Genomic DNA, 576,716 nt, shown 5'->3' with positions numbered 1-576,716 from the left:
GGTCATGCCTGACAAACGTACTTGAATTTTTGAAGAGGTGACTAAGGAAGCAGACAGGAAAAAGGTACATGGATGTTGTTTAAATGGACTTCCAGACAACATTTGATAAGCTCACAGAACTGAAGGCAAATTACTGACATGGTTCAATGGCAGGTGAGTCAGAAAGTAGTGAGAAGTTAATGGGATGTTATCTCACGAACATCTCATTAGGAATGAGAGTAGGTACTGAAGTTGGTGGTGGTATCAGACAAGGATCTGTGATTGGGCCTCAAATAATCTCACATCAAAAGGTAATGACTTGAATAATGGCATAGAAAGTTATATATCCAGATTTACTGATGAGATAATCTTAGGTGGCATTGTAGACCATGTGGATGATAACGTAAAAGTGCAAAAGGGTATTGATAGATGAAATGAATGGACAAAACTGCCAGATGGAGTTCAGCATAAGCAATTGAGAGGTTATCCATTTTGGATTGGAGAAGTACAGATCAAGGTTCTTTCTAGATGGTATCAAGTTACATCCAATGGCTGCTCAGAGACTTTGGGGATCAGGTGTATACATCTTTAAAATGAACAAGTGCAGAAAATAATCGGGAAAGCTGATGGGGTGCTGGCTTTTATAGACAGAGGAGTACAAGGATGCTGAAGTTATCTAACCCTGGTTAGACCCCACTTGGTGTACTGAGAACAGACCTGGGACATACCGTAAGAAGGATTTATTGGTCTCAAAGGGTGTACAATGTAGGCTTGCAAGAATTATACCTAGACTTCAGGGGTTATGTTATGAGTAGGGATTATTACAAGTTAGGCCTCTTTTCTCCAGAACTTAGGAAAAGGGGTGAACTGATCAAAGTCTTTAAGATATTAACTCAGGGTGATGGGGATTTTAGAATAAGGGAGCATAGTCTGAGAATTAGGCCAGACCATTCAGGAGAGATCAGAGTTAATGGGAACTGCAGATGCTGGAGAATCCAAGATAACAAAGTGTGGAGCTGGATGAACACAGCAGGCCAAGCAGCATCTCAGGAGCACAAAAGCTGACATTTCGGGCCTAGACCCTTCAGAGAGCTCTCTGAAGGGTCTAGGCCCGAAACGTCAGCTTTCGTGCTCCTGAGATGCTGCTTGGCCTGCTGTGCTCATCCAGTCCCACACTTTGTTATCTTCTTTCAGGAGAGATGTTAGGAAGCACTTCTGCACACAAAGGATGTTAGACATTTGTAACTCTATTTCACAAATTGCTGTGGATTCTGTGTCAGTTGTTTTAAATGTTTAGTTTGTCTTAGCAAATGTCATTTCAGAGTCGATGACAGTCTAAGATCGATTCACTATCTGCTGAGGAATGTTCCAGCTGTCCTCAAAGCCAGCCTGAAAGACAAGATAGAGGTAGAGAAGAAGGAAGGTTTTTTTAATAAAACGTTCTGACAGAGCAGGTTAGCAGCATGGTGGCAGTGGGGTGTGTTGGGTAGATTGATCTTTGAGTAGGACAATAGATTGGCACACCATTGTGGACTGAAGGGCCTGTACTGTGCTGTACTGTTCTACGTTCTCTGAAACAACCTGGAAAAGTAAGAGTATGCATCAAAATAAAGCACTGAAAATATTTTGTTTGTCCCACATGAGTCATGAAAGGAGTGTTTTCATAACTTGCAAATGGAAAAATCTTCACTACTTTGGATGCAAGGTTATTTTCAGAGTTGTAACCGCAGACTACTGGGGTACGACAAGGTTCAGTCCTTGGACTCCAGCTATTCACAATGTATGTTAATGATATTAGACCAGGGAACTAAATGTCATATCTCCAAGTTTGATGATACAGTTTGGTGGGAGGATGAGCTGTGAGGAAGATGCAAAGATGTTTCAGTATGGTTCAGCCAAGTTGAAAGACTGGGTGGTAAAATGCACGGCAGTTGAAGTCTGATGTAGATAAATGTGAGGTTGTCCACTTTCAACGCAAAAACAATAAGTCAGATTATCAGAATAGTAATTAGATCAGGAAAAGGGGAGTTGCAGTGAGACCTGGGAGTTCTTGTATACCGGTTGCTGAAAATAAGTACATAAATTCAGTGGGCAGTAAAGGCAGAAATGGTATGTTGGCCTTCACAGCAAGAGCATTTGAGTACTAGAGCAGGGATGGCTTGCATTTGTACAGGGCCTTGATAAAACTATATCTAGAGTATTGTATGCAGTTTGGCCATCCTATCCGAAGTTACATGTTCTGACAATGAAGGGATTGCAGCAAAAGCTAATCAGTTTAATTCCTGGGATGGCACGATTGAAGAGAGGCTTTGTTGGACAATATTTAGGACTATGTTCGGTGGAGTTTACAATATTGAAGGGGACTCTCCTAGAAATCTGTAAAATGCTAACAGGACTGGAAAGAGTAGATGCAGTACGGATGTTCCTAATGACTGAGAAGCAAGAACTACCTATTACAGCCTAAAGTTACAGGATAGGCTATTTAAAACTGAGATGAGAAAGCCCTTCTTCCAGTGTGGTGCACTTGTGGAATTCTCTTTGGTTAAGGCCAAAAACACTGACTGTTTTCAAGAAGGGGTTAGATCTAGTTCTTGGGGTCAAAGGTATGAAGCAAAAGCAAGAACAGGGTGCTGAATAAGATGATCAGCTATGATCATATTGAATGACAGAGCAGGCTTCAAATGGCCCACACTTTTTCCACTTTACTGTTTCTATATGGATTTGTCATTGTACAGACAACAGATCACCCAATAATTCTGAAAGTCCGTAGCACCACAGCAAAGGACATGGAGCAGTGATTGTTACAACACCATCAAGTGGCACGAGAATGACACTCCTGGAGAAGAAACGTCATCCAAATGAGCAGCCGATTACAATGTGCATGTGTATGCTAATGCACGAGAATAGTTGTGTGCACAGCGGATAACCTGAGTAACTATGTGTAAATGAATATACACAATCTATATTGTATGGTACTAATATGGCTCCTGGCTTGCTGAAGTGATGTGATCTTTATCATGAAACACTTGCACAGGTCTATTCAATGCAAACATAAAGTAAGTCTTTAAGAGGCTAATTTCAGAGAATCTGAGCTACACCTTTTAAAACTGTGGTTCACGTGAAAATGGATTTTCCGCAAATAATTTGAGCAGCTTCCATGCAGAAATTTATACATAATTTTGCCAAAAGTTATATATTGAGAAATTATGGGATGCTGTCATCCTAAAACCCAAAAGGGAAAGGTATTCTGTTTATCCAATTGAATGATTTTAATGCATTGGATAAAATTAAAAAGGCTGTGACTACTTTCAGTAACTCGCTGAAAGTGTGTTCTGGAAATACAGACAATACAAATGATACCCCCTTCCCACATCACCATTTTTATTTCTATGGAGAAGTAATGAGTCAGGGTATTTCCTGTTCGGTTCAAATGCGAAGTTTTAGTTTCAAGTTTTAAGGAAGAGGTGAATTGGACTCAAAACATTGTCTCCGTTTCTCTGTTCTCACATACTGCTGGACCTGCTGGGTCTCTTCAGCATTTCCTGTTTTAGTTTCTGAAGTATTGGTTCTTATTGGTCAGCTGCCCAATACTGACTGCACATTGTATTTCATTGATTCCTCCATCATTGAGCCATATTTTTGTTTTTAAATAAATTGATTACTACAGCACAAATAATTAAAAATAATTGTAGATAGTAAAATTGTGCACCTAAATAGCTTATATTATTTCAAGATTTATATTCAAAAAATGGGCAGCTGACATTTTGAGTTACTGCCTGCACCAGCTGAGGTTACCGTGAGGGACTCTACTTCTCCTCCACCTATCCCCTTGCTTGAGGTTTGATGACCCTTGGGTTAAACCACCGCCAGCCATATGTCTCTCTAATGAAGGCAGCCCTACACGACTCTGACTTAACCTTCACCTTCACCTTTTGAGCTGTGCTTTAGTCATTTAGTCACTGGACATAGCAATTTGTCAGTTGTACCACAAATTCACTTTGTTGAATTTACTTCATGTCGTGTGCATTGGTCAAAAATGGCTTTGATAATTTTTAGCTCCTAATTTATGGGTCAGATAGCTGAACACAGATTTTAGATTGAGATTATTTAGAACAAATCCATTTTATGAATTGTATGTTTGCTTAAACTACAAACTTGACATCTACTGACTATTCTCTATCTGGATACAATGCTTCTAATTTACATAATGAACCTCTAGCTGTGTCACTTTGTAGAGCTATTTCTAAAATAGTAAAATGTGGTTATACTGTCATTTTGATCCTGGATAAACAACGTTTTAGAAGTATTCTGAACATTTATCATGGTGTAATGCAATAAATTAGATCTTGATCTGGATGATCTGTCTGCCTCCATCTAGACAGTTTAATGTTGTAACTGAAAATCTTAGTCCAAGTTGAATGTTTACCACAATAAGGGTTTGCATGTTGTCATCTGGTATCACCTAAAGGAAAGCCTGAGGAAACTGGAAGCTCAGCTGTTGGAGACAAAGACGGCATAATAACACCACTTACCCAGCTGCATAAAGTGCTGTCAAAATACCGCTGAGGAAGGGTGTGAGGTTTTTAGTGAAATGTTTGTGCTCTGCATTAGGCTAATAGCCTGTTTTTAAACTAATGGTTTTCAGCTTTTAAAGGTGGAAAATATCAAATTATTTGAACAGTATGGGTGTGGAGTATGTCAACAGTAGATTTAAATTCAGTTAACTCTGTTAAATGAAACAATGAAATCATTGCTATAAAACACACCAGATGTTTCTTATTTAGAAGAGAGAACAAATAACTCAGAGGACTTGATCATCATGTTTCGTATGCCAACTGGAAGCAAGTACCATAGACAGTCGCATATAAACCAACCATGAAAAATCCCTTCTTAAACGAATTGACTTGGACCAATGGCTCATTTTAGACGGGTATAAGTGTTGTCTGGGTTGAAAATGTGAAAAAAGGATCAGTAGTTTCAGTTGAACTAATGTGACGAGGTTTATTGAATAAATTAAATACACAGGATGCTTTTAACCATAATCAAAGCAATTTACAACCTGTCAAGTTCATTGTCAATCGCATATGACAGAGGCTGAAGAAAGGGCATATCTTAAATTCCCACCCAAAAAATGTCCTCATGCTATGGCTGTAAGATGGGATTGAGTGTTATTTTAAGTGAGTGGAAAATAAACTTTTGTTTCAGCAAGAAGTATAGAGGTCATCATTGTGGAATTCCAGTGATCTAAGTTGACAATGAAAATATGTAACAAATATATGTAATCACCACTTCAATCTAGTTTAGATATAAATCCCGAGGCAGAACAATGCAAACCCATTCCAAGTGTCACTGTCAATAGTCAGCAATTGACCACAAAAGAGCAAACTTTTGTTTCACTCTGTTTAATTTCATAATATTTATAAATCTTCTATTCAGCTCAATGTTGTCTCAGATAAGTTTTTGATGTTCAGACTGATGTGTTTGAATTATCAAATATTTGAGAGAACTGAAGAGTATTTCATTGCAGCTTTATCTAATGCTAACATAAATAATAGCTAATTCTGCAACTGTTTCTACATAAACTTCTTTCTCCAAACATAAGTAAACAAAAACTTTTGGGATCAAACCCCAGAATTAGCCAGCTCATACTAAGTTAGTCCCTTTCCGACTGATGTTCTGTCCTAGAAGAAATCCAAATGATGTAAAATTTTAATCAGTTGACAATTCATTGGATATTTTACTTTATTAATTGTGGCAATTGCTGTTCAATCATGGGAAGTGTTGTATTTTGTTAATTGAATTGCAGTGACTGATCTACACCTCCTCACGTACTTTGCCAAGTTTCCTGAAGTTGGACTGAAAAATTTGAGACGATTGTTAAGCTGCTTTATTGTGCAATACAACACGTGAAGATATCAAACAAGCCACAGGAAATTTCTCTCCCAATTCAATTTACCACAGAACTTAAAAATATGAAGGAAACTTCAAATATACCATGGATAGGAGGAACTACCGATGCTGAAGATTTTGTTTCAGCAGCTTCACTAAATGTTTCTTGGCCAGTATTCTGACGAAATGTGTTTGAGTAATCTCACTGTTCCTAGGTCGGCTTTTCTTTTCCCATGTCGCATTGGCTTACAAGTCTGACTTAGTGTTCCCTTCATTCTATATTCCCATTATTCATGTTTCTCGTACGGAAGGTTTTGAAATCTATTGTGAAAGACAGAATGCCTCAATATTTGAACTTACTGTAGAGAGCCAGCATGGGTTTGTCATGGCTAAACCACACCTAACAATCTTAACTGAAGAATTTGAAGTATATAAAAATGATGCCTATAGTTTTCAACATGATACTTCAGAAGAGATCTACTGGCCTTGGGAGGTGTGCAGGACAGAATCACCAACATGCTACCAAGGCTTAAAGAAATAGGAAATGTTTCATACACTCTGCTCTATTCCCTGGGAACGTTGGGTGATTTGATTAGTTTTTGGGGATTTTTCATCACGTTGATCAAGTGGATCGAGAGAAATGGCTTTCCTGCTGATAGAACAAAACTGAAAAATCAAAACCAGGCTACCCCGACACAGAACGTAGAATATTGGGGATGTTGGAAATGTGACATGAAAAATGTACGAGCTGCCAGCTGTAATTTCAAATCTGGAATTGACGGATTTTTGTAAAACGGGTGGAGGTAGAGCCAGAGCAGTTGGGTGCGGCATAGTTTTCAGGTCAGCTTTGATTCATTGAATGATGGTACAGGTTTGAGAGGCTACTTTATTTCTCTATTCTTTACTTTTTGATTATTTGCCAAAAGATGTATTAATTGCACTATTGTATATTCTGAGCTGACAACTTGTTAGACTTACATTAAACATCTTTGCCTCATGCATTTGTGAATACTTACTGAATTTTAAAGTTTTAAGAACATTTCCTTTACATTCAAATGAGTTTAATGATATGTTTCCAACTTCTGTAAATTGAATGCCTTGAAAGTTAAATCAAAAATAGTCTCTTGGCGTAAGTGCCATATGATCGCCACTTACAGCCATTGTCAGAAATCTTAAAACAGAATCACTTTATTTTGAAAAGAAGTTTTGCAATATTTCACAAAAATCAAGGTGAAATGGAAATTTGTACTAAATTTTCAATGGCTGCAAATGCTGTTGTCAATGCAATGTGTAGTAAAGCAGGAGACACTGGCAGAGATGATAATTTTGTATCTATAACTAGGTCCTTGAATATATTCAAGCTGAGAAGATTTTTTGAATTGCAAGGGAGACCACTACGGGGACACAGGGATTGTTTCACAAGTGGATTATGGCCACAATCTGATCATCCACAATCTTACTGAAAGATTGAAAAGGCTTGAGGGACTGACTGGTATCCTCCTCTTCATTCTCACAGTCATACTTACTTTGAGTCTGAATACTGAATATTACTTACATTCTTCTTTTGATGTTGAATGTTACAATCATGCAAGTGATCTTTCTGCAACATACTTAAAGAAGCAATACCTACTTAACCAAATTTAATATCATCGCACGCTCTTTCTTTCTCTCTCCTTCCTATCTCTCCTCCTTTCTTTTTCTGTCTCTTCCCATCATGATGTGAATCATCAAATACTTGTGAGCTTTGGCTCATCCATATTATGAAAAGCTTTGAGCTGACAAGTCTAGTATTGTAACAAAAAGTGTTTAATTGCATTATTGGCTCAATCTAAGGGTTCCGCACACTGAATTACTTTTCAGCAATTAGGTGGGTGAACTCTCAGCCTATGATGCAGAGCAGCAGCTCTCTTTTTGGGAGGTCAGTTATTGATAAACATTGATTTGCTGTGGTGGCTTTTCCATAGAGAGGTCTTTAAACCTAAAACATGGCAAGAACTTAGAGTTTCTTCCAGAAGTGTGGCTGGACCTTTGATATGTATTGCAGGCAGCACGTTGGTTTATGTTGCACAGTTGCTCAGTACTACACTGAGACTGAGCCGATCTTGGCAGTTTGCACGAAGTAGTGTTGGACTAAATTTTCAGAGGAGTGGTCAGCACACTAAGATTGCCACTGTACTTAATGTTTTCTTTACAAAAAAGTTCTGCATTCATGTCATTGGCCATTACTAAAAGAATTTTGACAAATCTGATTCAAAAATATTGCCCTTTTTCCACTGATCACCACATTGCTTAGATTTTAAGATTTACTATATGATCTGGTCCCTCTCCACTTCTCTAACCTCCTCCAGCCCTGCAGTCTTCTGAGAGCTCTGGACTCAATTCTGGAAGTCTGCATTTGCTTGATTTTGGCCACTTCATTAACAACTGTGGTTTTCTTGTTCCTTACAGCAAAGCTCTAGAATTCCCTTTCCTAAACAACTTACCCTCTCTCTCAACCTATTGCCATTTTTTTTTAAAGCTTACCCCTCTCACTTTGGTCATCTGACCAAACATCTTTTCATGGGACATGGCATCGAATGTTCTTTGACAATGCATCTTGAAGCCCTTTGGGAATTTATGTGGTGTTTTTAAAAACTCTCTAAATGCATGTTATTAACTAGAATTATTTGAAGTGAAAGGGATAAACTTTTGAGGTGAACTTGGAGAAACGATGAAGAGAAAAGAGGCTAATGTGTGCACAAATGAATGATATGACATTTTTATCGTGGGAAAGGAGGAAGAGAATGAACAATGGAAATGATGAGGTGGTTGCAGTTGGTTTTGATGGCAGTAAGCTAGAAGGTTGTTAGAAGCTGTAGTGGTCCCATGTTTAAATAATATATCTCCTCTGACATGATAACTTATCAGAAAAATTCTTTATTTTGCATTTCATTTCACATGTTGCGCATTTTCTAATTACCATGGCAGCTTACGAAGAAATCTTAAAATAAACTTAAGTATCATAGCAGAAATCTAGAAAAACAATGGCAGTTGTTGGCCTGTTTGTATTTTTGATTCTGGCTGGTTTTAGAGCGCCTCTGTAATGTTATGTTGTGGCAATAATGCGGTACTGTAAATGATCCCTCCCATGATTGCTGCAGATTCTTACATCACTTGTGTCAGGAAAGTTATGGTCACAAAAGGGCAGATCCACTGTTTGACATTTGGCATCTTTCCTGACTGATGTGAGGTAACATTTAATGTTGGACACCAAAGGTGTGTGTTTTGTATGTGGTTTCAATGACAAACATGAAGAATCTTCACTTCGAAGTTACTTTATGCATTGTCCTGAAGCTATTTCCAAAAGTGGAGCAAAACTTTGGGTGATTCTCTTTGTTGTGCAAGGAAAATTGAGAGACATTAAGGGACTGTTGAAATCACCAAAATGCAAATCTTACACATTCTTTTGTAAACTTAATGTTAAAACTTGTGTATGACTAATATTAGTCGTTCTGTTATAGTAGCTTGTCATGTCTGCACTTTTGTACCAGTAACTCCATTATTTTAGAATTAGTGTGAACTGTCACCCATGCTCCACTTCAGATTTTATCCGTGTGATCCAGTTGCTATAGCAACGGCCATCAGCCTATCTATAAAGCTTTAGCTTGTAACCTCCTACTGTTGGGAGGTTGCCCACTGAGCACCATGTGGTACAGATGATTAGTTTGTCTGCTCAAAGCTGATTGGCAAAGGGTACTGGGAATTAGATAAGGCATAATTAACACCCTGATTGAGTAACGTATTGTTTTCATTGTCATTCCGGGTTACTAGGACAGCCACGATTCTCATAGTCAGTGGCAGACAATGGAGCAGCTGTAGTTCTGAATTCAAGTGTCTGGTGAAGGCAGTTGTAATCGTGCTGTACTTAGTGTATTTGAGCCTCTTAGTCTCCTGGAAAAAAGTCTGCATTTGAGATTTCTGATTTCAAATGGAAAATGATCATGCATTTGTCCAAAACTCAACATTTGCTGATGCATCTTTGGGAATCCAGGAAACAATGAACACTTGTAATTTCTCACGCCTGGATTAAAATCGCATGGTAAAAGCAGGCGTCAGATGACAAAGAGGTACTGATTGCCATGCTTAATATGTTGAGTGGACTTTGAAAGTCGATTTACAACATGCAGTAACTAAGGTACACACTTGTGCTGTTGTGCTTGTCATAAGTTTTTAGCCCAGGAATGTAAATACGAATAAAAGCAACGTGACCGTCTCTTGTAAATATTAGCTTTTGGAAGAATGAAGCTGAAATTTATGGAAGAATATTGAGCTTCTTTGTGCACGCAGGTGCTGATGTGAACCTAATCCTGAAACCAAAGCAGGGAATTATTCAAAACGACCTCAAATAAGAACACAGCAATTTTTAAAATGTTGAAATTAAAAGCTTTCTGTTTGGATTATTGGCAATTTTTATGCCTTCAACCAAACCATGGATTTTATAAGAGGTAAGACACTATTTGAATTGTATAATTTCAGTGGTCGGGGTAGGGGGCAATCAATGTGGATTGTAATCATTGTATGAAAGAATGAAATCTATAATTACCAGTTTTGGTCTTGTATTAAGCTTGTTTTGCACTTGAATGAATTAATTAAATTAAATGTGCTTTTACAGCTGCATAAAATTCAAACATGAGCATAGCTTAATACCCGAACAGGCTCTTACATTTAATGGGAAGGATGTTGCAAAAAATTGGATCTGATTTTGTTCAATGTTTCTGATCCATGAAGTATTTGGTCTTTGTGACAAGTTAATTCGTATTAGAAAACGCATGAATTTGAGAAAACAAAATGAATGACATCAATATACTGCGACATATCCTTGTTTTAAAAATCTTCTGAGTGAACTTTGAAACTTGATACTTTTGAAGCTTCAAACTGGAGAGTTTTACCATTCATCTGGCAAGTTGATTTTTAAAGAACAGCTTTAATGTGAGGGTCATACCAATGAAGGTCATTGTTGCTGGCTGCTATGGTAGCAATTTACATCATAGCTACCAAAAAAAACAATGCTATAGTTACATTGCACACAGCACTCCCCAAAAGCGTGTCATTTTTGAGACTAAAACCAATTACGATTATTGGTTAATGATAGAGTGGACAGTGAACAGGAGCAGGAAAAGGAGGTGGCCAACTTGAGTTTCTCCTTTGGCATTGTGGAGGCCCCAAGCTGAAGCATACGTTTGCTATTTTTGATTATTGTAGATCAGCGAATACTTTGGCTACAACAAGTGAACTGTTGTCTCAAGTCTCTTTCTCAATGAATTTCCCCTACTTCCCACCAAAGCATGAATATCATGAACTATCCTTTGAATGAGCTTGAAAGATCAATAAGATTCTAGTTCTCCTTGATTGTTGTCAAGATGGAGTGGGCGGAACAGACCACACAGATTGCTTTGTTTTGAGATATTAACTTGGTGCAATGCTGGATCATTTTGAAAGTTTTAAATCTTAGCGCAGTGAACATTTGCTGGCAATATCGTTAAATTTTCAGTGCTTGCTGCTTTTAATTTGTAATTATATCCTTGTGCCTTCTCGCTACTACTCATTCTTCTGTTTACTTTTCCACGTTTTCTCTCCTTTTCGCTTTGCTTTGCTGTCCTTGTCTCTCAACTGAAGAAGCCAGTTGCTGACCCTGACTCTGGTAGTCTTCTGTTTCCTTCCTTAAATAATCCTCATGCTTGAGCATAAATGGGCCTTCGCAAATACCTTGAACATTCATTAAAAAATGAATTGCCAGTGGAATGCGCCAGATTAAAAAGTAAAGCTGCCATAGTCTTACCAGACCATAGGGCTGCTGCCTTATCAGAGAGAGGTGATTGATGGCGGTTTAACCTGAGGGTCATGTGGTGAGGGGAGAGGTGAGAAGGAGTGTTCTTCACGGTCTCCTCCGCTGTTGCAAAAGTTGAACTCATGCTGTTGGCATCACTCTGCATCACGAACAAGCTGTAGAGCCAACTGAGTTAACCAAATCCCGACCAATTTTTGTACTGAGATTGCGACAAGAAGCATCTGAGCACCCTAAATGTTGTTCCAAGACAATTACATTATTTGTATTATGGTCTTGAAAATCACAGATTCACCAGTGACAATTCCCATTCTCTGCTCCAGTGATCATGACCTGTTTGTGTTTTGATTTTTAATCACAAGTTTCCTGATCATTCCAATGTGCCCTGTAAAATTATATAGCAAGCATTCCAGCCCCAAGTAGGTTCATTGGCATGCATGTTCACTCTAGCCAACCTGGAGTGCTCTCCGTTCCTGCTTGCGGTAGGTCTGTTGGTTGTGCAGTCATTTTCAGCTTCTGGTTTGACCCAGCTCATGTTACTGGCTTCACTGCCATTGTTTCCTTATTCTTAATGGTGCAATAACTCATTTATGCAGCAGAACTGGTAGGTTTCACATCGCAGTTCAACATGAATAAGCCTGCTTTTGTTTCCTATATGTTGCTGCAACTTTACAAAAACATCCATTTTCTTTCTTTGTTTGTTTCAAGAACACTTCCCAGCAGTTTCTGATGTTGCCTTTGCATCTATTTGGGCAGTTTTTCAGTGCAGACCGAGCAGGCATGAAAGTAGGTGGCTGTGATATTTGCAGTTCTGGCCTCCTGGCTGGTTCTTTGCATCAGTTTGTTTTTCAAGTGCCATCTTCTTCCTTTTGTTTGAAAGACATCTGGTTACTGCTTTCAGGCTGGAAGATCTTTGGCCCAATGGCTCGGAAAACCTCTCTATCATCCTTAACTGGGTAGCAAACTCACCCTGAGCCTGTTTATGTGACCAAACTGGGAAAAATCACAATGGTGTATCTTTCTATGTTCTCCCACAGTGCAGTCCTCTTGACCTCTATTTGAGCCTGATGGCAGATTGAAAACCTCCTGAGAAAATAAATTCTGCTGGTTGACTCTGTTCATCTCCACAGATTACTGTCAGGCATGTTGAGTACTTCCATCATTTCTGGTTTTTGGCTTTGCAGCATCTGCAGTATTTAAGGTATAAATTAAATTTGCTACATTTATCTACACCACCTTCTGTCATCATCTATAATTGTTGTGACAAAATATATTTGATCTGTCAATGTATGTAGAAGTCAACATGAACCTATTTAAAACTGGATGTTCTTTCTGAATATTTTAAGTACTGTAAATAGGAACTGTAAGTTCAATATTAAATAACTTGCAGTCAACTTTGTACTGTTTTGCATGGAATGTCACTCAGGCACAAACAGTTACAGTTACTATGATTTTAAAGCTAATAATTGTGGAAAATATAGAATGATGTCTGATCTGATCAATACAGTGGGTAATTAAAGTTAAGCAGTGTATTTTTTTTGAGTTTTGTACTTCAGCTGCCTTTTTGACTGCTGTTAAATGTTCAGTCTAATTGTTTTGTCCATCTCCCAATATCCATATAATAAAATGTTGCTTTCCCCCATGCCACCCTAAATTTAATTTTAGTACCTTTGTTCAAAACTATCCAGGAGTAATTTTACTAAATCAAATATTTCATTTGTGATATTTTTAATTATTAATTATTGCCATCATCACTCGAACGTCTTAACTTGTGATCATCGTAGACAAGACATGTGTGTGTTTGGTTTCTGCAAAAATCCTACTTAAAGACTGTAATAACATCCAGGTTCCTCCTCCTGGAGGAGAATTGTATTTAGAGGTTTCTCGGCTAAGCCGGTAGAGACAGAATTGGGAATTAAATCAGAAACTGTCTGGTTTCAAACTTCTGCAATAAGCGGTCACTTTAAGGAAATTTTAATTCCATGTCTGATACAGATGTCACTGTTTGTGGCTGGTGTTTTTGTATTTTCTCATATACTATATTAGGAAGTATCATTTTATATGTTTCTATATGAAGTCTGCATTTGTTTTGGCATGGCTAATATACTGTAAGTTTTTGGTGCTATGTATTTGACTCTGCTAGTAAATATCCATAATTACTCTATGGGGTATGGAGCATGATCTGGCTATGGCATGATTGATGAATAGCATTTCAATAATATAACTTCTTTCATCAACTGATGTTCAGTTTGGGTTCTGCCAGGTTCACTTAGCTCCTGATCACATTGTAACCTTGTTCCAAATTGTAGCTAATCAAGCTGAACTCTAGAGGAAATGTGTATTTGACCAAATACAGCTTCAATGAGCCCTGGCAGAAATGGAGTCAATGGAGTGAGTCAATCAACAAAGAAACTGCAGTTTTGTAATTTACACTTTAAAACGAATTATAGTATCTGCTCAGAAGCTGCTTCAGATTATCAATAAATGGTTGCAAATATGCAAAGGTTTGTTAAGTAATTTGGTATGTTACTTTTTAAAAAAGTACAGCTTTACAGTTTATTGAAGATTTCAACACATTAGGTAGATTCTGCTTCAGTCCATTTGCTGTTGATGTACTCCTTCATGCGTTGTCATATCTCGGCTCGACAATTCCAGTGATGTTCTGGGTAGCCTCCTGGTCTCCAATCTTTATGATCTATGATTCATCCAAAACTCTGCAATTATCTTGTGCTGCTTACCCATCATTTTTTCCCCTGCTGACTTATGTTGACTCCTGGTAACTTGCTGCCTCAAATTTAAAATAATTGTCTTTGTTTAGCAATTCATTTATTGCCTTGCTGTTTCCTATCTCCGTAACTTTCTACCACTCATTGAACTTTCCAGTTCTCTGACCTCTTCTAAATCCTTCACCAGTTCTTCCACCCCACTGTTGGCAGCTGTGCCTTCAGTTCATTCATCCTCGGTCTGGAATTCCCTTTTCTGAACTCCTCCGGATCATTGCCTGTCTTTGTCCACGTTGATTACCCTCCTTGAAGCTCAGCCATTTGCCCCAAGAGTTTTATTACTGTTCCTAGTATTGATTTAGGTTCAGCCCTGTGAAGAGCCTTGAACTCTTTCTTTCCTGGGCTACAATCATCACTGTGCAAAATGGAACTGAGTTTCTGGTCATTTGGTTCGTAAACCCTTTAGACTGGATCCCCTACAGTGTGGAAACAGGACCTTCGGCCCAACAAGTCCATCCCACCCAGACTCATCCCCCTATAACCCACACACCCCTGAACACTATGGGCAATTTAGCATGGCCAATTCCACCTAGCCTGCACATCTTCAGACTGTGGGAGGAAATCAGCACCCAGAGGAAACCCACGCAGACATGGGGAGAATGTGCAAACTCCACACAGACAGTCGCCTGAGGCTGGAATCGAACCCGGGTACCTGGCGCTGCGAGGCTGCAGTGCTAACCATTGAGCCACCCTGCTGCCTTGAAGAGATTCAAGACAGCTTTCTGCTTTCTCAAGTTATCCTACTTTGTCTTTGTTGTGAGCATTACATTTACATTTTTATTTTTGAAAAATGAAAGTTATATTAGCCTGTAATTTTATGCCTGTTATAATTTTGAAATTTGTTTTTCAAGGAAAAATTGAGTGGTTTGTTTTGAGAATGCCTCTGATCCCATGCCTTTGACCCTACAGAAGAATTCTCTGTGGTGTACTGTTGTTTGAAACTGAACAAATAAGAGACATGCAGCCCCAGAATGTTGTCATAACTCATTATCAGCAGTCACTTAGTTTCCTCTTGAGTTGTTTGATGTCCTTGTAGAAATGATGGAGCACATTTTAATCAAACTTGAACACTTTTTGTTTGCAAAGTTTGAAGTTTGATCAATTTTTAATTTCTGGCACTTAGCCTTTTTTGTTCATTAAACAGTTTTACTAAGTGCTATCTGTGCTCGAAGGAACTCATAATGCCATTATTCAGTGAAATCTGTACAACTGTATACTCTGTTATTTCACATGGAATAGCATTGAATAGCATTAATTACGTGCCACAAAAAAGACCCTTCAGCCCCATTCAATCATTTGAGCTGCCTTCAAATCTAAGTCTTGTAATCCCATTCACCTTCCCCAACATCACCCAACTTCATCCATTTCAGTCTATCTACTGCTGAAACGCTTATTCATACTTTTTAACTTGCTCCAAGTTTCTGTTCGTCATTACTATATGCTTAATAATTTATTTTGGCTGCCAGCAATGTAACACCTTGACTTTTAGAAATCTCATCTTTGTTTTCAAATTCGTCCATGGCCTTGCCCTCCCAATCTCTCTCATCTCTTCCATTCCCTCAACTGTCTTTAATTCTGATTTATTGTCCACTCCCACTTATAACTGCTGTGCCTTTTTTGGCCCATGTCTTTAGATGCTGGGGCCCCATGCTCTTCCGTTCCCCCTCTGTTCCACTGCCTTCGTACTTTTTTTCCCCCCCACCCTTTTTAAGTCCATTCTTTAAATCTCCTTTGTTTGCTGAGCTTTTGGTCAGCTGAATTAATATCTCTGAACTTGGTTCTATAATCATGCTGTGTTTTATCATGTTTCTGGGAAGCATCTCCGGGATGTTTCATTATGTTAAATCTTTTTTTGAAATGTAAGTTATTGATGTGTATTTGTTCCTTGCCTTCTTTGGTAGGTGATTATATTATCAAAATGATTAATACAGTGGAATTGCCATACTTGTATGGCTTTGCAGGAACATGAATTGTTTAAAAACTACCCCGCATTGAAGGAACACTTGGATAAAAAAAATCTATTGTGAAGTATTTCATTACTTAACATACTGCTGTGCTGAGGTGAAGTGATATGTGCAGAGTATTAATAATACACTTGAATATTATTATCAGAAAATCTCTGCTTCTGTGCTTGTGTGGTATTTTTCCACTCATTCACTTAAGTTGAGGGATAAGTAGACTGAGCTCAGAATTGGAAAACTCTGACTTATAAATGTAGAATGTATATTAGGTGGCTGCAATTTTCTCCATTCTCCATTTTCCATTTCCCTTCACAAGTCTCTGGAGGTTATCCAGTCTCCGCTGCACTGTCTGGATGACTGTTGCACTGTACATGACTTTAGGATTGCTAAACGATGATCACAGTAAAAGTCAATTTGATTGGGCAGAGTTGCAATTCAAGTAGTGAGAAACGGGATTAATTTCTCCCAATTTGGAAAGCCTTGTGTTCAGATTATTTTGTTTTCCCTGGGAAGGACCTGATGAAAAGTTACAAACTAGATCAAGTGTGACCACCTCCCAAACTTTATGATGGAGAGGTAGATACTTTTAATACCCGGCCAAGCAAAACACCTAACTAATATTGTCAGCACATCCATACAAATGTTTAAACCAAAGGTATTGCGCAGTCACTGAGCTGTCCTTGACTAAGACAATGAAACCTCCTGACTACAGCAGTTCAGAAGCTGTTGAGCATAGACCTGCAACCAAATCTGGTACCATCCAGATCTAATGGGCAGAGGGACTGATTAGGTAAAACATATTAAGAGAGCAGATGTTCTTTGGATCATGCATTGATGATTAACAATTTTTCAGTAACCCACGAGACATATTTTTTGGAGAGGTTTCAACAGTTAGTGGTCTTTGAGAGTGGAGTCTGGTAAATCTTAAGTGTTTGTGGAATGGGGAACTTGTACTTGTTCCCTCATGCTAAACTTAGTTTTGGGTTGGACCAAACTGAAATCTAATATTTAACCAATTCTTTCCAATTAGGTAGTGTTTTGAAAGTTTTTTTAAAAAGTGCTGGAAATACTCAGGTTTTACAGGATATATAGTGAGGTACAGATCTAACATTTTAGATGAATGAACTATCATCAGAACTCCAGTATGTTGAACATTGACTAGAAATACTGTACACATCTCCTTGATGGAATATCGTTGATGTGAGATGCAAGTTTTTTTGTTTTAAGTTCTGAAATAGTATTTGACTTGCCTTTTGGATATTGGCTGTAGCCATTCAGCGCACAAAATTCATGATTCAGGTGGGATAAAGTAGGATTATCAGTTGACCACTGGCATGTCTGCAGGCTCGAAAGAACTCCACTTGTTCCATAGCCATTTTGTGTGGTTGAGAGGGTCTAGTTGCACGTAGCTTCTCGTCATTGCCATGATTACCAAAACTCAAATAGATAAATTTCCACCTGCTTTGAATATTTGTGGGTGATATGAGAGCCTCTTGGCATTGGAAAGGTCAGTAGGTCATGCCGAACAAAGGCAGAAGTCAACCTCTAGGAAATTAAATATAGAAAACAACCCCTATATAGTACTTCATGCCTAAGACTTCCTCAAGAATTAAATATAACATTTTGTTTGTCTCTTGCATAATCATGGCAACGAATAGCTTACTGTAGAGATCAAAATCCTGGAATGTAACAGTACTTCAGTATACTCACAGGATATGGACTGCAGTGGTTCCAGGCAGAGGCTGACCACACCAACTCCAAGGGTATTAAATGCTGCCTGGCCAGCCAGGTCTACATTGAACAAATAAAACCAAGCTTCAGTGCCTGCTCTGTATGACCTTTTCTGTCACTCTCAGCTTCAAATCACAAGTGTAAAGTCCAGGCAAATATTTCTTGGCGGTACTGAGGGAGCAAAGCATTGATGGTGCCACATAAAATTATAAGCCAATCTGCTAACTCAGGTAAATTGAAGGATTCTATGACATAAGGAGCAGGAAGTTCTTGGACCTGTGGGCCCACGGGTCATCTGAAGATTTTAAAAGTCTAACAATGCAGATTATGTTAAAATTAAATATGATCCCCAAATTATCACAGCCTGAACCAAGTCACATCAACCGCTGCCATGTATTACTTTGGACACAGCCAATGCTGTACATAGGATGTGAAGAACTGGAAGCATCTTCAAGGTTTCAAAGCCTCGTGATTTTCATGTCATGTTGTCAAAGAGACTAGGCAAACATTCTGCAAGTGCATTCCAAGAGGGGAAGTGAGAACTGGTATTCATGACACAAACATTTAGTTTTATCAACACTTTATATCATCTCCAGTGGCAACCTACACATTTTGGCATGAATTTTTACAAATGTTAACATATATGAGTCAAAATGAACTTTGAACATTGTGTATGTATGTTCTTGGAGATATTAACATATCTTGACATTTGTTGCTCAACACCAGGAATAAGTTTGATATTAGTTTTTAAAAAAAAACTGTAAAAAATTAGCTATACATGGAGAAGTACTTCAAGAGGATTCATGGAAATTTTTACAAGAAGGTGGATGAGCATTAGTCGAAAGGTTCTTTGCTCAGCCAGTACTATTGGAAGCTTTGTCTGGCCATGCATCAATTTACTGTTTCTTTTTATTTTTTGTTCTTGCTTTCAAGCAAGTTGACTATTGTATTTACCTGTATAACAATGAGGGTTGTTGAGAACGTACACATTCGGAGCAGGAATAGGCTAATTGGCCACTTGAGTCTGCTCTACAATTCATTAAGATTTTGCCTGATCTGATTACTCCACATTCCCAGCTACGTCTGATAATTCTACAAAGGGAAGAATCTATCATTTGTTTTTTTTCCTTTTGTGAGTGAATACTTTGGGTCATCCAATGATATGCTGAGATGCTAGACTGCCAAATTTCTTGTGAATCCTCTTAAATTTTTTTATCAGAACACTTCAAAAGGCTCCAAACAGGGCTGACGTGTAACAAACTACTACCTATTAATTCACTTTACTCTTGTGTTTCTTGAAATGTCAAGAGTGACTTCATCCAGAATTCTATTTTGGCACGCTTGGACATAGTACTTGTTTGATTCCAGATACTTGAATTATGTTCATTGACCTGGAAATATTGGTACAAAATAAATCATGGCAACAACTGAAAAATCTAGTAAACTTATGTCAAGTCCCATTGGCAAGTCTAGGTTCAGGAATAGTTTCAAGAAGTTCATTTTATTTAATATATTCAATTTTTGCTAACTCAAAGCCTGGATTTTAAATACTAGTGTACAAGCTCATTAAGTACCTTTTAATTGGCTGTTGCCTAGTATTAGTACCTTTTTAAGATGTCTTTTAATCCACTTGTCATGCCATAAAATGTTTGGCAGATGAATTAGTCACAAAGTAATTCATATTTTATAGTGATGTTATCATTCATAAAGTTCTATTTGTGTATCTAAAGTTGTTGATGAAATGTGCTGCCAATGGTTGAATTCAATGGCAAAGAATTGTTATAATAATTGTGTGAATTGTGACTTGGAAATTTGATTTGGTAGAATTCTAATAACCTCATGATTATAATGGAAATCCCACATGGCAGGACAGTGCCTTTAATAGTGTCAGGTAAATTTTAAAAAAGTGCAATTTTACCGCAACTTTGAGCATTTATTATGCTGGTGCCATTGAAGAATACAGGGAAGGCATGCCAGGAACAGAACCAGACATGCCTAAAAGTGAGGTGTCAATGCTGTGAAGCTGCAACACAGGACTACTCCATGTAGCAAATAGCGTAATGAGCAAATGATAGACAAGACAAAGTGATTTCACGACTAATGGGTCATTTAAATCTGTCGTTTTGTCACATCCAAACGTGAATGGTAGTGGACAAGTAAACAATGGATCCTCAAACATACAGTCTGCAATAGTAGGAGGGGCCAGCACACGTGCGCAAAAGATGAGGTTGAAATATTCACAACGGTCTGCAACCACAAATGCCGAGTGAATGACTGCCTTGGACTCGTCCGAAGGTCCTAGCATCATGGACATCAGTCTCCAGCCAATTCAATCCATGTGATAGCCAAAACAGTTGGAGGCACTGGATACTGCCAAGTTCTAAGGGTTCTGACAGCATTCCTGCTGTGGTACTGAAGTCTGGTGCTCCAATCAAGCTGATGCCTAGCTAAGCTGTTCCCATACAGCTACAACTTTGACATCTATCCAACAGTATGGAATATTGCCCATTCTGTCTTGTATACAACAAAGAAAACCAATTACTGTCCCAACATGATCATCAGTAGGGTGGGAACTGTCAACAGCAGTGCCATCAAGTAACACTTGGAACAGCCTGCTCACCAATGCTTAGTTCAGGTTCTACCCAAGCCAGTCTGCTCCTGACCGCATTAGAGCCTGGCTCAAACATGAACAAAGCTAAATTCCAGAAGTGAGGCGAGAGTGACCGTATCCTTGACTGGTGTGACATTGAGGAGTTAACGGGAATCAAAGGGAAAGCTCTGTTTGGAGTCATACCTGGTACAATGGAAGATGGATGTGGTGGTTGGACACCTCTAATGAGTTCTTAAGGGGAATGTCCTCAACTCAACTACCTTCAGCTTCTTCATTTAATGGCCTTTCCTCCATGAGGAGTGGGGGCATTTGCTGATTGCACAGTGTTCAGCACTTTCTGTAATTCCCCTGGTATTTTGACAATCCTCCAAATGCAACAACACCTGGACAATATCCAGGTTTTGGCTGACAAGTGGAAAGTAACATTTGTGTGAAACAAAACGAGGTGATGACCATCTACAGCTAGAGGGAATCTAACCATCACCCCCTCACATTCAATGGTGTTACCATCACTGAATTCCCCACAACAACATCCTGGGGTTACAACTGACCAGGAACTGGACTAGTTATACAAGTATTGTGGCATCAAGAGTAGGTCACAGGCCGGGAATGTTGCAGCATGTAACATGTCTTCTGACCTCCTCAAACCCTATCCACCCATCTGCTAGGCACAAGTCAGGAGTATGATGCAGTTCTCCTAATGTGCCTGGATGAGTGCAGCTCTAATAACACTTCTAAAAAACAAAATGACTTGTCTCTATCCAATACAGTGCACTGGTACCACAAGCAAAATCATTTCAGTCTCTCCCCCAATAACACCCAGTGTCTGAAATGTGATCCTCTACAAGATGCACTGCAGAATTTCACCAAAGCCCCTTAGACAGCACCCTCTGAACCCACGCCATGTTGAAGGATGAGGGAAACATATGCACGAGAAGACCAGAACCTGCAGGTCCCCCTCCAAGCCATTCACTATCCTGACTAAAGTGTATGGCCTTTTCAGTTTTTCTGTGTCAAAATCCAGAAGCTGCTTCCCTAGCAGTATTGTGCATCTATCTCCAACTTGTGGACTGCAGCAGATCAAGAAGGCTTGTCAGCACCTTTGGATGGGCAACTCCGGATGGGCAACAAATGCTGGTCCAGTCAGAGATGTCTGAATTACATGAATGAATCAAAAAGAAACATTTTGAACTCTGTAGTTATAAAAGTGAATTATATAACTTTTTTGTCTCCTCTTGCCAATGATGTCTAAATCGGCAAACACCTTTGAATTACGATGGATAGATTTATATTAGTCTTAATTCTGTATGAAAGCCTGTTTTTTTTTAATGCTGTGCATTCTGATTTTTTTCTTTTTTTTAAATTTGCACGAAAGGGCTGTATTCTTGGGAACAGCAACTGGTACATGGGGCTGACTGTCAAAGAAATATAGCGTTGTGACTGCTGTGAACATCACAACGAAGAAATAAGTCTTCATTGAATTTAAGTAATCTAAAATGAATTAATTTTGAACCACACTGCGTGTTGTTAGCAAAAAGCCAGTGGCAAGCCTGGTGCCATTTATTATTCAGATGGAAAAGTGATGGTTGGTTGCTGTAACATGAACTTGTCTCCAGATTTCAGGGACAGATTTGATATTTGAAAGTGGCATTTAAGGCCTGGATACAGAATTCACCCATCCCATCCCATCCCATCCTCTCACCCAAAACATGGACACAAATTCTGACAAATCCAGTTTTTGGCAGTAGGGAAAATAGGCAAGGCATAATTCATTCAGGAGGAAAACCTGATCTCTAAAGATTGTTGCTGAACTCGACGCTGAATTCAGACAGACCCCACTTTGACTGATCCAAGGGCTTTAACCCACTTTGTGGGAGAAATGAATTGACAAAATAGATGTTGATGCACTGAAAGGGTGGCAAAGATCTGCGTAACGGTGACATTTCTCCAAAGACTATGTTCTTTATAAAAATGTGAATGCTTGGCTTCAAAAGCTACAGTTATGTTTTATGGAAAGTTTGTAGTTCAGTTTTATTTACAGTTTGGTGAGGCTTTAAAGGATTAGCAATCTTTGAGGAGTCTGAATGAAAGATATTTCAATTAGCTCGACCATGAGGTGTAAAAGTTTTGGAAGGGGTTTATAAGTGGGAGGATTTTCTTTTTCATTAGCTCACACTCCTATGTATGTAGTGTATCAGATTGTGAGTTTATTCAATCTCCACACAGCACCTGAGGTTAGCTCATGGTGGATACTGGGTAGCTGGTTTTGTAAATGATATAGTAGGTATAATTCCCCTCCTGGGAGGCGGGGTTGAGGGGAATGCTGCCATGGGTTGAGGGTAGGGCGTCTTAGGCATGTGAATGGCATTTAACACTTCAGTCGAAAAAGAAACATTCTCCATCGTTTGGTCTTCAGGGAATATTAGAATTGCAATATTTATGATAGAGGAAGATAGCAATAGGAGCAGGCATTCTGCCCTGTGAGCTCATACTAACATTGTATGTCATGGCTCATTATCTACCGAAATGCCAGTTTTCAAAATCATCCCAATGATAGCTCTTAATCAAGATTTCTTGAATATTCACAATGGTTAGGCTTCCACAGCCCATTCCTCCTCTTTTCCATTTTAAATGGTTTGTCCTTTACTCAGCAACTTGGTGCCCTGGTTCCAGATACCACCCCCAGCAATGCCGGAGGAAACGTCCTTTAGACATTTTCAATGATACGAAATCTAACAGTTAATGAAGTAACTCTCAGTTAATCAGTTCTGGTGAATTTCCTGTAAGTTATAACAACTTAAAAATCCAGTCCAGGTTTTACAGTATTATTACCTAAACTTGACTAGAAAAATTGTTGAGTGAAATGCTTCCAGATTTGGGTATATAATGCTCTAAATGTTTTAATTTGTCAAGGTTTGAAATTGCATAATCTTCAAGTAGTGTGACTTCACAGAAAAGGATTACTAAAACTACAATTTACAACTCCGATCAATTCATCACTGGCTGCGTATGTACTGTTTTATTGTACTAGACAAGTTGGAAATTCTTCAGGCAGCTGGGAGTTTAACCAGTCCCCACCAGATGATTTAGGGTGTATTGTTGCTGTCATCTGGTAAGTGATGTTAAGGGGCCCCACAGACAGCCAGCGTTACTCAATGGTGAACTCGACTGTCAAACCTCATTGGACTGTTTGGACTTTTACCTTACTTGGTAAATTTGTGGGCGTCATACATTTTCAGTTTTAGGACCAACAATCAGGAAAACAAATGAATGTTGCAAGTACAACAAGAAGCTGGGCAAAGAAACTTGTAATGCAGTTTCCCTGAAATTTAGTACGTTTTCCTTAAACGAGTTGTGGTGGAAATTGTTTCAGCCCTGTGAGTCATTAACTGGCTGCACCAGGAAATAATTTGCTTGCTCCTGAAGGCAGCTCTTTGCTGCAACTGTAAAACTCCATGGTTTGTGAGAATAAAATGCTCTAATTGGTGATGTCAATACAATGTGGAATCTAATGTGGAAGTACTGCATCTCTGTGAGGACCATCAGGTAGGTCAACCTTTATCTCCTTTTATCTTCTTGTCTGGCCGAATTATGTGTGTCATTCAAGAATTTCAACGGTCTTGAATTGTTTTATTTTCCTTCGGAAAAGCAGTTGGATCATCTATGAAATGAAGCAGACAGGATCTAAGTAGTTGCTGGCAAGTATAAAATGATTGAGCTTTTAATGTAAAACAATATTGAACACAGAATTTATAGTTTTTTTGTGCCTGACCTGGATGTGTGAACTTGGTTCTTTATTGCTTCCTTGGTACGTGACTGTCTATGATGATACACAGCTGTACAGATGAAGAAAATACACGATTTAATTCCTGTTTTCTGAGCTGTAACAATTGGCTTCAGTACCGTGTATCAGTAAGAACAGCAAATCTAAGGTTTTCATGAGTGCTGACATGGACTCTGCTTTCAGATGTCTCACGGCAGTGGGGAGTGGGTGTGGGGGGGGTGGAAATGGATTTCGGGGGGCTTATTTCCATTGACACAGCAAATTTACAGGCTGGTTGGTTTAGAAATTCAGTGGAAAAGGTCATGTCATTTACTGAAATTGACAATGAGTACCATGGCAGTAGTGGGAAACCTTCAGAGCTCAGCAGTAGTTTTCTAATGTAATTTAGATTTTCCCAGAGTTTCATAGAGTTTGCAGAAGGCACAGAGTGGGAGATTGGAGTACCGAGACAAATAAAATGAATCAACCCCATTTTAGATGTAATTGATAAAACATGGGGTCCAGTGTAAGCAAGAACTTGAAATTTGTTTCCAGTCTCCTGGAAACCACAATGAGCAATTGTGCTGATGTTGACAAAAAGTGCTCCATTGAGCTCGGCTATTTCATTCCACTTTTTCCATTTGTCTGCCATCTTCTGCACACAAGCAGCATTCTCACTAAGTACAGGGTTGAAGCTGTAGCCAAAGGAAGTCATGAGGTTAGAAGGCCCACTTTCATTGACTATGAGAGAGAGTTTAAGTTTAACGGCACTTCAGGAATTAATTAGGAATTATAATTCATTAGGAATTATTTCTATAATTTCCTATTCTTTTTCTTTTCATCTCACAGGAGAGAAGACCAGCGACCTATTCTTAGGCATTGTCAATAGTACTCTGTAACCAGGCTTTTATGATAAGAGAGCAGCCCTTTGTCTTTGAACTATTTGGTATCCTGTTCATAGCGAAATGAAATGGCAGAGATTCAACCCACGAAAAATAAATATGTTGGAGCATACACATTTAGTTTAAATAATATAGCTATCTATTATATTTTGGATTGTTGAAAAAATTTTTTGGCAGTAGGGGCTGCATCTCTTTGATCATGTTCCTCCATGCTGTGACCTGTTGCCTTTTTTATGTGTCATACAGTAGTTGAAATGAATTTGAAGTTTAATTTCAGCACTGGCAAAATGAAAATTAGTGCCAACAATTGCAAAGGGATGGAAGCTGGGACTAAATGTATGTGATATATTTGACCAATGCCAGCAAAAAGCAGTTCCATTCTTCTACAGTTGCATAAAGGACATGGTCTCTCAACAAATCTGAGAGTTTGAGAAGTAGTCAGAGTAGTCCTTTCACCTGACTCTGCTTGTAGATTTTTTTTCCTCCCATTGCAGAAACATTTTATTTTAAATTTCCTTGAGAAAGTTCATGTGGAATAAATTCAATTGGTCCTCTTTAAACATTAAGTATCTAGACAAGTTAGTATTTTGGCAATGAAAAGTTTTAAACAACATCAAGTCACCTCTTCGAGTATGCAGAAACGTTTAGAAAACACCTTCCACAATCTGTATTCCAAAGCACTTTACAGCCAATGAAATGCTTTGACAAGTAGTCACTGTCATAATCTTAAGTATTTGTGCAGCCAAATTATGCACGGCAAACTCTGTTATAATGATCATATAATCTGTTTTTGTGATGTTGCTCATGAGAGAAATATTATCTAGAACAGAGGTCAGTCCCCTTGCACATTCCAAATTAGTGCTATGAGACCTTTTAACCCAGTTAGGAAGGAATGATTCAGTCTCTGTTTAATGTGTGTTTTCTGAAAGATGGCACCTCTGAAAGTGCGCGACTTGCATACTGCACTGTCAGCCTTGAATTTTGAGCTCAAGACCTGGAGTTTTTGAGTTCTCAGCCTGTAAATTAATGATGCACAGTTGACAAGCATAGGATTTGTGGTGAAATTGGAAATATGGGCCTTGATTACACTGCATTCTACTTTAATGTCTTCATCAGAATTAAATTGCAAAGACCAAGATGGACTCAACAAAACAATGTTGTGGAGGAACTCGCATTGGGTACAATGTTACATTGATGCCTATTTGAACAACTGAACCTTGTTTTAGGAAAACCAGGTATGGTTGCAATATTGGAAAGACTGAAGGAGATCCTGTGATTGACTACTGACTGAATATTCATTGATATTCAAAGATTTTGGACAAGTGATAATGGGAACTGCAGATGCTGGAGAATCCAAGATAACTAAGTGTGGAGCTGGATGAACTCAGCAAGCCAAGCAGCATCTCAGGAGCACAAAAGCTGACGTTTTGGGCCTAGACCCTTCTTCAGAGAGGGTGATGGGGAGAGGGAACTGGAATAAATAGGGAGCGAGGGGGAGGCGGACCGAAGGTAGAGAGGAGAGTATAGGTGGGGAGGGGATAGGTCAGTCCAGGGAAGATGGACAGGTCAAGGAGGCGGGATGAGGTGGTAGGTAGGAAATGGAGATGCGGCTTGAGGTGGGAGGAAGGGATGGGTGAAAGGAAGAACAGGTTAGGGAAGCAGAGACAGGCTGGGCTGGTTTTGGGATGCAGTGGGGGAAGGGGAGACTTTGAAGCTTGTGAAGTCCACATTGATACCATTGGGCTGCTGGGTTCCCAAGCGGAATATGAGTTGCTGTTCCTGCAACCTTCGGGTGGCATCATTGTGGCACTGCAGGAGGCCCATGACGGACATGTCGTCCGAGGAATGGGAGGGGGAGTTGAAATGGTTCGTGACTGGGAGGTGCAGTTGTTTGTTGCGAACTGAGCGGAGGTGTTCCGCAAAGCGGTCCCCATGCCTCCACTTGGTTTCCCCAGTGTACAGGAAGCTTTTGGACAGTTGGTTAATTATTAATACATGTATTCATAAGATAAGAAGTTGGCAATTGATTTTGAATGAGCATTGATGCAAATTGTTTCATATCAGTGGAATAGCTTGAACCTGAGAACAGCACAGCCTGAAATAGAAACTGGTAACAAGCCAACAAAAAAACCCAACAAATCTGTTGTCACAATAGTGGGATATCGGCACATACGAACCTTGTAATTGATACTTGAGCAGCATTAGCCATCAGCTCTTTCTTTTGGAATTGCCAAGATTTCAGTTAATTCAGTGATCAATGTATTTAAAAATCACGTTATAGAGGCCCCATATATCTCCCCAATAAGTGCAGTCTGAAGTGAAAAGGGCTGAGGCAAATGCTTTTTGATGTCTTCCTGTCTGTAGTTTGCAAAGTACTTAGTTCAGAGTGCAGACCTGCTCCCATTTTGATTACTGCGATGTGCAGCCAGCAAACTAAATCAATTTTGGATTGGGTCCATGGCTTTTGCTTTTGGCTGGCTCAATGAAACAAATGAAGTAATGGTGAAACTGGAAACTTTTTTGCTGATTGGGTACTATTGTGTTCCTCCTTGTTTACTTGTTGGTATGGCTGTGTTTGTTCAGGGAGTCATTTGTTCTGTTGTACGCCTGTGACGTGTGTTTTCACGTAATGGATGGGTATTTTGAAGTGCCGAGGTTATAGGAAATAACAAAACTTTATGCTCTCTCTACATGTTCAAATTTTTGACAGGCAGTAATGAGCAAATCTAAGATCTGGAGTCTGCCTAAGCTAAAGGTAGGAAGCAACTATACTAGCCCACTGTAAGAATAAAGCTGTGACTGCAGAAACAGAAAACTAAATGTGGCTCATAGGGGTTTTTTTTTCACATCACCAAAGGCTTATTTTCTGTTACTTCTAAATAAATGTTTATTTCGGTACATGTAGTTAGCAATTTAACATGCACTACTTTCCTGTGCTTCTCTATAGCTTATAGCTCCACAGGTTTATTTGAAAACACAAGCTTTCAGAGCGCCCATCTTCCTTCAGGTGTTAGTGAGAGACGTAGTTTCAGACACAGAATTTGTAAGTAAAAGATCAAAGATCCTCATCAATGTTGTGATCCTTGGATTTTTTTTTTAAATTTATAAATGCTGTTTCTGATACTTCCTCTCTCACTAACACCTGAAGGAAGGTGGAGGCTCTGAAAGCTTGTGTTTTTAAATAAACCTATTGGACTGTAACCTGGTGTCGTGTAATTTCTGATTCTAATTTACAACATTCGATATTCTTCTGTATTTTTATCAATTTTGATATTGTGGAGCATATGATGTTGCTGATAAGTGAAACTGGCAATCTCGCAGCTGGACTTTGTTTTTCTTTTGAATGGGAAGTTGGTGAAAGTGCCACTTAGGGGAACGTGACTTCCTGGGAATTGTACATTTCTTTAATCTATTGAATGTAAAGACTGAGAAATAAACAGGAACAATGGAAATGAACATTTAGAGAGTGTCAAATCAGGTCCTGGAAGTAGAAGGAAAGACCAGATGGATTTAGAGGCAGATAAATCTGGGAAGGAAAAGCACAATGTAGAAAAATAATTCTTATTAAAATGGACAGTAATTAATTCTTGAAGGAATGGAAGTTCAAAGTTGCAACAATTAATTACAACCAATAACAAGATTTTCAGGCTTTTATCATGTTTTTAAAAAACATACTTGCACTTGTTTTAGTTCATTGCTACTATGCAAGTATAACAATTAAATACAAATCAATACAATTCATTTGTAAGACACAGTTTTACGGTGTGTGGCACAGTTTTGATAGCAATTTCTGCAAATGAATTTGCAGTACTAGTTAAATAACCAGTATTAATTAATTTTTCCATTAGTCTTATTGCTTCAAAGCAATAACTGAGCCATTGGAATCCTTTTTCTTAAGGACAGCAAATACCTTGGTGTTTGCGCAAACCATCATTTGTACATTCTCACGTTGGCGCTTTAGTGTGGGTAGATGAATTCACTCAGTATAGTTGAGCAATTTTGTAAGTACAAATAACTATTTTTGTCATCAGCTCATAATCATTTGTTTGGATAATGGAAAAATTTGGATAACTGATTATGCATTTTTGCCAGCCATATGGTATTAGCTATTTAGAAATTAATATAATATTGTGAAACATATGCCATTGTCAAAGGATTTCTGTCTGGTTCTTAGAATCCTACAATCATGCCATGTAGTACAGCGTAACTCAGAATATTGTTACATCCATATTAAATAGTTTTTACACTCTATTGCGGTATATTATCTTATTTAAAAAACGTGACACTTGGTAAATCTAGAGTAGAGGATTGTTTGGTCATCATTGTAGTAATCTGAAATCTGTCAAGCAGCTTATAATGTTACTTTACATTAAAGGTCTACATCAATGTATGTTGTCTTTGAGTTGTCTTTTAAACAGTAGAGTATTAGCTTCCTCTTATTCCCAAATTACATTATCAAACTAGAAATCATAAAGCTAGTGATCTTCGTGGTTGTATAGAGTCCTGCTGGAATTGCAAAATGAAAATAAAAATTGCAGAAAATCAGCAGTTGCACTTTTTCCTTTAGTATGTTGGATGGTACGGTGGCTCAGCGGTTAGCACCGCTGCCTCACAGCACCAAGAACCTGAGTTCGATTCCGCCTTCGGGCAACTGTGCAAACTCCACATAGACATTCTCCACATAGACGTTCTCCCCATGTCTGTGTGGGTTTCCTCCAGGTACTCTGGTTTCTTCCCACAGTTCAAAGATGTGCAGACTAGGTGGATTGGCAATGTTAAATTGCTGGTCGTGCCCAGGATTGTGTAATGTCTTGTTAGACGGATTAAACATGGGAACTGCAGGGTTACAGAGAAAGGAGTAGGGGAGTGGGTCTGGATGGGATACTCTTCAGAGGGGCAGTGTGGACTTGTTGGGCCAAGTGGCATGCTTCCACACCGTAGGGATTCTACGATGCATTCTGTTTAATCAATTGATGAATTTTTTTGTTCTCAAACTAATTTTTTAAATGCATTCTATTTATTTTCCTCCTGGTTTTCCTGTCATTTTTGTGACTGGTGAGATTATCTCAAATCAACGAGGATCACTGTCCATCTGTGTTGAAAGATGATATTGTGTTTTGACAGCACTGAGTAATATTACAAGGTTTATGTTAGGACATCTGATGTGACCTAATCCTGATGCTGGGATCCAATTGCACTGCAAGTTTGTGTGAAGCAACTCTATTGTCAGTCACCCTTCCTCCAAGCTCAAGCTGTTCGTTGTTAACAGCGGTAGAGGTATAATGTCATGACTGCTTTGTGTTATGAGACAAAGATGCAGTTGAGACTATTGGTGAACAGAGGTCATCACGAGTTAGTTTTGCTGTTTAAATTTAATCCGGCCACCTGTTCTATAATTGACACAATTTCTGGAATAGCAGCCTTAAAATCAATCAGACGCCATTGCAGTTTTTAAATTTTAACTCCTTTGACACTAGACTTAGGAACTCTGGTAAAGGGCAATGAATCACAACTGATTTATATGCCAAAAAGGATGAACTGTTAATCAAGTGAAATGATATCTATAGTGCTAGATGTAGATCCAGATGTCAACATGAACAATGTAATAGAGGGATAAATTCTTTTGGCATCCAGTAACCTGCTAGCTTCTGCCTGTAATGAATTACCTCCTCTTTCCAACAAAGTGTGAAGTTGGATGAACACAGCAGGCCAAGCAGCATCTCAGTTCCCATTATCTCTGATTCTGAGATGTTGCTTGGCCTGCTGTGTTCATCTAGCTTCACAGTTTGTTATCTTGGATTCTCCAGCATCTGCAGTTCCCATTATCTCTGACCTCCTCTTTATAAGTCAGTTCGACTCAGTGGCTGTCTTGCAGTTGAATCCTACTGTTGTAATCACTCCAGGCCTAGAATGATGAGGCAGCAACTAAGGCATTACTACATTCCAGCAGGGTGCTGATGCTTGGTTGGAATGTTGAAATATACCACGTCTACCTGTTCACATGGATCTCAATGATCCGGTGGCATTACTTGACAAGGAGGAACTTTTGGTATTCTGACCAACATGTGTATCTCCAAGAAAACAACCAAATACGTAGCTGTTGAGCTCACTTGAAATTAAATAAGTCATACTTGTAAATTAATTGGTTATAAACTAGTTTAGGATAGCCCAGCATACGAAGACTAGAACCAGAGGAGACCATTCTGCTTGCTCTGGCGTACGATCGTGGCTAATCCAACATGTCAGTATCTTTTACACCCATTTACACTCTCAACTCTTTACATCATGCATTAATAAGCTATCAACCTCTAGCTTAAACATACTCCAAGACTGAAATTCCACAGCCCCATGGTAGAGAACTTAAAGCTTCTTCACTGAGTAAAACAACATTCTCCTCATCTCGGTGCAAAATGCCATGAGGTTCTAGACTCACCAGCCAGGTGAAACATCTCACCTGCATCTTCTCTGTCTATCAAGCATAAGTATTTTGTTTTCTCTCTTTATTTTAAACGGAGAGGGAGGCAATCCAGATACCCTGATAACATTCTGGAGACCCAGGTTCAAATTCTGCCATGGCAGATGGTGGAATTTGAATTAAATAGAATATCTGGAATTAAGGGTCTATTGATGACCATGAATCCATTGTCAATTTTTGGTAAATCGCATCTGGTAGGGAAAGAAACTACCAGTCTTACCTGGTCTGGCCTGCACGTGACTCCAGATGGACAGTAATGTGGTTCACTCTGAACTGCCCTCTGGGCATTTAGGGATGAGCAACAAGTGCTACCTAGCAAGTGATACCCTCATCCCATTAATGAGTTTAAAAAGTTTTATCAGAATCCTTTTGAAAATATACCTGTGTACATCTGTTGCTCGCCTTTGTCAATTTTGTTGGTAACATCCTTGGGGGAGGGATAAAAGAACTGTTTGCCTAATGCTATTTCCCATTTCAGAATCCACATTGAGTATGTCCAGTCAAATCATTTTTATTGAAATGTCCATTTATCACATGCTTTATGGTATATTCCAACATTTTCCTTACTATTGATAGAAGTCATATCTCGGTTTTCCCTTGCTGCTGGCAATATCACGAAAAGCTCCATAAAAATACTTGCATTTATATCTTAGCTTTCATTTGTATTGTACATTTGACAATCAGAGGGCTTTCCAAAGAACTTTACATCCAATGAAGTACTTTTGATGTGTTGGCCATGTTGTAATGTAGGATTTGTGGCAAACACCTTATACTTGCAAGATCCCACAAATTGCTGTATGAGTGATGATGATGACCAGATAATCAATTTTGTATTGTTGTTGGAGGGAATATATTGATCAAGTCACGAAGTGACTCCAACCACTTTGAAAAAGATTACAGAAGTGTGTGATAAGGTCCAACTAATCTGGTGAAGCCAGAACTGAGTAATTTGACTGATAACCCAGTGATCAGGTCCAGAGATGCGTGACTTTTAGAAGTCATGCTATTGAAAGAGCTCAGTCTCTGAACTATGTTCAGTGTCTTGGGCACTTTGTGCTGTTGTAATCTAAGGACTAGTATTGGTTGGGAGCCTGTTAGCTCAGTTGGCCAGATGGCTGATTTGCAATGCAGAACAATGCCAACTGTGTAGATTCAATTCCCACACCATGGTGAAGGACTGTCGTCCTCAACTTCCATCCTTGCCTGAGACACCGTAATATTCAGGCTAAACCACCACCAGTCTCTTCTCTCTCCCCACCAATCTCTCTCCTTCTTTCCACCCCTCCATCTCTCTCCTCCTCTTCTCCCACCCCCCCCCACCACCCGCCGTGCCCCCACTTATCTCTCTACGCCTCCCTCCATCCCCTTCCCCAATGCTATGGTCTTGTGGAACTATGGTGAATTTACTGTTGCCTTTTTGCAATATAGGTTACAAATTACTAAGGCATGGAAAGTATTCTCAAAGCAGAATTTGCACCCCACATGTTGGCTGAGAAACTCTTGACAATAAAAAGATTATTTTTGCTGGAAGGCTGTGTGATACATTCTATTTGTGCTGCATCTCTTACAGGTAGGAAAAGAATTGGGAGATTTTATTTCATTGATATTTTACATTTGGAAGCGTGCTCTTCTTGAGATGGCACCAGATGAGGTGATACATGCCAATCTCTACTTCATAATGAATACAACTTAAAAAACCAGTTGCTGCAGTTTTTAATAGCAAGTATTTGCTTTTTATTCTGTGTTGCATGAAGGTAACTCCCCAAGTTTGATCATCAGCCTTAAGACTTGTGTAAAAGATACCACAACGACAATGCCAGCACCAGCATCCCCTTTAAATTTCACCATTATCCTGCTTTGGAAGTATGTTGTCACTGATTGTCCTGAAGTTGTCTTCCTGTAACGCCCAAGTACACGATTGAAGCAGCAGCAGCTGATCAATGAAAAGATGTGCCATCATCTTCAATGGATAAGTAGAAATTGACAATAATTAACATTTTTTTTAAAAGAAAGAATGACTTGTAAATGTTTGTGAAAACAGGAGTTTAAAACAGAACCGAAATGCCCATGTGATCCAAGGAAATTTGGCAAAATGGATGCAGAATTGGCGAAGCGGCAAGAAGCGGAGGCTGATGTCATGGGGTTGTTTTTGTAACTGGTAACCTGCATCTGGGGTTCAGTGTGAATTATTGTTGGGGTCCATGTTATTGGCAGCATATACAAACAATTCAGACTTGAATGTAGAAGGGCTGATCAGTAAATTCTCAAATGATATGAAAATTTGTGTGATGGTGAATGGTGTTAGATCAGAGGAGAATATAGGCAGGCTGATCAGATGAGCTGATCAGAGGCCAGTGGAAATCAATGTAGATAATGTGAGGTGATGTGCTTGGACAGGACAAACTGGGCAAGGGCATATATGATGGCCACTGGCCCCTTAAGGTAACAAGACAAATACATTGAGGGATATGGGATACTTGTCTTCATTAGCTGAGGCATTGAGGCTGAGCAGGGAGCTGATGCCACAATCATGTAAAACATTGGTCAGGCTGCAGCTGGACTGTTATAATGCAATTCTGGAATCTACGTTAAAGGAAGGATGTGATTGCACTGGAGAGGGTGAGGAAGAAATTTACTAAGATGTTAGCTGGGCTGGGGCATTTTAATTCAGAGGAGAGAATGGATAGACTCTGGTTGTTTTCCTTTGGAGCAGATGACCCTGAAGGGAGATCTGATTGAGATGTATAAAATTTGAGCGGCATAGACAGGGTAGATGGGAAGAAACCTTTCCCCTTGGTGGTGGATCAATGACCAAGGGGCATTGATTAAAGGGTGGGTGTTTTAGAGGGGATGTGAAGAAGTATATTTTTGAGGGTGGTGGGGTTCTGGTAGTTACTGCCTGTTTGGATGGTAGAGGCAGAAATCCTCAACATTTAAGATGGAAGCCAAGGCGTACAGGGCTAAGGGCTAAATGCTGGGAAATGCGATTAGAATAGTTAACTAGTTGTTTGTGACCAGGATGGACTCAATGGGCCAAAGGGTTTTTTATTCCATGCTCTTGAGGCCTGACTCCTTGGCTGTTTGCGTGACTGATTCAATGCAGCTGTAAGACAATCCAGTTGAATTAATGAACTATTCAAAACAAAATATCTGTGAAAAACTTAACATATTTCTCTGGTGAAACATTTTAATGGTATCTGCCTAAGTGAACCTGTCACATTGATGATAGAATGTCCTTCTTTTCATGCTGATGCTGTATTGGTCAGTTGGTGTCTTTTGCATGTTTTTCAGCACATATAGCAGAGAAGTTCCTCTGATCCAACCAACTCTTCCTCTGCTTATTAAATCGCGATAAATTTTGATATTTTGCTACAAAGAACCTAAAAATCATAGTATCTGAAATAAAGGTTTGATTTTTAATCTGCAGATTGAATTCCATAATTCCACACAAAACAAAATTCAATGTTACATTTGAACTTGATTCCCTGTGTAGAATTTGATTTATGAGGTAGAGAGATTTGGTAATGTGTAATAAAGATAGCCACATACCAATACTTCCCATTATCTTGAAACATTTATAGTTGTTTGTCTACAGTTTAGATTATGCACATTTTACATCTTGCTATCATCAGTAATGATGTGATGTAATTTGATTGTACCTGATTATTGAAATAGGTAGAATAGCTCAAGAGAAACTGAACTTTGTGGCGATGTTTGCTGGAGTTGACAGGTGACTTGCCTGATGGCTGGAGACCAAACAAGAGCCTGGCCTTCCCTCTTTTGGAAAAGTAATTCATATTAAGTTCCATTCAGAAACTTCAACGGAAAGTGAAGGACTTTCCCTGGGATCACACATGCAAGAAGGTTTTCAACTGTGACACTCACCTGAGGGATCATTGGATCCCAGGCCATAGCTGATGGTGGATGGGAGGTAACAACAATGATCGAGTCATCAGAGGGCATCATGGGGAAGGGGGTTTGACGACAAAGGCTGACAGTCACCAGGGCCCCTCTGTTTCCAAAGCTGGAATCCCCTCACCCGCCTTCCCGCAAGAAAGCAGTCGTCTGCTCCTGGTTCCTCCGCCTCTGTCGCGTCTACTCCCAAGCTGGGGCATTCCAATCCTGAACATCCCAGATGTCCTCTTATTTGAAGGACTGCATCTCCACGCATGCCCCCTTCTTCCCCCCCCCCACTGCTTTCCGGTGTCGAAAATGCTCTTGATTGCATCTCTTGTGTTTCCTGCACCGCTGTCCCCTCACTTCCTCCCTGCAAAAAGAAACAAAGACACAATCCCCCTTGTCCTCACATATCACTCCACTAACCTCCGTATCCAACACATCATTCTCTACCACTTCCACCTACAGTTCAACCCCACAAACAAACATGTATTTCCTTCCTCACCCCTATCTGCCTTTCATAGGTACTGCGCTCTCTGCATTTCTCTTGTCCACTCCACACTCTCCACTAGCCCCACTACCCTTGGATCCTTTACCTGCAACTGCAGGAAGGGCTACACCTTCCACCACCACCACCCCCTCCATTCAAGGCAGCAAACAAATCTTTCACATTAGAAGTTCACCTGTGCATCCATCAGTGTGGTCTACTTCATCTGCTCCCAGCGTGGCTGCCTCTACACCAGTGAGACTAAGCAGAGACTCAGACCATTTTCTAGAGCACCTGGGCTCTTTGCAACAAATGGCAACACCTTCCAGTCATGAACCACTTCAAGTACCCCTTCTACTCCCTGGGTGACATGTCCAACCTGGACCGTCTCCAGTGTCACAGTGATGGCACCTGGAAACTGGAGGAGCAGCATCTTGTATATTCTGCCTTGGGAGCCTACAGCTCAATGGTCTAAATGTAGATTTTACCAGTTTCAAAATCTCCCCACCCCCTGCACCCCCGCCAGCTTTATCCCATGACAAACCCTCCCTCTCATCCCTGCCTTTTTGACCTCCCACAACCTGCCCAGCATTTCTCCCACATACCTGCCCCTCCCACCTCACTGCCCAATCCTCACCCCTCCCTACCTGCACTTACCTATCACCATCACACCTACCCTCTCCAGCCCACCATGCCCCTCTCCCTCTCCCTCTCTCTCTCTCTCTCTCTCTCTGATCTCCATTTCCCTTGCCGCCCCCACCCCCCCCCAATTTCTGAAGAAGGGTCCTGACCCAAAACGTCAACTTGCCTGTTCCTCTGATGCCTGGCCTGCTGTGTTCCTCTGGCCCCACACTCTGTTTTCCTTGTCCAAAAACACTGTGCCTGTATGAGGTAACCCCTCACAGATTTGCTTAGTATGCTCCCAATGTAGCGAGATCAATATTTGCTGCTGATTCGATATTGGGATTGGGAGAATGAAACCTTTAGGTGGGCATTAATTGCCTGCAAAGGGGATTTGGTTGGCGATGGGCTGTGGAGGCCATCCATCCACCTCCCTGACATCATCTCCATTGGTTCTGGAAGTAGGAATGTGACAGGGTCCCCAAGCAATAGATTTGAAAGCAATGCCTGAAAATGCAAAGCAGTTTGTTTGGCAATATGCTTGTTTTAATATCAACTCTTGATTGACTTGAAAAATAAACTACTCTGCACTCTGGAAAAACATGGTTAAGTGTAGGTGCAGTTGAATACCTTTGAACCCTCTTTCTGAAGAATAGACCATGAAGCAGAATCTGAGCAATTTCAGACCAGAGGAAATGGTGATCAAACAGCATGGAGTTTTGCAGAGACCATGTTTGAAATGTGTTCTTAGTGAGAAATTGGGAAACTATTCAAATGCAAAAGCCACTTCGATGATCCCTCATCTTAGGGAATAGTTATAAAACAAGACTAGCTTTTGAAGAGGAATTGAGTTCATCTTTATAAATCTGTACCTAGTATGACAGTTTAATCAGTAATGCAAATTAAACTGAACTGCTCACGAGACAGTAGGATCAAGTAAACAGAAGATCCAAGTATAATAATCTTCCTGCAGGAAGTGATTAATAAGACAGAGTTACCAGGAACAGGGGTGAAAGCACAGGATGAAAAGGGTGGGTCACATTGCAAGTGAAATTTGTAGATTTTTGAACTCTGTAAACTGATGTTTCTTTTTGATCACCAAGGTTTTGCCTTTTGAGAGGCTAATAAAAAGCAAAGTGTCTTCAAGTTTTGCTGTTACAAATCAATTTTCTCTTTCCTTTGCTCAGAAATGGCCAAGATTTCAAGCATTCAGGTGTTATTATCTTTTCCACCTGCATAATTACAGGCCATCCTTCATCTCCTAATAAGTGAGGCACATCCACACAGGTCAAACTCCAGGTCTGAGTTACAATGTCGGTTTCAGCTCGGCCTGTTTCTGGTTTGTTGGTGGTTTTGTGATCTGACTTATGGTTGACTGATCGTTATGACCAGTTCAGCAGTGTTTTTTCTTCCCCTTTTGAAGAATTGTTTCGGCCCATGAAGTTCCCAGATATTGAAATCAGATGTTAGAAGTCAGAAATTGATGATCTGTTTTTTATTATTACTGAAACAGTATTGACAATTCGAGAATTCTACAATCAATAAAAGCACAGCCAGCCAGACAGCACCCAAGGAGCAAGAAAGTTGACATTTTGAGCCAAAACCCTTTGACAGGACTGGGGACGGGAAGGAGAGCCCAGAAATAGAGGGAGGGGTGGGGGCCTCTGGGGGAGGGTATGTGAGATGAAGATGGGTGGATGCAGGTCGGGGGTTATTGTGCTTGGTCAGTGGGAAGAGTGGAGCGGATAGGTGAATCAGAAGACAGATGGGAGGAAGGAGAGATTTTGAAGCTGATGAAGTCAATATTCAGTCCAAGGTGAAATGCGATGTGTTATTCCTCCAGTTAATGTTTGGCCTCGCTCTAACACTAGAGGAGTCAAGCATGGACACGTTACCAGGGGAGTGGGAGGGAGAGTTAAAATGGATGGCACTTGGAAGGTTGGGTTGGTTAATGGACGCAGAGCGCCTGCACTCTGCAAACCAATTCCCAAGTCTGTTTGGTCTCCCCGGCATAGAGGAAAGTGCATTGGGGGAGCAACAGACACAATAGGTAAGGTAAGTTGAAGTGCAGGTAAATCTCTGCTGGATTAGGAAGGATTGTTTGGGGCCTCAGACAGAGGTGAGCCGGGAAGTGTAGGGGTAGGTGTAGCACTTCCTGTGTCTGCAGGGAAAGGTACCGGGTGTGGTAGAGGGGTTGGTGGGGTGTGTGGAGCTGATGAGGGAGTTGTGGAGTCAACAGTCCCTGTGGAATTCAGACAGAGGTGGGGAGGGGAATATCTTTTTGCTGGTGGGGTCTGATTGTAGGTGGTAGAAATGTTGGAGGATGATGCATTGTGTTCGGAGGTTGGTGGGGCGGCATGTGGACTAAGGAGGCTCTGTACTTTATTGTTATTAGGGGAGAGGGTTTGAGGGCAGAAGCACTGGAAAAGGGAGAGATGTGGTTGAGGGCATCTTAATAACTGAGGAGGGGAAACTATGGTCTCTAAAGTTGGAAGATACCTGGAAAATCCTAGAGTGGAACTCCTTACTATCTCCAGAATTATACAGACTTGCTCGCATTTTCTAATGCCAGGACTGTACATCTTTATTTTCGTGTTGTTAAAATCTGGAGACTTAAACAAGAGAGAAAATTGTTTTGAAAACCAGTATTTGAAAGAGTGGTTAAAATAGTATCAGAGATAATGGGAACTGCAGATGCTGGAGATTCCAGGATAATAAAATGTGAGGCTGCACGAACACAGCAGGCCAAGCAGCGTCTCAGGAGCACAAAAGCTGACGTTTCGGGCCTAGACCCTGGATGAAGGGTCTAGGCCCGAAACGTCAGCTTTTGTGCTCCTGAGATGCTGCTTGGCCTGCTGTGTTCGTGCAGCCTCACATTTTATTATTTGAAAGAGTGGCTTCAGTTTTGAAACCAAGTAAACCAATGTCTGATAGGCATTATAATCAACTGTTTGAGCACGCGATAATTTTAAATTCAAATTGCAGATGATGATTTACTCAGATACAGCGGAGTGTGACAGAAAGCTGATTGGTTTGTGGGTTAGTGGCAGTTATAACTGACCCAGTTATAAATAACCCTACCTCCTGGATCAGGAGACCTGGGTCCAAGATCCACCTGTGCTGGAGGGCCCCCTTAACATGCCTGAACAAGTTGATGCAAGCTTTGTTTTTTTTCTCTCTCTCCCGGTCGGATTGTTAATACAAGTAATCAGTGTGAAGCCATGCCAGAACTGAGTCTAATCTTGGTTTATATGCTAAGAGCTTTTGGCTTATTGAATACATGTCATGCGCTTCAAGGCATAAACTATAGGTGCAGAGAATTGTTTTAACTTTTAAAAATAAACAGACGACAGCATGTGCTATTTAGCTCATCGAGAATTTGCCTGGCTTTGTGACCTGATTATCATCAATGTAGATCCAGGAAATAAAAATCCAGATCCGTGTGTTACACCAAATTGTATTTTCACTCTGATTCATGAGTATGTTATTTCAGCTGAAGAAACAAAGTCTTGGAATTAATCCAGCAGTTCTCTTTCCAAAGAGCCAGACAGTGTCTGCGCAACATTGTGTTGAAGCAAACTACAAGGCTCCACTTGAGCATTATACTTTGCAACATAATGTTATGGATTTTAAAGTGATGGCTTAAGAATATTAAGGGATGCTCTGAGAATGTCCTTTGTAGGACAAGTACCCTTCTTAAATGTATTTTTTAAAACTATATTTTTCTAAATAACTTTTGAAATGTTTGCTAAAGCACAGTGAATGTTGAAACCTGACCAAAAATATGAAATTGATTAAATCACACCTGCTTGGGCGTGTAGATCAGAGACCTTATTGTCCTGCAAACATCTTCAATTACCTAATGTACCAACAATCATTTCTGTCGTCTTTCCAGCAAATTGGTTTGTAATCACCTAGCGTTGATTCCCTGATCACAGACTTACTGTGGTTATAAACAGTAACTCTGCTCTTTCGGATTGTCCCGTGATAAAATATCTCTGGCAGTGCCTTCACAATCCATTTTTATCTTTGTAAACAAATAACTTAAACATTGTGCTTCCAGTTTGTTAGTGAAGGCTGCATTAATTGAGTTTGAATGCATTTGTTGTGCAAAGGAATTTTTTGACATTAGTGCAAATGTTTTGAGGTTTAGCGTGCTGTTTTGAGTGGAAGTGAGAAGTCAGTTTGTTTTTGTTCTTCAGCTGACATGGGCCCATTGAAGCTAGTGACCATATCATTGTCATAAACCTTCAGAATTTTATTTGTAAAACAGCAAGGCATGAGGCATTGGAGGCAATAAGGACTACAGATGCTGGAAGCCAAAGTCTGTAGGTGTGAGGCTGGAAAATCACAGCAAATAAGACAGCATCTGAGGAGCAAGTAAGTTAATGTTTTGGGCCAAAATCAGGACGGACCGGCATAAGGGCTGGCTTTCAATACACTCTTTTGTTGAAATTAATTAGTTTGATACTAACAGCCATAAACCCATGTGATCATTTCAGAGTTTAATTGGTCAAGAAAAGCTCTTTACTCCATTTATGTAACCTTTATGGGTTTGTTAATGCAAACTTAATTGCATGATTTACACAATCATGCAATCCCATGAGAATATGTATACATTAGTACACCAGTGCACACAATTGAATTGTGTAACTGTGCATGTGTTGTCATTCTTTCAGAACAGAGTAGAAAATGCAACTTTTCTTGGCAAGACAGACATTCCCACAGGTGTTGTTGCAGCAGTCTGAGACCTAAATGTTGTTGTTTAAATTAGTTATATTATGTGAAACATTGAATAAATTGCAACAACACTGCTGTCTTTGCTGGAGTAGTTATTTCGTACCCAAGTAGTTTGCAAAATGACTACATTGTTCCATAATGATGTTTGTTCCAATTATCCAGTCATATTGAAGCTTATTCATTCACCCACATTGGTGTGGGCTAGCATGTCTCAGCTTTCCACTTCCATAATGGAAATGTTTCTATCATATAACTGTTTTGAACCACATCAATCAACTAGGCAGGGTAATTGTTTCAATTTTCATTTTCTCTCTCTCTCTCTCTCACACACACACTCTCTCACTCACTCACACTCACACACACGCACACACACACTCACACACTCTCCCTCCCTCTCTCTCTCTCTCTCAACAAAGAGAAATGGAATTACTGTTTTTATTCTAATAGGGAAAACACAATGGCAAGTTTGTTTTACTGGAATCAGTCTTAGCCTAGAGTTGCATTTCTGTCTTTCTTTGATTTATTTTGCAGCTTCCTCATCTGTTACTCTGTAGCATCCTTAATAATAGCTGCAGGGATTGGGGGGGGGGGGGGGGGGTGCAGAAAACATATGGTGCTCATTGCTTCCAGGTCTCCTCCACCTTTTTGTTCAGTGGAATGATTGATGTAGCTATTCCAACCCATGTCATGATGACCCCATCACCTCTATGTAACTGACATGTCAGAGCCATAATTATGTTTTCACCATGATAAATGTGTGTTTGCAACTGTTTCAGTTCTTCATATTCGTGAAAATCCACACTGATGTGAACAAAAAACAAGCTCTGAGTTTGTATTACCCTTTTATTTCTGAGATTGTGCAAAAGCTGTTGGAATAAATGCCAATTACGTAAAGCAGAATTCATAGCCACACAGTCAACTTAAATGTAGATTTATTAGGGACGGGTTGACAAAGTGATATTACCACTGTACTAACAGTCCAAAGTTCTAGGTTTAATGCTCTGGGGGCATGGGTTAGATGGTGAAATTAGTGTTCAATAAAATATCCCTTCTAAATTGTGTATGCCATCTGAACAGATCACAATCCAGGAGCACTTTTCACAACAGCACTGAGTGTACTTCAACCACAGCAACCTTTAGGTTTGATAAAGGTAGCTCACCGTCTTCTCCAGGGCAACTGGGGTTTGCCAATGAATAAGATAATAAAGTGTGAGGCTGGATGAACACAGCAGGCCAAGCAGCATCTCAGGAGCACAAAAGCTGACGTTTCGGGCCTGGACCCTTCATCAGAGCCAATTTTGCCAATGAATGCTGGCTTAGCCAGTATTGCCCACATGCCTTTTTTTTCCCGATTAAATAATAGAACAGCAAGGATGCCATTCTTGAAGAGTTACATAAATCTCTAATAATGGTGGTTTTTCTGCTAAAATGGAAAATAAATCTGGTAGAGATTCTCAGCATTTGATATGAAGTCAAAAAGGATTGCATGTATTAAAAGCTTTAAAAATGAATGAGAAAGACAAGAATGGCTTACTATTTATGACAAATTTTCCACCAGGGATTGTTGCTAATGCTACTGGGCTGGTTATCAGAAATCCAGCCTGCTGCTGTAATTCAAATCCCACCATCGTAGCTGGTAGAATTTTACATTTGGTTAATGGATTTGAAACATAAATGTAGTTGACCATTCATGATACTGTGATTGACTTTTATGAAATAAAAGCCTATCTGGTTATTGAATATCATTTAGGGAAGGAAATCTGCCAGTCTTACCAGTATGGCCTACTCATGAGTCCAGACCCACAGCAATATGGTTAAGTTTAAGCTTCCAGCTGAAATAATCTAGGAAGCCACCCAGTGACAATTAAGGATGGGGAAACAAATGCTGGAAATAAATGGCCATGCTGGAAAGAATAAAAAGCATAAAGCAGTTATTAGGAGTAGCAAAGTAAGGAACATAGAACATAGAACAGTACAGCACAGAACAGGCCCTTCAGCCCACAATGTTGTGCCGACCATTGATCCTCATGTATGCACCCTCAAATTTCTGTGACCATATACATGTCCAGCAGTCTCTTAAATGACCCCAATGACCTTGCTTCCACAACTGCTGCTGGCAACGCATTCCATGCTCTCTCAACTCTCTGCGTAAAGAACCTGCCTCTGACATCCCCTCTATACTTTCCACCAACCAGCTTAAAACTATGACCCCTCGTGCTAGCCATTTCTGCCCTGGGAAATAGTCTCTGATGTTACTCGCTCATTTCCTCCCTCGCTCCAGGACCACTTTTCAAAAAATAATCGCCCTGCAAGATGGATATCATACAAGATCCCTTCTTCAAGGAACTGTTTGTGCCAAAAGTGTAGCGCAGAGTGACATTCTTCCACGGCATGGAGCTTTTCAGCAGTTCATCCCTGCTGAGGTCCAGAGAAAGAGCAAACCTCCATTGGGTCAGTTGTGTTACAGGATGGAGGGATTGGTGCAAAAGGAGAGACTTTTGAGAAATTACAGAGAAATTTACAAAAATTATGTGAACATGACAAAGGCAGGGTGCATAATTTTAGCAGAACCAAACCCATCATACAAACGTCTAGAACTAGCGTTGGAATAGAATATGCTGAAAGTACAGTTCAGTTAGTAAGCGCAACAAGAGCGAGCTGGTTTGATGTTTTTATGCAGCATGCTAGTTTCAGGGTATACAGGCAAACTGTCGTAAACCATGTGTTGCCAACATTTCATCCTTTCAATTTAAACTTCCATCGTTTTGCTTTAATACTTAATTCCATAAAATGTGTGTTGATTGTTTGCGCATTTGCCCATGACTTAAATCATATGCTATTCTGCAGGAAATATCCCATGGTGTGAATCAAAATGAAGTACAGCATTCATCTGTACGCTGAAGTAGAATCTGTGCTGAATTTTCTTTCAGCTGACCTGTAGTAATTGTGTTGCCGCAAGTCACATTCAGCAGATGATCTTATTTACTCAATTTATTATTTCCTAATTATCATCAATCAAAATTTGATGAGCGTGGGTCTGCAGATGTTCACTCCATTCTTTAGCCCCCACATAATGAGCAAATTCACAAAAGCATTTAATTTTTACAATGCTGATCACTTTTTTCCCCAGAAGGGTCAGTCTGGATGTTTTGGATTTTCCCTTTGTTACAATGGTGTTCATCCTGAAAAGTGTATGTCATTGGTTTTGTGAATGTGATCTGTCCTTAAGAGTAAACTAAAGGCAATTTTTTTTTTTTTGAGACCATCTATCAAGCAAGATGTTGTAGAATATGTGAGACAAAGAACACACTGAACTACATTAACAGAAGAAAAATAGAGGCCATAATACAAAATATCATACCTTATTTTGCAAATATGTTCAGTTTACCAGTCAAGTATTTGATGAATCAAGATGTTTTGCCTCATTTGGGAATTATTATCTGCTTTTTGAAAGAAATTTGAGATGTACCTTCACTTTTGCAAAAAAATCTATGCTGGATACTTGAAAGGGCATTTTTGTTATAAATTGTAAGTAGCAATTCGATGATGTATATAAACAATGATGTGATGAGGCTAATTTCAATCAAGTAAAATGAATTGAAGTTTAGGTAAATTTTCATTTGTTTATTGAGTTAAAGCATTTCCCTTTGACGTTTAATATTACTACTGTAAAATCAACAGTATTATTAATTTACATTTACAATTTTTAATTTTAGAAGTATATCCCATTTGCTATTTGCATTAATAAATATGTAGATACTGTTACGCTATGTCTTATTTCTTGGTGCCTTTTTTATTTAAAGTGAGAAATTTGATGCATAATGCATTAGTGCAGAATAATAAATAGTAGTGATGTTTAGAATTTTTATCATCTTAGAACAGAAGGGGTCTTGCAATGCAGAGTCAAAGCCGTATGAAAAATAGCTAAAGATAATGATAGCAGGTTTAATGAAGCAAATCACCCTCTGGCCTAAAAAAATTGTGTAAAGGCTGAGTTGCTGCTACAGTTCCAGCAAGCGCACATACTCCTCAATCCTCCTCCTAGCCCCTGAAGAACAAATAAAAATGATCCTTTTGGATGAAATTCATGTTTTAGTTAATGAACAATGGAATATTGGCAAGGGCTTCCTGCAGTTCACTGTCCCAAAGCTAACATCTTATGCTGGACTGTGCTCATTTACAATAAAGTTTTATAAACAAAAAGATGGAATCAGCATTTCCATCCTTCTCATCAAAACTCTTGCTCGCACATATTTGGTGCTATGATTCAGTATTTATTTTATCAGCCTGCAAAGTAATATTTGATAGCAGTAAATTGTTAGGAAACTGATGTTCAAGATAAACGTGTATTGTTTCATGATTATGGAGAGGTTATTTTACACACCTCATTAAAGTTATCTCATTGACTTTCCTGGTTCATGCCACAGCATCTAACGTGTTAATTGATCAGAGTTATCAGAATAACCTTAGATAACTTGGAATAATGTGGGCCTTTGTCGAGAAAGATTTTTCTTTTGCTGTTGATGTGGGTATGGTGACTTCTAACAGGGATTAGGGGGAATGTTTAGAGGCAATAACGATAAGGAAACCATAAAGAAAACTGCTATAATTCCCCTCAAAATAACATCTCTGTCTCGCTCCATATACACTTGTTCAACTACATTTGTCGTCTCCTCGTCGTCTCCTTCCCTCTCCTCGCCACTGATCATACTCCCCTTCTCTTTATAACTTGAATCTCTTTCCCCACTTATTCCAACTCCTCCTCCTCCTATTATTCCTCACTCACATCTGCACGCTTGTCTTATGAGCCATTTCTTTCCTTGGTAACTGTTTGTCCGCCTTGTACTTGCACTCTCCTCATGAGTTGTCTGCCATATCCCTTCTTATTCTCAACTTGTGTTGCCATTTGATCATTTTAATCTCCGTCCCTAGTACTGCACTGCTTATCGCCATCTACATTAGTGTTCTTCAATTCTCATTGTCCACTGCATCTTCAATTGCATGCTCTTCATGTTTCTCCACCTACTCCCCAGCAGGCTGACCTGAACTACATTTTCAAAGGAGCAAAACAAGAAAATAAGAATTTGCTTTTCAGAAGCTCTTGAACAATGAAAATATTATAAACAGTTGGAAAGCTTTGCCAGTTTCTTGGGCTTTAATTTTAAAGGATTTAAGTGACAAATGAATGATTTGGTGCTAAGAATTCAAGGATGATGAGCATTGCCTAAGGAGGCAATGGCGATGGACCAGAGAGAGGGGTTAAAACAGACAACTGTTTCCAAGGAGACTGCAACAAACAGGACAAGGAGGAGAATAAACAGCCTGAATACCAAGATAACGAGGTGTAGAGCTGGATGAACACAGCAGGCCAAGCAGCAGCATAGGAGCAGGAAGGCTGATGTTTTGGGCCTAGACCCTTCTTTAGAAATGGGGGAGGGGAAGGGGGTTCTGAATAAATAGGGAGAGAGGGGGAGGTGGATAGAAGATGGATAGAGGAGAAGCTAGGTGGAGAGGAGACAGACTGGTCAAAGAGGCCGTAAAGGTGAGTGTAATGGGCAGGTAGGGAGGATGGGCAGGTCAAGGGGGCAGGATGAGGGTAGTAGGTAGGAGTGGGCGTGGGGCTTGGGATGGGCAGAGGGATAGGCAGGAGGAAGAAAAGGTTAGGCAGGCGGGGACGAGCTGGGCTGGTGTCCGGATGCAGTTGGGGGAGGGGAGATTTTGAAACTTGTGAAGTCCACTTGATACCGTCAGGCTGCAGATTTCCCAAGCAGAATATGAGTTGCTGTTCCTGCAACCTTCGGGAGGCATCGTTGTGGCACCGCAGGAGGCCCATGATGGACATGTCGTCTGTGGAATAGGAGGGAGAATTGAAATGGCTTGCGACTGGGAGGTGCAGTTGTTCAGTGCGAACTGAGCATAGGCGTTCCACAAATCAGTCCCCAGGCCTCCACTTGGTTTCCCTGATGTAGAGGAGGTCACAACAGGAACAGTGGATGCAGTATACCACATTAGCAGATGTGCAGGTGAACATCTGCTTGATATGGAAAGTCTTCTTAGGGTTTGGGATGAGGGTGAGGGGGAGAGGTGTAGGGGCAGGTGTAACTCTTCCTGGGGTTGCAGGGAAAAGTGCTGGGTGTGGTAGGGCTGGAGGGGAGTGTGGAGCTGACAAGGGAGTCACGGAGCGAGTGATCCCTCCAGAAGGCAGATAAGGGTGGGGATGGAAAAATATTTTTGGTGGTGAGGTCAGATTGCATATGGCAGAAGTGTTAGAGGATGATGCGTTGGATCCGGAGGTTGGTGGGACGGTACGTGAGGATGAGGGGGATTCTGTTTTGGTTGTTATTGCAGGGAGGGGGTGTGGGGGATGAGTTGCGGGAAATGTGGGAGACACAGTTGAGAGCGTCTTGACCCAGGGTGGGGCGGGGGGGAAGGGAGAGTTGCGGTCCTTGAAAATCAAGGACACCTGGGATGTACAGGAGTGGAATACCTCCTCTTTATAGCAGAGGCAAAGGAATTGAGAGTTGGGGATGGCATTTTTGCAGGAAGGTGGGTGGGAGGAGGTTATTCCTAGGTAGCTGTGGGAGTCGGTGGCCTTGAAATGGATAGCGGTTTCTAGGTGGTTGACAGAGAGGCCCATGAAGGAGAGAGAAGTATTTAGAGATGGTCCATGTGAACTTAAGGTTGGGGTGGAAGGTGTTGGTGTACTGTTCGAGCTCTTTGTGGGAGCACAAGGCTGTGCTGATATGTCATCAATGTAACGGAGGAAGAGGTGGTGTTTAGGGCCAGTATAGGTATGGAAGACGGATTGTTCCACTTAACCTAGAAAGAGGCAGGCATAGCTTTGGCCAATGCGGGTACCCATGGCCACCCCCTTTGTCTGTAGGAAGTGGGAGGACTTAAAAGAGTAGTTGTTGAGGGTGAGGATGAGTTCGGCTAAGCGGATGAGGGTGTCAGTGGAGGGGGACTGGTCGGGTCTGCGGGACAGGAAGCAGCGGAGGGCCTTTAGGCCATCTGTATGGGCTTGTAGGTGGAAAGGGACTGAACGTCCATGGTAAAGATGAGGTGTTGGGGACCGCAGAATTGAATGTTTTGGAGATGGAGGGCGTGGGTGGTGTCATGGACTTAGGTAGGGAGTTCCTGGATCAAGGGGGAGAAAATGGCATCCAGGTAGATGGAGATACGTTCAGTGGGGCAGGAGTAGACAGAGACAATGGGTCGACCAGGGCAGTCAGGTTTGTGGATTTTGGGAAGGAGATAGAAGCAGGCAGTGCGGGTGTTGGGGAATGATGTGAGGTTGGAGGCTGTGGGTGGGAGGTCACCTGAGGTGATAAGGTTATGGATGGTTTGGAAGATGATGGTTTGGTGGTTGGGGCTGGGGTCATGATCAAGGTGGCGGTAGGAGGTGGTGTCAGAGAGTTGGCATCTAGCCTCCGCAATGAAGAAGTCTGTGCGCCATTCTAAAACTGCGCCTCCCTTGTCCGCGGGTTTTCTGTTGAGGTTGGGATTGGAGCAGAGGGCTGCATGTTCTGTGGGGGAGAAACCTGAATACCAAAGTGTGGAAGAGGTGAGAATAAGCAGGGCTGGTGGTGTAGTTTGTTTCTCCACTGTCTTTCGTGTAAGGACACTAGATCAGTGGCTAACAATTTGTTGCAAATAAGGAAGCTAGTAGAATTTGCAGTCACCTTTTGAGAAGAAGCTTAGTAGAATAACAATTAGCTTAAAGGGTCAGTGAAATAGTAAGTTTAAAATTGTTTCAAGTGGATCACAGAACTACGTGACAAGGATGGTTATAGAATCAGTCATCCAGCATCAAAACAGACCCTCCAGTTTAACAAGTCCATACCAGCCATGTTCCCAAGCCCAACTAGTCCTACCTACCAGAGTTTGGCCTGTATCCCTACAAATCTTTCTTTTTTATATACTTAACAAAATGCCTTTTAAACATTGTAACTGTACCGCATCCAGCACTTTCTCTGGCAGTTCATTCCGCACGTGAACCACTGTGTGTAAAACAAAATGTTGCCCATGATGTCCTTTTTAAATCTTTCTCTTCTCTCTTTACAAATGTGCCACCTAGTTTTGAACTCCCCCACCCCAGGGAAAAGACCCTTGCTGTTGACCTTCTTTCTGCCCCTCATGATTTTATAAATCTCTAATGCCACCCCCTCAACCTTCTGCTCTAATGAAAAAAGTTCCAGCCTATTCAGTTGGAAAAACTGACAGTTGTGGGAAGATACCTTCAGAAACAAAGTGTCACAGAATTCTGCACACAAACTTGAGCCTCAGTACAATGATAAGTTACATTGGCTGGTCGTTGGTCATCTTTGTCCACTTTTGAGTGCAAAATCCAGCCCAATCCATTTGAATGATAGTATAAGGTAGGGATGGAGGTTAGATAGACCTTAGGTTTAGGGTAAAAGTTGAGCACAACATTGTGGGCCGAAGGGCCTGTACTGTTCTATGTTCTATGTAATCAGCTGCCTCTCGCACATTGCCTTTCTAAGGGAGTTTATCTCCTCAGGAGCAGATCTGGAGTCTGAGAATGAGGCAAGCTATTTATGCTTCTCCTTTGGCAAGCAAATTGACAGATTTCTGTCCAAACAGCAAAATCGAGAAGTGAAAGCAAAATTAAGGAAAGAAATATGATATTTGGAGAGTTAAGCCACGGGAGGCATAGCATTTCTATTTGGTGACTTTTTTTAATTATTAAAGTTCACCAACAGTAACTTAAAGTCTGAGGATGGGATTGTGTACATAGACACTAGTTTTTAGTGCCAGGGAATTTGTCCATTAATACTTGACACTTGTCATGTGAAAGAAATTTAGGCTAAAATTGTCAAGCGGAGTTTCCTGTCAAGTTGCTTTGGACCCAGAGGGCTGCTTTCTCATTAGAGGGAAACAACAGGTAGTGTGTTTAATCTGAGTGTCACTATGCCTCGTGAGGGGTGAGATTAAGAAGGCGGGACCTTCAAGATAACCTCAGTTTGTGTGGGAATTGAGCCTGCACTGTTGGTATCATACGGCATCATAAGCCATCCACCCAGCCGATGAAGCTGACTGCTGCCCACCATAGCGAATATGTACCATATAAGTACAGCAACTTCACACCATATGTATTGCAATTCTACATTTCTTGGTGTGATTCCGTTATGGCATTATATCCGAAGGAGTAGAGGGTCTCGCACTCTTAAGTTCATGATTTCCAAGTTTAATTATGCATGTGCTCTTGCTGCTATTTCTACCACTGTATCTTTTAATAATGGAGTGTTGACTTTTTTTACTCTGCAGCAAAATACAACCTGTTGTTCTTGGGACTAATTTTGGATAACAGGCTTTCCTGTGTAACATCGTATTTTACTTGTTTGATTACATCTAAATAATTCCTGACTTCATGCAAATGATTGAAAATATTATATGGCTGTGTTAAAGATGATTCCAGCTGATTGGTAAACTGAGATTTTTTTATTGTTTAAGCAAAGAAGGAAAACAAAAGCAGGGACTGTAGACCAGTTAGCCTAACACTAGGAAAATACTAGAATCCAATATTAGGGTGATAGCAGGATTTGGAGAAATTCTTGGTTTTGTGAAAAGGTAAATATGTTTGACAAATTTATTAGAATACTTCAAGAATATGACAGATGTGGAATTGAAAAGAAATCTATTGATGTATTTGTATTTTAGATTAGATTAGATGCCCTACAGTGTGGAAACAGGCCCTTCGGCCCAACAAGTCCACACCGCCCCTTGGAGCATCCCCTCTAACCCACGCCCTGAACACTACGGGCAGTTTAGCATGGCCGATCCACCTGGCCTGCACACCTCTTCTAAAGGCATTTGATAGAGGGAAGATATCCTGGTGTTGAGTAATATATTAGTGTGGCTGAGGAATTGACTGACTGACTGACTGACTGGAAACAGAGCGTCAGGATAAATGATTACTAAACTCTGACCTTTGGAGTATTACATGAATCATTGCTGGGGTCTTTACAAATTGCAATGACCATTAACGGCTTGAATAAACGGATCATATATTCTAGCCAAATTTGCTGTCAATCTGAGGAAAGTTTTAAAAAAAAATAAATTTGAGGACACGGTTTCTGAAGGATTAGAATGGCTAATTGAATAGGCAAAACTTTGGCAAATGAAGTGTTTCATGGGAAAATGTGAGGCTATCAATTTGTGTAGAGTAGAAGAGTACAGCAATATATCACCTAACTGAAGAGAGACAACAGTATGCAGTAACACTGAGGGATGTGGGTGTCCGTGTGCACAATTCAAAGTAAGCATTCAAACATAGCAAATAGTTAAGCAGACAACTGGAATGTTGGCCCTTATTGCAAATGGGATATAAACAAAAACCTTGATATCAAAATCACAAGGTCAGAAGTAGGAATGTGCAGATATCATTGAACAGTGTTCAACTCTATTCCCAACGCTTCAAACACTGGAGCAGTCTATGCTTCATGACCTGGGCAACATCCAAGTGGGCAAGTAATATTTATGCCTGCAATGACCATCTCTAAGGAAAGAGAATCTAAACATCACCCCTTGACACTGAATGGTATCACCATTGTGGTTATCATTGACCAGAAGCTGAACTACACCAACAGCAGTTCACTGAATAAAACATCTGCAGCAAGCAGTCTGGACAAACATGAGGTGATTAATTTTGGAAGTCAAGTACAGGTGGAAATTATACAGTGAATGGCAAAGCCCTTAGGGGTATTGATATGTAGAGGGATCTGTGTGTACAGGTCCACAGATCACTGAAGGTGGCAGCGAAGGTAGGTAAGGTAGTTTTTAAACAAAGAACTTATGGCATGCTTGCCTTCATCAGCGTTGTTATTAGGTCACAAAAATTATGCTGCAGCTTTATAGAACTTTAGTTAGGCCATGCTTGGAATACTGCATATGGTTCTGGTCACCATGCTACCAGAAGGACATGGACTCTTTGGAGAGGGAACAGAAAAGTTTACCAAGATGCTGTCTGGCAGGGGGAATTTTAGCTATGAAGAAAGGTTGGATAGACTGAATTTGTTTTCACTGGAATGTGGGAAGTTGAGGGGATTGTGAATGTCATGGGAAGAGTGGAAAGTATGAGGCTTTTGTAGAGGGGTCAATTGCTCGGGGACACAGAATCAAAGTATGTGGGGGGGGGGGGGGGGGGTGCCGCAGTGGTGCGCTGTAGCTTAAGATGGATGTGCGAGGCACATTTTTCGCACAAGGTGGTGGGTGACTGGAATGCGTTGCCAGAGGAGGTGGTGGACGCAGACACAGTAGCGCATTCAAGAAGCACCTGGACAAACACATGGATCAGAGAAGAATAGAGATATGAATTCTGTAAGTGAAGACAGTTTTAGTATGGAAGAGCAAAATGTGGTGGTGCAGGCTTGGAAGGTCAAAGTGCCTCTTCCTGTGCTATCTTGTTGTTTGTTCACCTTTCCTCTCCCAATGGCTGGTCACCATTTTACAAGGCATAAGTCAGGAATGTGATAGGATATTCTACATTTGCCTGGCTGCGTGTGGCTTCATAACATTTGAAGCTCAACTCCATCCAGGACACAGCAACCAGCAGAATTGGCACATGATCCACCAATTTAAACATTTACCCCTTGCAACACCAAAGTGATAAGTGTTGTCTGACTACAAGATGCACTGTAGTAACTCCCCAGAGTTTGTCCAACAGCATCTTCCAAACTTGTGACCTGTACTACCTAAAATGACAAGGACCGCAGATATTTGGGAACATTACCATGCTGTTGCCTTCCAAATCATGACTCATTCTGACTTGGAAATATAGCCCCATTCTTTCACTGTCACTGCATCAAAATCATGGAACTTCCTTCTTACCAGCACTGTGTGCTGTCTGTATATTCCCAGGACTGCAGTGGTTCAAGAAGCCAACTCACCATCTCCATGATGATAAGAGATCAGCAACAAATACTGTCCTATTAGCAAAACCCAGATGACTTGAACAATTATTATTTTAATTAACATGTGACTTTATCTAAAAGACTGCTTTACTGGCATGCAACTACTTGACTTTGGTCACTAAAGTTTGAACTTTTGGCTTGTAGAAACCTACATGAAAATCAACAAATACTGCTATGTTATATTATGTTGACTATTATTCCAATGGCCATTTGTTGAGCATAATTTAAGCATGTTTTAAAAAGTTCTATTACAGGCAGTTAAATGGTTAATTTTGTGTTGGATTGGACATGGTTAGATGGAGAAAATAATCTCTCTTTATCGGTCTGCTTTCTTCCATTCCTTGTATGCTGTCTCTTTCTCCTGTGTTGAGCTTAGCCTTTTCATTATCTCTATTTGCTACTCTGTCCCTTTTTCTGACCCTTCTTTTGGAAGGGAGTTCTACATGGTTGGGGTAGGTGGGTTAAGGAGAAATGCTTTTATTTGTAATGGGCATGAAATATCCTATCTTTTAAAAGAACACTTTCCAGCTTCCTTGCTCACTTTGCCACTACTCTTTCTCCTTCTTATCACTACCTCCTTCTATCTTTAGCCATACCTTCTCTTTCTCCTGTTCACACAATCCTATGTTTGCCAATTCCTCTCTTGCAACTTTCATTCTTAAATCCATAATCAGGTTTTATCTTTCCCTTGTTCAGAATGGAAAAGGGTCAAGGATCAGACAAGCCACAGATTATTCCCTCACTCAAAACTTTACATGGCAGCATCCATTTCGCCATAAAGGATCTTCGCCTGCAGCTGTCGCTAGTCTTTGGAAACCAAGGATAAAGTTTAATACAACCTTTTGCTTGGAGATGACAAAGAATGACTTCCTTTTCTTTCTCTCTGTTCTCTACAATGCTGTCACTCCCCTGAGCATGATAATTTAGTTTATAAAAAGTCTAAATTTTGACAAGTGAACTTGCTAAATTTGTTGACTTCAGTTTTGAAAAACTAAATCCTCGAAATCCAATATCCAGCAATACAATTCTCAAAATCAAGTTCAGCTCCATTAAAGGTAAAACACCAACTTCGAGCTCAGGCTTTCAGGAAAGGCTGTATGCAGTCTTCAAGTTAAAACTTGGAAGCAGTAAATGGCATGAAGGGTAATTCCACTGATATTTTGAAATGTATTATTTTGCACTAGTAGCATGGATAGTTTTGCCATTGTGTAAGTTTTAATTTGGGCTTTATTCCTTGGTAACTGTGATTCATAAACAAAAATGGAAAACTAAAACATTTTGAGCCAATTGTGGGGAAGCACCATTTTACTGGTCAGACACTGCAACTGTAAGCAGACTTGAGTGTTATAGTTTTTTTAACGTCTATTATTTCAGAAATGAAAACCACATGGATGCATTCATTCATTGCCTACATGTATTGCAGGCAAAAGCAATGAATGCAAATATTATTTACCATGTAATATTGACAGAAATACTGGTCGGAGGAAAAGACTCAATTCATCTTATTTTCTCAGGGGTAGATGTGGTGAAACTTTGTAGAAGCTTACGTTGCTTTCAATTGACAGACATTTGAAATAATCTTTTAAAACTAAGTGCAGACTGGTTGCTGCTTGGAAAGATTGCTTATACTGCACAAAACTAATTGTGGAAATCTGCTATTCGTTGGTATTGGCCAAATGCTTGCAAAGTAAATAATCTGAACAAAACAGGTTGCTGGAGAAACTTAGCAAGTCTGGGACCATATGTGCAGAGAAAGCAAAGGTATCACTGGACTCAAAAATATTGACTGTTTTTTCACCAATGATGCTGCCAGACCTCCTGAATCTGTCCTGCAATTTCTCTCTCAATTTCAGATTTCGAGCATCTGCATTTCTTTTAAGTAATGTCAATCATTTGCCTGGGTATCTTGTGTACCCCACTTGACTTATTTTGAAATACATGCTAGTCCTTAGATTGATGAGGAATTTATATCTAAAACATTAACTTGTTTAGTCTTAACGTTGGCAAAACTGCATTTGCAAAATATTCACATATTTTGTTTCAGTTCAGATTGTTAACATTTATAGTTTCGTTAATCTCTTACTTTGGATTAAGTATGCTCCAACTGAAACAATTGAATATGAATTTGTGTTCAGTTTGGGGCCAGTGGGAAGGATAGACTAAATTAGCTTTCCCCTTGGCTTGGTAATTCAATTACAGTACAGTATGTTGCCGAAATGCAAATAAATAACTCATGGATCTGGATTCTGTGGTGAGCAGTAAAGTGATGATGCTTATCACTGACCATGATAAAAGGCTGTCCACAAGAATCTAGTACGCTCTGGCATGGATTTCAACTTTCCTGATCTTAATTTTGCTCTGGGAGACATTTTGGTGTTTAGCAGTGTTGATGAAATTAAGGCTAATCGCATTGAAGCATCAGACAATAAACCAGGGGAAATAATGAGCAGATTTTATCCTTCATTTTTTAATATTTTACAGAAAATAAAATGCAGCCATTATCAGAATTCAGGCTGAAGCTGTCAAATCATTATTTTTAAATTTTCTATTTTGACAAGCTGTGGAATTTTTATCATTGAATGGAAGGATACAACTTTGCGCCAATGCACTTAGCTGCTTGGTACCATAGATGATGATCAAAAGTAATTATGAGCTAATCAGCCATTAGAAATTCCAGTTGTTCCAGTCGAACAAGGCATGATGTTTTCAAAGACTTTTACAGCTGGAATGATGATATAAAAAGTGAGATTTTGCATTATTTCGCTGGTTTCTAACTTCTGACTCTACAGACCTGCGCAAGTGCATGCTGTGTAGCTTCTGGATTTAGGGATCTAACCACAAGTGTGCAATGCTAGGGCTATTGTTAATTTTATGAAGTACTGATAGGCAATCTGACGTGACATTTTTGCCTTCACTCTCTAGCTGCAAAATCTGGGCCATCTTTCCTCCAATTAGGTGCAGCAGCAAAGCTTGTATTTACATTAATATTTGATGCAGTATGCAGTGGTGAGGAAACATTGACAATTCTGTGTGGTTTACTAGCAAGTATAGCAATTTTAGTTAAGATATTAATTAGGGTCTTATTGCAGTTAATGTTGTCAATTATCTGATTCCTATTTTGCAAAAGTGAACCACAGACGGTGATGCCTTGAATATGTTCAGAATGCTGACTTTAAAGTGACAGTGGAGCCAAAGTGGCTTTACTGGAGGAGTTAAGTGTGCCTCTGAGTCACAAGGCCCTGGGTTTAAGTGATAACCATGAGGTGAGTTGCTCCTTTCAGAGTATAAATTGCATTTCAGATTAGTTGTCAGTGAATGAACTATCCTGCAAAAGCCCTTTATTGTTATTATTTTCTTTGATCTGTGTCTGGGTGCTAGTGATTGCCAGGCAAATTTGTTATCCCCCTTCAATGTCAATCATAATTTCTGACTGAAGTTCTCCTTGGGTAAGACTAGATAAAGTTAACAGGTTCACTTCACTGAAAGATATGAGTAAGCCACTTTTTTACATCTTCTTACTGTAAAGTTTCTTTTTCTGAACATTTTTAAATTCAACAGTTATTGCCTTCTGATTCAATAACATGACATGAGTAATAAAATCCCTATGTAGTCAATGTAGAGGTACATTCTGCAAACCTGCAGATGTTGCTTTAACTAGGAAAGCTCCTCCACTGTTGGCTGAGCCAATGGAGCACAAAAAAGGATAAATAGAGATGGAGCAGGGAAATCTGAGAACTCTGGTCTTCTCCTTACAGCTGCTAAGCGATATTAATCTAATCCTGGAAATGGAGGCAGCATCTTCAGGTCATCTGAGAAATGAAAGTCTATATTCCTGTTCAAGTCTGGAAGAGCGGGCGAGAGAGACCATTTAACAACATCACACCCCCAACCACTGAAATGCAGCCTTTTCACCCAGAATTTTCATTTTCCAGAGTGGAAGACTGGTTGAGGTCATGGATGACGACTCCTGATGCAAATTGGGAACCAAGGGGGTTGGATGTTGAGGCTGAGATTTTAGAATATAGAACATTACAGCACAGTACAGGCCCTTCGGCCATTGATGTTGTGCCGACCTGTCATACCAATCTCAAGCCCATCTAACCTACACTATTCCATGGACGTCCATATACTTATCCAATGACGACTTAAATGTACCTAAAGTTGGCGAATCTACTACTGTTGCAGGCAAAGCGTTCCATTCCCTTACTACTCTCTGAGTAAAGAAACCACCTCTGACATCTGTCCTATATCTTTCACCCCTCAATTTAAAGCTATGCCCCCTCGTGCTTGCCGTCAACATCCTAGGAAAAAGGCTCTCCCTATCCACCCTATCTAACCCTCTGATTATTTGATATGTTTCAATTAAGTCACCTCTCAACCTCCTTCTCTCGAATGAAAACAGCCTCAAATCCCTCAGCATTTCCTCGTAAGGCCTTCCCTCCATATCAAGCAACATCTTAGTAAATCTCCTCTGCACCCTTTCCAAAGCTTCCACATCCTTCTTATAATGCGGTGACCAGAGCTGGACGCAATACTCCAAGTGCGGCCATACCAGAGTTTTGTACAGCTGCAGCATAACCTCTTGGTTCTGGAACTCGATCCCTGTATTAATAAAAGCTAAGACACCGTATGCTGCCTTAACAGCCCTGTCAACCTGGGTGGCAACTTTCAAGGATCTGTGTACGTGGACACCGAGATCTCTCTGCTCATCTACACTGCTAAGAATCTTACCATTAGCCCAGTACTTTGCCTTTCGGTTACTCCTACCAAAGTGCATCACCTCACACTTGTCCGCATTAAACTCCATTTGCTACCTCTCAGCCCAGCTCTGCAGCTTATCAATGTCTCTCTGCAACCTACAGCACCCTTCGTCACTATCCATAACTCCACCGACCTTAGTGTCATCTGCACACTTACTAACCCATCCTTCTGCGCCCTCGTCCAGGTCATTTATAAAAATGACAAACAGCAATGGACCCAACACCGAGCCTTGCGGTACACCACTAGTAACTGGTCTCCAGGATGAACATTTCCCTTTAGAAGATGTTGCCACTGTCAAAGAAATTTTCATTTGTGCGGGCGCTTATTAAGTATGTGTTAGGCCACAATCCATGACACTTCTCACCCCAGAGAAAATGGTGCCCCATAAGGAATTTGCTGGCATGTTTAAAATTAAGGCACAATACATCATCTCCTTGGACTTCTAAATATAAGGAAAAGTTCATTCCAGCGTGCTCCGTTTGAGAGCAATGATTTATTGCTTTTTTTTCATTACATTCTCCTATTGTGTTCCTGATGTTTGGAAAGATAACTGCACAGCTGCCTGTTTTATTTCTGAAACTGGAGAAGGATACTTTGGAGCCTTTTGAGGCATATAAATGGTTATAAGGCTGTTAAACAAAACATCTTCAACAGCATTTTGTCAGAAAATGGATCAGCATTTTAATTGCATTTGCTTTGAAGTACAGACTGCGTGGTTACACAAAAGTAATTCAGTCTGTAATATCCTGGCAATAGAAACATGAAATAAAATCTTACCTGGTTTATCAAGGCATGCTTTGTGAGTTTGCTGTGCAAAATGTCATTGCCACTGACCTTATTGCATACCTTGGCGCTGCAGCCTGGTAGCTGATCACTTTCACCTGCAGTCTAAGGATTGATGGGTACGGGTATAGTTTGAGTATTTAGAGAGAGAGTAGCTATGGCTGTTTGTGTGTTACGTTCTTGTACATGTGATGTTCAAATTCAGTAACTATTTGCATGTTTCTGATTCCTATTTCTGATTTATACTGGAACTTAGCAGGCATTGACCTTGAAACCTGATTGTTTAACAGAAGCAATTATCAGAGGAGTATGCATTAAGTTATACTAGATCATGGAAGCCGCTGAATAGAGGAAGCCACAAAATATGGCCTGTCACATCGGCGTTTTATGATTTTGCTGATCAGTAACTCTTGATTACTGGATTTAGGCCTGCCCTGAGCTCCACAACGAGGCACAGTACAGCTTCATTTTCCTCCGGGCTACACGGTTACTGCCATTGCACTGCATCCGGATCCTTGACAGCTTCAGCTGTGTTTTTTTTTTATTTATTCATGGTCTGCAAAGGCATGAAGTCAGAGGTAGGTGAATTATGCAGTGCAGCAAGTGACTGCAGTCATAGTAGTAGTCTGAATAAGCACTGCCTGTAGAAGCTTCTGCTTTATTAATGTTTGCTTACAGCAGTATAAAACAACATTAATGTTATTAGTAGACTTCTTTGAAGTAGCCTTCAATTCATTGTGAAATATGATGAAGGAATGAAATGAAAGGAGCAGATATAGGGCAGTTTGGTTGATGTTAGTTGGAACGCTGCTTTAGAGACAACGTGAACCTTGAAGATGCCATGGTTACTTTTCTTAGTGCATATCAAATTACTGAATTGAAATACTATCTTCCCCCGGAAGAAGAGCAGCTTTCAATAAAATTGATGGGGAACGATAAAATTAAATAAACCCAGCATCAGTTGCTGCATTGGCTGAGGTCGTTTGTGTCCTGTCAATGTTGTTGCCAAACTTTAGTAAATATGGTTTGTACGGAAGTTTTTACTTGAACCTGAGATTTTTCATTTCTTACTGTTTTTTAAGCAGATAATCTGAATAAATTAAGTGAATTATGTTCATCATAGATTTGGTTAAGTATGTCGGAGGGAAGCCAGGAAGTCTGAGCCTTACCTTTAATTTATTCCAATTCCATAGCTAACTGACTTGATGTCGAAATTAAATTATTGTTGTTAGTGTTTTATTTGTTGCGAAATTGAAATATTTGTAATAGCTTTGGCCAATTAAGGCTATGGTATAGATAATCTTCAAAGCAACCTAAATATTTGAAATTATGTTTTATGGGGCTATTCCTCCTTAATACATGAAATCTTAGATAAAGCATCCTTTTCATTTCTTTGACTTTAACCTGTTAGGAATTAAATCCATTGAAGACGTCGGTAAAAATGTTTTCAAGTTAATGTTATGGTGTGCCGAAGGATTATAAATTAAACATTATGTATCTTTGAGATTGCCCGTTTATTGCATAAAAACTGTCTCGGGGATGATTTAGACAAAAGTCAACTCTGATTTTGTGTTTTGTGTAAATTTCTCTTAACTGCTTCTGTCTATAGATTTCTAGAAACTAATCCATTTATCCTTTTTTACAATAGATTTAACAGAAAATCCTTTGGGTCTCAGTCTGCTCAGGCATTAGATAATTTTTTAGAATTGTGCATTTGAACGCATAGCTGATGCTATGTCTAAAAATCAATTACATTTTTCTGCATCTGAGAAACCAGTATAGACAATAGATATTTCCAAACGTGTCAACTTTGAATGAGAGCTCTCTTTAGAAGATTCAATTAAGAGATCTAGGATGATTTTATAATTAGAGCATTAAGCCATAGTATATTGCAGACTTTAAAAGGCTTTAGAATTTGATGACATGGCATATGTAATTATCTTGAAGTGCATTTGAAATGTTTATAATTGACTTATTCAGTGTGGAAGAAGTGTGAAAACTGAAAAGCTGATGCAGTGTTTTCATGTAAATGGTAGCTGATTATGATTTTGGACACTGTATTACTCTGTACTGTGTGTTCCAATTCCTTAATTCTCTGGTCTTAAGCTAAGCACGAGGTATTGCAAAGACTGTGGCTCTGTCACATGGGTCTTGGCACAAACCCCTCTTTAGAAATAGATGAAAATACCATTCACACATCCATATTAAGCCTTCAATTTGTATAATATGCAGCTTTCTTAGATCATCATCTGTTTCTTTGCTTCACCCAAATTCCCTCATATTGATCGTAGTTTGTGTGAAGAATTGCTTGCAATCCTAACCTAAACTTTGCCCTTATCGGAATTCCAGGGAAGGATTTATGAACTAAACTATTAAATATCTTGGACCTCTGAACATGAACCTCCTTTCTGCCCTCAGTTTAAGCTTGAAGAGTACTGGTTTCTATGGTATATTCATACAGATCTCTGTAATTAATATTCTGGCCTTACCCAGCAACTAGGTTGAGGCTTGAAGTTTGGCATTGCATCTCAGTGAATGGAGTAATGGGACAGTACTTTATTTGTATCAGTCAGAATGATGTGCACTTGAAATGGCATGTATTTAGACATGAATATGTTTTGTCAACAGAGTTGTTCTCGACATGATTTTTGGTATTATAATGTTATTCTTTATTTAAATACTTTCTTTGTAGAGCAGGTACCATGATGAAAATAAGATCATTAATTCTCATCAGAGATAAGGGGAACTGCAGATGCTGGAGAATCCAAGATAATAAAATGTGAAGCTGGATGAACACAGGCCAAGCAGCGTCTCGGGAGCATAAAAGCTGACGTTTCGGGCCTAGACTGATATGATGAAGAGTCTAGGCCCGAAACATCAGCTTTTGTGCTCCTGAGATGCTGCTTGGCCTGCTGTGTTCATCCAACTTCACACTTTGTTATCATTAATTCTCATGATGTGTTTATCTATCAATTGAAAGTTTTAATAATGTTGGACCCTGGTAGATTCCTAAAAAATGGATATGATTGCAAAGCTTAATTTGAGTATGTAAACCTCTAGAAGGCTTTGACCCAGAATTCACTCATCATTTTGAATAAAAGGTCTGTTTTGAAATTCCCCTCTAAGCTGGTGTGTCAGTAACTCAAAAAGGAGTGAATATTTTAGTCTCTGAAGGAACAGCTGAAAGCACCAGGCCTTTTTTCATTCTATAAATTACTAAGCAAACAGACGACATAAATTGTGTTTTAAAGATTTACGATTTTATCGGCATGATCATTGATTTCATACCAATGCATTTAGGGTAATGTACTAATTAATTACAAAATCGTTTTGTAACATGGTCTCACCACAGATGCCACAGAAATTGCACAGCATGAATAAAGCACAAGTTGGAAGGGTGGATTTTATTTGAACACTTTGCGGAAGACTTCATTTGAAGATAATTTTACTCAGTTGATATTGTCATAGACTGAATTGGGTACTCTGTTTTGAGTATTGGAATGTCTTGTGTTTTAAATGAAACAAATAAGGTTGGAAAATGGTAAATTAACACTTAAACAATTGTATTTCAAATTAGTCCAAATTGTTAATACCTAATTTAGGAGAATAAGATATGCTGTTTGTTGAGAGTAATGAATTTGGCCAAGTGGAAAGAGAGGTATAGTTGGTTAGTAACAAATGAACCACAACATGAAGAATCAAAGTTGGAGATGAAGGTATGGGTAGGCCTGAGATGAAGGATAAACCCTGAAGGCTTAGAAACTGGTGAAATGTGCTTCAGTTTCTCCAGATCTGTATAAACTGTGCTGCCCAGAAAGTTGGAGTGGAGTTATCCAACATGCTCTGTGTGGATTTGCTGGCATCAGAACACAGTCATTGTGATGTAGTAGGAAACTGGCTGTCATAACCATGATGTCACACAGTGTCTGTTCTGTGCAAAGGTAATGCAACATTCCCTGGTGATGTATCTTTTGAAATGAGGATTATTGCCTTGTTTTGATTGACATGATTAAGAGGCAAGCAGTAAGATTAACTCTGTATGCAAGCTTCGTGGGTAATTGAAAAGTGAGAAGGTCACTTGAGTATTTTAATAGCAAGATTGAGACTGGCACATCCAAAATTAAGTCTTCTCTTTGAGTTTTTTGTTTACAGATCAAGTTAGGTTAAATCATAAAATCGTAGAAACATGAGGGACCATTCAACGCATTAAGCTCGTTGTTAGATAATGGCTGATCTGTATATTAACTTGATCTACCTCCCTTAGTTGAATAAGCCTCAATATCCTTTTTTAACCAAAAAAACCCTATCAACCTCTTCTGAAATCTTCGATTGCCCTCAGCAGCACTTTGGGAGGTGACTTCCAGGTTTCCACTGTCCAGTGTATTGAAATGCTTTTTGAGATTGCAGCTATATTACCTAGCTGTAAAATTCCTTGAAATGATTGTATTCATGTTTTGGTTTTGAAAATGATAACTTATCTTTAATCTTAAATGAAACAACAGATGTTGTCTGTATTGGTCACCTCTCACAGGAAATATTTTGCAATATGTATACTATGTCATTTGTTTCTGATAACCTTTATTGTAATGAGGTCTTCAATATGGCCTACATAGTTGTAGTGTCAAAGAACTGTGTACTAAGGCCACTTGACCTGAACCCCTCCACTTGCTAAGAATTTCTCTGCTCCCCCTAAGAGTGACGATTGTCCGATTTCAGCATTTTTGCATGTGCTTGTTTTGTGTTGGCTGCTGAGTGGATTAAACTTAGCAAACCTCAGTATTAATGCATGACAGTTGACGTTGTGTTCATTGTTGTTGAAACAGTGTGCACATTTATGTTCCCAATGTCGTGGTTCTCCAACTACATACATGGGTCAGCAGAGCCTTCAGGCTATCTGATTGCCCTGCCCACCCACTTCAGTCATCACTGCAAAAAGTAATTATTAAAATTGAGAGTGCGGAAACTATATATTGTTTGTTACTTCATAATAATGTTTTTACTGAAGAAAATTAATATTAAGAAACAAATGTAGGCATCACTATTATATGCATTAATGCTACAAATGAGCCAATACTAGTGAAATGAAATTGACAGTTGTATTAATACCATAAAACTATGCTGTTGTTTATTGCACTTCAAACTGGTACCACAGATGCGAGAACCAGTCTTGATCTACAATGTCATGCAGGTGGTGCAAGACAAAAGTCTTGGCCTGTTCTTTTGAATGGCCTCAGTCATGGTTTTGTGTATCAGTGACGTGCAGTTTGAGCCAGTCTGCCAAGTACCTGAAGGATCCATGTAAATCACTACTTTAATCAATTAATATATTCAAAGGTGTTCCTCAAGCATTATCAGGTGAGGAATTAACAATAAGCCAAAGCAATCAGTAGGATAGGTGACCAAAATATTAATCAGAGGTATCTTAAACGGAGAATATTTTTAAAAGGCGAAGAGAAGTGGGAGAAGCTGAGAGGTTGCACGGTGAAGTTTATACATAACTTTTTGCTCTTGAAAAAGAGAAATGGTGCATAGAGCAGACCAAATCCCCTCAAAATATATTAAGAAGATAGCCTAGAGAATAACGTTTTATTACTTTAAATGTAAGTGTAGGGCGTTGTGTTCCAGATGCAATTCAATTAGTCCAAACTGCCCAATGTCAAGCAAAACATACTTTAACTGTCGGGTAAAACTATGGACAGAATAAAAATAAAAGGACAAATTGGCCTAACTGTTACTCTATCAAAATGCTTAACAAAATAATATACGTATTAACTACTATTAAACTGTTCCAATGTAGTGCCATTCCATAAACACATCATTGGCAGAGACAAATTGAGTAAATTAGATTGTCTCACTTACAACTCTAGCAGCAGGAAGAGAGCCCTAGCTTTTAGCTGTAACACAGAGGAGGAAGAGCTTCCACATCCAACTTCAATGCACCAGCAATTGCTGAAAACTAAAACTAAAAATCCTGGTTCTACGGGTGCTTGACCCCACCCATTCGGATTGCTTCTGTTGTCCCAACCCTTTTCTTAAAAAAAAGCCCCAAACTGTCATATTGGCTTTGAGTAGACTACTCATCACCCCGATCTAAAGCTTACTTAGATGCATTTTGTTGTTTATTTTAAACTCTTAAAATCACAGAATTGTCACAGTGGGGATTTTAAAACTAATTCCCTCAATGTGAGAGCAACACAATGAGTCTGTGACTGGAACTGAATCATTTGTGCCGTGGTTTTTCATATCTTGGGGACCTCCTTTCAATAATGACAGCCATTGATGACAAAGCTCATCTAGTGCGTCAACATTTGTCTGACTGAGGAAAATAATCATTGAGGGCCGGCATCTCACATCTGAAGCCACAAATTCATAGTTTACTGACTGCAGTGATCTGCATGTTTTTGTGTGGTTGGGAAACTTGCATAATCTACAGAAAGCACAGCAGAGTCCCGAAGATGTGCCATAAATATTGCTTTTGTGACATTCTTCAAATCCAGTGGTAAGAAAGCTAGTTCAACAGCGACATCTCCCAAGCTAGCATCCCCAGAATTGAGGCATTCATCGCAGAATATCAGCTCTGCTAGGTGGGATGTGTCATTTGCGTGCTGACACCAGATTCGTGAAGCAATTGTTCTACTCTTAAGCTTGGTCATTCCTGGAGTCTTAGATAACAGCAGCAGAAATGCTTTGGGCATGTCCTCAAATTATCTCAGAGGTCGAGCATACCAGTTAACTCATGTAGGGGACCCATCAAAGCAGAGAAGGCTCAATCTTGAAGGCATTGAAAATCTCTGGAAACTTCAGCAGACTCAGGCGTGGTTAAGGTGATGTGTTAGAGGGAGTGCACAAACTTGCATGTGCCTCACCTGCCTGATACTTCAAACACCACCATGCAGCAGAGTCAGCAAATTGCAAACTGTGGAACCATTGGACTAGGTTGCAAGTAAGTCATCTCTAATCGCAAGGGTATTGCCTAAAAAGATGTACAGCATACAAGCTTTCACTAAACCACGCAGGTTGTCTAGATACATCACTGAGGACTAAATTGCATTTCGTTTGGTTTTTCAAAAGTAAGATTTGATGTTGAAACCAGTATTTAAATTTGTGTAGTTCAAGTTTTGTTCCACAACCACTGAAATGTCCTTGTATCATCATGCTGTGTCTCTCCACTTTAAAAATAACTTTGTTTTAACAGGTCTTCTGTCCTGGTTTTTTATAAAAAATGTGTTTTTTTTTCTTTTGTTTAAATCTGTCCTCCTTGTCAGCACTTCTTGTACTTGGACATTTTTGATAACACCCTGTGAAGTAATCTTTGCCCAATCATCCTTTAGACAAAACACATTTTTCTAATGTTTCGTAATGAAAACTTTACATCCTGCAAGGCAGGCAGTATGAACCAATGTTATGTGCTTTTTAAAAGTGTTGTGGTTTTGTTTCAGTAAATGGTATATTTATTAGGTGTTCTGCATAAATATCATTTGAAGTAACAAATGTTGTTTTTCTAGCTATAAAACAGCAGAGAGATTTTTATTAATACCAGTGTGCGCAGTGTTAGGAATGTGAGCTGCACTTGCAATCAGAACTAAAGGAAGGCTGTATTGTGTCACCTGACAACAAGCACAATGGAAGACTCTGTTCTCTGCTATCTTTAATTCTTCCATATTGTTAGGATAACTTCTTAAATTAATTTTTCATTTCATACTGATTTAACGTTTCCTGTTAGACCATTACTGGTTATATTTTTAACATTTTTACATGAATGGTACATATTTATGACAACAACATTTGGAATCTTATCTACAAATTGAAAGCTACAACCTATTAAAATATTGACTTCTGTCCGTCCCCAAATAATTTAAGGTGCATAACCTTTATGGATGCTGCATGTAGTACAATTATTTTCTGACTTTTTAAATGTACATTTGTTCATAAATATATTTGCCTGAAACTTATGAACAAATTATTCGATGTATGAAGATGGTATTTTCTTCCCAATCTCAATTCCGAGTTAGTTCTTTCCATGGATTTTTTTTTCCCCTGAATTTATATGTAACTTTACCTCTGGAAGTCTTCAATTCTCCCACATGCTGCCATAATTTTATCGACCTCTGCAGATTTGAGCTATGATCAGCTGACCATAGCAGGTATGTAATGCAATTTATTGTTTTACTTTCTTATAGGGTGTGGGTATCACTAACAAGGACAGACAGTATATATTGCCTGTCTCTAATTGACCTTTAGAAGATGGTGGTAAGCTGCTTTATTAAACTGTGGCAGTCCATATGGTGTAGGTGTATTTGCAGTGTGTTTAGTGAGGGAGCTTCAGTATCCTGACCCAGTGAACAGTTGGTGGTAATCTCCTGTATCTGTTGCTCTTGTCTGTGTGTTAGAGGCGAAGGTTTTGAACATATTCTCTGAGGAGCCTTCGTGAGTGATTTGGACGATATTTGATCAAGGTGTTCAAGATTACAACAGGTTTATATAATGTAGGCAATGAACAGTTGTGCGTTTTCAGATATGACAAGAGCGAGGTGGACAGGGCCTCGATGGGATCTGTACTCTGAGTTTAGAATGATGGCGGGATGTGGGGTGGGCGGGGACAATGCATGTGATTGAAACTTGCATAATATTGAGGGGCTTGGATAGAGTGGACATGGAGAAATTGTTTGTACTCGTAGGAGAGCCTAGAACCAGAAGGAACAACCTCTGAGGGCAGCCATAGTGTGGTGAATCTATACAGTTCATTGCACAGAAGGCTGTGGAGGCCAAGTCATTGAGTGTGTTTAAGATGGACAGGTTCTTGATTAGTAAGAGGATTAAGGGTTATGGGATTGAGAAACAACATATTGGCCATGATTCAATAGTGAAGTGGATTCAATGGGCCGAGTGACCCTCTCCCCCCCCACCTCTCCCCCCCCACCTCTCCCCCCCCACCTCTCCCCCCCCCACCTCTCCCCCCCCACCTCTCCCCCCCCACCTCTCCCCCCCCACCTCTTCCCCCCCTCTCTCCCCCACCTCCCACTGTATCTTATGCTTTTATGGACAAAGGCTTTGGCCAAGAGAGGGAGAGATGTGTGGGAGAGCTTTTTTTTTGAAAGTAGTAAGAACTCTCCGTTGACAAAAGGAGATGGAAGTAGGGACTTGTAAAGGAAAATAAGATGCATAGAAAGTCTTTATTCAGTGAATGGTCATGATGTGGACCTCATTGCCTGCAAGAGTGGCAGAAATGGTGATTTTTAAGAAGCAATTGGATGTGCATGACCTGATTATACTTGGAGTGCTGTGGTGTATAAATGGTGAATGAGATTAGGTCACTTCATGGAGAGCCAGCATGAATTCAATGAGCTGAATCCTTCTGTGCTATTAAGTCTCAGATTCTAGGACAAGCAAAGAGTAGTTGGTCCACCAAACCACAGTTGGAACATCATGACTAAACTCTTTGCTGCGCTCTTTCCCAGCCAACCATCCAAAGACGTAACTAAATGATGGAAAACAATGAGATCAAAACAGGTTCTGCCTAAGGTTCTCCACTTGAAACAAATGTATGTCTCCAGAATTTGCTTACCTATATCCCATCCCTCACTCAGTCCGAGATAACAGTGTGGAGCTGGGTGAACACAGCAGGCCAAGCAGCATCTTAGGTGCACAAGGGCTTATGCCACATTGTGAGAACTGTTCAAAAGAAAATACAAGTTATGCTTACATCTGGAGTGAAACCGCAGGTGAAATTGCAGGTGAACCTGATAAGCAAATTTAATAGTTCAATCTGCTTAGCTAATGACTATGAAACAATACTAGCGCTCTACTTGCTATGTTACTCATCACCACAATCCCTTGCTTGGAATGCAACATTGATCACTCTGTTTAACTGAATCTGTTTCAGTATTTGTTTGTATGTAGATTCTATAATTGTGTAGATTTTTGCAAGTACTCAATACCTCTGTTTTACTGTTGTTTCGAAGTTAATTTGAAATAACACCTCTATATGCAATAAGATATTGTCATAGAGGGAGTGCAGCAAAGGTTCGTCAGACTTGTTTCTGGGATAGCGGGTTGACTGTGAACAAATTAGGCTTGTATTTGCTAGTGTTTTGAATGAAGGTGATCTAATTGAAACTTATAAAATGCTTAAAAGAATAGACAGGGTGGATGTAGGCAGTATATTTCCCCTGGTTGCAGAATCTAAATCCAGGGGACACATTTTAAAAATACATTACTAGGGACCAACATGAGAAACAATTGTACTCAGTAGTTACCTTTTGGAGTTCTGTACCATAGAGGGCTGTGAAAGCTTCATTTTTGAGTTAAGGGTAGAGATTGGTAATCAAAAATCTGTCAATGATGTCAGGGTTATGGGGATTGGTGAGTAAAAGATATTCAGGTGTTCGATTGTATGCAGTGGTGGGCAGTCTTGATCTGAATAGCCTACTCTTCTTTCAATGTATAGAAACTCAGGATCATGAAGTAAAACTTGCTTGTTCTTCCCCAAGACACACTCATCCAGCATTTAATTGTTAATGCATTGTGTATGTGTGTCTTAAAACAATGTTTCCTGTTCAACAAAAGAGGACCAGAACATTGGCAGAGATGGTTAGGTTAGCAGCAAAGATGTGATTTATTTTATTGCATTTTTAGGAACAAACACATGCTCATCTGGTCAATTCAATCTTGATTGATGTACCTCCATTGATCCACCTTAATTTAATTTCTCTTCTAAGCAATAGTCTACAGATATTAATGCTGAAAGCATGATTACCTCAGCATCCACAGCTTTTTTGGAGAAGAGAATCCCAAATTTCTGTTTTAATGGGCATAAAGTTGCACAAATCCTCAGAGCCTGATGAAATGTATCCAAGGCTGCCAGGGGAGACGAGGGAGGAGATTATTGGGGTTCTTACGTTTAATTTAATATCCCCCAGGTAAAGTGCCAGATGGCTGAAGGATCATAATGTGGTTCCTTAGTTCAAGAAGGGCAGGAGAGATATGTGAGGTAACGACAGGCATGTTAGTCTGATGTTATGGTCAGGAAATTATTGGAAAACATTCTGAAGGACAGGATTAATCGGCACAACATCGAGGGCCGAAGATCTTGCACTGTGCTGTAATGTTCGATATCTGTGTAACACTTGGAGAAACAAGGATTGATCATGGATAGTCGGCCTGGATTTGAGAGGGAGATCCTGTCTGACTAATTTGTGTTTTTTGTTTGGAAAGGTCAGTGAATATATTGATAAGGGTAGTGCAGTTGATGTGATTTACACAGACTTCAATAAGGCAAGTTGACAAACTGGATCCAAAATTGGCGTATAAGAGGAGGCAAATGGTGATGATGGAGCACTGCTGCTTATTATTTTCATTAACAACTTGGATGTGACTATCCAGTTGCTATGAAGCAGAAGAGGCAGAGGGGTGATCTGATTGAGGTGCACAAAATTATTGGAGGTCTGGACAGAAGAGATTGTGAGAATCTTTTCTCCATGGCAGATGCATCCAAGACCAGAGTGCGTAAGTTTAAAATGAGGAACAAGTGGTTTGGAGGAGATATGAGAACAAATTTTTTCACCCAAAGGGTGGTAGACATATGGAATGCACCGCCTGAGAGGGTGGCAGAGATGGATATTCCCACGATGTTTTAAAAAGCATCTGGATGAACACTTAAAAGTGCGAGAACATAGTTGCTATGGACCAAATGCGAGTAAATGGGATAAGTGTAGTTTGGTGTTCGTTGGTCTGCATGGTTGTGATAGGCCGACTCTACGACTAATAAATCGTTAAAAATTTGAAATATTTTAGTACTTGGAAGATGATGCATCAACATGTGACATTTTAAGACATTTACTGTAATAAATGACTAAAACACTCTTAACTAGTCAATTTATACTTTGAATCACAAGACATCATCTACACTCCTCCCCCACCCCCCCCATCGTATTCTGACCTCAACCAAAAAGCACTTCACCAGTTAACGTTACAGTTCAAAATGATTCTTAGCTCCTGAGGGGTCTGCTTCCCTTTATTTTTGTTTCTTCCTAGCCTGGAACCTCTTAGCTCTAGAACTGCCTTGCATGGAATAGTCTTTTCCTGGAGGGAAATACATAGAACAGTACAGCACAGTACAGGCCCTTTTGGCCCACGATGTTATGCTGAACTTTTACCCTAAACCTAAGGTCTGTCTAACTTCCACCACTACCTTATACTATCATCCACAGGCTGCTTAAATGCCCCTAATGAGGCTGACTCCACTACCCTCTCTGGTATTGCATTTCAAGACCTGACGACACTAAGTAAAGAACCTCCTTCTGACGTCTCCCCTATATCTATCTCCTTTCACTTTAAAACTATGTCCTCTCGTAAAAGCTACCTCCACCCCAGGAAAAAGTCTCTGGCTGTCTACTGTATCTATACTTCTGATCGTTTTGCACACCCCTTTCGTCACCTCTCATCCTTCGTCGTTCTCAAGAGAAAAGCTCTAGCTCTCTTAACCTTTCCATGTAAGGCCTTCCCTCCATTCCATGCAACATCCTGGTAAATCTCCTCTGCACCTTTTCCAATGCTTCCACATCTTTCCTGTAATGAGACACCCAGAACTGGACACAATACTCCAGATGTGGCTGAACCAGGCTTCTGTATAGCTCGAGCATAACTTCATAGCTCTTGAATTCAATCCCTCTATATGAAAACTAACGCACCATACGCCTTCTTAACAACTCTGTGTACCTGGGTGGCAGCTCTCATGGAACTGTGAACATGAACCCCAAAATCCCTCTGCTCCTCCACACTGCCAAGAATCTTACCATTAACCGGAACTTTGCCCTCCTGTGAAAACTAGCCAAATCTGCAGCCTTTTTTTAAACTTCCTGTTAATTTTGTCTTTAAAAGTCCAGCGCAGTACCTGAGTTTTGGCATCCATCTCATCTCCGTCTCTGTCTCTAGCTGGCTGGCTTTGTGTCTGAGAGTGTTCAGAGATATCTTAAAAACTCTTTTGTTCTGAGATCCCATTTTCATAGCAGTGTGAATCATTTTAACCTTGTGTTCAGGTACAGACTCTGATTAGCTACACTTGAAAGGCTCTAAGACAATACTTTAAAGTGCAACCATTTACAATCTAACATTCTCAGCATTCTTTGGGAAACCTGCAGACCCACACTCAATCCATGGTAGTGCACAGACTGCTGTCATTGATGCCACATGTAAACATCTAGCAATAAAACAACCTGTCACCCACTTAATCTGCCACAATTAAACCATCTGGGCTTACTTTCAGGCAGGCTTCAGAACAGGTCCCTCGACCCCTTTCTGTTTACACCAGATTGAAAAACTCTTCCAAAAACAGCAATGTGTTCAGATCTTTAAAATTGTGGCAGTACACTGACGATGATGCCTAGTTGGCTGTTTGATTATATTATTAACATTGATAGTGCACATTATGAAATTAGAAAAGCCTTTTCTCATTGGATTTTTGTCTCATTCCAATGTTTCTCTATATTTTAATGACCTCTTAAATTTACTTCTAAAGTTTACCACCAATTAGAAAATACAACTCAGCAGACTGAGTAGCATTTATTGCAGGCTTTAGTCTCGTATTTTTCTTGATACTAGCAGCTCCTCTTGTCTCTTAGTGCCATCTGGGCAATGCAGAGAGCTGCTGATCAGCAAGGGATCAAAGTGATGGGTGAATCAAGATTGGCTGGTGGTTTCAGTAAGGGACCAGGGTATCAGAAGAAATGATGGCAGGTGGTTCAGCAGCCTCCACTCACCCTTTTGAGTGCAGCTTCCCTTGATTAGGCGATGAGTGATTCACACCTTGGAGTAGCATGGTCTGATGCCATTTTAGCACTTGTTGATGTAATACTTGATCATGTAATGTGTTTTATCTGTGATGCAGGAAATGCAAATGTTTGCTATGTGTAAATGAGAATGGATCTGAGGGAAAGTGTGAAGTGATAGCTGTTGTTTATTGCTCAGCAGAGTGGTGTGAACAGCATTAATAAAACTCTTCTGTTCGATTTTTTTTGGTAATTTTTTTTGATTCACAGCTAAACATTGTCTTCTCGATAAAGGAGGAAGAGATATATTGGTTTCTATGAAATTGAATGGGATTAAAGGATGCATATCTCTTCCTGTAATATCTGTTTAAAAAAATGATATACACATTTTTTTTATTTTCCATCTTACCTCTTATGCTCTTTCACATCCACAGTGCTGTATTTGAGAGTCAGCACAGTCTTGATCAAGTATGCCCCTGCGGACATCTCCATCAACACAATCAATGTACTTCTAGGTCACCCTGCAACGAAGCATCATGCTCAACCAAGTTGTTGCCCTAAACCAACTTACGTGAGGCTGCCTATTAGTATTTTATTAAAACAAGAGATAAACACAAATTTTGCAGTAATTTCATTGTGAATTCGAAGATCTGATCATACTGTTTTGATCTAAAACTGGAATACAGCTGCAGATTTTATTGCCTTTACCAGCAATACTCCCCCTCATATTAACTGGTTTGCAGTTCTGTTTTAAGTTCAAAAATGTTTTGCTGAATTCTTAATCCTAAAATTTGCTAAAGTCAAATCACTGGGATTATCTACCATTGAAGTAGCAGAATGACATATTGTACGTTTTGATCATTTGAGATTGAGCATTGTTGTGCCTGCTTCATCTCTGCATTATTTCCAGCAAAACAGAAACCTGATGCTGCAGGTTTTTAAAATTATCTCATCAGCACATGAGCATGCTGACGTGTAATGAATTGGAGTGGACTTTAAATAATTACTACAGGCAGAATGAAAAAAGCAGGCATCTGATTACAGGTCTGTAACTGCCTAAATGGTTGCCTGATATTTTTATTGGACTCGTATAATGCGACAGCATGTATTGTCACATTTTGTGATTTTTGTTCATTTTTTTGGCCAAAAGGCTGAGAGTTTGAGGGAACAGGGAAGAGCTGCAACTAACAGCTTTGCGTTATGGCCAGATATTCTCTCGCTGCTTTTCAAAAAGTGCTGAATCAAAAAAAATCAAATCTAAACTTTCCTTGAAGACTTCCAAACAATAATAGTACTCTGCTGTCATCAATCAATAAATTCCTCGCTCATTGTGATAGTAGATCCCAGGCAAAATGCAGGGAGTCTCAGGTAAAGGCCTCACTTACATTGTGAACGGGGGAGGCAATGGTATAGCGATAATGTCACTGGACTAGTAATCCAGAAAACCACGCCAATGTTCAGAGGACATGAATTCAAATCCTACTTTGGCAGATGGTGAAATCAGAGTTATGTGGACTGAGAGCCAGTGATGCTCCCTACTTCCTGAGCTAGGAGGCGCAAGAGCAAATGTCACTTTCTCAAGCGGTGTGACTTATAAAATAGCCAGAGGCAAAGTAATCAATTTGATAAGACTCATGTAGTACAGTGGTAGGGTCCCTACCTCTGAGTCAGGTGGTCCATGTTCACATTGCACCTACACCAGAGGTGTGTCATAGCATGTGTGAGCAGATTGGTTTAAAAATGAAGAGCTGAGTCTTCCGTTGTGCCTGTTGGGCAGTGCTTGTAATTTGTTATTTATTCATTTCATTGGGTGATTTGGTGACGAGTCTCCCAAACCATTAAAAAAGACAACACCTCCCCAATGATAGGCTTTCAGAAGGGAAAAGTGGAAACTGATTATAGCCAACCACAGATTTACAGCAAAACACTTGCAAATCTTTGAATCGCTTTTGCTGCTTAATTCAGGATATGGATATCAGTGTATGTAAACATTATGAGCACAAAAATTCCACAGTATTTTGTGGGTGTAATTAGAAAATCATAGCACTAAACTAAAGACACTGCAAGGGCTTATCAAAAGGTTATTGGATGAAATGATTGATGAAAATAAAAGAGGAAGGTTAACTGAATTTTTGTTTAACTTGAGGCAGATAACCATTGATTTCAAGAAACAGCTCATGATTGTTATTTTGCAGTTTGAACCAAACATGAGTTTGTTCACCTGTTGTGAATTGAAACAGCATAGTTGTTCAAAACTGACCTTCACCTAAACAAGGGCCTTCTTAATTCATCTTCAAAATGAACGGAGAGACATAACAAGGCTTAGGTAAAATGCACTTGTTTATGATTTTGATCGTGTTGATGTATGGGTTATGTTATTGCAAAATAAAAAATTTGACAACAAAACAATGTGGCATCTTAGGAGTATACCAGTTGCTCCTCTTAGTGGATTATATGACAAAACGAGTACTTTGCATCGGTATTCACCAAGGAGAGGGACATGACAGATGTTGAGGTTAGGGATAGATGTTTGCTTACTCTAGGTCAAGTTAACATAAGGAAGGAGGAAGTGTTGGGTATCCTAAAAGACATTAAGCTGGACAAGTCCCCAGGTCCGGATGGGATCTATCCCAGGGTACTGAGGGAAGCAAGAGAAGAAGTAGCTGGGGCCTTAACAGATATCTTTGCAGCATCCTTAGACACAAGTGAGGTCCCGGAGGACTGGAGACTTGCTAATGTTGTCCCCTTGTTTAAGAAGGGCAGCAAGGATAATCCAGGTAATTATCGACCGGTGAGCTTGATGTCAGTGTTAGGGAAGCTACTGGAGAAGATACTGAGGGATAGGATCTATTCCCATTTGGAAGAAAATGGGTTTATCAGTGATAGCAACGTGGTTTTGTGCAGGGAAGGTCATGTCTTACCAACTTAATAGAATTCTTTGAGGACGCGACAAAGTTGATTGAGGGGAAGGCTGTAGATGTCGTATACATGGACTTCAGTAAGGCGTTTGATAAGGTTCCTCATGGCAGGTTGACGGAGAAAGTGAAGTCACATGGAGTCCAGGGTGCGCTAGTTAGATGGATAAAAAAACTGGCTAGGCAACAGGAGACAGAGTACTAGTAGGAGGGAGTTTCTCAAATTGGAGACCTGTGACCAGTGGTGTTCCACAGGGCTCTGTGCTGGGACCACTGTTGTTTGTGATATACGTAAATGATTTGGAGGAAGGTGTAGGTGGTCTGATCAGCAAGCTTGTAGATGACACTAAGATTGGTGGAGTAGCAGATAGTGAAGGGGACTGTCAGAGATTACAGCAGAATATAGATAGACTGGAGAGTTGGGCAGATAAATGGCAGATGGAGTTCAATCCGGGCAAATGCGAGGTGATACGTTTTGGACGATCGTGTTCAAGGGCGAACTATACAGTAAATGGAAAAGTCCTAGGGAATATTGATGAACAGAGAGATCTGGGTGTTCAGGTCCATTGTTCCCTGAAGGTGACAACGCAGGTCAATAGGGTGGTCAAGAAGGCATATGGCATGCTTTCCTTAATTGGATGGGGTATTGAGTACAAGAGTTGGCAGGACATGTTGCAGTTGTATAGGACTTTGGTTCGGCCACATTTGGAGTACTGTGTACAGTTCTGGTTGCCACATTACCAAAAGGATGTGGATGCTTTGGAGAGGGTGCAGAGGAGGTTCACCAGGATGTTACCTGGTATGGAGGGTGCTAGCTATGAAGAGAGGTTGAGTCGATTAGGATTATTTTCATTAGAAAGACGGAGATTGAGGGGGGACCTGATTGAGGTCTACAAAGTCATGAGGGGTATAGACAGGGTGGATAGCAAAAAGGTTTTTTCCCAGAATGGGGGACTCAATTACAAGGGGTCATGAGTTCAAAGTGAGAGGAGGAAAGTTTAAGGGAGATATGCGTGTAAAGTTCTTAACACAGAGGGTGGTGGGTGCCTGGAACGCGTTGCCAGCAGATGTGGTAGACGCAGACACGTTAGCGTCTTTTAAGATATATTTGGACAGGTACATGGATGGGCAGGGAGCAAATGGACACAGACCGTTAGAAAATAGATGACAGGTTAGACAGAGGATCTTGATCGGTGCAGGCTTGGAGGGCCGAAGGGCCTGTTCCCGTGCTGTAATTTTCTTTGTTCTTTGTTCTAAATGTAAGGTTTGTACAGCTGACTTAAATTTGTACCCACAATCAAAGTAAACTGCTGTAAATTGAAATTTTGGTTTTGTGATATTCAAATAAAGATGCTACAGTGGGGAGATAATTTGGCAAGTAATTTTGTAAGTGGGCATGTGAAGATGCTAATCTTCCTATTTAATACAGCCTTTTTAATCATATTTCAATGTCACATTAATACCATTGAATGTCATTCTTCTGTAGAGACCATTCAATCCATCATGTCAGTGCTTAATTGCTGCAAGATCCGCTTACAAAGTCCCACTCGTGTGCCTTTTAAACACTCATTTGCCTTTTAAACTGTTTTCATTTTGTTTTCTTTCTTTTTCAATTTGTTTATTTTGCTGTATGAAATATTTGGTGAAAGAGTTTCTGGGATACTCTGCTCAGCCTGTGTTAGCTGTGTTTTTTTATTAATCAAACAAATGATGTCACTTGGCCTGGAGAAAGTACACTCAACTTGGTCAGATGATTGCGATTGAAGTTTTGTTCTAGAGCTGAAGCAGGTCATTTCGTGTAATACTTGATGCAGTGCTGAAAAAGTATTCAAGTCACTTGAAATCCATGTAATGAAAGGTGCTCTTTCACAATTCCATGCTTGATGGCCCTCAGGTTAAACCACTACCCGTTCTCGTCACTAACTCCCAGCGCGCGCTCTGCACCCCCCCCCCCCCCCCCCCCCCCCCCCGGCTCGTCCCCGCTCTCGGTGATCCATTGAGTAATTTTGACTTTGGTTGAAGAAAATTGAGTTTGCTGTCACTCCTTACTTGCCATGTTAAATCTCAAATTAGATTTTTTCTTATTTGCTGCCTTCCCAAATAAATAGCATTTTTACATAGTCAGATCCTTGTTCTGAAGAATGCTAAAAATTAATTCCAAATAGGGGCTGGAGGGCGGGGTGGTAAAATGCTTTGGAACATCAATTGCACTGTTAGTTAAATTCTTTAACATGTATTCTTAAGCTATTTACATATGCCATTTGGCAGGTTATGGCAATAACTCTCAATACTAGCATGTCCTGTTTAATTGCACACTAGATCTTTCGCACTGGTTAGTTTATGCTGTAACCTATCAAAGAATGGAATTAATCCTCATTTATTGTGAATTAAATGCTTGAGGAAGACTGCATAGCTAAGATATACTGAGGAGGCTCATAGTATGATGCAGCGTACTCAATTCAATCAAATTACCTCCCATTGCAGGAACTATTTCTTTCATATTGGTTTCAAAAAATTATGGCTTCAGAAACATAGATGAGGTAATCATTAATATCCTGATATGAACAGACCAAAACTAACATGCCACTAGTTCAATATCCAAAAGTTAAATGATGGTCAAATATATATAAATTGCATCATAAGTGCCCACACTTATCATAAACATAATACCTGTGATGCAAGCGTTTTCCTGATGAGTTGTGTGGTATAATGCTAGCACTTGTATTAAAAGTTCCATTATGGTCACATTTAAAGATTTACAGTTGGCTCTGATATAACACAATAGTTCCCTTCTCGTGTGATCTTGCATTATAAGAAAATTGGACAGTAGCCACACCATTTAAACTAATGGGGCTAGAATCTCTCAGCTGAAACAGGTAAGGAAACTTTGTGTTCTACAAAAGCAGTCTAAATTCTTCTATCGTGTTAAAGCTGATTCACATTGAAGAAACACACATAGCAGAACGGGCTGTGTGGAGAACTGCTAATATGGCTAAAGCTTTTAAATTGCTTGATTTCGTGAAGCACTGTAAAAGGATCATCTGAAGATAGACAAAGGAGGATGCATTGTGGAAAGCAGTTTCTGTGTGACAGGTTAATAGGGGTCAAACAGCCACAAACCAAAATTAGTGGGCTGAGCTTTATCAGTGAAATAGTTATATGCATTAGATCAACCTGATTTTATTCCTTTGAAGTAGAGAAGAAGGGAATGCTCTTTTGTTTTTGATTTTTTTGCTGATATGGATTTAATTACATTAATTACGCTACAGTTTGTTTCCTGTCGAGACTAACAAAACAAAATACTACTGTGCTTGCCTGATATCTTGAAAAAAATTATGTCAGTGATGGCTTGGCTATGGTTGTAGTGCAATAGAAAATTATTTTTTCAATTAATTGAAAATGCTGATCACATGGTAATCATTTTTAGATTGTACATTCATATTTCTAAACGATACGTTTATACCAGTTGTACAGGCCTATTCTTAAGGCCACATGTTTAAATGTCAAATTCTCTGCTACTAAAAGCCCATGATTATACAGCAGAACATGCTGTTATAAAGTTGTATAGAATAATTGTGAATTGGAAGGGCGGAGGCTAGAATTTCATTGTTTCTTTTCAAAAAATGGGGAGAAGAGTGTGTGGCTCTGTTAAGAGGTAGTGCTTTACTAAGCTCAGAGATTTATACAGGACGGAAAAAAATTCCTACGTAGCTGAAGATGTACAGGCAATCCTGAAATTGAAACATGCTTCAATTGGCTATCTGTTTGGGAACCATAGGCTTGTTTTGATGTTTTGGCAACTAGTTGGAATCAGCCAATTATTTTAAAACAAGCACTTAGCGATTGAAAGCCAATTGAATTTAAATCTCAGACCAATGCTATTGTAAGAATATTGATACGACATCCAAGGCATATAAACAGAGTTTTTGAAAATGGGGTGTGAGAGCGAGCTGCCAACTGAGCAATGAGCATCTAGCTCTCAAGAAATCGTTAAGTTCTCTAAGAAAGCACCATCTATCCAAAAAAAAATGCCACAGCACTTCTCGATACGAGTCCTCGTGGAAGACTTCAGAGAGAACATCCCAGACAACTGGATCAGCAGATGAAAGATGTTTTATGACTTGGACAACAGAAGAAAGGCATGTAAAATTTGAGAGTAAATTTTAATTTATTTTCTTTAACTTGTGTTAGTTGGAACAACATTCCAGTAGAATTTACTTCAGTTAAGGAATAGTTGATAGTTAAAGGGGAATTGTTTCATTTGTTAATTTGTTCACTGTTAGAGTTCAATAAATATTGTTACTTATAAAGTGAATATCAGGGATTTTCTTTCATTTAAAACGCATGCCCACCCCCCCCCCCCCCCACCCCCCAATAATGGTTCAACAAATTAGGTGAGGTGAAGGCGAGCTGCTCTGGGTGTTTCGGGTTTAATTATTGCAGGACCACTACTCTTGTATTAACAGATTGTAGGCGTATGTTTCAATTCTAAATGTCAGAGGGATTCGACCTCCCCTTCATAACAATACTATCCCACATAAATTCAAAAATTGAATGATTAATGAAATGCTTATTTCTTCCTTGTAAAGATGTTTCAAGTCAAATGTAGTTTAAATGTATTCTATACATTGTTTACAAGCCTTTCTCCCCTCCACCACAACTAGGGCCCACAATAGGGTCCAATAACCCGAGTAGCTTTGGACAGGTGTTTGGCTGTTATGTTGGCCTGGGCATCAGGGACCTGTGACAGGACCAGCATGAGTGCACATGATTTCTATTCCTGCCCCGACCACAGAATTTATATTGGACCTTTTTATGGAAGGAAACCATTTCAACTAGGACAGAGGTGAGCTATGGCTTGGACTGTGGTCTTCACAGTAGAGAAGTTTGAGGGGCACCTGATAGAGGTATATAAAATTGTGAGGGTTGTGAACAAGTTGGAGAGAAAGCAACTATTCTCCAAATGATCAAGAACAAAGGGCCCTACTTTGAAAGTGAAAGGCAGGACATTTAAAGGGGATTTGAGGAAAGTATTTTGCACCCGGAGGGTGTTGGAGGTCTGGAATCTACTGCTTGGAAGGGGAGTTGAGGCAAGTAATCTCTCAACCTTTAAAAAATACTTGGATCAACACTTGAAATGTTTATAATAGTTAAGGCTGTGGACCTAGTGTCGGTAGGTAGTACAAGGTAGTGTGGGTAGTAGTGTATTTTTGCATGTGCAGATGTGATGATCCAAAGGACCTCGTCTGTACTCTGATTCTAACAAATTGAAAATTTGGACAATTGAAATCTTGGACATTGACACTGGAAGGACACGGTGAAGGATTTGGAGAAAGTAAGTCGGATAAAGTGGTCCGAATACTCATGGATAAGTGTTTCAATGACAGATGATGAGGAAAACAATTTTGTGAATGTCGAAGTGATTTTGGTGGTGCCTGAAGTGTTGGATTAAAACCAAAGCAGCGCAGTGAGATTTACGCTATATATTTCCACCCTAGTAATAAGCCAGAAAGGGTGATGGATCCATGAATGCACACATTTTTGATGACTTTATTATTCCTATTGTTGACATAGAAAATGTTTTGCTTTCCTCCTGCACTAGTTTTATCTGCAGAATGTAAATTATTTGAATTGCCAGAGAATTAGTTTTCTGGCTGAAAGTGAAGCCTAATATTTATAATGTCTGATACATACAACAATGAGATCCAGTTTAGTTTTGAATGAAATAGTACAGGACAATACATATGGATGACCAAGAATAGCCTTTAAACATGATCTACTGAATTATGCCTTAATTCTATAACTGTCATTCGTATACCATGTGCTTTGCAAAATTTTGCAAAATTCTGCCAAATAAAACTGTTAGAAAGATAGATCTTTTTTATTTGTATTTTGTGTAGGTTTTCATTGACAGCTATGACCGGTCCATGGTCCATCTTTCTGATGTGTTTGGAGAATTATACCCTAAATGGGAGTAGGCTTCGTACTGTTGAAGATCATAGGTATTTTTATTTGTTCGTAGACTGAGTCATCACTTGCTAGGTCAGCATTTCTTGTCTATCTCTAATTGCCATGGAGAAGTTGGTGAAGAGCTGCTCATTCGTAACACCACAACTCTTGGTGTGCTTTCCTGAAGAGAGTTAAAGGATTTAAACCCAGCAACAATGAACAAATAACATTGTAATACCAAGTCAGGATATGTGGAGGGGAATCTGGTAGTGTTTCCAGACATTTGCAGCCCTATCCTTCTATGGTGATAGTGGTCACTAGTTTGGAAGTATACAGGTTCACATGATCTTAAAGGACATAACTTATGTTTATGAGACTTTATTTTTTAAAAAAGCAAAGGAATCTTCAGCTTTACAACAAGGTATCAATGATAAAGCCAACATAAAGAGATAGTAGGAACTGCAGATGCTGGAGAATCTGAGATAACAAGATGTGGAGTTGGATGAACACAGCAGGCCAAGCAGCAAGGGTTGGGGGGAGTTCTACCCCCACCTTAAGTTCACCTGGACACTCTCTCGATACCTCTCTCTCCTTCCTGGACCCCTCTGTTTCCATCTTTGGCAACCACCTGGAAACTGATATCCTTTTCAAGCCTACCAACTCCCACAGCTACCTAGAATACACCTCCTCTCACTCACCTTCTTGCAAAAAAGTCATCCCCTATTCCCAATTCCTCCACCTCCGCCTCATCTGCTCCCAAGATGAGGCATTTCACTCCTGGACTTCCCAGACGTCCTCGTTTCTCAAGGACTGCAACTTCCCCTCCGCAATGGTTGAAAAAGCTCTTGACTGTGTCTCCTGCATTTCCTGCAACTCATCCTTCACAGCCCCTCCCCACAATAACAACGAAAATAGAATCCCCCTCATCCTCATGTACCACCCCACCAACTTCCGGATCCAACACATCATCCTACAACACTTCCATCGTATGCAATCTGACCCCACCACCAAAGAAATTTTTCCCTCCCCACCCTTATCTGCTTTGCAGACGGACCACTCTCTCTGTGACTCCCTTGTCCGCTTCACACTCCTCTCCAGCCCTACCACCCCGGCACTTTTCCCTGCAACCGCAGGAAGTGCTACACCTGCCCCCACACCTCCCCCCTCACCCCCATCCCAGGTCCCAAGAAAACCTTCCACATCAAACAGATGTTCATCTGCACATCTGCTAATGTCGTATACTGTATCCACTGCTCCCAATGTCGCCTTCTCTACATCGGGGAAACCAAGCGGAAGGTTTGGGGACCGCTTAGAAAAGCACCTACGCTCGGTTCACACGAAACAACTGTACCTCAGTTGGTACAGTTCACGAATCAGTTCAACTCCCCCCTCCCATTCCTTAGATGACATGTCCATCCTGGGCATCCTGCAGTGCCACAACCATGTGACCCAAAGGCTGCGGGAACAGCACGTCATATTCCGCTTGGGAACCCTGAAGCCCAATGGTATCAATGTGGATTTCACAAGCTTCAAAATCTCCCCTCCCCCTACCGCATCCCAAAACCAGCCCAGCTTGTCCCAGCCTCCCTAACCTGTCCTTCCTCCCACCTATCCCCTCCCCCCACCTCAAGCCCCACCCCCATCTACCTACTAGCCTTATCACACCTCCTTGACCTGTCCGTCCTCCCTGGACTCACCTTTCTCCTCCCTCACTCCCCACATACATCACCTTTACTGCCTCCAAACCCCCCCCCCCCACCTCCTTGATCTGTCTGTCTCCTCCCCACCTGTCTTCTCCTCTATCCATCTTCTATCTGCCTCCTCACCTCCTTATTTATCTCAGAATCCCCTTCCCCTCTCCCATTTCTGAAGAAGGGTCTAGGCCTGAAATGTCAGCTTTCCTGCTCCTCTGATGCTGCTTGGTCTGCTGTGTTCATCCAGCTCAACGCCTTGTTATCTCAGGTAATGATAAAGTGTGTGTGTGTGTGAAAAGAATGGGGGCGGGGAGGGGGGGCATGGCAGGGAGGTGGGGTGTCAGCCTGGCCGCCTTACATTGCTGCCTGGTATGATACAATACAAATACAAAGAAATCCATCAAAAACTGAAACTCTCTTTAGCACGATAACAAAATGTGAGGCTGGATGAACACAGCAGGCCAAGCAGCATCTCAGGAGCACAAAAGCCGACGTTTCGGGCCTAGACCCTTCATCAGTCCTCTCTCTGATGAAGGGTCTAGGCCCGAAACGTCGGCTTTTGTGCTCCTGAGATGCTGCTTGGCCTGCTGTGTTCATCCAGCCTCACATTTTGTTATCTTGGAATCTCCAGCATCTGCAGTTCCCATTATCTCTGATACTATTTTTACTCTCTTTAGCACGCCAAGTTATTCGGAATGAAATCTTGAAAAAGGTGGCACTAGATATATAACAGATTGTTTCAAGTAGTTGAAGGGTTGGCAATGAAGGGATTGTAGCTGCCTGATCAAATGCAACAAGTTTTGACTGTAGAACTAGACTTATTACGTGCAGTCTGAAGGGGCTATCCAGTCTAAACTTAAATGTTGACATGTCAATACAGAGAAGGGGTGAAACAGGGACAGTGTGATTAGAACTATTTATTTGCATGTAGAGTAGCAGAACTGGCTGAACCCAATGGCCTGTTTCCCATGTTTCCAGCCTTTCAAGTCTACGTTCCTTGCGTGTGGATGCACCCTGGACCTAATGGGAACATCTCTCGTAGCTTGCTGCAGGTCAATTTGAAGTGTGTTCACACTAAAACATTTGCCCTTATTTATTTTGGAGCTATAACAGGAGTCATTAGAGAAGAATCTCCTACAATAGTAAGATGATGCAAAGAATAAAGAAATGCAGAGAGAAGTTCCCATTTTGGAGAATATTGTGATTTTACTTTGCATACATCATTGACCCTATAATATTTGAAAGAAGTATTGTAATGCTTGTTACATGTCCAAAACTGTGTAGCAATCTCTGAACCTCACAATAAGATTTCCTGCATTAACAGCAATAAGTTGTACCCCTAACAGATCTATATATTCCCTGATGGATGTATGACACTAATTGATCAGTTTCCTTGAGGTTTGACAAGATTGTTCCACTCCATTATTTTTAAAGGTAGCTGCCGTTAATGTTATTAACAGGAGCTTCAAAAAAACTTTTTTTAGCCTTTTGAGTCTATACTTCTTCTGTGTTCAAAATGAGTGGTATTGGTAAGAAATGATCTTTAATAGAAAGTAATGTTTAGTTGGACTGTTTATGCTTCAAGTGTTCCCTTAATTCATGAGTAATTATGCACTTATATGGAAGAATTTTGCTTCATTTTTTTTTGTCTCATGAATGACTTATTTTTAAATTCCAAGTAATGTTGCGGTTTAATGAATAAATGCAATTTTGCTCATTGAACTAATGAGTTACCTCAAAATGACAGGGAAAAACTAATGGTATGTGACACCAAATTTGAAAACAATAAAAGGTAAAGTAAATCACTAAGTAACTAGTAGTTTCCAATTATATTGCTAAAGGTTGGTTTAGGTCAGAAGCATGGTGATGATTAGCTGCTAAACGGGTACATTCTGTCAAAGCATCAGTTCAAATGCAATCTCTTGGGATCTAAATTCAGTAATCCAAGATGATTGTGTTCAAATGTTGAATTTATGAAGAGCAGGAATGCTGCAAGGGAAAGATGTGCTTATTTTGAGAAACGGAACTTCAATTTTGGAGACAAGCTTACCAGTCAAGAAGTGGGAGTGTAAAGCCAAATTATAGAATGCCTATAATGTCAATTAGAGTATAAAAATCAGCTGCTGGTATTTGTGATTGAATTGTATCTTTCAAGACTTAAAAGCAACAATATTTCCATTGCTGTACTGGAGGAGATAAAGGTCCAATGATTCAACTACTGCATACTAACAGAATTGAGAGAACTTAATCCAAGCAATCAATGGAAGATGAAGCTGAAAACATGGAAGGAAATATTAGCAAAAAAGGACAGAAGAACTTCATAAGCGGAAGTGAGATGAGGTAGATTGATGTGATTTTGGTCCAAATTATAACTGGAAATTGTTTAAAAAAAATGGCTGCATAATTTGCTTGTGCAGTGCCTGCCTTCACAGTGTGACATTTGCTGTATCGGCTCCAAAAAGACTCCATTTTGCCCAAACCTCTGGTGCAGGCTATGTTGGATTATATTTTTGTCAGGTTGTTAAAAATCTACTGAATACTTCTTGGGAGGAAGATTAAAACATTAGTCAAGTTAATTAGGCTAATTTGACTGGCACTAGCATTTGCAAGCCCAAAAGTCCAACTCATGCACCCTCACAATTCCATAAAGCTGAATATAATTCAACAGTGGGAAGCATACCCAGCCTCCAATTAATGTGATTTAAATTGATCCTGAATTAAATGCATGTTGATTGCTCATTTGCTTTGTACTAGCTGTTGCTGCATTAGTCAAATTATTTGACTCTCCATAATGGCTTTAGCTTTTGTCCCTGTTAGGCTGCAGCATGACCAGAAGAGTGCAGAGATAACACACAGAAGGATAGGATATTGAAAGCAAGAGGATCGGGAGAGGGATGCTCAACTGGAGGTCATTTCCACTTGGGTTTTTGCAGAAGCATCCCTCAACCTCAAACTTCATAAGGAATAATTTGCATAATATCTCCATTGCCGAAAAAGTGTTCACAGAAATTTGCAGACCTGCAGCCTCCAATGATAGATGCTGAAAATACAACCAAATTTCAAGGAACAAGCATTGATTACTTGAATAATAGGGATTCCATCAAACCCATTAAGTAACCTTGTCTTTTCAATTCTGGAGAAAATTGAATATTTAAAAAAAAAAGCCACAAGGCTTGACTTTTGACGAAATGTACATTTATAACCTGAAGACTTTTTTAATGTGCAGCAGCTTTATGTAGCTTTTTCTAGTGTAAAAAGTTTTGATGTTATTTAAAGTAGAAGAATAGCTAGAAATCTTGCATTCAAACTGTTGCTATTGCAGAAAGGACATTAATTTGACAGCATTTGTTTTGTACATCTCAGCCAGTTGCAACTTACTGATTTGGGATGTTTGAAAATAATAATTCCACAGTGGCTAGTATGTGGCATTCTCTGCCAAAAGCAGTTCAATACGTTGAAACTTAAAGGAAAAATATGGATTTATATAATGCTTCCTCTGATTAATGGATATCATTGAAGTACTTGTAGCTAATGAAATACACTTGACGTGTATTTACCGTTGTAATGTGAAAATCATGAGAATCGATTTCCATACTAAAAGCCACTTAAAAGCAATGTAGCAATGACCAAAGGATCTCTTGGTAACATGATTGAGAGCAAAATATTGGTCATGAAGTTACAGATCGCTCTGCTATTGCTTTTTGTACTTGTGCATTTTTATTGTTTACTTTCTATTTCCTAAGCCTTTGTTCAACATTCTCCTTTTCTCTTCCAATATTCATGAGATCTCATTCTTGTTTGTTTTTTAAGAAATACATTTCTCCTGAATTCACTTGATCTCTCATTCAGTTATTATCATCGTACCTCTTAGCAAATATTTTCTTGCTTTCCCCTTCGTAGTTGGTATCCCTGTGCAGTTGTCTTTCTGTCTCCTTTAATACTTGAACTAAACCGTCACTTTCAATTAGCTAATTTAAACCTTATCATGATCATTGAATGTGAAATAATGCATTTGTTTGCTTCCCTTATGGCTCTGCATTACTTCCTGTTAGTGCTTCCTTCCTTGCATTGGGTCAGAAAGAAATCTTTTTGTTTGGGAACAACTGTCATCCCTAATGATTGCAGTTGTGATTGTATATTGTATACAATATACAAAATTGTATATTATGTATTAAATATTCCTTTTAAGTAGTCTCTAGTGTATGATATTGAATTGGCAATCCTGGCTGCAACTAGGTCTTTGTTAATCCAGTGATAACTTGTTTCTTTATGCCAACTGTTGTCAGTTCTGTTCTTCTTATTGCTGTTCATTGCAAACAAAGCTCAGAATATAATCTTTCATTGTTCTTCTTTTATGTTTAATATTCCTATTATAACCACTTTCAGTTTTGAGTATTTGTTATTGTTATCTTTTTTGTATCTGACCTTCACTCTCAGACCATTGCATTTCCAGTTTACAGTACTGTTTCTTTCCAACAGGACCTCTGTCCCAGCATCAGTTAAGTACACCACCCACCTGAATTCCTAGCTGAGGTACCCAACATTCCCCTATTTATTGAATACTCAAAGAATGTACTCATTATGCTCCCACCATGATCTATTTTGTAATGCCTTAATTAGAATTTCAGTCTTATTCCTTAAACTAGTAAACACAAGTGATGGACAGGATGAGTAAAATGCATAGACTTTGAGTGACCATTTGATAACCCAAAGCAGAGCAAGTTTTCAGATAATAAGACAATACCACTGTAAACCCATGTGCGCGTCATTCTCAAAAGACAGAAATGCTGAAACTTTTTTTTAAAAAGTGTACCTGTTGTACATTCAGGTGATGTTTAACTGGCCTCACAGCTCCCGGGATTCCTGTCCTTTTGTTTTTGAAAAGCTTTCATTATCGTAAGTACGTTCAAATATGGCTAAGTGAATGTTTTCAACTGGGTAGGATTGATGTATAGCAAATTTACTTTTGTCTTCATGTACGTAGCGCTGGGTAACTTTGGTGCGATGTCAAGGTAACTACACCAAGATATCAAGATTCTGGGTTTAATTTTCAATTAATGCCAAATTAACTAACCCTAGCCAGGGTGATGGTTGTGTCAGTGGAATTGGCAGTTGCTCCTTTCAGCTGAAGGGAGAAAACTGCTAAACCTGTTTATGATAACCATTTAGCAGCCCCTCAGTGGATAATGACATTAAAGACAAATCGATATCTGTTATGGTGTCTTCTGTTATTGGGTAGTGTGCTGATCCTGGCGTGAGGAATGACCATGTCAAAAGGTAATGCAAGATATTTGATGCTTGTGAAACTCTGTTCCATTTAAATAGTTGCTTGCTTTGGTAGAGAAGATGGTAACTTGGGATCTAATTGATAGGAAAATTGATTGAGTGGGTGGAGGTGAGCATGGAAGGTGGTCACAAGCTGTACATCAAGGCTAATGACCGTTGTTTAAATAGTCTCACTGAAACAGATCTGCTACTATATTCAGATAAAATATAGCTCTATCCTTTGGAGTCTAAGAAAACGTTATTCTATGGGTCTAAAGACTTTTTTCTTTTAAGTAAGAATTCAGTTCAATCTTGGGAGATCAGAATTATTCCATCTAGATGAAGCTGCCACTTATTCCATTGAGTAGTCTTCTGATGGGTGCCCAGAGGAAAAACAGTGAAACTTGCAAAATGCCTAGTATTGTTCATTTCCAAGTTTGTTTTTTTAAAAGCTTTCTTTTTTTCTAATAATCATGTATGATTGCTCTGTATTGAATAAAATTATGTAAAATGCCCTAGCTTTGGTTCTCAGGCTCTATAGAATTAACTGATCTCAAGAGGGCCGCAAGAGAGGATGCCATCGTTCTCCCTACTGGTATTCAAAATACATGGAGAGAAGGAATGAGTAAAGTATTATCCCTAATGACTTAATCATGGTTGCCATCAATTAGAGAAAGGTTACCCTTGTACATGAGAGACAGAAATTTTGAGGAGCTGTTCCTCCAATCAGCTATTCCATCTCTTGTGCAGGTTGCTCCGCAAATCTCAGATATCCCCTCTCCTGCTTTTTACTACACGTCAAGGAGCAGCAGGAACCGGGAGAGATCACACCTCTGGTGTTGCAAGAGGAGTGACTCTGGCCAGTCCCAGCCTACTCTGTAGCATTATTTCAGAAAGCTTGAATGACTGTATTCAGCATCCTTCAGACCCAAGCTGGAACTTCAACTGGGAGTAGTGGATCAAGGTCAGTTTTTGGAAATAGCAAAGCCTGAAGGTCAATTGGTAGTGGAGGATTCACGTAGGGGTTGTCAGACAAAGGGCCATTGATGGGAGAAATGATACGGCATCATGACCTGATGCAGCATTATGTACTGATGATCTGCAACTATCGTGCTGTGACACTACTGTTAGCTGTAACGGAGGGAAAAAGTGTGGGTCGCATAATACTGAAGAATTCCATGAACTTTTAGCATAGCACCTGTCCTCAATATCTCCTTATTGTCTGGGTTTAAGCTAACTAATTTGAAATACTGTAGCATGGTTCTCTCATTCAGTAAGATGGAGACTGAACTTTGTACTGTTAGATTACAAGCTGTGAAATGGTAATGACATCATTAGCATGTCCCTTAAAGGTATATCACACATTCATGAAATGTAGCGTGTCATGGTTGGCGTTTCTGAGCCTCATCATACAAAATCATCATTGAAGCTTTGTTCTTCATTCTCTGTGCACATAATTGATGTTTTAGGCATTGCAAAATGACTAAAATCAGTTCAGATTAATTATCAGATTAATTAATAGCATAATAATCAATAAATAACCTCAAGCAATCTGAGCTGATTGCATACCTTTGCTGAAATCCAGGAGTTTGTGAACGGATTCTGGCGCATGTGCCCTCTATCTATGTAATTGTGGTAGTTTTCTACCTGTTCACTGGTGTCTGTTTCATTCTCCAGCCTCTTTAAAGAGGAAAGTCCTTTATCTGTTTCATTCTCTTCATTGCGATTATGGTTTAAATCTGGAATGGTTATAATGCTGAGATTCATTCATACTGATAGTCCTGTCACTGCTGAACAACTGGTATCAAAAAGGTAGAATATTTTGAGAATCCAGGCTGAGCGTAGATATGCAATATCATTGTGCCACTTCACAGACTTGATCATCCATTATACTCTGAGACTGTCTTTTGTGTGTTGTACTTTGGAGTGCCACTTATACATGTCCTTTAGAAAAAGTGATAGAAATAAATTGGCACTAGCTCCTGCATCAATTTCAGCTTCCAGGATGTTCCAACCTGCCTTTTGGGAACATATGAAAATAATGATCACAAAAGCTTCTATTTGTGTTATACCATGCTGTGAGAGGTTGACTATATGAAAGGCCTGTTCATTTCCAAAGGTTACAGTTTGCTGGCTGTTCATTTTGAAGATGTATTTGTGTTTGTTTTGGCAGTTTTGTATACTGCCAGCATTGAGGTGATTTACCATTTATTGGTCACCTGGGCTACCTTCCAGGGTCTAGTTTGGCATTTGGAACCAGATTTTCTACATGTGTGTACTTGATGTCCTTCAGTGCCACATACTTTGCAGATATGAGAAAATGCTGGGCAATGATCTAGTGGTGTTGTCACTGAACTGTTAAGCCAGAGACCTAGATATTGTTCTCGGGACCAGGGTTCGAACTCTGCCATGGCAGATGGTGGAATGTGAATTCAATAAATATCTAGAATTCAGAGTCTAATAATGACCATGAATCCAGTGTCGAATGTCAAGAAAAACTCATCTGGTTCACTAATGCCCTTTAGGGAAGGAAACTGCCACCCTTGCCTGGTCTGGCCTGCATGTGACTCCAGACCCACAGCAATGTGGGCAATTGGAGACAGGCAACAAGTGCTGCCTGGCCAGCGATGCCTACATCCCCGAATGAATAACAAAGAAGAAAAACTTGCGTGTGAATGTGAAAAAACTGCACCTATAACAGATCTTGCTGGTTTGCTGCACTTTGACCATAGTGCGGTCTGCGCCCAAAGCAAGTAATTGATGCAAGTCTGCCACATTGACTTCATGCCAGTGTCCAAATGCAACAAGGTATCAATGGCATGACCCATTTTCCTTGCTGAGAAGATATTTTTAGGAGAGTTTTGATCAGAGTAGAGCTTGATTAGCTTCTGAGTTCTTCTAAATAAATGACACTCGTGTCATTTGCTGTGGCACTAGTGATTAAGTTGTCAGTAGACTCTTAGGGTTTCTGTCTAAACAACATGTTGGTGTCTGTCATCCCAGAAATTTGATTTGTACCTTGAGCTAGTTCTAAAGTACACTCCAGGTCTTTTCAGATCAATGGCAGTCAAGACAAGGGCCGGATGTATTTATTTGGTGAAGCATTTCCTTGCTGATGGCAAGTAATATTTTGAGATTTTCTGTTAAGACCTGTGATGTAAAACTTCATTTTGCTTAAGTAGCTGTAGTTTGATGAAGATGTCACTTCTCAATTCATAGTCAAATGCCTCCCTTTGTATTTGGTTGAAGTTATTCAGTTTTAGGTTTTTGTTCCTTTCTTGTCTTGGGATATTGTTCTGACCCTTTCATTCTTTCTTCTTTTGCTTCTATTTTATTTTTCATAGTTGTGGCCTCTTTAATGCTTTGCAATGTGTGTGTCTGCGCCTTTAAGATATGAAGGCCTATAGTAGCAGGTTTCAGTCTAAAGAGTTTGCACCAGATAAGAAGGAATTATGTCACACTAGATCTGGAACCTAAATTGATGGAGACAAAATAGTGAAACCAATTGACGACTGCTCACTGGTGAGCTGCTGTAGATTAGCAGATTATCCTCAAACAGGAGGGCTGCACAGTTATATATTGACTGTCAATGTTTGTTTTATCTGTAAGAAGCCTTTTTGCTGCTGATTTTACTTTCAGGATGAAAGAAGCATTTTGACTGTAGTATCTTGAATTCTAAATCAGGAAGTTGAAACTATATGCTAGTCCAGTGTTTTCTGGTCAATAATTATGTCCAGGATATTGATGCTCCAGCAATAGTAATGCCATTGAATGTCAAGGATGGATAGATTCTGTCTGGTTGGAGATGGTCATTGCCTGTGTGAAAGACAGGTTTTTACTTGCCACCTATCAGTCTAAGCCTGGATGTTGGCCAGGTTGTTGTGCTTCAACATAGATTGCTTCAATATCTGAGGAGTTATGATTTGGTGCTGAAACTTGTGCAACTATCAGTAAACAACCCTCCTGATGACGATGGAAGGGCATTGATGAAGCAGCTGAACATGGTCAGACCAAGAACACGCTGCTGTGAAACACTTGCAGCTGTGTCCTGGAGCTGACATGTTTGACCTCCAGCAATCACAACCATTTACCTTCAGTACTTTGTACGACTGCCATTAGAAATAGATGCAGGTACAGGTTGTTCAGGAATTTGAACCTGCTGTGCCATTCACTTGAATCATGGCTGTTCCAGTATTCCTCACATCCTTTTCCAACCCTTTCCCCATAACCCCTGATTCCCCTACTGATCAGGAATCTATCTATCTCAGTTTTAAATACACACAAGGGCTTCACCCCACAGCTAACAGTGGCAAGAAATTCTAAAGACACTTAACCCTCTGAGAAGACATTTCTCTTCGTCTCAGTCTTGAATAGGTGCCCTTTCATTCTGGGACTGACCCCTCTGGCCCTAGACTCCCCCATGAAGTGAAACATCCTCTCAGTATTTATCCTGTTAAGCCCCTTAAGAATCCAGTATGTTTCACTGGGATCACCAAGATCAACTCTCATTTGTCTAAACTCCAGTGTTCGTGTTCAGCCCAGAAGGGGAGTCACTGGACCCGAAACATTAACTCTGCCTTCTCTCCACATGCATGCTGCCAGACCTACTGAGTTTTTCCAGCAATTACTGTTTTGGTTGCTGATTGCCAATATCTGCAGTTCTTTGGTTTGTTTGTTTTGGTGCCATCACTATAGCTAGGAATTATGAGAAGTTGTGCTTTTTTTGACTCTTGGCACTGTAATTTTTTTTCAAGAATTCCACCTTTCCAAATGCACTTTTTTTAAATTTTTAAGAGTCTTGGATTCTTGCAGAGCAATTGACCATAAAATTAGCTTGTCAAAAATAATCATTTACCTGATGTATGAGCTGATTCCTCAGTATCCTGAGCGACAATTTACGTGAAGCTTTCTTTACCTTACTCTTCTAATCCTTTACCCTCATGCCATGTTCTACCTTCCCCTTAAATGCTGTGCTGTTTATCATAGAAGTATCCACATTCTCCTCATCAATTGATGTAGATTTTCCGGAATTAAGTATTTGTGCAATCTCATTGTTGTGGCCTCTATTTTTGGAAATACCTCCAAACAAGCAGAAACCTTATCTCTGCATCTGTCCTATTAAAACCTAGCTACAATTTTGATTAGCAAGGTGTAGAGCTGGATGAACACAGCAGGCCAAGCAGCATCAGAGGAGCAGGAAGGCTGACGTTTTGGGCTTAGACTCTCCTTCGGAAATGGGGGAGAGGAATTTCAGAAGAAGGTTCTAGGCCCAAAACGTCAGCCTTCCTGCTCCTCTGCTGCTTGGCCTGCTGTGTTCATCCAGCTCTACACCTTGTTATCTCAGAGTCTCCAGCATTTGCAGTGCCTACCAGCTGTGATATAATTTTGAGTATAATGATTAAGTCACATTATTTTCAAATTTGTAAATGGGATGTAGGTGTCAATGGCTAGGCTTTTGTGTTCTCTTTTCTGTAGAAAAGAGCTCCAGTCCTGGTTGCTATTGAGAGTTTTTGGTGTCAACTTTGTAAATAAATTTTGTAAATGCATTCCTGACTCTTAAATATTCCTTTTGTAGTATAGCGACTAGAAACATCCACCATTCTCTTCATCTGCCTCTTTTCAGGTCTTTTATGTCTCTAAACCTCAGCAGAAACAGTAAGTTACTGTATTAGCTAACTTTTAACTACCTTAACTAAATAGTTATAATTCTGAACTTTCTATAACAAATTTAGACTTGTCTCCAAGTCGTGCAATTGATATAAGGCCCCTAGAACCCATTGTCTAGATATGAGGGCTCAACCTATATTCTTCAGTTGACTGTGGCCACCTAATTACTTGAAGAGGAGGTGAATGGGTTGAATCGGATTCAAGTTGGTGAAGAATTTTTAGAAATAAGGCCGAGTTGGTAATTTGGACACCTTAAATGGTGAAGGGATTCCAAGGATCCCAGGATTCTTCCAAATCGATCTTGTGTAATGCTAAACACTAATAATTGATGGGGTAAAACTTGCTGAATGGACAGTGGGAAGTTATATTGGAAAAATGTATAATTTTAATAGTCCCCTTTATATATAAAAAGAAATCCCTCATCTAAACACGTTATTTAAAAGGTATTTCTGTAGTAGAGTGTGTGCACTCCAAATGGAAAGTGTTAGAACGAGCAGAAACTCGACAGATGTAAGCTTCCTCACTATCATGGAGACATAAACATCATGGGCTGTTGCATGATTCAGAGCCAGGTGACCGAAAAACAAGATTATAGTAGGTTTACAGTGAGTGACTGCCTTATTTCTTTATCATCTGGTTGCTCCTAAAAAGAACACAGAGTCATATGTTGCAGTTTAGTAATGCTTGAGTTATAGATAATTTTAAATAACCTATTCCAACATATGACATACCTCTGGAGCAGATGGGACTTGAATTTGGCCCTCCTTATCCAGAAGTAGGGATGATAGCTCTGTACTTCGAGATTAATGTTTGAACTATACTCCAATTCCTCTAGATTCCAACGTAATACTGAGGTGTTTTTGTTTTCGAAGCTTGGTTTAAAAAGTGCACCAGCTTCATCAAATCAGAACGTTGGAACACAAAAACACCATTCAGAGAATTATGCCTGAAAAATAGCTAAGCAATTGCATGCACAATCTAATAAACTGTCAAAAAGTGAATTGGTTCTAAATTCTTCATCACTTAATTGAAAGTGTGTCATGGTACAGATACTTCTATTTGGATACATTTTGTCATTGAGACCTTGACCATTTAATGATCCATTCGTACATTTTTTACATTATTTACTTGATTTCCCTTAAATTTATTGTTAAATTGGAGTACTAATTTGAGATTAAGTAATCTATATCTTCAGAAATGGTACTGCAAGTTCAGTTTGTACATTCCTGAAAGAGTTAACAAGTTGCTGACAACTTCAGTTGCAAAGCTGATCAGTATCAATAAATTGGTGAAGACAGATTTTAACATTTATCAGTCTGAAAACATCTATTAATAGAGCTGCCTACACAACATCACATGGACCAACTCCCAGTTGTATTGCCGTTTGTACTGACAATCTGCATCAAACATGATTACAGCATTGCCTTCTCGTGGCAAATACCTCCCTGGGAAAAGCTTTTAACAAATCAGGTTGATTAAATTGATCAATCAACCACTCCCAAGCAGGCCAGTCATTTCCTTCTCCATGTACTATTGAATTTTATTTTCTCCTGATGCTGAAAAGAGATTGTATCCTGAGCTGCTCAAATCTCCTGGGTTCTGTTGAGCATTCATGTAATTTTTCTATGTGTACACATTGCATCATCATTGTGTTTTATGATGTTTAGCCAAACTGGAGTTTTGTTAACACCATTAGACACCCTCTTCTATTTGCTGCTATAACCATGTGGTGTTTACATTGTACATCTGAAAGAACGCAGTCTTTCCTGGAGCTTGAATTGGATTGTAGGTAAGCATGTTATTTCACAGTAGTAAACAAAAAGTGCGACTTAGGATCAAAATGATTAGGAAAAGTTTCATTCATTAAAAAGCTGTACTACTTCTGAAAAAACGTTGTCAGCAATGTTTTATTGTTTTAAAAAGTGCACGCGATTTCAATTTTAAAAATACATGTGCTCATATACGTTTTGCAGCCATGTTCAAGTTAGACATCAGAGATAATGGGAACTGCAGATGCTGGAGAATCCAAGATAATGAAATGTGAGGCTGGATGAACACAGCAGGCCCAGCAGCATCTTAGGAGAACAAAAGCTGACGTTTTGGGCCTCGACCCTTCGTCTCGGCCCGAAACGTCAGCTTTTGTGCTCCTAAGATGCTGCTTGGCCTGCTGTGTTCATCCAGCCCCACACTTTGTTATTCAAGTTAGACATTGCTTGATTATTGGCCACTTACATAGAAATGGCAACGGAACCACAACTGAATCTAAAAACATTGTTAGTTTTGTAACATTTTGCTGTCTATGATTATGGAAATAGGTGGGGAAAGCACTGTTGGAACATTTTTGTGCAGTGGATAATTTTCAACTTGTCAGTCTGAACTTGAAGCATATTTTGCGGTATCCACAACCCACATTAGTATCTACAAGAGGTGACATGAAATAGTACAAAGCTCATAATGAAGCGCTGATCATGCACACTTTAAGATTTTTCTGTGCATTATTTCTGTATTGATATTTTGCACAGAAAAATTATAAACATACATATCAAATTAAATTGAGCATTTGCATTTAGCGTGGTAAAGCTCCACAAGATGAATTGGTGGCTTCTAAAGATGTTTTCAATCAATGCTAAAAATGCACAAGTTACATTTAGAGCACCTAGGGTATTTCTTTGTTAAAGCATTTTTCTGATTTGTGGTGTATTTAATTTGCAGATTTTACAAAGGCACTCTTGTGTACATAATCAGTCAAAGACATCCTATAAATTCAACAATAAGTGCTTCTGATTCATTCAGGAAAGCATGATTATATTAAGATATGGTGAAATGCTTATCAAATTAGGGTCTAAAATTATTTTCTGGGTTGGAGGAACCTGAATGATTTGCTGTTTAAGAGGCCGCACTCTAGTGTTCACTGTTTAATGGTCTACTTTCATCAGTTCAGCAATGAGACTGCTATACAAGCTGGTAATCTGTGGAGACAGCAGTTATATAGTGGTTGCATCTTACTCCTAGATATTGGACAAGGTTATTTGCTTTATCAGATGTGATTAATTTTGCTTATTGTGGTCTGCTGTGTTCCAGTGTAATTTGATTTTGTGAAATCCATGAATTTGACTTTCTGTACAGCTATATAAGTGTTTGCTTCAGGCCTGTTTTTAAGCGGCATTAGTACTGCTGCTTTTGTTTTCTTTTCACTGCTATAAATTTGAATTTTGCTTGCTGAATAGAATTTTCATCCATCATGCTAATTCCATGTATGCAGAAAAATGACAATTAGATATCTCAATGAGTTGCTTCAGGAAAAGTGCCGTACTGAGGCCTGCAGTTCATTTCCAGGTGTTCCCCTGTGTTTCCACCACATGATTTTCCTTTTGGGTTTGAATTTCACTTTTGATTAATTATAACTGAATGGCCAAGCAGGATGATCCTCCTAATCATGTGTACATTTATCCTTGCAGAAGAAAAATATGGCTACTCATGCTGTAATGCAGAGAGTCTACCTCCAGATTTGTGACTGTTAACAAAGGTTCAATGATAATCTACGTGTTATGTAAATATATGATGTAGATTATTGCAACGTGTTTTTTAAATCTTTGAATGACAGAAATACAATAATTTATATACTGTGTCAGTGCTCTACTGCTTAATAGAGTTCAAGTGATACATATTCAGTTAACACTTGAGGGAAGAATTGGACTGTTAAATTGTGTGATAACAAAGTGTGGAGCTGGATGAACACAGCAGGCCAAGCAGCATCTTAGGAGCACAAAAGTTGACGTTTCGGGCCTAGACCCTTCACCCAAAAATTGTGTGCGCGCGCGCGCGCAATCAAATAAGATCAATTTGATGCATGCATGCGAAGACCATCCTAATTCAATGATAATAGTGTTCTCGTTGGGGTATCAATATTGTCTCATCAGAAATGCTTTTGAAATAAGAGATAATGGGAACTGCAGATGCTGGAGAATCCAAGATTACAAAGTGTGGGGCTGGCTGAACACAGCAGGCCAAGCAGCATCTCAGGAGCACAAAGGCTGATGTTTCAGGCCTGGAGCTCTTTGAAGGTTCCAGGCCTGAAACGTCAGCCTTTGTGCTCCTGAGATGCTGCTTGGCCTGCTGTGTTCAGCCAGCTTCACGCTTTGTTATGCTTTTGAAATCCTTTGTTTATTCAAACTATTTAAGCATTTGGCAGCATTCACTTTGAGTAAAATGCTATTACTGCAGAGGCTTTCCTTTTTGTGCTATTATTGTCTGTTCGGAAGGTAAAACGAATCAAGCAGATAACGAAACTCGTGATGAGGGAGAGGGAAACAGCAGTGAAATAGCAGCTTGTGCTTGAGTTCCCGTGAAGCATAAACATTTTTTTTTAAAAAAACCTGGATTTTATCTGCAAGCTATGTCATCCTGTGTCACACTCCTTTCTGATTGGTGGCTCTGAACAGCTGAAGACTCGGGCTTACAAAGAAAGAAGCAGCATGAAATGACATGAGAACAATTACTATATTGTGTTCACTTATCTCAGCTGTGGGAAATATCAATTCCTTCACAGCTGCTTAAGTGAGTGCACTCTTGCACTTTAACAGGATCTGAGGCAGGTTTGCATTTTAAATTTCAGAATGCATTCGAAAGGCTTTTGGTTTTGGCACAGTCTCAGGCACTGAATCGTCTGGGCCTTAAGGATTATCAAGAGTAGTATCATTTGACTTGGTTACACTAGTTATAATTGAGAGTTAATCTGCACCATGTTCAGGCAAAACCACAGGTTCGGGTGAGATTGGGTTCTATTATTTTTAGAAATTGGAGTATTTGCTCCTATTGCTTAGGAATGTGCTCCGTTACTCTTGCTTTGATTGTAATGCATGACACTAGGAACTAAAGAACTTTGTACAGTACTCCCTGTTTAATGTCAACATATTTATTTTTTCAATTTTGCCAATTATCTTTACAGCATAACATGCAAATGATTTAATCATAGGTCCTATTTTTAGGAATCATTGACATTTAGCAGTCTAACTGTGCTTCGCTCCTCAGGAACTGATTGTCAAAAGCGTTTGCCATTTCTGGATTTTCAAATGATCTTGTTTGTTTTTGGACTATGTAAATCTAGCAAATCGAAAAAATCTATTCAAATGTAGAATGACAGCTAAAGCATAGCCCTTACACTGCAAGATGCATATACTGATTTAACAGTTTTGAAAGCATCACCCTAATCTCAGTCAGAGAAAATAACACGGAATTTGGATGATGGATGTCATTGTTGGGTGAGGAAAAAAAGAAATAGTGCAGTTTCATTGCATGTAAAGGAACTATTTCACCTTGTTTTGTGTTCAGCATTGTCACCATAGCACACTAGAATGCTTTCCTAAAGGCATTATATAATAAAGTTGTTGGTTTATCCATTGAAAATGTTCTGTAACTTATGGGTTAATGTATTATCTGGGTGTCAAAAGTAGTAACGTAGACTTGAAGGAACCTGTGTTCTAAACTAACTTAGTTAATCTCTGCAATGACAGGAATTATCTGCTTCAACTGACTGTAACTTTTCTTCCTGCCTTTTTCCCATGACCCAATTTCATTTGGCTTTCAGTGCCAGCTTCTAGTAAATGTGGATATAACATGAACAGTATTGACTTTGAGAGAATTATTCACTGAATATTGCCCATGTGTAGGTAAAATATGAGGGGACGGCTAAATGTTGAAGCAGTGTTCAGCAGGTGCTGATACACGCAAGCAAGTGAAGGATGAAATCCTGAAAAGGAAACAAATGTAAAAGAAAATATATTAACTTAGGAACAGAGCATACGAGCAATGATAGCATGATGTGAAGCTGGATGAACACAGCAGGCCCAGCAGCATCGGAGGAGCAGGAAAGTTGAAGTTTTGGGTCGAAACCTTCCTTCCTTCTGCTGTTGTTTGGCCTGCTGTGTTCATCCAGCGTCACACCGTGTTATCTCAGTTTTTCCAACATCGGCAGTTCCTACTGTCTCTATAACAATACTAGCAATGAGAGTTTGGTTTCTTGATTATTCATTCCAGTCATTCTGACATTGCTTGGGGACATTAATTCCAAGCACTGCTAATTGTGGAACTCAATGGGATAATTCTTTGAGCCTGTAATGCTATGTAACTGTGCCTTTTTTTTAAAATGTGAAGTGTTGAGGAGAAATTATTCTGACTATGTTCAAATAAAGGTCAATCCAAAAGACAGGTCCTAGTGCACTGGGCAGAAAAGATTAGAATGTTTGAATATCTGCATTTGTGCGACTGTGTTTCTTTACACCCACAGTATTTGCTGAAGTGCTAAAATGAAGCCCTGTTTACAAACTCCTGAAAATTGCATTTTGTTTGAAGGATCTGCATTTATTCCAATGAATGAAATTCCACTGTAATAGTCAAGTGGCAAGGAGAGGATCTTTTTTAAATAAAAATATGCTGTCAGGAGGATTCAAATCAGTGTAAATGTATACATTTACACTGATTTGAATCCTCCTGACAGCATATTTTTATTTAAAAAAGATCCTCTCCTTGCCACTTGACTATTACAGTGGAATTTCATTCATTGGAATAAATGCAGATCCTTCAAACAAAATGCAATTTTCAGGAGTTTGTAAACAGGGCTTCATTTTAGCACTTCAGCAAATACTGTGGGTGTATACATTTACACTGGAAAGGCAAGATCTACCAACAGGTGTAATGATTTGGTGTAAGATATACATACAAGATGATCAGAGGATTAGATAGGGTGGACAGTGAGAGTCTTTTTCCGAGGATGATGACTTCAGCTTGCACAAGGGGGCATAGCTACAAATTGAGGGGTGATAGATTTAAGACAGATGTCAGGGGCAGGTTCTTTACTCAGAGTGGTAAGGGCATGGAATGCCCTGCCTGCCAATGTAGTTAACTCAGCCGCATTAGGGGCATTTAAACAGTCCTTGGATAAGCATATGGATGATGATGGGATAGTGTAGGGGGAGGGGCTTAGATAAGTTCACAGGTCGGCGCAACGTGGAGGGCCGAAGGGCATGTTCTGCGCAGTATTGTTCTATGTTCTAAGATGAGCAGAGTGACACAAAGTGGGAAGAACTTTAACAGCAATGGTACAATGTTTGATAAGGTTTAATTGGAGAAGAATAATGAAAAGTCAAAATTAGAGATGCTTTTCTAAATATATAAAGACAATTTTTTTCATACGCAGGATGTGGGCATTGTTGTCTGGGCAAACATTTGTTATCCATTCCTAACTGTCCTGGAGAAGGTGGTGATGAAGTACCTGGAACTAATGTAGTACTTGGCTTAGAGGTACACCCACAGTACCATTGCAGAGTGTTCAGTGATTTTGACCAAGTGACAGTGAAGGAATGGTGATTTTGTTCCCACTCGGGATTTGTGGTTTGGAGGGGAATTTCTAGGTGTTGCCTTTGCCCTTTTTGAGCTGATAGCACTTTCTAAACCTGTAACTTCTATCTCAGTGAGCTACTTTGGTAAATGGTGTACACTCATACAACCATGTCGGTTGTGAAGGGAGTGAATGTTGATGAAGAAAGTCAAGTAACAGTAGTGAAGCAAGTTCTTGGCTCAGAACAGCAGGAAGTAGAAACTGAGATAATGGGAATTGCAGATGCTGGACAATCTGAGATAACAAAGTGTGGAGCTGGATGAAACAGCAGGCCAAGCAGCATCTTAGGAGCACAAAAGCTGATGTTTCGGGCCTAGACCCCTCATCAGAAAAAGTTTTTTCTGATGAAGGGTCTCGGCCCGAAACATCAGCTTTTGTGCTCCTAAGATGCTGCTTGGCCTGCTGTGTTCATCTAGCTCCACACTTGTTATCTAGGAGGTAGAAACTATTTGGATGTAGATAAGAAATAACAATGTGAAGTAATATTCCTGGGAGTGGTTTATAGCTTTCCCAGTTGGAAGCTATACTGTCAGGTAGAGAGTTAATCATAAATAAGAAGAGTTTGTCACAAATGCAGCACAAAAATCATGGATTATTCAAACTTTTTTAAAAATAAAATGGACTATTCCCATTGGTGAAAAGATTAAAAGCCAAAGGACAGACATTTAAGGTATTGGACAAAAGAAGAAATAGCCAGATTGAAGTGTTCCATGCACAGCATTTTCTGGACCCTAACCACTTGCTGCATGAAAGTTTGATGGAGACAGATTCACTTGAGGTTTTCCAGAGGAAATCATTCATTATCTAAAAGGCAAAAGTTTATAGGGCTGTTGGGCAAATGTCAGAAGTCAAACACAGACTGAATTAGCTCCTCATGTGTTGCAATTATTCTGTGGACAAATTTATATCACACCACCCTTATGCTCTCCGTTTGTCCCTCACTCTCCACCCCAGCCACCCATCATCCCAACAGGCCTCCCTACCTACTGCAACCTTCCACATTTTCCTCAGGCCTTCCATGCAGCCCCAGGAATTTTTGTCTCCCTACTGCTGGCTCCACTGTCTGCAATGAGCCCACCCCCTCTCAAGCCCCACACTACTGCTGCATCAGTGACTTTCAAACCACAGCTGCCGCCTCCAGGCCACCACCCTGCGGCCACTTCCTCCATTCGCAAGAACAAATTTTCCTGGGTAATATGGGTCTTTCAGTGGCAAATTCTCTTGCCATGTCTGTATTCTGAGGACTAGAACCACTGATGTAGCCTCTGATTAGGTGTGTGATTAGATGCTGATTCATTTATATTTATTCATTTCTCATGTATGGACTTGATTGGAAAAGCTGAAATGTATTACTTGTCTAAAGTTGTCCTCGACAGGTAATTTTGGGCAATCTTAAAGCACTGCAAGAAGTTCCAATACATCTATAGCTTCACAGAGTGGAGTCTTATAGTTCAATGATAATATCTCTACCTCTGGGCAAGAATTACTCTACCTTAGCCTGATGCCAGGGCTTGTTGGCAATGGAAGGTGCATTTGTAATCTGCCACAACAGATTTTTTTAATTAGCCTGTAACCTCTTCCAATATGCCAGATGCAGTGAGTATGAGAGACAGAGACAAACTTCCCTGGTGAGCCATCTTGTAGAAGGAAATGGCAAACCACTACAATACTTTGCTCGTAGGTGTAGAATGATCTTGTAGACATCCTTGGCCCACAGAAGTGAGGATGGGAGGAAACATTTCAGAAGGCAGGTAAAAAGCATTTGGAATGGAATTACTCTCTCATACAGGGTTCTTTCCTTGAAGGACAGTAATGAGCTATTTGGCGTTGAGTGCCAATTGTGATCATTTTTATTGAAGCTGAAGCTTTAGTCTCAAACTTTATAAAAATATTGACATTGACATTGAAAGCCTTCGATTTATGATGGCTGAACGTGAACTTTTGGATTTACTGGCTTAGGCCTCTCGATTGCTGGTCCAGTGACAAAATGTCTGTGCTATAGCCATGCATGTGTTAGAGGAAGATCTATTATTACCCAACAATAAATAGTTAGGGTCCATCCTTGTCTGCTCCATACTTCCCACCACCCCTCGCGCTTTCCCCTGCAACCGCAGGAAGTGCTGCACCTGCCCCTACATATCTCCCCTCACTCCCATCCCAGGCCTCAAGAAGACCTTCCACATCAAACAGATGTTCACCTGCACATCTGCTAATGTAGCACACTGTATTCCCTGTTACAGATGTTGCCTCCTCTACATCAAGGAAACCAAGCGGAGGCTTGCGGACCACTTTGCGGAACACCAACATTCAGTTTGCAACGAACAACTGCATCTTCCAGTCATGAGCCATTTCAACTCCCCCACCGCCCCCCCCCCCAGCCAAAACTCCTTGGACAACATGTCCATCCTGGGCCTCCTGCAGTGCCACAATGATGCCATCCGAAGGCTGCAGGCACAGCATTTCATATTATGCTCGGGAACCCTGCAGCCCAATTGTATCAATGTGGACTTCACAAGCTTCAAAATATCCCCTCCCCTGACTGCACCCCAAAACCAGCCCAGCTCGTGCCCGCCTCCCTAACCATTCCTCCCACCTCAAGTCCCACCCCCCATCTGCTACCCACTAACCTCATCCTGCCCATCCTCCATGGACTGACCTGTCCCCTCCCTACCTACACTCACCTTTACGGGCTCCCTCCCTGCCTCTTTGACCTGTTCTTCTCCTCTCCACCTATCTTCTCCTCTATCCACCCCCCCCCCTTCTCTCGCTATTTATTTCGGAATCTGCTTCCCCTCCCCGCATTTCTGAAGAAGGGTCTCAACCCGAAATGTCAGCTTTCCTGCTCTTTTCATGCTGCTTGGCCTGCTGTGTTCAGCCAGCTGTACACCTTGTTAGGTCTTCGACTGATTCTTGTTTGATATGATTTGTTCAGAAAGTACCTAACAAACTCTCAGATTTAGATTGTGGCTCTTATTTTGGATCAACAGGTTTAATTGAAAGTGAAGGAAACTCTTCTATTATGTGGCAAGTTTTTGATAACCCTGGCTCATATTATCTGTAAATGTGAAACTTTATCTGAATATTATTGTTCAGTGTTTCCACCTCCTTCCCGACATGATGTCCCTTCTCTCCACTCCGACCCCATCCCCCCTCTGCCATCCCCACTCCCCTAAATTGTATTTCAAAAATTTGGGGCCATATGATCTCAATTCTTGATGTGCAAAGAAAAAATGTGCTAACTCTGTACTGAATAATTGATCTCTTGTATTAAATGACTCCGCCCTTGGTCTGTTCATTGTGATGTACCAAATGAAATGATTTAGGATTGCGATCAGAATGTGACTTTGAATATAAGCTGTTGCACTGAATACACACAGACACACAGACACACAGACACACACACACACACACACACACACACACACACACACACACACCTGCCCTTCCCATGAATGTAAGATAAAAATGGTAGCTCTTCTGTCTATTTACATTTTACATCTGTAAAATTACAATGTCCAGAGCAGAGATTGACAGCTATATGGAATATTTCACTGAGGCACAAGCAGTTGAAGCAAAAATTGTGTTTTGAATTGAAGTATTTGCATTGCAGAGTTAGACTGCTGCTGGTAAGAGGTCGTAATGAGGATATTTAGTCTATTTTAGCACCTACTGCAAATGCACAGTGCAACATACTTGCAGATAGGAAAATAATGTATTTTGTGATCATGTAAGTAACTGAGACCGAAACGAAACTTTTGTAGTTAAGTTTAGGGCTGCAGAACAAATGAGCAGAAACACAATGTGTAAGTGGGATGAAGTAGTGTTTTAAAAGCTCTTTTTGTAGCCTGTATGGAACATTGGTTACTATCAGAAATTCCCTTCCTGATTCTGAGCCTAAGTTGAACAATGCCATGAGGGATTATGTTAAATTCAAATTCCACTTTACTGATGGAAACTACTTCCTGTTCTGTGTAGCTTGCTATTTATTACTATTGCTTAGCTGTTGGTATGAACATTTCAAGAAAATGGAATTGTGGACTTGTTTCAGTCAGTTAAAAACATTGCTTTTTTTTGTATGTAATTAGATTTTCTGCTGGAGAATCCTTCCAAATGATAGTCATGTTAAGTGAAGGTATAGAAGTACATCTATCATAATGATAATGACTGCAATTCTTAACATTGCTTCTTATGAAGTTGTTGAAATACAAGTTGCAAAATACAAATGGGAGCAACTTAAGAATATTTCTGCAGTTGCAATTGTTCCCCCCCCCCCCCGAGAACAGTTCTCATCTTGCATATTTTAACAATATAATGTTGATGATGAGTGCTTTGCCTGACTCTCATTTGGTCATTTTCACCTTGCTTTTCAGTTTTATAAATTCACTTCAGATATATTTGAATCATGATGCATTCAATCTTTAAACATAAACCTGAATTGTGTCTCATATCTGATTTGAATTGTATTCTGGAAGCTTTCATGCATACCATAAAAGATAAATGCTTTGCCATTGCTCCAAAGGTCAGAAAAGCAATGGAAGAAATGTGTATGCAGGATGAGATCAGCATTTCCTGCCTTTCACAGGATTGTTTCAGTTTTCAAAATCGGATACCATGATTACATACAATCATCTAATAGGAAATTTTAAATTATTTTTCAAAGAATATTAATCAAGAATGCTGCAAATGTGAAGGTATTGTATATTGTTAAACTTTGTGATCACTGTTGATAAAGGAAGAATGTTGATCATTGTGGAGGCAAGGACGTGGTTCATTTAAAATTTTCTTATGAGCAATAGGAAAATGAGTTTGGTTGACACTAAATTTAGAGATTGCAATAAACTATCCAACTGAAGTAACTACTTGAATCCTATTGGAGCTTTCGGATATAGCAAGTTTAATAGATCACTGGTGCAAACATGAATTTGTATTAATTATCTCCTTGGATACATCTGTTTACTTCAGTATATGTCATTGATTTTGTTAAATATTTAGATCTGTAAATGGGTGTAACAATTGTCTGTTGCTGATCTGAATTATTTTCCTCTCTTTTAGCGTGGAGGGTGATGCTCCAGGAAGTGAGACTGGCACTTCTCTTGAGAGCCCTTCAAACTACAGCCAGGGCCCAGTAACTCTCAGTGCTGCTGCCAGCCCCGATCAGTTTGATGGTTCCTCTTTGGTATCATTCCCTGCCTCACCTGGTCAGCAGCGTCCTAGACGGCCCAAACTTCAACATTCCACCTCCATACTACGAAAGCAAGCAGAAGAAGACGCAATCAAGCGCTCCAGGTCATTGTCAGAAAGCTATGAGCTCTCCTCAGATCTGCAAGATAAACAGGTAATGAGCATGTAACATACTGCTATTCTATCAGCGGATATGCCAATGCATAAGTCAAATGAATGAGTCATGAATCTACAGAAAGTTATAGTACAGCGAAGTGTATATCATGCACCAAGTGACAGTATAGAACGTGTTCATGGAAGGAGACAAGTTGCTTCTTTGAAATCACATTATTCTTTTTGTCTTGGAATTTTCTTTTGTTTATTTGTGATGAGCCTTTGTCTCCACAAATCCCTTCAGAACATAAATTCAGAAGCACATTAAACCCTTACTATCCACAGCATTATTGCAGAAAATTGCTTTCAAAATCTAACTTTGGTATAAATACACATTCCCTTAATGGTAGAAGATTGAAAAGCGATGTAATTTAGATGTTTAAGCTGATGGAAGAATTTGCTGGAGTACATAGGGAGGTCTACAGAACGTAGGTGATAATCTTAAATTTGGGATGATGTAAAGAAGCATTTTGCTACATAAAGGTATCTGAAAATTAAAGAGTCCCCTTTAAAAGCTGTTGAGACTAGGTCAGTTGAAGGTTTCAAAACTGCATTTGATGGTAAAGTGTATTTAGGTAGCTGGAGTTTCGATACAGATAAACCCTGCTCATAATAACTGGCAGAACAGCCTCAGAGCCAAATCGTAGACTCCTGTTCCTATGTTCTCCTATGTTGCAACTTTATTAGAGATTAGATTCCCTACAGTGTGGAAGCAGGGCCTTTGGCCCAACAAGTCCACACCGCCCCTTGGAGCATCTCACCCAGACCCATCCCCCTCCAACCCACATACTCCTGAATACGATGGGCAATTTAGCATGGCCGATCCACCTAGCCCACACATCTTTGGACTGTGGGAGGAAACCAGAGCACCTGGAGGAAATCCACGCAGAATGTGCAAACTCCACACAGACAGTTAGTTACCCGAGGCTGGAATTGAACCCGGGTCCCTGGTGCTGTGAGGCTGCAGTGCTAACCCCTGAGCTACCGTGCTGCCTTACTGAAATCTCTTCAGGTGATATCTTCTATCTGTCCTGCACAAAGTTTTGTGGTGGTGACAGTATAGCCATTATTACCAAATTGTATCACGGTCCCTTCTCTCTTTGGTGCCACCTTCTCATGAGCACTTTGCCTCAATCCATCCCACTCGCCTTCTTAAAATCTTTGTTCCTGCTAATCCTTCAAACATTATCCCAATTTTCTCTGAGATATTATTTCTCTTTAACTGCCTTTGCCTCTGCTCTCCACAACAGGTAAATCCTCAGTGATTTATACACTTATTTCAAGTCATCTCGATCTTAACAATTATTTAACCTGCTTTTTTTCTTAACCGCTCCCTTGATATAATGTCACTCATCTACGTTTTCACTCCTGTTTCACAATATTACTCTCTCTCTTGTGGCATATTCCCATTTCGAAATGGAATTTTTTAACAAATGGCCAGAGTCTCCTTAGCTTGTGCATTAACCTGGTGTGTATTTCATCTAGACTCACTTTTTGATTTTGAGGTCTGCTAGTGTTTTAAGTAGATCCACCTGATCTATTTTACCCTGTCTAATGTCAGTGCTGTCTCTTCATGCTTCATTGCTTGATGGAAGCCCCATATCAAGACTGATCTTTATGACCTCAACAAGAAAATCTCCTTTTTAGTCCCTAATTGACCACCCTGTTTAAGTACTTTTTCATTATTTGTGTGTTGAAGGGCATTTGGATACACTTTTATCTTTGATGCTAAAATATTCTGACATTTATCCTTCAACCACCTTAGTTGATATTTTCACCTTTGCAATTTTAGTATGCCTTCTTTTTGAGTCTCATTTTAACTCGATAATTATTAGTCATCCAAGGGGCCCTACTCTCAATCTTTGTCTCGGGAATGTCTCTATTGTGCCAGAATTAAATCCTTTTATTAAGGCCAGCCATTTAGCTTTGCAGCACTTTTTTTCTGTTTTGTTGCTTGAGGTCACAACTTTTCATCTTTTTAAGTTGTAATCTACTCAAATCATGAGGATAGAAAAATCATAACCCGTTAACTTGTTGAGATAAAAGAGAACCAGTGTCTCCATGAGCTGGAGAAGTTGAGAAGCATGGGGAAAGGGGATGGTATCGAGGAAACCAAATAGCTAAGATGAATAAGAAAGATCAATTTTCTATGAAAAGTTACTTAACTCTCCACATAAGTAACAGGTATTATTAACTAGTATTAACTTGAATCATTCTCCTGTATTTGATGCTAGCAATCTTCCTTAATTCTAAGGGTAGTGTTGGTTTTTTTTCCATTGAAGGAAGTAAGTAAATATGGTGAGAGCAGGTTCACCAGATTGATATGTGGAATGAAACAAAGTGGAAGTTGTTGGAAGAATTCAGCAGGTCTGGCAACATCTGTGTGGAGGCAAAGCGGAGTTAACACTTTGGGTCCAGTGTCCCAAACCCATTCTGAAGAAGGGTCACTGTACTGGAAGCGTTAACTCTACTTTCTCTCCCCACATGCTGCCAGACCAGCTGACTTTTATTCAGCAATTTCTATTTTTGCTTCAGGCTTTCAGCATCTGCAGTTTTTTGGTGCTTTTGGGAAGAAGAAAGAATGAATTGTCCTATCAGGATACTTTAGACATGCAGGGCTTGTTTCCACTGGAATTTAAAAGAATGAGGCACTTAAGTGAATTGCATAGATCTTGAATAGTATTGACGTGGTATAGAATGGAAAGGATGTTTCCTTCTCTGGGTGAGTCCAGAACTAGGAGACAGTGTTTTAAAATTAAGGATCACTCCTTTAGGTCAAAGATAGTACCTATCCCTCATCAATTTTAAGCCTTTCAGTTGCCTGAGTCACCTGCCTTTCACATGACCAGGGCAGGATCTTCTTCTTGGGTAAAGCCAGATATGAACAGTTCATTTCAAATGCCACAGCTATGCCTCTGTCTCCATGCATAAATCTCCTTTTTGCACATAATGTGTTACACTCCTGTCACCACACTTCCACTATTATAGGTTTTTGAAGACTTTTAGATTTCCTGTTACTTTAGTTGTCTGTCTGATTCTGTGCGTTCTCCATAACAGCATAAGATGTAGGAGCAGATTTAGGCTATTTGGCCCATCAAATCTGCTCTGACATTCGATCGTGGCTTTTTCCTTTTAACCATTGATTTTCTTCCATGTGCTTGTCTTATTTGCTTTTCCACTGCCCCCACCCCCCCCGCCGCCCCCGCCACCCCCCGATCTTTTTGTGTCATCCTGGTTCTCTGGTGTCAGGTGGATAATACATCAATCATAAGCACATTTTTTGAACATCTTAATGTGTCTCTTGTCAGCCAGGAATTTCTGGATTTGTTAGCCCTACCTTTCCCTTCATGATAATACACCTTGCTCATGTTTGAGCTACCTCCTGCCAGCCTATGATTATAATTTATCTGACATAGATCTATTCTTATCCCATTAAGTTTGGCTTTCCTACAGTTAATTATTTTTGGGTCTAGATTCCTTGTGCTTTGACTACTGTCCCTTAAGTGTTCTTGTTCTGACTAGCCATTGATGAGGTGCTGGAAAACTGTGGGGTGGCTAATGTGATGCCATTATTAAGAAATTTGGTCAGGAAAAGCCAGGGAACTATTGTTGCGAAGTTGGGTAAGAGTATTTGTGGATTGGGAGGTGGAACGTTAGAATTGGTATTGTAAAATATTGGTGTTTGTCAAATGCTAGGAGGGAAAGCATTGCATGGTCCCTTGGAGATGTTTATGAACAGTTTGAAAGTACAGAGAGCTCCTGACTTGAAACATTTATATCGAAAGGCTGTACCATTAGCAGCCAAGGAGCATTTTTACCAAGACAAGAGGTTTTTGAATTTAGCTAATTAATTTGAACCAGGTACTGAGATATCAAAAAACTTCGCTAATTTGAATCTGATGGTTTTGACAACCTAGGATCAATCCAATTGTAAGAAATTGATATGTCATCGAGGGGATAAAAGAAGGGGGAAGCTTAAAATCAGCAGAGTTGACTGCTATCTGCTAGAGATAACAGCTCTCCACTTTTTGAGAAAGCACCACCTATTCACAGTGGTGGCATTAGTGGATTTGTGAGGTGCTGTCTAAAAGTCTCCTTAACAAGTTTCTGCATTGCATCTTTATGATGGCGCACACTGTTGATACATAGTTTCAGTTCTGGAGGAAGTGGATATTTGTGGAGTGGTATCAATCAAATGGGCTCTTTTGTCCTGGATGGTGTCAAGCTCCTTGAGCATTTTTGGAGGTGCACTCATCTGGAAAAGTGGAGCAAATTCCATCATACTCTGTTGACTTGTGCTTTGTTGATGGTCAAAAGGCTCTGGGGAGTTGGGAAATGAGATACCTGCTGCAGCACTCATCTCTTACCTCTCTCCAGTTCCTGGTTAATGGTAACCCGCAGGATGCTGATATGGGGAATTCCATGATGGTAATGCCATTGATGTCAAGGCATGTTGGTTAGATTCTCTCCTGTTGGAGATTGCCATTGTCTGGCATTTTTGTTGTGTGAATGTTGCTTACCACTTCACAGCCCTCACTTCAGTATTGTCCAGGTGTTTCTGCATTTGGACATGGACTGGTTCAGTATCTGAGAATTTGTGAATGATGCTAAACATTGTGCAATCATCTATGAACATCCCACTCTAATCTTATGATGAAGGAAAGATCACTGGTGAAGCAGCTGAAGATGGTTGGGCCTTGAACACTATCCTGAGGGTCTGCTGCAGACATGTCCTGGAGCTGAGGTGACTGACCTCCAACAACCACAACCATCTTCCTTTTGGTCAGGTATGATTCCAACCAGCAGAGAGCGTACCCCAAATTCCCATTGACTGCAGTCCTGCTATGGATCCTTGACACCATTCTCTATCAAATGCTGTCTTGATGTCAAGGATTTAGGTTCGTTTGACCATATTTGAACCAAAGCTGTGGTGAGGTCAGGAGTTGAGTGGCCTTAGTGAAAACCAAGCTGGGTGGCATCAGCAGATTATTGCTAAGCAGATGCTGCTTGATAACATTGTTGATGACAGCTTCCATTACTTTACTGATGATGGGTATTTGTGAGGAGGACATATTGACCAACTTCCCTCATTTCTGGGTAGATACCAGTGTTGTAACAACAACAGCTTGGCTGAGGATGTGGCAAGTACTGGAGCACGAGTCTTCAATCTTGTTGCTGAAGTGTTGTCAGGTCTCATGGCCTTTGCAATATCTAGTGCCAGCAACCGTTTCTTGATATCACATGGAGTGGTTTGAGTTGGCTGAAGGCTGACTTGGCTGTGGATGTCTGGAGAAGGCTGGATTGGATCATTCACTTGGCATTTCTGGCTGAAGTCTGTTACAGATGCTTCAGCTTATCTTTTGGATTGATGTGCTCGGCTCTTTCATCATTTAGGCTAGGGTCATTTGCACAGCCTCTTCCATCAGTGAGTTGTATGATTGTTCACTAACACTCACAACTGGATGGGGCTGGGCTGCAGAGCTTAGAGATATGATCCATTGGTTGTGGAACAGCTCAGCTCTGTTTGTCATTTTCTGCTTTTGTGGTTCGGCTTGCAAGCAGTCCTGTTGGGTACCTTCACCTGGTGGCACCTCATTTTTCAGGTGCCTGGTGCTGCTGTTTGAACCTGGCTAAAACTAACAATTGGAGGAAGTAAATGCTAGGCTGTGATGTGGCCGATTGTGCTGGAGTACAGTTCTGCTGTTGCTGGCTGTCAGCAACTCATGAATGCCCAGTCTTGAGTTGCTAGATCTGTTTGAAGTCTGACCCATTTGCATTGGTGACAGTGCCACACAACAAGATCTGAAGTAATTTCAATGGGAATCGGGGAATTTTCCCCTGAAGGACTGTCGATGGTCATAACCCCATGTGTTACCTGAACTCTTACTGATAGTTGTGGACCGATGCATCTGTGGCAGGCACAATGTTATGAGATCAAACTTACATTTCTAGGTATTTTCCCCCCTTTCGTGTTTCCATCACCACCTCGTACAAACGCAGTCTAGCAGCAATATGCCCTTTGGACTCCATCAGCTGGATCAGTATTGCTGCTGCTGCTGAGCCATTTTGGTCATGGACTTAGAAATCCCTGACCTGGAGTACATTCTGCTCCTTTGCCACCCTCACTGCTTCCACCAAGTCTTGTACAATGTGAAGGCCTTTTGTTTTTTTTTGATCAGTTGGAAACATACTACTTTAGAAAATATACCTGAACAGACTCTTGTCGCTCTGTGACATTATTGACTATTTCATTCTATATTTGGATAATTAAAGCACCCCATTCTAATGACACTTCAGTTCTTGCATCTTTGTCGACACATGTCCCATTATTTTGTTTCCTGTAATTTACACGAAGTAATGTAATTGAACATTTTGTTCCTTGGCTATTACTAGTTTGATTCTCATTGACATTTACAGCTCAGAGGAGGCAGTTGGGCCCGTTGAGTCCACTAGATTTGACTAAACAAATCTCATTTTCCAGTTTTTGGCCCACGTGGCAATGCAAGCGAATATTTAAATACTGCTTAAATGTTATAAGGGCTTCCTTTTCCGGCAATGAGTTCCTGACTCCCACCACAGTTAAAAATTTCTCCCCATCCTCTTAGCTTTCTACCTCTGAGCTTAAATCTATGTCTCATGGTTATTGACTCCTCTGTTAATAGCAGAAGCAACTTCCTATCCATCCTATCAATAATCCTTCATAATCTTATACACCTCTATCGTGTCCCCTCTGTTTGCTGTTCCAAGGAAAACAGCTCCAGCCTTTTCAGTGTTTCCTCATAGTTCAGACCCTCCAGTATTCTGGTAAATCCCTTCTGCAGCACCCCTGGTACAATCACATCCTTCCTATAATATGGTGACCAGATAGTACTTCAGTTGTGGCCTGACCAGTATATATTTTTTTCCTTCTCTTGTATTCTGTGCCTTGCTTAATAAAGGCAACCAATGCAGATGTCTTTATATCACTCGATATATTTGCCCTGCAGTCCAGGATTTGTTTGATCTTCTGACCTCCCAAAATCTTGCCATTCATCGTATAATCCCTTGTTAACCCTCCCCAAGTGCATTACTTCTGATTTGTCTAGATTGATTCTGTCGTTCATCCTTCTGGGACATCATCTCTGTCTAACATAGCTGGTCTCCTTTGTCAACACTGCCACCCTCCCATTCTCTTATCTTCTGGATACAAGATGACAAGAAAATATTTAATACCCAGTCATTCTATTTTTGAACTGGCTGGCTGTGGTAGCCATGTGGCAATTTGCACCTGTAATTCACCGATCTTCATTGCCACATTCTTGTATGTATAAGGGAGCTCTGATTTACTCTTCATCTTTCTCATTTACACTCAGCCCACCTAATACATTATTATTTCATACTGAAATTATCTGCCTCTCCCAGTATTCTGTACACCCTGGTGTCCTTTCTGACATTGCCTGTTGGTTCCTGCACCTGTGCCAACTTCTTTTAAATCTCCTCAGTGAGCAAATTGTCCCACAAGGAAATTGGTCCTGCTTCGGTTTAGGTGTGCCCCATCCAGTTTAGAAAAGCCCTAACTCCCCTAGCGCTGGTCTGTCCTTGCGGTCCTCCTCAGATGGACCATCACTTCCATCAGTATTCCAAACTGAATATTGGTTGGAGAATGGTTACACTACTGGTGCTCATCAGTTTGGCTTCAGGGATATAAATAATAATACTCATTAGGTAATGAACTCCAGTTTACTTTGATATCTGTTGTCTTTTTTCCTCTCTGCATTTCCTTTTCTTTTCTTTTCACCTCCCAGAATGCGACTGCTCCTAACATTCTGCAGATAGTTGTTAGGCTGAACTCCTATCCTTCAATTTGTTCTTGACTTAGCATTTCTGGTTTCTTTCCAATCAATTGCTGTTGCTGTCTCTGGTTCTCTCCAACTATCAACTCCAGCATTATTGTGATCCCTGTTTGATTTTTGTTTCCTGTATCTGGCTTCAGTTATCCTGAACAACTTCACTGTGGTTCTGACCAGTCTTAGGTTTCCTGGGCCCTGATACATGTTCCTCTGGAGTTATCTAATCAGATCCTGCTTGATGTTATTTGTAGCTATTCCAAAAGATCAAGGAACATCTTGGAGTACATAATAGTATCAATAATAAAGTGTCTAATGATATCTAAGAATAGAATTTACAACATCATTTAAAGTTTTATATTGATGTCCCATGCGAATGACCCATCCTGCCCCAATACGAGGAAGTATTTTTTGAGAAGTATTCCCTTAGGGTCCCTAATACATATGACATTTTAGTGACAGACTTTTCTTATTTTTATATTCTTTGGGCCCCCCTCACTATTTTGAGAATGTGGGGGTTGATCCTCTGAATGGGTTCCTCCCACTTTCACGTAATGTTATATTATTTCATATTATTCTTTCATTATTCCATAAAGATACCTTTTTGAAGGTAAGCTTTTATCCCATTTTATTAACTCATTTATTTGGGATTGCTTTTACCCTTATCTGGACTGACCTTCCATCTTTCCCTAATTATTTCAGTCTTAAAAGAACCCTTATCCAGAAAACTGTTTCATTTCTGAGTGTTATCTTATCCTGGTTTCTAATTGTATCTTTGTGGTAAGGATCTGTGCCATTCTTATCGGGTAAGATGGTTCATTCTGTCTCCTGCAATTAATATTTAACCCAACAATGTCTTTTATCTTGCATGCCATCTTTGATTTAATGACTGTTAATACTTTTTTTATTGTCTAACTTAAACACACATTTGCGTGTATTCACATATCTCCATATCCTCTGAGATTTATCTTTTGTGCCATCTGCTGTGCAGTCTTTTATAGTTACTTCTTTATCCTTAAATGTTTTCAAATGTCCAGGTGTGTCCTATCCAATTAGCTATATTTACTCCTCAATCAAACCTATTTCTGAACAGATATTATGATGGACCACTGTGAGGCAGACTAGGAGGAATGTCATGTCAAGAACATAAGTGAATTGTAAATTATGAATGTATAAATTACCAGGCTAAAGGAACTGAAGTTATAATTGCTTAATTTGCTGATGACACTAAGTTAGCGAGGAAATTTGGTAGTGAAAAAAACATATACAAGCTACAAATGGATCTGCAGAGACTGAATGCATGGTCAAAGTTCTGTCAAATAGAGCATAATGAGTGAAAATGTAGAATTATTCACTTCAAGTAAAGATTCTTTCTTTAAAAAAAAACTATTATCTAAATGGTGAGAGTCCATAGAGTTGTGAGATGCAGAGGAATCTAGGTAACCTAGAGTGTGAATTTCAAAAGACTATTTGTTATATATTCTTGGCATTAGTCTGGTGAACCTTCTCTGAACTGATCCCAACACATTCACATTCGTCCATAAACTGTACCGTTCATTTGTACACAGTACTCCCAGATGTGGACTGACTAATGCTTTTTACAAATGATACATAACCTGTCTTTTTGTAGTCAGTTGTCCTTGCAATGAACAATAACATTTTAGTCAACTTCCTGTTTAGTATGCAAGTACAGCAAGTAGCCTTTTTGAAATTCATACACTAGGGATACCCAGATTCCTCTGCATTTCTCAACTCTGTGGATGCTCACCATTTAGACAATATGCCTTTTTAACTTTTCCAACTGAAGTGAACAATTTTACATTTTCACTCATATCCATTTGACAGAAGTCATTGTGTATCTATTTGTAGATTCCTTATGTCCTTTTCACAACTTCAGTAGGAAACAAACTTTGTATTATCTGCAAATTAAGCTACTGTACCTTTGGTTCCTTAAGCCATGTAATTGATACATTCATACTTATTTATTCATTTATATTCCTTACCTGATATTCCTCCTAATATGCTTCGTTGTGGCTCTGGCCTGTTTAATTCTCCTCTCAGTCTGTCTCTCACTGATCTTAATCTACTTTTCTCACAAACCACTAAGTCACTGTTTGTTCACTGTTGCTGGGTCAATATCCTGGAACTTCCTTCATAGCAGTACAGTTATGCCAAGGTTTACAACAGTTTGAGATTGGAGATAGCAAGAACTGCAGATGCTGGAGTCAGAGTCAATACAGTGTGGAGCTGGAAGAACACAGCAGGTCAAGCAGCATCAGAGAAGCTTTTTCACAACAAGTTTTGTAGGCACCTTAAATGCGTTCATCAGGATGAAGGGTCCCTACCTGAAACATCAACCGTCCTGCTCCTCTGATGCTGCCTGATCTGTGTTCCTTCAGCTCCACACTGTGTTAACAATTTGATATTAATGGGGATTATGCTCAAGGGGAATTGGATAAGAGAAATATGTTTGCCTAACTGGCAATGCTCATGATCACCCGAATAAATAAAAATAAACACTTGTTCCAATCTGCTTCACAGTGATCTTGACCTGCATCATCATACTCTCCAGTCTCTTCATTGTCATCCTGACTTCACTGTTTAGTGCCAACTAATTTCTTGCTAATTTTCTGGTTTTTGTATGTTTCCTGTCTTTCAGATCTGTGGTATGGTTTATATTTTTGTATGCTTTGGTTTTTTTTGCAGTTTTATATCTATATCACCTCATTACTCAGTCATGATTGTCTTTTTAGCCAATAGACTTTTAGGGGTATAAACAAGTTATATATTATGTTACGTTCAGCTGAATCCCTTAATTGATCCAGTTTACTGTAGGCAGTCTCTTTCTCATCCCATTATAAATATCTAATGGAATCATTTTCATAGATAAATCTTGTGGGCCCCCTTAAGTTCTGTCATGGTGCACAGTCATCTTCAATGCTTGCCTTCCCAGTTTGGAGTAGTTTTTAATGCGACCAATCGGCCTTGTTTGCTCATGTAAATCGGGAATTGCAGGAGCCCGTACGTGATCATTTGGTCATTTAATTCATTATTCTTTCTGCCTGACCTTGCTGAAATTGCTTTAATTATGAGGGCCCACTGATGTTTTTCAGCAAATTTGATATCCAAATCTAGGCATTGTCTTGATTTCACCACGCTTCCAGATACAAACCAGTTTTTGCACTTCGAAGGTTTATATTATGTGATATTTATTTCATAATTTCATTAGTATTTAACAATTCAGTTTTGAAAATGTAAAACATGAAACAAAATGTTATTGGAACTGTAAAGGCACTTTAAAGCACCAGGTTTACTTTTCACAAGCATAAAAAGTGACAGAATGAAGTGGTATTAATGTGAAACAAATCTGCCACATACTTTTGCTATATGCATCATATGCTGATTCAGTATTAAACACTGTTGAGGCAACATTATTAAATGAACCCAAACTCAAGACTTTTTAAAAATATAATGTGTTTCCAACAAGGATCTAATTCTGTCTTTCCTGAGGCATTTCAAAATTAGCTACAGATGTTAGGCCTGAGTGATGTACAGGGGCATTTCTCAGTCTTTCAAGTAAGTTTTTTTGTTGTTGTTTAATATCCTATAAATGTAATTATTGCATGAAGAATGAAGCCAAGTAAGTGCAATCACTTTGTACATAATTGTGTGTGGTGTTGAGGGGGGAGGAGAAGAAAGCTGTTTTTATTAATTGCTTGCATACTAATATTGTGTAGCTAAAATATGAAGGTTTTATAACTCTTAAAATTGCACAACAAGCTGTTATGTGAACTTGTCATGCATAATCTTATAATGATAAATGTGTATTTTTAGCCTCATTAGCATGTCAATATGTTCCTGTGACAATGAGTGATTTGGAAATGAAAAATTACTTCAATTGCTATAGCACTAAATGCTAAATAGGGATAGATTTGAAATTGTTCTGGAATACTAGGGATGGTTGTAAGATTGCCACAGAATTATTTCTTGCTATTTCAGTTGGTTTCATCTCTGTCAGTCTTCTGCATCTAATTACCATGTTTCTTGTGATACCCTCCACGTTAAAGTATCTAATTTCCTGGTCCCAGCAGTTACCTTTGCACATGGGCATCCAGTTCTTCTATACTTCCATCATTCATCATGTGACCTGCAGTCGCCCTGCTGCTTCCTTGCAAAGAGGCCCAAATAATTGCGGCTGACCAACATTCAGTTGCATCAAGCTGAACTTGTTCTTCAATCATATAGCTGCTCTAACTCCATGCTTTTGCACCACCTCTCATAGAGGTCATAGATTTGCCTGCCCTTTTGTGACGTGTGGACCATTCTTTATTCTAGCCCAAATCAGTCCTCCTCTCTTGTGATACCTTTTTTTTTGGTGCATGACTGGGTACAAAATCTCCCCTTACCCCACCGCATCCCAAAACCAGCCCAGTTCGTCCCCTCCCCCCACTGCACCACACAACCAGCTCAGCTCTTCCCCTCCACCCACTGCATCCCAAAACCAGTCCAACTTGTCTCTGCCTCCCTAACCTGTTCTTCCTCTCACCCATCCCTTCCTCCTACCCCAAGCTGCACCTCCATCTCCTACCCACTAACCTCATCCCACCTCCTTGACCTGTCCGTCTTCCCTGGACTGACCTATCCCCCCCCTACCTCCCCACCTATACTCTCTCCACCTGTCTTCTTTTCTCTCCATCTTCGGTCTGCTTCCCCCTCTCTCCCTATTTATTCCAGAACCCTCTCCCCATCCCCGTCTCTAATGAAGGTTCTAGGCCCGAAACATCAGCTTTTATGCTCCTGAGATGCTGCTTGGCCTGCTGTGTTCATCCAGCCTCACATTTTGTTGTCTTGGATTCTCCAGCATCTGCAGTTCCCAATATCACTGGTACAAGTGGCACCTGCTCTCACTCCAACCTGGAGAAAAGCATCAACTTTATTTCTAATTCGGTCTGCTATCATCTTCACATTGTCCTTCTGCAAATTTTTATTTACTTAACTTCTATCACTCTTGGGGGCTAGGGTCTGCACCAATATCTAGTTTAAGCCCAATGACTTTCTCTGTCAGCTTGATCATACTCCTCTGACACTGCTTCCTGTACAGACTGCATTCCATTCTTCTAGGCACTAATGTTTCCAAAATTGTCTTTTTTCTTAACTGGACATTCCAGTTCACTATGGGTGATAAGGTTCTTAACTGCGGTAATTTCTGCCCCATGCCTTCCCCTCTCTCCCTTCCGCACTATAAGAGTCAAACTTTTCCTCACCCACTACCTTGTCATCCTCATCTTAAATTTGACTGTCCTGTCTCTCGTTTTTGTCACTTCCTTCGAGAAGCCACTGCCACAAGCCTGCTCCCCTTTCAGTATTCTGTTTAGTACTGCTTGCTGTCTCTTACTTTGGTTTGCTATTTGATCACACCAATGCCTTCTCCCTTCCACTTGTCCCTCCCCCATGCAAGTGCAGGAAGAACTGATGCACCTGCTCTTGTACTCCCTTCACACCATCCAGCGTGCAGCCATTTCTTCCAGATGAACTTGCACAGTTTCACTCTTGGTACACAGCATTCACTGCTTACAATGAAATCATCTTTACACTGTAAATTGAGTGATCACTTAGCTGAACACCTCTTTGGTCCACGTGCCTGATACTTTCTGTTTCTGGTCAGTAATCAGTTTCACTTTGTGCTGTGCTCCAATTCTGAGCCTACTGTTCATGGTTTGTTGTACTGTTTCAGTGAAGTTCAGGAGAAACCTATGGAGCAGGCTTTTATCTTTTGATTTCACACTTTTTACAGCTTTCCTGTCTTAGTGGTGACTTATACAATTTCAGATCACGCACAACACTGCAATTTTATTGATTACAGGTGCTAGTAAAGAGTCAGCTCTAACCATTTATGGTTCAATTGGATTGATCCTTTGTCATGTTATTAGCATGTTACTATCAGCCCATTGCCATTAAAACACTCCTGCCTTTCGCTTGCAACAGAGGAGCAGGAGGTCACTAAGGTAATTTGGAGCAATGTGAAAGGTAGATATGACGATGAATTTTGAAGTGTTACACTGGATCAAAGGAAATTTATTGAGCTTTGGAGAATCTGGGGATGGTGGAAACATGGGACTTGAGGCAAGTGAAGAGAGAGGCTTTGATTTGTGTTGGATGAGTTAAAGCTTGTCGAGTATTGATGCACAAAGCAGGCAGAAAATATTACAAAAGTCAGGTGTTAAATTAAGGAAAAAATCAAGATTTGAGTAACGAGGGCATTAAGTAAAGCAGGCAGAAATAAACACTATCGCATGAGGGTAAAAGACAAGATGGAATGGGTATGTTGGACAAAGTTTGGGGCTGAGCTGAAAGAGGGTCGTCTGCAAATATTTTTGATGAATTTTTCTGTGCCTCTTCAGCAGCAAAATTGAATCCATTATTTCCATATGGCATGCCATCCTTGAAAGAAACTACACACAAACATATCAGTGATAATGGGAACTGCAGATGCTGGAGAATCCAAGATAATAAAATGTGAGGCTGGATGAACACAGCAGGCCAAGCAGCATCTCAGGAGCACAAAAGCTGACGTTTCGGGCCTATACGCTTCATCAGAGAGGGGGATGGGGAGAGGGAACTGGAATAAATAGGGAGGGGGGGGAGGTGGACCGAAGATGGAGAGAAAAGAAGATAGGTGGAGAGGAGAGTAGAGGTAGGGAGGGGATAGGTCAGTCCAGTGAAGACAGATAGGTCAAGGAGGTGGGATGAGGTTAGTAGGTAGGAGATGGAGGTGGGAGGAAGGGATGGGTGAGAAGAAGAACAGGTTAGGGAAGCAGAGACAGGTAGGACTGGTTTTGGGATGCAGTGGGTGGAGGGGAAGAGCTGGACTGGTTGTGTGGTGCAGTGGGGGGAGGGGACGAACTGGGCTGGTTTTGGGATGCAGTGGGGGAAGGGGAGATTTTGAAGCTGGTGAAGTCCACATTGATACCATTGGGCTGCAGGGTTCCCAAGCGGAATATGAGTTGCTGTTCCTGCAACCTTCGGCGTGGCATCATTGTGGCACTGCAGGAGGCCCATGATGGACATGTCGTCTGAGGAATGGGAGGGGGAGTTGAAATGGTTTGCGACTGGGAGGTGCAGTTGTTTGTTGCGAACCGAGCGGAGGTGTTCTGCAAAGCGGTCCCCAAGCCTCCGCTTGGTTTCCCCAATGTAGAGGAAGCCACACCGGGTACAATGGATACAGTATACCACATTGGCAGATGTGCAGGTGAACCTCTGCTAAATATGGAAAGTCATCTTGGGGCCTGGGATAGGGGTGAGGGAGGAGGTGTGGGGGCAAGTGTAGCATTTCCTGCGGTTGCAGGGGAAGGTGCCAGGTGTGGTGCAACCCGAAGGTTGCAGGAACAGTAACTCATATTCCGCTTGGGAACCCTGCAGCCCAATGGTATCAATGTGGACTTCACCAGCTTCAAAATCTCCCCTTCCCTCACTGCATCCCAAAACCAGCCCAGCTCGTCCCCTCCCCCCACTGCACCACACAACCAGCCCAGCTCTTCCCCTCCACCCACTGCATCCCAAATCCAGCCTGTCTCTGCCTCCCTAACCTGTTCTTCCTCTCACCTATCCCTTCCTCCCATCCCAAGCCGCACCTCCTCCTCCTACCTACTAACCTCATCCCACCTCCCTGACCTCTCCGTCTTCCCTGGACTGACCTATCCCCTCCCTCCCTCCCCACCTATACTCTCCTGTCCACCTATACTCTCCTGTCCACCTATCTTCTTTTCTCTCCATCTTCGGTCCCCCTCCCCCTCTCTCCCTATTTATTCCAGAACCCTCACCCCATCCCCCTCTCTGATGAAGGGTCTAGGCCCGAAACGTCAGCTTTTGTGCTCCTGAGATGCTGCTAGGCCTGCTGTGTTCATCCAGCTCCACACTTTATTAACATAAACATATCCATCATTTGTAGAAAAGGAAGTTGTGCGTTCAAAAATATCTAGAATAGCTTAGACTAACAAGGAGCCTCACATCATAAGAAATATTAGGTTTATTTTAGCTCATTCTACGGCATGTAATTGAAAGCTATTTTTGCAATATAATATGATTACAGTTGTAATTTTTGATTTCTTATTCCATTATGTTTTGTCCTAATCTTTATTTGAATACTGTGTATTTAGAATTCCAGTTTAGAAACTGAGAAATAATTATTTTGATTCTATATTTCGGTGTATTGTCAGTGAAGGAATTGAGCAATTTTAAACCATGTAAGATTGGATTCTCAAGCGTAGCACACTGTTACTGTCTGTCTGGCTTGGTCTAATTTTGGTTTACAATTATTAATTTTTTTTTAGGTGGAGATGCTTGAACGTAAATATGGAGGACGTTTCATAACCAGGCATGCTGCTCGAACCATTCAAACAGCATTCCGCCAATATCAAATGAACAAAAACTTTGAAAGACTTCGAAGTTCTATGTCTGAGAATCGCATGTCCAGGCGCATTGTTTTGTCCAATATGAGAATGCAGTTTTCTTTTGAAGGACCTGAGAAAGTCCACAGCTCATTTTTTGAAGGGAAACAAGTTTCCATGACTGATGATGCCGGAAAAGTAGGAACTATCGTTCAGTCAGATTGTGGAGATGTAGGAGGCACAGCAGTGATCAAATCTCCTGCTGCAAACAATGACTTTGCGGATGCAATAACTGAGCTTGAAGACGCTTTCTCTAGGCAAGTAAAATCACTTGCAGAATCGATTGATGATGCACTGCATTGTCGCAGCTTACACACAGATGATGGGCAACCTACTGATCAGAGCAAACGTTACAAAGAAACCTTACAAAAAGAGGAACAGATGGATAGTCTATCGTATGCTAAATCCACGCGTGATGCTGAACGGAGAAAATTGGACGAAATGTCTGCTTCTTACAGTGATGTCACCTTATACATTGACGAGGAAGAACTTTCTCCTCCACTTCCTGTTTCATTACAGTCTGTGGACAGAGCATCCAGCACTGAGTCAGAGTTCCGGCTCCGATCAGTGAATTCTGGCCAGGAATATTGGTCCATGACTCACCGGGATGATAAACCAGACACAGACACAAGCTGCAGGAGCACCCCGTCTTTAGAGTGTCAGGAGTCAAGACTTCGTGTTGATCATCTCCCTTTACTGACTATCGAGCCTCCCAGCGATAGTTCAGTCGATTTAAGTGACCGTTCAGAGAGAGGTTCACTAAAGAGACAAAACGCGTATGAGCAGAGCCCCCACAGCCAACGAGGAAGTCCCAAGCATATCCCGCACTCTGTACCCACAAGAGTGTTCCACCGGGATGAGGAACCCGCTCGCCATCGACCACGGCAGATTGACAGCCACCTGGCTATTAATGGCTCAGCAAATCGGCAAAGCAAATCCGAGTCTGATTTTTCTGATGGGGATAATGATAGTATCAATAGCACTTCAAACTCCAATGATACAATAAACTGTAGCTCTGAGTCCTCTTCCAGAGACAGTTTGCGAGAGCAAACCTTGAGCAAACAAACATACCACAAAGAAACCCGAAACAGCTGGGATTCTCCTGCATTTAGCAATGATATCATAAGAAAACGTCACTACCGGATTGGTCTAAACCTCTTCAATAAGTATGTAGAAATTTTAATTTAATCTGTCTGTTGACAACTGTTTAGATTTTATTGTTGGGCTGTAAACATTTAAAGCTGACATTACTTTTGCATTGCAATTTTTGTCAAATGGCAGGGACAGCATCGCCACGGTACATATCCTTAGTGTTTGTGGTATTTATTGATAATTTTTCTTAATGCAAAGGCCATTAATTTGTAAATTGCCAGTAGTGTCTCAACATGATCGTGTCCTTTAATTCATTTTCTTAAAAATCGGAAGAAAATAGCTGAAGTGTTAATATTCTGCTCGATGACATCCTCGAGTAAGGGTGCAAGCCTGCAGCTTGCTCTGGTTACAATCAGAGCTAGTCTCCTAATGGTTGTGTAAAGCACTAGCCAACGACAAGGTGGTCCTTCTACCCAACCCCTCCCCCACCCCTCCCCCACCCCTCAAATTCCTGATGCTGAAACATGTGGTAGATTAGCAAAAGTCACAAATCCACAGAGTATTTAAGTGGCTTTTAGTTTTGATATAGTTGCTCTTTGTTCAGTTTTTCTCCAGAAATAAGTAAATGTGAAGTTCCAGGTATTTCATTAGCTTTCACTGGATTTCCATAAATATTAATGCCAATCCATGTTTCTTTTACAGATCATACATTTCCACAGAAGTGATTTATGAGCATGTGCTGTAAAACACTATCCCTTTAATTATTGAAAGAATAGGAAAGAAAAGCTCTAATAAAGTTTATATGCGATATATATTTAAAGATGCGGGAAGACTTTAAGAAACGCTGCATGATGAATGTTTTGAATAAAAGATACTAATTGAGTACGACTTAAGATGAGTGCTTTATGTTGCATTTAGTGGAAATACTTTTCCAAAAGCTGAGAAGGCAAAACTGTTTGGTTCAGTATGAACTCAATTTCATTGATATTGGAAGAAGTTTGCAAATATGTTGTGGTAAGGCTGCAGATTTCACTTTCTCGATCATGGTGGGGGGGGCAGAAAATTGTAAAAAATACCTTGGAAAATTTTTAACTCTCATTTTCCCATGAAAGCATCTAAAGGTTTAGTCTTAGCTTTTTCTGTTTGTGACCCTTTGTCTGGCAAATGAATTCTCCTTTATTTTCTGAACATGTTTTTGGTTTGCAATCCATCTGTTGTGCGAGAGAAGAAATAAATTTCATCTCCAAAGTGTATGAAGAGAACGTCCTATTGTGTTGGCAGGATGCATCCGTGATATTTTGTCTAATTTAGGTTCTTGTGTTTATATTTATTTTTGTTGTTGGCCCAAACTGAGTGAATTCACTAAGTTTAGCTCATATGATTATGGCAAATTCAAGATCTGGAATCAGCCATCCTAAATGTTAGTACCAATTTGTATAAAAGTAGACGTGAAAAATTATCATGCATTGATGTGGTAGAAAATGTTGGCAAATGAGTAACCATGTTTGGTATCTTTGTCCCAGTTACTTGCTATCTTATGGACATGATGTTTGGATGTGTTCCTTTATTGCATCACAATGCAAAAACTTAATAGAATGTTGTTTTTGTTTTTAAATGAAATGATCAATTAGATGAAGTGCATTTTCTTTTATGTGTAATCTCTACAAATGGAATTTGCCTGTGTTTGATACCAGTTTGGTCACAAAGAAGTCTTCAATAGGTATTCCAAATCTATGAATTCAAGAAATTCGTGACTTTGCATGGATAAGAGAGAGTTTAGTGAGTGTATTCTGGAATTATGTACTGTTGACTGGTGTTAGCATGGGCTACTGTAAGGTTTCAAGTGCTGCGTATGTGTGATGCATACATGTTCAAAAACATCATCTCCATCAATCTAATTAATATAAAACTAATAAGCTTAAAACAAGAAGATAGAAGTATAAAAATATAATATGGAAAGGATAAGTGAATGAACGTGAAATGATTCAAATTATTCTTAATAAGGAAAAGCATTTGACAATATTATTTTCTCATTTCAATGTTAACACAAAGTAATTAGGCTCCATTATCAAAGGGGGGAAAATCTTCCATGAACAAGACTTCGAAAGAGACAGCAACCATATTGATGGCAAACAACTTTTGCCTCGTGACTGCTAAAACCTCCATCTATATTATTCATTTCCCAATGTCTTCCTCCTTCTGCCCTTGCTGATTATTTTTTCTTTTTGTGTTGCAAACAGAATATTCATGTATAGTCAAGCATTTTGAATTGTGCCGTCAGGATAGATGAGTTAATGAACCTTAAACTTAAGGTGCTTGATATTGTAACTTATTGATTGATACAACTGAAGCAAAATAGACAATGTAACTAGTGATTCGTACATTTCCCCAAACTGTAAACGAGAAGGAATCAATGGACCTGATAGAAACTACAAGAGATTGTGCATGTGAGAACGTTATGTTACAAGCTAGCAGTTTTCGATGTGTTCATCCCATGCTTAAGAGGCAATGACATTGTTTGTGATTGGGATTCTTGGAGAAAGACAGGCCGTGCACGTAACAGGACAGTCAACCATCGGGTTTTCCAGTTGTCACATTTTAGGCTTACTCACTAAAGTTAAGTAGAAAATGTAACAATTTACAATCGCTGTATGGAAGAAAAGCGAATCATTTTCCTCCTGGATCTGATTTTTAAAAGAGCAGACTTCTGAAGCCCAGTCTCATGCATCTATTCTGTATTGTGGTGTGTAAGAAGATCACCAATAGCTTTCTTTTATGTAACATTTTGGTATACTGCCATTCCACTTTGTGTGACAAATCTGATTAGTGTATTTACAAGTCTGTGACCTTAGCTTTTCTAATTTTTTTTTGCAAATTATTCTGCTACTTTCTGAACCAATATCTAAATGAAGCTTGATGCCTTTTGAAAGGAGTTGATGCTTGGTACGTGCACAAAGGCAAGACTATTAAGGTTACCGTTATTGTTGAGTAATCTGTACAGCTATTTTTGGAGTGCTCAAGTGCAGAAAAATACAGAAATCTGGAAATTAAAGTTGAGCTACCCAGTATTTCCACTGACGGTTATAATTGTACATTGCCAATAGACTTGACATTTGAACCCAAGTGGGATGTAATACTTATCATGCTGTCCACTGGCTGTATCCGAAGTAGTTTGGGTAGTGTCAGTGACTTTTTAATTTTGCAATTAGTCATAGTAACTGCCAAACAAACTCTTCACCGCTAAGAATTTAATTTTGTGTGGAATGACACTCTCACATAATTTTATTGGAGATAAAACATTTTAAAACTTGTACACCTGTTTCTCACCTTTCAGTCAATGTACTCTTTAACCCATCTATTGTTCCTTTTCATTTTGCCCTCTGTTCATTGAATATTGCTGAAGGGAGGGAGATGCTGTTGGCATTTCTTAATCCTGTACAGATCATTATAAGCATCAGTATCCACTTTAGTCTATTTTATCAGAAAGGGTGCTGTCTGGTTGACCAGTCAGCTCTGGAAGAAGTATTCTTGGGGAGAATGCACCAATGAGCTCTTGTCTTAGATATTTTTGGTCAGAAAGCTGGTATTTCTCAGAGGTCTACAGAACAGAAAAAGACCCTGCTGCCCGGTGAGCCTTTGCCAGACTAAAGCATCAACCCAACCATTGTAAAACTAGTTTCTAGCATGTGGCCCAGAGCCGTGACTGCCTTGGCATTGCACGTGTACATCTCAACACACTACTTAATTTAATTATAAAGGATGCAATGCCTGGGCATGCTTTATTTGCTGGCAAAGAACAATATTTCTATATAAATATGTAACTCATAGCAAACAGAAATCAGTTACATTGTGAGTCTGACTGATGATCTTAAGTTGATTATCGATGTAATTTTTAAGTATGCTCAGGACTGTTCAGCAAGTGATGCTTGATCGTGGAGTTGCATCTAATTAGGGTCATAGCCTTACAGCATGGAAACCAACCCTTCAGTCCAATTTGTCCATGCTGACTAAGTTTCCTAAAGTAGTCCTGCATTTGGCCCATTTCCCTCTAAACCTTTCCTATTCATGTACCTGCCCAAGTTTCCTTTAAGGGTTTATAACTGTGCCTGCATCCAACACTTCCTCTGACAGTTCATTCCAAATATGAAACACCCTTTGAGTGAATGCTAGAAACTATGATCCGAGTTTTGCAAGTATGGGCTGATTGCTTACATTCAGACCTCTGCCTGTTGTGAACAGCCAAAGCAACATGCTGCTTGGTTTCCATTGGCCAGCATTTGCCAAAAGTGGCAGACATAGGCCCATTTTAATCACCATCCACAGCAAACAATGATTTGGCCGCAAGGCCCATTGTCCTGTGGGCTATTTTAATGTCAAGTTTGCATGTTGAACATTGGCTTGGGCTCTGTTTACAAGATTGTAATGAGGCCGATCTTGTAATAAGTGGATCTGTAGGAATACTAATGCATATATTGATCAGTGAAGATAGGGTTGCTGTAGATCGTCCATTCACAGATTCCTCAACAAACTCATTGAGGAAAAGGAGCTTGCTAGACTGCTGCACTTGAGCGATGAATGTGTGTGTGATGGAGCCCATTAAACTGCATAAGAAAATTATTTCTCTTAGCTGCAGATTTAAAATACTTTGAGATCGTTCCATCAAACTAGCTCCGCAAGAAAACCCCATCTATTTGGGCCTACAGTACACTGTAATTAAAATTGAAATCAACTGCCCAAGTTGCTAAGTTTAATTAATACAGATTAAGAGACTGGCAAGACATCTGGTCTCAGAATTGGCTGTCGGAATTCACGATGGCTAATTCAGTATGGCTAATTTAAGTACAGAAACAGTCATAGATTATAAAAGTTGTAACTGGGCATTACTTTCATTTATCTTGAGCAGGCTGTCTATATACTGACTTTGTCCCATCAGCTGTTCACAATAGACAGAGTGCTGACCATACATGGCCAACACATACATACAAAACTCGGAATATTTCTGATGTTCAATGTTGTTCTTGTCCAGCAAGTTTTGTCCAATCAGTTTCATGTGTTGAATATTATACTGACAGCCAGTTTAATTTCATGAGTTGTATGATGCAACTCACGTATCATTGCTAGAAGCTGCATGTATTCATACTCCAAGCCCTATCTCTGCAAAGAGCAGTGTGACCAGGCATTGAAAGCCTCCTTAATTTTAATCAACCTGTTTGGTCATATTACCACACACCTCTGTGACATGTAGGATTTGAACCTAGATTTTCTGCACAGAGGTGGAAACACTGCCACTATGCCGAAAGAGTGCCCCACCCTCTGTTGTACGTTTCTTTTAAATGCAAACGAATCCCTGTGCTCGCTTGTGCATTCTCCATGGTGACAAATCAACTAATCAGCATCTTTTCTCATGCAGAATAAATTACTTTCTTTGAAATTGGTATTCTTGTATCTGTCTTGCTGAGTGCAAGATGAAACACTGACAACATGTCTCTGTTTTCAGCACTAAGTATAATGTATGTTTCCTATTTTAAATGCTGATCATCTCAATTCAGACACTGCGTATCTCAGTGATGATGATCACCCAGAGTGACCCCAAAGTAAATCAGCCCCATCCCCTTTAGTTTAATAAAAAATTAACACACTATGGCATAAAAGCCCTCCCCCTCATTCAACCTCTCACAGGGCTGTTATATCTATCGTGCATCTGAAATTATTTGCTTGGAGCCATAATATTAAAGTTCAAAACCAGCGTGCTCAATTAATAATCTTTAAACTGCAACTTCTGCGTCCATTTTCTAATGTGCAATATATTTTACTACTCTAGTTTTGTCTGCCAATATCTAACTCCAGTTTATCTGGGCTAAATTTATTGTTACCCATTGAAATTGGCCTCTTTCAGTTAACTATTTTTATTCTTGGATTGTTTCTGTTTCTTTTCCATGGCTAAACCAGATATAATGAAAATATAATCACCATTGCCTAAATGTTCCCTTATTGACACTTGATCCACTTGACCCATCTCATTCTCCAGGCCTATTTACTGCAATGCCATGTGTTTCACCAAGTCAAAAACATACTGTTCATGAAAATGCTCCTGAACACACCTCTGCACTTCAAATTTATTTTTTAATAAGGGACCATACTCTACCGTTACCTCTGCATGCTATCAATATTGGAAACTAATAGATTTGTCACCAGCACTGGTATTGAAGTCACCTTGCTGGTCTAAATTGATTCTAATATTTTTGTTACCAAAGTTTCAGGCTATTTGGAAAGCCGTTGAGGATTCTGTCCATTTTGTGATTGTCACTTTATAATTATGCAAAGACTGAAGTTGGAAGTCACAAAAAATGTTTGTCTTCCTTTCAACAATACTGCTGTTCAGTACTGCATCTTGCCATTCGGTAGTATATACATCATGCAGCATTCCCAGGCTGAGTTTCAGATGGCAGCTGACTTATTTTTGTGTGGGGTACAGATGAGATGCTTTCCTACAAAGAGACTTTGAGACTAAACACCACAGTGTATAAGCATACAAGGCTGCAGGCCAAGTGCTGGAAAATGTGATTAGAATGGATTGATGCCTGATGAATGGCACAAGCACAATGGGCTGAAGGGTCTTGCTCAGTGCTGTAAAAATTCTGTGACCCTCTATAACTCTAGCTAGACTACTGCCCTGCATAGTTACAAAGCAGCATTGAAAGAGGCCTGAGGGGAGGGACGCAGGGTATTCTGTCATCTTGGGAAAGTGAATAGTAGATGTACTGTTGGGGGAATGGAAAGAAGGCAAATGATGTTTAAAAATGCAAAGTTAATTTGCTTTTATTATTCTGTGTGAGAGTATTACGGGTACAGGATGTTGGCATCTTTTCTGCCTATCAGCTAATGTTCTTTATTGCTTTGATTCAAAGACAAATGAAAGTATGAATCGGACAGGATCATTTTCCTCCCCTTTTCCCCCATACAGAACCTATGAACTTGATGAATTTAATAGTAAACTCTGGAATTCAGGCAGTATAAATGCATGTATAATTTTTCTTAATTTATTTGTTTGGTAAGGTACATTTTGCCATTGTAGTTATACTTGGAGATGCTGCTGTGATGATTCCTGTCTTTGATTGCGCAGAAGTGTGTTCAGGAGAATTTTCAAGGCCGTCATTTCTACCTCAGTAAGGAAGCTGACATTGCTGGACACTGCCTGGTTCTGGGCAACAAGTTGGGTCAAGTGGATCAAATGTCACTAAAGGAATCTTTGGAGGACCGTGATCATAGTTTAATAAAAACCCGGAGTGTTGAAAAATAAAAATTAATTGAGAGAGATCAATTTATGAGGGTGAAAGCGGAGTTTGGCCCAAGTAAATTGAAATCATTGCTGGCAGGAAAATCTGTAATGAAACAATGGGCTGCCTTTCAAGAGGAGCATACCAAATTGTGGAATGGTTGCAGCACAGCAGGAGGCTAGTTAGCTCATTGCATCTGTGCCAGCTCTTTACAATAGCAATTGAGTGAGTGCACACCCCACCTCTTTCCCCATAGCCCTGTAATTTTTTTTCATCTGCCAGATAGTGATCCAATTCTGTTGTGAAAGCCATGATTGAATCTGCCTCCACCACACTTAGGCAATCTATTCCAAATCCAAACCATTCACAGATGTTACAAACAATTTATTCCATAAGTCATATGTTCTGGAATACTGCATAATTTTTCTGTTAAAGGTTAAAACATTAAATGGAAATGTATAGTAAAATTGAGGAGCTTTGATGTAGGTGTAATTCAGAATGACCTGCGTTTAATTACAAACCAAAAGAACTGTAGATGCTCTATTTCGCAAACAAAAACTGAAATTGCTGGACAAACTTGGGTCTGGCAGCATCTGTGAAGAGAGGCCAGAGTTAACGTTTCGGATCCAGTGACGTTTCCTCAGTACTGAGGAAGTGTCACCAGATCTGAAATGTTAACTCTGATTTCTCTTTACCAATGCTGCCAGACATGGTGAGTTTTTCCAGCACTTTCTGTTTCTGCATTTAATTACAGTTAATTATAGTTTACAAATTGCTCTAGTTCATTTGATAAGATCAGGTGTGAGGTTGCAAAAACAAAAAATAATAAAGGCTTTCTACCTTGAGGAAAGTCATGTTAGACTTGATGTTAACTCTTCTTCTCTCATGTTGTCTGATCTCTTGAATTTCTTCAGCACTTACTGCTTTGAATTCAGGTCTCCAATGACTGGAATACTTCTAATTTTTTTTAAGGGATTTTCTATCACCTTTGTATTGGGCGTCTGTCGTTACTTCAATAAATGATTAAATTAATATTTAACTGAATTAATTTTCTAGATGAAGTTAAGTTATAGATCATAGAATAGAATCTCTACAGTGTGGAAACAGGCCCTTCAGCCCAACAAGTCCACACCACTACCTAGAGCACCCCACCCAAACCCATCCCTCATAACCCAACTAATAACACTGGGCAATTTAGCATGGCCAATCCACCTACCCTGCACATCTTTGAACTGTGGGAGGAAACTGGAGTACCCAGAGGAAACCCGTGCAGACATTGGGAGAATGTGCAAACTCCTCACAGTCGCCCAAGGTTGGAATCAAACCGGATCCCTGGTGCGGTGAGGCTGCAGTGCTAACCACTGAGCCACCATGCTGTTACAGGGAGCTTTGTGAACATGTAACTTCCTCCTACCCCGAGTAGTATAGAGTTACAGTGGTTGCATTCTGGAGAAATATAATTTATTCTCATGGGTTACAATAATCAGAGTTGAGGTCAAGCTAAAATGATTAACTTAAATGGTTCGTTGACACCATCCGAAAGCATGCCCTACTGCCATACCAATGGACTGTTACAACAGGAGGTTCTTTTTTAAATTTTATTGGGTGCCTAGAAAAGGAGGCAATTGCAATTTGAAGAAGGTGCAGGTTGAAATTCTGAATTGGTAAACCAAACGAAATTAAATCTGATAAACTCATGTCTTAAGCAGAGAACACTAACAATATTCACTGTGTGGAATGTGGGTGAAATTTGAGGTTAGTTTAGAATTTGTGAAGGCCAAAGAATCTACAAAATTTGCATTGCTCAAATTTAGAGAAACAAATCTACAGCGGTCCTAAAATCCATATCGTGGATTTCAGTTTTTTTTAGCAGTCAGCTTGAATCTGGCTGTGACTCCTCATTTCTCCCTTCAAAATGAATCAAGTCATGCTTTTCTCTGTACTGAAGGCAGGGTAAACAGGAACTGTGCTCTCTGGGTAATGAAAGAGAAAAAGGTAAGATTAAGCAAGTAAAATGCATTTGCTAATGTCAGAAAGTATGAGTTCAAGTCCTACGTCCTCCAGAGGTGTGTCATAATATATCTGAATAGGTTGATGAAAAATAATTATGGGACTTTAGTTTTCCACCCTTAGGTCAAAAAATACAGAAATAAGTTGCATCTGCCATAAAGATATATCATAACAAATATGAACAAGTTGTTTTTAAAAAGGTGTATTGCTTGGACCAGTGATGCAATGACTCTTACTTGGGTTCAGTTTTTATTGAGGTCTCTTGTTACACAATGACCCAACCTCTTTGCTAGAAGCCCTTTGTTCAAACCCCACCCAGAGATGTATCATTATATGTCTAAATAGTTTAATCAACTTCAGCTATGAGGATATGAAGAAGTTGGAACTGTCACCCTGAAGAATGAAGGCTGAGAAAAGATTTTATAGGGGTTTTTAAAAACACAAGAGGGGTGAATAAAGTAGACCAGGAGAACCTGGTCCTTTTCATAAAATTAAAAAAGTGTGACTGGGAATAGATTTAAAGTGATGTGCAAAAAAAGCAAAGGTGACACGGGAAAACAAAACTCTCTAACACTGTGATTAGTTAGGAAATGGAATGCGCTGCATGGAGAAGGCAGATTAATTTGAGGTAGCAGGAACTACAGATGCTGGAGAATCTGAGATAACAATGTGCAGAGCTGGGTGAACACAGCAGGCCAAGCAGCATCAGAGGAGCAGGAAGGCTGATGTTTCAGGCCTAGACCTTCCTTCAGAAATTTCTGAAGGTGTTTTAGAAGGTGTTATCTGAGGAGCTTTACTGAATCTAAAATACATCTACTGAAAATGTGATAGATACAGATTCAATCTTGGCTTTTAAAACAAAATTACGTAAGTATGTGAAGGGAAAACGGCTAACGGGGGGGAAGGGTGAATGACCAAGCTGACCTGGTCCAGCAGAGGCTCAACATAAACACAAAACAGGCAACTAGTTTCCTGAAGCAATTTTAAAGCCCACTTACAGATAGATGTGTTCTCCAAGCCTGAAATCTTATTTTAGTAGGAGTAAAGTCCATAAATTTGGTTTTTCACTTTTTCTTTTACTCTGTTCTCGAATTGAGGACATTTTGCACTTAATTCCATACAGAAGAATTTAGAATGGTGATACTGAAAGCAACATAACTTTAGAAATTAAATAAGTGAGCTCATGGAGTTTTGTCTGAAACTTTACAAATAAAGAACGAGGAACAGCGGCATTCCAAATGGTGTTCTGTTAATACCTTTACGATACCGCAACAGCTGAGCAGGAAGGGTAGGGCAAGGTGTATTTATTCCAAAGTACATTTTGTACTGATTTTGTTTTAAAGATAAAATTAACAAATGGAGTTGTATTCTTGTCTTTTGCCATTCACAATAGAGTCACTACCATGAAAGAGTATGGAAATTACCGGGGAAGTACTTAGACATACAAATTGAGTCACAAAGCAGTGTAGGCTCATACTACACAAGCTATTTGGCTCCTTAAAAGTTCAGACTAAAAGCTGCCATCTTGCCTTTTAATGGCTCGTTCAGTTGCACATTAAACATGATGCCACTGTCATATTCTGAGCTCAATTCCATTCTTTTTATATTGCAGTTATCATTATCATGTTCCACAAAAGACTATAAACAAATCTGCCAGAGTACTGAATATGCCTAAAGCCAAAAACCACTTAGAAAAGAAAAACTGCGGTTAGAAAGTCAGTAACCATGTTGTGGCTGTTCATGTTGACTCAGCCCAGCTGTTCATTTAGTGGCGATGTGGAATTTGTGGTGTGGACTATGTTTATGTTTGTTGTGGGCAGTTGTACCCCATTTTTAGTTAGTTGCATTTCAGCTCTTGGTTCCTGACCTTTGGGTATCCTAAGGGGTGTGGAAGATTGGAGGAGTCTGCTCCTGGGCCTGGCCAGGCTGGCTATAAACAAGCCTAGGCAGCATGCTGTGGAGGGGTGGAGGTGGGGGTGGGGGGTGGAGGAGATCATATTTGCTGACTATGCCCTCCTTCCGTGATTCTGTTTGTGCCTGGGTGTAACTGGGGAGGTAGAACACGGTGTCTGTATGACTACTCTCGATGCCTTTAGTGGCTTGCACAGGAGAGGATAAACATTTTATTTTTGACTTCATTTTGATGCAGTCCCTTCCTGCTCTCCCTAACCCGCCCCCTCAATTTTAATGGTTTGCGTTCCCCAAAAATGAGCTTTGCATGTGAATTTCCAATTGGCTGCATGGGTGATTACTGGTGGTGGTTAATTGTTTAAAACAAAACAAAAAAGATAATCATTTGGTGGTGGGAAAGTCATAGAATCACAAGTGATTCTGCCCATTGAGTCTGTACCGGCCCATCGAAGATCATCCCGCCTGAACCACCGCCCCCCCACCCCCACCCCCAACCCTATCTCCATAACACTGCCTTTTTACCATGGCCAATCCACCTAACTTGCACATTTTTGGGCGATGAGAGGAAACCAGAACACCTGGAGGAAACCCTTGCAGACATGGAATGTCCATGCAGGCGTCAAGACAGGAATTAAATCCATGTCCTTGCTGTGTGAGACAGCATTACTAACCACCTTGAAAAGGACCTTAGAGATAACTTTTTCACCTAGACAGTGATGTGTGTATGGAATGAGCTACCAGAGAAAGTGGTAGAAGCAGGTAAAATTACAGCAGTTAAAAGCCACCTGGATGTGTATATGAATAGCAAGGATTTAGAGGATTATGGGCTAAATGCTGGCAAATGGGACTATATCAGATTGGGATGTCTGGTCGACACAGATGAGTTGGACTGAGGAGTCTTTCTCCATGCTGTATAACTCTACGGCTCTGTGTTTCCAGAGTGGTGTTTCTGTTATCCACTAACATAACACTGGCATTTGTGGCCCATCCTTTGCACTGAGACGGAATTGGTAGGTCTTTTTCTTTAACTGCTGCGTGTTTTTTACAGGGCTTTTAAAATGTTGAAATTTAGAGAATTCCAGGGTTTTTACCAAAGGTTAGTAATGCATGTCTAAGTCAGGATGTGTCGTTTAAAAGGATACTTGATGATAATGGTGTTTCAACATTCTATTTTTTTGTCCATAAAATTCTGGATGTGCAATCATGTTATATGACAATAAGTATTTTGTTTCAAGATTTCAGGACACATCATAACAGGAGATATCTAACTCACTTTCATTTCTTTGCACAGAAAACCTGAGAAAGGTGTGCAGTATCTGATAGAGCGTGGCTTTGTTCCTGATACTCCTGTCGGTATTGCTCACTTCCTCCTCCAGCGGAAAGGACTCAGCAGGCAAATGATAGGCGAGTTTTTAGGCAATCGACAGAAGCAGTTCAACCGAGATGTACTTGAGTAAGTATTTCATCGGAAAGAATTACCCAGTTTTCAGTGTTTTACTATATAGAAGGTAAACCTCAGGACCAAAGTAGTCTAGTTTTGGTGATTAAAGAACAGTAAGAGAAGTGCATTGGGAATATTGCATGCACCTCAGTGAACAGACAGCCCTTTGTTTCACGTCTCAAGTAAAGTGTGGTACCTCCAAACAATGTAGTCTTCCCTTAGTACTATACATTGACTTGATCGCCTCAACTGGCCTTATGTCCCAAATCACTGATTTTTTAAAAGATTTTCACAGACCTTCCCACATATTGCATTTTGGTGATGAATGTACTCCTACAGTGTTGTTAGGCAGGATTCTAGAATTTTGACCCAAGGATGAGGAAGAAATAGCAGTTTTGAATGTCAAAACTGATGGAATGTGATTTGTAAAGAAACATCCAGCTAACAATATTCATGTGTTTCTGCTACTCTTAGCTTTTACATTGTGGACTTTGAAGATTTAAGAAGAGCTGCTTTAAAAGCCTAGATAACAGTCTGTACTGTATCCTATAGATGAAGTACATGATAGCCAGTATAACAAAGTGTGGACCTGGATGAACACAGCAGGCCAAGCAGCATCTCAGGAGCACAAAAGCTGACATTTCGGGCCTAGACCCTCCTTCAGCGAGGGGGATGGGGAGAGGGAACTGGAATAAATAGGGAGCGAGGGGGAGGCGGACCGAAGATAGAGAGAAAACAAGATAGGTAGAGAGGACAGTATAGGTGGGGAGGTAGGGAGGGGATAGGTCAGTCCAGGGAAGATGGACAGGTCAAGGAGGCGGGATGAGGTGGTAGGTAGGAAATGGAGGTGCAGCTTGAGGTGGGAGGAAGGGATGGGTGAGAGGAAGAACAGGTTAGGGAAGCAGAGACAGGCTGGGCTAGTTTTGGGATGCAGTGCGAGGAGGGGACGAGCTGGGCTGGTTTTGTGATGCAGTGGGAGGAGGGGACGAACTGGGCTGGTTTTGGGATGCAGTGGGGGAAGGGGAGATTTTGAAGCCTGTGAAGTCCACATTGATACCATTGGGCTGCAGGATTCACAAGCGGAATATGAGTTGCTGTTCCTGCAACCTATGGGTGATCATTGTGGCACTGCTGGAGGCCCATGATGGACATGTCGTCTGAGGAATGGGAGGGGGAGTTGAAATGGTTGGCGACTGGGAGGTGCAGTTGTTTGTTGCGAACCGAGCGGAGATGTTCTGCAAAGTGGTCCCCAAGCCTCCGCTTGGTTTTCCCAATGTAGAGGAAGCCACACCAGGTGCAATGGATACAATATACCACATGATAGCCAGTGTTTTGTTGTTCATAGATAAGTGTGTCTATTCACTAGCTTTCAGATCCGTTCAAATAATAAAACGTTTGCTCAGATAATGAAGCTGACATGTTGCAGTGTGGGGCAACGTTCAGGCTTCGGTGATTAGTGTTGCCATTTGCGTTGAAAGGAACGTAATTGATAAAGTAGCAATGATTGATGATGGGATTGTGCCCTGAGGAATTCATGCAGTAACATCCTCAAGCTGATGTTGTTGGCCTCCAACGAATATACTACTTTTTCATATAAAAATGAGTCCAGTCACTGGAAAGTAACCACCTCCTTCTCCTGGTCCCCGACCCCACCAGCACCTCTACCAACTGCCAACAGTTCTACTCAAACTCGTTCATCTCATTTGGGGCAACACAGTGGCTCAGTGGTTAGCACAGCAGCCTCAGCGCCAGGGACATGGGTTTGATTCCAGCCTCGGGTAACTGTCTGTGTGGAGTTTGTACATTCTCCCCGTGTCTGCGTGGGTTTCCTCCCCCAGTCCAAAGATGTGCCGGCTAGGTGGATCAGCCATGCTAAATTGCCTGTAGTGTTCAGGGTTATGTGGGTTATAGGGGGATAGGTCTCGGTGGGATGCTGCAAGGGATAGTGTGGACTTGTTGGGCCGAAGGGCCTGTTTCCACACTGTAGGGAATCTAATCATGGAATCTAATCATTATCTTTAACTGAGCAGAATTCAAGTGATTCATTCTCTGCTCACCTTCAGAATTCAAGTTCCTTAACCAAGTTTGGCCCAAGTCTGAAACAAGGTCTGTTGTAGAACTGAAGCTCAACACTGGTGAGCCGGTTATATGTGAATAAATGCCACTACGTAGAACTTCTGACAAATCCTTCCATTTTTCCACGAACAAATGTGTAACAATTTACAGCTAATAAATTGTTTTAACAAATGTCAAAGAAGAAACATGAATTGATGACGCTATAACTCAAGCAATGCCCCCTTTTAAAAATGTATCCATGTGGATACCAACATACTTCAAGATAAGCTGTATAACACAGCTACTAAGGATAAGGACAGAATAAGGGAAATTGAAACACAGATCTGACTCCAGTCGGATTATGGACATTTGAGTTGTTTTTTTTTGTTTTGGTTCCTTCCAGCTCCGCGGATTATTTTTGGAACCTTTCTCTATTTTTATCATTTTGGTTTGGACCTGTGAGCTGAAAACTGAAGATAACCTTTGAGCTATGGCTTGTGGAGGAAAAGGTGAAGCAGAATAGCTATCTGGTGGTGATTTCTTTTTACTACTACAGTTAGACAAGGGAGATGAAGAGACGTGGATGCCTTCTTTTTGCAGGCTAGATGTTCTTGCTGTGTTGTCCACGCCCAAGGCTGTAGTCACCTGCCTAACCTCCAGTCAGGAGGTTGCTGCTTTGCTCAGCACTCCTGATCCCATCACTAGTGTTCATTTGTCTAGAATTCTCCCTCATTGCATGAATAAGAAAATATTGTATCTACAACTCTTAATGTATTCTATTAACCTGTTTTTAAAGCTGCAAACACCTTACACAACTTCCTTGGTGGAGGCAATAGACTTGTGGTATTGTCACTAGACAATTAATTCAGAGATCCAGGGGACCTGAATTTGAATCCTGCCATGGCAGATGGTGAAATTTGAAATCAATAGCAAATCTGGAATTAAGAGTTTAATGATGACCATAAAAACATAGGCAATTGTCATAAGAACCCATCTGGTTTACTCATTTTTTTGGGAGGGAATCAACAACCTTGCCTGATCTGGCCGACATTTAACTCCCGACCAACAGCAATAGGGTTGACTCTTTAATGCCCTGTAAGCACTGGAGATGGGCAACAAAATACTGGCCTCGACACTGACACCCATATCCCTTGAATGAATTTTTAAAAAGTCTTTTGCAAGTTTTAGTCCAAGAAATAATGAGATCTGTACTGGCTTAAATATATCCCCTGTATTAGTCTCCTGAGCTAAATTGACAGGATCTGAAATTTTGTTAGTTTAGTTTTGCGAGGAACAATCAAAATGATTTGCTTTAGCAAACACTGCATTTTCTTGATGCTTTAATGTCTCTGATCCATATGGTCTTTGAAATGCTTAATCAGTCTTCTACTCCCTGACAGCCTCAAACGCAACTTAAATGCATTTTGTATGCTGTTTCTTGCTTTCTAACCATGTGTTGCCTTCCTTTTCAGGAAAGAATACTAATGTTAATTGTCCTCTAAATTTGATTCTGCTTATTGCTGTCTGAGCTCACGGTTTAAAATGTTCCAGATGTTGCAAATGTGTATGTTTCCCCCTTAAGTCTTCAACAGATTATTCTTTCATAGTCCTTGCCATAGAACATTCTGACTATTGAGTTATTACTCCATTTGAACAAAAGCGTATCTCTCTGTCTATCTGCTCATGTACAGTTGCCCAGGAATTTAACACAAATTTATATTTGGCTATGAACTGTTAAGCTGATCTATCAAAAGTGGAAGTTGAGGTATAGCAATATGGCTGACCTTATTTCAGAACCTCCAATTTTAATCCCTTCCTCAAGTACAATTTTTTTAACGTACAATGGCTAGCTATCTCTCCTGACCTAATGGCTTGATAATGATAATACAAACTTGTGTTTAGGATTAATCTATTCATCACTCTCCTGGCGTGCACACGTATCTAAACAGACCCAGAAGTAGTAGAGAATTCCAACAAATTTGAGATACACTTTGCAGTTATTAATATACAACATGGAATGAGAGAAGACATGCATTTTTCACAATGAAATCATTATGTGGTCATCTGAAGAGACTAACATTCGTGCTGTAAGCCATTGACCACTCACAGGACCATAAGCCCACATAAATGATGAACAATAGATACATTTGTCATCTTGTTTCAGCACATCCTGTAGACTCCAATAGGTCTTTGCAGCACAAAGCATTCGGTTGTGTTGAACAATTACTTGAGTGAGTTGCTTATTTAGTGAGTTTCCAATTAAAATAAAGTTTTATATGCAACCAGTGCAACATCTGTCATGCTTACACGCTGGAAGTTTCTGGACAGCTACAAGGAAAATAGTTTCTGGTTTCTTATCAGAAAAATAGGCCTGTAGAAACAGCAAATTAAAACTGGAGTTATAAAAGGAAGCTGAAATAATGAAAATGGTCTTAAGATGTGAAATGTGACCAAATTCCCTTTTCAATGCAAGTTAAAGTAACTGAAGTAATTCTGGTGCTTGTTCACTGTCATGTGTATAATCTGAATAAGGAGAAGTTCATAGTTTATAGCACCACATCCAAATCAGTATTTACTATACTGTTAGGGTTACATGTCATTTTTCAAACTTTTTTGTACACTATGCAACTGAAATTTGATTGTCAATGTGCATGACGTTCTGTTCTGCATTTATTCGCTGAAGACGAGAGATAAGAGTCAAAATTCAACATTTTGGTTGTTAAAATTTGCTTTTATCTAGCTTTGTCAATGATCATTTCAGTCTACTTCTTCAATCCTGCCTAAGTTAGGCATAATCTGCAAATGTGTCCAAAATGCATTGAGTTTATGATCATTACTGGTTGATATAAATCAGAGCCAGCGTTGACAGATGGCTGATCTGCATGTCTCTAATTTCACAACTGAGGAACTATTCTTACCTAATTTCATTGATCCTGCCATGTTGCTCAATGATACAATACTGGAATAAACATAAGAACATAAAAAAAATCAAAACAACGCCACTAGGATTACGAGAAATTATTCATCTGCTATCTGAAGTCATCTAGTCTTCTTTTCAGTCTTTTTATGGTCTGTAAGATAAGTTAGTTGTGGAAACCCATTGGAAGTGTTGTTTGCATTTAGATGACTTGTAACTTTATTTATAAAAGGATGCTGAAAAGATGAAAATGTAAAGTAGACTTCTACTGCTAATTATTTTTTCGAGCTTGAAGTTGCTATATGCCTTATGTCTTCTCTCTTCCAATAAATTCTCGCAATCCTATATCACTTTTACAACAAGCCCAAGCTATTTCTATGCAATTATTTTGCAGTTTTATATTGGGTTTCATTATCTTAAATATATGCAATAGGCATTATTTTAGAATTTGATCAAAGGTTTTCCATGATATTGGATATGCTGTATCCAAATACTTTTTCAAAACTTAGTAGGTGTGTCATTTCCTCCAAGTATCAAGAAGGTTGAACACAGGTTCTTCCAAGTTCTTTTTAAAAAGAACAATCAAATGTGAAAATATGGTTTTTCGCATCATGCCTTTGCTAGCTTAAGGCCTGACAGTTCTAATGTTCTCTGCTCCACAACTATGCAATAAAAATAGATGTTGAAAATGGTAGGAAGGTTGACCTAAACCTTGGTCAATGGGTTGACCTTTAAAGAGGGACATGAAGGCTAAGAAAGACATAGAAGGATTTACGAAATCTCTACCATTTAGAGAAATCCATGCAGCTTTGTCATGCTATATGAACTATTTAGTGAAGAAAATTGTGGTGGGGCAAAATTCCAATGTTTATGTAGCCACAGGATTGTTTGACCTTAGGCCCCAATTGCCATTTGATGATAAGCAGTCATAGCAATTGTTCAAAATGGTGGCACATAATGTCACAAATCTCCAAGGAGATTAGCAAACAAGTTTCAAAAGTATTTGTTTAGAAGAGGTATTTTCCTACACTCAGAATACCTTAAATTGTGCCAATTAATCACTGGTATTTGTTTTATTTCAGCTGTGTTGTTGATGAGATGGATTTTTCAGGCATGGAATTGGATGAAGCTCTCAGAAAGTTCCAGGCACACATTCGGGTCCAAGGAGAAGCACAGAAAGTAGAACGTCTCATTGAGGCTTTCAGGTATTGTGGTTCATTGTCTGCATGGTTCTTGATAAATTATTCTTGTATTCCCAATGCAGGTAATAGTTGACAAGATTTTTTTTCTTCTGTGACTAAGCAACTTGGCGATTTTAAAAAAACAATTTTGCTCCCTGCAAGAGCGAGAGGGTAGTCTAATGTCCTGTCCTTCTACTGTAGCCCTGTTTTTTGTTGTTCAAATAATTACCCAATTCCTTTTCAAAGTCACAATCAACACTCCAGTAGCAAATTTATGATCCTAATTGCTCTGTGCATGAAAAAGCTTTTACTCGTGTTGTCCTGTGTTTTTGCCAATCACCTTAAATTGATGTCAATTTGTTCTCTATCCTTGCCCTCATAGAAGGTTTATCACTGTCTATCTCTCTAGACCCCTCATAATTTCAAATACTTCCACAAATGTCCTACAACCTTCTAAGGCCCTCATGTCCTGTCTAATGTGTGTTGTGCAGAGTTGAACAAAATATTGGAGCTGAGCGAGTGATTTGTAAAGGTTACGTTTTGAATTTTTAGCACCTGTGTAAAATCCCTATCCAGGAGTGCATTTTCACATCAAATCCAGGGGATATCTCAATTCTCAAGGTTGTTGTTGAGAGAGAATATTTTATTGCACCTTTTTATGTATGAGGTTTTGCTTTCACCTCCATCTGCTTTGGGGAGTGGGGAAGAGAATGGGTTCAGTGTAAGAGATGGAAAAACAGCAAAATATTTACCTATTTTTGTTTTCTGTTAACAAAGTGCTAGATGCTAGAACTTCAAATGTGTAGAATGATCTTGGGCATTAAGATCATACAATTTGCACCATCCAGAAGGGTGTGATAGGTGCTGTCTGGGGCAAGGAGCTTTAGAACGTTTTGAGCTATTAACAGGTAAGGTTGGACAAAGCTTCTCTAATTGATTCCACGCAGTTTCCAGTGTGTTGGAAGAAAATTCCTGTCAAGTTTATTTTTTCATACTGTGCCTTGACTTTACATCTTTGACTCAAGATTTTCTATTGTGAAGGATCCATTGACTGTAACCTTACAGATTATCCAACTCATCCTATATGCTGTGTATGATGGCACATCCAAGAGCCTTGTGTGTAAACAGCATACAAACCTGCTGTCCTGAAAATAAAAGCCAAGAGGAGGAAATTTTTAAAATTATGAAATGCTGTATTGATCAACTTGAAGTATTGTTTTTATTAATTCAGTATCATAATGACATTTCGAGTACATCAGTTAGGTTATGGTCTGACCAACAAACGAAAAAGAACTGCTATAGTTTTTTTTTGCACTAAATTGCAGAACATTTCTCATGATACTTTCCTCACAACCTGTTAAAAGGTGTTATTACAGACCTCTGGAGCAGGTGGAACTTGAACCCGTGACTCCTGATCCAGAGGTAAGGACACCAACACAATACCACAAGAGTCCTTGGAACATTTTCTCAAAATCCAGTGATTGAAATTACAGTCAGCTGAGAAGCCCAACCTCAGTAATTGATGTGTTGTTCTTCTGTGCTTTTTTAAAAAAAATTTAAAATAGCTGCTTCTTGCCAATTGCCTTTTGGCACCCATCCAAGCTTACTTACCTTGAGGTTCCTCCGCCCCTGTCGTAAGTTTCATTCATGATTCCAGTCATGCCTTCCACCAGCTCATCCGTTCCACATATGCTATTAGCATTCAGTTCTACCTGCCCACTTGTCATAACTCTCTTCAGTTGCAACTCTGCTTGTCTTCTTCTAACAAAGCCTTTTTTTTAAAGAAAATGAAACTCTTATCTTTGCTTCCCCACCCTAACCTGATTGACATTATCCTCAATTGGCCAGCCTCCCATCTTCCTCCTGCTATGAATTTCAGATCATTCTCAACATATGTTGCCCATGAGTTATCCAACACCACGTTCCACTTGGCCATCACCCATACTTGATGCCCTACATTAGTTTCCTGAACTCTAATGTATGAATTTTAAAAAATATTATCCTTACTTTTAAACCCTATGAATTTGGCTTTCCTTACTTTGTAACCTTACTCAGTGAATAAAGCATTTTGGGATCCCCCCCAGTTGCAAATTCAGACATTTTTTCTATATTTCCTATAATTCATTTTTGTTTTAAATAACATGCAAACAGAAGTGTGTGTGTGTGTGTGTGTGTGTGTGTGTGTGTAGATAACGTATGCAATGCTGTAATTTTTTACTGCAACGAAGGTATTCTTTCTCATTGTAGCTGTTGTGTTAAGAATCAAGAATCATAGAATCCCTACAGTGTGAAAACAGGCCCTTCGGCCCAACGAGTCCACACCAACCCTTGGAGCAGCCCACCCAGACCCATCCCCCTATAACCTACCTAATCTACAGACCCCTGAACACTACAGGCAATTTATCATGACCAATCCACCTAACCTGCACATGTTTTGGACTGTGGGAGGAAACCGGAGCACCCGGAGGAAACCCACACAGACACGGGGAGAATGTGCAAACTCCACACAGACATTGGCCCAAGGGTGGAATTGAACCCAGGTCCCTGGCACTGTGAGGCAGCAGTGCTAACCACTGAGCCACCGTGTCACCCAAATGTTAATGGTAGCCTGATAATCAATTGGTTAACAAAGATTGATTGGAGACTGAGAGATCCAGGAAGGTGAGGGATGTGCTGGAGATGGCCCAGGTGAACTGAAGGTTGGGGTGGAAGGTGTTGGTGAAGTGGATGAACTGTTCGAGCTCCTCTGGCGAGCAAGATGCGGCGCCGATACAGTCATCAATGTAATGGAGGAAGAGGTGGGGTTTGGGGCCTGTGTGGGTGCAGAAGAGGGACTGTTCCACGTAACCTACAAAGAGGCAGGCATAGCTGGGGCCCATGCGGGTGCCCATGGCCACCCCTTTAGTCTGTAGGAAGTGGGAGGAGTCGAAAGAGAAGTTGTTGAGGGTGAGGATGAGTTCGGCTAGGCGGATGAGGGTGTCTGTGGAGGGGGACTGGTCGGGCCTGCGGGACAGGAAGAAGCGGAGGGCCTTGAGACCATCTGCATGTGGAATGCAGGGGTATAGGGACTGGACTACCACGGTGAAAATGAGGTGTTGGGGGCCAGGGAATTTGAAGTCCTGGAGGAGGTGGAGGGTGTGGGTGGTGTCACGGACGTAGGTAGGGAGTTCCTGGACCAAAGGGGAGAAAATGGAGTCCAGATGGGTGGAGATGAGTTCGGTGGGGCAGGAGCAGTCTGAGACGATGGGTCGACCAAGGCAGGCAGGTTTGTGGATTTTGGGAAGGAGATAGAAACGGGCCGTGCGGGGTTGGGGAACAGTGAGGTTGGAGGCTGTGGGTGGGAGGTCCCCTGAGGTGATGAGGTCATGAATGGTGTTGGAGATGATGGTTTGGTGCTCGGGTGTGGGGTCATGATCGAGGGGGCGGTAGGAGGTGGTGTCGGAGAGTTGGCGTCTGGCCTCGGCAATGTAGAGGTCAGTGCGCCATACTACCTCTCAGTCTCCATCTCAGGCTACCACCTTGTTACTGATGTCCATTTCAAGCCCACCAACTCCCACAGCTACCTAGAATACACCTCCCCCACCCACCCTCCTGCAAAAATTCCATCCCCTATTCCCAATTCCTCTGCCTCCGCCGCATCTGCTCCCACGATAAGACATTCCACTCCCGCACATCCCAGGTGTCCAAGTTCTTCAAGGACCGCAACTTGCCCCCCCACAGTGATCGAGAATGCCCTTGACCGCGTCTCCCGCGTTTCCTGCAACACATCCCTCACACCCCGCCCCCGCCACAACCGCCCAAAGAGGATCCCCCTCGTTCTCACACACCACCCCACCAACCTCCGGATACAACGCATCATCCTCCGACACTTCCGCCATCTACAATCTGACCCCACCACCCAAGACATTTTTCCATCCCGTCCCTTGTCTGCTTTCCAGAGAGACCACTCTCTCTGTGACTCCCTTGTTTGCTCCACACTGCCCTCCAACCCCATCACACCCGGCACCTTCCCCTGCCAACCGCAGGAAATGCTACACTTGCCCCCACACCTCCTCCCTCACCCCTATCCCAGGCCCCAAGATGACTTTCCATATTTAGCAGAGGTTCACCTGCACATCTGCCAATGTGATATACTGCATCCATTGTACCCGGTGTGGCTCCCTCTACATTGGGGAAACCAAGCGGAGGCTTGGGGACCGCTCAGTTCGCAACAAACAACTGCACCTCCCAGTCGCAAACCATTTCCACTCCCACTCCCATTCTTTAGATGACATGTCCATCATGGGCCTCCTGCAGTGCCACAATGATGCCACCCAAAGGTTGCAGGAACAGCAACTCATATTCCGCTTGGGAACCCTGCAGCCTAATGGTATCAATGTGGACTTCTCGAGCTTCCAAATCTCCCCTTTCCCCCACCGCATCCCTAAACCAGCCCAGTTTGTCCCGTCCCCCCACTGCACCACACAACCAGCCCAGATCTTCCCCTCCACCCACTGCATCCCAAAACCAGTCCAACCTGTCTCTGCCTCCCTAACCTGTTCTTCCTCTCACCCATCCCTTCCTCCCACCCCAAGCCGCACCCCCATCTACCTACTGACCTCATCCCACCTCCTTGACCTGTCCATCTTCCCTGGACTGACCTATCCCCTCCCTACCTCCCCACCTATACTCTCCTCTCCACCTATACTGTCCTCTCCACCTATGTTCTTTTCTCTCCATCTTCGGTCCGCCTCCCCCTCTCTCCCTATTTATTCCAGAACCCTCACCCCATCCCCCTCTCTGAAGGAGGGTCTAGGCCCGAAACGTCAGCTTTTGTGCTCCTGAGATGCTGCTTGGCCTGCTGTGTTCATCTAGCCTCACATTTTATTATGCAGGTTTTATCTGTTGGGTTCCTTTAGCAATAACACATTATTGACTTTACAGGCTTGGAATCAAGGTAGCCAGACCTTGGACTAAAAGACTACCTTAAACTTTGACTACAAACAAACCATGCCATTCCTTAAAAGTCAATAGCATCAGTTGAACTCTACATTAAGGATTCAGCATGCACCAAACTCTTACCCATCTCTTAACGATTCCCCATCCCTTCTTCACACACTTGTTTCTTAATCTCAGTTATCTTATATTTATGTACATCACTGCTCCCTTCAGGTGTCATTCCATTCATGGGGCCAAGGGGAAAAGGCGGGTATTATTTTCAAGGCAAATATCCCAACAGTAGACATCACAAATATATTCTGCAATAAAGTTGTTTTAGTTTGACTGCTTTGAAGCTGAAAGTGAAAACAATAATAAAATACTGAGGTTAAAAAAAAGTACAGCCAGTGACTGCAGAGCTGTGATTAGAGTAGTATTCAGTTTGTTGAGACAAAGCAGTTCTTCTGCTCACAGATTCTATCTCTCCTGTGCTAGCTGATCCAGCCATGGGTTCCCACTGCTTCTGTAGAGACGGAATTAATGAATGGAGGGGCAGCAAAGGCAGTTGGGAGGGAAACTAATTAGAGCAGTTCCCCTCATTGAACCAAGGCAGGGTCTCTTCAGCTGCACTGATGCCAATTGTGCGAAGTATTTGGAAATCATAGAGAAGAATCCAGAAGTGATGCAAGAGAAAGGAGTCTCCACTAGTTACGAGGCTAGAGGAATAGGTGTATGTTCCCTACTTGTTCTAAGCCTTCTCCTAAAATCCCAAACCTATCTGTGCTCCCATGTTGGACTGGGCATGGCAGTACTTGTAGTAGTTAGGTGCAGAGAGGGAGAGGAGGAGGTTGATTTTTGGATGCAAACTGAAGGAAGGGCTGAGAGATTGGGATCTGCTTAGAGAGGGCAGGCACAAATGTGTTTGTGTGGCTGAGTCAGAAGGAGGGCACGAGTGTGGAAACAGTTTGGGAAAAGATTATTACTTTGAGAGCTGCTGCATACAACTACTGATGCTACCTTTCTATTGATATAATATTACAGCATGTGAAACATCATTGATCTCTTCTGTTGTAGCCAAAGATACTGTATCTGCAATTCGGGGGTCGTGCGACAGTTCCGGAATCCTGATACCATCTTCATCCTAGCCTTTGCAATCATTTTGTTGAACACAGACATGTACAGCCCCAATGTGAAACCAGAACGGAAAATGAAATTGGAAGATTTTATCAAGAATTTGCGAGGTTAGTATTATAAAGATCTTGTTTTGAAGTGTGTTTTTCATGACGAGAACACCCTTTTTTTGTTTGTAAACTAGCTCTATCCATTACGGTGAAAAATCATGTTTAAAGTGATGATTGTGGCACAGCATGGAAATTATTTCAGTTAAAACCTGTGTAAGTAATATGCAAATCTGAGGAACATTGTCCAGGTTGGGGACCCTCAAGGATAGATGTCAATATCTTGTCTGTGGAATTAGCAAATATGAATGTAAGATAAACGTATTCCGATCATTCTGGATATGCCTTTAAACCATTGTTTAAATTCAGAATCTGTGGACTGTCAACTAGCTGCTGATGTTTTTTCTGCTAAATCCATCTTCTGTAGCCCAGAAGCAGACTTGTAAATCAACTGTTACATAGGGTTTATAGGCCTGATATAGAAAATTGATTTCTCAGCTTAAACATGAATCTTGATCTCTTGCAATTCAAATTAAAAGAATACTATTAAAGTAGATTCAATAATGTATAACTCTTGCACAGTGGATACAAGCTGAGTCAATGAATGAAAATTTTTCTTTAAACATAGATAATCACTGGCTTAAAATGGATTGTGTTCACCTTCTATGCCATATATTCTCCTGTTTATTCACTTTAAAGAAAGGCATGCAATCTTATTTCAATGTTATTTTCAACCTTACTTTCAATTTGTCAAATATGTTTAAATCGTGTTGTAGTTGAGTCCATGAATGTGTATTGAGCAGTCGGAGAAATGAATTCAGAACGTTTAAAGTTAAATTACTGAAAGAATATCTCATTATTTCATGTTTAGCTCACTTAGTGTATAAGTGGAAGGAGGAATTGCAGAGGTAATGACATATTACAGATTATTTGCTGACTTGTGCAAATAGTCGAAGAATGCAGACACACTGAGGATAAAGTGGTCAGAGTGAGATCTGTCAGGCTCTGGTTGACAAATGTTTTGAGGTTAAAGGAGATGGGTGATGGAAGGATTTGTAGCTGTGAATGTGAAAGACTGGACTGGTGTTGAACACAGAGACTGAATAAATAAAAGGACAAAGAAAATTCCAGTGAATAAAAAGAAAATCAACCCAAAGATTGTCTACTTTCTCACTTTTAAGGCTACCAGGGAAAACAAAAACATGAGATTGAAGATGATCAGATTTTCCATCTGATCTTGAAATCAAGGAGCTGAGATCCTGAGATGCATTTGGCAGTAACCAGCAGAAATTGGCATCAATTGTGTTATCAAGTGCCACTTGTACATCAATAATCTTTTTGCTATGCCCACCAAGGCCACAAGCCTCCCAAATTCTGTTATTTAAATTAGAGCCAAAGAACTAATTCAAGAGGTGAGCAGAGAGTGACTGGCATTTACAGAAGCAACATTTGACCAGGTGTGGCGTGAAGGAGCCCGAGCAAAATTCAAGTCAGTGGGAATTGGTGGGGGAGGGAACTCCTCACGGGTTCGAGTCATATCTAGCACAAAAGGTGTTGAAGGCCAATCACCCCAGCGCTGGGAGATAGCTGCATGACCCCCTTGGGGTAGTACCCTAGCCCCAAAGCCATTTACCATCTTCAATGACTTATCGATTAACATTAGGTCAAAAGTGGGGATGTTCACTGACGATTGTACAATGTTCCTAGAGTACCATTCATGGCAAATTATACTGAAGCAGTTTCTAAATGCACTAAGATATTTCTAAACGCACAACATTAAGCCTTGGGATGATAAGTAGCAAGAAACATTTTTTGTTAGACAAGGGTCAGGTAATGACCATCCCCAACAAGCGAGGATCTAGCCATTCCCCTGTGATATTCAATTCCATTATGACCTCTGAACCCCGACCATCAACATCCTGAGGCTTGCTCAGCGGAAACTCAATTGGAATAGCCATATCAATAATGAGATCGATAAGGTCAGAAGCTGGGAGTTCTGCAGCAAGCCGCTTATCATCTGACTCTCCAAAGCTTGTTCATCGACAGGAATGTAATGGAATAATCTGCACGCGGCTGTATGAGTACAGCTCCAGTATCAGTCCAGAAACTCAACACAATTGAAAACTAGGCAGCCACTTGATTGGCACTCCTTTATGATAAACTTTCAATTCCTCCAACTTTGGCTCATGGTGCCAGCAGGATGTACCATATGTTAGATGCTCTGCAGCAACTTGCCAAGCCACCTTCCCAACATGTGACCTATACCAGCTTGAAGAGCAAGGGGAGCAAACACATGGGAAGAACTCCACCTGGAATTTCTCCTCCAAGACACAGGAATCCTGTTTTGGAACTGTTGCAATTTTTTTCACTATCTCTGAGTCAAAACCCTGCAACTTCCTCCTGAACTGTGCAGAGGGTGACTGTGCATCAGATGGGCAACAAATGCAGCCTTTGCCAGGTCTGTTTACATTCCATGACAGAATTTTAAAAAGGCATCATTGGCAGAATGGCTATTGTAAGATTCTAAGATTGCTTCATAATACTGAATGATAATGACCATTTCTGTGTTGTTAGTACTGCAGCAAAATCAAAAATATTACTTATGAACTTACGGCAGAATTTTCTGTTTGTCATTTGTTTTAAGAAGCCTTGTTTTCTGGTGTTGTACAGATTCTCAGGCGCCCAACACCTCCAATGTCTTGACAGTAAATGTTAACATGCCCACAGAAATTGTAGCAATCAAGCCTAAGACTACTCACATCGTTCAAGTATGCATACATTCTTTCCAGCTAGGTCATTGCACAGCTGTCAAGAAACTTGAATTGTGTGCTTTTTCTGGAACCTTATCCCGCAAACTGTTTATATTGCTGCTGTTGAAATGGAATCGTTTTCTTAATTTTTGGTCTATATTATATTGAGATGTTTGAAGCTTTTTACGAGTCTAATGTATATACATTGTTGCAGCAAAGTTTGATCTGTACAAAGGTACCTTCTATCACTGTTCAGCTACAGGAACAAAAATATATTATTTAAGTACGTACTTGTAGGAGGCTAATCAGGATTGTTGTCATGCAGGGGTGGACGATGGGGAAGACATCCCTCGAGAAATGCTTACAGGAATTTATGAACGAATCCGCAAAAGGGAATTGAAAACCAATGAGGATCATGTCTCCCAGGTTCAGAAGGTTGAGAAGTTGATTGTAGGCAAGAAACCAGTAAGTTCATATGCAGACACATTATGGAAAAGTATAAAGTTAATAGCAAGTTTGGAATTTAGACAAAGCCATTCAAAAGGTGAGATGAATGTAAAATGTTCTGTGCAGGCCTGAGCCGTGGGTGTTTTGTCTTTAACCTGTAAATGTTCCATTGTATCAGCACATTGTTCTGCAAATAGTTTAATTTTAGTGATGATTTGAAGTAATTTTCTGTCAAAAGACAATTCCTGAGTGGTTTATTGGTGATTACTAATCTGTCATAGAATGTCTACATTAAGGTTTTTTGTGGTCAGTTAAACATGGAAAAGGTTAGCTCATATGTGGGGTTGAAAAATTGCTTTGTGTGAAACATGCACAAAATATTTAAAATTGACCATGAAATTCCTCCCTCAGCAGAATGGTTCTCTGTCATTGATGGTTAGAAGTTACTTTAACTTATAACAAAATTACAAGAAGCAATAAAATGTCACCAAGAGGAAACTGCAAACAGATTATTAGAACTTGGGTCTGAAAATCTTTGTAGCAACCTACTAAACATTTGGTTTGACAACTCTGAGAAGGTGCAAAGCTACACAAGTGAAGCGTCATTCAGACCTAAAAATTTGAAGTTTCATATGGTATTCAGCTTGTTAACACCTACAAAAGACTTGCTGTCGCACTAAATTTACAATGGCATATACATGAAGGTAATAAAACGGGGGGAGGGATAAAAACCCACAATTCTATAAGCTGATTTCCCAGTTACCATGGCTTGTGGCACTGTAGTGGAACATTTAAGTGTTGCTGAGAAATTGGATGGTGATTGCTCTGTCTGCCCATTGTGTGTTTCATATTATTTTTCAGATGGCCCAGAGTGCTTTGGATTAAAATGGACGGAAGCCACGTTTTAACAGAATCGATAGAAATTAAATGCAAATTATCACCATTGTGATTTATGTAGTTTGTGTTTAAAAAAAAGTATTCTGTCACAGTTATGGGCAATTCACCTGTTTGTGTGATTACTGTCTGATTCTAAGATCAGCAATGGATTGTAACTGCAGTGGATACAGCATGAGGCAGGCCCTAACAGCTGCAATTATCATGATTCTTGAACATATTATCCACAACTCAAAGCAGACCTGAGGTGCTTTATAATACATCCCAAGAAGAATATCAAGATCACGTAGTTCAGCTGCCTAGCGCAAAATGTCACCATTCAGAGCACTTAACAGAGGAATTGCACAGAATGAGATGGATCTCCCATAGTTAAGGAAGAATTGGACCCTAATTATCAGGAGGGTGTTTCCGTTATACTGACATTTAAACCAATATCGCAAGCTCTTGTTGAGTTAATCTTTAATGAACTGCCACATCTGCTCATTGGTCACTGAATGACTTGGCTGCAAACTGGACTTGTAGCAGGCAGGGGAACCAGTCTGGGTAAATGACTTAGTTGACCTCATCACTAATTGTTGGAGATGTATCTGTCAATGACACTATTAGTCAAAGTGACCACTACATTGCCTATTTGGAGACTCAGTCCTTTCTTAATATAGATGGCATTCCCACAGTGCTAAATGAGATTAAAAGCAAATCATGTAGCTTAAACCTGAGCATGTGTGTTGCTATGGGCCATTAGCAACAGCGAAATTGTACATCTCTTTAACCTATAGCCCATGGCCTAGCATGTCCTCCTTGTCATTATTGACTACTGCTGCTGCCATTACCACCAGATGTAACCAACTCATGGATCAGGTCAAAACTCAGCAGTCCTGCCATATGCAGTCATGTGACTGGCAATTAGCCTTTTGAAAGAAAGACAGGATCCATGAACAACAACTCACTTCAATAGTGGTGGAGCTTACCACACAAATGCAAAAAAATGCAAAGCTGAAGTTGGAACTGTCTAACAGATGCTCTTTCTTGAGCTCCTCCTGAAGACACGATCATCATTTGTTTGTCTTTCACCAATTCAATTCATTCCAGCTGGCATCCAGAAGTGACTGATAACACAGAACTTGACATATTAAAGGTAGAAGTTCATGAAATGTACTTGTGCCTGTAGCCATTATAAAAAGGGCGAGTAATGTAGGAGGTTGCGTTTACTGATATCATTAGCACTGCTGGAATTTAGGAGGCTGTTGTTTCATTGAACGTTGCATAAAAAAAACATATGCTAGTTGAAGACTTCCTTTCAGTTAGTGGTCACATTGCTAATGAGCTGTGTCAAGGTGGTGTCCTGCAATGTATAAAAGAGGAGACGAAGAAAGTATGATGACAAAAGGGGTGTAATATTAACCCTGAACTCCAGTGTCACCCCCAAGTTCCACCCTTATATTCTGAAGCCTCAGGATATTGAGTGTGATCTGTTCAACTTGATTTAATTGGGCTTTTTTCAGTTGTGCATCATGTCATGCTAGTGAAATAGGTCTATTGCATTCTTGGGTGCTTAAGAGCACACAAGAGACAAACTGTAATCGTGTATTCTTACTGTGCGTGAAAATGAATTACTCAAGTACATTGTTTTCTCTGTTCAGGCCTGACTCTGTTCTTTTGAAATTTTGGAAACATTTAGTTTTAAAGCAACAATAATGACACATTCTCAAGGGAATTCATGCAAAATTTGAAGAGGCCTTCACTTAAATCTTAGAATTTGTGGCAAAATGCAATGAAATAAAACCCTTTTTGGATGTGCCAAATTTTCCAATTACTTTGGATAGCAAAGTACTGTTTTTCTTTTCGTGCATGTCCTTTCATACACTTTCTGCCCCAAGTATGTTATGTTATTCTGCATATTAATTGTTAGCTAAACAAGACTGGGCTGTGACTTAAATAAACCCGTTGGTCATTTTCGAACCACACTATCTGTTGAATCATTTTATTCATTCATGGGATGTGGGCATTGATGGCTAGACCAGCATTTATTCCCATCCCTAATTGCCCAGAGGGCGTTTAAGTGTCAACTGCAGTGCTGTGGGTCTGGAGTCGCATGTAGGTCAGACCAGGTAAGGATAGCAGATTTCCTTCCCTAAAGAACATTAATGAACTTAGATGGCTTTTTCCTGATAATTGACAATGTTTCATGGTTTTGGTAATTAGACTCTTAATTCCAAATTATTATTGAATTCAAATTCCACTATCTCATGGCAGGATTCGAACCCAGTTCCCTTGAACATTACTTTGAATTAATAGTTTAGCAATAATACCACTAGGCTATTGTCTACATTTTGAATTTCCTAATTTAGTTCTTGGAGGCTAATATAGATTTGATCAGGTAATGTACCTAAAAGTTCTTTCTAAACACTAAGAAAATAGAGCCAATTATAGGGAGGCAATTAATTCGTTATCTTCCCTTCCCAAGTAATGAAGCAATTTTGAAGTGATAATCTTTATTGGTGGTAGTGTTTATTCAGTGTAGATAATACCTGACTTATCTGAGATAGTGGTAGTGTAGTAACAAAATACAGCAGTTTTACCAATACATTTAATGTAGAGACACAGTATGTGTCTCTTGTACTGTGGCATCAACCAGTGCAGTACATAAAATCCTCTGTATCCCGATGCTCAAGGAATCCCTTCTTATATTTGCACAGCAAGGCCTTCGGAGATTTATTGACTTTAATTATTGCCTAGCTTTCATTTAAATAGATCAAATACACCAGCTGTCATTTAAACTATCTGTACCCACCAAGGTCATATAAAACCATAAAGATTGTGCCTTCCAATGGCAAAGAACAGAAATATTGTAACCTTTACACCCAGGTCTCTTGACAAGTGTTCAAGACTGTAATTCTTTATTTTTCTGCCTGCTGGAAGCTGTTAATCTCCCTGTTCCCTCAGCTCAAGTTCTTTCTTCAACAGCACCTTGAAAACCCATGACCTCTTTCTAACCAGAAGTACAAGGGCAGCAGATGCATTGGAGCACCACTGCCTGGAATTTCCCCCTCCAAGTCTCACGCCATCCAAGTTTGAAGTTATTCTGTCCTTATTATCACAAGCCGAAATTCCTTTGACTCCATTCCTAACAGCATTGAGTGCACCTTGAAGCCTGGACTGCTCTATTTCAAAAAAGGAGCTCACCACGATTTCTTGAGGGGGTAGTTGGGGAGAATGGGGAAGGGAAAATAGAGTTGAGCAATAAATTCTGGCCTAGCCAGTAATGCCTGTATCTGGTGAATTAATGAGAAATGTTGCCTGTTCTATTATATTACTGGTCCACTATTGAAGTTTAGTTTTGTTTAGACCAATTGATTGCTTTCATGTGTTCTGGGCCAATAAAACACTTAGCCACAGAGTCACATAGCACTGAAACAGACCATTCAGCCCAACTCATCCGTACAGACCAGGTATTCTAAACTGGTCCATGAAGGTTCAAACTCAGGCAACCTTTCCATTGCCTTTTCCTGAGGTGAATTATTAATCATTTTAAAAGTGTAGAAGTATAGAGATGAAAGTAAAGGACTGTACATTCAAAAATAATATTGAATTAATTCTCATTACATAGCGGGATTCTCCAAGATTCTTACCCAAAGAAAGTTTTGAGGCAGTCATGTTGTCTTAAGTATCATCTTCAGGAGAGGGGAATTGTACAAAATGCAAAAAATGTTAGTGATAAGCTTGGAATATATAACCTTAAATGTTCAATTCAGCAAGGCTAATCTGCAACCAGTGCGCAAATGTGTAACGTGAAATTTTCTATATTTTTAAATTCAAATTAATCCTACATATTGTGCTTTTTGTGATGTGGAAGTTTATATTACTCTTTTGACATTCCACAAACCATGTGCTTCCCTTATAGATTGGATCTCTACATCATGGACTTGGCTGTGTAGGTATTTCTTTTCACATTGGTTATCAATTTTCATTGAAATTATCTGTGGTTTAGAAAATCTTCTAACTTATCACTGTAGGAACAATAGGAGCAGTATTAGGTCTTGTATACTGAGAATGCAATAACTAAAATGTTGATTTTTAGGAATGTTTAAAGTTTACAAGGGCATAGAATAATACAGCACAGGGATGGCCCCTTCAACTCTTGACATTGTGCTGAACATGATGCCAAATCAAACTAATCGCTTCTGCTTGCCCTTGGTCCATATCCCTTCATTCCTTGCATATTCCTAGGCTTATCTAAAAGTCCCTTAAATACCCTTATGTCGAAACCAACACCCTTGACAGTATGTTCCAGACGCTCATCAGTTTCTGTGTACAAAAACTTGCCCCTTATGTCTCCTTTGAACTTTCCCCCTCTCACCTTAAATGCATGCTCCCTAGTTTTAGACATTACAGCTCTTGGGGGGGAAAAGATTCTGACCATCGACCCTATCTATGCATTTCATAACTTTATAGACTACTGTCAAGTCACCCCTCAGCCTTCGCTGCCCAAGAGATGACAAGCCAAGTTTTTCTAGCCTCTCCTTGTAGCTCATACCCTCTAATCCAGACAGCACCCTGGTAAACCTCTTGAGCACCATCTCCAAAGCCTCCACATCCTTCCTGTAATGTGACCAGAATTGAATGCACTCACTAAACGTAGGCTAACCAAAGTCTTATAAAACTGCAACATGGCATAGTACTTTTGTACTCTTGTACTCAATTCCGTGGCTAATAAAGGCAAGTATGCTGTACACCGCCTTTACCACCCTATCTGCTTGTGTGGTTACTTTCAGGAAGCTCTGGACTTGCACCCCAAGATCCTTCTGTACGTCAGTGCTGTTCAAAGTCCTGCTGTTAACTGTATAATTTTCCTTAACATTTGACCTCGCAAACTACAGCACCTCACACTGACCCAGATTACGTGCTGTCTGCCATTTCTCCGCCCACATGTGCAACTGATCTGTATCCCATTGTCTTTTGATAACTTTCTACACTATCCACAGCTCCACGGATCTTTCTGTCGTCTGCAAATTTACCAACCCACCCAACTCACATGTTCATCTAAGTCATTTATATATAACACAACTAGCAAGGATCCCTGCAGAACACCAGTAGTCACGGACCTCCAGTCTGAAAAATGCCCTTCTACCAATACTCCTCTGTCTTCTATGGCAAGCCAATTCTGAATGCACGGGGTCATGTCACCATGGATCCCATGCATCTTCGTCTTCTGGATGTGCGTACCATGAGGAACCTTGTCAAAAGCCTTCCAAAAATCCATGTACACAACATTCACTGCTCTACCCTCATCAATCACCTTCGTCACTTCCTCGAAAAATTCAATCAAGTTAGTAAGATGTGACTTGCCCTGCACAAAGCCATACTGACTGTCCCTAATTCTCCGTAATATCTTCCCAACCACCCATGTGAGACTCACCGGTCTGTAGTTTCCTGGATTATCTCAATTGCCCTTCTTGAACAGAGGAACAACATTAGCTACTTGCCAATCCCTTCGGACCTTTCCAGTGGCTACAGAGCGTACAAAGATCTTGGTCAAGGCCCCAGCCATCGCCTCTCTTGCCACTCACAGTAACCTGGGGTAGATACCGTCAGGCCCTGGGACTTGCACGCCTTTCTGCTCTTTGAGAGACCGAACACCACTTCTTTCTTCTTCTCAAAATTCCCTAGCAGATTAGCATGCTCCATGCAAATCTCACTATTCTCCATATCCTTCTGGGTGAATAATGATGCAAAGTACCCACTTAGCATCTCACATGCATCCTCTGCTTCCAAGCACAAGTTCCCTCCTTTGTCATTGAGTCATCCTAACTTGTCCCGAGTTATCCTCTCATTTTCAATGTATCCATAGAAAACCTTGGGATTATCCTTAATCTTACTTGCCAAGGTCATTTCATGGCCTCTTATTGCTCTGCTAATTCCCTTTGAGAACTTTCCTACTTTCCTTATGCTTTATGGGCCTTGTCACATTTTAGCTTCCTAATCCTTATAGTGGCATCATCATAACCGCACAATTTCTTTTAGTGATGTGGATTGAGGAATAGGTTTTGGCTGGGGCACCGAAGTACCTCCCTAGCTCACCTTCAGGCAGAACAGACAGTTGGGACCTTGGTTTCACATCTTGTCCAAAAGAATGCATTTCCAACAAAGCAGCACTCCCTCAGAGCTGCACTGGAATGTTGAATTTGCTAAAAATGCATTGGTCCAGACTTTTTGGTTAGCAGCCAGTGAACAGCATAAGCCATTTATTGTACTTAGTCTTGCATGTTCTTAACCAATCAGATTTGAGAGATGAGGAAACCTTGAAAAGAGATGAAGGAATGTTTTTAATCACTTTTTTTATATCCAAGAATTAAAATCTGAAGGAATGAAAATCTACAACTAGAAGTTAATTTTCAGTGCCTGAGGCATTGTTTGATATTAACAGAGCCTGTCATGCCAGACAAAAATTATTTGCACAGAATTGGACAACTTTATCTACTGAGCATAGTGAAAATTTATCAATTAGGCACAGTACCCTTGTGCTGTTCCAAGCATTTCAATGCCAAGTCTTTTAATGAGATGCCAGTATAAATGTAGCTGTTGGAGGATCAGGGCATCTCCAAACAACATCTTGCAGATTTCAGCAATTAACGGTGCATTTATAGCCGCTGGAAATTGTCTGATTTACTGTGCTGTAGCAGGGGAAGAAACCTGATTTGAGGTGATCAAAAATGGAGTTGGCGGGAAGATAGAGACAGAGTTCAGAGATGATAACACTTAAAGGACTTGAGAGGAAATTAGGTTGGAGTACATCTGCAGTTTCCAAAGACATAGATGTGAAGTGTGACATTTTGCAGGAGATCAATGATGGCAGATTAAAAGGAGAGGAGTATGGTACCAATGTCGGCAGTGCGAAGACCAGGAAGAGAAGGGAACGATCAACAGTATGATGGAAATGCAGATGTAGGAACAGGAGGTCAGCACCATGGTCAACATGCATTAAATCAAGGAGGGAGCTGACAGGAAGAGATTTCGAAGTTTGGCAGTTCGGCTAACGAAAGGGAGGGCCCCGGCAGCCAAACAGTTCTTGGTGATTTATTTTGGGGGAAAAAAAGACAGAGCATTTCACATTTGTTGTGGAGTGGAGGTGAAAGGAGGACGGGAGATAGATTTAAGAGGGCTGTAAAAGAAAGAACAGACTTCAATCTAGAAAGCCTCGTGAAATCAGGACAAATGCACTTTGTAGCTGAAGTACTTTTTGTGGTGTAGTTAGTTATTGTTAATGTCAGCATATATAATAGGTATTAATCCCCTGTACATAAGATAGGCCAACTCAGACTGAGAGAGAAATGAGAACATTGAACAAGTGATTCTCTTCAAGGAAAAGCTTTGTGTTTTGATACCACATCTGTTTTTAAGCTTTGATTCAGTTAACAGTAATGTAGGAAGTATGACATCCAATTTCAGCAGAGCAAGGTCCAAACAGCAAACATTGAGGTAGTAAACAGGTGATCTGATTGAAATGGTTATGGGCTGAGAAATCCGGTTCAACAGTGTTTTCCTTTATTAGTGCTTGGGGAATAGAAGTGGCATTGGTTTAACATTTTCACCCAAAAGATTTAGGAATCCGGAGTGCTCCTTGAGTAGAGAGCATTGAAGTGGACAGAACCTTTATATCTGGAGCCAGCATGGAGCTGCTTCCTTTAATATATCCTTGTCACTCGGCATGGCTTTGAAATGTTTTATTTAATTTTGCAATTCCTTGACGTTCAATGGTCTCAGCCAAGACACAAGGAAGCACCACAGAATCAAGTATTTATAGACAACGGCATAAAAAGATTTTATTGTATGTCATGCAGAATTAAAGGAGCAGATATCCACTTGATGGTATTATAATCTTCCATTCATTAAGGATGTCAGACTTCCTCAAAGAATGTGGAAAAAAAAACATGCATTTAATTTGTAATAATTTTTGCAACATAACGTCAATAGTAGAAAGAGAAAATCATTCCTGCAAAGAATTGTTGTGAAAGCAGTGCTCTTGAAAATTTGTGGTTTATATGGTTTACTATGGTTTCCTATATTTGGTAAATATAGTCAATAAATTTGGTATATTGGAAAGGCTTTTCCGAGTTTCACATTTAAGTTTTAAACATATAGAACCTTAATGAATTTCTCAAAATAAAGCTGAATGAAATTGCAGTTAATCTTTTCAAGATTACCTATATGACATCAATTTTTTTTAATCACGTGAATGGTATAGAAACACTCTGTTGATCTTTGCCATTTCAGGTACTTTCCCTACCCCATCGACGGTTGGTCTGCTACTGCCGATTATTTGAAGTTCCAGATCCCAATAAGCCACAAAAACTTGGCTTACATCAACGAGAAATATTTCTGTTTAATGACCTCCTTGTGGTATGTAGTCATTTAAGAGCTAAGGCCCAAACGGTGATCCATGTAATAGCTGCACCGTCCCAATTCAAAACTGACTTGTTTCTTCCCTACTACCTGTTCACAGTTTCACTATACACTTACTTTCATACACTTTGATTAACGTACTGCTTCCAATTCATCCCTCAAACTTTAAGAGGGACCCTTCTTCAGAAATGGGGTTGGCGGGGGGAATCCTTTGTAGGTCTGGGAGATGGAGGCTCTGAGCTGGGGTAGGCTTGAGTGAAGGGCTAGAAGGGTCCCGACCTGAAACGTCTGCTTCCCCGCTCCCCTGATGCTGCCTGGCCTGCTGTATTCCTCTAGGTCCATGCTGTATCTCAGACTCCAGCATCGGCAGTTCTTACTACCTCAAACTTGAACAGTTGATTTTCTTTCAGCTTTGAGATGCTAACTTTGGATTTAACCATATCGTCATCAAACTTGATATGAAAATCATTATACCATGTTCTCTCTTCACCTGAGAGTTCTATACCAAACTATCACTAATTAGCCCTGTTACATGAATATCAAATACTAGAAGTAGGGTGAGAGGATTCTTGGAACATGTTTGTCTGCTATTGAAATGTACTTACAAGTTAAAGGAGCATGAGAAGGTTTTAGTGTTGAATGTTTCTTCAACATTGCACAGATAACTAACAGTGAGAAATGCTTTTTTAAACCTTTCCCTCTCTTTGATTTTGCATGATTCTAGTTAATCAAAGCAGTGATTTTAGTTTTTAGAGAGATGATTTCATGCTCAGGCAACAGTTAAATCATCTCTAAGGTTTTGGAGTAGGTTTGAAGCTTGGGTTGTGGGTGTCGAGGTTGGTTGGCTCGCTGAGCTGGTTTGTTGTTTTGCAGACGTTCCGTTACCGTGCTGGGTAACATCCTCTGTGCAGTCTCCGGTGTGTTTTCCTACCTGGTTTTTATACTCTGGAGGCCATCGAGATGGAGTGCCTTGCTTCCAGTTTTCCTTTGTAATGGAGTGTATATGGGGTCGAGTTCCATGTGTTTTTTCATAGCCATGCTTCGTGGAGTGCCAGGCTTCTCGGAATTCTCGTGCCTGTCTCTGCTTAGCTTGTCCCAGTTGAAACGGTGGTTCTCCTCGTCCACGTAGATTGAGATCAGAGTGTATTGGTTGTGTCTTTTTGTAGCCAGTTGGCGTTCATGTACTCGTGTTGTTAGTTTCCTTCCTGTTTGTCCGATGTAGTGTTGCTCGCAATCTCTGTAGGGGATCATGCAGATGACATTGATTCTGCAGAGACTGTGAGAAACACTACATCGGACAAACAGGAAGGAAACTAACAAGAGTACGTGAATACCAACTGGCTACAAAAAGACACGACCAATACTCAATGATCTCAATCTACATGGACAAGGAGAGCCACCGTTTCAACTGGGACAAGCTAAGCAGAGACAGACATGAGAATTCCTAGAAGCCTGGCACTCCATGAAGCATGGCTATGAATAAACACATTGAACTCGACCCCATATACACTCCACTACAAAGGAAAACCGGAAGCGAGGCACTCCATCTTGACGGACCCCAGAGTTTAAAAAGCAGGCAGGAAAACATATCAACGCTTCATCGGAGGCTGTACTGAGGATGTTACCCAGCACGGTAACAGAACGTCTGCGAAACAACAAACCAGCTCAGCGAGCCAACCAACCTCAGTTGAATCATCTGCTTTGCTTGAGATTTGTTTCTGATGAATAGTTATTTATTAAAATAATTTTGCAATTTAGGCTTGAACAAAGTTAATTGCAGGTGACAATTATGTAATTGCTCTGTTAGATAACAGTAATTAAATCTATCCTAAATAATAATGTCACATCTAATGCATTTTTAGTTGTGTTTTAAAAATCAGTGTAATAACTGAATATCCACGCCAGGTTGTATCTATTTATAAAGGTCACCCGATGTATGTTATGTCAAACATTTGAAGAAATTTTTGGGTAAATGCTGTATTTTTTAAAAAAAGACAAAATTGGAATTAAGGTTTTCAACCTGTTTCATGATCTGGAAATCCCTTAATTTCAAATTCCAATGGCATGTTTTATTTACCAACACTGAATTTTATAGTTAAACTGCCTTTGATTATTTTTAACTACTTTGTGTCAGTTACGCTGAGAAATTCCTACAGACCAGTTTTGTATCTATATCATTGCAAGTTGCTAGAACACTTTTAATCAAAAATCAGTGACTAAGAGACATTGAAGTTGATCATAACTCTTTGCAACACTTGTTATTTTGTATGATTGACTATTGCATTTTTTAAGACCAAGAGTAAAACCAAAACTCCATAAACAGAAACATGGTGGAGCCATTTCCTTTGTGTTTAATTTTTTAAAAATCCTTCACAAAGTGGCTTATAATATTATGAAAATTATTCATTACATCCTTTTGAAGCAGCATTTCTGATATGATTGTGTATTTTTTATTTTAAAAACCTGAAATAATCATTGCTGTTTCATGAATAAGTGCATCTAAGATCTGCTATAAAATAGGTTTACAGCAAATAAGACAATAAATGTGAAATAGAATTTAAACAAATGCAAGTAAGTTAAATTAGGAATATAGGAATCAGGGTAGACCATTTAGCCCTCTAGACCGGTCTATTTGCTGACATCATGACTGGTCTGCATTCTCACTCCCTGTACATCTGTAATTTAAACGGTGTTCCCATTCAAATTTTACTTAAGCCTTTCAGAAACCCATTCAATAATTTGAGTGTGCACGAAAGAATTACTATGGTATGCTTGCATAGTGACAATAAAATGAAGTTCAGAACTAGCAATAAATGTAATTATTCTCCAGGTGGGATTCTTATTACAACATAATTAGGTACTGTTGCCATTTTTAGTCAAAATGTTAGAATAGGTATTGGAATGTTTTGCACAACGTTTGAAGACTGGACTTGCTCAATTTTTTTACTGCATTACAGCACGTACACTTAGTGCCAGATTAAATAATGGCATATAATATTTTTCATTTTGGTAACTTTTCAGGTCGTTTGAGTAGTCAACAGAATGTATAGCTCCTATTTGGGATAATCGGCTCATAAACTTTGCTGATGAAACAGAAGAAAAGAACATACATTTTTGCACCACTTTTTGCTTTCTTCAGAACATCCCAATCTGTTTCACAGCCAAAGAATTTCATCAGAACTGTAGTTGATATTATGTAGGTAAATTCTGCAGTAAGTTTGCAGAGACAGCAAATGAGATTAGTAACACAGTAATCTGCTTCTGATGGTGCTTGTCAAGGCAGGAATTTACACCAACATTTCTTCAGCACCCTTGTTCCAGGAGCATTGTTAGGGTATTTCTTGTATTGACTAAATCACAGAAACAGGTATCCATAACATGGCTGAACAATTGTATGCTGTTAAACCCACAGGTTTTTACAGTGAGGTGAGATCTCTGCCAATTGAGTCAGATGAAAAGTGGTGTTCACATAGAGCAAAGCATTTTTTTTTTTCAATGGTTTATTTCATTTTTATTCCTCCATTATAAGACACAAATTATTTCCCTACATTAACCAGGTCTCTTGTTAGAATCTTAATATTTGAAATTGGGTGTTTTAAGTGCATTATATTACATGGCGAAGTTGGGTAGAGTATTTGTGGATTGGAAGGCAGAAAGTTAGAATGTGGTGTTTGCAAAATGCTGGGGGGTGGGAGAGAGCAGTACATAGTCCCTTTAAAAAATAGTGTGCTTCTTCTACACAGATTTAAACAAAATGTCTGTGGGTAGCAGCTTGTGGGTTTGCAGGTGCACAGAAAACTCTTGAATTGAAATTTTGAATCAGGCACTGAGAGGCCAAAAAACCAATTAGATTAAAATCTGACATTTCGGGCCTAGACCCTTCGAAACATCAGCTTTCCTGCTCCTCTGATGCTGCTTGGCATGCTGTGTTCATCCAGCCCTGCACCTTGTTATCTCAGATTCTCCAGCATCTGCAGTTCCTACTATCTCTAGATTAAAATCCGATGGTTTTGGCAACATAGGGCCAATCCTTTTGTAAGAAGTTAAGATGTCATCAAGGGTATAAAAGGAGAGGGCAGTTGGAAAATGAAAAGAATTAACTGCTTTCTGCCAGAGTTAACAGCTCACCGTTCTCAAAAAAGAAACAATAGCTTTCAACGTCTTCTCTAAGTTTGAGAGAAAGCACCATCTAGATTAAAGATACCTACAATAGAACTAGTTAATATTCTCGATAAAAAAAATTCAATGGCAAAGGCACAAAGTATTCTGGAAGACGTAATCTGGCTGTAATTTTGAGTGACAAAAAGCTATGTTTTTGGTTTATTTTATTTATTGAAACAGCATGCCATTAGAACCTTGTTTTATTTGAGAATAGTTAGTAGTTAGAACGGATTTATTTGGTTTGTTAATAGTTTAGTTAATTTCTTCACTGTTAGAATTAGATAAATAAGTTGTTATTTGTTGACTGTCAAGTGAGCATCAGAGACTTGTTTTATTTTTCAGCTAGAAGTTGCTAAGAAGCTGGCTACACCACTTTTCACATTTTTTAACAGATTGAGGTGACATACTTATGTCTGTGCGTTTTGGTTTTAGTTATGGGGGGAGGGTCAATCCCTGTTTTATAACAGTTAAAAGGGTAAATTATCACTTGTGCAGAGCATTTACTCCCATTAACTGTTGTTGAGATATCAATACTAGCAGTATATTATGTTCACAGTAGATTTAGGTGAAACCTTTGTTACTTGTGGTGTTTTACGTCAACAGCTTTAAGCGGTGCATGGTGATATAAATAACAGGGTTCTTAAAACAATCCTGCTACCTGTTATTTGGATATGTTGATTAGAAATGTGAAGAGTCTTGGAATAGTTTATAAATTCTTCACTGGCTGTCCTTTTCAGAGACTGTACACAAGTTTAGCCTTCCTCCTCTTCAGGTTGACTTTCTTTTCATTTGGCTTATTTTTAAACTTGTAAGCTTTAACTTTATAAACTTTAATTTATTATATTGGCATTTCACATCTTATTTGTGTTCAACCTCTTTGGGGGCATGTCTCTGCTCTTAACAATGAGTACATGCACTTTCCATATTTTTTCTTTCATTTATCAATTTATATTGTTTTCAAGCACTTTTAAAAATTGTTGTTACAAAACATCTGTTGCAAAGACTCAGATATAAAATCTGAAAGTGCAAATAGTTTGCTAACATTTATCATTTAGATTATGGTTTGCAATCACAATGTTAAGCTGTAGGATATAAATTTGCAGCAAATGTAGGATTGTGGGACATATCATTAAACATATTGCAAATTATACAAAGTTTGCAAGCTTCATTTCAAATTTCTATACATACTTTGATCACTGGAGATTTGTTTCACAGTGCACTACTGCTATCAGTGTCATGCCATAAATAACTGGATTTCTGATATTGATTTTCTTTGAGATTTGATGGAAAAAATGAGAAGTTTTATCATAAGAACCAGGAGTCTGTGATTGTGCAAACCCAGACAGTTAATGAACTTTTGCCGAGAAGCACAGTTAAAGTGCACACAAACATCAAATGAGGAATGCAAGGACATTATTTAAAATTACTGCTGGCGTGTTTCCAAATAGTTGAGCACTTCTAAAGATCAACATAATTAAAAGTTTAAAATGATGAAATCTTTGTTTTATAGAATGAGCTGAGATATGAAACGGTCATTGCCACATTTAAATCATGAGGGTCATTTAATTTCAAAGTGATCAGTTTGTAACTTTCAACTTTATTTGTCCAGGTTACAAAGATATTTCAAAAGAAGAAAAATTCAGTGACATACAGCTTCCGTCAGTCCTTTTCCTTGTATGGGATACAAGTTCTTCTCTTTGAAAATCAGTGTAAGGATTTAAGTAACTTTGCTATTTTCAAGTACCTTAAATATTAATAAAGTTTTCTGGACGATTTCATCCCTTTGCCAGTGATAACTTATTTATGCCAATAAATACTGTTTCTAATATGGGAAGTATTCCTTTGTGTATCTTAGATTATCCAAATGGGATTCGACTTACTTCAGCTATTTCAGGTGCTGACATCAAAGTTCTAATTAATTTTAATGCCCCCAACCCACAAGATCGCAAAAAATTCACTGATGATCTACGTGAGTCTATTGCTGAAGTTCAAGAGATGGAAAAGTACAGAATAGAATGTAAGTACAAAACTGTATCACATCATCATTAATTCAGTCTTTTTTAAAACTTGGAAGTGTGAGCTGCAATAGATTTAATTTAATTGATTTCAAGTTTCAAATTGCAACTCTGCCTTGACTATCATTTTACTGAAAATAAAAAAAAAGTATTTTAACTTTGAAAGGTCTACTGAAACAAATTTAGCAAAACTAAAATAATCATAATTTTTCATTCACGTCCATTGTGTTAATCTGGCACAATTATCCATTATGCACTGTAAGGAAATATAATCCAACATTTTACCTTCAGCTGAACTAGAAAAGCAGAAAGGAATTGTACGCCCAAGTATCTCTCAGAGTTCAGGCCTGAAAAAGGAACCTGGTATTGGCACATTAAGCAGAACCAGTCTGGATGACAGTTATACCACTGGGGAAGGGTTAAAGAGGACCGCATTAAGTAGTTCCCTCAGGGACCTCTCAGAAGCAGGTAAGAAGCTAGATGTTAATTGTGATCTTCACTGTTGTACTGTAAATACAGTTATGCTGTTGCTTGATTAGGTGAAATCGAAGACTGTTCTGCAGTCTAATGAATGTTGAAGGTCATAATCATCACTGAGTAAACTTCTCAATTTTGCAGCAAGTCACATACAGAATATATATATTTGCAATCTGTTCCACGATTCATTCTAATAATTATCAAGATAATTTCCTAATTTTCAGCTTTTGAACTTGTCTGTTAACGATATTACTGTTGAATTTAGGCTTTTAAATCTTCAGCAAATTTGTTATTCCTCCAGTTTTTTTCTAACATCAAAGAATATTATTGTATGATGTGAAATAAATGGTGTTGATCTAATTAGTAATCAGTACTGGCATGCCTTTAACTGCTGTTATTGCAAGACCACGTTCATTTGGAAAATTGAATTTTGATCAGAATTTGTGTTGAGTATTGTTGGATGATGAACCCAGTACATATAGTCTTAATCTTAATCAGACTTTTGAGATATGTGTATTTTACATGAAATTATTTAATGATTCTGGTTTACAAGTTACTGAGATGATCAGAAATATCACCTGCAACTTGCTGGTTGTCAGGTTAGTAAGTTATGGGATCGCGTCAGTCAGGGTATGCTGTGTTTGGAATGGATTACATTTAGGATGGAAAGGTCCTGTGTGATGTATCTGAATGGAAATTCTGTGTTATGTGCTTGAATCAAGTGTATGTTCAACCATTTCCAAGTGTATCTTGTTTGATGTTGGGGTATGGCAATGTGTAATGCAGTCCAAAATCAAGTGCATACCAGGAAACAGCTTAGTTTGTTGCGCTTGCTTAGTCATGTTTGGTCTCAAGTCTGTTTGTTTCTTCTCTTCTAAATTTGATGTTAATTATTGTTGTTACACAGTTATTTCTCATATGATACACACTTATTCTCTTAAAGGTGTTGTCTTAATAAATTCTGAAGTGACTACTTTTCCCAAATTTAGTCTAGGATCTCTAACCTGTTTTTGTTTCAAATGAAAAAAAAAGGCAGTTTCTGGAAGATTCAACTTCTTCTGTTTATCAAAGCATTAACATAAAATGTTCAGTCGTACACATCCCACATTTCAGTAAAACATGCCATATTTAGGCAAGGTCATTGGTTACAAAATGAGACTTGGACCTCTGTTGAAGAAACTATCATCTTTCACCATTTGACCTCGTTTCTGCAGGTTTCTTATTCGACATTTATTTTTCCCAGAGTAGAAAAATGAAATCCACTAGAGGTCCAGTTTTTCATAAATCAATGGATGCTGCTTTGAAGAAAGTTAGTGCAAGATTACATTAAGGAAGAGTTTAGTGATGTTTTCATTCTGTTGCCTCTACTTATCCACAAGTGCTGGTAAAGCTCATCATTTATGTAGCTTCCATGGAAATAAGATGGCATTACCTATGTTGCTGATGTTTTCTTTTTCTTTTAATGTCTGCAGTACGTTTTATACAATATACACCCTTATGAATTCTAAGCCAAAAAAAACTTTTAAAACTATAGCATTAATTGTTTGAAATATTTCATTTAAAGATGCTAAGTTTTCTCAATCAACAATGAGATGTAACAATGATTCATTGTTACTTTTAGGTTCTTTTCAATATTTAGACAGCCTGCAGCCATCCCCAATAATATGATGTTCAGTTTTCTTCAAGTTTGCCTGCTAATTCCCAACTAGATTGTCCTCAACTTACACTGTATGCAGAGACCCTATAAATGTGCATTGGGTGCAAAGATGTGGCCCCCGGGTTAATTCTCAGTTTCTAATCTTTGGTATTGCATGTCCTGGGCAGGCAAGCGTGGGCGCCGCAGCAGTGCAGGATCGCTAGACAGCAATATGGAAGTAAGTAGGAAGTAATTGATCTGTAGCTGGATGTATAATGTATATTTTTAAAATCATTTGTTTTGCATCCTTTTGCTTTCTTCCAACAAGTAACCTGCCTGTCACATAGAATATGCATGTGAATTGCTTGCGATGTGCACCTAATGCTCGCGTGCAAAGTCAGGCTTCTTTTAAGGCACACCATTGTTGATGGAATAAGCTGAATGTCGTTCTGCTAGCAGCAATCAATCTGAAGCTTTTGAAATCATCAGCATGTGAAATGCTGGATATACTAATATATGCCACGTTGTGACATTGGAACACGGATTCAGTTTATTATTTTGCTTTATATGAGCTGCAGTTATACTTTCTCCTTTGTTGGCTGTCAGTTTGCAGAATAACACTTAAGATTCTCAGTCAAGGTTTTGAGTTCTTAAGTTGTTACTTTATTTTTGTTAAAGCACCATTGTGCTTCAGTTGAAAGCACTGTTTGAAAACGCATAGAAAAACTGGATAGAGTAGATGAACTGATTGTGGATTTCATGAAAACTCATTCATTATCCAAGCATTCACCAACACATTCCTGCTCCAAGTTCATGAATTGCCCATGCATGCTTACAATGTAATGGCATTAAAATTAATAGACTTGCTACTTTAACACACAACTGGCAGTAATTCTGCTTTGAAAATTTGATTTATATCAAAACCTTTTTTCTTGATGTCTTCACTGATTATTGTCTGTGCAAGTGTCTTTGTTGTGATACGTCTTGTATATTCTGAGAGGTGGTTTCTGAAATGTTTTTATTTGTAACTGACTTGTGGCACAGTATGATATGTCCAGTCCATTGGTCCTGTTTCTACAAAGTTTCTGAAGTAAACAATTAGACTGTATGCATAAATAGGTTACCAAAAGAATAGCCAAGTATTTGGGTTCTTTTTATTCAAGTGTCTGCTTGTGTTTGAGGAAGAGTTGAAAAAGAAACTAACAAATTCACTATGATAACTACTGAATTTTGAGACAGTGAGTGACAGTGCTTGGAGTCTGTCACACACCAGATTTATCCTTTTCAAAGAATATATTTCATCACAGCAAATAACAATAAAAACTGTGTGTGACATGAAAGAATCTTGTATCTGAATGCCCTTTAGTCAATATATTAATCATGATTCAGAAAATGTTCCATTTATATATTTTCTTGGCATGTAGCCAGTAACTCCACATGTAAGTATGGACTGTCACATTTAACAATGTCTTGAGATTATTTCAAAACTCTTCTCCAAATCCCAGTCATGAAATAACAATGATGTTCTTGTGGAAGAGAAGTTGGTCACTTAAGCATGGCTCCTGCTTCTTGTAGGAGGGCTGTTCAACAAAAACGCTGGAAAATGTAACTATGTAGATCCTCCTGCACATCTGACTAAATCTGGAAATGTTTGGAGACAAAGATGGAGAATCACTACATTAAAAAAAGTGTATGATTAGCAGGGAATATTTTCTGTTAATTGGAGGCAGGATTTTGCTGTTGCTCATGGAATCACAATTGAAAAATAATTTGAATGTGCTAATATGAGGAACATATTTCAGATCTCAAATCTTACAGGATAGTGTGAAAAGTATAATACTGAAAACTGTGGTTGTATCTTCGGTTTGTTTTTCCCCTATGGGCAAAGAAATGTAATACTTAAAATTTTGCTTTTGTTAAAGTTCTAATCTGAACAGTCTGGTGGTTGTTTTGTTCTGATAACATAAAGATTTGAATTTTTTTGTAGATGTGATCCTTTTTAATGTTATGCCTTATTATCTGTTAGTAGTGTTTAATGCATGCTCTAACTCAATCTCATAATTTAATGAACAAAATAGGTTTAGAATCCGGTATCTTTCTCTCTCTCTTTTTCATTTGAAAATCTCTAACTCGAACAACATCATGTCCTTCACGATGTTGAAGTTGGACATTTATTAAGAAACCAATTTTTAAACAAGTGTTTTGGCAAGATTGATGACAACATTATTGCACTATACTACACATCTGTGGCTATTCAGTGACGAGATAGTGCACTAACTGCTTTTGGTATTGAAGTTTAATGACTCGTAATTAATGAACTCTGGCAAATCACACCCAAAACATGAAACAATAATAACTTGCAGATGTAGAATGCTTAACTGAGTGACAGGAATCAAGTAGGTAATGAAAATGGCTGAAAAGGCATGATAACTGAAAGCTCAATTGGAAAAGTAACTATTTGCTTTCAAAAATCCTCTGAGTAGAATGATTCAGGATGAGCCAATTCTAAGCAGGGTGAAGTCTTGTCTCCAATGGAAAAGCTAAGTTCTATATATGACAGGAGAACTTGAAACAAAAACTAGTTAGATTAGGCCTGTTTTCTCGTTTTGGTGAAAAAGGTTTACTGTTTTTCATATAATATTGACCACATGAGATTTAAGGTTTCTTAACTTGTTTTATTTTCAAACCATCCTGACATAATTGCCTGTCAATCATTAGATCAGAAGTGCGTAACTTCCAGGGTTTTGCACGTAAAATTCCATTACTTTGTCATTGATTTCTCAATTAAGAAATAATCAGCTAGCTCTCAACTCCTGTGAAACAAACCTCAATGTGTAGACGAAAAGAAATGCGGGCTAGCAATGAATTGTACTTGTTAAGTGATATATCAATTCAAAATATGAACTTGTGATTGCAAAGGAGTGGGTAAATGACTGTATTTACAAAATTATAGCTACAGCTCTAGATTTGAAGAATGAAAAATGAAAAGACTCAGGATGCCATCTAAACAGTGATAATGGGAACTGCAGATGCTGGAGAATCCAAGATAACAAAGTGTGGAGCTGGATGAACATAGCAGGCCAAGCAGCATCTCAGGAGCACAAAAGCTGACGTTTCGGGCCTAGACCCCCCTTCAGAGAGGGGGATGGGGAGACGGAACTGGAATAAATAGGGAGAGAGGGGGAGGCGGACTGAAGATGGAGAGAAAACAAGATAGGTAGAGAGGACAGTATAGGTGGGGATGTAGGGAGGGGATAGGTCAGTCCAGGGAAGATGGACAGGTCAAGGAGGTGGGATGAGGTGGTAGGTAGGAAATGGAGGTGTAGCTTGAAGTGGGAGGAAGGGATGGGTGAGAGGAAGAACAGGTTTGGGAGGCAGAGACAGGTTGGGTTGGTTTTGTGATGCAGTGGGGGGAGGGGAGATTTTGAAGCTTGTGAAGTCCATGTTGATACCATTGGGCTGCAGGGTTCCCAAGCGGAATATGAGTTGCTGTTCCTGCCACCTTCGGGTGGCATCATTGTGGCACTGCAGGAGGCCCATGATGGACATGTCGTCTGAGGAATGGGAGGGGGTGTTGAAATGGTTTGCGACTGGGAGGTGCAGTTGTTTGTTGCGAACCGAGCAGAGGTGTTCTGCAAAGCGGTCCCCAAGCCTCCGCTTGGTTTCCCCAATGTAGAGGAAGCCACACCGGGTGCAATGGATACAATATACCACATTGGCAGATGTGCAGGTGAACATCTGTTTGATATGGAAGGTCATCCTGGGGCCTGGGATGGGGGTGAGGGAGGAGGTGTGGGGGCAAGTTTATTCCAGTTCCCTCTCCCCATCCCCCTCTCTGATGAAGGGTCTAGGCCCGAAACGTCAGCTTTTGTGCTCCTGAGATGCTGCTTGGCCTGCTGTGTTCATCCAGCTCCACACTTTGTTATCTTATGCCATCTAAACACGCTGGTTTGATTCAAAAGACTCTAGCAATATCATGGACAAAAATATTTTCTCGAATTATTTTCAGGAATTATGTTCACTTAATGCAATTTTATTAGGACCCGGCTATAGGTTACCCAGGCTTGTATGTTACTTGCAGATACATTGTAACTTTGAGATGAATGTAAACTACTTCAGGCACCCACTTCAGATGCTACGTTTTAATGGACTCTGCAAATTACATTAAAAATATCCAAATTGAAAATGCAGATTTAAGCTGGAAAAGTACAAAAACCTGTGCCTGTAAAGAATTGTGGTGAGAGATTACATATCTTTTGATTCGTCTATTAAATGCATTAATTAAAAAAAAGTACATACTGGATGTTTACACTCCTGAGAAATTATTCATTTATTTAAAAACCCATCTCATTAATGTGTTTTAAATTATGAAAAAAAACCTAATGATATAGTGTAGAAATGTCCTTTCATGTTTCATTGAAGTAGGGATCAAATTGCTGTAATGGTTCTTTGGTCTTTGTTACTTGGTGCATAAAAAACACTAACATTGTCATAATATTAATGTAAATTAATTTTCAACAGCTTTCTTCAATAAATAACATTTTTCTTTTTCCTCCTAGGGGTCAGTCATTAACAGTCCTCATGCACGTCGAAGAGCCACCACATCTACACGAGGAGAGTGTCCAATCCGTCCTCACCAGACATTGTCAAACTCATCATCACTGCTTGGTTCTTTGTTTGGTAGTAAAAGAGGGAAATCCTCTTCCCAGGCTTATCCAGCACCAGGGTCATCTCAGCAACATCAATATCCACCACATCAGCAACATTCCTCCATTGTACATCATCCAGGCCAGACCGAAGTGCCGACACAGCAGTTGCACGCACTTCACTCTCAATTCTGTCACATGCAACAGACCCAGCCTCTCCCACCACCTTATCATCATCACCATCACTACCACCCACCTCAACATGCACAGCTCCCTCACCAGCATCACCAACACATTCAGCATTCCCAACACACATCACATTCCCAACATGCCCCCTATGTGCAACAACACCCACATGCCACTCACCCCTCTGCGCCCACTCCCCATCCCCAGCATCCTACTCACTCGCAACACCCTCAGCATCTCCATGGCCAACAACCCCCTTCTGCTCCCACCACTGGCAAGACCAAACACACAAGTGGCATCAGCACAATAGTCTAGCTGAAAGGTAGAACTTAAACATTGAACACTTATTATATCACAAGCTGCACTAATTCTTGTGAAGACATTTAAATGCAGCAAAAGGTAAATCTGACTTCCTAATTTTAAACAGTCAAATTACTACTGTGTGCTTTATACAGCAACCCATCAGAGTAATATAATTTATATTTCCAATGTAATGTTAGAAAATACAGTAATTGGCTTCATCCCTCTGGGTGCTCAGGGGAAAACTTTCCTTGATTTTTTTTGCCTTGCTTGAGGCCAGCTGGGAGCCTGCTGTGCTGCTTGCCATTCAGTGCTTTTGCTATTACACTTCTAGCAGATGTTACAGCATTTCTTTCTTTCCCAAGGAGTATTGCTGGATGGTTCTTCTGTTATTTCAGATATAGGAGTCTTTAAGAAAGGATTACGATGTGGATTCTAAACTAACTTGGTTCTTCACGCTGGTTTTATCAATTGTTGAAAACCATTGTGTGCACAGAAGGTTATGGCTTGTTTGAATTCTGTTTTTGATTCTTTTTTTAAAATTAATTGCACGAGAAGTAATGCTTAGCACCCTGAAGCTGTAAAATAAGCCTCAAGTTTAAAGCAAAAATATAGGTTCAGTTACATTTTAGCACAGAAACTTGAAACTGAAGTTGTGGAATTCCAACCATTTTAAACTATTCCAGTATTTATTCGACTTTGCCCCCCCTCCCCCCATAACTAACAAATACATCACGATTGTAATCTTCGTGTGCCAACTATATCATCACATGCTATTTTAATCAAGATCTGCAGTGTGTATAACATGCATATTTTAATAGAAAAATGAAAGCCTATTTGACTTATCAGTATTGAAGTTAGTATAGTGAGCTAACTCTGAAATTTGGTGCAGTTTGCTATTGAAATGGTATCTAATCATCTGGGTTTGGCATCCTTTATTACAATAGTAATTGTTTATCAGGTGGGAAAAATGAAGGAGAAACATTTACAGTAGATCTAGATTTAGTTCATCCATTTACAAATGAGAGTTCAGTATAAACGGAATCCCATGTTCATTTGCACATTCATGAATATTCAGAAGCCCACTTCAAGCAATTATCAGAATGAAGCATTAAAATTTTCAAAGGTTAAATTCCTTTTCTTCTTGAGATGATTTTCAGGAGATGAATATGTATTTTTTTTGCTTCAAAGTACATTGCACTCAGCAGGCTGAGTACATCTCTCTCACACATCACTCAGACCTGTTTAATGAAATTTAAAATATGATCCCCATATTTCAAAAATGGATTGGTAGTATCATATAAGATCTAATTATTGCAGCAGTCAGTGAACAGCTTGCAAAATAATATATTCAGTGACAAAGTGAGGGGTCTGCTAAAACTAAAAGAACACTTTTGGCTTGGATCATTCCAACATAAAAGACGAGCTCAGACTAATATTTTTTATTCTGACAACAAATTCACCAAAATACCAGAAAACGTATGAACTGAGCACTTTGTTAGCTGCCATAGTAAGCAAATACAGCAGATAGAGTTTAGCTTTTTTTTAAAAAAAGTTTAGTTTTTTTGTGCAATATTTTCTTATAATTATGTACTGAGGTGAGAATAAATGTCAGGTTTATTAATTTAATCATTCTTGAACATCATGGATCGTGAAGTCTTCTCTCTTGGAATCAGACTGATTTCTGAGATTGTATTCCTTGCAGTATAAAGAACAAAGCGCTCTCAGTGAAACAGGCTATCTTGCATGACATTTAATGTTAATGTGGTGAGGCTACACTCTACATAATGTATATTTGCAAAATTTCAGTGTTGACATTAAATATAGTTTAGGTAAGGTGATCTCATATTCAAATATTTAGACTGTTTCTTCATACCTCCTAAGTCCAATTGTAATCCCAAACCTGTTCCAAAAAAGATCTGGTTGCCATTTGAGATGATAGTGGTGGTGAGAAGGGTTAGCTTCAAGGTCCAGGACCTATATAAACTGCACAATAGCTCCTTCAGGAAGACTTCTGTCTGTTACATATACTGTGCATAAATTGTTTGAAATTATCACAAATTTTCATTGTAAATAAAATTGTGTTAAATTGGGAATAGTGTGGATTCTTTTATTTCACTGCCTAAGCACCTGTATAATCAGTTTGTCCAAGTTAATGTTTAGCTCTGCATGTTTTGTGAGTGCTGATGGGTAAACAAGTTCAAACACTTAGCACTTAGACTGTATACTTGGGTCAAGATGTTGGGTTTTGAATATACATATTTGGCTTATTGCAAATAATTTCTCCCAGATAATGCCAGATCAAGAGGAATACACTGTGGTCTGTAATTCACCCACTTTATCTTGTAGACCTGATCTTTTCTGGAATAAATCAAATAATGTGTATTTCTATTTTTTTTAAGTTATGTATGACAATATCATTTTTGAATAAGATCACTTTAATATTAGTGTACGAGTATTGCATTGCTTTTAAAAAAAAACAAAAAAATGCAGTCATCTGATGTTAGATCTTTTCCCCATCGTGCACTGCATGCTGCAGTAGCTGCTTGTTTCTTGTAACAACAAACTGAATGAAAGTCATCCAATACAAAGTGAAAATCTTGATGTTACTGTCTCATGTAAAAGCTGTGTTGCTACAATCCAGCATGCATTTAGGTTTGTACTCATTGTACAATATCATTTGGCAATGCCATTCTGCCTGCAACTATAAAGAAGCAATTGTGTACATACTTGGAACGGAATGCCATATTTCAAGGGGAGAAATGGGGAGAGGAGTAGGAAGTTAAACAGGAGGTGGGGCTAATGAATCGGCAATCATTTATTTGTACATAGTGTGTAAATTAGTACAACAAATCTACCCACGCATTTCGGGTTGCATTCCTTCTGTTCCTAATCTACCATAATGCTTAGATCAGTTATACATCGGTGGCAGCCCATACCAAATTGTTAGCTTCTTTCAAGTGATGAGTACTTGAAAACAGACTGTTAATTTTCAGATGCTTTCAACTTTTCATGCATTGTAATTGTTCTCCAAGGCTCATGATCCATTTTGTATGTGTGGGAGGAGAGGGGAGTGCTTTCATTTTATTATGCATTATAATTGTAAGTAGTATACAGCCCTATCCATGTCAAACTATGACTGTGATAATGTGGAGAACACAAAATAAACCATACAAGACTAAACTTCTGTCTTTTTTTATTTAGTGGTTTCACTGAAATTTTGAAAAACACTATTTTAAGTTGCTTGTTTTCAAACTGTAATTCTTACACCTGCAACATAAGTTTTGCACAATTTGGAATTGTTATAAAATATCACTGCTGTATACTTGACTCAGTGCCTCCATAGCACCAGGAACCCAGGTTCGATTCCACCTTTGGGCGACTGACTGTGTGGAGTTTGCACATTCTCCCAGTGTCTGCCTGGGTTTCCTCCGGGCGCTCTGGTTTCCTCCCACAGTCCAAAGATGCGCAGGCTAGGTGGATTGGCCATGCTAAATTGTCCATAGTGTTCAGGCATGTGTAGATTAGGTGGGTTATAGGGGGAATGGGTCTGGTTGCGATGCTCCGAGGTCAGTGTGGACTTGTGCCGAAGAACCTGTTTCCACACTGTAGAGATTCTATGATTTTGCTAACTGGTTATTTTAATTATTCTAATATGTACAGCCCTTTGAGTAATGGTGCCAGGATTTTGCAAAGTATTGAAGACTCTGAAGACCATTTAAAAATGTCAAGTGAGACCTTGAGACACAGGTTCCACTCCCATTTCCAATTGTCCCAGTCTTTTGGTGAAGCGGCCAGGATTGTCTCTATTGTCCAATGCTGTCATTCATGTTTACTAAACATAGGCTGGGCCCTGGTCTAATTTATATTTAGTCCTGGCATGTTCCTACTCAAAACGGATATACGTTGGTAGTGCTGCAGATTTTTGATCCTTTTTTCTTACAGATAACACATTAAAAGAAAGCAGAATGGGAACAGTCTGTTTGATGTATTGAGCCAACTCTTTGCAACAGACATTTTCTTAGATTTGCACTTGATTACCCAAATTGTTCAGGCTCGAGGGAAATAAATGCAATTGAAATGCCGCTGATTACGAAGAAGACATGCAATCCATACTAACCAAGTTTTCCATTTATAATGCAATGCTGCAACCAAAATTATTTAATATATGGTAATATTTTGGAAAGAAGGCTTTTAATTTTTTTCAAGGTTTAATCTGAAACTTAGAAAATCATAAAGACACGTTAATCTTGACGTAACAACTGTGAGCTGAGGTGTAACAATCTCCTATCCAAACATCTGTTCATATCACATACTTTACATTAATACCTAATATCATATTTAAGAAAGGTTAAGTACATTCTTGTAGTCCGACACATGCAAAGACAGATAGAATTAACCAAAAAAATCAGGCAGCAGTCTGAACTTGTTAAAAGATATCTAAATAATGCATGTGAAATAAGAAAAATATGGCAGTAAAACTATATGTGGAAATTGTGTTCATTCTGGACGTGAGTTTGCTCGCTGAGCTGGATGGTTAGTTTTCAGACATTTCGTCACCATTCTAGGTAACATCATCAGTGAGCCTCCAATGAAGCGCTGGTGTTATGTCCCACTTTCTATTTATCTGTTTAGGTAAACACCTAAGACAGATAAAAAGAATAGCAGGACATAACACCAGCACTTCATCGGAGGCTCACTCATGTTACCTAGAATGGTGACGAAACGTCTGAAAACTAACCTTCCAGCTCAGCGAGCAAACTCACATCCGGAACCTCAACCTGAGCTACAAATCTTCTCAAGACTCTGTGTTCATGGCATTAAAACTGCTACCTAATGAAATTTGTACAAGTGTCTTATGATTTTAAAATGGAGTCAAAGATTCAAAGCAAAATGTAAGTCACTTGTTACTCGGATATTTTGTCAGAGGAAAGGCAAAACATGAAAAGGGAATTTGATGTACACAGTTTTCCAGTGGAGTCCTGGTTAGACTGTTTAACATTTGGTCATCACTTGATATGTGGTACAGTGGTTACATTACAGAGAATGAGCTCAAATCTCAACATGGCAGTTTGAGTATGTGAAATCAGTTTTATGAAGGCTGGAAATAATAAATTTGTATATTAGTAGAAAAGTTATTATTTTCTTTTTCTTTACAACAGGACGTTAGTTTATTACATGCTTTTGAAGTAAGGTCGGCAGTTGTCTAATCTGTGACCCCACCCCCCCCTCAAATTGGTTGACTCAAGGCTATTCTTGAGTGACCTGGCAAGTCAGTATCTCAGAAATGGCCAATAAATGCTCCCCTTGAATCCAAAGCATACACTGGGATTAACCTTAAAACAAATTCAAATAGATGTGCTGTTTCAGGTCTTGGTGAAGAGAAATAGGTGAAGTATCGTGCTTGATTGACGTACCAATATTGATCCAATATGACACCAAGTATGTGGCATGACCTTGCCATGTATTAATACAACACTTTTTTTTTATTCAGTCATTTTATCTTTTTCTGAAATATTGCATGGTGTAAATTCCCAGGTTGACCAACGAAGCATTTTAATTATATTCAGATTTATATCTACAATGAAGGTGATTTAAAACTGAAGAGACATATCTACCTACTTGAGGAGCTCACTGTGGGTAAGGGAGAATCCCCAACTGGTCTGTCAGAAACCATGAAAGATAAGGTGTATGTAGTCAAAAGTTGAAAACAATTACGTGATTGATTTTATTGTCATGATGTGCAGTGAAAAGATTTGTTTCTGAGCAGTACAGGCAGATCATAGTAAGTAAGGATATACAGATCAAAAAGATTTTGTCAGAGGCATACAGGTTACGTTGCACAGGGTGTGCGCTAGGCAAGATCCATGTAAAAGAACATTATTAATAATTTTTACAGATTTAGAATTGAATTTTAGAAGTGTAGAACAGTTATAAGAACTGTTAGCTTTAGATGTGCTGTAAAGAGCTTGCAAATAATCACTCCATGTTGGCACCATCTTGGATCATGTCTTTGCAAACATTGCTATTGAAACTTCATGCTTTTCAGCTTTCAAATTGTTCAATTCTGCCTTTTAGGCTGATTCAGAGAACATCTGTGCCTTAATTCTCATTATGACTCACCATGCCTGCATTATGTGCCTATTCATGGTAACTTCAGACCTGTGGCACCATTGCTGACATCAAGCAGGATGACTTAAAAACAGAGGTTAAATGTTTTAATAAACCTTGAACAGTCTTATACTCTTTAATCTTGAGGACTGGTGCAGGAGTGGACCATATGGCACATCAAGCCTGCCCTGTAATTTAATGAGCATGGCTGATCCTTGATCTAAATTCCACTTTCCGTATCCCCTGGAGTCCAAAATCCATTGATTTCTGCTTTGAATATGCTCAACAACTAAGCAACCTCAGCCCCTGGGGTAGAAAATTCCGAAGATTTGCAAACTTCTTAAATGAAAGAAATTCTCATCTCAGTCCAAAAGGGCAATTTCTTTATCCTGATATAACGTTCCCTCTTTTTCACAGGCTCTCAGCATTTACCCTGTCAAGCCCCCTCAGGATTTTACATGCTTTAATTGGATCAATTCTCATTCTTCTAAATCTGAAGAGATTTAATTTCATCCGATTTGATCTCTGCATAGATCAACCCCATCATTCCACAAATCACTCTGGTGATCTTTCTCTGAGACAAATAAACATTTTACAGTTTGTGCCTTCAACTATGTTATAAATATAGCTAACAAATAATGTTTTTATTCTTACTCCTTGATTACTATCCTGAATATCCTATATCCATGCTAAAAACATCTCCAAAACTTTTAGCGTGTGCAATAATACCTTTCGCGTAATACCTTATTAAACAGCTTTTGAAAATTCAAATATACCATTTCCATTGTTTTCCTTTCATTTACCCTTCCAGTTAAGTCCTCAAAGATTTCTGATAGATTTGTCAAACATGATTTTTTTAAAGTAAACCATGTTGATTCTGTCTAATCAATTTTCTACATTATATCCTTAATATATTGAGAGAGATCAAACTAACTGACTTGTGATTTCCAATTTTCTCTCTCTCTCTCTCTCTATACTCTCCATTCTTGAATAGATGCGCTACATTTGCTATCTTCCAATTAATAGGGCTTTTACAGAACTAAGCAATTTTGGAAGATGACAGCTAATGCACTTACTACTTCAGACTTTTTTTGATTCCTAGGATTTGGGCATCGAGAGATTTGTCAGTTTTCGGTTTCATAAATTTCTCCTATATCTTCTGTGTTACGGATATAATTAAATTCCTCATTCTAACTGGACTGTTGATTCAGTTTTTTTGTGTCTTCTGCTGTGAAGAAAACAAAATATTTATTTTATATCTCTACCATTCCCATGATAATTTCTCCTATCTCAGGCTCCATCTTCACTTTTTTTCAATGCTGTTCCTCTTTACAAGTTGTGGAGGTTCTGACAATTTTTTTTGAAACTCAAATCATAGAGGTCTAGGGCAAGGAAAAAGACTTTGCGATCAAATCAACCTCCGAACTATTTTAATCCCATTTTCCAGCATTTGACCCATATGCCTTTGCAGTGCAAGTGCATATCTAAATACTAGTTAGATGTTATGAGGCATTTCTGCCTCTAACACCTTCATAGGCAGAGTTCCAGATTCCCACCAGCCCTTGAAGGAAGTTTTCCTCCTAGCTCTTACCTTAAACCTATGTCCCCAGGTCCTTGATCATCTCCCAAGGCAAAATGTTCATTTCCATCTACTCTGTGTCAATACTCTGACTTGTGCATCTGAATCATGTCTCCGCCCCTGCCTCCTTCTCCACAACGCTCTTTGCTCCAAGTAAAATAACACCAGTCTACCTAATCTCTCTCCGTAAATAAAACACTACAGCCCATGCAACGTCCTGGTAAATCTCTGCACTCACCAGTGCAATCACATCCATCCTATAATGTGGATTCCAGAATTGCACAGTAGTCCAGCTGTGGTTTAATCTACTTTTTATACAGTTCCAGCGTAACCTCTCTGCTCTTAAACTCTCTGCCTTGGCTAATAAAGGCATAAATTCCATATGCCTTGCTAATCACTTTATCTACCTCTCCTACTACATTTAAAGGACCGGTGGATATGCACATCAAGGCTCCTCTAATCCTCAGGCTTCTCGGGGTCCCACCATTCATCCCATATTGCCCTACCTAAGAGTATGACCTCACTGATCCAGACTGAACTCCATTTGCTACTCACCGGCCCATCTATATCCTCCTATAATTGAAGACTGTTGTCCTTACTCTTTTACCACTCCACTAATTTTCATATTATCCATGAACGTACTGATCAACCCTCCTGCATTTGAATTTCAACCATTTCTCTATGCCTCAAACAGCAAAGGCCCCAACACTGATCCCTGCAACACCCAACAAGCTTCTGTCAACCATCACTAAAATAAAACAAAAAACTGCAGATGTTGGAGATCCTAAAACAAGAACAATTGCAGTGATCTGGCAGCATCTGTGGAGAGAAAAGTGAGTTAACGCTTAGAGTCCAGTGACTCTACATCAGTTTTGCCAGGCCTGCCAAGCTTATCTCTTGCTCCCTTTTGAATACTGATGCCACAAATGAGAGGAACTGAAAATTATTACCAATGCCACTACTATTTCCTTCCTTGCTTCATTGAACAGCCTGGGATACATTTCTGCTGGTGCTGGAGATCAATTTACTTTTAAGTATGCCAGACCATTCAGAACCACCTCTCTGTCTCTGCTTCCCTGATTTCTAAATCCAATCTGTCCTTTGGCCCCATGCACAAATTAGCATTGTGGACCTCTGAGCCCTAGTCTTTCCCTAATTCTTTTTACCTTAATGTACTTGTGAAATAACTTTACCCACCATTACTTCATGCCCTCCTTTTGCTTTTGCTCTTCTGCTTTAAGTTTCACCTTGCATGTTCTGAACTCCCCACAGCTTGTGCTTTTCTGAGACCTCAGTATCTAGCATAAGCCTCCCTTTTTCTCTTTATCACTTGATATATCAGATTTGCTGGAATTGTTGGTGCCACTCCTTGTCTTTATTGGCACGTGTTGGTCCTGTACTCTCCCTATTTCCTACTGGAATGTATCCCACTGACAGACATTTACCTGAAAGTATCTGCCCCACTCTACTCTGACCAAATCATACCTGGTCTTATTAAAATCAGCAGCACCCCCCACCCCCCCAACAATTGAGAACGCTAACTTCAAGTCCATCCTTGTCCTTCTCCATAAAAATCTTGAATCTAACATAGTTATGATCGCTGTCTGCAACATGCTTAGCCAATAATATTTTATCCACTTACCCAGCTTTGTCACTGCCTCTTGGAGGGGCCATCTCCGTACTGTCTCAGAAGCTATCCTGGCTGGATTTTAAGAGTTCTGCACTTCCACACTGACTAGAACACCTGCAGTGTAAAAGTAAGCTATTTGGCCCATTGAGTCCACACCAACCCTCCAAAGAACATCCAATCCAGACCCCTTCCTACCCTTACACTAACTCACTTAGCCTGCACATCTCTGGGTGTTATGGGCAATTTAACATGGCCAACCCGCCTAATCTGCACATCTTTGGGTAGAAACCCACACAGACATGGGGAGAACATGCAAATTCCACACAGTCGCCAGAGCCTGGGATCGAACCTGGATCTGTGGTGCTGTGGGATAGTTGTGCTAACCACTGGGCCATCATGCTGCCCCAGTTAATGTTGGGGTAGTTGAAATCTCCTATCGTTCCCTTATACTTTTATGAAATGTGCCTACATCTGCTGTTCTACTTCTCTCCGACTATGAGGGGGGCCTATCGTACACACCCAGCAATGTGATTGTTTTTTTTTAAAAAGGTTTACCACATATGGCTTCATTTAAGGAGCCTTCAAAGATACTACACTCATTCCTGCTGTAATTGATTGCTTGATCAATATGCAACACCTCCTCTTTTACCTCCTTCTACCCTCTATCGTGGAATATTGAGCTGCACTCCTGCCTCTCTGTTAACCATGACAGCATCGTCCTATGTTTTAGTTTGTGTCCACAACTTAACTTTCCCAGAGGTGCTGAAATGTGATTTGGGTTTAACCACTAACCTTTATCAACTAATCCAGTTTCCCCACATCTCTCTGTCAATCCTTGCTTGAATCTGAGCTCCGACAGGTGCTGAAGCAGAATTTAATCTTTCTAAATGTGACTGTGAAGTAGTCCTTGGGGGTAATAATTAACGATCCAGAATTCATTTTTCATTTATGCTGACAGATCTTTCAATTTTGTGTTTTTCTGAAATGATGAATTAATAAGGGAGTGAAGTTGTACATCAGAAAGGAGGACAATATTATTGATTATTCCCATAATGGATAAAGACAGACAATAATGGCTTCAAGTTTATTTTCCCCAATGGAGCTGTTTGTAACTTTTGATAAGCCAGATATCTATTTACCATGTGTGGATATTCAGATCATATGAGGAGGTAATTTACGAAGTTGGCTCATGAAAACATTGAGCAAGAGGCAGTTAGCTTCTCAATTGGACCACCGTAGTCTGGAGAATCTAGAAATGCTGACAGTTGTTGGTTTGCCATGAGAATGGTCTGTTCATTCCTACACAGACTGCACTGGGAGTTTGAGAATGTATCGGATTGCCTGCTTTGCTCCGAAACCAAATCACTAACCAGGTTGTGACCGGCTCAGCATCTCTTTTTATTATAGTTTACCTTACCTTTACAATACTGAGGATATTGGTATTTTGTTTTGTTTTGTTTCATGCTCAAAAACCTGTTCATCAGGGCAACTTGGAAACAATGATCTTTTGAACAGGAGATCAGTTCATTTCTATAGACTTGGTGATAGCAACTAACTGAATTACAAACAAAAACAGAAATTGCTGGGAAAATTCAGCAGGTCTGGCAACATCAGTGGAGAGAAATCAGCGTTAACGTTTCGGGTCCTGTGACCCTTCTTCAAAACCTTCTGTTCCAGCAGTTGTAGTTAGTTTTTTAATTTGACGGAATTACAATATGGTCATATCTGCACTTTTCTAAGCACAAAACAAACTGAAGTCTTTACAGCCAGAAGTATACTAGATCGGAATTCATAGCCCAGGACTATGCGCTGAGGGATGACTAAAAATTGGGGCAGCTGGCCCAAGGGAAAAGATCACTGTCTAAAGTTTGTCAACTAGGGTTCAGAAAGGGACTGGATCCTAGGTAAAAACCCCTTTGCTTATATCTCTGACATAATGAATTTTTCAAATATTAACTGTAATTTTTAGTGATATTGGAAGAAAACAATTTAGTACCTTGTTTAATGTCAACTTTGGTCATGTAAAAAACTTCAAATTTTATGAATAAAGTATATTTTGAGAAAAATATCTGGAACTGGGGGCCACAGTCTCAGCAGAGATTGCACATTTGGGATCAAGACATAAAGAACTTTTTATTATCAATTCGAGGGTCATAAATCTTTGAAGTTTTGAGGTTTCTCAGTCATTGAGTATATCTTAGTCAAAAGTTGATAGATTTTTGGATTCTAAGGGAATTGAGGAATGTGGGGATAGCGTGAGAAAGTGAAGCTGTGGTAGAAAGTCAGCCATGATATTGTTAAATGGCAGAACAGGCTTCAATGGCTTTATTATTTAATTCTGCTCTAATTTCTAATTTTTTTTAAGAAAATACCAAATCAAAATCACTCCAACACTTTGGCAAGCAGTCCCAAACTTCTCTCTAATATTGTTATGGGATCTGATGGCAAGGAATGTTTATTGCACAGCCATCATTATTCACAATCCTGGGAGTTGTCAGGTCACAACATCTAATATTGTCATCATTTAAGCTAAGACACCCTGAAGATCATAAAGTAGCATCAGATTATTATGAACATGAGGGGAAATTAAGGTTAAACCAGGAAAGCTGAGTATTTACATGGAACTAAGCATGTTTGGTGAGAAAATCCTTTGGTTGCTACCTCTTTCTCCATGAAGCCTCTTTTCTGACACACTTTCCTCAGACCAGGACCACTTGTCTCCTTTGGTTATTGTGATTCCTTACTTTTGACACCTTTTGCTGGCGGCCTCATTACGTTACAAGCAATGTTTTGCTTGTTCCTTTTTTTAGCCTCCAAAAAGTAAACCTTTTAAGCTTCTAAAATCAAAAGGATTTTAAATAGTGAATGGAGCTTGTTACAACAGCTCCAATCAGGAAAAAGAGTAGGCCATTCAGCCATTCACCACCTTGAGCTTGCTCCACTGTTCACTGATATCATCTGCACATTCTTGCCCATCCCAAATAACACTTTACCGCTTTGCTGAACAAAAGTCCAGCTCTCCCTCTAAATATTCAAAAACTTTGCTTTTCAATCTTTTGAGAATCTTCGCTTTTTGTCTCATTTCTGTTTTAAATTGATAACCCCTGACTTTTAAAGTGCGATTCCAAGTTCTTGAAATTCACATAAAAAGAAACCTCCTCTCCACATCTACCCCGGCAAGATCTTACATATTTCAATTAAAGTGCCTCTACTGGATACAACCCTAAGCTGTTCAACCTTTCCTCACTTGGCAAACCACCTATTCCTAGTCATAACCTTGTCTGAACTGCCTCCAATGCATTTCTATCCTTCCTAAATAAGTTGACCAATACCGTACACAGTACTCCACGTGTAGTCTCACTGGTGTCCTGTATTACTAAAGCATAATCTCCACACTTTCTATCCAATACTGTTTGCAATAAATAACAATACTCTGCTAGCTTTCCTAATTACTTTCTGTATGTGCACACTTATCTTTTGCAACTCATGATCAACGACACACAAATTCCACAAAACTTTACAATCTCTCACCATTTCAATTTCAAGCTTTTCTTTGTTCTTCCTGCCAAAATGGACACATGCACATTTTCCACTTATGAAGAAATTAGTCTTGTTTCACCCAATTATCATCACATAATCCTCATTATCGTAGAATCCCTACAGTGTGAAGGTCCCACCAACTGTCCAAACAGCATCCCACCCAGACGCATCCCTCCCCAACCCTGTGACCCTGCATTTCCCATGGCCAATCCAGCTAACCTGCATATCTTTGGATTGTGGGAGGAAACCCCCACAGACATAGCAAGAATATACAAACTCCACACAGACAGTCACCTAAGGCTGGAATTGGATGCAGGTCCCTTGTGCAGTGAGGCAGCAGTGCTAACCAGTGAGCCACCGTCCTGCCCCAATTGTTGTAAAAGATACGTTGTCAATCTTGAAGAAATCTTACTCCTAACATTTGTAGTCCCAGGGGTCATAAATGTATGAATTGATTTTACTTGTGTGTGGATCTGGCATCAATATCTGAAGTCAGGCAGGATGAGGCACTCCACTCCCGCACATCCCAGATGTCCCCGTTCTTCAAGGACTGCAGCCTTCTCCCCGCAGTGGTCAAGAACGCCCTTGACCGCGTCTCCTGCATTTCCCGCAACACATCCCTCACACCCCGCCTCCCCGCAACAACCGCCCTAAGAGGATCCCCCTCGTCCTCACATACCGGATACAACGCATCATCCTCCTACACTTCCGCCATCTACAATCCAACCCCACCACCCAAGACGTTTTTCCATCGCCACCCTTGTCTGCTTTCCAGAGAGACCACTCTCTCCGTGACTCCTTGATCTGCTCCACACTCCCCTCCAACCCCACCACACCCGGCACCTTCCCCTGCAACCGCAGAAAGTGCTACACTTGTCCCCACATCTCCTCCCTTACCCCCATCCCAGGTCACAAGATGACTTTCCATATTAAGCAGATGTTCACCTGCACATCTTGGGGGGCGCTTTGCAGAACACCTCTGCTCGGTTCGCAATAAATAACTGCACCTCCCAGTTGTGAACCATTTTAACTCCCCCTCCCATTCCTCAGACAACATGTCCACCATGGGCCTCCTGCAGTGCCACAATGATGCCACCTGAAGGTTGCAGGAACAGCAACTCCTATTCCACATTGATACCATTGGGCAGCAGGGTTCCCATGTGGGCTTCACAAGCTTCAAAATCTCCCCCTCCCCCACTGCATCCCAAAACCAGCCCAGCTTGTCCCCTCCTCCCTAACCTGTTCTTCCTCTCACCTATCCCCTCCTCCCACCTCAAGCCGCACCTCCATTTCCTACCTACTAACCTCATCCCGCCTCTTTGACCAGTCCATCTTCCCTACTGACCTATCCCCTCCCTACCTCCCCACCTATACTCTCCTCTCCACCTATCTTTTCTCTCCATCTTCGGTCTGCCTCCCCCTCTCTTCCTATTTATTTCAGAACCCTCTCCCTCTCCCCCTTTTCTTATGAATCGTGTAGGCCCGAAATGTCAGCTTTTGTGCTCCTAAGATACTGCTTGACCTGCTGTGTTCATCCAGCTCCACACTTTGTTATCACTTAATCCCTACTGCCCTGCCCTGTGCCCTATCTCCTGCATAAAAGAGCAACTTTTTCCCAGCCACCATCAGTTCTGAGGAAGGGTCACTGGACCCAAAACGTTAACTCTGACTTCCCTCCACAGAGGCTGCCAGACCTGAGTTTTTTCAGAAATTACTACTTTTGTCCCTGAACATACAAACATAAGAACCAGGAGCATGAAAGTAGGTCACCTGGACCTTTGTGTGTGCTCTGCCATTCAATAAGATCGTGGCTGATCTTTTTGTGGCCTCAGCTCCACTTACCCGCCCTCTCACCATAACCTGTAAACCCTTTCCCGTTCAAAAACTTAACTATCTTAGTTTTGAAAAACATTCAATGAGGAAGCCTCAACTACTTCACAAGGCAGGAAATTCCATAGCTTCACCACCCTTTGGGTGAAAAAGATCCTCCTCAAATCAGTCCTAAATCCGCTTCCTTAAAGTCCTGCTGTTCTAGTTTCATCTGCCACCGGAAACATGCTCCCTGCTTCAATCTTATCTCTTCCCTTCATAATTTTATATTTCTATAAAGATTTCCACCCCCCACCCCCATTCTTCTAAATTCTAATGAAAAAATCCCTGTCTGCTCAGTCTCTCCTCATAAGCCAACCCTCTCAACTCCAGAATTGACCAACTTTAAGTACATTGAAGTCGTCGTTGGACAAGCATATGGACGTACAAGGAACAATGTAGGTTAGATGGCTTCAGATCGGTATGACAGGTCAGCACAACATCAAGGGCTGAAGGGCCTGTACTGTGCTGTTATGTTCTATGACCTACTGACTCTCCTTTGCACCCACTCCGGTGCCAGTATAGCCTTTCTCAAGTAAGGAGACGAAAACTACATGCAGTATGCAGGTGTGGCCTCACCAGCTCCATGTACAGCTGTAACGTAACGTCCCTGTTTTTAAATGTAATCCCTCTAGCAATGAAGGGCAAAATTCCATTTCCCTTCTGAATTACCTGTTGTACCTTCAAATCAACCTTCTGCGATAAGACCGGACAGGTGCAGGTTCCCTGTTCCTTCTGGTGGTTGTTATCTAGTTCCTGATTTTCCTATGTGAGCCTTTCTCTGTTCTGATGGCCTGGGCAATGAATTTGTGGTGGTTGACAGCTTGAGGCCTGCACGACTGTAATGTGCTTATTGGGCAAGCTAATTTTGTAAATGTCCTTCGCCTTAGGTTTTTGAAGTGAAGACCCTTTTTATAAAAAAAAAGATGCTTTGCCGATTGTTTCTTGGCTGAAACCGAACCAACCACGCGCCTTTTGGCCTGAAGGACAGGGTCCCCAGTTGGAAGGTGCCTGCCCCCTAGTGGCCGCCAGCGGTCTGGCACCCGGTCGTTGTGACGTCAGCACCGTGCGACGTAGGCCGTTTCGGATCCACGACTGCTGAGGTCAGAGGTCAGCCATGCAGCGGTTTGCGGTAGCCGGTGGACGGTCGTTGGTCCGTGTGTCCGCCTGTCGCCTGCCGTTGGCCTCGGGCAAGCGCTTACGGGAGGATGGCAGCACTGGGAGGCTGCTCCCTACGTGCTGTCATCACCGCGGTTTCAGGTCTGCTGACCGGAGCCTGGCTTATGTCAAGGAACTGATTCTGGGGAAAATCAACCAGGTTTGTGGCCGGGGCGGGGAAGGGCTTGGGAGGGGGACGAAGGGTTCGAAGAGAGTGGTTACGGGGAGCCTAGGCAGGGGTTCGGGAGGCAGAGGGGCCTGCGATGCATGGAGGTTTCGGGGGGCATGGGTGGGGAGGGCAGAGGCGGGGTTGGAGGTGAGGGGAGACTGGGTGGGTAAGAAGGGAAGGTGGATGGTTGGGAGGAGAGGATACGTGAGAGAATGAGAAGAGGGTGGGGGAGGGTTGGGGAAAAGGGCCCTAGTAAATTAAAAAGACGAGGAGACGACTGTGGAAAGATGGGGAAGAAATGGCGAAGGTCTGGGCCACAACGTAGTTTGGAAGACAATAGAGGGAAAAGAGACATGAGGATGGAGTGACGACCTAGCTGTCGGGCTCTTCCATACTCAGGCCTTCTAGTTCTGAGTCAAAACAGTTATGTCCTTGAGCTAACAAATATTTGTCAAATTGACGCTTCATTGAATTCATTTTGTAAGATGTTGCTGTATTGTTTGATGCAGGCATTTGATGTTAATTTACCTTTCAAGGTCTCTTGGACAGCCTGTTTAAAAACAAAAGGTGTACTATTGCTAAGCTCAACATAGGTGTGGCATGTAACAATGTTTACTGGTGAATTTCTACCAAATTGTGATAAGTATGCCTAAATTCACTCGGTTGTGCATTTCAGTTCTTAAAAACATGTGTAGTAGAATAAGTGCTACTGACTTTTAAAATGTGAATTTTCTATCTTCATGAGAGGATTAGAATGCAGAAGTGAGAGTCAGTATTGCAGCTGTTTTTCTTTAAGATTATGTATATTTATTTTATCTGAATACCCGGTCAGAGTTCTTGGACATTGGTCAGCCACTAGCAGGTTATTGCATATGAAAATACAAAGCATATATATTAGGGCCTCTTGAACCTACTTCATCATTTAACTAGATCATCGTTTTACTTTTCTGTCTACTCCATAACATTTGACTTCGTTAAGAAATAATCTGTTTAACCTGGCCTGAAAGTGCAATGTATCCACTGCTGTCTAAGATCAGACTCCTTATGACTATTGATGTCAGTGCTTTACAGTCAATAAAGTACCATTTTTGAACTGTAATCATTCTTGTAATATCGGACACGTAGCTAATTTCTAATTGCAAACACCCCCACACCCCCCCCCCCCAAAAAAGCAGTGTGATTATATTGAGTTTTTTCAGTGATGTTGAATAAGGGATTAAATATTCACCAGGACACTGGGAAACTGACCTATGATTTGATTTAGTGCCATAAACACTTTTACATCCAGCTGTTCTGTCTGGTTCGTTTTCGGAGACCCTCACGGACTTGATGCAATAACAAGACACTGACCTGTTTAGAAAAACACAAATCCTTTTATTACCAAGCAAGTACAAGCTGTGGAGAATCACTGTACTTAACCCGGCACAGAGTGCAGAGTTTCACAAGTAATTCTCCCCGAGCAGTGGACAGTCCCCACTTTTTATACTTTATTAAGTACATAATACATAAAACAATTTCACATCTCACAATGACATGATACATGAAACAATTATTACAACAGACAAAGACAGGATACCAAACAATTATTACATCAAGAACATAAAAGACCGGGATATAGTATCAATTGTTGGTGAAGTGGCTGCTAATGGCAGGAGGCGATTTCAAATTGTTATCAGGACAGATTGTGATTTCAAGTTGCTGGTGTGTCTGGCTACAACAAAGTCAGTGCCCTGGCCCCTTTGTCAGCGACAGAAGTTACATGCTTCAGAAGTCTCTCACCATTACAAATGTTCCTCACTTAACCTTATTTGAGACAGTTTAATTCTAATTTTATTCAGTCAGGAAGCTTAAGACAGTGTCTGCATACTGACGCGAGGGAAGACAAGGAGTTACAAAGTCTTACAATGAATTCCTAGCTGGGCAGGAAACTTCAGGGCAGTGCCTGCACACCTATGTGTAGGCAGATAAAAGACATTAATTTATAAAAGTATAGAAATCAATGGGATTTTATTCCATTAACATCTCAGTTATACCATGTCATTTAATGCCTCATCCAAAAAATCCACAAGACAATGGTCCCTTACAATTGGCACTGAATTGCAAATTCAGAGAGCTGGTGCAGATACAAAGGGCTAAACTGCTGTCTCCTTCACTGTTACAGTTCTTTGAACACTTGATTTATGAATGGTGTCCCAGAATTGGAAAATCCAATTGGTTCTCTGTTTACAGAAATGGGAAGTGAAGAGAAACCAAGAACTTATACAAGATAACAAGGTGTAGTGCTGGATGAACACAGAAGACCAAGCAACATCAGAGGAGCAGGAAAGCTGACGTTTCAGGTCTGGACCGTTCTTCAGACCCTTCATTTCTGCAGAAAGGTCCAGACCCGAAACGTCAGCTTTCTGCTCCTCTGATGCTGCTTGGCCTGCTGTGTTCATCCAGCGCTACACCTTGTTATCTCAGATTCTCCAGCATTGGCAGATCCTACTATCCAAGAACTTATAGATCCATTATTGCATTTTGAAAAGACATGGCTAGAACCTAGGTAGCCCCTTACAAAAACTTCTGCCCCGTAAGTGTGTTTGATATTAGGACATCATACAGTGCTTCACAGGCAAAGATGTAGTTTTGAAATGTAGTCACTGTTGCAACAGAGGATATAGCAAACACTTTGCAAAATCAATGTAATAGCTGAATCATAAGGAATTAACAGTAACTTAAAGGCCATACCATCTATCTTAAGGATATTGGTTGAGGGATAACTGTTTGCCCAGGAAACCAGAAGTATTTCTCTGCTCCTAAGATAGCACTGTGGGATCTGGTAGCTATATATTGACCTTTGACATAGTAAACATTGGAAAGTGCTTCACAAGAGTTTTATTAAACAAGATATAATAAATTACGAGATTCAAGATTACCTAGTGCTTGGTGGTTGAGATTTCACAGAATTTCTTAAAGGAGGGAAAAGAGTATCACAAATGGGGAAGTTTGGAGAGGGAATTTCAATGCTTAAGAGTCTTAACAACTGAAGTCACTGCTTTGACAAGAATCCGTGAAATTATGAGGCACTGGAATTGGAAGAGCACAGGTATCTGAATGTTGTTGAGGAGAATGTAGTGTAGGAAGAGGCAAGGCCTTGAATATCAGAATGAGTTTTCCAACTGGGGCTTTGCTAATCTAACAGTTGGTGGGGGTCAGCAAGCGTGTGTAATGAATGAATGGGGCCTTGTTGTGGGTTAGAATACAGGCAATACTATTTGAAATTTATGGATGATGGAAGAGGAGAGGCCAACAAGGAATGCATTGGGACAGTCCAGTCCCAAGATAATGATGACGTAGATGAAGGTTTTAGCAGCAGGGCAGCTGAAGCACTGGCATAGTTGTCCAATGTTTAGATTTAGAAATAGCCAGTCTTTGTAATAGTTTGAGTATGTGGTTGAAAGCTCATGTTTGCATCAAATGCTGTACTAGGGTTGTGAACACTACAGCATTGCACTGAAATCTCATACTTGATTATTTATTCTTTGCGCTGACCTTTAGTTCCCGGTCTTCTGACTCTGAAATGAAAGGGATACAATTGAAGAAGGAGAAAAAAACCTGGTTTAAATTGGTTAATAAAAAAGATTATGTATTATAAAGAATCTCAGGTTATACACTTTTTTCCAGAAAGAAGTTTTTCCTTATCCAGAGATCAGTAATGAAGAATTGGAAGAGATTAATCAACTTGTTGTACCTGTGGAAAAATTTTTCAATGACGATGGTATGTTGTTTTGCCTAATATTAGTTGCGTAAATTTTCGTGATAGTTAAGATTGACTTTGGTTTATTTTCTCACTCTTTATTAAATTTTTGATACTTCTAAAACTTTCCAAATTTGCTGCCTTACCACTAATCTTTGCCACGTTATATGTTTATTTTTTTCAATTTGAAACTGTCCTTAACTTCCTTGGCTTATCCTCTTCTCCTCCAGGTATATCTTTGCACCATGAGCAATTGTCTCAAGTATCTGCTGTTGTTCATCAACTGTCTTTTCTGCTGAACTCCTTTCCCAAAATTTTCCAACGAACTCTACTGTCATTTCTTTGTAATGACATTTATTAAAGTTTAGCATAGTTGTTTCCAATCCAAATTTCTCACTGTCAAAGTGAATGCTAAACTCTACCATGTTATGAGACCATAAGACATAGGAGCAGAAATTAGGCCATTCAGCCCCTTGAGTCTGCTTGCCATTCAATCATGGCTGATAAGTTCCTCAACCCCGTTCTCCTGCTTCCCACCCTTGACCCTTGATCCTGTTAATAATCAAGAACCTATCTATCTCAGTCTTAAATGTACTCAATGACCTGGCCTCCACAGCCTTTTGTGGCAGTGAATTCCAGAGATTCCGCGCACTCTGGTTGAAGAAGTTTCTCCTTATCTCCATTCTAAAAGGTCTTCCCTTTACTCTAAGGCTGTACCCTCAGGTCCTAGCATCTTCCCAACATCCACTCTGTGCAGACCATTCAATATTCTATAAGTTGAAATTCGATCAAAGGAAGATGGTTTCAGTTATTGTCAGTCATCACAGTCCCCGCCTACTTCATCAATGAGCTTCCCTTCTTCGTAATGTCAGAAATGGGGATGTTTGCCAATGATAACACAGTGTAGTGCATGATTCGTGATTTCTCAGAAACTGAGAAATCCCATGTTCAAATGCCTTAAGATACAAGCTTTGACAAGTGGCATTTACCGTTTGTTCTGCACAAGTGCCCAGTAACGATCATCAACAGCAAGAGATAACCTAGCTGTGGCCCCTTGGCATTCAATCACATTACAGTCACTGAATCCCCCACTATCAACATCCAGGGGGTTATCATTGACCAGAAACTGAACTGGATTAGCCAAATAAATATAATGGCTACAAGAGCAAGTCAAAGGTTAGGAATCCTGTAGCAGGTAATTTGCATTGTGATTGTCAAGCCATGTAAGGCACAAGTCCAGAGTGTGATGAATACTCCCCATTAACCTCGATGAGTGCAGCTCCAACAACACTGAAGATGCTTGACATTGGAACAAAGCAGCCAGCTTGTTTGACACCACATCCACCTAAGCATTCACTTGCTCCATCACCAGTGCTCAAGTAGCAATAATGTTTGCCATTTCTCAGAACAATTGCAGAAATTTACCAAGGCTCCTCGGACAGGACGTTCCAAACCCATCAGCTCTCCCCATTTAGAAGAGCAAAGGCAGCAGATATTTGGGAACACCATGACCGATAAGTTCTTCTCCAAGCCATTCACCACCTGATTTGGAAAAATGTTGTCATTGTCGTGGGTTAGAATCCTGAAATTCCTTCCTTGACAGCACTGTCAGTATGCCCACATCAACTGCTGTTGTGACATTGATTACCTCAACCTCTCTACGCCTCTCACTCCTCCCACTCCTCCAACCTGTACCCTAAGAACGTGCAGCCGTCTGCTCCAACCCTGACCTCACTATCAAACCTGGTGACAGGGAGACGCAGTTGTGGTATCGCGCACTGAACTTTAAATCGCCGGGGCCAGGCCCCAACACTCTCCAACACCTGCTCCTACCGCCCCCTTGATCATGACCCACCCAAACATCATCTCCCAGATCATCCATAACCTCATCACCTCAGGTGACCTCCGATCCACAGCCTCCAACCTCTTCGCTCCCCAATCCTGCATCTCCCAATTCTATCTCCTTCTCAAAAATCATAAACCCAACTGCCCTGGCTGACCAATTGTCTCTGCCTGCTCCTAACCCACCTAACTTAGCTCCGCTTACCTCGACTCTGTTTTCTCACCCCGGCCCAGGAACTCCCCACCTAGGTTCAAGTAATCACCCGTGCCCTCCACTTCCTCCAAAACTTCCGATTCCCTGGCCCCCAATACCTCATCTTCACAATGGATGTCCAGGCCCTTGTGTTCCCCTTCACACTGCTTAAAAGCTCTCCACTTCTACCTCTCCTGCAGGCCCAACCAATCCCCCACCACCAACTCCCTTATCTGCTGAACTCGTCCTCACCCTTAACAACTGCTTCCTCGACTCCTCCCACTTGCTACAGACTAAGGGGGTGGCCAAAGGTATGCCTGCCTCTTTGTAGGATACGTCGAACAATCCCTCTTTCACAGCTACACAGGCACTATCGCCCACCATTTCCTCTGTTACATCAATAACTGTAGCAGCGCCAGCTTGTGCTCCCACGAGGAGCTCGAACAGTTTATCAACTTTACTAACACCTTCAAGTTCACCTGGACCATCTCTGATGCCTCTCTCTCCTCCTGGACCCCTCTGTCTTCATCTCTGGTGACCACCTCAAAACTGATATCTGTTTCTAGCCCACCGACTCCCACAGCTACCTAGACTACACCTCCTCTCACCCACCCTCCTGCGAGAATACGAACCCATATTCCCAATTCCTCTGCCTCCGCAGCATCTGCTCCAAAGGTGAGGCGTTCCAGCCCTGAACATACAGATGTCCTCGTATTTCAAGAACCACAACTTCTCCTCCTCCTCCTCGCGCCCCCCCCCCTCCCCAATCAAAGTGGTCGAAAACACCCTTGACTACATCTCTTACATTTCCCACACCTCAGCCATCACACCCGCTTCCCGCATTAAAACCAAGACAGAATTCCCCTTGACCTCACATATCACCCTATTAACCTCCAAATTCAACGCATCATTCTCTGCCACTTCCGCCACCTGCAATCTGATCCCACTATAAAGAATATATTTCCCTCCCCACCCTTATCTGCCTTTCTGGATGGACAGCTTTCTCCGCAACTCCCTCATCCGCTCCACACTCCCCACTAGCCCCGCCACCCCCCGGTACCTTTCCCTGCAAGCGCAGGTGGTACTACGCCTGACCCTACGCCTGACCCTTCCTCTCCCCCCTCCTCCTCCCCTCCCTCCCCTCCCTCCCCTCCCTCCCCTCCCTCCCCTCCCTCCCCTCCCTCCCCTCCCTCCCCTCCCTCCCCTCCCTCCCCTCCCTCCCCTCCCTCCCCTCCCCCCTCCTCCCCTCTCCCCCCCCAGGCTGCAAAGAAACCTTCCACATCAGATAGTTGTTCACCTGCACATGCGCTAATGTGGTCTATTGTATTCCCTGCTTCCAATGTGGTCTCCTGTAATCAGTGAGACCAAGCAGAGACTCTGAGACTGCTTTGTCGAACACCTACGCTAGGTTCAAATCTTCCCACCCCCGATCTCATTCCCAGGACCAGATCTCCCCCGCGATCCCCGCCTCATTGACCTGTCCGTTTTCTCCCACATTATCTGTTCCTACCACGTCACTGACCAATCCCCGCCGCCACCTAGCTACATTCACCTTAACTAGCTTCATCCCTGCCTCCTTGACCTGTCTGTCTTCTCTCCCACTATCCACTCCACTACCTACCTGCTATCACCATCCCCCTATTTATTTCAGAGGCCCCTTCCATCCTCCATTTCTCAAGAAGTGTCCTGAACCGAAACATCAGCTTTCCTGCTCCTCTGATGCTGCCTGACCTGCTGTGTTCATCCAGCTCCACACTGTGTAATCTCAGACTCCAGCATCGGCAGTTCTTACTATCTCGAAACAAATTCCGCTACTTGCTTGAGGGCAATTTTTTGCCTAGCCAGTGAAATCCATGTCTTCTGAGTGGACCAGTAAAAGATCTGCAATAGTCTACCTTGGAGGGTGGTGTAGATAGATTGAGTAGTGACTTATGAAAGGGAATTGGCAAAATTCTTGGGGGAAATAATTGCATGGGAATGGGAAAGGTCAGGAGAGTGGAATCAATTGGCTCCCACTAAGAGTTGGAACAGGCATAATATGACAAATCGCCACTTCCAGTTATGCATTGTGTACAAAATGGATTAGGTAATTGATCCTGTAATCTTCTACCTTAATTAAAGTGACACTGTTAGGATTCCTTTGCTTGACAATTACATTTTGGAATTTAGAATGTAACTAGTGTGATCGTTTATGCAAAGAGGACAATGCATTATTGTAGGTATGTGCACAGAAGTAGAATGGGGCTTTAAACTGGACAAAGTCAGTATATACTAAATATATCTATTTTAACTTTTGAGCCAGAGGCGTTCTAATGATGAAGCTAGCTCAAGTAGTTGAACATCAGATAATGAGACAAGTATTGATGATTAAAATTTGTGTAATTACAGAGAAAATTTAATTTTGCAATGAAAATAATCATCCAGGCATTAGAAAGTAGAATCCTAGCATGGTTATAGCACACAAGGTTGCAATTCAACCTGCATGCCTGTTCGAGCTCGAAAGAAGAGCAAATCAGTGCCTTAGACTGTTGCCTGCAACCTTGCAAGCATTTAATCTTCAGATAATGATATGGACCCCTTTTGGAAGCCATGTTTGAATTACCCTCGTCATAACTTTAAATTTGGTTAACTTTAAGGAGCTAACTATTTTTTAGTACTTTTTAGTGATTTCTGCTTTATATGTAAAGTTACTTTTATTTTGTTTTAGCTCAGGGATAATAGATTTATGTCTCCTCAAGTAAGATAGTAATAATTCTTCACACCGTTAATCCACTTATGTTGTTCTGAGTGATGTTCAGGTTCACGCTGTAAAGGTAAAACCATCTACTTCATATGTGCAGTCATGGCAATCTGCATTGCCAGATGGTGGACAATATCCAAAAAGGAATTTCATTACAGTGCTGATGATATAAACTTAATGATGCCTGTTATTACAAGTTAAAACAGCATTTCTTAAAAACTAGGAAATGTAGACATGAATGTTGGAACTGCTGGACCATGATGATTAACTGCAGTCAGCAGTAAGGTCATGCAGTCCTATCTTCCCTTCTCAGCAAAAATGGAAGAAAACAGGGTTTTTTTAGATTAGATTCCTTACAGTGTGGAAACAAGCCCTTTGGCCCAACAAGTCCACACCGCCCCTTGAAGCATCCCACCCAGACCCGTCCCTGAACACTATGGACAATTTAGCATGGCCAATCCACCTAGCCTGCGCATCTTTGGACTGTGGGAGGAAACCGGAGCACCCAGAGGAAACCCACATAGACACGGGGAGAATGTACAAACTCCACACAGACAGTTGCCTGAGGCTGGAATCGAACCCTGGTCCCTGGCGCTGTGAGGCTGCAGTGCTAACCACTAAGCCACCATGTCACCCAAGTTATTTCATATGAATAATGACATCTGGTACACTAGCTCCTTTATCTTTTTACTATCCACAGTGCTTTTCTTCCTCATTGTTAAGGGGTTAATCCATAAAACTGATGAGAAAGTGGCAATATTGATATTTGTGTAGTTCTGATTTAAGATGTGAATGTAGACTGTGTTTGAATGCAGATATTGCCCAGGTTGCAAATTGCATTAATTCAAGAAACGCTTGGTTTTTCAAGTTCAAATCACGATAGGCATTTTTAAAACGCAACTACTTCTTATAAAAAATCTTGTTTTGCAGAATATATCTTAATCTGTTGAAGAATGATAACCTGATTTGATATGATTAATATACTTAAAAATGAGTTATCACAAAAATGAGAACTTCTCATTTGTTGGTCTATCACCTGTAAGTAATTTGGTTTTAGTTTACTGTAAATTGTTATCAAAAATATATTCAGAGCTATTTGCTGATTATATTTGGGTTCAGGAATCAGTCTTTTTTAATAAATAAGAAGCAAAATTGCCTGAAAATGCTTGTTAAAAAATGAATGCCTTTGCACTCAGAAGTTTTAAATGCTTCCTTGAAGGCCAGCAAACAAATGAAATTATTGCTAACTCCCAGTGAGGATTGATTCTTCTTAGGGCTGGGGTCTGCTTTTAGCATGATTTCAGTTTTGATGAACTGATGCAAAAATTGTGGAAATTTTGTGTGCCACAGATCTAATTTATACATACAGTTCTTTGATCTTTTGTGCGGATTATGCCAATAATATCAAGACCCGAATGCATCAGAACAGGAAAACTGCTTACCTTCTCATTTTGAAGTAAAGTTGATGAACAAACAGGGCCACACATGTTTTTGTATTTGTTAAAAGAATGTTCAGATAAATGTCTTGCGTTAATGTTTTTCTTTTTAGTTGATTCAAAAAGCATTGATATGCATGCAAGAATTTCACCAGAGACCATGAAAGGACTCAAAGAGCTGGGTTTGTTTGGACAACAGGTTCCTGTAGAGCATGGTGAGTCTGTAAATACTGCAGGATAAAATCATTGATGTCGAACTTGTATATAAGGGGAGGTGATGGCCTGGTGGTATTATTGCTGAACTGTTAATCTAGATTCCCAGATAACGTTTCAGTGTGGGGACCTGGGTTCGAATCCTGCCATGGCAGATGGTGGAATTTGAATTCAAGAAAATGTCTGGAATTAAGAATCTAAAAATAGCCGTGAAACAATTGTCAATTATTGGAGAACGCCATCTGGTTCATTAATGTCCTTTGGGGAAGGAAGCTGCTGTCCTTACCTGGTCTGTCTTGATGTGACTCCAGACTGTCAGCAATGTGGTCGACTCTTAACTGCCCTCTGGGTAATTACAGGTGGGTAATAAATGCTGTCTAGCTAGCAATGCCCTCATCCCATTAATGAATAAAGGAAAAAAAAAATCAAGGCATTGAAAATAACAGTGCATAACACATAATAGTTCTTGTGACTACTTATTTTGATGCTGAAACTCAAACAAAATACAGTAATTGTATTAATCTGTTGATGGGTGTTCTCTACAGGTGGTCTTGGTCTATCAAACACCATGTATGCACGAATTGGTGAGATCACTTCTTTAGATGGGTCAATTGCTGTTACGTTAGCGGCTCATCAATCTATTGGACTGAAGGTATTTGAGATATTTGTAATATCTTTCTCCAAGTATGTTGTAAACTATCGATTTGAATTGAAGAAAAGCTATCTCCTTCCATTCAAGAAAATCTTCTAAAATAAAGTAGTTGTGGTGTTGTGGACATTGGTTTCAACTTGGTGACAATTTTTGTGGGCATTGAATTAATCTATAATGTTGAAATGTAAAGAAATGTAGGTAAGCTTTAATCGGTTTCTCCACACAGTTATGTGGTTTCTTTCAGCCAGGTGTCTTTTCTTTAGGATGCGGCATTTCAAAACTAGGGGTGCATTTTTATGGTGAGAAGAAAGAGATTTTAAAAAACACTTGAGGGGCAAATTTTTTACACAGCGGATGGTTAGCATGTGGAATGACCTTCCTGAGCAAGTGGTGGATGTGGGTACAATTATACTATTTAAAATATATTTTGATAAATACATGATTAGGCAAGGTTTGGAGGGATGTGGGTGAGGTTCAGGCAGGTGGGACTAGTTTAGTTTGGGATTATGTTTGGCATGGACTAATTGGATTGAAGGATCTGTTTCCCTGCTGTATGACTCTGTGACCCTATGACTCGGTATTTGAACGTCTAGCTTGGTATTGCTTAATAACCATAACTTGATTTATTCCAATGGTACCAGAAGTGGAATTAGCAGATATCAGTCTGGTGTGGTTCTTAGTATATACAATTGGCATCTTACTTTATGCCCCTGTAATGCAGGGGAAAGATATCTTACCACTCACCATGACTCCAATTTTTCCTGACCTATCCTGGATTCTTGACAGTCTGCTTTCTCTCAGGAGCTATGTTCTGGCATTATCCAGCACTTTTTTGAAAAGCACATTGCTAGCGAAGTCAGATTTTAATCTTCCAATGCAAACGTTGGTTATGCAAATTTATGATGTTCCGTATTTTCTTTCTGTAGTATTTTCTATGAAACTAATTATTTGTTGCTAACTTCTGTCTGTAACTGAATTAGCTTCAGAGGTTAAGGTTTCTTTGAACCATCTGGACTCCTTGACTACCATTTAAAGGATAGAGAATTCTCCATCAGGACATGGAGGGTTCTTCTATTTGGTTAGAGTAGATAGAAAGTGAAGATAATATAGGAGACATTAGTTAGAAAGCAAAGCAGAAAGAGAAGTATGGTTTTGGATAGTTGCTCTATTGAGAAATGGAGTGGCAGACAAGAATATAACTGCAACATGCCCAAATACAGGAGAAGAGTAGAGAAAACAAAAATGGAAGGAGTTATAACTGAAAAGCAGGGCATTTAAGTTGTGGAAGGTGAGCATTTTTTTTTACTTTGGCTCATGGTGAAAATACTAGTTTGAGCTCGTGGGGATGATTGGCTTTTCTCTGCAGTGTAACATTTTATGGTTCTGGATAATGGCGGACAAAGATTGCTTATTGGAAATAAATAGTTTGAAATTATACCCGAAATGAAGACAATGGAAGGGAGTAGAATGGTATGAAATCTGCCAATTATACAATTTTCTTTCAATGGTCAGGGATTCTAGGTCATGAATGAAATGTGCAGCTTCAGAGAATAGGCTGAAGAAGCTTGAACCCTAGAGACTCAAATGTTGTTTTGGTTACTATTGCTACACCTGCCCCGACACCTCACCCCTATCCCAGGCCCCAAGAAAAGCTTCCGCATGAAACAGATGTTCACCTGCACATTTGCTAATATGGTATACTGTATCCGCTGTTTTCGATGTGGCCTCCTCAACATCGGGGAAACCAAGCAGAGGCTTTGTGACCGCTTTGTGGAGCACCTACGCTTGGTTCGTGACAAAGACTGCACCTCCCAATCGTGAACCACTTCAACTCCCCCTCCCATTCCTTGGACGACATGTCCATCCTGGGCCTCTGCCAGTGCCACAGCGATGCCACCCAAAGGTTGCTGGAAGAGCCCGTCATACTTTGCTTGGGAACCCTGCAGCCCAATGGTATTAATGTGGACTTTACAAGCTTTAAAATCTCTCCGCACCCACCCCAACCGCATCCCAAAACCAGCCCAACTCAACCCCACTTCCCTGTGTCCTTTCTCCCACCTATCCACTTCTCCCACCTCAACACCCACCACCACCTCCTACCTTCCAGCTTCAACATTGAAATGGAAACAAATCAAGTTTGTCCAATCTGTCCTCATAGTTGCTGTGATCTATTTTGGACATATATTTATTATCAAAAAGATGATATCACTGTGATAGAGACTACAGCTCTATGCCTTTATTTAGTGATCTAGATATTTTCTGCGTATATGTAATTTGTTATCAAATAGAGCAGAAACTGATCTTTGTTTATTTTTGCATATATTTAGGGAATTCTAATTGTTGGCACTGATGAACAAAAAGTCAAATATCTGCCTAAACTAGCAACTGGAGAACATGTTGCAGCTTTTTGTCTCACAGAACCAGGAAGGTAAGAAGGGAACTTTGGATCAGTCAACCAATAAAGGTGTACGATTCATTTTCCCTGAAGTTTTTTTTAGTCTTTTACGATATGTAGTCTGTTGTATATTACAAAGTAAGTAACATTTTGAAGTACTCTGCTAATATGAATTGTGAAAAATTGAAATATTGCCACTAAGTTGTGTCACTGCCTTTTCCTATGCATATTGTGATTGCGGGCCATAAAATGTATATATAACAAGTCATAGTGTGAAAAGGAGTATTTATTGGACTTTATTTCACTGTGTTGTTACAGCAGAATAAGTTACATGGGTTATAGGTTTGTGCAAGAGGGATAACAATGCATGTTGCTACTGGTATTGTGATATGCTTCTTCAACCAGCTGGTCAGAGCTGATTTATCAGTTTCATGCTGTGCTTGAAAGTATTATGACTGGTTGGAACACGATATGTTTGATCTGTTCCGTCCTTGAATTTTTTTTAAATATACACCTCGGCTGAGAGTGGACCCACTGATTTCTCAGTGCTGGAGAGACTCGTATTGGCTTAGGGATCCAGTCTACCATTCTCGTTTGTCTTGAATGCTTTGAGGAAATCCTACTTGTTGTCACCAATTAGCTGTCTTAAAAATTACGTCAGATACCACTGTGATGCAGAGTCAGGAACCAGAAATGCTGCCATCTCACAGACACAACTTTGTAGCCACGTGTTCATATGTCAAGAATAGCAGAAATATTCTAAAATCTAATGACCTTGGTAAGCCCCTGGGATGATCTTGTGGACCCTTTGGGGTGGAGAGACGCGTTTGAAAGCCTGTTCTGAGATACATATGGTTATAGTAATTAGCTTTGTATACTTCTGGTAGCCTGAGGTTAATTTTGGTCAGCTGTCCATCAGTATCTGTCTTGATAAGCGCAGAGTTTAGTTTTTTACTTTTTAATTGTTTAAATGTAGCCATTTAGCCTGATATACTCATCAAATCACTTAAATACTTATTCGAGTAGCATTTAGACAGCATATCTAAAGGCCAGTTGTTTGCCACAAGGCAAAAATGGCAACTTAAAAGCAGGGAATGCAAAAATTCTGGGTTATGTTAAATCTACAAAATTGTTGTTGCAACAGTGTGATTCAGCTTTTCTCTAAAGCTTGTGTGAAGTTTTGTGCTGTTACAGTGTGCACCTCAACCTGCTGCATGGCTTGCCTTGTAATTGAGCTGAGCGACATTTTTGCATGGGATTTTATATCTCCTTGTCAATTTCAGGGCAAAAGAAAAATTGCACTTTATTGCTTTATAGAGGGAGGAGTATTATTATAATTATTGAATGATTTTATATTGCCTCACTTGGCATAGCCAGCCTGTGATCAATACCCCACAGGCTTGCCACTGTATGTTTCTGCCACCTTTCGCAGTCTCCCTGTCTTCTAATGAACTATGCCTGGTAATAGAACCCACATTTCTGTTTTAACCTTTTAAAATTGACAAAAGTATCGGTGGCAATATTAGGGAGGGCAGTTTCTCATGGTGAGTTGTAGTAATCCAGAATTAAGTGACTGAAAGGATGATAGAGGCTGGTTTGGTAATACCTTTCAAAAGTTGACTGAATGCATGAAGGGAAACGGTTCATAAGGATGTGTGAAAATAACAAGTGGGATTGATTGGGCACTTTGAAAAACCTGCCCAGTGGATTTTTCTGCGCTGCGTTATTCACTGTTGATCACACCCGATCACAGCTCAGGTGCAAGCAGTGATCACTGTGGTTATTAAAATGCTGTCTATCAACATTTGAAACACATAACCATTGTCATTCTATTCATCATTTTGTTATTCTAGCTGATATCCAAAAGCCTTCTTTAACAGAATTTTCTGTGTATCAGCATCTACCTCATTAGATTCCAGCTTGCAATAACAACACTTAAATATGAGTCCTGTCTCGGATCTCCTCGTTTTTGCCACTTATCAGGTGCATAGCCTTACAGTTTTAAAATTGTTCCAACCACTGAGAATGCTGGAAATTCCTGTAGTGAGTACCTCATTTCCTGACTCCCCAAAGCTGACATCTACAAGGCACAACTCAAGGCTGTGTTGGAATAGTCCCCACTTTCTTAGATGAGCGCAGACCCAACAATTATCGAGCTTGATATAATCCAGGACAAAGCAGCTCGCTTGCTTGGCACCACATCCACTTCTGACACTCAGCAGCAATATATACTATCTACACGATGCAGAAACTTGCCGAAGATCCTAGCGCCTTGCAAACTCAAGACCACTTCCATCTGGAAAGACAAGGGCAACAGACACATCTGAACACTACCACTTGCAAGTTTCCCGTAAAACCATTCACCATCCTGACTTGGAAATATATTGCTGTTCCATCACTGTCCCCAGGTCAAAGTCCCCCACATCTCTCCCTAACAGCATTGCGAGTCTACCAATAGTCTATAGACTGCACGGTTAAAGAAGGCAGCTCAGCACCCCCTTCTCAAGGACAGATAGGGGCAGACAATAAGTGATGGCCAGCCAGTGACACCCATGTCCCATAAATAGATGAAGAAGAAGAAACTCGGCAGGCCTGGTAGCATCTGTGAAGATATGAACTGGGTTAATGTTTTTTAAGTCTGGTTTGACTTGCCTTTAGGACAACTTAAAATTGTCACCGCTTGCACTAGAATATAGCATCTGAACTTGTATTCATTGGATACTTATTATTTTTATCCCTTAACGTAGATATAATATTCAATATTGCAAGTAATTTCCATGCTCTCTCGCTCTTACTTATTATTACTCTCATCCTCGCTTCAGCTTATACGAAGCTGATTTTGTCAACAGCCAGTGTTGAAAATTGGTTGTCATAAGCGTATTTGCCATCATTTACTGCATAACACTCAGAAGATACCCTCCGACTTAAATATTGATCCTAACTGTCATGACCCAAAAACAAAGACGAGGCTGATGAAGTTAGAATTAAGATTTTGGTGTATGATTGGCATGTCCTGGTCCATTGACTTTTTACCATATCATGAAATGACTAGTTGCAAAATTCATGTATTTTGTTTCGTAGAAGTTTTAAATTTTGCATTTGAAATGCATGCTGTGTTCCATCCAGAATAGGTTGAGAGAAATGGTATGGGTATTTACAGTAAATCTTATTTATCTCAATTTGTTGTTTGGACATTGACATCACTGGCATTTATTGTGCACAGCTATTTGTCTTTTGTTTTAAAAAAAAGAGTTTCTATCCTTTCACATTGTTATGGACTAGACCAAACCCCCTTCAAATATAACAAGATAATAGCCTTGACTCCCAAGTTTTTCTGATTTTTAAAGGCATGTGTCCTGGATGCAATTCATTTGGTCAAATTACCAGGCTTGAAGCTTCTATTTTAACTGAAGTTTAAAAATAAATAAAAGAAAGAAGTGGAATGACTTAACACTATTGAAAAACCTAACAGAATAATAGATTATTTAATAACTAAATAGCAACTGTTCCAATATAATAACATCTAATAAACACACCCTTAGCAAAGGCAAATTCAGTCAAATAGATTGTCCCACATGCAATTCTAGCGGCAGGAAGAGTGCTCAAGCTTTTAGCTATAACAGGGACAGGAATTACAGCTTCAAGACCCCAGCAACTGCTGAAAGCTAAAGCTAAAATCTTGATTCTTTGGGAGCTAGACCCCACCTCTTCATGTGCTTCTATAGTTCCAACTTAAAAAAAAAAGCCAAAGCTAGCTGGGCTCAGCAGACAGCTTGGCTCCAAGTTTACAATATTAGCTTTCAGAACAAATCCTTCTTAAAGGCAAATCTCAACACTATTCAGTTAACTCTATAGCGGTTTGACATTAGTGAATAACTTGCAAACTATTCTAAAGGGCAGTTAAATGACTTATTATAGGGCTAAGAGTCTGACTGGTTTCAAGATACCTTTCTGAAAAGATTCCATACTCTCTCACTGTTGGTGGTCAAACGTAACATTTTACATTCAGCTTCTTTAAAACCAAATTCACAAATTTAACTAATGTAATTTGCCCGCTGATATTAGTTAGCCTTAACTATTGGATCATTGATACTTTGCCATATGTGTAATCCATGGTAATTTTAAATCATGTTGGTCTGCATATTTATTTTTCAAATGACTCATTTTGTTGCTGTTCTTCGGTAGCAGATTCCTTAGTCATGTTTAGTATAAACTGCACTGCAGGCTTTGAGCTGTAGCCTAGATTAGCACTGCAATGCAGAACTGAACAAATGCTACATTGTTGAAGCAGTTCTCTTTCAGACAAAAATATGCATTGCTATACCATGCAAAGAATAGGAAGTTCATTGGACTTGAGACTGACATACAGTTGTCCACCAAAATCACCAAAACTGATTATCAACTGATCACTTCCCCTTATTTATTATAATAGGACCTTGTTGAAAATATGAAATAACAAGGCGTAGGGCTGGGTGAACATAGCAGCCCAGCAGCGTCAGAGGAGCAGAAAGGCTGACATTTCGGGCCTAGACCCTTGTTCAGAATTTCTGAATTTCTCCATTTCTGGAGAAGGGCCTAGGCCTGAAACGTCATCCTTCCTGCTCCTCGGATGCTGCTTGGCCTGCTGTGTTAATCCAGCTCTATACCTTGTTATCTCAGATTCTCCAGCATCTGCAGTTCCTATTATCTCTTGTTGAAAGTATGTTGGCTGTTAGATTTTCCTACAAAACAATAGTGACAACACTTAAACATTAATTGACTGTGAACAGTTTAGGACAACCAGATGACATGAGAAACGTTTTATGGAATACAGTTTTGTGTGGGTTTTTTTTTTGAGCGATGTTATACGTTGGGGTAGCCTGTGTTTGAATCACCAATGTAGGTATGGACTGAGGCAGGTTCATATAATACTTGAATTTCTGTTCCAGTTGGGAAAAGCAAATCATGCTGAATGAAACCCACTTCTGTAGGAAACGTGCATAATGAATATAGACAATATCTGCTCTTTAACACCTATCACAAGTGTTCATTAATGTTTTTCCAGTGGAAGTGATGCAGCATCGATTCAAACCAGAGCAACACTCAGTGATGATGGACAGCACTATTTGCTCAATGGTTCAAAGGTGAATGTAATGCATAAATGATCTTGACAATCCTAAGCTTATGAATCTTTAACCTTATTTTTAGACTCAAGAATCAGCTACATACCAAGTTTTGAGATAGTGTTCTCCTTTCTGGTTATTCTTTAGCTTAAGATTAAAATACAGAACTATATTCTGAATCCTTCTACATTGAAAGTAATTTACAAAATCCATTCCCATTGCTACATAGCCCTTTGCACTGTAATGAGTAATCCATTATGTTGTGTGTATTTAGATTAACATTGCACAGTGTGTTCTGCAGTTCCTCTGTTCTGTGTATCTGACTGCAATTTTCATTGCACTAAACTCACTAAGAATAAATGGTAAGAGTCCCCTGTTGGTCAGGTAGTTAAAAAGAATGAGTAGCTGAGCCATACAGATTAAAGCCCTTGTTTATATCTCTGGTCTGTTCAGGTTAGCTGATCTCATTAGGTTTCTGTAATTGAACTGGAGATGTGGCGGAAGAAAAATAGCTCCATCTCCTCTCAGCCATCCATTGACTTCTGACAGATTGATCTAGTAACCTAGACAACGAACAGGGTTTTCATAATATTAACACTAATGGGTATTTAAATTTACACTACAGAAATACAGGACCCAAACAAAACTGAAAGAATAATCAGCCAACTCTGTTCTAACTACAGTTCCTTTTAAAACAAAATGGCAAATAGAAAGCTTCTAATTACCATTTCTCTTGGTAGCAAATATGAACCTTCAATTTGCCGATGTATGAGAGAGTTCCTAATTTAAATGCTTGCTTTAAGTTTAATAAGAAATATTTGGAGTTAGAATTGTACGTTGTGTTTATGAGCTGGAAAGGCAGATATGGATACATGTCCAAGAAGCAGTTATAAAAGCGAGGGAAGCTTTGGGTGCAACAGATGAGTGTTTGGAAATGAATGTGTAGGCTGAAGGAACAACTGTTCTGGAAGACAGTTCTGGCTTAGTTCAAATAGTGGAATGTCTTCTAATTCACTTTGACCAATGCAACTGGAGATAGTATCAAAGGTCAATACATAAAAGAATGTCTGATCTAAAGTGCCAGACGTATCTGCTTGGATTATGTCATCAGTTTCTGCAGAAAGGCTTAAGCAATATTTTCTGATCCAAGGCGAGAGTGCTGTCAAAAGAATTAAGCTAACAATGTAAGATGTGCTGTTAATGGAACTAGTTGTGGAAGGATGCGGGAAAAGCAACAGCCATTTATCTTGTTTCTGATGGCTTCTGCTGCAGATCTGGATATCAAATGGTGGAATTGCAGAAATTTTCACAGTGTTTGCACGAACAGAAGTGATTGACAAAGATGGTACAACTAAGGACAAGATCACAGCTTTTTTGGTGGAGAGAGATTTTGGTGGAATTACCAGTGGGAAACCAGAAGACAAACTAGGAATCCGTGGATCTAATAGTAAGGCATTCATAATGCTGTCATGCACACTTTTTAAATTTTCTAGCTGTTGTATAAAGGATTTACAAACTTGAATGTTGGTTTACTGTTTCTTGTGTTAGTTTATAGTGTTGCTGTCTTTGGTTAAATAGTGAAGACAAAATTTTTGCTGTTAACTGCTCGCTATGATTATCAACAGAAGTTGTTTAAATAGGAGTGTTTTTGCAAAAACTGATTTGTACTAACGAGGTGTTTTTTGCATATTTTCAAAGCTTTCCTTTAAATCATGGATGGTGAGAGTGAATGTTGAAATACCTTTTTTCTCCCAAGTCACACCAGATGCTCAGGGAAGTTCTAAGAGTAAAATTGGAATCATGTTTCAGGCATGCCACTGAAATTGAGATAAAAATAAGGTTTCTAGTTAGCAAAGATTGTAGGTATTTCTCAAAACTTCTCACTTTCAACAATGTTTTAGAATATTTGCATTAAATCACTTCTGTTTTAAAATAACCTAACAAGGTTTAACCGTAGTTTTCACTGGAAAAAAAATTATCTACAAATATTTCAATGTGCAGCTTAAACCCCTGCAGAAAACTTTGACATTATGCTGTAAGATGCTTTATCAGGCCAACTAGCAACATCTGCTGTTCAGGAAACTTATTACACATGTACCATGTTTTAACTTGTTTTGCGCAGCAAATTGCTAGAAGTATCTTGTTATGGCAGTACAAGAAAACAAGTTTTTAAACTTGAATGACTAGGGCAGCCAACTAGGTATTTTCTTAAACCAGTTAGATTGAAGAATTGACAAGTGGACAGCACAAGACTGATAAGTAAATGAAAGTTAGAGTGGATGAATTCAGTGTCATATTAAAGAATGTTATATTGTTTGGAAAGAGTGCAATCTAATACATATTGAAATAGTTAATGTTTTAACCAGGTTGAGTTAGAAGCTTGCGATGTTTACTCTGTAAAATGTTGTAACTGAGTAAAGATTGGCTCCAGCACTAATCTTCACCAAATGGCTTTCCAGGTAAAACCATGCCATGTCACTGCTTCTCATCAAGCTCATATACTTCAGAACAAGCATTCTCAACAAAAACTTGGAGCAGGTTTCAATTTTTTTTCTCCCTGTGGCCCTTAATTTTAGGCTAAGAAGGTGGAAAACGGACACAAACATTTGCTAACTGCACATGTTTTGATTATTTCTATAAGCTTGTTTGATTATAGCATCACAAGTATGACACTTATTGAATTAAAAATTACATTCTTTACTGTGCAAAATGCTAATTGCCTTTTTTCCAAATTTTTCAGCATGTGAAGTTCATTTTGAAAATACCAAAGTGCCAGTAGAAAATGTCCTGGGAGAAGTTGGTGGTGGATTTAAGGTACATTGAGAATTCACTTTAGATTGCACATTCAAAATATTGATTTTTAAACTGCTCTTTATATTAATGACAAAATAATAGTTGGACTTACTGTTCGCAGAAGATTTGCACATTTTAGGAATGAGCAATGTTCAATTTGTTAAATTGGAGTAAGTATTAAAATGTAATGGTTATTTGTGATGCTGCCCAGAAGACACACATTTAAAAGGTAGACTGCTTTATATCTGCCTGATTGTTTATTTAATTCTCATATGTTCTGCACTTATTTTGTCTTATAATGCAATAGTAACATGCATAATTTGATTCTCAGTGCTATGTTCTTAAATGTTGATTTCTCATTCCTGGATGTGCATCTGATTTATTACTTGTCGAACCATATTACTCTTCTATTCTGCTGTAATTTTTTAAAATAAAGCCTTCTAAATAAAGTTATTAACTTATCATGTTGCTCCTGTACTCGACTCCCAGCAATAGACAGGCAAGTAGGAGTTCAGGAAAAAATCCAGAGTTTTAAGTTTGCAGTGGCTATGTGATACTGTTTTTGTATGTTCTGTGTTGAATACACCAATAAAAAGAGAAGGAAAAATGAAACATTTAATGGATTTAACAAAAAAAAAGCTTTCAGTTGCTACTCAAATAGGAGCTTCTTTGTCTTCATATTCATCCCCTGACAGCAGGGTAATTCTGGTCAACCTGTCCAACTCCATCAGTGATTATGCTGTTGTTACTGCAAATCTATTTAGTGTTATCCCAGCCTGACCATCATTATAGGACAGGTGCTGAAATTTAAGTCTGAGCAAGCTCAGGGTGGCAAATACTCAGGAGCTGTATGCCTTGCCTTTTTAATGAACATTCTGAATCAAATTTCCAAGTTATCATCTTGCATATTGTGAGCGGTGAAGGAATTAGTTGCAGCAAATGAATATGGGATAACATTGTGGGAGTGACATTCAGTTGTGTAGAAGATACTGCTCCACATTTGTAGCATAGGAGGCTGATTCCCATGAGAGGCACTTACATGTTGTCTGCTTGTACCGGAGAGATTGCAAGCACAATAGTCTGACTTCACAGACATTAAAAATCAGCCAGTAAGTTTATAGGGATCACTTCACTCATTCACTCTTAAAATAAAAAAAAATTAGCAACTTAGATGGGCCCTAGATATCTTCTAATCCATCTGTTGAGAAATATTACTGCACAATCTCTGAAGCAGGTGGGACTTGAACACAAGTCTCCTGGTTCATTGGTAGAAACAGTATGCATTACAGACACTATAAAGATGGATCCCAGATATTTTTAAAGATCTGTTCAGAGATATATTAATACAGAGATATTAAAGAGGCTTGAACCTGGGTCCATTGGCTCAAAGGTAGGGATATTGACACCATAAGTCGGCCCTCATCTTGCCCATTCAGCAACTTGCAACTGAAGTGCCTTTATTTTAATGATGCTCTGCAAAGTTTGGTGGAAGCACAGAGATCAGTTGCTGAAGGAGTGTGAAAGCTTTTGCTGATAATAATTCAAGAGAATGACACATCCTTCCATGTGTGGGAGCAGCAGTTGTAAAGCCACTTGCTGTGTAACATGAGTAGATCATGCAGAGGAGGCACCAGGAAGTGGAAGGGGGATCTTTCTTTGGGAGGCATCACATTGCAGGATTTTCTGGGAACACGAGCGCTCCATTGGGATGAGGCTTTGTTTTAGTTCTGTTTCAAACCTGTCAAGCATCTTGTTATACATGTTCAACTTTGTGAGGTTATTATTTGATTTCCTTACAGCAGAACTGATGTAACTTCTCTCTACACGTGAGCTAACCTATCCTAGTTGCAACCCACTTTAGCCTGGTGATTATATCACAAACCAATCCCAGCTTCTACATAATGCTCTAAATAAGTGCCATGCCAATATCTCAGTTGGTGGTTGAAGCGTTTGCTGAAGTTTTCATCTATCATCCTCCTCTTTCACCTTGCCTTGTTTTTGAAAGAACTGAGCAGCTGTGAGGTCATAACTATCCAAACAGAAAAGGGGTGGAGAAGAGATCAGAAGTTCACAGTGACTCCATCTGCAGTTTCCTTCACTGCTCATTAATAAGAAAACCATTTCCTCCTTCACACTGAGGAGATGATATGACCTGGACCTCCACTTGTCCTCTAGCTTTCCCTCCTGTTGTTTTGTACTATCACCATCTGCAAGACAGGAGGCTGTATATCATTAACTGAGTCTGTGTGTTTGGGCAGAATCTGCCTTTGCCAGAGCTCTGGGGGTTTGCTGTATTGCTTGCTGGTCCGCTTCAAAGATATGCTTGGGTGAGCATGAGAATTAGGAGGTGAACATTCAATCACTCAAACTTGCTTCAGTATTTGAGAAAATCATGGCTGACCTCAACTCCACTTCTTTGTCTGCTCCTTATAAGATGTGATCTGATATGATGAGTGAGTCCTGAGTGTGTCACAGTGAGTCATTGACTGAATGGAGACCGATGGTGCATTGAGCACTGAGAGAAAAGTTATGAGTTTAGAAGATTTGATATTCAGAAGCCTTCACTAGTCTTGATCACTTAAGTGAGGTCATTAAACTTTGTTCAACACTGCTGGCAGATCTTTGGGGCTACATCCTAGGTGTTGACTGTCCTTACCACATGATCCCTCCAAGCACCACCACTCCTCTTGACCAATCAACAACTTGCAATTTCTGATTCAGTTTGCACCTAAATCTGGGGGCCCTCCCTTGTTATAACATGGCTTTGCTATGAATAGGCAAAAACAGTAATGAACAACTTGTAATATATTGCTGTGAAGTCATTTTAGATAGGGGAGCTAACTGGAATAAATGGATGCTACACGGCTCCTGAAGTTTGCAGATGACACTTGGGCAGAAGACTTGTGTGATTCAGTCACGCCAATAAATCAGATCCCCCTCTTGTTAAATCTCTCTTTAACCCGCTCTACTTAAAATTGTTCGATGTAAATTGGTGCCTTCATCCCTGGAAAATACTTGTTTCGTTTTTCCTTTCGGCTGGAATGGTATAGTCATGGCAGATAATTAGATCTTGAAAATTCTATATGGTTGAATATGTGGTGTTGTCAGTAATTATTGCACTAGTAAAGAGAAATGCAACGTGTGTATTGCAAAACAATATGTTACAAGTGAGCATACAACAGCACATAAGATAGCTACATCAAACTTTTTGTGTCTAGTTTGTTCAAATAAATTGTTTCTTCAAATAAATTGTTTCTTCATGTTAAATATTGAATAAATGATTCAAGTGAAAATAAATGAATCAATATTGTGCTTCACATGATACATATTTTGATATTTTTTCCCCTTCTCTTCCAGGTGGCCATGAAGATCTTGAATAGTGGACGCTTTAGCATGGGGAGTGCATCTGCAGGAATGATTAAAAAACTTATTGGTGAGATTACAAAACTGAATCTTCGTAATGTAGGTACCAAAATCTGAATAAGCATCAACTTGATCCACACCTGAATCCAACTGCGAACGTTTGAGTGTGATTATTTCAATTTTAAGATTAGCATTACCACACATTGCCTACTCCTAGCTGATGGAAAGATTATTGTTGAACTTTATTTTATGGTTCAATGTTGTAAGCAAGAGTCCTGAACAAGGCATCTGAGCTAGTTGTTCCACTAGTCCAACTGTTCGTACCATTAACAGGAGGCTACTTTACCATATAATAGAGACATTCCTTTTAAAGTTGAATTAAACTAAAATTGCTACTGTTAGTTTGGAGGAATTGAAGATACATGGTGCTATTCAAGGAGGAACAAAGAATTTTACCAGTTTGCTGATCTGCATTTCCTTAAAATAAGTTAACTGGTCACTGAGCTCATTGAAGTTAATGGGATCGTGCTGTGCTACTCCATTAAAGTACATAATCGTCATTGTAAATTACTTACAAAGCGCTGCTCAGAAACAAAGTTTCTGGGAAATGTAATTAGGCACTATACAAATTAAAGTCTTCCTTTTTCTCTTTTTGTAGAGATGACAGCAGAGTATGCATGTACCCGCAAGCAATTTGACAGGAAGCTGAGTGAGTTTGGGCTGATTCAGGTACATTTTCATTTTGCTATTTTTGTAAATCATTGTTTAATGACTAGCTGCTTAACAAATCAAAACTTCTGCAACTAAAACTTTTTGTAAAAGTTGTTCTTTTTCATAAAATAGCCAATAATGAATCTTTCTTTTATGTAGCTGTACATTTATGCATGTTTCCTATAGCTGCTTAGCATAAACAATAATTTGTTTTCATCTGTTCATGGTATGTGGGTCACTGGTCTTGCTGGCAATTATTGCCTATCAGTAATAACCTTTGAGAAGTGTTGGAATGCTGCCCTCTTGAACGATTGAAATCCTTCAGGTCAACGTAAACAAGACTGTTAGCAAGTTGCACAGCACTGTTGGAATGGGAGTTCTAGGATTTTAACGCAGCAACCATGCACCTGTGTCCTGTGGATTATAGTTTCTTACTTTGTTTTGTATTATGTGAATTTACACAAACATGTAAGGTACCACAACTGATGGGACTGGAGGGTTCCCAAAGGACCGATCTGTCAAAAAAGTTCTACACACCAAATGCTGAAAGCACCAGAAATGGGGAACACCTGTTTGTGGTTGAGGGTGGGATTATGATTAAGGGGGCAGTAGAAGGAGGTGTCAGAAAGCTGGCGCCTGGCCTCGGCGATGTAGCGATCAGTGAGCCATACTACAACTACGCCAACCCTTGTCCATGGGTTTTATGGTGAGGTTAGGATTGGAGCGGAGGGCTGCACATTCTGTGGGGGAGAGGTTGGAGTGGGTGAGAGGGGTAGAGAGGTTGAGGTGATCGAAGTCTCGATGGCAGTTAGAGATGAAGAGGTAGAGGGAGAGTAGGAGGCCATGGGGTGGTGTCCAGGAGGAGGGGGTGTGTTGGAGGTGGGAGGAGGAGTCAGTAGAGGGAGGGTTAGGCTCATGGTTAAAGAAGTAAGCGCGGAGGCAGAGGCGGCGGAAAACCTGGCCAATGCCCAAACATGAGTTGTGTTCGTCGATGTTTAGGTGGAGGGGGACAAAGGTGCATCCTTTACAGAGGACTGACCATTCGTTCTCAGCAAGGGGGAGGTCTGGGGGGCTGGTGAAGACCTGGCAGGGCTGGGTGCTACAATCTTCTCTGGAGCTGCTAGCTGTGGAAGTGGTGGGTATGAGTGCAGCAGTGTATGCCATCTATAAGATACCATTGTAGCAAGTTGCCACAAGTCCTTCAACACCTTTCAGCCCTGCAACCTCTACCTCCGAGAAGGCCAAACACTGCATTTACACTGGAACATCACCATCTGCAGGTTTCCTTTCAAGCCAGTCACAGTCGTGACTTGGAACTGTACCACCATGCTTTTATTGTCGCTGGGTCAAAATCGTGAAAGTTCCAGGTACCTTCACAGAGAAAGTCAGATTAACTGCAGTAAAATACAAGTTGAAAGCACCATTTGACTTATCAAAGGTCTAGTGGGAAATATATATTTTAATGTATCCAGAACAGGCCAAAAGCGTACTCCCTAATTGTTATTTGATCATTCCTTGATTCTCTTATTTGCCCAGCTCTTACCCACTTAAAGTGAAATCATCAGACTCTGCATTTTAATTGGACCCCAACTCATCCTTCTGTTTAAATTTTGAGAGAAAGAAAAAGATCTTGCATTCTTCAGTACCTCCTATATCCCAGGACCTTAAACTATTTCCCAACTCAAAATTAATTACTTTACATGGTTTGTATCGGCACCAGAGACCTGTAGTCAATGGGTTTTGTAAGATGATTTATTTCTCATTATTTGAATCATTCTACAATACGCACCAAAACTTGGAACTCTTTCAACCATCTTGTGATTGAGATACTTGGTTACGATACCTTTCATAAATAATAATATAAACTTGAAACAAACAATAGCAAACTGCTGGAGAAACTCAGCAGGGCTGATAACAATTACGAAGAGGAAACAGCATTAATGTTTTGAGTTCAGTGACACTTTTTCAGAACTCTCAGAAAAGTGACTGCAATTTGTGCTTTTTTCAGCAGTTCTCAAATACTTGGAGTTCTTGAGTCATTTGTTTGAATTCTTGAGCTAATTTTCAACTCCATGCTTTAAGCTGATGCATAATGTTTTGCTATTTGAGCAGTAAGTTGATGTGTTTTGGTTGTCCACAGATGATATGAGTTAGTTTACAAGACAGTTTTCATGTATTGCACAGTTGGGGTTTCTTTTAGGAGAAGTTTACACTGATGGCGATGCAAGCATATGTAATGGAGAGCATGGCTTACTTGACTGCAGGAATGATGGACCGTCCAGGAGAGCCAGATTGTTCTGTAGAAGCAGCCATGGTGAAGGTAGTGAACTAAAATTTGACATTACTTTTATGAAGCATCTTTAGATTGTATTCCATTTGTGATTCATGGCATTTGAGCAGGAAGAGGAACAAGTTATATAAAAATGTTATTTTATTTCAGGGCTAGTTTAGATGTGCAAACCTTTGTATTTAATTGTACCATGTCAATAGCCAGAAATAATGTGGAGACCTGTAAAATGTCAACTGCATGTAATGTCAGGATACAAACTGTATTACTGGATTGAACAACTGTGGATGTGATTTTAAAAAAGATCCCTGCCTGGCCCCAAGCAAAAGCTGGGATTTAGGAAAAACATTGCGTACCATTTTCCAGTCAGTGGCCAGTGACAGAACATGACATTTTCTAGCTTGTTTGTGGTGTTTTGTAGTACGTTTATTATAAGCAGATAATTGAGTATGCACTGTGATGTAGCAATGCTTCCTGTATGTGATATATTAACTGGGTGTCCTGCCATTAGTTTTGAATTAAACAAATGCCACAAAGGGCTACTGTTGTAGTTTTGTTCCTTTTTTATTATAATTACAATTTCTTCTAAATGTCATCAAACTGCAATAACTTTAAAAAACTTAAAAATTTCTTGCTGCTCTGTGTAACAAGTATTGTAGTCATGTACACAGTGTGTCTTAATTTGGCTAATTCCTAACTGAGTCATTACTTTGGTCAGATTTACAGTTCTGAGGGTGCCTGGATGTGCGTCAGTGAGGCTCTGCAGATTCTGGGAGGCCTTGGCTATATGAAAGATTATCCATATGAGCGATTTCTCAGGGATAGCAGAATTCTTCTGATTTTTGAGGTAAGCTAAATGTTCATCAGATTGGATGCTATGCTTAATAATTGACATTTGACCATGGTTGCAAAATGAAGATTGTGTACCTTTTTAGTAAAGAATCTTTTCATCAGATATAGGATAAAAGTTGTAACATTAATGGATGTTACCAACGGATGCATTGAATTGAGTGGGTGCTTAGATTTTTAAATTTGATTGGGTAAAGAGGCTTTAAACATGCATTTGAGATATTAACTCCAATTAACTTTGTTTGCTTTATCACTGTCTGTAGCAGATACATTTACAGTTTCAAAGATGTATCACCAACAAGTCTTCAGACAAATCTGCTAAAGAATTTTCAAGTCAGTGTTGTGACTGTGAAGAACTTCAATTTTGCCTTTTTAAAATCTAAAACAAACATTTCTCTCATCTCAAATATCAAGCACTTTCTTTTCCAAAAAGAACTGGCTGCTAAAATTACTACAATGCATCAATAATTATCTACTGTTGAGGAAATATAAACGTACTACAAAACACCACAAACAAGCTAGAAAATGTCATGTTCTGTCATTGAACATGCCCATAATGCATGGCAGCAACGCGGGTGCTGTAAGACTGTACAGATTTGTCCTATAATGAAATGCTTCTGCTGTAAATGCAACAAACTGCCCAGGGATAAGCGAATGCTGGTCTAAAAATGTGTCTGCTTTAAGTTTCAAGTGCTAGCATCGTAGAAACAGGAGTAGACCATTTAGCTGTTCAACCTGTACCACTTAGTAAGATTATGACTGGTCTGGTCCTTGTATTTAATTTTACTGTGTCAATAACCAGAAATCATGTGGAGACCTGTAAAATGTCAACAATATGTAAAGTGAAGATACGAACTATATAACTGCATTGAACAGCTGTTAATGTGACTAAAAAGATCCACTTTTCAGAATCCCTCTATCTCTATTGTCTATCAAATCCGTCTGGTTCAGCCTTGAATAATTTTAAAGATCCAACTGCTGTGACATTATGGGGAAGAAAATTCAATGCTTTAATGACCACCTGAGAGAATACATCTCTTCTTTCTTTTTTAAAACAGAGATTTCTTATTCTTAAACAGTGTACCCTAGTTTTAGTTGTATCCCACAAGAGAAACCATCCTTGTAGTATCCGCCATATCCAGTCCCCACAGGTCCTGATGTGTTTCAATTAGACCGCCTCTCATTCTTCTCAACTCCAATAGATACGGGCCTAACCTGTGGATCTGATATGCTTCAATAAGACCGCCCTAAGATAAGCCCTACATCCCAGGAATGTACATATTACTTCATACATGGTCTCACTGAGCCTGGTACAGCTCCATTAAAACTTGCTTACTCTTGTATTCCATATGCCATTCACCTTGTAATAGACAGCATTCCGTTCGCCTTCCAAATAACTGGCTTTACCTCCATACTAACTTTGTGATTGCACCAGACTCCTCTACAGCCCCTCTATTTACATTATATACTGCTTTTTATTCTTCCTGTCAAAGTAGGTAAATATGCATTTACCCACTATAAACTCGTATACCTCAGTTTTTTGCCCATTCCTGTAATCTATATATCTATTTTCAGATTCTCTTGTCTCCTCTTGGCAACTTAGATACCTACCTACCTATCCTGATGTAATCAGTAGCAATACTCGCCATAAATTTGTTCCCCTCATCCAAATCATTGATATAAATTGTAAGTAGTAGATGACTCAGTACTGATTCCTGTGGCGCTCCCCTGGTTACAGCTTACCAACCCAGAATTGCCCTATGTATTCCTTGTCCCTGCCTCCTGTTGACTAATCAATCTTTTATTCATGCAGTTCTGTAACCTGTGAAGATGTTATGACTTCAGAGTCATCCTGGTCTGTTTTCTGTTTCATGATAGCACTTGTAGCCCCAGTCGCTAGAACTGTGCCTTTCACAGCAGCGGAAGGAGAAGCTGTTCAGCATCCCAGTGATACAGTGACAGCTCTGATGGAGATTATGAGATGCGTTATTGTGACTATGCCCACACTGACTGCTAATGTCATGGCTGTGTTCAAAAAGACAGGCGGAATCTTGCAATTGTCCAGAAATCTGTAACTCCAAGAGAGTATTGGGATTTAGTTGGACTGAAGGGTCTGTTTCCCTGCTGTACAGCTCTATGACTCAGTGAGATATCACTCAGTGCAAGTGACACACTTGCTCGCTCTCTATTGGGATGATAGTGTTCATGTTTTATCAATGACTATTCTGCCAGTGCCCCATCTGTTGGCTCCCGGATATCTGGTCCAGACTGCTGCCACTCATGCCACAAAGTAAACCTGGGGTTACTTGAGGAATCCTATAGGGTTCACTTGCACTTCTTTCCCATTGAGTGTCAGTAGTCTTCTGCCAGCCAACTGAGTAGGATGTAGTAACAAACTTGTGAAGTGAGCACCAAGGACATGCACAAGGCTGATTAATTCATTTATGCTTAGGCAAGTCTGTTTTTCGATGAAGCTGCCATGGCACTTTTATTGCAGGATCTTTACTGAAGTGATGTTATGATAAAGGATTCCACCAAGACGGGGAATGATAGAGCCATATTGGTGAAGGGGCAGTCACCTTATAGAAAAAGAGTCTGAGCAGATGCTCTTCGAGATCCTGACTGGAGAACAAGAGTTCTATCTGTATATTTAATCTCACTTGAACTTTTTATTTTATTCTTTTTCTTTCTCCTTTTCCTCCCCTTTTGTCACACATAATGACCTGTGGAAAACTGGAGGTACTCTGCATCCTCATGATGTTGAGCTTGTGGAACATGCAGCAAACATTAATTTGGAGACTTGTTCAGTTGACACTTGTGCCAAACTGATGGCTACGGGGACATATTCACTGTCATCCCATCCTGCTTGGGATGAATTGGTCATAGAAAATGACTGCCCTTTACACCCACTGGCAGCACCAACCTGACCCTGATGCAAAGCTGGAGGATCTTTTAAAGAAAGTGGTATGGTTCCATGACCCCTCCTTGTTGAATTTGATTCATCACCTGTTTGCTTCTAAAGAGCTGGAGATACAGGAAGCGATGAGTAAGGTCTTCTGTGCTGCCTCCACCTGACCACCTTTGCAGAATCTCTGTCACCTCCACTTCATTTATAGGTCATGTAAAGCCAAAAATACTGCAGTTACATCCCTTGCAATCAAAACCTCTTCCCTCCCTGAATGGAGACATTAAATAACGAAAGACATCCAAAAAAATAAACTACAGTGTACTTCAATAGTGGCAAAGTTTTTCTGCTTTCAAGGCAGATAGCTGACTCATTAAATAGCACTTGAAATGGTGTCTGTAGTGTTTTCAGCTGAGAGTGATCGCTACATGCATTCATTGAACTGCATGGCCCTAGTTATCAATACATGCATCAAATCAGCTGGGTTGACATTTTGACAGAAAGACCTGACCACTCCTAACATCTCAGCATACACGTGGCAGTCTCTGCTCGTGCCCTTCCCAACTTAGGGTGCTGTATGGAGCTTGCTGGAAGTGTCTAGTGGCATGTGCCATTCAATGTGTTTTGTCGATGAGTGCAGGTTAATATTTCAAATGCAGATTAGAAAACCTCAATTTCAATAACAATCTTGTTGATGAAAATGTAAATTTCTGGAATGGCATAATATGCATGTTAGATAGTTACAGAAGTTAATATTAGCATTGCTCATTGAGAGCAATAGCATGGCTGAAGTGTTGATAGCAGTATCAAATTGCAGAATGTCCACCCATCTGGGAATGGAGCCTGGATATACAAAACATCAAGTATAAACAAATGTACAATTAAAATTTTTAATTGTTAGTCTACTAGTTAAAGTAGAAAATGTATCTTGTAACAGTATTTTTAAACATTTTATGGGATTGATTCTACAATGTCTGGCTGTATTGATTTCATTTTTTCCCATGTATTGCAGGGGACTAATGAAATTCTTCGGATGTACGTAGCCTTAACTGGTTTGCAGCATGCAGGAAAGGTCCTTACCGAGAAAATAAAGTATGTGGACCTTAAGAATTTTTCGCTTTGTCTTAAAGATCCTCCTTTTTAAACAACATCCCCAAAATAATCTATAATTCTCCAGATGCTGAGAATTGGCAGTTCAGAATTTGTTGCACCCACCACACATTGCCACAACCATGAGTGATGTTACATCGACCTTTGACTCTACTTTGCTGAACTTTGATCTAGTGTTGTTAATCTTTATTATGCACATTTTAAACTTATGTTTTATTAGTTTTACCAATATTCTGTGATAAGAGGAAATTGAAAATGATTCAAAGTGTGTTTATAATTGATGAACATCGAAAACTGGTACAAATCATGAAATAAAGTGAAACTTGATGGGTAAGGGCCAGCTTGAGATATAATAAAACATAGTAGGTTGAATTTTGAACCTGACAGAAGCTAAAACTGGAACTTTGTAGTATTAAGTTACAAAATATGATAATGTAACAAACATTAAAATTTTTGTGAAAGAGTTACATAGCATTAGTGCAATGTTTGGATGACGATTCTGTTCAGAATTCAGGAAATCTGTATCAAATCAAAATGTAAGGTAGGTAAAGTAAGGATTGAGGGTAATCAGGCTACATACTTGAAGTTTTCATTGTATAATTCAGGTGTTACTTTGACACATTCACAGATTGAGGAAATTCCGTATTTCCAATATCTTGAATATGTTGAAGTTGTACACTCTCACAGAAGAGTGGAATGAAGGAAGCTGCTGCCTACAAAGAGGAGTGTGTCCTTCCATGTCTTTTTTTTTGAGAAGTGTGAAAATTTTCTTTCCCTTAGATTTTTCTGACCCATTGTAGAAACTGTAGCGTTTAAGTACCTGTCCTCACTAATATCCAGTTGCATTAGTATTGATCAAAGCAAAAGACCATAATTGGAAATTTTGAGCATTTAATGTGGTTAACTGCTTTATCATATTTCAAAATTACATAATAGTACCATAGACTGCATGCTTAAAACAAGGAGCAAGCCACAGACTTAAAATTTAACAAGGTCATGCATGTTTCTCTTTCCTATAGATTAATGTCCTGAACTGTTCAGGTAATAACTTTAGATTCCAGTAATTGCTCCATCATAAATGAAGTTTTAATGTAGTTGTTTCTTTTGGGATAAAATTAACTGTGCACTTTGGCTTCTATTCAAAAGACTGAGAATGAAGCCTTGCTATAGAATTGAAAAGCATACCTACCCCTGATCTTTCATGCAAAAGGACGTGAATTATGAGCAGCTGAAGCATGTTGTCAGTTGATAAGATCACAGCTGTTCTGATTGTGACCTCAACTTCCCTTTCCAGTCTGCACCCCCCCCCGCCCCCCCCCCCCCCCCCCGTAACTCTTGAGTGCTGATCTAACTTGGCCTTCAATGCTGCCTGTGAAATAGAAGTGTACAAATGAAGCAACCCTCTTAGAGAAAACATTCTCTTCCCCTTACTGTTGAAGGGAGATCCCTGATGTTCAAACTCCATACCCTGGTTCCAGACTCACTCACCCTCAAGGGGAAATAGTTCTCCCAGCAAACATCATCCTCAACCAGCACCACTGGATAAAATTGATCTGTTGGTTGCCCATCCCATTCCAGTTTATAGACACCCCGTTTGCAAGATCCTTGTGCACTCTCTCTGTTTCACGTGTAATAGTATAACTTTAAATTTATTGGCACTGAAGTTTGATTTATTTCTGTTTAAAGTTTTGTCATGGTTTTTGTACTTCCTTTCAGAGCGATGAAGAGAGGAAGCATTGGAGTTGTGTTGGAGCTTTTAGGAAAAAGATTGGGAAGTACTTTTTTCAAAGAAGTGGATTATGGTCTCACTGGCAAAAATGGTGTTGTGCATCCTAGTTTGAAGGTATTTATGCCTGTAAAAGTACCATTGCTGATCTTCAGCTAAAACAGATAAATTACTTCCCAAAATTTTCCATTTGTCATCTCTAATTAACAGAAACAGATATTCAACAGTCTATTTGCATCTTGAGAGAAGCATGCAGATCTCTGTCAAAGATTTTCATGTGAGGAGCAAGATAAACCAGCTGATGATAAATGAACTGTATCTTGAACTTAAAGTTGAACTGCAATGTAGTTTCACAGAATGGTTACAACTCAGGAGGAGATTATTTGACCCCTTGTGCCTATGCTGGGCTGTTTAAAAAACAGTTCAGCTACTCCCACTCCTTGAACCTCTTGTCATTGCCTTGCATTTTTTTTTTCTCTTGGCTTTCCCTTTTGAAAGCCATGACTGAATCTGCCTTCACCAGATCTTGGATACATTCTAAATCCTAACTTTCAGGCTGATATACTGTCCACAGCTCACGTACGTGCATCGTTTCCTTCGGCGCAGCAAACATCCTAATATTCCAGTGTTGAATTCATCACGGGTAGCATTATGGCCGAGTACCTGGTGGCCCAATTGAGTCAGTCAGTGTGAGAGAGGCAGGACCGTGCTGGCAATCTCTCTACCACTTCCACTATGCTAATAGTAAATTTTCATCATGCAGTTGGCTAAAATGTAAGATGCTTTATTTTAGGAGTTCCATGCAATGCCCTGGCTGTTGCTAATGTGTGCCTAAACATTTTTGATTTGGATAAATAGAAACACAGTGGTGATTTTTGGAGGAGAATTGTTTTGCCTCCTGTATGTCATGTGATCAGATTGTGAAGAACTGGTCTGCAATAATAATACATGATAATACATGATATTATAAATCACTTCTTTTTGGAGATTTTCCTGTTTTACATATATTTTGTGAAGGTTGATTTGAAGTCTTCCACACATGCCGATTGGTTTCTACATACAGTGGGCAACCAGCTGACTCAAAGAAAGTAACCAATGATTGGAACAGATTAGCACCTATTCTAGTACGAAGATGCATTATATTGTAGAATTTGAATTATCTGATTTTTTGTTTCCACATGGTTACATTCTGCCAAGATCACTTTTTACTTACGTTATTAGACTTTTTAATGAAGCAACATGTAGTAGATAGGAACAATCCAACAAAGCATGTGTGCATATTTGATAAAATATCACATATTAAACTTGTTACAAAACTGAAGACCATCAAGTAAAAAGATAGCAGTACAGTAGCTTGGATACAAAACTCATCAAGGTATGGAAAATAGAATACTTTCCACAGGCCTTGACATCCTTCCTAAAATGTCATGCCGGAAATCACCACTCTATTTGGTTGAGACCTGATCAGTGTTTTCTAAAAGTTTAGCATGTCACCCTTTTTGTGATTAAGGGAGATAGAGACAGTAAAGTTGTGAACATAAATTCAAGTATTTCCTTTAATATTTGTCCTGCAGGACAGTGCCAAAAAATTGGAGGAGAATGTGTATTATTTGGGAAGCACGGTGGAAAACCTATTGTACAGATATGGCAAGGTAATTAGGACATTTGAACTTATTCTGAACAATGTACTTGTGGCAGGAAACTATTCAAGAGCAAAGCTATGTTTATGTGGGAGATCATCAAGTGAAACATTTATTATGATATTAAATGATACAAAACACAGTGCATTGAGTAAATGCAGCATTTTTATGTTGGGATAGGTACTTTAAGAAAAAATGTTTACAACTTGGTTTTGGCATGAAAGATTTGTTATTTAGAACCAGAATCTACATTTACTTATTTGATTATAAATACAAGTATAAGAATTTATAATTGAGAGTATTGATTTTTGAAAAGTGATAGCAGTTTTAAAAAAAAAAGTTGAAGTTGTACAGGCAGGAAGAGCACAGATAAACATGCTTACATGCAAAATATTTATTTCATAAAGTACTTTTTATTTGCTTTGGAAAAGTCAGAAAGCACTTTTTTAAGCAAAAGAGAACATGCTTTTGTGAAGAATAGATATCTTTATAGAGAATATGCCTTGTAAAAATGAAGTTTGGATGATGTGATAGATGGCCCTTGCCCTCCTTATCTACTTTACCATGTGTCATTATTATTTTGAGGTATATTTTGGTTTGCAGTATGCCCAGTTTAATTGTTTAGTGCTCGAAGTTCATGACAGCAATTATGTGGTCTATTTCAATTCTGTGGAATACTGGACCTCAAGTTTTGTTCACTTAGGTCTTGACTAAGAGAATAATTCCTGAAAAGAAAACAGGAAGTGTAGAGAAAATAGGCGTGAATGGGAAACTGACCAGTTCAGGGCAGACTATTTATAAGGAGCAAATGGCAAGAAGAGAAATCAGTAGGAGAGCCACCACCAGAAAAAGAATGAGCAGGCATTAGACTCTGATGGAAATAAATCAGGAGTTTGTGACAAAGGCCAGCATGATGTCTTAACTAGTATCGCATCCTGAAAAAGCGTACTGGTGACAGTCTTTACAATCTGTAATAAGCTTGATCTAGGTGTTGGGGGAGCTTTCTGGACACTTATGAATGATGAAGATTTGTACTCGTATTAAAAAATCGTGAATGAGAAGGAAAAAGGCACATTGCACCTGGATGTGTCCTGTCATCATAACAGGACAAAACTATCAGAAGTAGTGCCACAGTAATAGAAAGGAGTCACCCTAAAGTCCTCAACATTGACTCAGGATCCTATGAAGTCTCGTGCCATCAGATTAGACTTTTCAAGGAAATGTCATTCCCACCTACCACCCCTCCTGCTCGATGAACTTTTACTACCTCAAGTTGAATGCAATTTGAAAACAACAGTGTGGCAAAGGCACAGAATTTATTGTGGTTAGGCTGTGTCAATGGCCATCACTGCGAGTGGCTTGGTTACTCCACTGTTGTCCAAGCTAGTTGAGTCCTGAAGGGCATAGCTGCTACACAGGGTCTGTCGCACTCGGTGAGACAGCAATCACAGGAAGTGCATTCATGACCCCATCTATATAATAGAATCCCTACGGTCTAGAAGCAGGCCATTTTGGCCCCTCAAGTGCACACTGACCCTTTGAAGAGTATACCACCCAGACTCATCCCCAACATTATCCCTGGATACCTATGGGCAATTTAGCACGGCTAAGCCACCTAACTTGTAATTGTTTAACATGTTTATCAGCCTATTTGACATGGATGCTTCTGTCCATCCAAGTGTTAGCAGGAGGGATCATCAAACAGTCCTTGTGGAGACAAAGTCTCATCGTCAGATTGAGGATGCCCTCCAACGTGTATGTCGTATGACAGTATCAGCATGTTACTTAGGATAGATTTCAAAAGGATCAAAACTCAAAAGTTGGCATCCATGAGCAGCTGTGGGCCATCATAAGCAGAATTGCATTCAATCATAAATTGTAGTATAAACAGGTTATAATCATAGCCTAGCATTTCCCACTTGCGTTACCAGCAAGGCAGGGAAACGACTCTTGTTCACTGAATAATGCGGGAAGGCCTACCTACAACTGATGTCAGTCTGCTGAAGCTAAAACACAGGATACAAATTAGGAGCAGGGGTAGACTGTTGAGCCCATCAAACCTGCACCACCATTCAATAAGATCATGGCTGATCTGATTGCAACATTGAATCTGCATTCTGCCTACTCTGATATTCTTTCAGCCATTTGCTTAACAAAACTCTATCTACCTTTGCCTTAACAGTATTCAGTGACTCTGCTCTCATCACCTTTTCTGGAAGTGTGTTCCGGAGATTGTTTGTTTTCTATCCACAGATGCTGCCAGATCTTCAGTGTTTCTCCAGGAATTTTTTTTTTCTTTGTGGAAGAATCATTGTGTTACAGTGCACAGTTGCAAGAAGTTTACCATAATTCAGCAAAGCAATTGCGGAAGCAAACAGCAGAATAGGATGCATAGCTAGGATGATCCAATCAATATAATTCAAGAACAGTATAGTTTTCCTACACTTTATTTTGCTTTGACTTTACCTGGAATACTTGTTATGTGTCTTGTTATGGTCTCCTCACGTTGCATGAGAAGTGGTTGGGGGTAAGGTACAAGGTCAGATCCAGTTTAAAAAGTGCTTCTTTATCACAGTAATTTGGAGAATTTTGGTCATTTCTGTTAGTTGAGTGTTGGCTTTAGGAAACTTTGTGGTTAAGCAAATAAAATAATTTGATTCTATGCGCGAGTGTGAACTATCTGATTTGAATAGTTAGAATGTTGCAGTATTATAAACAGTAATTAATTATGAAAAACAAGATGTCTGCTTACTTTCCATGGAGTACTTTTTCATACTTAACATACAGCGTTAAAGACCGAAACAAACAGACCTTTGCTACATTTCTGTGAGGTTTCTCATAAAAATATTATGCCTCTTCCTCTTCAGACAATAGTAGAAGAACAACTGGTAGTGAAAAGAGTGGCTGATATTCTTATTAACATTTATGCGATGACAGCAGTTATCTCGAGAGCTAGTCGCTCTATCAGCATTGGCCTTCGCAATCATGACCATGAGGTAGGTCCATACTGTCTCTGCAATGAAAGTCAGCCCTTTTAAATCACAGACCATCTGGATTATATTCAATTCCCGAAATTCTGACACCAAAACCTTATTTTCATTAAATAGATTAAATATTTAAAAGGGCTCCTGAGCTGCTGCTTGGCCTGCTGTGTTCATCCAGCTTCGCACTTTGTTATCTTGGATTCCCCAGCATCTGCAGTTCCCATTATCTCTGAGCCATATCTGACTATTACAGATGGTCGATTGCTAAAACTGAACAAGTTTTTTCATTGCTCTGATTCAAAATATTTTTAATTATAACCAGGTTATGATCTGCCAGAGATGAAATGGGTTCTGAAATTAATTTTAAAATTGTGAAGGAATAGGTCATTAAATCACAGGGAAGAAGGACAGAGAGGAAAATTAAAACCCTGTGAATATATTGGGCCTAAAAGACTTAGCTTTTTCCCTTGTAATTGTTTTTAGATCTGTCATTCTTGTAAATGTTTTCCCTTTTGAATAGAACAGAATCCCCAGAGTGTGGAAATCTGCCCTTCTGCCCAACAAGTCCACACCAACCCTCAGAGGAGCATCACACCCAGACCCATCCCCCTACCCCTTTTCCCTATAACACACCTAATCTGCACATCCCTGAACAGTGTTGTCAATTTAGCATGGTCAATCCACCTAATCTGCACATTTCTGGACCGTGGGAGGAAACCGGAGCACCCAGCAGAAACCCATGCAGACACACGGAGAATATGCAAACTCCACATAGACAGCTACCTGCGGCGGGAATCGAACCCTGCTCCTTGGTGCTGTGAGGCAACAGTGCTAGCTGCTGTGCTGCAATTTCTCTTCCATTCTTAATTTGCTTGCAATGACAGTTACTGTCTGCTCAAAAGTAACCTGATCTCAAATTCTTCTCTGTATAGATGGTCTCTAGGAAGTGAACAGTAGGCTAGCCTGGAATAAATTATTCAATATTTTGTTTTGTTAATTTACATACAGCAATTCTTAGCTTCTGCTCAATGTGTCCCCCAACTGGGCTGGCAAGAAATTTCAATTCAGTATGGCACTCAGGTGAGGCAGGGGTAAAATTCCTCATGTAAAACAAATTTTGAAGAGTTTGTAGATCAGCGTAAACACCCGTCCCTCACATTCCAACACAGTTGCATTATTGTAGCCCAAAAAATTATTAGCTCGATTTAACAATGATTATATTCCATATATTTCTTTTATTTCCTGCAATTGCCTATGTGGCACATGAAATATGAATTTAAAATATTCTACATTTTTGAAACAAAATTACACTTTCTACTGTTTGTACGGTTGTTTCTAAATCATTACTGTCTATTATCAATTCTTCCTCTACAAAATTCACCACAGTTATGCACTTTCCTACTGATACTACTGGTTATTTTTGATTCACTACATCACCTTCTCTGCAATTGACTGATGATTGAGTTTTCATGCTGATTTTTAAGAAATGGATCAATCCCGAGATACTACTGAATTAGTCGTTCAGTGGGCTTCTCTTTCAAATTGAACAGCTAAACACAATGTGTGTATGAATATGTGTTTAAGTAATGGTGCTATATTGTTGGACTATTAAGTCTTAATCAGTGAAGTCTGTGCCTTCAGGATACATTACAGACAAATTATAGTATGCAGTTCATAATTATATAGTCATTTCGTAATCCAGAGCTGAAGTATTGCTGAAGAAAAGACATTTTGTTGAAACTATTTATCTTGCATTCATAAAGACACTTCAGAATAAGTACCAAAGTAAAGCAAAAAATATATACTTCACCAAAAAAAGGTGCTGTTTGATTAGCAGGTGGACTCTGATAGGGACATTGACATGGACATGAAATTATTCATGATACGCAGCGTGAAATTATTTAATCAGGGCAACAGTCATTCTGCAGAATGGCTTTGAAGGCTATTTCAACATCAAGTTTACACAGTGAACAAAAAATTGCTTACAAGGTTGTCAAGAAGGCCCATCTTGTATCATATGAAACTGTAGGGATTCAAACTGTACATCTTGACCAATTAAAATTGTTTAGTGGTAGACAATAGTAACCTCCCCAGTTGATTCCTCAACTAGAACATCAAGGAAGCAGCGTATCCCTTTGACTATTCACAATGAGCAAGATACTGACTACAAGACTAAAACTTCAGCAAAGTTTCATTTTCTTTTTAATACTCCAACTAAGTGAGCTGATAATGACTTTTTTTGTTAAGCCTATAACATTCTTCTAACTGCCATTTTAGTTGTTAATTTTAAGTGCCTGGTTGATTTTCTGTTCAATAAATGATGAGTATTTTATCCATAGTTTATTCTAGTCCTCCTCATAGAGCAGATAACTAAAGGAGTCAACGGTGTGTCATACTTAGTTCCCTTCTTACATTTGAATAGTTGTGCATGTTAGAATTAGTTAGACTTCCAAATAATTAATCTATTCAGATGATTACAAACTGTACTTGTGTCCAATCAGATTCACAAAAGAAATGACTGCCTAGGCTAATTTCTAAAATTAAATGTTTTAAAGAATTGTTTTTATTTAATAACGTAATAGGGTACTTAAACACCAGTTCCAAAATAAAACAGATTTTGACTTTCAGGAGACTGATCATAAATGTAAAATTGGAAAGAATCAGCTAAAGCAAAAACTGTGTTCATCGCAGGTGTACTACCAGCCATAAACATAGTTTCTGTCACAATGCTGGTTCAAATGGAAGTTACTATCTAGTCCATGTTTTGGATTACTTTTGAAAAACCACGCAAATATTTTCAATAACAAATTTAAACACTTGTTTGTTTGATATTTAGTTTGCAGTGGCTGTATGAGTTAAATTCAGTGTCTCTGTTGAATTGTGTGCTTTCTTCATTTTTAAAAGTATGCTTTAATGCTTTCTACAGGAGTAATAGAGAGACAGACAGACAGCATCTGCTTCCTTTTTGGTTTGACATTTATTTCCTTAAGGCTTTTCCAGATGTTCTCTGTCTCTCCAGGTTTTACTTGCCAACACCTTTTGCTCTGAGGCCTATTTTCGGAATAATTATCTTATGGCTCAACTACAGAAAAGTGAGTTATTTAATTAATTAATTGGTAATTGCTGTTAAGAAGTGTCTGTCAATTTTATGTGCATAAAACAGACTTTGGAATTTTGTTATAAAACAAAAATCTGTAATCTGGGAGCTTCCAATGGCAAAATATAAACAGAATGTAAAACTAATATCCCATTTCAAGAGAAAATAAGCTATGCCAGATTTTGATTGGCTGATTTGTGACCGGTGTCCCTTGTGCATGAAGTATCCAATGTAACTGTGCTGTAAAATGAATGGACTTAGCATTTATTATGATGGGAGAAAATCATAGTTTCCATCACTTGTATCAGCTAGAAAACTATAGAAGGTGAAAAGTAGTAATGAACAGTAAAATTAATCATTTCATTGTGCATTACATAAAGGTGAGAACATTAGGAGAACTTCTTGAAACCCTAAGCATTCTTTTCATTCCTTCCCCTTCTGCCCAGTTTAAAAATAAACACCTCCCTGGCAGAGGGATCCGAAGTGTCTTATTTCTTCTAAAAGCAATTGTATTTTAGATCCTTGTTATTAGAACCAATCATTGCTAAATTGCAGGCTGACCTGCCATGTTCTCAATCTCTGCAGCAGAATATCAATCCAAACAAATACTATAAAAATGTACCATAAAAATTGGTTGATGAAATGTCAGGTGAGTTGAGACAATGGTGGAGACATGCAGTAATGTAAGTGGGTCTTAGTGCAGATCTGCTTTTGGATATTCTTCTTGGGTTAAATATAACACTGCGGTTTGTGGACAGTCAACCTTAAACAGCCACTGGGGAGAAGGGTGGGTAAACATATTGATGAGAGATCAGTATTGAATTTCAGTTAAGTAGTCTGGTAATTTAGAAACAGCAGAGAAGGTGTCAAGTGTTGGTAGCAATGTAGAGCTCGGTGTCATCATGTGTATGTGGAAGTTATTGTGTTTTCAGATGATATTGCCATGGGGATGTAGATGAGAAATAGCAGAGGTCCAACAGTATCTTGTTGAGGACAGCAAACATAAATGTATGTGAATGGAAGATAACCACTTGTGGAGATTCTCAAGCTACAATTAAGTAAGAATGGAACCCTTCAAGTACAATAGCATCCACCTGGATGATGAAGAGATCTTTGATGATGCTATCAATTGTAACATAAACTGGAATCAGCTACACTTCTCCCTAATATAATTGCAATTTTTGTTTTTATCATTTAGATTCTCCTGAAAACCTTGATGACAGCATTAAGAAAATAGCACAGCAGGTGCTGGAAAAGAGAGCATACATTTGCTCGCATCCACTGGATCGAACATTTTAGAACATAAGAGCATAAACTAACTGCAGTTTTCTAGAGCGTGTGCATATTAACATGGATATCAATGCCAGAGAATAAAACTGAAGTAAAATTGGAACTTAAAGTTCTGAAATACTTTATAAAGTCTTTTGCGATATTTTTCAGCATTTATCTTCACTATTAACAAGTCTGAAGCAATTCTACAAATTTACTTAAGCAGTAGAAATGATTAAAATTCATCACAGCTAAAATCAAATGCAGCAGATATCAGTTTTATCAATGAAATGTACAAAAAATAGTCAAATAATCAGGTCAGCTGCATGGGCATTTCTGTTTTTGGAGTGGATTAGAGTACTTCTGTGGCAGGCTTGTTTGTTTGGAACAGGTGGGTCTTCATTTCCTCATTTAGTGGATTGAATTTAGGATTGTAAATAAGCGTATGCTTATTGCAGTATACACTGAAGAAAGAAAACGTAAAAATGGGTTAATATAAACAATGCAAAATTAATAAAGTATGGTATTACTAGGAGCTAAAGAAATCACTAAAATTTTCATCTTGAGATTAAAAGTTCTAACTAAACTGGGAGATGAGAGAAATAGGAAACTGAACTGCAATGACTGCACATAAGGTCATAATGTAACACCTCTGGATTTGAGACCAGTGTTAAACTATCTTTCATTTATAAAGGATAAAGACTTTCTCCCTGGTCGTATAGGTCTTTAATATTTTTTTCCCACTGATTATAAACTTTTTGGCCTTTACTGGTATCTGTTAAAACCAATTAGTGGTAGGGTCTGATCAATTAACTCGTGGACCTGATTGCTTCCTGAGAAGCTGCCATCACTGTTAATTAAATCCCAGCTGAGGAGAATTTGAAGTTCCTTCACTTGCTGGATAAATGACCTGGAACTTCTTCCCTAACAGCAATACTTCTACCAGGTGGATTGCAGTGGTTCAAAATTGTCGTTCAACACCACTTTATGATAATTGGGGTGAACAAAACTGACCTAGTGATCCTGTATCCCTTGAAATAATATTTATTTAAAAACTGACATTTTACTCTATTTTCCCATGGGCCTATTCTATAGGCAAATATTCAATCTGAAATTTCTCCCATTAGCAGTGCAATGTTATAGCTATTGTCTTCATAACTTAGCTTAGCTTTGTCTCTGAGTACCATTAATGAGGCTGCATGAATTACATGTAAGTTTCAAAAGTTGAACCAATTAATTTTGTAATATTGTTATAACGTTTCAATCAATTTTACTAAAGTATCAGTATTATAGTTGTGGTTCTCTTACTTGAAATCATTTCCTTTGAGATCAGCAAACTTCTTGTGTTCCATGTCATACCGAGGAATTATGTTCGCATTTATTTTCCAGCTACGGTTATCATTTAAACCAGGGGCAAACCCTTTGGTGATTTCTGACTGATGTGGGGATTTACATCTTATCAAATTTCCAACATCTGCATAAGCTGTACGCTAGGCAAAAATAATACACAAATGAAGTTTAAACTTTAATCATAAAATTGAATGCCAGCTTTTAAAAAGTACTGCATGCATTAGCAGTTCTAAGCTCGGGAACATTGATAAACTGTGGAGATTTCCGGAAGTGTGTGTTCCACAATTCAATATCCAGTAATTCATTCACTATTTGTCTTGATTCAAACTTTGGTTCATCACTATCTACATTGATATATGGATCTCAACAGTTGCTTCTAAAACACCTTCAGGATAGAAAAAAAATTTATGAAGCCAGGCCCAAAAGGAAAATGAGGAAATGTAACCAACAGTTGGAATGTAGAAGTTGATTTTTGGAGGAGAATATGGGAGATATTCAAGAGTAATGCTTAGGCAGCTGAAGATACAATGATGAGATGGAGAGCAAGGCAAGTAGAAATGGCCAGAATCAGGGATGGAAGAGTACAATAGTTGTGGAACAGAATTATGCCACACATTGGGGAAGGACAAGAATTTAATCATGAGTACTGTCACTTTACATTTGTTTCTTGACAACCAGTTGAATGAGTGATAGTTATTCCAAGACTAGGATGTAGGCAGGAGAGTTTTGGATAAACTGATAATTGTGAAAAGTGGAGGCTTTGAGGCCAGTTAGGACTTCATTGAAGTTATGGAACCTTGAGATAAGAAAACAAAATGGATGAGTGTTTCAGCTGTAAATGGGCTGAAGCAGTGTGGAAATCAGCAACATTTTCTGCAGCAAAATTTAGATGGCACTGGTGTAATGGAGAGCATGTAGGATCACAAATTTGGCTTGGAGTAAAGTGGAAGGTTACTGTCTGATAAAGTACGTATTTTCTAATCAACCTATTTATACATGGAACAGGTGGGACTTAAACCTCCAGGATCAGCTAGATTTCTAAATATTTCTGACAGCAACAAGTGATGAAGATGTAATTGATACAGAATTAGGAATCAGATTATTTTGAGGAGGTTGATGATGATTCTGAAGGATGAGGTATTCATCTACAATCTAACATAAGCTAGCATTGACAGCCAGAGAGGAATGTGGGTCAGTAGTTTGGTAGAAATGGAATTTAGGAGGCAAGTGATCAAACATGAAGGGAAACACACACTATAAATAGACAGGTATATAATTAGTGCATGGAGGAGTTTGAGGAAGATTTAGCTTTGTGCGGAAAGATGAAGGATATTACTAATCCAGTGACAAAAACATTTGTATTGTGAAAAAGTGGCCACAAGACTAGCCTGAATTTTGCACTTGCCTTTCAGATTTTTATACAAAGGGAAAACATTTTTTAAAATGCTCACTGCTGTCTTGTACTGTTTAAAAAGTGGATATTAATAACCTTAATAGTTCACAGGTACAATGTGAAATGGCTGCATAAGCCATTCCAAGAGCAGTTAGGGATGGCTAAGAAAAAGCTTTGTCAGCAATGTCCACATTCCATGAATGTATGTAAAGAAACTCGTCTCATTGAATTGGCTTAATCACTAGATAATTGTAAAAGCACTGGAAAAATGACTTGCAAAATGATTAGTTTTGACATTTCCATTTTCATGTTTTCATCTGGCTCAATTGAAGACTTGTTTTTGTTCCTTAATGACACATTTTGCTGCTGTGAAAATGACAATGAAACAAGGTCAATATTCCTTAGATTAATGCAAAGAAAAGGATAGATCGAAAACCTATGTTTTTTGAGACACAGCAAAGCATTAAAGAAATTAATCTGGAAGATAGCAATTTAAATAATGAGCTGCTGTAGTTAGACATTTTTAATGTGTTTGGGTTAGGTCTGTGAGAACATCTTGGGGGAGAAAAGCTATTTTACGAAGATTAAAAATGAGGTGTGAATGAGTATAACATTCAGATCAGTGAACATTAAAAGAAAAATTGTACTTTGAATCATTGTTGTAAAATACCATTTTTATAATTTACATGTGTTTAAATTGTATGTTTAATTGGTGTTTTTATCTACATGCTGATTACTGCACACTATATTAATATAATATTTACATAAAAGTTGCACTTCATTTTATGTGTGTCTTTTCCTGTGACCTGATATGCTCTTCATTAAAATATTATTTAATTGATATTTGTAACTAGATTTAAAGACATTTCTGCTATCGCAAATGTTTCTTGAAGTCAGCAAGCACAGCTATTACATATTCACAAATAAGGGAACCGAACAGCTTATATACTGTGAAGGGTGGGAGAAGGTTGATCAACACTTGGTGCAAAATCAGAACTGAGCCTGTAAGGGAAACGTAGATAGGACCACTAGTACAAACCAAGAATTTAACTCACAATAGACTGTCAAGCCTATTCAGAAACTTGAAAATGTTACATGATGAATATTTGGATGAGCAATGATGTGGGGGTCATTCTATTAGTATATTTGCTCATGTAGTCATTCAATTTTGTAACTGCAGTAAAGGTAGAATTGAATGGTGACATGGAGTGGTAAAGAGGCATAAAATAGTTGATATAGTAACTGATAGTCTAGATATTTCTAGGAAACACGTGAATGATGTGTAATCAAAACAGCATTAACCCAACCACAATTAATGGCTTCAATTTAAGTTTAGTTAAAGGGGATCAATACTAACACTATTCACCCCAGAGTACTCCGACACCAATAGATTTGAGAGCTTGGTGATCATAATGAAGTTGGATGAATGCTGACAAGTTCCAAGTACACTGGAAACTGACTGTGAAGTATAGTTTTAAAAAAGATGACAAAACTGTTACTAGAAGTTAGAGAGTTGAATTGATTATCTTAATTTTTTTGGTGAAATAACATCTCCAATAGACTAAATTGATCAAATTTCAGGATACCAAGATTGCCAGTAAAGACTTGTCAAAGTAAATCTTGAAAGGTTACCAGCCTCTGGTCAGTGCAGGATTTTGAATTAAAATCTACAAATGAATGAAGAATTTTGTTGAAGAACAGAAAGATACAACTGTTAGATGAGTCACAGTGCTGTTTAATGCAGTCTTGTGGGAATTGCTTCTTGAACACATTTCCAATTTGTACAAACATTGGAATCAGATACTCAGTCATCAAGGTGAGGCAATTCTGGAGAAGCAACTTGCAAACTAAAAAATGAGTGGAACCAAACAATTAAATGGAACAGTAGTCCAGTTAAGGAATGCAAAAATCAGCAAAGTAAATAGAATATTGAAATACATAGTCAAAACTCTTAAGGTAGAGGAAATCATGATCAAATAGTATCATATCAGACACAACTTGAGTACTCTTGTGTTCCAGACCTCATTTAATCCATGAATAGTGTCCAGGCTAACTCCCTGTATTAAGGAATGGACTAATGACAGAAAATATGGACCAATATATTGAAAACTGAGAGAAAGACAAAAACTCTACAGGTTCAAACCCGTATATGAAAATTTTAGGCTTGATGTTTGTGTAATGAGCAGATTTGCATAGATACCCAAATACAACTGGAAGGAAAAATGTGGAAATTAAAAACAAACAACTGGACACCTTGATGAGTGAATGGAGCACTATACAGAATTTTCAGACAGATAAACCAAGGTCAACTAAATATGAAGCTGGTATCATTTATATTGTGAACCATAATCTAAGAATATCTATATAAATGTGCAAATGAATATGTTGAAGGAAAACACAGCAGTCAATTCATAAACAGCAAGGTTTGCAAACTACCATTAAATGGGTGATTAAATAATTTATTGAATTGACAATGGCACCAAAAGATCTTAACTCTTCAAATGTGTCATGGAATCTTTTACATTCATATGAAAGCATACAACCTTCTGACTCAAAGTCAAGAGTGTTTGTGACCACTAAACAAGGCATGTTATCTTCAGGTTCATAGGTGTTATTGTTTCCTTGCCACCAGAAAAAATTCAAAGCATTTTTTTTTATTTTCTGTCTATTATGCTTGTATTGAAATGCCTTGAGTTTTAGAAAAAGCAAGGACTTTCTCCCCTTACTGAAAATAATTTGTTAGCAAACAAATTTTCTTTTCTTAATTAAATTGATTGAAGCAGGGACAACTAATGAGTGTTTGGCACAGATCATTATTCTTTTTAGGGAAACAATGGATAAATATTTAAAGTGTGGAATGAGTTGGTTTCAGAGTGAGATCAGGTTAAGTTTTGCATTAACTTAGCACTGTAAAAAGCCCAGCTGCCTCCTGTGTTGTAACCTTGAACAATTTTGTGTACTTGTTTTCCTTGGTTAATTTCAGAGCCGGAGTTTGTGAACATGCATTACTAAGCCACACATTTTTAACTGTTTTCATTTCACAGATTAACTCAAAGTAAGCATAGGTAATTAATGATTTAGTGATGCATGTGTGGAGAGCTGTTCATTTTGTGGAAACGTGAACAAAATATTGGTGTTATGCTTGAAAATATTACATCATTACACCATGTTTAGTAACAGATGATGGCAGGGGGCAGGGTGGAGTGTCAGCTGACCTTTTTCTTTAACTGGTTAGGCTGGTATCATAGTAATTCTAGGAGATATAAATTTCAGGATTTTGGTGCACATGGACTACGTAATGGCTTGAAAGTGAATCTGAACTTTATATAAAAAGCGTGCTAGAAACAGATTAAGACAACAAGCAAGTTCATATATAGAGATCTGTCTGACACCAATGAATGTGCATAATATTAAGATGATAAGTGAATATTAAAAAGAAAATTTGTACTTTGAATCACCATTGTAAAATACCATTTCTATAATATACTTGTTTGTTCAAATTGTATGTTTAATTGGTTATTTTTTATCTACATACAGAACTTTCAATAAATGATGCTTTATATAATCTATATATACAGTACCTGTAAAATGGAAATGGGTTGCTTGAGGGAGGCTATCACAGACTTATGCACTTGTGTGTTTGCTTCTGGCCCAGTTGTCTGTAATTCAGCATTTTTAAGATTGCAGCACTTGTTCTTGTTTACTAAAAGTTTTGAACGCCAGTCCTCATAATCTTTGTAAATAGTTTCAAGTTGTTCAGCTTTTAAAGTGTCACCTGGAGTACAGAATTTTGTGCAGTGTGGGTTTTTTTGTTGCAAGTATAACTATCATTCTATATGAAAATACCAGACTTAAATGAAACAGATGCTTTCTCACACAATTGTGATGTCTTTAGCAACTGGACCTTTGCTACCCACTGAAGTACATATGATTTATTGGGAAAAGCATAAAGCCAAAGAAACTAAAAACAAAACTGAAAGAACTGCAGATGCTGTAAATCAGGAACAAAAAATTAGAAGTTGCTGGAAAAACTCAGCAGGTCTGGCAGCATCTGTAAAGAAAAATCATTTAACATTTCTGGTCTGGTGATTCTTCCTCAGCATTGTGATATAGCTGTGGAAATGAATTTTAGCAAATACTTGGTTGAACACCAGGAGTAACTAATGTCTGTCTACGAGAAGAAAGATTGGAACAGAAATCCTGTCCCAAAAACTGAAGTTTCAGGAAAACTCAGCAGGTCTGACAGCGTCTCTGAAGAAAAAAAAATCAGAGTTAACCTCAGAAATGTTAACAAATCTTTACAAATGCTGCCAGGCCTGCTGAGCTTTTCCTGCAACTTTTGTTTTTAAGCTATAAGAACTAATGTTTTACATACTTCATAGGATGGAAGACATTTATAATTGAAGAAATCGTACAAAATTGTGAAAATTTTTGTAAAGCGGACAATTCACTGAACTGCATAATTGATGGTTAAATGCTCAACTTACATACCACTCCACAAATTATTCTTCACAGCACCATATGATTTGGCATGAGAACATTCCATAAGGAAAATGGATTTAGGACTTGCTGTATTTAAACTTACAGGTACTCTTAAATGCTTTGACATTCTTCTGTTATAATTTTCCTTGAACAGAAATTTAGTATGGATTTACAGTGACAGGGCTATGCTTCAACTAAAAGAAACTATGTCATATAAAATCCCACTTTTCAGGCATCAATTTTAAATTTATTAAGTTCCAGTAAATGTGAGTCAGTCATTTTTAGTTAAATTTCTGTAATTTTAATTGTAAACTGCAAATGTTTATGGATGTGATTTATATAAAATATGATTTTTTTTCATTTTCCAACCATAGTTTTTTACTACTATAACATGAATATTTCACAGTCAAATTTGGCCAATAACTCATGGGAAGAAGTCTGAAGAACAAAAGAAAACTTCTTGCTACTGCTGTGCGAGTTCAGAACAGAGACATAGTCTTATAATCAGAGCCTAGCTATTCAGAAGAAATGTTAGGAAAGCATATAAACCAAGCTTAGTTATAGATTTCTCTCCCAAGAAAATAACAGATGCTAGGTCAATTAATAATTTTAAATGTTAAATTGATCAAGTTTTGCTAGATAAGATTATTTAAAGGATGTGGAATTATAGCAGATTAATGCAGTCAGGATATAGATTGACCTTAGTCTCATTGAAGAGGCTCAAGCACCTGAACGGTCGATTCTTCAAAGTATAGTTAATGTAAAATGCAACAGTGGCAGGATTTCTTCTTTAGGTTGCTGACCCACAAAATAAGTTTACACTTAAGTGGCAAAAATTGAAGAAGTCTACTCCATTAACTCTGAAATAGCATAGTCAAATAGTTATATACAAACATGATGCATTTGTCTCAGATTCCAGTTTCCTAATTTAAGAGAAACATTACTATATTCAAAATAGACTAATTGGTATGTGTATAAAATTAGTGGAGAGAAAAGTTTCAATTGAGGCACTAAGCACTTGTACACCGGAAACCTACAGACTGATTTTCAAGAGATAATGGGAACTGCAGATGCTGGAGAATTCGAGATAACCAAGTGTAGAGCTGGATAAACACAGCAGGCCAAACAGCATCTTAGGAGCACAAAAGCTGACGTTTCGGGCCATCGAATGAAGGATGAAGGGTCTAGGCCCGAAACGTCAGCTTTTGTGCTCCCAAGATGCTGCTTGGCCTGCTGTGTTCATCCAGCTCTACACTTTGTTATCTCTTAAATTGACTAAGTTTTTTTTCTGAAAATTTAAAAAAAGATGTTATTTCCAGTTATGGAATTTCAGCACTACTATGCTTTTCTGCATTTCTTTTGTTTCTCTTGAGAGTTCAGTATTCACAATCTCACTGTGAAATTTTTTTAGTGAGATGCAGTATTTTTATTTTATTACTGATTACTACAGCACGTACCTGCCAAATGAATACTGACTGGGGTTGGTTCGTAAGTTAACTTCTTGTATAATTCAAAATCTTTATGTCTTTCGCTCCATTTCCATCTGCCACGTGGAAGGATTGGTTTAAATAGGTTTCCATACAGAATATGTTCCTTCCAAGCCTAGAAGAAAGAAGTGTTCATACTGTCGACAGGAATAACAAAATGATACTGTGAATTATGCCAATCACCCCCATGTGGTGTATTGGATATGCATGTAGAAAGGAGATCCAAGGATAGACTGAATACATTTTCAGGTCTAATTGGAATAAATCAAATGAGCCATGGTTGGTCTAGGCTTTGTGCAGTTCTTCTGGCTCAGAGATGGTGGCCGGGGTGGGGGGAGGAGGTTAATATGGTTTACAATGCCTGTGCTAGCACCTCACCACAGTGATCTTTAGTGTATTTGTTCTCCAAGTGTTTATCTAACTTCCTTCCACAATGTCATAAATGGCAAAGCTATAACATCACTTAATCCTTACTTTCAAAAATCCTGGTTGGGGAAAAAAAATGACCTTATTTATTTCCTTTATACTTCAAGCACTAATCTTGGTTTTAATTAATTAACAGTTCACTGATCATTGAAAATAAATTCTCAACATTTACTATCCCAACCTGTCAATGACTGAATGCTATTTGTAAAGCTTTCGTAAATATATTTATCTTAATAGAGTCATAGAGCTGTACAGCATGGAAATAGACCCTTCGGTCCAGCTTATCCATGGCGACCAGATATCCTAAGTTTATCTAGTCCCATTTGCCAGCGTTGGTTCTGTATCTCTCTTAAACTCTGCCTATTCATACAGCCATCTAGATGTTTTTTCTAAACGTAATTATACCACCACCACTTCCTCTGACAGCTCATTTCATACACACCACCACCCTCTGTGTGGAAAAAGTTGTCCGTTAGGTCCCTTTTAAGTCTTTCCCCTCACACCTTAAATCTGTGCCCTCTAGTTTTGGACTCTCCTTATGATTATGTCTTCCTATCCAATAATGTTTTGTTTTGGCTTTCCCTATGTATAGGGTGTAGGCATGGAATACAAAAGCAAGGAAGCTGTGTAAAAGCTGTATAAAATACTGGTTTGGCCTCAACTGGAGTATTGCATTGAAATCTGCAAGCTACACCTGAGCAAAGATGTGAAAGCATTAGAGAAGGTGCACAAAAGCTACATGAGAGTTCAATTACGTAAAAAGATTGTGTGAGTTGGGACTCCTTGGAGAAGATTGAGAAGAGATTGACAGATGCTCAAAATCATGACTCTGGACAAAATAGATGAGGTGAATTTATTCCCGTTGAAATGATTGGGAAGGCATACATTTAAAGTAATTAACCAAAGAAACAATGGCAACAAGATTTTTTTCATGCAACAATTGGTTACAGTCAGGAATGCAGTGCCTGATAGTGTATTTATTTGGGGCTTTCAAAGAGAAGTTGGAACCTTTATTGAAAAGGAAAACACTGTAGGGGAGTAGTATTATTGCCAATTGTTTTAGGAAGGAAGACACAAACATGACAAGATTTAATACAGCGTTTTAAACAGTGAGAAGTTTGTATCTGCATTTCTTTTCCATCCAATATCGAACCCTCATAATTTCATTTCCTTCACAATTTGTAGCATTTCAATCTTTCTTTCCATGCGCACAGACAAAATTGGTTTATATACAATAGGAGAGTTCTAACACAATCAACTGAAAATTTACGTATCATCTTGTTTGTAATGGTTTAAATTACATGTTCCATTTATATGAAATGACAGTCATGCATCAAACCTTGTTAAGGTCAAATAAATTACTTTAAGTTCCAAAAGATGGTAATGTAAGGAAATGGAAAATCATGGGAATATTTGTTGTTCATACTTTGCTTCATTCACATTTCAAAAGTGGCTTGATTAGTTATTGAGTGATTTTTGTTCTTGTTTGTCCTATAAAACAGTAATACAGCATAGAAACAAGCCCTTCAGTCCAACACGAATATGCTGGCCAACAAACACCAAGCCATACTAATCTCATTCACATGTTCCAGGTCCGTAACGTATTATGCCTAATAGGCATTTTAAGTGCTCATTCAGATGCTTCTTAAACATTGCCAGAGTACCTACCTACATTACCCTCTGTCAGTGTGTTCTATATTTCTCCCACAATCTGAGTGAGAACATTTTTCCTCCGATACCCTCTAAACCGCTTAGTCTTTGCCTAAAACCTTTGCCCTCAGGCCTTACATATATCTGCCACGGGGACAGAATTCTCACGATCTATACCTTCTATGCCTTCCCTTCATAATCTTGTATACGTCAATCAGACTCCCATGCTATTACCTATACTCGCCTCCCCCACACCACTCCAAGGAAAGCAAACCGAGCCTGTACAGTCTCTCCTTATAACTGAGATATTTCATCCCAGGCAACAACTTAGTCAATCTCCACTCTTTCTCCAATGCAATCTGTTCCTTCTGTCCTATAACAACCAGAAGTCCACACAGTATTCCATCTGCAACCTAAACAATACTCTATAAATTTGCAACAAGACTTCCTGCTCCAATATTCTACATCTCAGCTAATGAAGGCAAGCATCTTACAGGCCTTCTTCACCACTTTAACTACCTGACACCTTGGATTTAAACAGCAGGATCCCTTTGTTCCTCAGTCCTCCTAGGGATCTACTATTTATTATATAAATTCTTACCTTGTTAGACCTCCTCAAATGCATCACTTCACACGGTGGAACTTACTAGGAATGCTGTTAAAAAAGCTTTAGGAGTTGACAATTATTGTTCATACTTTGTCAATGTTCATTTCATTAACAAATTACTTTTACTCTGAAGTGGAAAATGCAATTACTAAAAGATTGGAACTTCGGCACCTTCTTAAGGTCACTTATCCGTGCTTGATCCGGTTTTTTTGGATGTTCATTAGACTCTAGGCTACTCTTGAATCCATGAAACCTGAATCCTTCAAGAGTTAGCCAAGCTAACTTTGATCGTTCTTTTGCTTTCTTTTTCTCAGTTTCTGAATCCACAGGAGCCACTGATGCTGACAAAAAATCTTGATTGTATGTAAAGTAGCTGTTTGGCTTCTAAGGGAGAAAAGAAATTTACAACTGGGACTTAAAAATACTATTACAAGACATTTAAAAACTTTTTTTCAGATACATCTGTATGTGTTCATAAATAAACATGTTTGACTCATATAACTGATATATACAAAATGGACATAAAACTTTGGTGCATGCCTGTCCTTGTAATAAAGTTATAGGGTGATTTATTTTTCCATCTTGATTGAATAATGGACAGCTGGTGGGCAGGCTGACATACCTATTTGTTCCCATGTTTAAGGATGTTAACTGGCATTGCTGTTTAGTTTTAATCCATGATTATAAATTCCTTCATTGCCACAAATACTAATTTATTGAAATTATTAATTAATTTACAAATGAGAAAATGACCAGGGTGTAACTTGTGACAAATAAGTTAATTGCCCACCTTAGCTATTTCTTGATGCAGCAGTTCCTTTGCCTGCTGCGCAGAGTTCAAGGCTTGACTGGAGTAAATGTGCACTGCTTTGCCTTCAGGGTAAATGGCTGTGATTGTTCTTCGCTTAGTTTTCTTCAGCATTTTGCCAGCCTGAGAAACTGCATCAATGTTACCCTACAACATTAGAATATTTTGTGCCAAAATTATTATTTTTTGCATTTGAATACGGGTTAATGCTTACACTTTTACACTTGAAATTACTTTATCTTCCTATGCAAAACCTATGCCACATCTGAGACTGAGTGACTTGTAGTGTTTGAAATCTGAGGCTTCTGCAGCCTGAAATAATAGAAGTGCATCTGCTTTCATTGAATAATAGGTACTTGCAGTCAGTGAAAGAGCCCCCGTGAAATTTAGGATTGTGCTTGATGCTAACTTCCTGTGCCATTCAAAATGTTTCCTGTTTAGGTGGTAGCAAAGTGTGTAATTTGGTATTACCTTTTTTCGTTTGTAACTTTACTGAATTATCACTGTGAACGGATTCACTTTTTAACAGTAAGGCCTGGCTTCGCTTTCCATTTATCACATCAGTGTTTAACTTTCCAGCACATGATTCACAATTTAACAGTGGAAACTTGGGCCTTTGCAACTCGATCATGATAATAGATAGAATGATCAAAAATCGGAGCAGGATTAGGCCATTTGGCCTTCGGGTTTGCTTCCCCCACTCAATGATTGTGGCCAATCATCCAACTCAATAGCCTGGTCCTCCTGCTCCTCCCATAACTCAGTTCCCTTGTCCCCAAGTATTACAGCAAACTCAAACTTGAAATTATACAATGTTTTGGCCCAAACTGCTTTCAGTGCTGGCAAATGTCACAGGCACACCATGTTCTATATTTAAAATAAGAATACAACATAAGAAACAGGAGCAGGAGTACATCTTTGAACCTGCTGCAGCATTCAATGCGATCATGGCTCATCAACAGCTTTCAGTCTGCTTTCCTGCCCACTCCCCATATCACCTGATTTCTTAGATACAAAATCTATCTCAGTGTTAAGAGTGTCCACAATTGTTTGTTGTAGATCATTCCTAATATTCACAATTCCCCCCTTAAGACATGAATGTTGCATTAGACATTTCAACTAGATTTAACCACAGGTATAATATTGGCCAGTATGGCAATGACAGAAGGAATTTTCTGTTTGCCTTTATGCAAATTTAAATTTTTGCCTGATACCTGAACATGATCTGGAAAGATTTGATTACTTTTCTTCTGTAAATATTTTTCATCGTAAATGTCCACTAGAGAATAGGATTCCCGTTTTGTGGGCTTAAGTTTGTAAACAGGTTCAATTTTGATGGATGGCACAGTCTTGGTAGTAAGTGGACCTGTTTTGGAGGCTGGGATTCCAAACTCACGACTCAGGAGCTTTACCATTTCTGCAGGTGGGAAAAGGTCACCTTGCACAACCTGTCTCAGCTTTTTGGCACAGCACATGTATTGAAGTCTGAGAAACAAAGAAAGTCTAAATTATAAATTAGCTCATGCAGCTAGTATATTATGCAAAGAAACCACCACAGTCTGCCTTCTTTATGGAATCATCATTATGCTCTGCTGCTGTCTTGAATGTAAGATGGCACTCTAAGTTTAAAAGTTGATATATTGTTGTTCATAGCTTAAGAAACAACTAAATGGCACATTATAAATTTTTACACCTTTGATTTGTGTATTACCCCACATAGCTGGATAATAGGACACTAAGAGAAATTTGCTGACCTTTTTTAACATAATTTAATCTCTGTTGGCAATCACATGGTTCTGTCTTTGCACCACTTTTCACTCCATAAAAAGACTCCACATTTAGCTGCATTTCAGTAAGAGGTTCAATGATGACACACAAATGTTCAATGCTTGTGAATGTACTTTCACACCGACTGACCCACGAGTGTCATGCACTGCTCAATTCACCATTGATTTAGCCACCACCAACTTCTAGGAGTTATGATCATAGCATGATGATAGAGTTTGAAAGAAGTATACTGATGCTTGCTGCTGACACCCATGTCCCACAAATTAATTTTTAAAAAATTAACTTTGAGACCAACATACTTAAATCTGAAGCAACAGTCTAATGAAGTCAAATATAGAGATATGTGGGATCAGTTGTCTAAGATTAATTGGGGAAACTAGATTAAGGGGTACACAGGGAGATGAGCAATGGCAAATATTTAAAGAAACTATGTAATATTCTCAATGAAAATACATTCTATTGAGAGATAAAAACTGCACAGGAAAATGACACTTTATGTGGCTGAATAAATAAGTACAATAACATCAAATAGGGTGAGTTTTAGAAACCAGAAAAGCATGATCAAAAAGTTGATAGAAAAGAATGAGACTAAACCAGCAAGAAATGCAACAGCAAATTGTAACAGCTTCTATAAGTAAGAAAAATTAAATAAAGTAACAAAAGTATATTGGTCCATTAGAGGCTCAAATGATAGAAATCACAAGTGGCAGAGGTATTAAACACAAAGTTTGCATCTGGCTTAACAGTCAAATACATAAAATCCATACCAAAACTATTGGATAAACCTTAAGAATTTGTAATAATTAATATCTGTAGAGGAAAAGTACTAGAAAAACTAATGGCAAATTCCCCTGTATTTGATGGTCTGTATCAGTGGCAACAGAAAATGATATACACTCAGCTCTGCTTGCATTAGAGCTTATTAAAATGTCTCTTGTTCCAGCCCGAAAAGAGGTACATGTGGAGAAATGCATGGCCACAACAGCCTTCACCTCCAGTGACTGTGCTACACTTGCATACTCTGGCTGCAAGTATGTCTGCAACATATTGCTTAGCACATATTCATAGACAGGATAATTTTCTACATAAGCAAAATGAATTTGTCCTAAATTGCACCTTTTTCAATTGAAGTATTATGGATGTTGCCAGTCACTGCTGTATTCCTCATGTTAACGCCCTCAACAGTCACAGCCTGCCTTCCTGGTCTGAGTTTAATCAGCATCTAAGATTGACAGTTCACATTTCCTGTTTCATCTCCAGACCTACTATAGCCGAATCATCATCCTCTTTGCATGCAAAATAAACTGATGTTCCCATTCAAAGTTTCATTTCTTTGGTATTAGTCCTGATGAGTGCAAAAGGGAAAGCTTGTGTCTCCTTTTAGCACTGATCAAGTTCCATACTAACAAGCAATCACTTTCTACTCCATTCAATTAGTGTGTAAATTAATAATTAACTTACAGTTGTTTATGATGTGCTGGTTTAACAATCCCAAATTACTGAATTTGGACTACGTTTGTGCCTGTTATTTAGCTACATAAGGTATTACTCAACAGACATTTAATATTGGTCTTGTCTCCGTAGTGCATGCATGCTAGGCCACTTACATTCGTGCATTTAAATAAGTGTATGTTTAAGCAGTAGGTGGCTCAGGGAATGGTGTGCTGTTGGGAATAGCACAGGGTCAGGGGGTGTGGTTGTGAACAGTGGGGAGAGGGCCATGAACTCAAAGAGAGGAAGGGGAGGCGACGAATTCTCTCATCTGCATCCTCATTCTTCTTACTGCTTCCCCCAAGTTAGTAGATAAGATGCCTGAAAGCATTCATGCACATGGGAACACTATCATCTGCAAGTTCCCCTTCAAGTCATATACTATCTTGACTTGGAAATATATCATCGCTCCTACAGTGTCACTCAGACAGAATCCTGCAACAACCTCCCTAACAGTGCACTACCATCATCTCAAGGGCGATCAGGATTGGGCAATAAATGTTGGCCCAGTCAACAACTCCCTGATCACATGAATGTGTGAAACAAAATTTCCCATGGATGAAATAGTAATAGCAATATTCCAAGAACTTATTATGTCTAATTTCACTTGCATGGTAACAGTTACATCGCACAGAGACATTAAGAATATGCAAAAATGAAGACCTTGTTCTTTTTTTTAAACACCCAGAAGTGCTATCACGAACAGCTGAGCGACATCCCAAAAATGAAGTCCTTACGAAAGAAAGAAACTATAAAATGTTGATGGTCTCGATCAGATTACTTATTAAATGCAGCTTGTCAATTATTGGAATCCTTAAAGCAAGATCTCACCTACACAATGCCTGAAAACAGTCCTGGGGAGTCATATCCCTAATATACAGTAAAGGCTGCTTTACAATATCATGCAATGGCTCACGGAGATGAATATGATAAACATTATCGTCCATGCATGCATACAACCTCTGGTGAAAACTGAAGTTACTATTGTACAACACTTTAATCCTTTCTTCTTCAGGAGCCACAGATCTGAAAAAATACAAATACAAAAAGAAAGATTGTTTTATATGAACGGATTTCCATGTAGAGGGGCCTGCAGAATTGATTTGAATTGTTCCTTCCAAAACCAGCAGTGGAAATTTCAATGGCAAACTTAATAACTGCCATAATGTTTTGTAAATGAGAAATGTAGGTGGATGTAAGATTTGTATTAACATGTAATTTTAGATAAATAAGTATAGCTGGCATTTAATAGTCTTACCAGATTATTGTTCACTACCAATAGTCTTGTACTTTGGGATAACTTTCTCTGACCTGGTCTACACAAATCTTTCATCATTTGTAATCTGTGAACATGTAATCTGTTATTTAAGAAAAGGTGAAATTAATCCTGATAAAATGTGCTTGTAATCAGTTGACATCCTGCTTTATACAGGGTCCCATTTTCATTTCCACTAAGAAATAACCCTGTTGGACTTTAACCTGGTGTCCTGTGATTTTTGACTTTATCCACCCCGACATCTCCATATCAGTTCCAGTAAGCACGGTGTATGAAAGGCTGTTATTCACTGCAAATGTGTCTCCAACTACTGGAAATTAATCTTATCCAAAATCATTTAAACGTACTAAAGGCTTTGTAAAAGTGCACTTTTTCTATAATTTCTCTGGTATTTATTGCTACTTTGATCACTTTTGAAGAGTTTTCCACAAATGTCATTTTCTGGGTACCATTGCTTTACTATAGTTCACATATTTCCCCACTCTGGAACAGCAGTAAACTCAATTTACTTAATGAAAAGATAGATTGCAGACAATGGAGGATATGGAGATCTCTCATAATACAGAGGATGTAGTAAAATATCTTCTTCCTCTCATAAACAACCAATCCTATTAGATTATAATCCAAATGTTAAGGAGTTTGTTAGCCCCTCCTTCTCCTATTTTGGTGATCATTAAGAATGGTGGATTTTCATTCTACAGAAAACCAAAAAGCAGAATGTCACATTAACTATTAGTTATCCATTGACAAATACCATGGAAAGTTGGGAATGCTTCCTGAACCAAAACATTGGACATCGAGCAGTTTTTCCGCCCCTCCCTACCTCCCCACCTATACTCTCCTCTCCACCTATCTTCTTTTCTCTCCATCTTCGGTCCGCCTCCCCTCTCTCCCTATTTATTCCAGAACCCTCTCCCCATCCCCCTCTCTGATGAAGAGTCTAGGCCCGAAACGTCAGCTTTTGTGCTCCTGAGATGCCGCTTGGCCTGTTGTGTTCATCCAGCTCCACATCTTGTTACCCTGGGCTCCTGCTAGCTTAGTCACACTGCTTGGTGTCACTACTATGGCATTCTACCATTTTTTGAAAAGCTAGTTTAAGATGTGTTGGTCTTTCACCCTTTGTCTCTTTCTTCATTTAATTATCCCATCAGCAGCCATTTTTTTGCTCTCTGGACGTATAGCTTAAGCAGGCATTTTTAGTTACTTTGTCTTTGTAAAATATAATTTTGTTGCCCCAGAATATCTCACCTGACTGGCAGGTTTCTCCACAATTTCCTGAGCCCTTCGTTTCTCAGTCCCTCCAAAACGAAGAGATGTATTTTTCCATCCATTACATGAAAACCTGTCAAAATATCTTGTTTGGAGCTCTCTTTTAGCTCAGACTCCATTTTAAATGCTATATCAGCTGCTTCACTTCCATCATTTGAGAAAAAATCTGGGCAAATTGCGGCGGAATTAACTGAATTAATTGTTTCCAGCAATACGTTAAGAAATTTTGTGTTTTTATAGTCAAAAATGTAAATAACGCGACCAAATTGGCACTCCTCTGTTTCAAGTGGCACATCTGTGTTTCCCATTAAAGGATAAGCTAATTCAATTCTTACATTAAGAACAGAGTTTGATTCCAAATAATGCCCTTTAGGTAACGGGCATTCATCTGAAACATCAACAGCTCCTGAAACACCTATAATACGTTCATCCAATCCATCTGTTTTGTAACCAGTTGGATCTGGTATACTACTGTTTTGGATAGATACAGCAACATTCAAGCACTTTTCACCATATATAAGGTCAGAAAAGGTCACTTTAGCAATGCCGTAAGGATCCCAACATTTATTTGCAGTTGTGAAAGGATCGTGGATAGTTCGCTTACTGCTAGCAAGACCGACATTGCTCAGTTTAGTGTCTTCCACCTCAGTACCAAACAATGCTGGTGGTACAGGCTGGAACTCCAACTTCCTGTCACGGTCATGAATTTCTATCTCTAGTGGAGGTCCAAGTAAATACTCTTTGAGTTTATCTGGATTGAAGGTTCCTGTTAGAATCACATTCACATCCTTAAAGGAAATCTCTGTCCCATGCCCTCTGGCTTTTGTCTGATGACGGGGCATATCATAGAATCGATACTGACAGTACACAGGGCCACATTTTTCCTTGGAAAAGAAACAGAGAATTAGGAAATGTTAGAGATTGTACTTATTGTATTGTTAGATTTAAGTCTTTAGAAGATACATGTAAATGCTAGTGTAAAATCACATATAAACAACCACAGATAAAGAGAATTTTTTAAAAATACTTACAATGCTAGAATAAAGAAATCCTTAGAATATTACATGTATTGTTCTGAATGTGTAATTATTTGTACTGAACTAGTCTTACTATTTCTTTTGCCTTTGTTAATTTGGGAAAATTCAGGATATAAACTTACCTTCAAGTACAATGTAATGGGTTGCAAGTTCATAAGGGTTTTGAATAACTAGTTTTCTGCCTGTTTACAAAAATCCAAAACACCAAATTAAAATTTCAAATTCTTAGCAATCTTCACTTTTTGTAAATCAACCTACGATTATTCCATTGGCATAAATAGAAATTGTAAGTAATTGACCTTTCTGCCTTCTCTTCACACAATGACCTCGTTACTTCTTAAATAGATGAATTCTGTAATCTGATTCACAGTGTCACATTAGCCAGCGCCATTCTCTGGGAGAAGTTTGCATTCTATCAGACCATACTTTTAAACTTTGACACTGTGTAAAAATCTTTGGAGTTACATTAGCACAAGCTTATCTTCTGACTTATTCTCAGTGCAGGAAACAAATGTAAAATAAGAACGAAATTAACCTTCCCCATTCTTGCAATCTATAGGGGGTAGCATTTAAGAATGAATGTTGAAGTGAACAATCCAAGGGTGCATTATTAATATTGTTGAGGAAAGTCACTCTAAAATGCCTAATTGTGTATATTTTCCAGTATTTCTGCCAGTGAGGCAGGAGTCCAACAGATTTCCTGGTCTCCCAGCAACTAAGATCGATAGAGCTAGATTTGCATGATTTTAGTACAAAGTTAAATTGTCTGGCAGGTTGTTAAAAAAGGCCATAATTAATCCTGCTAAATTTAATGTTTTAACAATAAAGTCTGGTATAGTTTTCCATCTATTTAGGAGAACATTGTGCTGGGCACTCGCTTGATCTCTCTGCAGTGGGCCTAAGGGAATCCCTCGTGATAAAACTCTTAAATGGTCCAAGGCCAATTATTTGTATATCCCATACAGTTACAATAAATTTAGTACAGACTGCGACTGTTGCCATTTAATGGAAACTTTAAAACACTTCTCAAACATTTTTGTTTTATTTCCCTTCTTTTAAAATTTCGCTGCTAAAAGCTGACAGAGTATCTATTGCCAAAAATGGAGATTGTACAGTGAACTAACATTTTCAATATATGGATCAATTCCTAGGCTGCTGTAAGAATATTCACATCAATGCATCCTCCAGGACATATCACAGCCATATATTTTGGACCTAAGAAGCAGTTCATTGGACAGAAAATTTTTATCTCTTTTCTGTGAAGTTTTCAATTTCCTTTTTCTCCATAAGCAAGGAGTGGCTATGAAATCAAAACTGTAAATCAAAGTATTGAAGTTTCATTTTCAGTACATGGTAATATAACACACAGGAGATAATACTGGGAACTTTTTTTTCCCTCCAATGTTGAAGCAGGATTTTAAATACTTTTTAATCCCTGGTTCAGGCAATGTTGCATTGGAATATATAATGGTTATGCAATCTTTGGATCACGCCAGATGCACAGGACAGGAACTTTCACTCTCTAGTGGGGAACAGGTAGAAAGGACAAATAACAAGGTTCAGGCCAGAGAGCTACCTGCCACTTTCTTGCTACCTCTGTAATCTCAGCAAGGCCCATGAGTGATCTTCCCAAACTGCCACCAATTAACATCCATAAGTTAACACCAACAACCACTAAGGGTCGCATTCCCACCGCCATGCTGATTCCCTGCCTACCCAGCCCTCGGTGGTGGGGGGAGAGCCAGGGAAGCCTGCACTGTGGCAGGAGGTGACCCTGATTTGCCTCAATCAGAGGAGAGTCGGAGCACAGTTTGGGTTTGGGGGGTGTTGTTGATGAAATCTATTCCCTGCCCTTGCCTACAAAGCCCCCGAACCCCTTCCCTGTGACACCCCTTCCTCGCTATCCCCTACTGAAAAAAAGCTTAGCTTCTTCTTAAGTGTCGGTAAGGATGGCCTCCAACAACTCTCTAGCTCACAGTGGCTGTCAGCTTCAGGTAGCATGAGGACTTCCCTGGTTCAGGCGCTCGATAGACTGAAATGCTGGCGTGTTAGTGTTATAGTGGCTGATTGGTGCACGATCTGACAGGCTCTCTCACTGATGGGGATGTAGGGGGTTTAAAGATACCCACTCCCATGACTAGTGCAAAGGAAACTCCCACCAATAACGTCTTTAAATGAATTCTTGTTCAGGGGTGGCAACCTCCCTACACTGCTATTAATTCTCATTGTGTTTTCAGTGTCGAATGCTGGCTCTTGTTGTGTGGAATTATCACCCTTTACTAGAATAGCAGATTAATGGTCCTGCACTTTCCTAGCTCTTTCCTGAAGGTTATGCCTATTTATATTCCTTAGTGCAGTAACTGTGATCCTAAAAGGCAAAATGGCATTCTGTTTCCAAATACAATCTTTTCAACATATGGAGCATAAATTTAAATGTGATGAATACCTGCTTATATCAAATATTATTTTTTAACTCATTAATTCAACTCATGCATTTTAAAAGACAGTTTTTTGTTGAATCCAAATCCAGTCTAATTAACATCCCTGCAATTCCTGCATTGACCCTATTGAGGGGAGATGGTAAGTTTGTGAAACTCGCCAAAGATAATGGCTCTCCTGGGGATTGTAAGTAACCTTCTTCCTAAATTATCTATAACATTTCCCATGGGGGAACCTATGGTATTCAATTATTAGTAATAAAACACTTGATTGCTTTTGCCAACATATATCGCTGAAACTGGATTCAATCAATAATAACTGGAATATGGAATAGTTCTTTAAATTATCAGCAGCTGGAGAAAGAGAGAGAGAGAGCGCGAGCACGAGAGAGAGATTGTGTGCTGAGCCAAAACCTTTTCTGCATCTAATCATGTGTTAGAAGAAATAGCAGTTGAGGGGAGTTGAGTGTCTACATTCTGCAGTAGATAGAGATTTTTAATGAAAGATTTCAATTTCACAAGCGTCAGCTCCAGAGAAGAAAATACCAGCTAAAGCTTCAAACTGCCTCAGCCTGGAAAGAACTTTAGATCCTATTTGCTGATCAAGAAAGAAGCAAACTACAAACTCTGTCTCTTTAATCTTCTTGCAGACTCTTATTTAGTCAAAGAGTGAATGGTTGCGTGTAAGTAGGACCGTTATTTTTATATTTTTACCCTGGTCACTTAGCCTAATGAAGCATATTTTTGTAAAACTGAAGAAAATCTGCCTGAAGAAAATCTTTATGATCACAGCACATAACCAGTTAAGTATGCAACAAATTGACAAGGATTGTTTTATGCTAAACAAAGTGATCAAACAGAGAAACAAAAATGGGAGCCCTTCAACCCTTCCTTAAATGATCGTAACATTTTAAAAAACTAATATTATTTAAGAATACTCATGCCCTTTGAAAACAAACTTTTTTATTCCTTTCTCAAAAACCACTTCTAGAGATTTACATGGGTTCAAACATGAGGCTCTCTCATACTGCTGCACCTTCGGGTGTATGAAGTTGCACTGGTATTATCTCACAAGTTTATTTAGGAAAAGTCCTCCTGCTCACACTGCTGCCCATACCCAGTGGCTTGGAAACTTCTTTAAGACAAATTTTCAAGATCTGCCAAAGAGAAATGCAGACACAATTGTTGGTCAGTCACCATTGACTGAATCTTCCCTTTTTTATAGCAAGTATTTGTCATTATCGACTTTTCTTATGTCATTCTTTGCTGTTCAGCTTGTTAGTTAAGTGAGTGACCTGTTCAAGAGGCATCTTGTTGAAACACACAGTATCAGAGCCAAAAGTGCTCTCCTGCTATTGGGACATTGCACTGTTCACACTGCTGGCCCATACTTTATCCCCCAGCTCCACAACTCTTCAGGTGCTGAAAGTCAAGAAATGCCCTTCACATTCCATTACCCCACCATTATTAGCAGAATGGCACCCTGCTTCGCTGATCATGGCCAGGAGATGTGCTGGTTGATGGGTGGGTGGAAAGAAGGGCCATCAGTTTTACAATATAACAAAGTGTGGAGCTGGATGAACACAGCAGGCCAAGCAGCTTCTCAGGAGCACAAAAGCTGATGTTTCGGGCCTAGACCCTTCATCAGAGAGGGGGATGGGGAGAGGGTTCTGGAATAAATAGGGAAAGAGGAGGAGGCAGACCAAAGATGGAGAGAAAAGAAGATAGGTGGAGATGAGAGTATAGGTGAGGAGGGAGGGAGGGGATAGGTCAGTCCAGGGAAGACGGGCAGGTCAATGAGGCAGGATGAGGTGGTAGGTAGGAAATGGAGGTGCGGCTTGAGGTAGGAGGAAGGGATGGGTGAGAGGAAAAACAGGTTAGGGAAGCAGAGACAGGCTGGGCTGGTTTTGGGATGCACTGGGGGGAGGGGTCGAGATGGGCTGGTTTTGTGATGCAGTGGGGGAAGGAGAGATTTTGAAGCTTGTGAAGTCCACATTGGGCTGCAGGGTTCCCAGGCGGAATATGAGTTGCTGTTCTTGCAACCTTCGGGTGGCATCATTGTGGCACTGCAGGAGGCCCATGCTGACCACCAAAGCTACCACACACTGCCAGTCTGGACTGAGGAAGCAGTCTGTATCCGTGCAGGTGCCAGAGTGAAATGCAACACATGGCAGTGCAAGACAGCTGAATGACCTTGCGTATCCCACATGGATAATTACCAACATTTCTTTTTTGATCACTCATACAGCGCCACCACTCACTCAAACTCTGCCACTGCATACACCTCTCACCAAGGCTCACGAACCACAACTACTAGGGTGCTACAAGGATCAGTATGTGGGCCCCCTAATGTTCACAATGTATTTGGATGTGCAGACCAAATGCGATGCTTCCAAACAATACAAAGCTAAACAGGATTGTGTTATGAGGAAGCTGTAAAACACTTCCAGCAGGATTTGAAGCAGTTCAGTGATTGAGCAAGAACATACAAATGGAATATGGTATGGAAAAATATGGGATTATCCAATATGGTAGGAACAGCAGATGTGCAGAGCATTTCTTAAATAGTGAGAGGTTAGAAAGTACAGGTATGTAAAGGGACCTGGATGCCCTTGTTAATATGTCTCTGAAGAATGACATAATGAGCTACTAAGAAGAGTAAAATAATTTTAGCTTTATTGTGAGAGGATTTAAGTATAGGGATAATTAGGTCTTGTATAGAAGCTTGGTTATATCATGCCTGGGAGTACTGAGAGTCTTGGTCTCCTTACCTCATGAGGCATACCATCGTCATAGAGAGAGTATAATAGAGGTTCACCAGACTAGTTGCCAGGATGGCAGGACTATCCTATGAAGAGAGAGATTGGACAAACAGGACCTATATTCTATAGTGTTTTGAAGAATGGAGAGGTGATCACATAAATCTACAAAATATTTAAAGGGATAGACAGTGTACCTGCAAGAAAGGTGTTTCCACTGTTTGGGGTGTCTATAACCAGGGGGCATAATTTAATTAAAGAAAGAGAGAGGATCAAGATGTGGCAAAGTTGTTTTACTCAGAGGATGATGCATCTTTGGAATGCTTTCCCACAGAAAATGTTGGAGAAACTCAACAGGTTTGGCAGCCTCTGTAAAGAGAGAAACAGAGTTAATGTTTTGAGTCCAATATGATTTCTTCTAAGCACATGCCCTGTATCTTCATGTTACACCTGATCTGGCAATGACATTACGCTACTGGATCTATGAGTTTTAGGACATCAAGAAGCCTATTGTAGATCTGTACCTTCTGCTGTTAAAACCAATGCGGCCAACCTTCATCATTGGGTGGCCCTGCCAATGACATCAAGACCATAAGACATCGGAGTGGAAGTAAGGCCATTCGGCCCACCGAGTCCACTCCACCATTTATTTGTGGCTGATGGGCATTTCAACTCCACTTCCCTGCACTCTCCCCGTAGTTCTTAATTCCTTGTGAGATCAAGAATTTATCAATCTCAGCCTTGAAGACATTTAATGTCCCGGCCTCCACTGCGCTCCGTGGCAATGAATTCCACTGGCCGACCACTCTCTGGCTGAAGAAATGTCTCCTCATTTCCGTTCTAAATTGGCCCCATCTAATTCTAAGGCTGTGCCCACGGGTCCTAGTCTCCCCACCTAACGGAAACAACTTCCCATCGTCCACCATTTCTAAGCCATGCATTATCTTGTAAGTTTCTATTAGATCTCCCCTCAACCTTCTAAACTCTAATGAATACAATCCCAGGATCCTCAGCCGTTCATCATATGTTAGGCCTACCATTCCAGGGATCATCCGTGTGAATCTCTGCTGGATGTGCTCCAGTGTCAGTATGTCCTTCCTGAGGTGTGGGGCGCAAAATTGGACACAGTATTCTAAATAGGGCCTAACTAGAGCTTTATAAAGTCTCAGAAGCACATTGCTGCTTTTATATTCCAACCGTCTGGAGATAAATTTCAACATTACATTCGCTTTCTTAATTACGGACTCAACCTGCAAGTTAACTTTAGAGAATCCTGGGCTTGCATTCCCAGATCCCTTTGTACTTCGGCTTTATGAATTTTCTCACCGTTTAGAAAATAGTCTACGCCTGTATTCTTCTTTCCAAAGTTCAAGACCTCGCATTTGCTCATGTTGAATTTCATCAGCTGTTTCCTGGACCACTCTCCTAAACTGTCTAAATCTTTCTGCAGCCTCCCCACCTCCTCAGTACTTCTGCCTGTCCACCTAACTTCGTATCATCGGCAAACTTTGCCAGAATGCCCCCAGTCCCTTCATCCAGATCATTAATATATAAAGTGAACAGCTGCGGCCCCAACACTGAATCCTGCGGGACACCACTTGTCACTGGTTGCCATTCTGAAAAACAGCCTTTTATCGGACAGCTAACCCTCAATCCATGCCAGTAGCTCACTTCGAACACCAGGGGCCCTCTCCTTACTCAGCAGCCTCCTGTGAGGCACCTCATCAAAGGCCTTTTGGAAGCCTAGATAGATAACATCCACTGTGTTTCCCTGGTCTAACCTACTTGTTACCTCTTCAAAGAATTCTAACAGGTTTGTCAGGCACGACCTCCCCTTACTAAATCCATGCTGACTTGTTCCAATCTGACCCTGCACTTCCAAGAATTTAGGAATCTCATCCTTAACGATGGATTCTAGAATTTTACCAACAGCCGAGGTTAGGTTAATCGGCCTATAATTTTCCATATTTTGCCTTGATCCTAACTTAAACAAGGGGGCTACAACAGCAATTTTCCAATCATCTGGGACTTTCCCTGACTCCAGTAACTTTTGAAAGATCACAACCAACGCCTCCACTATTTCCTCAGCCACCTCCCTCAGAACTCTAGGATGTAGCCCATCGGGGCCAGGAGATTTGTCAATTTTTAGACCTTTTAGCTTTTCTAGCACTTTCTCTTTTGTAATGCCTACCATACTCAACTCTGCCCCGAGTCTCCTTAATTGTTGGGATATTACTCACTTCTTCCACTGTGAAGACTGACGCAAAGTACTTATTTAGTTCTTCAGCTATTTCCTTATCTCCCATCACTAGCCTTCCAGCATCAATTTGGAGCAGTCTGGCATGTACTTCTGAAGTAATTATAGCCTTTGCAGCATGTTTTCTTTCAAACTCAGTTGCTGCTCCTTGGAGGCGACTTATCACGACAATTTTCAAGTGTGTTCCCTCCATTCCATTTGAAGAGTTCCCAGCACCAGGCCAGGAATTAGCCACGAATACCCATATGAGGACTTTTTGGAAAATCCTGGGAACATTGCCAAGTAAATACTAGCAGGTGTAAGTCTCATCATCTTTAGATCTCAGTGTTTTATTTCGTACAGCAGAAATGCAGCCTATGAGATATTCTGAGCAGATGGTAATAGCAGACATCATCCAGTCTATAGATTCTTTTTACAAACAGAGCAGAAGCCATTAAAACACCTATGTTCATTAATTTGATTCAGCAATATGTTCCTAAAAAGATGAGAAAACGTTTTCTACAGGGTCCTGTAAGAAGCAGGCAATGACAGTGAGGAAGTAAACCAAGCAGGAGAGCTGGGTTTTCACTGGGAACTCTCCCTAAAGGAAAATAGGTCTTTGTCATGCTTGGGACAGAACGACAGACGTTGTGCACAGAAAGCAACCGAGACAAAGAATTCCATAGCCAAGATATATAACCAAAGGATTGAGCCAAAGTAAATACTCTATTCTCCTAATTAGCGCCTTAATTGCTTCCGAACAATTTCACTAACATGATGCCAGTGGAATAAAGAATCCCTGCTTCAGCTTTGGGTTGAACCTTTAGGTTGTCCACACGCCTGAATTTCATGTTACACTGCTATTTAATAAATTAGGTAAATCAAGAACTTAAAATGTTTCTGTCACATCAATAATTATGATTCAAATGTTTTACATGATAAAAAATTGGCTACACAATATATTGGTGAAGAAATATCTTATGTAAAGTTTCCTCAATGTATATCAGGACTGAAAGTCTATTCAATTTTAATCACGTATGAACACAGTTTTTGAGAAATGGTAGAAGTAAATTCCCCCAATTTTTACATATTTTTTCTCATTCATGAAATGTACATTAACTTGCACAGAAGTTATCACTGAAAAAGATTAGAGAAGGGGAGACAGGCCAGTTGATCAATCATATTTCCTCCAGCTGGTAAACAAGCCACCTAGTCTAATCCCAATTGCTAGCATTTGATCATAATCCTCTCCAGGGTTTATTTTATTCCTTTAGAAGATGTAGGCATGACTGACAAGGCCAGAGATGATTGCCCATCTCCAATTTCCCTTGGAAAGTTAGTGTGCTACCTTCATGATTCATTGCAGTCAATGCAGGGCAGGCTACAGCCACAGTACTGCTAGGAGCAGAGTTCCAAGATTTTGACCAGGCCCCATTGAAGCAATGGTGACATAATGCCAATTTGGGATGATGCGTGGTTAGGAGGGGGACTTGTGGGTGGCAGCATTTTCAAGCATCTAGATGGTAGAGGTCACAGATTCAGAACGTGCAGTCTAAGGTGACACAGCTGCTCAGCTCCGCTTTTGAATGCTACACACTGTTGCCACTGTGCATTGGTAGTACAGCAAGTGAATGTTGAAGGCAGTGGATGGGGTGCCAATCATGTAACTACTTTTGTCTAGATGGTGTTGAGCTCCTTAAGTGTTACTGGAGCTGCAAACATCCAGGCAAGTGGCATTATTCCAACATACTCCTGACTTGTGCCTCATAGATGATGGACTGGCTTTCAGAAGTTAGTTGCTGTGAATTCTTAGCCTCTGACCTGCTCTAAGAGTCACAGTATTTATATTGCTGGTCAAGTTAAGCCTTTGTCAATGCTCTTCAGGACGTCGATAGTAGGGAATTCAGTAATGGTTATGGAATTGAATGTTAAGAGGTGTTGTTTAGATTCACTGTTGTTGGAAATGATTGTTGCTTACTGCATCTATGGCATTAAAGTAACTTGCTGTTTATAAGACTAAGGCTGGATGTTGTCCAGGTCTTGCAGCATACGGACTCAGAGGTGCTTCAGTATCTGAGGCATTGTGAAGCCATCAGCATGCATCCCTATTTCTGCTCCTAGGATGGAGGAAAGGACATTGATGAAGCTGGAGATGAGTTGGATCGATCACCATCCTCCTTTATGTTGGGTATGATTCCAACCAGTTCAGAGATTTCCCTTTGATTTTCACTGATTAAGTTTCCTTGGGGTCGTCAAATGCGACCTGATGCCAAAGTCAGTCACTCTCCCCTTACTTCTGAAAACTTGAATATCGATGTTGCCAAAACTGTAATGAGGACGGGAGCCGAGAGGCACTGGTGGAACACACACCGGTTGTCTGTGAGCAAGTTATTGCTAAACAAATGCTGCTTGATAGCACTGTCAACAAATCATCCATCACTTTTCTGATGATAGAGATTGGCCTGTTGGGGTGATAATCGTCTGTGTTGGATGTGTTCTACTTTTTGTGAATGGGGTAAGCTTGGACAATTTTCCACATTGCCTGTTGGACACCACTGTTGTAGATTTACTGGATCAGTTTGACTACGGCCTTGACTAATTCTGCAACACAACTGTTCAGTACTATTGCCAAAATGTTGTTTGCATCCCTGGCCCATGGCTTTGCAGTACTTCAGTGTTTTCAGCCATTCCTTAATATCACGTAGAGTGAAATGGTTAAAAGTTGGCATCTGTGATGCTGGAGATTGGAGGAGGATCTCAGGAAATGGATCATCCATTTGATCTTTCTGACTGAAGATGGTTACAAGTGCTTCAGTCTTATCCTTTGCACTAATGTGCTGGACTCCCCATCACTGAGGATTGAGATACTTGCAGAGCTTTCATCTCCTGTTCATTGTTTAATTGTTGATAGTATTCAAAACGAGATGTGGCAGGACTGCAGAACATAGTTCTGGCCCATTGGTTGTGGAATCCTTCAGGTCTCTCCATTATAGGATGCTTTTGTTGTTTGGCCTGCAAATATTTCTGTGCCGCATCTCATTTTTAGGTTGCTTGATCCCTCCCCTGGCAAGCTCTCCTGTACTCTCTACTGAAGTGGGGGTGATCTCACCAATTGATAGCTTTCGTACAATGGCTTTTATGCCAGGAAACAAGGTTACAGATTTTGATTGAGCATAATTTTGCAGTTGTGGATGGTCCACAGCAATTCATGGACTCAAGCTGCTTGCTCTATTCAAAGCTATTCAAAAGCTGTCCCTTTTAGCATGATGCCACAATACAATTGAACAAATCTTCAAAATGAGGTTGGGTCTTTTTCTTCTCAAGGCCTGTGTGATAGTCTCTCTTACTGGTACTGAGAATGGAACATTAAAAAGGTAGAAACTTGGGTACAGTGTGAATTCAGGGCTACCTGTAAAGAAAACTAGGTGATCATGGATTTAGGCAAATAAAAATACGAACTATAACAACTGATCATAAGAATGGCAGCACAAGAGGCTGTAGTGTGTAGTTCCGGTAGGGGGTAGAAAATTTACGGAGTAGCAGAACTTAAATCTGCAGGAATGTCTCCAAGTCAGATGATTTGCTCCATATAAATGAAATGAAACACAGAAAGCAAAAAAGTTTTCTAAAGTAAAAGTTTCAATTGTTGTCTTTCAGTTCAAGTTAAGGATTTGGCATTTAGTAGAAGGAGGATTGTAGCATATTGGTATTACATGTGTTAATAAAAGTAAAAAGGAAGACACATTACCATGAGAAAAACACACTTGTTAACTCATTTGAAACACTGGTTTCCTGTGGGAAAGCTGAGAAGCAGGCGAGCCCCAGTAAGTAGATTGCATTTAAAGGGTAAGGTGATTTGTGAGAAGAGGGATTTGCAATTTAGTTTGCTTTCTTCAGTTTTGTGGGTTATGGAGGGAAAGACATTTTTAAGTTTCATTTAAGACTTGTTTCAAGTGTCATTCAGGATACCTTGAGATTTGCATTGCTAGAAATAAGTTAAATGAAATATTTAAGCTCTTGAAGGGAACAGTTATATGAGAGAAAATGGGAAAATGTACTGTTACTGTTTAGTAACAATCAAAGCTAAAACAATCCAGAAGAAGTCAAAATCAAACAAAAAAAGTGGATGCTGTAAATCAGGAACAAAAACAGAAGTTGCTGGAAAAGTTCAGCAGGTCTGATAGCATCTGTGAAAAAAAAGTCAGTTAACTTTTTGGGTCTGGTCACCCTTCCTCAGAATCTGAGAGTTTTTCCAGAAGTCAAGCAGTGTGCAGGTTCATTCAGAAAGAAGACCTCCTAATAACAGAGTGCTGTTATTTACGGGTTCCAAGCTGTGTCGGTTGATAAGAAGTCGCAAGTCGCTTACAAGTCAATAAGAGAAAAGCTGAAAGAAATAGAAGATCATTGAGGTATCAGAGAGGATGGCACCTTACAAATTTGATAAAGACATTAGGTTAAGGAGCTTGTGTTAATTAGTAAGTGAATTGAGTAAGTGGCTTTTTTAAGGTTCTCCAGAAGAGGTATTAACTGCAGGGGGGGAAATAAGTATTGAGGTGAATGCATAAATTTGCCAAAAAGAAATCAATTGCAGTTGTTCTAGCTGAACAAGGAACTTAAACTTGGGTGGCGGGCTGGATGTGTGACCTTTCACTGAAGCTTGAGTGTTTGTAAGGTTTTTGGTGTGGTTTTGTTGTGTCTTTTTTATTTTGTGTACAATTCAATGATGATACCAACATAGATTGCCCAGTATTAGTATCCTGGGGGTTACCATCACCCAGAAATGAAATTGGACTCACCAAATAAATACAGTGGCTAAAATAGCAGATTGGAGACTAGGAATCCTGTAGCAAGCAACTCACTTCCTGACTCTCCAAAGTCTGTCAACCGTCTACAAGGCACAAGTCAAGTGTGTGATGGAATACTCCCCTCTTTCCCTGGTGAGTGCAGCTCCAACAACACTTGAGAAGCTTGACACAATTCAGACAAAGCAACCCACTTGATTGGCACTGCATATACAACCACTGCCTTCACCACTGAAGCTCAGTAGCAGGAGCGTATCATCTAAAAATTGCACTGCAGATATTCATCAGGGCTTCGATGCACTACACAGCACTTCCAAATCCTGACCACTTTCATCTTGAGGGACAAGGAGAGCAGGTACATGGAACACCACTTATAGCTCCCCTCCAAGGGGCACACCATCCTGACTTGGAAGTATATCACTGTTTCTTCAGTGTCATTATGTCAAATCCTGGAACTTCTTCTCTAAAAGGCATTATTGATCTATCTACATCACATGGACTGCAGTTCATGAAGGCAGCTCCACATTTATTAAGGCAACAAGGGATGGGCAATAAATACTGGTCCACCAGTAACGCTCTCATCCCATGCATGAGAAGTGTTTATGTTCTCTTGTTACAAGTAGGTCGGCAGCCTCCTGTGAATATTTAAATGGTTGATCACAATTGTAAACAAAAAAAAACCTGTCCATTATAATCGCCAGATGGAATGATAACCATTGAAAGAAAATGAATTCCTTTTATGTAGTTTCAAAGGATCTACCTTCAGGATTAAGATAAATTATGCTTCTGGTACACTAAAACCAGTATATTTGATATAATAGATAAATGGTGATGGCTTCATACTTAATCTAGTGAGTTTGAAGCACTGTGGAAAGACTTGGGTGGTTTTTAAAAGGACAATGAAAAGGCAAATTAGAACTTTTTTTTAAAACGAGGTACTTCTTGAAAACTACATGATTCCAGATGATTGCTAGCTTCACTGTTTGAACTTACTTCAGTGGTAACTGCTCACTGTTTTGATGCCTGGGTTTTATAGCTGTTCAGTTTGTAGTGTTTTGCAGACGTGATGCTTGTTGGAGGAGACACGTGCTCGAATAAAGAAGTGTCACATCTCATCTCCCGTTTCTGGAAAGGTCCTGTGTGAAGCCTGATTTTTCTAACTTAGAACACTTTTGGTCAATAAGTCTTAACACTGAAGGGCAAAAATGATAAGGTGTAAACATCGGGAAGACTTCTTGATACTGTCTCTGCAAAGATCCTGGAGTCAACTGCCTATATTTGCTTACACCTGAAAATGTATGCCAGGTGATTGAGAGCCATCTGAACTTTTCACACCTTGTCATTTTTGCCCTCAATTGTTATCAGCCTTAAAAATGCTCTTTATAAAATGAATTTCTGCAAAGGGGAATTCATTTTATTTTCCTTCACCTGTGTACAATTGTGTGTTATTTAGAGAGATAAACATTAAAATTTTTATATTATTGATAAGGTTCCCCATGGAAGGCTCATTCAGAAGGTCAGGAGGAATGGGATACAGGGGAACTTAGCTGCTTGGATACAGAATTGGCTGGCCAACAGAAGACAGCGAGTGGTAGTAGAAGGAAAATATTCTGCCTGGAAGTCAGTGGTGAGTGGGGTTCCACAGGGCTCTGTCCTTGGGCCTCTACTGTTTGTAATTTTTATTAATGACTTGGACGAGGGAATTGAAGGATGGGTCAGCAAGTTTGCAGACGACACAAAGGTCGGAGGTGTCGTTGACAGTGTAGAGGGCTGTTGTAGGCTGCAGCGGGACATTGACAGGATGCAGAGATGGGCTGAGAGGTGGCAGATGGAGTTCAACCTGGATAAATGCGAGGTGATGCATTTTGGAAGGTCGAATTTGAAAGCTGAGTACAGGATTAAGGATAGGATTCTTGGCAGCGTGGAGGAACAGAGGGATCTTGGTGTGCAGATACATAGATCCCTTAAAATGGCCACCCAAGTGGACAGGGTTGTTAAGAAAGCATATGGTGTTTTGGCTTTCATTAACAGGGGGATTGAGTTTAAGAGTCGTGAGATCTTGTTGCAGCTCTATAAAACTTTGGTTAGACCGCACTTGGAATACTGCGTCCAGTTCTGGGCGCCCTATTATAGGAAAGATGTGGATGCTTTGGAGAGGGTTCAGAGGAGGTTTACCAGGATGCTGCCTGGACTGGAGGGCTTATCTTATGAAGAGAGGTTGACTGAGCTCGGTCTCTTTTCATTGGAGAAAAGGAGGAGGAGAGGGGACCTAATTGAGGTATACAAGATAATGAGAGGCATAGATAGAGTCGATAGCCAGAGACTATTTCCCAGGGCAGAAATGGCTAGCACGAGGGGTCATAGTTTTAAGCTGGTTGGTGGAAAGTATAGAGGGGATGTCAGAGGCAGGTTCTTTACGCAGAGAGTTGTGAGAGCATGGAATGCGTTGCCAGCAGCAGTTGTGGAAGCAAGGTCATTGGGGTCATTTAAGAGACTGCTGGACATGCATATAGTCACAGAAATTTGAGGGTGCATCCATGAGGATCAATGGTCGGCACAACATTGTGGGCTGAAGGGCCTGTTCTGTGCTGTACTGTTCTATGTTCTATGTTCTATGTTCTATGAGCTGTAGAAATTAAGTTTTGCATCACAATTAAATAGGTTTATTTTATAACAAAATCAATATTTCTGAATTTATTAAAAATAGATTTTTTTTAAGGTAAATGTAGAGAAAGCGTATGACTGGTCATATTGAAAACTGTGTTAAAAAATATTAGATTTATTTTGTGACCCACGGAGTAGTGAGATTACAGTAAAATAGTGCCTGCCTCTCGCCATGGTCATAACAACTTTCAGATTTGCTACTTACACAGGGATGAACTCACGTAAATCAATGCTTAATATTGTCAATGCTGGAAAAGAGTTTGATGAGACTGATGTTAATTTAATTCAAAAATTCCATTGCATCTATGTGAAATTATTAAAGTTGGATTGTTGGTCAGACAGTAGAAGTTAACAGTGTTTCATGGAATAAAGCATCTATTTTTCTGTATTGTGTTCTGTACTGCTGTATGAATATCCTCTTCCAGAGGGTATGGTGGGAGGTGTGAAGAGCAGCGACGAATGCCACAGCAGATCAGGACAGCACAGCTAAAAATGGTCCCAACCTGAAACGTCAGCTTTCCTGCTCCTCTGATGCTGCCTGGCCTGCTGTGTTCCTCCAGCTCCACACTGTTATCCTAAAGCATGTTTGTTCAATTCCATTACAGAGATCACAACTCCACCTTAATGATACAAGTTATTCTACTGACATTGTTTGCACTGAAAGTAGTTATGTACGTATTCTAATTGAACAACGTTCTCTAAAATGCTAGCAACTTTATAACAATGTTGAGGCAGTAAGTGGGAAGCAGAAGGGTGTGGGCATTAGATCTGAAAATTTGAAATAGAATGAGGAGATCTTTGAAATACACTTCATTCTCATTTTCTCCTGATCACTCCCCACAGTTCCGTGTACTCACGAGGTTGGCCCTGACCCTATTATTCTTCATTCATTGACACATTTCATGTAGTTGCCTACTCTTTCTTCCCCCCACATAGATGAGTCACAGAGAAGCAGCATCTGGAATTTTTTTTTTATTATTCATGGGGAGTCTGTGGCCCTATTTCCAGGGATATCGAGGATGAGTATAGCGTGTGAAGGCTGATATGATCCCTTCTGATGGTAATACTGGATAAATGATATTTCAGAGTTAAATTTGGCTTGATAGGTCATAAATTTTATTTTTGCAATTTATTTACCATGGTGGTCGATCAGTGAGCATTTTCACAAGAGGCTGCCAATGTACTTTTAACGGAAGAACATAAAGATGGATTACACACAAATGGAAAAGAACACAAACTATTGCACTATATAAAAACTATTTGCAATGCTCTTCTAATAAATATTAGAAAGAGAGGCACAACCCTTTTACCCTCAACACCAACCTTACAGGTACTGAGATCTCAGTGAAGGAACGCGCTGTTTCCACTTTAAAGTACTTTGTTCAGTTAGCATAGCTATATAGGAAAACTTGTGTAGTCACACAACACTGTCTTTTTTAGTTACTGTATCTTCTTGAGACTGTTAAACAAACTGCCAATATAGTTCACTTGCTCCTCAGCACGTGTCCTGCAAATCCATGCATTCAATAGATTTGTAGTTCGGCTTCCTTTCTGACAACCTAAAGATTCCTATTCTGGAACTCTTTCTAACTTCTAAGCCATATTGGTCAATCTTTTTCTGCCCTTACTGTTTTTTTGGAGACTACTGAACTGCACGGAAGCTTTTGCATACTTTTTCTCTCTGAATGACCTGCTTCTCTCACTGAAAGAAACCTGCACGCTCACACAACCTCTGGATGGTTCTCTCTTTCTAAAAGGAAAGATGTTTTTGCCTTTACAATCTGTCTCGGCCAACTTGTTAGCCCAATTTTGTTTTCACTACTGCCCTTATCCACTAAATCACTGCAGAATTAGCACCAAGCGTTTTTATTAGGGCTTTGTTTAAAAACATTTAAACACATTTCCAGCCAATCTGGTGCTATTGGCAGAATTCAGTTATGAAAGTGAAACTATGTACTTCCATTCTTAACGTAACACAATATAAAAATATAAACCAAAAACTTAAAGCTTTTCATGTTTCTTTCCATTTTAGAACCCAACTTTTCAAGTAATAATAATAATGGATTATGAGCATACATCACAAGACAAACACATAATGCTGAGATAGATGATTCTTAAGTGCAGTTCTCAAGGAAGCAACAACTAAATTTATAAATTTGACAATTAAATGCTCAGCTCACTTTGAGGTTGGGCAAAACATCTGTCCTTTCTATTTTTCCTTTAGTTTTCTCTTTTTTTCCCTCATATTCTCCTTAGAGTATTAGATTAAAGAAGGAATTCAGAAACAATAGTGTTTCATTTCAAAGTTCAGCCTACAATTTGTGCTACGGCATGTGGTGAGAGCAGTTTACATTTCGATCATTATCTATTTTATTCCACCAATGGGGAGATAGTTACAGAGTGAGAAAGGGAGCAATACAAATGCAACCAATGCAATTTGAAAATGTAATCATACCAGTTTGTCCTCAAATATTCTTACAGTGGAAGAGATGGGATTGAAAAAGTCAATATTGTTGGGCTAACTATTGTTGCATTTTCCAAAAATATTTTATTTACTTATGAAAGTAGAAAAACTGACAAGTCTCCATTCCTAGAGATAGCAAGAATGATAAGCATGATTTAATGTGAGGCTGGATGAACACAGCAGGCCAAGCAGCATCTCAGGAGCACAAAAGCTGACGTTTCGGGCCTGGACCCTTCATCAGATGAAGGGTCCAGGCCCGAAACGTCAGCTTTTGTGCTCCTGAGATGCTGCTTGGCCTGCTGTGTTCATCCAGCCTCACATTTTGTTATCTTGGAATTCTCCAGCATCTGCAGTTCCCATTATCTCTAAGCATGATTTAATTGGGAAAAAGTCCAAAAATCAGATTCTTGCTGACAAGATAACAAATTTGCAATTAAGTCCTCCCCCTTCAGATGGCAACATTAACTTCTTGTCATCAGAGATACTTATATGCATGCATTTGTATCTCATCAATTCCAAAACTCGCCAGAATTAACATCTTCTCCCCAATTAACTTCTACACAATCAAGATACTCAATGCTTTAGAAAAGTCACTGCATAAACCAAAATAAACCTGGCAACTTTGTTGGCCCACCTCCAGCTGGGTCACTACATTGGTTTGGTTGCCTCTAACCAAAGCCTTTTCAAACATTCTTGTCTTCACTTTCAGTGTAACCTCTAAGTGCAATCAGCATCTCTGAGTAAACTAAGGCAGGATGTGCCCTTGCTCCAGCCACCACAAAAATGTCAATGCACCACAGTCAGTTTTACAGGTGGGGTTTCAGCAGACAGGGTTAGCTAGCAGGCGTTGTATAGTACTAGCACCTTCGAGCAGAAGGGAAGTACACAAAGTAGGAAGATTAAGTCACATTAGTTTGAAAGCAGGTGAATAGAATGTGAGGCCATCTAAAAGGAATACACTGCTTATCAGCAGTCCAGTGATTACACAATGCTATCCATCTGACTTCAATGCACATGTTTCTTCAGCATGTCAAAATACTTCATCTAAGTGGGACTAGCAGATCACAAAACCTCCTGAGTTTGCTTCATGGCCTGGCCAAGTTGTCCACAGATCTAGGTAGCAGTTTATTGAGAGATTCTGTTTGACCTGACTGCTGGTAGCTTTTCTACAGTTATGTCATTGACTGGGTGCCCCTGGAGAGGGAGCATGTGGTGTCAACTAGCATGTTTCCAGACTTCTATGATTGTTGATCTTCACAGGGGCTGGTGTGCTTTATTGATTTTCAAAGTAACTTTTCAATTTGAATTTTGTTAATTTTAAAGTTTGAATCTTTGATTTCTGTTGCAGTGCCCATTAAGAGACTGGCATCCTTTAGTATGCCTACAAAGCCGTGAGTTGGTCTATGGTGCTTTTAATACTTTGCTACAGTAAATCCAGTGAAATTCCAATGTGTCTTTCTTTCTGCTGTTGACTTAAGTTCAATTTTTTTTAAATGATCAGTCTTTGAGGAGCTAGTTTAACAGTCAGGCTTACCTGTAGCACATGGATTGGTACAGGAGTCGATGGCATGGAGCTGGCTGAAATAATACGAATGACCATTGGATTCAACTCTCTCTCCATTTCTTCAGACATAAGTGAATTATCCACTGATATCGTGAAAATAGCATCCCGTATTCCAGGCATTCTATCATCCATTTTATTTGTGACTGATTTTTCTCCTGGTGGTAGAATGAGGCAAATCCTTATCAAAAGCACGTAAGTAGGATGAAAGGAGAAGCAGTGAATCACAGTCATTTAGCACTTGCTGTTGCTGAATACTTTCATTTAGTTAACTTAATTTAAGTAAAAGTAAAGGTTGCAACACAGAATTAGGCTACTTTGCCAATCTGGTATCAGCGGTTTTTTTTGCTAGAACAATCCAGGACCGGTGTTACCGCCTTTAAGTCTCACTGTTTGAATTCTGTTAATTTTATTCTTCAGTGCTTTACAGACCAAATTAAATTATCCAATTCTCTGTGCAGTTAAAAGACTTTAAAAGAAACCATGTTTAGTTTTGTAACTTTGCAAATGAATCTCTTCAGAACAGTGAGCCTATTACTGCCCAATTAGTCTATTTGCCATTACCAGCAAAGTGAAGGAAGGGGTTGGCCACAGTGCTAATGGCATTTGCAAAGGAATAACTGTTCCACTGAAACCCAGTTTGGATTCCACACAAACCACGCAGCTCCTGACTTCTGTACAGCTTGGTCCAACCAGGGACAAAACAGCTAAATGCCCGAACAACCCTTGGCATCATGGCTTCAAGGAGCCCTACCAATGCATTGTTGAAGGTTTAATGCAGACGCACAGATCATCTGATTGTCATCATTGGATGAATCTAGAGAGGGAGCATGTTGGTGAACAGCACACCAAGGCAGCAATATGACACCTACAAAATGTGCCAGTTGCCAGACCAAAATGCATAGGAGCAGAAGTGGGCCATTCCACCCACGAGTCTGCTGCAACATTTAAGGAGTTCATGGCTGATCTGAAAATCCTCAACCCCACTTTCCAGTAGCCCTTGATTCCATTACTGATTAAAATGCTGTCCATCTCAGCCTTGAATATACTTAATGACCCACAGCCCTGTGTGATAAAGAATTTCACTGATTAACCACCCTCTGAGAAAATAAATTTCTCTTTATCTCTGAATTAAATGTGCAACCCCTTATTCTGAGATTATGCCCTACGGTCACGGAAGAACAACCTCCTGGCATATATCCTGTCATCAAGTCCGCGAAGAATCTTGTATGTTCCAATCATGTCACATTTCATTCTTCTATATTTCAATGAATACAGGTGCATTCCACTCAACCTCTCCTCAAAGGAAAATCTCAACATAACAGTTGGTATCAGCCTAGTGAATCTTCCCTGGACTGCCTTCAATGCCAGTATATCCTTATCTTACCTTCGATAAGGAGCTCAAAGCTGTCTGCTGTATTCTAGCTGAGGTTTTAGCAAAACCTCCCTACTTTTACATTCCATTCCTGATTAAATAAAGGCTTATATTCCATTTGTCTTCCCTATTACCCTGAACTTGGATGCTAGCTTTTTGTGATTCATGGATGGAACTCCAAATTCCTCGGTTCCATAGCTTTCTAGACTTTTTATCCTTCAAATAATATTTAGCTCCTATATTCGTCCTGCCAATGTCCACAAGCTCATATTTCTCTATACCATATTCCATCTGCCGAGTTTTTGTCCCTTACCTGGCCTGTCTATATCTCTCTGCAGACTCTGTTGGCCTCAGCACATGCCTTTCCACCTATTTCAGTGTTCTCTGTAAGCTGGATATGGTATATTCATTTTCCTCATCCAAGTCATTAATACATATGGTAAATATTTATGGTCCCAGCATCGGTCCTCACAGTACACCACTAGTTGCCACCTGAAAATATGCCTCTTAAACCAACTCTGTCTTCTCCTCAATCCATGAGTCCTTAGTCTCATTAATTTCCCTAGCATTTTTTCTCTAGTGGCAATTATTGCATTTATTTCCTTCCCTCCTTTAAACTCTTGAATATTTAGTAATTCTGGAATGCTATTAGAATCTCCTACTGTGGAGCAGAAACACACTACAAATTCATTCAAACAAATGGCTATTTTGGTGATAGTCCTCATTCCAGTCAAGGGAAAGCCACTGTCAGTCAAGGGGTCCCAGTTCCACGTCAGGAGCATAATCCAACAGCTCTGACATGGTTAGCTGTCTGCTACAGGTGCTCACCTTCAGATGGTTGGTCTCTATACAGTTTGGGGAGTGTTCAGTAGTCAGTCCTGTAGACCTGGTGTAAGCAGTCAGGGGAATTGTGTATCATTAGTTCGGGAGCTGCAAACACAGCAGTGAGGGGTCTGGTCTGTCACATGTTAGTTGAGGACTGGATGCGTGTGCATATGAGTGTGCGCATGTGCGTACAGAAAAGATGGTGACAGGGATGGGGGCGCAGTGTTCAAGTTCAAAGGAGGAAATTTGAAACAGAACCAGAGGGCATGGAAGGCTACAGGATTGGGCATTATTGACTGTGACAGTGTCTGAAGAGTGTAATGGTGTGATGTCATGTAAGACCCCACCAACACCGCTAAATAGTTACAGGCAATCAGGAATGCGCTAGGCAGAGAGCAGGCCACGCACAAGTCATGGTGAAGTGCATGGACGTCTGAGCAGTAACTTTAAAAGATTAGTATCATAAAACATGGAAACAGACCCTTCAGTCCAACTAGTCCACACCAACTGTTTTCCCAAACTAAACTAGTCCCACTTGCCTACGTTTTGCTCCTATCCTTCCAAACCTTTCCTATTCATGTATCCATCGAAATGTCTTTTAAATTTTGTAACAGTGCCTGCATCCACTACTTCCTTCGGCAGTTCATTCCACACTAATCACTCTCTGCATAAAAAAGTTGCCCCTCATGTCATTATTAAAATCTTTCTCCTCTCACCTCAAAAATATGCCCCCTTAGTTTGGAACCTCCCCAACCCCTACCTCTGTAGGAAAAAGACCCTTATAATTCACCTTATTTATGCCCCTCGTGATTTTATAAACCTCTAAAATATCACCCCCCAACTGTCCATGCCCCAGAGAAGAGTCCCAGCTTATCCAGCATCTCCTACAAGTCAAACCATCCATTCCCAGCAACATCCTGGTAAATCTTTTCTGAACCCTCTCTAGCTTAATGATATCCTTCCTAAATCAGGGCAACCAGAACTGGACACCATACTCCAGAAGAGGCCTCTGCAACATTGTGTACAACCTCAACATGACATCCCAACTCCTATACGCAAAAAGGTCTGAGCAATGAAAGTAAGCATGCTAAATGCCTTCTTAACTACCCTGTTTACGCATGATTCAAATTTCAAAGAATTATGTACCTGAAACCCTTAGGTCTCTTGAACCGCTGTTCTACAACACTATCCTGGGTTCCTAGCATTAATTGTATAAGTCCTGCCTTTATTTGTTTTACAAAAATGTGGTATTTCACATTTATCCAAATTAAACACCATCCACTGCTCCTCAGCCCATTGACCCAATGAATCAAGGTCTATTTGATATCTTAGATAACCTTCTTCACTGTCCACTATACCACCAACTTTGGTGTCATCTACAAGCTTACTAACTATGCCTTCTATACAGTGTACTGATCCCTGTGGAACACCACAGGTCACAGGCTTCCAGTCCAAAAAACAACTGGCCACCTCCATCTGACTCCTACTATCAAACCAATTTTGTATCCAATTAGCAAACTCACCCTTAATCCCATGTAATCTAAAAATACTAATTAGTCTACCATGCAGAGCCTTGTCAAAGGCTTTACTAAATTCCAAGTAAACTATATCTACCACTCTGCCCTCAACAGTCTTTTTGGTAACATTGTCAAAAAACTCAATCAAGTTTGTTAGGCATGATTTCCCCTCAAACAAAATCATGCTGACTACTCCTAATCATTCCTTGCCTCTCCAAATGCATGTTCATCCTATCTTTGAGAATCATCTCCAACAACTTACCCACCACCGATGTCAGATTCACAGGTCTGCAGTTTCCAGACTTCTCCTTACGGCCTTTCTTAAATAAAGGCACAACATTAACCACCCTCCAGCCCTCTGTCACCTCACCCTTGAATATAGATGATATCAAATACTTCTGTTGGGTGCCTGCAGTTTCCTCCCTAACTTCCCACAATATCCTGGGATACACTTGATTGGGACTCAGAGATTTATCCACCTTTATGTTTTCTAAGGCCTCCAGCAATTCCTCTTCAATAATGTGAATTATTTTCAAAACATCAATATTTATTTCCCAGAGTTCTCTAGCCTCTATTTCTTTCTCCACAATAAAAACTGATGCGAATATATTCATTTACTATCTCTTCCCTCTTCCGAGGGTCAACACAAAGACGACCTCGTTGATCTTAAGGGGTCCTACTTTCTCTCTAGTTTCTCATTTGCTCCTAACGTACTTGTAGAATGTCTACAGATTATCCTTTATCTTATCTACCAAGGCTATCTTATACCCCCCTTTACCTTCCTCATTTCCATCTGAAGAATGTCCCTATACTCTTTACAGTCAGTCAAAGAGATTCATTTGATCGCAATTGTCTTTACCTAATATTTGATTCGTTTTTATTCTTGACTAGAATCTCAATACCTTTATTCATCCACTGTTCCCTAATCTTACCAGTCTTACCTTTCACCTCAACAGGAACATAATGCCTCTGAACTCTCGTTATCACACATTTGGAAGCCTCCTACTTCTCAGTCATCTCTTTCCCTACGAACAATCTACTCCAATCAACTTTTAAAAGTTTTGTCTCATACCATTAAATTTGCCTTACTTCAATTAAAAACTTTTATGGAATGCTTATTTTTTTCCGTAACTATTTTAGAACTAATAGAAGTATGATCACTAATTCCAAAGTGTTTCCCTCCTAATACCCAAGTCACCTGCCCTGCCTTATTTCCCAGGCGGTCAAGTTTTGCTCCTTCTCTAGTAGGAGTATTTACATATTGATAAAGAAAACTATATTGAACACATTTAACAGATTCCTCACCATCTGAACATTTAACTCCGTCAGCCCCAGTCAATGTTTGAAAAATTAAAATCCCCTACTAATACAACCCTATTATTCCTACAAATATTTGAGGTCTATTAAATATTTGTTTCTGAATTTCCCTCTGAATATTTCGGGCCTATAATACAATCCCGTCAAGGTGATCATCTCTACCTTATTTCTAATTTCAATCCATGTATTTGCAGTGGACGATCCCTCAGAAATATCCTATTACTGTGGAAATGTTTTCTTGAATTAAAAATGTCACTCTTTCCTCTCTTGCCTGGCTTTTTATCCTTCCTATAGCATCCAAAACCCGGAACTTGGAGCTGCCAGTCCTGTTCTTCTCACAGCCAAGTTTCTGTAACAGTTATGACGTCCCAGTTCCATGTTTCAATACACAGGCTGAGTTCATCAGCCTTACTTGTAAGATCCCTTGCATTGAAATAAATGCAGTCTAATTCTTCAGTATTAATTCATTCATTGACTTGCTCTTGTCTGTCTTTTCTAGTTAACTTGCTCTTTCCTAATTCAGAGCCATCCTCATCTGTCTTTCTATTTTCACCACTACTTTTGAACACACAACCCCAACATCTTAATAGTTTACAGACTCGCAAAGCAGAATGAGCAAATCTCCCCACCAGGATATTTTCCCCTTCCAGTTCAGGTGAAACACATTCTTTTTGAACAGGTCTTTTCTATCCCAGAAGAGATCCCAGTGATCAAAGAATCTGAATCCCTTCACAACATTACACCACCCCTTCAGTCATTGTTTCATCTGCCATATCCTTTTATTCCTTCCCTCATTAGAGATAGGCACCAGGAGTAAACCAGAGATTACTATTTTTGAGGTTCTGTTTTTTAACCTTCTGCCCCCACCTCTTATATTCACTCTGCAAAGCTTTAACGCTTTAAACAGGTTCTCCTGTTCAGTAAATAGACCTATCTTAAAGAAGAGTAATTAGAGGGAATATTAGGCTCTACCCAATTTAATGCACTTAATTATAACAATGAGAAATAACAATACATTACAATAAATCCCAGAAATAGTGGCACTGGAAATCGAGAAGGTGCCACAATCACAATCACTAGCATCTTTTTCACACTCCTTCTATCCCTACTGCCTTACTGTGTAACACAGAGACACAGACATTCATTGCATCACAGCACCATGGGATGCTATCAAAAGCATGTTAACTCCGTTAGAAGTGGTGTCTCACTGCTGTTATAGCTCCTCCCCGTGCACACTGGAATAATGACAGTCTGACCAGTAGAAAATGCACCTCAGTATTTCTATTCTGTTCTACTGAGCATTAATTACACTGTATAAACTGAAGTGTCCTATCCTGAATTTAGATAAGCCAAAGGGACAGTTTCTTATGTTACTCAAGTAGTTAAAACATAATTAAGTTTTATCTGCTTTTTTAAAACTATACTACCATTTGTTCAGAGTTTGCTAATTAATACCAGGTTGTAATTAATACAACCTGAAAAGTTGTATCTTTTCAGCGAAGATGCAACTAATTATTTATAAATTTTGTTTCTTGGAAGAATGGGGGGGGGGTATAAAATTGGAAGAAATTTAGGCTATTAAGGTGCTATCAGAATATAACATCCATCTACCAATACCTCTAAGAGGAGTATACTAACCAAGTGTTCTCCTACTTTTATTTTATTTAGGAAAAGTGATTGTGAAGAGTGTCTCTCTGTCTGGTTGGCTCCAATTGTAAACAGGTGGATGGGACACCTTCCCTGAGCTGATGGGATATTTTTCAAATATGCAGGTGGAGCTCCGATAACGTTATCATAGTGTGATCTGTTATTTTACCCAGAGCAGGGACACAACAGTAGGAGGACTCATTAGGAACAGCAGTCGTGCCAGAAAAAAGCTCAGTGAAGTCAAACATTTGTGTGTTTTTTTTAGCACCATTGTGGTCCCGGAGTTGCTGGAGTTCTCCGCTGGGCTCCACAAGAAAACAATGGGATTCAGCGGTCCAAGTTTATGTGCCCTGGGATTGTCCTCCCAGAATACCTACCATGAACATGCAACTGAGCCCTGGGTCCACAGTGGTAACATTATGTTGTTTAGATTTAACAGCCAAGTAGACATTATCAGACCAGTCATGTGTCACCAAAGTCAAGCAGTTTACTAATGAGGTTCAGTCATTAAGTCAGCTAATGCCAGTCATGATGGACAGGCTGCATGATATATTCTGTTCCCGTCTCAAATTAAAAATTTGGTCCTGTATTTATACTTGCTTAGATATACTTTGTAGTTATTTTATGCCCGTTAAATAGTTACCACATTGAAATTAGTCTGGTTCCTTTTAGGTATGTAACATTGCTTTCACAACAGAACTTTTCTCAAGGCAATAACTAAACATTTACATCAAAAGAAAGCCTTCAAGGAGACAGACCAGTTCTGGTACCAGTCTGCAAGCAGTTATTAAAAAACTTTCCATCCCTACCTCCTGCAGAAGACTTCAAAGTCACGCCGTAAACACAGCCTCCAAATAAGCATCATTAAATCTTTAAAGCAATACTGAAGAAATTAGGAAGTGTAGCATATGTTGCTAATTTGTCACAGGATGTGGGATAATACTTGTGCGTTCTCTTTTACAAAAGTCTGTATTTTTATTCCAGTTCAATGAAAAGAACTCCAACAGACTATAAAGGCTGGATTTTGACATTGATAGATTCGAAATTAGTGCAATTCAACAAACATAAAGTGTTCCTCTCCGAATGTTTTTCTTTGCCAGCTCCATGGAGCTTGAAGATGCTAGTAATCAAAGGGCAAACCAAAGGACCCATTTATGATAGCAATTCAAAATAACATTATAATTGTTATTATAATGCAGGCCCAAAGCTCTCAATTGCATTTTTTCAAAACCAGTAATTTAAAATTTAGAAATAATTATTTCATATTTGGCCTAAAATCGTAACTAATATACCCACCATAAACAACACCAGAATTATTCCACTTAATGCACAAATCTTGCAAAAAAAACATAATAAAATGATTATTAAAAAACAGTAATTTTATTCAGTTAGAAGAAATTGTTTTCCTTCAAAAGAAGGCAATTATAGAAACCAGAGGACAACAAAAGGAGACTGTCGACTGTGTAAAGTTTTAAAGCTACAGGAAAGTTAGAAATTTAGTAACATAACTGTTCTATCCTACGATCACTGTATGATTATCTGTGTTCACTTACCTGCAAGAAGCAGCCTCATATCCAGCTTTATTGTACCTGAGCGATATTTCTCTGTCACTTTCTTTTTCTGACTTCGTTGCTGGGGAACTTCCTCATGCAGAGTCTTGCTTTTGGGCTTGGTTTTTGGTTCAGCTGCAGTAACACCTGGCCATGGTTAGGTTCAGTTAGAATCGTGGTATGCTTTACCTAAACTACTCAAGAACAATTAAATAAAAAAAACCTTATTCATTTATTAATGGGAACAATAGAGAAATATACTTCCAGCATCAACTGCTTTCAGGATTGGGGGGGGGAATGTGCTGCACTGTATCTGTGATTCATTTGCGTGGTAGAAAAAAGGTGTTATCAATCAGGTTTGGTGAGGATATCCCTTGTTCTCTACCCTCTGATGTTCCTGGGTGAATGAGTATCTCAGAATGATAGTGAAACTGGTGCTGACTTGCATTATCCATCTATGATGACCGCACACCATTTGAATGTTGGTGACATGGAAGGCTTCCCTGTTCACACATGCTGTTGACTCATCCTGTATAGCCCTATTAGCTGCATGAACACAGCTCACTGTATACCCAACACAATAGAGACTGACCACTGCTTCAAATTGCAGAGCTCCCTCATTCTGGCAGCTGGCACTGGTCTCAAGGATTCACATACATGAAAGATGTCCTGTTTGATGCAACTGTAATTCCCAGATTGAAGGATCTGGGCAATGTCCTTAACTTGTGTGAACCTGAAAGGGGAAAATGTTAATGATGGTGAAGATATTGAAAGCCACTGACACAGTGTGATTACACGGGCCAGTGATATCCTCCTTCTGCAATGCTCCTCAGAAATATCCAAGGCATGCTGTTCCATTTCCACCAATTACTCGTCTATCCAAAGGAGATATAGATTGTGTTTTTGAACAATTAACAGCGATATAGGCAGCTCAGTGGCATGAAGATAAGTGCTTATCTGAAGGGAATTAGGAAGTGTGAAGCTGGAAAAGTGTGGGGGTGAGATGGGTAGGTTGTGAGGGGAAGCCAAGGGGCCAAAGGGAGTTAGGGCAGTTTTACTCTGATTAACAGAACTGGGTCAACATTTCTGAAAATAAAGATGGGTCTTTTAACCTGACAGCCTTGGCACAAGGAGAAAGTAAGCCTTCAAAAATTGAAAGACCCATGTGAGCACTATTAAGACAGAGGTTAGAACAAAGAACGGAGAACATACAACATTATAGCGATGTTGCGCCGACCTGTGAAACCAATCTGAAGCCAATCTAACCTACACTATCCCATTATCATCCTTATGTTTATCCAATGATCATTTAAATGCCCTTAAAGTTGGTGAGTCTACTACTCACCATCTTGAGAAATGCCTAATTTCGGATTTCCATCTCCATGATGAAAACCAGACTCAGTTTGCTACATTTACTATTCATCACTTACCTTGGAAACAGCATAAAAGGTGAACATATTTGAAAAGTACATGAGATACAGTTTTTGTTTCATTGATTCATGGGATGTGGGCTTCTCTGGATGGACCAGTATTTCTTGTCCATGAGAAGTTGATGGTCAGCCAACTTCTCGAACCACTCCAGTACATTTAGTTTGGGTACAATCACTATGATGTTCAGGAAATAATTCCAGGATATTGACGCAGTGACATGGATATAACAGGTAATGTATTTCCAAGTTGGGATGTTGGATAGTTTGAAGGTGTTCCCATGTGTTTGCTACCCTTGTCCTTCTACAGAGGTGATTGCGGTTTGAAAGGTGTTGTCAAGGGAGTCTTGGGAATCTTTTGCAGTGCATCATGTAGAGGGTACACACTTCTGCTACTGAGCATTGGAGGTGGAGGGAGTGAATGTTTGTGAATGCGGTGCCAATTAAACGTGCTTTGTTCTGAATGGTATTAGGTTTCTTGAGTGTTGTTGAAGCTGCCCCCATCCAGCAAGTGGGGAACATCCCATCACACTCCTGATTTGTGCCTTGTAGAGTACAACAGACTGGGGAGTCAGGAAGTGAATTACTCTGTGCAAAATTCCTAGCCTCTGACCTGCTCTTGTAGCTCAGAATTCATGTGGCATGTAGTTCAGTTTCCGGTATCCCCCAGGATTTTGACAGTGGGGGACTGTGTGATGGCAATGCTATTATTTGTCAAAGGGAGATGATTAGATTTTTCTCATTAGAAACATTAGTTGCTTGGCATTTATGTGGCATGAATATTACTTGCCACTTATCAGCCCAAGCCTGGATGTTGTCCAGGCTGCATTTGGAACATGGGCTGCTCCACTGTTGAGGAGTTGTGAATGGTGCACAACATTATGAAATCATCAGCGAACATCCCCATTTCTAACCTTATGATGGAAGGAAGGCAATTATTGAAGAGTTTAGGATGTTCAGACCAAGGACACAACGCTGAGGAACTCCTGCAGCAATGTACTGCTGTTGAAGTGACTGACCTCCAACACCAACACCATCTTCGTCTGTACTTCTAACCATTGAAGAGATTACATACTTCCCAATTTCTGTTAAATCCAGTTTTGGTCAATTTCCTTGATGCCACACTCTTAAATGCTGCCTTGGTGTCAAGGGTTGTGGGCTTTCACTTCCCTTTTGGAGTTTAGCTCTTTTATCCTGGAGCTGTATGGTCCTGGTGGAACCCAAACTGAATCTCAGTGAACAGGTTACTGCTTATCAAATGCTGTTTGATAGCACTCTTGAAGCATCTTTTCATCATTCTACTGCTGATTGAGACCGAGCTAATGAGGCGATAATCCAGCTTGGATTTATCCTGCCTTTTGTGTACAGGACATTTCCAAGCAAATTTCCACATTGCCTAGTGAAAAAATGTAATACAGAAAAATATACAAGGTACAGAATGAAACAGCCACATTATGTGGTAGTAAACAAAGACAAAACCAGGATGGTAATGATTATTTAAAAGACAAGACATTTAGAAGTATATTTTGAAAACAGATTGCTGGAAGTCTGTTCAAGGCTGTAGCCTATAAGCTTAGTTTCAGATTGTTCCATAGCTGATCGTTCAATGGCTATGGTCAACACCAAAATAATCCTTTGTGCTATTGACTTAAAATAAATTTACAGTTTCCTTTAATCTTTATAGGTTATTTTGTTTAAATTGCTTAAGTCTTTTACCCGTCAAGCTAAGTACTGCTGATACTTTGCAGTACTAAAGGAAGAACTTGGAATAGGTTCTGCTGTCTAACTTTGAGCATCAAAAGGTGCGTAACTTTTCTAACTTTAGAGCTTGGATTTAGGTTTCACATTAATGTAAATTTCAATCAAATGCATACTTCTGACCTTCTATACTATCAAGTAGTAAAATAAGCAAAAGAGAAGACTGACTCCACAAATCAACAGGGATCAGATTCAATTTTCAAAAGTGAATTAGGTATATTTTTAAAAAGACGAATACTGCAGGGCTATGAGGACCAAACCTATTTCTGTGCCACAAGTCTATATGATGTGAAGCGGACTCCATACAATGAAAATAAATTCAATACTCTCCAGTTTTGCTGAAAAAGGGCATTTTTTTGCAGATTTCCATCTCGCACCCATCAAGATGCTTGCTATAATACCACTGGAAAGCTGAAAACAACATTTTGTCCTGAATGAGAAGAGACAGCTGACTCATTGGCATATGGGCGCTAATGGACAGAGGCATTGCTATATGGAATGCACTAGCTCGATGACTGACAATTAACTGCCAAGTTTTGTTTAATTTTGAATCAGGCAGGTTGACACAGTGTGGCGCATTTTCACATACTGGAAGCTACATAAAAACACAGGACCCTATTTGTTAGAGGCAGAATGAGCAATTACTCAATTGCACTCATTTCAGTTTAAGAAACTAAGTTCATCCCTCACAACACTTTTGACCAATCAATATTAGCCTGCCTTCCTTAAATTTAAACAAAACTTGCAAATATTCTAATGAATGCAGGATGAAAACCTTCAAGCATATCCATTTTGAACAATACTCGAGATCTGTATTTACAAATTATTCTATAGTTTATTCACATGGAACCAATCTGTTAGCAAACTTGTACTTTTTGATCCCTGAGGTGAGTTTCTGGCCATACATTCACTATATCACTAAGACTGTCTAATTTTACCTCCTCACCTAATTTTACGCCTGCTGTAACCTTCACTGATGTTTTTGAGATTTCCACATTGACCATTTCAAGGCAATCCTGGCTGCTCTTCCACTCTCTTACCCTCGATAAACTTGAGGTTGTCCAAAACTCTGCTGCTCATGTCTTAATTTGCAGCAAGTCATGTTCATCCACCATCCTGTTGTTTGGTGACCTACTGTGATTCCTGAAAGAGGCAGCTTAACTTTAAAATTCACATCCTTGTTTACAAATCCATTTATAGTCTGATCCTTCTCTAATTATTAAATTTTCTGCAACTCCATACTCTTCTGAGGACTCTGCACTCTAATTCTGGTCTCTTATGCATCTCTGATATTAATCCAGTTCATATTAGTGTCCTTTAATTGCATTGATCTTAAGTTCTGAAATTCCCTCCCTATAACTCACTGGCTCTCCATCTTGATTTCTTCCTTTAAGATGTGCCTTAAAACCTACCTCTTTGATCAAACAGGAGCAAATTAAGCCTTATTTAATATCTCCTTAAGTAGCTTGGTGTGATAATCTGTTAAATATCCATGGGACATTTGATCAGTGTAGAGACCCATATAAGTTGTTGCTCTTGTTGCTCAGGGAACTAAAATTAGCTTTGCACTAGTAGTTGGTCCTTTCTTCAGTTATACTCCGTGCCTTTCACCAAGCTGACAGTACGTGAAGATTGGTAAGGGAACCAGCTGGAAATGGTATCAGTTTTGGGAAATAAAGCAAATTTCTGTTCCTTAAACTCACTAAGGTGATTATTTTAACATCTGTTAGATTATAGTTTGATGAACTAGCATTTGTCACAGTGCAGTTTAATCAGTCAGTCAAAAAAAATATGTTGAAACCAGCGTCTCAACTAAAGCTAAGGGACATAAAAGTATACACAATAATAATTTGGAATGTTGTTTTTTTAAGAATTGGCAAGGCTATGATCAGGGTCATCTCTCGTAGGGTTCCAGTTAGTGTTTCTGTATTTGTTGAGATCATGTTGTTTTCTAACAGAATCTTCCTTGAGGGGATTAGTCAAGTTTCAACAACAACTGGTTTTCTCTTTTCAGCAGGATGTTTCAATTGTCCTGTGGCACGGTTGACATAATGTGTGCACTGTTAAATAGAACATTTATTGCTGCTGGCCAATTTCCAAACACCATAAGGATTTCTTTATCCAAGTAATGCAAAATGTACAGCTTTTCAGATCCCAACTATACTAAAATAATTTTCTTTTATTATCTTACCCTCTTCACGTTCTTTTTTTCATTTTGTCTTATATATTTGTTATGTAGAAGTTTGCATCTTACAATGCATTTTGATGATTAACATCCCTGTGAACTCAGCAGTTACTATGTTGCCATTCTTTGGGAACTATCATAACATTAGTAAAGATTTTAAGATATATTTCATATGTTCACTTTAGAAGATTTTCATAAATTACAACTGCCACTCACTTCTTTGACTGTAAAATGGATGAATCCATGGCCATTATCTACAGGGGAATATAGATAGTTGTTACATTTACTTGCTATTCTCTAATGGTACCACAGTACTCTGCTGTTGTCACTAAATGCTTTCTGAAACTGAACTTGCCTGTCTTTTAAGCTACAATACTGTGACAAGCTTAAGGAACGCATTTGAGACAATTATTTTCAGACCATTGTTATGAATGACCAACTAGGGTACAGGCTACTTTAGATACAGTATTGCAAAGGAAACAATTGGTAAGTGTACTGTAAAAACCCTTTGGGAAAGAGTGTGATTTTAACATAATAAAATTTCATATTAATTTTCAGTGACATGCTTAAATCCAAAACAACAATTACAGGTGCAGGAGATATAGTTTCGCTTTGGAAAATTGATAAACTAGATGAAAAGATAAAATTACCTCCAATGTGTCTAGTTAGCCTTTGGCTAACTGAGAAAAAGAGCATTTATTTCTTCTAGTTCAGAGAATATTAAATTCATACTAAAGACCTCACCTTATACACTACTTAATCTAGACTAAGAGCCAATTTTGACTTTAATTCCATGCAGTAGAAATACTCAATTGTGTGCTGCTGACTGCTTATCTCGGGAGCTCTCTGCTCCCTTGCTCCATAACTAATAATTTGCTTGCTGCGATTTTTAGTTTTCTTTTATCTGATTTTTTTAAACTCATCTTGGCTCTCTCTGCTTAACAAAGATGGTGCTGACTGTTACTCAGTGACCTTTTAACTCACTCTTCCAGCGAATGCTGACTGCCTCCCTTCACCTACTATTAAGTTGCTAATCGTTCAAAACCAGCTCCAGTGAGCACGCATGTTGTTTGTATCAAAACAGAAATTGCTGGCATAACTCAGCAGATCTGGCATCATCTCTGGGAAGAAGGCAGAATCATCTCCCTAAAGAGAGTAAACATTCCTGAACTACAGGAATCTCTAGCACCTGAAGGGCAAAAGTGGAGAAGCTTTATTCGAGAAGACAGCAAATACATGTTAGTCATTGTCAGGATCATGTAGAGGGCTGGTCAACAGGTCAGACAGGCGACACAAACCTGATCCTCCATTTATCACTTGCCCAGCAAGTGACAGACTTTGCATATCAGGCATTAGATTTATCAGCCATTGTGGAAACCATTGATAGATACAGAAGTCATCCTCAATCATGAGGGTCACCCGAAGATCTTTGAATTCTTAAGCAATGCATATTCCATTGGGGAATCAAAAACACCACAAAAACTAGTACAGCCAAAACTAGTACTAAATTAAAAGAAACTTACAATGTTATCAAAAGAATATGAAGTCTGAGAATTAGGAAAGATCAATAGAGAATGACAAAGAAATTGGTAAAGAGAGAGAAAACAGAAGAAGTGGAGGGCAAACAACCTAAAATAGAGAAAGATTTATAACAAAAAGTATAAAAAGTCAGTAAAAGAAAACCCTGGTGCCTTACACAAACGCAAACATATTTTTAAAATTACTACTTATTCACAGGAATATGGGCATCACTAGCTAGGCCTGCATTTACCCCTAACTGTCCTTAAGAGGGGCAAGTTGATATAAGCAAACCTAAAGTGTGATTGGGAAGGTAGGTCCAGGATTTTGACCCAACAGCAGTGAAGGAATGGCGATATATTCCAAGTCAGAAAGGTTTGTGGCTTGGAGGGAATTCTGGGGTCTGCCTGTAGTCAGATTAGCCACCAGCTCTCTGCAGAATTTTGCCCCAAGGGAGGGGCATAAATCTTATCTCCAGCTGATTAATGCTCATTAAAAGGCTATGAGATAGACCTGACAACAAAATACAGTCACTGTCAAACTGTCCAAAGATGTAGGTTTGTCCTGTGTCTCGGACAATAACGGAAAGTATCATGTATACCTTATTAACTGTCGTATCTAGCTCCCCTCTAACTTCAGGGATCTGCATACAAACACTTCTTGGTTCTATCTGTTCTTCGATGCTTCTCTGTATTTTAATGCAGGACTGCTCCTTTTCCTACTTGGCTTGTTACGTACTAGCTAAAAATGTCCTGCTTGGTCCAATTTAAGGATTCTTCACCTCTTATACTGTAGAGGAGAATTTTATCCCAGATAGTACTAGAGAAGTACAAATCCTCTACAGATATTGCTCTATATTTTCTGCACTTTTTATCAATTTGGCTTTATTTTTGTTCCTCCATCTCCAGCTTTGCTTGAGTGTAGTATGATATACATTCAACAGTAGGAATGTTCAGAAGATGGAAGAACATGGCCTGCTATTAGACACAATCCATTGTTTGCAACTAACAATCCCCTTTAAAAGCTATGCATTTTCCTAGCCTGATTGCTATCCACTCCTTTGACTGTCCAAATGCTATTCTCTCTCTTTGGGTTCTATGTCCAACTATCATTTACTCCTTACCCTCTCCCTCCACCCTATCATCCGCATAAGAAAAAGAAAAATCAACCTTTTCCAAGCAACTATCAGTTCTGAGGAATAGTTACTGGACCTGAAATGTTAACTCTGATGTCTCTCCACAGATGCTGTTCAGACTTGCTGAGCTTTTCCAGCAATTTCTGGGGTTGTTTTTGGGAGTATGACTACTGCTTTTTTGTTCGCTTGTTCAATCCTTATGAACTTAACTGATGCTCCTTCTAGAATGTCATTTTGTTTTACTGTATCATTTGAGGTTACAGGTGGGAGGGCATTGATTGGATCAGTATATGCAAAGAAACAACTGCTGACACAAGTAGGGTGGAGGCAGGCGATAAACACCAATAATGTTTGACACTGAAAATACAGGAAATAGATGTATTTAAAGTAAAGCTTGACTCCGCTTTCCTCCTTCATTAATCAGCTATCCAAAAGTATAATAATCTATCCACATAGAATTGGTTATTTAACCAATATTGCAACTGCCCTCTTTTTTTCAAAATCCACCTCTCTACCCAGTCAAGTTCCTGCTGGTCAGTTGTTTCTTCTACCTATTAGAGACCACACTGTGTGGCAGTGTGTACAATCTGTCTGGGTAACATACATGCTGTAGCTGACAGTGTGCACACAATGCAGCTTGCAGCAGTGTCAAATGCTACTTCCCTCTACAATAAGGTCAGAAGTACGGATATTCAATGTTCAAAACCATGCATGACTCCAAAGTCAAACTATGTCCAAAAAAAAAGCAAGATCTGGAAAATATCCAGGGTTTTAGCTGACAAGTGGCAACTGATATTCACACCACATTAGTGCTGGACAATGACCATCTCTAACCAGACAGAACCGAAATAATGCCCTTGACAATTAATGTCATTAACATAACTGAAACACTCACTATCAACATCTTGCTGCTTATCATTAATCAGAAACTGAACCGGACCAGCCGTCCAAATGCAATGACTACAAGGGCAGGTCAGAGGCTAGAATTCCTGCATCAAGCAACTTACCTCCTGATTCCTCAAAGTCTTCCTATCATCTACTAGGACCCGTGGGCACAGTCTTAAAATTAGAGGGGGTAAATTTAAAACTGAAATGAGACAACATTTCTTCAGTGGTGGGCTTGTGGAATTCATTGCCACGGAGTGCAGTGGAGGCCAGGATGTTGGATGCCTTCAAGGCAGAGATCAACAAATTCTTGATCTCTGAAGGAATCAAGGGCTACGGGGAGAGTGCAGGGAAGTGGAGTTGAAATGCCCATCAGCCATGATTTAAATGGCGGAGTGGACTTGATGAGCCGAATGGCCTTACTTCCACTCCTATGTCTTATGGTATTATGATCTACAAAGCACAAGTCAGGAGTGTGATGGAATACTGCCCCTCCCCCCACTTGCCTAGGTGGGTGCAGCTCCAACAATACTCAACAAGCTTAACACCATCCAGAGCAAAGTAGTCCACTTGATTGACACCACATCCACCTCTTCTACCACTGACACACAGCATGTACCACTCACAAGATGCATTGCAGAAATTCATCAATGACATCCAGGACAGCATCTTCCAAACCCCACAATAACCACAAGGACAACAGTAACATATACATGGGACTCACCATGTCCCATTTAAACCTCTCAGCATAGTGGCTTGGAACATGTCACTGGGTCAAAATGCTAGAATTCCCTGTTACAGAATTGAGAGGATACATCCACCAAATGCTTTAGTAGAATGATGTGCTCTTCCTGTTGGATGAGGGTGCTTAGGGAGAGTTTCTATGTTACTGATGATTATGTCTGCAGGAAGTGCTTTTGGTTATGAATCCTATCAGATCGCATGGATCAGTTGTAGCAGCAGTTAGAGGCAATAAGGAACTTACAAGAGCTAGGGGATGCAATGGACGGCAGTTGCAGGGAGGGAGATAAACCTGAATTGGAAGGGGACTAACATACTGCTCGGGAGATTCGCTAGCGCTGCTCGGGAGGATTTTAACTGGTAAGGCCTGGAGAGTGGCCCAGGGAGACAATGAGGAAAGGGATCGGTCTCTTACGGTTGGGAAACGAACAAGTCAAACCTACAGCGCAGGCAGTAGCAAAGTAGAGAACAAGGTAGGACTGATAAATTAAACTGCATTTATTTCAATGCAAAAGGCCCAACACGTAAGGCAGATGAACTCCGGGCATGGTTAGGAACTTGGGACTGGGCTATCAAAGCAATTACAAGACTTGGCTCAGGGATGGACAGGACTGGGCAGCTTAATGTTCCAGCTCATAGATGCTATAGGAAAGATCAAAAGGGGGCAAGAGGGGAGGGGGGAAGCTGCATTTTAATTAGGGATAACATTATAGCTGTATTTAGGGAGGATATTCACTGGTCTATTGTACGATAGATCCCACAACAGTCAACGGGAAATTGAGAAACAAATTTGTAAGGAGATCTGTTATCTGTAAGAACAATGGGTGGTTATGGTAGGGGATATTAGCTTTTCAAACATAGACTAGGATTGCCAGAGTGTTGAGGTCTTGGATGGGGAGGAATTTGTTAAGGGCGTACATGAAAATTTCCTGATTTGGTATGTGGATGTACCTACAAGACAAGATGCAAAGCCTGACCTACTCCTGGAATAAGTTAGGGCAGGTGACTGAGGTGTCAGTGGGGGAGCACTTTGGGACCAGTGACAATAATTCTATTAATTTTAAAATAGAGATGGAAAAGGATAGACCAGATCTAAAAGTTAAACTTCTAAATTGGAGGAACGCCAATTTTGACAAGAATTTGGGGTGGCATGGTGATTCAGTGGTTAGCACTGCTGCCTCACAGTAACAAGGACCCGGGTTCAATTCCAACGTCAGGCGACTGTCTGTATGGAGTTTGCACATCTGTCGTGTTTGCGTGGGTTTTCTCCAGGTGCTCTAGTGTCCTCCTCCAGTTCAAAGATGTTCAGGTTAGGTGGATTGGCTGTACTAAATTGCCCATTGTGACTAGGGTGGGAAATGTATAGATAGGGTAAGGGGTAGGGGGTAGGGGGTATGTCTGGGTGGGATGCTCTTCAAAGGGTTGCTGTGGATTCAATGGGCCTGCTTCTACATTGTATGGATTCTATAAGTTCTCTCCCTTTCTCAAAAAAAAAGAGACTGGGGCCAAATATTTACAGGTAAAGAGATGGCTGAAAAAGGGAAGCTTTCAAAAAAATGAGAGGAGAATCCAGAGAGAGTGTATGTTCCTGTTCAGGTGAAGGGCAAGGCTAGTAGGTGTAGGGAATGCAGGATGACTGGAGAAATTGAGGTTTTGGTCAAGAATAAGGCAGCAACATATGTCAGGTTTGGACAGCAGAGATCGAGTGATTCCCTAGAACAGTATAAAGGCAGTGGAAGTATACTTACGGGGGAAATCAGGAGGGCAAAGAGGGGACATGAGATAGTTTTGGCTAAGAGAGTTAAGGAGAATCTAAAGGAATTCTACAAATACATTAAGGACAGAAGGGTAACTAGGGAGAGAATGGAGCCCCTTCAAAATCAGCAAGGCTGCATATGAGTGGAACCATGGGAGATGGGGGAAGATACTAAACAAGTAGTTTGCAATGTTTACTGTGGAGAAGGATATGGAAGATATTGAACATGGAGAAATAAATAGTGACTTTTGAAAAAAAATTCCATATTACAGAGGAGGTGGCGCTGAATGTCTTAAAACACATCAAGGTGGATAAATCCCTGTGACCTGATTAAGTGTATCCTAGAACTCTGCGGGAAGAGATTGTTGGCCACAAGTGAGGTGCCGGAAGACTGGAGGTTGGCTAACGTGGTGCAACTATTTAAGAAAGGTGGGAAGGAAAAGCCACGTAACTATAGGCCAGTGAGTCTGACATCGACATGAACGAGTTTGACTTCAGGGTCTGTTTCCATGCTGCATATCTTTGTGACTGTAAGGCAACTCATCAATACCTTCTCCTCAACAGCAATAAATATTGTCTGAGCTAACAACACTCACATCCAATGAATTTTTTTTAAAAAGCTGTTGTTCGGCCGAGGGACATCTCAGAGTTGGCAGATGTTAGTAGTTGAGTAATAAGGCTGCAGTGAATTAGTGTGTGAGGCAAGTGATGTAATCAGCAGGATACAGTAAGTAATGATGCACTCACTGTTCTACTTCACTACCTCCAGTGCTGCAGAGAGGCATACAGAAAACTCTCCGGCCTGTTGTGCCACTTCTGCAGCTTCTTCAACCCCTCTTCGATCAGTTCTGGCACCCTGCTGAAGCCAGAATACCTTTAAGAGGGGCACTACAACAAGGAGGAAGGGAAATCAGCTCCCCTCTTTTTAAGACTCTCTTAGTCAGCAATAAGTATATTTATTTCTATTTTTAGCACATGACTATTACACTTCAACTAAAACTTAACTAACTAAATCAAATGAAGGAGCCAATTCCAAGGTTTACATGAGGGAAAGAAGAGGGATTTTATTATTCATTAAACCCAAGGGAAAAAATAAATAAAATATGACATCAAATGCACGCATAAATAAATATTTCTTTTAAAAAATACTAGGAGGTCTGTAGTACAAACAAGAGGCAAAAGAGAAATACAGACACGATAGCAGAGGATTGGAGGTCTGTAAACAATCTGCTATTCTTTAAAAAGGGTGCAAGGGATAAGTCACACAATTACAGGCTGGTCAGTCTGTCTTCAGTAGTGGGCAATGTTGAGACAGGGAAAATCTGTCACTTAGGCCTGGATTCTCAGGCAGTGTCAGCATGGTTTTGTTAAGGGGAGATAGTTCCTTAGTAATTTCATTGAATTTTAATTACAATGGGCATTTAGTAAGGCATTTGACAAGGTCCCAAATGGCAGACAAGTCGGAAAAAAATTAAAGCCCAAGATATACAGAGGTATATGGAAAGTTGGGTGAGTGACAGGACAAAAAGGGTATTATCTAATGAATTTAGATGCATATGGGAAGCAGTCTCCACTAGCATTCAATAGGGCTCAGTTTTGGGTCTTGTGTTGTTTGTTGTGTGTATTAATTATCTTGGCTTAAAAAGTGGGATACACTTAAAAGTGGGAAACCCGTAATTACACAAAAATTGGCGGCGTAGTTGTGAGTGAAAAGAATAGCTGTCAACTATGAATGTATCAATGGCTTGGTTGATTAGGTGGAAAAACAGTAAATGGGATTTAGTGCAGATTGTCTGATAATGCATTTGGCAGGGAAAACAAGTCTAGGGAATACATAATAAGCAGGAGAATATTGAGAGGGATAGGGGAAATAGGCAACCTTGGCGTGCATGCCCAAAAGCTTCTGAAAAGAACAGGACAAGTAGTTAAGGTGGTAAACAAAGTACATGGAATGCTCCCTTTATTGGATGAAATATACAATATAAAAGCAAGAATGTAACAGTGTATAAAATAATAGTTTAAGTCACAGCTGGAATTGTGTACACAGTTCTGGTCACCACATTACAAGAACATAATTGCTTGGGAGAGAGTACAAAGAAAACATGCAAGAATGTTGTAGTTGTCCTCTTTAAAAATCACCTTAGTCCATGAAGGTCTCGGGTAATAAAATTCCAAACCCAAGACCTGTACAACCTAGAAGGACAAGAAAAGCAGATACAAGGGGAGCAACACCACTTGCCCTCTTCATGTCACACCCCATTATGATGTAGAACTTCATTGCCTTCAATGCATTGTCGCTAGGTCAATACAGTGGGATTCCCTTCCCAACAGCATTGTTGATTTCCCCACATGCCAAGGACTGCAGTAGTTCAAGAAGGTAGCTCATCCCCACCTTGTCCAGGGTAATTACGGATGAAAAGCAAATGTTCACCCAACTTGAAAAGCTTACATCCCATAAAAGAATAAAATAACTCATTTGATGGAACTTGAATATCATTAGTCTGTGTTCACCATCATCAAACAGGTGCTGTACAGCTTTAGTGCTGAACAGCATTAACTTGTACTAGGCCTTAGACAAACCTGGCACTCAAATTAAGGTATGTAGTCACAGTCAGTGATAAATTAGTGCTGGGCTCCATGTCACAATCATAAAATATAGGTTGCATGATATTTGCATGGTGCTTGCATCACTGAGTGCGGGTCTATTCTGCATTGTAGGCCCAGCTTCTACTGACTTATGGAAAGGCCTATTCCTCATCCTGGTACCGGACCTTTGAGCCTGGTTGAATATTCTTCTGGCTATACTGGTGCTTCACGTAGTACTTTTAAGATAGTGTCTCCACTGGCTGCAACAGGGGAGTAAGGTGGTTGTTATGGCTTGTACAGGAACTGACAAGATGTTCATGGTCAGTGACCTCTTGGGTTTTATTCCCAGGCTGTTAGGCACTAGTGAATTGATAATCTATTAGACACAGGAAACAAGGAGACTGCAATGGGGTAGGATGTAAATGCAAGAAAAAGTTAATAGCAGATCAATGTATCTCCACATTGTGTCTGAAAGAGTTAAGCAGAAGGGAATATGAAGGAAAGGTCCCTCCAGTTTCGTAATATTTGGTGGTGGAAACTGTGTGTCTTGCAATTCTATTGATGGTGGCCTTTTAAGGATTATTTGACAGGGCCTCCTCCTACCCTGTTTGTTGACCTCCCTTTAGTGTTTCAGGTTCTTGTACAAAGAAAGTGCAAGTGTGTTAGTCAAGTGTTTGTGACATACAGAAACGTATTATTGTAGATAACAGGAACAAGCACTGTGGGTAGCCCAAATGGAGACGTTGTGGAGGCAGTAGTGGCATTTGAAGGCTTGAATCCTGTCAGAAGGCAGCTGACTTGAGGTTTTCTTTGCTAACTAATGCAAAGTTTATAACAAGTAGGGAAGGGAAGGTGAAAGTGCCAAGGCAAAGGGAGAGTTCTCCAGGGTTGTGCAGCCAGTAAAGATGATGTGAAAGGGAGTCCTAGCCTTGGAGTTTTCTGTAATATTATTAAACTTCTCCCATCACTATGGTCAGATCCTGGAGAAACTGCTAATTGCATGTGTATGTAATATATAAACTAATTTTCCACTGTTGGCCAATCATCTGCTGGAAAGAGAAACGCCTTTCTATTGCTAATATACTTCACTGGCACCTCCAAGGCTGTATCTGAACACCTTGGAGCCAGCCTGGAATTCACGCTGGCCACAGAGCTTTCCTTTCAGATCCATGGTACTTTTCTCCCCCTGGTTTAGACACAAACAAACACTCCTTTAAGATGTTAAAAGCGTGTTAAAACCTACAGCCACATATATTTTCCATATCTTATTGGCAAGATGTAGATACAGAGCTTGCTCTACATTGGCAGGGCACTTGAAAATGTGAAGGGACTCAGAAATGCAGATTTCTCCCGTCCTAGCTCCTCTGTTCAGTGGTCAGTCTCTTCATGTTCACCATTTACCCATTCCCTGTGGAGATGAAAATTACCCCAAGTCTTCTTTCGAATTAACTTAAATGGCAAGATATAATCATCGCTTACCTCCTGTTCGTTTTTTGTGAGAAGTTCCCTTTGTAGGTGTCTGTGATGCTGAAATCTTTTTTTTCTTTACTTTACCTTGTCTGAAGTCTGCACATGGCTCTTTCTCACTGAATAAGCAATCACATGACAATTGGAAGAATTTACTAAAATCCAATAAGTTTATTCATTGAGGATTAATTAATTTGGTTGAATATTTACTGCACTGAACTATTGCACATTGTAATCGAAAGTAGAAACAAATTTGTATCACACAGTCATGACAAATATCAAAAAAAATGCACACTTTAAAGGTGAAATCATGACTAAGATTAATTGCGTTATTTACTGATTTTTAAGGTACCAGAACCTTTCTTTTGACAAGTTATAACCTATTACTATTTCAGATGACTTCTGCAACACTCATCCTTATAACATATAATTTGCAATGTTATGAAAAATTTCTAATAGTGGATATTATATATTAAATGTCTGTCATCTGCCAAATAATAGGAGAAACCGCACAGTTGAACTTTAATCATGTCATTGCTTAACACAGCCACCTTGCTTTCCACGTTTTTCCACCTATTGCTTTGCACAAAGACAATACATGCTCATCTGCTTCCTAAAAGGTGGGTGACAAGACATTAAACTGCCGTAGCAGCAAAAATGAGTTCAGAGGTAATTGATCACTAAATTAATGTGAAGACCACCATGAAACACATTGCAGCTCCTGAACATCACTTGAGTTAAGTGAGAATGAAACGCAAGTTATTTCAGGTGTTCTACACAAAAAATCCTGGCACAATTCCTGCAAATAATTGTGAACAATTACTTTATGCAAGTATTCGTAAGGACACAAACAATAAACTCAGCCAAAGTATTAAATAATACAGTTGACATTAAATTTTTGTATTTGAGGCATGATCATGGAATGGTCAACAGACACCACACTGATTGTGCATGATGCCTGACTGAATCATAGGGCATGTCTCAGAAGTATGTAAATGAAAGGGACTGCTCAAATAATGGAAAGAAAATGGAACATATCTCAGTATACAACACAATGTAAGCCTACAGCACGTGCCAGCTGCTTGAGTAGCAAATACACTGCACATTTATGCAATGTAATGGCCACATCAGAAAGTGGGCCTCAGACCATTAATCACAAGCACAGTCTGCACACAAGGTTGGTTCTCCATACAGGCTAGGGGATATGTCCAAACACAGTCCAGGGAATAGCCAACAAGCAGTCCTTTATAGGCAGCACAAGCAATCAGGGGAATCATCAGTCAGGAAGTTGCAACACACTGAGGGATTAACTGAGTATGTTTGGGGTCTGTTTTTTAAAGTCGGGGTCTGGAACATATGCCTGGAAGTTCGCACTTTGACCATTGAGGATGGAGCAAGGACAGCTCTAGATGCAAAGAGGGGGCTTATTGCCAAGAGGAGGTGAGGCAAGGGTTGAAAGCAGCACCACATTGAGGTGGAGACAAGGATGGTTAGGGGAAGAATAATCGAGCTGTAAAGTTGGCACGTGGAACAGTCTAAGGGGCACAGTCAACTGCAGGAGAGAGATTATTGCAGTGACCATCACCGGGGCTCCCCACAGGGAGGCGTGCACAACACTATTTTGGTTTAACGTTGTCACTTGGGAACAAGGAGGAAAGTGAGGCAAAGATGAAGATGGTGGGTCTCCACACCTCAGGTAGATGATCACCCATTACCAAGAATGGTAGATATGGTTGGAAGGGTGAAGTGGCCAACTCAAAATCTCATATTCCTATGTTCCTGTATAAATGCCTTCAGAGAAAATCTCGCCAGTATTACCACAAGTTGAGTTCTGGGCTATAACACTAAGTATTAAGAAGTGAATTCTCTCCACTAATTGTATACATTCTGCATTGGCTTTAGCAAATTATTTAACACTTTGATCTTGAAATTGCTTGGCCATTTCAGAAAACTCCAGCCATAACTTTGGTAGAGATTTAGCAGGACATTTGCCAGCCCGCTTATGATTTTACAATACATTCAGCCAACAGCAGAGGCTCCACACCATCAGTGCACATTTTGTAATTCAACAAAACATTAACCTCAAACAATTAAGTGAAGGTTGGAAGCTTCCTAGGCGTCTTTGGGACCTGTTGCTGTTGGTGCTGTGGGAAATTCAGTGAAGTGGCCTTTTCAAATCATCATTTAAATTATTGAGGTTTGGAATATTTTTTGCATATACCTCCTAGCATCATATAATTAACTTTGATATAGATTCTTCAAAATTTTCTCAGATTAACACCAGGTACCAGTCCCAGTAAAGAGACACATGTCGGATTTGTATGTTGAAGTAATTCCACAGTGGCTGGTATCCAATCACTAAGTCACCCTTTATTTACATGTGGAGAGTCCTTGACACTGATCCAGATCCCTCAGAGCCAGCACGCAGAGGATGTCTGACAAAGATAACGGGAACTGCAGATGCTGGAGAATCCAAGATAACAAAGTGTGGAGCTGGATGAACACAGCAGGCCAAGCAGCATCTCAGGAGCACAAAAGCTGACGTTTCGGGCCTAGACCCTTCATCAGAGAGGGGGATGGGTTGAGGGAACTGGAATAAATAGGGAGAGCGGGGGAGGCGGACCGAAGATGGAGAGAAAAGAAAATGGGTGGAGAGAGTATAGGTGGGGAGGTAGGGAGGGGATAGGTCAGTCCAGGGAAGACAGACAGGTCAGGGAGGTGGGATGAGGTTAGTAGGTAGATGGGGGTGCAGCTTGGGGTGGGAGGAAGGGATGGGTGAGAGGAAGAACCGGTTAGGGAGGCAGAGACAGGTTGGACTGGTTTTGGGATGCAGTGGGTGGGGGGGAGGGGGGTGAAGAGCTGGGCTGGTTGTGTGGTGCAGTGGGGGGAGGGGACGAACTGGGCTGGTTTAGGGATGCAGTTGGGGAAGGGGAGATTTTGAAACTGGTGAAGTCCACATTGATACCATTAGGCTGCAGGGTTCCCAGGCGGAATATGAGTTGCTGTTCCTGCAACCTTCGGGTGGCATCATTGTGGCACTGCAGGAGGCCCATGACGGACATGTCATCTAGAGAATGGGAGGGGGAGTGGAAATGGTTTGCGACTGGGAGCTGCAGTTGTTCGTTGCGAACTGAGCGGAGGTGTTCTGCAAAGCGGTCTCCAAGCCTCCACTTGGTTTCCCCAATGTAGAGGAAGCCACACCGGGTACAGTGGATGCAGTATACCACATTGGCAGATGTGCAGGTGAACCTCTGCTTAATGTGGAATGTCATCTTGGGGCCTGGGATAGGGGTGAGGGAGGTGGTGTGGGGGCAAGTGTAGCATTTCCTGCGGTTGCAGGGGAAGGTGCCGGGTGTGGTGGGGTTGGAGGGCAGTGTGGAGCGAACAAGGGAGTCACGGAGAGAGTGGTCTCTCCAGAAAGCAGACAGGGGTGGGGATGGAAAAATGTCTTGGGTGGTGGGGTCGGATTGTAAATGGCAGAAGTGTCGGAGGATGATGCGTTGTATCCGGGGAGGTTGGTAGGGTGGTGTGTGAGAACGAGGGGGATCCTCTTTGGGCGGTTGTGGGGGGTGCGGGGTGTGAGGGATGTGTTGGGGGAAATACGGGAGACGCGGTCAAGGGCGTTCTCGATCACTGTGGAGGGAAGTTGCGGTCCTTGAAGAACTTGGACATCTGGGATGTGCGGGAGTGGAATGTCTTATCGTGGGAGCAGATGCGGCGGAGGCGGAGGAATTGGGAATAGGGGATGGAATTTTTGCAGGATGTTGGGTGGGAGGAGGTGTATTCTAGGTAGCTGTGGGAGTCGGTGGGCTTGAAATGGACATCAGTTACAAGCTGGTTGCCTGAGAGGTCCTTCCTGGACCTCTCAGGCAACCAGCTTGTAACTGGAGAGGTCCAGGAAGGACCTCTCAGGCAACCAGCTTGTAACTGATGTCCATTTCAAGCCCACCGACTCCCACAGCTACCTAGAATAAACCTCCTCCCACCCAACATCCTGCAAAAATTCCATCCCCTATTCCCAATTCCTCCGCCTCCGCCGCATCTGCTCCCACGATAAGACATTCCACTCCCGCACATCCCAGATGTCCAAGTTCTTCAAGGACCGCAACTTCCCTCCACAGTGATCGAGAACGCCCTTGATCGCGTCTCCCGTATTTCCCGCAACACATCCCTCACACCCCGCACCCCCCACAACGGATCCCCCTCGTTCTCACACACCACCCTACCAACCTCCGGATACAACGCATCATCCTCCGACACTTCCGCCATTTACAATCCGACCCCACCACCCAAGACATTTTTCCATCCCCACCCCTGTCTGCTTTCCGGAGAGACCACTCTCTCCGTGACTCCCTTGTTCGCTCCACACTGCCCTCCAACCCCACCACACCCGGCACCTTCCCCTGCAACCGCAGGAAATGCTACACTTGCCCCCACACCACCTCCCTCACCCCTATCCCAGGCCCCAAGATGACATTCCACATTAAGCAGAGGTTCACCTGCACATCTGCCAATGTGGTATACTGCATCCACTGTACCCGGTGTGGCTTCCTCTACATTGGGGAAACCAAGTGGAGGCTTGGAGACCGCTTTGCAGAACACCTCCGCTCAGTTCGCAACAAACAACTGCACCTCCCAGTCGCAAACCATTTCCACTTCTCTCCCATTCTCTAGATGACATGTCCATCATGGGCCTCCTGCAGTGCCACAATGATGCCACCCGAAGGTTGCAGGAACAGCAACTCATATTCCGCCTGGGAACCCTGTAGCCTAATGATATCAATGTGGACTTCACCAGTTTCAAAATCTCCCCTTCCCCTACTGCATCCCTAAACCAGCCCAGTTCGTCCCCTCCCCCCACTGCACCACACAACCAGCCCAGCTCTTCCCCCCCCACCCACTGCATCCCAAAACCAGTCCAACCTGTCTCTGCCTCCTCAACTGGTTCTTCCTCTCACCCATCCCTTCCTCCCACCCCAAGCCGCACCCCCATCTACCTACTAACCTCATCCCACCTCCCTGACCTGTCCGTCTTCCCTGGACTGACCTATCCCCTCCCCACCTATACTCTCTCCACCTATCTTCTTTTCTCTCCATCTGCGGTCCGCCTCCCCCTCTCTCCCTATTTATTCCAGTTCCCTCTCCCCATCCCCCTCTCTGATGAAGGGTCTAGGCCCGAAACGTCAGCTTTTGTGCTCCTGAGATGCTGCCTGGCCTGCTGTGCTCATCCAGCCTCACATTTTATTATCATAGTTCTTCAGCCAATCATTTTGACAATTCAACTCTATCAATAATTTAATCCAGCTCTTTTTGGTGAGAGTAATACCATCAGTGCCAGCTAATTGTGGGGGAGGCCCTGCATTAATCCCCTGGCAGCAGCAAGACTTTGCTTCATTATGTCAGGGACAGAGGACGCTGACATGGGATTCCTGCCTATTAATGAGGGACGTAAATGAGCTGATTATCCCAGAGCAGACTACAATTCGGTATTGACACAGTGATTATCTGAGGTCATACAGTTTTATCAAGCATCCTACAGGCCATAAGTTGCCACCAGTTTCCCAATAAATCTCCCTTGTTATCAGGAACTCTGCAACCAAACATCGGACCTGACCACTGATCAATGGCGAGGGGACCAGTGGAATCCACCTCTTGGCTGGACTCCAAACCTTTTACCCCCATTGCTTCTGTTATCCTAATCCTACATTCACTCATTTTTGCACATTGTCAGCGATTCTGGGCCTTTGGTGGATGCACTGTTGGCAACTGACACTGCTTCCAAAAGGTGCTGACAACAATAAAGAGCTGTCAGCCTGAGTGGCTAGCTAACGTTGCTGTGCATCAGGGTCCTGAATCCGAGAGAAGGCCCCATGGTAGGCACTTTATTCCTTTGGGCCTCCTCCATGAAATTAAGAGGTCCCCTACTGACTCCCTGACTTGAGGGCAACATCACTGTTGGTCCAATCAAATCCTACCCTGCAGGTGTAAAACATCTAAAACCAAACCCAAAGTACTGTGGTACTGTAACACAGTTCAACTGCTTATAAAACAAACAAAGTTCATTTCAATATTAAATTATTTTTTCATGGTGAGAAAGAAATCTATCTTTGGGGTCTTTATTGTCCAAAGCACATTCAACAATAATCTTTAAAGAAAATGGATGTCTAATTTACCTTTGTTGTGGTTGAACACGACTGGCAGGTTCTAAATGCTCAATTTTGGCTTCGTCTGATGAGGTAACAGGACCTGTGCAGCATTACAGAAAGAATTTAGAGAAAAAAGAGTCAATGCAGTTTTAAAAAAGAAACGTGTTCAACGTAACATGATGAAGAGCAGGTACCAGGGTACACCAACCAGATACAGGCTGTCATTGAGGGTTGAAGGCAGTATAGGCCTAAGAGCAAAGACTATACAATGAGCCAGAAGGTGACAGGAGAATGCAGGCAGTATTCTTAGAACACCAGGATTTGCAAAGGAATTTGCAGAGAGCTTCCAGATGGGAATACTCTTAAAGAGGGAATCTGGAAGAAAATGTCCGAGGTTAAGAAGCAGTCAGGCTGAGCCTTGAATATCTGTTACCACTTAATGGGATGGGGCTAAATGGAGCTTTAAATGTGGGTTTGTCACTTCTCTGCGAGGACATAGGTCTGCAGCACTGGGAGAATTAGTGACATTTGGAAGCACATGGACATTGAATGTGTCTAAACACTAGGCTAAGAGGTGAGGAAGAATTGGAGTTTTGAGGTTTAGCAGCAAGTGGGGAGCTGGAAATTGGAAGCAACGTAGGGAGTCCTACATTTTTATGTCACTGAAGAGGTCATTGAGGTTAACAGCACTGAAGGCATTTTTGGGCTTTGAAACACTGGGCTTGGTGGGGGTTCCTAGTGTATGTTGGTATTAGAGAAGGTAAGAGTTCAGTTGAGGACACCATACACTAAGTGCAGAGACATAACAAAGAAAAACTGCTATGGTGTCTACACACAGGCTAAAGCAGAAATAAATGCTGACAGACAAAAGACTCAGCTGTAGCACGCTGCCTGTAATGTGATAATAAAGACAAATCGAAAGAAAACAATATGAGCAAAAATACTTTGCTCACTGAACACCCACTTTCACCAAAACAGAAGTTCAAAATTTAAAATTCAAAATGACATCGCAAATTATTCCAAAACGATGACTAAAATTTCTGAAACAAAAAAGAGTTGAAAAGAAAGTCTTTTTCAGGATTTATACTGAAAAAAAAATGCAAAGCTATAGATATGCTAAGTCTTTACTCAAATTATTTTACTATAGGTTTTAGTGCTCTAAATGCTTTTACCAGCACATTTTCAGTTGCATAAAACGTAGATGTCACCTCAAAGCATAGTATTAAATATTTGAAATTACTTTATTTGCTCAACATTTTCCTTCAATGGTAGGATTTATTAACTTCTCAAAGCTGGTGTCTGAAAGCATCAGGAATTCCAATCTTATGGTCAAAAAGTCAGATTTCCTGCTGTGATTATTATCCTGCTTTAAATCCTTTCAAGATTTCATGCGAAGTTGATAGATTTGCATACTCCTTGAGGTAGTTGCAATGCTGCCAGCTGTCTTTGTTTCAGTCAACTCAGAATGCCCTCTTGTGTAGGGCAGCATGAGTGCTCCTATTCAACACCCAGATCACTGCCATCCTGAGCTTCCATCCTCCCATTTTTTTGACCCCTCTCTGGCCTCCAATCCACATGCACACACACGCCTAATGTTTTGTTCTTATATAAAGTTCTGTCACATCCAATCGTCTTGGTTCAGGTTGTGCTCTTAAATTAATGCTCTACTAGTAATGACAGCCCTTCTTGCAGCTCATACAACACTGACTCGACCACAGGGAGGCACCAGGCACAATATCAGGGCCTTAAAAATGGCAACACCTGGATTTGATGGCTGTTGTGTGGTGCAGAACACTGCCAACAAAACAAGTTCATCCCCCATATCAGTTGAAGTACTTAATAAAACGGGAGGCTGGATGAACACAGCAGGCCCAGCAGCATCTCAGGAGCACAAAAGCTGACGTTTCGGGCCTAGACCCTTCATCAGAGAGCTCTCTGATGAAGGGTCTAGGCCCGAAACGTCAGCTTTTGTGCTCCCGAGATGCTGCTGGGCCTGCTGTGTTCATCCAGCCTCCCGTTTTATTATCTTGGATTCTCCAGCATCTGCAGTTCCCATTATCACTCAGTTGAAGTACTTCTTGCGTTCTAGCTCCTTGCCTTGCTCAATGTGATATCATGGCATTAACAACCTATTTCCCTTTTCTTGTGCTCCATTGCTTGATCCACTACATTTCACAATATAGGGATTCTATGATACCACGTTTTGGCAACAAGTGTAGAATACCACAGAAAACAACTTATTATTCTGCCACTAAAGTAGAACTCTGTACATTGGTGCACACAAACTATGAATTTTTGCAGAGGTTTTTCCAATTCATGCTGGTCGCTGTGAAACCCTTACTTCTCCAGGGATTCTGCAGAGTTGCCAAACGAGCAGCAGACAATCAAGAGATGACCTGCAGAAATTCTCTCTCATTAAGACAATTTCTGTAAACACTTGGCAAGTTCATTAACAGAATAATTTTAATTGCTTTTCAGACTGCAGATCAGTATTAGGTCTGGTTGGAAGTGTCCTTGCAGGCTTCATCACGTGAACTTCCAATTCCAAGTACTCTGCCCAGTACTGCAGTTGCTTTTCCTAATTTTTTAAAACTAATTATCAAAATTATTTAAGGCCTTTTTTTCCCAAAAAAATTACCTTTTTACTGTCCCAAATGATTTTTCTCATGGTTGCTTGGAGTAGTTAGTACTAAAGATCAACCTCCTACTTCTAGAAAACCTTGGACAATCCAAAGATTCGGCAACCTTAGGTCAGTGCCCTTAATTTCTATTCCTTTTTAAAAAATTTATGGCTAATAATGTCAAATAAGTGGCTGACGTGCTCAGATTCCAGTTCTTTCCTTTTCTGGAATAGTACCCATTCCGAATATGTTTTGGTGTAACGGAGATGATGATTTTAAAAAAATTAGTTTTGTGAGCAACCGGACCTGGAACTAACATTGGAAACAAGTGGTATTTTTTTAAAAATGGCAAAATTCCACCTAAGTGTTGGAGAAAGCATGTTAGGTGACAACTAACATACCACTCCCACTGGTGACAGAACTGGCTCAATTATTCTGACACATGAGCAAAGGCATGCGTCTCACCCAATCACAGGCCTCAGTGCTGGACACCCTGGTTGCCAGTCTCTCTTCCAGGTCCTAAAATCTACTGGTCGAGGCCTACTCCTCAGGGAATCCAATGGTGAGAAGCTGAATGTCATTTTATTCTTGTGAGGAGGGGAGTGCTAGGGAAGGGTGGGGTGGGAAGAAAAATCAGGAATATTGGGAACAAGGGCAGTGGAGTGGTTTCAGAGGCCATCCCCTTGCCTGACATCTGTGTTTTCAATTGTCCTCAGGTTAGCTAACCAATGTAGGAATAAGCAAAAATACCCTTCATCCAAAATACTAGACAAGACCCTAGGCGTTTCAAAAAACTTTTAAAAGGTAAATGGATGCTGGGATGAGTTCTGTGGAGAGTACACGAACACAAGTCACAGAACTGAGATGTCTGCCTGGAACCATTGCTCTGCCTGGAATTCCAAATGACACCTCCGCTCTAAAAGGACAATCAACTGAAACAGACTCCTGGATTCTTGGAGTTCAAGACAGCTTCTACACCGCAGGGTACCCAACACAGACAGTGTTGGGTACACAGAGACACGAGACATTCAACTTCAATCAAAATCCATTCACGTAAACTCTTAAATGATCGGAAAATCAATCAACTTCAGAAGGAAGCACCAGAAAAACAACTGACAACACAGATGTGGAGGGAGATAACAGGGCACACAGTCAGCATAACTATCTCACCTGAAGGGAGAGCCGTTTCTTCAAAACGTTTCTATGCAAACAGCTCCCCCACAGGCTTCCACCCCCAAGAAGCAGTTTCAGAGTGAAGAACACAGAGGCCGAACAGAGAAGCTGAATCAGGAAGCCAATCCAACAGCATTGTCAGAACAAATGTCATCCAAGAGAGGGGAAGCAAACCAAGCGCAATCTGAGCAAGAACTTTCAGACACAGGCCTGTTCCAAACCAAGACAGTAAATGGGAAGAACCTCCGTACCGGGCACGCTTTAAAACTGAGTTTTCCTCAGTGGGAACTTAAATTCCAGAGATCCCATTTCTGACCTAGATAGCAAGGAGGGGAAGTGGCAGTGACACTTTTACACAAGGGTAGGGAGATGATTAAAGTTACTGCAATTAAAACCCTTGTTTAAGTTCTAAAAAAGCATAATGTAGCTAATAGTGTATTTAATTGTATTACTGTCCTTCGCACAATTGATTTTGTTAATTTCACTGTTTATTACATTTATCTTTATTTCTTGTATTGTACTTACCTTCTGTGCTGTAAATAAACACAGATTATTTTGTCCTGAAACACCTGTCTACCCTTCTTCCCTAAATAAGTCCAGTGTCTAGAACCAGAGATCTGGGGGTGATTCAAATCACCTGAAATCAGCAAAGTAACAAGTATTCTCCCATGCAGAGGTGGAAAATTTAGTTTCAGACACCAGCATTAAGAAGTTAATAAATCCTACCATTGAAGGAAAATGTTGACCAAATAAAGTAATTTCAAATATTTAATACTATGCTTTGAGGTGACATCTACGTTTTATGCAACTGAAAATGTGCTGGTAAAAGCATTTAGAGCACTAAAACCTATAGGAGCTATCCGCTTGACAAATTAATTATGTTCTAAGATTCTGGAGTAGATTTACAGCTCAGATTGTGGATGCTGTGGTTGGTTCACTCACCAAGATGGTTCGTTAGTTTGCAGATGGTTCATCAGTGCAGCCTCCAATGATGTGCTGTTGTGTTTTCCCACCTGGTATTTAACCGCTGGACCCCATCATCGGAGCCTGCACCGATGAAGTTACCTAGCAGGGTAATGAAACATCTGCAAACTAACGAGCCAGCTTGGCGAGAAAACCAACCGCAGTAATTGCGTTTTACTTTGTGAGCCAAAGGTTTTATAGTGTTCCTCCCAGCATCTTGAAGCCGCCTTTGGCTCCTCCTCAAGCAATTGCAGCCTCCCTCTTCCCACTGCCATAATTACTGCCTTGACCCACTCTCAACTCGGGTGTCCTTGCTTTATCCCTCCACCATTATTCCATTCTCCAACCTTCAAATACCAGCCAGCCCACACTGCAATTGTAGCCGATACCTCCATCTTTCCCATCCACTCTAATTACTGGCATGGTCTTTCTCTTGTTTACTAGGAATCATCCCCAAGATGGTCCAGTTATAGTCTCCTATCATTGGTTTCCTATATGGTTATTTGGCTGACCAGGGATGTAAAAGATAAATTATAATTTGAATTCTATTCTTTGAGGTGAATGTATGAGATCCTTTGGCACTATTCAAAGGACAGGGTAGTTTTCCAGGTGCTCCAGCAAACTGTCACTCAATCAGTATCAATAAAACGGAATATTTGGTCATCAGCAATTTTTTTTTTGTTGTGGGGTCTTAGTAGGTATCTTTTGGCTGTTGGATTCCCTACAATAAAGTAGTGACTACATGTCAGAAGTATTCGATATAGGGTAAACCACTAAGATGTCCTGAAGTCACAACTGATTCTATATAAAATTGAATTTAAACAAAAAATTGAAATGAAATGCTACCTAACATTCCATTGGTTGCAAAAACACCCCGTAGCCCTACATTTTTTTTAAAATCAGCTTTGCAATTTCCATGGACTAAATTGAGATTATGATAGATGCTGGGCTTTCTCTCTTATTTTGCTCAAGTATGCCAGCCAGCATCAAGCACTACATTTTGCATCATCTGATTCTTACCTTCTCCAAGGATTTGAGATATATCTTCTGGGTATATATGATTGGTTTCTTTATAGGTTGTCAAGAGGGGACTATTTTTTAACAGTTTTAACTGCTCCTGAACTAAATGTTTTTCTTCATCTGCCAAAAGAAAAAGATTAATCAGTTGGATGAGACGTTATGCACACATTACAATAATGATGACAGTGTATGCCCTGTTCATTTACCAAAATATATCTAAAAACCCAACTGTTGCCCTGACAAATTTTCAGTCAAAATATGAAACAGAGAACTTTTTTTCCATACACAGAGGAGAAAATGAGAAATACAAAATCTAACATATTTTCCAGTGAGCAGTTTACCCTTGATTTTGTGACTACTTTGAAGGAATAGCTAAGAAGCAATTTTCTCTATAAGGTTAAGTATGTCGCTAGGCCTGTCTACTGTCCAACCATTTAGTCATTTTTCACCCATTTTATTGATTGCAATGAAACTTTAGCTAACAAATAAAATATTTGATCTTTGATAGTATTAATGTCCAGTCTATTTTTTAAACCCAGCCACCTCACTAGGATCATGGGATTTCGGGTATTTAGAATTTAAAACGGACTACTAGATCCTGCACATCAATTACAGCATTTGCCTATTAATAACAGCTCTAATAATGATAGCATTACAGCAAATTAAATTGTTTTTTGTGTTTCATGATTTGAACTTTTTCTGAAAAATGTGGTCTTCCATTAAAAACAGATAATTATATACTGGAAACAAAAGAGAAATTGCTGCAAAAAAAAAAAAAGCAGGTCTGGCAGCTTCTGTGGAGACAGAGCAGAATTAATGTTTAGCTGCAATTCTGAAAGGTCACTGGACCCAAAACATTAATTCTGCTTTGTCTCCATAGATGCTGCCAGACCTGCTAAGTTTTACCAGCAATGTTTGTTTTGGCTTCTGATTTCCAGCATCTGCAGTTCTTTCATTAATACGTATTGTATTTGTTCAAACTGCAGAACATTTCATGCCTCCTACTCACCCATATTTTTGTTCTCCATGAAAATACGCAAAGGCTTGGACCGATCAAATTTTGCCTTGGAGCTGACTTTATCCTTACTGTCCCATATATGAAGTGTCATCACATAAGAACCAAGTTTTAACAGTGTTTCTTTAGAGACTGGCAGCTCCACACTATGACTGAAGACCAACCACATTTGATCACCATCATACCATGGCTTCAGAACCTACAATATATTGTAATGGAAGAAATCATTTTAAATATACATTAATTACATCTCATACTAAAACTGTATATTTTTATAACTTTTTGACAGTGGGAAGATGGGGATTTGATCCCCATCTTGTTTTGGTATGCACAGCCTATTTCAGTGAGTGGGCTCTGAATTTTTTGGTGCAGTCATGCAAGAATGATGCAAAGGGAATGACTTATGTTCAGTTTGCACAGGAGCATCTGGACTGCTGTTCAGCAGAGATTATATGATAACAAACATGTTATTCGATTCTTAATAAGATATTAATTTGTTGAATACCAGTGGCTGAGCTTCTTGGCTCAGTTCCCTGGTGGTGGGAATGTTGGCCAGGGAGGACAACCTGATTGGTTCGAGTTTAGGAGATGGGTATGTTTCTCAGTGACAGAAAGATCCTGGGAAAACTGTTCTATATGGAAAAGAGGTTCTGGACATGCTGCTCAGTGGGAGCCTATATTAATCATGTTTGGTGGGAGGGGTCATAATTGGAAACATTTCAAAATGCAGGACATAGCTTGGAATTCAAATTGACAATTTGCATCTTTCTTCACTGATAGGGATCATGATATGAACAGTGGGGAAAAAAGGTGGGGTTAAACCATGATCTTGGAGCATAAGAGTCGGAAGTCATACTGCAAACGTACAAGGTAAGATGACTTCTGGGCACTTTTAATCCCCTTATTTAAAGGAACGATATCATTTCATTGGAGGCAGATCAGAGAAGGTTTACAAGATTGATCACCTGTGTGGAGCAGGTTGAACAAGGTTGGGCTCTACTCACTGGGGTTTAAGTGATCTCATTGAAACATACAGGATTCTTAAGGACTTTACAAGGAAAATGCTGGGAGGACAATTCCCCTCATGGCAGAGTGTAGGACCAAAGGCCTAGTCTCAGTAAAAGTTTTCAATCATGATCACGATCTAGTCCTGCTCCTATTTCTTATGTTTGAGCTATGAAGTAATAGATATCATCTAATAAGGGGCTGAGTGCCTGGTGTCTTACATTGGTGCAGACAATGACAAAAAGGCAGCAATAATTAAGAATGGGCTGACCTACTGCAAGACTACAGGGCACGGGTTTAAGGTGAGAAGAGTAAAATTTAAAACGGATCCGAGGGGCAACTTTTTCACACAAAGGTGTATGGAATGAGCTGCAGTGGTGTGGCGAGGGTGGGTAAAATTACAACATTTAAAAGGCATCTGGATGGGTATATGAATAGGGATGGTTTAGAAGAATGTGGGCCAAATGCTGGCAAACGGGACTAGATCAGTTTAGGATATCTGGCTGGTGCAAATGAGTTTTACCGAATGGTCTGTTTTCATGCTATATAACTTTATGACCCCAAAATGAGAAGGAAGAACTGCATAGCTGGAGTTACAGATCGAAGAGATCTAGAACGGGCTAACAACCAGCAGAAGGTAGTGGACTGACTAGGCACAGTCAGACAATGGAATTGGGCATGAGGAGCTGTGACAATGAGCATGTAGCCTGCAGTTATAAATTGTACAGATCTTTCATCTTTTCTAAGGATTTAAAACTTCAATAAGTGAACATGGAATTCCATCTTTCACTCATATGTACTTTTGCATTCTTCCTGAATTGATAATGCTTATTTGACTTTAGAAAAAAATCTTACCTGGCTGTCTATTCCCATATAGACTTTTGCTGCTGTCGCAAAGGTCACTATATCGAGTTTTGTCACTTCACCATTTGGGAGAAGGGTCCATTCGATATGAAAATATTTGAGGGGTTTTGATGCTTCCAATGACCTCATTGATATGGACTTTTTGATCAATTTCTTTCCGCCACCCTCAAGACCTAGGAAATATGTTCCATAATTTTTTTAAAAAGTTACCAAATTCAATTATTACCACAAAACATGTCATGCTACAAATATAAAAATTTAAACAACATAAACCACAACAGAGTTTAGCAACCGGTGTATGGCTCCCACTGCGATATTTCTATACAGGAGCTGATGTATGGAATTGTCGATGTACTGATCATAAACACAAGTGAAAATGAAGGATAAATCTATAAATAAGGCTGCACTGTTTGGGTGCTTTTCTCCCCGAGGCATTTTCAGTGGGCACAAATTTCACTATCTGATTAGAAACAATAAGAATTTAAATAATATATCACCACTAATGGAAATGGAGAAAAAGATTGTTGCCTTACCCCAGTTCTACAGATATAAAATATTAATTTAGCAGTCATGACAAGTCAGTGCTGAATTTGGTCCATTTTTGTTTTGCAAATCACGGCATAACCAACGATTCTCTGCCTGCTGCACATAAATTGTGACACGTTAATGTATTTGTGCCTTTTTGCATTAGTGCCTTGTTTTGCACTAACCATTGTTGGCAAAAATCGATAAAAAAATTTGCCTTTATAATAAGACCTCTTCATTAAAATAGCAAAAATTGATTGTTAATTAAGAGTTAAGTACTAATAGCAACAATGGTAATTTTTTTATCCTTTTCGGAACACTGGCCACATTAAAATTAAAACATGCAACTGGATAAAGGGGTACTGGCATTTTTAACAAGGCAGATGTGTGAAGAAGCTGTAAATCACAAATAAGTTCACAACCAATCCCGGTAAATTCCCGGAAACATGTGATTCGATCATATGTTTCCTAATCGAGTCAAAAAGATTTTCCAAACTACTTAACGGTAAACGATTAAAACAACTTGTTTTAACACACAAAGCTGGAGCACTGATAACAAAAAGGAAATGAAAAGTTACAGCAGGTGAATTTGGCAGTCCTTGATTTGGACAACCAGAATACTCCTACTCAGCGTTTTCAGAAATTTTAAACGGCTGAAACTATTTGGATTTTTAAAAAAAAAGTTTAATCAGTAATTCATGATTTTTGACGCCGATATGCGATCAACAGAAAACATACAATGTTTGAAATGGCGAGTGATATTGTAATATTCTCACTGTTTAAATGATTTTGAATCACCTTACCTTCCGGAATGGCCAGCGTCAGAGTAACTGTGAATTTAACAAGGCGAGACGAGGAAGCAGGGTATTTCTTGTCATGTGAGCTGGTGACACTCTCACCCACCACCGTGCTGAACTCTGTACTGCTTGGTAGGGCAGTCTGATCGAACTCTTCTGAGAAGGCTTCGCTCAGATCACGGTCTGGTGTCCTTTCTCCTAGGACACTGACTGACCTCATTGGATCTTCATCGCCATCGTCTGTAGCGGCGTCACTGTAAAGCTCGTCCAGTGTTCCGCCAAAATCGTCCTGTGAAAGAATGACGGAAAAGGTGGAATTCTTACTAAACACTCAGAGGCAGCATTCACCCCACTGTCAGTTCAGTATTTCTTTAGCAGTGCTTACATTCGATGTTCCGCCCGGCCACTGCCTTTCCATTCTGAGAACAGGTGAATTATAACCGAGACTTTTGCTAGTATTTTTAAAGCAGTGAGGGTGGCAGGGCTGAAAGCTGTTTCAGTCAAATTAAACCAAGAGCTGAAGTAGCACGAATCAATTTGCAGCGTGGCGTTCCCTTGTCCTCCTCCCCACCCCCAGCCCAGGCGCCAAATACTGCAGCCCCTTCCCTTCCGCTTATGCCAAAGTTTTACATTTGCAACTTACCGTCGCATAGCAACAGACCGCATCATTCTACGCCGAACCACCAGGCATCACGTCCAATATCCCTCCGCTAACCAAGGTGACAGGCGAAATAAATACCTGTATCTCAGTGGGACTGCTTCCAGGCTTCAACCTGAAGGATCCCACTTCCTAATGCAGCCCAACAAATTCAGTGTACGCCTTCTTGGTCGTACTGTTTGGTTACTTTGTGCAAAATCTTGAATTTCTTTTAAGGCAGAGGTAGGGTCTGATGACTAGGGGGATAAAAGATTATTGGGGATGTGCAAGAATGTAGAATCGAGGTTAAAATCAGATCTCCCACGATCTCATTGAATGGCCTACTCTCCAGTTATGCAGTTCTTGTTTTCTCTTACTTTTGTCTTTTGTTCATGTTTTTGTAACTATTAAAGCATCTGAGTAAGGGAAACCTGTGCATCACCACCCCCCGCCCCACTGTCACAGGTTTTCTTGCTTTCCTTTTTCCCCATCCACTCCCATTAACTGTTGTTCCTTCTCCGCTGACTGTTTAGCTATCACCGCCTCTCTCACAGCATTGGGTGATTGCACCTGCACCACCTACAATGGTTCAAGAAGGCAGCTCACCGCTACGTTCTGCAGGGCAATTGTGGAATGACGAGTCCTGGCCCAGCTAGTGACATCCACATGCCATGAATAAATATAAAGAAAACTGATACATTCCTATTCTCCAACCGGTAATCATCAGCATGAAATATGTCAATGTTTCATATTATGGTTTGACTCACAAAAATTGCATTTAATTGCACAATCTTGGGGCATGTTACAAAGTAAACTGTCATGTGCCCAGTACTAATTTAGTGCTATTTTAGAATTGAATACTCTGGGTAACATCCTGTTTTAACCTGAAAAGGCTGAACACCTTTTGATAACAGGATAGAGTCTCCTAACCCCACTTCCCACCATTATCGCTGTATAAAGTGGCTCGATTCTGAAGCCTTAAGGGCATCCGAATGCTTTTAAAAAGGTGCTTATAAGCCTATTTGCTTACTCATAAAATATTGTGTTTCCAATATGTAAATCAATTTCCTTTCATTTATGCTTTATCTTGCTGAAACTTTCAAAGCATGCTAATTATCCCATATTACAACCATGTTGTACTAACCAAGCGAATGTTACTGAAACTAAACTGTTGGTTCCACACTCCAGGAAGGTTGTTTTTTTTAAAGCTGAAGATTTGAAAGAAACTTATTCAGAAAGCCCTATTAGATGGTGCATATAAAACAACCAAAGATATCATTGTAAATAGATTGAATCTTTCAGCCTTGATTGGCATCATACGGTCTCATATGCTTTCAACTTACAATAATCAGCACCCTTCCTCCATTGTAGACTGGGTAGGCAATAGTAATTGTCCTTCTGATCCATGACTGCTCCCTGGTGTGGTGTCTCACTACTTCTGTAAGAAAAAATGTAAGTGGTTTGTTAGAAATAACTTTGTAAAATGTCTGCATATTAGGTTACAATAATGTGGGTCTTGGATGAAATGTGACACAGGTTGGGCAAGACTGAAGGGAAGGAAAGGGATGACGTTTAAATGCTGTGACTATAGATGAAGCTAAGTTCAGCAGAGAACAACACAAATGAAAATTGCAAACATCAAATTAGTAGCCCCGGTCAAGATTGTAAACTTTCTATTTAATTGCTGCCAGATCTTCGAAGCAGTGTTCATGGTATTTACCTATTTGGTCAAATTTCCTCACTAGTACCAGCCTACTTATCTTGAGACCTTTCTGGCCCTGTTTAGAAAAGAACCTCCCTCCTTCTTCTCCAAACAAGAATCTACAAAGCAGCATTTAAACATCTCAGAGCTCTTCCAATATCTGTGATTTCTAGATTTGAAAATCAGTTTAGTTTAGATGCAGTCAAAGTGTACTTTGCCTGGAAGAGATACAAGCCACCTTTAATTTGTCAGAGTGTCTGAAAGCCCAGTCATGTAGACAGGGGGCACAAGCCAAACAGGCAAGCTGCCAGTGAACAACTCAAGTGAGGTGCCTGATCAGTGTTTAGCTTATTCTCCTTGTCCACAAGACTGACACTGGTCACTCTAATCATTTCCTGACAAACTATGGGTCAGTCTTAGATTTTCATGGTTGACACACAGAACAAGTTGTTAGCACACCCACTCTAATGACAAAAAAAATCATTTTCAGTCTCACATAATCCCCACAGTGCAGGAAGTGGCCATTCGGCCATTCGAGTCTGCACTGGCTCTCCGAATAGCATCCCACCCAGACTCGCCCCTGCCCATCTATGTAACCCCATAAGGGTTTTTTAACATGGCTACCCCACCTAACCCGTCGATCCCTGGACACTACAGGACAATTTTTAACATGGTCAATCCGCTAACCTGCACATCTTTGGACTGTGGAGGAAACCCAAGTAGCCACAGGGAAGATGTGCAAACTCCACATAGACAGTCAGCCATGACTGGAAATGAACCCACATCCCTGGCACAGTGAGACAGCAGTGCTAATCACGGTGCCACCACACTCAGAATTCAATTAGATTGAATGGATGGTCAGATAAAGCTGGCTTGATGTAGACAGTGCCATATCCGGTATGGGAGTGGGTGAGATGTGTGTGTGTGTGTGTGTGTGTGTGTGTGTGTGTGTGTGTGTGTGTGTGTATGTGTGTAAACTGGTAACAAGGCAAGTAAGGAGGTGGTTTCTGATAGAAAAGTGGGGAAATCTAGACATCGGTAGCGTAGATTATATTTGTCCTCCTGAGCCTTGCCCCAAAATTAATCAGAAAATAAGTTTTGGCAGCCTCATAAACTCAGTTGCTGATAAAAAACTAATCGGGTCACGTAGCTTTCACATGTTGACCAGCTTAGTGTTAAAATTAGAAAGGGGTCCCATGTAGATGTGAGGATCTGATTTCCATATTGGAAGTAGCAGCAGATGCAACATCAACATTAATGGAAAACCAACTGAATCCATCAGACCCTTGTTGCTTCACTAATGCTGATGTGAGCAAGTAAAAATTGACTCCCTCCCCCTACTCCACCCACACAACCACAGCCCTTCAAGGGTTTATTTCATGTAGAATATGCACAAAATTGGATTGAGATCTTCACACAGTACATGCTGATGGATATATTGTGCAATTTATTCAATTTAACAATGTTTAAAAACAAACAGATGGCTAGTGAAACAGCTCTACAAAAGACCAAATGTTCTCTAAAATGCCTTGTTTCTTTATTGCCACACAACCCTGATGGAAATTGCAGGTGCTCCTGAGAAATTTATTCCGATGTGTTTTTACGCAGAGGGAGGGAGGCAGTGGCCTGAACAACTCCTCTCTACCCTGCTGTGTCTGAGGGCAAACACTCAGGGTTGGAGTTGACTGCTCCAGCTGCTCTGCTAACAGTGCTTAGACAAAATGCTTTAAAGTATTCTCTTAATGAATAAAATGAATTTTTAAAAAAAGTATTTCAACTAAAATTCTACAAAATATTATTTCTTACTAGATATTGCATGATTTTTTTTAAAAAATCAAGTGCTGCTTGGCTTGCTTTATATGGTGCATGGATGTTCAGTGTTTCAAGGAGGATATTAAAACTAGCTATTCAATGAAAGCCGTATTGTTCACTAAAGGTGAAAGGGGATTAGAGTGTGAACTTCATGTAATCAGAAATTTCCTATTAAAGCTAGAAAAAGTATTAAGTATAAAATTTGAAACCAACTGGTCATATCAACCTTAACCTCTCATGTTTGGCTTTTCATTAGACCTTATTTATTTGTTACTTTAGATATTGTTTTATAAGAAGGGGAGGTCAAACCCCTCTGATAATTAAAATTGAAACACATGCCACAATTCTGTTATAACAGTGGTAGAGATTCCCTTTTAATAATTACCCCAAAATACCCAAAGAGGCTCATCTTTCACCTCGTCATTTGTTAAAAGAAAGAAAATCCCTGATACACTTTATAAATAACAAGTAACAATTTATTTAGTAACTCTAACAATGAATAAATTAACAGAATTACTATCAAGCCAAACAACTCCCTCATAAGTACTAATTATTCACGAATCGAACTAAATTCTACTGGAATATTGTTCAAATAAACACTAGTCTCACTTATGTAAACCCAATTAATAAGACAGCAATAAATTAAAACTTAATCTCTCCAAATTCACACAGACTGTGTCTTCTGGAACACTTTGCCTTCTCCAATCTTTCTTCTGTTGATCTCAAGTCACAAATGTCTTTTTTCTACTGATTCTGCTGTCAGGGATGTTTTCTCTGTCAAGTCTCTTAGCTAGAAATGCTGTGGTACCTTTGATGGTTAAGATGGTGCTTTCCTAGATCTTAGTGATTTCTTGTGAGAGGTAGGGGTTTATTTCTCAGATTGTAGTTCACTCTCGCCCCTTCAGGTGGCAGTTGGCTCTCCCTGCCAGTTTTCCAAAAACCCTCCTTTTTATACCCTTGATAACCTGTCCATTTCTTACACTAGGATTGATCCCAGGTTGTCAACACTATTCAATTTAAATTCAATTGGCTTTCAGTATCTACGGCCTGGTTTAAATTAACTGGCTAAATTCAAAAACCATGTCCATCATGGGCCTCCTGCACTGCCACAATGATGCCACCCGAAGGTTGCAGGAACAGCAACTCATATTCCGCCTGGGAACCCTGCAGCCATATGGTATCAATGTGGACTTCACCAGTTTCAAAATCTCCCCTTCCCCTACTGCATCCCTAAACCAGCCCAGTTCATCCCCTCCCCCCACTGCACCACACAACCAGCCCAGCTCTTCCCCCCCACCCACTGCATCCCAAAACCAGTCCAACCTGTCTCTGCCTCCCTAACCGGTTCTTCCTCTCACCCATCCCTTCCTCCCACCCCAAGCCGCACCCCCCGCTACCTACTAACCTCATCCCACCTCCTTGACCTGTCCGTCTTCCCTGGACTGACCTATCCCCTCCCTACCTCCCCACCTACACTCTCTCCACCTATCTTCTTTACTCTCCATCTTCGGTCCGCCTCCCCCTCTCTCCCTATTTATTCTTGTTCCCTCCCCCCATCCCCCTCTCTGATGAAGGGTCTAGGCCCGAAACGTCAGCTTTTGTGCTCCTGAGATGCTGCTTGGCCTGCTGTGTTCATCCAGCCTCACATTTTATTATCTTAAATTCAAAAACCTGTTGTCTTGATAAAAATTTTGCTTTGCCTAACAACAGTATAACTCTTCGATACATGTTTTACTTAATGAATTCTGTGCAGCTGCTTGCAGATATTTTCTGTTTAAGTCTCTAAATTTTGAAAAGAACTCTATCGCTTAAAGGGACGATGCCTTTTTTTTAACAAACAAATTCTGATTTCCTGCCTTCCAATTCATGATTATTGTACACTACTTTGTAACACCTAATCCCTTGAGAAGCCAAAATGAACCATCATTTTGTTTCTCTCTAAATCTTAACACCATTAGCACGAAATACATAGGTCAAGAATCTAAAGTTATACATTTCATACTAATTCCACATAATACACCATTGGACCGAATTGGTTTTGTCTTATCTCTACATTTTCTTTTAAACCTGCGATAACACATCTGCAATAACATTTTACAACCCGCAACATGTACAATCTGTAAATTAAAAGCCTGTGACATAAGATGCCAAAAAAAGTCTTGTGTTCTTGTCCTTAAATCTTTCCAAAAAGGTGAGAGGGTTGTGGTCTGTGTGCACAACCATCTCAGAAGCATTGTTTGTAACATACACTTTAAAAAGTTGTAAGGCCAGTACCAAACTCAGTAATTCTTTATCAATGGTGGAGTATTTTTTCCAATGAATTTTGAGCTTCTTTGAAAAAAATCAATTGGCCTTTCAATTCTACCTGCATCAAACAGCCCCAATCCCCATATTGTTGTCATCAATAGTGATTTATTAGGGTTTCAAGAAATTTGGTATGGCTAAAACTGATAGGATGGTTTGACATGGTTTTTAAATTCTGAAATGCCTCCTGGCATTGTTCTGTCCACATGAAATTTTGTATCCTTCTTTAACAAATCCATCTGCGGTGCCACCATGCTACTAAAGTTTGCCACAAACTTTCGGTAGAATCTGCTCAGTCCCAAAAATCAAAGCACTTCTTTCTTCGAGGGTGGTCTTGGAAATTCCTTGATGGCTTTCATCTTCACATTCCTCAGGGTCATCCTTCCATGTCCAATGTTGTGACCCATGAATGTCATTTCTGCCTTTGCGAATTCAGTTTTTGCTAAATTTATAACCAGTTTTGCCTCTTGTGGTCTTTCAAAGGGCTCTGCCAAATGCTCCTTGTAATCTTTCCATGAATGGCTAAAGATCACCAAGTCATTTGCATAGACAGCACCAGTAGTCAATCCTGCCACAACTCTGTTCATTAGTCTTTGAAATGTGGCTTTGAAATGTGCATTCTTCATACCAAAGGCCATTACTTTAAATTGATACAGCCCATTTGGGGTTACAAACACGGAAACTTCCTTTGCTCTCTTCACGTGACATACTGGATAATGGTACTTGCCAGCTACCATGGAGTAAGTCCAACTTTGTGATACAAGTGGTTTGTCCAACTTCTTCCACACATTCGTGCAGCCTTCAGATTGAGCATGAGTCTGATTTAGTTACATCATTTACCTTTTGAATATCCACACAGAACCACTCAGTACCATCAGGTTTGGGAACCAACAAGATCAGCAAAATCCACTCACTTTGACTCAACTCAATGATGTCTTCTTGAAGCATCGCTTCCACTTCCTTCTGTGTCTGTGCGCCTTTGAAAGGATTAAGCCTGTAGTGGTGTTCTAAAGGAGTAACATTCCCTACTTCAACCTCGTGTACTATATTATTAGTCCTCCCCATTCTATTCCTACATATGTCCTCATATTGCTGCAACAAGCCTTTCAATTCAGTTCCCCGTTCCTGAGACAGATAGCTCACTATCCTATCCCATTCTCTAAGGATTCCTTCATTACTTAACTTATTTTGAGGCACATCAAAATCCAAATGATCTGAATTTGATTCTTCACTCTGACAGGCAGTAACTAATACCTGTTTTTCCGGTTCCCTTCCATGACATAGTAGGGTTTCAACATATTCACATGACATACCAGATAAAGTTTTTTCGTCCCTGGCATCTTTACCAAATAATTCACCTGACTCAACTTCTTCTCAATCTGATAGTGACCACTAAACCTTGCTTTGAAGGGATCTCCTATCATTGTTAACAGTACCAATACTTTATCCTCATGTACGAATTTTAGATTTCTTATCCTGCTTCTTGCTTCAGTAGATACTGTGCCACCTTCGGATATTGTCTAGCTAATTCATTGACTTTGTTTAATCTTTCTTTCACCTCTGATACATAATCTAATTGGGAGATATCTGAATTCGGACCTATCAACGCTTCCTTAATTAATAATAAAGGCTCTCTTACTTCGTGCCTGAATATCAACTCAAATGAGAGTAAACTGAGTCGAGTCATCTGGGGCACCTCTAATAGCAGACAATATAAATGGGATACTTTTATCCCAATCATTTGAGTAATTCTGGCAATAAGCCCTCAGCATGGTTTGTAGGGTCTGATGCAACCTTTCCGATGCTCCCTGTGATTCAGAATGGTATACACTTAATTTAAAGTGTTTGATCCTCAACTATCCATAACTTCCTTAAATAGTTTGGCAGTAAAATTGGACCCTTGGTCCGACTGAATCACTCTGGGTAGTCCATAATGGGAGAGGACCTACACAATGAATCATAACTCATGTGAAAGGGTCTTCAAATGCTGGAATTGGCATCAAAGGCATTTGTTTTACTACTGCCTGAGGCTTTCCTACCATTTAACAAGTATGACAGGTTACGGCAAAATTCAACCACATCTTTATGTAATCCAGGCCAATAGGAGTGCTTTTGCATTTTGGCCTGTGTTCCTCACTCCTAAATTACCTCCTACTGGTCAAATGTGTGCTACCCATCATACTTCTCATCTGTATGCTACCAGCCACATAATCTGATGCACTTCCACCCATTTCTCCTCTGCACTGACATGCCAAAGTCTCCATTTTTGCTTTAGGATTCTCTCCTTACAATAATTACTCTCAGGAATACATTCTGATTCATTTTTCAAGTAGGCTTTATGATATAGGCTTTTATTGTCTATATTTTTTGTTGTAACTCCAGTATTTTTTCAGAATTAAACTCCTCGCTTGATCCTCTACCTGTTCAGGTTTTGCCTTTACCAAACAGGGTGTCAGCTAACACTCCTTTGCCTTTCTCTTTCATTTTCCTTCTTGCTGTAATCTGTGACTGTGGGATCTTGTTACCACACAGTCTGGAAAATCTCCAGGGAACTTTTCTTTTAATTCCTCAGTTCCCTAGTTTTCCTTCGGCCTCTCCACTACAAGGAGTGTCTCTCCCACTTTTGATCCTGCTAAGGTCAAGATTTCTAAGAACAAACTCTATACCTGCAATTGACGCTCTTTCAATCACTCCTCCTTCCACTTTCCCAGTCTTGATTGGACTTTCCAACCGGATTTTATACTCATGTCTGTCCATCTATTCCACAGATTACCACTCTCTTGGGTAACGTTTCAGAAAGAGTGCAAATACTTTCATCCCTTACTAGTAGAGCCTGGCCAGCTCCTGTATCTCTCAATATTTTAATTTCTTTATTTTCTCCCCCTGTTCTTACTGAATAAACCTGACCCGTAGAGGTGAAGTTCTTGTAGAGATTGGGTGCTGTCTCACTATTTAACCTGTGACTAGGCTGTGCACTCTTCTGCAGTTCTTTGACTTCTTTTGGGTTTTCCTTTACTATCTCAACTAATCCCACTGGTTTAGCATCTTGTATCACACCCTTTTCCATGCTGCCTTTCTTCAACCACCAGCACTGTGATTTTGTGTGTCCCACCTTATTACAGTGAAAAGACCTGAAGCCTTTCACCGCTTTTTCACCTTCTTGGGTTTCTTTTTTCACCTGTGGTAAACTGTTCCCAGGGTGATTTTTTTTTTGTTTCTCATTGATGGCCTTCCCTTTTTCCCAATTTCTATCTCTCACTGAATGAAATTGCCGTCAGATGTTAAATTTCGATTTATGCACTAATACACATTCAGCCGACATCTCTGCAGCTCTTCTCGCTGTTTGAACTTTCTGTTCCTCAACATGAGTTCTTATCACCTCTGGAAGTGAGTTTTTAAACTCCTTCTGCAGAATAATCTCTTTAAGATCCTCAAATATCTTTTCTATCTTTACTGTTCTCACCCATCTGTCAAAATTGCTATGTTTAATTCTTCAAAACTTGACATAAGTGTGACCTGGTTCCTTCTTTACGTTTCTGAACCATTCTCTGTATGCTTCTGCTACCAATCCGTAGGCACCCAAATTATGAATGCAATAATTTAGCAATGTACATTATTTAAAATTACAGGGCGTAAAGTTTTAATGTTTACTTTTTTTAAGATTGGAAATGACCCACAGACCAGAACTAAACCTTTTACGTTGGTGAAATTTGATTCACATCGTTGCTTCATCTAAAGATACACTTTTCAGTAAGGTAATTACAACGAGGGCTAGCTGTACAGTATTAGGTGGGGAGAAACTGTTCCCATTGCTGGAAGAATGAGAAGTAGAGAGTGCAGATTGAAGGTAAGAAATAATGAAAACGAGAAAAGCCTTTTTTCACACAGTGAGTGCTAAAATCTCAAATGCACTGCCTAATAGTATGGTGCAAGCAGGCTCAACTGACCGTTCGAAAAGGGAATTGGCCATTGTCTGAAAAGGAATCATTTGTAGTGTTACAGAGCAAAAGCGGGAGAGTGACACTCGATGAGCCGCTCTTTCAGAGCCAATACGGACACGACTGGCCACCTTGCCCGTCTGGTTCCGTAATTTTGTCTTTGTCAGTGGTCAGCCGGGTCTCCCGTAAATGTTCAGAGAATCGAGGAGGCGGGTTCGACAAAGTCCACCCGCAATGTGTGCGTTTACAAAGCAATTGGGCGGGAAGAGCCGCAGGTCCACCGGAGGCGTTTCTACCGAGAAAAAAAAGCGAAGCAGCTGTCATGTGGAACCAAGTTTTAGCCCTTCATTCGACACCCCCTCACCGTCCTTCTCTCTCCTCCCCCCGCTGCCGTCACACAAAACGCGTGCACTTTTGTTTTGATGATCACTTCCAATTGAGAGAGAAGGGTGTGTGTGGGTGGGTGCTGCAAACTCACGGCGCCAGGCAGCTCCAGTCCCAGGGATCGAGCTGGGAGCCCCACAGCTCACCATCATGTGCGATGAAAACAGAGCCATTAGCTCAGTGCCTTTAAACATCAGCTCGGTCCCCAACCCCCTGAACTGCTGAGGGGGGTTGTGGATTTTGCTTGATTTTGTTTTAAAAATTTGTTGCCGTGGGACATGGAGAGATCGGAGGCTTGCGATCCCTACAGGTGCCCAGCCCGGCGGACCCAGTGGATCGTCAGCGCGCTGGCTTACCACTACGGGCTGGACCGGGGCGTGGAGAATGAGATCATCGTGCTGGCCACAGGGCTGGACCAGTACCTGCAGGAGATCTTCCACCACCTGGACTGCCAGGGCGAGGGCAGGATCCCCGGCGAGGACTTCCAGACCCTGTGCGAAATCCTGGGGCTGGACGAGAGCTCGGATTCGGAGGACGGCGCGGGGATTTTGGAGCAGGTGCCACGGGAGCTCAGCTTCAGGCAGTTCCATGCCAAGCTGTGCGGTCACTTCAGCACCAGGGCCGGCTGCCAGTACGAGACAGGCCGGCTGCTGGTCGCCGAGGAGAGCCAGCACATCGAGACCCAGATCCGGCTGAGGAGCCCGCTCAGGCGCAGGAAGAAAGCGGCTGGCATCGACCGACCGCCCGAGGAGCAAAAGATCAAGAAAAGCCCGGGGTCATCTCCAGGGCAGCGTAGGGGCTTCTCCTGGAAGCAGCACGGTCCCTGCAGCCAGGAATGCTACGAGGACATCGTCGCCCTGGAAGAAGCGGAGGACAAGATCGCGAAGCTCGAGCTGGAGAACGAAAGCCTCCGGGAGCTGGTGGAGGACATGAGGGCCGCCCTGCAGAGCAGCGATGCCCGCTCGCTGGCCCTCCAGGTCGGCCTGTGGAAGAGTCACGCCGGCCACGCGTCCCAGCACTGCTTCCTGGCCTGGAGCAGGGCGGCCGCCGACCGGAACCTCCGCGGCGCCGCCAGCCAGCAGCACAAGGGCCTGCGGAGTGTCCTCAAGGAGATCGAGCTGATCCGCAGCTCCAGGGACGGCCAGATCGAAGAGGCGATCCGCTTCAACCAGGAGATGGAGAAGGAGCTGGGCAGGTCGCAGGAGGCTCTGTTGAAGCTGGAGGAGTGCAACAGGAACCTGAGGAAGGAGCAGCTGCAGATGAGGAAAAGGGTCGAACAGGCGCGCCAAGCCTTGTTGGGGAGCCTCGAAAAAGTGAAAGATCTGGAGACGAGAGCGAAACAAGTTCCATTGTTACAGAGGGGTGTAGCACAGTTGGAGTCAGAACTGCAATATTACAGGTAGGAATTCGTGGTAAAGGATCATGCCATGACCCATTTGTATTTACCATGTAAGGTTCGCACTGAACAATCAAAATGCATTGACCTAAAACTTATTAGTGATCAAACTGAATATGCAGTTGAAAGGTAAGATGCCAACGGCAGATTATGTACGTTGTGTAAAACATTCTACTACAATCGTAAATTAATATTGGTTTGGCAATGTCCCAGTTTGTGTTTTAGGTTGAAATTCTGAGACATGAAGCTTGGTAAGTAATGTTGCAGCTGTGCAGGGACCTTTGGAGCAATGCGTACAGTTCAGGTCGCTCTGGGAAGGATGTTGTTGAACTGGAAACGGTGCAGAAAAGATTTACAAGGATGTTACCGGGTCTGGAGGGTTTGAGTTATAAGGAAAGGCTGGATAAGCTGGGATTTTTTTGGCCCTGGAGCGTAGGAAGTTGAAGGGTGAATTTACAGGGCTTTTTAAAAATCTGGACGAGGATAGATAAGGTGAATAACCTAGATCTTTTCCCTAGGTTAGGGGAGTTCAAAATAAGGGCATAGGTTTAAGGTGAGAGGGAATGATTTAAAAGGGACCAGATTTTCTTCTGTATCTCTGTCTTTTCTGACTTGATGTCACACGTGAGATTCCCCCTTCTGTTCTCTGTACATTCCCACTAAATCACCTGTCTTCCTGACCCCATGATAGGGGAAATTATGAATGTGCCCAACTCCCGTAACTGTGCATCCATAACACATCATAGATATCTCTAACCTGTATGCATCAGTAGACCGACCCTCAATTCGCAATCTCTCTTTCTTTCCAAAGTTCTTGAATGCATTGTCACCTCCCAAGTCTGTGCTCATCTTTCTTGTAATTTCATGTTTCACCCCTTCAAATGGATTTTTATCATGCTTGAGCACTGAAATGGTCCCTATAAAATTTCTGTATGACTATATAAGCTACTTGGCCTTCCACTTTCCACCCTGTCTGTGGTGTTTGACCACTTCATCCTTCTCAAATACCCCATCTCCATTGTACATCTAAGTGGGACTGGCCTTGCCTCACTTGTCTAGTCATTGACAATGAATTTCCCTCAATGGCATCTTTCCTGTCCTCCAGTGTAATCTCTTGAGTGTCCTAAGATCTCTCCTTGACCCCATTCTATTTCTGATCTCAAAACAATTGTTAGAATTTCTGTAGGAGTTTTTCTCACATTGTGTCATTATTTTGGTTGAAGTGAGTTAAAAACACAAGAGAAATAATGTGAATACCTTTTTTCTATTTTTCTGGGGTTTCCATCAACCTTAACCAAAACAACACAAGCTGATCCTGCCAACAGCTGTGTAAGTTCCACACAGTGACATTTTATCAACAGGCATTGATGTTTAATAGGATTTTGTCCAGCCATTAGTTTCTGTTGTCCTGAGGGCACCATTTCTCATTTAATCTTTTTGTCCCTCTAAAATAATTGTTGCTGCAATTAAAGTGGCAGCAAAGGAAATGCTCAGAGTATGATATCAATGAATTGTATTTATATACAACTTCTAACACAGTAAAATATCACAAGGCATTTTACCGGGGCATTGTCAAATTAAATGTGATATCAGCCACATAAGGAAAGTGAGGAGAAGCTGAGTTGAAGAGGTACATTTTAAGGATCGTCAGAAAAGCAGAAAATAGATAGCGAGACCAAGAGGTTTTGAGAGGGAATTCTAGAGCTTAGCAAGGCAACTGAAACCATGGTTGTTATTCATTAGAATTGGACAGGCTTTGTGAGGCCAGAATTGGAGTTTGTCATCTTAGTTGTAAAGCTGGAGGAAGATTTAGAGATAGGAAGAAGTAAATTGTGGACAGACTTGAAACATGAATGAGAATTTTAAAATGAGCCATTGATCCTCATGACTCAAATATATCAATGAAATAAAACTAAGAACTGCGGATGCTAGAAATCTGAAACGAAACAGAAATTACTGGAGAATTCTGTTCTAAAGAAAGTTCATTTGATTTGAAACATGAACTCAGCTTTCTCTCTACATATGCTGCAAGACATCCTGAGTTTTTCCAGCAATTTTTGTTTTTATATCGATGAACTCAGGTGATAGACAATCTCCCTCTAGGTTATATAGCTTTGCAGCAGCCTGAACATTCTTGTACAGACTATGCAGAGATTGGCACCTGTGGATTAAAATGTGTGCATGATCATGCAAGAAAATGTAAATGGCTAGGCACATTAAAAAAATCCCTGCACATATTGGTCATGAGTAAATGGGATTTGATGCAAGTTAGGATGTAGGCAGCAGAATTCTAAAAATACACCTGCGTTGTCTGCCTCTATAAACAACTCCTGCTGTCACAATAGTCCTTCACTGGGTAATGCTATAAACTGTTATATCAGTGGATCTTTGCAAGCCAAAGCATAGGAAATCTCCCAAAACATTCTGTACTCTGAAAATGTGTCAAAATGCTGACAGGTGTGATATTTACAAAGCACAGCAACATAATCGCTTTCTGTATGGAGTAGGATTACTTGCTGAACTGAGACAAAACTTCCAATGTGTGGTAGAGGTCCAAATGCCAAGGTATTCTAGAATAAATGTATCATCATTGGTGCTTTTCAAATCAACCTACTATCCACATAAGCAGAAAGAATTCTTGAGTTTAGAAGAATGAAACATAAGCTAATTGAAGTATGCCTCAAATTCTTTCAGGCTAGTTGCATGAAGGATTTTATCCTGGCTTGGACGCTACAACCTAAGGACACAATCTCAGTATAAGGGATAGGTTATTTAGGAATGCAATGAGGAGGAATTACTTTTTTAAAAAAGGGTAGTGAATTCTCTGGCCCTGGGCTATAGAAGTTCAGTCATTGAGAATATTCAAGACAGACATTTACAGATTTCTTCACATGAAAGGCATCATGGGATATGGGAACACTACAGGGAAATGGCATTGAAGCAGAAGCTATAATCTAGTTGAATGACAGAGCAACACCAAGGGGTTGGGTGACCTACACCTGCTCCTATATCCTACACTGTTAGTGCCCTACATTCCTATAATATTCTGCAGTCATTCTGCACATGTATTAAAGGCACCAGCATATTTGTAAAGGTTTTTGTTTTTAGGTATCCAGGTGCCTGACTTAGGCACTCTTGAATATGCTAATAACAGTTGAGAGTTCAATAGAAAAGAAAGTTGGTCAAGCTGTAAAATTAGATCTTGAATCACTATTACCTGTTTTATGCTTGGCAACAAAATTTAAAGACCACCTTTCTGTGCAACGTTTGTGCTAATTAAATAATGCTAATGTATTGCTTCCCCTAACGATTTACAGAATCCTAATGAAAATGATTTGAGAATTCATTAAACTAAAGAGAAGTCTATTCATTTTTAAGCCAATGGCTACTTTTATGGTGGTCTCTTTTACTTCCTTTTTTGACTGCAGTTATTGCTGGGCAAACCCAGTGCTAATAACCCCAAACACAATGTTTTACAGCTGTTTTTAATAAATTGCCCTAAATTGAGATGTGAAATGTAAAGCATTTGATAAGTTTCCTTTTCATCTGTTTCACTTAGGTAAAGAGACACCAGTAGATGCAACAACTATATTCCACTGTTTATGTCACAACAAAGTGTCTTCAGCAGGCAATTTCCTCTTCTGTGTATGAAAAACTACAAAAAATGTAAACACTTTCCATGCACACTGAGTGTTACAAATAAGGCGTCAGTACCAGAAAAATGTGAGGAAAATATCCCTATACAGACCTACAGTTGTACAACAGTTCTATTAAAATTCTGCTGCAGCCCTGTATTCTTTCCATAATGATTGCCAGGAAAACCATGAAGTCTTCAGCGACTTCGTTTGGCGATTGAGGGTTTGGAGAAATGACAATATTGAACAGTACCACTGTATTATGGTGGATATTTTAGAGAAGGAAAAAGTTATATCCTTAACGTAAAAAACAATCCTGTGCAATATATAGGTTAGTAAAAAAAATTAGAGAGGAGTGGAAAAGCAACTAATACATTTGAACTAACTTTATAACCCATTCCTTGTGCATACTGTAAGTTGATAGTCCACTGTGTCTTATGCATAATATTTTTTTAAAAAACTCATGCAACTCATGAAAATAATTATTGGGAGAAAGTTTGGTCATTCCTTCTTTGTACAGTGTATTTCAATCAAAATCTATTTTGTCAAGTCCAATGGTTATAGCATATGGAAGACTTAAAATAATATATTATTAAATGATTATCTTTCTCCTGCCTGGATGCATTCACTGTGTTCATGGTAATTCACAGGAACACAATAGCTGTGGTGCATTGCCGGATCTTTCTATTCAGTGCAGAGGACCAGATTCTATACAGAATGAGAAATACCGTCAATCACCAGACACTTCCTTTATCTGTCATTGTATGGTGTGTCCACTAGATAAGACCTTCTCTTCTGTCTCATAGCAACAAGCATTCAAAATAAGTCATTGTATATTTCCCTTTATTTTACAGTACCAAAAGCCATGCAACTGAACAATTCTCAATGTAACATCATTATTGTATTTTGCTCCTGTATATTAAATTTCCCATGGTTATTTTAATTAGCATTAAGGTCTGGCTACTGCATAGTTATCTTTGAATCACTTTTTAAGCTGTTTGAAATAGTACAGAAGGAATTTTAACCTGCATAGAGGAACCATGTATGTGCATGTTGAGTAGTTGAAGAAAGAAAATATGCAGTATGCCAGGAACCCTTTAAGAAACAGTCGCCATCCCCATTTAATTAGTACATGATTTGAGAAAACCCTATGCAGCATATCAACCGGTGATTTAAATATACAACAGAGCAGTTGTCTGAAAACTTGACCTTTTGGTCTGGCTTTAACTATCAGCACACATAATTATTAACAAGGCATTGTTAGTGGTAGTTAAAATCATCACAGATCTGAAAAGTTTTGCCTTTATCTCCTTACAAGGAGCTGCTGGGCATAATTGCAGGGCAGCACAGTGGCTTGGTGGTTAGTACTGCTGTGTCAGAGCACCAGGGGCCCAGGTTCACTTCCATCCTTGGGTGACCATCTGATTGGAGTTTACACATTCTCCCTGTGTCTACCCGAGTTTTCTGCCAATGTGCGGGGTCGGTGGATTAGCCATGGGGAAATGCAGGGTTACAGGAATGTCAGGGGGAGGGTGGGATGCTCTTTGGAGGGTCAATGTGGTCTGAATGGCCTGCTTCTACACTGTGGGGATTCTATGATACATAATCTACACTGCACAAGAGCCTGTCTCAGGTGACAGATGCCATGTTTGCTGAGCTATGATTTATGTTTACTTTGCTACTGAGGAGGCCAGTCAGAACACAAGGACTCTTAAATTTGTTGCAATGGCTAGATTACTTCAAGTTCAGGAAGTTATAGATTGCTCCTGAGTTACTCAAGATAGTGCCCTAGGCCAAACATCTTCAACTGCTTCATCATTGACTTTGAAGCCATGATATGGTCAGAAGTGGGAAATTCTCCGATGATTGTACAGTGTTAAGTTTCGCTTGCGATTTTTCAGATACTGAAACAGTTTTCGACCTTTTGAGCAAGACTTGGACAACGTTCAGGCCTGAGCAGATAATTGAGAACTAACATTTTGTTGAAATAAGTGCTATACACTGAGCATCTTCAACAAGAGAAAAAGCTAACTAACTATTTTTGAACATTCAATGACATTGTTATTGCTGCCGCTATCCGTCAGTAACTTGACAGGAGGGGTCACCTTTGTACTGGACAAATCATGTGATAACATGGCAATGAGTAGCTGTGAATTTTGAGGTCAGTAACTCACTCCTTAACTACCAAAATTTTGCCCACCATTAATAAGGCTCAACAAAATTTGGACAAAGAAAAACTGTGCCCATTAGCTGATTGTACAAGGAATAGGGAACAGAGATGTATGGTTTTAGGGACATGGTGCAGGAGGAATGTAGAATAGCAATAACTCATTGCCTGTAGGGAGGTGGAAGCAGAGATGATCATTATTAATTTCCAAAGGAAATAATCTGGAGTCGATCTATTCAGAACTTGGTTGTGGGAGCAGACATTCAGGAGGGCAATGGAAATGTTTAAGGGGAATCTTCAGAATCCAGATCAAATCCAAAGATTAACATCCCTGTTGACTTGCTTTGTGCTTGACTAAAATGGACAAGGTTTATTCTGGAAGGCAGTGCACACGTCAAAAGACCTCATTGAGAACTCATAGAGGCAAACTTGAAGAACTAGAGGGATCACACAAACTTCCCATCAACTCATCTACCTGACCATCCATGATTTGTACATCACGCAGCAGATATATCAGCTGACTCAAAATCCATCAGTCTGGAATCAAATCAAATCATCCTTGATCCTAAGGAACTGCTAAAAATGGGAATTAGTGCCAGAAATAATCGCGTATAAGATTCTTCATAGATTGAAAATTATAATCATCATTTGAACTGAAAGTTAGATCACATTTTCAATATCTTTCATTGCTATCATTTTTATGACAGACTCACTTCTTTTATGTGGAGGCATTATTCATGTTTAGGAGTTTTTGCTGACATGAACTATAAGCACAGACAGAGGACAAAATTTCTATTTGAGTCCAAGACCAAAAGTATATCCTTGTTCTGCTGATGACATCAGTTGAACTGTGAAATCTTACCAGAAGCAGATAATTTGAGAGAGCCACCTTCAGAAGCATGGTTTAATTAAGGACAATGGGCAGAGCACACAGCCCAGTCGAAGGGCTGCAATATTGTCTTGCCAGCAGCCTCACAGGGGAAGGAGCATGCTGTCATTGCAAACAGCAGAACTCAATGGTGCCTGCCATTGTAGGAAGATGTACATGAAATGATTTAATTATTTGTGGCCACACTGCCAGGCCATCATTGTAGAGAAGGATCCTTCCAACACAGCCACATCTGTGGCCTAATGGCAGAAGTGGCTTTAGATAGATGGTATCAGTGGAAAACACGTTCAACCAAACCTTATTTTGTTCCCTAATAATTGTGATTGTTGATTGAATATTTTCATGGTGGATGGTTTCTTGTTGACATAAGATTTCAGTTATTCACTGTCAGCAGTGCTGACAATGTTTCATCAAATGTTTTACACTCAGTGATCCATTTGAATAAACTATGTTTCAACCTGGAATAAAATATTGTCGTATAATTTAGAGGCAATAAATGACAATGACAGCTTTCTATCACAGACTTGTTTTCACTAAAACTTGTTTTAAACCTCTTATTGCTGTCATCACTTCACAGAAAATGACAAAAAGAATTGAGTTAGCAGTTTAGAAATAACGGGAACTGCAGATGCTGGAGAATCCAAGATAACAAAGTGTGGAGCTGGATGAACACATCAGGCCAAGCAGCATCTCAGGAGCACCAAAGCTCACGTTTCGGGCCTAGACCATTCATCAGAAAAGGGGGATGGGGAGAGGATCCTGAAATAAATAGGGAGAGAGGGGGAGGCGGACTGAAGATAGATAGAGGAGAAGATAGGTGCAGAGGCCCCTGAGGTTGGTCCGGAGGGAGGAAGGTAACGTCTTCATCCCCCTTTTCTGATAAAGGGTCTAGGCCCGAAACGTCAGCTTGCGCTCCTAAGATGCTGCTTGGCCTGATGTGTTCATCCAAACCCACACTTTGTTATCTTGAGTTAGCAGTTTATCTGCGTTGACACAAACAGGAAATCTGACATTTTCAAAAAAAAGACTTACTGGGAACTCTTCCACCAAGTACTGATACCCTTTAAATGAATACTTTAGTTTGACTGAGAGGGTGAAGGAGCTCAGCAACATTACCTTTACTTCTTTTACTGCTGTAAAGTAGCTTATCTATAATCTGAAGTAACTGCATAATTAGTATTGTTTATGCCAATAAAATCCAGTAAGGCAGTAGCACAATCACCCTCTTATCAGCATTGAGTAGAAATGCCTAATAGTTCATGTAACTTGAAAACATCAACTACGAACATAATTCAAGTAATTTTAAAATGGTATCACACTAGTTACTGTGTAAATTTGTTATGAATGACTTCTTGAATGTGAGAAAGACAAACCATTTTCCACTAAAATCCAGTCAAATGGATTGAAAGTTAGACAATTTTGTAAAATGCAGATGATTTGGCTTCCTTAATTACGAGCTAGTGAAGAGAAAAACCTATTCCAATATTAAGTTAACTGCAATATTATTTAGTCTGTGGCTAGCTTTGAGACATGGGAGCTGATCTTCATTTCCACCACTGTATGGGAATGGAGTGCTAATTAAAATGCGATAACAATGCTCGCTACCCAATTCCTGCAGCAATGAAGTTGGCACCATTTTAGTTGAGCCCTTTAAGTGGGCAGTCCATGCCATGCTATTTTTTAACGTAACAATGGTCATACCAAAACATTAACCAATGCCTTCCTTGGAAAAAGTGATAATGTCTCATGCATGCAACTTCTTCTAGAGATACTGATTCTTCATATAATGATGATTCTCTATGGAGTTGTTCACAGAATCTTAGGAATGCATTAACGTAATGTGAGAATATTATTACGGTATTTTAAAAATATTACTGAAAATAAAGAATATATTGGTCACAAAGAAAATGAATGTGAAACAAAGTAAATGATGCAAACATGTATAGAAATTTAAATTAATGCAATTAATCGAAGTAAGTTGCATAGGATAATTTATATAATAATTTTAGAAGTTTGAGTATAAAAGAATTGGCATATTAAATTTGTATGAGCAATATTAAATTGTTTAGAATCACTTAATTTATATACAATATACAAAATGGCTCTATTCCAGTGGCTTTTTCTTAAGGTTTGATCCTAGACCATTGATCGTGATAGTACATTCAACAATTGACAGCAATGAATGATTCTGTCTTCATTTGATCCCAGGCAGGTGCAATGTTGCATAAATTAGGCTAATTAGGCTCAATACAACTCAGAACAAAAACTGTACCTGTAACATTTTGATTTTTGCAGAACTGTGACATAACCCTGGCGTCAATTGTGCCACCAGGTTTCAAGGCAGATAAAAATGGTGAAAAGTTCAAATGGAAAAAGCATAGAGAGGCATTGAAATTATGCAAAATATGTTTTCCTTACCATTGCCTCTATTAAATTGCTGTGTAAATGTCAAGAAGAATAGCTTTAAAAATACCTATATTACATTTGACAGTGCTGACTCAGGTTGAATGCATATTATGCACAGTGCTACGTCAGTTTTAATGAGATCATCAATCTCACCAGACCACAGAATATCAAATATTTGTGTTAATGAATTTAACAAGTGCTGTTAGACACATTTCACGGGACAAGCATGATTTAAATTTGATACAAACTTCACAGATTGTGGAAGATCTAATAATTCTCTAGCCATATTCACAAATTGGGCATCTGTCATGTTACAAACATTAACACATGCTTTTATCATTGCTCAAGTGAACTTCCTTCTTCTTGAAGCAAAATTTCTATAATGGGCAAGTACTTAACAGTGGTGGAAATGTTCCAGCTTTGGACACAATCAGAAAATTGACCCCCAAGATCCATTTTCTTTTGCCAATTAGCTCAATTGCATAATGGGAAACATTAAATCTTCCACCAATAAGTGCAATAAGTAATGTAATGAAGTATAGTTTTTATCTGTACTGTTAGTTTAAGAAGTATCCTTGCTGCTTTTAAGAGTTGTAATCTTGTTCATTTAAAAAAAATTCAGCTCAAAATGGGTTTGTCAGTAAAAAGGAAACACCTAGTAAGGGATTCCAGTCTTACATGAGTAACCTGATGTTAAATTGCTGAAAATGACTCGAGAAAACTGTACTGAAACACTTAGCAGTTTCACTTTATAGTTTCTCAGTAAGTTAAATATTTCCAATGTGTAATAAATATTTTAAAACATGACTACCAATCCCTAAGAAAAAGGAGCACAATTTGAAGAAGCTTCCTGAACCAGGCACTCAGCAGAATTTCTTAATTTTTTCCTGTTTCATAGAGATATCAAGCCAGTCTGAAAGATTGCAGAGAAATTCTCCATTTAAAAACTATTAAAGTCAATAATAATTGACACGGCATTGTATCATCATCCCAGTTCATAAACAAGTATATAGCCATAATTACAGATTAATTCTGGTCTGAACTGTCTCAAAAGGAAACACTTTTTCCCTTTGAAGATATGTTTATGATGGATTTAATTGTAAGTGTATAATTGTATTTGAATTATAAATTTCTTATGTCAATCAATGGAACCTCTTTCAATTCAGTCAGAGCCTGTGGGTTTCACTGGCAAGGTATATTGGCATTTCATAATTGTGAATGAAAAATGGTGAAGAGCTGTTTTCTTCAAATGCTGCAATCCATGTGGTGTAGGTGACACCAACAGTTGTGGTTTAGAAGGGAATTCCAGGACTTTGCCATGAAGTGAAGGAATGTTGATATAATTCCAATTAAGGACAATGTATGTCTTGGAGGAGAACTTGCAAATAAAAGTGTTCTGATGTTTTTGCTATTTTTTTTCCCTCTGGATGGTAAAGATCCTGGGTTTGGGAGGTGCTTCTGAAGAAATCTTGCTTAGTTGTTGCAGTACATCTTCTAGATAACGGAGAATAGCTGCGGTCCCAATTATGGGCATCGTGGATATTTAAGGTGGTGGAATGGATGCTAATTAAATGGTTTTTTTACTGCGTGTGGTGTTGAGCTTCTTGGGTCTTTTTGGAGCTGCATTTTTTCAGGAAAATTGAGAGAATCATACACCTGACTTGGGCCTTGAAGATGGTGAAAAGATTTTGGGGAGTTGAGGGTGAAACACACAGTGGCATTCCCAATTTCTAACTTTTCTTGTAGTCATAGTATTTATTTGGTGATTTAGTTCAGTTTCTGATTCATGCTAATGCTCAGGATGTTGATAATGGAGGATTCATCAATGATAATGCCATTGAATGCCATTGCTTGGTGTTCAGACAGTCTCTTGTTAAAGATTAGCATTGTCTAACACTCATATGGTCCAATTGTTACCTGTTGTTCAGTCCAAACTTGATTATCATCCAGATGCAGGTGCATGTGGGCACAGTCTGTTTCATCTAAGGAGTGGCTGATGAAACCGAATACTGCAATTATTGCCAAAGATTCCTACTTCTGACCTGATGACCCCATGCAGTGAAACTGACATAATTAGCCCTTATCACAGCTATCTTTCTCTGTGGTCAGAAGAGTTTTCACCAATTCTACTGACTTCAATTTTACTATTGCATTTTGGTGCCATACTGTAGCCCAAGGTTGTAATGAATAGCAGAGTGATCTTGGCTAAGCCCAAACTAGGCATTCGTAACCAGATAATTGGCTAGTATGCACTGCTTGATAGTGCTGTTAATAACCCTTTCCATTAAATTGTTGATGATTGAGAGTAGACTGATGGAGCATTGTGGTGTGTTTTATACATAGGACAAACATCGACAAATTTATACTCCGTCAATTTGTTACTATACTGGAATATCTTTCCTGGAGGCAAAGCTAGATCTTGAACATAAATATACAACATTTCCACTGAGATGTTATTCAAGTCAGCAGCCTTTGCTATATCTAATACATTCAGTTTGCTCTAGATAACAAGTGCTGTAGGTCAGATTGGCTGAAAACAGGCTTCTGTGATGGTGAAACTTATGGATAGGCAGTGGTGGACCACTCCATTGGCCCATCTGGAAGAAAATGGTTACATATCTTTCAACTTTTGTCTTCAGTGCTCTTGTGCTGATGAGTGATGACTTCATCATCCCCAAGAATGGAGATGATGATAGTTGTTTAATTTTCCACTATTATTCACAGCTGAATTTGGAGGATTCCACAGCTTTGACAAAATCTGGTAGCTATGGGGTCTCTTACCTCAGTCCATAGCATGCTGCTTCCATGGTTTAGCTCACATTGGGACCTGTACTGTAGCTTCAACAGTTTCACTTTTAAATACGCCTAGTGCTGCACCAGGTATATGGTTTTACACTCCTCATTGAGCCAGGGTTCAACCCTGCCTTCTGGCAATGGCATAGAAAAGGCTCATCCTTTCTTATAGTAATTTTCAATTACTCTTCCTTGCAATTTCTCTTTATACATTTTTCAGTGCTCCTGCCAAGTCCAAGGTCAAATTTGACATTTTTTTACAGTTTTATCCTACCTGATATCTTAAATCCTATATTAATATTAAAGGAAAATTTGATGGTTAAAAATAAAACTTAGATGTAGCTTTTGGTACATTATAAAATGTACAGCAGACTGACAATTGAATTTTAATGAAAGCAGTGATACTAAGCAGCTGAGAAGAAAGATGCTCATTTAGTATTTAGATAGTTTAATAAACTAAAAACTTTGCTAAGCTAGATTGTCAGGAATGAACGCAAAAGTATCAAGAGTTCCAAATAAATTCCACTCATTTTCCTAATTTGGAATTCTCTCACCGACCAGTGCTGTTTGTCATTGTAAACCTATGATACCTCACAAGAGTTTGCCAGAATAGCATTTGCGAATGCTAACAAATGCTAATGTGCGTTGTCATTGAGAAAATGACCAAACCTAATAACTCCTGAGATTTATTGCAAGTTGGAGAAAGAATTATCATGAGAATGTCCTGAAAAGCAAAGTAGCCTGAAATAATGTTGAGATAGTGCTCCACCAGATTAAACGTCACAGAGATTATAACACAGCTGTTTACTGATAAATGTAGGGCTTGATATATCCTTAAGGCACTCAGAAAGAAGTATCTGTTTAAGCTTGAAGTAATTGTTTGAAGAAAATGTAAACTAGAGCTGGAACTTTAACCTATCAGTCTTCCAGTGCTTACATTTGAGAACTGGTGTTATTTATTACATCATGCTTTGGCTGCAGCAGTTTTTCAAGCTAGTTACAGATGGATTTAATCATTCCTAGTTCTTTTTTCATCCTTGGTATATTTCTTCTCTTTACGGTTTCAGCCCGTGCTCCACGTTACCTCATGTCATTCAACGTTCTTCAGTTAATGGTGTGAGCAGATTATTTGTCAGTGAGTGCTTTGAAATTGATGAGCTCGCTGTAGGATGAGATAAACCTTGAATGAGTCATGATTCAGGACTACTTTAGTACCTGCTCCTAAAAGAAAATTTCACCTTGTGTTACTTTGTAACAATATGTATAAAGATAATCCAGTGGCATAACTGATAGGAAAGCTGTCTAGGTATGAAATCAGTGAAAGTCACACTGTGTCAGTGTCCACATGCTTGTTGAGACAAAATCATTTGGAGCAACACTTGCATCCATCTCCATTGCAACTGTAATCAAATCACAACAGTAAGACAAAATAAATAACAAAGTGTGGAGCTGGATGAACGCAGCAGGCCAAGCAGCATCTCAGGAGCACAAAAGCTGACGTTTCGGGCCTAGACCCAGGAAATAGTAAGTTTGAGGAAAGGAAAAACAATGTGCTTCAAGTAAAGAAAGCACACAACAAGGCAGGATTCTCAAAGCCCTGAATCTAAAAGGATGTATGGATGACTTAAATCTGGTGGTATTGGGAAAGGGATATGGATTGGAAAGTAGCGGCAAGAATTTGGGGTGAATGTCAATTATTTTGAGTCCCTGCTTCTATTTTTGTAAATGATAAGTTCTAGTGGGGAGTCCCATTTCTCACATACAAACCACTCCCGCCATGACATCATTACCATCAGAAATTCTGCCAGTTAATTTTTACCACAGTCAAAGAGGTAAATTACCAAAGTGGTAATGTGCCTAATGCCAGCTTTGCCAAATGATTAGTTGTCTTCATGAAAGAGCCAACGGAGGTGGAAATTGAACAGTTCCTTAAACATATATATATAAAACAAAAAGTTGTCAAAAAGCCTCTTTCCCATACGTGACAAGGCAAGCATCATTCTGATTTTCCTGATGACCTGTGGAGTGGCCATGATTGCACTTTCACAAGTGGTATAAACATTTACTGTTCCACACTAAGGAGCTTTTACCTGTTGTTTGGGGTGGGACCACTGTTGGGCTAACATGCTGACCCTGTGATCTTCCTGGTGCTATAGGGAAGCTACAGAAATTTCAGCTCCTAGTGAAATAGAAACAAGAAGAGACTCACATGTGACAATTACAGGAAAAGAAAGATGCAACTATTTTAACATTTTGTCTATAAGCTTACCTTTTAAGATTGAAGGACAGAATTATATGCCAAAACCGGCCAAGTTTGGAAGTTTGGGGGAGCTGTGAAAGTGGATCGGAGAGTGTGCAGTGAAGACTCTGCCAGCTTTCTTCTTTCTTTTTTTCCAATTAAATCCAGAATAGGAAAACATGTCAACAGCGTTTCTACTTAGATGATAATTTGAGGACCTTAAGTGGGAAATGAATATCCTTTTAGACACCTCATCCCCTTGCTGTTGGTATCCAACAGCTGGTTTGATGGTGGGGAGAACCCTTGTTCAAAAGCATTCTGTGCCTGACTGAGGGACGTTGTTGTTGGGATTCAAGGGGTGGCTGAGAGCTGTCAGTGCTTTTGCCAGTAATGGAGAGGCACCAGCCTTTAACTGGCCAGCGGATTGTGGAAGTGGGATTTTTCACCCTCCTAAGAAAATCCTGCTTTATATGTTCCTTGTGAAACTGGGAGTCCAGGTTCCTGCTGTCAATTCGGGATTGAATTCCCTTGGGGCTTCTGAAGATTGGGTTGGCAGGGTGCTGCCAGTTTTGATGGAGAAAACGAGGTTCCCTTCTGCCCTCAATAAATTCTACTAAATATGTCTGGCTTGTGTCTTGTTTGTCATATTTTTTAACTGTTTACTTTAAAGTTATGTTTTAGATATCATATGCAAATGCATAAGTAGCTTGCCCTTAATTCAGTCAAATTGTGCATTGATAAACCAGCAACAAATTTCAAAGAAATCAGTAAGAACTTTACCAGTTTGCAGGCTGGAAGCTGGAATAATAACCACTCATCATAATATTTAATAAAAAGGTTAGTGAATTGTGGTGTTACTGTATGAGGAAAAAGGTTGCCCCTTTTGCCATACTTCTGTACCATTCCATAGGGTAACACTAAAACACTTCTATCTGCAAAGAAAGGGAAGTCCAGTTTCAAACTAGAACTGATAGCTGCTGTTGCCTTTCAAGAGCAAGCTCACGAGACCGCATAGATGCTGCAGCATACATAAAGCGGGTAGAACATGGCATTTGCTGGCTCACACACCAAAGTGGCAGCTTATTGTGGGTTTCCTGGGTAGGTTTTAGGAGCATGCGAGCAGGAGTAGGCCATTCAGCCCTTGAGCCTGCTCCACCATTCTAAATTATGGCTAATTATCTATCTTAGTGTTATCTTCCTATTCTATTCCTATATCCCTCGGTATCATTAGTAACTAGAAACCTATCACTCTCTGTCATTAACTCATTGACTAAGCATCCACAGCCCTCTGAAGTAGAGAATCCCACTCTCTGAGTGCGCAAGTTCATCCTCATTTCAGTCCTAAATGGCTTTCCTTTTATTCTGAGACTGCATTCCCTCGTCTAGACCCGACAGCTAGGTAAAACTTGCTTTCTGCATCTATGCTGTCTATCCCTTTCAGAATTTAATAATACGCTATGAAGTTCTCTCTCATTCTTTTGAACTACAGAGAACACATGCCCAGTTTCTTCAATCTCTTCTCATGGAGTAGTCCAGCCATCTATCTGGTGAACTCCTGCTGCACCCTCTAAAGCAAGTATGTACTTTATTAGGCAAAGAGACCAGAACTGCACATGGTACTCCAGATGCAGACTCACCAGTGTTCTGTGCAATGAAGCAAGTCATCTTTGCTCCTGTATTCAAATGTCTTGAATTAAGACTGACGTACCATTGCCTTGCAGACTTGGAGAAATAGTTGGTGGCATCTTTGCATGGTAGGGTTAGGGTTAGATTCAGTGAGACAAAGTGCACAATGCTAACTTATCGTCATCCTGCCATGCCTTCTTTAATGCAGTAAACTAGTTACTTTTTGGTACGGTGCTAAATGAATTTTCAGCATAATGGTTAGTCAGGTAATCGCATAGATTTGATTGGAATGGAAAGAAATTCAAATGGAATCTCTAACAGTTGAGCAATGCACTCTGCCAGATTACTGACCAAGCAGAGAAGGTAGAAAATATTCTCACTGTTTTCCATGTAGTCAAACAGTAAGTTAAACATCTTGGGTAATTAAAAGAAAATTTGATATTTCTTTGCAACTAAGGATTGACCAGAATATTGGGCAAGGAATGACTCACATACGATCATTTATTGCATGAAACATTTTTTGCTGGACAATCCTAAGGAAGAAAGACACAACAGGGAGGAGGGAACAAATGAGAATAAAAAAACAAATAAACTCGCACTTTGTAATCATAATTGTGTTACATATTTCACAAATTAGTATTTTTCAGTCAAATTCTTTGTTTCTCGGCTAACTGTGCAGGTCTGCCAAAGCAAATAGGCTCATTATGATACTAATTTCTTGGTAATCAATTTTCAGCCAGACTCTTGCAAAACATCTTGGAAAAGGATTTTTTTTTCCATCTGTGCTTGTCTGTATGTTTAACACATTATACGGAGTAATCTGCTGCTTAATAATGTCAAACTTGAATTGTTTTAAACAGGTAATCACAATTTCACCAAACATGATAGTTCAGTCCTATACAGTTAGGTGACAGCAGACATTGGAGTCTTTGACATTGACTGCAGACTCCATGCAGTCTCATGGCAACAGAACAGACACATGCAAGGAAATTTCCTGCTGATTACCACCACCCTCGGTTGATGAGTTTTGAACATGCCTTGGCAGGAGTGCTGAGGGTGGCAAAAGCACAAATAAATGCTGGGTGAGGGATTTCAATATTCAGCACCACGAGTGGCTGAGTACCACCGCGTACCAAACTGGCTGAAGGTCATATTTACGATTTTGGGCTTGTGGCAAGTTGTGAGAGAGGTAACAAGAGGGAAAAACCTATTTGATCAGTCCTCACATATTTACAACAGTACGTGTGGAGACAATGTCCCATTTTCACACTGAAAGCACCCCCAGTTTGTTGTTTGGGCTGCTAAACGTTCCTGGCTAAATCAGATTGATTTAGAACAAATCTAAGCTGAATACTCATGGCGTTATGTGTGCCAGCACCCTAAGGTACAATGATACGTTACTGCACATGCTCGCTTTTTTTTACAGACTCTGCATGCGAATATAAAGCTGATTTTTTTTAAAAATCTACTTCCTTCAAAAGTTTGTTCTTTTCAATTATATAATTTTTAAATTAATTTTTAAAATGCACTTTTAAATGGATTTTTATGCATTTGCCTGCTTTTTAACACTCAATTAATTTGAATATTTTGCTGCTGCGGCACATGCTCCAGGGCATCAGCAGATGCAGCCTTATTCAACTCCTCTGTCATTTCGTCGTTTGCCATTATTATTTCCCAAGCTTTATTTGCTAAAGGGTCTGAGTTAACTTTGGCTTCAGCCATTTTATACAATTTCAAAATCTCTGGCTGTCTGTCCTGTTACTACTTGCAAGTTTATTCTCAAAGTTTATTTTCTCTCCCTATTATTTGGTCGTCTTATTTTTGTCTTTCAAACTTTTCTAATCCTCTGGTTTACCACCAATCTTTGCTTTGTGTGTTCTTAGCTTCAATTTGATGTTATCTTTAACTTCCTTGGTTAACCACAGTTGGTTATCCCTTTCCTAGAATCCTTCTTTCTCACTGGAATTGGACTTTGTTGTGAAGCGTGAACGACTTTCTTAAAATCCTGCCATTATTTCTCAACTGTCTTTGCTGCCAAACTCCTCTCCCAGTCCATTCCAGCTAACTCTTACCTCATTCCTTTGTAATTAACCTTATTTAAGTTTGGTATGCAGGTATTTCTGATCAATGCTTCTCCGTCTCAATCTCAATGCTAAATTCTACCATGATGTGATTTCTGTTTTGGGGATCTTTTACTCCGAGGTCATTTATTAAACATACCTCATTGCATATGATAACCCAAATATCCTCATCCCTAGTTAGATCTACAATATATTGTTCCAGGAAACTGTCCAGAATACACAATGGATTATTTCTAATGCCCAACTCTAACAATTTGACTTTCCCAATCTACATGAATATTAAAATCATCCATGATTAATGTACTGTGTTTTTTGCATGCCCTCCTTATCTTCTGATTTATTCTGTGTCTTACAGTGATTTTACAGTCTTTTAGGGGCCCTGTAAGCTACATGGTCTTCTTTCTCTTGTTACTTCTTATTTCGTCCATTTGGATTCTGCACATTCTTATCCAAGACCATTTATTGGTCTTGTACTTGTTCAATCCCAGATGAACAAAGCCACCCCACCGTCTTTTTCTTCCTACTTGTTATTTTGAAAAGTCACTTATCTCCGAATATTTAACTCCAGTGTCAACCTCCTTGTACCTTTATCTCCATTTATGGCTCTAAGATTTTAACAAGTTAACAACTATCTGTGCGCCGTTTGTTCGTTTACTTGGTTGTGAATACTATGTGCATTCAAGTGAAAAAGCATTAATGTTGCCATCAATCTATTTTGCCTATCTTTGATCCTTATTTATTGCTGTTTTCTGTATTTGTACTCTGCCCTGTTCTGTCCCACTCTGGCTATCATTTATCCAAATAGCTGCATTGCAGTGCTGTCATATCCTTTGTTTTGAAAGTCTACATTTCCCCTCTCCCAAACACTCCTCCACCCATTAGTTTAAAGCTGTCTCTGCAGCTTTAATTATTCAATTAGCCAGGACACTGGTCCAAGTACTGTTCAAATGAGGCATGGTCTCACCGGTACAGCAGCCTTCTGAAACCCATTCCACCTATACCAGTCTTTGAGCTGCATATTGACTCTTTGACTTTCTTTACCTTATGCCAATTTGTCTGTGGCTCAGGCAGTAATTCAAAGATTATTACCTTAGGGATTTTGCTTTTCAGTTTAATGCCCAACTATTCAGATTCTTTCAGTATAACCTCCTTTCTAGTCCTAGCAATGTTGTTGGTACCAGCATGGATGATGCCAAATGGGTTCCCTCACTTCTCCAAGCTACTCTGCAGCCCAAGGAAATGTCCTTAATCCTGGCACTGGGTGGCAACACAGCCTTTGGGATTCATGCTTACTACTACAGTGAACAGTATCTATCCTCCTAATGTGTTGATCCTAATTCCTCCTCTCACTTGCATGGCACTATACACGGGATGCAGTGGTCACTGGTCAGCTTATCCTCCTTGCAGTCATCTGCACAACTTGCAAAAACCTCATAACCATGACGCATGTTTAATGATGGATCATTAAAATCAATCTTTGAAACTGTGCTAGAATGGTGTTGACAACCATGTAAATGAAATGCTGTTAATTTGCAGTAATTATCTCATATTTTTTCAGCGGTCATTGTATCAAGTCTCCACCCAACCTGTGAGCCATGCTTGAATTCTGTCAGTTGATTGGGTTCTCAGTTAGCTTTTTATCAGCCTTATAGATGGATTAATAGGAGGAAAGAGACAAGATGCAATTAGCAGAATGTGAATCCAAAAATAATAGACATTTCAAATGCTGTTGTAAAGTTTTTACTTAATTAAGTCCTAAGCCCATCAAGTAGAGAGATACACCAGAACTGGACGTTAAAGAGTCTAACATAGCCAGATTAAAATGGAACTTCCATAAACTTGCCTGATCATGGACCAGTTTCCAAGTTTGGGGGTAGGGATTCATCAGATATTTCTGAATGATTCGTAGCAGGAATTCTGCCAGCAAAGGAGTGGCAGTGTCCCTCAGAAAAATGAAGGTGATGCTGTACTACAAACTTTGCTGTAGCACCAGGGAAGGGAGAAAAAACCTTAAATAGGCCAAGAACAATGTGCCCTCTCACTACTTTTTGTGGTGTATAGTGCTTTTCTCTAAGTACATGGTCCGTTTAGATTTTTTTTGCATGGCCACAAACATGTGATGACATAAAGGGCCAACTTGTGTGTGGCTTGTGCAAGGACCTTTGGATTGCTGTGCAGCTTAGAGGGAACATTGGCTGGGAGCCCCTAAGTTGAATCATCCACTGAAAACCTTGGTTTAGCTTGACACAATTACCTTGGCAGCATAATGGCTTGGTGGAGCGTTAGAGACCAAGGAAGTTGCAACAAAAATCCCAACTGACATTTTGTCATATTTGGAGAGATTGGTGCAACCATCCAAGGCTTACTGCTATAATTCAGGCAATGCTTCCAGGAGGGACAACAGCTGTGGTGGATAAAGGAAAATGGATTAAGAACTTGGATGCTATTCCTCAGACCGTTTACATTTACAGAGTAAGCTATAAGCAACTTTCAGCCCCTGCAAGTTTGGTGGGAGAAAATTCCAGGTCATTTTGACCACTTGTTGAGAAGAAATCCATCCTGATATGCATAAATTATGCTCATCGTTTGGGCTTATTAATGAGTCTGTTGATGGTGGGAAAGGTAACCAAATGGGAAATATTACTATGAGTCTCCTTCCTTTTCAAAAAGATTATTCACTTTCTTTCAACATTAGAATGATTGGGCACATCCTGAAAGTAATAACTATTCAAATTCAGCAGAAGATTATCCAGTAGATTTTAATTATATCTAAATTTCCCAGCTTTTAGTAAAAGCTTCTAGCTCTATTTGTTTCAGTGCTTAAATTGTGTTCCCTTAATTAAGTTAGTAAGAATAAAGGGCAAACTGTTGATGCTTTTATAAATAAACATTTGGCAAAGGCTTAAGTGTCCTTACATTACCCTCTCTTCATACTGGCAATGGGCCAAAGAAAACTGTGTTAACTTCTCTCTGATTCCAATTTATAATTGTGTATTTCTATTGGAAACATATGTAAGCCCACATGTCAATGATAATAGTTATGCTATCAAAATACTTGAATATTGAAATTGCATCATAAGAAATTACATCAGCCAAAATTATAAGAACCTAATTTAGAGTATCTGAAGATGTTATTCAAAATGTCTTAGTGCATTGGGGAAAAAAAATGGATAGCTAATAAATGTAGCAGTAGTAACACAGCATTATTTCAGGTATGTTGTAATTCAAAAAAACACCAAAGATTGCATTTGTGATTTAAGGGACTTACCAGAATGCTGAGAAATGAAAATAAAGATTATGGAGAATGAGCTAAAAAGGTCATTTGCTTTATGTTCAGTAATACTAGTGCTGCTCCAATTTTGGCTGCTTGCACATCCATTAATTTATTTGTCCTGGGAGTGAAAGCCAGGAATTTAGCTGCTCAGGCCCTAAATTCTCGAATTTATACCCTGAGAATTTTTGCCTCTGAACATCTAACTCCTCTTCTTCAATGAGATGCTTCTTCAAACCTACCTCTTTGACAAAGCTTTTGGTCATATCCCCTAATATCTGCTTATGTGGATTGGTATCAAGTCTGTTCGATAGAATGACTGGGATGTTTAAAATTGTTACATAAATGGTAGTTGCTGTGAAAAGACATGGAACCAGAGATATGTCAGGAGAAGTAAGTGCAGAAATGATCTCCGCTTGGATTGAGACCCTTTAAACTGATTATGCTGCTTTATGTAACTCCAAAAGACATAGGAGCAGAAATTAGGGCATTCAACCCATTGAGTCTGCTCCACACCATTCAATCACAGCTGATAAGTTTCTCAACCCCATTCTCCTGCCTTCTCTCCGTAACCTTTGATCCCCTTAACAATCGAAAATCTACCAGTCTTGATCTCAAATATACACAACATACTCAATGATCTGCCCTCCACAGACTTCTGTGGCAATGAATTCCATAGTTTCAGCACCCTCTGGCTGAAGAAATTTCTTATCTCCACTCTAAAGAATTTTCCCTTTGCTGTAAGACTATGCCCTTGGGTCCTAGTCTCTCCTGCTAATGGAAACATCTTTCCAAAATCCACCCTATCTAGGCTTTCAGCATTCTGTAAGTTTCAAGTAGATCCCCCGTCATCCTTCTAAACTCCATCGAATGTAGACTCAGATTCCTCAAAAGTTCAAGGCAGAGGTCGACAAATTCTTGATCTCAGAAGGAATCAAGGGCTACGGGGAGTGCAGGGAAGTGGTGTTGAAATGCCCATCAGCCATGATTTAAATGGCAGAGTGGACTTGATGGGCCGAATGGCCTTACTTCCACTCCTATGTCTTATGGTCTTATGGTCTTAAGGTTTCTCTTACGTTGTTGCATTCCTGGGATCATTCTCGCAAACCTTCACTGGACCACTCCAGGGCCAGTTCATATTTCCTGAGATAGCTGGCCCAAAAACTCCTTTTTTTTATTAATTCATGGAACAATGCTGATAAGGCCACCATTTCTTGCCCATGTACTAAGTTCCACTGAAAAGGTGCTGGGAGGCCATGTTCTTCTACTGCTGAAGTCCTTGAGCTATAAGTACGCCCACAGTACTATCAAGGCAAGATTTCCAGGATTTTGGCCAAGTGACAGTGAAGGAATAGTGATATGGTTCCAAGTCAGGATGGTGTGGGTCCTGGGAAAGAATCTTAGAGCTGAAAATTTGGTGAAACTACCAAACAGGACTACTTGCATGCCAAACAGCATAAAGAGCAAGTGATAGACAGAGTTGAACAACCAACAGATGAGATCTAAGCTCTGCTGTCTTCCTACATCCAGTCATGAATGGTGGTAGACAATTAAACAGTTGACTGGAGGAGGACGTTCCAGATATCCCCATCCTCAATGATAGAAGAGCCCAACACATCAGTGCAAAAGATCAGGCTGAAGCATTTGCAGCAATCTTCAGCCAGAAGTGGTGAGTCAGTGATCCATCTCAGCATCCTCCTGTGGTCCCCAGTGTCACAGATACCAGTCTTCAGCCAATTCGATTCACTCCATCAAGAAACAGCTAGAAGCACCAAACACAGCAAAGGTTATGGGCCCTGACAATATTCCGGCAACAGTACTGAAGACTTTTGTTCCAGAACTTGCTGCTCCCTGATCCAATCATTTTCCCTTGAGGTGCCATTAACCCACACACTCAATAGTGAAGTATTGTTAAATCTGAGACTATGTTCTCACAAAGCAATATGAATGCATGGCAGTGAAGTAACCTCAAAGCTGGATGTAAAGCAAGTGACTGAACTGATCATACTTGTTTCCCACTACTTAGGGTATCTAACCCCTTAGATGTACAAAATCACTGGAACTATCATCATTCCTAGTTGACCACTTCACAAAACACAATCAAGCCATGGCCGTAATATTCCAAGTGCAGACCTTATTCTATGATAAGCGATGCTTTTATATATGGTTCTGCAAAAAAATGTAAATGGACTATGTTCTGAAAAAAAAATTATAAGCATAGAACAATTAGTATGTGGTGGTTCCAGTGGTCAGGAGAAAGATTCATGCGGCCCTATTATTTGAGAAGTGAAATAAACACACTTCAAGAATACAAAATGTGAGGCTGGATGAACACAGCAGGCCAAGCAGCATCTCAGGAGCACAAAAGCTGACGTTTCGGGCCTAGACCCTTCATCAGAGAGGGGGATGGGGTGAGGGTTCTGGAATAAATAGGGAGAGAGGGGGAGGCGGACCGAAGATGGAGAGAAAAGAAGATAGGTGGAGAGAGTATAGGTGGGGAGGTAGGGAGGGGATAGGTCAGTCCAGGGAAGATGGACAGGTCAAGGAGGTGGGATGAGGTTAGTAGGTAGATGGGGATGCGGCTTGGGGTGGGAGGAAGGGATGGGTGAGAGGAAGAACAGGTTAGGGAGGCGGAGACAGGTTGGACTGGTTTTGGGATGCAGTGGGTGATGGGGAAGAGCTGGGCTGGTTGTGTGGTGCAGTGGGGGGAGGGGACGAACTGGGCTGGTTTAGGGATGCAGTAGGGGAAGGGGAGATTTTGAAACTGGTGAAGTCCACATTGATACCATATGGCTGCAGGGTTCCCAGGCGGAATATGAGTTGCTGTTCCTGCAACTTTCGGGTGGCATCATTGTGGCACTGCAGGAGGCCCATCTACAATTCCGCCATCTACAATCCGACCCCACCACCCAAGACATTTTTCCATCCCCACCCCTGTCGGCTTTCCGGAGAGACCACTCTCCCCGTGACTCCATTGTTCGCTCCACACTGCCCTCCAACCCCACCACACCCGGCACCTTCCCCTGCAACCGCAGGAAATGCTACACTTGCCCCCACACCTCCCCCCTCACCCCTATCCCAGGCCCCAAGATGACATTCCACATTAAGCAGAGGTTCACCTGCACATCTGCCAATGTGGTATACTGCATCCACTGTACCCGGTGTGGCTTCCTCTACATTGGGGAAACCAAGCGGAGGCTTGGAGACCGCTTTGCAGAACACCTCCGCTCAGTTCGCAACAAACTACTGCACCTCCCAGTCGCAAACCATTTCCACTCCCCCTCCCATTCTTTAGATGACATGTCCATCATGGGCCTCCTGCAGTGCCACAATGATGCCGCCCGAAGGTTGCAGGAACAGCAACTCATATTCCGCCTGGGAACCCTGCAGCCTAATGGTATCAATGTGGACTTCACCAGTTTCAAAATCTCCCCTTCCCCAACTGCATCCCTAAACCAGCCCAGTTCGTCCCCTCCCCCCACTGCACCACACAACCAGCCCAGCTCTTCCCCTCCACCCACTGCATCCCAAAACCAGTCCAACCTGTCTCCGCCTCTCTAACCTGTTCTTCCTCTCACCCATCCCTTCCTCCCACCCCAAGCCGCACCCCCATCTACCTACTAACCTCATCCCACCTCCTTGACCTGTCCATCTTCCCTGGACTGACCTATCCCCTCCCTACCTCCCCACCTATACTCTCTCCACCTATCTTCTTTTCTCTCCAACTTCGGTCCGCCTCCCCCTCTCTCCCTATTTATTCGAGAACCCTCACCCCATCCCCCTCTCTGATGAAGGATCTAGGCCCAAAACGTCAGCTTTTGTGCTCCTGAGATGCTGCTCGGCCTGCTGTGTTCATCCAGCCTCACATTTTGTTGTCTTGGATTCTCCAGCATCTGCAGTTCCCATTATCTCTGACACTTCAAGAATAGTAGATCCATCAGCTCGACAGGTTATAAGGAAGTTGCTGGAAGGTATTATACAGGATGTGATTTTCAGCATGTCGAAGGTTAAGTGACACTCAAGTGTATCAACTATATGTGATTCAGTTTTTCACCCTGGCTTATGGGTAGGAACATCTCTTCATCAAAGGCAGTCTGGAACTGCGCACTGCCATTCTTGAGAAAGACACCTTGATTCACATCATTCCATGGCTAGGTGAAATTCCTGTTGATTCTAACTGTTTTGGGCCGACATGGTGTAGCTCCCCTTCGAGTTCAAAGATAATATGCATGTGAGTAACAGAAAACAGCAATTACCAGAACTGTGCAAGTGAATAGTTCTCTTACTTAGAACATTTATTTTGAACATTTATTTTTCCATAAGGAACAGGAAATGTGTGCCTTTGAAAATCTTCTGTTTTCTAATAGTTTTATAATTACTGGAGCAGTGTATTTTAAAGTGCAAAGAGAGAAAGAACTGTAATAACTATTCAAATTTGTTTGTATACACACACACAAAAAAAATGCCTTTGGTATCTGGGAAACCCTCCCTCAACTGACTGCTGATTTTCTCCCAGAGTTTGTGAGTTCATCCTTAGTAAAAGGATTAAGGGACTGGTCCTGCTGAAGTGTGGGTGGTTAGGGGAGGGAAGTTAGCAGGAAAAAGACACTGTTTGGATCATTACTGTGAAAGCAGAGGCCAGTGAACTGCCACCTTCTTTCTCCCTTTCATTTCTGCAGCCTTTCTTGATGCAGAGCAGAGTGTTTAAATCAAACAGTCAAAGTGACTGAAGAAAAACATGCTCTCTTTCGAAAACAATAGAGGCCGTTTCGAGAGGTAAAAAGGGGATGCCATCTGGAGGGTATTGAAAACACTTGGCCATTTGTTTCTAGTTTTATTAGACAGAGCTTCGTGTTTGAAGGGCCGCAAAGGGAGGCAGAGCCTTTCAATTTCTGATAATAAGAGAGTGTTTATACAAAGCTTCTGCTGCTCTCTAGAAGGGATCCTGAGCCTGTGGTAAAGAAGTAAATGTGAAGAAAGAGCTGGCAGTCATACCAGACTCTGAAAGGCGTTATACAGTTGATTGAATGCTGCTGCTAAATTTTGTTGTCTCGGCTTACAAAAGTGTAATGAGCCTCACATGCTGGAGTGAAAAGTGCTGGATAGCAAGAGTTCTTTTGGATTTTTGGCACTGTCTGGATTTTTTATGCCACCAAAAATGAAGTGTAAAATATCAAGCTGTTTATTGTCGTTTATCTTCAATATAAAATTAGTCAAGATAACACATGTGGAAGGCTCAGGAAGCAGATTTTGTATACCTTTCAAATTTATTTGTCAGTGAGAGGTACTGTGCTTCTGTTAGCCAAATTATGCATCTGTTTATGGGATATTTCTAAATAACTAGGAATATATTGAACATTGTACACATTAGCTCAACCACTTTAATACCCAGGTAGGTAAAACCTAAATTGTTCTTGCTGAATAGAAGATTGTAGAAAATTAAATAATACACTTCATTGGTCAATTATTAAAGCAACACTTTGCACAGAATCCTGCTGAGTTTTGTCATGTTTGTGTCCCACATTATAATATGCCGTTTATTGTATTCTGTTTTGCCAAGCATGATAAGACTGAAATTAAAATTGTCTGTGATTCAAAATTCTCAATAAAATTTTTCTCCATCACGGATGCTTCTAGAGTTCAAGAAGTCCTACAGGCATTTAATTAAAATTGCAAGGAGAATTAAACGCATAATTCATATATTAATAAATATATCACTCCAAACTTTGTGCAAGTTCCAGGCCCTCTAAAGCTTCTTCAAAAAATATTTTCAGAATACAACTTTTGCTGAAAGAACTATGATCAATCTATTTTTTTGAATCCATATTTTTCTAGTATTTTACAGAGTGGGAAGGACAGGGCCAGTGGACAAATTCTGGGGCTCTGTTGAGTTCCTTTAGTGTCCAATCATTGGCCACTTAAGAGCAGATTTCTACCTTGACTTAATTGTCAGGCCAACGGTAAGAGATTTGGAATGGGAAATGCCAAATGTGCCTTTGAGGGGAAAGAGACTCCAAACAGTCACCCTCTTTCCAGGTCAGGTGCTCCCATTAAAGGATCTGTCGTCTTCTCAGGTGCACTGTTAGTGCCTGGCATTGCCATCCAAACCATCTCCACCCATCCCCTTGTGCTGCCCTCCTGCTTCTTCTGCATGATCCCAGTCTTACTGGGCCCTGACACTTAGACTTGGGACTGCTTGGAGTCCCACCAAAACCCACCTCTGCTGACATGGCTTCTGGGACTTAAGAGCTGTTGGCCTTCAGATGACTGGTTTTCCCTCTGACATGGGACTTACTTTTGAGTGAGGATCTAAAGTCCGCCCCTCCAGCCAATTAAAATTCCACAGAGTGTGAAGTGACTGCAAGCCTGCTGTGTACCTTGCCCGTAGAACCAGAATAGTGTAGAAAACTGACAATTTATAAAAATCTTTTAAACTTAATCTGTATGTGGATAATCAATCACCACCCTTTCTTTTGACTGAGTACCTCTATCACATGCAGCACAGTAACAAGCCACTCACTCAAATGCATTGATGCACTTGGTTATGCTCCATTCAAGTCTTCTCTCAGCTTCCCTTTAAACCACCATCACTGTTTATTTCCTTCTCCCTCATATGCCTGTCTAAATGACTAGAAACAAACTAGGCCAAAGTATAAAGATGAATTTAAACTTGCTAGAATTGGCTTTACAGGACCTAACAGTGTCAAAGCTGGGTTAATGTACTAACAGCTATTCACACCAACATCGACCAACAGCTTTTCTTAGAGGGAACAATGGCTCAGCAGATGAACTGCTTAGCACTTTTAGTTAGTTGGCATCTTTTGATCTTAAAATTCTGCACTTCACCGGGATATATTTTAGGAGAAAACTGGTCAATTGTGCAATTTTTGACCAGTTTCACTGGTGATACAGGAAATGAAGCCCTCAAAAAATAAGTTTTAAATTATTTCCATAAGGCTTGGAGAAGCAGGGACTCATCCAGCCCAAGAAAACTTATCTAGGATTGTGTCACTCCCAAGATCCCTCCAATCCCTCTAGAATCAGGACAAGTATCCTTAGACTGACATTGGATCCAACATGACCAACATGAAAGCATGAAATTGTAATTATGAACAAATGGTAGAGCAGTCAACGTGATGCTCCAATCACATTTAACAGCTGCTAAAAACACACGGAGATGGCACTACATCAGTGCAAAAGACAAGGCTGAGACATTCGCAACGATTTTCAACCAAAAGTGCCACGGGGGCAATTCATCTCAGCTCCTCTAGACGCCCCCAGTATCAGTGATACTAAACTTCAGCCAATTTGATTCATTCCACTATATGTCAAGAAATGGTCTAAAGCTGTGGATACTGGAAAGGGTGTGAGTCCTGACAACATACCAGCAATAGTTTTCAGTAATGTGCTCCAGAACATCCTCTGGCCAAGCTATTCCAGTACAGCTACAATATTGACATCTACTTGGGTATGGGGAAAATTGACCACAAAAGGTAAGAAAAATTCAGAGTAATCAATTACCAGCACATCAGTCTGTTCTCAATCTTCAGCAATGTGATAGAAGGTGTCATCAGCAATGCTAGCAAGAGACACTTACCCAACAATGACCTCCTTACTGATGGCTCCAGTTAATTTCCACCAAGCCCACTGTACTCACCTCATTACATTTGGTCCAAAGCATGATCAAAATAGCTGAATTCAAGACAGATGTGAGAATGACTGCTCTTGAGCTCAGGACTGCACTCGCTGAGTGTAGCATCAAAGAATCCTAACAAAACTGGAATCTACGGTAATTAGAGGAAACCTTTGTCCTGGTTGAAATCATGCCTGGCACAAAGAAATATGTTTGTGGTTGTTGGGGGTGAATCATCTCACTTCCAGAACACCTCTGCTGGAGTTCCTCTGGGAAATGTCTTCGGCAAAACTGTCTTCAGCTGCTTCGTCAATGATTTTCCCTCCATAATAAGGTCAGAGGTAATGATACTCCCTGATGATTTTCATATTTAGCACCACTCATTAACTTCCAGATATTGAAGCAGTCCATAGTCAACTGTCAAGATCCTGGTCAAGATTCAGACTTGGTTTGAGAAGTAGTAGGTAACACTTGCACTACAGAAGATTAGGCAATGACCATCTCCAACAAGAGAGAATCTAATCATTGCCCCTTGTAATCAGTGACATTACAGTCACTGAATCTCCCACTATCAGCATTCTTGGGGTTGCCATTGAACAGAAATTGAAAAGGACCAGACACATAATTACAGGGGCTACAAGAGTATGTCAGGGGCTAAGATTTCACTAATACCTCTTGAAGTAATCACCTCCTGAATCCTCAAATCTTGTTCTCTATTTACAAAGCGTAAATCAAGACTGTGACAGAATACTCACCACTTGCCTGGATGACGGCACCTCCAACAATACTCAAGAAACTTGACACGATCTAAAACAATACACTGTGTTTGACACATCCCACCACCTTCAACATTCATTTCCTTCACCACAGATGTACAATGGCAGTAGGGTATCCCACCAACAATATGCACTGCAAGAATTCACAAGGGTCTTTAGACAGCCCAAACTCCAAACCCATGACTTATACCATCTAGAAGGACAAGGGCAGGAGATCACTGGGGGCACCACCACCTGTGAGTTCCCCTACAAGCCACACACCGCACTGACTTGGAATTATACCTCCATTCCTTTACTGTGACTGAGCAAAAGTCCTCGAATTCTCTCCTTAAGAACACTGGGTGTACTGACAGCACATGCACTGCTGCAGTTCGAGAAGAAAAGGCAATTAGTGATGAGCAGTAAGTGTTGGCCTTACTAATGATGCCCACATCCAGTCAATGATTCAAGAAAAAGGGACAAGTTTATGAGATAAGCAGTTCTAACTGCCACTATCGCAACACTTTTCCTACAGACCAGAATACCACCATTGGAAGTACAAATTATGGAAGTAATAATGAAAATGTAGTTTATTGTTGCTGTTATTGGCAGAGCTGATTATTTTGCATTTCAACTGCAGGTGTCCATATAGCTTATGGAAGAAATCTCCATTTTAGTGCTTCCAAACCAAGGGGATTTAAAGTGTGTTTCCCATAGGCTTAGGGTCTTGAAGTGTAATGGGTGAACCTCCTTTTAGTAACAAGAGCCACCTCATTCTCTAAACCTTTGACAAAACAAAGTGTGTGCCACTGTCTATTAATGTGGCTATGGAGACATCACCAAGGGGACCGCATCATCTGCCTGGAATCCAACTGCAGGCATTCAACCTCTTTCTCCAAAATTTCCCAAGGAAAGGAGATTGCTGTGAATAATCATTGTTATCAGCAAACAATAATGTCAAGAATGATAAGTTATATCTATATTTGTATCCTTAATGTGATGAAACGTCTCAAGGCACTTTATTGGAGCATTGTAAAACTACGTGTGAATCAAGCCACATAAGGAGGCTGTATGAAAGATGACCAAACATTCAATCTAAGTGGCAGCTGTTAGGAAAGGTCTTAAAGGAAGAAAGAGAAGTCAAGAGGTCCTGAGATATAGGGAGGGTATTTCAAAGTTTGGAGCCTCAGCTCCATGGGTTGTTGGATTGGATAGGATTGTAGAGACAGGGAAGGGCAAAGCCATTGAAGCACTTGTAAACAAGATAAGAATTTTGATATCAAAACATTGCTCCACTGAGAGCCAATGTATGCCTGCAAGCAAATCAATTATAAAGGAATAGAACTTGCTGCGATCAGAGATAATGGGAACTGCAGATGCTGGAGAATCCGAGGCAACACAGTGTGGAGCTGGATGAACACAGCAGGCCAAGCAGCATCTTAGGAGCACAAAAGCTGACGTTTCAGGCCTAGACCCTTCATCAGAAAAGGGGTATGGGGAGAGGATTCTGAGATAAATAGGGAGAGAGGGGGAGGTGGACCGAAGATGGATAGAGGAGAAGATAGGTGGAGAGGAGAGTATGGGTGGAGAGGTAGGGAGGGGATAGGTCAGTCCAGGGAGGACGGACAGGTCAAGGGGGTGGGGTGAGCTTAGTAGGTAGGAAATGGAGGTGCGGCTTGAGGTGGGAGGAGTGGATAGGTGAGAGGAAGAACAGGTTAGGGAGGCGGGGACGAGCTTGGCTGGTTTTGGGATGCAGTGGTGGGAGGGTAGATTTTGAAGCTTTTGAAATCCACATTGATACCTTTGGGCTGCATGGTTCCCAAGCGGAATATGAGTTGCTGTTCCTGCAACCTTCGGGTGTCATCATAATGGCACTGTGGAGGCCCGTGATGGACATGTCGTCTAAGGAATGGGAGGGGGAGTTAAAATGGTTCGCGACTGGGAGGTGCAGTTGTTTATTGCGAACCGAGCTGAGGTGTTCTGCAAAGCGGTCCCCAAGCCTCCGCTGGATTTCCCCAGCGTAGAGGAAGCCATAACGGGTACAGCGGATGCAGTATACCACATTGGCAGATGTGCAGGTGAACATCTGCTTGATGTGGAAAGTCATCTTGGGGCCTGGGATAGGGGTGAGGGAGGAGGTGTGGGGGAAAGTGTAGCACTTCCTGCGGTTGCAGGGGAAAGTGCCGGGTGTGGTGGGGTTGGAGGGGAGTGTGGAGCGGACACTGGAATCCCGGAGAGAGTGGTCTCTCCGGAAGGCAGACAAGGGTGGGGATGGAAAAATGTCTTTAGTGGTGGGGTCGGATTATAGATGGCGGAAGTGTCAGAGGATGATGCATTGGATCCGAAAGTTGGTGGGGTGGTATGTGAGGACATGGGGGATATTTTGTGCAGCAGAGCTTTGGATGTCCTCCGAGTTACAGTCGGCAAAATGTTGCTGAACAGTGAAGAGTGCATTGCAATTGTCAAGTGTAGTTGTAACAAAGGCATAGATGATGGTTTGAATAATAGATGAGTTCAGACAAGGTGAAGTCACACTATGTTATGGAGATACAGAAGGTTATTATGAGATAGAAGAATAGGAGATTGTATTAAATATGACACCAAGGTTGTGAATAGATTGGCTTAATCTGAGACGAATCTGAAGAAATGGAAGAATAACTAGAGAATAGAGTTTGGAGTGTAAACTCAAAGTAATGGCTTCAGTTTTCTCACTATTTAATTGAAGGAAATTTCTGCTCAGCCAGCATTCAATATTGATAATTTGATGTAATTATTAATATAGCCAACACAGCACAATGGGCCAAACAATTCTGACATTCTCTGACAGAATATATATATATCAAAGAGGAATTGTGAAGCCCTTTTATATTTAAGGGAAATATGTTGAGATACAGTATAATGAATCTCATTCGTTCAGAATCACATTTATCTAAGTTACAATTGTTTATAATGTAAACTTAGTGGGAAAATATAGATTATAATTATTTTCCCGCTGACTTTCCCACCAGAAACTGTGCCTGAAAATACAAGGTATTCTGACTGTAATATATTTTCTGAGAAACTATAGAAATGCTTTACACTTTCTCCACTGTTTGCATTACGAAAGTACTTCACTATGGTTACCATAATCAGCAGTCAAACCATTTCAAGGAATAGCTAAGCATCTTGGCCAATTGTAATTAGGCTTTAGCTTGGGAAAATAGAAAGATGCTGCTTAATTGTCTTCTGTCTTACCCAAGCAACTTTACTTTGTAGACACTGCACAGATTGCAGTTATTATATTTGTCAGCTGTCCTAGAGACTGAGGATTGCACTGAACCCTAAATTTGGCAAATTTATGAAAATACTGTAGGCCGCACAGTTTGGCATTTACAATTAGCGAATTGAACCTAACTCTGGCTAAATTGAACATTTCGCATGCCTGATCATTTTTTTAAAAATACTAAACTTATTACAGTTTAGTGCGTGCAACCTTGAAGCACTCTATCCCAATTTTATTTTGACATGTGGCATTCAAAGACATGGTTTAGACTTTGGCTTTTACCATCTGGGTGGGATCACCCACCCATTGTATAACTTGCACAGTTTTCATAACCATTGAAACCAGTCGATTGCACATTGGACAGGTTCAATAAACTGTGGGCAGTCCACCCTGATAGATCAAAAGCTTTCTGAAAGTTCACATGCACCACATTTATCAAATTGAACCCACACACAATACCTGTCACCTCCTGAAAGAAATCTACAAGTGATAAACCTGAGTTGCTGAAATCCAGCTTCATGATTCATTAATTTTAAGATGTTTGGCTTAGTTCATGAATCAGAATATTGTATACCTAATTAGCTAATAAATGGTTGCTTCTGTAGAACTTTGGTTAATTAGCTATCAAATTAATATTAACTTTAATTTCTAGTTTCATAAATTTTCTAGTTTCATAAATTTTGTAAATGAATACATCGATGTAAAATTTTAATATCTAATACTACAATACACCATTCCATAATTTCCTCATAAATAATCAATTGCTTTCTTCATTCCCCATGTCTTAGACTAAAAGTAACAATACCTTTTCACTGAAATGAGATCAGCAGCCTCATTATTGAAGATTGCTATGGAAGTACTTGTGACAGGAGGCCCACTGTTAGATGCCTGCAGCATTTTTAACTGCTACTGAATAGCAGTTAAGCACAATTCTACCAGTGGGCCAAAAAAAGCAATTATGGTGAAGCTCATTACATATGTGACAGACTAATTGCATAACCAACCTGAAGGCAAAAAATGACCTTCCTAGAAAAATTATCAGAAAATCCTCCGGTTAATATTCATTCATTATCCCCACAAATAATTTGCTTAAGAGCTGTTTAGAACATGCTCCTATATCTTTCCTAAAGATTACACAATCATTTGACATCAAAGGGGGATGGTGGCCAGCTCAGCTGGCTAGATAGCTAGCATGTGGTCAGAATGACAAGCATTTCGTGGAGTTTATTCCCCATTTCATCCGAGTTTAGATTTGGAATCTACCCCTCATTCTGATTACAGTAAAATCACAGCGTAAGGTATGTGTAATGGATCCTTCAATAGCTTAGGATGCTGTACTTAGAGAAAAGGAAATGTGAGGCACATCTCAAATACAATTGATTAGAGTAAAAGATGTTATAGTGAAAAATGTAATTGCGCAGTTACAAACATTGCTGCCTCCATGTTTTGCATTGAAAGATTTTGCTTGTGTTATGCCTTTAGATATGCTATCAGATGAGTTTAACTTGACTGTTCCATAAGACCAGAAGATATAGGAGCAGAATTAGGCCATTCAGCCCATCGCATTTTATCTGTCATTCGATTATGGCTGAGATGTTTCTCAACCCCATTCTTCTATCTTCACCTGATAACGCTTGATTCCATTACCAATCAAGAGTCTATGTATCTCTGTCTTAAATATATTCAAATACCTGGCCTCCACAGCTTTCTGCATCAATGACCTCTACAGATTTACTACCCTCCAGCTGAAGAAATTCCTCCTCATATCAGTTCTAATGGGTTGTTCCATAACTTTGAGTCTCCTTCTGATATCTTCTTTAGCTAGTGTAAACTCTTCTCATATCACAACTACTGTGAACATTTGCCAAATTCAAAAGCTTTATTACTATGTAATGTTGTCTCATTGTCGTAATATTCCAGCATTGTTACCTCTCTAAGCGAAAACTAATTTCATCCATCTGTTAACCCAAAACAACCCTCCTGTTCAATTTTCTACTGCCTGTTTAGTCAACAGTAAAACTACAGAAAACTCAGCCAGCCAAGGTTGAGGAAATCTAGTTACGAGAATGGATTGGAGAAGTGTAAAACCATTTTCATTGGAGATGAGAAGGCTGAGCAAAGATTTGGTGGAATTGTGCAAAATCATTTAATGTCTGGACAGAGTAGATGAGTAGAATCTTATATGGGTCTGAGCAACATGGGCTAAGGCAGAATTGGCTGGAACATCCAGTGAGGCCTGTCTTGATGCCACAAATATCTTGTTGCATATTTTATGGGTTTTCTGTGCTGCATGGTAAATTTCAGAATAAAAACCGAAAGAACTACAGATGCTGTAAATCAGGGACAAAAACAAAGTTGCTGGAAAAGCTCAGCAGGTCTGGCAGAACTGAGGAAGGGTAATCGGACCTGAAATGTTACCTCAGTTATTTTTCCTGCACAGATGCTGTGAGACCTGCTGAGCTTTACCAGAAATTTTGTTTTTATTCATGGTAAATTTCAGATTGAGGTGGCGCATTGCAAATTTAGAAGAATTATTGTTTGTTAGCACCTTGTTAACAGCCCAGTTCAACTCATTAATATTGAGTCTCCTCTCTTACCGAATGCAGAGAACAAGCTAGACATTGAGAAATCTCAACATTGAATTCAGAGCGGTTACCTGGCCAGTTCAGCTTGCCGTTTGCTCCATTGGACCCCCATGTTACTCATCAACAAACAGCATCTCAGGACAGGATGATTGGGCCCCAGCTGCATACATCCCTCGTCCACAAATATTTGTGTTCAGCCTAAATTAACAACTCACAATTATCAAGGTACTTCTGATTGCAGGACAGTTAGGAAGAACAGACTGGCACTGGAGGGTACATTGGCAACTTTGAACATCGAAATGTTACATCAGGGACAATTCGTGTGCATAGACAGGCACCCAGCTCACAGATTAGATTAGGCAGCATCTCAAAATTGATCACTTGCTCTCTTAGCGCTAGCTCACTTAGCACCTACCTGCACACTTGCACTATCCATTCCTTGACATGATGATTAGTGCAGTCACACAGCCAGGCAGGCAGCTTGCCTTGTTCGTTGACAGTCCTCAAACAAGGGGACGGACATCTAGCTGGATGGCAGTATGCTACGTCAATCTCATGCCTGCGCCACGTGCCAACAGCTCACATTGCAAACACACTGTATGAGCAGTCATGCCTCAAACTGTTAGAGGAGGGCAGTCTTCACCATAGTCTGTGGAGGCACCTGTCAGCCAGAGGATACCAGCAACAGTATGTAAAGAGCAACCTTGATCCAAATATAGGCCCTCATAGCAGACACAATTGACCAAATAATGATTTGACCTAAATACACCATAATAATTCTGTGATTCTGTAATCTGAAATCCACATATCAGCCAAGATGTGCGTTATACGTAACTAAACACAAGATGAATATTCAACAACTAAGCAATCGTAAGGAAAGGGATCATAGCATTATGGAAACGAAAACCAGCTCTTAATTAGTTGAATTAATAACAAAAGTCTCAGAGTAATGGTAATAGTGCCCTTCCTTCCGTGTGGATTATACAAACATTAGCAAGGGCAATGTTAATACTTAGAATATAGTATCAAAATTTAGTATTGCAAGAAATTGACTCAGTTTCCAAACATCTTATAATTTATCAGTTTTATTATTTAATTTTCTTTCCAGTTTCTGAAATGCACAGCTGTAAAATAATATTTTGAAAGTTTGAATTCCAAATATTATAGAGATGAATTAAAGAGTTATATTCCTAGATCATACAATTCCTACAGTGTGGAAACAGGCCCTTTGGTCCAACAAGTCTACACTGACCCTCAGAGCATCCCACCCTGACCGATCCCCCTAAGACCCACTTAACCTACACATCCCTGAACACTGTGGGCAATTTAGCATGGCCAACTTGTGGGAGGAAACCAGAGCACACAGAGAAAACCTGCACAGACACAGGGAGAACATGCAAACTCCACACAGACAGTCACCCAAGGCTGGAATTGAACCCAGGTCCCTGGTACTATGAAATAGCAGTGCGAGCCACTGTGCCACCCACATTCAGTCATGTGGAAACAGGGATTAACAAGCCACTGGAGGTTCATAGGCCTGGTTCAATTTTTTAAGATAGGTCATGAAAAAGGGATTATTACGACTCAATGAACATTACTATTACTTTGTTACACAATTTAAGTTCCTCAATTCAGTTGAACTTGAATGGAGTCATCCACATCTCAGATTTTTAAAAAAGAAGTACTGCATATGTCCCATTATATATTTTAGAACAAGTGTTTGACTGTGTCTACCAGTTCTTTTTTAAAATTTAAGTAAATCTCAAAAATGCAGTGGTGCATGCTCAAGATCTCACACTAGTTGCATGTGTCTAGTTGCATGTATTCTTGGGTGTGAAAATCCCCAAGCAGAACTAATGTTGCTTTGACTCATTACTTTTCCGTAAAGTAAAAGCAAATCCAGATATTTGTACTGAAATAAACTGAACCATTGTCATCTGATTTTCAGTCATGTTCTTGCTAAAAAATGCCGTGTGAATCGCAAAAAGGCTTTGTTACTTCTGTTTGTGAGATAGTGTACTTTTCATGTTCGTTGAAACTGCACTGTAGGGATAATCAATATTCCAAAGTAAAATGCATGACCTATATTCTGCAGCAAAACTGTTATTGTTCACTATCTGCATTCTTGTCAAATTGATAAGTACTAATGGAGTCCACGCAAATGGAGTTAGACATGGAAATTTAGAAATTGCAGTCATTATTCAATGTTTTTCTTCAAAATGCACTGTCAAAGCACACTAGACTGCAGTCAATTAGAAATCATTGAACCTGATGAGAACTAGCCGCTTTGCACTGTCAGTCTCAATGTAAAAACCTTTGAAAGAGTTATAAATGAATATATTAGGTATAACTGGCTTTTAAAGTCATTTCAGTTTGTATTTGCTATAGTGAAGCCTCAATGGTTCTAAAATACTGCTTTAATATTAGTCAAATTTCTCAACTTTTTGAAATATAAATACTTTAATTTTTACAAAAAAAACCTACTCTCTGTTTTTACTTTAATCCCAGTTGATTTCCAATCATTTATTCACTCCTTTAAAACATTTTTCAAAGTGCAGGATAATTTTTGTTTCTTTTGCTTCCTGCTTTGCTCCATGTGAGAATACTTCTGTTACCTGCATACCATTTTCAATGACATTGCTAATAAAGCCTAGAGATCCCTTCGACTTATTCCAAACTCAAATGGTGTGAAAGAAAAGGTCCTCACCTTTGACATTACTAAATCCTTCCTGCTGACTATAAAATCCACATTTTCCTTTTGCAACTGAATGGCTTTGGTCTTTATCGTCTTATCAGTTAAATTGGTTGAATTTTCAGTAAGCATGGAAAACAGCTGAAATGGCCAATGTAAACTCTTGTTCAAGAAAGAAGGGAGGCAGAATACAAGAAACTGTAGGCCAGATCTATAGTCTGACCTTGGTCATTGGTAAGATTTTCAAATGCATTATTAAGGATGAGATTGCAGAGTACTTGGAAGTGCATGGTAAAATAGGGCTCAGTTAGCATGGCTTCATCAAGGGGAGGTCATGCCCAACAAATTGAAAAGAAGATGCTGCTTGGCCTGCTGTGTTCATCCAGCTCCACACTTTGTTATCTTGGATTCTCCAGCATCTGCAGTTCCCATTATCTCTGATCACAAATTGAATAGAATTCTTTGAGGAGGTACCGAATGAGTTGGACGAAAGAGAGCCAGTAGACATAATCTACTTGGATTTTGAGATTCTTTTGACAAGGTGCTGCATAGGAGGCTGATAAATAAGTTAAGAGGCCATCATGTTAGGGGCAAGGTGCTGGCATGGATAAAGGATTGGCTGACTGGCAGTAGGCAGAGTAGGGATAATGGGGTCTGTTTCAGGATGGCAACTGATGATTAGTGGAGTTCCGCAGAAGTCAGTGTTGGGATCACAACTATTCACTTTAGACATTAATGATTTGGTCGAAGAAATTGAGGGCATTGTTGCTATGTTTGCAGATGACACAAAGATAGATGGAAGGACAGATAGTATTGAGAAAGCAGGGAGGCTCTAGACCAACTTGGACAGGCTAGAAAAGTGGGCAGAGAAGTGACGGATGGAATAAAATGTGGGAAAGTGTGAGGCACTTTGGTAGGCAGAATAGAGACATAGACTGTTTTCTAAATGGGGAAAGGCTTTGGAAATTTGAAGTACAAAGGAACTTGGGAGTCCTTGTTCAGGATTCTATTAAGGTTAGCATGCAGGTTCAGTTGGCAGTTAGGAAGGCAAATGCAATGTTAGCATTCATTTCAAGAGTGCTGGAATAAACAGCAAATACATATTGCTGAGGCTGTCTAAGGCTGTGGTCAGACTACATTTGGAATATTGTGAGGGGTTTTATGCCCCGTATCTCGGAAAGGATGTGCTGACTTTGGCAGGGCCCCAGAGGAGGTTTACACGAATGATCATGTGGATGAAGGGCTTGTCATATGGGGAGCGATTGAGGACTCTGGGTCTGTATTTGATGGCATTTAGAAGGATGAGTGAGAGATCTGATTGAATCATACAGAATACTGAGAGACCTGGATAGAGGAGACGTGGAGAAAATATTTCCACTAGTGGGAGAGACTAGGATGGAAGGCACAGCCTCAGAATGAAGGGACAGCCCTTTAGAACTGAGATGAGGAGGAATCTCTTCAGCCAAAGGATGTTAATCTGTGGAACTCATGACTGCAGCGGGCTTTGGAGGCCAAGTCGTTGAGTTGCATAAGAGATAGAGCCAGGTTCTTAATTGGTAAGAGGATCAAGAATTATGCGGAAAATGCAGGAGCATGAGGTTGAGAAATATAGTAGCCATGTTTGCATGGCGGAGCAGACTCAATGGGCCAAATGGCCTAATTCTGCTCCTATATCTTATTGTCTTATGCTCCTTATTCTTCTTTGAAGTAAGCCTTCGATGAATAGTTCCAGCCTTTACTTTAGCCAAAATGCATCTTCCCATAATGATGTGCAAACTAGCTTTAGCTGCTGCTGTCTTCACATGAACCTAGGCCCCATGTTCAATCTGCAGTCAGAGAGCAGAACATTTTGTCCTGGGCTATGAAAGCGTAAGAAAACTCACTAAGCCTCATCAAGAGAAGCCCTCGATGAAAATTCAACAAAAAAACATATTGAGCCGATATCTGGTAAGATTCAGTGTGGCAGTAATATGCTAAAAATGTCTTTATTTTTCAAATTGCTTACACCTTACAATGGCTTAATCTTTTGCAGTAAATGCCATTGAAAATATTTCAAAACTCCCTCTGGAAAAACTCAGTCATCTTTTTCTGTTCAAGAGTTGTCTTCTGATAAGTGCAATACTGTCCACAGTTTGTCTGTACTGCCAAACACCTTGTCTGCATTTCATGGTGTCGTGCAAAATCCTGGAGCATCTCCATAAATTTGCAGCTTCAAATAGGGAATCAGACAGTGGGCATTCATTGCATTCTTAATGGTCAACAGACTCCTCCAAAGATCTTGATGTCAAATTATAGCTTGCCATGATTTTATGCTCTAGCATGGCCTAATTCTGACCACTGAGCTAGTCATTTTGCTCCACAAGGCTCCAACGCTTGGTTCGCGACAAGCAGCAACATCTCCCAGTCACAAACCACTTTGACTCCCTCTCCCACTCTCCAGACGAGATGCCCATCCTGGGCCTCCTCCAATGTTACAACGATGCCACCCAGAAACTGGAGGAACAGCATCTCATATTCCGCCTTGCAAGCCTACAACCCAGTGGTCTCAATGTAGACTTTACTGGCTTCAAAATCTCCCCACCCCCTGACCTCATCCCAAGACCAGCCTCCCTCACCCCCCCGACCTCCTTGACTTGTCTGTCTTCCCTCCTAACTATCAGTTGCTCCCACCTCACTGACCAATCCCCACCACTGCCTACCTACACTCATCTTTACTAGCTTCATCCCTGTCTCCTTGACTGGTCCATCTTCTCTCCCACCTATCCGCTCCAGTATCCACCTTTTATCACCCTACCACCCCCCACCGACCTCTTTATTTCAGAGCTCCTTCTTCTCCACCATTTCTGAAGAAGGGTCCCGACCTGAAATGTCAGCTTTCCTGCTCCTCTTATGCTCCCTGGCCTGCTCCACACCTTGTTATCTCAGACTCCAGCATCAGCAGTTCCTATTCTCTCTGTTAGAATCATATCCTTTTTATTATTTGATAGGATGTGAACACGCTGACAAGTTTAGCATTTATTGCCTGTTCCTAATTTCCCTGGAGAAGATGATGGTGAGCCACCTCCTTGAATACAATAGACAATAGACAATAGGTGTTGGAGTAGGCCATTCGGCCCTTCGAGCCAGCACCACCATTCATTATGATCATGGCTGATCATCCACAATCAGTATCCTGTTCCTGCCTTATCCCCATAACCCTTGATTCCACTATCTTTAAGAGCTCTGTCCAACTCTTTCTTGAAAGTATCTAGAGACTTGGTCTCCACTGCCTTCTGGGGCAGAGCATTCCATATATCCACCACTATCTGGGTGAAGAGGTTTTTCGTCAGCTCTGTTCTAAATGGCCTACCCCTTATTTTTAAACTGTGACCTCTGGTTCTGGACTCACCCATCAGCGGAAACATGCTTCCTGCCTCCAGAGTGTCCAATCCCTTAATAATCTTCTACGCTGCAATCAGATCCCCTCTCATCCTTCTAAACTCAAGTAAATACAAGCCCAGTCGCTCCAATCTTTCAACATATTGATAGTCCCGCAATTCCTGGGATTGACCTCGTGAACCTACGCTGCACTCCCTCAATAGCAAGAATGTCCTTCCTCAAATTTGGAGACCAAAACTGCACACAATACTCCAGGTGTGGTCTTGCCAGGGCCTTGTATAGCTGCAGAAGGACCTCTTTGCTCCTATACTCAATTCCTCTTGTTATAAAGGCCAGCATGCCATTAGCTTTCTTCACTGCCTGCTGTACCTGCATGCTTGCTTTCATTGACAGATGTATAAGAACACCTAGATCTTGTTGTACTTCCCCTTTATCTAACTTGACTCCATTGAGATAGTAATCTGCCTTCCTGTTCTTGCCACCAATGTGTATAACCGCACATTTATCCACATTAAACTGCATCTGTCATGCATCCGTCCACTCACCTAGCCTATCCAAGCCACCCTGTATTCTCATAACATCCTCCTCACATTTCACACTGCCACCCAACTTTGTGTCATCGGCAAATTTGCTAATATTACTTTTAATGCTTCCATCTATATCATTAATATATATCGTAAACAGCTGCGGTCCCAGCACCGAACCTTGTGGTACCCCACTGGTCACTGCCTGCCATTCCGAAAGGGAACCGTTTATCACTACTCTTTGCTTCCTGTCAGCCAGCTAATTTCCAATCCAAGCCAGTATTTTGCCCCCAGTACAATGTGCCCTAATTTTGATTACCAATCTCCTATGTGGCACTTTATCAAAGGCTTTCTGAAAGTCCAGGTACACTACATCCACTGGTTCTCCCTTATTCACCTTCATAGATACATCCTCAAAAATTTCCAGAAGGTTAGTCAAGCACGATTTCCCCTTTGTAAATCCATGCTGACTCTGACCTATTCTGTTACTGCTGTCCAAATGAGTCGTAATTTCATCTTTTATAATTGACTCCAGCATCTTTCCCACCACTGACGTCAGGCTAACTGGTCTATAATTTCCTGTTTTCTCTCTCCCTCCTTTCTTGAAAAGTGGGACAACATTTGCCACCCTCCAATCCGCAGGAACTGATCCTGAATCTATAGAACCTTGGAAAATAATTACCAACGCGAGCACAATTTCTAGAGCCACCTCCTTAAGTACCCTGGGATGCAGACCATCAGGTCCTAGGGACTTATCAGCCTTCAGTCCTAACAGTCTATCCAACACCATTTCCTGCCTAATATAAATACCCTTCAGTTCGTCCATTACCCTAGGTCCTTCAGCCACTATTATGTCTGGGAGATTGCTTGTGTCTTCCCTAGTGAAGACAGATCCAAAGTACCTATTCAACTCTTCTGCCATTTCCTTGTTCCCCATAATAAATTCACCTGTTTCTGTCTTCAAGGGCCCAATTTTAGTCTTAACCATTTTTTTTCTTTTCATATATCAAAAAAAGCTTTTACTATCCTTTATATTTTTGGCCAGTTTGCCTTCATAGCTCATTTTTTCTCTGTGTATTGTCTTTTTAGTTATCCGCTGTTGCTCTTTAAAAGCTTCCCAGTCCTCCGGCTTCCCACTCATCTTTGCTATGTTATACTTCTCTTCTATCTTTATACAGTTCTTAGCATCCCTCGTCAGCCACGGCTGCCCGTGCCTCCCCTTAGGATCTTTCTTCCTCTTTGGTATGAACTGATCTCTGCATTGTATCCAGAAATACCTGCCATTGCTGTTCCACTGCCATCCCTGCTAGGGATGCAGGTCATGTGGTATAATACACCCACAGTGCTATTAACGAGAGGTTCCTAGGTTTTACCCTATTGCCAGTGAAGGATTGCTGTATATGATGGTGTGTGACTCAGAGAGGAAATTGGTTGTGGTGATGTTCTCATGTGTCTGCTGTCCTTATCCTTCCAGGTGATAACAATTGCAGGTTTTTAAGGTGCTCCCAAAGGAGCCTTGATATGTTGTTTCAATGCATCATATGAACGATACGCATTGCTGCCACCATGCAGTAGTGTTGGAGGGATTGAATGTTTTAGCTGGTTAATAAGGTGCTGATCAAACAGGTTACTTTGTCTTGGATGGTTTTGTGTTTCTTCCTTAGTTTTGTATGAGGTGAGTAACTCACCCACAGGAATCCCAGTCTCTGACATGGCATTGTAGCTTGCTGTGAGGAATCCGTTCAATGATATCTTGGGGCTCAGATGATCAGTCTGTAAAAACCACAAACATTCCTTTGTGCTGGCATGACTCCAACCTGTGAGGAGGTTTCCCCTGAGTCCCATTGACTTCATTCTTGCTAGGGCTCCTCGATGCCATGCATGGTGAAATGTTGCCATTTTGTCAAAGAAGTTACTCGTCTCAACTTTTTTAAATTGATTTTCATTGTTCATCAAATTTAATATTGTTAATTCATTAATGAATAGTTTTATATTATTTGTTGCAATCATGAGGTTTATATGACTAAGATAATAAAGTGTGAAGCTGGATGAACACAGCAGGCCAAGCAGCATCTCAGGAGCGCAAAAGCTGACGTTTCGGGCCTAGACCCTTCATCAGAGAGGGGGATGGGGTGAGGGTGATGGAGACGGAGAGGTCCAGGAAGGTGAGGGATGTGTTGGAGATGGCCCAGGTGAACTTGAGGTTGGGGTGGAGGGTGTTGGTGACGTGGATGAACTGTTCAAGCTCCTCTGGGGAGCAAGAGGCGGCGCCGATACAGTCATCAATGTAACGGAGGAAGAGGTGGGGTTTGGGGCCTGTGTAGGTGCGGAAGAGGACTGTTCCACGTAACCTACAAAGAGGCAGGCATAGCTGGGGCCCATGCGGGTGCCCATGGCCACCCCATTTGTCTGTAGGAAGTGGGAGGAATCAAAAGAGAAGTTGTTGAGGGTGAGGACGAGTTCGGATAGGCGGATGAGGGTGTCGGTAGAGGGGGACTGGTTTATACGACTATCATGTTTTAGGACTGTGCCTTAAAATTTGGGCTAAAACAAAAAAGTCATTTGATTTATGTCAAAACCTGCCCGACAACCTAGTAAAAACTGAAAAAACTGTGAAGGAAAAAACAGAGTTAACGTTTCGGGTCCGGTGATCCTTTCTCAGAAGAGACAACCTAGTTGTTTCATTGCTGGAGATTAAAGGGGGACATATTGTTTTACTGGTAAGACATTGCAAAGTGTTTATAGGTGAAGACAATGACATCAGCCTGTCTACTAACAGGAGGTAGACTATCAGTCTTCAAAGAACCAGAAAAGTGTTGAGAATGATAATAAAATGTGAGGCTGGATGAACACAGCAGGCCAAGCAGCATCTCAGGAGCACAGTGTTGAGAATGTCCTGTTTTAATAATTGTTCCTTTAACTCTGTACACTTGAGCGATATGAGAAGTTGTGTTCACAAGGAGACCTAATTACCATCTCCACCTGGATACAAGCCTCAAGTGATTCACTTCACAGTGTCAGTGGGCTTTCAGATGGGAAGGGGTCATTGTGATATGTAGTTATAGGCTTTCCAAAAATATCAGTGAATATCGTCGACAGGTTAGTCTGCCAGAGTCTGAGTGAGAAACCTGCTAGACACTGCACGTCTGTATGGCTGATGAATTGATGGTAGCTTGTATTTGGTTTGAAAAGACCAAATTTCTGGCAAGTTAAAACAAAGCTGAAAGATTCACCTAGCTGGTACTAGTAGGAGAAACTCCAGTAATACCCTCAGAGTGAAAGGCACTTGTTGAGTTGGAAGTTACCAAGTTGAAAAAGTAAAAGAACTGAAATAAATCTTCGGAAGCTTAAAATCATTTTGGACATTTTCTTGGGAGTACTAAGTGTGTGCCAAGGGAGACTGTAAAGAATTCCTGTGAAGTTATTTTTTCCCTAATTGTGCTTAAATTAAAGGGAAAAGTTCTGGTCAGTGGGTTAAAGTACAAGTTGTCTGGAAAAATATTACTTACTCAACTGAGATGTTTAGTTTGGTGTTGCAGTCATCGCCTTAAAATGTGAAATTTTGTCATGTTATCTATTCAATTATTACTTGGAAACTTGAATATTTTTTAAAGTTATTGATCTCTAAGTAGATTGTACTACATTTTCTGAATAATCCTAAAGGTTATTTTGAATTCAGCTTTTTAAAGAACTCTAGAAGTATTGATGAAACTATTTCTACCACCTGTTTTCCTCATTGATTGCACTTGCCTTATTGTGCTGCAAGTATAACTTTCTCGCATTATCTCTGATGCTTCAGCATGTGTAACTGCTGCCTTGGAATTCCCTATCCTATTAAATCTTCTGATGTGAAAAGTGGCTGTTAAATCACTGTCTATTCCCATCTATTTAAAATTATCTTCATGCACTGGTGGTAAAAGCTATAAATTTTCTGACTGGGATTTCAGTTGGTTGATTAATTTTCAACAGTCAAACAGTGACACAGAGAATTTATAAGGATGATTTCATTACCTCTAACACAGAATATTAGGAAATTAATGGAACTGAAATATTTAGCAGTGTTGGATGAAGACGGTGACTGAAGGAAAGACACAGAAGTAGATTTTCAAAGTCCTTATGAGTTCCTATCTTGTCCATTTTTAGTGGACATTGAAATATTACAAATATAAATTTTCAAAAATGTCAGATGGAATAGTTCTGTAAGGTGGGAGTTGCACAAGAGATTGTATTACCAGGAGCAATCAGGAAAGACTGAGCCGGAATCGATGACTGTGAGATAAAAATCCATTGCATTATAGTGGATATCTTGCAGGGTTGGGGAGTGTGTGGATTGCAGCTTGTGGAGCATGCTTGCAGCTTAACATAGCAGTCTAACAAGGAAAAGGAAGTTAGAGGGGACTTGGTGATTGACAGTCAATCCTTATTTTAACTCTTTATATTTGAGTGAATGAAAAATACTGTTTATGGGTACCTCATAATCCAACTGAGAAAGAAAAAGCAACATAAGATATTGCGTTCTTATAATTTCAAGAAAATTAGTCAAATTCATACGATGAACTCTGAATTGAAATGGTTCTAATTTGATAAAGAAACTTGACAGCTTTTTAAAAAATCACCAATAAAATTCTGATTCTAACCTACTCAAAGTACGTTCAGTTACACAATGTTGAAATCAGATTAACCATATTTAATGGGGAGTTGAGCTAAGCATTGCTAGTGTTTTAGGAGTAGAGTCATGGAGTCATAGAGATATACAGCACAGAAACAGACCCTTTGGTCCAACTTGTTCATGCCAACCAGGTATCCTGAATTAATCTAGTCCTATTTGCCAGCATTTGGCCCGTATCACTCTAAACCTTTCTGATTCGTATACCCATCCAGATGTCTTTTAAATGTTGTAATTGTACCAGCCTGCACCACTTCCTCTGGCAGCTCACTCCATACACGCATCACCCTCTGCATGAAAATGCTGCCCCTTAGGTCCCTTTTAAAATCTTTCACCTCTCACCTTTAACCTATGCCCTTTAGTTTTGGACTCCCCCACTCTGGGGAAAAGACCTTGGCTATTTACCTTATCCATGCCCCTTATGCTTTTATAGACCTCTTTCATGTCACCCTTTAGCCTCTGACGTGCCAGGGAAATTAGCCCCAGTACATTCAGCCTCTCCCTATAGCTCAAACCCTCCAACCCTGGCCATATCCTTGTAAATCTTTTCTGAACCTTTTCAAGTTTCATAACGTTCTTTCCATAGCAGGGAGACCAGAATTGCATGCATTATTCCAAAAGTGGCCTAACCAATGTCCTGTAAAGATTCAAAATGTTGAAGATCCAGACAGATTTTCATTTTAAAAGAAAATCCAAATTGGGCTTTCAGACTTGCAAATTACATGATTAGGTGCAACGTTTGTGGCTGTTTCACAATGAAACACCCCCAAAGTGGGAGAATATTGAATGCATTTCTTCCCTGTAGACAAGCTATTCTTGTGACCTGCTTGTGATCTGCAACCAATAGAAATTGGATTGAGAACTCCAAACGTTCATAACCAATGTCATATTGGTAATGAAATTACCATAGTGCTCTAAAAGAAATAATGAAATTTATCAGCTGAAGCAATTAAGAAATGAAGACAAAGTTTTATAAACCTTTATATTGATAAGAGCTGAATTTTGAAGCATTTGAAGCTGCAGACTTTATTTGTACTTTAGACTAAGGGAAATAATTCTACAAATTCTAGAAACAACTTTATTTTAGACCCATTTTATCCATAGATTCAACTAGTAGCAAGCTGAAAGGACAACATGCTGTAGATTTCCTTCAGATTGTTTTTTTATTAGCAAGCATACCTAAAATCATTTCCTAAGATCAAGAGCATAATAATCCATCAGAGTTTTAAATTATTCAGGAAAACATTGCTCTAAGGTACTTGTTAAATATTGGAAGTCGTTCTCATTTTCCATAACAAGAAAAGGAATTATTTATCCTATAATGAATTGCTGTTACTAAGGGGAAGAATGTTGGTTAACTTGGCTATTAGTTTGCTGCTTCAAGCCTTCATACAGTCTGAAGAGCATTAATTAAAACACAATTAGTCATGGATAATATTTCAGAAGCTATCACTTTACACTCTTTCATTCTCTCTGACATATTTTTCAAAGTCTAAAGCAGCTTACTTTTACTACACAAAAGAACAAGAGAGATGTTTGTCTCTCACTATGGTGACTTCACTCTGCTTAAATTTGGATATATTATCAGAATCTCCAGCAGTTCTGAATGTCATCAAAATGAGGTCCTGATATTGCCACATGAATTTTATTCTTACTGCTGCCACTTCTTTTGTTAATAATTAAACTGATTACTTGTTAAATATTTTTATAGAAGATATTACCTGCCACTTTTGACAAGTTTAAAGTTTGTTCTGTAGCTTGTTCAAGAAAACAATATAAACGTCAATTAACAGTAGTTGTGCTCTGTCAGTAGCTTAACAATGGGATTTATGTCAAAAGGAGTAATGTTTGGGCGATTTAAGTGGTTGACATTTTTTGAAATATCTATGTGACAGAATTAACCAATATTTGAAAACATTGATGAATTTTGAATCCACATGTAAATTTCACGAACCTGATATTTCGCTTTCCTTCCCATTTTCTTTTAAATATGCAAAATCTTTCACCATTTCTACAAGTAAGTGAAAATACACAATGGAAGTATGGACAGCATAAAGTTGCCATGACTTCTTGCTAAAGAATTCAACTCAATCAAATCAGCATGTTCCAATGTCCTAAATATTTGTGTTTTGCCTTTAGTGGCACTCAGTTAATTTTAGGATAAATTCTGACTTGACAGTTTTGATGAAGTCTCACTTTGTAAAGTACGGGTAGTAAGTTTGATATTGGAGGTTAATTATCATCACTGTTACAAAAATGCGAATGGCATATGGAGGGAGAGTTCAATGCAAGATGCACATTTTATGTACAGTAGTGGTTGATTCCCATGATTTTATTACATCTCACCTCATTTTGCCTGTAAATATTCAGCAACAAATTTTTTTCTCAGTATTTATCATGTTTCTCTGTTGCACCATTCTTTTTCTTAGCATTTCTCTGTCCATTTTCTTTTTTTTAATTAAACTCTGTTTTTAGGAACACTCAGCATTGAATCTCTGAAGGCAAATATCAAACAGTTGGACTGACCTTGGAACTGGAATGTTCTAAATTTATTTTACTTTTCTGTACTGCTTTAGGTATTGATGTGTGAACTTCCAAATCCAACATCTTGTGCTCCTTTTAGGTCAAAATTAGCGTGAAATCTTCATAATTTTCCACTGGATAATTTCTAACACTACTTTATTAATGCTACTGTCTCTTAGCCTCAGTTGTTCAGCTGTACTGGTGAATTTCCCTCCCTTCCTCCTCCTCCCATCAACAACAGTTAATGCACTGGCAGCTGCAATAATGGATGATGAGTGAAAGCGCTCTGTGGCATTTTTTCTCGTTTTCATTTTATTACTATTTCGTACATTCCGATGATGAGTAAGACATTTTAAAGTGAAGATGGAAGAGATACTTCATGGATGTTGAGCATCAGTAAAGGATAATGCTGGGAAAAAATGGTTGATCTTTTCTTTTTTCTATTTATTGTAAGATTATTCCAAAATTTCATGTCTATACATATTGCTATTTCTGTGTAATAAACTTATATACTTTTGTCAAAAAATACTTTGACAGTGATGTGTGAAGATGCTCAGTAACTTATCGCCACAGTAACCAAATTGCAAAATGAAACTTAAGGTTTCAAGCCAGGTTTTATTGAGGGAAGTGGTTTTGTTCAGTAGTGACATCAGTTTGGATCATTACAGTAGTTTGCACTTTCTGTATAACATCAACAGCTGTATAAGTTAATTCAATAGCAGTTGTTTTTTCTGTTTATGTGATGTGTTCTTGTAAGAGTTGTTTTATATGCCATGGTGTGAAATTGTCTGACTTTTCATTGAATGAAATGTGAGTTTCAATAAACAACCATCTTATCAATAAGTGCTGATGATCCACAGACAGTTTTGCTTTTTACGGGCGGCATGGTGGCTCAGTGGTTAGCACTGCAGCCTCACAGCGCCAGGGACCAGGGTTCAATTCCAGCCTCGGGTAACTGTCTGTGTGGAGTTTGCACATTCTCCCCGTGTCCGCGTGGGTTTTCTCCGGGTGCTCTGGTTTCCTCCCACAATCCTAAGATGTGCAGGCTAGGTGGATCGGCCATGCTAAATTGCCTGTAGTGTTCAGGGATGTGTAGGTTATTGGGGGATGGGTCTGGGTGGGATGCTGCAATGGGTGGTGTGGACTTCTTCGGCCAAATGGCCTGTTTCCGCACTGTAGGGAATCTAATCTACTTTATCTTGAAGGACTAATTGTTACACCTAGCAATAACAGTGTCACTTTAACTGAAGCTTTAAAGTCTCCCAAACCATGGGTAAAAAGGATGAGTCATTTATAAGGCAGTATTTCATAATAATAAAAATGACAAAATTGTAAATTAAGGAGGTTCAGTGCAGTTTGCCAATTCTTCTTTAGCGTACTTAGAATCACAGTTACTAGTGTTAGATGTTTTCTAGTTGTATGTATTTAAAGACCAATGAAAGGTAGAGATGACCCAAAGAGCTCACAAAATAACCAAAATAAAATTAAAGGGGTTTGCTTATTTTTCATGTCTATTTTCTTCTTTTCCTTACAGATCAGAGGTCCGAAAGCTTCAATCCCTGCAGCCAAATGCTTCAGAACGGAAGCCCCCTCTTGCATTGTATGAGTGGAAGGCGTGTCCACCTGTGCACCAGGAGCAACGATCCCCAACAGGTGATACAGAAACACCAACTTACAATGGTAAGATCAATTAGAAAATATAATACTCATATCAGAAAATATAACATACATTATACGGTACTGACATATTTCTGTTTCTTTCAGTCTGTTTTCCATGTTTGATTACCTGATTTATTATGTTTAGTTTTAATATTTTTCATTTTCTGTGACCATTTAAAAAGATGTTCCTCATTCACACATTCAAAAAGAGAAGACATTCATACAATGAGGCTGAGCTAGAATTAGACCCAAGCTAGGACAGTAAATATTATTGTCTAAGCTTACGTTACCCAAAGAAGAGTGGAAAGCAAGTTCAGGCAGGTCGCCGCATAAACTGTTAGCCAAATTTCAAGCATTATTCAATACTTGGAGAATGCACACTATCCAAGTTTTTTTCATTGTTGTTTCGAGTGCCTGATTCCAAGGAGATGGCTTCTCTTTATTTGTTAGGACAAGAGGGCATAGCCTCAAGATAAGAGGAAGCAGATTTAGGACTGAATTGAGAAGGAACTTTTTCACTCAGAGGGCTGTTAATCTGTGGAATTCCTTGCCCAGTGAAGTAGTTGATGCTACTTCAGTAAACGTTTTTAAAGCTAAGGTAGATTTTTTTTGAACAATAATGGAATTAAGGGATATGGTGAGAATGCCAGTAAGTGGATCTGAATCCACGAAAAGATTAGCCACGATCTTATTGAATGGCGGAGCGGGCTCGAAGGGCCGAATGGCCTACTCCTGCATCTACTTCTTAAATTCTTATGTTCTATTGTGGGTTTTCTCAAATTAGGATGCTAACCTGTATTTGTAATTTAAGTAGACACCCTGAATAACAATGAAATAATAATGATTTTTCCTGGCTACTTGCCACAATGTGATTGATAGTTGCCTCCCCAGAAAAGATCTGCTATGCTCAATTCAGTGCAAAAAAGACTCATCAGTCCAATATGTTTGGCGCGAAATACGAGCTTAGCTCTGTGAAGCAGTCCATAGAATGTCGTATTTGTATTGTCTGTTACACAAATCTAATGTTCAGAATCAGCAAACTCAGTTACCAAAATAAGCATCATTCCACCAAATTTAACTATTTTGATTTAACAAGTTGTTGATACCATTGTGCGTCTGCTTTCATTGTTAACATTTCTTTAATATGATACTATATCTGGCACATACCAACTTGACTGCCACCTTGTGAAGTATCTTTGTGTATTCAGACTCTCTACTGACATACTTTTCATCTGCAAAATTTTCAGAATCTGATGTGATGGTCACATAGTTCAGGCGCCACCCTAAAACTACAATAAACCTAATTTTGGGGTTTCTCTGCACTGGTTTGATAAGTGCTGGATAGACATGTGAAGGGAGGAAGAGAAAAAAAGATGCTGTCAGACAAATTACAGTTTTGTCGAAACTTTGATGTAAATCTATCCTGTGCTTACTGAAGAATGGTTAACAGAGTTGAAATCTTCAGGATCTCAGTCTTGAAATGAAAGAATATTAAAACCCAGTGAGCAAAAAGCAAACATTTTTCTGTGCAAGGAATCATGTTCAATGCAAAAGATATTTTTGAAGGAAGGCAGAAATGCTTCAAATTGCACCAGACTACACTACCTTTGCAGGAAAGAATGTATCTAATTAATTCATACATACAAATACAAAATTGCCAGTGCTCTCCACACCATTCTAATCTAATTATTATGCGTACATTGTTAAGATACCAAGCGAAAAATAATGAATCTCATAGCAAAGGAATGAGTATTAACATTCAATCATTTCAAAGCTGAAAGGAATAAGGGCTTCCGGATTGTTTGAAGCAATAGTTGAAGAACAAATGTTCAAGAAAAAGACAAGTTAAATTTCTATGGGCGGTAGTCTGCCTAAGATTCATTCAACATTCAGGTAGATTGTTACTGTCAGTTAGAATATTAGAACAGGATGTTGTCTGTTGCCTGGCTTTGAAAGAAAAGCTGTAATTTTGTTCAGAGTAAATTAAGCAATAGAGGCCAGAATATATCACCTGTGAGCACCATCATGACTGACTTTAAGGTGCAGAACAACTCAATCTGTGTTTTTAATTATAGTAATCAAATCAATAGCCTATGTAAATAAACAGCAGGCATGCATACATACCTGCATTAATGATGGACAATCCTGATTTATGCAACAATTCCAGTGTTATACTGTAGGAAGTGCAGGACATCTGTGCTAAATTTAGTATATCTGTCGAAATTGATTTCATAATGTTTCATTTTTTGAATCATTAAACTCCAGAGAAATGTGCAAATTATGTTGAATGTACAGTTATTCCAGCTAGTGAAATACACAAGACTAAATTAGATACCATTTGAAACCACTCAATGCACAGAATGTTTCATCATATAAAGTATGTTACAGCAACCATACATACAGTTGTGTTGAATAATTATTGAGTTCAAACATTTGCTTCTTTGCTGCCAAATATCATAGTCAGCTCATGAGGAACATTAAATCACTTGTGTACCTTAACTAAGTCGAGATATTTGTTAAGTGAGATAATGAACAATCTTTACATTATAAAAACCAAAAGAACTGAGGATGCTGTAAACCAGAGGAGAAAATAGCAATTGCTGGAAAAGCTCAGCATGTCTGGCAGCATCTGTGGACAGAAATCAGAAATTATTTCAGCAAAACTCCGATATCTCTCCGTAGTTGCTGCTAGACCTGCTGAGCTTTGCCATCAATTTCTATTTTTGTCTCAGTCTTTGCATCACTCTACTTTTTAATTTGCACCTGATTTCTTCTCATCTTTGTTTTAAATCTGCTACCGCTCATTCTGGATTGCCCCACATGAGGAAACATTCTCTCTATTTCTCCATTAGCAATCCCCCTTAGCATCTTATATACCTCAGTTAGGTCTCCTTTCATTCTTCTAAATTCTCGCGAACACAGGCCTAAACAGTTCAATCTCTCTCCAAAAGACAACCCCTCATGGGGTTAACACGTGAAAAGTCTGATTAGTTTGTATTTATTATGTACTCATAGTGAAGTAAGGCTGGTAGCTCACAAATGAACAACTCATAAGAACTAATGAAATTTCATAGGGTGCTTTGGGAAAATTCTGTTTTGGAAAACCGTTCATTAATAATTCATTTTTGGCTGGAAGAAGAGTGCAAGAAAATTCCTACATAACTGAATAGTGCAATCTTTATCTGGCCTTGAAATGTCACTACAATTCAAAGAGATTAAATAGAATAAAAGCTTCGCTTCCCTATCTATCTACTAGTTGAAGAGCAGATGTTTCGTTCAGTAGAGGGACAGGCAGCCTCAGATGAAGAAGATGAGAAGTGGACTGAAGATCAGAAGAGTCAGGTGAAGGAATTGAAGAAACTTCTGACCAGACTTTGTTGCTGTGGAAATGGGTAAGTCGGTCTTTCAGACAACTGAACTTTTAGTTACTTAGTTGCATTTGATATCAGATTACCAACTTATTGTTGAAATTTAACTAGAATCTTCCTTCTCAGTATCTGTGTAGTTACCTTTCTTTTGTATCCTCCAAATACATAGATTATGCAATCTTAAATGTTGCTAATTCTGTCAAATTCTGTAGGTAACATGCATGTATCTACATGAAATAACCTGGGTTTCTGAAACAGCTATTTAAGATAAGAACAATTTCATTGTGTGATTTAATATAGACAAAGTAGTGAACAAAACTATCTGAATTATTTAAAATCAATGCTAATTGATCCCAAAACCACAAGAAAATATAATAGGATATTTTTCACAATTTGTCGATGAACATTAAACATCAGAAGAATGGACAGTTATAACCTTGAACCTGAAGATAGAAATTTGTGTGATTAAAAGCAGTAGAATTTTTCTTTCAAAGTTACCAATAAAAATATATTGTTTTACAAATTTTGATTGTGCTTTTGATCCCTTCTCATTATTTATCAGTTGTGTAAGTAGTGTAAAACCATAACCTTTATGAAAGATCAGATAGTTGTGGAACAGTCCCTGGACCTAAAGAACATTGATCGATCAGTTAGGCTTTAGCGACATTCTCATAACTTCTTGATACTATCCAAAAAAAATCCTGAAAGAAAAGTAAGTTAAACTTGCAAATGACGCATATTGATCCACCTTCTATTGGATACCTCAAAACGGAGCTCCAGTATGACCAGTATGTTCACAAAAAGTTGAGAGCAGTGTTCCGGTTAGATTAGTAGATTATGTCACTTCCTTGCAATATTTAATATTGGCAATAATTTGCTGTGGCATGATTAGAGACAGTTTCTGCTATTAGTTAGGTTTGCCCTTAATAGTGAAGATATTTTGTGCAGTAAATTGCTGAAAGAACGTATTGATATCATAACAGTAAGGGACGAAATTGGGTATCTGATACCTGAGTAGGCAAACAACTGCATAGATAATCAGATTGAGACATTATGCACAAATCACTGGGTCAAAATCCTGGAGCGTACTTCAACATACTTGCTGTGTTGGAGCTCCACTTTGAGGTATATAATAGAAATTTGATCAACATGTATCATCCAAAGTTTTATTTATATTTCATTCAGTGTCTTTTGTGGGAAGTATCAGGAAGTTATTGAATGTTGCTAAACCCTGGAACTCCCTCTTGAAAGGTGTCTACAGCACATTAGCCTGCGAAAGTTCGGGAAGACAGCTCACCACCATTATCTAAAGGGTAACTAGGGATAGGCAATAATGCTGGTCCAGCCAGTCATGATCACATCTCATTTAAAGCTGTATCACTACAAAAATAAAGCAACATGTACTTAACACTGAAAGTGAATGAAGAAATGCAACTTGCCAGATACATGCCTGCTTGTTGGTGGGTTTTTGAAGCACCAGGTAATAATGAGATCTGAATGCATGGAGATAGGATTCTTGTCACCTGCTGACAACATAATCAACCAGCCACCTGAGGAAGGAAAAGGCAATTGGCCAGATGTGGTTTTTGACTTCTTGCCTGATTGAGTTCACCCTCTGCCATTCTGCTCCGTATGGTGGGGACTGGAAATATCCACACAAGGACTGAGATGGAATTTCAAAACAGAATGCATAAAGTCAGTGTCAAGTCAGACATAGAGAAAAAAAAATGAAGAAAAGGAAAGAGAGATTTGATTAAGATAAAGAGCAAAGAAAAATAATTGAAGTACTAACTTCTTAAAATCTCAAACAGTTAAAATATGAAGGAATGAAACTTCACACTTGTAATAACTTATCATGAAGGTCAGAGAAGTTGCTTGACAATAATTAACACTTATGTTATTAAAAAGGCACTTAGACTGAAATGAACAAGATTTACAATTTTATGACCGCTTTAGGACATTAGAACTAGGAGCAGGAGTTGGCAATTCAGCTTCTTAAGCCTGATTCCCCATCTGATACAATCACAGCTGATCTGATCTCAACCTCAACTCCAATTTTCTGTCCATAACCTTTCAACAGATTCCTAACTAAAAATCTGTCTATCTCCTCCTTAAATTTACTCACTGACCCAGCATCCATCGTATTTTGGGTTAGTAAATTCCACAGATTCATGACCATTTGGGATAAGTAACTTTTCCTCATCTTAGTTTTAAATTTGCTACCCCTTATCCTGAAACTATGACCTCACAATTCTGGATTGCTCCACATGAAGAAAAATTCTCTACTTCTACGTTACCAATCCCTTTTAGCATCTTAGATATCCCAATTAGATCTCATCTCATTGTTCTAAACTCCAGTGAGCATAAAACTAAACAGTTCAATCTCTCTCCAAAAGGCAAACCCCTCATCTCTGGAATCAATCTAATTAGCCTTCTCTGAACTGCCTCCAGTGTAACTACATCTGTCCTCAAGTAGGGGGAGCAAAACAATACTCCACATTACGAATGCCTTGTGAGTTGCAGCAACACAACCCTATTTTATACTCAACTCCTTTACCAATAAACAGCAAAATTTAAGTAGTAGTTGCATATTAATTGTCTGCAATTGATACATGAGAACACCCAGATCCCTCAATGTCAAAGCATTCTGAAGTTTCTCTCTATTTAGGTAAATGTCTTTCAATTATCTGACCAAAATAGATCACCTCACATTTATCCACGTTAAACCTCACTGGCCAAACTTTCACTCATGCACCTAACCTATCCGTATCCTTCAAGGAATCAAACCTTCAATCCATGGACCCTATTTACACAGACCACTGCAATGGAAGGCAGCCAACATCATTAAAAACCCATTGCTCATGTTAATGACCTCCTCAAACCTCTTCCGTCTGGCAGAAGATACAGAAGCCTGAACACAAGGACAAGCAGGTTCAGCAACAGCTTCTTTCTGGCTGTTATCAGACTGTTGAACGGACTCTGGCTTCAAATAATGTAACCTGCAATATAACCTCTATGCCTCCAAATCTTTTTGATCTGCACATTCTTTGTTTGCTATGATCTGCCTGTAGCACTCATAAACTAAAATTTTCACTGTATTTCACTATGCATGACAATAAAATCAAAATCAAATCAATTTGTTAATTTCTTATTTATTCATTGCTGCATACTTGCCTACTTATTTTAGTGTCATCTGCAAACTTAACCATAGTACATTCTATCCCTGCATCTGAGTCATTCATATAGACTGTAGATAGTTGGGGCCAGAGGACCGAATGCTGTGGTACTGTACTATTTACAAGTTGCCAACCAGAAAAATACCCATTTATTCCAACTCTCTTTTTTATGTTGGTTAACAAAATCTCTATCCAAGCTAATAAATGACTCCTAACCTCATGTGAACTTACTTTTGAGTGGCCCATTATCAAATGCCTTCTGGAAATCCATCCCAGCCCATCTTGCTACATCGACAGGAGCCCCATTATTGATTTTGCTTTTTATATCTGCAAGAAACTCTGGAAAATTTGTCAAACATGACTTACCCTTCGTAAAATGCTAACATGATGCTCTTATACAAAAAGGGAGGGAGGCAGAAAGTAAAACCATGTTGACTGTGATGGATTGCATTGTGACTTTCCAAATGCCCTGTTATTACTTACTTAATAATGGTTTCCAGAAATTTCTCAATGACACATGTTAAACTAACTTGTCTGTAGTTTTCTACTTTCTGCCTCCCTCCCTTTTTGTATAAGAGCATCATGTTAGCATTTTTCCAATCCATTAGCATCTTTCCTGCATCCAGGGAGTTTTGGAATATTAAAACCATGGATCAGCGATCTCTACTACCGCTTCCTTTACAACCATAGGCTGTAGGCCACCAGGTCATGGAGACATGTCTGTCTTCAATCCTAACAGTTTGCTTCGTACCTTTTCTCTAGTAATGATGATTGCTCCAAGTTCCTCCTTTTCTCTGCATTGCCTGCTACTATTGGGATGGTACTAGTGTCCTCCACCATGAAACTTGAAGCAAAATTTTGATTTAGCGACTTTGCCATTTCTCAGTTTCTCATTTTCGTCTAATCTTCCAAGGAACCAACAAAAACTCTATCTGCTGTCTTCGCTTTTATATACTTATAGAAACTTTTGCTATCCATTTTTATAATTTTCACTAGTTTTGTTTCATACCTTTCTTCTTTCTATTACTTTTTTAGTAACCCTTTGTCAATCTTTAAAAGTTTCCCAATCTTCCAGCCTGACATTCACTTTTGCAATACGGTATACCTTCGGTTTAGCTTTGTATTATCTTTAACTTTCTTGCCTGGTCATGGATGATTTATTCCCCTTTTACAATCTTTCTTCCTTTCTGGAATATATCATAGTTGGGAGAAATTGAGTATCCCCTTAATTAACTGCCACTGCTCAACTGTCCTACTTTTTAGTCTTCCCAACCCATCCACTGGAGCCAAATCTGTCCCCCTGCCTACAAAGTTTCCTTTCTTTAATTGCAGAACATCAGTGTGGGACTCCAGTTTCTCGCCATCCAACTGAATTTGAAATTCTAGCATGCTATGATCATTCTTCCCCAGAATATCATTTACAATGAGATCATTTAGTGTGTATATACTATATCACTATTATGGATGGCACCAAACCTGGTGGTATAGTGGACAGTGAAGAAGATTATCTAAGATTACAAAGAAATTTTGATCATTTGGGGCAATGTGCCAAAGAGTGGCTGAGTTTAATTTGGATAAATGCGAGATATTGCATTTTGATAAAACAAAACAAGGGCAGAATTTATACAATTAAAAGTTGGGCCTTGAGAAGTAATGTCGAACAGAGAGACCTAGGGATTTGAGTACATAATTTTTTGAAGTTTGCATCACATATAGACAGGGTAGTTAAGAAGGCATTTAGCATGCCTGCCTTCATTGCTCAACCCTTTGAGTGTAGGAATTGGGACATTATGTTGAGGTTGTACAGGACTTTGGTGAGGCCTTTTCTGAAGTACTGTCTCCAGTTTCGGTCGCGCAGTTATAGGAAGGATATTATTAAAGTGGGAAGCATTCAAAAGATATTTACCTGGATGTTGCCTGGAATGGAGGGTTTGAGTTATAAAGAGAGGTTGGACGTAGTAGGTTGAGGAGGGGCCTTATTGAGGTTTATAAATAATGAGGTGTATGGATAAGGTGAATGGCAGGTACCCTTTCCTTCTGGTGGGGAATTTCAAACGTAGGGGACATATTTTTAAAATGAGAGGAGAAAGATTTTTAAAAAAAAGGAGGGGCAAGTTTTTTACAGGAAGAGACGTTCACGTGTGGAATGAACTTCCATATGAAGTGATGGAAGCAGGTACAGTTAGAACATTTAAAAGACATTTGGACAAGAACATGAGTGAGAAATGTTTGGAAGGATATGGGCCAAGCACAGGCCGGTGGACTAGCTCAGTTTGGCATTATGGTCATCATGGATTGGTTTTACTGTAGGATCTGTTTCTGCACTGTATGACTCAATAGATCTTTCACTCTATGACTCTCTCTATCTGTTACACAGCTACAACAACTTAATGCCACTTAATGTTTTTGAATGGTTAGCTGGACAGAAACATATGGAACTAACTGGGAGTGTTGCATTTCAAAGTGCAACTTTTGGATTCCTGCATTTAACTGCCCACCTTACAGTTACTATTGCATTAACATATGAACAACAGCTACAATTACATTCAGTGTTATTTTGTATTATTATATAATTTTTCACTTTTCAATTAACAGTTTTTCAATTTGTATGCATGCACAACACATTTCATCTCATGATAGTCTGATTCATGTGTTATATTTTCATAGTTGTGATGATAAGACTATTAAGAAGCTACTGTCAGAATTTGGGAACTTAAGGAGTGATGAAAGCAATAGCGCAACTCTAGAACTGGTTGAGAAAGTGGCAAAATTAAAGGAGCAACTGGAATTAAAGGAATATAAAACGCAGCAAATGGAAACCAGCATGGATCAGGTAAAAATTCTGAACAGCATGATGCTTTAATTTAGTGCCCACTAAAAGTACATTAATGGCAAAAAATAATGGTGTGCCATTTTCATGAAAAAGTTTTGATAGACATTTACAAATGTATGATGCAATGATGTAAATTATGTCAAATGCACCATTTTCTTATTGTGAGGGATATCTGTGCTTTTCATTGTCATCAATATTTTCAGGATGAACCACTGCAGCCGCAGTTCTTTCAAACCTATTTTACCAAGCCCTGGGATTCTACCTTACTACTGCCAAATCGTAGCACAATTCCCCATTGCTTCAAAAGTGCTGGCCAGTTCCTAAGTGCAATTAAAATTTATTCTGGGGATTGCTATACAGCTCTGATTGATTCATTTTGTGCACTTTAATGTGCATTCTTAAGGCATGTAAAGGAATAAAAATTAAATATCCAAATAAATAATTAACACATTCATAATTAGTTTCATTCAGTAATAAATGAATTGTAAAATTAAATTCCCAAAGCACAAAATGGAATTTCTGATTCAGTCCTGTCGTCGCTGTCATCCTCGAAAAGCATCAGAAACCTTTGTTATAAAGCAGCAAATCCTGTGATCTCAGCAGGCCAAGCAGCATCTCAGGAGCACAAAAGCTGACATTTCGGGCCTAGACCCTTCATCAGAGAGGGGGATGGGGTCCATCCCCCTCCCCCTCTCTGATGAAGGGTCTAGGCCCGAAACGTCAGCTTTTGTGCTTCTGAGATGCTGCTTGGCCTGCTGTGTTCATCCAGCCTCACATTTTATTATCTTGGATTCTCCAGCATTTGCAGTTCCCATTATCTCAAATCCTGTGATCTACTGTGTTATGTTTGTTTTATTTAAAACGCTCAGCTTTTTTTGCTCATTTGTATTTTTCAGCTGAAAGGGTCCTTACTGTGTGAATTACAGCGGAAAGTAGATGAGACAGAGTTGCTTCAGATGGAGCTGCAGATGTTAGAGACAGAGAGAGTGCGACTGTCACTAATTGAAGAAAAGCTGATGGATGTATTACAGCTCCTCCAGCAGCTACGTGACCTTGTGAGTGAATGATGCTCTGACAATTTTCAGTAATTTACTGCAATAGTCTCTCGTAATAAGGAAAAGCTCATTTCCAATTGCACATTAGCGGTGATTGATTTTTTTAATATCTCCTAAACTTTAGAAAAGAAATGCCTATGTAGAATCAAATGCTGGAAGGTTATTAAGAGCAATTTTCAAGATGCTTGAAAGCCAAAATGTTAGCGTAAATGCATTCGCATTTTACAATGTAGTCAAAAAGATGTTATTTATTTTATCTAGAATGTGTCTAGGAGATCACTAGGAAAAATCTTGCTCAGCACTTTGGAGTCCTGCAGTAACCCTCAACATGGTGAGTTAATAATTTATTTGCAGTTCAATACATGCAATAAGTAGATGGCTAAACAGTTGATTTATTGGACAAGGTGGCATAAACATCAAACAAAGACACTGAATGGGCAGAATTTTTACTGACCTGTCCCATTGTGAATGAATCAATCAGAAAGTCAAGGATTTTAAACCCATCATTTAAAATTCTCTCAGATTCTTTGTATTTTAATGATATTGGTTATTAGTTCCCCACCTGTAGGCCTGGCTTGATTGACAACTGGGCTATAAGGCAGGTCAAAAGCATGAAAGTAGGAAGCATCAAATCCATGAAAGTAGGAATATCCATGCTGGGAAGACAGTCAACCAGAAGGGGAGGTAGACATGCCAGAGTGCAGTTGACCAGAAATAGGGAAAGTCTGGGGGGGTTTAAAGGTGTGTCACGTAAGAGAGCCGAGACCACCAGATTAGGGAAGACTAGACAGGGCTAGCAATTCCAGGGTTGAAAAGAGAGCTCAGTTCCTGAGTAGGGGAAGGTCATATTGGTTAATTTACTACTTATTGGTGAACCCAGCAGCATAGGAATTGGTGGCAGGGGTGCAGGGGTTGGGAGTTGATCAGAGCCCAGTGGTGGTGGAATGTGGGGAATGGGAGTAATCAAAGTCCAATGGTAGCAACAGAGGAAAACTACTTCTTGGTCAGGCTTCGATCACAGTAGGCCACAGTCCTGATTGAAGAGACTTCACAGGTTGGCATCTGTATCTGGGGTAAGGGTGAAAGCAGTTACTTGATGAATCTATCAATTCTCACCTTTAAGAGGATGCTGGATTAACGAACACTCATTAAATGCACCCAACAGCAATAAAAGATTTTTTTAAAATGGAATGGAAATGATATTCTTACCCACATTATCATTATATAAAGCTGTCATCTACCTCCCTGGGTTGAGTTGTCCACCAAAGCTTGAATTAACTCTGAGAAAATGACAGGCTGGAAATGGGCTTGGTTTGGGAAACAGATTTCTGAAATTGGCAGAGTGACTTTACCAAATAAGTAGTGGTGAGGACTAACAATCAATAGTTCAAATTCAACCATAACACTGTGGAAAGCTAAACCCAGTTAATTAAATAAATTCGGAACAAGCTAGAATCAGTAATTATTACCACTTAACTGGTAGACCATTGCAAAAACTTTCTGGTTCACCGAACCTTTTAGGGAAGGAAATATGTTGCCTTTGACCAGATCTGGCCTATATGAAGATGTGATTGATTCATAACTATCCACAGAAAAATCTGAGGACCCATTCCCTAACAGCACTGTAGATGTGCCTAACACTACATAGATTATACTACAAACCAGCTCACCACCATATTCCCAAGGGCAATTATGTTGGGTGACAACTGCTGCTCTTGTCAGCGATGCTCACATTCTATTAACAAATTGATGGGAAAAAAATTGGGAACCTTATTTTCAGGAAATTTGAAGACCATAGAAAGGGTCCAGAAATGATTTACTGTAGGCTTAGCAAGAAAAAAAGCCTGGAAAACCCTCCATAACAGCATTATTGGAGTACCTACAGTAAATGGACTGCAGCAGTTCAAGGAGGGAGCTCACCACCCAATTCTCAGGAGCAACTAGGGATGTGCAATAAATAGCCAGCGTCACCACATCCCGTGAATGGAATTTTTGAAAAAAATGTGGTTTTTTTGTGGAGTGACTGAAACAGTTGGCTTCTGTCTCCTTAGAGCGGTGAAGGAAACAAGGACATGTGGCAGAGTTGTTAAAATCATGAAGGCTTTCCATTTCATAAATAGGGAAAAAATATTCTCAGCGATAGAAAGGCCAGTCAGCAGGGGACACAAATTTAAATTACATGACAAAAAAACCAGAGGTGAATGAGGAAACATTTTTTGACACAGGTGATGGAATTTCCTCTGAAGGTGGGTAGTCACATTGCCAGCCCTAAAAGCAAAACTTTATGCCATGTTGGAGATCAGTGGGACCCTGGGGGGTATTTGACTGGTGGTGTCAAATGAAAAGACTGTGTAATTGAGAAGAACTGTCCCCCTTCTTGAGATGGTAGCCCAGTCAGGCTGCTGGCAGCTTGTCATCCTCCAGAGCTTCAGAAATAGAGTTGGACGCTGTGGAGGCTGCAGGAAGAAGAAGGCAGCCCTGTGTTGAGATGCCCTCACAGGTCGAATAGCATTTTTTTCCTCAATGTGCCAAGTCTGGGCAGGTCTCAGAGATTCGAGGACTACAACTTCCAATGGCACAGTTTAACACAGGGGTACCCATTATTGTAGGGAAGCCCACTGTGGCCCATAAAACCACCATAAAAGTGATTTTTGTATATCCACTGGGAGACCACCCGGCTTTAACAAATGGTCTCATCGTAAGATGGCAGCCCATCCCAAAACAGCTAAAATGCCAGTGGGCTGAGAAGAGACTGATACTAGACCACTTAATTGGCTAAATTGTGGGATTCCATGCTGCTGAGGATTCTGCTACTGATAAAATTCTGTGAAATAGAGGGAAAACATTGGACTTTCCTCTCGACATTGTCAACTGACTTTAAGTGGGCCTCACAGCCTGTCTCTAGGGAGGTACTAAATTCCAGCCACAAACCTTTTGTGCTCTGGAAGGCACTAATTAAAAGGGTGGTGTAAGTTATTCCATAGTAACATTCAAAAGAGAATTGAATAAGCGCTTGAAGGAAAAATGATTACAGGGTTTTGAAAAGGAGCAGGGATATGGGATCCAAAGATCCAGCATAGGCATGAGAAGGTGAATGGCCTCCTTAGTGCCTTGTGATTCCACGATTCTAAAATGCAGTTAGTATACCATACAGCAGTACAAGGAGAGATTTTTCTTCTGCAGCACAACATCAGTGGAAAATTAATAGATGGTATGTCTTGCATTCCAGGATTACTTCAAGTACATAAACAGCTGTAGAACTATCCAGCCAGACAGGATGTTAAGTAATAGCATTTTTTTATAAAAGGTATTCAGGTTAACATAAAACAGATTTTACTGATATTGACATCCATGGTTTTGACAGTAAGTCAACAGCATTCCCATTCTTTGTCTTCCATTGCTCATTGATCAGTTTGATTACAATGCAGTAAAGCATTAACAACAGCCCATGACACATGATTGTATTCTCTAAAACTCCTTTGAGATATTTCAGTGTATTTTTTTCTCTCTCTGGCACTGGTCTTGCCACATCTGCACCCTATTTAGGCTCCACAATCCATACATCATCCCCAGCCCCTGAGACAAAGGCCGCTTCTCAGCTTCTGCCAATATTGTCCTTGAAATATTCTTTAAGTTTGGGAGAGTGACGGCTTAGAACAGCTGAGTTCGGGAGCTCAGCAAGTGGGAAATCCCAGATAAAAACTCAATTTTTAGCTTCCTCTACATGCCTGTTCATTTTGTTATTTTAGCCCCTCATTATCTTGCTTATCCAATATTGTATTTTAATGAACTAATTTGCCAAGCAGACCTGACTGTAGAGTAAAATGAATAGATGCAAATGTTCTTGCCAGTTTTTAATACATATCATCATCTGCCTTTTCTTGCAATGGCATCATCTTGACCTCAAAGGATTTTTTTAAATTCAAAGCTTATAATCTAGATTAGTGTGCTCGGACAAGCAGGGTACACAAAGAATGCTGCATCGTTGTTGGCAACCACCTTTCAAGTGAGATGTTAAAAACCGAAGTGCTATCTGACCTCATGGCTCAGCTGGGTATTAAAGAGTCAGGAAAACACATCAATGATAAACATAATACTTTCACAACTTTCTAGTCAATGGAGGAAAATATGCCAATAAATGCCAGGAATCAACAACACGCATATTAAGAAAAATTATCAAACTTTTGGTCAAAAAAGTAAGCTTTGAGGTGGCTTTTGAAAGGGAAATAAAAATCTAGAGCAGCAGTTAAGCAGCTGGAAGTCAATAATGGGACAAAGAGACTAGGGCTTTCACTGTTTCCACTCTGTAGGGAATCTAATCTAATCTAATCTAATCTAAAAGGTCACTGACCGAGAGTGTATGGAAATCTTTAGCACAATGGTCATTCGCCCATGCCAAAAGCCCAAACTTAAAGTGTTTAATGCATTATACTGCAGCTACACTTGATTTTGGGTGACCAGTAAATTCTCCTTCTCTTAATGGCTGCCATGGGGACATTAGAAAGATTGATTGTTAGCTTGTTTGGCCATTACATCCTAAACTGAGATTTGAACCCAGAGCTTCAAGTCCAGAGGTAGGGATGCTACCACTGTACCACAAGATGTCCTTTAATTGAGTAGTGGTGTACCACAGGAGGAGCTTACCATGACAAGGACGATGTCAATGGAGATGGATTATAAGAGATTTATGGAGAATAGCTGAGCAAATGAATTTTGAACATACAGACCAAGGGGGGAGAAGGGAATGTTGAAATTATCAATGATTAATTGGTTTTTCATATCAATGTTATTTATAGGACCATGCTGTATGTAAAATACTTATTCCGTTTTATTTTAAAATAAATCATGTCATGGAATCAGAGTCATTATAACATAAAGAAGAGCTGCTTGTAAACCAACTCCAGTAGTTTGAATTTTGATTTTCAGTAAAATTGTCTCTTGGCCTTCTTCCCACCATGAAATGTTTTTGGTTTTGGTTATGTCCTTCTCCACCCCCATAGTTAGTCAATTTGGAAGTGTTTTCATTGTGTTTATGAAAATCTGTGAAAGAAAGACCTTTGCAGCATCCTAATGCAAAATGAAGTGGATGGTGGGCAAAACTGAGAAGTGAGAAAAATAATAAAGTATGTCAACAAAAAAAACTTCTTATTTCTTACAGGAAAGGCTCATATCCTGGAGGTTTTGAATGCCCTGTATCGTGAACTTGCTGCCTGCGAGCTTCTATCTGGAAAGTCTTTGGAAAATACACAGAGTCATCAATCCCTTGTGAATCCACTGCTTATATCATGCTGATGACTTGCAGACTGGCTTTTCCTTGTTAATCATCAAGCACTTCAAACATTTCCTATATATCTACAGTTCCTGTACTCTGAGCAAACTTACTAAAATGACATGTGGTGCCTTATTTAACACAACGTTAAACTTGTCACCTAAATTAAGTTGCTTCAGTAGACAAACTCTATATGGTGTTTGTCCCTAATTGTTAATCTTTAGTATTTGAAGATGCAAGTGCTCAAGCTTTATTCATGAAATTGCATTTGACAAATGCAATGGTTCAACAGAAACAGTAGTGTCTTTCAATACTATTACATGAACCACAGAAGTATTAAAATAAGGAAGTCCTCAATGCTGGTTAGAATTTATAATAAAACATGTCGCATTAGATTAAATGGATCAGGCTATGTGACAAAAGTAAGTTCAGTAAAATTAATTATCGATAGAAAAGCAGCTGTGAAATGAAACATTGCAGCCATTATGGCATGTATCAGTCAAAACTGAGGACAACATATGCTGATAGTCCAATTGTTATTATTACAACATTGTATATAAATATATATATTTATTCCTATGCCACATTATGCAAGGAAACATATCTGGTAAATTTGAAGAATGGCATAGCTCTGATTTAGTAATATTACAAGTTATTCAGATGCTTTTAAGTAACTGCAACTAACATTTGCAGTTTGTAAGCAGAAAAAAAGCAAACTGCAAACCACAAAGATAATTTTGATTCCAGCAGGTATTTCCATTGTTCCTGGTAGCCAACAAAGGTTAAATTAATTGACACTGCATCAGTATGATGTGATCCCTGGAGCTGAAATCATGCAACAAATTTGTACTGCACGGTTGTTCCTGATACTTCTCTGTGCTTGCTGTGAATTTGTCAAAAACATTAAGGGGGCTTTGTGCCTGATGGTGTGAAAAGCTAAGCATCAAGGCACAACCACAACTTCTGCCTCCAAACAATGCAGCTAATGGCAGCTTGCCTTCACAGTTTTATTTTGGCAACAAACAGTGACAGAGACTGGCTCCTGAGTGACTGCACAGACTGTCTGAAGCTAAAGCTTGTGTGTGCTTGGTCCTACTCATGGTTTAATTCCCCAAATGAACTAGTGAACGGCGCATCTGATTGCTTACAAAGATATGTTCAGACATTTGCAAAGCATAACATTTGTAGTCAAAATTACCTAACACTTAGTTGGCTTGTCCTGAACTTAGGCCAGTATATCCCATGGTCTACCTTCAGGAGTAAGGTTGAAAGCTGTATATTAAAGGATTTGTACTAACAAAGAGGAAGTCTGAGATAGAAAGCCCTTGGTTGAAAACATAGACAAGACTTAAGAATGTTGAAAGAAGTAGTTTATATGTGCAAAGTGGCAGTTGGTTTGTGTACAGTACCAATCAAACCTCAAGATACATTTCCAAAATGAAGCTTGTGTTTTATTTTAACAATGGAGAAAGTGGACAGATGCAAACGTATTGCCAACTGCATTATCTGCCTTTCACTTTGAGAGTGAGACAAAACCTATCCAGGCCTTTATTTTATATCTGTGTGACTTTTGAAATAAATGCAACAGCTTTTGTTTTTTGCTGACTTGTTGGATCATTGTTTGCATGGGTACTGTCAGTTTGAATTAACCTTTGTCACGTGCACTCCAATGAGTGCAGTGAAAAGTTTGTAATGTCACCTCTTAGCGCGATCTTAGTTTCAGGGTACATAGGCTGAGGATCCTTAAGTATGTGTTACAGACTTGAGAGATTCACAAATAAAAGTTCAGCATAAGAATAAAGGAAAAGAAGCTTTCCTTTGAAACGTACTTGTCTTTCAGCAAACTTTGTGCCAGCTTTCAGACAGCCAGGCCAAGTGATACTGGGCATCCATCCTGGAGGCCTCAGTTGCAGTCCCTAAGGGACTTGCCACCTCCCACACCGGCCCATCCTGGGCCTCACCTCTGGGACTCACCTGGACTTGCTACTGCCACACCAGCCTGTCTTGGGCCTTGCATGCGGGACTCATTGGACTCTCTGCCGACCCTCTTCGTTCTGTGGCAAGAGCCAAACCCAGTCTCCATAGAAAACAGAAGATAATAGATATATGGTAGACACATTAGAGATCCCCAATATCACTTCCACAACAATAGAATAAATTGATTTATTTTCTATGCATTAACTTCAGGGAATTTCATGCAAGACACTGCAGTATGTCATATTGACTACACTTAACAAGGTAACTGTGAAAAATTAGCATGCTACCAATAGCATTGTTTGCTTGTAACCCTTTTCACTTCCTAACTCCCTCCCTATGTTTTCCTTCCTTTAAATGTTTTATTAACAGTCACATTTTACTTTTTACTGTTTGCTCTCTGAGGAAGAAAGATGCTAAAACTTAATAACTAGATAGAATATGGCCATTAGTTTGCCTATTTTACAGCCAAAAAATGGATGAACAGAGGGCCAAAATCAGGGACCAATTTCCTGTGCTCCAAAGAGACTTCTAAATAATTTTTGGTTCTGCCATTTTTCAGGTGTACAGGCCAGCTACCTAAAACCAACATTAGGCTTCATACCAATGCTAATAAGGATATTAGAACAAGGACCCTTCCAAGATATTGAGTTGCCGTTGGCTCAGTAATCTTTTAGGTATGTTGTTGAACCAACAGAAGCAAGAGTACTTCACAGCACTACCGAGATATGCTGCTAGCTCTCTTTCATCCCCCTCCTATTGTTCAATCACAGGAACATAATGTATATGCAGGAGTAGAACATATTGCCTGTCAACCTTCTTCTGCCATTAAATATGATCATGGCTGATCTTTAAATTGAACTTCCCACCACACTCCTGTGACTTACCTGAGAGACACTACCTGCGAGGCATGTGGCCTTAAATTGATCCATTGATAATGGGCGAGTTTCCTCTCAAGTACAACATATATCATAACTCCCAATAACAATGTTAATATGATCTGAAACCCAATATCAGGCTGACCTCCAGGCTTCTCGTTTGCAGTGGATGCTCCATGAACATTTGGTCAGTAAGCAGACCAAAGAAGAAATTCACTTTCTTCACCCTAACCCTAGTAATGACTCCTTTTTGATGTCAATATAGGCTGCATTTTACTGGTGGAGAAAAACTGAACTTGCTGGAAATTTTCAACACATAGGCAGCATCTGTGGCATAATTGGTACATTATGTCTGACTTGGAGAAAAGTGTGTCATACACATCAGCAGGTCAAATGTTAAGCATATGTATACCATACACAGAAAAGTTATGAAAATTATCTGAGCATTTTAGTGTATGAAGCACTCATAGTTCATGTTCAATGCCTAGAGCTATAGCTAAAGTGAACCGTGTTCTAGAATATATCATTACAGGACGTGGGTCAGCATGATGATTCGGGGATTAACACTGCTGTCTCACAGTGCCAGGAACCCAGGTCGAATTCCACCCTCAGGTGACATCTGTGTGCAGTTTGCCTGGTGTGGGTATCCTCCAGGCACTCTGGTTTCCTCCCAGGGTCCAAAGATGTGCAGGTTATATGTGGTTTGGCTGTGCTAAGTTGCCCGTAGCATCCAAGGATTTGCAGATTAGGTGGATTAGCCAGGGAAATGCAGGGCTACAGGGATAGGGGGGGATGAGTCTGGGTGGGATGCTGGTTGGAGGGTCGATGTGGACTCAATGGAATGAATGGCCTGCTTTCACACTGTAGGGACTCTATGACAGTATGGACCACAAAATGACTGAGGTTAACTCAACGAACTGGGTCTCTATATCTGAGAGAAGGGGTAAAAAAATTGGGATTAGGAAATATTGCAGACAGACTGCATTTATGCCAACTAATTATTTAAATTGTATAATTTGGAGAAACCATATAAACTAGGAAACTGTTTAAAGCCTATTTTAATACCCAACTATTCTCCCAAACCTTTCGATTGCCACTGTGATCAGATTCAACCAGCCCCTAACCAGACACAACTCAACCATCCCTGAACACCCCAATCACTCATCCAAACTCTTCGCTACTGCCCCATCCAGATCTGACCCCGACCCCACCCCCACCCCCAGTAAAACCTAAAGACCAATTCTAGCTGACTTCCTCCCCTATTAGACCCAACTACCCCAACTGGACCTAATAACCCCCAACCAGATCTGACCATGCCCATTCCACCTAAATACCCCAGCCTGACTATCCACTTATTTGCCTAACCACCCTTCTCATCTCACCCACACCACTTCACCCAGCTAATCAACGTAACCAAATACCCATTCACTCACTCATCTGCTTACTGACACTCACTAAAGGACTGGACCTTTAAACACTTAGCAGAATGCAGCAAATCATGCTGTAGAAAGGGGTTATATCCTCTCTGACAAAGTGGTCACGTAATTGATCTAGTGATCCAGAACTTCAGATTAATATTCTGGGGGCATGTTTTTGAATTCCACAAGTGTAGATGGTGAAATTTGAATTTGATGAAATTCTGAAATAACAAGTTGATCAATGGTGATCATGTAACCATTGCTGATTGTTGTAAAATCACATCTAGTTCACTAATGTCCTTTAGAGAAAGAAATCTGCCATCCTTACTTGGTCTGACCTACATGTGATTCCACATCTGCAGCAATGCGTCTGACCCTTAAATACACTCTGGGCAATAAATGCTGGACTAGCTAGTAATGCCCACATCCTTGGATGCTTGGAAGCTCAGACACTTTTTGATTGATTTAACTAGTTCCCCGTTCTCAGACAACTCCCTCCTCTCACCAACCACTCTATAGGCCAACAAAAATCTTTGTCCTGGTCATCACATCATGATACTGAGCCAGAAGATGAGCACTTCTGTTGTTTGATATTCCCTACCAGAGAACTAATTGGCCTAGTGGAGTGGTTTAGAAAAGAAAAACGATACTTGCTTTTCTCACTGTTCACACTCCTAGGGAACACTGAGCTTTCACCTATGTTATCTTAACATTTCGGCGTGCTTTCTGTGAATCTATTTGCTCCTGCAAATATTATGAACCTGCTGAGATGGAACTGGCTTCTCATAGCCTCCCCAAATCTTTGGATTGCTAAGAGATAGTCTAACTCAATTTTGGCAGTCTAGCCCTACAAATGTAAGCCTTCTGCAGAAACCTATTTGGAACCTCTCCCGTGCGAAAACCAAGAGGGAAAACAGCCTCTTTGATATGCATACAGGTTGATCCACTGTTAATGGGAATTGGATTTCAGTTACCTGCACTCTACAGAAGAATGGACTTCACAGAAACAGAAAGAACCTTAAGTCTCTGAGAAAGTGTGTACCAAATATTCAGTTGTTTCCTTAAGGAATACTTTGCAGTCTGCTTGGCATGGACCTCTCCAAATGGTTTTTCAATCTATGTAGTTCTTCATATCAAATTGACTGAGTTGCCTTGATTTCTCATGAAGCAGGGGAAGGATTGAAAATCTTCTTAAAAACTGCTATTTTTTCCATTTTGCACTTTAATGAGAAAAGCCCTCTGAGATGTTTACATTCAGGAGGGCAATAGATTCCATTACCATTTGCTCCAATTCTTCGGAGAGACTGTGCAAAATCTCCATACTTGTTTGATGCTCTATTGCCATCTTTCATGTCATGTCATGATCTCTCAGCATATTACATATAGCCAAGGACTGACAGGTTTTAGACCTCTACTCAGCTACATTGAGTTACGTTTATACATCCATTTATACATTTATAGATCTTGCATATTTTTGGTGTTCTGTTTTCTTAATAAATATCAACTCTCGAGCTGACTGCAGGAAATGGTTGAATGATCAGGTGGGTGGGAGTCTGTTATGCCAGAACTTATCATAAAACTGACATTGAAGATTTGAGCAGTTAATTTTTGAACATTTTTTTTCAGAAGTGGTTTCAGTATCATTAAATGGGAAGATTTACGCCAATTGCTTTCTTGCAAAACATTGTAAACATTTGGCACATGCTTCTGATGTTACTGGAAATAATAAATAAAATAACTCCTTAAAATCCTATTTTGCTTTTTAAAACTGTTCTTCATAGCAAAGTCAACACCATCGCTGAGATATGTTTTTGAAATGTATGAAATTTAAACACTTTTCAAGATGACACTAAAACATAACAAAATATATTAGATAATGTTATCCTTTAAAGGTCCCAGTTCAGATTTGTGCATTGGTTACCTTCCATTCTTCAAAATTAGGATTTAAAAAGGAGACAAAATAAATTCACCAACACTTTATCATTCCCCAGAGCATACATGTTTGTGTTAGCTCAGTCTCCATCACTCAAGCAATTGAAACACAGCCTTTCACATTTGAATGGCTTAGCATGCACCATAAGAAATATCTCTCCAGTGAACTACTGGAAAGTTCATAAAGAGCTCTTTATTACCCTGTCAGTTAAGTGTTGTAATGGACCAAATAAAACAAAATGCAACTGTCAGAGCAACGTGAATATGGCAGACTTCTTCAGAAAATATTAGTCAGCATTAGCTGGGAATTTTCCAGATGTAATGGATCAAAATTTGTGGTACAAATTATTCCGCCTGTTAGTTAGATTTTCCCTTGCCTCTTTAATTCCCATCATTTTTTGTGTGGCAAGAGACTGTATGTGCCTGATGGAAATGGCACAACACCCACCAAGAGCAACAAGATACTGAGTGAACAGGCCAAGTAACTGTTTATGTCATTATACATTAGCTTGAAGGATTGTGTAGTGAGCAGCTCAGGAAGCAGAGAGTAAGTGTAAATGAGTGGGTAAATTCAATGTCAAATAAAGCACAGGAAAAGAAATCAAGAGCTGGAAAGAAAGATCAGATTTAAGAGAGAAAAAAAGGATAACAATATGCTTTACATGTGTTGGCACCAGAATTATTGCCAATAAAAACTGAAAGAACTGTGGATGCTGTAAATCAGGGACAAAAATAGAAGTTGCTGGAAAAACTCAGCAGGTCTGGCAGCATCTGTGAAGGAAAAAATTGAGTTAACATTTTGGGTCCGGTGACCCTCCCTCGGAACGGAAGGTGGCTGGTAAAACGTCAGTTTGCCACGTTGTGTGGAAACAAATCTAAACTGCACAGATTGAATTGGGTGAAAAATGGTGTATTTTACCTTTCTTTATAACAGTGTACAAGTTCATGAATTGCAACATGTTCTCAATATACACATATTCAACGCCATTCGCTCAATCAGTTGTCAGGCAATGAAGTAAACCCTGAGAGTAGGTGACCAGCTTGCTGCCACTTCCTGGTGTCTTCTTGATGATTTCATCCCCTTAGTTTCTTCTCCAAGCCAAACATCTTCTTTATGGGGATGCCAGCCAATGTAGGTTATGAAGGCTTATAAACCTTATGTAGGGTTTGTTGCATCTTTACGTCCTTTCTTTTCAACCTTGTTTTTTTGCCATGCCAGCAATTTCTTGTATCTATCCTTGGGTAACCGTAGTCCAAGACCACAGTAACAGCCCAGAGGAACAATTAATCAATGCCTGAACCTGTAATTCAATTAATTATCCCAGGACTTAGTAACACAATAAATTGACTGCTTGACCCAGTAACACAATCAATTGTTTTTTGACAATGTGCAGAAATTTTGCAATATCCATCCATTTGAGTAACAGCCCCATTGGCAATTTACTGAGACTAGTTGTACAAGCTATATGTTTGTTGAATTTAATGACTCTCTACAAGTAAGGTGCCCTGTAACGCTGAGTACTCAGCCCCCTACTGTACTCTTTATACACACATGACTGTGCGGCCAAATTCTGCACCAACTCCATTTGCAAGTTTGCTGACAACACCACCATTGAAGGTCAGATCTCAAGCAACGATGAAACAAAGTACAGGGAGCTGCTAGAGTGCTCAGTGGCATGGGTGAAGATAACAATCTCTCCATCAACATCAGTGCAACAAATAAACTGGTCATTGGCTTCAGGAAGCAGAGTGGAGGTCACACCACTGTCTGCATCAATGGTGCTGAAGTGGAGACGGTCAAGAATGTCAAGTTCCTGGGAGTGATGATCACCATCTGTCCTGCTCCATCCACATTGACACTACAGTCAAGAAAGCACAAAAATGTCTCTACTTCCTTAGGAGGGTAAGGAAATTCAGCGTGTCCATAATGACGCTTACAAATTTTTAAAAATGCACCATAGAAAGCATCCTAACTGGATACATCACAGTGTGGTATGGCAATTACTCTTCCCAAGGCCACAAGAAATTGCACGAAGTTGTGAACACAGCCCAGCCCATCACGCAAATCAGCCTTCCATTCATTGACTTCATCTATACTTACCATGGGAAAGCAATCAACATCATCAAAAACCCCTCCTGCCCCAGTTATACTCTCTTCCACCTTCTTCCATTGGACAGAAAGTATAAACTTTTGAATATACATACAAATATATTCAAGAACTGCTTCTTCCCTGCTGTTATCAGACTTAATCAATGGACCTCTTAAATGTTAATGTTGACCCGCCTCAGCACCTTCTAGACAGCAATGAGCCATGGGGATGGTGAAGGAATGAAGGATGTTCCACTTCAGAGCCTAAGGGAATTAACTCAAAGGCATGGAAAATAAACTATTCCTGTTTGAAGGCCAATCCATTGAGCACAAATTTGATAAAGAGTGACCTAAAGAGAGACCCAAGTTGTCTGAGAGACTTTACAAGGCAAGTAACATTGTATCCTGCACTCTGTTCTGTTACCCTGATGCACTTGTATAGTACGATATGCCAGTAAAACATGTAAAACATCAATTTTCACTGTGCCTCAGTACACAATAACAGCGATAAATCAAATCAAATCAAATTAAATTAAGCAAATCATTTGATTTTTGAAATGTCCAACAATAATTAAAACTTAAATGATTTTTTTTGGAATCAGATATGATGCCTGAAAATGATCAACACTTATCAAAGTATTAAAAGGATACTGACGCTGAAATGGACAGTCCTTCAGTCTCTGTGGCAGACTTTATTGTGCACATAAGTGCATAAACTTCATGGTGTTCAATGCATTTCAACAGTGAATCAGACAACAAAAACTTGTCTCCATAAAACTGAGGAGGGTGAAGATGGTGGCGTACCGCAATGTCACTGAATTAACAATTCAGAATTCCAGGCCAATCTTCTGGAGACATGGATTTTAATCCCACCATGAAATTTGAATTCAATAAAATCTGGATTAAAGAGCTGGCCTAACAGCAACCATGTAATATTATTGATTGTTGTAAAAACGCACATTGTTTACAAATGCCCTTTAAAGAAAGAAATCTGCTGTCCTTGCTTGAGCTGATCTACATGTAATCCAGACCCACAGCAAAGTGTTTGACTCTTAATTACCCTCTTGGCAATTAGGGATGAGCAATAAATGCTGGCCTAGCCATGAATGCCCATGTCCTATGAACAAATTTAAAATAGCTGGCAGTAACCAATGCATCTTGGTCAGCAAACTTCTGATTTTCACATTTAACCAGGATCTGCCTTGTCTTAAACTGTTCTTCAGCTTGGACTTCAATAACTGTGAGCATTATTTGCCTCACTGTTATATTCACAACAAATCTTGGACTTACGTTTACAAGTCTGAGCAGAATCAGATCACTCCTGAACGAGAAGATAGAACTATAGCCTTCATCAAAATTGCAATAAGTTCTCAAAGGCCTGTATGCTGATTTTTAATCAGACAAGCCAATAGTTGTTAATGAACCTCTTATTTGCAATGAGCCATGGTGGCTGGTGAAGGGAAGAAGGATTTTCTACTTCAGAACCTAAGGGAATTAATTCAAAGGCATGGAAAATACACTATTCCTATTTGAAGGCAGGCCCAATAGTAGGCCAATCAAATGAGCAAAAAATTTGATAAAAAGAGATGCTAAAGAGAGACCCAAATTGTCAATAGACATTACGAGGCAAGTAAATGCAGCCTCCTGGGCCTACTGACTTGAAAGCAAGCTAAGACAAAGTTTTTTTCTGTCATCAGAAAGGCTAAGTAAAAATTGCGATATCTTGATAGGCTATGTAATGTAGTACTGATGTAAATGTGCCCTGCAATCTTAACAAGAACTTACAGAAGTGCAAATAATATTGTAGAGACAAGGTAGTGGTAGAGATATAAAAAACAACAAAGCAAGATACAAAGATACAAAAAAATAGAAACTTGGATAGCAAGAACTGCAGATTCTGGAGTCAGAGGTAACAAAATGTAGAGCTGGAGCAACACAGCAGGCCAGGCAGTATCAGAGGAGCAGGAATGCTGACATTTCAGGTCAAGACCCTTCTTCGTTTGTGAGGATTATCAAGATTAACACAAAAATATCTTATTTGCTTGAAGAAAATGATTATTAATTGAAAATATATTGTAAATAGATTATCTTTTCTTAATTTAAACAGATGGATTAAGAATGTATGGTCCAGCACAGCCTGTTGAGTCAGGCGTTCCCTCTACCACCAACATAGTTACCAGTAGACCTTAGACTGTGAGCTTGACAGAGATAGTGAGAACATCATATATGCTACAACTCACAAATGAATAAGGACAAATGGAGGCGTCGGTAGAGGAAGAATAAAACACAGGTTACAGACCCATACAGTTTGTCAAATTTATGATCATTCAATAATCCTACCATTGGGCTTCAAATAGGAATATGTTCTATGTCTTTGAGTCTCCCACTAGCAGGCTGCATGAGCTGACAACCTAAACTTACTACAAGCTCGCAGCAGTGATTTGTGCAAATAATGATCACCATTGAATAAGTGATGCTTTCACAGGACTTGGTGCCCCAAAGCAATGAGAGAGAAGTACAGAACACTGTTGCCTTACTTGTGACCAATGCCTTTGAGTCTGTGGACACTTACTTACTGGAGTCTATCACTGCCAGGATTTACAGGTTGGGAGATATCAACCCTGTTATCTTTGTTTTTAATTCTAGAAATAGAATAGAAAGCAGTTAGTGCTGTTGAAAGGGGATGCTGTTTGGCTTGTCATGTTGATCCTAGGCACTGTTGGAAGATTCCTTGGTCATGTATGCTCCATATGTCTCAACAACCCGAAATCAGAAGTTGGAGTGAAGAAGTGGGAAGCTCTGAGGTGAGTAAGTAACAACAAGCAGATGGCAGCTGGAGTATGGCTGCCACTTCTCAGAAGATTTAGACCATAAATACATTCACTTAGTTGTTGTAAAGTAGCCATAGTGCTTGTAAAAATAAGCATCTAATGCCTTGAGGCAGAAGTGAGTGAAGCGAAATGCTGGCAGAAATAGACTGGAAGAGAAAAAGTTTAGTGCATCGCAACAGAATAGTTATGATGTGATATTTGATCAACCTGTAAATTTTACTATGGTGAGTCTTACCCCCATCTTATGTTCACACCAAATGTGAGATCTAGCCTCTATTTGCCCATCCTCTATCAGGAGTAGAAGGTTGATTGTTTGGGATACAGTTTCAAGTCTTAAATATATATTTTTTAGATCATAAAATGACAAATTGTTGTAGTAAAATGTTTATTATTTGCTCTGTGATGTGTACATTTTCATAAATTAGTTGATAGCATTATTTCTAAAATATAACATATCTATTTTGAAAGCCCTGATGGGCACTCAATGGCTGGTGGGTTGATTCATGGGTTGATTCTGGTATGCAGAAAGGATCCAAGCAGGACCCCTATAGGAACCTCATTCATATCTTACGTACTGTAACCATGGCAACATGGTAACTGATGCCTGCAACCTCATGAGGCCTTACATCACCATATTTTGAACTGCGAGAAACAATCAATGTTCCTACGTCAAATCTAAATCTCTTTCCAGGAACTCCAATTCTGGGGTTAGCTTCATTTTCAACATTTGTCAATTTTACTAACAGTTTCGATATTTTTGTCACTGAATTATCTTGATATCATGTATGATGAATGCATTATCAAAAACTTGCAAAAATCAATAGCTCATGGAGGATTTATGAATGTAGTTTTCTATTGAAACAGGAATGTGCAAAGCTCTGCTTCAGCAGACAATGCTGAATGCCTGCAGATTGTGTCATTTTCGATAAGATCATGAAAGATTTCTCTCTGTGAGGCCTGACAAGTTTGCTCCTGTGATCATCTCAACCTCATCTTGTTAACTACCCACTCTGCCCCACTGGCACCCTTCTCACCCAATGCTAGCCCAAATCTTCTGCTCCATAGCCAGAAATACTTTCCTGCTCTGCTATATCCTGGGATTCCTGGCTGTCCTTTAAAAGACTGCTGTGCACCCAGTCATGTGCTGGTCATCTGAAACTGTCCTGCACGATTCATGACATTCGCCCCAGATGGGGAAAAAAAGGGAAATTGACACCCCATTTTGTGGACAGAGACCAGAACGTCCTCGTGGACCAGGTGGTACATAGAAGTGCCATCTGCTTTGCCTAGGATTGGCAGAGGATGCCACAACACCAGACTCTCCCAATCTAGTCAGAGGTTGCTATCTGGGTCAATGCGGTCTCAAATGTCCAGGGAAATGCACAGCAATGCCACAGGAAGTTCATTACCTTCTCTGCTCTGGCAGTCTATGTGCCACATCATGCCTGCATCCACACATTTCTTCTATCTCATCTCCTGCAAAGGTTCATTCATGGTCTATTACTCTCATTGTCACTTGCAACATTTTTGTTCAAACACTGTCAACTACCCAAATCCAATCCTCACAACTAACTCTGTCTGGGCACTGTGCCCTTACCCAATCAATCAGGCATCTTTTCTCAACCTGCGTTTGCCCTAACAGCTGGGACAGCTACTTTCAGGAGACTCATTCCCTCCCTTTCTGTTGTGAGTGTGCATTAAGAGAATGGGTAAGCAGCCCTGAGATGTAGTTTGGTCCAGTCCATGAGGTGGGTGCCTGTTGTTACATGCAAAGCCCTCTGACAGCAACATTCCAATGAGAGGCGCCAGTGCACTCCAAAGTGCAATATTAAAGTGCAGAGGCATGCTGTATGTAGTTCGGAGATATGTCACAATGATGGAGCAAGTCTGGCACTTGTTGGCTGCCAATGTCCTTGGATCTGGAGTGTGTGCAGCCACTGCCCTAAAGAATGCCCTGAGATGTTGGTACTGAATGACCAAGTTAGTGGTCAGGAGGGCAAGTGGCCAAATTATAACTGCAGACTTTCATATCAGGAATTCTTGGTGCTTACTTTCTATCCAGCGCTTGTTAGACTAGGAGCCTGCACATTAACAAAGTGAGATTATGTAATAATAAGGGTGGTATTGAACAATAATCAATGTTAATATGCCTCACTCCACTTAATAGCAAGATTCTTATCACAATTGTTGAGCACATGGTTGATAAAGGCAATTTTTGGTCTGCAAGTTAAGGAAGGCACCTCGCACAATTCTCCCAAGTTTCTCACCATGACCTACATCATTCAAGGCTTGGGAAGCACCCACCATGAGAATTAAATGATGCAAAAATTTCCATTGCTTTCTTGCAGAGGTTAGCCGATTGTTGATCAATCACATCATCTATGTCAGTTTTAAGCTGCAATTGTCTTTTTTGTTAAATCTCTATGGTGGTTGGCAATTTAAAATAGAGACTTGCCCTCCATTATGACTATTCCCCTCCTTAACTGGACACTTTCAAAATAATAAATGAATGAAACAGTTAATATATTAGGAAGGTATATATGAAATACATATAGAGCACATGTTTAATTTCCAGAAACCTGTAATACGTTTTGTATCAACATTTTTCACCATGGTTTGTACTTTGTGATGAGGATAGCAGGCACGTTACCAAAGGGCACAGTTAAAAAAGAAGAAAGCTGGCAGAAACATCTGGAGTATGCCCAGCTGCAGTTCAATGTGAAAATGCAGATATTGCTGTCAGGGATATCTTGCTTCTTCACAGGGTCTACTTCTGTGGTCATCATGTGATCATAATGACATTAACATGGATGCTTGCCCATTGGATCCACATTTAAAAGAGCTGAAACAGTTTAGGGATGGCACATTACAAAGTAACTGAGATTTAATGAAACCATTCATGATAATTATTACCCAACAACATTTCTTGCCTTGAAAATGTAATTTAATAAATGTGGAGTATTATTCTCGCAAAACAATCACAGATTTTTACATTTCTGTCTATCCCTGTTTAAAGCTCTCTCTTCATCATAGAATCCCTACAGTGCAGAAAGAGACCATTCAGCCCATTGAGCTGCACCAACCCTCCAAAGGGCATCCCACTCAGACCCAGCCATCCACAACCCTGCATTAACCATGGCTAACCCACCTAACCTGCATATCTATGGACAATTTATCAAACCTGCACCCCTTTGGACTGTGGAAGGAAACCAATGCAAACCGGCACCCGAGGCTGGAATCAAACCCGGTTTTCTGGCTCTGTGAGGCAGCAGTGCTAACCACTGAGCCACCATGCCACTCATTTTATCTGCATTTCCCAATCTTCATTTTAAACACAATTTAAATCTAATTTACGTTCCTTACTTTGTATTTCTTGGTTTCAACTCAGTGGACAGAATTTTATTAAGGCGTCAGGCTCTTGCCTGCTGGATTGAGATGTTCAAGCTGTGAAATTTTGGTAGGGCCTGGCAAAATAACAAGCCAATTCAACACAGCAGAGAAGCTTTACCTCTAATTTTCCTACCATCTGAACACGCATGTGAGGCAGTGACTTCCAGAATTCTGCAGCTTCAAGGAAATGTTGATGGAGAGGCAATGGGTGGACATCTGCAGTTCTTTTGGCATTACTCTTAGTAACTGAATACTTTCAACAGGGCACTATCGTTCAGGCAGAAAACAGTTGGTGAAGAATCCAACACAGAATGCATACACACACAGGCCTCAGCTGTACTGGATACACACTGCATAAAACATAATACTGATTAAGCCACCCATGAAGTAACTCAGGTGTCCACCTAAAACTACTGTTAAGTCTGTAGCTAAATTGAGGAACTAGGAGGCCCTCTGGTTGTGCGGTCGTAACGTCCTTGCCCCCTGGACCACAGAGGCGTGGATTCATGTGCCACCTGTTCCAGAAGGGTGTAGTAACATCTCCTAACAAGCTGATTAAGTAAAATAGATTAAAAAGAAAAGTAAATTGTGGGACTACTGACCAACGTGAGACCCTTTAGTGAAATTGACTAACTACAGAGTACACTATGTGTAATAGTTAGGAGGAACACAGCAGGCCAGGTAGAATCAGAGGAGTAGGAAAACTGATGTTTCTGATCAGGGCCCTTCTTCAGAAAAAAAATATTATCTCTGACTCTAACATCGGCAGTTCTTACTACTCGTATGTTTAATAGTCAACTTTTTCAGGCAAAAGCCAGAATGCTTAAAGAGCCATTTGGCAGAATCCTTAACAAGGACTATTGAAAGTAAAACTGATTTTACTTAATTAAATGTGTAACCACAACCTGAAGGCACAGCTTATTTTAAGAACTAGAGGTAAAGTTTATTTGGAGAACTGGAGGTAAAGTTATCTTCATTCACATCCACATGCACTCTCACCACACCAACCCCGCCTCTCCAGAGCTCCAAGAGCCACAGTGGTCCTTGACCCTGAAAGGAATATTACACATGAAGGTAATATCCTGGTAATATCAGATTCCTGGCCATCTTCCCAGTGCTCCAAAATCCAGAAAATTCCCTAATTTGTGGCAGTAATTTCACATGACTTACAGGCATAAATCTTCTGATTCATCAAGACTAATACAGTTAGAGTTCTGTTAATCTTCATGAATAGGTATTTTCCAAGCATTTTTATTGACCAACTCATGATCCAGGCTTAAATCTTGCCAAATGGAATACCCGGTCACCTACGGTTGCAATAACACGTATAGTGCATCACCCTCCCCATATAGAAAAGGATTTGCCAAACATAGTTTTTCACTTAAATAAGAGTCATTTAAATAATATCTTTGGTGCTTTATATCAAAAGAAGTTTGATTTTGCTCATTAGATTTATTTTTCTGCTTGTTGATCAGATTATCGATCAGTATAAAGTATTATTTTTATGTTTGCTTTTGAAACCAGATTTATTAGATACTAGATTAAACAGCATTTTCTTTGCAGTGTATTAATGTGTAATGATGAAACCACAGTGACCCCTTGGTGTTACACTGAAGCATTGCACTTCCTTGTATCATTGTATCATGTGTCATTGTTGCCCTATTCCCATCTACAAAATCAGATTTAATATTAATGGAAATTGTTTCTCCAAGCTCCCCATACAGATAATTGAACTTTTCCATAAAACATGTAGGCTGCAAACAATTTAAAGGCTAGGTTTGATTGATTGCAACCAGCAATTCCTAGCCCAACCAATCCTGATGTAGCAGCCTCAAACTAACGTTAGGGCCTTTGAATACAAGTGCAAAGGACTTAACATATGTTTCAGATGTGGGACCTAGACAATAGCTTTAAATTGAGGGGTGAAAGATATAGGACAGATGTCAGAGGTAGTTTCTTTACTCCGAGAGTAGTAAGGGAATGGAACACTTTGCCTGTAATGGTAGTAGATTCGCCAACTTTAGGTACATTTAAGTCATCATTGGATAAGCATAGGGATGTACATGGAATAGTGTAGGTTAGATGGGCTTGAGATCGGTATGACAGGTCGGCACAACATCGAGGTCTGATAGGCCTGTACTGTGCTGTAATGTTCTATAGATGACTGTTTTTCAGCACTAACATGGCAGGTGGCACATTTCCAATCAGAAGTCTCTGTATACTGGCTACCCATCATATAAGAGACTTCCCCCGAAAATGAGTGCTGCACAGTTGAATTTATAGACCTAACATTTTGCGGTCATTTCTGTTGAATTCTTCCAATCAAGTTTATATATTGTCACAGAATCCCTACTGTGTGGAAACAGGCCCTTTTGCCCAACAAGTCCACACTGACCCTCAGAACACCCCACTCTGACCCGTCCCCCAAAACCCACCTAATCTACAGATAACAAAGTGTGGAGCTGGATGAACACAGCAGGCCAAGCAGCATCAGAGGAGCACAAAAGCTGACATTTCGGACGAAGGGTCTAGGCCCGAAACGTCAGCTCTTGTTCTCCTGAGATGCTGCTTGGCCTGCTGTGTTCATCCAGCTTCACGCTTTGTTATCTTGGATTCTCCAGCATCTGCAGTTCCCATTATCTCTCTCCCCTCTCTACCCTCTCTCCCCCCACCCCCCACCTAATCTACACATCCCTGAACACTATGGACAATTTACCATGGCCAATATATAAATTCAAGCCAATGTTAAAACTAGTTAATGGGCAATAAGTTGTCCAGCCAGTGACACTCACATCACGTGAATGAATATATATGTACTAAATATTGGTGAAACCTATAAGGTCAATTTATCTTTATTGCTAAATGAGAGCGCTGCTGTTGACATCATATCTTGAGGTTTCCAGAAGTTTGAATTATTCACACTTATGGGCTCAAATGCTGAAGCTTTATTGAATGTGTATCTCACAGAGCTCTGTGTCACTAGTGGACTGGTATATTATTGCTCAAAACCCTGACTGCAATAGAGAAATGAATTAGAGGGCTCTCTGGGAATATACACATTTAATAAGAATAAAGTTCCTAACAGCACCAACCACCCTCATTCTGCATCCTGTCTATTGCCATTTTGCTTATTGGTTTTTACAAGGGGAAATTAGCTAATTATCTTTACCAGGCAGGCATCATTGAATTATGCAAACTTAGCACCCTGGTTTCATGTAGACTGAACAATAGACCATCTAATCAGCTATCCCTAAAGATACTCACAAAATGGTACAATAAATGTCAAAAGATAATGTGAACAGCAGATGCTGGAGAATCCGAGATAACAAAGTGTAGAGCTGGATGAACACAGCAGGCCAAGCAGTATCTTAGGAGCACAAAAGCCAGCTGGCTTTTGTGCTCCTAAGATACTGCTTGGCCTGCTGTGTTCATCCAGCTCCACACTTTGTTATAATAAATGTCAAATCTTGTTTTCTTACGGTATGAGTGGGGAGTGTGCCTGTTCTTGATTTTGTTTTTAAAATTTGATTTGTCATTGTCACAGTGTACCTAGGTACAGTGAAAAGTTTTGCTTTGCATGCAGTAAAGGCAAATCGTACCATACAAAGTGCATAATGGTAATAAAATGCCTACTCGGGAACTGGTACTCAATATTGGAACGGGCAAATTTTCTGTATTCCCCGAACTGACAAGCTGCAGTAAGGCAGTTGTTGATCAAATAGAAGACGATTACCCTCATGTTATTAACTACTTTTTCTCAGATCCTTTCTTGTTATTTTTATCACACCTACCACCCTGCCATTTACTGTTGGTAGTTAAAATCATTCCTTATATGCTGTCAACTGCTTATTAAATATCTAATAAAATCCAGAGATAGTCTATGATAAAATATCCCTTGCTTTATACTACTAAACTAGCTTAAATGATTTTCTTTCCTTTGTTCAGTTAAATATTTTAAGGCCAAGTATGTGTGATTTTAGATCAATACAGAAGAGAACTTTTTATTCATCTGCTCAATTATTAAACCTACCTAAACACCCATAATATAATTTGTATTCCCTTTTAATAATTTAGAATCTTTAAATTTAGATAATTTATTTCCTTATTAATGCTCTTTGTGAATATTGAGCGAAACACTGATTCCAGCTCATTAACTTCCCTTCTCTAATTTCAGGAGCTGCCTTATTGCAATTGTTGTGAGGGCTCATAGCGTGGCCTTGATATAATGTGGCCAGGACTGCAGCCTGCAAGCATATTGTATATTTGTGCTGCACAGAATGAACCAGCATTCATGTGTTTGTGTGAGGCTAACTCAATTATATGTTAATTATGGACCCTTAACATTTTAGGCATGCAGAATGGGACAAAACTGGTGGGATTTCACGAGCAGCAACCGGCCAAGGATTTAAACATTTCTTGGAGAAATGCCTGCAAGTAGCTAACTGTAACGTGAGATTTGAGCAAACACACAATCCAAAGATCACTAAGAAAGGGGTATTTTAATCTAGTAGCATGACATCTTCACAAACATTAAAATCAAATAAGGAAGTATATGCATGGAATGAACACAGTGGTTTACATCTTACCGAGGAATCCTTTGCTTGTCTGCTCCATCTTCTCATCAGCCCTCCTTCCCCAAAAGCACACCTTCTTCCAGCTAGAACCACTAACTGCTCCAGCTGCCCTCCCTCAATGTCACCAACTGCTGGTGGAAGCCCAGGTGCAACTACTCAAGCTTCCCTGCTTGGTGTAACCCCTCACCATCACCACCCACTGCTGAAGATTCCCTAACATACTTGCCTGCTTGAAACATGTCTGGAAAACAACACAAAATACAGAGTGATTATTTCAAAATGATTGTACCGTGATGGCCAGAATGGTGGTGTCCATATTAGTGGCAGTATTTTCGTCGTGCAGTAACACTCTGGGCAAATGGTAAGATTTGGGATCTATCCACCAAATTTAGAAAGTGCTGAAGAAACTCAGCAGACCTTGCAACAGTTTGGGTCCAGTATGATTCTTCTTCAGAACCTCAAAGAAAGATAGTTGTAGTTTTTCATTATTAACCTCCTCAACTCCGTCGGTCATAAAGCTTTCAACAAGGTTCTGCATGGTAGACTAGTTAGTATGGTTAGGTTACATGAGATCCAGCTAACCAATTTGATACAAAATTGGCTTGAAGGTAGGAGACAAATAGTGGTGATAGAGGGTTGCTTTTTGGATTGAAGGTTTGTGACCAGCAGTCTGCCACAAGGATGAGTGCTGGATCCACTGCTTTTTGTCATATACATAAATGATTTGGATGTGAATACAGGAGGTATGGTTAGTAAGCTTGCAGGTGGCACCAAAACGGGTGGTGTAGTGGACGGTAAAGATTATCTCAGAGTTCACTAGGACCTTGATCAGATGGGCCAATGTGCTGAGAAGTAGCAGATGCAGTTTAATTGCGACGAATGTGGGGTGTGGCACATCGGTCAGGCAAATGAGGGCAGGACTCATATAGTTAAAGGCAGGGACCTGGGGAGTGTTGTCAAACAAAGAGGCCTAGGGGTGCAGGTGCATAGTTCCTTGAAAGTAGTATCACAGTAGACATGGTGTTGAAGAAGATGTTTGGCATATTTGTCTTCATTGGTCAGAATATTGAGTATAGGATTTGGGATGTCATATTGCAGCTGTACAGGGCATTGGTGAGGTCATTTTTAGAATAAGGAACTATTATGGTTGCCCTCCAAAGGAAAGATGTTGTTAAACTTGAGCGGGTGCAGAAAAGATTTCCAAAGTATGGGCTAAATGCTGGCATGGGGGGGGTAGGTCAGATTGGGAGGTCGCATCAGCACGAACAAATTGGACCAAAGGGTCTGTTTCCGTGCTGTATGACTCTATAGTTGCCAGATCAGAATGTGTTTCTGATCTTCTCTCAATTCTGTACAGCATCCTACTCATTGGCAAAGAGATATCCAACCAGGAGTACTATTCCCTTCTTCTGGAGTGTCAAGGAGGTGTGCATGGGGAGCCTCTCTCTGGGTTTGGCTTAAAAATACAATTTTCTCTTCCTATATCCAAGCTTCCAATGATCCTGGAGCAGTTTCAGCCTTGCTCATAGATATTAGCAGTTTCAGCTCCTCCACCATCTGGACCATCGCAGCAGATATCTTTCCTTTGGAGGGCGACCAGGATTGTACACAATATCCTAAGCGGCAAGCAGTCACTTAGTGCCTGTGCTGCAGAAGCCTGACAACTACCCCAGAAAGGTAACGTGACATTTGAATACATGGATGGCCCACAGATTATGAATCAAAGGTTAATTCTGCTGGTATTGTGTAATTACAAACACAAAGGAAAATTTAGGTTATACAAGGAATTACTTACAGTATTTTACTTTGGGTACAGGAATCCTTTGTTGCCTATTCTTTCTTTCTGTCAACCGTCCTTCTCCCAAAGCCACCCTTTTGTGGGTCCATTCAATCACTGTCACTGCCCTCCCTCACCATCACCACCTGCTGCTGAGGGTTCCATTACAAAACCCATACAAACATTTGCAATAAAAGAAGTACCTTCAGATGCTGGAAGAGGTGAAGCAATCTCTAATAAAGGCCTGAGACAGAATTTCAAGGATGGTAATTGTAGTGATTAGAACCAGGTGGGTCTTATTGATTATATGATCCTTTTTTTGGGATTGTTGTTGACTTGGGCTAATCAGGGAGCCCTGGCTGACAGATATAAACAGGAGATTCAGAGACCCTCCTGACTTCAGGGACTGACTCTGAGCTTGCTGGTCATAGCTAGAGTGCTGTGCGCATGTAAATAAAAGGTGACTTGGTGATGAGAAACCAGCCTCTGTGCAGATATTATAGTAATAGTGGAAGGAATTATTATGGCTGTTGTTCACTGCAGCCATAAGCAGAATATAAGATAAATGGAGGATGAACTTGAACAGGGAATACTTTATGGCACATCCTCTCAGCTCCCCAATCCGTCCTACACTGCCCCTCCAGCTCCTGCCTCTGGGTCACCTGACCCACTCTCTTATAAGGGTAACATACACCCAGCTGCAGTTTTAACAGAATGAACACAGGGTATAGTAATTATGCATTCCTGGACGCATTATCCAGAAGCACTGATTGCATGCCAAGAAACCTCCCTGCACTAGTGGAGCCAGTTTCCCTCATCTCAACTCATTTAAACAAATTTATGGTGCTCCTAGAATAGGATGCAGCACACACAGACAATTCCTCCCAACATGGTTCTTAATTTCAGATATCAGGAATTAGCCAAGAGCTAATAGCCTTCCATCAAGAGGCACCAACCTTCCAGAGTGCAGGAGGAATGGAGGACTATTTGTTTAGTGAGCTGCACAAGGAAGTATTTTGGAAAGAGATGAGAATTAATTAAGAGCAGGTGCAATTGCAGAGTTCACTAAAATGTAGAGCTGTTTCATGCTTCGGTGTATTTACCTTGGCAAATTCTTTGACCCCTAGGATGCAATTGAGCACTGTATTTTTGAAGATTTATCTGATATTTCTGGTTGTTGATACAGTCGTAAAAAAGATCAAATCCATTAATACCTTCAGTGTCACTAATGGAAGCATTATTTCTGGACTTGCTTTGCTAGTTTTGGCTTCATAGGTATATACTTATTTGTGATGTCTGTTGGCATTGAAGTGGACTGATCATATTTGGAAGATACGAAGGGAATTTTATAATTTTACATTAGAAATTTAGATATTGACTTGTCAAAAGTGAATATCGTTAATACACAATTCCAGACATGTTTAATTGTGTACCTCAACAGAGACACGTTATTAAATCCTGTTGTTAGTAGTCTGTTGGTAAAGGGAGAAACCAGGGCAGAATTTGCATCTGAACTGAGGAGAACCTAACTTGTGCACTTTCATAGCTTGCAAAGTACGTATCTGACCTATACATGACTTTATGAGGGATTTTCTTCTTTTCACTCATGTTTGCAATATATTTTATGAGTTATGATGGAGTGCATGAGACGTGTAGGTATGATGGTATACCTTGTGATGTGAAATGGCCTTTAGCAATGTTTCACCTGATGTGACAATTCTTGTGATATTTCCTATAACATAAGAAATTAGGCATTTGATATCATGATATTGAAGACTCCAATGTGCACCTATTGCAGCTGACTATTGTATACAAACATTACATTCACAGACACATAAAGCACATGGGCTAACATAATGTTCAGCAGAAGAGAATGCTTCCAGTAGCATGCTTTGCTTTAAGTGAGCCAGTCAAGATGGCACATGTGACCATTTACTACCAGGTCACATGCTATGATACAATGAGAATATATCCTAAAGGTATACTGACAAACTGTATCTCTTAAAGATATACTAACACACTGACTATGAGATTAAGTAAAAAGTCCTCATTCTTCAAAACAGCAACTCCAATATCATTTAAAGCTCTCCCAAACCGCATCCCACACCTACCCTCCACCAGTTCACATTTCTTAATACATCCCAATTCCCCATCACATTCTCTAATCCCTCCCATGTCTCCTCACATTTTCCTAAACCTCAGCACAGTCCTCAATACTACCTGCTTGCCCCCACACAACACTATATCCTCTGCATTTCCCATGCTACCCCAAGCTACCTCACATCTGCCCTGTATCCCCCATAGCTAGTCATCTAGCCAAAGCAATGTACAATTCTCAAGGATCATATAAAAGCAATGGGATTTACGTTATTATTAGTAAATTATTAAGTCTCTAATAATCCAAATAAAACCCTGATCTCACATTTTCCCACATTATGCCCTTTCTGCCACCTTATGCTCTCTTACTTAACCTGTCTATATCTCTTTGCATTTTGTTTGCAAAATTAGTCTTTGTACTTTTTTTGCAGATATTACTCATTTTTTGGCCATAAGTTCTATTTGCTGTAGTTCAATATGACTCTTTTTAAATAAACACTATTCAAGAGAATGGTCAAAAGCCACATTTTCACAAGTAACCATGGATTGAACAAAGAACAAGAACAAAGAAAATTACAACACAGGACCATGCCCTTCAGCCCTCCAAACCTGTGCTAATCGAGATCCTCTGTCTAAATCAGTCATCTTTTTTCTAAGGGTCTGTATCCCTTTGCTCCCTACCCAATCATGTATCTGTCTAGATACATCTTAAAAGACACTATCGTGTCTGCGTCTACCACCTCTGCTGGCAACGCGTTCCAGGCACCCACGACCCTCTGTGTAAAGAGCTTTCCACACATATCTCCCCTAAACTTTCCTCCACTCACTTTGAACTCATGACCCCTAGTAATTGAGTCCACCACTCTGGGAAAAAACTTCTTGCTATCCACCCTGTCTATACCCCTCATGATTTTATAGACCGCAATCAGGACCCCCTCAATCTCCGTCTTTCTAATGAAAATAATCCTAATCTATTCAACATCTCTTCCTAGCTAGCGCCCTCCATACCAGGCAACATCCTGGTGAACCTCCCCTGCACCCTCTCCAAAGCATCCACATCCTTTTGGTAATATGGCGACCAGAACTGACTTTCACGCCTGTGCCAAATCAGCAAATAATGAAGAAATGAATAAATATATATAAATTAAAAGTTGAATTTGGACAAAGAAATGATCACCACTCCATCTGATGCTGGATAAAAGACAAAGAGGAGGCCATCTAGAAACATTTGTATAGTTAGTCCAAGTATTTCCTTAATTTTAGTTCATTTAATATGCTTGCCTTGTCACACGAGATGTTAAATTCATTCTTTATCAGACAGCATTGCAAATCATTTATAGGGAATATATGTTAATTATAAATTGCCTTTAGTCTCCTTTATTCAAATAAAATTGCTCAGAGCAATGTTTTAAATGAATCATTGGAGCCTTGAAACAAACATATATATTGGCATGAAACAGGAAATATGACCTGGGATGATATGTGAAAGTTTACAAACTAATTTCCGTTCTAGTTTCTGAAGGGTTGATAAATGTCTTGTTTACTCACTTGGAGACAAACAGCCCTTTTGATGCTTCTCTCACTTGTTACTCAGCCTTGAGACTTCATAGACCATCAAGCCAAGTAAGAAAGCCTGAACAGTGAGGTAAGAGAGAAATTTTAATACAGATGGTGTTTGTGAACCTATTTAAATTCCTAACATAATTTACAAATAGGCTGTTGGCGAAGTGAGATTTGTATAATTAAAAGAAAAATATTTGGTGGAGGGCAAATGTGCAGTCTGAAATTAATTTCACTTACTGAATCTTAATGTGAAAAATCGGAGTAGGTATAAGCCAAACAATCCTTCATCAAGCAAACTGAGAATCAAAATTTCTTACTCTTCCAGGAAGATATCTTTCCCCTCAGACTTTCTCAGTTTCTCTCCTGTCCTTTTCAGAAGCTGATCATTCAAGCTGCATAAGAGAGCGGGAAAACCTCCAGTACCACATCCAACTAACTATTTTTCATTCATTAAATCATGGTGTCTCATCCATCAAAATATTAAGCCATCTTTATTTATGGTTATATTTCTAGTAAGAACTTGGAGCAAAATTCTTTAAAATTCAGTCAAACACTAGTTTGATTCCCGTAAGTGTTTTCCCTTTCATATCTATGCTTTACAAATGCGGTCTCTTTAAAAAAAATAGAATCTATCACAAGTGCTCAATCTGAGGAAGTTCAAGTCTTGTTATAGTTCTTCCCTTTCCCGTACCCTGCAACAACTTTTTGGTAGGTAGTTCAACTAATCAGAAACTGTGAATGATTGTCATTTATTTCACAGCTGTCAACATTATGAAGAGTACGTTAAAGCCAGTATTTCAAATTGTGCAATTTGAATTGGAAGTATAAGTATTACGTACTCAAACAATACTGCGCAATTTTGTCAAAAGGCGGGACAATGAAAAAAGAAATAGCCCTTTTTTACAATAGTAACATAGTAGTAAGAGGATTTATCTTTCACAAATGTAGCAGGCATTTCTAGGGAGGCTGCAATGAGATAGCTAAAGACTTAATTTAGTCCCATAATATTAGCATATATATATTTATATATAATATGTATATTAATACAATAATTCAACGTTATAAAAAGCTAACCTCAATGTTTCCTCAATGTGAGACAGGCTCAACTGAGATCTCAGTAAATAATTGATGCTCCCTTCTTCAAGGCAATTATTCACATACATTGTGCACCAGACCAGGTTCTAGTTAGGAAGGAGAGCAGTTTCATTTCTCCGAGTTCTTGCAATCCCACAATTCACAGATAATAACGGCAACTTTACAAGTTTTTGAGTGTTTCTTTTGTTGCTGCCAAAAATGGGTCCTCTCTCTGTCAGAGACAATGGACAACTTTTTCTGTGAAGGGTGCAGAGGGACACACCTGGAACAACATGAGGTGTGCCTAAAATGAGGTGTCAACCTTATGAAGATCACAAGATGATTTGTGCCAAACAGCATAAAAAGCATCCAATAACCAGTGCAGTGTGATTTCACAAGCAACAGATCAGACCTAATCTAGGCAGTAATTTTCCCCTGACCACTTCCAGTCATACCAAGTCAAGGACCATTAAATGCTCATTGGAGGAGGCAACTCCACAAATACTCTCATCCACAATGATTGAGAACTTTAGCATATCAGTGCAACTGACAAGACTAAAGTATTTGCATAATATCTTCAGCCAGAAATACAGAGAGAACCATCTGTCTCAGTCTCCATCTGAAGTCTCTAGCATCACAGATGCTGGTCTTCAGCCAATTCAATTCACTCCATGTGATGTCCAGAAATAGCTAAATGCGATGGAAATTTCAAAGTCTATTGACCCCGACAACATTACAGCAGTAGTACTGAAGACTGTGCTCCACAATTAACAATGTCCCTAGTCAAGCTGGTCCAATGCAGTAGTAACGCTGACATCTACCCAACAATGTGTAGCACTGCCCAAGTATGGCCTATCCACAAAAAGTAGGACAAATTAAACACAGTCAATTACTACATCAGAGATAATGGGAACTGCAGATGCTGGAGAATTCCAAGATAATAAAATGTGAGGCTGGATGAACACAGCAGGCCAAGCAGCATCTCAGGAGCACAAAAGCTGACGTTTCGGGCCTAGACCCTTCACCAGAGAGGGGGATGGGGAGAGGGAACTGGAATAAATAGGGAGAGAGGGGGAGGCGGACCGAAGATGGAGAGTAAAGAAGATAGGTGGAGAGAGTGTAGGTGGGGAGGTAGGGAGGGGATAGGTCAGTCCAGGGGAGACGGACAGGTCAAGGAGGTGGGATGAGGTTAGTAGGTAGACGGGGGTGCGGCTTGGGGTGGGAGGAAGGGATGGGTGAGAGGAAGAACCGGTTAGGGAGGCGGAGACAGGTTGGACAGGTTATGGGATGCAGTGGGTGGGGGGGAAGAGCTGGGCTGGTTGTGTGGTGCAGTGGGGGGAGGGGATGAACTGGGCTGGTTTAGGGATGCAGTAGGGGAAGGGGAGATTTTGAAACTGGTGAAGTCCACATTGATACCATATGGCTGCAGGGTTCCCAGGCGGAATATACCCCCATCCCAGGCCCCAAGATGACATTCCACATTAAGCAGAGGTTCACCTGCACATCTGCCAATGTGGTATACTGCATCCACTGTACCCGGTGCGGCTTCCTCTACATTGGGGAAACCAAGCGGAGGCTTGGGGACCGCTTTGCAGAACACCTCCGCTCAGTTCGCAACAAACAACTGCACCTCCCAGTCGCAAACCATTTCCACTCCCCCTCCCATTCTCTAGATGACATGTCCATCATGGGCCTCCTGCAGTGCCACAATGATGCCACCCGAAGGTTGCAGGAACAACAACTCATATTCCGCCTGGGAACCCTGCAGCCATATGGTACCAATGTGGACTTCACCAGTTTCAAAATCTCCCCTTCCCCTACTGCATCCCTAAACCAGCCCAGTTCGTCCCCTCCCCCCACTGCACCACACAACCAGCCCAGCTCTTCCCCCCCACCCACTGCATCCCATAACCAGCCCAACCTGCCTCTGCCTCCCTAACCGGTTCTTCCTCTCACCCATCCCTTCCTCCCACCCCAAGCCGCACCCCCATCTACCTACTAACCTCATCCCACCTCCTTGACCTGTCCGTCTTTCCTGGACCGACCTATCCCCTCCCTACCTCCCCACCTACACTCTCTCCACCTATCTTCTTTACTCTCCATCTTCGGTCTGCCTCCCCCTCTCTCCCTATTTATTCCAGTTCCCTCCCCCCATCCCCCTCTCTGATGAAGGGTCTAGGCCCGAAACGTCAGCTTCTGTGCTCCTGAGATGCTGCTTGGCCTGCTGTGTTCATCCAGCCTCACATTCAATTACTACATCATTTGTTTAATCTCCAGTTAAAGCAAATAAATGATGGAAGATCCATCAAACATTATATATTCAACGTTAAATCACTCACTGATGCTTAGTTTGGGTATGCCAGGTTCGCTAGGTCTACTCAGCTCTTGACCTCATTACAGTCTTGTTACTACCATTATGAAAAAACTGAACTGAAGCAGGGAAGTGAGAATGACTGCCAATGACATTAAGGCTACATTTAAAGGAATGTGACATTAAGGGGCCCGAGCAAAACTGGGGTCAATTGGAATTGAGGAAAAGCTCTGCGCTGGTTCGAGTCATGGCTGACACAAACGAGAATGGTTGTGATTGTTGTACGTTGGTCATCTCAGCTCCAGAACATCAATGCAGGAGTTTCTCAGAGTAAAATTCTAGGCCCAACTATCTTCAGCTGCTTCATCAATGACCTTCCCTCCATCATAAGGTCAGAAATGAGGATTTTCTCCAATGATTACACAATGTAAAGTATTGTTTGTGGCCCTTCAGATACTAAAGTTGCCTGGGTCTAAATGCAGCAAAACCTGGACAACATTCAAATCAGACCTGATGAGTGGCAAGTAACATGCACACCACCTAACAGGAGGGCAATGACAATACCCAACAACAAAGAAACTAGTCTGTGCACCCCTATAGCTAGTGGCATTACCATCACTAAATTTCCCACTCTCAACTCTCATTGACTAAAAATTGAACTAAAGTAGCCATATAAATACTATGGCTATAAGATCAAGTCGGAGGCTAGGAATAGAGCAGCTAGTAACTCACTGCCTGACCCCCCCAAGCCTTGCCACATCTACAAGGCACAAGTCAGGAGTGTGATGGAATACTCTACAGTTGCCTAGTTGAGTGCAATTCTCAAGAATCTTGACTTCATCCAGGACAAAGTAGCAAGCTTGATTGGAACAATGGGTAACATATTCAACATTCACTTCCTCCACCACTGATAAATAGTGGTAACAGTGAGTACCATCTAGAAAATGCAATGCAACAATGCACCAAGGCTCCTTAGACAACACATTCTACATCAAAACTACTACCATACAGAAGCATAGTGACAGCAGATAGATGAGAACATGCCCATCTGAAAGTTTCATACCTAGGAACTCAACATCTTGACTGTTCATTTGTTGTCATTGAGTCAAAATTCTAAAGCTATGTCCCGAACAACGAAATGGGTGAAACTACAGCAAATGAACTGCAGCGGTGCAAGAAGGCAGCTCACTGCTACATTTTCAAGGAGAACTAGGGTTCAGCAATGAATGCTGGCTAAGTCAGCAATGCTCGCATCCTATGAATGAATAAAAAAAATTGGATGGCTACACATCTTAAAAATCTTACAGAGGCAGCCTTCAAGGAGACCACCTTCATGTTTAGCATCTAATTAAGGACAACAGCTGAGTTCAATAGGTGGGACATCCAATTGAAGGACGTGAAGTTCTGGATAGCTAGCAGCCCAACCATGAGAGCTGGCCACAACTGGAGCAGGACAGAGATTAGAAGGACAAGATAACATGAAGGTAGTCTAAAATCCTTCTTAAAATTTAAACATAAGGATAGACACAGTCATGATTGTGGAAGTGAATGCCCTTCACGGGATCTTGTGAATGTGGCCTTCTCATCTCAGATGTTCTGTGAGGGGTGGGATTGAGCAGGATGCCTCTGTGTGACCTGCCGCCAGTGGATTGCCTCTAGGTGACCTGCCAGACTCCGGCCTCAGCTAGGAGACCCATTCTAACATCAGAGAAACCTCAGGAGCTTACCCCAGTTAATCCGTTAATTAATTAGATTGGCTACCCACCTTCACATTAGTCTCACCTGTCCAAGATCACTCAAAGTTGCAAATCCTTCAGTGAATTACCTAAGGTTCTGTTCTCAGTTTTGCTCCTGATCTCACTTACAGTTGAACTCTGTGGATCTGATGTAATTATGCCCTCATTACTAATGTTCTCACAAGAATAATGGTTGCTGCTCCTGATGGGAGTATATCCCTGTAAGGGAATCTTGCAGAAGTAGATGGAAGGTAGAGCCAAATGAATGCTATTTATCTGTTTTTGTTGTCTTTTAATATTTTCTTTTTTATTTACCACAGCATAAATGTTGACCTCTGGTGGTATAGCATTACTTTTCTTGCTCAATTTGCCAAGTGTCAAGTTATGCCCAATACTCTGCCAATGCACCAGACTCAATAATCTGGGACTCAAAGTTGACTGCAGCTCAAAACATCTGAAGGAAGTTCCTGTTCTCCCTGAAGACACAGTTGAACTTTACCTACAGAACAATAAGTTAACCACAGTTGCTTCAGGCATGTTTGACAAGCTTCAGAAACTAAGGAAGATCGAATTGTCAAGCAACCCTTGGAAATGTGATTGCCATATCACATATCTCAAGCACTGGCTAGAAGACCACCAACTCAATGCTAATCCAATGGTTCTTTGTTCAACTCCTGTTTTACATAGCGGTAAACAAATATTAAAACTAACAGGTAATGAGTATGCTGCTTGTACTAACCATGAACCGATCCAGTGTAAATCATTTCTTTACAGAGATATTTGGCTGGCTGGTGCACTTTTTCTTGTTCTTGTTTTGTTGCTATGTACAATTTACATTGCAAAGCACTTGAACTTCTGGGCTTTTATGACTGGCTCTTACTATCCATCAGAAAGTCTCAAGGTAGATTAAAAAGCAATAAAAAAATCTTCAAACAAACAAATTTGATTAACGGTGCATTCCTTCAATGTTTTACCTCATATTCCTTATAAAACGGTACCACTACTGAAAGAGTCCCACAAATCCAAAAGACTTAAAACCAGTCTTTTGACAATTAAGTATTTAGAGTGCTTTTGCAATAATGAGAGAGATAATTCTCAAATTGATGGAAGTTAAAAACCAAGAGGGTTGTAAAATAGATTGCTATCAATTGTATTGCACCATTGTGTAAAGTAAACACCACATCATCTTTCTTCTACCCCCATTTATTTTTAGACTTTCTCCTCTTCTTGTTAGGTATCTGCCTAACAACACAAGTGACAAATAATTTACTAACATAATATTAATTGTTTTTGCTGATCCACCAAAGTCCAGATCTGTATGGCTCTCCAATCACATAATAAAGACCTTTAGTTCTTTGATCATAGACTATGTTACATAATCTGCTGTTTGCATAAAGTCAAACCATTTCCAATTTCAATGAACTAAATCATGTTCTTTCTCAATCATCATTAATTTATGTATTAAAATTCATCTTTCTATTTAAAAATATACTCCCAAATTGTAGTGGTGCGACATAGATTCACACTTATGTTTGTACTGTAGCATGAAGTTTGTTTTATGCATATAGAATATTCAGAGAATGGCATGTAGCTGAAAAAGGAAAATAATGAAGGTCAAATAAATATGGTGTGCTTTTTTCACTATTATGAAGAATTCTTGATGTTGTTACATATCACCTGAATGTTTTTAAATAAACTATATCACTGTTGTTCATGTCATGTTAGTTGAAAAATACAGTTGTATTACAGTTGTGGAAAAGCACATGCTTTGTAATGCCAGTTTTTTCTAAATGCCTGATATTGTGAACACAAGATTGTTTCTTGCTCTATTAACTGTTAATCACACTTTTTATTCAAACAATGAAATAATGATGGTTCATGTTGTCACTGTAGAAAAGACTGCTTTGAAATAACACAATAAATCACTCAATAAATTTACTATCGTCATGAAATATTTCATCCAACTCTCAATTTCCATCATCAACGAAAGAGCCCTAGCCTTGCTTCCCTTTCTTCCATCTTGATGGAAAGTAACCAGCTTGTAGTTGTAATATACCCTCCCTAAGTATCATCCGTTGTTCCGTAAAAACCAAAAGAACTGCGGATGCTGTAAATCAAGAATGAAAACAAAGTTGCTGGAAAAGCTCGGCAGGTCTGGCAGCATCAGTGAAGGAGAAAACAGAGTTAACGTTTCGGGCCCACTGACCCTTCCTCAGATCCATTGTTTAATTGCAGATTTTCTTATCAGATAAAATCTTGGTTAGATCATCTCTCATCCCTTTCAACTTAGCCTCCTTCCAATTTAGAAGTTTCCTTTAGATTGCTCTTTTCACTTCTCCATTACTAACTTAAACCTTGTGATACAATGATTATTCTTACCCAAGTGCACCCCAACATACACTTGAAAGTGAATCCCAAGGGCTATATTGTCTGCTGGTCAGCCTTAAGGGCATCTCTTCTGGGCTGGAGAGGAACTTGGGGTGGGAAGGAAAGGGCCCAAATGGCATGGTGCATGACTGAGCTCTGTCACTTACATCTCAGTTCATAGCAACAGATTCCAGCAGAATTTCTATCTAATTGCAGCGAGGACATATTGGTCAAGTAAGTTTCACTGAACATACTTCAGGACTGGCTCCACCTTTTCTTTGGTATAATAAAGATCGCCATTTATGCTGTTGAAGTACCTTAGTAGACAAAATTTAATACCCTCCCCAAGGTGAGCTTGGAGGCCGGAAGGCTGTTTGATCCAGGGGTGAATGGTTTGGGGATTCTGCTGCCTTCCCACCTTCCACTGAACAAGATCCAGGTCAGAAGGGTGGAGGGGGGGTCTTCCTGACCATAGATTAATTGAGGATCTTAAATAACTACTGAAGGACCACTAAAGAGCATAGTTCTGTTACTGCTGGCTGGTTTTGCCAGCAGTCTACTCTGTGGGCCTCTCATTTACTGGCATTTTGTATGTGATCAAGCTGCCCCATTTCAGAAAGAGGGTGGTCCTCAGCAAGTCAACTGTCTTCCCTTGCTTCTGGCTCTGGACCCTCCTTATTCTCCTTGTTTATGACCATCTGCCCATGAACTCCATTCTCCCCATACTCATCTCTGTCTTGGGGATCCATAATCAATCTTTTCTGCAGATCCAAGTAAAATCCCTTCCGTGCTGACCACTTCCAATAACACTGACAGTACCAGAGCTTTGGTGTTCCCTTCTATGTAATTGTTTTCCAATTGTCCATAGTTTGGGCTGTTCACTTTCACTGCCAGAAATGCCCAATGCTGAATAATCGTTTGAGACCTGGCAGAAATTGAATACCAGAACAGGTTCTCTTAGAGCTGTCAAGTGGATAAATTACCAGCATGTATGTGTTTCAGTTTGTAAAAACTTTCAGATCAGGAGTGTTTGGTTAGAAATCAAACATTGCTTATTCAAAGCTGAGAAAACTTAAGATCTCATTTGGGTGGGCCATTGAAAAGCCAATGCAGTTCATACGCCCAGGACTAGAAAGAAGCAGTCAAGGCAATCTACTGATATATAGGGAGGGAACCCTTCTCTGATTTTGATTAACTGTAAAGTGATGGAGAACAAGCTTTTGTTTTGCCAGGTGTTCAAATTCATCTAAAGCTTACGTGCAAATATCTTGGCTTGTTTAGTTGTATTTTTCTGTTTTGCAGTAAGTTTCTGTTCTATCATTAAATCCAAATCTGTTTAAGTGAAAGATCACCAAGTTAATTTTTTTAAAAATGACAGAATATGACCTATGAAGCCAGATTTAATTCTGAGATCTGGCATGCCAAGGAGTAATAGCCCTTACATTGTTCTTGATGGTTATTTATTGTTCAGCGTCACACTTCTGGGATAGAGATACAGAGGACTTTTTCTCACATAGAATCACAGAATCCCTACAGTGTGGAAGCAAGCCATTTGGCCCATCATGTCCATATTGACCTTCTGAACAGCAACCCACCCAGACCCACCCCCTTACCCTATCCCTGTAACCCTGCATTTCCCAATGCTAGCCCACTTAGCCTGCACCCTGGGCACTATGGGCAATTTAGCATGGCTAATCCACATCACCAGCACATCATTGGACTGTGGGAGGAAACTGGATCACCCAGAGGAACCTACGCAAATGTGGGGAGAATGTGCAAACTCCACACAGGGTAGAGTCAAACCTGGATCCCTGATGTTGTGGAACAGCCAAACTAACTACTAAGCCATCTTGCCACCCAGGAGGGTTGTGCAGTTTCGATTTTTCTGCCTTGGAAGGCAATGGATGTGGCATTATCTAATGTTTCAGGGCAAAGGTGGATAGACTCTTGTACAGCAGGGGGATCAAAAGTTATCAGGGTAGATGGGAATGTTGAAGTTGACAAATCAGCAGATCAGCTGAGATGCTGTTCAATGACAGTGCAGGCTTAAGGAGTCAAATGGTCAACTTCTGTCCCTACTTCATAAACGCATATACTTTTCCCAATTTACAATTTCTAATTCCCAGGTACCAGTTGAAACAAATGCCCTTGATAAGAGAGAGAAAAGAAAGCAATACTCACCAACCAACTCCTTGTTGTCCTGTGCATTTTATTCTCTTTCCTTTCAAACAGCATTGGTGTACACCGAACTCCCCAGCTTTTTATTCTCCAAAGGCTCACTCAGCTATAGAGCCTACTCCGCTGCTGTTCTTCATACCCCACTACTAGTCACGCTCAGCTTTTGTTCTGATTGCTGGTCTCAAGCCAAGTATGGATACCCTGCTCTTTGAACCCTGCTCAGCACTGGCTCTTATACTAGCAACGGATCCAAGGCTTGTCAGAAATTGTATCTCAGACTTCATTGCAGTAACAGATCCAGAGGCAGCTCACCCATTACATTGAGATAGTCGGAACTGCCAATGCTGGAGTCTGAGATAACAAGGTGTAGAGCTGGATGAACTCAGCCGCCCAGACAGCATCAGACGAGCAACAAAACTGACATTTCAGGTCCGTACCCTTCTTCAGAAGAAAGGTCCAGACCCAAAACATCAGTATGCCTGCACCTCTGATGCTGCCTGGTCTGCTGTGTTCATCCAGCTCTACACCTTGTTATCTCACTCATTACATTGGGCCGTTTATCTCGGAGGATGGGTGGAATGGGTGCATTCTAAGTAATGTGTTTCTTGGCTGCCACAGATTGCAGACAAAAGGCTTAGAATCATGGCAGAGATCTTTGGGCTCTATCCTATCGTTTACTCCCTACCCCACTCACCCTTCCCATTTTCTGGAGACAGACTGATGTTTTCCCAGCCACCATCAGTTCTGAGGAAGGGACACTGGTCCCAAAACATTAACTCTGATATTCTTTCCTTCACATTTGCTGCCAAACTCGCTGAGCATTACCAGCAACTTCTGTTTTTGTTCCTGATTTACAGCATCCTCAGTTTTTTTAGATTAGATTCCCTCCAGTGTAGAAACAGGCCCTTCAGCCCAACAAGTCCACACTGCCCCCCGAAGCATCCCACTCAGACCCATCCCACTATAACTCACATTCCCCTTTACACTACGGGCAATTTAGCATGGCCGATCCACCTAGCCTGCACATCTTTGGACTGTGGGAGGAAACCAGAGCACCCGGAGGAAACCCGCACAGACACGGGGAGAATGTGCAAACTCCACACAGCCTGACGTGGGAATTGAACCTGGGGCCCTGGCGCTGTGAGGCTGCAGTGCTAACCTCTGAGCCACCATGCCGCCCCGTTCTTTCAGTACTAAAAATGAGCATTGTTATCTACTGCCAAACTGCTGCTTTATTGCCATACCCATGCACATTAATTTTGTCCAAAACTATCACTCAATGTCCTTTTGAATACATCAATTGAACCTACCTCCATAACCCTTCCAAGCAGCGTATTCCATATTCTAACTACTTGCTGAGTGAAATGATTTTTTCTCACTTCACCCATGCTTCTTTGGCTGACTGCTTTAAATCAATAGCTCTTGTACTTATTCCATTTATGACAAAGCATAATTTATGCTTCACTAGTCTATCCACCCACTCATGATTTTATAATCCTCTATCAAATTTCCTCTTTACTTTCTTTTCTCCAACAATGTCACAACTTATAGAGTCATAGAGTTGCACAGTGTGGACAGATCTTTCCATCCAAACAGTCCATGCCTAACTAAACTAGTCCCACCTGCCTGCTCCTGGCCCATATCCTTCCAAACCTTTTATATTCATATATCTATCCAGACGCCTTTTAAACATTATAATTGTACTACATCCATCACTTCCTTAGGAAGCTCATTCCACAGATGAACCACCCTCTATGTAAAAAAAAAATGCCTCTTATGTCCTTTTTAAATCTCTCTTCTCACCATAAAAATGTGCCCCCTAGTCTTGAAATCCCCATCCTAGGGAAAAGACATCTACCATTAATGCTATTGATGCCCCTCATTATTTTATAAGTGTCTATAAAGTTGCCTCTCAACCCCCTATGCCCCAGCGGCAGAAGTCCCAGACTATCCAACCTTTCTTTATAACTCAAACATACCACACCTGGCAACATGCTGGCAAATGTCTTCTGAACCCTCCCCAGCTTGATAATATCCCTCCTATGACAAGGTGACCAGAACTGGACACAGTATTCCAGAAAAACACTGCTCCTAATACAACTTGCTACTCAGTGGGTATCTACTGAGACACTAGCATTCCTGATGCCCAAGCCACATTTAAAAGGCCATGATCCAACCAGGCAAGCAGTAACATTCCAAAGCTGCCCTAGTCTGTAAATAAAAACCGAAAGAACTGCAGATGCTGTAAATCAGGAACAAAAACAAAGTTGTTGGAAAAGCTCAGCAGAACAGAGGAGGAAGGGCCATTGGACCTGAAACGTTAAGTCTGTCTTTTCCTTCACATATGCTGCTAGACCCATTGAGCTTTTCAAGCATTTGTCTATTTTTGCCCGACTCAGTGAAGGACGCAGTACAAAGATATCATATGAGTGGAAGTTGGCACCAGGATTCTCTGACAGGTCTTGGAGGTCCTAGAGTTGGGCTGATGCAGAGGTGGGCATTCCTTTCCCAGAGGACCAACAGAGAAGGTCACAATGCCAGACCCTAGCAGCCTGATCTGAGCTTGCCACCCAGGTTGGTGCAGTCTCTAGGGTGTGAGAGAATGGGCGGCAATGCCACAGGAAGTTCAGCTGTCTCCTCTGTTCCACCAGCATGAATGCCACATTCTTCTTTCTACTACCTCACATTCACTCTATCTCTGTTACTGCATCCACCTCCCTCCAAGGCTCACGCTGTACCGCTCCTACTGTTATCTGCAGTATTTTCTCTCACTCGCTCTCAAACTCCCTAAACTCCAACAATATAAATGCTGCATGGCCTCTACACTGCCTGCTCAGTACCCATGAACACCTCACCACCCTTCAACCAGGTGCAACTGTACTAAAAGCTCTACCAGACAGTACTAAAAGCTCACTCAGTTCCTCCCTTTATCTCATTTAAGAAGAATACAGTTCAGGACTGGGTCCAGACTGTTGGAGGGGTGGCCAACATCAGACTCCTCACTCGCTACTCAGAGAGAATCCTGTTCCTGTCGCTGATCATAATTTGTGTAGGTTCCTGAAACACCCGGCTAATTCTGCCTGGTGTCTGAGCTAGTGAGTGGAAGGTTGTGAGAGGAAAACCAATGGAACAGGAAAGGGGCCATAAGTCACTAACTTAATTTTAATTCTGCTGGGCTATAGGAGTATAAATCTTTCCTTTTGTACTTTTTGCAGTAAATTGATGTTTTTCACCATTGTGGTGTAGACTAAAACATTCATTAATAATTTGGTAAATGCGTTTTTTAGAAAATGGAGCCGACTGACAATCTCAAAAATATAAACACTCAAGTGAAATCCTAGAATCTACATTTTGGCCCATGTTGTACTTGTGTCTCCTCTAGAGGGTGACTTTTGCTGAGAATGATCTGAAAGAAGAGGAAACCGTCATGCAATGGGGTTCTTGAAAACAAACTTAACATATCTCACTGGCAAATCAACCAAAAAGTATAATGGCTAGGATCTTCAAAACTAAATATGATAAACTACACCCACAGTTATTCCTACTGCATGGGACAATGTGTGGATAAGGATAAATTTGAGACAGACAAAATGGATAAAGAAAACAATCATATTTCTTGGAATAGGTATTGGTATGTTGATTTTAAGAATAGATTTTTCTGTGATGCTTTTGCATACGTTACATCTTAAATCTAAGAATTCTGTGTCTCTCTGTTCCTGCATCAAATCCACCGTAGCTTTTTCATGAATGTTATAATTTCTTTTAAACTTCTGCATGACAATTTCATATGTATACTTTTAATACTAGATAAGCAGCGTACTTGGCCACCCCATAATTCAGACACTTTAAATTTGTCTGTAGTGTTTTACATCAATTATAGAAACACAAAAATACGTTAGCCCTCATATTTTAACCCTGATAATAAAATGTGAGCGATTCAAGCTATTTCTTAAAGCTAGGCGGTGGTTAAGCCTGTTCGCTAAGTAGCTGTTATCTTCTCAAAACATTTGGCTTCCCCTCTATCATGTGACATGTTTAGCATAACCGCACTTCAAAGTGCAGCAGCTGCCTGAACATATTAGTGATTAAAAAATGTCTGTTGTACAGTTGTCAATTAGAATAACCCTTAATTATTTGTATTTGGTCACGTAGACACATGACTGCAGGCAACTAATTGAATCTACTGCTTTGTACTGATCTGGAAATATCACTGAGAAGCAGATGTCGACCACCGGGGAGATGTCAGTTTTCCTATTTCTGAAGCATGCAGAAAAATAATTCAACAACTTTGCAAATTTATACAAGATATAAAGGCAGGTATGTTAATTTTCTGAATTTTGCGCTGTTAAGAAAATTTCACTTGTAAATAGCATCATTGAAACTGTCATTTATGGATTATCACTGTTCTAATTTAGGTTTTGAAGGTGAAGCTTTAATTTGATGTTGAAATTAAAAAGTTAGTTTAGCCCATTTACACTATTGTAATGAGTAGGTTGAACTGCTAGAAAATTATGTCTTGGAAATTCAGGATTGCCTTTGTCTGGGCTTGTGTGGGGTGCTACCACAGAAGCCTTCAATATTTAGTCATATTCATATTGCAGGATAACTACAAAGTCCAATAGGCAACTCACTGACATGTTTCTGTATTATAATCTCATCCCTTGCATCACTCACTCTGTCAGCTTAACTCACTCTGTCAGATAGTTTAACTAGGGTCAATTAGTCTGTGTTAGAATCATATGGTATTGACTCTGTAGCTTGCTATTTGCTAAGATAACTAGAAATGAAGGTACTCTTTGGCTATTCTGTCAAGTCTCTGAGAAAAGCTCTCGTAAACATTTTTCTGAATCTTTTCAGCAGAGATGTGCAACCCTCTGCAAATGTCTAATAATAGTAACCCTTTTGCAATAGCATAGCCTCCAATTGACTGATAACAGTGCCACAGGAGATGCAGAAAGGTATTTAAAATATTGTCCTGTGTTGAGCCAAAATTCAAATTGACATCAAATAGTTTGGAGGTAAGGGAAGGTAAAAGAAACCTTCTTCTTCTGTCAAATATTGACGTTTTCATACTTTTCGACATCTGTTATTAGAAAAATTAATAGTTTATTATTTTCCATTAAATTACTATCTCTTTACCTTTGTAGATTCAGAAAATGCTAACTGTTCTCTCAGTGACTCAGCAAACTTAACGAGTAAGCAAGCTGCCAAATAGCTGGGAAGTCCCACGGTGAATTCAGTTTGTAGTAAGTTCATTGATCTCTGTCAGATTAGTGGGAGGATTAGTTTTCCTTGAGGTAAGAAAATAAGACAGTACACCAGGCAACAAATGTTGCCGCAAAAGTTGTTTATGGTTTGAGGTGAGTAGTTGCAACTTCTCAAATGTTGGATTTTTTTGGCAGCTTGCTATAAGTAACAAAAATGCCACGTATGATAATAAGATTTTTTGATATTGATTTCTAGTTTTCAACACCCAGTTAGAAAAGCAAATCACAGTTAAACTAGTCTATTTTTTAAAATTGTTACAGATGAAGAAAACTATTTCCACCACTTTTAATGTCCATACTGATCAATCCAGAAGACTGGAAAATGGTCAAGATTAAAAATAATTGCAGCTTCACCCCAGTCTCCAAACGCAATTTTTGGCTGTATGTGGATATCAGAGCTAGCAAAAAGTAGATGCAAAACAGAATGGCAAAATAGTATTTTCACTAATTTGAATACATTATCCTTAAAGAAAACATCAAAGCAAACGAAGCATTCAGATAAATCTTTTACTTACGTCTTCTGGTGGCAGTCTCCTGCAGTCATATTGGCTGCTGTATTCCTAAAAATTTTGTTTGGAAAACACAAATGAACCAATTTTGGAATAGGATCCAAGATAAGTGTTAAAACTCTGAGTAACAATCTTATGGTGCAGTGGTAGCATCCCCACCTCGAGACCAGAAGGCTGAGTTCAAATCTTAACTGCACTGGAGATGTGTCATAAAATGATTGAACAGGTTGTCTAAACATTTTATAACCCGGTTTTGTATGGACAATAGGTCTAGCTCCTGTTCAATACAGGCACCCCGAACTTTATAGCTTGCAGCACACACATAACATAAGATGAGAGAATGCAGAACACATATTCATTCAGCATTTCTTTCTAACTGGGTGCTGCACAGTCTAATTCTTGTCTCTTATGCCTTATACCGAAAATATAGTTGGTCGTAAGTAACTGATCTTTACTGCTGACATGCAATAGCTCATTTAATATCTAAATCAATTCAAGTTGTCTATAATTGTCACTTCCAGACTATAAAATCTCTGAATCAATGAAGTAAATTTAACTTGTTGAAAAATATGCTGACTATGGAGCTCTACCATGTGGCAAGCATTACTTTCTATTGATAATAATAATGTTTATTTTTATGGCACCTTCAAAGTAATAAAATCTGCCAAGGCACATCATAGGAACATTATGTAGAAAATTTGACACTAAGTCACTGAAGAAGACATTAGAGTTGAGAAGGTATGTTTTAAGGAATTATTTTAAAGAAACAAAGAAAGGTTTTGTGGTAGAGAGCTTTAGCGACGCAATTCCAAGAGCTTACAGTTTTGTCACCTGAAGGCACTGGGAGAAATGGCAGAGCTATTATGGATGCTCAAGAGGCCAGAGTTAGAGGAGGACCAATGTCTTGGAGGCTAGTCTGACTGAAGAAGATTATAAGTTACAAAGGGATAGGCCATGAAGAGATTTGAAAATAAGGATGTGAAATTTAAAATCAAGGGTTTGATCAACCGGAAGACAAAAAAAAATGAGTGAGCATAAGTGTGATATGTGAGCAGGTGCATGTTAGAGGGTTCAGGATGTGCTAAAGGTTACGGATGGAAGAATGTGGAAAGCCAGCCAGAATTGTGTTGAAACAAACAAGGCTAAAAATAACAAAGGCATGAATGAGGGATACAGCACCAGATGGACTGAGACTGGGACAGAGTGGGATGATGTAATGGAGATGGAAGTATGCAGTCTTACAGATGGCATTGGTGAGTGTTTGGAAATACACCTCAGAGTCAAATATGTCATCAAGGTAGTAACAAGTTGGATTTAGCCTCAGACAGTTGTCAGGGCAGGAAAGGATTTGGGGTAAGGGAACAGAAATTCTAACAGGAAACGACGACAATGATTTTGAACCTCCTAATAGTTAATCAAAGAAAAATTCTGTTCATCTAGTACTAGTTATTGGGCAAAAAGCCTGGCAATTTAAATAAGTTTGAGAGATTGTGAGAGATGATGGTGACATAGCAGATATATTGAAAATGATGTTGTGCTTTTGGACAATGTTACTAAGGCACAGTATGTAGATAGAAAAGGCTAGATCCTTGTAGACATAAGAGGTTACCAAGCCAGAATGGGAAGGTAAGTGATTCTCTGCCACTGTCACATAGATAAGAATGGCACCAAACGAATGTACTTCCATGAAAGTGAACAACAGTAGAATGATACTAGAAGAGGATGCAATGATGCAAAATATTTATGGCAGCACGGTGGTTCAGTGGTTAGCACTGGTGCTCATCGCGCCAGGGACCTCGGCTTTGATTCCAACCTTGAGCGACTGTCTGTGTGGAGTTTGCATATTCTCCCTCTGTCTGCATACATTTCCTCCAAGTGCTCCAGTTTCCTCCCATAGTCCAAAGATGTGCTGGTTAGGTGGATTGGCCATGTTAAATTGCATGGTATATATAGGTTACATTGGGTTAGCCATGGGAAATGCAGGGTTACAGGGATAAAGTGGGTCTGGGTGGGATGCTATTCTGAGGGGCAGTGTGAACTTGTTGGGCTGAATGGCCTACTGACATATAAAATTATAACAGAATGGACCGGTTGGATGTGGGGAGGATGTTCCAGATGGTGGGTATGTCCAGAACCAGGGGTCATAGTATGAGAATTCAGGATTGACAATTTAGGACAGAGACAAGGAGACATTTCTTCACCCATAGAGAGGTGAGCCTGTGCAATTCATTACTACAGGAAGTAGTTGATGCCAAAACATTGAATGTGTTCAAAAGGTGACTGGTTAAAGAACTTGGGGTGAATGAGATCAAAGGTTTTAGGGAGAAAGCAGGATTAGGCTACTGAGTTGGACAATCAGCCATGATCATGAAGAATGGTGGTGCAGGCTCGAAGGGCTGAATGGCCTCCTCTTGCTCCTATCTTCTATGTTTCTATGTTTCCAAACTGTAGGGATTCTATGATGATATCAAATGCTGCCGGCTGGACAAGAAGAATAGCTTATCATTTCAACAGTCACACAGGATGATATTTGTGTCTTTGATAAATGGTAAATTACAAAACACAGGAATTAACTTTGAGTCTTTTCTATATAAGATCAGAAGAAGGTAAGTCCAAATGGTTCACATTTTGTTTTTGATAATTTGACATTTCTAATTTGCTCTATACAAAAATCTGTATATAAAGTAAGTTTTATATATTATTTAATATAAATACTGTTTGCTGATATAATTCTTTCTCTTTGATTTATTTATTTTCAGGATGCTGGTTTCCCCAGGATTAGCCATGCTATTTCTCCTGAGGTCTTCCAATGCTGAATTATGCCCAGAACCCTGCAAGTGCAAATTTGTTGCTCAGGGTATGATAATTAACTGCAGCTCCAGAGGTCTGCAGGAATTGCCATTTATTCCAGAAAATACAACAGAGCTTTATTTACATAATAACATTCTAACTACAGTTGCACCAGGAGCCTTTGACAAATTGCAGAATCTACAGGCTATTAGCCTCTATAACAACATCTGGAACTGTGATTGCCATATTGCATACCTCAAACAGTGGCTGCAGAACCCACCAACAATAGTTCAGTCTAATGCCACCTGTTTCACACCTATTGCTGTTAGAAAGAAGCCTGTGGCAGAACTAAGAGGTCTGGAATATTCAAGGTGTCATTCATATAAGCAACATCAATGCCGTGACATATACTTCAAAAGCATTGCTCTTTGTCTTCTCCTTTTGCTTTTCCTCCTTCTGATGTTGTTTTCATTCATCAGTTTCAAATCAAAAAGCTACGTATTTACTCCAAATATTGGACTAAAAGAATCTGATCTCATTCCTTTAGTGGAGCAAAGAACAGCAAAGAGGCACGTACAAAATGAGAGGACTCAGGATTCAAGTATTGAATTATAGAATGATGAATTAATAGAGAAGCCTTTTATCTGTGACAGTATGGAAATTTTGCCACAGATATTATGTACACTGCATGCAAAGCATAACATTAAAATTAAATTGCAGTGAGGCAACTGTGTGTTTCTATATGACATATGCATTGATATTTTAATCCGAAATCTGTATATATTTCTTTTAGAGAAGTGAAGTACTGTGATGTGTAATTTCCCAGCATCTGAGCTAGAATCTCCATGTTCAAGTCCCACTCTGGGACTTGATGGACATGATAGATAAGAGTCATAATGTAGCCAAACCAGTTGGTACTCAGCCTGAAAATCTTTCCAGTTTGCCTATGACATGTGGTAAGAGCAGGAGAGTTTCCTGTCAGCCAAAATCTTTCCTGGGGCAGCTATAGCTCAATGGCATCTTCTTGGGCAAGACCTTGATATTCTCCATGTCAACCATCCTCTGTGTTTCAAGGGTCTGCTAAGAAAAATAATTGCCTCTTGTTTGTTTTTGGGTTTTAAGCATGAGTGGGAAGGCTAATATTTATTGCCCTTTCGCAATTGCTGTAAAAAGGTGAGTTACATTTTCTGAATTGCTGCAGTCATTTTGCTGTGTATATAGCCACACTAGTGTTACAGAGCTCACTGATTTTAACTCAGTGGCAGTAAAGGAATGGCAATATAGTTCCAAGTCAGGGATGTGTGTGAATTTAAGGAGATCTTTCAGATGGAGGTATATCCGTTCCTTCATTTTGCTTGTTCTTCTAAGCGGTAAAAGTCAAATGTTTTGAAGTTGCTGTGAAAGGAAGCTTGGTGATTTGTTGCAGCACATTCTGTTAGTTGACACATTCAACTTCCACTGTGCACTAATGATGGACCCAGCAAGTGTATCAAGTGTGATGGAATGTCAATCAGCTGAGCTTCTTTCTTATGGCGCAATGTCAAGCTCCCTTAGTGTCATAGAGTCTGCAAGTTGTAGAATCATACAGCGCAGAAACAGACTCTTTGGTCCAACCAGTCCATGCCAAACATAAGCCTAAACTAAACTAATTCCACTGCCTGCTCCTGGCCCTTATCCTTCCAAAGCCTTCCTCTTCATGTACTTATCCAAATGTCTTTTAAACATTGTAATCGTATCTACATCCACAGGAAGTTCATTCCACACACAAATGACCCTTTGTGTAAAAAATTTCCCCCATGTCTTTTTTAAACCTCTCTCCTCTACTTTAAATGTGTCCCATAGTCTTGAAATCACCCATTCTAAGGAAAAGACAACTACCATTAACTCTGTCTATACTCTTCAGTAACTTGACTCATCCTGAGAAGTGAAAAGTAGTCCTTCACATTCTTGAATTGTCCTTTGGATTTATGATTAGGTCTTGGGAAATCATGGGGTGAATTATTCACTGCAGAATTCCCAGCCTTTGAACTGCTGTTTTTACCATAGAATGGCTAGACAAATTTACATTCTGGTTGATGGTGAACCCTGGGACATTGATGTTAGGGGACCAACAATGGTAATGCCATTGATCATCAAGGAGAAGTGGTTAGATTCTGTCTTGTTGGAGACAGTCACTGCTTGGTACTTGAATGGTGAGAATGTTACTTGTCCCTTACCAGCTTAAACCTGATGGATTGGCCAGTCTTGTTACATATGAGTGCGGACTGCTTCATTATCTTCAATAGCAAAATCTATGCAATTATCAGAAAATACCCTTGTTTCTGACCTCAGATAATAAGAATGGCCGATGCTGGCGTCAGAGATAATACAGGGTGGAGATGGAGGAACACAGCAGGCCAGGCAGCATCACAGGAGCAGGAAAGCTGACGTTTCAGGTCAGGGCTCTTCTTCAGAAAAATCTTTGGAAGAAAGTCAGCATTCCTGCTCCTTTGATGCTGCCTCACCTGCTGTGTTCATCCAGCTCCACACTGTGTTATCTCTATTTAGGACCTGACTTCTTGTCCCTGCGACTAAAAATCGGGGTCAAGTCAAACACTTGACAGAATGACAGATGGAAGATCTAGTTGTAATTAGTTAGGAATAACTTTAGAATAAATCCATAATATGGTTTGCTTATGGGTAAATTGTAGGCAAATTCACATGGGCTAACCTATAAATATGACAATTGCTTTATGGAGCGGTTCCACATGTCATGATGCTTCCTTTTCTACAATTCACGAAAGTGTGAATGGATTCTTGTTGCTTTACACAGCAGAAATAGCAACAATTCCACATCTCACAAATGCTTACATAAAAGGGAAGCGGAAATACTTCTTAAAAAGCCAGAAAGATGTTTAATGAAAAGTATTTATTTTATAAATAAGTAGCTGGGCTGCATGTTAATGTTGTCAAGCATTGTACTAATTATCAAATGAAAATAGTTTGGAAGGAATGGAGCACTGAAGGTTGATAGGAAAGGTGTTTTTGTTTTTAAAATGAATCTGTGTAATATTTCATTGAAAGATTTTTTATGGATGGGCATAGCAACAGAGAAATATATTTACTATTGGAAATTTAGCGCACCACTTGAATGACCCTTCTTTAGAACTGGTTGTAGCTAGAAAGAGGTTGGTGTATATGCTGAAGATGAGATGGGGGAGAGGGGAGGACTGATCAATAAACAAAAAAAACTGAAGAACAGCACACGCTGGAAGTCAAACACAAAAATAGAAGAGTTCTGAAGAAGGGTCACTGGATTTGAAATGTTCACTCTGCTTTCTCTCCACAGATGATGAGACCTTTTGAGTTTTTCAAGCAATTTGTGTCTTTATGAGGAGTAAACAATAGATGGAGATGGAGCCCAAAGAGAGAGAAAAACAGTTGGGCAGACAGAGAAGTGGGTAAAGGTCAGCTTAGGGGAATGAGTTGGTAATGGGGACTCTTAGTAATTAGCAACTGTTGTGTGCGGTAGCAGCCCAATGTGACGACAAAACCTGGTGTTCTGGGAGTTGGGGTAAGGACATGGGAGAAGGTGCTTGTGACTAAACTATAGACAATAGACAATAGGTGCAGGAGTAGGCCATTCGGCCCTTCAAGTCAGCACCACCATTCATTACGATCATGGCTGATCAGTATCCTGTTCCTGCCTTATCCCCATAACCTTTGATTCCATTATCTTTAAGAGCTCCATCCATCTCTTTCTTGAAAGTATCCAGGGACTTGGCCTCCACTGCTTTCTGGGGCAGAGCATTCCATATATCCACCATCTCTGGGTGAAGAAGTTTTTCCTCAACTTCGTTTTAAATGGCCTACCCCTTCTTTTTAAACTGTGGCCTCTGGTTCTGGACTCTCCCATCAGTGGAAACATGCTTCCTGCCTCCAGACTGTCCAATCCCTTAATTATCTTATACATCTCAATCAGATTCCCTCTCATCCTCCTAAACTCAAGTGTATACAAGCCCAGTTGCTCCAATCTTTCAACATATGATAGTCCCGCCATTCTGGGAATTGACCTCATGAACCTACGCGGCACTCCCTCAACAGCAAGAATGTCCTTCCTTAAATTTGGAGACGAAAACTGCACACAATACTCCAGGTGTGGTCTCACCAGGGCCCTGTACAGCTGCAGAAGGACCTCTTTGCTCCTATACTCAATTCCTCTTGTTATGAAGGCCAGCATGCCATTAGCTTTCTTCACTGCCTGCTGTACCTGCGTTCTTGTTTTCATTGGCTGATGCACAAGAACACCTAGATCTTGTTGTACTTCCCCTTTATCTAACTTGACTCCATTTAGATAATAATCTGCCTTCCTGTTCTTGCCACCACATTAAACTGCATCTGCCATGCATCTGTCCACTCACCTAGCCTGTCCAAGTCACCCTGCATTCTCATAACATCCTCCTCACATTTCACACTGCCACCCAGCATTGTGTCATCAGCAAATATGCTAATATTACTTTTGATGTCTTCATCTATATCATTAATGTATGTTGTAAACTGCTGTGATCCCAGCACCAAACATTGCGGTACCCCAATGGTCACCGCCGCCATTCCGAAAGGGACCCGTTTATCACTACTCTTTGCTTCCTGTCAGCCAGCCAATTTTCAATCCAACTCAGTATTTTGCTCCCAATACCATGTGCCCTAACTTTGCTCACTAATCTCCTATGTGGGACTTTATCAGAGACTATCTGAAAGTCTAGGTATACTACATCCACTGGTTCTCCCTTGTCCATCTTCATAGATACATCCTCAAAAAATTCCAGAAGATTAGTCAAGCACAATTTCCCCTTCGTAAATCCATGTTGACTCTGACCTATCCTGTTACTGCTATCCAAATGAGTCATAACTTATCTTTTATAATTGACTCCAGCATTTTCCCACCACTGACATCAGGCTAACCGGTCTATAATTCCCTGTTTTCTCTCTCCCTCCTTTTTTGAAAAGTGTGACAACATTAGCCACCCTCCAATCCGCAGGAACTGATCCTGAATCTATAGAGCATGGAGAGTGATTACCAATGCAGCCACGATTTCTAGAGCCACCTCCTTAAGTACCCTGGGATGCAGACCATCAGGTCTGAGACTTATCAGCCTTCAGACCTAACAATCTATCCAACACCATTTCCTGCCTAATATAAATTCCCTTCACTTCGTCCATTACCCTAGGTCCTTCAGCCACTATTACATCTGGGAGATTGCTTGTGTCTTCCCTAGTGAAGACAGATCCAAAGTACCTATTCAACTCTTCTGCCATTTCCTTGCTCCCCATAATAAATTCTCCCGTTTCTGTCTTCAAGGGCCCAATTTTTGTCTTAATCTTTTTTTTTGTTTTCACATACATAAAAAAGCTTTTACTATCCTCCTTTATATTTTTGGCCAGTTTTCCATCATACCTCATTTTTTCTCTGCGTATTGCCTTTTAGTTATCCTCTGTTGCTCTTTAAAAGTTTCCCAGTCCTCCAGCTTCCCGCTCACCTTTGCTATGTTATACTTCTTTTTTATCTTTATACAGTCCTTAACTTCCCTCGTCAGCCACGGCCGCCCCTGCCTCCCCTTAGGATCTTTCTTCCTCTTTGGAATGAACTGATCCTGCACCTTCTGCATTGTATCCAGAAATACCTGCCATTGTTGTTCCACTGCCATCCCTGCTAGGGTATTGAACCATTGAACTTTGGCTAGCTCCTCCCTCATAGCTCCATAGTTCCCTTTGTTCAACTGCAATGCTGACACTTCCGATTCTCCCTTCTCCCTCTCAAATTGCAGATTGAAAATTGTTGAATTTGACATTGATCTGTGAATACAGTAAATTAGATTGAGTTAGGTGTAGATAATTCACTTCTTTGGTAGCGTGATCATAATGCAAAAAGAAATGTACTTTGGAGTGCTTTTGCTTCAAAATATTCGACAGATTATTTGTATTTTAGATTAGGTTTTAAACCCTAGTGCTTCAAGTTGTTCCCACTGGCGATACTCAACACTGGAACTGTATGAAAACAATGTGAAAAAGTCAGGGTAAATTCCATGCTCTTCTACCTTACCTCTCAGTGGAAGAAGGTTAGAAAAAGTCTACTGGGATGTCATGGGACACTACAGCCATTGCCTTGCCATATCTTCTGACAGGAGATCTGTAATGAGCAGCATGCCGCAAGAATTGTGCTGGGTCCACTGTTGTTTGTAATTCATATAACGGATTTGGATGAGAATTTAGGAAGTGTGGTTAGGAAGTTTACCGATGACACCAAAATTAGTGGTATAGTGGACAGTGAAAAGGGTTATCTAAAATTGCAAAGGGATTTTGATCAATTGAGCCAATGGGCTGCGGAATGGCAGATGGAGTTTATTCTGGATAAATGCAAGGTGTTGCATTTTGGTAAGACAATGGTAGACTCTGGGTAGTGTTATTGAACAGGGAGAGCTATGGGCTCAGGTACATAGTTTCTTTGAAAGATGATTAAGAAGGCATTCAGCACATTTGCCTTCATTGCTCAGACAACTGAGTATAGGAGTTGGGATGTCATGATTAGGTACTGTGTACAGTTCTGGTCCCCCTGTTGTAGGGAGAATATTGTTAAATTTGTGATGGTTCAGAAAAGACTTACAAGGATATTTCCAGAACTGAAAGTTTTGAATAATAAGGATAGGCTGAGACATCTTTCACTGGAGCATAGGAGGTTGAGAGGTAACCTTATAGAACTTTATAAAAATCGTAAGGTGCGTGGTGTCGTGAACAGCAAAGGTCTTTCTCCAGGGTAGGGGAGTTCAAAATTAGAGGGTATATTTTTAAAGTGAGAGGAGTAAGATTTAAAAGGAAACTGAGGGACAACTTTATTCATACAGAGAGGGTTCATATGTGGAATGAATTGCCAGAGGAAGTGGTAGATGCAGGTACAATTACAACATTTCAAAGACATTTGGGCAGGTACATGAATAGGAAAGATTTAGAGGGATTGGGGTGAAATGCAGGCAAAGGGGATTAAGTTTAGTTGGAGAAACGTGGTCAGTATGGATGAGTTGTTCTGAAGCGTCTGTTCCTATGCTGTATGACTCTATGTCTCAACAGCAACTGCTCTCAATGGGCTAATGCTGAAACTGAAGACTTGCCCACTGATTGGGGAGCAGCTCTCGGAGATGACATCCTGCCTCAGAGAGGTGGCAGCTATAACCTAGGCAACTAATTTCCTGGACCACATCCCAAGCAGGTAGATGTGGGCTTGCTCCTAACCTTTCAGCCCACTGGATGGGGTCACTGACATTATTACATTACATGTCATAATTGGCAAATGATTGTTAAATTCTTCAATGTGGGCTGTTAGATTCCAACCAACTCATTGTGCTTTATTCCTTGATTTGTCACAATTCAAACAGCTGGAGTTGAATATTATGAAACCACTGTGCATTAAATCCTTAAAAATAATGACAATTCATAGATATCTGTGGAACATGATGTGGCACAATCATTAATTATGATTATAAACCAAGCCTGAGGATATTAAACACCTAAATATAATTTCTTTCTAGAATTAGTCAATAATCTTTCACAATTTTTGTAGTGTTATTATGGAGGAGAATTCCTCAGCTTCAATTTAGTAAGTGACCCTATGAGACATTTAGTTAAAACATTATGAGAGCCAGGTTTCAATGCCATACAGTATTAATCCTTCCTTGTTAGAGATAGCACGGAGTCAGCTCAAAATCACCTACCCACCTAATACCTTGGTCGATGGAAAAATTGCAAGTGTGTTTCTGAAATGGAGAAAGTAATAGGAACTTTGCCCTTCAAGTGCTCATTCAACTGCTAAATAAAGAACGACAATCACAGGCTGAAACTTACACACACATTACACTAAAAATCCTTATATTCATGTTCGGTCAAGATGACCTAATCTGAATAAAGTCTTAATCACCTCATTCACACTAGGGTACAGACCACTTGCCCAGTATAAATGATTGAACTTCTGATTGATTGAATGTGGTCGGAGATTTGCATCAGACCATTCTGTACAGGCTTCACTTAACAATGGAGATTTACACTAAGATCTAGAGTTGGGGATAATTCAAACAAGGCGCCAACGAAGTAATTAAATAACTCATACTATTTGCCTTGCAGAATACCATCAGTCTCCTGAAAGTAAAAGGTTGATTTTATGTTTATATTGGAGCATCCTTTGCCTAGATTCGTCAACAGTTCCTCTGTCCATCATTTAACCTTACAGTCTCTGTGAAGAGACAAGAACAATTAAAGGATAGCACTTGAGTCTTTTTCTTACATTTGTTATTCAAAACAACAAGAGCCAAACATGTTCAAATAGGCTTTTACGCCTGACTATTGTCTTCAATGTGATATTTTTGGTGTGACAGTCACCAAAACGAAAACCAAGCTCTTATTGGTTGCTGCTCCAATCATGCAGGGATTTCACTGAGGACGAACGTTCAGTCCTTAGTAAGGGGCTCACCTTTGTCCCCCTACAACCACACATCAATGAATACCAGTCACGATTGGACATAGAGCAGTTTTTCCGCCGTCTTCGCCTCCATGCCTACTTCTTCAACCGGGAGCCTAACCCTCCCTCCACTGACCCCTTCACCCACTTCCAACACATGTCCTCCTCCTGGACACCACCCCCAGGCCTCCTACCCTCCCTCGACCTCTTCATCTCCAACTGCCGTCGAGACATTAACCGCCTCAACCTCTCCACCCCTCTCACCCACTCCAACCTCTCCCCCGCAGAACGGGCAGCCCTCCGCTCCCTCCGCTCCAACCCCAACCTCACCATCAAACCCGCAGACAAGGGTGGCGCAGTGGTAGTATGGCGCACTGACCTCTACATCGCCGAGGCCAGACGCCAACTCTCCAACACCACCTCCTACTGCCCCCTCGATCATGACCCAACACCCGAGCACCAAACCATCATCTCCAACGCCATTCATGACCTCATCACCTCAGGGGACCTCCCACCCACAGCCTCCAACCTCATTGTTCCCCAACCCCGCACGGCCCATTTCTATCTTCTTCCCAAAATACACAAACCTGCCTGCCCTGGTCGACCCATCGTCTCAGACTGCTCCTGCCCCACCGAACTCATCTCCACCTATCTGGACTCCATTTTCTCCCCTTTGGTCCAGGAACTCCCCACCTACATCCGTGACACCACCCACGCCTTCCACCTCCTCCAGGACTTCCAATTCCCTGGCCCCCAACACCTCATCTTCACCATGGACGTCCAGTCCCTATACACCTGCATTCCGCATGCAGATGGCCTCAAGGCCCTCCGCTTCTTCCTGTCCCGCAGGCCTGACCAGTCCCCCTCCACCGACACCCTCATCCGCCTAGCTGAACTCGTCCTCACACTCAACAACTTCTCTTTTGACTCCTCCTACTTCCTACAGACTAAGGGGGTGGCCATGGGCACCTGCATGGGCCCCAGCTATGCCTGCCTCTTTGTAGGTTACGTGGAACAGTCCCTCTTCCGCCCCTACACAGGCCCCAAACCCCACCTCTTCCTCCGGTACATTGATGACTGTATTGGCGCCACCTCTTGCTCCCCAGAGGAGCTCGAACAGTTCATCCACTTCACCAACACCTTCCACCCCAACCTTCAGTTCACCTGGGCCATCTCCAGCACATCCCTCACCTTCCTGGACCTCTCAGTCTCCATCTCAGGCAACCAGCTGGAAATTGATATCCATTTCAAGCCCACTGACTCCCACAGCTACCTAGAATACACCTCCTCCCACCCACCCTCCTGCAAAAATTCCATCCCCTATTCCCAATTCCTCCGCCTCCGCTGCATCTGCTCCCACGATAAGACATTCCACTCCCGCACATCCCAGATGTCCAAGTTCTTCAAGGACCGCAACTTTCCCCCCACAGTGATTGAGAACGCCCTTGACCGCGTCTCCTGCATTTCCTGCAACACATCCCTCACACCCCGCCCCCGCCACAACCGCCCAAAGAGGATCCCCCTCGTTCTCACACACCACCCTACCAACCTCCGGATACAACGCATCATCCTCCGACACTTCCGCCATTTACAATCCGACCCCACCACCCAAGACATTTTTCCATCCCCACCCCTGTCTGCTTTCCGGAGAGATCACTCTCTCCGTGACTCCCTTGTTCGCTCCACACTGCCCTCCAACCCCGCCACGCCCGGCACCTTCCCCTGCAAGCGCAGGAAATGCTACACTTGCCCCCACACCTCCTCCCTCACTCCCATCCCAGGCCCCAAGATGACATTCCACATTAAGCAGAGGTTCACCTGCACATCTGCCAATGTGGTATACTGCATCCACTGTACCCGGTGTGGCTTCCTCTACATTGGGGAAACCAAGCGGAGGCTTGGAGACCGCTTTGCAGAACACCTCCGCTCAGTTCGCAACAAACTACTGCACCTCCCAGTCGCAAACCATTTCAACTCCCCCTCCCATTCTTTAGATGACATGTCCATCATGGGCTTCCTGCACTGCCACAATGATGCCACCCGAAGGTTGCAGGAACAGCAACTCATATTCCGCCTGGGAACCCTGCAGCCTAATGGTATCAATGTGGACTTCACCAGTTTCAAAATCTCCCCTTCCCCAACTACATCCCAAAACCAGCCCAGTTCGTCCCCTCCCCCCACTGCACCACACAACCAGCCCAGCTGTTCCCCCCCACCCACTGCATCCCAAAACCAGTCCAACCTGTCTCTGCCTCCCTAACCTGTTCTTCCTCTCACCCATCCCTTCCTCCCACCCCAAGCCGCTCCCCCATCTACCTACTAACCTCATCCCACCTCCTTGACCTGTCCGTCTTCCCTGGACTGACCTATCCCCTCCCTACCTCCCCACCTATACTCTCCTCTCCACCTATCTTCTTTTCTCTCCATCTTCGGTCCGCCTCCCCCTCTCTCCCTATTTATTCCAGTTCCCTCTCCCCATCCCCCTCTCTGATGAAGGGTCTAGGCCCGAAACATCAGCTTTTGTGCTCCTGAGATGCTGCTTGGCCTGCTGTGTTCATCCAGCCTCACATTTTATTATCTTATTTCACATGCCACTTCAGTCTGAAAGCCACTAATAAATGTGCAGCTGCCACCAAAACAGACTAAGATGCCTTTAAATGGGTGGATATGATTAACCTTCCCACCCTGGAGAATCAACTGGAAGGGCTGACCACCCTTCTCTAGTTAGTTGGCTTCCCACCCACTGGCAGTATTTGACTACAAGACAGTTTAATCTATGTGGGTGACAGATCAAAGCAGGAACTGCCAAGCCACGCACTTCCAGGCCAAACACCTACCCACCACAGAGAACCATAAAATTCACCCCTGAGGGGGTGTATTTTCCTACTCTATATATGGCCAGAACTTTTCTTCAGTGGCATTGAAATCGTTATGCGCTCGGCTTTTTGAGCCCTTTCAGCTGGAAGTTCTGAATTGAATTTTCTAAGGAATGGTAATCTCACACAGATTTTTACAAATGAAGGGAACTACACAGTTCTGAGAGAAGACTCCACTTTGGGTTTGCTTGAAATGCGAATCCATATTTACATTCTGAGTTGTTTAGTTTTCACAGCAGTCAGCTCCCCAGCTCTGAAATGTAAAGGTTCTGGCTGCAACTTTGCAGCTGCTGTCACACTGTAGGTACATAAAGTAAAAGTGATATTAAGATGCGGAGAAGTAGAATATCAGATGAGTACAGGGAGGGTCCCAAGGCTAGGCTGACAAATGCAGAGGGTGTCAGCTTAGTAGGGTGCCAGATGAGTAGGGGGTAGTGTGGCTAGTAAGTTCAATGCCAAGATACAAGGTGGACAAGCAGGTGGTGCAATGTTTTGGGTTGGTTGGCATGGAAAAATCACAGAATCCCTACAGAGCGGAAACAGGCCTTCTGGCCCAACAAGTCCACACCAAACCTCAGAGCATCCCACCCAGACCCATCCCCCTATAACCAACCTAAGCTACACATCTCTGGACACTATGGGGCAATTTAGCATGAACAATCCACCAAACCTGCACATCTTTGGATTGTGGAAGGAAACCAGAGCTCCCAGAGGAAACACACACAGACACGGGGAGAATGTGCAAACTCCACACAGACAGTCACCCGAAGATGGAATTGAACCCAGATCCCTAGCGCCATGAGGCAGCAATGCTAGCCACTGAGCCACTGTGCCACACTTAGAAGTCCAACAGGAGTTCTGAGTGTTTGGTTACAGTGTCAGAGAGTCAAGTCAGGTCCAGCAGTAGAGGTTTCACCAGGCCTGGTGAGGTGGGCTGTTGGGAAGTGGAGGTTAGGGTGACTTGGTGTCAGGCTGTATATGAAGAGATGGGATTGTTGAGTCAGAGCTAGAAGGGAGGGATATCGATGGTGGGGGTAGAGGGGAGATGGTTGGGGGAGGTTGAAGGTCTCAGAGGTTGTCATGTCAGTGTCTGGACTCTGTAAGAAATGTGGGGGATGCGTAATTTTTCATATGTGAGATAAGTACTAGGTCAGACGGTGAAGAGTGAGACTATGTATTCAATAGTCTAACTTTTCCTGAATAACTAATTTCCTTATTTTCATTGGAACCCTCTAAAGTTTCTAACTTAAATGGAGTCTGTCAAAAGGTTCCAGTCATTGAGGAATTTTTAAAAGTTTATTTAGCTATTTGCGGGATTTAGGCATCGCTGGCTGGCCAGCATTTATTGCTTATCCCGAGCTGCCCTTGAGAAAGTGTTGGTGAGCTGCCTTCTTGTACCTCTGCAGCCCACCTGCTATGGGACCATTATAGGACCATCTATACCATTAGGGACAGAATTCAAGGAAATTCAATTTCTGGGGCAATTCCTTTGGAGTATGCTATGATGGGGTTTGCAATGAGTGCAAAGTGAACAATTTCAATTTTTCCCACATTATACTTCATTTGCAAGATATTTGGCCACTCTCTTAATCTAACTACGTCCCTTTGTAGCCTCCTCATGTCACTCCTCAACTTACATTCCGACCTGCTTTTGTTTCATCTACAGATTTAGCTACCATTCCATCTATCTTTGGTTCTTTCATCCAAGTTATTTACATAAATTGTAAAACATTGAGGCTTCAGCAATAGTCCCTGTGGTACACTACTTATTACATCTTGCAAGTCAGAATAAGATCTATTTGTACCTATGCGCTACTTCCTGTCAGACAAACAAACTTTCATTCATGCCAATATGTTACCTTCTATACTGGTTTGCTTTTATTTTCTGCGATTACATTTTAAAGTGGAACCTTATTGAATGCTCCTTATTGGATATTGAGCTGGAAATCAAAGCACAATACTTCCTACAATTCCTCTTTATCCACAGCATATGTGTTACTGTCTCAATAGACAATAGACAAGAGACAATAGGTGCAGGAGTAGGCCATTCGGCCCTTCGAGTCAGCGCCACCATTCATTATGATCATGGCTGATCAGTATCCTGTTCCTGCCTTATCCCCATAACCCTTGATTCCATTATCTTTAAAGCTCTATCCATCTCTTTCTTGAAAGTATCCAGAGACTTGGCCTCCACTGCCTTCTGGGCCAGAGCATTCCATATATCTACCACTCTCTGGGTCAAGACGTTTTTCCTCAACTCTGTTCTAAATGGCCTACCCCTTATTTTTAAACTGTGACCTCTGGTTCTGGACTCACCCTCAGCAGAAACATGCTTCCTGCCTCCAAAGTGTCCAATCGCTTAATAATCTTCTACGCTGCAATCAGATCCCCTCTCATCCTTCTAAACTCAAGTATATACAAGCCCAGTCGCTCTAATCTTTCAACGTATGATAGTCCCGCAATTCCTGGGATTGACCTTGTGAACTACGCTGCACTCCCTCAATAGCAAGAATATCTTTCCTCAAATTTGGAGACCAAAACTGCACACAATACTCCAGGTGTGGTCTTGCCAGGGCCCTGTACAGCTGCAGAAGGACCTCTTTGCTCCCATACTCAATTCCTCTTGTTATGAAGGCCAGCATGCCATTAGCTTTCTTCACTGCCTGCTGTATCTGCGTTCTTGCTTTCATTGACTGATGTACAAGATCTTTTTGAACTTCCCCTTTATCTAACTTGGCTCCATTTAGGTAGTAATCTGCCTTCCTGTTCTTGCCACCAAAGTGGATAACCACACATTTATCCACATTAAACTGCATCTGCCATGCATCCGTCCACTCACCTAGCCTGTTCAAGTCACCCTGCATTCTCATAACATCCTCCTCACATTTAACACTGCCACCCAGCTTTGTGTCATCAGCAAATTTGCTAATATTACTTTTGATGCCTTCATCTATATCATTAATGTATATTGTAAACAGCTGCGGTCCCAGCACCGAACATTGCGGTACCCCAATGGTCACTACCTGCCATTCTGAAAGGGACCCATTTATCACTACTCTTTGCTTCCTGTCAGCCAGCCAATTTTCAATCCAACTCAGTATTTTGCCCCCAATACCATGTGCCCTAATTCTGCTCACCAATCTCCTATGTGGGACTTTATTAAAGGCTTTCTTAAAGTCCAGGTATACTACATCCACTGGCTCTCCCTTGTCCATCTTCATAGATACATCCTCAAAAAATTCCAGAAGATTAGCCAAGCACGATTTCCCCTTCGTAAATCCATGTTGACTCTGACCTATCCTGTTACTGCTATCCAAATGAGTCATAACTTATCTTTTATAATTGACTCCAGCATTTTCCCACCACTGACATCAGGCTAACCGGTCTATAATTCCCTGTTTTCTCTCTCCCTCCTTTTTTGAAAAGTGTGACAACATTAGCCACCCTCCAATCTGCAGGAACTGATCCTGAATCTATACAACATGGAAAGTGATTACCAATGCATCCACGATTTCTAGAGACACCTCCTTAAGTACCCTGGGTTGCAGACCATCAGGTCCCGGGGACTTATCAGCCTTCAGTCCTAACAATCTATCCAACACCATTTCCTGCCTAATATAAATTCCCTTCACTTCGTCCATTACCCTAGGTCCTTCAGCCACTATTACATCTGGGAGATTGCTTGTGTCTTCCCTAGTGAAGACAGATCCAAAGTATCTATTCAACTCATCTGCCATTTCCTTGGTCTCCATAACAAATTCACCCATTTCTGACTTCAAGGGCCCAATTTTAGTCTTCACCATTATTTTTCTTTTCACATACATAAAAAAGCTTTTACTATCCTCCTTTATATTTTTGGCCAGTTTTCCTTCATACCTCATTTTTTCTCTGCGTATTGCTTTTTAGTTATCTTCTGTGGCTCTTTAAGTGTTTCCCAGTCCTCCAGCTTCCCGCTCACCTTTGCTATGTTATACTTCTTCTCTTTTATCTTTATACAGTCCTTAACTTCTCTCGTCAGCCACGGCTGCCCCTGTCTCCTCTTAGGATCTTTCTTCCTCTTTGGAATGAACTGATCCTGCACCTTCTGCATTATTGGCAAACATTAAGATTGATAAGTCCCCAGAGCCAGACCAGATTTATCCTAGGTTGCTCCAGGAAGCAAGAAAGGAAGTTGCTAAGCCGCTGGCGGAGATTTTTGCTTCCTCACTCTCCATGGGAGTCGTACCAGAAGATTGGACGGAGGCAAATGTTGTTCCTCTTTTCAAGAAAGGGAATAGGGAAATCCCTGGAAATTACAGACCAGTCAGTCTTACATCTGTGATCAGCAAGGTTTTGGAAAGAATTCTGAGGGATAGGATTTATGACTATTTGGAAAAGCATAGCGTGATTAAAGGGAGTCAGCATGGCTTTGTGAGGTGCATGTCATGCCTTACAAATCTTGTTGAGTTCTTTGAGGAAGTCACGAGACAGGTTGACGAGGGTCAATCAGTGGATGTGGTGTACATGGCCTTCAGCGAGGCATTTGATAAGGTTCCCCACAGCAAGTTCATTCATAAAATCAGGAGGTATGGGATACAGGGTGATTTGGCTGTCTGAATTCAGAATTGGTTGGCTGATAGGAGGCAGAGAGTGGTTGTAGATGGTAAGTATTCTGCCTGGAGGTCAGTGCCGAGTGGTGTCCTGAGGGCTCTGCTCTTGGGCCTCTGCTCTTTGTAGATTTTATAAATAACTTGGATGAGGAGGTTGAGGGGTGGGTTAGTATGTTTGCTGATGACACAAAGGTTGGAGGTGCCGTTGATAGTATCAAGGGCTATTGCAGGCTTCAGCAAGACATTGGCAGAATGCAGAGATGGGCTGAGAAATGGCAGATGGTGTTCAACCTGGATAAATGCAAAGTGATGCATTTTGGAAGGTCAAACTTAAATGCTAAATATAGGATTAAAGGCAGGATTCTCGGCAGTGTGGAGGAACAGCGGGATCTTTGTGTTCAAGTGCATATCTCCCTCAAAGTTGCCACCCAGGTGGATAAGGTTGTTAAGAGAGCATATAGTGATTTGGCTTTCATTAACAGGGGGATCGAGTTTAAGAGCTGCGAGGTTATGCTGCAGCTCTACAAAACCCTGGTGAGACCACACTTGGAATATTGTGTCCAGTTCTGGTCGCCCTATTATAGGAAAGATGTGGAGGCTTTGGAGAGGGTGCAAAGGAGGTTTACCAGGATGCTGCCTGGACTGGAGCGCTTGTCTTACGAGGAGAGGTTGACTGAGCTCAGACTTTTCTCTCTGGCGAGAAGGAGGAAGAGAGGTGACCTGATCGAGGTGTACAAGGTAATGAGAGGCATGGATAGAGTTGATAGCCAGAGACTTTTCCCCAGGGCAGGATTGACTGCCACGAGGGGTCATAGTTTTTAGGTGTTAGGGGGAAGATATAGAGGAGACGTCAGAGGGAGGTTCTTCACCCAGAGAGTTGTGAGCGCATGGAATACTTTGCCAGTGGTAGTCATGGAAGCGGAGTCATTAGTACCATTTAAGCGACTGCTGGACATGCACACGGACAGCAGTGAATTGAGGGGAATGTAGGTTAGGTTATTTTAATTTTGGATTAGGATTATTCCACGGCTCAACATCATGGGCCGAAGGGCCTGTACTGTGCTGTACTTTTATATGTTCTGTGTTCTATATCAAGAAATACCTGCCATTGTTGTTCCACTGCCATCCCTGCTAGGGTATTGAACCATTGAACTTTGGCCAGCTCCTCCCTCATAGCTCCATAGTTCCCTTTATTCAACTGCAATACTGACTCTTCCAATTCTCCCTTCTCCCTCTCAAACTGCAGATTAAAACTTATCATATTATGGTCACTACCTCCTAATGGCTCCTTTACTTCGAGGTCCCTGACCAAATCCGGTTCATTGCACAACACCAGATCCAGAATTGCCTCCTCCCTGGTAGGCTCCAGTACAAGCTGTTCTAAGAATCCATCTCTGAGGCACTCCACAAACTCCCTTTCTTGGGGTCCAGTACCATCCGGATTCTCCCAGTCTACCAGCATGTTGAAATCTCCCATAACAACTGTAGTGATACCTTTGTGACAGGCCAATTTCAACTCCTGCAAAGAAGTCCAATAAATTGATTAAACATGATTTCTGTTTTACAAACCTACCTTAATCTTTTCTAAGTATTCTGCTATGACTTTAATAATTGTTTCTAACATTGTCCCTCTGGCAGATGTTAAATAACTGGTCTTTAGTTTCCTCTTTCGTGTGTCTCTTTTTGAATAAAGGAGTTACATTTACAATTTTCAATTTGAAAGGAACCTTTCCACAATCCAAATAGATGCATCAGCCACTTTTGAAGCCCTAGAAGAAGCCTATCAGGAATCAAGTGCTTAGCATCTGTCAGTTTCAGCAATTTATGCTTTTCTTAATGATTCTAAAATTTTAATTCTACCCTCGCTTCAATTTTTTGATTTATAGCTGTATCTTGTATGTTAGTTATATCCTTCAAAATGAAGACGATTACAAAGTTCGTGTTCAATTCATGTGCACTCTCCTTATTTTCCATCCTTAACTCCCCAGGCTTGCTCTCAAAAGGACAAGCATTCACTTTGTTAACTCTTTTTCTCTTTATGTATCTCTTAGAATTCTTACTATTTGTTTTATATTTCTTACTAGCTTTCTCTTGTACTCCAATTTTTGTCTCCTTCAACTTTCAGTCATGTTTTCTGTTCTTTATTTTCTGACCTGCCACTCATCTTTGCACAATTATGTGCCGTTTTTTCTTAAGTTTGATACTATCTTTAACTTTTTTAGTTAACCACAGATGGTTGGTCCTCCCCTTGAAATTTTTCTTACTTGATAGAATGTATCTATTAGTGCATTCTGAAATATCCCCTTAAAAGACTGCTACTGCATCTCTATCGATCTATCCCACAAGCTCATTGACTAGCTCACATTGGCCTTTGATAATAAAGTGTGCAGCTGGAGAAACACAGCAGAACAGGCAGCATCAGAGGAACATGAAAACTGACATTTCAGGTCAGGACCCTTCTTCAGAAAAGGATCCCTACCTGAAACGTCAGCTTTCCTGTTCCTCTGATGCTGCCTGGCCTGCTGTATTCCTCCAGCTCCACATTTTGTTATCTCTGACACCAACATCTGCAGTTCTTGCTATGTCACATTACTCTGTTCTGCTTTCATGTCCTCATAGTTATCCTTATTTAAGTTGAAAATATCAGTCTTGAAGCCTTCCTATCCGCCTCAAACTAAATGTAAAATTCAATAATTTTGTTGTTGCTTTGTTGTAGAGCTGCCTTATCTACAAGATTATTAATTAATCCTACCACATTGCACAATATCTAGTTTTGCGTAACATTCTCTCTAGTCTAATGTTCTCTCCAGAAAGTACAGTTCTGAGAAACTATCTGAAAACATTCTATGCTCTCCTCACGTAGGCTACTATTGCTCATCTGTTTTTTCCAGTCTATTTGTAAATTAAAGAGCCTCCTGATTATTGCTATACTTTTCTGATGAGCTCCTATAATTTCTGAAGAAGGTGTTCTGAAGAAGGGCCACTGGATCAGAAACATTAAAAGTTGCTGACTCTGATTTCACTCCACAGAAGCTGCGAAGCCTGATGAATTTTTCCTGTTATTTCTGTTTCTGATTTCCAGCATCTGCAGTCCTTTTGGTTTCCAATTATTTCTTCCTTTATATCCCATCCTATATAGGGGCCAGTTAGTTAAGTTGGCTGGATGGCTGTTTTGCAATATAGCATGATACCAACAGCATGGGTTCAATTCCTACACTGGCTGAGGTTACCATGAAGATCTCTCCTTGCCTATTTCCTGATACATGGTGACTGTCAGCTTAAGCCATTACCACCATCTCTGTCAAACAAGAGGGTGAAAGAATGGCAACTTGACCTTTTTATTGTTAGGCAGCCTGTACTCTTTTCTCATGAGTACCTTTTTGCCTGTGTTGTTTCTCATCTCCACCCAAACCACTTCTACATACCTACATATTCAAACTTAGGCCATCCCTCTCTATTGTGCTATGACCATCATTAACAGCGGAACCTCCCCTTCACCTTTTCCTGGCGTCCTTTCCAATGTAAATGCCTTGCAATCTCCGTACAGGTGCCCATTCTTTCCAGACAGCACTACTTGCCCCAATTCTTTTCCAACTAAACCCATATGCCAACAAATTCAAAACAGCAATAAAGCAGCATAGTAACAATTTATGCTGGTTGTGTGAGTAGGCAAATGGATGCCAGGTGAAGTATAATATGGAAACATTTGAGGTTATCTGAATGGTGATAGTTTGAAAGGATGGGAGGTGCACCAAGACCTGGCTATCCTTCTATGCCAGACTGAAGGTCAGCATGCAGGTGCAGCAAGTGGTGAAGAAGGCAAATGGTATGGTGGCCTTCATAACAAGAGGATTTGAGTACAGGAGCAGGGATGTCTTGCTGAAATTGTACATGACCTGGTGAGGCTACTGCAGGAGTATTATGTCAGTTTCAGTCTCCTTATCTGAGGAAGGATATTCTGGCTGTGGAGGGAATGCAATGAAAGTTTACTAGACCGATTCCTAGAATGGCAGAACTGACACATGAAGAAAGGTTGGATTAGTTAAGACTATATTCATTGGAGTTTAGAAGAATGAGAACTGATCTCATTGAAATCTGTAAAATCCTAACAGGCCTGCTCAGGGCAAACTAAGAAAGGGTGTTCCTAAAGGGAAGCCTAAAAACAGGATTCACTATCTAAGGATATAAGATAAAATGTTCATAAAACAAGGACTCAGTTGAGGAGAAATTGCTTTACCCAAAGATTGGTGAAACTGTGGAATTCTCTGCCACAGAAATCAGCTGAGGCCAAAAGACTACATTTTTTCAGGAAGAAATTAGATATAGTTCTTTAGGCTAAAAGGATCAAAAGATGTGAGGTAAAAGTGGGCGCAGGATCCTGGAAGGATGGTCAGCCATGATCATACTGAATCACTGACTGGGCTCCAACAGCTGAATGGCTTACCTCTGTTCTTATTTTGTGTGTTTCTGTTTCTAACATCCAGTGTAAAGCCTTGCTACTTGTATTTTGACCAACATTTGACAACATCATAAAAAGTTGAAAATCAGTGTATTTAAAGTACCCTGTAAAATTGGTTTTATTTCATATACTCATCTAATTATCAGCCAAGTTTTCAATATTCTTGCCATAAAACTTCTCTTCTCCACCCTCCATAACCTGACACTCACTTTGATCAGTCCCTCTGACCACGACAGGCAGAGTTCAAAATGTGATATCAGGAGTAAAAAGAGATGTTGATATTGGGAGGCAGATGGTTGGTGAGTGTTGTGTAATTTATTATACTTTCAACTTTATAGTTTATAATAAGAAGTCCGCCGTTAAAGCATGGCACGGCTGGTCAGTCATGTGAAATGTGCATCGTGTCACATGTGACTAGTCATGAATGCTTTCTGTGGTCTAGATGACCACGTGTACAGGGAGTTTTTCCAGCTGCAGAAACTTGAGCCCTGGGGTTTGAAACTCAAATGATGCCTGGAGACACTGTAGCTCATCTACGAGGCTGAGAACTACATGCTAGCATATTTAGGGAGGCAGCCACATCACTGGTTAATGAAGTTCAGTAAAAAGAGGGAACATAATGACTGCTGAGCTCTTTGGGGAAACGGACAATAGCCTGTAGCAGGACTGCTTGAAATCCATCTCCCTCCCAGGCTATCCACAGATGTATTCACCAGGGAGTGAACTCCCCTTGCTGTGGTTCATACATCTTTTCTGCAAGATGTGAGGTGGTGAAAGTGCTCACAGTATCACAACTGCTTTAGTGCTAACATTGCTTGAGGATGAGGTATGTACAAACCCATGGGTTTTCACAGTGATGAGGTTATCAGAGCCACGTTTGAAAAGAAATGTCAACATTTTATTGCACGGGCAAATCAAATAGAAAAATTAGTTATCCCTCCAGGAATGTGGCATACAGCAGGAGAGAGCTGACAGCAAATTTTGCAAATTAAATATTAACAAGAATAGAAAAAGTCTCAGCCCAGCTGAGTCATCCTGCAAATGAATGGCTCTGGCCTTCCTGGCTTGATTGATCACTGTCCTGCCTTTGTTGCTCTCCTGGTCCTTCCTAGGATCGTCACTCTCATTTTCTTCTACAGAGATTTCCTCTGGCTCCATCATCCCCTCCTTAACCAATGTGCTTTCCCTGGGGTAAAACAGAATGTAAAGGCATGCAGCACATTATTAAGATGTGGGTCACCCTGTCTTGGACATACTGCATGGCATCAATTGATCTGTCCAGGTATCAAAATGTCGCCATCAGGAGGGTTCTGATCTGTTCTAGGATGACCCTGATGAAAGTGAGAGCAGCATTGTATATCTTCCCTGCATCTGTCTCAGGATTTCTTAGAGGTGTCAGCATCCAGGTACAGATGGGCTATCGCTTGTCACCTAGTAACTATCTTTGTATGGGCTGAGAGATAGTAGGAACTGCAGATGCTGGAGAATCTGAGATAACAAGGTGTAGAGCTGGATGAACACAGCAGGCCAAGCAGCATCAGAGGAGCAGGAAAGCTGACATTTTGGGTCTGGGACATTCTTCAGAAATGGGGGAGAGGAAGGGAAGGTCGTGCCTCACAAACCTTATTGAGTTCTTTGAGAAGGTGACCAAACAGGTAGATGAGAGTAAATCGGTTGATATGGTGTATATGGATTTCGGCAAGGCGTTCGATAAGGTTCCCCACAATAGGCTATTGTACAAAATGCGGTGGAATGGAATTGTGGGAGATATAGCAGTTTGGGTTGGAAACTGGCTTGCTGAAAGAAGACAGAGGGTGGTAGTTGATGTTCATCCTGGAGACCAGTTACTAGTGATGTACCACAAGGGTTGGTGTTGGGTCCACTGCTGTTTGTCATTTTTATAAATGACCTTGATGAGGGCGTAGAAGGATGGGTTAGTAAATATGCAGACAACACTAAGGTCGGTCGAGTTGTGGATAGTGACGAAGGATACTGTAGGTTGCAGAGAGACATAGTTAAGCTGCAGAGCTGGGCTGAGAGGTGGCACATGTAGTTTAATGCAGACAAGTGTGAGGTGATGCACTTTGGTAGGAGTAGCCGGAAGGCAAAGTACTGGGCTAGTGGTAAGATTCTTAGCAGTGTAGATGAGCAGAGAGATCTCGGTGTCCATGTACACAGATCCTTGAAAGTTGCCACCCAGGTTGACAGGGCTGTTAAGAAGGCATACGGTGTTTTAGCTTTTATTAATAGAGGGAGTTCCGGAACCAAGAGGATATGGTGAAGCTGTACAAAACTCTGGTGCGGCCGCACTAGGAGTATTGTGTACAGTTCTGGTCACCGCATTATAAGAAGGATGTGGAAGCTTTGGAAAGGGTGCAGAGGAGATTTACTAGGATGTTGCCTGGTATGGAGGGAAGGTCTTACGAGGAAAGGCTGACGGACTTGTGGCTGTTTTCATTAGTGAGAAGAAGGCTGAGAGGTGACTTAATTGAAACATATAAAATAATCAGAGGGTTAGGTAGGGTGGATAGGAAGAGCCTTTTTCCTAGGATGGTGACGGCGAGCACAAGGGGGCATAGCTTTAAATTGAGGGGTGAAAGATATAGGACAGATGTCAGAGGTAGTTTCTTTACTCAGAGAGTAGTAAGGGAATGGAATGCTTTGCCTGCAACGGTAGTAGATTCCCCAACTTTAAGTACATTTAAGTCGTCATTGGACAAGCATATGGATGTACATGGAAAAGTGTAGGTTAGATGGGCTTGAGATCGGTATGACAGGTCGGCACAACATCGAGGGCCGAAGGGCCTGTACTGTGCTGTAATGTTCTATGTTCTATATTCTATGAAGGGGATTCTCAAATAAATAGAAAGAGAGCAGGAGGCAGATGGAAGATGGATAAAGGAGCAGATAGGTGGAGAGGAGGCGAACAGGTCAAGGATGAAAACTGAGAGATGGAAACGGAGAGGTGTTTCGATTTAATTTCCTGTTGGTGGTGAAGGTGTTTCCTTCAATTCCTCCCACTTCCTACAACAAAGTGGGTGGCCATGGGTATCTGCATAGGCCCATGCTATGCCTGTCTCTTTGTAGGATATGTGGAACAATCCCTCTTCCGAAGGAATACTGGCCCTATCCTCCACCTCTTCCTCCGTTACTTCAATGACTATATTGGTGCCACCTCATGCTCCCAGTAGGAGCTCGAACAGTTCATCCACTTCACTAACACCTTTCACCCCCACCTTAAGTTCACCTGGACCATCTCCGATACCTCTCTCTCCTTCCTGGACCTCTCTGTTTCCATCTCTGGCAATCATCTGGAAAATGATATCCTTTTCAAGCCTACCAACTCCCACAGCTACCTAGAATACCCCGCCTCTCACTCACCTTCCTGCAAAAATGCCATCCCCTATTCCCAATTCCTCCGCCTCTGCAGCCTCTGCTCCAGAGATGAGGCATTCCACTCCCAGACATCCCAGATGTCCTTGTTTTTCGAGGACCGCAACATCCCCCCCCGCAGAGGTCAAAAACGCCCTCAACGACGTCTCTCACATTTCCCGCAACTCATCCCTCACACCCCCTCCCCGCAATAACAACCAAAACAGAATCCCCCTCGTCCTCACGTACCACCCCACCAACCTCCAGATACAACACATCACCCTCCAACATTTCCGCAATCTGCAATCCGACCCCACTACCAAAGACATTCTTCCATCCCCACCCTTTTCTGCCTTCCAGAGGGACCACTCTCTCTGTGACTCCCTTGTCCGCTCCACCCTCCCCACCGGCCCCACCACCCCGGCACTTCTCCCTGCAACCGCAGGAAGTGCTACACCTGCCCCTACACCTCCCCCCTCACCCCCATCCCAGGCCCCAAGAAAACCTTCTACATCAAACAGATGTTCACCTGCACATCTGCTAATGTGGTATACTGTATCCACTGCTCCCAATGTCGCCTCCTCTACATCGGGGAAACCAAGCGGAAGCTTGGAGACCTTTTTTGGAACACCTATGCTTGGTTCGCGACAAATGACTGCACCTCCCAGTCATGAACCACTTCAACTGCCCCACCCACTTCTTGGATGACATGTCGCTCCTGGGCCTACTGCAGTCCCACAACAATGCCACCCGAAGGTTGCAGGAACAGCCCCTCATATTTTGCTTGGGGGCCCTGCAGCCCAATGGTATCAATGTGGACTTCACAAACTTCAAAATCTCCCTACCTCCGACCGCACCCCAAAACCAGCCCAGCTCGTCCCCGCCTCCCTAACCTGTCCGTCCTATCTCCCACCTATCCACCCCTCCTACCTCAAGCCCCTCCCCCATCTATCTGCCAGCCTCATTCCTGTCTACTTGACCTCTCCAACTTCCCTGGACTGACCAAACCTCTCCCTAACTCCCCACCTACACTCACCTTTACTGGCTCCATCCCCGCTTGTCCGTCTCCTCTCTACCTATCTTCTCCTTTATCCAGCTTCCATCCCTCCCCCCTCTATTTATTTCAGAATCCCCATCCCCTCTCCTATTTCTGAAGAAGGGTCCAGATCCAAAACATCAGCTTTCCTGCTCCTCTGATGCTGCTTGGCCTGCTGTGTTCATCCAGCTCTACACCTTGTTATCTTGTATGGGCTGATGGCCTTTTTGAAAAGGCTGGCAACTGTGAATGTTCCAAAATGGAAAGGTCATGGCAGCTCCCTGGCTATCTAATACAGTCCTGCATTATCTGCCTACAGTGTCACAAGTGATTTGAACATTTAAGGGAGTGTTAGAGACCACTTGCGATACAGTGGTAATGTATCTTTGAACCAGGAGGCCTAGGTTCAAGTCCCACCTCTCCCAGATAGGTGTCACAAGATAGTTGAACGTATCAATTAGAATAAATATAAGAGAGTGTTAATGATGACTACTGGTTTATGTAAATATAAGAGAGTGTTAATGAAGACTGCTGGTTTATGTCAGGGTGCCCTGGTTATTCTCTTGGTGCAATCAATTGCATCCTGAACTAGCAGTATAACTAGCAATCACTGAGAATCCCCATCAAAAGAGAAAGACAAACTGGCAGGTGTTGGGAAGGGAGTATCAGTGACTTATAGATGCACTTATAAGTTGTGGATTGTGAAATGCCCAAACAGTTCCCTGAAAAGCTCAGCTGGCAAAGAAATAAAGTCAGCTGTCACTTTTAGCCTGTTGGGATGGGGTTTCCACCCTGTCAGTGACATTGGGGTTCTTGTCCTGCTTTTCCTGCTGAAGTGTTGCACTTTATGACAGCTACTGCTGTTGCTGTGGTTGTCTCTGTTGCTTTATGTGGCAGGGAGAACTTTTCATTTGACCTCTTCCATATTTATTTCACTTCCAGAGGATCTGTGTGAACAGTAAGTGCAAGTGCATTGTCTTGGTAAAGGAGTGCTTTAGTCCTGACATCCTTCCCCATGAAACTCCAGTGTATGTCCTCACAAAGCTTTGTCCTGACCTCGCCAAGGCTCAAAGCTCATTGTATATGTTGTGGTTCTTAGAAGACTCCTTGCTGCCACCATCATAGGAGTTTGGAGGCATCTACTACTTACTGCTGCATTACCTTACCTTCTAACCTAACAATACCCCTTCCCATATACATTAACCATCTTCACCTCATGTCAGATTGAGCAAGAATGTGTCAATGTGCCATCGGCATGAAGCAACTATCAGGCAGTTTCCAAAAACACCCTCCCACACCAATCCAAACCTGCTAGTGGAATCCTCCCCTAGGACTGTTTGTCTTGTGTGTGTGGACATAGCTGATACAGTCCAAGAAAATGTGTACCTTAGCCATGAGGGAAGATGGAGTTTTAGTGAACATGCCTTGCTCTATTAATTGTTAAGCTGAGAGCTCAAAATAAGTCATCAACCTGCAATGCATTCTTACTCAGGGTTTCTTGAGATTAGTCAGAATTAGATGAGTATGGGGTAATCTTTGCCAGTTATCCCCCTTTCTACTCTATTTAATGAAACCAATGAATCAAATTAAAACAGAAATGGGGTTGGCCTCTTTGACGCTAAGGAGAACAATGATAAAAGTCAAAATCTCAAAGAGAATTTACAAAATTTAAATTAAAATTTCATTTTGGTGGCGGTGGGAGTAATGTTGTACCCCAGCACCTCACAGTATTCATTGTTTGTGGAAGACTGAAGCGTAAAGGCAGACCATACGATATAGAAGGAGAATTAGAACGAAAACAGAAAACTAAGGAACTGCACAGCAGGTCTGGCAGCAACTCTGAAAGGACCAAAGTTTAAGTTCTGTATCAATTTGTTTTATTACCCATTTTAAATTATTTTTAAAAAGGCTTCCAGTGCATTTGAACAATCAGTTTTACAATATACGCAGTTTTATTTGTCAATTTTTTTTCATAGAAGTAAAGGTATGCACACTCGTGAATATATATTGATTATTGGGGCAGACTATGGTTTCTGCATAGTTGGCTGCAGATACCCCAAACATTCCCAAGCAAACAGAAACAATTTGCCCAATCACCAGCAACAATAACCAGTTTGGCAGATGCCCATACCACAAACCTGTGGAATTCTCCCCACAGAGAGCTGTGAATTCTCAGTCATTGTGTATGCTCAAGATAGAGATCAATAGATTTCTAAATATTAAAGACACAAGGGACATGGATAAAATCACTTTGAGGTTGAATATCCTTGCCAGGCAGGAGTGTTCCCTTCCAGCCGGGGAACATTTCAGTGGTCAAAGACATTCAACCTTCAGGTAAGTGTCCTCCAAGACAGCGTACACAACAATACTGAATTGCCCAGCAGAAACTGGTAGCCAAGTTTTGTACCCATGAAGACAGCCGCAAGCATGATCTTGGGTTCATGCTGTGCTACATGTAACCTCACCGCTGTTCTGTGTTTGTAAAATCTTCCTTACTGTTCTGTTTGACACTATCACCTTGAGAACTTGTTATGATCTTTCCACCTTAATCAATTTGTACAGTTTTCAATTACTTGTTATTTTGGTTAGATCCTTGTCATGCGACATTTATGCCTATCATGTTATTCCAGCCATTTTGTTTGTCTCTAGCACTATTCTATTTTGGATTTTTTTTGTAATTATCTCTGCTTTATTGCATCTTAGGTCATCCCTTCATTTGTTATTCAGCTATTGATGCTTTACTCACGCCAATTGACACTTTTGATAATCTGCAAAGACTTGTTATTCAGCATGTCGACACTGCACTCACATCATTTGTACTATCTTTTGACTTAATTAACGAAAATTATCTGGCAACGATCTCTCGGCCTTTAAATCTTGTGCTCGTGCAATTCCTTCCATTTCCCCAGATGAAGGAGCAGCGCCTTAGAATATTGCGATTTCAAATAAACCTGTTGGACTGTAACGTGGAGTTGTATCTCTTCTGATTTTGTCCACCCCGATCCAACACCGGCACCTTCAAATCAAGGTTGAATATCCACCATGAAAAAAAGATAACAAAGTGTGGAGCTGGATGAACACAGCAGGCCAAGCAGCATCTTAGGAGCACAAAAGCTGACGTTTCGGGCGTAGACCCTTCATCAGAAAATTAGGCCCGAAACATCAGCTTTTGTGCTCCTGAGATGCTGCTTGGCCTGCTGTGTTCATCCAGCTCCACACTTGTTATCTTGGATTCTCCAGCATCTGCAGTTCTCATTTGCTCTGAATATCCACCATGATTGAGCTGAATTGCGGAGCAGTCTCGAGGGGCCGAGCGGCCTACTCCTGCTCCTATTTCCTATAGTCCCGTTACAGGTCTCTTCGCTCTTAAGAAGGCGATGAAATCAGTCGCAGTTTGGCCATGTCCGAATACCGAGGCTCCCAGCAACAGGTAGGTTAGAGATAACACAGTGTGGAGCTGGAGGAGCACAGCAAGCCACTCTGACGCTGCCTGGCCTGCTGTGCTCCTCCAGCTCTGCCCTGCGTTACCTCCGACTCCAGCATCGGCAGTTCTCACTGTCTCTGAACAGGGAGGTTAGACACGTGCGCCATGGCGCTGGGTCCTGCCGGCGCATTTGGGGAAGCTGTGTGCAAGTGCCCTATCGATTGCATGGGATGGCGCTCAGGCAGTGCGGCGGGCGGCCGGAGGCGGGGGAGAGGGAGGGTCCTTGCGGCGGACCTCTCGGGAACGTTTTCCGTCGGTTCCGGACTTTCAACATCCACGTCATGTCCCTCAGAGTGCGGGCTGTGAGAGATTACTCTCGTTATTGTGTTCCCCCGGAGCCCGCTGCTCCCTAACGCGTCCGAAAGTCTGCGCCTGTCGGTGAGCCGGGCAACTGAAAAGATGTCGGGGCCTGTGGATCCGGACGAGCCTTACGATTTCCTCTTTAAAATCGTTCTGATCGGAGACGCCGGCGTCGGCAAGACCTGCGTCGTGCAGCGTTTCAAGTCGGGCATTTTCGTGGAGAAACAAGGCAACACGATCGGGGTTGACTTTACAATGAAAACCTTAGAAATTCAAGGCAAGCGGGTGAAAGTAAGTTCGAAGCGCGGCACCTGCTTTCACCCATCGGTCTGCTGCAGCCTCTGATGCCGGTCCGAGTTTGCTCACTTTTCAACATCTTCCCAAGACCAGGGCTTGGCTGGGTTTCCTATTATTGCACTTTTTAATCAGCAGCATGAATCCATTTGAACTTTGCATACTGTTCAACGCACACACACACAGTCTCTTCACTCGTTCGATGGGTCTTCTCAGAATCCAACACAATTTATTAACAAAAGCTCTCCTGTGCTGCATCCAAACCCCCACAGGTCAATGATGAGTCATTTTGGACTTTGAGATGTTGACAAAGTGTACGTCTCCTTTAATTAAAGCAAACTACTGTGGATGCTGGTGATCTGATTTTTTTTGTTTAAAACAGACGGTTCTGAAGAAGCGTCAAATCTAACTCGGAACCTTATTTCTGTTTCTCTCTATAGATGTTGCCAGACCTGCTGAGCTTCTTCAGCACTTTGAGCTTAAACTTATTTGGTTTCTTTGTGTCACCTTAAACTTCTGCCTCAAAGAGGAATTGAAACGTTTTACGTGAGGCTATGAAGGACCCAAAGTAGCAGGAAAAGAAACAGTTTTGCTTTGCAGCTTATCTTAAACAGGAAATAGAAACTTAGCAGACTGACATTACATAATATAGGCTTTTAGGTTATATGGTTAGTGTAAATATGTTATCATCAATGTGTGTGGTCATATTTATTATTACACCTCTTAGATGATCATTGATGAGGGCTGACCCCCCCCCCCCACTCTCCTTAAAAAAAATCCTTGCAGCCCCTTCAGCGGAAAGAAAGCAGGCAAGTGTCTGTTGCACACTGAGAGTTAATATTCACAGGTTAGTGAATGAATAATTCACATTACAGTGCAAGATTCCAATTGCAAGAGGAAAGTATTTTGAAACTAAACTTATTTTACGCAAGGAAATAGGTATGTACTGCAAAAATGTCTTTTCATGTTGGCTTTAAAAAAAATTAGTGATTTAGATATGTGTTCTTTACATGTGCCAAACCATCAAGGGAGGGATGGCAGTGCTTAGGTAATCTGTTTTCAGATCTCTTAGCAACACTTTTTTAAAAATCTTTTCATTTTTAACATCAGTTTTCTTAAGTCATTCAGTTATGCTGTGTTACCTTGAATTGGATGTAGTTGCAGTGTAAAGTTCACCTTGGGCATCAAAACAAAGTGGATCATTCAGTAGTGTGAATGACGGCTTCAAAATAATTTCAGTTGATGTGCGACTATTTTGACAGCTGGATGAACTCCTATGCTATGATATTGGAGCCATCTCTATCTTGACAGTTTCAATTATTGATGACTGCAACCTAACGACCAGCATTTGTGCTGTGCAACAACTTGTATTTATTTGGAGCCTTCTGATGCAAGCAAACCTGTGAAAGGAAAGCCAAAGTGATGATGAACTGGGAACCAGTACAGGTTAATGAGCAAATGTGTGATGCTCTGAGATCTCCTTTCATTAAAGGAACAGATGGTAGAGTATTGAATGTGATAATCTTTATGGAGGGTAGAAGATGGATGACCAGCCAGTGTACATTGAAGTAGTCTTAACCACTCACTGGACAAAAAAAAGGCAAAAATGCTAGCAGAAATCACATCCCATGAAAGGAAAAAAAAACTAGTTCAAATTCTCAAATCCTTATTTCACTTGTATTTCATTATTCTTTAAGAAGATGTGAAGAATGTAACTGGGCCTCAATTCTGCCTTGCGGTTAGTTTAACCACCGAGCCATTGTTGAAGTGTTCTTGTTTCCTTTTTTTATTGTTATTTTTGCTTTCCTGTTACAGTTGCAGATATGGGACACAGCTGGACAAGAACGTTTTAGGACAATTACACAGAGTTATTATCGAAGTGCTAATGGTGCAATTGTTGCTTATGACATTAGCAAACGGGGATCTTTTGAATCTGTGCCACGGTGGATAGAAGATGTGAAGAAGTATGCAGGTTCAAACATTGTGCAATTATTAATTGGTAGGTTTGCTTGCTGAAAGTTTCAATTAAATGTGCATAGGTACATAATCATGCTAATACTAATTACCTTGGCTCGGCATAGACACCAAAAGCTATAGTAATAATACAGAAGCATTTCTCCACAACTGTTTGTGTTCAGAGTATTTCATCTTTCTGAAAGTGTATAATTGTGCCTTTTAAGTGTTCACTAACTCTAAGTGGTGCTTGGTGAGTGAAGTGGATGAGGAGAGCACGTGTTCACTGTCTCGCTTTAAGGATGGCTGCCTCAGTCACGCAAGTACAGCCAATTGGGGTATTGCTATTTTAGCTATTTGGCCATATACACACGTGTGCAGGTGGGTTGGGCTGAGCAACCACCCTTTGCCAAATTCAGGCTGAAAATGAATCAATGAATGAGTGATTAAGGAGATAAGAAAGAAAATAAAGAATAAATCTAACTATGTGCTTGGGAAACCACTAAACCTCCCCTCACTTCCTCTATTTCCTTGAGTGAACCTGTGCTTTCTTGCTGTTGAAATTAACCACTGCTGACTATTTGCATCCATATGAAACAATTAATGTCAGGCACATAATCTTTAAAAGTGATGGAAATCCCAACGCTCACCATGTGAATATGTGAATCTGTGTCCAAACTGCAATGCAGTGTCTGCAAGAAAAATTGGATTGCTCCATGTGTTTGGACAATGTATGAGCATGCTGTTAATTTCCATCTTCACCACAGTAGTAAGTTTATAATGATGTACTGTTGAGATGTGTTATAAGGCAACATTTTGAAACAAAGGAAAATATTGTCAGTACTTAACTAAGCAACCTGCCTGCGACAACTATTTTTTTTAAAACTGTACAAGGCTTTTTGAGCACTCAGTATTTACTTTTTCAGTTGCTAACGTCTCTGCAGTCCATGCATTAAACTATCATTAGCTCTTAAATGAACCACAATTTCTTGCAGGGCCTTCTACAACCATATCTTCTAGTCCACCTCATTGAGTTGCCAATGGTGTTTTTACCAACACAGTTCCTTTGACAAAGGAGAGGCAGTGGATCTGCTCTGTTTGGATTTCTGGAAGGCCTTTGACAAGATGCCACAGAGGAAACTGTTGAATAAAATAAGAGCCCATGATGTTGGGGGCGTGATACTGGCATGAATAGAGGATTGGCTGACTGGCAGAAGACAGAGAATGGGAATAAAGGGGTTGTTTCCAGGATGGCAGCCAGTAACTGATGGAGTTCTAAAGGGGTCACTGTTGGGACCACAACTGTTCATGATCTGCGTTAACGAGTTAGACAAAGGAACTGAGGGCATTTTTGCGAAGTTTGAAGCTAACACAAAGGTAGATGGAGGGACAGGTTGTGCTGAGAAGATGGGAGGCTGCAGCAGGTCGTGGATAGGCTAGGAGACTGGGCAAGGAAGTGAAAGATAGAATACTGTGTGGGAAAATGTAAGGCTAAGCACTTTGGTAGAAAGGGTACCGGTGTAGACTAATTTCTAAATTGGGAAAATCTTTGGAAATGTGAAGCAGAAAGGAACTTGGAAGTCTTACTTCAGGATTCTCTTAACGTTAACATGAAGGTGCAGTTCGCGGTTAGGAAGGCAAATGCAACGGTATAATTCATTTTAAGAGGGCGAGAATACAAGAACAGAGATTTATTGCCGAGGCTGCAGTAAGCTGCATTTGAAATATTGTAAGCTGTTTTGGATGTGCTCGCCTTTTTTGGGGGGGTTCCAGAAGAAATTTACTGGAATGATCCTAGAGATAGGAGGCTTGTCATTAGAGGAACAGTTGAGGACTCCAACTGTACTTGATGGAGTTTAAAAAGGTGAGGGAGATCTCCTTGAAACTTACCAAATATTGAGAGTCCTGGATATAGTGCATGTGGAGATGTTTCCACTGGTAGGAGAGACGAGGACCTGAGGGCACAACCTCAGTGAAGGGGTGATCCTTTAGAACTAGGATGAGGAAGAATTTCTTCAGTCAGAGGACGGTTAATCTGTGGAATTCATTGCCATAGATTAACTGTGAAGGCCACATTGTTCAGTGCATTTAGGAGAGACAGGTTCTTGATTAATAAGGGATCAAGAGTTACAGGGAAAAGGCAGGAGAAATGGGGCAGGAACCATATCAGCAATGATTGAATGGTGGAGCAGATTCAGTGGGTGGGATAGCCTAATTCTGCTCCTATAGATGATGATCTTGATTAAATAGTGGTCTTTTGATCGTTCTGAGATATCTGTTGATTTCCAAATTAGTTTTTGTGTTTTCAGATGGCGAACACCTTGAATGATTTTATTACTTAGAAAATTAGGTAATGTACACTGGTCAATCTTTTAACAAAACGTATTCTTTATGAGCCTGTAACTGCACAGAATTAGCTCTGTACTGAGAAAGCAGTTAGAGACTGATCTATGTAATGTTTCTAGGACTTCTCCTGTTCTTAGGGTAGGTTTATTTCTTTGTGTTTGGGAAATCTTCCATTCCCAAATAATTCAGTTTAGAAAGGAGCACAACTTTTGTATTAGGGCTTTGTTCCTGAAGGACTGACCCTAGATTTTTCAGATTTTACTGTGCTTTTGAATAAACTCAATCCCTGTGCATGAGGTACAAAGGGATACTTCCAAGGTTTTCTCTTGCTGCAGTCATAGGCCAACCCAAGACAGCTGGCAGTGGGCTTTGTGATATGGTTTGCAGCTGCAAACTGAAGATTGATCATTGCCTTAAGTATAGCTTTAATAGAGAATTAATTCTACATTCGGTCATGAGTTTGAGCCTTGGGACCTTCTAGCTGCTGTTTTGCAGAATGGTGCTCAAGGCATGATGAGTTTGGTTCATTGCATCTGACAGATGTCTAATATGGCCTTAGAGGCCTTCTTATCTTTAAGTCTGAACTACTTTATTACTTTCCTTTTGTAATAAAAAAAAACTTCCAATTCTTTAAACAGATACTTGAAAAGCTTTTCCTTCCTTCCTTTATTAATTATGTCTACACAGTCTTGTGAAAAGAAATACTGTGAAATAGTCCTCACAGTCTCTTTTTTTGATTTTTAGATTTGAACCTGTTTAACGGGCTCCACAGGAGTACTAGAGTGGCACTGTTCACTTGATGCTTCTAAATTTAAATGAATAAAGGCCTAACCGTTCACTATACTTGAGAAGTCAACCCTTTCATTCCAGAAATTAGCCTAGTGAATCTCTTTTGATTGCCTCCACCACCAGTATATCCTTGCTTAAATATGAGAACCAAAACTGTACACAGCTTCAGGTGCAGTCTTCCAACATCCTGTACAGTTGTAACAAGACTTTTCTATATTTAAACTCAACCCCCTAGGGCCAAAGTTACATTTGCTTTCGCAGTTACATGGGGTGCTTGTAGGCGAATTTGTTATGTCACGTGCACAAGAACACCCAGGTTCCTATGTGCTGTGCTTTCAATGGAGTCTCTCTCCATTGAAGTATTTATCTAAATGTCTGCCAGGGTTTATCTCTTTACCTTCCTTTTCAGTCTGTTTTCTCAGCCCATTATCACAGCTTTCTCCATCCCTTTATAATTGCCTTCCTTTATGTTGAGGGCACTGAATTGAGACCCAAAGTGCTCTCGCTCAAACTGGATATGGAATGCTTCAATGTCATAATTGCTAAACCCCTAGAAGATCCTTAACTGCAAAATCTCTTATTAATCCTACCTCATTGCACAACACTTGATGTAAAATAACCTGATACTGGGTAGGTTTGTAACACACTACTATGATAATAATCGCTAAGAAACAAGATCTTACTGGAAAATGGGGATAAAATAGTTAGATACTTGTTTTTGACCAGCACAGACTTAATGGGCTCAAGGACATTTCTTCTATGCTGTAGATCTTTAGTAAAATAAAGTCATCATAGTGCCAGAGGACTATTGGGCTGTTGTATCATAAGAAAGAGATGATTGGTGGTGACTTGAACCTGGAGGTCATCATGCCTCGAGTGAGGAATTGAACCTGCACTGTTTGCATCTCTCCTGATCAAAAACCAGCTGTCCGAATAAGCAAGCCATTTCTTACATTGGTTGTGATGGAAGAATCAAATTACTTAAAGCGGTTTAATTTGAAGTTGCAGTTTTTAGAAATGCAAGTACAACTTGAAGTGAGATCTTACTCTATCGTACAGCTTGCTTATTGGAGACATCAGAGAGGCATTTAAGTATTGTAATTTCTAAAATTGTTATGCTGCAAGAGGTTAGTAGTTTGAGCTGAATTAAAGCATAATTTATTCATTTAATGCGCAAACATTTAAGAATCCTGCTTAGTATTGAATGTTTTCAAGACAGAGATGTGGTTCTTGGGTCTAAAGGAGTCAAAGGGAATGGGACGCAAACAGGAACAGAGTACTGAGTAGGATGATCAGGATGATCCTACTGAATTGTGGAGCACCCTTGAATGGTCTACTCTTGTTCCTGTTTTCTGTGTTTCTACTGAGGCCTGACCACTGCTTCAACTAGAAGTGTAAAAGCATCTGTAGCAATCATTTACCTGCCCAACCAAGCTCTTAGAAATAGAACACAGCTTTTTTTAAAAGACAAATTGTACTGCTCCTAATGGAGCTGGAGTGCCTTTTCTGGGCCCACAAGTCTTCCATGGACCTCTGGTGCCCCAAGATTCCCCTACCCAAACCTCATGCTCTGGCAAGAACTTGATAGTCAGACGCCTATTTCCTCATCTACTCAGTTATGCTGTGGGTGAACAGCATGCTCAAAAAAACATGGCCCTTAAAGTTGACTAAGCCTCCTCCATAATAATTCTTGTGATCAGGTTGGCACTCACAAGGCTAATCTGATCTAATCTGTAAAATATAATCAACACAAATGTTTTACTGAGAACTTGAAAGCTTTTCTTCCAACGATCCCATTTTTCATGTGAATAAAAATCCATATATTTCATTTTTACTAAATTTCTTCATTGGACAATATACATTTTTTAAATTATTCCAGTAAAAGACAAAATTCACTTTGATACATTGCAATACTTTGTCTGCTCACATCTACACTGCAGTTGTTGAAGCTATCAAATAGACTTGAGGTCAATGGTTTATCTAAATTGCAACTAAAGATAATAGAATCCTCACAGTGTGGAAACAGGCTATTCAGCCAAACAAGTCCATACTAACTCTCCAAAGAGCAGCCCACCCAGACCCATCTCCCTACCCTACCCTTTCCATGGCCACTTAACCTAACTTGCACAACTTTGGACTTGGGAGGAAACTGGAGAACCCAGCAGAAACCCTTGCAGACACGGGAAGAATGTGCAAACTCCATACAATCACCCAAGGCTGGAATCAAACCTGGGTCCCTGGCGCTGGGAGGCAGCAGTGCTAACCACTGAGCCACCATGTCAGCTATTGATTTAAGTCAAAATATAGGAAAATGATTACTGAAGTAAAGTTAGATCTGATGATGTACTGACAAATCACTTACTTGATCCAAACATATTACACCATTAAAAAAATTCTTAAGAGTTTAATCAATTTGGTCTTCAAATTAGAGAAAAAAGTGCGTGGAACAAAATTAGCTAACAGTATATGTTTATTGAATGAATTTTTGGAAGTAATAATTACTATTCATGCATAATTCAAGAATTTTGTAAAATTTCCATGATTAAATAATTTAAATTATTTGGGAAATTTCTGAGATGTTCTTTCTGGTTTGAATAAATATTATTTACTAAAATCATGGAGGAACCTAGGCCTGCGTAAATGGATTGATATAAGTATTCCCAGCCCAATATGTGACACATATTTCTGAGTTCTTTCAAATTTGCATACACTACTTAATAAGGTAAGACTATAAGCTACTTGTTCATTGGGTACTGCTGAGAAGGCTTCCTTAACTGAATTATTGAACCTAACTTAGGTTTTACTGTTAGTGTTTTGACCCATTTTCAGTGAATCCCATCTTTCAGAAGAAATGTTGATCAGAGGCCATGTATGTCCTTTCAGTTTGACAAAGTCCCAAAACACTAATTTTGAATAAGAACTGGGGAATTCTTCCTGATCCCCTGGCCAATATTTATTCTTCAGTTAACATCACAAAAAGTTTATTTGATCATTGTCACATTCTTATTTGTAGGAACTTTCTGAATGTAAATTGACTGCCATGTTCCCTGTATCAGAACAGAAAATTCCCTTCCACTACTCTAGTCTAGTCTCTATATAATATCTTTTATCCCTGGCACTATTCCAGTAAATATCTTTTGCACCCACTGAAACTCCTTAATGTCCTTCCTAAGTTGGAGTGTTTCAAATTATACAAAATAATTCAGCTGAGACCCAAACTATGTTAACAAAGATTTGACATAGCTTCCTTGCTTACGTGTTGTGTCTCTATGTTTTTAAAGTCAATAATCCTGCAAGAATTTTTAATAAACATAGCTGCTTGTCCTGTCACCTGCAAAGACTTGTTCATGTATGCTCCAAGTCTCCATATTCTTGAACCCACTTTATTTTGATTCCCTTATTTATGTCCTTAGATTATAGATCAATTATTTTGTTCACTAAAATTTTAGTCTTCCAGTTATCATTCGAACACTGTTTGATGTGAGATTGCTTTAAGAGTTAATTCAGTTTGTAAATTAAATAGTGTTCACATCTAATTGATGCAGGTGTTTTACAGCCAAGATTCAACCATTTACATCTGCAAACAGAATTTAAATTTTTAATCTTACACTGTTACATGTGGAGAAATGTAGCTTGTCACTATTGCATTTTTGTTACCCCACCTTGAGGCTGTGATTTTGTCCTGTAGAATGCTTATGATGAGATGTAACATTATTACTGTGTAGTCTTGATAATTCAAACCCATTTTACATAATTTAAGCCACTGTATAGTTTATTTTAAGTAACAAAAACAGCAAAAAATTGCATGACCAAAATTGGATGTAAGCAACTTCGAATTAAAAGGAAGAGGCCAAATGCATCATTACATTGTCAACCCTTTCAGATGCCCTGAATGATTTGAGATGATTTAAAATAATTCTTCTGTGTACTGTTGTGAGCAGCGAATTTTTGGACTCTTCTGTTTTATTAGTTATGAACTATTGGATATGAGTGAAACAATTGTTTGACCGCTGGTGCACTGACAAGAGAACGAACAAAGTTGTACGGCATGTTAAACGGTTCCTCAGTTTCTTTGTGTTCATGTAGTTCCGATGTAGTGTCAAAGTCTCCTGAAACAGTCTGTAGGTCCCACCCATTCCTTCCTGATGTGTCATTGCTGAAGCAGTCAACATTTGTTGCAGGTGTGGATTACGCAGATCACACTGGTGCCCACCAGTCCCCACATACTACAGCTACAAAGCATGCCTGTCCAGCTATGAATTTGATTAATATGAAGTATTTTAAAAATGAATTTCTTCACTGTACTCTTCTGCTGCAATAGATCACCTCATTTAATTCCAGAACCCTCTCCCCATCCCACTCTCTGATGAAGCCTCTCTGATGAAGGGTCTAGGCCCAAAACGTCAGCTTTTGTGCTCCTGAGATGCAGTTTGGCCTGCTGTGTTCATCCAGCTTCACACTTTGTTATCTCTCACCTCATTTAAGCCGCTTTGCTAATCAAAAACGATGCTAGAAATACTCACCAATCATCCACCTGCTTTTCTCTGATGTCCCATTTTACTTTTGCCAAGTAGAAACCATTTGAAGGTGCTTTCCACTGCCCATCTAGTGCAGGTTCACTCTTCTCTTTACAAAGCTCCTTTCTGTGCACTGTTTGAGAAGCTGCTGACCTTGCTCTTTATGAAGGTGCTATCCCTGTTTTTTCTTGCAATCTTTATGAAGCTGCTGTCCTCACTGCCTGCTGTATCCGCTGGAGTTTAGAAAACTTAGTGATGACTTTATTGTGTTTTGAAGGTGGGTATGGAGCAGATGTTTCCATCTAGAACTAAATGTGACTGTTTCACAATAAGGGATCACCCATTAAAGACAGAAAGTAGATCTTTTTTTCCTTAGGGTCATGAGGCTTTGGATGGAAAAAGTCGATAGAACTCATGGTAGTTAGGAATGTGTCAAAAAAAGGCTATCGAAATTGCTAGAAAATATTTTTCCAATCTGTCTGACAGGCAGACAGTTTTGGATGACCGTTTAAATAATTGCCAGCTTAACGGTTCTACAGACTTTATCTATCCTTAAAGGGTATTCAGGATTTCCGTAATGATTATTAATTCCTACATTGTGCGATATGTTGGTGAAAACTCAATGGGCCAAAGGGCTTCTTCTGCCCTGTGTGATTCAGACTCCTTGAATATTTTTAGGCAGAGGCTAAAACTTCTGCAGCATCTGTGGAGAGAAATCACAGTCAACATTTTGGATTGAGTGACCCTTCCTCAGAAATCTGCCAGACCTGCTGAGCTTTTCCAGCAATTTCTGTTTTCGTCCAAGTAGTCTAAACTGTCATTTTTATGCCAACACTGTTCTGAACTGTCATCCTTGAGTTTCATTCTCCTGGTTCTGCCTCGTGGCTCAATTGGATTTTAAATTTTTAGAGGGCAACTTTTCAGCTTAAGTAATAACCACCATTCATCAAGTTTAAGAATTTTGTAAAGCCAGTTTGGGTTTTCTCATCTAATCCTTGAACTCTGTCTCACCAGCTCAAATTTGAAGTTATGACCTTTTTGTTAAATTAATTGTGTTTCTTCACGCCTGCTGTTGATTCTTCTTTTATGTAGGTTCTGTGAATTAATTTTTTAATTTGTCTCTCCACTATTGTTATCAGCATTCTTTAGCTGGCTGCACCATTGTTATTGTGTTGTAAAAGGCATCAAAAAAGGAAAAATCTTCAGATCCTTTGCTGCTTGCCATTTGGAAGGCTTGGACCTAAGGTCCTAAAGTTGGTCCCCTTAATAATTCATGCAATCTAACTAGTAAAGATGCAGAGCCTTCTGCATTTTAGAAAGCATTACCATTACCTATTTACTTGAGGCATTTCTCCTTCCATAAGCAAAAAGTCCTTAACATTTGGTTTCTAACATGAGCCCAATGGGTGATGTCACTTCATTCTAACTGTTTCAGACTTCCTTTCACCACATTATGTGATTAACTAAGGGGTGATATGATGTATATATATTGTGAAAGATAGGCATGGTAGATAAAAGTCAGCACCATTCTTCTGAGTATTTTGATTTAGTGCCAAACATCTCCATTTTTCCTACGTCCTACACATTGTTTCTACTTAATCACCCAGTGTCCTCTTGAATGCCTCAGTAGACCCTGCCTCTACCATGCTTCCAGGCAGTGCATTCCAAACCTCAGCCACTTGTTCTGTGAAAATATTTTTGTCTTATCATGCATTTATTGCTTTTTCAAAGCACTTTTTAAAAACCATGCCCTCTGATTCTTGATTTTACAAGCAGGCAGTTTCTCCCTGTCCGCTCTATCTGTATCCTTGACAATTTTTGAAAATTTCTGTCAAATCTCCTTTTGGCCTTCTCCTCTCCAAAGAAAACCATTCCAACTTCTCCAATCTGCCCTCATAACTGAAATTTCTTGTCCCTGTGCAGTCATGTAGTGCAGAACCCAGAACTGTACACTGTATTCCAGCTAAGGTCTAACCTGTGCCCTTTGTAGGTTCACATAACCTCCCCACTTTTGTGTTGTATGTCTCTATTAATGAAGTCTAGAATATGGTATGTTCTTTTAACAGCTGTCTTTACTGATCCTGCCACCTTTAGTAAATTATGCACATTGACTACAAAGATATTGCAAACATTCTGTTGTTGTACTGAGATCATGGTGAAATGTATGAGGGGCTGTCTTGCAACTGAGACATTAAACCAAGGCCAACTCTACCCTTTTGGAGAGGAAATTTTCAAAAATGGGAAGTAGGTTAATTCCACTTGGTGATCAAGCTAATATATGTCTCTCGACCGGCATCACTAAAGTATCTTGGCGTTATCATATCGTTGTTTGTGGGCACTTGTGTGGCAGTTGGCAGTCATGTTTCATGCATAATAACTACACCACAAAAGTTTTGGGATGCCCTGAGGTTGAGAAAGATGCTACGCTTGTACAAGTTCTTCCTGTGGAACAAAATAAAATATAAAATGTCTTAGCACAATCGCAAGATAAACATTTTTAGCAGCGATTCCTGCGGTTGTGAAATTCATTGCTAGGGTTCAGGCAAAAACGGTCGAGGTTAAATTGGTTATGTGGCTGAAGATTAATAGATGTGATATGTAAACAGGTAATTGTGTTTCAGATTTTGTTCTCAACTGGTTGCTCAGCTTCTGAATGTTGTTGATGTTTTTGATAAGTTTGAGACAGAATATACTGTATCAATAAATCAAACAGCTGCATGTCGATTTAGCGAATGTTAAATTTATGTTTACCACTTTAGGTAATAAGTCCGATAAGAATGATGCCCGGGAGGTTCAATATGAAGAAGCCAAAACTCTTGCAGTTCATTATGATATGGCATCCGTACTAGAGACATCTGCCAAAGATTCCAGCAACGTGGAAGAAGCTTTTATAAAAATGGCCACAGAGCTAATGCTAAGACATGCTGGGCCAATGTTCACTGAAAAAGCTACCGAAAGTATCAAATTAAACAGCAAAGATGTCGGTGAAGGATGGGGATGCAGTTGTTGACTTTGCAGGTTAATTTTTTTAGGTTTTGCATCATCTCGTTTTAAGGTAGACTGATCAATCGCAAATGTGATTTAAGTCACTTGGCTTGGACTAAGTTATGTTTGTGGTGTGTTTGTGCACAGAATCTGTGCAAACTGTTGTGAACTGTATCCATTCCTCCAATTTGAAGATGATAACAGCCAAATCTGTTCTTGCTGGTCATTAAATCTTAACATTCCAGTTTCCTTGACATTCCAATAAGAATCGTAGTAGTCACATTGCCTTAACTACTGTTATTGAAGAAGTCAGTTTCTCTAACAACCCTTTTTCTTATTAAATTTATGGCTCTGAACTGAATATTTTGCGGAGACGACATGAACATTTCAAAAATGAAAGTGTAATAAAATTGAATTGGAGATGGTATGTAGGACTGCCGTATTGATTAAAATTGACTTGGTTAGCAGTCATGATGCGGAAGAGTGGAAGTTATGAATAATTAGCTAGTTTTCTTCTGCATATTCATGGTTGCCTTACAAATTAAATACATATATTCCAGCCACTTTTTAAAAATCTTACTGCATATTTTAGGAATCTTGGCAGTCCTACGTATCACTCTTTAAATTCTCAAGTTCATACATTACTTTGAGGTATAAGACTATTTGACTTATTTCAAGAGGTGATTTAGATTGAAACTTGAATCAAATGCATTTCTGTAGTTATTAATCTTGAAGCTGAATGTGCTGTTTTGCTTTGTGTAGTGGCCCACAACTGTCCCAGGATTTTGTTGCTCTTAAGACAATGATGTAATTCTCACTGGTAATTGGTGAAAATGCTGACAGTTTAGAGAAGACATTGGTTAGCCTAGCAACAGATAATTACAACTGAGTCTTTGGTGTTGTGTAATTTACAGCTAGGATCAATGCCAGCCTTATTATTGATTCGATGTACATAGCCTGTTTTGGTGAGAACAAAGCATCTGACAGCAAACAGTACTATTGTAGCATTGGCTTTGCAATTGCAAAATGCTGGCAGGGATAATGTATCCTAGAAAATGCATTGCGCACTTTACTTTTTTAAAAGAAAAAGCAGGGTCCAGAATAACAGCATAAACTGGTTATGAAGTTGTTTCTCAGCAATAGTGATTACTGGGGAGGTGAGAATAGACTGTATTACCTAACACACTCCCAAAGCTAGCCTTGATTTCGTTGAAACAAACAGCAGTACTTTCTGACAATACTTCTTTCAGATCAACATTAACACTTCAATATTCAAACTAAAGAATGAAAAAAGCCAGAACATATTGGGCATTCTTATTTACAAGATGTAGAGTTGGATGTAGTTTATACAGTATTATTTTACGGAAGGGAACTAAAGAAAACTTCTGTGCTTCGGGTGAAATAATGAACAAGTGCATCTATTTTAATAACCAGGTAAAAGGGGTAGTGCCTACAGTATGTAAATATATATGGAAGACTTTTGCACATTTTGCTTCACTAAAATTCCAGGTTGATTGTATATAGTCCCTTGTCCCCCACTATTTTTGCTTAAGACTATGATTCAAAAGGGTGATAGTGCAATTAGTTAACAATGTCCTTTCAACTTCAGCTTAAACTAGTAGCACAATATCTCTTTCTGTTACAACTTTCTCTTATTCATTCATGGAAGGAGGGCATCACTGGTTGGGCTAGCATTTATTGGCCATCCGTTATGGATGTAGTGGTAATCCTCTTGAAAATGCCCAAGCCAATCTTGTAGCCTGCTGCTTGTTAGAGAGCAGACAAAATGGTTGTTTATGGAAAGTGAAAATGTGAATGCAATAAAGTTTGCTTTTCCAAAGTAGTGGTGGTTATATCTGGGCAGAGTCCTCCTTAGTAACATTTGGGGGCCAGTGTAAAATTAGGAGAGCTGAATCAAGCCTGATGCAGTAATACTTATGGAATCGCACTTTACAGAATATGTCTCAGACTTTAGCATCACTGTTCCTGGGTACGCCCTGTCCCACCTATCCACTCCTATCCGGAGTATCCTCAACATTGACTGTGGAGCCCATGAAGTCTCACAGCATCAGGTCAAACTTGGATAAGGAAAACTCCTGCTGATTACCATATGCAGACTATCCTTAGTTGATGATTCAATCCTCCTCTATGTTGTACACCACTGTTAGGACACACTGAAGGTAGCGAGGCTGCAGAATATACTCTGGGTGGGGACTTCAGCGCTCACTTAATTAAGAGCGACTCAGCAGCACAACTGCTTACTGAGCTGGTTAAGTCCTAAAGGCTGTAGCTATTAGACTGGGACTGTGGCGGCTGATGAGGGAACTAACAAGGTTAAAAACATATGTTTCCTCATCCTGAACAATCTCCCTGCCACAGGTGCATCTGTCCATTATAGTGTCGGTAAGAATAACCACAGCATTTTCCTTGTGGAGACAAAGACCTGCCTTCACATTGATAATACCTTAAATCATGTTGTGTGGCTGAATGGGACAGACTTTGAACAAGCCACTCCATTCCTGACCTCGTTACAGTCTTGGTTCAAACATAGAAAAAAGACCTGAGTGTCAATTGCTGCTTTGCAACCCTAGCAAAACTGGAGTCCGTGCACATCAGGGTGAAATCTCTCAACTGGATGAAGTCACACCTGACACACAGGATTTATTGGAGGTTAGTCATCTCAGCTCCAGGATATCTCTGCAGGAGTTCCTCACGGTAGTGTCTTAGGCTCAAACACCTTCAGTTGCTTCATCAATGACCTTCCCTCCATCATGGGGTCAGAAGCAGGAATATTCACCGATACCAGCACAATATTTAGCACCATTTCTGACAACTGCAGTTTGTGCCCAACTGTGTCAAAACCTGAACAATATCCAAGCATGGGGCTGAAAAATGGCAGTAACATTTGCATCACATAAATTCCAGGCAATAACCATCTCCAACAAGAGAGAATTGAACCATTATCCCAGGGCATTTAATGATGTTACCATTCCTCCAGTAACAACATCCTGGGGGTATTACCATCGGTCAACCACTGAACTGTACTAGCCCTATAAATACGGCAGCTACAAAAGCAGGTCAGTTTAGGGATCCTGCAGTGGGTAACTCACCACCTTACTCCCTAAAGCCTGAGCACCATCGACAAGGCACAGGTCAGGAATGTAATGAACTACTCCCACTTGCAGATGAATGCAGGTCCAAAAACACTCGAAGCTGACACCATCCTGGGCAAAGCAGCTCACTTGATTGTCCCCACATCCACAGATATCTACTCCTTCCACCACCAGCGTTCAGCACCAGCATCAGTGTACCTTCTGCAAAATGTACTGCAGAAATTCACTAAGGATCCTTAAATAACTCCTTCCAAACCCATGCCCATTGCCATCTAGAAAGACAAGGGCAGCAGATAGATGGAACAACACCTGTAAGTTCCCCTACAAGCCACTCAACATCCTGGCTTGGAAATATATTGCCATTCCTTCACTGCTGATGGTCTAAAATCCTGGAATTCCTACCGTAATGGCAAGGGGGGTGTACCTACACCAGATGAGCATGTGGTTCAAGAAAGCAGCATCTCTCTAGGAATGTGCATTAAATGCTGGCCAGTCAGCGATACCCACGTCCCATAAGTGAATTAGAAAAAAAACGAATTAGTCATCTGGTTTGACCTGACGTTGCTTCAAGGACTGATTGTAAGCCTGAAGCCTCCCCCACCACGCGTCCTAAGTTGTTTTATTTTTTAAAAGTCACTTCTGACGACTGAGACTTATTGGAATGTTACAGGTTAGTAGCTTGCTTCCATTGTTTCAAATACAGCAGTCAGATGCGTGATAAAAAGCAAATGGTCTGGAGTTGTTCACTAGCATCAGGAGACAGTTGTTTATGGGTAAGTAGTTGGTGGAGGAACGATGATATTTTACAGTCTCACACTTGGAGGTGAAAGCAGACATAAAAGGCCAAAGCTTTCCTTAATTGCCCTGTGGAGCACACTTACACCTCCTAGCCAAACTAAAAAGTTCATACGTTTGTATCGCTGGCTTCCCAAAATGACAGCACAGAGTTAAATTTCTATCTGGAACTATGGTTTGCTAGTGTCCAGTGGGAGTCTCAATCATTGCCAAAATTGTTGGCATTAAAGTGGAACTTTGCTGGTAATAGACTGACTGACTCCATTTTAACTGCTGTTCCACTCTTTTCTGGTGATTAGGGAAGAGTTAAAATTCTTCCTTGAATATGGAAAGTCGAGGGAAAAAGACATTTTATTCCTCAGTTGACACCAGCCAGCCCATGGTCAAAAAATATATTCAGAAATTGCAAACAGGTGAATTTGTACTACATTGAATAGGAAAACTAGAACATTTAAATGAAAATGCAGTCATAGTGCACTCAGGCTCCATTAAAGTCATGCTTTGGGAATTACTTTTGCATTTTGTGGTAGACGGGACTTTGGATATACTTTTTGATACTTTTAAAAATTTAAATAAAGGAAATGCTAGTTAAGGTTTTCAATGCAAGTTAATGCACATTAATAATGCTAATGTACACAATTATTTAGACTGTGATGTATAAATACATAAATTAAGTCATTAGTTCATTCAGATATCTTGTAAAAGATGTGCTTAGTTGCCAAATTGAGCTGATCGCCACTAATGACAACACAATAACCTCCCACCTCAAAGAACATCCGTTCTAGATACTTTGTTTATAGGCTATCACTTTCCTCATCCATGCACCAGTATGTTGGTAATCCATCACTGTCATAATCAGTACGTTTTTCCCCAGTGAATTCAAGTTTGTAAACTCTTAAGTTACAGTTATTAAATGTGTGATGTTTTTGCGACCAATTTGTTTGAATATATTCCAGGCAATATTTTCAGTGTAGACTTCAGCAATACATATTTTGCTTATCTACTTTAAATCTGCTTAAGTTTTTAAATATCTCTATGTTGAACTGTCGTAATTTTATGTTGACTGTTTACTGATCGTCGCCTAGTTTTCTTTTAGAATGTTGAGATTTGTATATTATTCAGCATACATGGTTGTTGCTTTTAATTCTTTAACATGGAACAGTTAGAAGCATTAAGCAACTTCAGTTCATAAATTTTCAGAATATATTCCTTCCTGACTTATCCACGTGTCATTTTTTAAAAACTGTTTACATTTTTTAACTGTATGAGTTAAATATTCAGATGGCATCAAGCAAACATACGAGCATTCTGTTCCATGAGTGTAACTCAAGTCTAGTGGAAAGCTGGTTCTTATACTATTAAAAATTCACACCAAATATTCCAATTCTGCACTTTATCACCCATGAACAAGAACATGGATGTAAGGGCTAAACATATCAAAATCAATCAGATGACAGGTATTTTTCTGTATCAACATTTTACAATTCTTCATAGTTTATTTTAGTATGAGAAAGGTTTGTATAAAATTTAAATTAGTTTTTAATCTGCTTAATTTTATAACTGTGATATTTTGGAAAGTATACCTTTTATCTGTCCTTGAGTTCAAGTTATTCCATGCGGTTCCTTCACTAGGTTGCACAGCATGTTAGCTGAGCATACTGTCTGATGTTTCAGAGGCAGTTTACGCTGAATTAACTTAATTCACCCTGAAGAAGGGTCAGAATACTGCAGTTGTTTTGCAACATCTCATAAGCAGATAGAGTGGAAAAGCGGCTGATTGGCATCCAAAAGCCCATATCAGAAATGCGTATGCTGGCGTGAGTTTAGCAGTGATGTGCTCACAAGGTCTGCCAATATTTATCACCTGTGAATTACAGTCTGCAGGGGTAAGAGAAATGGCAATGTGAATGGAGCTGTATTCTGGCAGTGTCAGTGACACCAAGAAGAGACAGTGGATAGAAAATTAGTAAGGAAAGGTTTTCAAAAACATTGTTCAAAGTACTTGTAAAAATAATTTATTTCAGGACTATGCAATAATTTCTGATGCCGGAACAATACTTTTAGTACATTGATATGTAAGGAAAGCAAACAAGATTTACAGTTCTAAAATATTTTTAAAATTATGTCTAAAATACACAGTTGGATAAAGTTGAGTTTCATTTTACAAATTGTAAGTTGCATTTTACACAGTTCTGTTCCAAGTGGTGATCAGGAATAAATTCATTTTATTGATAAAACTAAATCTTATCACCTGTTCTGTCCACAAGTTAATATGTCAGCTGATTTTGCATATACTTATTTTTCACAATATGACTGAGTAACAGAAACTTCAACTGATCCTGTACTGGCGGTATCAAATAACAGGCCTTAATAAATATGAAATTCCACAATTTGAATGGGTAATGAGTTTGCACTTGCCTCATAGTGAACCGCAAGAATCTATAAATTCTGAAACTTGAACATGTTTAAAGTATTGATATTATTTGAGAGAGGGCAGTGAAGGATGAGACTGTGTTGCCCCGCCAGATCACTTGAAGCAGATATATTATTTTTTCCCCCCTCTGCTTAATATCTATCTTATCTGGCTGTTCCTTATTGTGTATTGCTTACTCGTGGAAAAAAATAGAATGAATAATTTGGTATAACTAGATCAGTAGATGTCTGAAACAGTAAAGATTCATATGAAGCCTGTTATTGTAAAATATCTTGGAAGTGAAAAATAAATCATGGGCATTTAGTACCTCCATGTTGTTTTGTGCATCATTCTTGGACAATAATTCTCAGCATTTTGTTAATACAGGAGTAAGCCTGCGTGCTCAAGGCTGGGGAAGCCCTCTTGATTGGGCACCTGCCACAACCGAAATATGCATCTCCTGTCCTTATTACCACAGCCCTTGTTGCAGTAACTGAAAAGTGACCAGCTACCTGATGGTGCATGTCGCACTGCAGTTAATTGCCCAAGGAATGTTAGATGTAGTCAGGGTTTCTGATTGGTTGCCCCAACTTTCCAGCTGGCATTTGAGGCCACTATGACCCTTTAAAATCCCACTCATTATCACCTGCAGTTCCCCTCACAGCCTTGGCTGGCAATGTATTGTTATTCCTTTACTATCCCTGGACACTTTCTGGAACTCCTCTCCCTGACAGCATTTCATGCACCCACAACATAACAACTACATAAGTTCAAGGCATTTAGTTTCAGAAAGTTTCCTTCAGTTTCTTGAGCAATTGAGGACAATACATAAATGTTGGACTTGCCAGTGATATCCACGTCCCACAATATTTTACTTTAAGATTCCAGAGTCATACAGCATGGAAACAGACCCTTCAGTCCAACTCGTCCATGACCAAATTTCCCAATTTAACTAGTCTGACTTGCCTGCGTCTTTCCCCTATTCCTCTAACCTTTCCTATTCATGTACCTGTCCAAATGTCTTCTAACTGTCATAACTGTACCTACATATATCACTTCCTCTTGCAGTTCATTCCTTGTATGAACCACCCTCAGTGTGAAACAGTTGCCTGTCAGATCCCTTTTAAATCTTTCTGCTCTCACCTTAAAAATTTTGCCTCTAGATTTGAACACTCCTACCCTAGGGAAAAAACCTCTGCTATTCACCTTATCTATGTCCCTCATGATTTTAAAAACCTTGATAAAGTCACTCAACCTCCTACGTTCCAGTGAGAAAAGCCCCAGCCCATCCAGCCTCCTTATAACTCAAACCCTCCAATTCCAGCAACATCCTTGTAAATCTTTTCTGACCCTGCTCCAATTTAATAATATGAAGACAGTAAGGTTGTAAAGTGAACACACTGGTGTCAGTCCATAAACTAACCTGGCATCATTGACTTTGTAGTTATACTGTTATACAAAATAAAAGCCTCCGCCCCTAAATTTATGAACAAGCAAACAGGACATTTCAAATTTTATTATTTTAGGACTTATGCATTTGTATGATTTGGAAAATATAAGGGTTGGCATTGATTTTTCTACATCAATTACAATAGGTTATTCAATGGTATGAGTGTGAAAAATGCTCTTCATTATCTGTGGATCTATGAACTGCCCAAGCAGACCCCGGACTCCTTTCTTACCCCCTGCATTATCTTGTCCAGTCTGCCTTGCTAAGTGTTGCACAGTCCTTTGTAGTTTCTATACATTTGGGTTATTGGGAAGTCTGTGCTCCTATCCCTTGCAAATAATGAGGGCTGAGTGTACAGTATATCAGAAAAATTAGTTTAAAAGCTCAAAAATGCTATGTATTACAGCCTTGAACGAATACCAGGGTACGTTAATACATTTTCAAACTAGTTTTGTACAGATTATCTCTTGTTACTTCTACATTTTTTAAAGAAATCTCGTTTTAGCTTTATTGGAAGTACCTGAAAGAAGTCCGATGTGAGACGAGTTCACTTTTTTAAGGTAATGTTAACGTAAGATTCTGCAGCAAATTTGCACATATTTAATCAGATTTCTCAAACTTGATAGTTGTGAATCAACAAAGTATCAACTTTCAATTACTACAAAATGACTCGTATTATTTAAAATCATGGCTCCAAAACAAACAATGAAATTCAGTTAAACACAAATTGCTGGAGAAATTCAGCAAATCTGACAGCTTGTGTGGAGAGAAAAACAAAGTTAATGTTTCAAGAGACAAAGTGTGGGGCTGGATGAACATAGCAGGCCAAGCAGCATCTTAGGAGCATAAAAGCTGACGTTTCAGGCCTAGACCCTTCATCTTTTTTTCTGATGAAGGGTCTAGGCCCAAAACGTCAGCTTTTATGGTCCTAAGATGCTGCTTGGCCTGTTGTGTTCATCCAGCCCCACACTTTGTTATCTTGGATTCTCCAGCATCTGCAGTTCTCATTAACTTCAGAGACAATGTTTCAAGTCCAGTAAGATGATTCTGTTTGTGTCTCTATAAATGCTGCCAGATTTGCTGATTTTTCTTCAGCATTTTCTGCATTTTTCAGATTTTCAACATTGGCAATATTTTGTTACTACTAGAAATCCAACTATCTGAAAGATGCTACTAGTAGTTTATGGTTTTCCTGATACAAGTCATCTAGATGCATTGGTCAATGGAATAAGACAAACTTAAAAAGGTCAGTGCTGGAAAAGTTCAGCAGGTCTGGCAGCATCTGTGAAGGAAAAGACAGAGTTAACATTTTGGATCTGGTAAATGTTAACTGTTTTCTCCTTCACAAATGCTGCCAGTCCTGCTGAGCTTATCCAGCAACTTTGCTTTTGTTCCAGATTTACAGCATCTGCAGTTCTTTCAGTTTTTAAAAAGGGTCAGTCGTCTGCTAACTCAACAAATCCTTTTAGAAGGTCAAATTGTTAATGTCAAAGACTTCCTTCAGTAAGTTATGACAAAAAGTAATCAAAGCAATGTGAAGAATAAAGCTTAACCTTGAAAGTTTATTTGCAGTCCTGTTTATGTGATCTGACCTAGAGAAGGTTGGGAAAAGGGGAGTGCAGAAGAAGATGGAAAGCACTCTCCTTTTAGGAGAGGTTAAATGAGCATTGGGAACAAATGCATCCTACAAGTAGTTGCACGGATACAGAAAAAGCAATCTATTGTTTGCGAGAGCACACCAGTAGTGAAATAGAAAGACCAACTGCAATAAACTCAATTCCAATAGCTCTTAATCACTAAACATCATCCTTTCAAGGCTTGACAACCCACAGCAGAATTGTTTCACTAAGACTAAAACTGCACACAGGAAGGAAGTTTCACTAAAACTGCACACAGGAAGGATAGACTACTGATTTCTAATTTAGTTTTGATTTCTCTGACTTCACAAAATCTAGTCTAGCTTCAACTAACATTACTTAAATTTTATGAAAGTTTTTGTTTAACCTACATTACAAAAGTGACTAGATTTCAAAACTACTTAATTGATGTGCACAATACTTAGAATGGATTGAATTTTGTAAAGGATACTTTATAATTGGAAACCTTTTAGTCTGCACACCGATTATTATACTTTTAAAGTAGAAACACAGGATCCTTTGGATGTTCTGCAAAATGTTGAGAAAATTTAACTCCAGGTTTTAACTCTTGTGTAAATCATAAATGTGTATCAAATCAGTTTTTTTCAGTCAGGTTTATTTTAAATTTATTGGATCTTGTTGCATGTTTAAAAAATATTAATCTGTGAGGATTAACAAACAGAAAAAGCTGGAGAAACTCAATAGGTGTAGCAGCATGTGTGGAGAGAGAGAAATAAGTTAATGTTTTGAGACCGATATGACTTGTTCAAAATCAAGTTTGTTTCGGATTTCCTTAATCCAGTTATTTTGCTTTCAATGAAGGATTAAATATTGTAGCTTTTTCACAAACTTTGTGTGCTCAAAATCAGGGTTTTCTGAGAAATAGAATCAACAGCGTATTATTGTAGGGCCTCAACAACACGCCATAATTAGCCATAATTTGATAAGGACCCTTTACTGCATGAGTGGCATTTTTCTTACTTACAGGAGTCAACTGTGGACCTCAGCCGTTTTACCAATATCAAGTTTAAAGCTAGATATGTAAAGCAGGGGCTGAGTTGAGCCTACCAGATCACATTTCACATAGCAACTTCTCAGTGTGGACTGAATTTGAGTCGAAGTTGCTGGCGTCCAAAAGGAGTCTAACCCAATCTTCCATCCTTTAAAGTAATGTAAACAATCAAATACTGAATTATTTGATCCTGATGGTACAAATCCAATCCCAACCCATCATACACATCACAAAAATGAATATACAGAAACTTTAGAATATGCAGAAGCTTGCACTGTTTGTCAAATTCATTTCTTCTCCCCAGAAGTGTACAATTGATAGCCACATAGTATGCTTGCTGTTCAAGTTTGACAAAGACCTTACAGTTTGAAATCAGCAGGGGAGGTCATGTAAATAATTTAAATGGGGGCGCAGCACACACTCTCCAACATTTTACATTTTATTTCGAAAATGGCCTTTACAGGTAAGTCACCACTGCAATTGTTTAGTGGAATGGGGAACTCTAACTCCTGCTGCAAGCAGGCAGTTATGGAGGGCCTCTAATTCTTCCTAGAATCTGACACGAGCGGCCATCTCCAAGCAGCTGATATGTTCCCTTTTACCTTCAGCCACCTTGAAGCTTTCTGGAAGCCTGCTGTTCACCCACCCTGCCTATAAGATGGACTGGGAGAGGAATGAGTCATCGCATACAAATCAACAGCACTACTTCTAACACCCACCCGCCTGCATTCCCACTCAAAGACAGGCTGAAATTCAAGTTCTCTCACGTCCTGCTTGCTTTGTTCCATGTCAGTCAAGTGGCGTCTGCGCAATATATTTAGAACAGAACACCAAGTGTCACTAGCTAGCTTTGTTTCTTTTTGAAGAATTGGAATTGTGAAGGCAATTGTAGTTTAGAAGGTAAACAGGAACAGAACTGTGGTTAGTATCACAGTCTGGGACACTAGTTTCACTGTAACTTAAGACAAGAAAAACAGTGAAAGTCTTAGCTTCCTCATTGTTGCCAAGCGTGTAGACAATTGGCAGTAAACAATTCTGCACAGGCACAATGTCCATCTTTCATTTGTAAACTAAGTGCAGTTTTTTTTTGTCATGGCAAACAAAGGAGAAGTGCTTAAACAGCAATGAAGCATTACAAAGAAATTACAGGGATAGGCAGAACTTTTATAATCCAAAATATTTCAAACCAAACATTTCAGATGAATGATATGCTTTTCTAAACCTAGTTTCTGACAACAGAATGTTGAAAATGACAGATGACTCACTATATTTTCAAATTCAGCTTATTTATTGTCATGTCAAAGTTCACATGCAGCCAGAAAAGATAAAGTTGAAAATTTTTAGTCGTGTCTAAGAGACTCGATTGCGGAGATAAATTAACAGAACATTTAACACTCCTAAAATAAAGTCCATCTTCTCACTTCCACACAGTTGTAACAACTGCTTTGTAAAAGTTTGAGAACAAAAAGGGCTGGCCAGGCTGGATTCAGATATGATGTTTTCCCCTTGCTGGGAGCTCTAGATCAAACAGTTATGGGGTTTCAGGATACAGAACAAGTCTGAGAGGAATGTAAATTTCTTCACTCAGATAAACTGTGGAATTCCTTTTCTACAGAAGGTTGAGGAGGCCAAATCACCGAATATATGTAAAAAGAAATATAAAAAGCTCTGGAGATTTAAAGTGTCAGGTGGTCTGGGGAGAGAGTCACAGTATGGCTTTGAAATAAAGGATCCAAGTCATGTTTGGGTTGAATGATGGAGTGGCTTAATGGGTCAAATAGCCTACTCATACTTCTACTTATCTTTTATGTTTCATATAAAGTTACTAACAAAATAGACCATACTTTTATAATAGAATAGTTAAAATTAATTTGTAAAATCCTATTTATATTACCTAACCATTAGTAGAGAGAAGTAGAAAACTTTATAGACACCAAACTACATTTGCTCTACTGGTTTTACATATATGCATCTTACATTCTAAATCTTCGCCTGGATTTGTTGAATGATTCAGCTTTGAGGGGGGAAGATGTTATGACTAACAGCTGAAGTATTTATACAATCAGCTCAACAATACCAAAGCAACATTGCTAAATCAGTAACAAATTCATTACATTGGTTTGAAAATACTGCTCTTTCACTCTTGTCTAAAGGATAAGTTTGAGTTTAATAAAAGTTCCAACAAATTATTGATGGTTCTCCCTACTCTAATCTGCTACAATTATTGATTGCAAACTAAATTCCATGCACTTTGATTTTTTGTACATTGTAGAAACCTGCAGCCACAGTTCATTTAGCAATATGATGGAATTGAAGTACAAATTTGTGTTTAGACGGAGCAGGTGTGAAGAGAAAATAAACCATATATCTGAGATTGGCTGAAATTCTTATAAATAATAAAAAAATTATTGTACACTTTCATAAAAGTAATGGGATCAGCACTGGTACAAGTCATACATCTAAGAAACTGGTCACACTGAATGGGCATTAGAAAAAAGTTAACAATTTGTCACAATATTTCCAAACTGAGACTTTTGTTTGGTGGGGTCATTGATAAATACAGTAGTACACAATATAGAAGACAATTGGGTGTCTGTTTGAACTGAACTTGGCAACTTGTTTTTATAATTTTTTAAAAAATCCATCTTTTCCTAGGTTCATTTATAAGCTTGGCATACTAGTAGAGGCTTGCTAGCTTTAAAAAGGTTATTTTGGCAAATATCTTTCCAGGTCATAGATCAGTTCCACAGCAGCATCAATATCTGGCACAATATAGTCTGGATCAGATAAATCAGCATCAAACTTAAAGTCCCTGTGCCCATGAAATACAGTCCCTGTGCTAAGTTCCTCTTGGCTGACTAAAGCACCTTTACAGGGACTGTACACACCTGTGCAAACCAGCACAGACTTACAGCAAGTAGCAGAACCTGGTGTCAGTTCGCTTGCTATTATATCAGGATCCTCTTCCTGGGAAACTGCAGTTGTTTGTTTTCCCACAGCAACTTTAGCTTGTAACCGTGATCCTTTTCTAGAAGATTCCTGTTCAAGGTAGCGGTTGTATAGATTAGCACCGTAGATGTCAGTCATTGGATTATCCCTAAAAGAAATTAGTTAACACCTTCAGTGCAGTCCTTAAATTAGGGATCAGCAAGATAACATTAAGACAAATTATAGAGTTTTTAATTTCTGCTGACTCCCAGCATTTTCCTTGCTTTGGTGAAATTCTGCATTTTCTGCTACTTCTTTAGCACTCTTCTGATGATTAGTTTAATGCCACTTCCTATTCCTTGCTCACAAGGATTCAGAGTTTACCAAGGACAAATCTGTTCTTAATTATCTGGAATTTACACAAAATTTGTAAACAGCAATATTTACCTATCCTGAGATCATTTCACTTTCACACCTTGTTCCTTTCTCCATCTCCAAAAGTTGCATTAAATGTTCATTTGGATACTGTGGTTCTTTAAACTGGGAATAGCTACAGCAAAAGTACGAGGACTAAAATTTGGTTATTTACCTTGGCTTCCATACCAAGGCTCCTTTGACAGCACCTTCCAACTTATGAACACTACTGTTTAAAAGGTCAAGGGCAGCAAATCGATAGGAACACCACCAACTGCAATTTCCTCCCCAATCCACTTACCACCTTAATTTGGAAATACATCACTGCTCCTTTAATGTGACTAAGTCAAAAATCTTGGAACTCCCTCCCCAGTAGCACTATGGGTCTACCTACAGCAAGATGGACTGCACCGATTCAAGACGGCAGCTCACCAGCACCTTCTCAATGGCATCCAGGGATGGGTAATAAATGTTGACGCAGCCATTGACACACACATCCCATGAACAAATTTGTTTAAAAATGGCAAACGTTACTCAACAGGCATGAGGAGAATATACAAGAAATGAGGGCAGAGACATAGCTGAAAACCTAAAATCAAGTCAGGGTGTGCTCCCCTACTTCCTTCAACTTCCTGTCACAAAATGAGAAATTTTACATCCAGTGGATTGCAAGGAGTTGTGATTTGATCAAACATATATAAAGGATTACGGTAGTATAGATATCAGAATTCAAGATATTTTAAAAAGGAAAACATTTAGCAAAGCTAGCTTTCCTCAGCCTCTAGAAACTTGAGTCAACATGTGGTTTGCTCTAAAGTATAACCACTTACCCAATAGCATAAAGTGTGTGAATAGGTTTCTGCCATCCTCTTCCAGCAGCTTGAGCCCTTATGAGACACTCCGCGTAATGATAGGTTATTTCATTTGGTTTTCCTACTAACAGCTCATATTTAAGATCTTTGCCAGTGATTTTCTTGTAGATGTTTTCAAGACACAGTACAAATATTCCATGACCGAATCTGTTAGACCAGAGTGGAAAAAGTCAAAAATCACACATTAGAAATTGCTTTCTCTTCCAATTGCCGACTGGCTTGTCAACTGTGAGTCCCACTTCTGTCCCGTGAGAAATTTGCATCACTTGGTCACTTGTGGAAGGGGGAAGAAACAGATAACTTACAACATTCTTGCAACAACTTTAAAGTTGCAGAGCATCTTGAGCTACTTCACAGGAACATCAGCAAACAAAGCAGTACAAAGAAAAAGTCACTCAAGGTAAGCCATATTGGAACTAAGTGTTTGGTCAAACAAGCAGGTTTTAAGTGACGTCTTAATAAAGGGAAAGAGATAAGGGGCCAATTTTTACCACAGGAACAGACCATTCAACCCATCTCACCCACACAGATTTGGCCCCTTGAGGATACTGTACAGCGCCACTTTGCTAATTTCAGCCCTTTTCATTCAGATTGATGTTATTTGTCAGGGTGCAGGTGGCTTGTTAAATTAAAACAGTGATGAGAAAGATTGGTACCCAATTCAGAGGCTGTTACTCAGACATCAATTAACCAACTCAATACCTCAAATTGACCATCCAATGCCTAAAAAACATGGTCTGGGCATGAGCATGTGATCATGCCAATGTTAGCATGGTACCCTAATTTGTGGGTATCTCCTCTCTCCATCTCAATGGTTCTCCCTGTGGTCACTTCTCCCCATTTCTAACCCCTTTGCAGTGCAATAGCCATAATCCTCCATTTCCTGAAGCTAGATTTATTTTCTTCTGTACAGAATCAGCGGATTCAGGAACTGGTACATTGATTATAGGGATGCTGCATTTACCTTGTAAATATAACTCCAAACTCTCCTTAACGCCCAGCCTTCACCTTCAGAGCTCTCCAAATTTTATATAAAACATCCATGTAGAGCAAGAAACAGAGGAGAAAAACACATCTTGTTCATGACCTTAAGTACACTTCTATCTCCTTCAACTCACTGATAGATTTCCCATAATAATAACTACCATAAAGAAATGAAATGTTTCATTATGCTGTTTGCCCTTCAGAGTTTTTCCACTGCCATCAAATACTTTCCACTTCCTTGCCATCTCCTCCTCAGTCAACTCGTAAAATCTGTCGTGAAAAATGAACCAAATGATAGGTAACACTTAAATCAACACTCCGCAAACTCTGTGCAATAGCTATTACAAGCAATGTTCCTTTGTGTGTTACAAAGTTGTAATTCACAACAAAGGCATACTTGGGAATGTGGGGATGAAACAAGGCTTAGAGAAAGATCTGTATTAAGAGCCTCCAACATGCAGCTGGTCATAGGATTTGACACTGTCTGATGTCTACTTCACTGGTAGATGGATTTACATCATTCGATTTTCAGTCAATGATTACATAACCTTCAATGAGAAGGTTCACAGATCTGGAAAATGAAATGGTGCACAGAGAAATTTTATTACTTTTCAAATTAGTTTTGTTTTATTTATGCTTTATTTGAAGCAGAGGGTGTGAGGAGCTGCTTGGATAATAAGCCCTTTCTCTCACATGTATGTTGCCGCAGGTTTACCAGCAGTGTATGTGGGAAAGAACCAGCCTGTGATTGGAGGATCAGTGAACAGCTCCCAGTCTGAAGCTGTGGCAGTGAGTCTGAGGGCCAGGTCTGGGAAAAGGTGGTAAAACTGTACTCTGGCATGTGGGGGTGTGGGGGAGGCAGCGGCAGCAGGGGGAATGTGGGGAAGTTAGAGTTGCATTAGAGTTGCAATTTGAGTCTGAAGGTGGGGTTTCCTGATGGAAATTTGTGGAATGCAAAGGCCCATGGGTTATTTTCTTGAAATTAAAGGGGCAAAAAAGACAATAGGAAGGGTGGAGAGAGGCGGAGAGGTACAGAGAGGGGGCAGGGGGAGAAAGAGAGAGAAAGCAGTGAACGAGAAAGAGGGAAAAGGATCTTTTTTCTCTCCATTTGTGGGACATGGGCATCACTGGCTGGCCAGCACTTATTGCCCGACCCTAGTTGCCTTTGAGAAGGTGATGGTGAGCTGCTTTCTTGAGGTGCTGCAGTCCACCTCTTGTGGGTTGATGCACAATGCCATGAGGGAGGGAATTCCAGGATAAGACTGTGGGAGAGGAAGCAAATGAAAGGAGGCTGTAAGAACAGGAAACCCCAGGCTGAAAGTCAAGTCATGCAGAAACCCACTTTGTGAATTCTGCGGACCAGCTTGGAATGACCCCCACCTCAGGCAGCCTGAGGTTAGCATTAGTTACAAGTATGTCCTTAGCTTGGCTCCACTTGCCACCCCCTTCTCCATGATCCAGAATTGGGCTTTGATTCTTTTGTTGTCTCTAACTTGGCTTGTCAAACAAAAATGCAAAAATTGGCTTTGTTGAGGTTGGTTGGCCGTTGAACTGGTTTGTAGTTCCGTTTGTTGTTTGTTGCCTCAATTCTGGCTTTCCTTTGTAGTGGAGTGTATATGGGGTCAGGTTCCATGCATTTATTAATGGCTTTCTTTGTAGAGTGCCAGGCTTCTAGAAATTCCCGTGCCCGTCTCTGCTGAGCTTCTCCCAGGATTTTGGTGTTGTCTCAGTCGAAAATCGGAAGTGAGGCAATCCAGCTCAATAGAATCCAAAGTTTAAAAACCAGGCGGGAAAATACACCAACTCTTCATCAGAGGCTGTACTGATAATTGTTACCCAGCAGGGTAATGAAACGTCTGTGGAGCTCAACCAACCTCAATACCCACGACCCAAGCTACAAATCTACTCCAAAACCTTAAAGACCTATGGATGTAACATGCTCAAATTGGATAGAAAATGGGAAAACTACACCAAATGAGAGAGCTCAACATGCAAACAACTCTACTTCCAACATGGATGCTTCAGGAACCAGGTATTACCATGTAGTGTGAGATACAAACCACCCATCAACAACCCTCAAGCCCACAAAACAGCAGAACAAAGCAGCCTCAAGATAGTAAGGGTAACGATAAATGAGACACACAACCGGCTCCACAAATACAACAGAGAAATTACACGCCAAAAAAAACTTTATTCCTGAAAGCTACCAATCAAGATGGACAACCGACATGGAACGAGCCATTAACATAGCCAACAGACCATAAGAGCCAAGAAAAGACAGACTCTTTAAGACAGGCTAGCCACACTTACCCACAAAAATGACAACAAGAGACAGGCACATGAATAAGGAACCTCTCTGACAGGAAACCGACAGACACGGAAAAAGCCGTTCTCACCCGAGGACTGAACTACAACCACAGGGACGCCAACAGAATGGAATTCCTAGCCACACTGGAAGCCACACTCGAGATCAACAATATCAACAAAGAAACACAACAACAAACCTTTAGAAAGCAGTAATCCCAACACTAACCCGAAGGAGTGAACTCAACGCCCTCAACACATTGGGAAGGCGGGCCCTGCAAGGACTGAAGAAGGACAAGATCATCACAATAGTACCGCAGACAAAGGGCGTGTGACAGTAATACTGAATAAAAGGGGCTACATCTCCAAGACACAGGCACTGCTTGCCGACGAAAACACATACCGGCCAGTACAGACTGACCCGACGCTGCAACTAGGCAACAAAATCCTGTACATGCTACAAAGACTTAAACAGACAGGACAGATCAACAGAACAGGCTTCTTGAAAATGAAACCTGAAGGAACCAACACAGCCCAATTCTACGGCCTCCCTTAAGTGCACAAGCCGGAATTCCCCCTCAGACCCATAGTCTCCCTACCAGGGGCTCCATCGCACAGATCAGCCACAGAACTACAAAGAAGACTCAAGCACCCAGTCAACAAGTCACCCCACTCCATCCACTCAGCCCAAAAATTCCTCAATTCCATCAAAGATATGAGGATAGACGCTGAGGAGATCATGATATCATTTGATGTCACCACCCATTTACATCAATAGACATGCCACTACCAACGGAAACAGTGACAACACTACTGGAACAAGACCACGACCCCAGTGAAACCATCATGCTCAAACTACTGGACCTATGCCTCACCACCCATTTCACCTCGAATGGCCAAACATATGAACAAATCAACAGGACACCCCTGGGATCACCTATCTCTGGACTCATAGCAGATGCAGTGATGCAAAGACTAGAAAGGACGGTCCTCCCGCAAATCCAACCAAAACTATGAATACGCTAAATGATGACAAAGGTGTCATCTATAAAGTGGACCAAACTAGAGGAAACACACAAGCTTATAAACAACACCCTCACCGGAATAAAATTCACCAGAGAGGAGGAGAAGAACAAACAGCTCCCATTCCTGGACGTCATGGTAGAGCGCAAGACAAATGGGGAACTGCAAACGAAAGTACACAGAAAAGCCACACAGACGGAACAGGTACTGAACTTCAACAGTAACCATCCCAGCACACACAAACGAAGCTGCGTGCGAAAACTATTTAAAAGGGCAACAACACACTGCAGCAACACAGAACTACGCCAAGAGGAAGAAGAATACCTCTTCCAGGTTTTCAGGGATAATGGATATCCAAAAGACTGGGTTATAAGATGCCTACACGCACAACATCAGAAAGATTCCACACGCCCTGATACACTCATCACGCTATCCTACATCAGAACTAACCACAAGACTCCTACAACTGTTGGGCATCAGAGTGGCACACAAGCCCACGTCAACTCTACGACAAGTGCTCACCCGAATTGCTCATCCTCTCCCCACCATGGACAGGACGAATGTCATCTATAATATCCCCTGCAGAGACTGTGGGAAACACTACATCAGACAAACAGGAAGGAAACTAACAAGAGTACATGAACACTAACTGGCTACAAAAAGACATGACCAATACTAACTCATCTCAATCCACCAATTCAACTGAGACAACACCAAAATCCTGGGACAAGCGCAGCAGAGACTGGCACGGGAATTCCTAGAAGCCTGGCACTCCACAAAGAAAGCCATTAATAAACACATAGAACTCGACCCCATATACACTCCACTGCCAAGGAAAACCGCAAGTGAGGCACTCAAACGCAATGGACTCCAGAGTTTAAAAACCAAGGGGGAAAGCAAACTGACACTTCATCGGAGGCTGCACTGAGGATGTTACCCAGCACAGCAATGAAACATCTGCAAAGCAACGAACTAGGTCAGCAAGCCAACCACCCTCAACACCCACAACCCGAGCTACAAATCTACTCCAAACCTTAATGGCTTTGTTATTAAGCTTTGCTGCCTGGCACTTTTTAATGGTCATTTTTACGGATGACTCTTTTAAATGACCAATTTATTGAATCTGAATATTTGTTTAAATTCAAGGTTACCATTATTAATCAGTGTCTCTCTTGATGACTGTATCGGCGCCGCCTCTTGCTCCCCAGAGGAGCTCGAACAGTTCATCCACTTCAACACCTTCCACCCCAACCTCAGGTTCACCTGGGCCATCTCCAGCACATCCCTCACCTTCCTGGATCTTTCAGTCTCCATCTCAGGCAACCAGCTTGTAACTGATGGCCATTTCAAGCCCACCGACTCCCACAGCTACCGAGAATACACCTCCTCCCACCCACCCTCCTGCAAAAATTCCATCCCCTATTCCCAATTCATCCGCCTCCGCCGCATCTGCTCCCAGGATGAGGCATTCCACTCTCACACATCCCAGGTGTCCACGTTCTTTAAGGACCACAACATCACCCCCCTCCCCCGCAGTGGTCAAGCACACCCTTGACCACGTCTCCCGCATTTCCCGCAACACATCCCTCACACCCCGCCCCCGCAATAACCGCCCTAAGAGAATACCCCTCGTCCTCACATATCACCCCACCAACCTCCGGATACAATGCATCATCCTCCGACACTTCCGCCGTCTACAATCCAACCCCACCACCCAAGACATTTTTCCATCCCCACCCTTGTCTGCCTTCCACAGAGACCACTCTCTCTGGGACTCCCTTGTCCACTCCACACTCCCCTCCAACCCCACCACACCCAGCACCTTCCCCTGCAACCGCAGGAAGTGCTACACTTGCCCCCACACCTCCTCCCTCACCTCCATCCCAGGCCCCAAGATGACCTTCCATATCAAGCAGATGTTCACCTGCACATCTGCCAATGTGGTATACTGCATCCACTGTATCCGGTGTGGATTCCTCTACATTGGGGAAACCAGGCGGAGGCTTGGGGACCGCTTTGCAGAACACCTACACTTGGTTCGCAATAAACTACTGCACCTCCCAGTCGCAAACCATTTCAACACCCCCTCCCAGTCCTCAGACGACATGTCCATCATGGGCCTCCTGCAGTGCCACAATGATGCCACCTGAAGGTTGCAGGAACAGCAACTCATATTCTGCTTGGGAACCCTGCAGCCCAATGGTATCAATGTGGACTTCACAAGCTTCAAAATCTCCCCCTCCCCCACTGCATCCCAAAACCAGCCCAGCTCGTCCCCTCCCCGCACTGCATCACCAAACCAGCCCAGCTCATCCCCACCTCCCTAACCTGTTCTTCCTCTCACCTATCCCCTCCTCCCACCTCAAGCCACACCTCCATTTCCCACCTACCAAAATCATCCCACCTCCTTGACCTGTCTGTCCTCCCCGGACTGACCTATTCCCTCCTGACCTCCCCACCTATAGTCTCCCCTCCACCTATCTTCTCCTCTATCCATTTTCGGTCCGCCTCCCCCTCTCTCCCTATTTATTTCAGAACCCTCTCCCCATTCCCCTCTCTGAAGAAGGGTCTAGGCCCGAAACGTCAGCTTTTGTGTTCCTGAGATGCTGCTTGGCCTGCTGTGTTCATTCAGCTTTGTTATCTCTGTGAAATTTGCTTACTGCCCAATGCCCACCCCACAAGGAAGAGAAGAAATAAAATGTTGGCCTTTCTGTGCAAAATGTTTGGCCAGCCTAATGTATTACATGGCAGAATCATTTTGTAGTCTGCTTTTCAGGTCATGGCTTGATCTGAAAATTAACTCTCGACTTTGAAATTATTCTAAATTAGGTCCTGTTGCACCTCATTGTGTCCTGAATTAGGTCAACTTTAACTGCTAAAGCTTATATGGATGCCTTACCATACCTTGGTGATTTGCCCTCTGCTACCCACAGCAAATCTGTATTGCAAGCCACAACAGGAATATGAGGGTACTGCAACTGCTGAGGAATGCTGTCTGAGTTTCCAGCAGTCAAGAGGACGTCAATAATCAACTGGAGATGCGTTTCCCACTGGATAGGCTCACAAAACAGGATAATGGCTAAAGAAAATGTAGAAAGGAGAAAAAAAATATTTAATTAGGGCATAATGCCGTACAAAATCACTGAGTAACAATTAAGAAAGGGCTTTAAGAAAAGAACTCAGCTCTTTGACATCACTGCTGTGAACAATGTATGTCAGCAACTTAAAAATCATCATTCATCCCCAATTCAAACTCAGTCTGTAATCACACACAAAACAAAGGCATCTGTCCAACATGTTGAAATGAGTTACATATCAAAATATATAACGAAGATATAGATGTGCAATTTTGACTGCTGCCACTAGCCACTAGGGGGAGAAACAGCATCTCCACTCAAAATTTATGAAATGGGATACTGATGGACAGTTATTTGAATCTGTGACGATTTAGCTTAAAAGATACAAAATATAATTTAAAAACATATAGCTTTTAGTTATATTTTAACATGAACAGCAAGAAAGCTGAAAGTGCCACTAAAGAATTTCAGAACAGAAAATGAAGCAGCCAAGTATTAAACAAAGAACAAACTCGCTAACTAGCCAACCATATATTTATGCGGAGCTCATGGGAGCAAGAAAAGAATTGCTTTTTATTTATTCATTGTACGTGGGTGTCACAGGCTGGGGCCAACAATTATTGCCCATCCCGAGATGCCACTGAGAAGGTGATGGAAAGAGGCCTTGAACCACTGCAGTCCATTTTAATTAATTGGATCCACAACGCCATTTGGGAGAAAGAGTTCCAGAATTTTGATCCAGTGACATGGAAGGAATGGCAAGATATTTCCAAGTCAGTGAGTGGCTTGGAAGGAGTTCTAAGACTTCTATATGAACTAAAATGTTTACTGTATTATCAACATTCCCACTAATTTTTCTGTTAGAGCAGAATTACCAGTGATATTAGATAATAAAGTGTGAAGCTGGATGAACACAGCAGGCCAAGCAGCATCTCAGGAACACAAAAGCTGACGTTTCGGGCCTAGACCCTTCATCAGAGAGGGGGGTAGGGTGAGGGTTCTGGAATAAATAGGGAGAGAGGGGGAGGCAGAGTGAAAATGGATAGAAAAGAAGATAGGTGGAGAGGAGAGTATAGGTGGGGAGGTCAGGACTGGATAGGTCAGTCCGGGGAGGACAGACAGGTCAAGGAGGTGAGATGATTTTGGGAGGTGGGAAATGGAGGTGTGGCTTGAGGTGGGAGGAGGGGATAGGTGAGAGGAAGAACAGGTTAGGGAGGTGGGGATGAGCTGGGCTGGTTTGGTGATGCAGTGCGGGGAGGGGACGAGCTGGGCTGGTTTTGGGATGCAGTGGGGGAGGGGGAGATTTTGAAGCTTGTGGAGTCCACATTGATACCATTGGGCTGCAGGGTTCCCAAGCAGAATATGAGTTGCTGTTCCTGCAACCTATGGGTGGCATCATTGTGGCAGTGCAGGAGGCCCAGGATAGACATGTCGTCTAAGGAATGGAAGGGGGAGTTTAAATGGTTTGCGACTGGGAAGGTGCAGTTGTTTATTGCGAACCAAGTGTAGGTGTTCTGCAAAGCAGTCCTTAAGCCTCTGCTTGGTTTCCCCAATGTAGAGGTGGCCACACCGGGTACAGCAGATGCAGTATACCACATTGGTAGATGTGCAGGTGAACATCTGCTTAATATGGAAAGTCATCTTGGGGCCTGGGATGGGGGTGATGGAGGAGGTGTGGGGGCAAGTGTAGCATTTCCTGCGATTGCAGGGGAAGGTGCCGGGTGTGGTGGGGTTGGAGGGCAGTGTGGAGCGAACAAGGGAGTCACGGAGATTGTGGTCTCTCCGGAAAGCAGACAAAGGTGGGGATGGAAAAATGTCTTGGGTGGTGGGGTCGGATTGTAGATGGCGGAAGTGTCGGAGGATGATGCGTTGTGTCCGGAGGTTGGTGGGGTGGTGTGTGAGAATGAGGGGGATTCTCTTAGGGCGGTTATTGCGGGGGCGGGGTGTGAGGGATGTGTTGCGGGAAACGCGGTCAAGGGCGTTCTCGACCACTGTGGGGGGAAAGTTGCGGTCCTTGAAGAACGTGGACATCTGGGATGTGCGGGAGTGGAATGCCTCATCCTGGGAGCAGATGCGGCGGAGGCAGAGGAATTGGGAATAGGGGATGGAATTTTTGCAGGCGGGTGGGTGGGAGGAGGTGTATTCTAGGTAGCTGTGGGAGTCGGTGGGCTTGAAATGGACATCAGTTACAAGCTGGTTGCCTGAGATGGAGACTGAGAGGTCCAGGAAGGTGAGGGATGTGCTGGAGATGGCCCAGGTGAACTGACGGTTGGGGTGGAATGTGTTGGTGAAGTGGATGAACTGTTCGAGCTCCTCTGGGGAGCAAGAGGTGGCACCGATACAGTCATCAATTTTTCTGGAATAAATAGGGAGAGAGGGGGAGGCAGACCGAAGATGGAGAGAAAAGAAGATAGGTGGAGAGGACTGTATAGGTGGGGAGGTAGGGAGGGGATAGGTCAGTCCAGGGAAGACAGACAGGTCAAGGAGGTGGGATGAGGTTAGTAGGTAGGAAATGGAGGTGCGGCTTGGGGTGGGAGGAAGGGATGGGTGAGAGGAAGAACAGGTTAGGGAGGCAGAGACAGGCTGGGCTGGTTTTGGGATGCTGTGGGGGGAGGGGAAGAGCTGGGCTGGTTGTGTGGTGCAGTGGGGGGAGGGGATGAACTGAGCTGCTTTTGGGATGCGGTGGGGGAAGGGGCCCGAAACGTCAGCTTTTGTGCTCCTGAGATGCTGCTGGGCCTGCTGTGTTCATCCAGCTTCACACTTTATTATCTTGTATTCTCCAGCATCTGCAGTTCCCACTATCACTTACCAGTGATATTGTTGGCATTTACACTAAATTTATCAAACATGGTATATCTTTGATCCCTCTCTAACAAGTTTTTGGTAGAAAATTCTAGATGACCAATAATTTCTGCTCAATAATCCAAGAAAAGTCAAGTGATCTGTAAATTTAAAAACACCTTTGTCCATCAGCTTTAACACAATATCATTTAAACACAGTGCTTTAATGCATGTGGTGGCAACTGAGTTGTCTGGGAATTGTTATATGGAAATTGCCCAATGATATAAAAGGGTGAATTCAATAAAGCTAAAAGTCAATTGTATTTCAGAACTGCCTCCTCATAAACCACTTCTCCAATGTGGACTCAATAGACTTGCTATTTTAAGGTTGCATTCTGCTCAAGTTTAGCATTGGTACAAAGCGATTCTAAATTTAGAATATCAACTAAAAAGTCGAGGCACAAGTATTTGGACTTTACTTCTGTAACTCTGCTATCAGTGCAAAGTTAAACGTTTTTACACTAATGCTGCAGTCATTATGGAAATGAACTCTAACACACTGCCATTTAACACAAGCAATTTATACGTACAACATCAGACATATTTGCATTACCTTCAATATTAGGAAACTTCACAGGTGGAGATGGCTGGAAAATAAAAAAAAAAATCTAGTGTCACACGGTGAATCCCATGTTAGTTCAGGATAAAGATAACACAATCAACTTTTTGAGTTCGCATTTTCAGTAGTCTATTACAATACAGAAAGTATTGCAGGTACAAAACATACACAATCCACTCTTAATTTTAATTAAACAACTTTGAATAATTAGTTACGCAACAAAGCACCTTAATTAAAACTACTTAATTTCCTCAAAAGATTAACTGTGAAGAAATATGAATTATCTTGAGTTAGAATCATGAAGTCCAGCTCAATGGGATACTGCTAGACACAATGCTGTCTTAATTTGGAAAGTTTGAAAAAGGAGTGGACAAAACAGGTATTAGAGCTGGGGAACATAGGCATTAATTAAGTAAGCAGGCAAGTGGTCAGATGGTCAGCTTTACATTTTTCTTTTGCTTTCATCAGTAGCAGTACTATAAATTAGTACCTGGACAGTTTAAACTTACAGCATAACTGTTCAAACCATTTGATAAAACTAGAAATAATTTTTGGGTGGTATTTCTAAACTTGAAACTAATTAATGAAATAAAATACTATTTGATAAAAATGACTTGCAAATAGTGCATTACAACTGTAGTACATGGGCACTGGTGCACACAAGTATGATCTAAAGAAACCCCTCTGAGGTAACTTTACAGCTTGAAAAAGCTTTGGCTCCAAGTTGGCACACTGGAACCTGAATTTTGAATGTTGCAATTAATCAGACAGGGAAAAAAAAGTTACTTGAGCATTTTGCTTCCAGAAGCCACCACATCCCCTTTACTAGATGTTCCAGATTTGGCTGCTGGTAAGGAATAGGGCTATAAGTGAAGCAAGTATGGAGATCCAGAAGGTAGCATTGGAGGAGCTGCAGCTCTTGCCCAATAGGATCAAGCTTATTGCTGTCTGTGGGATGAGAGCAGGGATGACAGGGAGGGCTAGCATACGGACCTCAGCACCATGGTGCAAGGCCATTCAAGTGAGGTGAGTAAATAGGGAAGTTGAAGTAATAGGGAAAATGCAGTTAATATGATGATACACTGTTCTCTGCGACTAAGAGTGAGAGTCCAGAAGGTTGTGTCATATGCCTGTGGTAATGCTGGAGGAAAAGGATCCAATTCCCGTAGGCTGCACTGGTGCCAATGACATGAGCAGGACAATGAAAGAGATTCTGTCTCAGGAGTATGAACAGCTGGAAGATAAATTGACAGGTAGAATCTTAGAAAGGTAATAATCTCTGTAAATCCACAAGGGTAAATAAGATTAGTGTCAGAGCAAGTAAAATAGCAAAAAGGCAGAAATCTAGGCTCCTTATCTGAATGAGTGACGACATTTCCTCTAACTATTTCCATTCATCTGCTGGGCCAAATTTGTTGTGTGCACCATAAGTAGAAACAAAACAAAAATCTATAGGAAGATCCAAGAAGTTCAAAGGTCTTTGTATATCAGTGCACTGTTCATTCCGAATCACTGTAGGGCCATGATTCTATTCTTCATTTTCCCCTCACGGGTCCCATCTATCTCTTCTTTTACATTCAGTCTCTCTCTGATTTACTTCTTCTGCTCATTGTTGGGTTTGTCTTGCCCCTCCCTTCGTAGCCTTCTCACTTCAGCACACATCCGCTTCTCCTTCCATTTCACAATTTTTGCTTGTCCAAAGATACGCTTTGTTTTACCTTCAGACTCCTTCCCTTCTGTACTTGAAACTCCTTCGATAACAGCTACATAGTTTCCTGCTGTTTCTCAAGCTTCTTGAGCTTTCATGATTGGGAAATGATGCTCAGCCTCACCCCCGCCCCCATCAACATTATTGTTGTGCTTGACCTGTTGAGTAGCATGCGAGGAACATTCCAAATAGCTGCACTTTAGAAGGATCAGTGATGAATGCTGCATTTGCAAGAAGATAAAAAGTATAAATTGAAAGCAATAGGTTTGATAATATTAACCATTGCAGAGACATGGTTGCAAGGTGCCCAAGAGTGAAAACTAAATACTGTTGCAAAAACAGGAAAAGCAGATTATCATCTGAAGGGTGGCAGTTTAGGAGAAGGGGAGGTATAATGAGACCCGGGTGTTACAGTGGAGCAGTTGCTGAAGGTTGCCATGCAGGTGCAGCCGGCGGTGAGGAAAGCTAGCCTACATAGCGAGAGGATTTGAGCATTGGAGTAAGGATGTCTTGCTGCTGTTATACAGGGCCTTGGTGAGGCCACACCTTCAGTAATGAGAATAGTTTTGGTCTCCTAGTCCGAGGAAGGACATTCTTACAATTGAGGGAGTCCAGTGAAGGTTCACCAGATTGACTCCAGGGATGGCAGGATAATGTATGAGGAAACACTGAGTTGACTGGGCTTGTACTTGCTGGAATTTAGAAAAATGAGGGAGAATCTCATAGAAACATAAAAAATCCTGATGGGACTGGACACACTAGATGTAGGAAGAATGTTTCCAATATTGGGGAAGTCTAGAACTAGGGGTCACAATCTCAGAATAAAGGGTAAGCCATTCAGGACTGAGATGAGGAAGAATTTCTTTCTCAAAGTTGTGAAACTGTCAAAATTTCTCCCACAGAAAGCTGTTGGGACAAGTTCATTAGATGTATTTGAGGGAGCTGGCTTGAGTGGCTAAAAGGATCAAGAGGTATGGAGAGAGGGAGGGAATGGGATACTGAGATTGCATGATCAACCATGATCATACTGAATGGTGGTGCAGGCTCGAAAGGCCTACTCTTGCATCTATCTTCTGTGTTTCTATAATTAATGATCTCTTAGTAATGGATCCTTTAGGGAACAGTGAACATAGCAGAATTAATTTCATATCCAGCTTTAGGAAGGCTTTTTTAGATAAAGGCAATTACAAAAGTTACAGAGACAGTTTGTTCCAGAAGACTGGTGTTTGAACTGTGAGATTTATAAGATTATTGATTATTAGAAATCAAAGAAAGGCTTGGATTGTTTTACTGAGGAAATATGCAAGGTATTTATGCTTGGAGACAATGGCTGCAGGTCTCTGTGTTTACAATGAATAGACTTTAAGTCTCCAAAATACCAGAAGGCCCTTGAAGCTACCAAGTTGTAAACGGTTGTATTGGAAAATGTCAATTCGCATCTAAGATAAAAGAATGATGGTTATTTAAGGTTATAGAATTGCTGATGTTTGTTTCATGTTGCCATAGGGAAATGCGGGGCGGGGGGAGGGTGCGGATTGTGGAGAAAGAAGGATTGTGACCAGATTAATCAATGACTATCAGAGACGGATAGCAGTTGGTTTCATATGGTTGGTGGGGAGAAGATGCTGCCTAACATTTTATGGCATCACCACGAGAGAGAGAGAGAGAGAGAGAGAGAGAGAGAGAGAGAGAGAGAGAGAGAGAGAGAGAGGGAGAGAGAGAGTGAGTGAGTGAGAGATATAGAGATGGAGACAGCACATACTTAAAGAGAAAAATTGCCTACCGTTCCTATTGATGATTTTGATCCAGCTAGGTTACGAGGAATTATGTAGGCAAAGATGTTGTAGTAACTAGCAAAACTGCTGGCTCACTAGGAAATTAGCTGGAAGTAAGTAAAGTACAAGTGTCCACCAATAGCAATAGCACAATGGGGGGGAAATGAAGAAAACTAGGAAAGAAAGAAAACTTCCTTTGTGGTGTCTTTCAGTACTCCAGATTTCCAAAAAAATTTGCTAGGAATGATTTTTTTTCAAAAAAAAACTACTGTCATTTGTTCACAGATGAATGTAGTGGCCAATTTAGATCCAGCAACTTTATTGCCAACACTGGCAAGTCTGAATAAATTTGGTTAGCACAAAAAGAAATGTGCAATAAATTGCTTCAATAAAGCTGCAAAAGAAATTCAATGAAACTAGAAAAAAAAACAAAAAAAGCCAACACATTTAAGTAAAGCTGATACTCACCGGTAACACAGGTTTCCTATCGTGATCCATCATATCCAGCAAGGGGAATGCCTCCCGCAACATTTCTATGGTAATGATCTTGGTGAACCCAATGCTGCCATGAAGTTAAGAATTAGTAGTTTCATAAAAGGCAATTATAAATAGCCCAGAGAATTCTTAAATAAAAAAATGTCAGAACTTTTAATATGATGCAATTGAGAGGAATAAAGAATCCAAAACACGTTTTACTTAAGCAAAAACAAACACAAGACAACATGTCACTAATTCCTGTCAGTACTTATTGATTTATTAACATGGACAGGGAAGAATAGGTCATCAAAAACCAGTCAGCCTATTTCACACAGCCAGCTAGATCTTAAACATTAATTAGCAGGAGGTACTGAAAAAAAGATGCATTTGATCTTGGTAGCAGGTGAATTCACTGGAACAGATAATGAAATGAGTATGAAGGCATGAAAGGGGATAACGTGGGGTGAAGTTTGCTCAACTTGAGCCAGCAAGTACTTCACAGATGGCTGAGATGGAAGAAGTTATGCTGATATAGGTCTGAAAAAAAAAACAAAGCAATAAAAATTGCAAAATTGTCATGTAACTGTGTTAATCCATTAAAACTGAACAACAAATAAAAAAAATTGCAAAATCAGAAAACTTACACTATCTCTCTCTCCAACCTTCTCCAGTCTGAAATCTCCATCTTCCTCCAATTCTTTAATCCTCAGATGCATTGCTCCTCCATTGATGGCAGGGTCTTCTACTGCTTAGACTTTAAATCTTCTTCCTTCAACTTCTGCACACCTCTCTACCTTGCTCTCTTCTAATATGTTTCTTAAAACTTAGCCCTTTGCTAGATTTTTGGTCACTTGCCTTAACAATTCCTTAAGCAACTTTGCCAACAGTTTAGGATGTTTTATTATGTTAAAGTCACAATATAAATGCTATTGTTTAGGGGAAGGGGTATGGTTAATGATGGGATGAATAGAGAATTCACATGACAATATAATCTGCTACATTCTTTTATGAAAGTATGTGGACTGATTTTTTTCTTGTTACAATCCCTCCCAGCTCCCAGTAATGGTACTAGAAGCTATGCAAGAATGGTCTGTGGTGATCAGCTTGCTGAACATCCAGCTTGGAAACTGAAGTGTCTGTAAAATTTTGAACTCTTCTCGAAGAAACTGCAGAGATAATATACATTCTGCAGCAGCTGCATAACTGTTGAAATGCATCGAAGTAAAATTATGCCTTTTAAACTCATTAAGGAGAATTAATTGAACTGAGTGCAATTGTCAAATGAAGTTAGGTGAGAAATATGATGTTTTAGACAGATGTGATAGAAAATGTGGGCTCATCAAGGTCAATGACAAAGAATGTTAATCATTTAAATTTTTTGAAGTTGATAATTATTGAAGTTTGTAACTAGACTTTGATATATAATTCTTGAAAGACTGTACCTAGGTGTTGTATTCGTAACACAGATGTTAAAATACAGTCTGAGAGGTAAAAAGGAGAGAACAAAATCAAGAAAAACAGTTATCCAAATCAAAGAAGTCACATTTAATTTGGAATATATATGTTTAAATTGAAGCAAATAGAAACAATTGAGTTATTGTGCTCAAAGTATCCGTGTTAGCACTTTGACTGGAGCGAGTTATTCAAATCCTATTTCCTGTCCTTGCTTGATAGTCTTTAATATCTTTATTTTCTCAAGAAAGATCCAACTCCATTTTAAGATTACATTACAGTTTCTGTCTCATTAATAGTTAAAAGTGACCAAACATCTAATAACATTCCAAAAAAAAATTCTAACTTGCTCCTTCATTCCTCTAGTAATAACCTGAAGTTTATTACTTTTATATTCATTCATGGGATGGTGGCATCACTGGCTAGGCCATGTTTATTGCCAATCCTAGGGGAAGTTAAGAGTTGCTGTAGGTCTGGAGTCATAGGTAGGCCAGACCAGCTAAAGATGGCAGTTTCCTTTCCTTAAAAGGACATTAGTGAACCCAATGGGTTTTTCCTGAAAATCTACAATAGTAATCATTAGCCACACAGACAATGGTCAGTCACATTGTCATCATTAGACTCTTTGTTCCAGAATTTTATTGAATTCAAAATCCACAGTCTGCCGTGGTAGGATTCAAACCCAGGTCCCCTGGATTAACAGTCTAGCGAAAATATCACTAGGCCATCGCCTCCCCCATCCACTGATTTATGATCAGTAAACTTAACATTTTACACATTATTCCATCCAAAACCCATAGTGTATTCATGCAATCTAACAAAAATGTATATGACACACTAGGTAGCTAAGTTGTGAGAAAATTGTCTTTAATGTTGTTTCCTTGGACTGTAAATAGCAAACAGTTTGCCAGCTTGCCATGTAAATTCATAAACGTCTCATGCCCAATGCAGTGGTGAATTACTGGTCCTGGTATTTGGTACAAAGTATAACACACTTTCATTTGTTGGCCATTTTGGCATATGGTACAAGACTGAAATAAACGCAGGGCTTGAAGCAGTGGAAAAAGAAGGCTGTGAAGCAGTGAGTGAAAGGTGGGATACTTGGGTGGAACGGAAGAGAGACTTTTCCACCTGCCCTCACATATTTAAAGACTGATATAATTGTACTTATCTATATCTTACCACTAAAAGGGATAGATCCATTCAATTGTTTGTAGAGCTCTATACTGAACAGCATGTGATAAGATGCTATATGAAAGATTACTATATGAAATAGGAGCTCATGGTGTAGGAGTAACATAAGAAAATGGATACAGAATTTGTTGACTAATAGAAAGCAGACGGTGAGCAGAAGTAGATGTTTTCAGGTTGGTAATATTGGGAAGTAGCATGTCATAGTAATTAGTGTTGACACATTAATTATCTATGATTTATTCAAATGACTTAGATAAAAAGGACCAAATCTATAGTTTCTTAAGAAGGGTCCTGACCTGAAACATCAACTTTCCTGCTCCTCTGATGCTGCCTGGCCTGCTGTGTTTCTCCAGCTCCACACTGTTATCTCTGGCTCCAGCATCTGCGGTTCTTACTATCTCTATGGTGGTTAAGTTTGGTGATGATATAAAAATAAATAGAAATGTATGTTGTAAAGAGTTACAAGGATAGATTGGGACTTTTTCATTGAAGTGTAGGAGGTTGAGGTGTGACCTTACAAAGATTTATAAAATCATGAGGGGCACAGATAAACTGAATAGCAAAAGTATTTCCCCTAGGGAAGGTGAATTCATAAGTAGGTAAGTTCAAAACTAGGCAGCATATTTTTAAGGTGAGGGGAAAGATTTAAAAGGAACATTACGGACAAATTTTTTTACACAGAGAGTGGTTCATATGTGAAATGAACTGCCAGAGCAAGTATAGATGTAGGTACAGTTACAAGATTTAAAAAACATTTGGTCAGATACATGAATAGGTAAGGTTTGGAGGGATATAGGCCAAATGCAGACAAATGGGACTAGTTTAGTTTTGGAAACTTGGCCAACATGGACAAGTTGGACCAAAGGATCTGTTTCCACACTTTACGACTCAACAAGTTTGCTCGGTATTTTTCACCCATTGTGATAATTATTATGTAATTTTCTCTCCTCACCTTTAGCCTCTTCATTATTTAGTATTTTTCAGAATACTATGAACCCCCACTACCGGAAAGACAGATACAGTATTTGTCCAACTCCTCAACCATTTCCTGGTTCCACATCATTATTTCTTCAACCTCTTTCACCAAGGGTACTTTGTCCTCTCTCTTCCTTTTTACACACTTAAATAAGTTTACTGGCTGTTTTTGTATTACTTGCGAATTTGTCCCAGTGTTTATTTTGTCCCACTATTGTTGTTTCAGTCATTTTTGTTGGCTTTCAAACTTTCCAATCTTCTGTTTTACTACTAATCCTTGCCACATTTTATGGTTTTTCTTTCGATTTGATACTATCCTTAAGTCCTTGGTTAATTGTTGTCGGTTTATTGACTTCAAGAATCCTTATTCCTCATCACTTGACCAGCCATCTTTTTTCTATTTAATCTGTTTGAATGTTAAATATTTTAAAAGTGAATTTCCTAACTGTACTCCTGAGCAGTAAGTCTCTCCTGATTTAAACCAGTTGGCTAAGAAACAAGGAAGAAATACTCACCAGTCAGCTTTGTATTTTCCTGACACGTCACACCTCAGATCTAACATCAAGAAACAGATTGTTGGGTCTCTCTCTGCCGCTGGTTTTTATCTCCGACACCACTGCTCTTCTAACACAGGTCGGCTCTTCCAGTGAGATTCACATTGCTCGCAGTTCAAGTACGAGGTAAAGTTAGACAGGTTAGGCCTTTTTCCATTGAAACTTAGAAGAATGAGAGCTGATCTTATTGAAAAATACAAGATCCTGACACAAATGACAGTCTAGTAGTCATAGTTTAAGACTGAGATGAGGAGGGATTTTTTTCCAGAAAGAGTTGAGAATCTTTGGAACACTCTTCCCCAGAGAGTGGTAAAGGCAGGGTCATTGAAGACTTTCAATGCAGCGGTGGACTGACTCCTTTATCAGTGAAGAATTTACAGGCATCGTGGGTAAGTGAAAATGAGGAGTTGAGAGCACAATCAGATCAACCATGATTTTGTTGCCTACTCCTGCTCCTAATTCATATGTTTGTATGTAGTTATAAAAATATGCCCATTCTGTTGCTCTAGGCTTTTCTGGATTTTAACTGAATTGCACACACTCTTAATTTGCTATCAACAAATTTCAACATTACTGCTCTTCTATGTAAAATTATGGATTTTTTAAAAAGCAAGCATCTTAAAAACACATTCTCTGAATCCAGACATCCACTTACTGCATTGTCTGCCTATTAATACAACTGCACTCTCTTTAATAAATTCTGCAACATTGGGCAACATCTTTTACATTGTAGCCGAGATAATGACATGTCAGACCTATAGTATTTTTCAACAATGCAGTGGTTTTTGCAAGAAAAAAACATGAATTAAATCCGACCAGTAGGATCTCACATTATAAATATGGTTGACCTCTCACGGTTAGCCCATGGCTTCCTAAATGTTCATTAAATGTATTGACTGAACATTTGATAAAACATTAAATCTCAAAATATAGAATGCACACAGACACAAATAAAATAAATTGTTTTTTAGCATTATTTCAGTGTAAACCCCTAAAAAGGATACCTTTTAGCAATCTCCATGACTGGGCCTTGCCCAGAGACCAGTACACATTTATCATGGTAACGTTTAAACATTTGCAATGGGCTGTGAGACATCAAAACTTGATCCTGAGAAATCTGTTAGAACATTCAAAACAAAGTACATTAGCACAAATGACTTATTCAAAGCTAGCAGTAAATTTTCAAATGAAACATATTTATATTGTAGAAAAATTTTGTGATGATATTTCACATGAACAAATGAATTATAAAATTCATTCCTGGCTTCAAGTATTCATTCAACACCAACATCCTCTCAGATTTATTTTGAATGATATACAATTGTTGTCTATTGCTTTTGGACTATTTATTTCATTGTTCTAACAATGCATCTTAATCTCTACCTTAGAAAAACACTTCCTATTGTACCAGGGAGACATTTTTCACTCTCAACACTGTATCTCCTTGTGACCTAATCAATTTGAAGGCATTTCACAAGGAATTCTACTTTGAGCCTGCCTCTGTAGAGAAACTATCCAAAGTATTTTCTCAAGGACAACTCCTTTGCAACTGCCCAAGGAAACTGCATTTAGCTTATTAGTTTAGCCTTAACTCAAATATAATTCCAGATTTACTCTGCATAAATTGAGGGCTTTGTTGAGGTCAAACCTAGAATATTGTGTGCAGCTTTGGTCTCCTTTTCTGAGGAAGGACGCTCTTCTTCCTGAGGCAGTGCAGCGAAGGTTTATCAGGCTGATTCCAGGGATGGCAGACCAGATGTATGAGGAGATTGACTAGGTTAGGATTGTTTTCACTGGAGTTTAGATGACTATGGGGAGATCTCGTAGAGATTTATAAAATTCTAGCAGGACTAGACAGGGTAGATGCAGGGAGGATGTTGTCGATGTTGAGTGCATCCAGAACCAAGGGTCACTGTCTGGGAAATTGGGCTAGGCGATTTAGGATGGAGGTGAGGAGACATTTCTTCACCCAAAGAATGGTGAGCCTGTGGAATTCATTCCCACAGGAAGTAGTTGATGTCGAAACATTGAATGTATTCAAGAGGCGGCTAGATATAGCACTTGGAGTGAATGAGATCAAAGATTGTATGGAGAAAGCAGAATTAAGCTATTGAGTTGGATGATCAGCCATGATCATGAAGAATGGTAGATCAGGCTCGAAGGACTGAATGGTCTCCTCCTGTTCTTATCTTCTTTGTTTCTATCCATTGGTGTTTATCTTGGGTTCCAAATAGATTAGAAAGGTGACCACTAAATGGTTAACATTGTAATTTTCAGTAAATAAATGTTTAACACACATGTCATTCACAATTTCAACACAATCCCTGAACGGTTCTGCTCCAAAAACATTTTACTTAAGACAGGAAGACAGGATTTTGTGCTTAACAAACATGGTATTCTTTTCAAAGTTTGACTTCAAATACTCATTAGTCACAAAGTCATACAGTTCTATAGCACAGGGAAAGACCCTTCAGCCCATCAAGTTTTCATCAATTAAAAAGAAACACTTAACTATTTTAATTCCATTTTCTGCCACATGGCCCACAGCTTTGTATCTCATGGCACTGTAAATGCACATAACATTTAAGTATTATTTTGAGGGGAGTTTCTGCTTCTACCACCTTGGGCAGTGAGTTCCATATTCCCACTAACCTCTGGGTGAAACCAATTCTCTAAACGGAACTCACTTAACCCAAATATCAATAGCATATCACATCTTTCTGACTGAAATCATAGTTGGAACAGGAAGAATATTTTACCATCATTTTCGCTCCCAATGCTGCGCATCGCTGCACTTCCCATTTTGCAGCAAATGCTAATCCTGCTTATAAAGTTCCAATCCCACTACTTCCTCTATTTTCATGTACTAATTCTGATCCCAGTATGATGTGCCCTCTCAAAAATGTTACTGAAGAGAAACATAGTATTTCTCACAGTGAGAAAAAATGTTACTGAAGAGAAACATAGTATTTCCCACATTACTGTCTTGAAGAACAACACTGCAGACGAGCAACATGCAACTAACAAGCTGCCACTTTTATTTTTGAAATGATTTGTGAGATGTGGGTGTGGCTGACAGATCAGCATCTGTTGTACATCTCTAATTTCTCAGAGGGCATTAAGAGCTGAACACGTTATTGTGAGTCTGGAGTCACATATAGGCCACACTGGGTAAGGATGACAGATTTTCTTCCTAAAAGGACATAAGTGAACCAGATGGGTGTTGACATGATTACACGGTCACAATGAGGCTATCTTTATTTAACTAGAATTTCACTACTATTTCATGGTGGGATTCAAATGCATATCAATAATAGCCCATCATTCTGGATTACTGCGTAACTATGCATTATGCCATTACTCATGAATCATATACTCTGAAATGTAGCTACTCTTAGTTAAACACTTTAAGAATAAAGTTCAAATCAGCTCCATTCTTCAGTACTTATCTTTGACAAGTCTAAGTAATATGCTAAAATTGAATTTCAAGTTATTCTTATGCCTTTCGTTCCATTGCAGTTCTTCATAGATTTCACCACTATTTATCCAATAGGCAGACTCAATAGAGTATGACGTGCATCATGCTTACACTGATTATGCAATTATTGTATGCTCTAGTTACAACATAAATGTAAACATAAACCTCCAAATAGATAGTCTTCTTCCCTCTGCTCTGAAGAATGTTAAGTGCTTAATTACTGAACTCCACAATCTCCTTTTTTGTAGTCTCTTTCAAACTTCAGAATACCTGAACATTGAGAAATAACAGTAGAAATGCAGCAGAGTCAAATGTGGGTGAAAGAGGGAGAAACAAAAATGAGAGAGTGAGTGAGCAGAAGAGTAAAAGCAAAAACAAAAAGCTACTCAGTTGGATGACAGAAGGAGTAGCATCATGCTAACAAATATAAAGGAAAACGAATCTCATCTATGATTGTTCTCCACACAGATCTGTGATTAGAGGTGAACAGGGAGATATGGAAATGATGGGAAAAATTACTGTGCAAAGATTATAAAAATTGCAGTTTCACACTGAAGAACGAACTTTAGCCAGTCTAAATTTATCCCATTCATACACAGTTGCCAGCACAAGAACTTGATACAAATTGGAAGACTATCCTCAGGACCTGATCGAATGTTCTATCGGAGATAATGGGAACTGCAGATGCTGGAGAATCCAAGACAACAAAATGTGAGGCTGGATGAACACAGCAGGCCAAGCAGCATCTCAGGAGCACAAAAGCTGACGTTTTGGGCCTAGACCCTTCATCAGAGAGCTCTCTGATGAAGGGTCTAGGCCCAAAACGTCAGCTTTTGTGCTCCTGAGATGCTGCTTAGCCTGCTGTGTTCATCCAGCCTCACATTTTGTTGTCTAATGTTCTATCAGGTTATTTTACTAATGACTTACATGCTATGAAATACACCTCCTCCTCACTTAAGTCTCCATCTTATCAGCTGTTATAACCGATTAGGAAATAGCTCTGACTGTGAAAATCAGACGAAGTATCAACATTCCTTCTCAAATCAACAACATTACCTCAATCAGCCTTTAGAATTTGTTTGATACAATCATCTTGACAGACTATGTCCATGTGTTGTGCTCTCATTTTTACAATTTATATTTGAAAGGAAATCCTAAACGTAGTACCGAGCTCTGCTGTTAAAATGGAGGGAAAAGTTAAATAAATAATCAGCTTCCCTAATGCATCTCAATGAAACCAGAAGCCAGAAATGACCGGATCCAAATGCACATCTTAGAGTCATAGAAACATACAGCATGGAAACAGCCCCTTCGGTCCAACCAGTCCATGCTGACTGTAATCCCAAACTAAACTAGTCCCACCTGCCTGCACTTGGCCCATATCCCTCCAAACATTTCTTATTCATCTACTTAACTAAGTGACTTTTAAACATTGTAACTGTACCCTCATCCATGACTTCCTCTGCAAGTTCATTCCACATACGAACCACTGTCAATGTAAAAAAATTGCCCCTCATGTCTTTAAATCTTTCTCATCTCATCTCATCTTAAAAAAAATGTCCCATAGTCTTGAAAACCCCACCTTAGGGAAAAGACACCTGCTATTCACCTTATTTATACCCCTCATTATTTTATAAGTTTTATAAACCTCTATAAGGTTACCCCTCACCTTTTAATGATTGCACTGTTGCTTTATGAAATACACTACCTTAGAAGGCTGTGGAGGCCAGGTCATTGAGTATGTTTAAGAGAGAAATCAATAGTTTCTTATTTGTCAAGGGGATCGAGAGTTACAGGGAGAAAGCAGGAGAATGGGGTTGAGAAGCTGATCAGCCATGATTAAATAGCAGAGCAGACATGATGGGCTGAATGGTCTAATTTCTGCTCCTAAGTCATATGGTCTTCTGGTCTTATACAGTCAATGGGCATTACATTTAACCAGATGTTAACTTTAAAACTGCAGAGAAAGTCAAAACTACATAATAAAATTGTCTATAAGTTTGCTGGCAAACCTTGCTACACAGTTGTAGAATATCATGCTCTAGTCTCATCTTGTTCACTGGAAAGTCAGCTGTTGGTACTCAACTACATGCCCTATGACATTACATTGTATGTCAGGTGACTTTTGCCCCATACCCCTTTCTATTTTCATAGATAAATTCATTGATTCATTCAGTGCAGAAAAGCCTCCACAGCCCATCTAGCCTGCACCAACGTAAGTGCCACTAAAAGTGCACAAATTCCAATTTCCTGCACACGTCCCATATCCTTGAACTTTATGTTTGAAGTACTCAATAAAGTACTTTTTAAAGGTTGGAACATTTCCAACCTCCTCTACCTTCCCAAGCAGTGCATTTCAGATTCTCACCACCTCCTGAGTGAATAAACCTTTTTTTCCCAAAATCCCCTCAAAAATCTCCTGACCCTTAACCTAAAACTATGGCCTCTCACGACTCACCCCTCAACCAAGTGGAACAGCTGCTCTCTATTCATCCTGTTCATTCCTCTCATAACCTGATACACCTCAATCATGTCTTCCCTCAGACTTCTCTGCTCTAAAGAAAACAATGCAAGTCTATCTAGTCTCTCTTCATAGCTCAATTGCTCCAACCCTGGCAGTATCCTGGTGAAAATCCTCTGTACCCCCTCTATTACTACAGGAAGGATGTGATAGTAAGGTGGCCAGAACAGTACATAGTATTCTAGTTGCGGCCTGACCAACACTCTGTACAACTCCAACATTACTTCCTTGCTCTTATAGTCTATGCTACAACTGATGAAAACAAGGGATCCAAATGCCTTCTTAACTACCTTATTCAAGTGTTATGCCAATTTCAGGGATTTGTGAATAATTACTCCAAGATCCCTCTGTTCCTCTAAGCTACCCATTCATTAAATACTCCCTCATCTTGTTTCTTTTACCAAAGTGCATCATCTCACACTTAGAGTTAAATACCCATCTGCCAGTGTCAGCACATCTGACCAACCCATCCAAATCTTTCTGTAACCCACAACAATCTTCTTAACTATTAACCATTCTACCAATCTTGGTGTCATTTGCAAATTTGTTTAACATTTCCCTCATATTTTCATCTGTATCATTTATGTATATAACAAACAATAAGACTCCCAGCAGTGATCCTTGTGGAGGACTGGCCTCCAGTCACTCAAACAGCCTTCTACCTCTGCTCTTTGTGTCCTATTACTCAGTCAGTTTCTAATCCATCTCACCAAATTTCTCTTAATTCCATTTGCTTTAACCGTCTCAATTGGTCTCCCATATGGGACCTTCTCAAAAGCATTGCTAAAATCCATTTAAACTACAGCAACCAAATTTCCATCATCCACATACTTGATTATATTTTCAAAAAAATTGTTTGACATGACACCCCTCCAACAAAGCCAATTTGACTATCCCTATTTAACCCATGCCTTTCCAAGTGAATATCAATTCACTCCTTCAGAATTTTTTCCAATAATTACCCTATCTCTGACATGAGACTCACCAGTTTGTATTTTCAGGTTCTTCTCTATCACCACTCTTAAAAAGTGGAACCACATTAGCCATCCTCCAGTGTTCTGGTACTTCCCCTGTGGCCAGAGGGGAATTAACAATTTGTGTCAGAGCCCCTGAGTTTTCCTGCCCTGTCTCCCACAGCAGACTGGAATGCTATATACCTGGGCCAGGGGATTTGTCTGTTTGTAAGCCCAACACATCCTCCAATATCTCCACTTTGCGAGTTCCTCACAGACCATTTTCCTGAATTCTATATCTATGTTCTCCTTTCCAGAGTGAAGACCAAAGAGAACTATTCATTCAACACCCTTCCAATGTCTTGTGGCTTCACAAATGGGTCCTAGTTTTAACTTGGTCAACCTCTTCTCTTTAAATGTCTTTATAAAGTATCTTGGATTCTCCCTAATCCTGTTCATAAGTCCTTTCTCATGCTTCGTTTTTGTACTTCTAGTTGCTTTCTTAAGTTCCCTCCTGCGCTTCCCATATTCCTCTGAGGCTGCAACTGAATTATTCCCTTCGGACTTGCTAAATGCCCTACTCTTCTTCTTTATCCAGTCCTGAATTGTCCTAGACATCCAAGGTTCTCTGAATTTATTGTTCCTAAATTTCCCTCTAAAGGGTTCTTCTGTGGTTGAGCTCTCTGCACCCAAGTTCCTCTGTACCTTCATCCATTCAAATGAAGTAACATTAGCGAAGAGACTTTGTGCTGGAATCAACTTGCCAATTTACACAACTAACTAAAAAATAGCTTTCTCACAACTGTGAAATGAAAACAACACTGATGAAGAGTAGAGATAATGGGAACTGCAGATGCTGGAGAATCCAAGATAACAAAGTGTGGAGCTGGATGAACACACCAGGCCAAGCAGCATCTCAGGAGCACAAAAGCTGACATTTTGGGCCTAGAACCTTCATCAGAGAGGGAGATGGGGAGAAGATTCTGAAATAAATAGGGAGAGAGGGGGAGGCGGACCAAAGATGGATAGTGGAGAAGATAGGTGGGAGAGGAGAGTATAGGTGGGGAGGTGATAGGTCAGTCTGGGGAGGACGGACAGGTCAAGGAGGCGGGATGAGGTTAGTAGGTGGGAAATGGAGGTGCGGCTTGAGGTAGGAGGAGGGGATAGGTGAGAGGACGAACAGGTTAGGAAGGCGGAGATGAGCTGGGCTAGTTTTGAGATGCAGTGGGGGGAAGGTGACAAAAAGTAGGTGAGATTAGATTTGTCCCTGAACTCTCTTCCCCAAAATGAAAAATAACAAACAAAAACTTCTACACGTCAAATTTCAATTTGCACAAATGATATTTGCATCCTATATCCATCCAATTCATGTACCAGACAACACCCTCAATGCTATTTGCAGTCTTTGCGTCCAAGCCATTCAGCTTCTGGATATTATGGATAGAAGTGGAACAACCTTAATCCCTAGAATTATAGTGCCAAATATGCTAGGGTTATTGGAGATAAGCAGCTGAAATTGTGTATTGAAACAAGAACAGTGTACTTACATTGGTGGACTGTGGCCTTTTTGTTTATTTGCAATTTGGTCACTACTACAGAGGGCTGTAAGTTTTAAATTAAATAGTTAATTCCACCAAATAAGACATCCCCATAAATATAGCAATTTAAGACACTCACAGGAACTCCCAACACACGAGTTAGTTGGTCAGCTTTTGTTTGTCGAACACAGTTTCCTGAATTTGTGACGAACACCACAGGCACTAAAAATTCCCCTTTAACATTCACCAACTTCTTGAAAGCTTTCTTGGCAGCTGGTATGGGGGTTTTACCTCGCACCAACACTCCATCAATGTCAACAAGGAGGCCAAAGTAGGGCTAAAAATTCAACAGAAAGAAGGGTTACTTAGTTTCCAGGTATGTTTAGCAACAGAATAAAACCAAATGCTCAAGTGACAAACTAATTATTATTCAGCACTGATACCATTCTCCAAATCAGATTTTGCAGTAATTTGCTCACATTAGTCACTGTGAGACAATGCACTCAGCTTTTGATCCTAGCAAATAACTATGTCTATATAAATACTTAAAACTTACAAGTCCTTATACAGAGCCATGGGAGATATCATTTATACATTAATAAAATATCACAAGCATAATGCATTTACCAGAAACCCTATTTCCATTGCTGTGCCTCTGCATATTATGAACTCTCAAATAATATTTTAAAAATTTGAAGATAAACAGCCTATTAAAAAAGGCCACTACAAATCACATGACCTTTAGCTTCTGCGTTCTTAGCAGTTCCAACTCTTGAACAAGTGCTCGATTATACATGGATATTCACAGCATCCTCAGAGCTCACACATTATTAACAATTCATCCTTAAACAAATAAAGAACTAAAGCATCCATCATTTCGTTTCACTGCAGAATATAGGTACATAGAAACTCACTGTATGTTGACGAATGTGAAATAGATGTTACTGATCTGTCATCATATGCGGATGATCACTTGTCTAAAACGAAGGATGAATTTCAAAACCTCAAAAAAAGATGTGTAATCAGCAGACTATCTTCTTTTGGAAAAGGGTGTTTGAATTTGTACAAGTCATATGGTGAAGAAACCATCTTCTTGTCTACTCTAAAGATAACAGCAGAAGCTAATTGCAAAGTTCCATCAGAAAAGCCATTGAACCAGCTGCCAAGATAATAAACAGCAATAGCTTGATGGGGGAAGAAGAACTCCCACAACTTGTTCCAATTTCAGATTCATCTGACAACCTGCTTTCTACAAGAGGCCTCACAGCTGACTGAAAAACATCAGCTTTTAAGACCCTCATTTCAACTGTAAGCATCATCTAAGAAACTAGAGGCCTGCTGAGAGAAATACAAATAATTAGCATTGTAATTTTGGCCCAGATTCTGGTTACTGTCAGAACAGATTCAAATCAACAATAATCGTCTTTGAGATTACCTATTTATCTGCTGGTGATTTATTTTCCTGCCAGAATTCAGAGTCTGACCTGCAATCATCGTAAGAAATTGGGGAGAAATCCACACACTGCAGAAGCAGTGTTACATGTACATTAGCAGTTAATTTGTGTAAAGCTCCCAAAGCCACTTTAACCATGACTAAGATAAAGTGTATTTGTTATGTAAATGAGATGGTAGGTGAATACATTAGGACCTAGTGTGACAGATGGATAAAAGATAGGGTGTTGGTTGGTTGGGGGTGGCTGCAGGGCAGGTGGGTTAGAGATAGGTGAGTGCTTAAGGTAGTTTGAGAAGGTGTGGTGAAATCCAGCAGATAGGCAGGTGTCAGGGGAGGTGGGGGGGGGGAAAGTGGAAACGAGAGTTAGGGTCACGTCAGGGTGAGTGTTGGAAATGGGGGTTATTGGTGGTCTTGGGACCAACAGGCTTAGGAAGGGAAGGAGATTTTCAAGGGGTTGGGGGGTGATGTGGCCATAGTTAACAGGATTAGTGGTGAGTCAGATGTTTGGTTTAACAATTACCCATGAATCACACAATAATTTTAATCCATTAACTGTGCTAATTAATTATTAAGTTTAAATGAGTTGGAACTCTCTGAATTCTCCAGCTTTAAAGGGCTTTTCCAGGAGGTTACAGATGCAGGGCAATTGTTAATTAGCATTTTTACTTTTCTGGGCAATTCACTTGGAAGGGTAAGGCAATGGGCCAGTGGTATTATCATTATACTATTAGTTCAAAAAGCCAAGTAACTTTCTGGGAACTGAGTTTCAAAGCCTGCCATGGCAGATGGTGGAATTTGAAGTAAATAAAAAATCTCGAATTCAGAGTCTAATGATGATCATGAAACCTTTGTTGGTTGTCGGAAAAATCCATCTGGTACACTGATGTCCTTTGTGTGGGGAAATCGGTCATCTTACCTGGTCTGGCCAATGTTGTGACGTACAGAAATGTGGTTCACTCTTCCCCTCTGGGCAATTAGTGATGAGCATTTAAATACTGGCCTAAACAGAGATGCCCACACTGCATGAATAAATTTAAAAAAGAAACAAATCAGCTGCATCAGGATTTTCATGTGATCCTGTTGAGCAACTCCAATCTACAACTATCTGGCCACCAGAATTTCTGGGCCCCTATTGTATCTTTCTTCATATGGATCTTTGTGTGAATGATAATGTGTGTCAGCCAAGTGAGTTTCATGTCACATCTTTAAAACTATCGGTCAAGTGTGGAGTAAGAAGTAGTTTTCTTTATTTTTAAATGTTCATAAATAATTCCAGCAGCAAGTTCTTCAGTTTAGACAATCACTCTGAGGGCAATGAAATACACAGATCTCACATAACATACATACTGATCACAGACAATAAGAAAACACTCCGGGGGATCGGTGAGCAAGTATTTGCAGCTGGGCATCGGTGTTGGTCAGCATTCACCAACATCTCAGGGCATGCTCCATTTACAGTGACTGCCTGCACCCTCCATCCATGGACGTTGACATCAGCAAAGCGCCAGCTATACCACATCATCATAACATATCCCGACTCACGTATAATAGTTCATCACTTCAGTGCTGCACTTTGTAGTTCATTGATACCTTATGTCACAATCCTGTTGACAGGCTGCTTTGCAAGCAGGAACAGGCACCCACCTTATGCTTCCAACCAGGAGTTTCTCAGCTTCTTCTCTTAGCACTCACTCACTTTGTATCTTTGCTAACAGTATCTCTACCATGCCTTTCCTTTTAGAGCTTTGCCACCTCATTGAGTGCTTAAAGGCTCACGGTACTCTGTTTTGTCTTGTCTTTTAGTGCATACACAAAGCTAGACAGCCTGCCATGTTCGCCAGCACTGAGCAGTGTTACATTAACGTCAGACATATGGCACATGCCAGCAGCTTACCAGCAAACACATTCCAAGTGCTCCAAAAATTACAAGAAAAGGCCATGGGAGCAGACCTTAGTCAAGAGGGACTTAATATTCAGAGAGTATTACCACTGTCAATCAATTCAATCTCACTCCAGGGGGCTTGGACATGGACAGTTGGCTGCTTTCGCATTCAGAGGAAGGGATTCCATATCATTCATTTTCTTTTATATTCACTTGTGGGACATGGACATTGCTGGCTGGCCAGCATTTATTGCCCATCCCAAGTTGCACTTGAGGAGATGGTGGTGAGCTGCCTTCTTGAACCACTGCAAACCATGTGCTGTAGATAGACCCAAAATGCCGTTGGGGAGGGAATTTCAGTAGTTTGACCCAAGACCTGTGAAGGAATCAGTGGACCAACTTAGGGCGATGAGTGGTTCAGAAGGGAATTTACAGGTGTCTATGTTCCCATTTATCTGCTGCCTTTATCCTTCTAGATGGAAGTGGTTGTGGGTTCGGAATTTGCTATCTAAGGATCTCCAGTGAATTACTGCAGTGCATCTTGTAGATGGTAGCAGCAGTGTGCACTGTGTCAATGGTGGATGGAATGGATGTTTGTGGGTGTGGTGCCAATAAAGTGGGCTGCTTTGTACTGGATGGAGTCATCAAGCTTTGAGGGTTGTTGGTGCTGCACTCATCCAGGCAAGAAGAGAGTATTCCATCACACTGCCTCATGCCTTGTGATGGTGGATAGGCTTTGGGGAGGCAGAAAATGAATTACTCGCCGCAATATTCCTAGCCTCTGGTCTGCATCGGTAGCTACAGAATGTATTTGGTGAATCCAGTCAAGTTTCTCGTCAATGGTAACCCCAAGGACGTTGATTGCTGATAATTGAGTGATGATAATGCCTTTGAATGTCAAGGGACAATGGCTAGATTATACATTATTGGAGATGGTCACTGCCTGGCATTTGTGTGGTATGAATGTCACCACTTCACTGGTGAAGTCCTACAGGTCCAGTACAATTAGTCCAGAGAAGAGGGTTATATAAATCAGGGGAGTGTTCAGATATCAGTCAGGAGTCTGGTCAGTCACCAGTCAGGACTGTCCTTCCAAGTTAATCAAGTGGTAGCCCAAGGTCAGTCCTCAGTGATAATGTCAAGAGAGGTTATCAGGAGCTGCTGCTGAACAGGCAAGCCAGGAAAGCAATTTTGGGGTTTGGGAGAGGATGCAAAAGGGATAATAATTGTGGAGGGGGAGCAACTCAATATAAGGCTGGGAGACAACAAAGCATTCAATGGTTACTAAGTAAAAACCAAAAGAACTGCGGATGCTGTTAATCAGGAACTAAAACAAAGTTTCTAGAAAAGCTCAGCAGGTCTGGCAGCATCTGTGGAGGAGAAAACAGAGCTAATGTTTCGGGTCTGGTGACCCTTCCTCACAACAGGTGGCTGGGGCCGGTAAACTGGAAGCTTTGAAACCAGCGTAACGCATCAGATGAATCATGGATGTATGCGGGTAGGGATTGAACCGGGCGGGGAGAAGACTGAGTCGAGGTAGGAAGAGATGAGTTCTGTGGGGCACGAGCAGACTGAAACAATAGGTCTACCCGGACAGTCCTGTTTGTGGATTTTTGGCAGGAGGTGGAAACGAGCTGTGCGGGGTTGGGGGACTATTAGCTTGGAAGCAGATGGGGGGAGATCACTGGATGAAATGAGATCCATAATTGTAGTGGATACAATGGCCTGATGTGTCATGGTGGGGTCATGGTCCAGGGGAAGGTAGGAGGAGGTATCCGAGAGCTGGCACTCAGCCTCTGCAAGGTAGAGGTCAGTACGCCAGACAACAGCAGCACCACCCTTAATGACAAAGTCAGGGTTAGACCTGAGTGCACGGAGTGCAGTCAGTTCGAGGGAGATAGGTTGGATTTGTTGAGAGGGCAGTGAAATTGAGGCAACTGTTGTCACGTAGACAGTTCTCAATGAAAAGATCGAGTGCAGGTAAAAGGCCAGAGGGAGGGGTCAGGGTGGAGTGAGAGTGTTGGAGTTGGGCAGAGGGGTCTGTGGGATGGGGAGAGGACTCTTATCCAAAGAAGTGAGCACGGAGGCGAAGATGGTGGAAGAACAGTTTGGCGTCATGTCATGCCGAAATTCGTTAAGGTAGGGGCGCAGAGGGATAAAGCTGAAGCCTTTGCTGAGTACAGAGTGTTCAGCATCAGAGAGTGGAAGGTTAGGAGGGATGGTGAACCCGACAGGAGGTGGAGGGGCTGGGGGAGTGGATAGAGTCAGAGGGAAGGGGAGGAGAGGTAGGCTCCAGAAAGCCATGGGTATTTTTGAGTTGTTGCATCTTGTGGGCTTTGATGCCTGAAAGGAATAGAAAAAGTTTCTTGTTAGCATGACAAATGAGCCGGAGGATGAAGTGGAAGTGTGGAGTGGCGCAGCCCTGAGCCAGCACGTTGTGATACTGTTGGAGAGAGAGGTTGAGAGAGTGTGTACGTGACGCTGCATGGCACTGAGCGCGGATCTCAGGATGCGGCGAGAGCAACTGTCTGGGGAACGTTGAACATCATGGTGGTATCTATGATCCTGGGAGGATTCAAAACATGAGGGATGAAACTTCAGTTGGAATCTACGTGGGGTGAGCCTGAGCCGGAGGCAGTCACTGAGGAATGTGATATGGCTGTGGAAATGGGTTTTAGCAAATACCTGGTCAAACACCAGGAGTGACAGTCAAATTAAAGTCGGTGGGCAAAGAGAGAGATTGGAATGGAAATCCCATCAGAGAGAGGAGCAAAACTTCTTCAAGGTGAGCATGCCTGGAAGAGATGTGGCAGTGAGTTAAATACTAAATTAAAACCAAAAGAACTGTGGATGCTGTAAATCAGGAACAAAAACAAAGTTGCTGGAAAAGCTCAGCAGGTCTGGCAGCATCTGTGAAGGAGAAAACAGAGTTAATGTTTGAGGTCCGGTGACCCTTCCTCAGAACTTCCGCAAACCATTAACTCTGTTTTCTCCTCCATTGAATGGTTACTGTCGGAGAGGAGTGGGATCATCAATGGTCCACTGCCCTGGTTTTGATGGAGAGACACTGCATAATGATTGTTGGTATAACTAAGCTGGACACCCTGTGATTCAAGGAAGAAAGGCGCCACCTAGATTGACAGACTGAGCCTGCGACTTACTATGTTGCCTTCTATCTAAATCCAAATTGCAAACGTGCAACAGAAATTAAAAATGGCTGCCGCCACACCCAGAGTGGGTGGAGTGTGTTTTTCAGTCGGAAGGTGCAGGGTCTTCTTGTGAGTGATGTGAGGTCCTTCAGGGGGAAATTGCACTAATCAGGCAACAGTACCAGGTTAAAGACATCCCATACGGTACACCTCCTCCAGAGTGTGCCACATAACCCTTACATGATATGTTCTGCACGACTGGAGCAGGCAAAGAGGTGATGTGAGGGTCAATGAACTGCTGGGAGAGCAGCAGCACCCTTCTGAGGTGCCATTGTGTGGTAGGAACATCATGTTCTCCAGGATGGAAGAGTACAGTATTAGGCACACAAAGACAAACATTTTCTGCCTCCCAGATCCAATAGTCATGAATTGGGTAGTCATCATTCATTGACTGTGCCTTTGTTTATTGCTCAAAGGGGAAGCTATCCTTGTCTGTTCTCAGAGACCAATGCAGTTTTTTTCTATTTATGCTTTCTTTACTTTTTCTGTTGCTTGATACATGTTATGTTAACAACTGCTTGGAAGCTTGACAATATGTGAAGCTAAAGCTCAAGGAAAGAAATCCTCCATGAAATTCCCTAAAAATTACAATTAGTCAAATTTTAGGAAAACTCAGCCTTTAAATTCTGTCTGTGGTACTGTAAAATTAAAACTAGTATGCCCAATACAAGATAACAAAGTGTGAAGCTGGATGAACACAGCAGGCCAAGCAGCATCTCAGGAGCACAAAAGCTGACGTTTTGGGCCTAGACCCTTCATCAGAGAGGGGGATGGGGAGAGAGAACTGGAATCAATAGGGAGAGATGGGGAGGCGGACCAAAGATGGAGGGATAATGGGAACTGCAGATGCTGGAGAATCCAAGATAACAAAGTGTGAAGCTGGATGAACATGCCCAATACATATCTGCCCAATACATATTTTCATGCCTTTTGAGAACACAACATGCCCATAATTCAAAAACTGGTATGTAATATGTGAAGTTCCCACATTTAACCATGACAAGATGTTATACTACAATGTGCACAGAGAAAGAGTAGTCTTGCTAAACATGGGTAGCCTCTCAAGCTTCATTCTTGTAGCTGCAGCTACAATAAATAGACAGGAGGTGATTTTCAAGCGCCAAAGTATTTATGAATGTGACAAGCTGTTTACAGTGAAATGACAGCCATGCCAGCTAATGTGCCCTTTAAAGCAATTCCTTTTGTTCCCTGCTTTTATATGTACTGTGATCAATGTTTTTGTGGCTGACAGTGATGACCTGGTGCACAGCTATGCTTTAAGTACAGCAGCGGCACTTGCACACCCAGAAAGTCCTGTCACTGATGAGCACAAGATAGCACAGGACAAAGTGCCACAGAGAATGTTGTGCATATGTAATGAGGTCAGAAATGGAGAATTATAGGAGATAACTCTCTGGAGCTCGCAAAGAGAAATCCTTCTTGAAACTCCCCAAAAATGACATGTAGCCTATTTTTAGTAAAGTTCAGACCTTATATTTTGTTCATGACACTATAAAATTAAAACTATTACACCCAATACTTAACTGTAACATTATGCCTTTTCAGGGCATGACATATCCATAATTCAAAAATTAGTCAGCAGCTGATTAATACATTACTTACATTCATTAGTCACTAATGGAAAATATCTGTCCTTTTTTTAAATAGTAAACCATCAACAGCTACTTGGATTTAGAAAACATCTTCAACATTGAAAGGGTTATATAAATCATCTCAAAACAGTTCAGAGAGGGAAAATGAGAGAGTTATCATCCCAAACTATCATGTAGTACAAACTGGCTTAAATTTAATTGGTCACATTTGTAACACATAAGCATACAAAAAATAAATTAATATAAAATAACATGATATTTCTTACAACACTGTAAGAACCCGAAAAATGCCTTCTCAGAGTCTCTGTTAGGAGCTTGGGAGCACACTTGGTGTGCCCAGTTGGAGATATATATATTGGGTTGGTATGGGTTGACTCTTCCACAAATGCATTGTTTATTTTTGGTTTTGAATAGCTGCACTCCTTGCAAGTTCCTGTCATCTTAGTTTTAATAGGAACCTGTATTTTGTTCAGCTGCACCAATGCCCCATTCCTTGATCTAGCAACTCTGGGAAGTGGGTGTATATCAGAGGCAAAGTGGTGTGTGCCCATTTTCAATCCCACACTCAATGCTTCTTAGCCAACAACTACCCTTGAAGTTAGCCCATTCCTCATCATTTGCCTTCAATGCTTTCAGTCCTAGCAGGTTGCTGCTGCCGCCATCTGGAAAGCAAATGAGCAGCAGGGCCCATGGCACTCCATCACAATAGAAATGGCTTGATTTAAAATTTACTATATTGATATTTTCAACATAACATTCAGCTCATTATCTTTGCTCGGGAGAATTGAACAATTATAAATCAAATTACTTTTCATTGACAGTTATTATTTAGAATCTTAAATAATTTCAACAAAAAATGAATGATGTGATAAATAATGAAGCATAACAATACCACCACGCACAATTTTCTAATGTAGAAAATATCTGCATTGCAAAAGAAGCAGTCAGGCACATGAATCAATGTGACTTGACATGCTTACTGACTGTTTTCTTACAGTGGTTTATTGTGACATCAGTCAGAGTGGATTAACCTCTGATCTTACATTCTAATGATCAGAGAAATTGACTATGACATACAACTAACACAGAACACAAGAATCAGACAAAGAGTTACGTTTTTGATAATTGGATACTTCTCCTGTTAACAAATTGTCTGGTATCAGCAATCTTCCATTCGATCAAAAAAAACTGAAAGCTGGCCAGCACAAAACCAGAAAACCTCAGCCATGATGTTTATTTGCAAATGCAAATACTCTTTATGCAAGTTTAGGCAACATCTTAACCTTTCTTCGCAATTCTAGATTTGCCATCCATAAAATTGCTTGCAGGGAACTTCAAATCCAAATCCCATCAGGAGCCCAACAATTCAGAGAATTTTATTCTTACATTACTGCCATAGGATTGACCAAATCAACAAAAAAATCCCATAAAATATTGCTTTTCTTCTTCACTAACTCCTTCTTCACTAACTCCTCAGATCTCTGGATTGGCTGTAATTCAATATGTGAGTTTTAATGCCTTGAAATTTTGAAAACAATCTTCATGATAGATTCAAATTCAGGTGCTAGACAAAACTAAATTTAAGAAAATTATCACTTCCTCAATAGCCCCATATGAGGTTCAACATTTAGTAGCACAATTCAATATGTCCTCTTAATAATTGCATGGAACAATCTCCTTGTAAAGGTGTTTATCAATTATACTTCAGCAGCAATATACAACAGAAAACTCAAGAAGCCAACAACGTTCTGTGAATTCTTTTTCTAGACTTTCCTTTAATGCTTTTTTATTATTTGTTATCTTAAATTTATGGCCTCTTATTACAACTTGCTATGCATTAGAGATTATCAGTCATGACTTATCCCAACATGACCTGGAACCCCAGCCTTGTCAACTCCATTGAATAAGGCTCAACTTCTCTAGTCTACCTTAATAACTAATCTTCTCATCTTTGGTAACATGCCAAAGATCTTACATTGTACCGTCACCATTATTTTACATTATTACTATATTTTATATTATTATTACACCAGTATGCATTGGGAGTGGGATGGGAAGAGACTGCTGATCGTTACCTGGACATAGAATTACTATTTACACAAAGTCACCCTTGGAGTGACGTTTCCGGTAGGCAACGTTCACACTGTTGAGAGCTGTCTCAGCATGTTTGGAAAATTTACTGCAAGCTTCTTAAGGCTTTTTAATGGCCTAAATTAACAAAAAGTGTAACTCAAAACTTTTTACAAAGCCTCAGGGTTACCACAGAAATTAGATTGAAAACAAACTGATAAATTGCCATGACAGCAAGAAGCCCCTTATACAAAGTGACAAGCTCCAAACCCTGACAAAGCTGAGAAATGCTTATCCTCATACTAAAATCTTATTGGCACTTTGTTCACTCAATTGTAGTTTGCCGCAACACAGCTAAGTCATCTGTTGCACCATCTAGTCCAATCAGAATTGACTGTTAGATTTTCCACCTTTTCCCAGCTGGGCTGGACAAAGAAAAAGATGACACATCATAAACTTTAGATTCCATGAAGACTGCTCAGCACCAACATTTTAAAACAGTTGCTTTGGGTCACAGACTACATAACAAAGAGATTTCAGCTTAATGCCACCACTGAAACAGGTATGTAGTAACTGCACAATTTCACCTCATCTGCAATCTCCTTCCTTCAAAGCTTATTTTAAGAATATCGAACCAAAGTAGCAGAAATCTGGAAAAAATTCTCACTTTTTAAAATATTTCTCTGGTTTCACTTCACAACTTGACAAATAGAAATCAATTTAACAGTTGGCATTTCGTTGATTGTAGCATTAATGTTTGCACAACTGCAAAATTCACTAACAGCAATGAGGCATATTTTGAAGCTAAAATTATTTTAGCCTTGATCATAGCAAGGTCATTCAATTGCATTCACCCTAGGCTTGCTAATCCATTTAGTTGCTAGTCCTCAGGTTTCAAACTATGCCAGTCACACTTTTATCCACTTTATCCACTGACATAGTGATGCTGCTACTCTACCACTTGTACAGTACCAGTGGTAAACTATTCCAAGTCACTCAGAGAGAGATACAGCATGGAAACAGATCCTTCAGTTCAACTAATCCATCCGACCGGGTTTCGCAAACTAAACAAGTCCCATTTGCGTGGTAAATAAAAAGCAAAAGAACTGCGGTTTCTGGAGATCAGAAAAAAACAGCGGGAATCTCAGCAGGTCTGGCGGCATCTGTGAAGAGAAGTCAAAGACTTCACCAGTTTCAAAATCTCCCCTTCTCCTACTGCATCCCTAAACCAGCCCAGTTCGTCCCCTCCCCCCACTGCACCACACAACCAGCCCAGCTCTTCCCCCCCACCCACTGCATCCCAAAACCAGTCCAACCTGTCTCTGCCTCCCTAACCGGTTCTTCCTCTCACCCATCCCTTCCTCCCACCCCAAGCCGCACCCCCAGCTACCTACTAACCTCATCCCACCTCCTTGACCTGTCCGTCTTCCCTGGACTGACCTATCCCCTCCCTACCTCCCCACCTACACTCTCTCCACCTATCTTCTTTACTCTCCATCTTCGGTCCGCCTCCCCCTCTCTCCCTATTTATTCCAGTTCCCTCCCCCCATCCCCCTCTCTGATGAAGGGTCTAGGCCCGAAACGTCAGCTTTTGTGCTCCTGAGATGCTACTTGGCCTGCTGTGTTCATCCAGCCTCACATTTTATTATCTCAAAGTTAACCTTTCCGGTCTGGTGACCCTTCCTCAGAATTTGCAAAACGTCGCAGTCGCTTTCCTGAAAAATGCTACTCTGTTAAAATTATGTTTGCGTTCTCAGTGTGCCGAGTGAGGCCAACAAAACTTGATGTCAATTCAAGGAACAGAGGGCTACATGATTTCATTTTTTTTCATCCCCCTCTATGATCCACATGGTGTACATGGCTTCCGCAATTTCTCACATTGAACATTCACACTTCTTTCACAGTGTTCTCAGTTCTCAAGTGCACCAATAAACTCCCTGTCTAACTACAAGAAATGCTGCTAATCTATGGAATAGTCTTCCCTGAAAATAAGTGATGGCTTTGTTACCGCAGTTATTCAAGGCAGTGTTACGATTACCGATATACAAGGCTGTGTGTGTGTGTGTGTGTGTGTGTGTGTGTCTGTGTGTGTTGGGGGGGTGGTGGTGATGTTAGTAGCATTCATAAAATACAGATATTAAAGTGGATTGGAAACCTCAAATAGATCAGCCAGATCTTACTGAATGGCAGAGCTGGCATGATTGGCCAAATGACCCAATCAGGCTCCTAATGCTGGTGTTCCTTTGTAAATGTGAGCCCTTGCCCCCTACCCCGCCCCCGCAACCAACAACAACTCCTTACCCACCTTAATCTTCTCAATCTTTATACGCCTCACTGATTCCACACCATGATTCCCAAGAACAGCATCTGCTTCATTCCTGAGAGACATCTAAACATTTTTGTTAGCTTGATCCTCAGCTTGTCAGTTTCCCCGTAACTATTTTGAAGCTGTACATAAGCATCCTGTCCCTATCCCCAACAAATTATGCATCCCTCCAATTTCTTCACGTCTTAGAAACCACCTACAAAAACGTTTAGTTCTACGATGCCACTAACCTACAGCTATTAATAATGTTTTGTAAGGATTTTTCAAACAATTAAATAACAGCTTTAAAACAGCCCATTCCAAACTTTTCGACCCACTAAAACAATATATCTGAGTTGTTTGGGCTTTAAGGACTATTTTTTGAAAATGTGCTGGGCCCAGTTTGGACACCACCACTCAAAGTTTCAAAGCAGTAGAAAAATAAGTAGAGGATCAAATGTGAGAGCTATCTTTAACACGTTGGATTCGAAGTGGCAACGAAGAGAAAGTGATGTTCAAAAAGACACAAACATGAACGTAAAACAATGAGGAAAAGAGTTAATGTTACAGACACTAATGGGAATGTTGTACAGGAGCAAGGGCAAAGAGAGCTTGCGAGCAAGAGGAAAGAATCCAAAATAGACAAAAATAATTCACAGGAAAGAAACAAAAACCGATACTCTAACTAACCCAATAGTAAACTGATGGGGTCAGATTTAATTGATTTCAATCAAAGGAAAATTTTCCCAGGGTGTAAAATAGGCATCGGATCTACTTAGGCTAAAATTAAACACATGAATAATGTGATGGGAGATCACCATAGCACTGCACCAACAAATATTACATCATACTACTTGCAATTTTAAAATTGCATTTTTTGGAAATTATAGATAGGGTCACAGGAAAATGGACAAAGGCTCCTTTTAAAAAGGAGCGTAGCAGATCTAGTCCGACGAGGCACATATTTCTTCAGTGCACAGACTAGTTACAGAAGGTCCACAAGATGTAATGTTTACAGCTTTTGAAAAATCACTTCAGAATGCTACACATCACATGCATCAGTCAGTTCATTCTGCAGCATACAATCTTAAAATAAAACCGCTATTGCACTGAAATCAGATCACAGGTAAACTAGAATTTATCCTGGATTTGGCCAATGTGGAAACCATAATTGGCAGATCGGATTTGATAACCAATTTCAACCACATTTGCCCATTCTAATGATCAATAAAAGTATGGCTGAGATTGAAAGTGGTATATTAAGAACATTTAATGTATGTTACTTGCATCCACAATGACTAGAAAGAAAATGCTACTTTTGTCTTTTATCTGAATACAGGGTCGTAATTTCTTTTTCCAGTTATTTCAGCCAATCTTATGATACAACTCTATAATCACTAAAAACAGGCAATCGTTCGAGCGCACTTCACAGGCTATTCAGCCAAAAACTGAAATTGAGCCATAAAAATTAATGGCCAAACACTGGCCAGTGGGCCAGATTTTAAACAACGACTTGCAAGGAGAATTGACGAGATTCGAAAAGGGCATTACAGCTCAGAAGTCCACCTGCAAATAGTTCACAGTGAGATATAAAATCTTTAAACGAATTCGGCGTTTGAGGTAGCACTGATGTTCCTATAGTTGCTCATCCAGTTATAATTCACGGATTAATTTGAATGGACTAGACGAATTTGACTAGTGTCCGGGACACGAAGTTCTCTACTAAACAAAACAAAACTTAATCGTGATCATTTAAAGTTCGCAAATTAGAAGTAAAGATATTCAAAGGTATCATGTTAAGCATATCTTTGTCTGTAACGTGCTGCATTGTTTGCTGAGCAATCTGCAGCATTGACCAAGTGGTGTGGATGGGGGATTTGTGCAGGCTGCACCCGACATTCTCAGTCTGTGGCTGGGTTAGGGTCTGGTCTGGTGGCCCTGCAGTTCCCTCTCTGTCCCAAGTGTTACCTGCGATTCCGCCGTGCTTGCTGCCAGTCTGCAGTTTGCCGGCGCTCGGTCCTTTGCTAGCCTCCTGAGTGCCGTGCGAGCGACACGGCTGAGAGACAGCAACGCCTTCATTGTCCTTGCGACGCTTTGTGCGCTGCAGCTGCGGTGCGTTCCCGTCTCCCAGCCGCTGCCGCTCGCCGGCTCATTGTGCTCGCGGAGCCCGAGGGCCCCAGCTATCAATGCCGCCCGCAGACGTCACTGCCCGCCGCCGCTGATGGACAGTTCTCCCCCCCTCCCCAATGCGGCCACCCCCCTCCAGCCTCCCTCTGGCCGGGTAACTTTGCAGCGCCTCATATGGGCCAGGCACAGCACAGGGCACGAGCAGCATCACAGAGTCGCGCAACCCTCCCCATCGGTGTGGCGAGTGAGGACACAAAGCCAGTTTAACATCACAACAGCGACAACACAAACCTAGTGCAAATAGTCAGAGCACAGACACCAGTAACAGGACTGCGGCCAGAGCACAAAGCATTATCCACATGCACAGCCACGGTAGCAAACAAAATAATTAGCTCTCTGATGAAGGGTCTAGGCCCGAAACGTCAGCTTTTGTGGCTCTCTGATGAAGGGTCTAGGCCCGAAACGTCAGCTTTTGTGGCTCTCTGATGAAGGGTCTAGGCCCGAAACGTCAGCTTTTGTGCTCCTGAGATGCTGCTTGGCCTGCTGTGTTCATCCAGCCTCACATTTTATTATCTTATAAAAGAATTACGCATTGGTTAAGATTAAAAGGCGTATCAAGTTGCGAAGAATAGGGGCAAACGTGAGCATTTGCATGAATTTAGAATACAACAGAGGATGGGCAAGAGATTGACTGAAAACAGGACAGTAGAACATGAATGTAAACTCACAAAAACAAACTAATGAAGACAAACTGTTAAAACTTTCGCAGGTATGTAAAACTGAAATGTTTGACTAGAACTAATGAGGGTCAAATACAGGCAGATTCGGGAGAACATACAATTAGAAATAAAGAAATGGCAGAGAAGCCAATTATCAAAAACGAAAGCACTGCAGATGCTGCAAAACAGGAACAAAAACAGAAATTGCTGGAAAAGCTCAGCAAGTCTGGCAGCATGTGAAGAAAAAATTAGAGTTAACGTTTCGGGTCCGGTGACCATTCCTCACAGCTACCATCATTTCTGAGGAAGGGTCACCGGACTCGAAACATTAACTCTGAATTTTTTCTTCACAGATGCTGCCTGACCTGCTGAGCTTTTATAGCAATTTCTGTTTTTGAAGCTCAATTATTACTTTATATTTGTCTTCACTGAGTAGGATAAAGAAACAAGAAATTTACCAGAAGCAGAGATCCACGGTACTAGCGAGAATGAGGAATTGACGGAAATTTGTATTAGCGAAGAAGTTATGTTGGACAAATTGATGGGACTGAAAGGTGACACATTCCCAAACCTGATATTCTACAGTCCAGAATGTTGAAAGAAATCACAATGGAGATAGGAAATGCATCAACTTGTCGAGTGGAAGATTGTAAATGTCATCACACTATTTAAGAACGGACGGTGTAAGAAAACAGGGAACTAACTATAGACTATTATCCTTAGATCAATAGTATGGAAAATGTTGGAATCTATGATAAAGAATGTTCTAATTTGACACTTGGACAATAATTAGCTGACTGTATGCTGAGCTGGCACATAAGAGGAGTTGAGACCCGGTGTAGATCAGCCATGAGCTAGTTAAATGGCAGCGCAGACTTGAAGAGCTGAATGGTCTCCTTTTCTCATTTCATATATTATTATTGCAGATAATCAGTAAGGATTTGTGAATGGGAAATCATGTTTGATGAACCTGTTGGCATTTATCACTTGTTGCTCACAGGATTGGTAAAGGGGAAATTTTGGATGTCGTCTATCAAGCTTTTCAGAAAGCTTTTGAGAAAGGTTGGTTAACAAAATTGAAACACATGGGATAGTAGGTATTGTACTGGAATGGATTAAGGATTGACTAACTGGTAGATATGAGAGAATGGGAACAATGGGTCATTCTTGCTTTGGAAGGATCTGTTTAATAAGGAAATTTATGGATGACACATTGCTAGAATTAGGTTTATTGTCAGGAATGTGTGCTGTAAGAAAGATGCAGAGCAGCTTTAACAAGATTTGAGAAGACTTAATGAATGGGCAAGAACATGGCAGATGGAATATAATGTGGAAAAATAAGGTGTTCCACTTCATAGGAAAAACAAATGTGACCAGTACTTCTTAAATGGTCAGAAGTTAGAAAGTTTCCATGTTCAGACGGACCTGGATTTCCTCAAAAATAAATTGAAGTTGACTTGCAGATGGAGAAAGCAATTAGAAAAATTAATGGTATATTAGACGCTTTTGCAAGATGATTTGAGTACAAGCAGCAAAGTGTTGTTTTGATTGTCTAAACCTTGGTTAGAGCTCAGTTGGTATTATGTGCAGTTTTGGTATAAAATTTTCCTTACCTTAGGAAAAATATTATTGCCATAGAGCAGCTGCAATAAAGATTTACCAGACTTGTTGCCATTCTCCCAATAATCCTGATCCCCATACCAATCAAGAATCTATCTCTGTCTTAAATACACTTAATGAATTGTCTTCCACAGCCTTCTGCGACAGTGAATTCCACAAATTAACCACACTTTGGCTGAGGAGATTCCTCCTCATCTCAGTTCTAAAGGGTTGTCTTTTCATTCCTTAGGCTGTGCCCTCAGGTGCTAGTCTATCCTTTCCTCATCCTTCTAAACTTCAAGTACAGACCAAGAGTCCTCACCTGCTCCTCAGACAGTAAGCCCTTCTCCCCTGGGATCATTCTTGTAAATTTTCTCTGGACCCCCTCCCATACCAACACATCTTCCCTTAGATGCGGGGCAGAAAACTGCTCACCATACTCTAAATGCAGCTGGACTAGAGCCTTTTTCAAACTCAGCAATACATTTCTACTCTTGTATTCAAGACCTCTTGAAATGAATACCAACATTGTATTTGGCTTCCTAACTGCCAACTGAACCTGCATGTTAACTTTAACAGAATTCTGAACATGGACTCCTAAGTCCATTTATGCTTCAGATTTCCAAATTCTTTCATTGTATAGAAAATAAACTATGCCTCTATTCTTCCGGCCAAAGTGCATAAGGACTACTAGCCTGCTGACTGAGTCAATTCAGCAAAGTCTTCAACTCGAAACACTAACTCTTTTTCTTTACATTGATGCTGCCTAAGCTGAGGTCTTTCAGCTTTTGTTTTATATTCACTTCTGACTGGCCCAACATCAAGAATCTGCCTGCCATCCTTAGTTTAATGGCAAGCAGAAAATTCACCAATCAGGAGGCCTACTGTGGAAGCTAGCTCCATGAATCTCACACCTGGCAAATGCAGGTTTGAGACCACAGTTGGTTTTGACATTCAGGCCCAAAGTCTGCAGTAAAATCCAATGCTTCCTCACCAAACAAGTTATCTTCTCAAGTCTTTTGATTGTATTCATAGTAGTTTAAAAAAAATGCTGAAAGAAATTTTTTTGGGATTTACTGAATGATTCAATGTGCTCACTTAATGTTTAGTAATGATATTTAGTTGAGCAAATGAAACCTAACAGAAGGTGCTTTGTATATTAAATAAGAAGCACATTCCTAATTATGTCTCGTGGAGCAATTTATATGGATTTATGAAATTAGTTTTAATCAATTACAAATCACGCTAATGTTAGATCAGATTTTTTTCCCTTGTAGCTTCATGTATATATGCATCTGCTTTATCAGCTAGGATACACACTGTCCCAGAAGTATCATCCATGATATTTTACAATTACCAATTGAACATATTTTTAGAAGTGAGATAATTTTGTTACTGAACTGCCAAGGGGCTATTTTTAAATACATGCAAAATTATTGATAAGGACAGACATTTGCCACATGTACTGATTAATTTACGTTAAGCAATTGCTGACATCAAGAAAACTTACATTGTACTCAAAGCATTAACTCTGGTTCTCTCCCGCCAAATGCTGCAAGACCTGCTGAGCTTTGCTGACATTTTCTGTTTTATTTCAAATATGAATTGAATTTATTTTTTATCACGTCATCTCATTCTTTTGGAAGAACTATTGAGAGATTGCCTTAGTGAGTGATTTGGAAAATAGTATTTGTCCATCTTATCCTCGTCAGATTGCATATTCTGACTGAATGCATCTAAAACAAAGCCCAGTGTGGTTTCAGAACCAGAAGATCTATAATTAATAAGATCTTCTCAGTTCAGCAGGTGCAATGAACAAAGGAAACCACTATATATTACCTTCATTAATTTCACGAATGCATTCAGGCATGTGAACACAGGCATTCTATTTAAGTTGTTAGAGAAAACTAGTTACCCACTGAAACTACTTAATGTGATCTCTTTTCATAACAACTTGATGGAATATTGTCAGGTATGTCAGGGCAATACCTGAACACTTGGATCTTTGACAGGGTCAAGCAGGGTAATGCTATGGTACTCCAAATTTAAACGTCTTCATTGTATTGCAGTCGTACATCTTCAGTTTATCCACAGATTAAGTACTTATGTCCCAGAACTGACACCGAACTGATCAGTGCAGCCTGCTTAAGATGCAAGACAAAGCTGTCCTTAAGGTCACACAATAGTCATACCATCACACTGGCATTCCATATTGAAGAACACCTTCCATGGCAAATGGACATAATCTTTTGTGCCTGTGAAGAGTTTGGTTTGACTATCCGCATGGAAGACAGATGTTACGTTCCAGGAGGTTGTTGATAGCTTCACATATCGAGACTCTATAATAATGAGCCAAGTCTCACTTAATGCTGTAATCAACTCATCAAAAAAAGCTGTGGATGTTATGTCCAAGCTGAGTAACAATACATAACTATAACAACCCAAGATTGACAAACTGAATGCACCAAGCCTGTGTCCTTAGTGCACTCCTCTAGTGATATCTGGGTAAGGATCTAGGCAGGATCAAGCAGATGGACAGTTTCCATCTTTGCTAGTTCAGATATATCTGTCATTTCGTGGCTGGACAACACCACCAATATCAATATAATGAGTTCTGAGGAAGGGTCACCGGACCCGAAACATTAACTCTGCTTTCTCCCCACAGATTCTGCCAGACCTACTGAGCTTTTCCAGCAACTTTGTTTTTGTTCCTGATTTACAGCATCCGCAGTTCTTTTGGTTTTTACTACCAATATCACAGTGACCCAACAGCAGTTCATTGGATGGATGACAGCCGCATACCCAAAAACCTCCTAAAAGGTTGTATTGCTCTAAGAAGTAATACAGTTGCTATTGTGCTAACATTAGAAAACATCCAGATGCATAACCCTAGGAGATTGTAAGAGCTGCATATGCTGGAGACAGAGTCAGCACAGTGTGGAGCTGGAGGAATACATCAGGTCAGGCCTGCTGAAGGGTGTAATTTCAAAGTATTGATTTTCCTGCTCCTCTGATGTTGACTGATCTTCTGTGTTCATCCAGCTCCACACCAAACTGACAGATGAATAAACCATTATCTAAAAAAGATAATTTTATTAAATGAGAAATAAAAAATAAATTCAATTCATATTAACTTTAAAAAAAGTTTGTTATTTACATAAAGCACTGTCTGGTCTCCACCCAGAACCACCACCAATGACAAAATTGGGCATTTCTGGTCACTGTGCAACAACGTTGATGATCTCCATGTCTTATTTGGCGCACAACATCTACAATCCTTATACTGTTGGTTTCATTTAAAACAAGCCCCGTTGTGTCGGCTATCAAAAATTGTATGTTACAGTCCAAGAAGCCTCTTTGCATCCTCACTTTGAGCCATTAAAGTTTCACTAGCATATTTCTGTAAGAGCTCCATTTTCTTCTGTCGTACAAGAGCCTCCTCAATCTGTAATGGCAGAAATTAAAGATAGTTAAGTTCTTACATTCAGAAAAGTAGTCCAAATAGATAATTATGTTAAGTACTAAATAGAATTATATGCTGTACAGCATAATGATCCAAAACTGTAAAAAGAGTTGAAATAAGTCACATTTGGAAGTACTCGTGACTCAATTTCTTAAGAATGTACTATGGGCAACATTTGATGGTCATTTTTAGAACATCATTCCTTCAACCCACAGCTATAATCACAATTAGCAGCCTGAAGTTAAAAATCATAGGCAATTACGTTCTCACACACAATCTGCACTGCAGTGTTATTGTATTTAGAATTTCTTCAATGTTTTCTTACCTCTTTCTGTGATGGTACAGGAACATGAGCTATAAATTTTTGCTGGTTTTCTTCTCCTTCCATCTGTTCCCCACCTTCATCATCAGACTAATAAAATAAAATAAATTTATTAGAACCAGAATCATGTTTTGGGTTATACGGATTATCATATGCATTTAATAATGTAACTTTTAGAACAAAGGTCAAACGTTCAGATGTCACAACTTAAAGTATTAGCTGCTGAAAGAAACATTAACATTCTTTTTCTTTCTCTAGTTACCAACATCATTTTTTCCTCAGTAGAAAAAGCAAAAGAAAGGCTTAACTATCATACATTAATGGGAAAATAATGGCATAAATATACAAAACACAGAACTGCATTGAAGAAGGTTTTGTGTACAGACCACACCATCTATGTAATCTTAAAAAACAGATCAAGTCTTACAGACATCGGAATATCAAACTGCAAAAACTGCCAGAATATTCTTTTGTGAAGACACATCTTCACACAAAAATTATGTTTCTGCATCATTGTAAAAATGCTTTACAGCAGATTCTGTTATGGGGGATTCTGTAACAATAATATATTGAATGTCAAGTGCAGATGGTTAGGTTCTTTCTTATTGGAGATGGCCATTACCTGCACTTGAGACTTAAGTCGCTTGTCAGCCCAATCTCTGAATGTTTTCTAAGTCATGCTGCATTCAGATATGGACTACTTCAGTACCTGGAGTCCCGAATCTTATTGAACATTTGTACAAGCTGTGAACATCGCAACCTCAAATGACTTTTCCATCCAACATAAGGTCTGAAAATGAATAGATTTATGACGCTATCCTGGGCAACTCCTGCAGCAATGTACTGAGACAAACAATTGTCTTCTACTAATCACAGCCATCCTTTTATCTTTCTTTGTATTGGGGATGACTGCATATATGAATTGCATTGGCTTCAATTTTGCCATGGTTCCTTGATGTCACACTCAGTCACATGTTACTTGATATCAAACGCAGTCATTTTGAGTTCACCTCTGGATTCAGCCCTTGCAGTACCCAAACTGAGCATTGCTGAATAGATTTGTTACAGTTTAGGTTACCCTTCATAGGGCTGCCAAAAGTAATCAAAAGGAGACAGACGAGGCTATATTTGATAGGATAGGATTTTCCCTGATTTTTGCGGACAGGACATAACTAGGCAATTTTACACATTGTCTTAATGATGCCAGTGTTTTCCAAAATAGTCCTATGCAGAAAAGAGGTCAGTCATAATCTTACTTTATGATGGAACAGGGCCTTTGGAGTGATATGAATGTCGCTTCCACCAATTCTTAGGTTCTTATAGACATCAGATATCATTACATATATGCTCTTCGGAGTGTTGGTGTGGACTCAATGGGCTAATGGATTGCTTCCACACGATAGGGATTCTATGATCTATGATCTTTTCTGTGACTATTCCAATTCAAATTCAGGTACCACATTTACCTCATCATCTTTCACTGCATAAATGTTTACTTCTTCCTCCTCTTCTTCTTTGTCACCTCCACTTTCAAGTCTGGCCTCTTTATCAGCCTTCCATTTTTGCACAGCTTCCATGATAACTAAGGGGGGGTGGGGAGGTGGTGGTGGTGGTGTAGAGGGAGAGAGAAAGAAAAGTTGAATAGTCAATTCAAGTGTAACTATTTGTTGCCAGTTAGTTTGCCCTTGGTCAAAGCACAAATGCTCTTGTTCACCTTAAGATCCAGATCACTAGGCCAAATGTCTATTACTGATAGTTATTCAATCACATGACTGGAAGCCATAACAGATATAGCTGATCATAATGAAGACGTCCAGCTCTCAGAATCTGGGAACTGTGGAATTCAAAGCCAGCATATTTAGCAAACAGACCATCACAACACAAAACATACTACTGATCTATGACTTCAGATTTCAGCTTCAAGCTTATTCATCTATGATGCCGATTGCCGAAGACAATCAATACCTGCTGACACACAGATGGCTATGAATGAATTGCCTTGCAGAATGCAAAAATTGTAGATTTAAGGGGTTGGGATTTCAGAGCAAGAGAAGGAAATGATATTTTCAAAACAATTAGAGGAACTGATGGGGCAAAGAGAAAGAAGACTTGGTTAGAAGACTAGAATCAGGAGAAATTAGAACAGTGAAATCAGGAAGCACTTCTGCTCACAAAAGGGTTGCAGAAGTTGTGCAAACTCAAGTTAATACTAGATCAATTATTCAATACAAATCAGAGATAAATAGACTGGGTGTATAACAGGCTCAAGGGACTAAAGGATTTATCCCCAATTTTGACATAGTAACATGCAAAAAATTTAGCACTTTTTTTCCCTGCAAGCACAGTGGTGTATATTACTTCTGTGCTTTATTGGATATTTTAAAAATGTACACTATCCTTCGCAAATCTGTGATGCCCAAAATTATCACAATTAATGAAGTTACACTGATAATCACATGCACAGTTTTTTTACTGCATCAGCTAAACCAATTTAGTTTATTAATGTTGCATATTACATCAATATAATGTAATAAGAAATGAGATACCACTGATGAGAAGAAGTCACATGTACTTCATTAAAATCTAAACAGTTCACATATTGCAATTGTATGTCTTTCAGCAGAAGTCTACAAATTTCATTTTTGAATTCATTCACAGGATTTGAGCATTTATTGGCCATTCCTAATCACACAGAGGACAGTTAAGAGTCAACCACATTGCTATGGACTGGAGACACGTGTAGGCCAGACCCGGCAAAATTGGGAGTTTCCTTTCCTAAAGGACATTAGAAAACCAGATAGGTTTTTCCAACAATTGACCATAGATTTAGTTATAATTAGGCACACAATTCCAGGTGTATATTGAATTAAAATTCCACCATCTGCTTTGGCAGGTTTCAAACCCTGTTCCCAAGAGCCTTTTCTGGATTAATAGTCTAGTGATAATACGTCTTCACCTTTGCCTCAACCTTTACAGGCACCTTACAGAAAGCTAGTAGATGACAAGATTGAGTGTTCAGCTTTAAAACAAAATCAATATGGCAGGAACTAATTTCAGATTAGCTGAGAATGGCAACCTTCCATGTGACAGATAATGGGAATGCAGCCTCAGAAGTTATTGGAGTTGGTTGCGATCATTACTGTGATATCATAAATACTGGAAGCATTGTTAGAAAAATAAAACCTTTCCCATGCTCATACACGTACTTATTAGGAAATTCATTCACGTGTCATTACCTTAATCACATTCTCATGATCATTATCCACTTCCCAGAGCATCTCAGTCAAACTCAGCAGCTAGCTGTGCATGCAGATTTACACGCCCTCTGCTCTGCAGGACAGTACATTTTTGTGTGGGTCTTAAGCAAGACAGTGATTAGAGTTACTACCCCAAAAGAATTACCACTATTGTTCTAAACTGACAATGCATGACCAGTCTTCAAAGAACAAATTAATGCAATAACTTTACCTTAAAAGGGATACCACTATTGCTCCTTTTTTAGCCACACCTACATTGAAGTTTTGAAGGTATGCAGGGTCTGAATAAATAAGGCTAATTCAGAAACAGTAAGCATGTTGCCAAAATTGCATGCATTTGGAATTTAACTGATTAAAGCATTGATTTGTGACTGAAGGAGAACCACATGATCTATAAAAGTTACACTTAAAACCAGAGCATGCAAAAAAGATTAAAGAAACCTTCTGCAAACTACAATAATAAATTATTTAACATACTAAACTATATTCTTGAACGCAAGACACAATAGCACAATTAGTTAAAATAACAATGTCTTCTGGATCTGAATACCATCAAAATGAATAAAAACTTGGCTATTAAAGCAGGGTAAATAAGGAATAGTAGTACATACGGACCAAGGTTAAAGATTTAAGACTAAATGGTTGGATTTTCCTATTTTTAGGCAAAATTATTTTTGGGTCATTCAACAGCAGGGATCCTGTCACAGAGACTAATTTTCACTCTTTACATCATTGATTGTGCAACTGGCCTCATTGGCATCCTTCTCGTACATTCTTGTGGCAGGAGAGGCGAGTTTCCAGCCACTGTCTGGATACAAGCATACAGGCCACCAGTATATTTAAAGCCCAGATGGACACACTTCAGATGCTGCAAACCAGGAATTACCTCACACATTGACATCTTAGGAAACCAAAATGTCTCAGAAGGGGAAGCTGGCACCTCACTTTTCAGATGTGGATTTGGAGATCCTGGTAGATGGGGTGGTCAAGGCAGCCATTTTTTTTAAAACCATGCAGGTCACAAGAGGATGCCAAGAACCAACTATAGCAGGCCTGGATAGCCTGGGTCAGTGCTACCTGCAAGATCAAACGGAATGCAGAACAGTGTATCAAAAAGGTCAATGACCTGTGTTTCACAAGGCTAAGTACAATAACAATCTCTGAGACCTCACACTTACTATAACTCTACCATTGCACACAAACCTCACCAATGTTCATTCACTACAACTTTATTGTTGCATGCAGCAAGCCAACAGCTCTCTCCACCTTCACTACTAACTGTTACAATCTTCTGATTAAAAAGCTATGCAATCCAGAAAGTCTGGGAGCCTTCAAGTAATTGCAAATTTATTGAGTGCTAAGAAATGAAACTAAGAGCCACATGATGCGTCCTGTATTGATGAATGAGACGGCTACCAGAAGCACAAAAATCAAAGGTGTCCCTGAGCTCTAAATTAAAGAGTTGAAAAGGTGAAATGGATCCTGAGTAAAGTGGAGATTAGCCATAATAACATCGGGGAGGCTGGTAATTTGCCGATGCCAACTATAGTAGACAAAGGTTGAGGAGGACGTACTGTGGGACAATTCAACGACATGTTGGTGAAGGAACTCTAAGATGGAGTCCTGGAAAGGCAGGCAGACAGTTGCATCTGCAAGGTACCCACAGTGACTATCAAATCAGGAACTGTTGCCACCTAATTTCTTGGGAGAAATGAGAATTACAAACTGCATATAAAGAAGTTTGGGGTATTAATAACATGCAAATACATGGAAAGTAAAGAGTCATCACATCAGCAAGATCCTGATTTCACCATTTACATTTTGAGGGGAAGAAAACAGACCTGTTTTTTCTTAAACGTTGAGAAGCAGATCTTTTCAGTTTCACTATATTTCCCCACAATTTTCACTACTGCCCATGTCATTCAAACCATGGGAAAATGTAAGTGAACTCTAAAGTAAAGAGCTGAAAGTTTGAAATTAGGTGGCAACAGTTCCTGATTTGATAGTCACTGTGGGTATCTTGCAGATGCAATTGACTGCCTGCATTTCCAGGACTCCATCTTAGAGTTCCTTCATCAACATGTTGTTGAACTGTTCCACAGTACATCCTCCTCAACCTTCGTCAACCATACTTGGCATCGGCAAATTACCAGCCTCCCGATATTATTATGGCTAATCTCCAATTTACTCAGGATCCATTTCAGCCTTTCAACTCCTTAACTTAGAGCTCAGGGACACCTTTGATTTTCGTGCTTCTGCTAGCTGTCTCATTCATCAATACAGGACACATCATAAGGCTCTCAGTTTTATTTCTTAGCACTCACTCAATTTGCACTTAATGGGAAAAGTAAAACAGAATATTCTGAAGAGGAGTGATATTTGATTCAAACTGTTAATTTCAATTTTCTTTCCACAGATGCTGCCAGACCTGCAGAAGTCTTCCAGCAGTTTCTTTTTTAATCTCAGATTTTTAGCATCCATAACATCTGCTTTTATTTTAATATTTTTAAAAGCTACAGAACAAAACTGGAAAAGCACGCTTGATAAAACTCAGCTTATTAATACAGTAAGAACAGAACCATGCAATTCAATCTCGAAATGGTTCAACTGCTACAACTGATCTCAATGCTCCTTTCATGGAGCTCAAATTATATAATGTAGTCCCAGTTTCAATCACTCTCCAGCAACCCTACTTGGAAGAGTATGTTGTATGGGTGCCCACACATGTGCAGTAATAGAATTCTTGAAAGCCAAGGCTCAGTTGACCGGTGGTAAATTTGTGACTAAACAGTAAGTCAACATTACAGTCCCATTTCAGGCTGATAACAGAACAGAGGGAATAAAATAGACATGCTGTCAGTCAGATTTTATAACAAAAAACTCTGGGAGGAGTGGAATATGTTGTTTAACTTCGTTATTAAATCAGATTAACAAGTCATATCAGGCTCTATTGTATTGAATATTTAATTTACTTTCTGAAAGGCTGGAGAATAGCACAAAACATCGGCACCAGAGAGGAGGCTTAATATTACTCTGCAAATTGTCATTATTTGTAATACCATTATTGGACAACATGATGATATGCCTGAATGTAAAACACTCAGACTGCTAAGGGAGAGGCCAGCAGCATTGGATTAAAAACAAAAAATTAGGACAGAACCTCATTCTTTTGTCTATTAAATTATTGCAATTATTGGGCAGCAAGTCTATAAAACTGTAGAACTCAAAAGTTGCTGTCACTGACTTTCATCTCTTCTACAGGTTGGAGATGAAAATCTTAAGAAATTGCATAAATTTATAACATTTTTGCAATCCAATCTAAGAGTCTGTGAAAAAGTCATCTTTTTGGACAATCTGCAAATGGGTTTTCTAAGTGGCATAATAAATAATATTTATTGAACAACCTCGCCAGCCCTCAATCACTTCAAAAAAAAATTGCCACAATAAATAAAATATCTCAAAGTTTTCTGGGACGTTTGGTTATTCAGATTCTTCCTCAATTCTAAGTCTATATTGCATTTATTTTCATCTGTAAAATTACTACAGTGAAGTGTAATCAATGCATTTTATTTCATTGTGTCCAGGGATGTGTAGGTGAGGTAAATTAGCCATGAAGAATGCAGGGTTACAGGGATAGGGTAGGGGCCGGATCTAGTCGGATGCTCTTCAGAGGGTCGATGTGGACTTGATGGGCTGAATGGCCTGATTCCACACTCTAGGGATTCTTTGATTCTAAGACAGTGAGAACCCTTCGGTGTCATTGGTTCCTCATCATTTTTGATGATACTGTTCTTGAAGGATGTCAGGGTTTCCCTTACAAAGTGTCCGAATCTCACTCCTGACAGGAAAAATGAAATCTTTGCCACACAAATCATTAGACCTTTGCAGGCAGCTATCTTTGAATTTAGTGACAAGCACTACTATTTCATCACTGACAGCAAAAATCCAAACAATCACTGAGCAATCAAATAAAACGTTCTAGACATTTCACACATATGATTTAGAATTATTGTACCTAATATTATGATGTGTAATTACTTGCATAAATGCTTTAGGTATAAATGTGTATTTTATCACATAACTGTTTTCTTACTAAAGGCTATCCAATGGCTGTTAAGTTCTGCCAAGAACATATTTTAAAATATTCTTTAGGAAGTTCTCGGGTTAGATAATGCTTTAACCTCTAAAGTAATTATGGATGAGCAGGCATGCTGGCCCTATGTATAAAAAATCTGTAGAATGAAAAGCTTGAAGGTTCCTTTATCAATCCTGTCAAACTCACTTAGTGCACATCTGACGTTAGTGAACTCATCAAGTATTTTTCAAATATGGACTGATGGTCAAATGTACAGACTGCTGAAAGTGGTTATAAACCTACAGCAACTAGCAGAAGCTGAAGGTCCTCTTTGGAATGTAATGGCACTCGCCCACATGCAACAAACATACATAATTCAATTGTAACTTTTAAGTCTTAATATAACAAATGTAATATAATAATTGTGTGCATTTATGTCCCAAATTCTATCAAAAGTCCTTTAGGACCACATGAAGGTCTTTCACCTGGGCATATTTATCAGAGGTTTGAGCAATAGGTAAAGCTGGTTTTTCCATGCTGTTCAGTGCAAGAGGTGTTGGTCACTATCAGAATGCTACCGTCAAACCAAGATCATTTATTACGCAAATTGGTAATATGTCATTTGAATTTCACAGCCAGTGTGATACCAAGTATGTAGGTCAGTTATATGTCCCAAAAATAGCATGTTGCTTTCACGGTTCACAACAAGCAAGGCACTGACCATACCCAACCAGCATGTACTAGCAATATTCACAACTGGGTCTAACATGCGATGCAATTCTGCAGTTAGACACCTTTTGTTGGTTGATCCTGAATGCACAAGAAATTGTGCTATCAGTCAGGCTTGCACCTGTTTCAACCCAACAAAACAGGTAATGGCCATTCACGGGTTCACTTCTCAGGAACCACAATCAACCTTCCTGGTTTAAAATTTAAGCAGAGCCAGGCATTTAACTGTAAATCAACCTAAATGAAGGCAGTCTCCTCGGCAATGCCTCTATCACTGTCCGTTTGCTAACCAATCAGCACTTGCCTTTCATGCAGTATAAATGTTGACTTTTGCCTGGAATTGGTAATCGGTAATCTTGCAAATTGTCCTGTGGAGTGCAAGATGAAAAGCTTCAACAAAATGTGTTTATTTTCATAAATTCTCAAATTTTACAGCCGATTGCTGTTTGGAATTGGATGTAATCTGTGTCAAATCATGTTATTCCAATACAGATCAGACACTTGTCCAATATGCCAATAACCTGTATTCGTCATTTTAAAGGATATAAGCAAATGCACTATAAGTACAGAATTCTTATCTTAGTTACATCTGCCAAACTGTAATCAGTTGGCTCTTTAGGTTTACCTTGCTTCTCAAGCTCTTGTTCCAGAGGTAGAAGGACACCATCATCTTCATCTCTGTAACCATAATAATCTGCATCAATGTCTTTCATGAGCTCAGCGCGGGTTTTTCGTGGTGGGGCAGGTGCTGCAATCAAACATATATGATTAAAAGGTATGTTGTAATTTCTTAGAAGACGAACAACAAATATATACAATACTACACTGCCTACAAGTATATATTTAATTTTGATTGATTTTTAAAAAATTCTTGTTAACACCCTTTACCAATATTATTAAAATACTATGTATAGCTAATATTACCCAACATCTAAAACGTTAATGTGCATCGATAATTTGGGGCACGCCATCTGAACATAAGCAGGCAGCACTATAATCTGTTTGCAAAATCAGTGATATTTTGCACTGATTGGAAGACTGACAGCAGGGCTCCTACCCACTAGGTGATGTCAGGAATATCAGATAAAAGAAAATTGGAAGTCAGCATACTTTGAAATGAGACAATTTTTGTTTGATACTATATGTTGAATAACTTTAGCTTGCTTCTTAAGCAATGCAACTACAATTCTGGAAGAGAAGTCTTGCATTGTTTGGGTTCCTCCATACCTCAACTAATGCCCAGCACACTTTCTTATAGACTGATGTTTTTAGAATTAAAGGTGGAAAGAAATTGGTGTAAAAGGATGAAGATTCTTTTAAAACGTACGTTCTTTTTCAAACAGTTCTCGTACTCCTGGCAAATCTTTGGCTGCTCCAAAATACTTGTATCCTCTATTGCCTGGAACTTCTTTTCCCTCATGATCCAACATTTTTGGTCCAATTTTCTAAGTGTTGAAAAAAATCTCCATGTTATAAAAAGCATTATCCAGCATATAATCTTACTATGTTGCATTAGAGCCAACAGGAAAGTGTAATATCACTGCACAATGAACAATGAATACACAGCTCCAGGGTCAGAAGAATGCAAGTCCGAATCACATGTACCTATAGCAACGTTGAAATCCTTGATTTTAGTTGTTTCACAGAAGGGCAACACCCACTGTCTTAAACTCTTCACTGTGAACAGTTTTAAAATGACAATAGCAAACATTTGAGGGGGCCATTCACCTTCTACGCTGGAGATTGTGTTTAATTTATGGAATCCCAGAAAATTACAACACAAAGAATCTCTGTGTTAAATTGATAAGAAAATTAAAATACAAATTCCAATATTACACCTATTCAGCAATTGATAGTTGAAAAATATGCTGCTCAGTCCGATAATGTACAATATATCACGTTGAAGGAAAATGAAGTGTTAGAATTTAGATCCCAATAAATGTCAACAACATGAAACATGCAGGATATTGCTCAGAAAAGCACACTTGATGGTGAAGTCATTGGCAATAGGTAGTAGAAAAAAAGGGACAAGTGCTTGATATGGGATGGGGAAACAGAAGTGATACACGGGGGCCCTCTGTCCCTGGACTGAGAGGCCTGGGTTCAAGTTCCACCTGCTCCAGAGGTGCATAATAACATCTCTGAACATGTTTATTAGAAAAGCAGGTTAAATTACAAAAGATAGTAGTGATGTGTGACAAGAAGAAACATGGCAAATACAAGTACTGGAGACAGATAGGTAATCTGGACTATCAGCAGAGTGAGAAATACAAGCTATGCAGCAGGCAGCTTAAAGGTACAGCGAGCAAGGAAACAATACATTTCTTGCAACTAAAGGGACCAAAGGATGAAAGGGTATTTTCATGTTCCCTGGCATTTGAAGATTTAAAACACAGGAAAATGGCTGTTTCAGCAATAAATCAGAAGACCAATTATTTAAATAGTGTAACAAAGGTTCCCCAAACAACCAATTTACATATTTCTGCCATAGGACACTAACCTCTAAATAGACGCTATTAAATCCTTTGTTTCAAGGTTTCGATTCAAGTATGAAAATGCATAACTTCTAACAGCCACAGCTGCCATTGTTCAGATGACATGAATGGTTATTAGAGTTTTCTAAGGTACTTACTCCATAGTCTGGACCTCCTAATTCCTTTATTCTGACTTCCCAGTGGCCCTTCTCTCGTAATAACTTATTGATTTCATCGTTCAGATCACGAATCCGAAATTCTCCCAAACCAGCTTTAAGTTTGAAAAAAAGCGTATACATTACACAAATGCATACTATAAAACTGAACACAAATTTGAAAGAATTGCAGAAACTTACCATTTTGTATCTGGGCTACCTTCTTGGAAATTTCACTTATTATCTACAAAATAACATAAATGTTTAATTATGAAATAGACATAAGCCACAAAAATTATGAAAACTTACATAATGAGTATCCCCTAAAAATATATTTACAAGTTTTTATTTCTAGAAACAATAATAAGGCAACAATAGCACAATCACATAGAAGGGATGCCTTCAAACTTAAACATTTATAAAGTTTCAAGCATCTATCTTTAAGCTAAGTCCTAAAGCTAATATTAGAAATGGCACAGGCAAAACAATGTGTAAGCGATTTTATTGATCACTTGCAGCGTTACTTGAAATTCAGCAAGTTATAACAAATACTTAAGTGAGAAATAAAAACTAAAAGAACTGCAGATGCTGTAAATAAGAAACAAAAACAGAAACTGCAGGAAAAGCTGAGCCGATCTGGTAGCATTTGTAGAGAGAAAACAAAGTTCTGAGGAAGGGTCACTGGACCCACAGATGCTGCCGGACCAGCTGTGCTTCTCCAGCAATTTTTCTTTGGCAGTTAATATGAGAAAAACATTATCATTTAGAAGTAATTTAATCAAAACATGAAACATTTTCCGCAATAACATTAATTCAAATTTATTTAACAGTAAGGTTATTTATAATATTGAAATAAAGTTGTCTTGCATTAGACTACATTAGAATTAATGCTTTTACCTCCCCCCCATGCTGCAAGGCTATGTTTTAATAGCTATTTTTTGCTTTCACGTATGAATTAAAGATTATATTATACTTACAACTATTATTTAATATAAATATTTGAAAAAAATTAGGAAGAAAAAAATTAAACATCTTCACGGTTATTTCCCTGAAAGACATTTATTACCATTTCAGTGTGAAATTCCAATAAAAATACCTAATTAATGCTGACATCCACAATTTTACTTCAGTGATTTCTGCACGGGGGTATAATTGGATTGAAAGAATCGGCAAAAACTTAGCAGATGAAGGAAAGTGTAATGTCATTCAATTTGGTAGAAGAATCAAAAGGCAGATTATTATTTAAATGGAGAGAAACCTTTTTTTAAAAAAAAAGAGTTGCAGCACAGGGAGATCTGGGTGTTCTTGTACGCAAAACGTAAAAAGGTTAGAATACAAGTGCCCCAAGTCCTTAAGGCAAATAGAATTTTGGCCCTTATTACTAAGGATTTGGAGTCTAAACATAGGAAAATCTTGTTATGAATCTCCAAGCTGTCCAGTATCTGGAGTACTGTGTACAGTTTGGTCCCCATTTTTTGAAAGAATATACCAGCTTTGGAGGCCATTCAAAAAGAGATTCATAACTCTAGATTCCTGGAATGAAACAGGTGACTTATCAAGAACAGCTAACAGTTTAGTGCTTTATGCATTTAAATCTAGAAGAAGGAATATTGATCTTAATGAACCATACAAGATTCTGAGGGGCTATGGTAGAGTAGATGTTGAAAAGATGCTTCCACTGTTGGCAGAATTTCAGATTAGGGACATAGTAATACAATAAAAGGGGACATCATTTAAAACTAAGACGTAAAAGAATTTCTTCTCTCAAGGGCAGAAAATATCTACAAATCTGTACTCCAGAAGGTTGTGGAGGCTGGGTCACAATGTAATTAAAGAAGAAGTAGATAAATTTAAAATATAGGACTCAGAGTGACAGGATAGGCTTGAATGGGCTGAATTACATAGTTGTGTCCTCTTTCTTAATTTGTGTAATGCTATCTGTTTATGAAGAAATAGAATACATTGTGAATGGGATCACACAATTATTTGTCAATTCACAAAATGTTCATTGGTGCCATTAAACAAAGAATAATTGTGCTTTAGGAAAGACGTGTAAAATAATACAAAACATTTGAACATTCATAATAGAATTACAGAATTGTTAAGGTCCACTAGCCTATCACATCTACACCAGCTCTCCAAACAAACGTTGTGATTTAGTGTCATACTCCTGAACTTTCCCAGAGCCCTGTACATTCTTTAAACATGTTATGCTCTTTCAAATGCCTCAAATAAATCTGCCTCCACACCACTGAACCACTCAGTGTGGGGAGCAAAAATTTCTTCTCACATTTATTTCTTTTGCTAAACACTTTAGATTGATGTTCACCATTCACAGGAACACTGCCACCCTATCTACTCTGTCCAGGCTTCTCATGATTTCAAAAACAAATCCTCAATCAAATCTCCTCCTAGCTTTCGCCTCTGCAAAGAAAACTGCCGCAATTTCTGCAACCTCTCTCTATAGCAGAAGTTCCTCATACTTGGAACCATTCCTGTAAACTTCTGCACTCTTTCTAATACATTCACATCCTTCTAAAAAGTCTGATGTCCAGAATTGCAAATAATATTTCACCTGAGGTCGAATTAGCGTCTAACACAAGTTCAGCATAGCCTCTCCACTCATGCTATATGTTGCTATTAATAAAACCTAAAATTCTGTTTTGTTTTAATAATCAGGCTTTTCACCTATCCTTCCACATTTACATAGTAGAATTAGCTTATTCTTCATCTGAAATGATAATAATTGCATATATTGACAATAAGACTCAATGTTCGGCCCCAAAGCAGTATTTATAGGGTGTTCATCTTGTACTCAATAATCTAAATAGTTTTATTATCCCTACACCTCAATTGTGCGGAACTTTAGAATTCACTTTTCAGCATCCACTTAAAGAAGGAAATATTCTCAGAACTTTGAGAGAACCAATAAAGGTTTATATATAAATATTCAAGTTCTATACTACCAAAATGACTACATATAAATAGCATTGTGAAAACTACATGTTGCAAAGTAACATAATTACCAAAAAGTACATTTAAAACATGTGTCATGCAATATAATTAATGTTCCCCCTTGTTGCATGTGACGTTTTCCTGTTGAATATGAAATAAGTCACTAAATGAACAGAGATTTATACAAAATGGTTATTAAGATAATATCAGGTTAGAGACGACAGAATTGTCGTCGATTCAGTATGAATGGCAGCCGATTCCCAACACTTTAATAAGCGCAATATAATGGAATGGGTAGAAAATTCTGAATATTATTTTCAATGGGTAGAAACTCAGCCACAAGATTTTAAAATGCTGCCCAACAGACTAAGGAATTCTTCATGCTGTACAAGAAGGACAGTCTGGTATTAGATATTTCTACAACCGTTTATGCTATTGAATGTGGCTGTGGCACTTCTTCAGTGTTATCTTTTACTTTACAGAAGCAGGAATAGCGCAGTATGTCTGGCAACATCTGTGAAGAAAAGAATCAGAGTTAACATTTTGGATCCGGTTTCTTCACAGTTACTGCCAGACCTACTGAGCTTTTCCAGCAACTTCTGTTTTTGTTCCCGATTTACAGCATCCGCAGTTCTTTTGCTGTTTAATCAAAGTTAACATTTTGGATCTGGTGACCCTCCCTCAGAACTGATGCTAGCTATGAAAATGTACAAGATTGGATTGGGGGACAATTGATAGGGATAGAGCCCAAACAGAGACAGAAGAACAGGTGACAGACAAAGGAGTGAAAAACGATTTGTCTAGGAGGGTGAATAGCTGTTAATGGAGACTGTTAATGGCCAACAATCAGCTGTGTGTAATAGCAAACTATGTGATCACAAGGACTGACGTGTAGGGGTGGGGTCTAGGACTTAGAGTTCGAGCCCTAAAGTTATTGAACTCGATACTGATTCCAGAAGGCTGCAGGGTCCTCAAGCAGAAAATGAGGTGCTGTTGTTCTTCCAACTCATGCTGAGCTTCACTGGAGCACTGCAGCAAGCCTGAGACAGAGATACTGGCCAGGGAACAGGGCAGTGTGTTGAAGTTCCAGGCAACTGGAAATGAAGAGCCATTTTTTGCAAACAGAATGTAGGCGATTGCAGGAGATGATGCTGTGGGCCTGTGGGAGGGGTGTTGGCAGTGAAGGAACAGTGAACCAGAGTATCCCCAACAACTGTCCTTGTGAAGGCAGACAAGTGACAGGACGCATATATGTATGTGGTACTGGCCTCTCACTGAAGGTGGCGGAATTGGCGCCTCATTATTTTCTGGATGTGGATGCTGATGGGATGGTAGTTAAGGCCAAGTGGAACGGTATTGCTGTTGAGGAAGGGAAGAGAGGGGATGAATGCCAACGTGCAGAAGATGCGTCAGACCTGGTCGAGGGTCCTGTCAACAACAGTGCTAGGGAATCATCAGTGGAGGAAGAAGGTGCACGTTTCAGCGGCTCCCTTGTCGAAGTTGGCATACTGGAACATACGTGACAGAGATGGAGGAACTGGGGGAAATGGGACGGAGTCTTTACACGAAGAAGAATGCAAGAATGTACAGTCCAGCAAAGCTCAACGCAAGCTGGAAGAATAACACCTCATTTTCCACTTGGGAAACTGCAGCCCGCTGGGCTCAATATTGAGTTCAATGTCTTTAGGCCTTGAACTCTCCTGTGGTCCTAGGGCCCTCCCCCGAATACCAGGCCTTGTGATCACAGTTTGCTATTTAACACAACCCATTATTTGGCACTGACAGTCTCCATTAACGGCAATTCGCCCTCCTGGCCTGATCGTTATTAACTCCTTTGTAGGTCCAGCTGCTCTCAATCTATAAGCTCTACCTCTTGCTATCGTTTATTCCCTACCCTCTCCCCTCACCCTATCTTCTGCATAAAAACCAACACTTTTCTAGCTACCATCAGTTCTGAGGAAGGCCCACTGAACATGAAATGTTAACTCTGATTTCTCTTCACAGATGTCACCAGACCTGCTGAGCTTTACCAGCAATTTCTGCTTTTGTTTCTGACTTACAGCATCTGCAGTTTTTTTTTGCTTTTTCTTTTAATTATTAAAAACAGAACAGGAATCTACCCAAATTCCCTAAAATTTCAAACAATCTGAAACTTGATTATAACAAACTTCCGAGCATGGATAACAAGGCTGGATATAAAGTATTTAATAATTAAACAAATATATTATTTTGCTAAATCCATTCCAGAAACTAATAGAGCTCAACGGAATTATAGAACATAGAACAGTACAGCACAGAACAGGCCCTTCAGCCCACAATGTTGTGCCAACCATTGATCCTCATGTATGCACCCTCAAATTTCTGTGACCATATGCATGTCTAGCAGTCTCTTAAATGGCCCCAATCACCTTGCTTCCACAACTGCTGCTGGCAACGCATTCCATGCTCTCACAACTCTCTGTGTAAAGAACCCGCCTCTGACATCCCTTCTATACCTTCCTCCAACCAGCTTAAAACTATGACCCCTCGTGCTAGCCATTTCTGCCCTGGGAAATAGTCTCTGGTTATCAACTCTATCTATGCCTCTCATTATCTTGTATACCTCAATTAGGTCCCCTCTCCTCCTCCTTTTCTCCAATGAAAAGAGACCGAGCTCAGTCAACCTCTCTTCATAAGATAAGCCCTCCAGTCCAGGCAGCATCCTGGTAAACCTCCTCTGAACCCTCTCCAAAGCATCCACATCTTTCCTATAATAGGGCGACCAGAACTGGACGCAGTATTCCAAGTGCGGTCTAACCAAAGTTTTATAGAGCTGCAACAAGATCTCACGACTCTTAAACTCAATCCCCCTGTTAATGAAAGCCGAAACACCATATGCTTTCTTAACAACCCTGTCCACTTGGGTGGCCATTTTAAGGGATCTATGTATCTGCACACCAAGATCCCTCTGTTCCTCCACACTGCCAAGAATCCTATCCTTAATCCTGTACTCAGCTTTCAAATTCGACCTTCCAAAATGCATCACCTCGCATTTATCCAGGTTGAACTCCATCTGCCACCTCTCAGCCCATCTCTGCATCCTGTCAATGTCCCGCTGCAGCCTACAACAGCCCTCTATACTGTCAACGACACCTCCGACCTTTGTGTCGTCTGCAAACTTGCTGACCCATCCTTCAATCCCCTCATCCAAGTCATTAATAAAAATTACAAACAGTAGAGGCCCAAGGACAGAGCCCTGTGGAACACCACTCACCACTGACTTCCAGGCAGAATATTTTCCTTCTACTACCACTCGCTGTTGGCCAGCCAATTCTGTATCCAGACAGCTAAGTTCCCCTGTATCCCATTCCTCCTGACCTTCTGAATGAGCCTTCCATGGGGAACCTTATCAAATGCCTTGCTGAAGTCCATATACACCACATCCACAGCTCGACCCTCATCAACTTTTTTAGTCACATCCTCAAAAATACTCGATAAGGTTTGTGAGGCATGACCTTCCCCTCACAAAGCCGTGTTGACTGTATTTGATCAAGCCATGCTCTTCCAGATGGTCATAAATCTTATCCCTCAGAATCCTTTCTAACACCTTGCAGACGACAGACGTGAGACTTACTGGTCTGTAATTGCCGGGGATTTCCCTATTTCCTTTCTTGAAGAGAGGAATTACATTTGCCTCTCTCCAGTCCTCAGGTACGACTCCATTGGAGAGCGAGGATGCAAAGATCTTCGCAAGTGGCGAAGCAATTGCATTTCTCGTTTCCCAAAGCAGCCGAGGACAAATCTGGTCCGGGCCTGGCGACTTGTCAATCTTAATGTTTGACAAAATTTTCAGCACATCAGCTTCCTCTATCTCTATCCATTCCAGCATGCACACCTGCTCTTCAAAGGTTTCATTCACTACAAAGTTCGTTTCTTTCGTAAAGACAGATGCAAAAAACTCATTTAGGGCTTCCCCTACCTCCTCCGACTCCACGCACAAGTTCCCTATGCTATCCCTGATCGGCCCTACTCTTTCTTTGACCATTCTCTTATTCCTCACATAAGTGTAAAACGCCTTTGTGTTTTCTCTAATTCGTTCTGCCAAGCCTTTCTCGTGCCCCCTCCTGGCTCTCCTCAGACCATTTTTGAGCTCCTTCCTTGCCTACGTGTAATCCTCTCTAGCTGAACTTGACCCTAGCTTCCTCCACCTTATGTAAGCTACCTTCTTCCTTTTCACAAGAAGCTCCACCGCTCTCGTCATCCAAGGTTCCTTTATCTTACCCCTTCTTGCCTGTCTCAGAGGGACATATTTACTCATCACTCGCAACAACTGTTCCTTAAACAGTCTCCACATGTCTATAGTTCCCTTACCATGGAACAATTGCTCCCAGTCCATGCTTCCTAACTCATGTCTAATCGCGTCATAGTTTCCTCTTCCCCAATTAAATATCCTCCCATTTTGCCTCATCCTCTCCTTCTCCATAGCTATGTAGAATGTGAAGCAGTTATGGTCAATATCACCAAAATGCTCTCCCACCACAAGATCTGATACCTGCTCCGGCTCGTTTCTGAGCACCAAGTCTAGAACGGCCTCTCCCCTCGTCGGCCTGTCAACGTACTGCGTTAGGAAACCCTCCTGAACACATCTTACAAAAACAGCTCCATTCAAATCTTCTGCTCGAAGGAGGTTCCAATCAATATTAGGAAAGTTAAAGTCACCCATTACAACAACCCTACTGCGTCCACACTTTTCCAAAATCTGTCGACCTATGCTTTCTTCAATCTCCCTGCTGCTATTGGGGGGCCTGTAGTAAACCCCTAACGAGGTGACTGCTCCCTTGCTGTTCCTAATTTCCACCCATACTGACTCAGTAGGCAGATCTTCCTCGACAATGGAAGCTTCTGTAGCTGTGATACCCTCTCTGATTAGTAGTGCTACACCTCCTCCTCTTTTTCCTCCCTCTCTATTCTTTTTAAATGTTCTAAACCCTGGAACATCCAGCAACCATTCCTGCCCATGAGAAACCCATGTCTCTGTTATGGCCACAACATCATAGCACCAGGTACTGATCCATGCTCTAAGTTCATCACTTTTATTCCTGATACTCCTTGCATTAAAGCAAACACACTTTAACCGATCCCTTGGTTATGAAATGTTAGATTTAACTAGAATATTTCACTCACCTGTCTTCTCCATTTCTCTGCTTTATGTAAATCATTACACTCTGATGCAAGGAATGGCCTCCTCTCCTACTGAATACAGAGACAGTAATCAATACTAACTCCACAGCAAATAATGCCAACTTTAAAAAGTTGGTTGTATAGCAAGCAAAATGGTGAAGAGGTAAGAATCTGATTATTCAACTGCTACCAAAAAAGATGATGGAATAAGAATGCCACACTAAATTTATTTTGCTAGAATGTGATCTGTTGGCCAGGCACTACTCATTACTGATATAATTTGACTGGTCATGGGTTGATAATAATTAAGCATTTTCCCAATATTGTAAATATCAAGGAGAAACTTAAATAGTTGAACAGCATCTATACTGGGTTTTATATTAATTATTTTGTTATACAAAGTGGTCCTCTTTACTGCATCTTGCTTGAAAACTATTGCACAATTTACCAACCTTAACTTTTCCATCTTCCAGCTGGGCTTGGCGAAACCTTGCCAGAGCAGTCCTGAAACAAACCATTATCATGAATTATTAATTCAACTTTCAAACATTCATGAGAACGTTGCACTGCAATACAAAAGACACACAAGATAATCCAGAAATGTAATAAGTAAACTTATTGATACAAGAAAATAAATGAAACAAAAGCAGGAAATGATGTTAAAACTCAAGGATGGGGTAACTGAACACCTTAAAAGTTTTCAGTTAATCAGGTAAAGCTGGCACGGTAGGTCATGCATGACAAACGTCATATTAGTTGTTGAAGAGGTGACTAAAGTAGAGGACAGCAGAATATCTATGGATGTTGTACATATGCGCATGGAGACAGCATTTGATAAAGACCCACATGACAGATTGTTAACTACAGTAGAGGGCATGACGGGTAGGTACTCAAATTGGAAGCATTTGACTAGTGCTGTCCCACAAAGATCTTGATTATTCACATTACTTATTAACAACTTGGATAATGTCATAGCAAGTCATGTTTGAAAGTCACATTCTCAGTGCAAAACAGAAAGCTTAAACATTTGCAGCAATCTTTGGCCAGAAATGCCAAGTGGAAGATCTATCTCGATCTCCTCCAGTGGTCCCCAGCATCACAGATTCCAATCTTTAGCCAATTCAATTCACTCCATGTGGTATCAAGGGCTACAGGCCCTGACAACATTCTGGCAATAATACTACTGATTTGTACTCCAGATCTTGCCACTCCACTGGCCAAGCTGTTCCAGTACAGTTACAACATTGGCATCTACCCAATATTGTGAAAAATTGCCCAAGTATGTCTTGTACACAAAAAGCAGGGCAAATCTCATAAACATCCCAACAGTCTACTCAATCATCAGTGAAGTGACGGAAGGTGTTATCTACAATGCTATAAAGCACAACGTGCTTAGCAATAACCTTCTCACTGATACCCAGTTTGGGTTCTGCGAGGGTCATTCAGTTCCTGAACTTGTTGAGCCTTGTTTCAAATATGGTCAAAAGAGCTGAATTCCTGAGATAAGGTGAGAGTGACAGCTCTTGACATCAAAGCCACATTCCACTGAATGTGGCATCAAAGAGTCCTAGCAAAACTTAATGGATATCAAGGGGCAAACTCTCGTTATTTGAAGGCACACAGGAAAATGGTCATATTTGTTGGAGGTTGGTCATCTCAGCTCCAGGACATCTCTGCAGAAGTTCCTCAGGATAATTATGTAAGAGTTCTCAATTGGGTTGCATTTAATAGCTTAGAAACTGCTACTAAGTTACTCATTTATTACAGATACTTTCTAACAATCTGTTCAGAGATGTTATTACACATACCTGGAGCAGGTGAGCCTTGAACTAGGGCTCCATGGTCCAGAGGTAGGGATACTACCATTTTGCTACAAAAGGCTCTGTTAAGGATGCGCCCAGGCTTGAACTGAGGAACCTCATGATCTGCAATCAAATATTCTACTGCTATGTATAGCCCCTTCCTATTCAGAGGAATTATTACACACCTGTGGAATAAGCGAGATTGAATCCAGGCCTCTTCATTCAAAGGCAGGGATATTACCACAGGACCACAAGAAGCCCTTATGTCCTCAGCCCAAACATCTTGAACTACATTAATGACCTTCCTTCCATTTTAAGGTCAGATGCCATTAAGAAACAAGTAGCCCGTTTGAGGGGCAGCATTTCCTCAAGCAGCCTCACCCTCCATCATTGGCACTCACTCACAGCAGTTTGCTCCACCTGCAAAGACATACTGCAGAAATTCACCAAAGCTCCTTCGACAGCACCTTTCAAACCTACATCTATTCACCAAGAAGGACAAAGTCAGGAAATACCTCTGAACACCACTCCCTGCAAATTTCCTTCCAAGTGACTCACCTTCTGACTTGGAAATATATCATCCCTCCCCTATCACCGACTCAAAAATCCTGAAATTTCCTCCCTGAGGACACTGTGGGTGAACCTACTGACGGCAGCTCACCAGCACCTTCTCACTTGCAACTAGGGACAGGCAATAAGTGCGGAGTTGCCAGAGACCCCTACATCCCATGTATGAATGAAAAATAATTCCAAATTTGCCGAGTTAGGTTGCATTGTATAATGTGTGGGAGGCAGCATAAAATTACAAAGATGTACTGATAGACTAAGCGAATTGGCGAGCTGTGCATACTGAGTTCAATGTGAACAAGTGTGAAGATCCCCATTTTGGACCAAAAAAGATGGATCAGGATACCTTCTACATGATACAAAGTTAAATACATTTGATGTCCAAAGAGATTTGGGGGTCCAGATGCATAGGTCTTCAAAATGTCACAAACAGATGAAGAAAATAATCAAGAAAGCTAATGGAATGCCGGTCTTTATATCTACAGGATTGGAGTACAAAGATGCAGAAGTTATAATGCAGTATACAAAACCCTGGTTAGACCCCACTTGGAGCACTGAGAGCAGATATGGGCACTACACCTTAGGAACGATATAGTGGCCTTGGAGGGAGTACAACGTAGGTTTAGAAAATGATACATGGACTTCCAGAGTTAAGTTGCGAGGAGAGATCATACAAATTAGATCTGATTCCGTCAGACCTGATTGAAGGCTTCAAGAGATTACAGGAAAAGACAAGGTAAATAAAGACAAACTACTTCCACTGGTTGGGATTCTAGAACTAAGGGGCATAGTCTGAGAAGTAGAGCCAGACTGTTCAGGAGAAATTTTAGGAAACATTTCTATACACAAAGGGTGGTTGATGTTTGGAACTTTCTTCCACAAATGGCAGTGGAGGCAGGATCAATTGTTAATTTAAAATTGTAGATAGATAATTTTTTGATAAGCAAAGATGTTAAGGAACATGGGCAGAAGATAGTAAAATGGAGTTAAGCCACAAAATTGCTATGATCTCAATGAATAGTGGAACAGACTTGAGGGACTGAATGGCTTACTCTTATTTCTATGTTTCGCATGAATCTTCAGATACTGAAGCAGTCTGTGTACACATGCAGCAAGGCCTAGAGATCACCTAGGCTTGAGCTGATAGGTGACTACTAACATTCATTCCGTGCAAGGATCAAACAATGAACGCATCAAACAAGAGAGAATCTAACCATCACTCCATGACATTCAAAAGAAATAACATTACTGAATATCCCACCATGAACAACCTGGGGGTTACCATGGGCCAGAAGCTGAACAATATCCACCACATAAATACTTAGGCAACAATAGCTGGGAATTCTGCAGCAGAAACTCAGCTCATTTCTCTTCAATGCTTGTTCAAGGACCAGTCATGATTGGGTTGGAATACTCTCCACTTACCTTGATGGGTGCAACTCCAAGAACACTTAAAAAGCTTGACAGCATACAGGACAAGCCAAACATTCACCAATGAAACAGTGTGTTATCACCTATAGGATCTACTAAAGCTCCTTAGGCTGTCCCTTTCAAACCCAAACAGCTAAAATGGACACCAAAATTCAAACAGGTCAAAAAAAACAAACTACATGGAATCCAAAAATTCACAAAACCTGTAGAACTTAGCTGAAAGTTGGATTGAATTTTAAATGACTAAAATGAAATGTACTTACATTGCCTTCTCAGCATTTCGAGCCTGTGGAAGGGAAAGTGAATTTTACATTACATCATTCAATTTACAAATGAGTACCCAAACTCTACTCAACATGACGAGACAACTTTATTATGCCATTTCAATCACTTAGCAAATGCATATAGCAGGAAAATAGTATGTTTATTAAAAGCATGCACTGAAATCATAGTTCTCAAGGAAAGTATTTAATCCATGTTTCCAACAAGAAAATGGGAGTTTTGACAACATTAATATTGCACTCACAAATTCATCAAGTGAACATCAGATAGAACTCAAACCAAAAAGGGTCTGTCTGAACTAAATTAACACATCTTAGAGTTAGTATTGCCATAATCATTCACAGCATCACAGGTTACGGCTATGTGTTAGCAGGAGTACGGAGAAAAAATACTTCAAGGCTCATTTTACTATGCAATAAAAACTTGCAAAAGCCAAGGAAATGGGTTTAGCATTGATTTGTTTTTAATTCATTTGTGGAACGTGGATATCGCCAGCTGGCCAACATTTATTGCCCATCCCTAGTTGCCCTCAAGAAGGTGGTGGTGAGCTGCCTACTTGAACTGCTGCAGTTCACCTGCTGTTAGGGAAGGAATTCCAGCATTTTTGACCCAGCAACAGTGAAGGAATGGCAATCTACTTCCAAGTCAGGATGATGAGTGGCTTAGGAGGGAAACTTGAAAGTGATGGTGTTCCCAAAAAAGTTGCTGCCCTTGTCCTTCTAGGTGGAAGTGGTCATGTGTTTGGAAGTGCTGCCTGAGGACCTTTGGAGAATTTCAGCAGGGCATGTTGTAGATAGCACACACTGCTGTTACTGAGCGTCGGCGCTGGAGGGAGTGGATGTAGTGCCAATCAAGCGGGCTACTTTGTCCTGGATGGTTTCAAGCTTCTTAAACGTTCCAATTGCATGGCGGACCCATTTCTACACTGTAACCCATCTGATCATATAAAATATGCAATTTGTGCTTAGACATGCAATTTAGTTTTAAACAGCAATATATCATCTCTAATGCATGGCATGTTAAACTAACCTTAATCCATGAGCATAGTTATCTTAGTACAATAAACGCTACAATAATAATAGGACCGCATTACTGTACTGGCCATTCGAACGAAATTGACAATTAAACACTGGGTACTTTGATCAGTTTAAGCTATAAGCCTGTGCACAAACATTCCGCAGTGAAGTTAGAAACTGAAAATTGGCAAATACAACTGTTAGGAGGTCAGCAATCGCCGGATCGATACTCTCCAGAACAAGCCTAAAGACATTCGCGCATATCTTCCAACAAGGCGTAGAGGACGATGCACGGCGGGGCGAAAACATGTCCCGTCTACTCACCTCTTTCTACCACCGTTTATAACTATCAACTTGATACATACCATTGTAAAAAGTTATCAGCAACTACGATCGTGCACACAATGCTTCAGCTGCCTGGTGAGGAACCCGGAAGCGGATCTCTCGGGTCGTAGGTTAGTAATGACGTTCGGACAAGGAGAATGCGGTGACGGTTGGTCGGCGCGAGGGAAGAGGAGGGTTTGACCTGGAGTCATGTGGGTGGTTAGCACGCGGCGGCCAACGGCTGTGATGGTAATACCCGACATGATGATTGCTCCTTGGCCTGTTGTGATCCTCACACTTTGTTATCTCTGACTCCAGCATCGGCAGTTCTTAAGCATCTCCCAGAATACTCAGGACCTGCTGAAGACGGAGGAGAGAGTAAAATGGAGTGGGACGGGGACGGTAATGGGGTGGCGGAGTGAGAGGGCGTAGAGGCGGGGAAATAACAGGTAAAGGGAGTCAGAGGGCTGCAACGACCAGGGTGAGAAGGTGTAGTCGGTGTGACGTGGGGAGAAGTGTAGAAGGGAGTTGGGACGGTCTTGGTGTGTGGTGTGTGGTGTGGTGTTGGGGGGGCAATGACTGGGTTGAGGGGGTTGAGACGGTGTTGGTGTGGGGTGAGGGGAGACAGAGAGAGTATGTGTATCTAGGGAAATTGATTTGGAAGGGGAGAGACTCTGTGCTAATCTGTTGTGGGATAGATGAGAAGACATCTGGGGATTTGGGTGGGCAGTCTGTTCTGGCTGTGATGTTTGGGTGGAGGGGGGGGGTGGTTGTCTTCTGCAAACTGACTGTAACCAGAGACCCTGCGATGTCAAAACTTCAGTGCTCTGCCTTGACCTTGGGTTGGGGTGGGTCCTTGCCTTGTTTGTGCTTCCTACCAGCAGCTTCAGCTACAAATAGCAGAAGCAGAAATGTAGTAACTGAGTGGTCTCCTGTGCTACATCATTCTGTGATGCCATAACCAAGACTTTTCTATTTATAAAGAGTGAAGTCCTGTGAATGAGTACAGCAGTGAAGACTGAAGGCAAATATGTTGATTGGTGTAGTTTTGCTAGCAGTAGGCAATAGTTTTGAAAGATTTTAGTCTTAGATGCCATTATTATGAAGTTAATAAAAGTGAATTAGCATGGTTAGTGACCAAATGCATTCCTTTTCATTTAGCCTGACATCTGATGATGATACAGGCTCCCAATTGGAATGCTAAAGTAAGAGTGAAGTCTGCGCAGCTGTCATTTGTTAGTCTTAGGTTGACGGTGCATGTGTTCAACTTCATATATTTCACTGTGGATATGCTTTGAAGTTGATTCATTGTTGTTGGATTCTCTTTTCTAAGCCGATATTTGGGAGGCCACAGATTATCAAATGGGATATCACCTTGATCCTAGCAATTTGTGGTGTTGGTTCTTACGCAAATCTGACATAACCAATACAAAAACCATAGAAAAGTGTATGTAATGAAGCCTACAGTCTCCCAAGTTAAATTTTATGGTGACCTTGTACTTAAGTTTGAACTAAATAACCTCAGTCTACTTTACATTATGTTTTATCTGCTACTTATCATTATGTTTTATCTGCTACTTATCTTCATTTTGGACCAATCAAGCTAACCAGTCTGCCATTATCAATTTCTAACCATCAAACGTCTTAGCTGCCCCTTCTTTCACTCTAACTTGGGCATGAAACACTTTCAGTATGAAGCTATCTGTTTTGTTGTTACCTTTTACAGTGTTTTTCAGATTTTATTGACATTTTAAAAAAAACAAAACAGACAATTACAGTATGCAATTTTGTCTTCTGCCTATCATGAATGTGCTGGCCTCTGCTAGGATGCAGTTCCATAGCTGACGCTATACCAAGTTGATTATTTTTCCTCGGATGGATTGAGTGCAGGTGAGTTATCAACTGATCACATGGGAGTAATTGTGTCCTCCTTTTGAGTAATTCTATTTTTAGTTGTCTAGGATCAATGGGATAGTAAGAGGGTGGAGATCAGTGCCTTTTTATCGCTGTATCAAGAATACTGAAGCTAATTGCAGTACACTTGCTGTCATTGGCATTGAAATTGAGTGAGTGAGTAGATGATAGGGATTGAGTGGGAACTGTGTCAAATGTCATCTTTTAGCAAATGAGCCACAGGAAAAAAACATTTCAGTCTTTGCTGCAGTCAGTTAGTTCAGTTGGAAGAATGTCTAGTTTTCAACTCAAACAGCATAGATGCAATTTCCACACTGGCTGAGGTTACCATGAAAGTCTCACCTTTTTGACCTCTCCCTTTGCTTGAGGCATGATGACCTTAAAGTTAAACCACCACCAGTCATCTCTGTCTAAAAGAGCAGCCCCACGGTCTGGCAGGACTATGGTGACTTTACCTCTTTAATTATCAAAAAAAATCAAAATGTTTGTTAAAGACAATGATACTCTTGCTGAGCAAAGTAATATCCAGTCTGGTTAATAAGAAACAGTAGAAAAAAATCATTTACAAAATTATCGGATATAAAATCCTCAGACCAATTAAATTGTGCATAGTACATAAAATGGGTTGTAATTCAAAATAATTTTTCAGTATTAAACTTGTTTTATTCAGATGGTTACTGTACATTATTGCACAAAGTTTTTGGTATGAACTTATGAATACTCAAGCATTTACAGCATAAAAGGGGGCCATTTGGCCTATTGTGTCAACAAAGATCACACTAATCCAGCTTTTGACCAATAGGCCTGGAAGCTATGGCACCACGAGTGAATATCTAAATACTGCTTAAGTGTTATGAGAGTTTCTGACTCAACTAACTAATTGCTCTGAAAGAATATCCTGTATGTTTGTGTAGTATGTTGTACATCTGAAGAACCCTGCTGGTAGTTTAATCATAAATGTTCATACAAACAATAAACTATTTAAAAAGATAAAGTAGGCGATCCATTTTGTACAGTACTAATCAGTGAAATTACTTTTCAGATTACTGCTTTGAAATCCAGCTGTCCAGTTATTTTCTGAAGAAAATGTCATAAAGGCTAAATGTAAAGAAGAATATTATTATTAAACAAGACACAATGTCAATGCATCCTGATTGTTTACTCCCGCGTGTACATTTCACTCTTTGAAAACCTGATATCACCAGATAGCTCTGTATTAAAATAGCTACATCAATGTGACAGCTGTGGTAAACTGTGGTTATTATCAATGGTAGGTTATTACAGCAACTTAGATTTATTATATAAATTATATGCTGACATCTTTTTGTTTTTTTTTTGGTTTAGCACTGGCATCCCCACAGCCAATATTACCCAACAACATAACACTAAACAAATTTGTTTAGTGTAAATTGGTGACATTACTAGGGGCTTTTTGTTCCTGAGGTTAGACCTTGGATGTGAAAAGTCCTTGGTCTGATTTTTTTTCTTAATTAGAAGCTATTGAGTAATTTGCTTCTTGGGATAGAAAGTCATGAGATTGGTTTTCAATGTTATTTGGTTAGGTTGGAGCAGTTCTAGATTGTTTATACAGTACTACTTAGGAAACTTGAAAATTAGAGAGGACATAATACAGCTAACTTGCTTGAATTGTTCCTATGTTCATTGATCAGAGAACATTTTGTATGAAATGTAGAAGCACTGTATTTTTTTTCTGGAGGACTTATTAGTAAGGAATTTGGGGTTAAAATATATAAGATCTTGAAACAAAATGCCTCTGAGATGAGACTTCAGAGGAATAGTGGTCTATTGATATTATCCATTAATCAAGAAACCCAGAAGTCCAGATTAATATTCTGGCACATTGGTTCATTTCCCACTATGGCAGCTATTGGAATAAATCTGGAATTCTAAAATCATTTCATTCTCCATCATGATAATAGCAAAACCATTATTGAAATATTCTTTGTAGAAGGAAATCTGCTGACCTTAGGTGTGTGTAGAATCCAAGACACCCAACAATCTAGTTGACTCTAAACTGTTTTCTGAAATGGCTCAAGCCATTCAGTTCATGTACAAAAGCTCTGGCTTCAGTGAATACCCATATCCCATGAAAGAAAGAAAGAAAAAGTCATCATTTTGAGGCATTTGTTTAAAAATACCCGATTCCTTGTGGCAGGTTCTGTAAATTTTCTTTACCCTCCATTGGCTGCTTAGGACCTAATATTTTAAATTCAAATTTTCAATTATTGTATTAGAATTGTATTTTGTAACGTTCCTTTCAAAATTACCCATATTGCTTTACTTACATCTATGACAAAGTATCAAATTTGCTGCATCATTTGTGCATACATATTAGGAGCAGTTCACAATTATTTTTAGTAGGAAAATCTGCACCACTATTTAGACAGCAATAGGTTCCCTCTCTGGAGTCTTTGAAGTCATATTAACAATTTTTTTTGTTAAGGAAACATCTCAATTTAACAAGGCTTATAGCAGGAAAGCTAATGTACAGGAAGATGTAGGCACCAGTCTAGAAAATACTTGAATTTCTTTTTGGGGCTAGAGGAGCTGGATATGGAATTGGTTAGCTCAGTTGGCTGGATGGTTGGTTTATGATGCAGAGTGATGCCAACAGCATGGGTTCAACTCTCTCATCCGGTTGAGGTTATTGTAGAACAATACAGCGCAGAACAGGCCCTTCAGCCCTCGATGTTGCGCCGACTTGTGAACTAATCTAAGCCCATCCCCCTACACTATCCCATCATCATCCATATGCTTATCCAAAGACTGTTTAAATGCCCCTAATGTGGCTGAGTTAACTACATTGTCAGGCAGGGCATTCCACGCCTTTACCACTCTGAGTAAAGAACCTATCTCTGACATCTGTCTTATATCTATCACCCCTTAATTTGCAGCTATGCCCCTTCGTACAAGCCAACGTCATCATCCTAGGAAAAAGACTGTCACTGTCCACCCTATCTAATCCTCTGATCATCTTGTATGTCTTTATTAAATCCCCTCTTAGGTCTGTTCTCATTGGAGAGAAGAAGGCTAAGTCCCTCATCCTTTCCTCATAAGACCTTCGCTCCAGACCAGGTAACATCCTGGTGAATCTCCTCTGCAACTTTTCCAATGCTTCCATATCCTTCCTATAGTGGAGCAACCGGAACTGTACACAATATTCCAACTGAGGCCATACTGTCATTTTGTACAGTTGCAGCATGACAACGTGGCTCCGGAACTTGATCTTTCTACCATTAAAACCTAACACACCATATGCCTTCTTAACAGCACTATCAACCTGGGTGGCACCTTTCTGGGATCTACGTACAAGGACACCAAGATCCTTCTGCACATCCACGTTACCAAGAATTTTTCCATTGACCCAGGATTCTGCCTTCCTATTATTCTTCCCAAAGTGAATCACCTCATTTATTTGTATTGAATCCCATTTACCACCTTTCAGCCCAATTCTGCAGTTTATCTAAGTCTCCCTGCAACCTGCAACATTTTTCCACACTCCACCACTCCACCGACTTTAGTGTCATCTGCAAACTTACTAACCCATCCACCTATGCCTGCGTCCAAGTCATTTATAAAAATGACAAACAACAGTGGTCCCAAAACAGATCCTTGAGGCACACCACTAGTAACCGGACTCCAGGCTGAATATTTTCCATCAAGCGCCACTCATTGCCTTCTTACAGAAAGCCAGTTTCTAATCCACACTGCTAAATCTCCCTCAATCCCATTTCTCCTTATTTTCTCCAATAACCTACCATGTGGAACCTTATCAAAGGCTTTACTGAAGTCCATGTACACCACATCAACCACGTGCTCGGTCACCTCAAAAAAACTCTGAGGTTTGTGAGACATGACAGGCCCTTGACGAATCTTTGTTGACTATCTCCAATCAAATTGTTGCTTGTGAGATGATTATAAATCCTATCTCTTATAATCCTTTCCAAAACTTTTCCTACAACAGACATAAAGCTCACTGATCTATAATTACCTGGGTCATCTCTACTGCCCTTCTTGAACAAGGGCACAACATTTGCAATCCTCCAGTCTTCTGGTACTAAATCTGTAGACAACGATGACTCAAAGATCAAGGCCAAAGGCTCCGCCATCGCCTCCCTAGCTTCCCAGAGAATCCTCAGAAAAAATCCCATCCGGCCGAGGGGATTTGTCTACCTTCACACCTTCAAGCATTGATAACACCACCTCCTTACTAACTTCAATCCTAGATAACAAAGTGTGGAGCTGGGTGAACACAGCAGGCCAAGCAGCATCTCAGGAGCACAAAAGCTGATGTTTTGGGCCTAGACCCTTCATCAGAGAGGGAACTGGAATAAATAGGGAGAGAGGGGGAGGCGGACCGAAGATGGAGCGAAAACAAGATAAGTAGAGAGGAGAGTATAGGTGGGGAGGTAGGGAGGGGATAGGTCAGTCCAGGGAAGATGGACAGGTCAAGGAGGCAGGATGAGATGGTAGGTAGGAAATGGAGGTGCGGCTTGAGGTGGGAGGAAGGGATGGGTGAGAGGAAGATAAGGTTAGGGAAGCAGAGACAGGCTGGGCTGGTTTTGGGATGCAGTGGGGGGAGGGGAAGAACTGGGACATGTCCATCATGGGCCTCCTGCAGTGCCACAATGATGCCACCCGAAAGTTGCAGGAACAGCAACTCTTATTCCGCCTGGGAACCCTGCAGCCTAATGGTATCAATGTGCACTTCACCAGTTTCGAAATCTCCCCTTCCCCCACCGCATCCCTAAACCAGCCCAGTTCGTCCCCTCCCCCCACTGCACCACACAACCAGCCCAGCTCTTCCCCTCCACCCACTGCATCCCAAAACCAGTCCAACCTGTCTCTGCCTCCCTAACCTGTTCTTCCTCTCACCCATCCCTTCCTCCCACCCCAAGCCGCACCCCCATCTACCTACTAACCTCATCCCACCTCCTTGACCTGTCCGTCTTCCCTGGACTGACCTATCCCCTCCCTACCTCCCCACCTATACTCTCCACCTATCTTCTTTTCTCTCCATCTTCGGTCCGCCTCCCCCTCTCTCCCTATTTATTCCAGAACCCTCACCCCATCCCCCTCTCTGATGAAGGGTCTAAGCCTGAAACGTCAGCTTTTGTGCTCCTGAGATGCTGCTTGGCCTGCTGTGTTCATCCAGCCTCACATTTTATTAGCCTGTAACTCAATCTTCTCCTCTACAATATTCTCCTTTTCGTGAGTGAAAACAGATGAGAAATATTCATTTAGCACCTCTCCGATCTCCACAGGGTCGACATACAACTTCCCACTTCTGCCTTTGACTGGCCCTATTCCTACCCTAGTCATCCTCTTATTCCTCACATACCTATAGAAAGCTTTAGGGTTGTCCTTTGTTCTAGCTGCTATTGTCTGCTCATGTCCCCTCCGTGCTCTTCTTAACTCTCTCTTTAAATCCTTCCTATCTAATCTGTAACTCACTATCGCGTCATCTGAACCATCTCATCTCAACATCACATAAGCCTCCCTCTTCTGCTTAACAAGAGATACAATTTCTTTAGTAAACCACGGTTCACTTACCTTATCACATCCTCCCTGCCTGACAGGGACATACCTATCAAGGACAAGCAATATCTCTTCCGTAAACCAGCTCCACATTTCGATTGTCCCCATCCCCTGCATTTTGCTACCCCATTCTATGCCTCATAAGTCTTGCCTAATGGCATTATAATTGCCCTTCCCCCATCTATATCTCTTGCCCTGTGGCATGTTCCTATCCCGTTCCATCGCTAAACTAAATGTTACCGAATTATGGTCACTCTGTCCAAAGTACTCACCTACCACTAAATCAAACACCTGGCCTGGTTCATTACCAAGTACCAGATCCAGTGTGGCCTCCCCTCTTGTCGGCCCTTCGACATAATGTGTCAGGAAACCCTCCTGCACACATTGGACAAAAACTGATCCATCTGATGTACTAGAGTTATAGCATTTCCAGTCAATTTTGGGCAAGTTAAGGACTTATGAAGGACACTCCTTATCATGAAGGACTCCTTCTCAACCTCTCCCATGATGACTCTCTGGTTAAACTATCACCAGTTATTTCTGTAATGAGAGGTCAGCTTATGGTCTGGTAAGACTATGGCAACTTACACTATACCCTGTTCTAAAGGAGTAAGTTGATCATAGACTGTCAGTTTCCATTCGATCTGAATTAGAAACTGTTAACTATTTACCTTGATGGCTTGATTCCTAGGATGGGAAGCTTGTCAGAACAGCATTCTGCTCCATGTGGAGGAGAATGTCTTTCTGGGTGAATTCCCAGTACTTAGAGACTAGAAGTCTGCACATATATTGTAAAACCAGCGCAAGCAGATGTAAATTTCTTCAGCGTCTTAATAATATTACAATTCAACATTTGAAATGTCAAAGAATATGCTTTTCACAAAGGGCCAATTTCTTTTGACAATCTGAACCTACTTTCCTTAATGTTAGTTTCTAGTTTAATAGTAATGTTCTTGAACTCTATTGTATTTCTTCTGTGTTAGGACATTGATTCAGTTGTGCACCAGCGTTGATTTTAAAAGTGATTTTTCTTTTTTTGTGGCAACTGCAACTTATTAAATTGTCATTATCTTCATTTTGCAATGTCCTAATGGTGTCTAAACACTAGTTCGTATAGCTGTCACTTTCTTGCTTGATGCTCCTACTGAATTTTTTCTTAATTGAGGATATTTTAGCTTGTTTACAATATTTATAATTCAATGACGTTTTCCTTTGTTTTCAGTATATTTAGACCCATTTCTGACACGTTTGGTTTCTGTGTAGACATGTCTGATTACTGTTTTTCTAGTGCAAAAAATGTACTATTTGATCACAGTCCAGTAGGGCTAGTAGATGTCACTAAAAATTTAATGGGATTCTTTTATGTAGTCTTGAATGTGACTTAGCTTTCGTGAGAGTCCATATCTTATGGCCTTATGATATCAGACCCTGTTAAGGTTTTGCAAATGTTTGAGTTAATGGCGTTTAATTTACCGAGGTTTTCTGCAGCAATCTGAAAGAAGTCTGTAACCTAGGGAATAATATATCCTTGGAAAACCTGCAGAAAAACATTATACTTGCACATGAAATTAAACAAAAGATTTTCCAAAAGGAGAATAGGGGAACTGACAAAGGATGAAGAGATGGCAAAAAAAGCATGTTCAAAATTGCACAAGTCAAGGATGATAGGAGGAATGCAAGAATAGGGTTGCGTAGATTATTAGAACTATATATTTGAGTCTTTGAAATTTTGTGAGGTTGCATTTTGGAAACCAATCGACCTAAATGGGAATGTAAAATCCATGTTAGTTTTTTCTATGCAATTTCTATTTGAAGAAATATAGATACTTTACATGGTACACATTGCATGTAAGCAATAATTAAATCTGTTGTGGAAAGTAATACATTATAGTATCCCAAAGAGAAAGATATAACTTTTAGTAGAATGAGGACTACACAAGATATCAAAGCAAACATTTCAATTTTTTATCAAGTGCAGCCTGGGTTATCTACTTGGTCAATATGTACGTAACGCAAACTTTTGACAATCTGTTTAAATTAAGCTGCACTGTGATGTGCTGACAGAACTGTTCTGATGACCTACATGAACTTTAATTCCAATTGTTCAGCAAAGAATCTATGTCGTCAGCCCTGTGGTTGCATTCAGGGATTGTATTCTTAAATTACCATGGGATTGCTATCACTATGATTTCTCAAACTAAGGTTTTATACTAGATTCGCAGCTCGGGTTGTGGATGTTGTGGTTGGTTGGCTCGCTGAGCTGGTTCATTGTTTTGCAGACATTTCATTACCCTGCTGGGTACCATTATCAGTGTAGCCTTTGATGAAGTGCTGTGGTGTTTTCCTGCCTGTTGTTTAAATTTTGGTGTCCGTTGAGCAGGGCTACCTCACTTCCAGTTTTCCTTTGCAATGCGAGTATAGAATATAGAATATAGAAGTACCACGAGCAAGAGAAACACTGGCAACACTACCAAAACAAGAACAAGACACTATCTGCGCAGACAACATACTGATGTTACTGGATGTGTATCTCACAACCCACTTCACGTTTTAATGGCCAAATATATGAACAGATCAATGGGACACCTGTGGAATCACCTATTTCCGGACTAATAGCTGAAGCGGTGATGTTGAGATATGAAAACATGGCCCTTCTACTAATTCAACCAAAATTATGGATATGATACGTGGATGACACCTTCGTCATTATTAAAAGGATCAAACTAGACGAGACACACGAACTAATAACACCCTAACTAGGATCAGATTCATGGGGGAAGAAGAAAAAACACAAACAGCTCCCATTCCAGGATGTCATGGTGGAATGCAGAACCAGTGGAGAATTCCTAACAAAGGTACACAATAAAGCCACATACACTGACCAAGTACTGAATTTCAACAGTAACCACCCTTTCACACACAAACGAAGTTGCGTAGAACACTATTTAAACAGGCAACCACACACGGCAGCAATGCAGAACTACCCCAAAAAGAAGAAGAGTACCTCCTCCAAGTATTTGAAGACAATGGACACCTGAACAACTGGGTCGGAAGATGCCTATTACATGAACAACATCAAGGAGGATGCTGCGTGCTCTGACACACTCATCACGCTATGTTACATCAAGAACACATCTGAACTCACCACAAGACTCCTATGGCCACTAGGCATCAGAGTTGCACACAAACCTACATCAACCCTACGCCGACTGCTAACCCGAACCAAAGATCCGCTACCCACAATGGACAGGACCAATGTCATATATAAACATCTCTGCAAGGACTGTGACAAACATTACATTGGATAAACAGGAAGGAAATTAGCCACAAGAGTACACTAACATCAACTAGCAACAAAAAGACATGATCAATACTCACTCATCCCCATCCACATAGATAAGGAAAACCACCAGTTCAATTGGGACAACACCAAGATCCAGGGACAAGCATGGGGAATTCCTAGAAGCCTGGTTCTCTACTAAGAAAGCCATCAATAAGCACATAAAGCCAGACCCCATATACGGTCCATTGCGAAGGAAAACCGTAAGTGAGGTAACCCACCTCAACGAATAGCAGAGTTTAAAAACAGGTGGGAACACACCACAGCGCTTCATCGGAGGCTGCACTGATGATGTTACCCAGCAGGGTAATGAAACATTTGTGGAACAACGAACCAGCTCAGCAAACCAACCAACCATAACATTTCTTTAACTTGGCTCATTTAAAAAGTCTTTAAAATTTCTTAAATATAGTGTCACAGTTCTAATTAACTGTTTATAATTGTTCAATCAACAGCATGGAGTCTGTTAAATAGTCTGTTGAAATAAAAAATTTGAAAGTACTGGAAATGTTTGGTAAGGCTGGCAACTTCTATGCAGAGAGAAACAGGTAAAGATTTGAGTTCAATATGAATCTTCAGATATAATCTGTTGATAAGATCATAAGATATAGGAGCAAAAGTAGGCCATTCAGCACATCAAGTTTGCTTTGCCATTCAATAAGATCATGGTTAATCTGGTAGTCCTCAACTCCAGTTTTCTCCCTTTTCCCCATAATCCTTAATTACCTTACTTATTTAAAATCTATCTTTCTCAGAACTGAACGTACTTTATCAGCCAGCCTGAAATAGCCCTTGGTGGTCAAGGATTCCAAAGACTCACTACCCTCTGAGAGAAGAAATTCCTCACCTTGCTGTCTGAAATGTACTACCCTCTTTGAGATTATGTCTTCTGGTCCTAGACTCCAACAAGGTGAAGCAACCTTACCTACACTGAAGTCCCCTAAGAATCTTGCATATTTCAATAAGGTCAGCTGTCATTCTTTTGTATCCTAATGAGCCAGGCACAACCTCTCCTCATAAGACAGTCGCTCCACACCTGCTATCAGCGTAGTAAAACTTCTCTGGACTATCTCCAATGCCAGTGTATTATTTCTTTGATAAGGGGCCCCAAAATTGTCAGTGTTCCAGCTGAAGTCTAGTTTTAGCAAAATTTCCATATTTTTAAACTCCATTCCCTTTGAAATCATGATCTTAGAGACAACTAACATTGTAACATCTGTTGGCATCTTAACACAAATGTGTTCACACATTAATTATAATTATCTCTCTGAGGAAAATTTCCATTGTTAATCTTGGTGAAGAAATCAAGATAATAATGAATTCTTCATTGAAAAATGTCAACCTCGTACTTCACTTGGACAATTCAAATGTTAAACATTCAAATCCTTTCTAGCTGCCAACAATAAATGTAGAATCAATACATTAAACAATTTTCAAAGCTGAATCTTTATATGTTTAAGAAAATTAAAACACTGTAATGGTAGATTTCTGACCTCAACAAACTGAAATATCAGTTTAGGAAAAGCAAAATGCTTTAATATCCTTATATAGTGTTAAGATAATTCATCCCAGAGTTTGAAATTTGTAATTTGTGAAAGTCTTGATAATGTGAGAAATCAAAAGGACTCCAAGATTGAATTAACTGATCAGTTCCATCCCTGTAATCAGTTGTTACTTTAAATTTGGGCTGAAGTTTTCTCTTTTAATTCAAATCCTCCATTCTCATAATATGCAGAATTTCAAATTGGTTTAAGCATCAGAGGAAATAAAGATTCCTCTTCCAATAGATAGCAGGAGGTGAGGAAAAACAAAAAAAACCTTTAGTGTATTTCTAAGCAATTAACTACAGGAGTGCATTAGAAACAAATCTCATTAATGCCATTAGGTTATGTTGTGTCATTTTAAAGCTCACAAAGATTACAAAAGTAAATACATCTAGAAATATTACTATATTGTGATGTTGAGTTGAAACAACACTAAATAATTTATGTATGGAAAATGACTACTTTTTATTTTGTTTGAGGATTAATCACATCTGTTTTGTGGGACTTAGAGAACTATTTTAAGATAAGGTTTATGTTACTGAATTTTGGACTACATTAAATTTAATGTAGAAATTGAAGCTAGGAAAGAGAACATAGAATAGTTGAATTTGAAGATGATCAATGTATGTATTAAGAGTTTCAACAGTAAAATTCTGAAGGAGTGGAACTGAATAATATTGTAGAAATGGAAGAAAGTTGTTTTAGAATGGCGTCTGAACCTTAAATCTGGATTTACATGGTTTCCAAACTATTGAACATTCTGTCCATCTTGAGATGATGACTGAGGTGGATGAAATAAGTAACAAGAACATTTATAATAAGGACTGAAAATGTTGGCTTTTTTCTTGATGTTGGGGTTGAAGGAATTATAATGTGTAAAAACTCAATACGTGACACCAATAAAGGAATTCATTGGTTAACCAATGTGATACATAGAGAGTTTGATCTTATCTGAACAATTTGAACCAGTTCTGTGATAACGTTGAGAGGTATGATGAAGAAATAGAAGGGGCCGACAATAGATTTTTAGTGACTTGGGAGAGAACTTTTCAGAGCAGGAAAGAGATCTTCATTGTTACTGCACTGGCTAGAATTTAGATTGTGTCGTGGATAGATGATGGAAGAGACATTAGAAAAATAATGCTGTTGGCTATGTTATGTACTGGGACAAGTTTAATGAAGCCAAGAAGGGGTAATGGATCAAGGCAATAATTAACATTTTTATGACTGGTTAAGGCAGTTTTTAAATGCATAGCCTGAATATTACAGGGAGTTACAGGAAAGATAATTACAGAGCTGACAGTGCAACTGAATAGGAGGATCACAAAAATGTAGTTTTGAAATGAAGCAACAGTTGATAATGATGGAAAAGCTTTTTTTTTGTTTATATCCTAAAGTGCTCTGACACACAACTGAACTCTTCGGATGGAAAATTTAAGGGTAGAGACAGATTAAGAACACTTGGGTTATGAGAAGGAGAAACTGTGAGGCCCCTTCACAGTCATCACCAAGTCTGTTGACATAAAAACTTCTGTCCCTTTCTATTTCAATATATTAGAATGTTTTGATCCATTTGGGTGCACCATATTGTCTTGGGACCTCTGGATACAGGCTCCAATAGGCCCTTGCATTAATCCATCCTTAGTAGAGGATTGGAATTTCTGGAAGGATCTAATAACTATGGCATTGAAGAGGATTGCCTCTCAAAAGACTAAACTCAGCAATGGGAGTTAACATAGTAGGGACTGGGTGGAGAATTGGAAGGGGGTTGGGAAGGAGTTTTGGGGAAGTGAATCTCTATAGGTAAACTTGGAGTATACATAGGGTGAGATAGTATTTAAGTGTTAGAATATAACTGACAATTTGCAAGATTTCAACTTTAATTGTGTGTGATATACACAAATAGAATATTTTCTATTGTAAATAAATTTATCTAGTACAGTGTTGTGTATGTCAGAATCATAAAGATGTACAGCATGGAAACAGACCCCTTTGATTCAATTTGTCCATGCTGACCAGATGCTCCATATTAACCTAGTTCCATTTGCCAGCAATTGGGCCATATCCCTCTAAACCATTCTTGCTCATACACCCACCCAGATACGTTTAAAATGTTGCAATTGTACCAACCTCCATCACCTCTTCTGGCAGCTCACGCCATACATGACTACCCTCTGAATGAAAATTTACCCCTTAGGTGGCTTTTAAATTTGTGGGCAGCACGGTGGCT

General features: G+C 40.1%; 9 protein-coding genes and 1 long non-coding RNA gene across 22 annotated transcripts in view; 7 read left to right on the top strand and 3 right to left on the bottom strand.

The window, feature by feature from the left end:
- Positions 1 to 178,473, top strand: part of iqsec1b (IQ motif and Sec7 domain ArfGEF 1b) — a 427,454-nt gene extending 248,981 nt beyond the window's left edge. For 3 of the 6 annotated variants that reach the window (XM_048547583.2, XM_048547582.2, XM_048547586.2), the window contains 13 exons: positions 106,845 to 107,127; positions 123,283 to 124,565; positions 136,981 to 137,142; positions 143,185 to 143,307; positions 149,275 to 149,441; positions 152,454 to 152,593; positions 157,371 to 157,400; positions 161,741 to 161,866; positions 167,640 to 167,739; positions 167,886 to 168,047; positions 168,337 to 168,513; positions 170,347 to 170,396; positions 174,718 to 178,473. In XM_048547583.2, the coding sequence (XP_048403540.1) occupies positions 106,845 to 107,127; positions 123,283 to 124,565; positions 136,981 to 137,142; positions 143,185 to 143,307; positions 149,275 to 149,441; positions 152,454 to 152,593; positions 157,371 to 157,400; positions 161,741 to 161,866; positions 167,640 to 167,739; positions 167,886 to 168,047; positions 168,337 to 168,513; positions 170,347 to 170,396; positions 174,718 to 175,305 (3,391 nt within the window). In that variant the 3' untranslated portion in view covers positions 175,306 to 178,473. Of the gene's footprint in view, positions 1 to 9,667; positions 10,353 to 23,967; positions 24,325 to 106,844; positions 107,128 to 123,282; positions 124,566 to 136,980; positions 137,143 to 143,184; positions 143,308 to 149,274; positions 149,442 to 152,453; positions 152,594 to 157,370; positions 157,401 to 161,740; positions 161,867 to 167,639; positions 167,740 to 167,885; positions 168,048 to 168,336; positions 168,514 to 170,346; positions 170,397 to 174,717 lie in introns of those variants that run through there. The other 3 variants (XM_048547584.2, XM_048547585.2, XM_048547588.2) reach the window with 3 other exon arrangements.
- A 12,626-nt stretch (positions 178,474 to 191,099) lies between these two features.
- Positions 191,100 to 240,595, top strand: acad9 (acyl-CoA dehydrogenase family, member 9). 4 transcript variants are annotated; one of them, XM_048547593.2, is made up of 18 exons: positions 191,100 to 191,337; positions 195,013 to 195,106; positions 201,410 to 201,511; positions 202,055 to 202,161; positions 204,489 to 204,589; positions 209,601 to 209,679; positions 210,931 to 211,105; positions 212,399 to 212,472; positions 215,809 to 215,884; positions 216,473 to 216,543; positions 218,726 to 218,845; positions 219,531 to 219,659; positions 223,579 to 223,658; positions 225,393 to 225,519; positions 226,977 to 227,054; positions 229,910 to 230,038; positions 233,017 to 233,118; positions 234,322 to 240,592. In XM_048547593.2, the coding sequence occupies exons 1-18, from the start codon at positions 191,137 to 191,139 to the stop codon at positions 234,358 to 234,360; spliced, it is 1,884 nt and encodes a 627-aa protein (XP_048403550.2). In that variant the 5' UTR covers positions 191,100 to 191,136; the 3' UTR covers positions 234,361 to 240,592. The 4 variants fall into 4 exon arrangements, with proteins under 4 accessions (XP_048403550.2, XP_059505836.1, XP_048403549.2 ...); XM_048547592.2 differs by having other exon boundaries at positions 191,101 to 191,337; positions 233,046 to 233,118; positions 234,322 to 240,576; XM_059649853.1 differs by lacking the exon at positions 229,910 to 230,038 and having other exon boundaries at positions 233,046 to 233,118; positions 234,322 to 240,595.
- cfap92 (cilia and flagella associated protein 92 (putative)) lies at positions 234,518 to 410,026 on the bottom strand. 3 transcript variants are annotated; one of them, XM_048547589.1, is made up of 20 exons: positions 409,955 to 410,026; positions 392,831 to 392,933; positions 314,179 to 314,273; positions 312,205 to 312,487; positions 310,868 to 311,049; positions 309,002 to 309,206; positions 307,993 to 308,112; positions 302,243 to 302,315; positions 296,082 to 296,188; positions 280,615 to 280,758; positions 272,354 to 272,538; positions 252,399 to 253,303; positions 250,706 to 250,900; positions 247,810 to 248,080; positions 246,578 to 246,742; positions 245,959 to 246,171; positions 243,075 to 243,219; positions 240,717 to 240,910; positions 235,701 to 235,882; positions 234,518 to 234,856 (listed from the first exon to the last, which is right to left on the bottom strand). In XM_048547589.1, the coding sequence occupies exons 1-20, from the start codon at positions 409,988 to 409,990 to the stop codon at positions 234,745 to 234,747; spliced, it is 3,915 nt and encodes a 1,304-aa protein (XP_048403546.1). In that variant the 5' UTR covers positions 409,991 to 410,026; the 3' UTR covers positions 234,518 to 234,744. The 3 variants fall into 3 exon arrangements, with proteins under 3 accessions (XP_048403546.1, XP_059505835.1, XP_048403547.1); XM_059649852.1 differs by lacking the exons at positions 314,179 to 314,273; positions 392,831 to 392,933; positions 409,955 to 410,026 and adding an exon at positions 312,842 to 312,876; XM_048547590.2 differs by lacking the exons at positions 314,179 to 314,273; positions 392,831 to 392,933; positions 409,955 to 410,026 and adding an exon at positions 312,584 to 312,773.
- On the top strand, positions 322,827 to 396,874 carry efcc1 (EF-hand and coiled-coil domain containing 1). The gene is made up of 7 exons (XM_048547591.2): positions 322,827 to 324,374; positions 375,031 to 375,176; positions 378,412 to 378,547; positions 384,367 to 384,532; positions 385,429 to 385,587; positions 385,849 to 385,918; positions 390,746 to 396,874. Exons 1-7 carry the CDS (start codon positions 323,254 to 323,256, stop codon positions 390,877 to 390,879), a joined length of 1,932 nt encoding a protein of 643 aa, XP_048403548.1. The 5' UTR covers positions 322,827 to 323,253; the 3' UTR covers positions 390,880 to 396,874.
- A 5,319-nt stretch (positions 410,027 to 415,345) lies between the features above and the next one.
- On the top strand, positions 415,346 to 422,420 carry LOC132210210 (platelet glycoprotein IX-like). The gene is made up of 2 exons (XM_059649646.1): positions 415,346 to 415,461; positions 420,821 to 422,420. Exon 2 carries the CDS (start codon positions 420,826 to 420,828, stop codon positions 421,408 to 421,410), a length of 585 nt encoding a protein of 194 aa, XP_059505629.1. The 5' UTR covers positions 415,346 to 415,461; positions 420,821 to 420,825; the 3' UTR covers positions 421,411 to 422,420.
- Positions 422,421 to 428,488: 6,068 nt separating this feature from the next.
- LOC125460415 (platelet glycoprotein IX) lies at positions 428,489 to 434,325 on the top strand. Of its 3 annotated transcripts, none has more exons than XM_048547886.2 (4): positions 428,489 to 428,670; positions 429,198 to 429,362; positions 433,273 to 433,427; positions 433,581 to 434,325. In XM_048547886.2, the coding sequence occupies exons 3-4, from the start codon at positions 433,345 to 433,347 to the stop codon at positions 434,224 to 434,226; spliced, it is 729 nt and encodes a 242-aa protein (XP_048403843.1). In that variant the 5' UTR covers positions 428,489 to 428,670; positions 429,198 to 429,362; positions 433,273 to 433,344; the 3' UTR covers positions 434,227 to 434,325. The 3 variants fall into 3 exon arrangements, with proteins under 3 accessions (XP_048403843.1, XP_048403842.1, XP_048403845.1); XM_048547885.2 differs by having other exon boundaries at positions 428,489 to 428,676; XM_048547888.2 differs by lacking the exons at positions 428,489 to 428,670; positions 433,273 to 433,427 and having other exon boundaries at positions 429,114 to 429,362.
- Positions 434,326 to 462,126: 27,801 nt separating this feature from the next.
- On the top strand, positions 462,127 to 481,756 carry rab43 (RAB43, member RAS oncogene family). The gene is made up of 3 exons (XM_048547307.2): positions 462,127 to 462,500; positions 464,319 to 464,502; positions 474,868 to 481,756. The coding sequence occupies exons 1-3, from the start codon at positions 462,309 to 462,311 to the stop codon at positions 475,116 to 475,118; spliced, it is 627 nt and encodes a 208-aa protein (XP_048403264.1). The 5' UTR covers positions 462,127 to 462,308; the 3' UTR covers positions 475,119 to 481,756.
- Positions 481,757 to 483,795: 2,039 nt separating this feature from the next.
- zgc:77375 (uncharacterized protein LOC402927 homolog) lies at positions 483,796 to 531,878 on the bottom strand. Its single transcript, XM_059649850.1, has 8 exons — positions 531,641 to 531,878; positions 517,280 to 517,477; positions 509,655 to 509,767; positions 504,467 to 504,560; positions 500,510 to 500,543; positions 496,943 to 497,117; positions 489,686 to 489,874; positions 483,796 to 488,610 (listed from the first exon to the last, which is right to left on the bottom strand). The coding sequence occupies exons 1-8, from the start codon at positions 531,749 to 531,751 to the stop codon at positions 488,220 to 488,222; spliced, it is 1,305 nt and encodes a 434-aa protein (XP_059505833.1). The 5' UTR covers positions 531,752 to 531,878; the 3' UTR covers positions 483,796 to 488,219.
- Positions 531,879 to 535,309: 3,431 nt separating this feature from the next.
- On the bottom strand, positions 535,310 to 562,253 carry isy1 (ISY1 splicing factor homolog). The gene is made up of 11 exons (XM_048547865.2): positions 562,171 to 562,253; positions 560,771 to 560,793; positions 557,160 to 557,211; positions 556,711 to 556,776; positions 548,794 to 548,836; positions 548,596 to 548,708; positions 547,291 to 547,408; positions 546,589 to 546,711; positions 539,369 to 539,484; positions 537,906 to 537,992; positions 535,310 to 537,562 (listed from the first exon to the last, which is right to left on the bottom strand). The coding sequence occupies exons 1-11, from the start codon at positions 562,171 to 562,173 to the stop codon at positions 537,455 to 537,457; spliced, it is 852 nt and encodes a 283-aa protein (XP_048403822.1). The 5' UTR covers positions 562,174 to 562,253; the 3' UTR covers positions 535,310 to 537,454.
- A 19-nt stretch (positions 562,254 to 562,272) lies between these two features.
- Positions 562,273 to 565,187, top strand: LOC125460405 (uncharacterized). Its single transcript, XR_007249247.2, has 3 exons — positions 562,273 to 562,378; positions 563,956 to 564,019; positions 565,086 to 565,187. It is a non-coding gene; the product is annotated as an uncharacterized LOC125460405 (long non-coding RNA).
- Positions 565,188 to 576,716: the final 11,529 nt, after the last annotated feature.

Source organism: Stegostoma tigrinum, chromosome 11, assembly GCF_030684315.1.
Source record: "Stegostoma tigrinum isolate sSteTig4 chromosome 11, sSteTig4.hap1, whole genome shotgun sequence".
Taxonomy (NCBI): Eukaryota; Metazoa; Chordata; class Chondrichthyes; order Orectolobiformes; family Stegostomatidae; genus Stegostoma; species Stegostoma tigrinum.
This window is presented reverse-complemented; position numbering and strand designations above follow the sequence as displayed.

Excerpts from the sequence above, each read along its gene's own strand:
- cfap92 (XM_048547589.1), bottom strand. The coding sequence starts at position 409,990 with ATGAGAAGATGGAGCAGACAAGCAAAGGATTCCTCG. Across the intron at positions 309,207-310,867 it reads ATATGGGAATAGACAGCCAG|GTTCTGAAGCCATGGTATGA; the intron begins GTAAGATTTTTT and ends AATATATTGTAG. Across the intron at positions 246,172-246,577 it reads TGCATCAAGAAATAGCTAAG|AAGCCAAACAGCTACTTTAC; the intron begins GTGGGCAATTAA and ends TTTCTCCCTTAG.
- efcc1 (XM_048547591.2), top strand. The coding sequence starts at position 323,254 with ATGGAGAGATCGGAGGCTTGCGATCCCTACAGGTGCCCAGCCCGGCGG. Across the intron at positions 375,177-378,411 it reads AGAAACACCAACTTACAATG|TTGAAGAGCAGATGTTTCGT; the intron begins GTAAGATCAATT and ends TCTATCTACTAG. Across the intron at positions 384,533-385,428 it reads TGGAAACCAGCATGGATCAG|CTGAAAGGGTCCTTACTGTG; the intron begins GTAAAAATTCTG and ends TGTATTTTTCAG.
- isy1 (XM_048547865.2), bottom strand. Across the intron at positions 556,777-557,159 it reads TGGAAGATGGAAAAGTTAAG|GAGAGGAGGCCATTCCTTGC; the intron begins GTTGGTAAATTG and ends TGTATTCAGTAG. Across the intron at positions 546,712-547,290 it reads AGAACTGTTTGAAAAAGAAC|CACCTGCCCCACCACGAAAA; the intron begins GTACGTTTTAAA and ends GTTTGATTGCAG.
- rab43 (XM_048547307.2), top strand. The coding sequence starts at position 462,309 with ATGTCGGGGCCTGTGGATCCGGACGAGCCTTACGATTTCCTCTTTAAA. Across the intron at positions 462,501-464,318 it reads TTCAAGGCAAGCGGGTGAAA|TTGCAGATATGGGACACAGC; the intron begins GTAAGTTCGAAG and ends TTCCTGTTACAG. Across the intron at positions 464,503-474,867 it reads CATTGTGCAATTATTAATTG|GTAATAAGTCCGATAAGAAT; the intron begins GTAGGTTTGCTT and ends TTACCACTTTAG.
- zgc:77375 (XM_059649850.1), bottom strand. The coding sequence starts at position 531,751 with ATGAAGGCGTTGCTGTCTCTCAGCCGTGTCGCTCGCACGGCACTCAGG. Across the intron at positions 517,478-531,640 it reads CAAGCACGGCGGAATCGCAG|CCCTACTTTGGCCTCCTTGT; the intron begins GTAACACTTGGG and ends TTGAATTTTTAG. Across the intron at positions 504,561-509,654 it reads GTCATGGAGATTGCTAAAAG|CATTGGGTTCACCAAGATCA; the intron begins GTATCCTTTTTA and ends ACTTCATGGCAG.
- LOC125460415 (XM_048547886.2), top strand. The coding sequence starts at position 433,345 with ATGATATTTGTGTCTTTGATAAATGGTAAATTACAAAACACAGGAATT. Across the intron at positions 433,428-433,580 it reads CTATATAAGATCAGAAGAAG|GATGCTGGTTTCCCCAGGAT; the intron begins GTAAGTCCAAAT and ends ATTTATTTTCAG.
- LOC132210210 (XM_059649646.1), top strand. The coding sequence starts at position 420,826 with ATGTTGACCTCTGGTGGTATAGCATTACTTTTCTTGCTCAATTTGCCA.
- acad9 (XM_048547592.2), top strand. The coding sequence starts at position 191,137 with ATGCAGCGGTTTGCGGTAGCCGGTGGACGGTCGTTGGTCCGTGTGTCC. Across the intron at positions 202,162-204,488 it reads ATCAATCTATTGGACTGAAG|GGAATTCTAATTGTTGGCAC; the intron begins GTATTTGAGATA and ends GCATATATTTAG. Across the intron at positions 223,659-225,392 it reads GTCCTTACCGAGAAAATAAA|AGCGATGAAGAGAGGAAGCA; the intron begins GTATGTGGACCT and ends ACTTCCTTTCAG.